Here is a 576,716-nt window from a genome sequence, read left to right as displayed (position 1 = left end):
TGCACTTACTTGCCGGACAAGCCGAATGCAAAATCTAGCTCTCAGCTACATAAACAAACTCACTCATATGATCGCAATTAATAAACCAGACAGAATTATATACAAAACTGTCTTTTATATTAGGCAAGCACCTGTTGCGATCTGTTGATAAATTAAAGAACATACTTTCGATTAAATATTTGCCATAGGATGGGTGAAGGTAAAAGAGAAATTGTGTTAACCATCCGAAGTTTGTTATCATATACTAGCTGAAACAATTTCCCTGTTTTTATAATGATGCGTATTATCTGAATCGGCCAATATACCAGACATTACTAGTGATTTTCATAAAGGCACCTGTTGAAAATGTAAATATGCAACCTACATCAATAGACCTTTTCTTCCTTTATTAATTGAACTGAGTGTGTTAAGTAAGTGCTTCTTATTTTATCGGGATTATTTATTTGGCTTCTTTCTAAACAAAACAATAGCTATAATTTGTTTTGATTATTTAAAAACCAAATAGAGGTTGGTTAGTATTTATGTTATTTTTTAAACAAAAGATGACTCATCAAGACTTGTCGTTTCAATTTTAAATTAAAAAAATAAAAGCAAACAGACGATGTTACATCGGAACTGCTCTGTCGTTTGTGAGACAGCAATAAAGTAAATGTGTAATATCATCAGTAGGGCATTCGAAAGTAATTTATCTTGGAGATGATGTCATTCAACAGTAGCCATCAAACACGGACGGTTCTATTGTCTTGAGAGTGATTAACGACAGTTCTATTGTCTAGTGAGTGATTAACGACAGTTCTATTGTCCAAAGAGTGATTTACAGACGGTGCAATTGTCCAGAGAGTGATTTACAGACGGTTATACTTTCTAGAGAGTGATTTACAGACGGCTGTATTGTGTAGAGTGATTTCCAAAACATAGTGCTCGGACATGAGATTGTTTTTTATAAATATAATCAGGCAAATATTACAAATACAAAATGTATTTCCGAATTATTGTTTTTAAACATATTTTATTGCCATAATTAGAAGACACGGGGCCGGGCTACAAGTTCTTACAACTTAGAAACAGTCGAACTCCAACTACGTAAGTATATAAAAAGTGGCAAAGACTAACACAGTACGTGTATATACTTATGTGTGGGTCAGAAAAACAGTGCGTCAACATAAATGAATATCGAAAATTTCATTGCAGTTGAAAAGGTAATACAAAACAGGTGTATAACAACTAATTTAAAGCAGAGAAACGGGGAATATCGGTGCTGGAGACTTATAAAGGGATTCCTTTGCCGGTAAAGGAGGGAGATCATGCCAGTAGGTAATTATTCACAATCAAAGCCATAAACAAGCCATATCTATCAATTACGATTGCAAATTAAACGTAAAGCTAATGAATGATATAGTAAATAAGTGATCCTTTTACAATAACCCAGGAAAACTTTCAGGGATTGTCTTGGACGATTCCAAGTAATAACATCTTCCATATGCATAAGAAGCGAGAAAAGTGGTGACAAGCGTCTTTTTATTCAAAACTTGATATTTCTAAATACACTACTTTTCGAAAAATTTTAAAGAAATTTACCAAAAAATGAGCCAGAGGGAACAATAAAGCTTTTCGCGTTTCCACTTCAATAACACATTTAGTTTACATATCGTCAAAAAAAAGTCCTTACAAGGACGAGACGTTCTTAGTTTCTTCCTAACACATTTCAAAATGAGTATTTTTCAACAAATGTTAGAGAAGTTTACCAAATTTGACCATTCAGATTCATCTCAGTTTTTATAATTTTTCAAGAAATCTGCAAATAAAGAGAATGTAAATGTGCCCCCACCCACCCAAAGCAAGTACTTACTAAGCCTACACAGTTTCAGTAAATCCACAAACAGCTTCTTCCTACACTGGACTTCTCAAAATACTCCTTTGCTTCAATATTTCCCTGGAATTTATTCCAAAATGAGACAGAAGAAAAGTAAAACTGCATTGCTCACTTTAGCTAATCGTTAATTAGGCCTTCACATTTTTCCAATAAAATCCTTCCAGCAACGTGGGATATAAAGGAAAGACAAGCTGCCTAAAAAAAAAAACAAGTAATTTCAATGTAGCCTTTTTCTTAACTTTCAATATAGCCATTTTTTTGGATATTTTTTTACAGAAATCTAAGTCAAAGTAATTAGGACAAACAAGGAAAGCCTCGTTGTGCATGTACACAAACCATTATTTTTGAAGCAGACAACGTTTCAAAATTTTAAAGACGAGCTTTGGAGCGAGGTAGCGGGAGGACCAATAATAAACTTTGTCACGGACGGACAGACAGATAGACTGATTTAATCAATAGCAATATCCGTACACTTTGATGATGGAAGGGAACGAAGTAAATCCATAATAATTAGCGATCAATCTGATTATATTTCTTCATTCCACACTTCTCTCTATATTTACCATGTACGATTATATTTCTTCCTTCTGCAGTTCTGTGTATATTTACCATGTACGAGACGGTAATCCAAATGGTAAGCAGAGATAAATATAATTTAAATATGAAGTTATACAAAACTTCTCCATCATATAGTATAACTATTTTACGTGGTGTCATTGTAGTCCATATCTACATTGTCATCTAGGTTCATTAAAACAGTATATGTAACTTGGCTTGTGCATGTATACGATAACAATAGATAAATATCTTTAACCAAGATATAAAAGGTGTTAGAAGCTAAAAGTAATGCCCGGGGTTCCGAGTGTCCTAGTTCCCTAGCTATCGAGTTCCCTAGCTCCAGAGATCCAATGTTCTATAGGTCCCAACTGAATGGGTTGTTATATTGCATGATACCCATGAAAATATGGAGAAATGTGTTTAAATTCTAATCTTCAAATGCACAACTGTCTAGGTTGCCATAGTATCAATATATAAGTCCTTTATGCAAATATTTAAAAAATAAATCTTTCATTACCTCGCATTGCTCTATTTGATTTATAATTAGAAAACTGGTGATTATGAATCTGATAATTTGTCGTCCTCGATATTATTTATCATGTTTCTACTCTTTAAATGTGCATGAAATATTTTTTAATCGATCTTTTTTTTCCTCAGGCAATGTTTCTCGTCATTTAAAAAGTATAGAGATCAAAGACTGAACTTCGATGTATTTTTTTGGGAAGATTATAAACTCTTGCTAAAGGTCAAGGGTCAATGGTCAGGCCTATGGATAATATGCTCACACATCTTTTTGTACTTGTGTCCGTACGTATGTCTATAATTTCTTTAGTCGGTTTGTACTTGTGTCCGTACTTATGTCTGTAACTACTTTCAGTTTGTTTATACATCTATCCGTACGTATGTCTGTAACTACTTTCAGTTTGTTTATACATCTGTCCGTACGTATGTCTATAATTTCTTTAGTCGGTTTGTACTTGTGTCCGTACGTATGTCTGTAATTTCTTTATTCGGTTTGTACTTGTGTCCGTACGTATGTCTATAATTTCTTTAGTCGGTTTGTACTTGTTTGTACGTATGTCTGTAACTACTTTCAGTTTGTTTATACATCTGTCCGTACGTATGTCTGTGACTTCTTTCAGTTTCTTTGCAATTATGTACGTATGTATGTCTGTAACTTGTTTCAGTCTGTTTGTACTTGTGTTTGTATTTATGCTTGTAACTTCTTTAAGTTTGTTTGTATATGTATTTCCACCTATGTATGTGGCTTCTTCCAATCTGTTTTTACTAAATTCAGGCAGGTAATTCTTCTCCTTTATAAAAATGATTAAACTGTGATTTAATCTTTCTATAATTTCTTCTCTTAATTTCAATCATGAAATATCTCTATCACATTTCTATATGTCGTAAATACGGTCATATCACCAAAACAATGCATATTACATCATTTTGAATGATGTATACGAAAGTTGTTTAAATCTACGGCCATCTCTGTCTTTGCTTGTTACAAGGGGAAAAGTACTACACTAGCTTCTTAAGGCCGAGATAATATGTCATATTTAAATATATGAGCTTATATATAATAAATCTAATTTTATAAATGAAAGCTTGCACTTGCAAGGTTTAGAATAGATTTTTCTGTTTAGCCTTTAAATAATATATGTTGTATATACGGTCACATCCCTATATGTTGTGTATACACACGTTCACATCCTTATATGCTTTGCATACATACGGTCACATCCCTATATATTGTGTATACATTCGGTCACATCTTTATATGATGTGTATACATACGGTCACACCCCTATAGGTTGTGTATATATACGGTCACATCCCTGTATGTTGTGTGTACGATCACATCCGTATATGTTTTGTGTACATACGGTCATATCCCTATATGCTGTGTGTACATACAATCATAACCTCATTTGTTCTGTACATGGTCACATCCTTATATGTGGTATATACGGTCATATCAATATATGGTTTGTGCACGGTCATATCACTATATGTTTTGTGTACGGTCACATCTCTATATGTTGTGTGTACGGTCAAATTTCTATATGTTGTGTGTGTGTGGTCATATCTCTATATGTTGTATATAGGGTCATATCACAATATATTGTATATACCGTCACATCCCTGTATGTTGTATATATGGTTACATCCATATATGTTGTGTGTACGGTTATATCCCTACACGCTGTGCATACGATCTATATCTTCAGTGCATTAAAAAAATCCTTAGCGTTCTCCAAAAAAGAAGAAATTGTTCAATTTTCATGTGGAAAATAAAGTTTAATAAAATGCTTTGTATGCACTGGTTCTGAATTCAACCGACTATTAACCAAAGTTTGTAATAAAATCTATATAAACAATATTTACCGTATTTATTTTAATACTATTAGTGACACCCGTCTTTTTTTACCATTAGTACATGCAAACAATTAAAATAATTAATTAAGCAGTCTTGTCTCTTTTCATTATAATAAGTTTCTCTTAAATAAGGTCGAATATACAAAATTATTAATTGTGCCACTTTTATCCTATTGTACATATTACATAAAGACATACAAGAATAATAATAAAATCAAGAAAATGTGATATCGTACATGGTCTGATATTAATGTCAGAATTTATTTAATAGGAATCAGTTTCTTTTAAAGTTTGCTATTTTGTGATTCTAAAATTTAGTCTGACACAAAAAGCCAGCCATTTTTCTACGTGATGTCTTGGCACCTAAATTATAACACAGCAGACGGCATTTAAACCAAACCAAACTGAGACTTACAAAAATGGCGCATAAATTGTTACAGTGAACATATGGAAAGATCGAATATGTTTTAGATATCAACCACCACAAATAATAAACTATAATACTGCAACCAAGACTCCTATCTGGGCATGTACTGAGACAGTTTAACTGAACCGATTTAATGTAGTACCTTTCTTCTGAGTCATAATGTTGTTGAACAAGTAGTAGTAGTTAAATGAGTATATAAATAATATAGTAAACCTGCTTTGAAAGACCCCTGTTTTGAGAGACCACCTGTCATCAAAGACCACTGTTTTTGGAGATCACTTGTCAGGAAAGACAAACAATTTTGGGAGACTACCTTTCATGAACACATCTGTTTTGGGAGAACACCTTTCACGAAGATCAACTCTTTAATACACGACTCTATTTAGGTTCAAAACTTAACGACCCTATAAAGAGACCATCTATCCTGATACACGACTCTATTTAGGTTCAAAACTTAACGACCCCTATAAAGAGACCATCTATCCTGATACACGACTCTATTTAGGTTCAAACCTTAACGACCCCTATAAAGAGACCATCTATCCTGATACACGACTCTATTTAGGTTCAAACCTTAACGATCCCTATAAAGAGACCATCTATCCTGATACACGACTCTATTTAGGTTCAAAACGACCCCTATAAAGAGACCATCTATCCTGATACACGACTCTATTTAGGTTCAAACCTTTTTTTGACCCCTATTAAGAGACCATCTATCTTGATACACGACTCTATTTAGTTTCAAACCTTAACGATCCCTATAAAGAGACCATCTATCCTGATACACAACTCTATTTAGGTTCCAAACTTAACGACCTCTATAAAGAGACCATCTATCCTGATACACGACTCTAAGTTCCAACCTTAACGATCCCTATAAAGAGACCATCTATCCTGATACACGAATCTATTTAGGTTCCAAACTTAACGACCCCTATAAAGAGAAAATCTATCCTGATACACGACTCTGTTTAGGTTCAAACCTTACCTTAACGACCACTATAAAGAGACCATCTATCCTGATACACGACTCTATTTAGGTTCCAACCTTAACGATCCCTATAAAGAGACCATCTATCCTGATAGACCACGTTAGCACAAGATACTGTCTCTCAAAAGTGGTTACATTGTAATCTAATAAAGCGAGATAAGCATATATTCTGAGAAATGGAAATGCTTTATCACGATGTCAGTGGCAAATAGAAATGCGAAATAATGCATACTTATTTTCAGCTGGTATTGAAGTGTGTAATAAAACTCATCCTCGCTCTAGCCATCAACGTGGCAGTGTGTACTATTGACTTTAGATTCCCTGTTACACACATTTGCTCTAGTCGAAGCACATAGGTTTTTCCAAAAATACTAGGGAAAGCACTTCAGAAATATTACATTATCCGCCCCCCCACCCCCCATTGCATAAGCACACCTTGTTTAAAAAATCACGTGCCGTACACATTATGCACCTCCAATGCGTTCCTTACAGGCGACTCGACTGAAATGACTTATTTTTGACCGAAATATTCTTAATGGTTTTGTTGTGGTGTGTGTGTGTGTGTGTGTGTGTGTGTTGTTTGTGGGGTGTTTTTTTGGTAGATCATACATGAGTACTCGCAGTGATGGGTTACCCATTGAGCACACTAAGCACGTGCTTGGAGTACCAGTCCAACAGGGGCGCCACAAAAAAAAAATCAAAATCAAATTAATTGTTGATGATAAAATTGAATGAATTATATGTGACCATTTTGATCTGCATGTACTAAGTATTTTGATTTGGAATGATGGCAACACTGGCATTTTCCCACTTTTTTCTATAGCTTTTAATATTGTTTTTTTAGTTTCACATTTTGCAGGAGATGGAGGCACCATACTATTTTCAGTGCCTAGGGCCCTGGAAGGCCTAACTCGGCACTGAGTATTCGTTTCAAGTACTCTTAATATAAAGTGTATTTGTCAAGAGTACTTATTTAATGTACTCATAATATAATGTAGAGCTTACATGAGTACTCATTTCATGTACTCCTTGCATATTACGGATCCCACACGATTACTCATTTCACGTACTCCTAGCATATAGTGGATCTTACACGAGTACCCATTTCATACTCCTAGCATATAGTGGATCCAACACGATTACTCATTTCATGTACCCCTAGCATACAGTGGATCTTACATGAGTACCCATTTCATGTACTCCTGACATATTGTGTATCCAACACGACTACTCATTTCATGTACTCCTAGCATATAGTGGATCTTACACGATTACTCATTTCACATACTCCTGACATATTGTGGATCCAACACGAATACTCATTTTGAATGATGGTAATGAAACAAATCAACTTTTTTACATCTTTAGCAAATTTTCGTTAACCTTTGCGAGGAAATAAAGAAATTATTCAACCCATTTCATAAATTTCATTTGAAACTGGCACAAAAACGTCAGATTCTGTCTCTCACATAATGAAAAAGGTTGTATTTCCCTTGGCCGTTACGCTTTGCCTTGCATGACTTCATTACTTTATTTGTGTAAATGTTAGAAAAATGATGACATAGTTATGTACACATAGATAGTACCATATGACAAAACTCATTTCCTCTATCAATATTTATAAAATTGTAAAGTTCAACTATATAGTACATAGATTCCCCAACGTTACACAACGCTCAAATTTAGCTGTATAGGTTATATGGAGAAAAAAAATATGGGCAACGGATAACGCTATTCTGTCTTTTGGAACTGTTTTTTTTTTTACCTGCCTGGAACAGCCAATTACTTGCTATACCTTACTTCTTGTTGTTGTCAATGCCCAGACGTATTATTAATTAAAGATCCGTCAGATCTTGCTTCCTGTTACTTACTGAATGGTTTCATGTGTGTAAATAAATACGAATAAATATCAGTATCATACAGGTTAGAAATTTATATTTGTACTCTATGGAGATTCGAACACACGTAAACGGTACCCATCGCCTTGCCTGTAAACACTGACTCCTATACCATTGCGACCCTGGAGACATCACCAAAAAGTGAGGTTTTGGAGTCGGTGGTGTAGGCATCCGTGCGTAGCAGACACAACAAAATGTCGACCTAGTGATTAATTATCATCTGTACACAGTCATTCCCGATTCCTAAGGCGATGGGTGCCGTTTACCCGCAGATCCGGGTTAGAATCTTCGTAAAGTACCAATTAAAATACTCTAACATTCATGTCATGATATTTATCCGTATTTATGAAACTTCTGTTAGTAGTATCAAGCATTTTCCTGTACTATCCAGGGATATCACTTTCCGTTCTTCCGTTCTCTTTTTGTAATGGTCGACATGCGAGTGTGTCTGCTACGCACGTGTGCATATACTACCGACTTTGTCACATCACTTTTTGGTGATGTGTGCTTAGTCGTGATCGTATATGGACTGGTGCGTGTGTGCCGTTTACCCGTGGACCATGGTTGGAATCTCCGCAGAGTAGGAATTAAAAATTCGCTAACTTGTATTAGCATTATTTGTGTGTCTTTGCTTTTATCTAGAAAATAAAAACTAGAGAGGGGAGGGATAGTATTGTTTCATCCTGTGACCTTCATTTCAGTTAAAATAAAATGTTTAATCACGGCAAATTCAGCAAACAGTACAGTGACAATTAAATTTGTCATTTGTTGACAGAAAGAGTTCCACATTATAAATCATACAAATGAGATATGAATTACCCTGAAGATGAATATGAATCAACTGATAACTACATTCTTCTGAAAAGAGACCACCCAAAACCAAATGGATGGTTTTGCCTTTTAAATAACGGGAATTAACAATTTTGTTTTTACACAAGTGCAATAATGCCTTCAACACTTAATGGGACGGATGTGTTTTTGTAGAATATTTACCCTTTTGCAAAGAACGTTAATCATAGAGTGATACATTGATAATAACGTAGAATGAAATCTGAATTGTTCACCAGATATAATTGGATTAAAAACATGTTTTTAAAAAAATCTTGACAAGGGATATGTTTCTGATGATTATATACATGCATTTTTGTCGCAATTCAGCTGACATACATGGCAGAAAAGAACCTTAAAGCTTCTTATAACATCACCTAGAGAAACGAAATTGATATCATAAATTTGTAAATGTACTCAAAATATCACTTAGAGACACAAAGTTGATATCATTAATTTGTTAACGTACTCAAAACATCGCCTAGAGACACGAAATTGATATCTTCAATTTGTTATCGTACTCAAAACATCGCATAGAGATAGAAGTTGATATCATCAGCTTATAAATGTACTCGTAAGCAACATGTCTAAGTTATACAGACTAATAGCTTAACCGGCTAAAGATTGTCATCTGTCACAGACACACTACGGGTGGTATTTCTGTCTGATCTGTGGCTGTTTGAATCATTTGCTACCTAGCTAGTGTGCCATCATCTGAAAGATTAGTATGGTGTGATAATTTTATTATGCTCTTTTGCGCATTATCGTACAGTGTTTATTGGCAGTAGTGTCAGTTGAAGAAATCCCATTTTCAAACGAGTAAGTGGTTGTAAATCTCGGAAATAGAACCTTTTTCTGTTAGGGAATAATAACATATACAAGAGTCCATTCAAACGGGCTAGGATGAGTCATTTTTGATTTCTATTGGATAGTATGTTTTTACACGAAAGTGTATCGAGTAAGATGAGCGTCTTGGGTAAATATGTTTACTGCCGACTTTATTCCAGATTTATTGACAGTTCTATTTGTTTTCGACTGGAAACAAAAGATTGAAAAGTATCTCGGCATATGACTTAATGACCTGATATCCAAATAAGGTATATAGGCATATGACTAATTCTTCCTGATATCGAAGAAAATCGGAAAACAGTATGGACAAAACTCAGCGGAAGGTCAAGGTTAAAATTTGTAACCATTGCTTGGCGATCGTACAAGGTTATTCAGGGTGATATGAAATGAAATAGAGTGTCATTCTACAGTTTAGCAGTTTGCATAGATAAAGATCAAGAATTTTCCAGGTTTTCATCGCTGTTTATACCGATTAATTTAAAAAGATCTTGTATATCTTAGGTATTGTTAAAGGTACATTTCATTCCCTTCAGTTTGGTGTATGATTGAGGTGTGTTATTTGGGTTATAGATCGTACAGTTTGACCTTCGTTCAGATGTGCACCTTTAAAACACTGCTTGTTCCGCTCGGTCACTTTAACTTCATGGATTTCAGAGATAAATTGTAGAATGAAAAAAAAAAAACACTTACCAAATAAGGCCTCAACAACACTCCCATAGCTTTGGATCTCACCATGTCTAAATATGGCGTTGCTTTTTGTACATACTGTAATTTATTCTTTGCACTTTCACAAGCTGGTTTTGTCATGTGTGGCAAAATTCGTTTTTCCTATTTTCATAACTGCTAAAGATAGTCTACTTTAGGCTAATTCAGCTTATTTTTCGAGCACATGGGAACAGCCATTTGGATTAGCTGTGTGCCTTAGATTATGTATAATTTCCAATAGTATATTATTCGAAAAAATTTCGGCCAAAGTACAATAAAGTAACACAGAAGTATACCAACATTCTCTTCATTGTACAGGTTACAAATGAAAACAACTTCACCTTACACCTGGTACTATCTCAGAAGTTCATAAAATCTGTAGAGCACATTCCTAAGATGTTTAATGGACTTGTTTTTGGCAATGGTGTTGATAGATTAAAACTCACTTTTCGTAGTCTTAGTGACCCTAAAATGCCGAGTGCTCGCTAAAACCGAAGTGGACAATAAATCTTTTGACTATTTTTGTATCCAACTGAAAACTGCAGTTTGCAAAAACTAATGGATATTATACGAGATCGATTCAAAAACCGATTTTGGTTAGTTTTAGACTACTATACTCATTTATTGTGAAAATCAAGCGATAAATTGGAGGAATGCAGTTAACATTATCGCAGGTATAATGAGTCTAAGTTGGTTTCGAGTAGAATAGTCTTGCAACTAGAAGACAGGCCATTTTGTAGCTTTCATTTTCTTTATACATACGAATAGGGTTCCACAATGTTAGCAGAAACTATGGGATCGACGTATAGACAGACAATTAGAGTGTGTATAATAAAATTGACGCTATTCTACGTATTAATCAATGTAGTAAAGGTTTTACTATGTACTCAATGCCAGAATAATGGAAATAGTTTAACCGTTTCTTTCTCATAATTTCACTTCGTGTATAACCAAAAATAGTTCATTAGTTAACTTATCCGTCACAGCAATCAAACTAAAACACCGTGTTATGTTCGGGCACTGTTTGAAATGTAGGAGGGGCTCATGTAACCACGTGTCTGTTTTAGTGGCTCATTATTATCGTATGGCGTCACAACATGGACGCTTTTGACATTCGGTTCATTATGACGATGTTTTGTTTTATTTATAGTTTAGTATTTATAGGTTACTGCATTTGTAAGGAAAATATGAACTAGGTTTTTTGATGGAATACTGCACGACCTTGGGAGTGAAGTATATCCATCCGACAAAACGAGTTCATATTTTCCCATACAAATGCAGTAACCTTTTTATTATATGCTCATTTTCTTATTCTACCTATGGCTTAATTATATAAACAAAATACACTACAAGATACAACGTAAATGAAGGTATGCCGTATTCTAAACTAAATAAACAAGCGCAGATTCATCACCACACAAGAATAACAATATTAATGCGCACATAACTCCTCCCAGATAAATTTTAACTTATTCGCGCGCTCGACATAACTTTGGAAAGAAAATGGCGTGTCTAGTTAAAATTGAAATTTAGAGTCATATTGTGAATGAATGCGCATTGCAACAACTTTTCCATTTGACCTGGAATGAATAGATTTTTTTTCTTTCTCCCTCGATTCTACGAAAGTTCGTGATTATGGACTGGATTCATCTGCGGAAATTGTACATGAAATACATCGGATTGAAGCAACATCTGCAAGTGTGTTTGTTCTGTCATTGACTATTTGAAATCATAGTGTGGGAAAAATATGAAGTGTTTCTGTTGTTGTTATTGTTGCGGGATTTAACGCCATTTTTCAGCACACGATAGGCTATGCATGGCGGCCAGAATTAATGGTGGAGGAAGAACCCGGGAAAACCCCGGGAAGACCCACTGACCCACGAGAAGCTACTGGCATGCTTTCTCACATATACACATTGGCCGAATCCTGGACTCGAACCCACGCAGACAGAGGTGAGATGGCAGTGATCCGTAACGGAGAGCGCTTTAGACCACTCGGCCACTAGGGGCCCCATGAAGTGTTTCAATTACAATTATCAAAAAGACGCTATTGAATTCAATGTTTATTTTGTTTTGAGTGCTGTAAGGAGGCTGTAACTGCACTTGGAATATAGTAGAAATTACAGTACAATTTCGAAATGCGTAATCAAGCTTGAGAACTCATGACATGGTTCATGTAATTCGGATTTGCAGAACTAAGAATGTACATTTTGAGAAAATTCAGAATGTAACTGTAAGTATGTTTTTTGGCCATCCTTATTACCAGCTAAAGGAGACAGTTTATGCCTTTATAGCTTGCATGTTATTTGTAGGTACCAAGCAATTTTATGAAATCTGGCGTCTATCGCCAAAATCTGAAATATTGTATCAAAAAAGTTAACGCGGAATGTAGCAAAGCAGCTGGTATGTGGCAGTCCACGAAACATCTGCTTTAGTTCATTCAGAAACAAATTTAATCAACCAAAACGCATTTCGCCTACTATGCGAGTGTACATGATTTGTTTACAAAGTAGGTCCTAATACACTATTGGGCAAACGTGTCCTGTGCGTGGGTGCAATATGAAGGTGTGCAATATCGTAAAATACTGAACGATTCTGATAATATAAAGTTAACGGAGAAAAAAATGAGCATATAATAATGTGCGTTATTTCGACGCTACTATTTGCTTTCCTTACGAGAAAGTATACGTGCCAGTTCGTATTTATCCTGACGTAGAAAAAGATTCGACAAATGTTAGCATAGTAGTTATGATTCTATAATTCACTGGGTTTAAAGATCACAAAATTCATTTGTTTATTCTGTGATCGTTGGCATGGAACTTAAAAGCATTACACCTTTGACCTTTCTATTAAAGCCTTCGGAAAAAGCGAACAACCAGACTCGAGCCTTCATAACACACGAGCCATCTAGAGACAGACATAAGTAATGAGAGAGTTCCATTATTTACTTAATCGAAATGCATACAGTCCTCTACATAATGTTGAAGATTAATATCTAATATCCTATGATGAAGCAACCAATCAGATTCCAAGCTAATTGACTGAAATCATTCTAAAACCAACAAAGGAAGACATTAGTTTTAAAGATGCAATTCAGTTCCAATAATGTACAAAGGTACATGTATGACATATATTCACCACAAAGCATCAGTATTTGTATAACTTTAAAAACAGTTTTAGTTTACCTTGTTTAGGTCATCATTGCAATCCATTTTTGAAGACAATACATTTTACAGAAAATGAATATAAATAAAACAAAAAATGACTATTTATTTTCTAGGTCACAACCAGAGTTGTTTTTACTATAAAAAGTCACACGTAAAATTCACCTGTAAAACACACCCACACTTTAATGATGATGAAAACCCTTTCTAAGCCCTTTTAATGACTGACCCAGATTACCTTAATAGCGTGGTTACAGTGTTAGAGAACAATTAAAGAGTAACTTACAATAATTATTACGCAAATATGCTAAGATATATTGCTGTACATGGAACAAAAATCAATAAATGTCAGACATACATGTTCAAGTAGGTTCAGTTACTTGATCATCTGGCATGTTCAATGGGCCTCGGATTTTTACCTGTCAGGCGTACATTGCCTGGGGGATAGTGTATTTAGTTTATCTGCCATTGGCTCTAAATTATGTTGATACTTTGGGTGAAACACTCGAGAAAGGTGAGCCATTAATCTTATTTCATACCACACAGTGCAGTGTTGTACTAAGTCTCTCTGTCTCTGTCTCTCTGTCTCTCTCTCTCTCTCTCTCTCGTTATTTTACTTGCATGTATCTTCTATGATACAAAATATGCGTTGTAAGTATACCCCAAACCATGATTAAAATGAGTTATCTAGTAACACGATGAGACTAAAATGAGTTATCTAGTAACACGATGAGACTAAAATGAGTTATCTAGTAACACGATGAGACTAAAATGAGTTATCTAGTAACACGATAAGACTAAAATGAGTTACCTATTTATACGATGAGACTAAAATGAGTTATCTAGTAACACGATGAGACTAAAATGAGTTATCTAGTAACACGATGAGACTAAAATGAGTTATCTAGTAACACGATGAGACTAAAATGAGTTATCTAATCACACGCTTAGACTATTAAGTGTTATCTAATCACATAATCAAACTAATATGAATTACCTAGTCACACAATGATACTAATATGAATTACCTAGTCACACAATGATACTAATATGAATTACCTAGTCACACAATGATACTAATATGAATTACCTAATCACACAATGATACTAACATGAATTACCTAGTCACAAAATCAGACTAATATGAGTTATCTAGTCACGAATTATTATTTTATAACGAATGAATATAACTTGTTATATACATATTTATTTAACATATATTTGACCACGATAATCTATTGCTAGGACTCTATGGTCTTGAACTAAGTTACAGAAAGGAGCGAAAACTAACAAATTTTTAACATGTCAACAAATAATTTTATTTCTCTAGAAGACAAAGTGACAATTTTAAAATAACTAACAGTATTGTGAACTAAATCCCAAATAGTCTTAAAATTCTAACACAAGTCGAAAAGTATCAATAATTTCAAATAGTTCCATAGGTGTTCCGAATGAAGTACAATCTATTGTGCTGATGTGCCAATAGCCTGGAATAGTGCTGATATGCAAACAGCCTTTATGTATCACAATAATATAATCAATGAATTTACAGCAATTACAAAAATTATTTGTCCCTAAAAGCTATGAGCGAAATATAATTGAAATAAATAAATCATCTCAAATAAAAATTGAACACAATTAAATGACTATCTCCATTACATATATTTAATATAGGAATAATTAATTTTGTTACTCACTGCCTGATATTAAAAAAAAAGTAAGGAGTAATTTCAAAAATAGCATGAGGGTCAAATGTTCTTTCCCAGAACATTCCAACTTGTCAACTAGGTCATGTTCTTTAACTAACATCCAGCTAATCAGAAAACATGTGGGCCAGAATTTCCTAGGGGGAAATCAATGATTTGAACTCACTTCCCATCAAAATCGTCAATAAAATTACTTCTACAACTTCCAAGATTGAAAGGCCATATAAACATTTTACTCCAATTAAAAGTACAACCCACTATCTGAAGCTATGTAATGTGTTTACAAAATAACCATTTATAATCTAGAACCATGAATCAAAACTGGAACACATGATATAGGTATACATAACAGTATATATCTGGCTGAAGGTTTTTGAAAATAAACAAAATTTAACCAGAATCTTAAACATTTAAGTCTATTAAAGTCTCTAGATGAAAGTTCAGCTTCAACTAACTCAAACGTTTTTATTTATGCAACTTGTCACAAAATTCTTTTTTTGCGTCTTACGTTGTGATTGGACAAAAAAAGACAACATTTTTGTTCCCCGTGGTATTGTTGTATTGTACAGTTTCGATTTCAAAATTGTGGTAACTTATTACAGTACATTCGGACCACCTCTGATATTCCTACGAAATACAATTAACATCTGATAAAAATATGTAGTAAGTTGCAGAAAAATCATTCATTTTGTTCGCTGTAAATTTCTTAGCCAAATAAGAAACTGCAATCTAGTCTGCTACAGTTTTTCTGCTCTTAGAATTGTCAGATGAATTGCGAATGAAATAACAAGTCGTTGCATTCGCAAGTTCTCGTCCAGTCTTCACTTTCTCGGTCAATCTTTGCTACGTAAATAGTGATCCTACTGGCAACTATCGGCATACTTCGAGATATAATCTGTAGCATTGATCGAGAAGTTGCGAATGAGCATTTTTGCTTTTGTTTGTTTTGTTTTTGTTTGTTTTGTTGATGGGGGGGGGAGTAATATTATTATTTCTATTATTTACCTAACGAATTGACCTGAAAGCATCGTCCTTGTTTAAGTAATAGGTTCTCCATTTATCTTTATTTAAACAAGAGCCTTTACTCGCGATGTAGATTTATTAAAGGAATAATCAAAGCACGTAGTTTGGGAGTATGGGTTTACTTCTATTACTAGACGAAGCGTGTTGTAGATCAACATCTAGGTCAATAGATGTGATGAATCAGCTACCGTTTTTGTCAGACCTTTCCCACGGTGTGTTCTGGTGGATTTGCTACCGAAATATGCAGTTTTGATTACAGCAAACTGTAAAGGTTATAAATTATCAGTACCGTTTAATATCGTTTACAGGTGTTTTCATACAGTATCACCATGCACATATTGAGTGTTAATAAAATATCAACCTATCAAAGACTGTTTAACCAAAAGTGTCGTGAAGAACTCCCACTTTCCAGATCTATACGGACGACAGTTGCTCTCAGTTAGTAGCCCCTATTAACCATTTCACCTCAGAGAAATTTAAGTTCAAAGGCTCTTGTTTGTAAATATTTATCTGTAATAGCACAGTACCATTTATGTGTACAAATATTTATCTGTAATAGCACAGTACCATTTATGTGTACAAATATTTATCTGTAATATCACAATACCATTTGTGTGTACAAATATTTATCTGTAATAGCACAGTACCATTTATGTGTACAAACTTGACGACAGAGAACTAAATCAAAAGATTGCATTGGTCCTATCAACAGAATATGGAAATAAAAAAATCATACAATAATTAGACTTGCAAACTCTCTATTGTCTTGCCTCTTTGTGCCCTCAAACTTGTGGGCAGGTGGATACGTAAGTACGTAGATGCGTAGATAAGTAGTTACGTTGATACGTCAGTTGAGCTATTTTCCCTTTCAAAATAAACAGAGAAGCAACCTAAATATTCTGTCAGATATCCTACTGTGAATAGATCATTACTCCCCTCTCGTTATGTCAGATATCGTCCCACTGGAATTCAAACAGATACCAAAGGCCATCTGGTCAAGCCACATGGCAGACCATAAACAAACCTAGTTTCGTAAGATTAATGTACTTCCTAAAGGCTTTTTCATCACTGACTCGCATTAACATCACACGAGACATAACAATTCTGTTCTCTTCTCAATTACACGAGGAATGAATGAAATATTCATTACATGCCTTAACTAGGTTATTTTCAGCGAATACACACATTCATGTCTTTAGCATACATGAAATCTCACTTCATGGATTAACAAAATTAATTTCAGTCAATACACACTGAAGTCTTTATCATATGTGAAATCATCTACGATTGGAGAATTCACTCGTATTCTCGTAACTCATATCAACTAAGTGATGCATGAAATTCTTCCAATAACAATCAAGACAATAAATTCAAACCATTCGTCAAACTTATAAAGAAGATCATTGTACGAATTCAGATAGATGAACTCAAACATGGTTATACTCGTGTCAAGAAAATTGATCTACGGATTTAAACAAATAAATTCACGCAAATATAAGCAAATAAATTCAAGAAATCATTATATTGGTATCAACAAATTACATTAGATTGAAGCAAATACCTTGTGCTTTCAAGCTTTGCTCGTTTCTACCGCCATAATTTTTCCGTCAACTTTCCAGACATACGGTCCTACGGATAAATGTTTTAGGAGAGAATTTCTTCTAAATTCAATCTCGGCGTCTCCTATGTTTTTTTCCTCTTGCAGATAAACGTCGACTGACTTTTTTTGATGGGGCATATAAAACCCAAGAAATTTCGTGTGAGAAACACCCCCCTTATATAGCGTAACCAATCAGGATTAAATATATCTACCGCCTTTTAGAACTGTACGCAAACATTGTGGTCAGCCTGACTTCTAGATTTCCAAATAACTGAGTCTGAACAATTTTAAATATGACATGTTCGATATAAAGATCGAAATTAACCTTGTCCTTTCTGTCGGTCTGACGGTAAAATAAACGATGGCTTAATTAAGAATTTAGCCCATTAATTCGGGGTGGGGTGGGGGTGGATGAGGGGGCGACATTATCATATATCTTGTTAGTCCTTCCTTCACATCATCATTCAGGTTGACTTGTCACTACATTTACACTGGGAACCAACCTCACAGCTCCTTACGAATCTGGTCCCGTACTCAAGATAATATACTGTGCAAAAAAGTTACGGCTCACAGACAGCAAACAAGGTATACTTATTTCATGATCGGTGGTCAGATGTCCCCAAACAGGTAAAGACACTTTCTTTGATATTGCATATACTGTATTGTCATTGCATTATATTGATTCAAAGTTTATATGTTCGCACAAATTCATGAAATAGCGTTATAGCATAGACCTTTTGATCGATATCGAAGATATCTTATCTTTCACGTTAAGTGTTGTTGTTGTATGTAAAGTGTGTGATTAATTCGAGTTTTCCTCATAACGAAGTTGTAAATGTGTCAAAAGCAGGATAAACAATCATGTCTGATTTTTTATGGTTGTCAGACATACAATAATTCTGAAAGGGTGTGTACTAAAAATGAAAACAGAAGACGACACGAAACTTCAACGTCTAAAACTATATGGATTTTGTGACTGATTGTTATGAGACTCGTATATATTCTCAGATATTAACAGGCAAATACATATACTCGTATATATTCTTAAATATTACCAGGTAAACAGAAAGATTCATTCATTGTTGGAATGAAAGTTTCCACAAAAATTTAACCAGACATTATTATCAGACCATATGATTGTTGTGCTGTCGTGTTTTAATTTTGCTAACTTTTTATCATTGTTGTTTGTGTGGTTAATATAAGCAAAGAAGGTAAAAGAAGGTTTAGTGACATCTCTCTCTCTCTCTCTCTCTCTCTCTCTCTGTATATATACATAATAACATCCTGTGGAGAACATCCTTAATAATACATTGTTTTGAAGTGGCAAGGATAACATTAATTTTCGATTTCTCATTAATATTATGTTTATTAGAAATATTAAATGGAATTTCACGAACTGATTCTACACCTGGTTCTTAACGAAGTTAAAGTCATATTCTAGAGGAGAGATTAGCGAATGATCCATACTTCAAAGTGATTATTGCCTGAATGAACACTTTATTCTTTCAATTTTACGGTATTCAAAATACTTACACTTTGACGACATACGTACTTTAAAAGAAAAATGTATGACTGGTATCTATGGACATAAGATCATTTTACTTTGGGAAATCCCGATTTCCCATACCTAAACTTCTAAAGTCTCCAATTCGCTATTTATTGGATCAAACGTTAATCAAGAAAATCCAAGAGAAATGCATCCGATTAATTTTTATATCCAGGATATATTTAGATGACAATATCTTTTGCGGTACGTACAACAACAACTCGGTGAGCATGAGTCCCGCCTCTGCTTGTATGCAGCATTAGTAGTTATTTATCGTGATGAATTCATCTTCAATATACACTGGTCACTTATTATCTTTTTAGTAAAACTGGGGTCAGGCCACGCATTCTCATCTGAACATCATGATCTCCTCATTTATATATCATGATCTTCTCACGAATATTTCATGATCTCTTCATTTATATATCATGATCTCCTCATGTATATATCATAGTCTCCTAACTTATATATCACGATCTCCTCATTTATATATCATGATCTCCTTATTTATATATCATGATCTTCTCACGAATATATCATGATCTCCTCATTTATATATCATGATCTCCTTATTTATATATCATGCACTCCTCATTTATTTAATCATGATCTTCTCACGAATATATCATGATCTCCTCATTTATATATCATGATCTTCTCACTAATACATCATGATCTCCTTATTTATATATCATGATCTTCTTATTTATATATAACGACCTCCTCATTTATATATCATAATCTTCTCATGAATATATCATGATCTCCTCATTTATATATCATGATCTCCTCATTTATGTACCATGATCTCCTTATTTATAATTCATGATCTCCTCATTTATATGGCATGATCTTCTCACGAATATATCATGATCTCCTCATTTATATAACATGATCTCCTCATTATATATCATAATCTTCTCATGAATATATCATGCTCTTCTCATGAATATATCATGATCCTAAAGTAACTTTAATAAAAAGATTGACTTTGACAGGACTTCCATGACTAATGATAATTACATAGATAAACTTTAAATTTGATATCTGGTTTGTGGGTTTTCAGCTTAAAGAGATTAAAGAATATAAAGATTGGCATCATACAACTCTAAGTTTGCGTTTGAGATAGATTTTCTACTCTTGGCCAACCAGTTGTGACTTTATACCGAGCAGTTTCCTTGTTGTAGACTGACACGAAATCTCAAGATGAAACTCAAGGTCAGTATTGATGGATCTTAAGTCCTAGTTTTACAATAATTATGTAACTGTTATCACTGGCATGATGTGAATACGATAACATTAGCCACGATCATACAAGTAATTTTCAAATCTATTTAACCTATTTGTATTGATGATGATGTTGAATGTGTTTAGATCCATATCCCCGACAACATCATAGTTGACGGATAAAAACAAAACTAACCAAACCATGAAATGCATTACTTGACCGTTATCACGGTGAATTCAACTTGAAATTATTTTATCGTTTGTATATAAAACTTATCCACTGCTGTCATTTTACTACAAACTCTATGTACAAACTAAGCAAGTGAGATTGCAGTCACGAATCTTAGGTTAGTACGATCTAGAGTCTAAACATGGATGTATATAGAGAGGTCAGTGAACGACTGCAATAAATATGGATGTCGAAAACGAGGTAAATGGTAACTAAAACATTTATGTGAAAAGCTAGGTAAATGGTGACCTCTATAACTCATTGTGAAAGCGAGATAGACGATCACCTGTACACATGTACAGGGCCGGATTCTTGTGGGGCCTAGTCACTTCTTTAATAAAACGATTGACACTGACGTGACTGACTTATTGTGTATCTACTTTCCAGTGCCTATGGCTATTGGATATTATGGCCCTGTACATGGATGTAGAAAGCAAGGACAATGATCCCCAGTAATAAACAGGACGTAAAAAGCGAAGTTAATGATCACCTGTAATAAATATATACTCATAAAACTAATATATCTCTTTACAGTTGGTACTACTGTCTATGCCAGTTTTATTTGCTTCCTCTTCTTTAACGTACCAATGTATCGTTTCGTGCGTTGTAGATATTATGAGATTTTAGACTATAGCCCAGGTGTGAGGATGATGAGATTTTAGACAACAATCCCGATCTGAATATGAAGAGATTTTAGACTATAGACCAAGTGGGATATGATGAGATTTTAGACAATAATCCAGGTGTGGATATGAAGAGATTTTAGACTGTAGCCCAGGTGGGGATATGATGAACTTTTAGAATATAGCACAGGTGTGAATATGATGAGATTTTAGACAAAACTCCAGGTGTGGACATGATGAGAATTTATATAATAATCCAGGTGATGATATGATAAGATTATAGACAATAATCCAGGTGTGGATATGATTAGAATTTAGAATATAGCCCAGGTGTGAATATGATGAGATTTTAGACAATAATCCAGGTGCATATATGATTTGATTATAGACATCAATCCATGTGTGGATATGATGAGATTTTAGACAATAATCCAGATGTGAATATGATGAGATTTTAGACGATAACCCATGTGTGAGGATGATGATATTTTAACAACAATCCAGTGTGGATATGAAGAGATTTTAGACTATAGGTGTGGACATGATGAGAATTTAGATAATAATCCAGGTGCTGATACTATGAGATCATATACATCAATCCAGGTGTGGATATGATGAGATTTCAGACAATAATCCAGGTGTAGATATGAAGAGATTTTAGAATATTGCCCAGGTGAGAATATGATGAGATTTTAGACAATAATCCAGGTGTAGATATGATGAGATTTTAAACAATAATCCACGTGTGAGGATAATAAGATTTTAGACAATAATCCAACTGTGGATATGATGAGATTTTAGAATATAATCCAGGTCTGAATATTATGAGATTTTAGACAATAATCCAGGTGTAGATATGATGAGATTTGTAACTATTATCCAGGTGTGGATATGATGAGATTTTAGACAATAATCCAGGTGTGAGGATGATAATATATTTTACGATAATCCAGGTGTGAATATGGTGTAAGTTTAGACGATAATCCCGATGCTTAACCCAGTTGTAAATATGTCAGAATGTGGGATGTGTGGTTCCCACTCCATTTGGTTATCATTTTCTAGAGATGATCGAACATTGTTATTGCCCAGATCGAGCAAAGAATAACATAAAATATGAAATTAATTGATGGAAAATAGAGATCTGAGCAGGGATATAAAATAGAACAACACTCTCCGCCGTATGCAAAATCTAAAAATATAATAAAGTACATAAACCAAATGAAACTGAACATGACATTTTAATTATTCACTTTGTCTTAGAAAGAGAGTTTTAAAAACTATGCGAAATTCTATTTGCCGTTTTGTTATACCGATAAAGCAGATTTCATCATAGAATCTAGTGAATGATCTAATGCAAATTGCCGGCATTTCAGCATCACCCGGTTGTTTCCGGTCCTTTCCAAGTTTCTGTTGGTGACAGGTCTGCTTTGCCGAATATATTTTTCTTCTCTTTCTCCTCTTTCTCCCTCTCTCTCTCTCTCTCTCTCTCTCTCCAGACTGTTCCACTCAACAACCGTAACTTGGTCGTTTGTCAGTTTTTTTCCTTCTGGGATAGAACATATTCCCACACCTTCTACGTCAGATATCAACAGAACTAAGCCAATATGGGTTAGTTTGCAACCTAGTTTACATCTTACCATAAATAATGTAACGAGAAGGAGCCTACCGCATTCCCTATGGACACCCAATTATTCACAGTATGTGAAACAGAAAGGTACTGTTACAAAATTGAAACTGCACTTCTTCAATGTCCTTCGATTATTCAAATCTCCAAATTTACCTCCATAACATAATATTGGTTTAATCACTGAGATAAGTATTTTAATGGGTGCATTTGGATGACGTCACCAAATTTGAATATTCATTGCGTATTTAATCACTTGTGCATAAACATTGCACATAAATTATAAATTTAGCAATTCTTGAAAATTTGTAATTTTGTTTCCAAAATCCTTGTTAACTCATTAATCCTGGCGCATGAGTTTACGCTTAAGGAGGTAGTAGCCTACTGCCAAGCTCTGTAACGTCAAGGTCATGTATGATACAAAAAAGTGGGTGGTATTATAGAAAGGTAGACAGATGTAGCTCTACAATGATAAATAATCTTAATGTTCTAGATGCATGACAAAATACAGAGGGAAAAACCTAACTTTTAGGACCCGATTTTTTTCTTCCCAAACTTCGCCCGTGGTCGGAATCCGATTTTGTGCCCGGATTTTAGACTTTTTGGACTCGGATCTAAGGCAGACCGATCTGAACTTTACACAGACAGGCGAACCTTTGCAAAAAGTAGGATAAGATGGTCATGTGGAATAAAGAGTGGTCTCGATATAAAAATGATGGGTCCGTTAAACCACAAAAAAATCCAACTTTTACCGTTCTGTTCATGCGCGAGTGAAATAGCCAATGAAAAACTGTTTCTAACACAACTAGGCATTAGATTAACGGAAAATCTCCTGGAAGTCGATATATTAGGATATATTCAGAAATAGCCCCCAAAATTATGTTTCCTACTCACATTTCAGGCGAAAATGACGAAAATCTCCCGGGTGAGTTAAACACATCTCTGATATGAAATTGCCGAACTGGTTTTGAAAATAAAATATTTGTGTGACAGACTTTTTGGCTTGTGCAACTAATATTTATTTAGTCAGAGACCAGTTCAACTTCGGTGTAAGAAATAATAGCATATATTTATAATAAGGCAGTGCTTCTATCCGTTATTCATTAAAATACCATGTTTCCATTTCTTTTCACTTATAGCCCATTCTTAAATGCCACCATTTTGTTTTGTTGAGGTTTACCTCCATGCCAGTTCTATCACAAAAGCTTCCTATAATATATATTTGTTGTTGCAGCAATCTAACTATATCAGAGTAGTTTGCGATATCATCTGCGTACATTAAAGCAACTAGTTCTTCAATGTATGGGGTGAAAATTATGCCTTTGCTACATGTGCTTCCTAACTCTGAGATTAGGTTAAGCATGCAACCATGCCCTGTCCCAAGAGTACAGTTAAAATAATTTGTCAAACAAGTAGTAGTTCTAACACAACTCTTGAAGAATGCATAAATTTTTCTTAGTATTTTTATCCTTTTCCTTTGGAGACCTTTACAGATATGTGATGACCCCACTTTTCCTTGAACAACTTTGTCAACAACTTCTTAAAACCAACAACAAGACAATACAATCATCCCTTTCTTTTTTTAAGTACTTTTGGTCTGAGGCTGTAAATTAAACATGTTATCAATAGTGCCATATTTCTTTCCAAAAACCCACCTGTGTTTCATCAGTGAGTTTTTTTTAATATCTGCCCAAGAGTAAATTCTTTTATTTAAAACAGTTGTGAAAACCTTGCATAGTGATAATTAGGGATATACCTTCAGAATTATTAGGGTCATCAGTATTCATTTTTATATACTGGACAAATAATGCTTTTAGGCCACTCATTTGGAAAGTTACCAGAATCAAATATTCTATTAAAAGGAGAGTTTAGGTAAAACACTCTTACTAGTTAATTGATAACGTATAATTGGAACCATATCTGGTCCAAGAGTTTTGTTTCTCATTGAATTGAAGAAAAACAAACTCCAAGAAAAGTTATGATTCCAGTTATATGTTACCAAGTGACTTGAAGGAGTGTATGATCTTCTTTTGATACATGATTCATAAAACATTAGGACGAATGCATGATCAACATCTGAACTCAAAGAAAATTGAAGCATAAATTTAAAATGAAAAAAATGTAACAAATAATTGCAAACTTGCATCAATGAACAGTTTGTATATGATTGAGATAATACCTTTGTGCCGTTTTGAGATTCGCTATTTCTATGCCCGCATCTCTCTCTGGTTTTCTGGTCTCTCAAATTCTTCCAGATCCCGGTCCCTTGGACGATTTATTTAAATATAGAAATTTTTTGATACTTTCCTCGCAATCCCTAATACTCCCTTTTCTGCGAAAAACGTGGATTGACGAATTTCGCAACGGAAATTACTTAAAACATTGAATTTCATATGGGAAACACAATCCGTCATTTAGCTTAGCCAATCAGGATTAATTTTCTCTAACCACCAAAATTTTAAAACTCCCTCGAAGACAGAATAATTCTCTCTCGTCAGCCTTCATTAATAACTATTATGGAAAACATTATTTTATGACAGCTGTTTCAAATTTTCCATAATTTGTCTCTGGCTTGTCTCAAATTTTTCATGTTCTGCTACTTAACCTTACGTTAACAAGGCCCTTCCCTATGTCTCACTGTTATCCAAACGGGGCCTAAATAAAATATAATTATGCTTCCAAACAGGAGAGGTTAACCAACACAAGGTACATAGCCCGTACGTCAATGTATGTATATATATATATATATATATATATATATATATATATATATATATATATATATATATATATATATATATATATATATATATATATATATATATATATATATATATATATATATATATATATATATGTGTGTGTGTGTGTGTGTGTGTGTGTGTATAAGATTGACGTATGGGCTAGGCACCTTTAAGAAAAGAAAGAGAACTTGATTGTGGACAAGGTTAAGTGCAAAATAAAGCCATCCATGGAATATAATGAAATTATATATATATATATATATATATATATATATATATATATATATATATATATATATATATATAAAACCCTCCCGTCCTAATGAAAAAGAAAGCTTTATGCAATAAAGTTTCCTTGTATTTATTAGTAAAATGTACATGTGATTAAATTACATAAGATGAAATCGCATGAATTATCCAATGTATACATAAAACAATACAATATTTCTTTATAAGTAAACCTGTATCTGCTATTATATTATCTTTTCCCATGACGTGCCTGGTGTCAATATTGTATCCCTGCAACATCCAAAACGCCATCTTAACAATCTTTGATTTTTGTTTTTTATCTTGATAGTGAAAGTAAGGGGATTGTCATCACTAAATACAATAATCGGAGAAGGAGCTGTACTTAGATACAATTCAAAGTGTTGCAAAGCCAATATCAAAGCCAACCATTCCTTTCCGATTATATAATTATTTATCAGTTGCTTGTTTAATTTTTTTTAAATAGCACGCTGCGTGATCTTGAATTAATACTCTACCAACCCCAACATCACTTGCATCAGCAGACAATTTAAAGGATTGACTGAAATTTGGAGCTGAAAGAAATGATGCACATTTAAGTATGGCCTTTAAATTATAAAAGCCTTCTGACATTTTTCAGACCAATGAAACATGGTTTCTTTAATCAATAAATATGTCAGGTGTTTAGCAATAATGGAAACATTTGTAGAAAATATCCGATAGTATCCAGCCATATCCAAAAATCGCATCAGTTGTTTTTTACTGCTATTCAGTGTCCTGGGGTGGTGGATGATGTCAGAGATCCCCTATGCTCCTTATGGCTTTCGGTTATCGTTACCTAGGAGATGATCGACCACAGCGTTATTGCCCGGATCGAGTAAACAATACAATAAATATGAAATTAATGGATCGAATAACAAATATCTGAGCAGAGATATAGAACAGAATAACATGAAGCCCCGAACATGAAACACAACAATTTAATCAATTACCTAAACAAAATGAAATGGAATATTCCATCTGCATGATTCGCTTTCTCTCAGAAATAGAGTAAACAAAATTATGCGAAACTAATTTAACCGTTCTTTTACTGGTAGAACAAATTGAATCGTATGATCGAGTGACAGATCGAACTCAGATTGCATGGCGCGTTATAACCTGGTACTTCCGGTCTTTTCCATATCACTGCTGGTGATCGGTCGACATTTCCGCCTCTTTCTTTCTCTCTCTTTCTTTAGCCTCTTCGGGTCATCAACCCCTTGCTTGCAGTTTGCACCATCATTCCTCTGTGCAGTCCATATGGAGTATCTTGTTTTTTCTTGAAATAAATATATAACCCAGAACCTGTTGGGTTTTTTCTTCTCCTGGCATCAATAAATATTTAACTCTTTTCATCAGATATGGTCTATAGAAATTTAACAGAACTAGCTAAGGTCACTCTCCACCTGATCTTAATAACCTGTCATAACAGCCGAAATCAAAGTTTATTCTAGCGCTCTCGCATTCCAGCTGAGACCATGACATAATTAAGTCTCTTTAGATTAACCATCACACTTCGTTGTGGCTATTAACTATTAGTTGTACTAGCGAGTCGACACACGTGCCTCGACTCAGTCAATGATTATCCGGTGAAAACAATTCATAACTTGATTACGCAATAAATTAGCAGACTTCACTCCTCACACTAACTGTATAAAACTTGTAGTAAGTAAATGTTCAATCAAGTAGTAACAAGCAAATTTTTTTCTGTCCTTTTTTATCGATCTATCCATTGCTAATACTACTACTATTTCTACTACAACTACTACTACCACCATCCACTACTATTATTACCATTACTATTTCTTCATGCCTAAATTATTTATAACACTAACATGGAGGCGCTGATTATATACAACCTAATCCGTTATTTAATATTATTCTCAACTCTCAAGTAGAATTAAAAAATCATCCAGCAGTTGTAAACCTTTTGTGACTGAAATCGCCTTGAACTCATTTTGCACACCTTCACCGTAATTATTTCTGTCTAGCAGCAGAGAGACCAACTTGTCAGAAACTATGATGAACAAATTACAGCTAATTTGAATGTCGCCTGCTACGCGAGGATTTGGGCGCCAGATTAACTGGAAATGAATGCGGAAGAAAACACGCACTATCGGAGTCTGGAAAATACAGACTTTTGTAGCAGTTTTAGCTTAGAAAATGCAAATGTCAAATCATTAGAGCAGATTAGAGTCATGTTACATTACAAGACATTAATCTTTTTGAAATATTAAGCATGGCATTAATGTCGTATCTTTTGCGTTGCCTGGTGACCAATAAATATAGTTATTACAGATAATTTTGGAGATCTTAAAATAGTTGTATAGTCCCATCTTCTAATATAACAAAGTATCATTGCAAGAATATGGGCGCTTATTTGCGTACTTGTATGATTTATTTTTCTCAGCGGTGGCTAATGCCATTCTAAAATGTTACGAACTTTCAGCCCATTTATCTTTCCTCTTTCTCAGAAGTGTGCATATGTTTTTCGTTTATTGCTCAGAAGATGAAACTATGGAGGCAGTATCCAGAGTGGTTCAGCCGCGGTATTTCAGTTGGTAGAGCAATGGACTCTTGATCCAAGTTCGCGGGTTCAATAAGCAGGGCAATACGGGTCGTCTGCCTCTATGTGTGTTTAGGAAATGCATGTAGCTCCCGCTTCATCGATATGATATAGCCAATAACGTGTCAAAAGAACTGTTAAAACTAATAACAAAACAAAACCTGCAACTCCCGTCCCGTGGAGGTGGTTAGTGTGCCAGACTTACGACCAAAAGGAAGCTGGTTCGATCCTACCATCGGACCAGCCTCGGTCATCTGCCATGATGTGTTCTTGGGCAAGGTACTTTATTCCGATGTCCTTAGCACGAAATAGCGTACTTTTGTACCGTTAAACACCAAACCAAAGCAATCCCCACTGACCAGTTGAAGTTCTTATTGTTTTCGGTTTTACGCCATTTTTCAGTGCATGAGAAGCTGCTTATACAATACGGCCAGCATAACTGATGGGGGAAGAACTCTGGAAACTCCGGTAAGAACCAACGACCCACGGGTATCCCCTGGCAAGCTTTCTCATATGCCCACACTGGTCAAGCTCGGGACTGAATACATGACCTCCTTTGCTGTATTGATTACTATACCATGTTCATCAAGGAAATGCAAAGTAACATTTGGAATGATTTATATTGCCTTGTTCCAATTTTCCCTTCAATCGGCTGTAAATCGTAGGTTCCATCCTCTTAAACTAATTGGCAAACATTGTTTTCGCATATATATTTTGATTGGTTTGTTTGTTTTAAATTAGTATTTTTAAATACGAGCGAATTTTTTGTTTGTTTTTGTTTTGTTTGCTTTGACTGTTTTTGTTTTTTTTCTCGTTGTTTTATGTGTTTCATTATAGATCAGGGACGTTCACAATCTGCTCTTAGAAACACAAAGTATATTACTATGGCATCCATACTTCATGGAGGGGGAAGTCCTACTTGCAAAGATAAAAGCAGACCGGGAGCTGATTGATTGGTGCAGAGTAATGCCACATTCCGTACATCTCAAGCAGGAGATCTCCAATATCTGGCACTGGCATTGCCCAATGCATAATACCAGCACATACCGTTGTATAAGAAACGAAAACAAATGGTCGTTATGTATATCAGTTACAGGTGCAAAATGATCTTCGTTGAAATATCTTTAAATGCATCGGCATATGCCAATCGTTTGCCGGAATGTTAGCAATATTGATATGCCAAATGAATGAATCCATCTGTTCGTCTGAACCCCATATTGCCATTCTCCCCTGTGAGGAATGTCGAAACAACTTTTTGAAATTGTCATTACAGTATCACAGCCTGTCCTTCACTAGCATGTACTCTCAGGCAAGGCGTGAGGGGTGCGTGTGAACAACTTGATAATTCTGTCATATATAAATATGAAAGTATTTTCCCGGAGGTTATAGTTCAGGCCGCTGCGAATTACTCGAAACATTTCCAATTCAGCCAGGTGGATCAGACGACAGAGATGTGGACGATACAGATAACAACAACCCGTCCAATCCTACACTTGTCAGATCTGTTGTAAATGCTTGATCAAGTGCTGTATTACTGTGATAACGGACGTTTCTGAATAACGTAATGGTACATGTGTCAAGTCATTAACGGCTTGATCACATCCGTAGTATTAATTTTATATTAAATCGGATCACATCCAAAAGCAATGATCTTATGATACACCTCTCTGGTAATTACTGACTTGATCACATCCAAAAGTAATCATGTAATGGTGTACGTTTCTGGTAATCCCTAACTTCGTCAAATACAAATGGAATGATCTACGGGTATACTTATCTGGTAATTACTGGCTTGATCACATCCAAAATTATTTTCTAATGGTACACCTATCTGGTAATCAAAGGCGTAATCACATTGTGGTATTAATATAATAGTACGTGCGTTTAGTTAATAACCGTTGTTTGATAAAATGGTAATCATATAATGGTACATGTACCTAGTCATTATCGGCTTCATCACATCCAAAGTAATAATATAATGGTACACGTACCTAGTCATTAACGGCTTCGTCACATCCAAGGTAATAATCTAATGGTACGCGTACCTAGTCATTAACGGCTTCATCACATCCAAAGTAATAATCTAAAGTAATAATATAATGGTACACGTACCTAGTCATTAACGGCTTCGTCACATCCAAGGTAATAATCTAATGGTACATGTACCTGGTCATTAACGGCTTCATCACCTCCAAAGTAATAATCATATAATGGTACATGTATGTAGTCATTAACGGCTTCATCACATCCGAAGTAATAATCTAATGGTACATGTACCTATTCATTAAGGGCTTCATCTCATCCAAAACAATCATACAATGGTACATGTATGTAGTCATTAACGGCTTCATCACATACAGAGTAATAATCTAATGGTACATGTACCTATTCATTAAGGGCTTCATATCATCCAAAGTAATTATATAATAGTACATATACCTAATCATTAGCGACTTCATCACATTCAAAGCAATCATATAATGGTACATGTACCTAGTCATTAATGGCTTCATAACATCCAAAGTAATAATCATAATGTACATGTGCCTATTTATTAAGGGCTTCATATCATCCAAAGTAATTATATAATAGTACATATACCTAATCATTAGCGACTTCATCACATTCAAAGCAATCATATAATGGTACATGTACCTAGTCATTAATGGCTTCATAACATCCAAAGTAATAATCATAATGTACATGTGCCTATTTATTAAGGGCTTCATCTCATCCAAATCAATCATATAGAGGTACATGTATGTAGTCATTAACGGCTTCATCGCATCCAAAGTAATAATCTAATGGTACATGTTCCTATTCATTAACGGCTTCATCACATCCAAATTAATCATATAATGGTACGTGTATGTAGTCATTAACGGCTTCATCACATCCAAAATAATAATCTAATGGTACATGTACCTATTCATTAACGGCTTCATCACATCCAAAATAATAATCTAATGGTACATGTACGTCGTCATTAACGGCTTCATCACATCCAAAATAATAATCATAATGGTACACGTACCTAGTCATTAACGGCTTCATCAAATCCAAAGTAATAATCTAATGGTACATGTACGTAGTCATTAACGGCTTCATCACATCCAAAATAATAATCATAATGTACATGTACCTATTCATTAAGGGCTTCATCTCATCCAAAGTAATCATATAACGGCACACGTACCTAGTCATTAACGGCTTCATCACATGTAAAGTAATAATCATAATGATACACGTACCTATTCATTAACGGCTTCATCACATCCAAATTAATAAACTAATTGTACATGTGCCTATTCACAAAGGGCTTCATCTCATCCAAAGCAATCATATAATGGTACATGTACCTATTCATTAACGGCTTCATCACATCCAAAGTAATAATCATAATGGTACACGTACCTAGTCATTAACGGCTTCATCACATCCAAAGTAATAATCTAATGGTACACGTACCAAGTCATTAACGGCTTCGTCACATCCAAATTAATAAACTAATGGTACATGTACCTATTCACTGAAGGGCTTCATCACATCCAAAGTGATAATCATATAATGGTACATGTACCTATTCACTAAGGGCTTCCTCACATTCAAAGTAATAATCTAATGGTACATGCACCTAATCATTAGCGGCTTCATCACATTCAAAGCAATCATATAATGGTACATGTACCTAGTCATTAATGGCTTCATCACATCCAAAGTAATAATCATAATGTACATGTACCTATTCATTAAGGTCTTCATCACATCCAAAATAATAATCATAATGTACATGTGCTTATTTATTAAGGGCTTCATCACATTCAAAGCAATCATATAATGGTACATGTACCTAGTCATTAATGGCTTCATCACATCCAAAGTCATAATCATAATGTACATGTACCTATTCATTAAGGGCTTCATCACATCCAAAATAATAATCATAATGTACATGTGCCTATTTATTAAGGGCTTCATCACATTCAAAGCAATCATATAATGGTACATGTACCTAGTCATTAATGGCTCCATCACATTCAAAGTAATAATCTAATGGTATATGTACCTGAACCTTTATGGTTCCAGTAGTAATCATCTCTATTTTTACGAAATCGTTGGACAAAATAAAACAGATCTTAGTTTAAAATTTCTAATATAATTTTGTAAAATAATAAAATAAAATAAAGACAAACAGTCATACATATAATGTAATTGTTATAAAGGATATACAATTTATCAATTTTTAAAAAAAGATACAATGTTATATAGTGCATTGGCATTAAGGCCATTAGGATACAAAGTATATAACTTATGAATCGAATAAGTTTATTTTATGAGCCACCATGCACAGTATTTATTGTCATGAAAGAAAAATCGAGTAGAGAGTGATTATTGGTGTTAAAGTGTGTTGAAATATTGGAGGCAAATTGAGGATCTCTGTAGTTTTTATATGAAAGCGATGATTATTCATTCTCTTAGAAACTGGTTGAAGTGTTTGTCCAACGTATTGCATGCTACATTTTTTACAGGTTATCAAATAAATCACATCAGTTGATATACAGTTAGTGTTTTCACGTAATAATAATAATAATAATGAGGACTTTGTATAGCGCCTAATCTTTAGAAGCTCTAAGCGCTTTACAACATTAGACAACACCTATAAGATAAAAAACATATAATGATATGATTATAAAAACAAACACCATGAAATTAGAAAACATTAAAAACGTGCTGAGAATATTTAAGGTAGGAAACATTATTAGGTCTTTAAGTTTGTTCTTGCAGTCGAAATAAGTGAGATTTGAGAGCACTCTTGAATTGGCTCACTGTGTCTTTGTGTCTAAGGTCAGTGGGCAATTCATTCCACTTTGCTGGGCCTTGGTATGCAAAAGAACACTGTCCATATGACTTTGTTTTCATAGTGGGAATAATGAGTATACGATTGTCAGAAGAGGAGCGTAAGTATCTTGCTAGTGTGTACACATGGGTGAGGTCGGATAGGTATGTTGGACTAGAGTCCGACAGTGAAATGTAGCACAGAGAACAAATTTTGTGTTTGATTCTGGATCGAATGGATAACCAGTGTAGGGTACAGAGCAGCAGGGAGGTGTGCTTTGATCGTGGTACTCTAAGTATGATCCAATCAGCTGTGTTTTTGAAATTTTTGAAGTTTCTGGAGCAGATATTGAGATGACCCAGACAGAATTGAGTTACAATAATCCAGTCTTTAAATTACTAATGAACACACAATTGTTTTAGTGGCATCAACTGAAAGATATTTGCGAATGGATGCTGATGCGTCTCAGCTCAACATATGCAGCCTTGCATATGTTCATGACATGTTGGTGCAATGTGAGAGTACTGTCCAGAGTAACACCTAGGTTTCGTACTGACTGTGTGAATTTAATGTTGGTGTTCCTGATATTTATTGTTTGAGGTAAAGGATGTGAATGAGAAAGTCTTTGTGTTGTGATCAGTTTGGACTCAGTTTTATCATGATTCAACTGCAGCTTGTTACATATCATCCATGATTTCGCATCAGAAATGCACCTCTCTACACCTTGGATGGTAGCATCAACTTCAGTTGGGTGGCTAGATTTGTATATTTGGGTGTCATCAGCGTACAATTGGTGAGACACTGGATGATGATATATGACACCTGATAGGGACTGAGTGTATAGAATGAAGAGAACAGGTCCAAGAACAGACCCCTGCGGAACACCACAACATAGATCAACTGGGCTGGGGTGTATTCCATTTGCAGATACAATTTGTGTCCTGTTGACCAAGTAGGACTTGAACCATTGTAAGGCTGTATCACGAATGCCAAATACATGCTGGAGACGGTGAAGTAATATATCATGGTCTATTGTGTCAAATGCTGCAGACAAATCAAGGAGGGTGAGGACTGTAATCTTTCCGCTATCCAAAGCAGAGAGAATGTCATTAACTACCTTTAGAAGAGTAGTTTCAGTACTGTGGCAAGGACGATATGCAGATTATACATTGCTAAAAAGACTGTTTGAATTCAGATGAGATACATGCTGGGATAGAACAACCTTTGCTAAGACTTTTGATATGAATGGGAGATTAGAAACTGGGCGGTAGTTCTTTAAATCGTTATGGTCTAGTGTTGGTTTTTCAGCAGAGGCTTTACAATGGCAGTTTTGAAAAATGATGGGAATTCCCCGGATGAGAGAGAGGTATTAATAACATCAGTTAGTGAAGACAATACTGGATCTAAGCACTTAAGCAGCAGTGATGTTGGAATTGGATCAAGTTCACATGACTTTGGTGCACTCTTCATCAGGATTGTACGTACAAAATCCATAGAGACAGGTTCAAATGCTGCTAATGGTTGCCGCTCAAATTCTGTATCCCAACTGTATGGTGACGACGAGTCAATTGAAATTGTGGTGTCAAGCTTATCTCTGATGGTTTGTACTTTGTCACGGAAGCAATTTGCAAACATGTCCGGAAGGTCGACTGGAGAGAAGGTAGTTGGAAGTGGTGTGGATTTGTTCCTTGACATTAGCTTGTTAGTAATCTCGAAGAGCTCTTTGCAGCTGGAACGTTCCTTGATCTTAGTACAGTAGTGGGCTGATTTCGCTGCATGGACTATATTTGTGACATTTTTCTTAGCGGCTTTATAGATTTGCTTATGAATAGTGAGTCTGGTGGAAAGCCAAAGCCTCTCATCTTTATGGTGGTCTCTTTTAGCAGTGCGAAGCTGGTCCCTAACACTGCTATACCATGGAGAACACTTTTGAATTGATACTCTGCACTTGGTAGCTGGGGCATGTTTGTCAAGCAATGAACGCAGGCTGTTATCGAGTTGTTATGCTGTAGGAGGTAAGCAAGTTGTTAGGTTAGCTTGGATGTCGTGCATTAGTTTGGTCCTATTTATCATACTTGACTGATACGTCAAGATGGCATATAATACAGAGATAATGCCTCTTTTGTATTAGCACTCCTGAAAGAAGTACTTTCTCTTATGTTTTCACATTGAGAGCACCGGTGTCTGTTACATTTAGATGACGAAAATTGTCTTTTTTATTTTGTCTGTGTAGTTCTAATTAGTAAATCTTGCAAATTCTTGGGTCTTCTATTAGCAAGAATTGGTTCATTTTTGTAAAGTGATTTTAACGCTAGTTTTATTTGATAAATTTAGGAGAGTTCGATATTTATTAAATATAAGGCCTATATTAGGTAATGGAGGATTATATTGCATTATGAAAGGAATTATATTTTTCTCTATTGTACATTTTGCTGTGTTTAAAGCCTCATGTTGAGTAAGATTTCGGCCATTGTTCAGCGCAGAATCAATTATGTGTATAGGATAACTTCTATTTTGGAAATATGTTTTTAATTCATTCAGCGAATTTTTTTTTAATTGACAATCATCTGAAATAATGTGTCTGTATCTTTTGGCCTGGCTATACGGTATACCGTTTGTACATGACATGTGATGACATGAAGACTATTCCACATACTGGTGGATATTAGTTTTCTTGACATGAATATTTGTAGAGATAGTCTTATCAATAGTATTTATTACATTTACATCTAAAAATGAAACACGCGTACAAGATGCAGCATAGGTAAATTTAATCTTCAGGTGAAAATGATCAATGAATTTTTTCAGTTCTTCAGTTGAATTGTTCCATATCATAAATTTGTCATCTAAAAATCTAAACCAAACAGATGGATTAATCTTTTCTTTTTGAAGAAAATGTTTTTCTAATTTACCCATGAAAATGGAAGTGTATGAAGGAGCCATAGGACTACCCATTGCCATACCCATTATTTTGATGTAATTCGTATTATTAAATTGAAAAACATTATTTTCCAAGATGAGTTTTATTATTAATTTATAAAGGATATACAATTTATCAATTTAAAAAAAATTATTAATTAATTTTTGGCGTTTGTGGTTTTTTAAAAAAATCCCAATTCTAATATAATTTTGGAACAAATATTCATGAGAACTATCACGGTAACACTTCAAAAAAATGTCATTATCATCTGCAATTATCTGAATTTCATTGTACATAGTATAGATTTCCTAATTCATATGAACCCATATCAAGGACATAATTAAGTTTAAGTGCATTGGTACACTAATCCCTGCTTCAAAATAATAGTTGCATTTGAAATTTACTCTAAAAAATCCAAATAGTTATCTTTATAGAATTCAATGATATTTGTACAATATTCCAATATTCCAATTCTTTACAGAGTTCCATGAGATTTCTACAATATTCCAAATAATCTTTACAGAGTTCCATGAGATTTCTACAATATTCCAAATAATCTTTACAGAGTTCCATGAGATTTCTACAATATTCCAAATAATCTTTACAGAGTTCCATGAGATTTCTACAATATTCCATGAGATTTCTATAATATTCCAAACAGTTATCTTTATATAGTTCCGTGAGACTTTACAATATTTCAAATAGTTATCTTTATATTGTTTAGTGAGATTTTACAATATTCCAAATAGTTATCTTTATATTGTTTAGTGAGATTTTACAATATTCCAAATAGTTATCTTTATATTGTTTAGTGAGATTTTACAATATTCCAAATAGTTATCTTTATATTGTTTAGTGAGATTTTACAATATTCCAAATAGTTATCTTTATATTGTTTAGTGAGATTTTACAATATTCCAAATAGTTATCTTTATATTGTTTAGTGAGATTTTACAATATTCCAAATAGTTATCTTTATATTGTTTAGTGAGATTTTACAATATTCCAAATAGTTATCATTATATTGTTTAGTGAGATTTTACAATATTCCAAATAGTTATCTTTATATTGTTTAGTGAGATTTTACAATATTCCAAATAGTTATCTTTATAGAGTTCAGTGAGATTTCCAAAAATCTCCAGTTACTGTATTTATTAACGTTTTATATGTATCACTCTATTATTCGTAGGGCACAGTCAATGTGAACGATTACCGTAACAACGGTAGATTGCTTGTCGGAATGTAACATTCAGACAGTGCGTGTGTGTGTGTGTGTGTGTGTGTGTGTGTGTGTGTGTACGTGTGTGTGTGTTATGAAACTTCGTTAAGTAATATCTTGTGTATGAGCAATGCGAGTGTGAAGAGGGCCTGGTAAAGTGTTCGCCATTTGCCTGACGGGAAGTACGTGACAGAGTGGAAGATTACGAGAGGAATATAGGGAAAACCAGATGTGTGTCCCTTGTATTTTCCACAGGAAGCTTCCATTGTGCACATAAGGAGGGAAGGAGGAAGTACGATAATAGTTCAAGGAATAGCGGAGTACTAGGAGCACGGGAGAGTGTGCTGAAGAAGGAGAATGATACAAGGAGCGGCACATGAAGAGTGCAGGAGGAAAGGAGAATGTAAAAAAGAAACACTGATGCAAATGAGTACAAGGGACTGCTAACTGAAAGAAGACTCTTTCACATAAGGACATTAAGTATCGTATTATGGAATAAAGAAGGCATTTGTTAACAGGCCAAATTAATGTATTAACTTACTGTAAGATTTATATCCAGTCTGAATAGTTTATTTATTGTTAATATTGATTAAATTATTATACGTTTCAATTTGAGTTGTATTTAGGCTGTTGGCATTGCTGAGCCATGCAATGGGGTTTACATTAGTGCTAACACTATGAGCCATACCAAATTTAAATGTCCACCTTTCTACCGTATTATTCCTATTACTGTTAAGGGGTTGTGACAATAACATCTTTGATTAACTGGCATAAATTCCAGCATTCAGTGTCATCATTCTTCCTATAATAACATTTACGTTGAATTAGCATGATGCCAATCTGTTTATGATGAATTAGCATGATGCCATACTGTATATGATGAATTAGCATGATGCCATACTGTATATGATGAATTAGCATGATGCCATACTGTATATGATGAATTAGCATGATGCCATACTGTATATGATGAATTAGCATGATACCATACTGTATATGACTGAATTAGCATGATGCCATACTGTATATGATGAATTAGCATGATGCCATACTGTATATGATGAATTAGCATGATGCCATACTATATATGATGAATTAGCATGATGCCATACTGTATATGAGTCTATATGTCATTGTCCTAAATGGACCTCTTTCACTGGGAAAGCTCATTAATGTTGATTCTAAAACTAGTTTGAATGTGATTTACATTAGTGCTAACATTATGCATTAACAAATATGTAGTGCTTGGGATAAGAAATATAATGCCATGTTAAAGTCCACGTGACGCGGGTAGCAAAGAAAGTTTTTCGGTTTAGTTTGTTTTGTGTTGATCATAGTAAGTAAGTTATTAAACACTTTAACATTTCGTTTAGCACTCATTTATCGGACATTTTACCAAAGACGTTAATAGCACTCTGCATCGGACCGTGTGATCTCAACATACTGAATTGCATTATATAATTCTTTATGCAATTTCATCAGGAAACATTATACTGAAGGAACATTATTGCATGATAGATGACGTAACAAAACCCTAAATGACCAACCATTTAATTTAATGCTCTCGGAGGAAGGGGCTTGGATTTTGTTTGAAAAGATACACACACACTGATAGTTTGAAAAAAGTATATTACTATTCAAACTGGTATGAACATATAATTAAGTATATCCATTTAGATAGAAGAAAATATATCTTAAGTTAGAAAATACCCCCAGTCAAGCCAAGCTCGAACTTTAATGACAATCCCTAAAGAAAATACCCCCAGTCAAGCCAAGCTCGAACTTTAATGATCGATCCCTAAAGAAAATACCCCCAGTCAAGCCAAGCTCGAACTTTTATGATCGATCCCTAAAGAAAATACCCCCAGTCAAGCCAAGCTCGAACTTCATTGATCGATCCCTAACAAAAATACCCCCAGTCTAGGCAAGCTCGAACTTTAATGATCGATCCCTAAAGAAAATACCCCCAGTCAAGCCAAGCTCGAACTTTAATGATCGATCCCTAAAAGACTCCGAGTAAAGTGCCAGATAACTGTAGTATTGAAATAAGGTGTGCTAATATATAAACAGTCATGGGTTTTTTAGAACTCTGGAATCTGCACATGGAACATTACATTTGAAATTAGTGATTCAATATCTACGTAGTAACACAATATTTCCTTATAAATAAGAAACTAATTTCAAAGTATGATCGAAAGACGACACCAGAGTGGTCCAAATACAGCTCCGTGGCTATATGTTTCCCCCCATGTTATATGTTTGTGGCACGCGCTCATACAAAAATAATTATAATACAATTACTGTAAAATATATTATGTAAGGTCCACGAACTTTATCTTTTTAGTCCATGTAGTCCACTGTGTTGAAGATGATGCACCACCCTGTGTTACATGATAAACAAGTGTCTGATGTTAATTGCTGGTATAACATGACATTTAATAAATTTAATGTAATTTTTATTCATTACTCGCAGTCAGTGTTTTGTAATGATTGGCTATGACGCCATCAGTATCTAGCATTTTAAAACGGCGATCCTGTGCGTGTTATACAATGCTGGTGATCCTGCATACTAAATCAGTGATGTGAATCAGCCAATGATCTTAAAATACCATAGCCAGTGACGCGGATCAGTTGTTGATCCTGCATACTAAGAAACTGCTATGGAACAGCCAATGATCGTATATACCATCGCTAAAGATGTGGATCAGTCGTTGATTCTGCATACTAAGTTAGTGCTGTGAATCAGCCGGTGATCGTATATACCAAAGCTTGTGATGTGAATCAGTTGGTAATCCTGCATACTTAGCTACTGTTATGGATCAGCAGGGGATCTTATATGCCCTATTCAATTATTGGGATCAGTTGGTAATCCTGCATGCTTAGCTACTGCTATGGATCAGCAGGGGATCTTATATGCCCTATTCAATTATTGGGATCAGTTGGCAATCCTGCATACTTAGCGACTGTTATGGTGATCCAGCATATTGTAGTTGTTTGAAGCGTTTTGTTAAGCATATAAGGGACAATTGATCTCCATTATGCCTGATTTAATTGAGTCTCATGTACCGTCAGGTGTATGCATAGCCTGGTTAGCAACCATCTGTTATGAGGATAACCTGTAGTTAACTTGATACTCAATAGATGCTATGGAAATGAAAAGCTCCAAGGATTAGGGAAGAGCTAATACACTGGCTTAAATGGACTCTAATGAGAGTCTAAGTAACTGCAAATGAGCTGGTTCATTTTGTGTGTGCTAGTCATTGTTTCTCCGTTTAGCCTCTGGTGAAACCAAATATCAATGCTGCTACTATACTACCATTATTACTACTACTGCTACACAACTATTATTACTTCTGTTATTACTGCTACTACTACTACAGCTACTAACACTATTACCACTGCTACCATAGAAACACTAAATATATGAATTAAATTAACTTAATCTGCTTCTTAATTTTAATGCTGTCACGTTTAATTACAACATGCATGTAGTTACGCAGATGAAGTTTTTCTCTCTGATCCAATACATTTTCAGATATTCCTTGCAAATATCCAGCGCTATTTCTTAGTTTTTAATACAGCAGAGGGGCCAGCTTGTACGAATTAGTGCAAAAAGTCACATCTGACTTTAACGAAAGTCTGCTTTGCGAGGTTTTCGGCTCCAACTTAAATGGAAAAGAACGCAGAAGATATCATAAAGTTGCAACGTATGAATATGAATGACGCCTGAAGCTACTCTAACATATAAAATCATCACAATTAATTAATAACTTTATTTGTTTTGGTCAGTAAAGAAACCAAGAATTATCATGCCAATAATTTCCAGCAATTAATGGATGAGGGATAAAAAATAAGGGAAAAATTACTTTTGATTTTATTACATATCCAAACTTCATTGTAGGATCTTAATCTCATTTTCAGACTTGTGGGTACTAGTATACAGTGGCCCGATTAATCGATTAATCGATTAATGTTCTTGATAAACTAGATTATCGATGCAAACGTTAGGCCATCGATGTTTGGGGAAGTCAATCTACAGTTATGAAATTTACTGTTTTACGACAATTTCTTCTCTTTTCTTCGCTTATTCCGTGTTAGCGCTGTCATATCTATTAAATTCGACCGCGAGAGAGAGACAGAGAGTGAGCATGTATTAATGCAGACTTGTGCGAGTTCGCTTCGTATTCAGTCTCAAGTACGTGATTTATAAAATAAAATAACAATGATTATGTGATGAATGAGATTCATATAAACCACCATGTCTACGATAACACAAATAAAATGTCACGTGCTTTGAACGACATATGACGACACAATTAAATCTTGGACCAACGCTCACTCTGTTGACCGGATGGGAGAAAAGGATCCACCATCTTATGCCTACTAACACTAAGTAGTATCTTATCAGCAACCCACTCACCCCTTCCCCCCAATTTTTTTTATTATTGATGAATAAACTTATAAATTTTGGGGATTTTTGTTGTTGTTTTAATTTGTCGGCGATATTTACATGGTTTCGATAGAGGAAAGTAGATCTATTATGTTTTATTCTGTTTGTATAAATTATGCGTAAAGAAGAATTTACATACCGCTTTTAAATATATTCCTAGGTACACATATTAGAGGTTATATATATATATATATATATATATATATATATATATATATATATATATATATATATATATATATATATATATATATATATATATATATATAGTGTATATAAAATAAACTAAGTAATTTGAGGAATGTAAACTTGAATAAAAGCGTGTACATCTCGACTATTGCCACAAATAAAAATGTTTCAGGACGACATCTTTGGAAGAAAAGGGATGTTAATTCATGTAATTAATGTGGTTTTTTTTAGTATACACATGAAGCCTGCATGACACGGCCAGGTCAATATTAATAGTCAGCATATATATTAAATTTAATGAGACTTAATAGCACATTTAAAAGCTGGATTTCTACTTTCATTATTTCATTATCTATTTAAAGGCTGGATTTCTACTTTCATTATTTCATTATCTATTTAAAAGCTGGATTTCTACTTTCATTATTTCATTATCTATTTAAAAGCTGGATTTCTACTTTCATTATTTCATTATCTATTTAAAAGCTGGATTTCTACTTTCATTATTTCATTATCTATTTAAAGGATGGATTTCTACTTTCATTATTTCATTATCTATTTAAAGGCTGGATTTCTACTTTCATTATTTCATTATCTATTTAAAAGCTGGATTTCTACTTTCATTATTTCATTATCTATTTAAAGGATGGATTTCTACTTTCATTATTTCATTATCTATTTAAAGGCTGGATTTCTACTTTCATTATTTCATTATCTATTTAAAAGCTGGATTTCCACTTTCATTATTTCATTATCTATTTAAAGGCTGGATTTCTACTTTCATTATTTCATTATCTATTTAAAGGCTGGATTTCTCCTTTCATTATTTCATTATCTATTTAACGGCTTTATTTCTCCTTTCATTATTTCATTATCTATTTAACGGCTGGATTTCTACTTTCATTATTTTATTATCTATTTAAAGTCTGGATTTCTCCTTTCGTTATTTCATTATTTATTATATTTTTTAGGAAGATTTGGGTTTAACAGGAGTTTATTGGTATATTGTGTCTTATTTTTAAGACGTAAAATTTAAATAATCCCAAATGTTCAGAAAGGAAAACAAACAATTGTTTGGATTTTTATATACAATGGTGGGTAAATATTTTCGTAATTTTCCATACAGCGCACAAGCAGAAATAAAATGGAATCTATTTTCGATATTAACGTTACAAATCTGACACAGTCTTCCCGTGTTACATCTGATAGGCAAGTTCCCCACCCTAAGTATAGAGATTATAAAATAAAACTCGGTATCTCCTAATGACCGATAGAAATGCAGTCTTTCCATCGACTTAATCTCATCCTGCAGCTTTTGCCTAAAAATGTCTTCACATCTCTGGTTGAACAATCTAAGAAATATATTTTCATCATTTTACTCCCTGAGTACACCAAACATAATAATAATAATAATAATAATAATAATAATATAAAAAATAATAGTAATATTTTTTTAAGTATTATACATGAAAGTATACTTATACAAATAATAGAAACATGTAAAAGTAAATTATTATTAATCTTATTGTTTTTGTTATATTATTATTATTATTATTATTATTATTATTATTATTATTATTATTATTATTGTTGTTGTTGTTGTTGTTGTTGTTTTTGTTGTTGATGTTGTTGTTAGTGGTGTTGGTGTTAATGTCAGACCTGATGTTAATAAAATAAAATAGTGCCCGAACTAAGATCCCAAAATTTTCCTTGGAATAACAACACAGTTACAAAAATGGCGTATTCAGTAAAAATGGGGAAACAGGTAATCCTTCTAATTTTACACACAGGCTCATAATTTACGTTTCCAAATTTTTCATTCAATGATATAAATATCTTGACTTTGCAATTTTTAATTAAAGTAAAAATATACGCAGATGATTTGTTCGCATCAAATTTTGGAATAGGTAAATAAATAATTTTCGTACGAAACGATTTTAATCTATAAAGTTCCACATGTTTGTATCAAATAACAAGAGTGTTTGCATGAGAAAAGCCGATATTATAAAATTTCACGATCTTATATTTAATATCAGAAGAATATTTCGTAATTATTTTTTTAGTTCTTGTCCTGTATAGTGTGAAGGTCAAATTTAAAAGGGAAACATCTCAATTACTAGTACTGATGACTTGAACCAAATAACTGTAATCTATTGTTTTACTTGCCGGCATAGTTATGCTAATCAATAGTGGTTTTTGCGATTTGAGAAGTAGTTATTGATTGGATTATAGGTGATAAGACATCCAGTTGGACTCAGTACACGTTTGACATAATTAGTAAATGGCCATTGTTCTTCATTAGGGATGAAAGTCTCGATAATTTAGTTTTAAGAAAACCTTGCTTTCAGTATGTTTATGTCCTTAAATTTCTTTGTATTTTCTTTTTTGTTTTTTGTATGGACCGTGACCTCAAAAGTTTTCTTTGCTACTGCAGATGTATTTTCCGTGACCCACAGTAAATAATCACGCTCCGTTTGGTAGCCTTTATGTATCAATATGCAACCCTGCACTGTTCCGGTAAAAAATGAAAGCAATACATATTCGCTATTCAGCAGCAGCTTCTAAATACCTTGAAATCTATGAATATATTCACAGTTTCGCAGAACTATTTCCAAGACTGCTATGTCCCCCACCCCCAAAAAACCCAACAAAAGAAAAGAAACATACAAAAAATACTTATTTTATCATTTTACAAAACTGACTTTGCTTTCATTACCCCCCCCCCCAAGAAACTATCAAGACAATGGTTTGGTGCCATCTTTTGTGGCCTGTGCATGGTAGGGATGTTAATGTTACCCTTAATTATATTCACAGAGTTCAGTCGCATGTCCATGTTGCACGTTAGTCAAGCATGACATGTTTCATCTTCGCTAGGCAAGGTTCAGATATGTTAACTCTATATATACCTTGGCGGATCGATCAGATAGTTCACTGCTTTATCCTAGAGCCATCTATTGGATGTCACGAGTTGTCTCCCTTAGTATGTAATGCCAACTAACCAATGGCGTGCAACCGCTGTGCATTGTACATGGGTCGAAAATGGTGGAGGCCATTATCTTCAAAGGGATATTTTGTAAGTTTATCATCGAAAGTCTGGCAGCGTACCGGAGTGAAACCAAAACAGGTGGTTTTTAAGGTAAAGGATGTATTTGTACAAACTCAGACCGGAAAACTGGATCTTTATCTGCCGGCGCATTATGTGACGGCAGATCAGACTCTCTGTGTTTTATTCGCAATTAGACTCGACTTACAAGTGAAATTAGACGGTACCTTTGATACATGGCAGAGAGTTAGATTATCAGTTGAACCTGCATATAATAGCAATTAGAACGATTTCTCCTGCATGCCATAGCAGTTAGAACGATTTCTCCTGCATGCCATAGCAATTAGAACGATTTCTCCTGCATGCCATAGCAGTTAGAACGATTTCTCCTGCATGCCATAGCAATTAGAACGATTTATTTTGCCTACCGTAGCAATTAGAACGATTTCTTTGAACTTCCAAGGTAAGATGAGCTGGAAGCTAACAAACCTCATTAGTTGTCTCAAGTGCACCCTTTTTAGTTTACCTTAAGTAATTGGTGATTGATGGTTCTAACGTTGGCTTACATTATTTGACGAAACCCTCGCTGAATGGACTTATATTGATGTTACAACGATGATCAACCCTCAGCTGTGCTTTTAAACATGAAATCAGGGGCCCCGAGTGGCCGAGTGGTCTAAAGCGCTCTTCGTTACGGATCACTGCCATCTCACCTCTGTCTGCGGCGGTTCGAGTCTAAGATTCAGCCAATGTGGGCATGTGAGAAAGCCTGCCAGTAGCTTCTCGTGGGTCGGTGGTTCTTTCCGGGGTTTTCCGGGTTCTTCCTCCACCATTAATACTGGCCGCCATGTATAGCCTATCGTGCTGAAAAATGGCGTTAAACCCCACAACAACAACAAAAACATGAAATCATGAGTGTAGGAGTTGAGAAGCTCGTAATTTTTGTTCATCTAATTTTGCATCAGGTTATCTCATATATTTTTTAATGTTTCATATTCTCGCCAAAGTTTAAAGTCTTTTTATGACTGTATTTACTTTTGTCACTATATCTAAATACATTTTATAAACAATAATTCTTGTTCCTACACTATCTTGTTTTACCTACTCCGCGTTTACCTAGGATATTCCGAGTTTACCTAGTATGGGATATAAAAAACAACAACTCAAACGCCGATAATTCCGTGCTTTGATAACCTTAAAAAAAATATAATATACAATATGTTAGACAAACACTTCAACAAGTTTCTACGAAAATGATTTATCAACGCTTTCATATAAAAACATTATAGATATCTTCAATTCTCATCTAGTATTTTAACGCATTGTAATACCAATAATCACTCTCTAGCCTATTTGTTTTTCATACCAATAGGTCCTGTGCATGGAGACATGAATAGACTGATAAAAGAAACTTACTGGATTCATCAGTTAGATACTTTGTGTCCTAATGACCTTAATACCAAAGCACTACATAAAATTGTATAAAATATTACTATTTTTTTAAAATTGATGTGTTGTATATCCTTTATAAAAATATAATTGTATGGATGACTGTTTGTCTCTATTTAATTATTTTACTGACGCGTTTACCTAGATGTCTCTACACATACCTTGCCTTTTTATACTCCAAGTTTACCTAGGATTCTCTACACATACCTTGCCTTTATATACTCCATGTTTACCTAGGAGTCTCTACACATACCTTGCCTTTATATACTCCATGTTTACCTGGGAGTTTCTACACATACCTTGCCTTTATATACTCCACGTTTACCTTGGAGTCTCTACACACACCTTGCCTTTATATACTCCACGTTTACCTAGGAGTTTCAACACATACCTTGCCTTCATATACTCCACGTTTACCTAAGAGTCTCTACACATACCTTGCCTTTATATACTCCACGTTTACCTAGAAGTTTCAACACATACCTTGCCTTTATATACTCCACGTTTACCTAGGAGTCTCTACACACACCTTGCCTTTATATACTCCACGTTTACCTAGGAGTTTCAACACACACCTTGCCTTTATATACTCTACGTTTACCTAGGAGTCTCTACACATACCTTGCCTTTATATACTCCATGTTTGCCTAGGAGTTTCTACACATGCCTTGCCTTTATATACTCCACGTTTACCTAGGAGTTTCTACACATACCTTGCCTTTATATACTCCAACTTTACCTAGGAGTTTCTACACATACCTTGCCTTTATATACTCCACGTTTACCTAGGAGTCTCTACACGTACCTTGCCTTTATATACACCATGTTTAGCTAGGAGTCTCTACACATACCTTGCCTTTATATACTCCATGTTTACCTAGGAGTTTCTACGCATACCTTGCCTTTATATACTCCATGTTTACCTAGGAGTTTCTACACATACCTTGCCTTTATATACTCCAACTTTACCTAGGAGTCTCTACACATACCTTGCCTTTATATACTCCATGTTTACCTAGGAGTTTCAACACATACCTTGCCTTTATATACTCCATGTTTACCTAGGAGTTTCAACACATACCTTGCCTTTATATACTCCATGTTTACCTAGGAGTCTCTACACACATCTTGCCTTTATATACTCCACGTTTACCTAGGAGTTTCAACACATACCTTGCCTTTATATACTCCATGTTTACCTAGGAGTTCTACACATACCTTGCCTTTATATACACCATGTTTAGCTAGCAGTCTCTACACATACCTTGCCTTTATATACTCCATGTTTACCTAGGAGTTTCTACACATACCTTGCCTTTATATACTCCACGTTTACCTAGGAGTCTCTACACATACCTTGCCTTTATATACTCCACGTTTGCCTAGAAGTTTCAACACATACCTTGCCTTTATATACTCCATGTTTACCTAGGAGTCTCTGCACATACCTTGCCTTTATATACTCCATGTTTACCTAGGAGTTTCTACACATACCTTGCCTTTATATACTCCATGTTTACCTAGGAGTTTCTACACATACCTTGCCTTTATATACTCCACGTTTACCTAGGAGTCTCTACACATACCTTGCCTTTATATACTGCACGTTTGCCTTGAAGTTTCTACACATACCTTGCCTTTATATGCTCCATGTTTACCTAGGAGTTTCTACACATACCTTGCCTTTATATACTCCACGTTTACCTAGGAGTCTCTACACATACCTTGCCTTTATATACTCCACGTTTACCTAGGAGTCTCTATACATACCTTGCCTTTATATACTCCACGTTTGCCTAGAAGTTTCAACACATACCTTGCCTTTATATACTCCATGTTTATCTAGGAGTTTCTACACATACCTTGCCTTTATATGCTCCATGTTTACCTAGGAGTCTCTACACATACCTTGCCTTTATATACTACACGTTTGCCTAGAAGTTTCAACACACACCTTGCCTTTATATACTCCATGTTTACCTAGGAGTTTCAACACATACCTTGCCTTTATATGCTCCATGTTTACTTAGGAGTTTCTACACATGCCTTGCATTTATATACTTACTCCATGATTACCAAGGAGTTGGTACACGTACATTGCCTTTATATGATCCACGTTTATCTATGATTTGTCTACACATATACTGTCTTATAGTACTCCACGTTTACCCAGGAATTTACTTCACGTATCTTTCCTTTAAGTACTCCACGTTCACCTACGAGTTTACACGTTTACCTAGAAATTTACACGTTTAGCTAGGAATTTCTGCCTGATCTCGCGCATACCAAGGGTTTTCCTACGCTTATATTTATTTTGCGTACACCGCGTTTACCAAGGGGTTTACACGTTTACCAAGTGGTTTGCACGTTAACCAAGAAGTTTTTACGTTTATCAAAGGGTTTCCTACACGTATCATGCCTTTACGTACTTCTAGTTTACCAAGGGGTTTACACGTTTACCAAGGGTTTAGACCTCAAGCATTGTCATAGATGATTCGAGGTGTGTGCAGAAAGTAAGTACACAAGTAGGACTTGGCCTACACATCTGACATGAACTAGAACACTTTATGTTGTACAGAGGCCATTACAATAATTGGAACACTTTATGTTGTACAGAGGCCATTACATTAATTGGAACACTTCATGTTGTACAGAGGCTACTAGACGAATTGGAACACTTTATGCTGTACAGAGGCCATTACATTAATTGGAACACTTTATGTTGTACAGAGGCCATTACATTAATTGGAACACGTCATGTTGTACAGAGGCCTTTACATTAATTGGAACACGTCATGTTGTACAGAGACTACTAGGCGAATTGGAACACTTTATGTTGTACAGAGGCCATTACGTTAATTGGAACACTTTATGTTGTACAGAGGCTACTAGACGAATTGGAACACTTTATGTTGTACAGAGGCCATTACATTAATTGGAACACGTTATGTTGTACAGAGGCCATTACATTAACTGGAACAGTTTGTGTTGTATAGAGGATACTAACATTGTTGGTTGATTTTTTAAAAAAAATTTTGTAACCACACTTTTCCTATGTCTGGTATGTAATCAATGAAAAAGCACCGTCAAAAATTCAAAAACTGGACCCCAAACAACAAAATCAGACTTCAAGTATTCATGTTTCTAAAATTAGTTTTCCACTTGTATCACGCAAATTGTCAGTGCCTGAATTTACATGGGTATATCTATTACACCCAACGGTAAATGGTGCACATTTTAAAACAAAATACTCACAATTACATTTAGTAATAAAAATGCTTAACTAGCAGTTTTTACTGTCATCACAATCATAATCATGTCTGAAAACGATGGAGACATCATGCATTGATTAGTGTCAACTGCAAACCGAAACTAAGAAACAATCGAAATCAGGGTTCAGCGTATCTTAACGAAATAAAATGTTGTATCCCTTTGTAGATGACCGAGAGCACGGCAATGTGAGACACAATCGGAACGGCATCGACTTTTCTGCTAGACACAAATATGCCTCGAATGTTGTTGTTTTGGATTGAATGCCATATCTCATCCCAAGATAGTCTATACATGGCAGCCGATATAACTGGAGGAAGAACCCAGGAAAACCCGGTCAGAACTACTGATCCACGAGAAGCTACTGGCAAACTTTCTCACATACCCACACTGGCTGAGACTCGAACCTACACAGAGAGAGGTTATATGGCAGTGACAAATTAGCCAACCTCTGATGTTCAGTAATTTGCAGAAACCTCATACATTTTGTACTCTGGAATTTGTTTCCGCGAGAAAGAAACAAGTATATATTTGTACTACTTAGGCTATTTCTACAAATTTGATAACATATAGGTTTGACCCAGAAATTAAGTCTGAAAAAATAGTTAACTGCATTCGGAACTTCTCAGTCAATTTGTTTTGTATATAGTCGTGGTGGTCCGAATGCAGCTATCGGCAACATGCGCACTCTGCACCATAGTAGCTAAATAAGCGACTCTGCCATCTGGCGATTTACTATCCAATTTTGGAAATTATCCCAACGCCGACCAAATCTGAGGTCATGTCTGTATGTTAAGAACAACAAATTTGTTCCAAACAAGTGGCCTCATTAGTTTGTTAATTTTCATGATTTCCTGAAGTCATTCCAATACATGTCGTGGAAGTAAATTTAAACCACAGGAGTCTGACGTTTTATCAATAAAGTACGGCGAAATCTCTGACAATATGAAATCCCCTTATCGGTAATATAAATAAACACAAGGAGTGCAAGCGTGACCACAACCCTTCGCAAAATCGGCTAGACGGAAGTAGCACATTCTACCAGTTTCTACCCTGCAGTAAATATGCTGAATAACATGATGAAAGTTATTTCACAAGATAAAATGTTTATCTTGCTTTGTATTTCAGATTGTATCATTTTATAATTTTATTTAAATTTCCAGAACAGAAATATGTAGTCAAAGTTTTGATAGTAGAAATAACGGTTGATGACGTCATCAACCGTCATAAATTTCCCTAATATTCAAAGATAACACAGATTCTGCACCGTGGTCGGCACAATTATTAGACCCTAACGCATATTTACTGCAGGGTAGAAACTGGTAGAATGTGCTACTTCCGTCTAGCCGATTTTGCTAGAAAGGGATTTTGACCGTAGTGGTGAAAATAAAGGTTAATTCGCCGGATTGGATTCAGGACATGGTCATTTAAGAGATATGCGTTGGTACGTTACTGTCTTTTGAATGTATATTTGTAGTTTTTCAGTCTTCTTGCGATTCTGAAGCGATAAAAGACGCGTGAGAAAAAGTCCTGTGATTTAAACTGAACACAATTCTTTCCAAAAAGTGTTAATATGTGCTTTTGCAAAAGCGTAAAATTACCGATGCTTATTGGAGTGTAAAATTACCGATGCTTATTGGAGTGTAAAATTACCGATGCTTACTGGAGCACTTCCGTTGTCAGATCTTCATTTCAGAAGTGCGTAGTTTTCGACTAAAGTAAATCTTGCTTTTAGTTTGCAATCCCATAATGCATAATATAAAAAAAATGGTTTTCAGAAGGAAAAAAACAAAAAAAAAAAACAGAACTGAAAGATACGACAGATTTTTTCCTTTTTTATTTTTTATGTTTGGTATCTTAAAAAGTTTCATCTTCAAATAATGCTGCCTCTAACTATCTTGAAATTTATTAACACCTTACTAACTGGATGCCTGAAGTATTTCCCACACATCTAAATTTACTAAACACACAAAATGCCGACTTATCCCTTCGTACCACAGCCTTTAATTACTTCCATTCCTCTACAAAAATAAACAAAGCAATGTTTTGGTGACATCCTGTGAACGTTTTGCACAACATGACTCTTAATTATATTGCCTCAGCAACGTAACTCTGATATCACCCAGTGGAGTAGCTAGGATATTTAGGCCCCTGTGCGGGCCCCTATGCAAAGCTTACTGATGGGTCCCTGCCTAATCTATAGTACAAACTAATGATAATAATAATAATAATAATTCGTGGTTTCCTATGCTTTGCATACTCTTGCTACGTTCCTGGTATCACCATGACCAATCTAGACGCATCTAGGTACATATACAAATAGTCTTGATGGATGATGACATTAGTGATATACGGTAAACCTGTAGATCAACAGCTGAAAACCTGCAAACGTTTAGTCCGAAGTTTCAAAAATGAAAGGAAAGGGAAATGTAGCTAATCAGCCTCATTAGTTAACTCACGTATGCTCGGTTTTGCTTATATAGCGTACTACTTCATGAACGGTCGTTCAAAATTTAGTCGACATTTTTTGATGAACCATGCGGGCAACAACCGTATCATACTGCCGCTTGGACCCCTACCCCCACCCACCCTCAGTATGTATGTATGTATGTATGTATGTATGTCGACCCTATGCATCTATGTATTTATGTATGTATGATTTACTGACTGACCTTGTTACCTGTTTAAAACTGATCACATTCACTGATTTGCATTATTACATAATAGGAACAGAACCGATAAACAGACAAATGAATACACAACACACCAAATATGTAAATATATTTACAAAGGTAAAATAGTTGTCATTAGACCTTCAAGATTATATTTCATGCCTAGATTTCATGACTATAATACAGTATTTACATCATGGAAATGCAACAATGAACGGTTTATCATCAAAAACAAGGTTTTTCTCTCCACAACATCCAACAATTTAGATCAAAGTATAAGGCTATGAATATAAGATATATATGCAGTATAACAAATACTTGATTTGAAGAAAAAAAAGGCCCAATGGCCTAGTGGTTTGAGGGTCCGCCTCGGAAGCGGGAGGTTGTGGGTTCGAACCCTGGCCGAATCATACCAAAGACTTACAAAAATGGTACTAACAGCTGCCTCGCTAGGCGCTCAGCATTAAGAGGTTAGTGTTAGGACTGGTCGGCCTGGTGTCAGGATAATGTGACTGGGTGGGACATCATACTACATGTCTGCCACACTGCAGACATCGTAGCGATATGACTAACAATTGTTAAAGCTACGTTAAAAATCCTAATCACACACACACACACACACACACACACACACACACACACCTAAGGAGCCAAGGTTTATACCAGCTATTTTTAGATTTCTTAAATACTCTGGTTGTGCACTTTGTTGTCTTTTAAATCTTTATATAGAAAATGTATGTATGTATGTATGTATGTATGTATGTATGTATGTATGTATGTATGCATGCATGCATGCATGCATTCATGCATGCATGCATGCATGCATGCATGTATGTATGTATGTATGTATGTATGTATGTATGTATGTATGTATGTATGCATGCATGTACGTGTGTGTATGTATGTATGTATGTATGTATGTATGTATGTACAAACGTATGTATGTATGTATGTATGTATGTATGTATGTATGTATGTGGGTAGGTGGGTAGGTAGGTAGGAATAATGGATTAACGGCTCATCAACACAATCCTGGCTATATAGTGCATGTTACAATGTAAGTTCAAAATATAGAAAGATAAAAATTGCACAAAAAAAAGTCCCGCATGACCAAATGGCCTTGGGTGACGGATTACGGCAGGCTTCTTAATTAATCGTACGGGATGAACTAGGAGCCATACTTCCGTACTTGTTTGTGCATAAGAATCATTAATTAGTCGTCTGTGTATGGGAACCAATCACCTGACGACACCCTGTCCAGCGTGGAAGCACGAGACTTGGGCTTTTACTTGCTGGAACACTAATGCATGAGAATCGGTCCACATTCCCACTCATCTGCGATTGTCTGTCTATATTGCAAGATAAGAAATCCGATGGGAATAAAACCACACAAATGATGCCATCCCGGTTGATTACTAGACAAGCGGGAATCTGCCCACACACCCGTCTTTGCACGTCCGAGAGGGCAAGGGAGGAAAATTACCTGGCAGGAAACCCCAAACGTCGACTGGAACGTCCCTGAAACGCCAATATCGTACTGACTTGTCAAGTAAAGCCCTGTTGATCATAACGGGATTTCTCTATCAGCCATTATTGTCTTAGCCAAATTCGTAATTGGAGTCACGTTAAATAGTTGCAACTGTTCCTATATATTATAATTCTGAATTTTGTATACAGAGCATACTTTAGAGTTCTGAAAAAAAACATAAAAGGATCGTATCTGACTTTTTATGCCAAAATGAAAACCTGTTAAGCCACTGATTAGTAATTATTAGCCTTTTAAAGGATCAGTGAAGCTTTTCTGAGGGCGTCTAGGTCTGTCTGGGACGTTTTATGGGGTACTCATCTGTTCATACTTCGACTACGGCGAAGTGACCAAATGCATATATGGTCAGGGTTTTTTCCTCCAACTCGTTGTAGTTCTGTAGACCCCTACAAATTGCTCAGGTGAACGGCAATGGACATTTGAGGTATTTTCCCCCCAAAACCTCGTGTTATTCGCAGCTTTCCTTCATCTAGTCTTTGTTGCCTTGCTTTTGGGTGGCTTAAGTTATGGTCTTCTATATGCCGGACTGCTGCTTGCTTGTTTAAGTACAGCTCTAAGATTCCCATGTCGTGCGCATGATCTTAGATGCGTTGCAAGGCATCCCAAACACCCTTTCTGAATTCTTCCTTCTCTCGGTCGGATTTGGATTTCTCCACCTCCGTTGTAGTGGAAGAGAAGGGAGTATGTTTTCTGGTGGGAATAGTGGAGACCGGGGGACGTGTAAACCTCTCCCACAGTTGAGCCGGATGTTTTCTTTTTCTTCCGTCCTGTCTGGATCGTCTTCATTGATTTGTTTCTTTTCCCATATCAGAAGAAGAACTCATGGACTCTCAAGCTCCGACCCGTTGCCACTGATAGGCCCAAAGCTTTCAATACGCTTAGAACTAGAGCGGAAATCATATCAGTCGCTGGTTTAATATTACTGATTGTAAATTGATGTTTACTATGCACGCTGCGAATTTACCTACTTACTTACTTATGCTTATATTAACGTCGTATTCGCCAGTAACTCATGCACGACGAGTTTATGCATGTGAAGTGGCCAACTTAATTGATCATGTGGGAGGAACCAGAGCCACATCCCACATGCATACAGAGTATTATGCTGTTCAATTATGTCTGATTCCGGGACAAATCAGCCTAACGGGCATTGTTTTTAAAATGAATGGGTATTTCACCACGCACATACTGATATAGATACAGTCTGTATCGTCTTAAGACGCTCGATGCTGATTATTACCCCACTCAAGACGCCATCCCTGTTCTATGCGCCCATCATCAGAGCACCGCGTCGGAATCTAGACATCTCTTTGTCTTTTCTTCTGTATTTTGTTTCTTTTTTTTGGGCTCACAGACATCCATGTTACCCATCTCCAAAGATTATTCGTACTCCAAAGATGATGTGTATTCTACCGTAGGTTCTAGATGTCAAGAATCACTTCTCTCAAGCTGTTGATCTCCAGAGTATTGTCGACGTATGTGTACAGGATGACGTTCACCATGTTGAGCAGAGCTTCTACAAACTAAAGTTGGCTGAATTTTATAGGGTGGAAATGTCCCTCGTCGCTGCCTTGGTCAGGAGTGGAATCAAAGGCCAACAAAGCCTATCCTCCTGCATAATCTTCGTATGAAATGCCGTGGCTGTTATTGTTACTGGTAATCTTCGGTATGTCCTTCAAAATTCGATAGCGGCTGAGGTAGTCAAAGACGAGACGGGATGAAATGCTACCCATTGGGATTTTTGCGTCGTCAACATTGTACTGAGTTGTTGGAAAATTCGCAAGAATCTCGATTTTTGTTAGTAATCAAAAACGTCTTATATTCTGGTTATTCTTTTTTTAGTCTTTCTTTTAACGTGTAGAAATGGTCTGAAGGGGTTTCGACGTCTCTTTCTGCTGTGTCCTTGCTGAGGCGTGGAAGAGGAAGGAATGCATTGGCCAGCAGCATAGGGTTTTCTTGGAAAGCCAAAAGGTCTTTTCCAGTTTGAAGCAGCACATTTTGCCTGCTCTCACGAAGGCGTTTTTGGGACTTTGTTTGTCGATGATGACATGTTGGTGAAATTATTTTCCTTGCGTCAAAGCCGCATCTTACAGAGCGTTTAATTCTCGTTTCACCATCGTTTTAAGATAGGGGCTACCGTACAAAAAAAGCGGATTCAAGCAAATCTCCTAAATCAAATCCTCGTTGTCGAGCGATTCCTTGGTACACAGGACACGTTACTTACAAATTGCTAGAAATTTGTTTTCGAAAATGTAGTTTCACTGTGACTTCTCCGTTCGAGAATGGAATATTTTGTCGCAGATTTATGCCTATATTGACACTGTCAAAATACGACTTATTGACAAGCAAATAGTAAGGATGTACAAATTCAATGTGAACATGATATGTGTTACCACCTTCAACGTAAGCAGTCATGACAGAATCCACGTTGAAAGGTATGACTCTCAGTAACAGTGCACCGTGTTGCACTCCACTACATCGGAGAACTCAAACATCAAATTCATTTCTTCGTTCAATTCCATAGGGTAATTAAAAACCATGAAGAATTTCTCGTTGCTGGTGATGTCTCTTTTGGCAGCCTTAGTAGTTCGTTCAGGATTTCGACCACGAAAGTGTGTTAATTTTCTTCGCTGTTCATAATTTGCTGGGGGTGAATGATTTCTGCCAAAGCGATTTCCCAATGCACTTCGTGATTCAATGGATCGCATGAGGTAATGTGGCCAAGAAATAATATAAGGTGTTAATGGGAAACACATCCACAGAACTGTCATCGGGTAAAGTTAAAAAAATAGGTTATTCATAATTCGACAGTTCTGCTTTTCGATGAGTCATTCGATGACAAAGGAGTTTCCAAAGGTTCCAAAAGACGGCTGTTGCTGCTGTGGTTCTAGGGGTGACTGGCGTTTGACGCAATTCTTTACGTGTTCTTCGATCGAGAATATTTTCGATGTCGTACACGTCGTCTTAGCATTTGGTCATTCGTTCCAGCTCGGGCAAGTATAAAGTTCCTTTTAACACTTCGCCGTTCATGTCTTACAATTCACTGACGGAAGGATTGCGGACAGGAACTCGTCTAGTGACACGAAACAGTCTGGTGATCCAGTTAGGTAAATAACCTTTTTCGAAGGTGCGTTAGGTTTTTTCAATTTGCATTCAATCTCCCGTCGTTCACAGTCCGCGTATCTTTGGGGCAGAAGGGAATGTTCCAAACTAAAGTCATCTTTCGCCTTCTATGGGATTCCAAGGTACACGTATGAGATCTTTCCAGAAAAGAGGTCGCTATTATTTTTCATGATGCCTCCTAAAAGTGGCCCAGCCAAACAATTCAGCAGCCACTTTCATCAAGGATTGTATTAACATGGGTAACACCAGCATAATTTCCTTTGGTCTGATGAGTATATAAGTTTTTATCTTTGAGTGAGGAACGTTTCGATGTTTTCCTAAGCGTTCTTTTTCCAAAAACCGACATCAGTCGAAGAGGATGGAGACAAGGTCACCGAGGTGCGTGGTTTGGGGAAGTACGGTTGCTACCGAGCAGCAGTTCCTCTCTTTCTGCATAAGCAGTTTTCTTCTTGGCACTTTTCTTTTTCTTGGGATGGTCTTGGTACCACCGCTCTTCTTCTCAGAGCATGCACTGGGAGAAGATTTTGTTTGGTTGACTGAATTGGCATTAGGATGCCATTTTAAGAGGATGCAGCCAAGAGAGAGGCTGCCTCCAGGTTTCAGAATGATTTGTATTTTGGTTTGAGTATCGATTCTCAGATCTGCCAGTTGTTACAAGGCCACTTTATATTTGTCAAACAAGCGTTTGGTTTGATCAGGGATGTGCATGATGCGTTCAAATAATTAACGTGCTGTGAGCGTAAACCATAGTAAAACCTATTTAAGACTAACTTCTAACACACGGGCGCGCACTTGTGGACGTTTGTTGCGAATTATACCGTGCAGGGAGCAAATCAATTTGGCCGGAAGATGAGATCGAGAGGATGTTATGTCGAAGATTATGAGAGAGAAAAAGTGTCGGGTTTTTTAAAATCGTATTTGTTTCAAGCCGATGTGGACGATTAAATGACGTGCCCTCCTTCATGGTACCAGTCGTGTAACAGATGGGTAGGAAATCGCAAATAATCGCTTGTAGTGGGTTTTAAATCGACGATTAAATAGGCGTTAGGTGTTTGAGTGGAATCATCTTACGCATAAGTCAGCCAAGAAGTTCCTACCGGTTTTGGCTAACACTTGCACTTGAGATTTATCTCTTGGACTTTTTAAACAAGACCACGCAATGAGCATTGAGACTGATAGTACGATGGACTTTACTTTGTCTAAACAAATTCTGAGTTATGCAAAAGATACTGGAATTAAGATGATACCCTTCGCGTGTAAACAAATGTTTAAGTTCCTCTTTGTCTTCTCCTAACATGCCATCGAAGATGATCAGATGTGTTTGACTCTTGTGTGGCACGATCCCGTTGTCTTTGTGAGGAATACATTCCACTGAGGCAACGGATTTTCCTTGACTTTCTTGAAGGAGGGAGTAATCCGATTTCAACTCATTGTATCACCACACGATGCGTGGGGGTGAACGATCGGTCGAATGAGTTTTATGTTCGATCACGCGTTTGACAAATTCAGTTTCTCTGAACCACTGGGTCCCGCAATCATTATGTTAAAAGGATGACGAAGGTACAGTACCTCCCACCTTGGACGGTATAACTTTGGTTCAATAACTTTGAGAGCAGAGGAAGAGTAAGATGTAGCCATAGCAGAGATGTTTAGGAATATGTGAATCACAAGCGATTTTATGCGTTTGAGACACGTTTATTGGGTATTCAAAGTTACAACTTTACATTAAATGTAAAAACACATAATAGCCACAAGGCTAAGTACATTAATAAAATACAAAGCAGAGTGAATTGTCGATTAAAGTGTGTCCCACAACTTTTAGGGACACGCTCAAATGTTCTTTGAGTCTCTACACCACTGAGGTTGATGCATCCCTTCTCTTTCAGTCTCTTCTACGCAATATCAAAAGAATGTTCTGGTGATTTTGTTTCCTGAAGTCTTCGCAATGTAGGGACACTGATATTACTGTACTCAGTAGAACTGTTACTGTACAATCGTTCTAATACCCGTCTTGTTACCTGGTCATGCACTGGGTATGCATGATACTAAAGGTTAATGCTATCAAGTGTATGTTGTGCACTAACCCTGATGGTTAATGCCATTCTGGTATGAGTTATACCAACACTGATGATTAATGCTTTCATGGGTATGTGTTACACTAACTCTGATGGTTACTGCTTTCAGGGTTATGTTTACACTAACACTGATGGTTAACGCCTTCTCGGGTATGTGTGACACTAACACTGATGATTAATGCCTTCCGGGGCATGCGTTACACTAACAATGATGGTTAATGCCTTCCCGGGCATGCGTTACACTAACACACTGATGGTTAATACCTTCTGGGGTATATGTTACACTAACACGGATGGTTAACGCCTTCTGGGGTAAGCGTTACACTAACACTGATGGCTAACGCCTTCTGGGGTATGCGTTACACTAACACGGATGGTTAACGTCTTCTGGGATATGCGTTACACTAACACTGATGGTTAATGCCTTCTTGGGTATGCGTTACACTAACACTGATGGTTAATGCCTTCTTGGGCATGCGTTACACTAACACTGATGGTTAATGCTTTCCGGGGCATGCGTTACACTAACACTGATGGTTAATGCTTTCCGGGGCATGCGTTACACTAGCAATGATGGTTAATGCTTTTCCGAATATGCGTTACACTAATTCTGACAGTTAATGCTTTCCGGAATATGCGTTACACCTACACTTCTGGTTAATTTTTTCTGGGGTCATAAATTGTAGATTCATTTGAACCTGCAACAGAAACACTTCTTCAAGCCAGTCGGCTCAAGTGCCCCATTTCGTCTGAGTAATTGATGAACTCGTTGATGATGTTGGCATACATTAATTTTATCAATCCTACGGATCACAATGATGAACTGAAAACACTTGTTAGTTTTTCTGGTCATACGATCAAATCGGACAGAGTGAAATCTAAGTTTCATAAAATCGTGTGCTTATTTCTGTATGTGTTTTAATATCTTACCACAATATGTTCCGTTTTTTTTTTCTTTCTTTGAAGTTCCAGTTTTGCAACGATTAAGAGAAAGCTAACGGGAAGCAAAATGAATTAAAGACAATACAACCATTTATATTAACATGATGAGTTTCATATCATAAGTACACTGGTTTCATCATCCGATGAGTGCCTCAATGTCCTCTGAACGACGCAGTTGCCTGTTATGTGAGCTTCGTGGGCAAGTTGGCTTTTTGGTTTTCCTTGCAACTGAAACGTATAGGCCTCCACCGTAGACCAAACAGATGTCGGTACCTTCGCACGAGTACTGTACTTGTAGTTTCTCCTCTCACTGACTTTTCATTGCGTGATACAGATTTTTGGCGAAATGGTTGCTTTTAATGGCACTGATATATGCCAAACTGGTTGTTTTTTAATGACACAGCACTGATTCATGGGAAATTGGTTGGTCTGGTTTTTAATGGCGTAGCACTGATACACAACGAAATGGTTTGCATTTTAATGGCATACCACTGATACACGACGAAATGATTTGTATTAATGGCATAGCACTGGTACATGGCAAATTGGTTTGGATTTTAATGACATAGCACTGATACGTTGCAAAATGGTTTGGATTTTAATGACATAGCACTGATACGTTGCAAAATGGTTTGGATTTTAATGACATAGCACTGATACATGTCGAAATGGTTTGGATTTTAATTGCATAGCACTGATACATGTCAAAATGGTTTATATTTTAATGGCATATCACTGATAAACGACGAAATGGTTTGGATTTTAATGACATAGCACTGATACATGTCAAAATGGTTTATATTTTAATGGCATATCACTGATAAACGACGAAATGGTTTGGATTTTAATGACATAGCATTGATACATGGCAGAATGGTCTGGAATTTAATGACATAGCACTGATACATGACGAATGGTTTATATTTTAATGACATAGCACTGATACATGGCAGAATGGTTTGGATTTTAATGACATAGTACTGATACATCGCGAAAGGTTTGGATTTTAGTGACGTAGCACTGATACATGGCAAAATGGTTTGGATTTTAATGATATAGCACTGATACATGGCGAAATGGTTTGGATTTTAATGGCATAGCACTGATACACGACGAAATGGTTTGGATTTTGATGACATAGCACTGATACATAGCAGAATGGTTTGGATTTTAATGACATAGCACTGATACATGGCGAATGGTTATATTTTAATGACATAGCACTGATACATGGCAGAATGGTTCGGATTTTAATGATATAGCACTGATACATGGCGAATGTTTTGGAATTTAATGACATAGCACTGATACATGGCGAAATGGTTTGGATTTTAATGGCATAGCACTGATACATGGCGAAATGGTTTGGAATTTAATGACATAGCACTGATACACGACGAAATGGTTTGGGATTTAATGACATAGCACTGATACATGGCAGAATGGTTTGGATTTTAATGGCATAGCACTGATACATGGCGAAATGGTTTGGAATTTAATGACATAGCACTGATACATGGCGAAATGGTTTGGGATTTAATGACATAGCACTGATACATGGCGAAATGGTTTGGATTTTAATGGCATAGCACTGATACATGGCGAAATGGTTTGGAATTTAATGACATAGCACTGATACATGGCGAATGTTTAGCTTTGAAAGGCGTTTTGCACATAGTATTACCTATATCATGACGAGGAAATGGGAGTTAAGTGCCTTTTGGTTTACGAGTCTCACACTACCAGGAAACAAATGTACGGATTTTGGTCATATTAGAAATTCGATACAATATTATGATCGCTCATCAGTTTCCTCTAACCAATTGATTACTATTAACAAACGATGAATTTGTACATGCGATATCTTCAAAGCTGGGGCTAAAAATAAGAAGTCTCACGAATCTCAAAGTGCAATAATGATGGCGAACTGAATTTCGGCATAAATTACAAATCGTAATCGAGATTGACCAGAAGAACCAGACGATTAAACGGTACAACGATTTTACAACGGACTACAAGACAATGGACTACAATACAAATGTTGTTAAATTTTAATTTTTTGTCTGAAACTATCGGTTACTTTAAAAAATGATTGTCTCTGCTTCTGTGTAACATTTTGGAGCTAAGCTTGTCGTTTTCACATTGTTGCTTTTGTTTTAATAAATTATAACGCATGTTGCTTTGGGGTTATCAACATTAAATTTGTTTAAATTGAAAACATGTTGTTACCCTATTTGATCTGAAAAGCCAAATCTTTTCGTTTCGATATGAAATACATTTTATTTTATTTTCTATTTTCTTTCGTTTAAGTACAAAGATAACATTAGCATTTGTTTGTTTTCGAAACGTTTCTTTTTAAAAAAAAAAAACCCACGTCACATTCAGAAACGAGCTTACAAGTTCGTTTTTGTTTACTTTCTTTTCTTTTTTCTGTTGAATTGTTCAACAACATACACAGGCTTCTGTTATCAAACTAGTGTGGTATAAGGAAAGAAAAACACTGAATTAAATTTAATTGTTTTATCCATAAACTATTTTATGCTGAAGTCAATCAAACGAATCCTCATCTTCATATGCATGGTGTCACTGAGTGACAAATTAATGTAATGTCAAGATTTTCCGTTAAAGCCATCTTTTATTATGAGCTGTTCCAAATAGTTTTCCCTATTTTCCCATGGTTTAAAAATACTTCACAGAACATAGAAAAATCAAGACACTACAATAAATCATTACAGACGGTTTTGGATAGTGGTCATTTCAATGGCATGAGGGACAACAGAAAGGTAGATACAGAGTTTGTAATTAAAATTCCATAAATCACGGTATTATCTAAATAAACCGGGATCACTGGGTGTGTTCGTGCAGTCCATAAAACTGTCTATGTCCTTTGATCAAATCATTCGCTCAATTAGACGGGTTCTCGGTTGGACAGACGAATTCTTTCAATTTCAGAATTGGTGACGGACAATCAATCATATGGACTACAGGTCATTACGGACGAGGCCGTCAAGGGGTAAAAAATAGAAATCATTAATCAACAATCAATGTATCTTGTGATATGCAGTAAAACACTTCCGAAAAAATATAATAATTAGAGTCAAAACAAAATAGTGTATATATATATATATATATATATATATATATATATATATATATATATATATATATATATATATATATATGTTTGTGTCTGTGTGTGTGTTGGATATGAATGTACATCATTAATGCATTATGCATTGTCTGATGCAGTTCATATTAAGAGGATGAATTGCACGGTTTTCACTGTTTGAAAATGTGCAACAATTTGTGCAGTATTTAGCTTTCAAAACTGCATAAATTAATTTAGTAATTGTAATTTCTTTAATTACAAATGGAAAAAAAAACACTTTCCTATTAAGCTGGTTATTAACCTAGCCAGGCTCCAATTATAAACAGCTGTTATTCATCCGAAATTCTAGAAATATTCTAGCTAAACAATTCTAAACGTAGACAGTACAGCTCTTTTTCGTGTTGGATGAATGCCATTACCACACTTAATGGTGTTGAGTCCGAGCGTCCAATGTTCACTCTGACACATCCATTACTGAGACCAGCTGTGAGAATTTTTCCCGCTTAATTCTTTTGGACAAGACAGTAAATCCACAGCTGACATTTTTTTATTTACCTATGCATAAGTGCAAGTGACAATCCTGCCGATATTCCAGTTTGTTATCACCTAAGATACATGACACAGTAATCAATAAATCTAATCAACTAATATTACTGTACGACGGAGCGTCATAGCTCGCATCCTAGCTGGGCAATTGACAACTTGTAATGAACCCATTGGCAGCCTCATTCTGAGAGCTACATCTTGGGTTAAAAGGTCGGTAGAATGACCCCAGGGTCTCTCTGGCGTATTCACACAAGAATAAAGTAAACCCGATACTGAACTCTAAATTGATGGGGAACCGAAGTAGCAACTGTCATGTCCGATTTAAGTAGGTCAGTAATCAAACTAACAACGCAGTCTTTGGTTGAGGTAATTGAAAAATGTATCTGATGTTTTCTTAATCGTTAACATTCTCCGATGCAGCGAAGCATTCGTGCTTTGTTCAACAGAAAAAGACGCATGCAAATTGTTCCAAATGTTGTTGTCAAAATCCTATTCCAAATAATAGTTTCTCATATTCCAGACATTAATTGTTAATATTGTTATTTTAAGTGTTTTGGGTTAAAACAAAAGTTTGCAATCCATCAACCTAATATAAATCCATATAACTGTTATTGCAAGCAACACAAGGTTGTGACAAGTGTGTGTAAATGTGAGAGAAATAAAAAATAAAACTCTTAAGGAGTCCCAAGATCTACCCACAGAGTAGTGCTAGCAAGATTTTTAAATAAAAAATTCCCTATAACTCTTCGAGCACTGTATAATATGACTGGACCTTGATGTTATATTAAATATTTATTTGATCAAAATCAAATGATATATTTTCAGGCGATTCTGCAAGAAAAAAACGAGACAATAAAGGTGGAAAGCTTGGTAACCACGCTGTGTCGAGCTGGTCATAGTGTGACCCATGCATATCTCCTACATGATTAAATTTACCAAACCAGCGCCCACTGACATTCTTGTGAAGTGAATACTATTTCCAACACTCGAAACAGAATTTGTGAAAACAAATTCTTAGTGAACTCAATTAAAAATCTTTTGATGAAGTATCACCATTGAAAATCTACGATTTTTTTTCAAATTCTTTTGAAATATTTATCCTATACTTTAAGGATTTTATATTTCGTACTCCTGTCTTTTCTTTTGTATATATTTTAAAGAATTGTAAGTTCTTCGTGTTTTATTTTTTATTCCGTAGTTCACTGTGTTTACATTGTTTTGGAAGGGTTCATCTTCCTAGCGTTTGTACAATTTTCAATCTGCACTATATCGCCACTGTTGTGCTGACGTGTCGCGAAACCCAACTTATACATACGCACAGGCCATAATTATATACAATTTATTGTATAAGCTTTTAACTTCTCATTAATAACAAAGGTATAAACATTTTACTGCTTGCATCAACCGGAATTCAATAAAGTACGGTTTATCTTTTCGGACACTATATCGGCGGTCATCACGTGGCTTGTTCTGATATGGAACAGGGGTAAAATGTATTCAAGACACGTTCAGGTATTTTAGATTTTAGATTACTCGCATCCTAGTCTAACATTTTTAGAGTGCATTTTTTGTCAGCGTTCTGTAAGTTTGTTTGGGAGAGGTTTGCGATGCTGTGTGCAAATCATTAACAAACAAAAAATAAAAATAATGTTTAAATCTAGAAATAGAAACAAATGCATATTTACACACGGTTGCCATCTTATAAGCATATCACAGATCACGTCCCACATATCGTCTAATCTCATAAGTAACAGATCTAAACGTGAACATAGTAGATACTAATTTGCAATTAGCCTAATGCGCTGGCAGACTTGGGTGTCCTACGTGCTATAAAAAGATAAATTCTATCCGTCCTGTTAACAATTCTAAGCTGTTATGTAATAAAAATTCCCACAATGCTCATTTTCATATTTTATACTTTTATAACATGTTTCAGTTTACACAACTTCAAGGAATCACGAACCAGTGTACAGCGATTTATACAACTTCAAAGAGTCACGAACAGTGGCGTCGCTAGGGGGGTGCGGACCGCACCGGGTGACAACATCTCAGAAGGGTGACACCAAAATGAAAAATTGCAAATTTTACAGAACACACACTGCTCGGTCTAGTTGGATTTCATAAGCGGATAACCGATCATAGTTAAATACATGACTAGCAGGCACAGCAGTGGCGTCGCTAGGGGGATGCGGTGGGTGCGGACTGCACCGGGTGACACCATCAGAGGGGGTGACACCAAAATGACATTACTAAGGATTCTGTATGGTCTGTTACGGAAGGAGGACCATGGGGGTGACACCATGAGCTACCGCACTGGGTGACACCAACCCGAGTGACGCCACTGGTCACGAACCAATCCACAACGATTTAAACTTCAAGGAGTCACGAACCAGTCCACAACGATTTACACGACTTCAAGAGTTACTAATAAAGTATCTCAGTCTACGTCTGTGCACGTATTCACTCATGTGGACATAAGCATAATCAAGGGGAACTTTTAAACAGTGGACCAGAATTAAGTATCTCTGTCCGACATTTATATCACTAATATGAGCCTGATTTGGGATCTATTTCCAATGTTCCTGAATTAAGACGGAATTTATTAAAGTGCGACGCAATTATTTCCCAAATAACTGTATATTTGAGGCATGTTAAGCTTTATGGATTAAGTGTAACAAATTAATAATATAATTAATTAATGAATTAATTAAAATCTTGCGAAACACAATTTAAGCAAACTCAGCAATCATGGGACAGCAAGTATCCCTATGTTTCCCATGTTGGACTATGCAACAAGGGAAACACAAGACAAATGGATGCAGGAGTGTTCAAGTGGCTGTCAACCTCTTGCTTTTAAATACATACTGCTTCCAGTGTTCCATTTATTTTAGTAATCCAGCCATGCTCAGTTTTCTGTGGTCTCGGTTAAGCAAACTGTTCTCGAGGTGGCCCTCTCACTTCTATCGAAGTATCACTACCACCAGATGATGATTCCGTTAGGAATATGACAGAAACGTGTGTACTTGTTTTAACCTCAATTTGCAAAGAAGTTGCAAAAATTATGTAACATGTTAATATATAATGCTAGAACCAGATTCAACACTGTATGGGAGGGGTATCAAAGCTCAACGCAGAAACATTTCCCAAAGCAAGTATTACGTCTGAGTCAAAGATGTACGAAAGCATTCGGGTTGTTCTCAAACATCAACTGGAGCATTTTATAAATTTCGTAGAAAATGAAACGTAGTCCCCAACATGGCACACAATCTCAGAATAGGCCAAAGATGTTGCATGTGATTTCACTAACTCATACACAAATAGGACGTAATCAAATAAAATGGACAGAAGGGGTTACGATCCCATCGAAATGTGGAAACGAAAAATACAAGAGGATGACCTTAAGACGCAATACAAGTAGTTTGAAAAGGAGTGCATTATTTAAAATACACATGCATTTTTTTATATTTTGCTCGTTTACGGACACAAGTTTCAAATACATAGAATGAATATTTTTAGCAAAATGGTTTGGACAAGAATACAAACGGTCTTTGTCAGACATGTATTTCTTTTCAGACATTTGGCTCTTCTATCTGCGTGTCAGCACCTTCAGACAGTCTTTGCGAGGTGTTATCGCACTCGCAGCAAACACCCATCCACCCTCCTGTTGCTACGTCCAGGCGATCTATGTTATGTACATCCTTATTTGGGTTCCGAATTGTCTGTGGGGAACATGGATTTGTAACATCCTTTCAAACTTTCAAACAGTTAAAAAAAACAATACGATTTTACAAAGCGCGCAACGTACACGTATGCATATATCTGGTTCATACATCTCATGAAAACGCATCAATTCCACCAAACTATGGTATCTAGGTCCTCTAGAAAAACAAATACTTTTCTTGTTTTCGACACATAATCGGCCCATTAATCTACAAAAGAATCGAGAGAATTAAGGGCTGTTCCAGTAAAACATACCCCCCCCCCGGTGGAAGGCACTTTCAAATTCAACCACCCCACAACAGAAGCAATTTAAAAAAAATGTGATCCACCGTCAGATTTGTTTTAATCGAAAAACATGCCCCCTTGCAGAAGCATATTTTTTAACATAATTTCTGCCTATGGGTTAGTGGGCGGTAGAAGCGATTTTAATATTGGTTTGGGGACAGAATCGATTTAAATGACAGCTGGCTGGAGATAATCTACAGCATATTTTTATTTGTATTCATTCATTATAATCAATCTTTTGTCCTTTTGTTTGTTTGTCTGTCAGCCAAGTATGTCTCTGATACTGTGAAATCAAAAAATTTCATGGTGGAATATTTGTAGATGTCATTGATCGGTCCCTTAATACCTACTAATTTAACATCCATGAATACAGATTTTATAATAGATATTTCTATTCTAATACAGAAATCATGAATTTGCATCCTTACTAAACTGTGTGTTTACTAAAGTGATCACTATGTCTTGCTATTTTTCTTTGTTCTCAGACATGCTGCTTTTGATTAGAATAATAGTTAAATCTTGTATTGCTTTAAATGTGTGGTCAGTTTCTATGATTCCATGTTTATTTTTTTCAATAAATGTTTTGGTAAACTTATAATATATGATTTGTCAGAAGAAAAAACCATTGGTGCCTGTGGAAGTGATGTTGCATTATTTCTGTCTACTTTTACACTATATCATTTCTTGTAAGAACATCTTTTTCAGTTACCAATGTCAAAATTGTATGCCTTGTTGCGAGACTAATATAAAGTTATAAACAAAATATTGCAAGTCAAACATTGTTATATCATAAGTTAGATTTTTAAAAATGGATGAAATTCAAGGAATCATTTTTTCCAGAGTACTCATAAAATCAATGTCATTGCAGTTAAATGTATTGTCAACAGCATCATCATCATCACTGATGGCCTAGCAGTAACATTCTGCACTTTCAATCCAGTTGTCACGGGTTCTATCTCCCACTTCTAGTCTTTCATATGAGACTTATAACTATGGCCTGAGGGGCTTTCATGGCAGAGTGGTATAAGATGCTTGTCTTGTGATACAGATCTGAGAAGCTTCCATAGCGGTACCAGTGGTACAAGATGCTTGTCATGTAATTACTTGCATCTAATGTGTAAATGAGAATGTTGCCAGTTACTTGTGGAAGGTCAGTGGTTCTACATAAGTGGTGTTTGGTGTCTCAAAAGAACTTGGATTTTCTTCAGCACTAAAACTGGCTGCCATATATAGATTCTCTTCTTCTGAAAATGGTATAAAGGCCATAATGATCTACCGAAATGACTTCGGCTGTTGGAGATAAACGTCAAATCAACAGAGGCTCCATGTCCCCAAGTGTACTAAGGTGCTTGCTTTTACATCACTTGAACATCTCACAGAGTCATCACTTGCACAGCTCACAGAGTGAGTTTGTGTCACAGATCAACCAATTTAGGTTTGTGGTCCTTCGGGGTTCTTCCTCCACCTAATATATTGTTAAAAAAAAGTATAAAAAAGATAAAACCAAACTAAATCAACCTACTAATCAACTGTGGCAACAACATCAAAGATACTATTCAATCATTTTTACCACAGCTGTATGAGTTTATAACTTTTGACTGAAATAATTTTTGTAGACCTTTGAATATCGTCAATTATGCCTTTCTGACAGTTACCTAAAAGTCATCATCAGTTGGTACAAATGGATTTTTCATGGTGAGCATATGAGATCGAAAAGTCTTAAGCAATCCTGCATCACACACTGCCGAAAAGTTTACATTTTAGCTTACTTAAATTTTCTCTATCAATGTTCATTGTTCCAACTAGAACTGTTATAACTTATTCAAGCTATATTCACCAATATCTGGAGATATGCATCTGTAATAAATATTTGTAACAAAGTATGAGAATGCATCAATGTTTTTCAATGATGCATTTGAATTGAGCAACAACCACAATCAACAAACCAAGAAATAAAATTATTCCCATCTCTCAGACAGAAGTAGTGTATAATCATAATCTGCCAAAAGATTTTTAAATTTTTAAATTTGCTAAATATTTTTTCCAACCGTACTGATTCAGTGGACATATCACCAGAATGGACAGAAACAGACCAGAAGGTTAAAATCGATTTGATACAGCTTTTAAGTAGCTAAATTCATATTGGTTTAGTTAACTGTACACCCTTTATCGTCTTCCTTTTGATGAAATTTCTTACTGAAGCTTAGAAAATAATGTTGCACACATAAAAAAGAGGCACACTTCTACTCATTATTGTTTTTATTATACTTCTACGTTCCAACCTGTTCCTATATTCTTGTTTGTCCGCCCACCCCCACACATACTGTTTGTCTTTTTTTATAATATGTATCTAAATTTCTCACTTACTTTTCTTACTACTATACAAATGTTCTGTGAATATGCATATCAGTGTGAAACGCAATGGGGAGACTAAATCCAAAATTGAAAACCTCTACATTTCTGGATGTATTCTGCATGGATTCCATATTTTTGTACAAAACTCAAGAGTTCAGGACTCTCTGTACTAATTCAGTTCCCACTGTACACTGTGCAAACACCATGATATTAAAATTCAATCACTTAAAATTTCGAGTGCTCATGATCAAATTTGTATCAGTATAGACACATCTATGACGATAGCTTTTGTGAAATGAAAACCATAACAGCCGCACCATTTTCTGGATCTATACAAATTTGAAATGCGTGCTTTCAATACTGCACCAAAGAGTCAGCTGCTGATTTCAGTAATGAGTCGTCCAAAGTCGGGTCTGTAAAGGGATGGAAATTATGTTAATAAAACAATGTCCCTGACTTTTTTCAATTACAAGTAGGACAAGCTGTCAAAAGATAGTTTTTACTAAAATCTTACTTTCATTATCAACCAGTCAGGGACAGTCAAACCCATATATACTCAATTTTATCTTCACTGAATTATATTAAGTTTTCTCTTTCTTTCACATGTGTAGTAATGTGAGTCCTTTAGCAACTCTCAATGGTTGTAAGCCTTTTTCGACCATGCTGACTGGACACACTGTAAGATAATGTTCAAGTAAGAGAAATACCAGGGGATAACCAGAGACCAATAAAATCGAATAGTCAAGTTATCTCCCCTGCAGGGATCCTGCCAGGATATCAGGATTTACTCTAAGTTTTGTGTGTGTGTGTGATCTCCAAGGAGGAAATGGTGGCGGGAGGAATAGCCATTGTTAAATATCTCCCAAACACTTAAATATCTGTCACTCTTTCTTACTGTTCCACTCTGTTACGGCTCTACTGAAATCAAAATTCTCGAAGAGATGTCATCTCTAGTTGTATAGCGATTATTACTGTGATGTCATTGGGCATGGTCATGTGGTTGCGGTGGGATGGCAGAAAGACCATAGGCTTGTTCCATATTTGACAGCTAATTACGATGTTGTCAAAAGAATAAAAAAAAAATTCTAACAATTCAGTTGGACTTGGATACTTGATTCATAGTCAATGAACAGGTTCTAAAATTGATGTGTTTATTTTGGAGCTATGTTCCTCCATCACATTCTAGATTTGGATATACCAAAGGTGAAATTAGTACAGTTGCATCCTAAACTACTATCGTGGCTACTTCAAATGTTATTTAATGTCAGACTTTAATGCAATAACTCGTAGCTTCAGTGATTTGGGGGTTTAAAAAATTAATTTCTTCTCAAACAACTCAGTTTGGTGCCGATTACATTGTTTTTTAATGTTGCTGTGAAATTCTTGATGTGTAAAAATTTCGCAAGAAATGAACAACATCAAATCAGAAAATTACTACCACTGGGAAAATACTGATAGGAATATACAGAAATAATGATATTATTATTCAAGTAGAATATGTGGTGACAATACGAGAGCTAGTTCTACAACTTTGCAAAATATATCTTGTACATCTATTCTGTTGTTTCTAACAACACCGTAATATGACAATAATTTCTGTCCACTTTTTACTTTAGTCCCTTGCTAATTAATAGTTTTAGATTTTACAACACTAAGTACATTTTACCTTTTGACAATAACACAAATATTTAGATTGCAAGAAAATAGAAGTTACTAAATTATTTTTTATTAAAAGCACTGGTACCAGTAAGACTAAAGGAGATGGTAAACAAAAAGAATCAGGATGAATAGATTTGTAGTGTTGTAAATAATCCATATATCAGAATGACATTAAGTATTTTTTCATCAATTTCATCATTAGTTAATGACAATGCTTCAAAATGTTGTGTACTAGATAATAGTAATCCAATTTGTAATACAAATACCAAATGATTGGTTGGAACTAAGTGCCAAAAGGTCTGCAGAAAATACCACCATGATCAAAATATACATAGGAAGAACCGAACACAAACAGGACAAATTTTATCCATCTTGCTTTGAGTTTACACAGATCAGTCAGTCTCTTATGTTTAATGTCATCTAATTTTTGCACATAGCATGTACTTCATTTGGTCATACATCTGCATGATATAAAAATTTGTCTCTTTATTTTTTTGTTGCCATAGTGGTTCCGCCAACTAGAGATCTACACACACTTAATTATGTTGTATGGGGATTCTCTGATGTTCCCTATGAGCATTAATCTGTTAATTGTTTCTGAATTTAATATGATCCTCCTCCTCTGTGTACGAATATTATTCTGTGCTGTGAACTCCTTTCATTGCCTGCTGTCTGAAACGCATATGCATAACTAGCTTGAACAAGTTACTGTTCTTTATGGTTGTGCAATTTTCAACATCTCACAGGTATGGCCCCATGTGTATTCTCTCTTGGATATCTCAGTTCTAAAAAGAAAGTTTTTAACCAGAGGTCTCGTTAGGATTTTAAAACTAAGGGTCCATGGCTCCCATTGTGGTAAAAATATGAGTTCCACCAGCAAAAGTTTCAGTCCCCTCTCAGAAAACTATGTAAATTATAAGAACTATTGATTGCCATAGAGTTTAATTTCTACATTCTTTATAACAATGACATAGCTCTTGTTTGTCCATCAGAGCAAGTCTGAATTTTTTCGATCCAAGGAAGGTCTTATTCAAAGCACTAAGCTAGGCATCACACACTTTCTTACACTTGGCTACTGTCCATTCCAAACTCTCAGTTCTAGCAACTTTAGCACTCTCCTGAATCGTCAGTTTGCCGTTGCACCCAAAAATACTCGTTCAAGTCTAAGTCTCAACATCTCATGATTCTGAGGTCACGTGCACTGCTTATTCCGTTACATTCGGAAATGAACACAATAATGAAAGCTAAAATTGTTTATTTGATGTACTGTTATAAATGACCACATGTACATCTCTGTGTATTTCTGCCTCTGAATTCAAGCACTGTAAATATCAGTAGATTGTCCCACCCAGCTGCCAGTCAAAGCCTTTGATCTTGCCGCTCAGCTGTTGCAGCATGTTCTTTTGATGTACTCGTATAATGGTGACGACTGGGCGGGGGGCTTTCAGCCACTAAATTCTGTCATTGTAAATATCATCACAACTAACTGATCAACACATTTTCCCACTATGCAGGTGACTGAAGCAGGTCTGGCAAGTCTTTGAATTTTACCACCCACCTAAATAAAAAAATTAGCATCCAAATACGCGTGATTATAAGTGTTTACGAGACCTCTGTCAGTTTTCACTAACATGAACTCTGCCAAAGTTTCACTTCCTTAAATCAGTGCTTTGCTGCCTCTTATGCCAGACTTTTCTCTTCCATAATGCTGTATTAGGGTTTTAAGTCCAACATTCCCATAGTCTCCTTGTTCAGACATGGGTACCTTGAATAATTATAACCGGCATATTGTCCATCCAACAGGTACATCGGACTCGCACTCAACATCAATTTTGGGCTCATAATCACACACTGGTATTTCCAGTGACATTTTCCCAATGTCCAACAGACCGATATACATGAAATTCATTGTCATCATAGCTATCACCAGCCAGTATTTGCCGACTGAAAACGTCGTCTGAAGACAAACCGTGTTGCGATTCAGCCATTTTAGTTTCCTGTGTGGCCCTTATTCGAAACACGCATTTGTAAAACTTACAAGATGAAAGTAAGGCTAAAACTACCGTAAAATACTCGTTCCAGGGCCAAATGAACCAATCAAATTTAGTTTAACAGCCATTCATGTCGAACCGAAGTATCCAGATATCTGGATGTCGCATCAAACGCTGTGAGGCAGCTGCGGCAGCGCGAATTACGTCGCGAAATGCACTTTTGAAGTTAAAAGTTTAATAAAAATTGCATACTGCGCAAAGCAACATTTTTATATCATCGACGTTGACGTAATTTGCTGAACGTGTATCACTGCTTTAAAAGTACGCGAATTCGTACAAATTACGTGTACTGGTATCATTTTCTGACCCAATATTTTATTCACGTTAAACCGCTAGGAGGGGGTTAGATGCGATTTTAAATATATATTCGTTTTTTTTTTTCTTTTCTTCTGACAACCCCACCAGCGATTACTCATTTTGTTAACACAACCCACAACAGAAGTGATTTTCCTAACCAGCCTTCCACTGTTAGAATCAAAATAGTTTGAAACACAACCTCCTACAGAAGTTTTTTTGAAGTGCCGTCCCCGGGGGGGATATATGTTTTACTGGAACAGCCCTAAAGAGGGCATTGCATTTTTTACATCTCTATGTTCCTATGATAAGTAGTAAATACAAAATGGCTCTAAAATCCCACACAATTTTCTACTGTACAGCTGTGAAGGACACACGGTACTAATGGTATGGAAAAATGGGAACCAGCCTGGAAATGGTTGAACATAAAACTGAGTATATATGGGTTAGGCTGACCATGATTGGTTAATAATGTAAGTTATGTTGTAGGAAAAAGAATCTTTAGAGAGCTTATCCTGATTGTAAGTGAAATAAAATAGAGACATTGTTTTATTGATAAAATTTCAGTCCTTTAACAGTCTTGAGTTTGGAACACTCATTACTAATATTAGCACCCGACTCTTTGGTGCGGAATTGAAATCACGTTTCAAACACATGGAGGTACAGAAAATGCCGCGGCTCATATCCTTTCCTCTACAAAGAAGCTGACATCCAGGTTTCATCTATACTGACAAATATAGGTTTGATCATGAGCACTGAAAAATTTTAAGTTATTGAATTTTTAATATCATGGTGTTTGCATAGGTTTACTATAGGAACTAAATTACATGTCTGCTCACTGTGATACTACATCTAACTATACAAAAAATAACCAATCGCCAAAAATAAGGACGCTGTTATGGATACCTAGTAGACAATCGGCAATAAGAACGACACTGTTTGGGGATAGATAGAAGTCAATCAGCAATAAGAACGATACCGTTTGGAGATAGCTAGTAGACATTCGGCAATAAGAACGATGCTGTTTGGGGATAGAGAGTAGACTATCGGCAATAGGAACGATAGTGTAGACAATTGGCAATAAGAACGATGCTGTTTGGGGATAGAGAGTAGACTATCGGCAATAAGAACGATAGTGCAGACTATCGGCAATAAGAACGATAGTGTAGACAATCGGCAATAAGAACGATGCTATTTGGGGATAGAGAGTAGACTATCGGCAATAAGAACGATAGTGTAGACAATCGGCATTAAGAACGATACTGTTTGGGTAGAGCTAGTAGACAATTGGCAACAAAGAAATAGTTATAGGTCATAGTGTTACCTGCCCCTTGAACGTATACGGAAGTGATGTATTAAATGAACAAAACTAAAACATAACATCACTTTAGTCTAGTGAATATGTGAGAGATTATGAAATAAATCGTGACCATCTCAGATTGTAAGAACGTGAAATCACTAATGGTACACCTAAATACGCCCGTCGATAGATCGAGAGAACAAAAAATAAAACAAATTATGACAATAACTGGAAAGATCTACGAACATACTGTGCATTCAAATGTACACATGTGATCTCCGGTTATTTTCGGAACTTTTATAGAGAAAATAAATACATCAGATCCCTATTTTATGTCAAAATTATCGAGAAGAATTGGTCTAAAATAAACTGCCGATCTAAAAATGGTGCCGAGGGAAGGAATGGGCACCCCGTCCCCTTTAAATATTACCAATTTTGTCTGAAGTAATATATAGCCTTGTTTTATTTGATTTCATCTGATTTTATTTACCCCTCTTATTTTATATTAAGCAAAGGTTTAATGGAAACGTATGCTTGCAGTCTAAATTTACGTACTCCATAAAGTAGGACGACTGGTTTTTTAAGATTGTTCTTAATATTATTTTGTCTTAATCTCCACTTTCATTCTCATTTTCTCCTAATGATCGTCGGAATGATAAGTCTACATCTTTTCCCAGCGTTTAGGGATTAGTGCTAATCTAATCGCTTGTAATCTGCCTGGAAAAATATTAGAACCAGAACTAGGGTCCACTTGGAAAGCAGTACGTATTTTGTTTTCAGTTTGACGCAGTATATGTAGATCGCTATTTATACGCCTTTCTTCATTTAGAAATTTTAAATCAGTAAAACAAAAGCTTGTTCACCTTTTAGATAAAATTTTGTGACTTTATATGCATTTAATCGTCCATTTTTACTTGAAGTATCAGTACAATTAATACACTTCCACCGCTCCCGTGCCCTATTGGTTAGAGCGTCCGCCTTGGATGCGGGAGGCCGTGGGTTCGAACCCCGGCCGAGTAATACCAAAGACTTACAAAAATTACAAAAATAGTACTAACAGCTTCCTTGCTTGGCGCTCGGCATTAAGAGGTTAGTGTTAGGACTGGTCCGTAAGGTGTCAGAATAATGTGACTGGGTGGGACATTATGCTACATGTCTGTGGCATGATGCCCCAGTGCTAGACATCACTTTAAACTGCCACACTGCAGACATCATAGCGATATGACTAGAAAATTGTCAAAGCTACGCTGAAAATCTAAATCACAAACACACTTCCACACCATCGCCTAATCGGCTTGTTCCACAATGACGTCACGCTGTCTTACTAGTAAAAACCAGTCGGAACAAACTCTTCCATAGCACGATATAAGAAGACAAAGGTAATTATTTCAATCGCATTGGAAAAAGGCTATCATGTTCCGGATGTAGCTAACTCAACCCTAACCAAGAGAGGTTATGCTGATGAAACATTTGGATAATTTAACTCTTCATTAACTTTCAAGTTAATTTTTGCTAATTCGGTAAGAGTAAATTTCACGGGTGGAAAAGATTTCTATAATACGCATTAGTTTTACAAAATGAATGAAAAATTAAATGTAGATTTCTACATGATATACCTCAAATGGGTGAAATTTAGGTCCATTTTTTTATCATATGTTATCACGACCTGATGATGCCCATATGTACATTTTCCTTAACGAATTGTGAAGGACTGCAGCTCAATACATAATTAATATACAGCAAATATGTTGGATGTGAGGGAGGTTGCGGTTGTGTGACATTATTCATCAGTTTCTTTTCTATACAGATTTAGGTTTTCCACTTGATGAATGTTACAAGGATAAAGACAAAGTTTTCATATTAACCGACGAAATATTTGGTGTACAAATTGTATTGTCTGCATATATACGTTGGCCACGCACGTTCCTCGCAGCTCATACATGTTTCAGAATATTTTCCCAAATTCTCTGCCCATTAGTAAATTCCAACAGATCATACATTACTTTTTTGTTTCACAGGTTGAAATACAATTTTAAAAAATTAGTACAAAAAGACGAGGGATTAAAGCCAATATGTGGTGGCAGCTCAGATGTACTTCACTGTGACGTTTTCGGTGTATGATGACGCATACAACATGCTTCCTTGCAACATCGTCAGCCCTGTGAGCGATCACTGCATCTAAACAGTTAGTTTTGTTCCCCCTGTGTATTAGGCAAAAGCTTCAGGACTCAGGGTACTAATGAGATAGAAGAGGGGAACCGGTCTATAAATATATTGTTTTGGCTGACCAGGATTGGTTGATAATGAAAGTTTGAAAAAAGAATCTGTTGACAGTTTGTCCTAGTTGTAACTGAAGAAAAAAAATAGATATATTTTTATTGATACAATTTCAGCCTCTTTACAGACTTGAGTTTGGAAGACTCATTACTGAAATCAGCACATGAATCTTTGGTGCGGTATTGAATGCACATGTCTCAAACACGTCTTGATGCACAAAATGCCGCACTTCATATGGTTTTCTCCACAAAGAGGCTGTCATCAAGGCTGTGTCTGTACAGATAAATATAAATTTAATATGAGCATTCGGACATTTAAAGTTGTTGCAATTTTAATATCATGGTTTTTACATTGGTTTCCTATGGGAACTGAATAAGTACCGTGAATCCTTCATAGTCTTCTAAAGGGAAATATTCACGGAAAATGCAGTTTTATCAAAATCAAATGTTTTTGTTTCCCTTTGATTTGAATTATTAGAGATAGTTCTGTTATTAGTCATTCAGTTCTTTGTATGGCACCGTCTTCTTCAAATATGTATATTTATAGTAAAATGGCATATTTGGGTATCAAATATTAAAATATGTACGAAAAATGAATATTTGATAAAAGATATTAAAAAATGTTCCTTACTCACAATAGAATGAGTGAATTTATTTATTTATTTATTTATTTATTTATTTATTAATCAATCAATCAATCATAATAATAATAAGCTACTACATGTGGTAATAACTTAAACATTAGTATAAAAATATGCGAGAGTTCGTCTGGAGATGGAATTTATTGTTAAGACTGTTTTGTTATGAAAATTAAAAGATGAAATAATAGCAGATACCACTGGATTACTTTTTTTTTAAAAAATCCTATCATCATGTTTAATTTTAATTAAAAACATCTTTAATCCCCAGGTGCTGCAGTTGACTTGCCCCAGGAGTGTATTATCAAAGAAAGCATAACTTAAAACACGAGATTCTGTTTTGTTATCTTTTGCCGAGCTCAATCCCCCGTTACAGAAAACAATAACACAAACAGCAGTTAAGATATTATTATCTACCAATTATAGGGGCCATTTTCAGAGAAAAAAAGAAAGAAAAATAGAGGAAAACTGGCTTACATGTTTGTCATATTAACATCGAAATTGTATTACGCAAGTGCAATCAAAGGGAGACAACTCGTCATCATTTCCTCAAACAATGTGGCAGGTGGCGAAACTATTTTCATGATTACATTTTTAAATACCAGTTTAACCATTTGTTCTATTTCCAACAGTGCTGAACGAATACAAGTTATAATAAACAGACTGAAGTGACAGGTCATAATGATATCAGGAGTGAGGACATTACACATCTGGGCACTGCTCAAATATAGAAGATCATGACGTCACCAATTAATATAATGTCAAATTTAGCGCTAATGCATACAGATCTGATGGAAAATGTCTGTTTCCACATCTCTTTAGCGCCTCTGCCTGGTGTATGAGATTTATTACTGATAAGAGTTGCTATAATTTCTGGCACTGTAGATACAGGTGGGAAGACTGAGTGTGACTATGGGACGAGCACTTAACTGGAAGATGGTGATGAAGAAGAGGATGGTATCTATTTCCTGTCTTCCTTCTTTGAGCTAACATTTTAAAAACAGTCCATCCTTCGTGTCTATTCTCCTTGTTGTAAAATAAAATGTTTCATGTACAACCATTTTGCAGGATTTCCCAGCTCAGGTTTTTAGATAATCACGAGCTTTTTGACAAGTACTCAATCCGTGCCATTTTGATAATTCTTTGTTTCTTTTCTTTAATTTCTGTTTTCCTTATTCATGTGGCAATCCATAGCCAAAACCCCTGTTGTCTCTCAGAACATGTTATACTTTATACTTTAATTTCTTGTCATAGTTTATCCGGCATGTTTTTGAGAGGCTGGACTGTAAATAAAGCACAGTGCAATGGTCACAGATTTCACTTCCGGATCACCATCAATGCCTTGCTCGACACTGTCACGGAAATACTCACACATAACCACACCATAATGCTCAAATTCTAAAGAATAAACACTATCTTTTAATCAATATCGAGAATGTTTAAATCCAGCTTCTATATCACCACAAAAACAGAGGAGAAAATAATGCTCTTAAAATGTACATTCGAAGGTACTAAACCGGAAGTAATAATTTTGACCCGAGTCCATTTCAAAATTATGGCAGACCGGTTTTCATTTCTTATTAACTATACTAAAATTTGAATAACGGGCAAGAGAACCAGTACAGTATAGTTGTCATTGGTACTAGGAAAGACGTTTCGAGCGCATGCTTGTTCATCAATCTAAAAAAGTATATCCCATGTTTTAAATTACGAATAATAAAAACTACGCATTGACTGCATAAACAGAATGCTCATATGGAACCATCGGTGTAAAATGTGGGCAGCATATTCTTTGACAACGTTGCTTAATTTATGAACGATTATGAAATGATTACTGTGTAAACGGAGTTAACATCTTATAACCTTTGAACATTTTACCATGGATTAAATGTCTTTTAGCAACATAGTGACTCGGCTGAGTGCAACTAAATATCTTCCAACCACCTGCTATGTTCAGATGATTCAAAGAGCCCAAGATGTGGTTAAATGGTGCCAATTTACACCCATTACCAATATTGTAATATGAATTCGATGTGTTGGATTTTTTTCTTCTTCAGATAAGCTATTCAGTCTTTCCCATTTCCACCATTCAGCACTTCTAGTAACTCATCGTGCTTTAATTTTAGGTGCAGATTTATACGCTTTAATCACTGCCAATGAATGGAAAGCACTTTGGCACCAATTACCCGTACCTACCCGAAGTGTCATGTGAATTGAATTACATTAAAAGTTTTTCATTTATCCGTGTTTAACACATTCATTGACATTTGTACTTAGCACACTTATCTGATATTATTTTTATATCTATGAAATTACTTTGTTGAATGTTTGTGATTGGACATTATATTATATTGAAAAGAATTATATATATGACCACTCAGTACTTTGATATGTTTTGTGTTCAAATCAGTCTCGCCCAACTCAACTCAATAAAAGTTGTTATTTTGGAGTTAGGGCCATTTCTCAGCATAAGAGATATGCTATGTATGCCGGCCAGTATAACTGGTGGAGGAAGAACCCAGGAAAACGCCAGTAAGAACTACCGGCCCACCGGAACCTAGTGGCAGCTTTCTCACATAACCACATTGGAAGAGCCTGAGACTCGAACCAACGTGGGCAGACGTTAGATGGCAGTGATCGGTAAAGGCGAGCGCTTTAGACCACTCAGCCACCCGTTGCCCACTTCAGTAAAAGTAACGTTGTCTCTCGTTCTATATGAGCACCCCATGATTAGCTCGTGTAACTGGGCAGCTCCTTCGTTATGTATTTCCAGCCACACTCATCCGTTATTTTCTTTTAATACCTTTTGGTTTTCAGAACATACTGTTAAGAAAGTGTATCCCTTGTATTTGTTGATTGCCATAAATAGAACGATAAACTATGATTTGAAAGTATGTGCGGTAATACTTTAAATGATGTTAATACCTATATTCTTGCAGTTTATAATTTCAATTCCTTTAAGTTATAATGGTGAAAAATTTTGCAGATAATTTCGCAGTACATGGGTAACGTGACAGGTAACCATTATGATTGACGTATGTGCTTGGCTCGCAACAACCTGGCAGCTTGTAATTTTTAATCTCTCCTGTTGGAGGCATGAATGAATTGTAACGGTCATGCACGTGGAAGAGGCCAATGATAACTTAATGTTAAACAGCGTAAAATGACAGCTGAGACAAGACAGAAAAATGTTGGGAAATTTAGAGCCATTTAATTATATGTCATCAAATGATATTTTCCAGTTATTAATATGAATAAAGTCGGTCTAGAGAGAATTATTCTGACTTCGATGTGAGTGATACATTTTGTTATAGTTCTGTTGAATTACGATAGAACGACATCTTCACGTAAAATAATGGGAGTATTGTTTGATCCCAGAAGGAATAAATCTGACATGTGTTTAGGTTGGATGTTATATTTATTTGAAGCAAAATAGCTCCATACCTGTACTGTACGGTGAAAAAGTGTGCAGTCCACGGCCAAGACGGTTGATCACAGAGAGAGAGAGAGAGAGAGAGAGAGAGAGACCGACCTATCACCAACATTGATTTGGAAAAGACCGGACGCTTCCGGGTGTTGCTGACATGCCGGCAGTTTGAGTTCGGGTATGATGAAATTCGATTTATCAGTGTAACAGAATGGCTAATTGAATTTCGAAGGAATTTCGTAATTCTTTTTCTAAGAGAAAGTTATTCAAATGTATGTTCAATTTCATTTTGTTTATGTAATTGATTACATTGCTATATTTTACATATGTCTTGTTCTATTCTATATCTCTGCTCAGATCTCTGTCCAGCCATTAATTTCATATTTTATTTGATTGTTTACTCGATCGGGGCAATACAAAGGTTGTCGATCATTTCCTAGATAATGATAACCAAAACATAATAAATGTGAGGATCACACATCTCCCCACGTTTGACATACGTTTTGTAATCAAAACATTTAAATTAACATACACTCATTATGTCTAAATGTTCTTAACTGAAGAATGTATATCATTATTTATTTTATAAACATTATGATGAATTACCGTCAACATTTGCAGGTGAGAAGCACTGCATTCAGGTTTATAATCTTAACCTTTTCTACTGAAATCTTTTGTGGACAAGTATTCACTAGAATGCTCTCTCGCTGACGGAAGTTTAAGACTGCGTTTCATTATTAATTTTACTGAATGTACACAGTTTAGCAAAGAAGAAGATCAAAAGAATCCAGTCCATACTGATCTAAAAATACTTTAAGTTCCAGGTAAACTATTCTAATTACAAATTCATTGTCCTCAATCATCAAAACAGAGAACCATGCAACGTTCATACGTATTTTGTCTTCTCTTATTTTTGGACTAGTAGATATAATTTTTTCTCAACTTAACACAAAAAAATGTTCATTTAACGTACTATCATTTATCATCACCGCCCTCCCATTCCAGGAAATTGATAAACAAATTTGTTCTACCCTTTATTGTGACGATTAGTCTCGACATGTTCTTTTTTGGACCCAGATTAGTACGTGGCCACCCATTGTAAAAGTCCATAGCGATTAATAATTTGGCAGAGTCTTGATGACAGTTAAAGCTTCAGTGCCGCCGTATATCATACATTTCATCATTTTTCCAATCTAGCTAAAGTTTGGAACGAAGGAAATGATTTGTTGCAATAAAAGATGTTAGGTTTAAACGACATTCAAATATTCAGTTTATAATTAAGAGATGTCATCCCTTGATTCAGTCAAAGGAGTCGCTCGTAATTCCGTTAGTTTTCGGGAGTGCTCCTGAAGCAGGGATGTGATACATTCGACAAATTCCGTTAGTGACTAATTTAATAACAACAAAATTCGCACGTGGCTCACAAATTGATTCGAAAGGGCATGAGAAGTGGCGAGCCCCCCTTTTTTTAAGCGAAGCTGAGAATAAAAAGCATCCATTAGATAAAAATAAGACTGATGAATATTGGTGATCAGCTCTTGCGTTAGAATACTTTGAAGGGTGAACTTGGGCTGACATAGCGAGGTGTTGGCTTCTTATCTTTACAACGGTGACGTCGTCAAATAAATTGTGTTCCAGCTTCCAGCTGAAATCCGTTTACCCACAGATGTCGCCGATCACTATCGGATTAACTCGTACACATGTGCAAAATGGCAGTTTTTCAGTTCGAGGTAGAAATTACGAGTTCATAATTTGATAAAATGTCTGGTTTTATTGGAACATAATACGATGTTTGGGACCAATGTATTTCAAGAATCATAACGTAACGGTTGCAACGGGCCTTTAAGATGCAGAACATTCAATAATCACGATTGAATAGACGTTGGTTAAACAAAATTAATATTAAATTGTGAAAGAACAATTTATGTTTAATTTAAGATGAGTAAATGCGATTACATGACCTGTTTGACTTTTACTATAGTTACAAGTGGAGTTGAAATATTTATATTTCAGTGTAATATATCAGTAACCATTATATATAATTTAGTTGTCTACCGAAGGAATGAGACAAATTGCTTTTCAGCAGGCCATTCATCACTCTGGATGTGACACCATAAATTATAAGCAAGATATTTAAAGATCTATTAAGTCAGACAATACGAGAGTGAACATTTTTATATTTTCAGTGGGTTCAAAGACCTGATTTATTTCTGGTAAGTGATCCTTTTGGAATTATTTGCAGACATTTTAAACTTATTTTGCTCAGACATTTTGCAAAAGCGGTGTAAGTAAGAAAATAACTTCCGGTTGACAAATGGAATTAGCTAGACATGTTTATATTATAACGAAATAACCCAATTCAACTTTAATGCCTTTTTTCAGTAACTTTTCATCTTTTGCACATTTGGAACTGTTTGACACAAACCTTGTAAGAAAGATCAAACTAAAATCACTCGAGGTAGACAAATGAAATTTAGTAGGCGTATTTATGATATATTGATTATCGGATTAGAATTTCGAGCCATCATCGTTATTTGTTCCATTTCTTTAAACCATACATTACATTTATGACCAAAACCTTGTTTGTATTTACATTGTAAGTATGGTATCGACCTCCCTCACTCCCCACCCAAAGAATAAAAAAGGTAAATTATTTAGCCAGACCAGGTCAGATCAGATATGTAGATATATTGTGTAGGTCCTAAGATCTGTTTACGTTCTGGTGACTTATTTTTTAAATTTTGCACACCTATTTAAAATTTATAATGAAACTTATTTTTTAAAGAAAAAATTGCTTGCATAGTTAATCAACAAACACTTATGTTTCACATATAAAATGTAGTAAGCATGTTTTGTAATAATATGTAGATGACCTGAATATAGATTTTATGGCCATTACAGTAATGTGTTCAGTTTGTACACATTTAGTTACATATTGAATTGTTTTTGTTTTGAAACCAAAAACTGTTAATTTAGGGGGAAATAAAACTACTTGATGCAGACGAGGTTTACATGTTGACATGCATATAGCTTCATTAGATTTCATGTTATTATAGCATATTTTCCTATACTTCACTTCTAGGTGTTTCCCTTTGACATGCAAAATCAACGTTCCCAATACTTCATCCTGTTTTTTTTGTTTGTTTTTTTTTTTGTTTTTTTTGTTTCCATGTGTCAGGTACTAGTGTAACAAAAGATATTATCATGGTGGGATGGAGACCTGATTTGTCTTTAAGAAATGCCTTCAATTTGTGATTGCTGTGCAATGAATACTCTGCCAAATGATTGCATTTCAATCCCAGTTTTAGGTGCGGTTCGTTTAAAAAGTATGTATGTATGTATGTATGTATGTATGTATGTATGTATGCATGCATGCATGTATGCATGCATGCATGCATGCATGCATGTATGCATGTATGTATGTATGTATGTATGTATGTATGTATGTATGTATGTGTGTGGGTGTGGGTGTGTGTAGGTGTGGGTGTGTGAAGGGGCAACTTTCTGGCGATCTATGAAGAACACATTAGTTGAGACCAGAGAACAATTAATTAGATTTATGGGGACAGGCGCGTATCAAATCGCCATAATCGGTAATGTCTTTTCGAGGGGAGAATTTCATTCTTAATTAAGCATTTGTTTATACAGCAGTCAGACGGACTATTAGGGACACGGAAAAATTTGATTTCACGGTAAAACTGTCACAAATTGAGATTTTCCAGTGACCAGTAGTCGCAACGTAATAGGTCAAATTGACCCCAATTTTGACGCCTCTGGAAAAAGGCGGCAAATATACTTAATCCTGATTGGTTACGCTAAATAAGGGGCGTGTTTCCCACACTAGATTTCCAAGTTTTAATATCAGCCACATCGAAAATTTTAATCAGTCTAAGTTTTTCTGCAAGAGAAAAACAATTGTAAAGAAGACCTAGATAGAAATTTGGGAGAAATTCTCTCGTAAAACTGTTATCGAGAAAAACCGACGAACAAATTTGGCGGTAGAAGAGAGGAACGCCGAAAGCTCAAAGGGAGAAAATAACTCCTGCGACGTAATATCTCTGAGACGTATCCTGAAACGAATTCTGCGACGTATTAATTCGGAGACGTATCCTGCGACGTATTATCTCTGAGACGTATTCGGAAACGTACCCTGCGACATATTAATTCTGAGGCATGACCGACGAAAGTCGAAGGAACAGCTACATTGGAAGTGGAGTGAACCGAAGGAACAGGTTATGCAATTGTACAAGGCATTGACTTCGATTGTTCACTCGATCCTATGATGAACTAAATCTATCAGTAAAACAGATTAGCTACTTTATTTAAATATACTTGTGTTGTTGTTTTTTTGTTTTTGCTTCTGTAATTTGGGGAAGTTTTATATCTAAAAGCAGAGTATATTCCTGATGTAATGAATTCTCACAGTTGTTTCATGTAATTGATTACATTGTTTGTTTATAGGTGGGGGGGGGGGAGCTCGTGTTGGTTTGCTCCATATATCTGCTCAGATCTCTATCTATTCCACCGTTTCACCACTTATATTTATATTTACTCGAACCGGGCAATAATATCGAGGGCGGCCAACCTCTAGATAACGAACACCAAATTAAACGGACACCTTGAAAGAAGGTACAGTCCGCCAACCCACACCTCTTGCAAGAAGAGGTGACTTTGTGTAAGGTTTCTACAAAGTGGTCCCGTGGGTAGCGTGGCCCGCTTACAATATATATATATATATATATATATATATATATATATATATATATATATATATATATATATATATATATATATATATATATATATATATGTATGTATGTATGTATATATATATATATATATATATATATATATATATATATATATATATATATATATATATATATATATATATATATATATATATATATATATATATATAATAATAATAATAATAATAATAATAATAATAATAATGAGGACTTTGTATAGCGCCTAATCTTTAAAAGCTCTAAGCGCTTTACAACATTAGACAACACCTATAAGATAAAAAAAACATATAATAATATGATTACAAAACAAACACCATGAAATTAGAAAACATTAAAAAAACATGCTGATAATGTTTAAGGTAGAAAACATTATTAGGTCTTTAAGTTTGTTCTTGCAGTCGAAATAAGTGAGTTTTGAGAGCCCTCTTGAATGGGATCACTGTGTCTTTGTGTCTACGTTCAGTGGGCAATTCATTCCACGTTGATGGGCCGTGGTATGCAAAAGAACGCTGTCCATATGACTTTGTTTTCATAGCGGGAATAATGAGTATACGATTGTCAGAAGAGGAGCGTAAGTATCTTGCTGGTGTGTACACATGGGTGAGGTCGGATAGGTATGTTGGACTAGAGTCCGACAGTGAAACGTAGCGCAGAGAACAAATTTTGTGTTTGATTCTGTATCGAATGGATAGCCTGTGTAGAGTACAGAGCAGCGTGAAGGTGTGCTCTGATCGTGATACTCTAAGTATGATCCAATCAGCTGTGTTTTGAAATTTTTGAAGTTTCTGGAGCAGATATTGAGATGACCTAGACAGAATTGAGTTACAATAATCCAGTCTTTAAATTACTAATGAACACACAATTGTTTTAGTGGCATCAACTGAAAGATATTTGCGAATTGAGCTGATGCGTCTCAGCTCAAGATGTGCAGCCTTGCATATGTTCATGACATGTTGGTGCAATGTGAGAGTACTGTCCAGAGTAACACCTAGGTTTCGTACTGATTCTGTGACTTTAATGTTGGTGTTGTTGATATTTATTGTTTGAGGTAAAGGATGTGAATGAGAAAGTCTTTGTGTTTTGATCAGAATGGTCTCAGTTTTATCATCATTCATCTGCAGCTTGTTACATGTCATCCATGATTTCACATCAGAAATGCACCTCTCTACACCTTGGATGGTAGCATCAACTTCAGTTGGATGGCTAGATTTGTATATTTGGGTGTCATCAGCGTACAGTTGGTGAGACACTGGATGATGATCTATGACACTTGAGAGCGACTGAGTGTACACTTGAAGAGAACAGGTCCAAGAACAGACCCCTGTGGAACACCACAACATAGATCAACTGGGCTGGAGTGTATTCCATTTGCAGATACAATTTGTGTCCTGTTGACCAAGTAGGACTTGAACCACAGCAAGGCTGTATCACGAATGCCAAATACATGCGGGAGACGGTGAAGTAATATATCATGGTCTATTGTGTCAAATGCTGCAGACAAATCAAGGAGGGTGAGGACTGTAATCTTTCCGCTATCCAAAGCAGAGAGAATGTCATTAACTACCTTTAGAAGAGTAGTTTCAGTACTGTGGCAAGGGCGATATGCAGATTATACATTGCGAGAAAGACTGTTTGAATTCAGATGAGATACAAGCTGGAATAGAACAACCTTTTCTAAGATTTTTGATACGAATGGGAAATTAGAAACTGGGCGGTAGTTCTTTAAATCGTTATGGTCTAATGTTGGTTTCTTTAGCAGAGGCTTTACAATGGCAGTTTTGAAAAATGATGGGAATTCCCCGGATGAGAGAGAGAGAGAGGTATTAATAACATCAGTTAGTGAAGGCAATACTGGATCTAAGCACTCAAGCAGCAGTGATGTTGGAAATGGATCAAATTCACATAACTTTGGTGTACTCTTCATCAGGAGTGTACGTACGAAATCCATAGAGACAGGTTCAAATGCTGCTAATGGTTGCCGCTGAAATTCTGTATCCCAACTGTATGGTGACGACGAGTCAATTGAAATTGTGGTGTTAAGCTTATTTCTAATGGTTTGTACTTTGTCACGGAAGCAATTTGCAAACATGTCCGGAAGGTCGACTGGAGAGAAGGTAGTTGGAAGTGGTATAGATTTTTTCCTTGACATTATCTTGTTAGTAATCTCGAAGAGCTCTTTGCAGCTGTCACTTTCCTAGTATTGTAGTGGGCTGATTTCGCTGCATGGACTATATCTGTGACATTCTTCTTAGCGGTTTCATAGATTTGCTTATGAATAGTGAGTCTGGTGGAAAGCCAAAGCCTCTCAGCTTTACGGCGGTCTCTTTTAGCAGTGCGAAGCTGGTCCCTAACACTGCTATACCATGGAGAACACTTTTGAATTTATACTCTGCACTTGGTAGCTGGGGCATGTTTGTCGAGCAATGAACGCAGGCAGTTATCGAGTTGTTCTGCTGTAGGAGGTAAGCAAGTTGTTAGGTTAACTTGGATGTCATGCACTTTAATCCACTTTAGATAATATACCGGAAAATTATTCTACAGAATTCCTATTGACTCATTCTAGTAGCAATACCATATCTATTATAAGAGTGAAATATAAGACACATTTTTTTATTTGGATTGATTTCATGAATGGGAAATACAATAACAACTCTACTGAATGAATGCAAAATATAGTAACAATTCATGAATGGGAAATAAGTAACAACTTTGCTTAATGAGTGGAAAATACGGTAATAACTCTATTTCATGGATGGGAAACACAGTGACAACTATGTTTCATGAATGGGAAATACAATAACATTTCATGAGGGGGAAATACAATAACATTTCATGAGTGGGAAATACAATAACAACTCTGTTTCATTTGTGGAAAATGAAGTAACAACTTTATTGCATGAGTGGGAAATACAGCAACAACTCTGTTTCATTAATGCGAAATAAAGTAACAACTATGTTTCATGAATGGGAAATGCACGAGCAAGTCTGTTCCACGAATGGGAAATACAGAAACAACTCTCTTTCATGCAATATATCACTCTTCTATGTATGGGCGCTCCTATAATAATCAGTCTTGCTACCTGACACCATGGGGATTTTTTTACTTTCAGTATATATATAGGTCCAGCAAACCTGAGACACTAGCCAGGGGCTATTTAGTTCTATGATTCTTTTTTCATGGCGGACAACTCAATACATATTGTTATATTATGGTGAAACCACATGATTATATAGGATATACATATATACATATTTATGATCAAAAAATAAGACAAATTTGAATTAAAGTCCCTGTAGAAAATGCCAAAGTAAATATAGAATGTTGTACATAGTAGTTCAAAATCTATTGAGACAAAATTCATATCGTCATGACTAAAACTGATGTAGTTGCAAGTATGCTGCAAAATATACAGATCCAATTAACAATATGAATTAACAGGGATGCTATATTCAAAGAACTGTATGCATTCCTTGCTTGTCCAGCAAAAGCCTGAAGATTTGGTTATATCCTCCAGCATCTCCTTTCTTCCTGCAAAACAAATGCAGTAACTGGAGGCATCGACAACGTTGGGCTTCTTACATCTTTTCCAGGCAGATTATACTTAATTGTCTTACTTCTTCCAAGGAAAGTCTTTCAGCATCGTGCTTAATAGGGCAACAGAGGTTCTTCAGCAGACTTATGTAACCCCTCGGGTCAATGGTTACACTGAGATGCCCAGAGTCTTGTCTTCTTTCAACCACACTTCGTGTAAGATCCCATAAAATTTGGGAATAAAGTCATTACCACCCAAGCTGAGACTGAAAGACAGAATCACCGCTATTTTGTCTTCATTGTATCTCATTTCAATATCCCTGACGATTCCTGTGATGTTGTAGATATAAAGCTTGCCAGCACTTCCAGGCTTTGTGACGACAACATAAACAAGATTCTTGAAATCCTTTCGAGACAAATACAATGCAACGGCTAGAATATGTATGGGAATACTATCGATGTCCCCTGACGATACATAGCTGACAACATTTTCTCCTTCTTTAAGTCCGGTTGCAATAAAACAAAGACAATCTGCCTGAGCTAGCTCTGCCTCACCTTTCTTCTGCTTGATGTCCATCTTCTCAGAACATACATATCCTTTGTCTGATGCAAAATGGGACCGTACTGGTATAGCAAACTGTATCTCCTTGTGATGCTCAGGAGTATCACATGTGCTTGGACTGAGATAATACTCACTATCTATATCTAGAATGATAGCTCTCATGATTCGAAGTTCTCTCACATGACCAGTCAGAAAATTGCTGATCATTTTCCCTCTTCATGGTTTAAGTGACTGCAGGTTTGCTAATATTTTCTGTACTGACAATCTCACCGTCATCTTTTGAGTGGTATATGTCAGTTTTATTTTCTTTGGTTCTTTTCGCCCTGTTCAAAATACAAAATGGAATTGTAGTTGATGAAGCCGGGAACTTCAGAAAGAAGAAAGAGAAAAACGAATGCAGTTACAATATGAGAGAGAGAGAGAGAGATAAATAAAAACAAATGCAAAAGGAAGAAAGAGAGAACGAAAGACAAATGCAGTTACAAAAAGAACAAATACAGTTACGGAAAGAGCAAATGCATTTACAGTTGGAGAAAGAGAAGCAAGAGAGAGAATATCAATGCAGAATGAAAGAAATGGAACTGGCAAGTGAAAAGCACATTCATAATTCAAATCCAAATTTAAGTTTTGACCTTGCAAAGAAAAAAGATTAGTGCCCCCTTTCAGAGAAAAAGAAGTAGACAAATATGTTACTAGTTTTGAAAACGTTGCTGAAATCTGAAGTGGCCAAGGTAGCATTGGACTCAGTTATTACAATGTGTACTCACTGGTAAGGCTAGTGATATTTACAATTCACTGTCAGTTCACCAAAGTGGTAACTATGATGAGGTTAAAGAATGCATCCTTAGGGGTCATAAGTTAGTCCCTGAAGCTTATCAGAAAAACTTCAGAAAAGAGGCTGGACAAACTCGTGTAGAATTTGCAAGAGCAAAAGAGCAGTTATTTGATAGATGGTGCTTAGCCAAGAAAGCTGAACGAGATTATGACAGTCTCAAACAACTTCTATTACTTGAAGATTTCAAAATCTGTGTCCAGAGCGACATTAAGCCTTATCTTGACGAGCATCAGATTGAAACCTTGGAAAATGCTGCTCGTGCTGCTGATGAGTATTCTTTAACTCATAAAGTTCCTTTTGTAAATATGACTTATACTCAACAGTCTTCTGGTAGAAAAGTATTTCAGCCTAATACAAGCCCTTCTAAAACTCAAACTGGCACAACTAAAAATCAAACTTCAGATAAGCTTGATTCAAGATCCTTGTCTCTTCCTAAGTGTACCTAATGCAATAAAAAGACACGTTATTTCTGATAGCTACAAATTAAAAACAACATCAAAATCAAGAAAGACCTATTCCAAATGCTCTTATTTCAAAGAGGTCAAGGTCACCGCCATGTATTGAAAGCAATTAAATTGTTGGGTCTAATAAACCCCAGTCTGATTTTATTATGGAGAATTATGAGCCATTCATATCCAAGGGTTCTATATCACTCTTGAGTGATTCGACCAATCCTACCCCTATTAAAATTTTAAGGGACACGGGAGCTTCTCGGAGTCTTTTATTGTCAGGTATTTTGACTTTTTCTGAGAAGTCTTCTTCTAATGAGAGTGTTCTTATTCAGGGAGTAGAGTGCGGCTTTGTTAATGTTCCTCTCCATTGTACAAATTTGTCATGAGACTTAGTCTCAGGACCCATGACAGTCAGAACGGTCTATCTTTTACCTGTTGAGAGCATCCATTTATTACTAGGCAACGACCTAGCTGGAGACAAGGTTGTGGTTAATCCACCTGTAACTGACAAGCTTTGCTTGAATCAGAAAGTCGATCCAATTGAAAAAGAATCCCTTGATTTATTTCCAGTTTGTGCAGTTACCAGAGCTATGGCAAAGAAAACTCTTGAGAATGATGTTGATAAGGAAAGTATTCATTTAGCTGACACGTGTATTGTTCAGGCTTTTTATGAGGCCACTTTCATTCCTTGTTTGGATCAATTAGAAGGTATTGATCACAGTGATCCTCTTTTAACGATTCATTCTCTTTATTCTAATCAGGGTAATAAACGACAGTTACTTGTCGTCGAACAGGAAAAAGATCCAGAGATCTTCTGCTTGCTTAATAGGGCCATTTGTGAAACTGAAGCTACTGAAGTTCCTGTCTGTTATTTCATTAAAATGGAATTCTTACGAGAAAATGGAGACCTCCCAAGGTACATGCTGATGACGAATGGTCAGTGAACTATCAAATTCTAGTTCCAAAACCTTACAGACAAGAAATACTTAGTCTGGCCCATGAAACTCCATTGGCTGGTCATTTAGGGATCACTAAAACTTATCACAATTTCATAACTCACTTCTATTGGCCACAAATCAAAAGTGATGATGGTAAATACTGTAGATCTTGTCATACCTGTCAAATGGTAGGAAAACCAAATCAGAAAATTCCCAAGGCTCATCTACAACCTATTCCTGCCTTTGACGATCCTTTTAGTAGAATTATGGTAGAACGTGCTGGTCCTTACCTAAGACCAAGTCAGGTAACCAGTACCTGTTGACCATTATGTTTACGTCAACAAGGTTTCCAGAGGCAATTCCCTTGAGAAATATAAAATCTGAAACAATAGTAAAAAGCTTTGATATCCTTTTTATTTACTCAATTTGGCCTTTCCAAGTTTGTAGAGTTTGTTCAAGGCTCAAATTTCATGTCTGAAATTTTCCAGCAGGTTATGTACGAATTAGGCATTCAACAATTCAAATCTTCTACCTATCACACTGAGAGCCAAGGGGCATTATAAAGATTCCATCAGACTTTTCAAAATATGATTCGATCATATTGTTTTGATACGGGTAAAGATTGGGATAAAGGCATTCATTTACTATTGTTTGCTGTTAGGGAATCAGTTCAAGAATCTTTAGGTTGCAGTCCCTTTGGAGTGTTTTTGGACACATTGTGCGTGGACCATTGAAGTTACTGAAGGAGAAACTTCTTTCTAATGAAGATGCTGAAATTAATCTTCTTGGTTATGTTTCTAATTTTAAGTATAAGTTGTCAAAGGCTTGTGAGGTCGCAAGAGCAAATATGCACTCTACTCAATCCAAAATGAAGTCAAGACATGTTAAAAGCTCGAAGGAAAGGAGTTTTCAGCCTGGTGATAGAGACTTTCTTGCCTATACCACAAAATGATCTTCATGCTAATTATTATGGTCCCTACACAGTCGACAGGAAAATAAATGATTTAAATTACATCATAAATACTCCTGCGAGGCGTAAACAAAAACAACTCTGTCACGTAAACATGCTAAAAGAGTATATTGAAAGAGATAGCCAGCTTAAACATGCAATTAATTTAGTTGTACTTGTCCCACTCACTGAAGATTTAAGAGAAGGAATGTCATCGGATTCTACTGATATTGGAGTGACAAATCTTCGGAATTCAGAAGTTATAAAAGGTCTAGACCAGAAACTTTCACATTTGCAAGAGCAAGAAAGAAATAAACTTAAACAGTTATTATTTGAATATGAGCACTTATTTCCAGATGTTCCTACAAGAACCAACAAAATTGTCCATGACGTTGAAATTGTAAATTCTAAACCTGTGAAACAACACCTGTACAGGATGAACCCTCTCAAACAGGAATACTTGAAAAAAGAAATTCAATATTTGCTAGAGAATGATTTTATAGAGCCCAGTAAAAGTGATTGGAGTTCACCATGCATACTTGTTCCAAAACCAGATAAACCTCTCCTTATGTGTACTGCTTATAGGAAGGTGAATAGTGTGACAAAAACAGATTAATTCCCATTACCAAGAATCGATGACTGTATTGATAAGATCGGAAATGCCAAGTATGGCACCAAATTTGACCTTCTGAAAAGATTATGGCAAATTCCACTAACGGAAAGAGCAAAGGAAATTTCGGCATTCGTGACTCCAGATGGACGTTACCAATATTAAGTAATGCCGTTTGGGATGAAAGGGTCGCCAAGTACATTTCAGCGTCTCATGAAAATGATTACCTATGGCCTAGACAAATGTAATGCTTACATCGATGATGTCATCATCTACAACCACACCTGGAAAGAACATTTAGCAGCAATTCTGAAATTCTTTGACAGACTCACAGAATGCGTGCTTGACAATTAATTTATCTAGAAGTGAGTTCTGCCATGCTAGTGTAACTTTTCTAGGACACATAGTGGGACATGGACAAGTTAAACCTATAGATGCTAAGGTCAAGGTTATCTCTGAATATCCCGTGCATGTTAATAAAAAGCAACTGATGCGATTTTTAGGTATGGCTGGATACTATCGAAAAGTTTGTTCCAATTTTTCTATAATTGCTGAACCCCAGACAAATTGATTGAGTAAGCAAAACAAGTTCCTTTGGACTGAAAAATGTCTGGAGGCTATTGGCAAGTTGAAAGCCATACTTAAAAGCGCGCCAGTTCTTACAGTTCCAAATTTCAGCCAATCGTTAAAATTGTCTGTTGATGCAAGTGATGTTGGGATTGGAGCAGTTTTGATTCAAGAAGGTGAAAATGTATTGATCATCCACTGTGCTATTTTTCTAAGAAATTAAATAAGCACCAAAGAAATTATTCAATAATCGAGAAGGAGTGTTTGGCTTTGATATTGGCATTACAACATTTTAAAGTTTACCTTAGTTCAGCTCATTCTTCGATTATTGTATTTAGTGACCACAACACCTTACTTTCATCGGCAAGATGAAAAATAAAAACCAAAGACTACTAAGATGGAGTTTTGACATAAGGCACACCAAGGGTAAAGATAATTTAACAGCAGATGCACTTTTAACGTATATGACAATGTATTATTTCATGTACACTGTGCGTAATTTATATGAGTACTTTTTAACTTCATGTATAATTAGTCTGTGGTAAAAAGAAAGTTTTATCATATAAATCTTTCTTCTCTTTATGGGGGGAGTGTCATGTATATTTGATTTGATTATATCTGATTTAATATATATTTATTTCAAATTAATTGCTTGTTTGTCATTTTTTTTCATTAATGCTATTGTAATGTAATTTATTCATTGGAAATGATACTTTTTCCAGAAAATAGTTTCACAATGACTGTTCCTTTTGTAAACACCAGGTGTTGATCTAGATCCTGACCTTGATTCAAAATTAGTAGCAACCACGTAAATAAGTTCTATTTTTATTTTAAAATGATTGGTTGTTGTCGAGGTCATGATGGAACTACGTGTTTAAGATATAAACAATTTTTTAAAAATTTTTATTTCTTAGAGTAAAATGATTGGTTTTCGTCAGGGTCACACTGGGTGTACGTGATCTTTAACAAGTACATAATTTCTACGATTGAAATTTTTGAACAAGGACAGCTTTTATAAAAGTTTATTTGGATTTCCAAAACCGGAGTGATAATTCTTGTTTATACAAGGAACTGTAGACTTTAACACTACGGGTTACAGCATACGTCATCGTCTTCGATCTTGGATTCTTCGTCGAGACTCTAACATGAAATCATTAGAACATTTTGTTATTAGGATTTCAAAAACTTTATTCGTGGATTATTCTTGGATTATTTTTGGATTTGATTCTTAAAACCGTAAGTTCATGTCTTTTTCATTTTTACAGAATTTGTCCATTAAAATAAATTATTATATTTTGCAAAGCTTGTTGTTTACAATCTTTCTTGTGTTACTGTTTATTCGAGCCTGTGTATAATGGTGTTTTAATATTAAATATGTATGCCACTACTTCATAAAAACTATGTCCAGCTGTGATTTAATGATAACTGTATGACAGTCAGGACCGCGGACAGGATTTCTTGCCTCAAGTAAAAATTAATCCCGTAGGGCCGTATGAATTACAACACAAATTTCTTCTCTTCGGCGTTGGGAACCCTGATCATTGTGGGCCCTCGGAATTTTGTCCTAGTTGCACTACCCTCTCCGCAATCGTAATGACAGAGTTTTCATAATAATTCCATATTAGACAAGAAAACAACACATCCGAATACGAGGTTTTAATTCATTTGTCGTACACACCACATTTGTAAATTCCACATCCATCACTATTGCCTTAGCTCATGAACACACACACACACACACACACACACACACACACACACACAGAATATCATATTCAAAGTAAGCATCGACTTTGCGGTTTAACTCGCAAAATGGCAAAAGTAAGACAGAATACGACGAAAACAAGAGAAATATAATGTTAAATTGTGATTTTCTTTTCTTCTTCTTCTTTTTATTATTATTATTATTATTATTATTATTATTGAAAACAAAACTAATACAACGCTCAATACGTCCTTCTTCTGCGCGTTGGACTCCATATAAACTGGCAGACCAGATTAGCTTCCGTTCATCTCCTGCAACAGTGAAATGAAATACCATCGAACGTGACCACATTGCCAGATTAAAGGCTAAAAGACATTTTTCATTAAGAACCAAAGTATTATTAATATGGCTTTGTTTTCTTGTTATTGTCGGGAGTAAAATAGCTAAAGCGACGAAAACTTAGTCAAAGGAAATAAAAGAAGACGCACGCAGGCGAGGAAGATAACAAAAATGCAACAGTAGGTGATATATCTAGATCTTGTTAGAATATGCAATGAAATTAAAGCGACGTGTCATTATTTATATTTGAAGAAGTTGTTATCATTCCTAACCAGGTGTGTCTTCGTTTGACTTCAAGAGTGACATCTAATTGATGAGCATCGAATGAATAAACAATCGAACGAGTTAATACGGACTTTGAACAGATTGCGTTTATCATGAGGCAAATAAACATTTACAGTGTTATCTGTTAGGCAGCCTCAGCATCAGATGACAATTGATTAAGATTTTATTGGAATCATTCCTGTTGAAGCAGGAGTGGGTAAGTTCCCAACCACGATATTGCTTAAGCTTAGAGGAAAGAAGCTGTGTTCAAATATTTATTTTTAATAAGCTGGTAAAATAAAATTGGTTTTTAGATATAAATACAAGAAAATTGTTCATCACAACATCATCTTTTAAAAAGTTGCATCTAAGATCTATATCAAACTAGGTCACTCGCTATGGATCATTTTTATTTATATTGAGTGGAAGAATAATCTCCACCCCCACCCCCAAAAGAGAATTTGAAAGCATTGTCTTTTAAGTGCTGCTTAACTTTTTTTGAAGGTAAGGTACTAATTTTGAGCTGTATCTAAACTAATATAGATTAATTATTCTGCACCGTGCAAAGTTATGCCTACATGTTCTTCAGGAATCGTGGCGGGTGAGTTGTTATATATTAGGCGTGTGGACTGCTGGTTCTAATCGAGTCCAGTCGGTGTATCTGAGTGCAAGACACTTTGTTCTCATTGCCTGTACGCTAAATAGTCATTGAATGATGATGTACTGTTAAAAAGCATCAACCAACCAGCTAAATTATGTTATTGTTCTGGCAATGTCGACGGTCAAAGGTTTGCTTCTTCTAACAGTGGATCCACACACAAGTAAGCGTGTGATACTGAAATGTACCAACATAACTCTAAAGGAAGCACATTTACCTTCTTTCAAGAACAACGGCTTTACCTCATAACAAACACTTCATTTTTTCGTTTTGGGTATATTGCCTAGTGTACAGTTCATTACCCACGGACCCCATAAAGAAACATGAATCCATATTTCAAGCAAATGGATTGAAAAATGTTATCGGTTTGACCCAAAACGAGCAGACGATATCCTTTTCTGATCAATAAACGGTTCCCGTTTCATCATCAATGATATTGAGTTTCGGAACACGTGAAATACCTCTTTGGTTGAAGTGCAAATTCATTCATCCATACTTATCCACTCGAATTCATCTGACCCGAACCTCACGTGCCTCTGATTATACAGGTGCCTCTGATTATACATGTGATAAAAACATATAATTCCTAATGTACAAATTAATCTGTACTCTGTAAAGATGTGAATACAATATGAAAACCTTTAGTTTCTTATTGAATGATGGTAATTTATTATGTTGCGACCAAGCACAAAATAATAGCATTTACGACATTACAATTCCATTGAAAACACACACTGAGTGTCCGCCATGTATCTGACTATTATATCGATTGCAAAAGCGTAGGTTCGTTAAGTGCTTTGATGTTAGTCCAAGATATCTTTTCAAACATAATTTCTTTTGAATGCGTGTAATCGGTACAAATCGGTACAAATACTCTCTACTTATTTGGTCAAATATTGTATTTCAGGATATTCACATTTGGTACGATGCAGGGTCAAACGGTGTAATTATATTTTCTTCATTCGACGGTGGTTAGAGCGCTGTTCTGCCATTCTAACTTGATCGCGTTAATTTATCCTATTCCACTGATACTAAAGAAAGAGATGGAGTTCCATTTTTGAATCGAAAGGCTTGCCTTAGTTTTAATGTTGCTGCATATATATAAAAAATCGACGAGACTGATGCAAACAAGAAAATATCCTCGAAACTAAACAAGCAAATAAAAAACAACGAAACAAACAAAAATATTAATAATAAAAGTCGTGGGGGAGGGTAAGAAACAAACTCTTTTCGTCTGATTTGAAGACCGAGTCGGCCACACTTAGGCCCAGTGAAATACCTATAATTTACATTATGGGAATGTATATGCTAACAAGTGATGAATATTCTTTGCCTGTTTATAAACCAATGGCTTTCCTGTGCAGGAAATTTCCACGACAGACGCTTTTTGCAGAGTCTGGCAGGCTGTATCGATTATCCTAAGGTCTCACCGGACATTTGTTTGGTGAATTTTCATCCAAAAATGACCTATTGCAGAAAAATGAGAATAATTTTACCTTAAAGATACAAATAAAATCTAATCATTTTTGTAGAAAGCATGCTAGTGAGATTTGATTTAGGTATTCAGGTTAATTCCTTATACAACTGGTGGCTTTTATACCGAACCGACACGACCACCAACATTCATTTTTGACAGAAAATAGCTATTTTGAATCTATTCCTGAGACAAGGATGCTAAAAGAATCAGTATGCGCCTTATGCATGATTGAAGTTCACTAGTACTATAACAAATTAGCATACTTCTTATCACCCCGCGTTATTTAAAGTCTAAACACCATAAGTTATAACACTATCATAACATGTAGCTGTTCACCTTCTCTAGTCAAGGTTCCGATAACCCTATCTTCACTTTGGCAGATCGAAAAGCTATATCGGTGCTTTTTCCTAGCGACATCTATTGGATTTCATGTGTTGCCTCCCTTAGAATGTAATGCCAACTTATCAATAGCGTGGTGCATTGTACATCGGCCGAGAACAGTGGTGGCAATTGACCTAAGAAGGATACTTTGTAAGTTTAACATTGAAAGTATGACTATGTACCAGAGGGAAGCCATTACAGGTTTAGCTGAGTGAAAGGTATTTGTGCAAACATGGACCGGCACTGCTAAAGTGCTTATTTATCAGTTCATTAAAGTTGTGTGCTCCCATTGTCTCGATCACGTAGGAACAGTGTTCAAATTTGAACAACTTAATTTTGGTTGGATGCGGTGGCTTGCCGCCGCATCCAATGAAATTCACAGACCTGAAGCAAATAAATATCGGCTTGATATGCCAGGGTGTAGATAGGGTTATCAAATCGGAACCTTGGCTAGCGAAGATGGTAACGGTTCACTCAAAACGATCATTTACTAGTACGTATAATCATGTAAAATTAAAAACAGCTATCAGATCAATACCTCCTATTTATGTCAAATCTTCAACAATTTGTCTGATATGCTAATTCTGCAAAAATAGTATACCGTGTCCTGAACTCATTGTAAAAACCTTGATCTGTCTTCACTTTCCACGATGTTTTTACATCGGATATACAATGGTATGACTCATTTCATTGGACGATTGAAAATCACAAACTGGCGCGCTGGTTTACATTCTTGCGCGCTAGTTTCATCCAAATGAGAGTCTCAGAGGCATTAAAGGCAAAACTAACCGTTATAAAAAGAAACTAACATGCTATAAAAACTAGCGCTAATGGAGAAAAAAAATACGCATAAGTTTTCAATTTTAGCTGGCTAAAATGAAGCAGCAGGCTATTTACAACTTGTAGCGCGCTAGCGTGTAAAGATGCAGACATATACGAATGTTCTTATACGCGCTAAAACAGACTGCCAATGACACGAATTGTCATTCACATAAGACTTCAACGTATTGGTCAGAAGATCAAACTATTACATACCACAATTCCATATTAGTACAATGAGTTTTTTCGAATTCTTCTTTGGTTTTTAAAAAAACATAGGAATAAAAAAAAACTGTATGCAAGATACAGCTCATTTCTAGACAATGAAGAAATTGTGTCCCTGGAGTTGAATCTCAAACGTAACCGCATGGACCAGAAAGAATGATATGCAGCCCTCAGTGAGAGTTTCTATATCTTCGTTTAATGCAACATCTTTTTTTAATTCTTTTTCTTTCGCAGTTTTACTTTTTGTATGACTCATAGCTTTGTTCTCTGAAAAAGTCCAACAACAACAACAATAAAAGAAACAACGATACTAATAATACTTCTACTACTACTGCTAATAATAATAATTAGACACAGTTGCTTGCACGAACATGTCAGCTAGTACAACTCTTTTAGCTGATGATCCCAATCACTGCGAAGACATACACGCAAGATACTGACATTTCAATTAACGACAGTGTTGTGTCACCTTAAACGCATAACGTATCTACCTAAAGATCATATATAATGACGCAAATGCGCAAGAAAGTACAAGTTGATGTTTCGAACAATCTATCGAATAAACAGACTATTATTTCCAATTTTATGTCTTAACCTCGTAATTTTTGTAGTTACTGTATATTTCAATGACAAAGCCGATCAGCCTAATCCGACTTTATGCAAGACATCCACCCTCGCATCGATGCACATGGATCATTCAAATTATTGCGCGTATAAACGGCCACACATGCCTGGTTGATTTCCAATAACGGTGCTTCGATATAGGGTGTGCTTGTGTTATTATGGACTTAATACTATCAATAGGCTGCAGATCTCTCTTCTTGATATCAGACATTATTATGGACTTAATACTATCAATAGAATGTAGATCTCTCTCCTTGATATCAGGCGTTATTATAGACTTAATACTATCAATAGGCTGTAGATCTCTCTGTCCTTGATATCAGACGTTATTATGGACTTAATACTATCAATAGGCTGTAGTTCTCTCTCTCCTTGATATCAGACGTTATTATGGACTTAATACTATCAATAGGCTGCATATCTCTCTCTCTCTCCTTGATATCAGCCGTTATTATGGATTTAATACTATCAATAGGCTGTAGTCTCTCCTTGATATCAGACGTTATTATGGACTTAATACTATCAATAGGCTGCATATCTCTCTCCCCTTGATATCAGACGTTGTTATGGACTTAATACATTCAATAGGCTGCATATCTCTCTCTCTCTCTCCTTGATATCAGCCGTTATTATGGACTTAATACTATCAATAGGCTGTAGATCTCTCTGTCCTTGATATCAGACGTTATTATGGACTTAATACTATCAATAGGCTGTAGTTCTCTCTCTTCTTGATATCAGACGTTATTATGGACTTAATACTATCAATAGACTGCATATCTCTCTGTCCTTGATATCAGACGTTATTATGGACTTAATACTATTAATAGGCTGTAGATCTCTCTCTCCTTGATATCAGACGTTATTATGGACTTAATACATTCAATAGGCTACATATCTCTCTCTCCTTGATATCAGACGTTATTATGGACTTAATACTATCAATAGGCTGCATATCTCTCTCCCCTTGATATCAGACGTTGTTATGGACTTAATACATTCAATAGGCTGCATATCTCTCTCTCTCTCCTTGATATCAGCCGTTATTATGGACTTAATACTATCAATAGGCTGCAGATCTCTCTCTCTCTCCTTGATATCAGACGTTATTATGAACTTAATACTATCAATAGGCTGTAGATCTCTCTCTCCTTGATATCAGACGTTATTATGGACTTAATACATTCAATAGGCTGCATATCTCTCTCTCTCTCTCTCCTTGATATCAGCCGTTATTATGGACTTAATACTATCAATAGGCTGCAGATCATTCTGGTTGATGCCAGCTGTTTTTACAGCAGGGCGACATTTAAGAGCATTCCATATCTAAGATAATATAGTTGAGCTGATTCCATATATTTATTGGACCTCGTTTATTTATGCGACAGAAGGTTTGCTCGTTTCCTTGGCATTTAAATACCTTTTAAGGTTCAAAGGTTGAAGCAGAGCATTCCACGGACTTTATATCAGATGACTTTATCTGTACGCGTAGACGAATGTAGTTTTTTCATTTCAACCAGCGCCGTATCGAGCTCACCCATTGTAATCGTTTTATCTTCGAGGATCATCGGGTACAGCTTGGCAGTCGTGCTGAAACTGCTTTGTTCCGCCACGAGAAATCATGAATAGACACGTATTATTTTACATTTTACCAGTTCTGTCAATATCGCTGATTACTATTAATATAGCTCCAACAACAATTCCAATCGGTGTGCCTATACTAATTATAGTAGTCGTGATTCCACCACGACAAGTCCATCGTGAAGAATGAAATCGTATATCCTCCATCAGACGCTATGAATGATGCCAAACTTTCATTCATAGCCAATGAGCGACTCCCAAGCGCAAGTTTGGAAAATACAACGTTACCATCATTGGCGACAGTAAATTCAAGCAAAATTGCATTGTTGTTGCTGTGGCCTTTACGAGTTAACACGACTGTGAATTTGGCACCGAAATTAACCCTACGAACGTCATTGTAAAACCCGAATATGTTTTAGAGCGGAATCGTGCATGAAAACTGCCGCACTCTTTAATCTGTTTTCGTGCGCTGCAAAGGCAAGGTTAAACGACTGGTTGGCACCAAACGGTGAGACGCAACCGCCAACAGCAGGCCTGCCAGGTATACCATGGAGTTGCGGGTCCACGAATGCAACCTTTGTACGTATACTAAATATATATGGTAAGTGATCTGCGTGGTTGTTTGTGTCTTTGATGAACATGATAGACGAGCCAACGGATTTTGCGTAATGGTCGTTATATCTAGCGAGTCCGAAAATTTGTGCAGCAATGTCAACTTTGTGCACACAGGCTTCAATTTCTGTTCCGTTAATGAGATAATATACACCGTTGACCAATGTCATGATGTCGTTGACAAATTCGATTATGACCTTGTGCTGCACACGGCAATATCGTTGTCTCTGCGTACAAGCTTTACTTGGACTTCTAAGAATGCCTCACCCGGAAGAAAATACAGAAATGATTCCTGAACCAGAAGTCATTCCTGGTGGGACACCCATAGCTTCGCAAGCATAATATTTGTAAAACTTGAACGCTTCTATCTCGCAACCTAAGCGCATCCATATTAAACGTGGGATCGGATACATCTTTGAACTGATCCATTGTTATGCCCGTATGGCTTCGTCTAATACCATTGACTAGACAACAGTAATTTGTTCCCCAGTAATAACAAAGTCATTAACGCATATCATAAACTTAAGTTTGTTGTTTGCTGTGGGGTTTAACGCCATTTTTCAGCACACGATAGGCTATGCATGTCGACCAGAATTAATGGTGGAGGAAGAACCCGGGAAAACCCCAGGAAGAACCACCGACCCACGAGAAGCTACTGACAAGCTTTCTCACATACCCACATTGGCCGAATCCTAGACTTGAACCCACGCAGACAGAGGTAAGATGGCAGTGATCCGTAACGGAGAGCGCTTTAGACCACTCGGCCACTCTGGCCCCCCCCCCCATAAACTTAAGTATAATGAGTGGTAATTTTCCATAAACACTGAAATGTGCAAAGGTTACACCTATCTTTAAGAAAGGAGAAAAGGAGGATCCAGGGAATTACAGACCGATATCAATTCTACCTGTATTGTCATTCAGGTCTATACATTTTTTGAAACATACTCTCTATTTCATAAAGAGCAATCAGTGTTCAGAAAGTACCACTTGTGACAAACAGAACTTACCAAATTAATTGATATTTGGCTGATGGAAATGGATAATGGACATGCGACTGGGATTGTTTTCCTTGACTTCAAGAAAGCCTTTGATCTTGTTGATCATACAATTCTGCTGAAAAAGTTGAACTCTTATAGGTTCGACAATCCATCTTTAAACTGGTTTAGATCATATCTGTTACGAATCGAATTATTACTTTTCGAAGGGCACATCAAATGTATTTTGTGACCAGTCGAATTATTACTTTTCAAATGACACAGAAAGCGTTTTCGAGGTCGCGGGTTCGAACCCTGGTAGGGTCATACCAAAGACTTCTAAAAATGGTACTAAAAGCTACCTCGCTAGGCGCTCAGCATTAAGAGATTAGTGTTAGGGCTGGTTGGCCTGGTATCAGAATAATGTGACTGGGTGGGACATCATGCTATATGTCTGCGGCATGATGCCCCATGTGCTAGACATCATTATAAATTGCTACACTGCAGACAACGTAGCGTTATGACTGAAAAACTGTTAAAGCTACGTTAAAAATCAAAAATCACACACACACACACACACACACACACACACACACACACACACGAATTGTGTGCATCGGCCCCAATCGTAATTATTACTTTTGAAAGCAACATAGACAAATGGTCGATTGTATTCACATTTATATGTCTTCCGCAAATTATCATGTTCACAATTATATGATAGAAGCATCGTGAATTCTAAGATACTCGAGAACACAATCAGCAATTGCAATCAGTGTGATTAATTAACACGTTAATAAACCATAACCTGTTTTTACCGACACGATATTTAACGCGTTAATCAATCTGATCTTAATAAGATTGACGCGTCAATAAACCACACCCATGGGCGACCTAACCTATAAACATGTTTTGGTGTTGTTATGTATATTTGATTCAATTTATATTTGATTTAATTTAATTGTTTGTAACTTTTTAAAAAAATTAATTACATATCAATGTAATGTAATTTTGTTTACTAGGAATTTGATATTTTCCAGAAAATTCAGTTTGACCTGAATTATTTCATCAATACCTAATATTAGAAGCACTGTTTCTATTTTTGACTTAGTTCCTGGCCTTGATTCGGGATCAAGTAAATAACTTCATTTTTTATTATTCATTATTAATGTGTGAATGATAATCGCGGAATCGAGGCTGTACTGGTTTACGTGCCATTAGACTTGTAGATCCCTTCCAAGGCTTTCTGGAATGTGATCACGTGACCTTCATCCGGGCATCCGTTTTGCGCAGTATTCAGGTTTTATAACGAAGTCTATAGAGAATTTAGCCAGTTTGGGTTTAAAACACTTGATGTTAAGTCGTTTTCTTCTGTTGTAGCCAGTTTTCGAGTTACATGTTAATTTTTCTTCAGATTATTTGGATTCTAAAAGATTGAATCGTTTCTCTGGAAATATTTGTGTGCTCATACAGACATTTCTTAAAAAAAATTATTCTGCTTTACAACACCGGCGTGTTATTTCTTGTGTTTCTACAATGAATTGTAGACAACAGCACTGTACAGGATACATCATACGTCATCGTCTTCCATCTTGGATTCTTCCTCGGGACTCATTAGAACATTTCATTATTAGGACTTCTAACATTTTATTCGTGGATTATTCTTGGATTACTTTTTGACTTGATTCTTAAAACCGTAAGTTCTTATTTTATAAATTTGTTTAGTGTTTTTCTTTCTTCCTCAGGGAAATAAATTATTTGTTAAATTTTTCAAAGCTTGTTGTTTCCATTCTTGCTTTTATTACTGTTTATTCGAGCCTAAACACGTAACATAAGAGCGTACATTCGTAAAGCTTAATAGCTGACCACTACATGTTTGCGCACCCTCCCCCCCCCCCCCCCAAAAAAAACAAACAACAAAACAATGCAACAATTCTGCGGGCGTCCTTGACCACACCCAATTCTTACCGCCACAGTATCACCGCTCTGGTGGCCTAGTGGCTAGAGCGTCCGCCTCGGATGCGGGAGGTCGTGGGTTCGATCCCCGGTCGAGTCATACCAAAGACTTACAAAAATGGTACTAACAGCTGCCTCGCTTGGCGCTTAGCATTACGAGGTTAGTGTTAGGACTGGACTGAACTAGTGTCAGGATAATGTGACTGGGTGGGACATCGTGCTACATGTCTGCTGCATGATGCCCCAGTGCTAGACATCAATATAAACTGCCACACTGCAGACAACGTAGCGATATGACTGAAAAATCGTTAAAGTTACGTTAAAAATCCAAATCACACACACACCGCCACAGTATCGTATTTAATAGAAAATAATAGCAACCTTCGATAGCTTGCAAAAGCGCTGAAATAGTGTAAGCGAGGTAACTCTTCAAAGCAAAGTAGTGTTGCACCTTCCGATTTATCTATGATTTTTCTTCAAATGTCTTACAACAAATCAATCGATCAGTCTTTAAATAAACGTTTGCCACAGCCAAAACTGGATTACTATGACCTAAATTCATGCCTTATTTTTGAAAATCGCTTAGTCCTGTCAGGGCTTTTATTCAAAATACCTTGTCAACTTTTGACATTAAACTTGTACTGTGGGCACCTAGGTACATCTTGGAAGGCTTGTGGTGTGTTGTTGTCGTTGTTGTTTTAGGGTTTAAAGCCATTTTTCAGCACACGATAGGGTATACATGGCGGCCAGTATTAATGGTGGAGGAAGAACCCAGGAAAACCCCAGAAGGAACCACCGACCCACGAGAAGCTACTGGCAAGCTTTTTCACATATCCACATTGGCTGAAACCGAGACTCGAACCCACGCAGACAGAGGTGAGATGGCAGTGATCCGTAACGGAGAGCGCTTTAGACCACTCGGCCACTCGGGGGCCTCTCTTGTGGTGTGTCACGTACTAGAATCGAGTTACATTGATCAACTTTCTAATATTTATCCCCACATGAAGTGTTTGACAGATCTTGAGATGAAGATGTCTTTTACACCAATGAACGTCACTCAGACTTACTTCCTTCAATGTTCTCAAAATCTCTTTAAACTGGTTTACACGTGACTCATGGCATATAAATAATGATATCTTGCTAACTTTATGTTTGTGTTATACCTGCCCGGCGACTAATACAGTAAGTAATAAAGTATGGTTCCTTTTTGACCCATTAATGCAGATGTTTAATAATAAATGTCATATTAGTCCTGTAGTATTAAAATATTCAGATGAGGATTTACTTTTTGTCGTGATCATATCGTGATCCTTGCTATATACCTAGTGTGGCATATTGTGATCCATCTGTACCAAGTGTAACATGGTGATCCTATCTCTGTACCTAGTGTTGCATATTTTGATCCTAGGTCTGTATCTAGTGTGGCATATTGTGATCCATCTTTACCTAGTGTGGCATATTGTGATCCATCTGTACCAAGTGTAACATGGTGATCCTATCTCTGTACCTAGTGTTGCATATTTTGATCCTAGGTCTGTATCTAGTGTGGCATATTGTGATCCTTGTTCTGTACCTGGTGTGACATTGTGATCTTCTGTGTGAGTATGTGTGTGATTTAGATATTTAACGTAGCTTTAAAAAAAATTCCAGTCATATCGCCATGTTGTCTGCAGTGTGACAGTTGAAAGTGATGTCTATCACTGTTGCATCATGCCGCAGACATGTATCATGATGTCCCAGACCCAGTCACATTAACCTGACACTAGGCCAACCAGTCCTAACACTGACCTCTTAATGCTGAGTGCCAAGCAAGGTAGCTGTTAGTACCATTTTTATAAGTCTTTGGTATGACTCCGCCAGGGTTTGAACTCAGGAACTGCCGCATCCGAGGCGGACCTACTGTTGCATATTGTGATCCTTGCTCTGTACCTAGTGTGGCATATTCTGATCCTTGGCCTGTACCTAGCGTGGCATATTGTGCTCCTTGGTCTGTACCTTAATGTGACATTGTGATCCTTGCTCTGTACCTAGTGTGGCATATTGTGATTCTTGGTCTGTACCTAGTGTGGCATATTGTGATCCTTGGTCTGTACCTAGTGTGGCCTATTGCACTCCTTGGTTTGTACCTAGTGTGGCCTATTGTGCTCCTTGGTTTGTACCTAGTGTGGCATATTGTGATCCTTGGTCTGTACCTAATGTGACATTGTGATCCTTGCTCTGTACCTTGTGTGGCCTATTGTGCTCCTTGGTTTGTACCTAGTGTGGCATATTGTGCTCCTTGGTTTGTACCTAGTGTGGCATATTGTGATCCTTGGTCTGTACCTAATGTGACATTGTGATCCTTGCTCTGTACCTAGTGTGGCATATTGTGATTCTTGGTCTGTACCTAGTGTGGCATATTGTGATCCTTGGTTTGTACCTAGTGTGGCATATTGTGCTTCTTGGTCTGTACCTAGTGTGGCCTATTGTGCTCCTTGGTTTGTACCTAGTGTGGCATATTGTGATCCTTGCTCTGTACCTAGTGTGGCATATTGTGATTCTTAGTCTGTACCTAGTGTGGCCCATTGTGATCCTTGGTCTGTACCTAGTGTGGCCTATTGTGCTCCTTGGTTTGTACCTAGTGTGGCATATTGTGATCCTTGGTTTGTACCTAGCATGGCATATTGTGCTCCTTGGTCTGTACCCAGTGTGGCTTATTGTGCTCCTTGGTCTGTACTTAGTGTGGCATATTGTGATCCTTGGTTTGTACCTAGTGTGGCCTATTGTGATCATTGGTCTGTACCTAGTGTGGCCTATTGTGCTCCTTGGTTTGTACCTAGTGTGGCATATTGTGATCCTTGGTCTGTACCTAGTGTGGCATATTCTGATCCTTTTTCTTTACCTAGTGTGGCATATTGTGATCCATCTGAAGCTTATGTGACATGGTGATCCTAGCTCTGTACCTAGTGTGGTATATTGTGTTCCTTGGTCTGTATCTAGTGTGTCATATTTTGATCCTTGTTCTGTACATAGTGATCCATCTGTACCTAGTATGACATGGTGAACCTAGCTCTGTACCTAGTGTGGCATATTGTGATACTTGGTCTGTACCTAATGTGGCATGTGATAATTCATCTGTGTGATATGATGATCCTAGCTCTGTACCTAGTGTTACATGGTGATCCTAGGTCTGTACTTAGTGTGGTAAGTGGTAATTCTAGGTTGGTACCAAATATGGAATGTACTGTATTGGTTCTAGCTCTGCACCCAGTGTGACAAGTGGTGATCCTAGGACTGTACTTAGTGTGGGAAATGCTAATTCTAGGTTTGTACCAAGTGTAAAATGATGTGACTCTAGGTCTGCACCTATTGTGACAAGTGGTGATCCTAGGTCTGTACTTAGTGTGGGAAGTGGTAATTCTAGGTTGGTACCAAATATGGAATGTATTGTATTGATTCTAGCTCTGCACCCAGTGTGACAAGTGGTGATCCTAAGACTGTACTTAGTGTGGGAAATGGTAATTCTAGGTTTGTACCAAGTGTAAAATGATGTGATTCTAGGTCTGCACCTAGTGTGACAAGTGGTGATCCTAGGTCTGTACTTAGTGTGGGAAGTGGTAATTCTAGGTTGGTACCAAATATGGAATGTATTGTATTGATTCTAGCTCTGCACCCAGTGTGACAAGTGGTGATCCTAAGACTGTACTTAGTGTGGGAAATGGTAATTCTAGGTTTGTACCAAGTGTAAAATTATGTGAATCTAGGTCTGCACCTAGTGTGACAAGTGGTGATCCTAGGTCTGTACTTAGTGTGGTAAGTGGTAATTCTAGGTTGGTACCAAATATGGAATGTACTGTATTGATTCTAGCTTTGCACCCAGTGTGACAAGTGGTGATCCTTTGTCTGTACTTGGTGTTGGAAGTGGTAATTCTAGGTTTGTACCAAGTGTGAAATGATGTGACTCTTGGTCTGCACCTAGTGTGACACATGGTGATCCTAGGTCTGTACTTAGTGTGGGAAGTGGTAATTCAATGTTTGTACCAACTGTGGAATGACGTGACTCTAGGTCTGCACCTAGTGTGATACGTGGTGATCCTAGGTCTGTACTTGGTGTGGGAAGTGGTAATTCTAGGTTTGTACCAAGTGTGAAATGATGTGACTCTAGGTCTGCACCTAATGTGACACGTGGTGATCCTAGGTCTGTACTTAGTGTGGGAAGTGGTAATTCTAGGTTGGTACCAAATATGGAATGTATTGTATTGATTCTAGCTCTGCACCCAGTGTGACAAGTGGTGATCCTAGGTCTGTACTTAGTGTGGGAAGTGGTAATTCTAAGTTTGTACCAAGTGTGAAATGATGTGACTCTAGGTCTGCACCTAGTGTGACATGTGGTGATCCTAGGTCTGTACTTAGTGTTGTAAGTGGTAATTCTAGGTTGGTAACAAATATGGAATGTATTGTATTGATTCTAGCTCTGCACCCAGTGTGACAAGTGGTGATCCTATGTCTGTACTTAGTGTGGGAAGTGGTAATTCTAGGTTTGTACCAAGTGTAAAATGATGTGACTCTTGGTCTGCACCTAGTGTGACACGTGGTGATCCTAGGTCTGTACTTAGTGTGGGAAGTGGTAATTCTAGGTTGGTACCAAATATGGAATGTATTGTATTGATTCTAGCTCTGCACCCAGTGTGACAAGTGGTGATCCTAAGACTGTACTTAGTGTGGGAAATGGTAATTCTAGGTTTGTACCAAGTGTAAAATGATGTGACTCTAGGTCTGCACCTAGTGTGACAAGTGGTGATCCTAGGTCTGTACTTAGTGTGGGAAGTGGTAATTCTAGGTTGGTACCAAATATGGAATGTATTGTATTGATTCTAGCTCTGCACCCAGTGTGACAAGTGGTGATCCTAAGACTGTACTTAGTGTGGGAAATGGTAATTCTAGGTTTGTACCAAGTGTAAAATGATGTGATTCTAGGTCTGCACCTAGTGTGACAAGTGGTGATCCTAGGTCTGTACTTAGTGTGGGAAGTGGTAATTCTAGGTTGGTACCAAATATGGAATGTATTGTATTGATTCTAGCTCTGCACCCAGTGTGACAAGTGGTGATCCTAAGACTGTACTTAGTGTGGGAAATGGTAATTCTAGGTTTGTACCAAGTGTAAAATTATGTGAATCTAGGTCTGCACCTAGTGTGACAAGTGGTGATCCTAGGTCTGTACTTAGTGTGGTAAGTGGTAATTCTAGGTTGGTACCAAATATGGAATGTACTGTATTGATTCTAGCTTTGCACCCAGTGTGACAAGTGGTGATCCTTTGTCTGTACTTGGTGTTGGAAGTGGTAATTCTAGGTTTGTACCAAGTGTGAAATGATGTGACTCTTGGTCTGCACCTAGTGTGACACATGGTGATCCTAGGTCTGTACTTAGTGTGGGAAGTGGTAATTCAATGTTTGTACCAACTGTGGAATGACGTGACTCTAGGTCTGCACCTAGTGTGATACGTGGTGATCCTAGGTCTGTACTTGGTGTGGGAAGTGGTAATTCTAGGTTTGTACCAAGTGTGAAATGATGTGACTCTAGGTCTGCACCTAATGTGACACGTGGTGATCCTAGGTCTGTACTTAGTGTGGGAAGTGGTAATTCTAGGTTGGTACCAAATATGGAATGTATTGTATTGATTCTAGCTCTGCACCCAGTGTGACAAGTGGTGATCCTAGGTCTGTACTTAGTGTGGGAAGTGGTAATTCTAAGTTTGTACCAAGTGTGAAATGATGTGACTCTAGGTCTGCACCTAGTGTGACACATGGTGATCCTAGGTCTGTACTTAGTGTTGTAAGTGGTAATTCTAGGTTGGTAACAAATATGGAATGTATTGTATTGATTCTAGCTCTGCACCCAGTGTGACAAGTGGTGATCCTATGTCTGTACTTAGTGTGGGAAGTGGTAATTCTAGGTTTGTACCAAGTGTAAAATGATGTGACTCTTGGTCTGCACCTAGTGTGACACGTGGTGATCCTAGGTCTGTACTTAGTGTGGGAAGTGGTAATTCTAGGTTGGTACCAAATATGGAATGTATTGTATTGATTCTAGCTCTGCACCCAGTGTGACAAGTGGTGATCCTAAGACTGTACTTAGTGTGGGAAATGGTAATTCTAGGTTTGTACCAAGTGTAAAATGATGTGACTCTAGGTCTGCACCTAGTGTGACAAGTGGTGATCCTAGGTCTGTACTTAGTGTGGGAAGTGGTAATTCTAGGTTGGTACCAAATATGGAATGTATTGTATTGATTCTAGCTCTGCACCCAGTGTGACAAGTGGTGATCCTAAGACTGTACTTAGTGTGGGAAATGGTAATTCTAGGTTTGTACCAAGTGTAAAATTATGTGAATCTAGGTCTGCACCTAGTGTGACAAGTGGTGATCCTAGGTCTGTACTTAGTGTGGTAAGTGGTAATTCTAGGTTGGTACCAAATATGGAATGTACTGTATTGATTCTAGCTTTGCACCCAGTGTGACAAGTGGTGATCCTTTGTCTGTACTTGGTGTTGGAAGTGGTAATTCTAGGTTTGTACCAAGTGTGAAATGATGTGACTCTTGGTCTGCACCTAGTGTGACACATGGTGATCCTAGGTCTGTACTTAGTGTGGGAAGTGGTAATTCAATGTTTGTACCAACTGTGGAATGACGTGACTCTAGGTCTGCACCTAGTGTGATACGTGGTGATCCTAGGTCTGTACTTGGTGTGGGAAGTGGTAATTCTAGGTTTGTACCAAGTGTGAAATGATGTGACTCTAGGTCTGCACCTAATGTGACACGTGGTGATCCTAGGTCTGTACTTAGTGTGGGAAGTGGTAATTCTAGGTTGGTACCAAATATGGAATGTATTGTATTGATTCTAGCTCTGCACCCAGTGTGACAAGTGGTGATCCTAGGTCTGTACTTAGTGTGGGAAGTGGTAATTCTAAGTTTGTACCAAGTGTGAAATGATGTGACTCTAGGTCTGCACCTAGTGTGACATGTGGTGATCCTAGGTCTGTACTTAGTGTTGTAAGTGGTAATTCTAGGTTGGTAACAAATATGGAATGTATTGTATTGATTCTAGCTCTGCACCCAGTGTGACAAGTGGTGATCCTATGTCTGTACTTAGTGTGGGAAGTGGTAATTCTAGGTTTGTACCAAGTGTAAAATGATGTGACTCTTGGTCTGCACCTAGTGTGACACGTGGTGATCCTAGGTCTGTACTTAGTGTGGGAAGTGGTAATTCTAGGTTGGTACCAAATATGGAATGTATTGTATTGATTCTAGCTCTGCACCCAGTGTGACAAGTGGTGATCCTAAGACTGTACTTAGTGTGGGAAATGGTAATTCTAGGTTTGTACCAAGTGTAAAATGATGTGACTCTAGGTCTGCACCTAGTGTGACAAGTGGTGATCCTAGGTCTGTACTTAGTGTGGGAAGTGGTAATTCTAGGTTGGTACCAAATATGGAATGTATTGTATTGATTCTAGCTCTGCACCCAGTGTGACAAGTGGTGATCCTAAGACTGTACTTAGTGTGGGAAATGGTAATTCTAGGTTTGTACCAAGTGTAAAATGATGTGATTCTAGGTCTGCACCTAGTGTGACAAGTGGTGATCCTAGGTCTGTACTTAGTGTGGGAAGTGGTAATTCTAGGTTGGTACCAAATATGGAATGTATTGTATTGATTCTAGCTCTGCACCCAGTGTGACAAGTGGTGATCCTAAGACTGTACTTAGTGTGGGAAATGGTAATTCTAGGTTTGTACCAAGTGTAAAATTATGTGAATCTAGGTCTGCACCTAGTGTGACAAGTGGTGATCCTAGGTCTGTACTTAGTGTGGTAAGTGGTAATTCTAGGTTGGTACCAAATATGGAATGTACTGTATTGATTCTAGCTTTGCACCCAGTGTGACAAGTGGTGATCCTTTGTCTGTACTTGGTGTTGGAAGTGGTAATTCTAGGTTTGTACCAAGTGTGAAATGATGTGACTCTTGGTCTGCACCTAGTGTGACACATGGTGATCCTAGGTCTGTACTTAGTGTGGGAAGTGGTAATTCAATGTTTGTACCAACTGTGGAATGACGTGACTCTAGGTCTGCACCTAGTGTGATACGTGGTGATCCTAGGTCTGTACTTGGTGTGGGAAGTGGTAATTCTAGGTTTGTACCAAGTGTGAAATGATGTGACTCTAGGTCTGCACCTAATGTGACACGTGGTGATCCTAGGTCTGTACTTAGTGTGGGAAGTGGTAATTCTAGGTTGGTACCAAATATGGAATGTATTGTATTGATTCTAGCTCTGCACCCAGTGTGACAAGTGGTGATCCTAGGTCTGTACTTAGTGTGGGAAGTGGTAATTCTAAGTTTGTACCAAGTGTGAAATGATGTGACTCTAGGTCTGCACCTAGTGTGACACATGGTGATCCTAGGTCTGTACTTAGTGTTGTAAGTGGTAATTCTAGGTTGGTAACAAATATGGAATGTATTGTATTGATTCTAGCTCTGCACCCAGTGTGACAAGTGGTGATCCTATGTCTGTACTTAGTGTGGGAAGTGGTAATTCTAGGTTTGTACCAAGTGTAAAATGATGTGACTCTTGGTCTGCACCTAGTGTGACACGTGGTGATCCTAGGTCTGTACTTAGTGTGGGAAGTGGTAATTCTAGGTTGGTACCAAATATGGAATGTATTGTATTGATTCTAGCTCTGCACCCAGTGTGACAAGTGGTGATCCTAAGACTGTACTTAGTGTGGGAAATGGTAATTCTAGGTTTGTACCAAGTGTAAAATGATGTGACTCTAGGTCTGCACCTAGTGTGACAAGTGGTGATCCTAGGTCTGTACTTAGTGTGGGAAGTGGTAATTCTAGGTTGGTACCAAATATGGAATGTATTGTATTGATTCTAGCTCTGCACCCAGTGTGACAAGTGGTGATCCTAAGACTGTACTTAGTGTGGGAAATGGTAATTCTAGGTTTGTACCAAGTGTGAAATGATGTGACTCTAGGTTTGCACCTAGTGTGACATGTGGTGATTCCAGGTCTGTACTTGGTGTGGGAAGTGGTAATTCTAGGTTTGTACCAAGTGTGGAATGGTGTGACTCTAGGTCTGCACCTAGTGTGACATGTGGTGATCCTAGGTTTGTACTTAGTGTGGGAAGTGGTAATTCTAGGTTGGTATTCAAATATGGAATGTATTGTATTGATTCTAACTCTGCACCCAGTGTGACAAGTGGTGATCCTAGGTCTGTACTTGGTGTGGGAAATGGTAATTCTAGGTTTGTACCAAGTGTGAAATGTAGTGATTCTAGGTCTTCACCTAATGTGACATGTGGCAATCCTGGACATGTACCTAATATGACATGTGGTGATCTTAAGTCTGTGCCTAGTGTGGCATGGTTTCACAGGCTGTGACTACTTTTAAATCACAAAGGTTACTCAGAATTTTGTGTCCAACACATCATATTCAAAACACATTTTCTGAGGATTTAAAAAAGTATATGGCTCAAAATGAAACAATGACAACCAATTCCACCAGTATAATGAAGCTTGGTAAGTAGAACATAAAAGAAACAAATACAATCTGTATTAGTTGTTATATCTTTTTATATAAGTAAGAAATTTAGTAAAAAAAGAGACACCACACCTACATATAAAACTATGATTGGACTAATATAAATAAATAAATAAATAAATAAATACATTTTAAAAAATAAATAAATAAATAAAAGTAGTTTATTTGATAATGAACGTGGGCATTATTTGACTGTGTCTAGTAGGGTCAGATATTCAATAACTGAAAACAGACATAATTAAGTTCAGAAGATATTTATTTTTTATAGAAAAATATATAAAGACAATTCAACTTGAGTACAAAAACCACTCACTTGTACACAAAAACACACCTTTATGAAATGTTAATACTGAATTCAAAATCTTGCATAAAGGGTGTGGTTAAAATTGAAATTCATGAACAATAAATTTTACTGTGTAAATAATGTCTTTTCAAAATATATTTTTCTTTTTTCACTGTAAATGAAATTCTCAACACAGATGAATTTGCACTTAATTCATTATTCTGAAATCAACAAAACTTTCAAGATTTAGTCGTATTTTCTCAAATTCTATTTATGTTTCATCTATAAATACCAGTGTTCTCATGTCCAGTAACAAAAGATTTCATTGCTGCATGCTTTCTTTGAAAGTTAGTCAGATTCTGGTCAGAACTTAATGAGACAAAGTTGATCATATTTCCTCTATTTATTAGTAATGACAACCATTTTTGATGACTGATTGGCACCATTTGCACAAATATGAAAGGCCTTCAATCTGTGGTGCTTTCTATCAAATTTTGTCAACTTCTCTTGAACCGTTTCTGAGAAGAAATTATTACAAAAATATATAATTTTAGAAACAGCAGCCATATTTGATGGTGGATCACCAACATTTGTACAAACCTGAAAGACCTTTAATGAAGTCTGCCTTATGAAATCTGGTAAAATTCTTTTGAGCAGTTCTCACAAAATGAAGTCTGAAATCCTTGCTATTCTTAGTAATGGCAGCCATACTTGATGGTGGATCAGCCTCATTTGTACAGACTGAAAACCCTTCCTGCAATGATCTATTCTGTCGAACTTGGTCAAAATCTGTTGAGCAGAGTTTGAGCAGCTGTTTAAAGGTTTTTGTATTTTTATTAATGGTGCACACATTACACAGTGGATTACTGAAATAGGCTTTTATACTAGGATGCTGTTTACCAAATTTGGTTTAAAGTGGTCTAGTGGTTTTTGAGAAGAATTTGAAAATATAATTGTTAATGGATGCATAATGCATGACAGATGAAGCATAACAGATAAAGTATGACAGATGCAGGGCCATAACATAAGCTCACTTAGCTTTTAAGGCTATCTAGCTAAAAGTGGCATCAGTGTTCAAAAATATGATCACACCTATAAACAGATTGCTGTTATACATGGGAGATCAAAAAGTTTCTATAAAAATAATTTCAAAATATTTTACAAAGTTTATAATAATAATTATGCTTTGGGTAAAATTACTATTAAAATTATCAAAATGATGTATATTTACAATTCTTAACTCTGACTTATAAATTCTGTAAACTGCATTGGAACCTGACAAAACTGTCCACACTGCCTAGACCACACTTTGCTACATATCAAACCTATCATACGTTTTTTCATTAACAGTAAACATGGTTAATAAAAACATGGAGATAATCAATTCATGGTTAATACAAAATAAATTTGCATACATGAAGAAGCATTATTAATATTTTATAATAGAGATAAAAATGAATTACTTGGTTTGCTATAAGCATTATTAATACATTCTAATAGAGATAAAAGTGAAATTACCAGGTTTGATATAAACAGGCTTTTACTGATTTTTAGATAGACCCTAACATTACTAACCAAAAGTCACTGATCCCAATTATGGCCAGTTTTTTTATACTTCCATTATATTTATGATCTTTACCATAACTGATAAAACAAGTTTCTTAGCTTGATAAAATCTGGTTTTTAAGCATAATACACTGTGAACTGAAACAGGGCGTTCATTCTAAGATGTCTCAGTATTTAAATGCCGGATGAGTCTATTTGATAAAATGGGGGTGCCTGCTTTATTGACATATAATGATAATCACACTATTACTGATAGTTGATTATACACTGTTGAAAAACTTTGGCCTAAAACATTGTAAGTCAAACAGATTTATATAAGGTCGGTAAAATTGAAACCAACCTGCAATACCCAAATGAAAATGTTGGCAATTTATTCATAAACTTATGCCATACAATATATGTCTAATCACTTATAATCAAATATGTATGTATGTATGTATGTATAGATAGGGTTTTGTGGCACATCAGCACAATACTGACTATAAAGTACCAAATAACTTTAGACATCCCCTAAAAAGGCATAACAAATTGAAAGCAAAAAAGGGACAAAATCCTTATAATACAAAGTCAACTTTTTATATAAATCTAGCTTTTTTAAAACTTCTGAAACCTTGATGTGAACATCATGTGCCTGCATCAATCACTTGTTATGATAGGAGTGTGCATCAAACCTATTCAACATTCCTGTGGAGGTGGTGGGAAACAACACTTAAAGTAATTAATAAAACAAATAATTTGTCCTACAATTACAATCATAGGCTTGGTTTGTTTTATAACTTTCTTTGTAGTTTCTTTCACTTTATGGCAAGCATGTGTTTGTTTGTAGCAAAAGAAACATTAGATGTTTGGAAATTCGTGAAAATTATCTGAGTGAATTGTAATTCAAATTCCAACAATGTTAAAAATTTAAGAAATCGTTATCACGAAAAACTGCCAACTCAGTATCTTCTGCTGAAATGGGCCATAAAATAAAAAGAATCTCCAAACGTATAAGGAAGTAAAGCCATCTTATTTGCTCTTACATGACACATTCAACTGCATAGATCTAGATGATATCAGTTACAGTAAGACGTCATTCATGAAATGTCAAGTAAACACAGTAGATCCAGACTAACGACACATTATGCTACAGTAGATCTAGGTCTGTGTCACACCTGAGTATTTACAAAGTAAACACACTACTTACTCAGTTTAGTGTGCCTGCATAACTCATGAACCAGCTTATAATGATGAAGCAGGAGTCAATCTCATCGTTTCTTATAGAAAATCCCTAAGTCATAGGTCTGTTTCTGCTGAATAAAAACTGGTCAATAAAACCTTGAAAGATCACTTGTTTTATCACACAAATTGTCAGGTAGTGAATGGAAAGTTTTGGAATTTGCAACTTTTTTTTATGAATAAGTGGACGCATTTCATAAACTTTTGTTAAATTATCTTGTTAAAATTCTCAATACACTGTAAATAACAATACACAACAAGATATCAATCAATTAAAATGATGGTAATGCCAAATTGGTTGTAACACATTAAGAAATAAATGCCAATTAAATGTCTTGTCAAGTGAAATTCATGTTTTGGATTTATCTTTAATTTGTTTAAACTTAATGACATTGTATCAAAATAAAGACCAGTAAAGGGTGTGGTGGTGTGTCATGTCAACTCATTTTAAATAGCCAATCAATCACTGTTTTAAAAATTATGATGCAACACTATTAAATTATGTAAGATTTACCAGTGGTTTCAACAAGCAATAATACTTACATGTATCCATATTAACATACAAAAACAGTGATGTAGTACACGATTTTGCTGGTGCACATGATGTGTCTTGAAACCTCTTGGAGTAATATGTTAAACAACCTTTCAATGATTGGTTATTTTGAAAATAAAATGTAATTTATACTGAAAAATGAACATGTTCATTACAAGAAGGCTTTTTTTGACAATTATTCTCATGCAATTATAAAATGAGTATTAAACTGTTCAAATACTCCCCCATCTTCTTTTAGTCCATCCTTTCTTAATTTTTCATTCTAACAGAAAACATCAGATGAATGCACAAATACAAATGTTTCAGCAATATCTGAAATCATATGATAACACTAAATTTTCAGTGTCAAAAAGCCGTCATTAATAAAACAGTTTTACTGTGCAGTTTTCATATATAGAAAACTTTAAACCTAAAGAAGTTTGAATACTAAAATTCAGAATTGGCTGAGATGTTCAAGTCACTTGATATGCTGTACAACAATACAGAATTGGCTGAGATGTTCAAGTCAATTGATATACTGCACAACAATACAGAATGGCTGAGATGTTCAAGTCACTTGATATGCTGTACAACAATACAGAACTGGCTGAGATGTTCAGGTCACTTGATATGCTGTACAACAATACAGAATTGGCTAAGATGTTCAAGTCACTTGATATGCTATACAACAATACAGAATTGGCTGAGATGTTCAAGTCACTTGATATGCTGTACAACAATACAGAACTGGCTGAGATGTTCAGGTCACTTGATATGCTGTACAACAATACAGAATTGGCTAAGATGTTCAAGTCACTTGATATGCTTTACAACAATACAGAATTGGCTGAGATGTTCAAGTCATTTGATATGCTGTACAACAATACAGAATTGGCTGAGATGTTCAAGTCACTTGATATGCTGTACAACAATACAGAACTGGCTGAGATGTTCAGGTCACTTGATATGCTGTACAACAATACAGAATTGGCTAAGATGTTCAAGTCACTTGATATGCTATACAACAATACAGAATTGGCTGAGATGTTCAAGTCACTTGATATGCTGTACAACAATACAGAATTGGCTGAGATGTTCAAGTCACTTGATATACTGTACAGTAATAAAGATAAACCAGCACTGTTTACACAATTTCATAATTGTTAAAAATTTTCCATGCATCTAGGAGGGAACAAATATCTCCGTTTTTTATTTCTTCATTTGAAAGAAAATACCATTCAGCTGATTCTAAAAAATGAAAATGGATTCACAACAAAACATATGTAATTATACTATCTGACAATGGTTTCATAACAAAACATGTAATTGTACTATCTGACAATGGTTTCATAACAAAACATATGTAATTGTACAGTGTGACCCTGCTATAACACGACCCGCGATAACACAAATTCGGATATAATGTGCTAGTGGCATGGCTCCCGAAATCTCGTATATTCATTCGCACATGAAAAAATATTGTTTGGTCCGAGTACGTGAAATGGTGTATAAAAATTTATTATCATTTTGGGGAAGAGATCGCGAATTTGAATATAATATGATTGTGGCGTGGTTCCTAAAATTTTAAATACATGTACATGTATTTTTCTCGTACCGGGATTTTTTTTTTGTGTACAAGAAATAGTCTGTTAAACATTTATTATCATTTTGAGGAAGAGTTAGCGTAAGATTTTTCATATAAAACAATTGTGGCATAGTTTCTGAAATTTAATAATTTCGCCAGGTTCTTGAAGTGTTATGCCAAAATAAACATTATCGGAAATGTTACTTTTTACTGATCCAAGAGAAAAGCCAGTAAGTTGTCTTTGTGATTGTCTTCAATCATTTCTGTATACAAATTGTTGCTCAAACAATAGCCAACATGTGTTTCTTCTTTAACTGCATACACAACCAAACAGCAGACATTGCGGTGGTTGAAAAAAGATTCTCACAATTTAATAAACATCAAGAAATGAAAGCTGCCAACATGTTTGCTGGGCTTGGCAGTGTTATTAGACACAATCAGTTGACCAGTAAATAATGTCCGCTTTATTATCTGGAAATTGAAAGGATATGAAATTGTACATGCGTTCAGCTTAATTTTTTTTATAAGTGACTCGTGAACACTGCAGGCCTACTGAACTTAGTTCTCTGGTTTTACATGAGTATGGTGTTTGTTTATGAACTCGTTATTAATTTCCTATTTTTCATAAAAATATTTTACCGCTATGTAAAAGCAAGTTCACAAATGCAAGTTGTCCTCTGCACTTTGTGCAATGATTATTTATAGCAGTTTTCACACGTTTCTTTCGATGTTCACAAAATCTGAAGTAAAAGTTATATGCACACTAAAAGCATGTGTTGACTAAATTATATTTTGCTGTAGTCATTCACACAAATAGGCATACAAGCATTAAATATTGGAAATTAGCAATGGATAAATGTACACGGAAACACATAAGAGAAAATTTTAGCAGTATGAAATTTGCACAGACACCGTTCATAGACCCTGGAATATAATGAACCGTACATGTGCTTTGTCTTTCTTAACCTAATTTTGCTGTTTTCCCATTGAATTCATACACATAATGATGTGTGACAAAAATTATTGATTAGTTTAAACATTTATGCAATTCTTGCAATGGAATTACATGTATTATGGATTAACTGCAAGCCCCCCAATACGATATCAGATGGAAAGTAAATGGTGTTAATACTCTGTTAATGCTGTATATTAGATTTTGAATTCAGACACAATGATCTGGGACAAAATTATTGAATGTAAATCTGTGTGCTATTATTCAATGGAATTACATGCATTATGGATGAACTGCATGACATGATGGCTCGATAATAACTGGTGTTGATACTCTATTCATCATATACATTCGACATGAATACAAGTATATGTGCCAATGAGTTGTTCTCTGAAAAAAGTAAAATACTGTAAAACCCCACACTAATGTGACCCCGATATTAATGCAATCCAATTTGCTGGACCCCAATTATCACGTTATAGCCGGGTTCCACTGTACTATCTGACAATGAATTCATAACAAAACATATGTACTTTTACTATCTGACAATGGTTTCATAACAACAAATACATATACATTATCTCAATGAAAAGTACTACAATACAATTTGTTTTTAAATTGAGAAGAAAAACCAGCAGCTTCTACTAATACATTTCCAAAATTTTATAAGTTCAATATAATATCACAGCAGGACTTATCACAAAACTGTAGTCAAATAATAATCCAAAATCAATATGGTGCAATGAATTGAACGGTAATACAAGGGCAAAGAACAGCAAAACTTAAAGGGGGGGGGGTGCAAGTTTATGGGTCATCAACAAATTTTCAACACAAGTGAGGGAAACCGAGTCCGTAATTTTTCTCAATGTTTTGAAATGTACTAATGTTCATACAGACCAGTTTTCTTCTTAAACAATTATTTAATTTCATGACTGTTACGCAGGAGTTGTAATATTAAAATATGAAACAAATGTACTTTACCTCCATTTTTTAGTGCACCCTCATAACCCACAAATCTGCTTATAACACAGAGGCAGGTTTTGATAACAATAATTTTCTTATAGAAAAGACAGAAATAGATTATTATTTGCTTAACATTTAAAAACTCCAATCAAAGTAAGTGAAAGATTGATATATCATTTGTTTTATCGATGAAAATTAATTTTCAATTCAGATTTACTCATTTTTATATATGTGGCTAAAGTCAATTTATTGTGTCAACTGTTGAAAATATAATAGTCCTTGGAAATGACAGCACAAGCAAATTAACAGATGAATTGTCTCTGCCAATTGCAATGCATAAGGGTGCTAAGTTCACTGTAACATTTGCGTAACCTAACTTCATGTTAAAATCACTAAGTCCCAAGCTGATGCTTATGCCTTATCCATACATTGTTCCTAAAACTGGCAGTGATACATTCAAAAATAAACTTGTAAGTTCTAATAAAACACAACTTGCCTTTTTCTTTCATTTTGGTCAATATTTTTGCTCAGTCATCATGAGCTGTTTTGAGGCTGTACGACTGCCATGTTCTAATTTTTATTAGTACAGTTGAGGCTGTATGACTGCCATGTTCTAACTTTTTATTAGTACAGATGATATAGTGTTGTACACAGTCACTGCCATGTTCTAACTTTTTATTAGTACAGATGATATAGTGTTGTACAGTCACTGCCATGTTCTAACTTTTTATTAGTACAGATGATAAAGTGTTGTACACAGTCACTGCCATTTGCTGACTTTTATTAGTACAGATGATATAGTGTTGTACACAGTCACTGCCATGTGCTGACTTTTATTAGTACAGATGAGAGTATTGTACAGACACTGCCAGTGGTTTGCTGAAGTAACATCTAAAATCAGTATCTTGGGAATTGACCAATGCAAACATTTTAATTGTTTTGACTCTGGTGGTTTATCAGTGTAATGCTAGCTATCGATCTTAGTTTGTTGGTGTTTTACATGCCCTGACATTAAAAGGGAAGCACTTCCAAGTTTGTTGGTGTTTTACATGCCCTGACATTAAAAGGGAAGCAATTCCAAGTTTGTTGGTGTTTTATATGCCCTGACATTAAAAGGGAAGCAAATCCAAGTTTGTTGGTGTTTTACATGCCCTGACATTAAAGGGAAGCAATTCCAAATTTGTTGTTTTACATGCCCTGACATAAAAAGGGAAGCAATTCCAAATTTGTTGGTGTTTTACATGCCCTGACATAAAAAGAGAAGCATTTCCAAGTTTGTTGGTATTTTACATGCCCTGACATTAAATTGAAAGCAATTCCAAGTTTGTTGGTGTTTTACATGCCCTGACATAAAAAGGGAAGCAATTCCAGGTTTGTTGGTGTTTTACATGCCCTGAAATAAAAAGGGAAGCAATTCCAAGTTTGATGTTGTTTTACAAGCCCTGACATTAAAAGGGAATCAATTCCATCTTGACTGATACATTAATTTATGAGTACTGCTAATCAACTTGATCTACATTTGTTAATGTCTCCCTGAGAAATGATTTACTGTTAGTTCACGATGAACACTATGCAGTATTTAAAAATTGCATCAAGATATTTTTTAGACAAAGAATATTTTAAGATAAACACTGCTGTATACTTCCATATTTAGAAATATTCAAATTCATCTCAAAGTCCACATTCCTGGAAAACTTGGATATTTAGGAACAGAGAATTAGAGGAACTTCAGTAAAGATTTATTTTAAACAGAAACAAGTAAGCCTTTGGGTATTTAGCGTGACGGGAAAACACCAATGATCTCATAAGCCATATATGATGGGAAGGACTTGAGTTGTCCACAAATACAATAAAGAAATGCCTTTACATTCATATTATCACTTTTGTAACATTTTCTAAATGTTAGGATGCAAACAGAACTTTGTATAAGGAACCAGATAGAATGCTACATACACTTCAGTCAATGATGGACAAAGAATTTCTCATCAGCAATTACTATTTTAAGAATACTGGGCAAGCAATGTTACCAGTAACTGAAGAAATAGTTTTAGTTTTGTTTTAATAGAAAATCAGTAAAAATTAAAACAAACAGACTTATTTATTCATGTGCTTTTAGTACCACTATATTTGACAAATTCCCATTTTTCTCTACCTTGAGTAAGTGTACCTATCATTACTCAAAATGCATCCATCCACACACTGATTAGAAATATAGAAAGTATTTCACATTTACTATTTAATCTCTGCAAGGATTATAATGAAACAGTCTATGTCCTTGGAGTTGAGGGAGTAAGGTCAGATTTCACACTGAATTTACCCTCTTTAAATAAAGACATTATTATTATTATTATTATTATTAGTAGTAGTATTAGTAGTAGTAGTAGTATTTACAAGTAATCATTACTGATGACCTTGCAGCACTGTCAGTCACTCCAAACAGGATTAATTACCACTTTGATTTCTAATTTGTTTTACACCCACCCCAAAGCTGCAAGTCAGATCTATAAAAAAACCAGTCTGTTGAAATTAGATCTCCATTTAAGATCTGCTGTGTTGAAATCAGATCTCCATTTAAGATCAGTCTGTGTTGAAATTAGATCTCCATTTAAGATCAGTCTGTGTTGAAATCAGATCTCCATTTAAGATCAGTCTGTGTTGAAATCAGATCTCCATTTAAGATCAGTCTGTGTTGAAATTAGATCTCCATTTAAGATCAGTCTGTGTTGAAATTAGATCTCCATTTAAGATCAGTCTGTGTTGAAATCAGATCTCCATTTAAGATTAGTCTGTGTTGAAATCAGATCTCCATTTAAGATCAGTCTGTGTTGAAATTAGATTTCCATTTAAGACAAGTCTGTGTTGAAATTAGATCTCCATTTAAGATCAGTCTGTGTTGAAATCAGATCTCCATTTAAGATCATTCTGAATTTATTTTAATTTGACTGCTTATTAAACTTTTGTATTTCTTCTCAAGTTCAGAACCATTATTTTGAATTCAAGGTAAAATGACAAGAAATAAAATTATCTTGTGAAGGAAATGTAGTATTTTGATCACAAGATGTAAAAGTCACCTCAGGCAATCAAAATAGGAACTGAGAATTTAGCAGTGTTATATCTGATGACACATATAATGAAACTTAAGTATCTGTCATGTGACAGTAACAGACCACCTTAATTATTTGTCATGTGAAAGTAATAGACAAAAAAAACTTACTTGTCATGTGACAGTAATAGACAAACTTATTTATCTGTCATATGATAGTAATTGACAAAATCAACTTACAAAAATCACTTTCCTTTTACCAATATAAAAAGACATTTTCAACATTGTACAATATTGCTTTGGTTTTTTATCTACCGAGAAATTGCAAATCATGCAAAGACAAAAGAAAACATAAATGTACCAGGCATATACTTTTTAAACTGGGTGGCATTTTGACCTAATACACAGAATATTTATCTTCCATTTCTATTTTCACATTCATAAATATACGTAGAGAATCTGTCAAAACCATATCCATTTCTATTTTCATATTCATAAATATATGGGGAGATTTTGACAAAACCATGTCAATTTCTATTTCATATTCATAAATATATGGGGAGATTTTGTCAAAATAATGTAATTAAGTCTCTTGTTGTTAAACATATGAAAAGTGGGCATTAAATATAGTTGTTATCAGCTTCCTAGCCATTTCTATTTTTCAATCATTCCATCTTTTACATCAATATAGCCTGATATGAGAAACTGCAATTCAATTTTACCTTACTATCAATGTGATCTGATAACAGGAATTAATGTTCAATTCAGCTAACCATCAATGTAGTCTGATAACAGGAGTTAATGTTCAATTCACCTTACCATCAATGTAGTCTGATAACAGGAATTAATGTTCAATTCACAATACCATCATGATAACAATATATGCAAAACAAAATGACTTTTCATGAATGAGAATCTGTTATCTGACTTCCACTGACCCAAGTATTAGCTAAAAGATGCACCATCATGATTAGTGGAAACATAATCAAGATCAATATTCAATAATCTGACCATAATCAAATCACATAAATTTAATGGGAACAATTCTGGTCTGGGCAATAGGCAGTAAACTGTGTTTGAGGAATACAAAGGAACTAAAATTAGTACTGGTTCAACTTGAGTAACTCAAATTCTGGAATATCAAGTCCCAGCCACTGCAGCAGCTCAAAATATGAGAAGACAAAGGCACGAGTAATATCTTGAGTGTGATCCAATCCAGATGACTCCAGCTGAACTGAGCGATTAAAACGAAGCCTGGCTTCAAGTTCTGCCTGCTTCCTTGCCATTTCTTCAGCAAGTTTACGTGCCAGCTCCATTGCTCTCTGTGCCTCCTCCTCCCTACGCCTTCTGCAAATCAAAATTGAGATCACACTTTTTCATTTCAGATGTTCAATGATTCTTATGATTCTGATATTTTAACTAAAATATATATTATAAAAAAACACTTAAAGAACAAAATAAATTACAAAAATCAAGAGTAATGCAAATGGCACATTTAATAGTCCTCTGTATAGGAACTAGAAGGGCATGGTTGACTCTGAAGATTACGGGCCAATGGGTCTCAAAGACCTTCACCTTTGATTATGCTATGTGCTCTTCAATCAAAGTTACAGTCATGAACCATTATTCTTATTCAGCTTAACATGACTGTGACCTCTGAACTATATATCCAGAATATATAGGCTGCTTTATTGTCCAAAGACCAAGTCATCCACAAAGTTTTGTCAAGGAACTTCAAACAAAAGATATTCTGAAAAACCCATTTTTATCTGGTGACCTTTAAAACTTTCACTCCAATCAATGCACCTCTTCCATACATCAAAAGCATTTCCTTCCCAAACTCTGGTCAATGGCTGTGGTTATTATCCTTTCAGTCAGTAACCTTGACATTTGACCTTTTGACCACAAAATTACTTCATCCTTACTGCAAGTGCAAGTCATCCACTAAATTTAATCCAGGTCTGTGGTGCAGATCTCAAGTTTTTGTGTAAGTGAAGTTATTATGCAGACATAAGTTTATATTCTTTCCAGCACAGTGACCTTGATCTTTTGACCATTTACCCTTGAAGCCATTAGGGATCTTCCTTATCCTAAAGTGCAAGCTACCCAAAGGTTTAGTAGAGACTAGTGCTGTGGAACTGTATAATTATTCAGAACAGGAAATGTTAAAGGAGACACAGATAAAGAAACACATGGTCATAGCATTATATGCTTTGCCAAAGATGAATAAGTAATCTATTAAATTCAAGCAAAATCAAATAAAGGATATTGTTAGCAGAAAAAAGGTAGGACCTTAATATGCACTCAATTTACAATATACATTTGTCACTTAATTCTATTAGAATCAATTTACGATAAAAAATATGTCATTAATTAAATACTACATGCATGGGTTATAAATAATGTAAATTTATTTTCCTGGGCATAATTGTTTTGGTTTAAAAAAGAAATAACATCTTCGCTGCACCTTAAATTTGTAGATATGTATCAGAGAGATTATGTGAGGGTGTATTCTCACTGACTCAAACTGTTTGAGGGTGGTCTCCTTGGGTGCAATACATTATTTCATTCTTGCCATTATTAATTATTAGGGTTCATGAATCTTCTGGACTAGTGGAAAATTCCATTGGTGTCTTTATTTTTCCCATTACAGTGTTCCCACTTTTGAATTGGACCCTGACCAGAAGCCACTAGCCATTACAGCCAGAATCCCTTGGCACTGATGAGTTGGTATTAAAAGTACTCTCTTGGGAGGCCATGCCTCTAACATGGCCACCATACATGTATTAGTGCAAAAAAGTCAAACTGATCCCTCAAGAGTATGCACATAATGGACTTTAAATATGAAAATTTGAATAATATTTGTTGATTTTTAAATTGAATCAAATGACATTTGCTAGAACGTGGAGCAGTTAACTTTAATCCACACAAGTACAGTGTAATCGGATTACTGCTGTGTTTTGTCACTTTGATAAATACTGTCTAGAACTGTCATTCATGGGTATCATGAATTATCCATACTGCTGTGTTTTGTCACTCTGATAAATACTGACTAGAACTGTCATTCATAGGTATCATGAATTATCCATACTGCTGTGTTTGTCACTTTGATAAATACTGTCTAGAACTGTCATTTATGGGTATCATTGATTATCCATACTGCTGTGTTTTGTCACTCTGATAATACAATACTGTCTAGAACTGTCATTCATGGGTATCATGAATTATCGATACAGCTGTGTTTTGTCACTTTGATAAATACTGTCTAGAACTGTCATTTATGGATTATCCATACTGCTGTGTTTTGTCACTCTGATAAATACTGTCTAGAACTGTCATTCATGGGTATCATGAATTATCCATACTGCTGTGTTTTGTCTCTTTGATAAATACTGTCTAGAACTGTCATTCATGGGTATCATTGATTACCCATACTGCTGTGTTTTGTCACTTTGATAAATGCTGTCTAGAACTGTCATTCATTGGTATCATGAATTATCCATACTGCTGTGTTTTGTCATGTTGATAAATACTGTCTAGAACTGTCATTCATGGGTATCATGAATTATCCATACTGCTGTGTTTTGTCATGTTGATAAATACTGTCTAGAACTGTCATTCATGGGTATCATGAATTATCCATACTGCTGTGTTTTGTCATGTTGATAAATACTGTCTAGAACTGTCATTCATTGGTATCATGAATTATCCATACTGCTGTGTTTTGTCACATTGATAAATACTGTCTAGAACTGTCATTCATGGGTATCATTGATTATCCATACTGCTGTGTTTTGTCACTGATAAATACTGTTTAGAACTGTCATTCATGGGTATCATTGATTATCCATACTGCTGTGTTTTGTCACTCTGATAAATACTGTCTGGAACTGTCATTCATGGGTATCATGAATTATCCATACTGCTGTGTTTTGTCACTCTGATAAATACTGTCTAGAACTGTCATTCATGGGTATCATGAATTATCCATACTGCTGTGTTTTGTCACTTTGATAAATACTGTCTGGAATGGTCATTCACGGGTATCATTTTTTATGGCTGGGCAAAAATGAGACATTTTCATGTGCTCTATAATTCATGGTTCTGTCTGTTTGCATATTTAAAGATATTAATTTGCATATTTAAAGGTCTTTAATTTGCATGTTTAAAGGTATTTAATTTGTGTATTTAAAGGTCTTTAATTTGCATATTTAATGGTATTTAATTTGCATATTTATAGGTATTTAATTTCATGGAATAACCTCCATAAATATGCACAAAATAAAGAAGAATACAAAAAAATAAAACTGCCGGCAATGAAGGGTAGTCACTTGAGTAGTGTGTTATAACAACATACTACTGCAAGTAATAGCACCAATCAAACAGCATCCAATCAAATACTTACTCTAAATGCTCAGTGTCAAACCAAGCCAACATTGCCAACAATACCAATCCAATATCACCAAGCCAACAATACAAAACCAACAACACCATGCCAAGTAGTTACTGAAACACATCAGCATAATCTTTTACTTAAACCAGTGTCTATACAGATGAACTATCTCTACATTCTGACAGCCATGACATTAATACAGTGTCTATACAGTTGTACTATACATTCTGACAGCCATGGCATTAATACAGTGTCTATACAGTTTCACTATCACTATATTCTGACAGCCATGGCATTAATACAGTGTCTGTACAGTTGCACTATCACTACATTCTGTCAGCCATGACATTAATACAGTGTCTATACAGTTATACTATCACTACATTCTGACAGCCATGGCATTAATACAGTGTCTATACAGTTGCACTATCACTACATTCTGACAGCCATAGCATTAATACGGTGTCGGTGCAGTTGCACTATAACTACATTCTGACAACCATGGTATTAATACAGTGTCAATACAGTTGGACTGTCACTACATTCTGACAGCCATGGTATTAATACAGTGTCTGTGCAGTTGAACTGTCACTACATTCTGACAACCATGGTATTAATACAGTGTCTGTGCAGTTGCATTATCACTACATTCTGACAGCCATGGTATTAATACAGTGTCTGTGCAGTTGAACTGTCACTACATTCTGACAACCATGGTATTAATACAGTGTCTGTGCAGTTGCATTATCACTACATTCTGACAGCCATGGTATTAATACAGTGTCTATGTAGTTGCACTATCACTACATTCTGACAGCCATGGCATTAATACAGTGTCTATACAGCTGAACTGTCACTACATTCTGACAACCATGGTATTAATACAGTGTCTATACAGTTGAATTATCCCTACATTCTGACAGCCATGGCTTTAATATGGTGTCTGTGCAGTTGCACTATCACTACATTCTGACAATAATGGTATTAATACAGTGTCTATACAGTTGAACTATTGCTACATTCTGACAGTAATGGTATTAACATCATTAAAAGATACCAGGTTATAAGCAGTCATTCATTTGACAAGCTCACTGTTGGAGTGGCCAATTGAACTAAAGTGCTTGCCTTTACCGATAATTGCCATCTCACTTCTGTTCACTAAGGTCTGTGTCTTGGTCTCAACCAACATGGGTATGTAAGAAAGCTTGCCAGTAGCTTTCTGTGGGTTGACAGTGCTCAATGGTATGTAAGAAAGCTTGCCAGTAGCTTTCTGTGGGCTGACAGTTCTCAGTGGTATGTAAGAAAGCTTGCCAGTAGCTTTCTGTGGGTTGACAGTTCTCATTGGTATGTAAGAAAGCTTGCCAGTAGCTTTCTGTGGGTTGACAGTTCTCAGTGGTATGTAAGAAAGCTTGCCAGTAGCTTTCTGTGGGTTGACAGTTCTCACTGTGGTTTTCCAGGGTTTGTCCTCAACCATTAGTGCCAAAACAGCAACAACAAGCTCACTTCTTTGTAAACAAAGAACATTTGATGTATTATCTCCAAATTAGTTTGACAGTGGTATTGTTGCCAATCAAGGAATAAGTTGCTGCAATAATGCAATAAGTCACACAACATTCACACTTTAGAAGGTAAAGTGAAATATGTCATCAGACTTTCTCAATTTACAATCAATTAAAAGAAAATGTAATTTTGGTAATGTCATCAAGAATGGTCATGACACTGTGTACCTACTGGATGTACATTCCCAAGATAATATTTTATTTGGAAAAGATCCATTGTCCAGACAAAAATTGTCCTGGGTAATCCGAATTTTAATTTTTACTGTGGTTGAACATGATATTCAGGAATTTAATGTTCTTACTTTTCCTCTGCCTCTCTCTTTTGTCTCTCCTCCTCCTCCAGCTGTTTGCGCTTTTCATATTCAATTCTCTCTTCTTCCTCCATTGCAGCCAACATCTCTGCTTCTCGCTTTCGCTCCTCCTCTTCTTCAAGGCGACGCCTCTCTGCTTCCTCTGAATCAGGGCAGATATCAATATAAAATCTTAGCTCATGAAATATTTTGAATATCACACTTAATAATGAAGTGATAAGATATAAATTGTTGCCATTAAATGGTATCTTCATATATAACTCAAAACCAAGATATTTTCTGACTTTTGGATAAAACAGGCATAATTTATTTGGTAAACAAGAGAATCATTTTTGCATTCTGTGCTCATTTCATAACGTATTTTTTCATTAAAAAAAGAATTCATATTATTTGATTTATTTAGTCATTTATTTATTTAACTATGTATGTACCCAGTATATATGATTCAAGTTTAATGGCACATTAGCACAATCCTGGCCAAAGAGTGCTAGGTAAAAGCTAAGTAGTATAAGCTGTAATGGCAAACAAAATGTTAAAGTACACAGGAATAAAAACCCCTCCAACCAAAAATAAATAATAATAATAATAATAATGAGGACTTTGTATAACGCATAATCTTTAGAAGCTCTAAGCGCTATAAGATAAAAAACATAAAATAATATGATTACAAAAACAAACACCATGAAATGAGAACACATTCAAAAAAACAAAAAAAACATGCTGACAATATTTAAGGTAGGAAACATTATTAGGTCTTTAAGTTTATCTTGCAGTCGAAATAAGTGAGTTTTGAGAGCTCTCTTGAATGTGATCACTGTGTCTTTGTGTCTAAATTCACTGGGCAATTCATTCCACATTGCTGGGCCCTGGTATGCAAAAGAATGCTGTCCATATGAATTTGTTTTCATAGTGGGAATAAAACCAAGATATTTTCTGACTTTTGGATAAAACAGGCATAATTTATTTGGTAAACAAGAGAGTCATTTTTGCATTCTGTGCTCATTTCATAACGTATTTTTTCATTAAAAAAAGAATTCATATTATTTGATTTATTTAGTCATTTATTTATTTAACTATGTATGTACCCAGTATATATGATTCAAGTTTAATGGCACATTAGCACAATCCTGGCCAAAGAGTGCTAGGTAAAAGCTAAGTAGTATAAGCTGTAATGGCAAACAAAATGTTAAAGTACACAGGAATAAAAACCCCTCCAACCAAAAATAAATAATAATAATAATAATAATGAGGACTTTGTATAACGCATAATCTTTAGAAGCTCTAAGCGCTATAAGATAAAAAACATAAAATAATATGATTACAAAAACAAACACCATGAAATGAGAACACATTCAAAAAAACAAAAAAAACATGCTGACAATATTTAAGGTAGGAAACATTATTAGGTCTTTAAGTTTATCTTGCAGTCGAAATAAGTGAGTTTTGAGAGCTCTCTTGAATGTGATCACTGTGTCTTTGTGTCTAAATTCACTGGGCAATTCATTCCACATTGCTGGGCCCTGGTATGCAAAAGAATGCTGTCCATATGAATTTGTTTTCATAGTGGGAATAATGAGTATACAATTGTCAGAATAGGAGCGTAAGTATCTTGCTGGTGTGTACACATGGGTGAGGTTGGATAGGTATGTTGGACTAGAGTCCGACAGTGAAACGTAGCACAGAGAACAAATTTTGTGTTTGTTTCTGGATGGAATGGATAGTCAGTGTAGGGTACAGAGCAGCGGGGAGGTGTGCTCTGAACGTGGTACTCTAAGTATGATCCGAGCAGCTGTGTTTTGAACCTTTTGAAGTTTCTGGAGCAGATATTGAGATGAACCAGATAGAATTGAGTTACAATAGTCCAGTCTTGAAAGTACTAATGAACACACAAGTATTTTAGTGGCATCAACGGAAAGATATTTGCGAATTGAGCTGATGCGTCTCAGCTCAAGATATGCAGCCTTGCATATGTTCATGATATGTTGGTACAATGTGAGAGTACTGTTCAGAGTAACACCTAGGTCTCGTACTGATTGTGTGAATTTAATGTTGGTGTTGCTGATATTTATTGTTTGAGGCAAAGGATGTGAATGAGAAAGTCTTTGTGTTGTGATCAGAATGGCCTCAGTTTTATCATCATTCATCTGCAGCTTGTTACATGTCATCCATGATTTCACATCAGAAATGCACTTCTCTACACCTTGGATGGTAGCATCAACTTCGGTTGGGTGGCTAGATTTGTATATTTGGGTGTCATCAGCGTACAATTGGTGAGACACTGGATGATGATCTATGACACTTGAGAGTGACTGAGTGTACAGAATGAAGAGAACACATCCAAGAACAGACCCCTGTAGAACACCACAACATAGATCAACTGGGCTGGAGTGTATTCCATTTGCAGATATAATTTGTGTCCTGTTGACCAAGTAGGACTTGAGCCACAGTAAGGCTGTACCATGAATGCCAAATACATGCTGAAGATGGTGAAGTAATATATCATGGTCTATTATGTCAAGTGCTGCAGACAAATCAAGGAGGGTGAGGACTGTAATCTTTCCGCTATCCAACGCACAGAGAATGTCATTAACTACTTTTAGAAGAGTAGTTTCAGTACTGTGGCAAGGGCGATATGCAGATTGTACATTGCTAGAAAGACTGTTTGAATTTAGATGAGATACAAGCTGGGATAGAACAACCATTTCTAAGATTTTTTATATGAATGGGAGATTAGAAACCAGGCGGTATTAAATAAGCACCATCAGACAAAGCTAACGGTACATAAGATGCAAAAACTCCCAAACAAGGAACACAAAACAAGATAAAGGTATAGATATTCCCAAACTCCTGAATAAGGCATACAAAACAAAGCTAACAGTGCAAATCCAAAAAACGCAAGGTCAGCTTGTTCCTGTATAAAACAGACTCCATTAGTCACCTCTTCTAAAATACATGAGGGTGCATTAGGACGAATCCACATCACATGAATCTTGATTTATTTGTTTACTGATGCATTAGAACAATTCATATCAGGTGAAATCTTTATTTGTGTATTTGTAGAGTTGGTGCATTAGATCTAGTACACATTACTGAATCTTTATTTGTGTATTGGTAGAGTTGGTACATTAGATCTAGTACACATTACTGAATCTTTATTTGTGTATTGATTGAGTTGGTACATTAGATCTAGTACACATTACTGAATCTTTATTTGTGTATTGGTAGAGTTGGTACATTAGATCTAGTACACATTACTGAATCTTTATTTGTGTATTGGTAGAGTTGGTGCATTCGATCTAGTACACATTACTGAATCTTTATTTGTGTATTGATTGAGTTGATACATTAGATCTAGTACACATTACTGAATCTTTATTTGTGTATTGGTAGAGTTGGTGCATTAGATCTAGTATACATTACTGAATCTTTATTTGTGTATTGGTAGAGTTAGTGCATTCGATCTAGTACACATTACTGAATCTTTATTTGTGTATTGATTGAGTTGATACATTAGATCTAGTACACATTACTGAATTTTTATTTGTGTATTGGTAGAGTTGGTGCATTAGATCTAGTACACATTACCGAATCTTTATTTGTGTATTGGTAGAGTTGGTACATTAGATCTAGTACACATTACCAAATCTTTGTGTATTGGTAGAGTTGGTACATTAGATCAAGTCATTATTTATTGGGTATTGATAGTGGCAATGCATCAGGCCTATTCCACTAAATTCCTGAGTCCATGTGTATTGATACAGATGGCTCATCAGGCCTATTCCACATCAAACCTATTCCTCATCAGGCCTATTCCTCATCAGACCTATTCCACATCAGGCCTATTCCTCATCAGACCTATTCCACATCCCTGAGTCTTTGGCTATTTGTGTATTGATACAAAAGGTACACCAGGCCTATTATGCAGTCTTATTTGTGTGATTATATCTTATTTAATCAACTGATTTGAAAATATTACAAGTTTATGACAGGAATAAATAATTTCAATATTCAGGGGCCCTAATAAGCCTTAAAAGGCAAACTGGAGAGATTTGGACTAGCCTAAGGCTTGCAGCTCAGTACCTGCCCAGGCTGGCTTCCTTACTGTATCCTTGCAAAAAGTACTTACTCTGATATTCTTGGCAAGATACAGTCAATAATACGTTAAAAGTGCCATTAAAATCATGCAACAACAACAATTTAATAACCAAACTGTTTGACAAGATGGCCAGGGTAAGATGTGATGTGATTTTGATTTTTAACATAGCTTTAACAATTTTTCAGTCATATTGCTACGATGTCTGCAATGTGGCAGTTTATAGTGATGTCTAGCACTGGGGCATCATGCCGCAGACATGTAGCATGATGTCCAACCCAGTCACATTATCCTAACACCAGGCCGACCAGTCCTAACACTAACCTCTTAATGCTGAATGCCAAGCGAGGCAGCTGTTAGTACCATTTTTTAAGTCTCTGGTATGACTCGGCCGGGGATCAAACCCACGACCTCCCGCATCCGAGGCAGGCCAGGGTAAGAATGTTGAGCATCCACTCAAGACCTTGCTGGTCAAAAAGGTCAGCCAGGATTGCAAATCAATTATCTTTTATTAATGATGATTTATCCAAGGTTATGGAAATATAATCAAAACTTGAACCAACATATTAACATGACCTTGAACCCAAGGTCAAAGGGGGCAAGAGTGCTGCATAACGAATTTCCTTTGATTCCTAATGATTCATATCAAGTATGAACAGATTAATCCATGTAGATAGTAAATATATCAGTTTGCAAAAGAAACCTTAAACAAAACCCAAATAAAAATGGAGACAACATAGATGCAGCAGAAAAAGTGACTGCTGTCTCCACTTCCTCTAATGTGGATTTGACCAAAATTATCTAACAATTTGATAACTTTCACAACAAGGTGACATGCATATTGAGCCCAAATAACTGCTGTAAAATGCATGACCTTGATCATAAGGTACAAATGGTTGAGAAAGCATTTTGCAGAATGAATTATTAATTTCAGAATAATTTATCCTATGCCAAAGAAAATTCATCAAGTGATTTAGGAAGTATAACCAAAATGATAATGTAAATTTTCAAGCATGCATGTCACTGGACAAACTGTCTCAGCTTCATACTGATTTATTTTAAGTATATAAAAAATCTATCAAGGGGGTTATTTAAAAATAAGCATATGACCTTGATTCCAAGGTAACATGTTGTTGTTGTAGGGTTTAACGCCATTTTTCAGCACAAGATAGGCTATACATGGTGGCCAGTATTAATGGTGGAGGAAGAACCCGGAAAAACCCCGGAAAGAACCACCGACCCACGAGAAGCTACTGGCAAGCTTTCTCACATAACCACATTAGCCAAATCCGAGACTCGAACCAAGGTAACATGTGTGAGTGAGCATGTCAGAGAACAAATTGTCTTAGCTTCATAATGATTCATGCTGAGTACAGTAAAAATCTATCAAGGAGATTAAGACATACAAATTGAGAAACATGAACCAAACACTTAACAAATGCTTTATGATGACAACACTGCAGATTCCAGCTATAGAGAAGTGACTGACATGTCCCTATTCCCAATAATGTGGACTTGACAATAAATACAAAAGATTGTAAAAAAAACACCTGATTTTATTTTAAACTAAAAGTGTAACTGGATGTTACTTTCAATTCAAATTTAATTTTCTAAGCTAAAAAAGCAACACTATATTGGACTAACTACTTAAGCAAGTCAATTAATATCACATGACTCGTTAATTCCAGTGATACATTGCATATGACAGCAGGTGGTGATTTATCAAGCCGTAACTTTGGTAAAGTAGAACTCCAGTAGAAGTTGCTGAAATTGGTCTGTTGTAATTTTGATTCTTACATTAAATATCATAGATCAAGATGTATGACTTTCTTGTATAACTCTGTTGTAATTAGGATTACATTAAATGTGATAGATCATGATGTATAGCTCTGTTGTAATTAGGATTACATTAAATGTGATAGATCATGATGTATAGCTCTGTTGTAATCTGGATTACAATAAATGTGATAGATCATTGTGTATAGCTCTGTTGTAATTTGGAGTATTACATTAAATGTGATAGATTATGATGTATAGCTCTGTTGTAATTTGGATTATTACATTAAATTTGCTAATGATGACATGTTACTCTGCTTTAACTTGGATTACATTCAGTGTACTAAATGAGGTATAGCTCTGTTATAAATAAAATTATTGCATTACATGTGATAGATTATGAGGTATAGTTCTGTTGTTATTTTGATTATTACATTAAATGTGCTAGATCATGAGGTGTAGCTCTCTTGTGACTTGAATGATGAGGTGTAGCTTTGTTGTGACTTGGATGATGATGTTGTTGTTGTTGTAGGGTTTAACGCCAATTTTCAGCACGATAGGCTATACATGGCGGCCAGTATTAATGGTGGAGGAAGAACCCGGAAAACCCCGGAAAGAACCACCGACCCACGAGAAGCTACTGGCAAGCTTTCTCACATGCCCATATTGGCTGAATCTTAGACTCGAACCGCCGCAGACAGAGGTGAGATGGCAGTGATCCGTAACGAAGAGCGCTTTAGACCACTCGGCCACTCGGGGCCCCGACTTGGATGATGAGGTGTAGCTCTGTTGTGACTTGGATGATGAGGTGTAGCTCTGTTGTAACTTGGGGTGGCGCTCTACAGTTTCGTATTTTGCAAAGGGTCAAAATTTTAAAGAAAAAGAATTTCCCTGGCTTTCCTCACTGGTTATACTGGCTATTTAAAAAAGACCTTGTATCTCTTAGGTATAATTCAAAGAACCTTTAATTCCCTTTATTTTGGTGTATGATTGATGGGTGTAATATGGGTTATAGAATATACAGCTTGGCCTTACTCCAGATGTGCACCTTTCAAAAAAGTGCTAGCTCCACTTGGTCATTTTCACTTCCTCAACTTCAGAGGTAAATTGTATAAAAAAGAGCTAATAACTTTTTTTCACATTTTATATACCAGTAGTTGGTAATTCATTCATTGCACTTTCAATAGCTGGTATTTTCCAGTCTGGCAAAATTCATTTTCCCTATTTTAACAGCTGCTATGGATAGTGTACTTAGGGCTAATTCAGGCTGATTTTTTTAGCACAATGGAACAGTCATTTTAGTTAGCAGTTTGCTTAGAATATGTACAATTTCCAAAAGTACAATATCCAAAGAAATATCATCTACATTACATTAATGTAGCATAGAGGAGTGCCAACATTCTTTCCACTGTGCATGTTTTAAATGCAACCAACTTCACCTTATATACATCACTCTCTCAAAAGTACATAATAACTGGTGAGCGCCCCCCTGGATGATGAGGTGTAGCTCTGTTGTGACTTGGATGATGAGGTGTAGCTCTGTTGTGACTTGGATGATGAGGTGTAGCTCTGTTGTGACTTGGATGATGAGGTGTAGCTCTGTTGTGACTTGGATGATGAGGTGTAGCTCTGTTGTGACTTGGATGATGAGGTGTAGCTCTGTTGTGACTTAGATGATGAGGTGTAGCTCTTGTGTGATTTTGATCATGAGGTATATTTTGGAGAATGAAACATGTTACACACATTAATTAACTAAAACTAAATTTATGTGCATTTAAAGGAGAATGTAGATATTTTACACAACTAATACCATCATAAATAAGAAAATAAAGGTTAACTTTACCAGCTTTTCTTTGTTCCTCCTCAGCTTGTTTTTTCCTCATTTCCTCCAACTTCTTGGCATACTCCTCCTTTTTACGCTTCTCTCGTTCAAGTTCCCTCTGCCGCCGTAGCTCAAGTTCTTTAGCCTCCCGAACCTCTCTTTCAGCCTCCTCATCCTCTTGGAGTTTCTTCAACCTGGCACACAAAGTATGACACTAGAATTCCTAAGACATTTTCATGGAGTTTCAACAGCAATTTTTCCCCTAAACATAGTACAGTGGTTTATCAATGTAAATTGCCTCATTATATCACAGTCCCTATGACAGCATGGTCATATATCCCATCTCATCATAGCAGTCCCTATGACAGCATGGTCATATATCCCATCTCATCATAGCAGTCCCTATGACAGCATGGTCATATATCCCATCTCATCATAGCAAAGTCCCTATGACAGCATGGTCATGTAATAATAATAATAATGAGGACTTTGAATAGTATAAATCTTCAGAAGCTCTAAGTGCTTTACAACATTAGACAACATCTAAAACATAAAAAACATACATAATGATATTTCAGAGATAATGTAGTTTTGGTATCAATATTATATTATCTCCCCTGAGCAGTTTTATAGAGAGGGATCAATGTATCTATTATTTTCCTTTACTAAGAGCCCACTAGCTGAACAATTAGGTAGCTAGAATGAAGTCTCCCACATAGTATGGAAAATGGTTTCATTGTTTTAAAACATTTAAAGCACAAACTTATAATTCCAACTAAAAACTTACAACTATACATAATACTAGAAGTAATTTATCCATCAATGAAAATTTAGCATGCTTAGATATATATGCCATTTGAATTTCATTTTATCTTAAGGTTACATCAGTACTCAAATGTTGAAAGAATCCTAACGTGATGCTTGACTCTAATTATTCTGAGAAAAGAAACTAAATTCCTGAAATATTTCAGGACAGCTTACAGGAATTTTAATAATTGTTTACCAGTAATTGGAAAGTAAATACATTAGGTTTTACAAGGAAATAAATTCTTTTAAACTTGTCATGCTGAACATTTATACATAAAGAGATATACGTACACCAACACTGTCATTATTAAAATCTATATAACTGATATACGTACACCAACACTGTCATTATTAAAATCTATATAACTGATATACGTACACCAACACTGTCATTATTAAAATCTATATAACTGATATACGTACACCAACACTGTCATTATTAAAATCTATATAACTGATATACATACACCAACACTGTCATTATTAAAATCTATATAACTGTATGTATGGTAAATTAACAGCCTATACTTTTCCATAAAAAGTAATGAGGTCATTAATTTTTGTACACCTTTAAGCTAGTAATGTGAAGTACTGATCTATCTATATTCTTCTTAACATCAGATTTAATTAAAGATAAAAGAACATTATCATCATCTCGAGAACACAAAAGTTGGCAAATTTAAACCAGTCTTCTGTTCTCTGTTTCAAAAAAGGGGATGGCAAATTTAAATCAGTCTTCAGTTCTCTGTACCAAAAAAGGGGATGGCAAATTTAAACCAGTCTTCAGTTCTCTGTACCAAAAAAGAGGATGGCAAATTTAAACCAGTCTTCAGTTCTCTGTACCAAAAAAGGAGACAAAAATAATAATAATAATTTTATGGGTTGATGGTACATGAAAAAATACAGACAATACAGTACCTATATTTATCATACAGCTCTATTTCTTCTTTTTTTTTTAAAATGGTGAATTAAGCACTGGCTCACCTCCTAATTATATAATTTTTATACATAATTTTGTACACAGAAAAAATCTGTTCACAAATTTACATAAGTGGCAACTATACAAGTTTTTACTTTGCTGGACTGTTACCCATGCTTAGAACTATGGACTTCAGCAAACCTATGAAGCCATGACAGAAACTTACCTGGGATCTAAATTAAGCCTTTAATTCAAAATATTACAAAAACAATGGTTTTACTTACAAATATTTAAATAATTTTTTAAGGGTTGCTAACTTACTTTGGGTATTAGTAACAACAATACAAGTTTGAAAGACTTTAAAGGCTCCACCATGAGACCTGTAAAATGGGTCAGCAACTCTAAAACTTTGTTCCAATTTTGGACTTATCAGTATGTCTAGGAGAAAAGGATTCTGTCTATTGTTTTACGTCCATGCCAAAATATTATTTTCATGGGTATAGATGCTAATGCATCACCGTTCCCACACACAACACACACACTTAAGTGGAGAAACATCAACCCTGACCTGCTATGATTAATGCACTCATACAAAAGAATCTAGTCTATTTTCCTGATACCATTTTGAGTCTTGGGTTATTTTGTGGCAGCTGATCTGGGTCAATGCAGTTTACAATGGGACATTTCTTGTGTCAGCACATTATGTGACAAAAGATCTGGGTCTAACCAGTTTGCAATTTAATATGTATTATGCCTACACATTATGCAACCGAAAATCTGGATCTATGCAGTTTACAATGCGATATGTATTGTGCCAGGCCATTATATGACAGCTGATCTGGATTTAAGCAGTTTACAATGGGATATGTATTGTGCCAGGCCATTATATGACAGCTGATCTGGATTTAAGCAGTTTACAATGGGATATGTATTGTGCCAGGCCATTATGTGACAGCTGATCTGGATTTATGCAGTTTACAATGGGATATGTATTGTGCCAGGCCATTATGTGACAGCTGATCTGGATTTAAGCAGTTTACAATGGGATATGTATTGTGCCAGGCCATTATGTGACAGCTGATCTGGATTTATGGAGTTTACAATGGGATATGTATTGTGCCAGTCCATTATGTGACAGCTGATCTGGATTTATGGAGTTTACAATGGGATATGTATTGTGCCAGGCCATTATGTGACAGCTGATCTGGATTTATGCAGTTTACAATGGGACATGTATTGTGCCCGGCCATTATATGACAGCTGATCTGGATTTAAGCAGTTTACAATGTAATGTGTTCTGTCAGCACCTCATGAGACATTAAATCTAACCATTGTACAATGGGATTGTGCCATCCGATCTAAGTAAGCAGTTTACAATGAGCTCTTTGTTGTGTCAGGTCATTAAATAACATCAGATCTAGGTAAGCAGTTTACAATGAGCTCTTTGTTTTGTCAGGTCATTATATAACAGATCTAACCATTGTACAATGGCATGTGTCATCAGATCTAAGTAAGCAGTTTACAATGAGCTCTTTGTTGTGTCAGGTCATTATATAACATCAGATCTTACTCTTTATTATATGCTCATTTTTTTCTCCATTAACTTTACATTGTCAGAATCATTCAGTATTTTACAATATTGCACACCTTCATATTACATTCACGTGCATAAAGGAACTACTTTCTATTATAAACAAACAATGGATGCAGACATCAGCACTTTTGATTTGTAAACAAATCATGTACACTTGCGTAGTAGGCGCCTTATGTTTTGGTTGATGAAATTTGTTTCTGAATGAAGTAGGCTAGCTATACAGTAGACACCTGAAAAGGTCCTTTCAAATAACATGCAAGTGACAAGGCATGAACTGTCTTCTTTAGCTGGTAATAACAATGGCAAAAAAATATACATACAATTTTACATCCTGAATTTCCTCAAAATGTACTTTCTTAGTTCTGCAAATTTGAATTACATGAGCCATGTCACAGGTTCTCAATTTGATTACACATTTTGAAATTGTACTGTAATTTCGAATGTAAGTGCAATTACATCCTTCTTACTGCACTCAAAATGAAATAAGCATTAAATTCTATAGCATCTTTTTGATAATTGCAATTGAAAGACTTCATATTTTTCCCACATTATGATTTCAAACATTCAGTAACAGAAACAGAAACACATTTGCAGATGTCAACATGTTTCTCCCTTGCTTCTTCAATCCGATGTATTTCATGTGGAATTGTCACATATAAATCCAGTTAATAATCAAGAAATTTCGTAAAATCGACAAAAATAAAAATCTATTCATTTCAGATCAAATGGAAAAGTTGCTGCAATGCACATTCATTCACAATAAGACTCCAAATTTCAATTTTAAGTAGACAAAAATGCCATTTTCTTTCGAAACTGATATCTAGCATGCAACTAAGTTCAAATTTATCTGGACGGAGTTATGTGCGCATTAATAATGTTGTTGTTGTGTAATGATGAATCTGTGCTTGTGTATTTCGTTTGGAATACAGCATACATTCATTTAGTTTGTTTCTTGTAGTGTATTTTGTTTATATAAATAAGCCTTAGGCAATATGAACTCCTTTTGTCGGATGGATATGCTGGACTCCCAAGGTTGTGCAGTATTACATCCGAAAAACTTGTTCATATTTTCCCATACAAATGCAGTAACCTATAAATACAGTTTGAAATGGGATGTGTTGCACCAACACATTATGTGACATTAGAACTATTTTCATGCAGTTTGCTGTTGTTGTAGGGTTTAATGCCATTTTTCAGCACACGATAGGCTATTCATGACGGCCAGGATTAATGGTGGAGGAAGAACCCGGGAAAACCAAGGAAAGAACCACTGACCCATGAGAAACTACTTACTACTTATGCAGTTTGCAATGAGAAATGTGTTATGTCAGGTCATCATGAGAGCAGTTCTATGTCTATGCAGTTTGCAATGAGAAATGTGTTATGTCAGGTCAATATGACAGCAGTTCTATGTCTATGCAGTTTGCAATGAGAAATGTGTTACGTCAGGTCATGATTACAGTAGTTCTATGTCTATGCAGTTTGCAATGACAAGTTCTATTAGCACATTATCTGACATAGCTTATGCAGTTTACAGTGAAATATGCAATGTGTCAGTTCATTATGTGACAGTAGATCTGTCTCAGCCTGTGCAGTCTGCAATGCAATAAGTTGTGCTAGCAATTTATGTCTGAAGATATGAATCTGTGTAGTTTACAATAGGATTTGCTGTTCCAGTACGTGTCAGTAGATCCAAATATGTGCAGTCTGCAATGGGATGCATGTAGTGTTAGCACTTTACTTGACAGATCTCAGCCTGCACAGTTTCAATGAGATGTGTTGCCACAGAGCTCAGCCTGTACAGTTTCAATGAGATGTGTGGCAACAGATCTCAGCCTGTACAGTTTCAATGAGATGTGTGGCAATAGATCTCACTGAGGCCTGTACGGTTTCAATGAGATGTGTGGCAACAGATCTCAGCCTGTACAGTTTCAATGAGATGTGTGGCAATAGATCTCACTGAGGCCTGTACAGTTTCAATGAGATGTGTGGCAACAGATCTCAGCCTGTACAGTTTCAATGAGATGTGTGGTGATAGATCTCAGCTTGTACAGTTTCAACAAGATGTGTGATGACATATCTCAGCCTGTACAGCTTCAATGAGATGTGTGGCATATCAAGTTATTATCTGACAGCAGATCTGGGTGTATGCAGTTTGCAATGGGACATGTGTTGTGACAGATATTATCTGATAGATCTGGGTGTATGCAGTTTGCAATGGGACAAGTGTTGTATGCATGCAAATATGGGTACTGATTCCTTACAATATTCTGTTCTGGTACAATAGTCTACTAAAGAAAAAAGGGCATGCATTCCCCTTGCCTCAGAAAACAATTCATTTCATGCAAAAACCTATATTAAAAATTCTCTCTACATCTTAAAGAAATGTGCAGTGCATCAAACATAGTAATAAAGCTGCAACTTCATCTACAAACAAGACCGTGATCATCAAACTCCAACATTTCCACTCCATGTGTACACCTACAAACTGCCATCCAGAAAAATGATATTATCTGTAAATTACCTCAATTGTGCACATTTATATACATCTCCATAGTACTTTTACAGACAAAGTATACAGATATGCTATGTGTACTATTAGAATAAAGTATGTCATTGTGACTTAAGATTTTATACAAATTACATGCAATTCTGTGATCCTAATTGGAAACAAAAACATACTATATGTACCATACCACACACTGTGTACCGGTATGTAATTACAGAGTATTTTTATATTTAATACGAGTTACAACTAAATCTGTGATTATGGCCGCAATGTTTACTAACATTTGTGTGTATGCAATACAGTAACTGATATAATGCCATTTAGACAAAACGATTCCAGATTTGAACTTTCTCACCATTTACTATTGGGCTTAGTGTATATCTTATTTATCTATCAGACACTGACAATGTGCATGCAACACTTCACTCAAGTAGTGACTGTTTTATTTGTTATATGTCTCATATCTCACTCAACTAGTGACTGTTTTATTTGTTATATGCCTCATATCTCACTCAAGTAGTGATTGTTTTATTTGTTATATGCCTCATATCTCACTCAAGTAGTGATTGTTTTATTTGTTATATGCCTCATATCTCACTCAAGTAGTGACTGTTTTATTTGTTATATGTCTCATATCTCACTCAAGTAGTGACTGTTTTATTTGTTATATGTCTTGTATCTCAAGTAGTGATTGTTTTATTGTTATATGTCTCATATCTCACTCAAGTAGTGATTGTTTTATTTGTGATATGTCTCATATCTCACTCAACTAGTGACTTTTATTTGTTATATGTCTCATATCTCACTCAACTAGTGACTGTTTCATTTGTTATATGTCTCATATCTCACTCAAGTAGTGACTGTTTTATTTGTTATATGTCTCATATCTCACTCAAGTAGTGACTGTTTTATTTGTTATATGTCTCATATCTCACTCAAGTAGTGATTGTTTTATTTGTTATATGCCTCATATCTCACTCAACTAGTGACTGTTTTATTTGTTATATGTCTCATCTCACTCAAGTAGTGATTGTTTTATTTGTTATGTCTCATATCTCACTCAAGTAGTGATTGTTTTATTTGTTATATGTCTTATATCTCACTCAAGTAGCGACTGTTTTATTTGTTATATGTCTCATACCTCACTCAAGTAGCAATTGTTTTATTTGTTACATGTCTTATGCCTCACTCAAGTAGTGATTGTTTAATCTGCTATATGTCTTATAAATCACTCAAGCAGCGATTGCTTTATTTGTTATAATTCTTACACCTCACTCAAGTAGCAATTGTTTTATCTGTTGTATGTCTTAAGCCTCACTCAAATAGTGATTGTTTTATTTGTTATACGTCTCACACCTCACTCAAGTAGCAATTGTTTTATTTGTTATACAGTGGAACCCCGCTATAACGCGATGATCGGGGTCCATAAAATCGGATCGCGCTAAAAGCGGGGTCGCGTTAATGCGGGGTTTTACAATATTTAACTTTTTTTCCGAGAACATATACGTGTATACATGTACAATGATCAAAAGTCGGCTTATCATCAGATGAATATTAACTGGAATGCATTAATTAAGATATATTCAAAATAATCGATGGCTAATATATTTATAGGTTATTACTGTGCATTAAAAACATTTACTAATTTTTATTTGTTTGAACGATAATACAGATTGACCGATAATACCAGACTATCGCTATATCATGAAAAGTGTATCAACACCGTATGCTACCGTGCCGTCGTGGCATGCAGTTCATCCATAATGGATGTAAGTTCATTGAAAATCGTACAGATTTAAAATATTCAATAATTTTGTAATAGTCTGAATTCGTCGTGTAAAATATAGGATGAACAAAATATTGAAACCATTTACTTGCCGTCTGATATCGTACGGTCATTGCATGCAGCTATTCCCGGGTCTACATACGGTGTCTGTATTGGATATTATTTACTTTCAACTGTTTGTTGTTTGATCACACCGCCAAGCACAGCATACATGTTGGCGGCTTTCGTCCTTTGATGTTTATTAAATTGTGCGACTCTTGTATCAACCACAGCTTTGTCTGCTGCTTGGCTGTGATTGCAGTTAAATAAGAAGCCCATGTCGGCTATTGTTTGAGCAACGACTGTATACAGAATTCATGGAAGACAATCACAAAGACGATTTACTGGCTTTACTCATGGATCCGTAATAAGTAACACTTCCGATAATGTTTACTTCGGCTTAACAATTCAAAAACCTAATGAAACCAGTTTTCTCTTCTAGAGTAGAATGCGGAGCTTCACCACAACCTGTTCAAATTGATAAATTTCAGAAGCCAAGCGTTGTACACACTATTTCTTGTACGTTATATATATCGTATTATTTTAGAATTCATACACGATCACTTCTCCAAAATCACTTAAAGAACCTGGATAAATTGTTAAGTTCCGATCGTTTATTATTAAAAGTCATACGCAAATTCTTCCACCAAATTATAATAAACGTTTTACACACTATTTCTCGTACGTTAAACAAATATTTTCACGGTCCGATAAAAATACACGTAAATGAATTTCAAATTTCAGGAACCATGCCACGATCATATTATTTTAAAAGTCACAACTAATCTCATGCCCAAAATGAAGTTAATTTCTTGTTTTGTTTTTTTTTACTTTTCTCCAAATTTTTTTTCTCCATGTGTGAATGAATATACGAAATTTCGGGAGCCATGCTACGACCGCGTTATATCCGAATTCGCGTTATGGCAGGGCGCGTTATAGCGGGGTTCCACTGTATGTCTTATGCCTCCCTCAGGTAACAATTGTTTTATTTGCTATGTCTTCTGCTTCACTCAAGTAGCAATTGTTTTATTTGTTATATGTCTCACATCTCACTCAAGCAGAGATTGTTTTATTTGTTATACATCTCACACCTCACTCATGTAGCACTTATTGTATTTGCTCTACATCTCACACCTCACTCAAGCAGCGATTGTTTTATTTATTAAGTCTCACACCTTACTCAAGTAGCTATTGTTTTATTTGTTATATGTCTCACACCTCACTCAAGTAGAGACTGTTTTATTTGCTAATCTCACACACCTCACTCAAGTAGCGATTGTTTTATTTATTATGTCTCACACCTCATTCAAGTAACGATTGTTTTATTTGTTATATGTCTCACATTTCACTCAAGTAGTGATTGTTATTTGCTATATGTCTCACACACCAATCAAGTAGCAATTGTTTTATTTGTTATATGTTTCACATCTCACTCAAGTAGTGAATGTTTTATTTGCTATATATCTCGCACCTTAACCAAGTATTTATTGTTTTATTTGATGTATGTCTTACGCCTTTTTTCAAGTAGTGATTGTTTTATTTCTTATACATCTCACACCTCACTCAAGTAGCAATTATTTTATTTGCTATATGTTTCAAACCTCAATCAAGTAGTGATTATTTTATTTGTTATATGTCTTAAGCCTCACTCAAGTAGCAATTGTTTTATTTGTTATACATCTCACACCTCACTCAAGTAGTGATTGTTTTATTTGCTATATGTTTCAAACCTCATTCAAGTAGTGATTGTTTTATTTGTTACAGATCTCACACCTCACTCAAGTAGTGATTATTTTATTTGCTATATGTTTCAAACCTCAATCAAGTAGCGATTGTTTTATTTGCTATATGTCTTAAGCCTCACTCAAGTAGCAATTGTTTTATTTGCTATATGTCTTAAGCCTCACTCATGTACCGATTGTTTTATTGCTATACATGAACATGTCTGAGAGAGACATTTTCTACATCCTGATGTATGTAAGCATGCGTGTGTGAGACATATTCTATATTATCCCCATTTATGTGAGTATGCCTGTGTGAGACAGACAGTAATTGACTGCTCTCTGTATAAATCTATACATATATATTAGATGGTCTCAAGGTAGAATAGTTTTATAATGTAACTGAGTTAACTTCATTAAATAAAGCCTTTTAAATTATTATTATTATTATTATTATTATTATTTCATTAAATAAGAAAATGTATGTTACCTTGAGAAATGCATATATAAAAGGTGCTTTTTGTTCATGCATACCTTTGTTTTGCAACCCTTGTTTGCATGGCATGCTTTTTCAAGACAATAATTTCCAAACAGGTACAATACATTTCCATCACCCAATAACCAGTCACACATACATACCCAATAACTTGAAGAACAGTAACACTGTTCAATGTCCTAGGTGGAAACATATCCAAATAATCAATTTTTTCAATTATATTAAATATACATGACAATTACTTACACTTGTTCATCATTTAACAAAAAGAACCCACAACTTTTAAAATTTGCATACCATTTCTATCCACATATAACAGGTACCCAACTCAGATAGCATAGACCCTGATCTGACATGACACAATGATCTGGCAAATCTTGGTTTATTTTTTTCAAAGTACATAAAATGTCAAATAATCAGCAAAGACCATGATCTGACATGACACAGTGCTCTAGCAAATCTGGGTCTATTCTTATCAAAGTACTTATAACATCAAATCAGCAAAGACCATGATCGAACAGCACACAGTGGTCTAGCAAATCCAGGTCCTTTTCTGTTTGTACTACAAATGACTGCAAGTAACTGGTATAGGCCCTTGATCTACCCATTCATTATTTGAGGGTAAATCGGGGTGACTCTGGGTATGCTTAATATATACATGTAAAAGTAAAATCGTCTAATTGTAACACAGTGAGACCTTAAATCATATACATATTATCTACAGCATATACCAATTTTAATGACATGGACACATACAACATGGTACAAAGTGGAGAAGTTATTATGCAGAAATGAAATTGGTAACAGAAAAATGGACAACATGGTAAGATATGCTCATCTTTGTGGCTTGAAAATCCAACAATAATTAAACTATGAAGAAAATTTAGAACATGTATACTGCATCCAGTGTATATTAGTTATTATCACTGTAATGAATGCATCTCCACTGCCATGATGGTGAATAATTCCTGTAGCTGGATTGGGGAAAAAAATAGAATTGATAATTTACTGAATTATAAAATTTATTTTTTGTGTGGAAAATCCAATAACTCTAAGAGTAGCATAAAATAAGGCAATATATTATATGTTCTTCATTATTTCTTTCATGGCAGAATACCTCATGGGAAAATAGTTGTTGAACTAGTCATGTCATCTTAAACTAGTCAAGTTACCCTATTAAAAGAAAGATTATCTACATACATGTGGCATTAACAAAACTTCTTATCTAAATTAAGCCTGTTAGATTTTTGCATTAAATGCAAATTGTAATCACCATTTCAAACTGTAACCTGAAGGACAATGTAACCTGTTGAACAATGTAACCTGATGGATGATGAAACCTACTGAATAATGTAACGTAATGGACAATGTAACCTGTTGAACACTGTAACCTGATGGACAATGTAATCTACTGACTAATGTAACCTAATGGTCAGTGTATCCTGTTGAACAATGTAACCTGATGGATGATGAAATCTACTGAAAAATGTAACCTAATGAACAATGTAACCTGCTGAACACTGTAACCTACTGAATAATGTATCCGAATGGACAATGTAACCTAATGAATAATGTAACCTAATGAACAATGTAACCTAATGGATAATGTAACCTGTAGAACAATTTAACCTAATGAACAATGTAACCTGATGGACAATGTAACATATTGAATAATGTAACCTAATGGACAATATAACCTGTAGAACAATGTAACCTAATGGACAATATAACATATTAAATAATGTAACCTAATGGACAATGTAACCTGCTGAACAATGTAACCTGATGGACAATGTAACCTGTAGAACACTGTAACCTGATGGACAATGTAACATATTGAATAATGTAACCTAATGGACAATGTAACATGATGGACAATGTGACCTGATGGAAATATTCATATACATTTATTATAGTCTTATGAGTATATTACTATTTAAATCATGTCTCTATTTTCATAAACAAGGCTTTATTGTCTTATTATTGTATTTACTCCTAAACTTTCCCCTTTAAAAACATATAATTGAGAGATAGAGAAGAGAGTTAAGAATACTGATGAAAGCAGAATATGTTTCAACCTACCTTCAGCAGGTGGTACATTTTATGTTTAAATTTAGTTCATAATAATAAGTATACAAGGTTGAATTTATTCCATTCAATTCATATAATTTGCACCAATAGTTGTTATATGTCTACCATATCCAAACAGTAATACATCTGTCTCTATATCATGCCTATCTCAGACTCATTTCCTGTTCATTACTTGTGAAAGACATCATATCAAGAAACCTAATGTACAATATGAAACTTCACCTGATGAAGAAATAGTGCATGATTAGTATGAAGACCTAATGCATGTTTACCATGGAGACCAAATGCATGTTTGGTATGAAGACCTACTGCATATTTAACATGAAGACATAATGCATGTCTAGCATGAAGACCAAATGCATGTTTGGTATGAAGACCTAATGCATGTTTAACATGAAGACATAATGCATGTTTAGCATGAAGACCAAATGCATGTCTGGTATGAAGACCTAATGCATGTTTGGTATGAAGACCTACTGCATGTTTGGTATGAAGACCTACTGCATGTTTAACATGAAGACCAAATGCATGTTTAGTATGAAGACCTACTGCATGTTTAACATGAAGACATAATGCATGTTTAGTATGAAGACCAAATGCATGTTTAGTATGAAGACCTACTGCATGTTTAACATGAAGACATAATGCATGTTTGGTATAAAGACCTACTGCATGTTTAACATGAAGACCTACTGCATGTTTGGTATGAAGACCAAATGCATGTTTGGTATGAAGACCTACTGCATGTTTGGTATGAAGACCTAATGCATGTTTGGTATGAAGACCTAATGCACATTTGGTATGAAGGCCTAATGCATGTTTACCATGGAGACCAAATGCATGTTTGGTATGAAGACCTAATGCATGTTTGGTATGAAGACCTAACGCACATTTGGTATGAAGACCTAATGCATGTTTACCATGGAGACCTAATGCATATTTGGTATGAAGACCTAATGCATGTTTGGCATGAAGACCTACTGCATGTTTAACATGAAGACCAAATGCATCTTTAGTATGAAGATCTAATGCATGTTTAACATGAAGACATAATGCATGTTTAGTATGAAGACCAAATGCATGTTTGGTATGAAGACCTACTTCATGTTTAATGTGAAGACATAATGCATGTTTAGTATGAAGACCTGCTGCATGTTTAACATGAAGACATAATACATGTTTACTATGGCGACCAAATGCATGCTTAGTATGAAGACCTAATGCATGTTTGGTATGAACACCTACTGCATGTTTACCATGGAGACCAAATGCATGTTTGGTATGAAGACCTAATGCATGTTTGGCATGAAGACTTTCTGCATGCTTACCATGGAGACCAAATGCATGTTTGGCATGAAGACCTAATGCATGTTTGTTATGAAGACCTACTGCAGGTTTAACATGAAGACATAATGCATGTTTAGTATGAAGACCTACTGCATGTTTAACATGAAGACATAATGCATGTTTACCATGGAGACCAAATCTATGTTTAGTATGAAGACCTAATGCATGTTTAGTATGAAGACCTACTGCATGTTTAACATGAAGACATAATGCATGTTTAATATGAAGACCAAATGCATGTTTGGTATGAAGACCTACTGCATGTTTAACATGAAGACATAATGCATGTTTAGTATGAAGACCCACTGCATGTTTAACATGAAGACATAATGCATGTTTAGTAAGAAGACCAAATGCATGTTTGATATAAAGACCTACTGCATATTTAACATGAAGACATAATGCATGTTTACCATGGAGACCAAATCCATGTTTAGTATGAAGACCTAATGCATGTTTGTAATGAGGACCTAATGCATGTTTACCATGGAGACCAAATGCATCTTTGGTATGAAGACCAAATGCATGTTTGGTATGAAGACCTACTGCATGTTTAACATGAAGACATAATGCATGTTTGGTATGAAGACCAAATGCATGTTTGGTATGAAGACCTAATGCATGTTTAACATGAAGACATAATGCATGTTTAGTATGAAGACCCACTGCATGTTTAACATGAAGACATAATGCATGTTTAGTATGAAGACCAAATGCATGTTTGGTATGAAGACCTACTGCATGTTTAACATGAAGACATAATGCATGTTTACCATGGAGACCAAATGCATGTTTGGTATGAAGACCAAATGCATGTTTGGTATGAAGACCTACTGCATGTTTAACATGAAGACATATTGCATGTTTACCATGGAGACCAAATGCATGTTTAGTATGAAGACCTAATGCATGTTTGGTATGAAGACCTACTGCATGTTTACCATGGAGACCAAATGCATGTTTGGTATGAAGACCTAATGCATGTTTGGTATGAAAACCTACTGCATGTTTAACATAAAGACCAAATGCATGTTTGGTATGAAGACCTACTGCATGTTTAACATGAAGACATAATGCATGTTTGGTATGAAGAGCTAATGCATGTTTAGTATGAAGCCTTACTGCATGTTTAACATGAAGACCAAATGCATGTTTAGTATGAAGACCTACTGCATGTTTAACATGAAGACATAATGCATGTTTACTATGAAGACCAAATGCATGTTTACTATGAAGACCTAATGCATGTTTGGTATGAAGACCTACTGCATGGGTAACATGTAGACATAATGCATGTTTACCATGGAGACCAAATGCATGTTTAGTATGAAGACCAAATGCATGTTTGGTATGAAGACCCACTGCATGGTTAACATGAAGACATAATGCATGTTTACCATGGAGACCAAATGCATGTTTAGTATGAAGACCAAATGCTTGTTTGGTATGAAGACCTACTGCATGTTTAACATGAAGACATAATGCGTGTTTAGTATGAAGACCAAATGCATGTTTGGTATGAAGACATACTGCATGTTTAACATGAAGACATAATCCATGTTTGACATGAAGACATAATGCATGTTTAGTATGAAGACCAAATGCATGTTTGGTATGAAGACATACTGCATGTTTAGTATGAAGACATACTGCATGTTTGGTATGAAGACCTAATGCATGTTTACCATGGAGACCAAATGCATGTTTGGTATGAAGACCTAATGCATGTTTGGTATGAAGACCTAACGCACATTTGGTATGAAGACCTAATGCATGTTTACCATGGAGACCTAATGCATGTTTGGTATGAAGACCTAATGCATGTTTGGCATGAAGACCTACTGCATGTTTAACATGAAGACCAAATGCATCTTTAGTATGAAGATCTAATGCATGTTTAACATGAAGACATAATGCATGTTTAGTATGAAGACCAAATGCATGTTTGGTATGAAGACCTACTTCATGTTTAATGTGAAGACATAATGCATGTTTAGTATGAAGACCTGCTGCATGTTTAACATGAAGACATAATACATGTTTACTATGGCGACCAAATGCATGCTTAGTATGAAGACCTAATGCATGTTTGGTATGAACACCTACTGCATGTTTACCATGGAGACCAAATGCATGTTTGGTATGAAGACCTAATGCATGTTTGGCATGAAGACTTTCTGCATGCTTACCATGGAGACCAAATGCATGTTTGGCATGAAGACCTAATGCATGTTTGTTATGAAGACCTACTGCAGGTTTAACATGAAGACATAATGCATGTTTAGTATGAAGACCTACTGCATGTTTAACATGAAGACATAATGCATGTTTACCATGGAGACCAAATCTATGTTTAGTATGAAGACCTAATGCATGTTTAGTATGAAGACCTACTGCATGTTTAACATGAAGACATAATGCATGTTTAATATGAAGACCAAATGCATGTTTGGTATGAAGACCTACTGCATGTTTAACATGAAGACATAATGCATGTTTAGTATGAAGACCCACTGCATGTTTAACATGAAGACATAATGCATGTTTAGTAAGAAGACCAAATGCATGTTTGATATAAAGACCTACTGCATATTTAACATGAAGACATAATGCATGTTTACCATGGAGACCAAATCCATGTTTAGTATGAAGACCTAATGCATGTTTGTAATGAGGACCTAATGCATGTTTACCATGGAGACCAAATGCATCTTTGGTATGAAGACCAAATGCATGTTTAACATGAAGACATAATGCATGTTTGGTATGAAGACCAAATGCATGTTTGGTATGAAGACCTAATGCATGTTTAACATGAAGACATAATGCATGTTTAGTATGAAGACCCACTGCATGTTTAACATGAAGACATAATGCATGTTTAGTATGAAGACCAAATGCATGTTTGGTATGAAGACCTACTGCATGTTTAACATGAAGACATAATGCATGTTTGGTGTGAAGACCAAATGCATATTTGGTATGAAGACCTACTGCATGTTTAACATGAAGACATAATGCATGTTTACCATGGAGACCAAATGCATGTTTGGTATGAAGACCAAATGCATGTTTGGTATGAAGACCTACTGCATGTTTAACATGAAGACATATTGCATGTTTACCATGGAGACCAAATGCATGTTTAGTATGAAGACCTAATGCATGTTTGGTATGAAGACCTACTGCATGTTTACCATGGAGACCAAATGCATATTTGGTATGAAGACCTAATGCATGTTTGGTATGAAAACCTACTGCATGTTTAACATAAAGACCAAATGCATGTTTGGTATGAAGACCTACTGCATGTTTAACATGAAGACATAATGCATGTTTGGTATGAAGAGCTAATGCATGTTTAGTATGAAGCCTTACTGCATGTTTAACATGAAGACCAAATGCATCTTTAGTATGAAGACCTACTGCATGTTTAACATGAAGACATAATGCATGTTTACTATGAAGACCAAATGCATGTTTACTATGAAGACCTAATGCATGTTTGGTATGAAGACCTACTGCATGGTTAACATGAAGACATAATGCATGTTTACCATGGAGACCAAATGCATGTTTAGTATGAAGACCAAATGCATGTTTGGTATGAAGACCCACTGCATGGTTAACATGAAGACATAATGCATGTTTACCATGGAGACCAAATGCATGTTTAGTATGAAGACCAAATGCATGTTTGGTATGAAGACCTACTGCATGTTTAACATGAAGACATAATGCTTGTTTAGTATGAAGACCAAATGCATGTTTGGTATGAAGACATACTGCATGTTTAACATGAAGACATAATCCATGTTTGACATGAAGACATAATGCATGTTTAGTATGAAGACCAAATGCATGTTTGGTATGAAGACATACTGCATGTTTAGTATGAAGACATAATGCATGTTTAGTATGAAGACATAATGCATGTTTGGTATGAAGACCTAATGCATGTTTAGCATGAAGACCTATTGCATGTTTGGTATGAAGAATTAATGCATGTTCAGCATGATGACCTAATGAAAACCTAATGCATGTTTGGTATGAAGACCTAATGCATGAAGACCTAATGCATGTTTAGCATAATGACCTAATGCATATTTGGTATAAAGACCTAATGCATGTTTGGTATGAAAACCTAATGCATATTTAGCATGAAGACCTAATGAACATTTAGCATAAAGATCTAATGCATGTTTAGCTTGATGACATAATGCATGTTTGGTATGAAGACCTAATGCATGTTTGGCATGAAGACCTAATGCATGTTTGGTATGAAGACATAATGCATGATTAGTATGAAGACCTAATACATGTTTAGCATGAAGACATAATGCATGTTTAGCATGAAGACCTAATGCATATTTAGCATGAAGACCTAATGCATGTTTAGCATGCTTACCATGGATGTGATGTGTGATGTGATTTGGATTTTTAACATAGCTTTAACAGTTTTTCAGTCATATCGCTACAATGTCTGCAATGTGGCAGTTTACTGTGATGTCTAGCATTGGGGCATCATGTTGCAGACATGTAGCATGATGTCCCACCCAGTCACATTATCCTGACACCAGCCCAACAAATCCTAACACTAACCTCTTAATGCTGAGCACCAAGTGAGGCAGCTGTTAGTACCATTTTTGTAAGTCTTTGGTATGACTCGGCTGGGGATCAAACCCACAACCTCCCGCTTCCAAGGCAGATGCTCTAACCACTAGGCCACCGGACCAGTCGCTTACCATGGAGACCAAATACATGTTTAACATGAAGACCTAATGCATGTTTACCATGGAGACTAAAGGCATGTTTAGCATGAAGACCTAATGCATGTTTAGCATGAAGACCTCATGCACATTTAGCATGAAGACCTAATGCATGTTTAGCATGAAGACCTAGTGCACATTTAGAATGAAGACCTAATACATGTTTAACATAAATAGCTAGTGTATGTTTAGTATAAGGCCTGCTGCATGTTTAGCACAAGACCTAATGCATGTTTCATATAAAGACCTAATGCATGTGTAGTATGAAGACCTGTTTAGCATGAAGACCTAATGCATGTTTAGCATAAGACCTAATGCATGTTTAACATGAAGACCTAATGCATGTTTAGCATAAGACCTAATGCATGTTTAGTATAAGACATAATTCATGTAGAGTATCAAGACCTAATGCATGTCTGGCATAAGACCTAATGCATGTTTAGCACAAGACCTAATGCATGTTTAGCATAAGACTTAATGGATGTTTAGCATAAGACCTAATGCATGTTTAGCACAAGACCTAATGCAAGTTTAGCACAAGACCTAATGCATGTTTAGCATAAGACCTAATGCATGTTTAGCATAAGATCTAATGGATGTTTGGTATAAGACCTAATACATGTTTAGCATAAGACCTAATGCATGTTTAGGAGAAGACCTAATGCATGTTTAGCACAAGACCTAATGCATGTTTAGCATAAGACCTAATGCATGTTTAGCATGAAGACCTAATCAAGACTTAATGCATGTTAAGCATGAACACCTAATGCATGTTTAGCATTTGCAAAAAGAGTTTTGAGTAGTTAATGACCCTGAGAATGTTTCCCCTGGACCATATCATTTTAGGTGGGGAATTGGTGTTTTATGCTTGTAAGACTTTATGAGGCAGTGTCATGCATCCCAGCCTGTGGAGGACTGGGTGGTTCTAATGTACATTGCTGCCAAAATTGTGTTTGAAACTGTATGTGTTGAAACATCAACAGAAGAAAAACATTTCCTGACAATGAATGGCTCTATTTTTAGTGAATGGAATAGAAATACATTAAAAAGTTTTCAAATTTTTTATCACTCGAAAAATGGCATCTAGGGTCAAATATCTGTACACACAAGAAGTAGAATGGCAGTCAAAAAACTATCTATGTAGAAAAAATTGTTTCGGAGATTTCAGCCATACAAATCTGTTTTGAATCCACAGACAATTGAATTAGTTTTGACACCTGACATAACCTTAGATTTACCATTGCTTCTTTAAATTATTCAGTTTCTGGAGGTCATTTAACCATTGTTTTCTCATGAAATTACCATGTAGACTCACTTTAAAGTGGAATCCAACTTCAAACAACAATGACCCTGATCTGCCATCACATAATATGCCAGAAGTAAAGGGTCTGTCTTGTTTGTTCTACTGATGACTCCTAACATAGTGAATAAACAAAGATCTGAGGGCACGTTATGTGCTGGCAGATCTGGGTCCATGCAGTTTGTAGTTGCTGGACTTGACTTATAAGTGAGCATATACAATGCATATAATAACATAGCATATACAATACATATAATAACAAAAAGTAATAGCCTCTTAAGCAGCACTCTTCTTTAATCCAAGGGCAAATCAGGCACAGTTTTGTAACTGTAGATGACGGACATCTTGAGTTATTGTTTGAAAACCAAACTGGTTAAAGAAGGATGGATGGGTAGATGGCATCATAACATGATACAATTTATGTACAATTATTCATTTAATCACTACTGGTCAAAATGGCATGATGACTTTAAAAATGATGACTTTAAAAATGACAAGATGATGACTTTAAAATGATATGATTTTAAAAATGATGATGACTTTTAAAAATGGCAAGATGATGGCTTTAAAATATGATGTCTTTAAAAAGGGTGATACTTTAAAAATAGCATGAAATTTGAGTAGTAAACACATTTTGAAAGCTTTTTGTGATTACATCCTAATACATCAACTTCCAACAGATTTTCCATTAGCCTAATGTCTAGTTGTGTTAAAAACATCATTTTCCATAGGTTATTTTGCTCGTGCATGAGCAGAAAGAGTAAAAGTTAGTGTTCTTTTTTTTTTTTTTTTTTGCTTAATTGACCCATCATTTTTTTATTGTAGTGTTGCAATGGAAACTCCTTACTTTTTAATTTCTTTGTAGTAGTTCTTGATTTCTCTGATCCTGAATTTGAAATATGTTCCATAGACAGCAAAGAAGCCTTTGATGAGTAATCCTTTGAAAATGAAATGTTACGTTCATCTTCATCTGCAGCTCTTGTACAAGGAACTGGAATAGATTTATCATTGTACAAGGAACTGGCATAGATTTATCACTGGTACTTTTTAAAAAAAAAGAACTTAGCAATCGCTGTGCCATGGTTACAGATTCTTCAATGCAAACAGGATGAAGCAGAAAGTGACTGCCTGGATGGATGTAAATGAAACAGAAAAAGGAGTGCTTTAATTTGTCAACTGGAATCAAATATTAAACCCTTGAAATCCATCAAAGAGATAAGCCTCTCCTTCTGGTATTGTGTTGTTGCCATCAATCACTGATCAAAGTCAGCAGGGATACAACCTTGATGTTCTGTTAACTTTCAAGACTTTTTGTTCGTCAGGACATGAATGCTGACAGCCTCAGCTGTTTCTAGCAGAGAGGCATTGGTTTTTTGTAAAATCTGGCATATGCAATGGAACCTCTGTACTTAGGTGCATATTTTGTGTAAGCATGGTTATCTCTGACTTGGGATTCATTTATCTGCATTATGTAAATTGTAGCTGGTTATATTGTTCATTAGGTTACATTTTGTTATATTTTGTGGACAGGGATATATGGTCACATTCATACATTTCATGCAGAACAGAATACCCAACTCAAAGCAGTTCATAGCTGTGTCCATATTTGACACAAATACAGGATAAGGGGAAAAACGTTACAGACATTGAACGAATTATACTGGCCTACTATATCCCACTGTTATGTCCAAGAAATAGAAGTTAGTACATCACTAGTTTCTGGTTCACATCAAACAGAGAAGTTCAAGGATTCTCTGGAGATTATTTTTTGTTATATTAATGTTTTACATTGTTATTTTACTTTTATTGCACACGATATTTTCTTGTAAGAACTCTTACATAAAGATATTACAAGAATTCTTCAAGAGGTCTTCAGGGGCCAGAAATATGGGTAGAATACAAACTGAAAATGGGTGACAATATAAAATTTCCATATATTAGCAACTTCCTCTTGAAAATTCTACTCCTGTCAGATTCAACTGTGTCCCAACAAGGATGGGCCATAATGATGATGAAGAGATCCTTATATCATGAAAAAAGGTCATCCAAAATACCAATAATTACATTCCCTATCCAAAATACCAATAATTAAATTCCCATCCAAAATATCAATAATTACATTCCCCATCCAAAATACCAATAATTACATTCCCCATCCAAAATACCAATAATTACATTCCCCATCCAAAATATCAATAATTACATTCCCCATCCAAAATACCAATAATTACATTCACCATCCAAAATACCAATAATTACACTCCCCATCCAAAATATCAATAATTACATTCATCATCCAAAATATCAATAATTACATTCCCAATCCAAAATATCAATAATCACATTCCCAATCCAAAATACCAATAATTACATCCCCCATCCGAGATATCAATAATTACATTCCCCATCTGAAATACCAATAATTACATTCCCCATCCAAAATATCAATAATTACATTCCCCATCTGAAATAACAAAAAACTACATCCCTGATCCAAAATACCAATCAATATATTCCCCCTCCAAATACCAATAATTACATCTCCTACTGCAGTGTTATGTTCACTTTATTTACAGATTAGCAACCTGAATTGTGCAAGGAATGATATTTACTTTCACAAATTGATATGACAATTTTGTCAGCTAGATTTGTGACTTAGGAAATTGAAAATTTTATTATTTTATTTGCAAGTGACAGGCATAAAACATCCTAACCAATACAGTAACAAATGATTTTATTTGTAAAATTATCTTCAGAGCTCTTTGTGGCATAATTGTCTAAGTAGGTTGCCAACTGTAATGTTATCATGTCTATATGGCATAATTGTCTAAGTAGGCTGCCAACTGTAATGCAAACAGGTCTATGTGGCATAATTGTCTAAGTAGGCTGCCAACTGTAATGCTAACAGGTCTATGTGTCATTGCAGTCAGTTGGGTATTACCAAAGGGAGGTAGTTTGGAAATTTTCTATTTATGGTTGCAAATCATAGGTCACAATCTGGTTTCAATACCAAATTGTATCAAGCAATAGAAATCTTCAGTGACTTGTCCAGCACATGTGTCCCTCATTAACACAGGTGTCCCTCATTAGCAGAGGTGTCCCTCATTAACAGACTATTTTTGCAAAATTACTTTTCAAAATATGAGATAGCTGAAAATGGCAGAAAAGTGAATTCAGTAAAGAATGCATCAAAAGTTCTTGGCATAAAAATCTGATAAATGTTTTATAATTTACAAAAGATAAACACAACAGAAGTTATATGCAATATGTGAATTTTTTCATGAATAATTATGTTTATCATCAGAAAATTTAGTGTTATTCTCCAAGTACTAAAACACATTACTCAGTACATTTTGTAAAAAAAATTACTCAGTACATTTGTTTAATACAAAAAGTCTACATCATAGTTGTAAAACTTTTGACCAAAGCCCCAAATTCTGAGAAAATTGATATTCTAAAGTCTGATGTATATTTTATGTACTTGCCCAGTCTTAATATTATACAGGTCTATTACTTTCTCAGATGTTTAAATTGGCATAAACCTAAGAAAACATAACAAATATACAGAGGACTAATGAAAAAGTTTATCAGTGGCAAAAAAGTATATTATTTATGAAACACTACTTTAAGGACTGTCAAGTTTTCCATAGCACTGTCAGTGACAAAAAAGTATATTATTTATGAAACATTACTTTAAGGACTGTCAAGTTTTCCATAGCACTGTCAGTGGCAAAAAAGTATATTATTTATGAAACATTACTTTAAGGACTGTCAAGTTTTCCATAGCACTGTCAGTGGCAAAAAAGTTTATTATTTATGAAACACTACTTTAAGGACTGTCAAGTTTTCCATAGCACTGTCAGTGGAAAAAAAAAGTATATTATTTATGAAACATTACTTTAAGGACTATCAAGTTTTCCATAGCACTGTCAGTGGCAAAAAAGTTTATTATTTATGAAACACTACTTTAAGGACTGTCAAGTTTTCCATAGCACTGTCAGTGGCAAAAAAGTTTATTATTTATGAAACATTACTTTAAGGACTGTCAAGTTTTCCATAGCACTGTCAGTGGCAAAAACATTTATTATTTATGAAACATTACTTTAAGGACTGTCAAGTTTTCCATAGCACTGTCAGTGGCAAAAAAGTTTATTATTTATGAAACATTACTTTAAGGACTGTCAAGTTTTCCATAGCACTGTCAGTGGCAAAAACATATATTATTTATGAAACATTACTTTAAGGACTGTCAAGTTTTTCATAGCAATGTCTGTTTTTCCTCAGCTTTTCAGTCTTAAGAGAATCAAGTATTCATTTTCTACTAATCACTCTCTACTTACATGTCAGAACTAAAATAAAAACTAAATAAGTAAACAATAAAATAATCTAATTACATCATATTATTTAATATATTAATAATATAAAAATCTCACTATATAAATAATAAAATATCAAACTGAAATGTATAGTATCTTCTACTCTCTATCAGCCAATGATTGGGTTTCCACAACCTTTCTTATTAATATAAAATACTGTGACAGGCCTAGTAACCAAGGTCTTTATTTCTGGACCAAATCTGGGACTCAATCTACTCCCTAACTGAATAAGAAAATAATAATTTGTGGAGGCGTATTTCCATGGCTTTCTGTCTGCAGCCCCAAATTGTTTGGTAAAACAATTTTTGTATTGGAATTTCCTTCATAAGTCTTTGAATACATCTATCATTTTCCAATATATCATTATTATTATCAAATTAATGTCCTCAGAATTTTAATAAAATTATATATATATATATATATATATATATATATATATATATATATATATATATATATATATATATATATATATATATATATATATAGATATATATATATATATATATATATATTTATATACACACACACACACACACACACACACACACACAAATCTCTATAATGCTTATTTCAACAGGTTCAAATCTCTATAATGCTTATGTCAGCAGGTTCAAATCTCTATAATGCTTATGTCAACAGGCTCAATTCTCTATAATGCTTATTTCAACAGGTTCAAATCTCTATAATGCTTATGTCAACAGGTTCAAATCTCTATAACGCTTATTTCAACAGGTTCAAATTTCTATAATGTATTTCAACAGGTTCAAATCTCTATAATGCTTATGTCAGCAGGTTCAAATCTCTATAATGCTTATGTCAACAGGCTCAATTCTCTATAATGCTCATTTCAACAGGTTCAAATCTCTATAATGCTTATGTCAACAGGTTCAAATCTCTATAATGCTTATGTCAACAGGTTCAAATCTCTATAATGCTTATCTCAACAGGTTCAAATCTCTATAATGCTTATGTCAACAGGTTCAAATCTCTATAATGCTTATGTCAACAGGTTCAATTCTCTATAATGCTTATCTCAACAGGTTCAAATCTCTATAATGCTTATGTCAACAGGTTCAATTCTCTATAATGCTTATTTCAACAGGTTCAAATCTCTGACAGCAATTGCTTTCATATCTGACCACTTGACCAGAGCATTTATAAGCCGATTATAATTTACTTACAAGTATGTTTTGTGCAAAATAATAAAACTTTATTTTCACCTCAAAGTCCAATTAAATAATAGAAGAGGAGATTTTTATTGTGTTAATTCAAGTTATACAAACTCTTTATTTCTCAATGGGGATAAGTGTATGCTTGTTAGAATGTGATTAGGTAAATTAGTTTCAAATTATAATAATAAATACATGTTCATAATATAAGATCGACATTGATCAAACAAGCAGGATTTCCAATTATTATTCTCTTTAACATTTGCAGATTCAGTTCACTAGTGGGAATAATGGATAATGTAATGGTTTATTATTGATTAGTAGAAGTGTTGAAGAAAATAAAGTCTAAGAAAGAAGGGACTGATAGAAAATCAAGTATAAAAAAGAAGGGACTGATAGAAAATCAAGTCTAAGAAAGAAGGGAATGATAGAAAATCAAGTCTAAGAAAGAAGAGACATCAAGAAAATCAAGTCTAAGAAAGAAGGGACTGATAGAAAATCAAAAGTCTAAGAAAGAGAGAAAATAAAAAATCCAAGAGAGAAAGGACTCAGAGAAAATTTAAAGATGGAAAGATAACCCAGGAATATGCTTTATACATAAATACTGGAAAAAACGCACTCACAAAATACTTCAGCATACCCAGCTATACTCCTAAATTTCTGTAAGATATTTTTGTCTGGTAAGTGATAAGGTCAACCAGGTAAGATAAATAAATTTAGATTTTCCTCATAAACTATGAATAAATCATGCATACATTCATTGCGAGTGCAAATACTGTACCTTCTTTCTTCTTCTTTCTTCCTGCGAAGTTCTTCCAGTTCCTGTTTCATCTTTTCTTGTCTCTCCTGTTCTTCCTTCTCCCGCTTCAATTGCTCCTCACGCTCACGGCGCTTTCGCTCCACCTCCTGGCGACGCTTCTCAGCAGCAGCAGCTCGCTTGGCATTTCTCGCTTCACGATTAGAGATCATCTTTAGGTCTTGATCACTCTACAACAGGTAGTCAAATCAAAGTAAGGACCTGTATGTTTTACTGTGAAAGTGCTGCTGTATGTCATCTCTGTATGAGTACAGCCTTAACTATACACTACATCTCTGTATGAGTATAGCCTTAACTATACACTACATCTCTGTATGAGTACAGCCTTAACTATACACTACATCTCTGTATGAGTATAGCCTTAACTATACACTACATCTCTGTATGAGTACAGCCTTAACTATACACTACATCTCTGTATGAGTACAGCCTTAACTATACACTACATCTCTGTATGAGTACAGCCTTAACTACACACTACATCTCTGTATGAGTACAGCCTTAACTACACACTACATCTCTGTATGAGTACAGCCTTAACTACACACTACATCTCTGTATGAGTACAGCCTTAACTACACACTACATCTCTGTATGAGTACAGCCTTAACTACACACTACATCTCTGTATGAGTACAGCCTTAACTACACACTACATCTCTGTATGAGTACAGCCTTAACTACACACTACATCTCTGTATGAGTACAGCCTTAACTACACACTACATCTCTGTATGAGTACAGCCTTAACTACACACTACATCTCTGTATGAGTACAGCCTTAACTACACACTACATCTCTGTATGAGTACAGCCTTAACTACACACTACATCTCTGTATGAGTACAGCCTTAACTATACACTAAATCTCTGTATGAGTACAGCCTTAACTATACACTACATCTCTGTATGAGTATAGCCTTAACTATACACTACATCTCTGTATGAGTACAGCCTTAACTATACACTACATCTCTGTATGAGTACAGCCTTAACTACACACTACATCTCTGTATGAGTATAGCCTTAACTACACACTACATCTCTGTATGAGTATAGCCTTAACTATACACTACATCTCTGTATGAGTACAGCCTTAACTATACACTACATCTCTGTATGAGTATAGCCTTAACTATACACTACATCTCTGTATGAGTACAGCCTTAACTATACACTACATCTCTGTATGAGTACAGCCTTAACTATACACTACATCTCTGTATGAGTACAGCCTTAACTACACACTACATCTCTGTATGAGTACAGCCTTAACTACACACTACATCTCTGTATGAGTACAGCCTTAACTATACACTACATCTCTGTATGAGTACAGCCTTAACTACACTCTGACCACTTCATAACGCTATTGACCTTGCACTATTTCATAAAGTCATGTTTTTGCCCACAACAAACGGTCCATAATAACCTTGTTGATAATTACCCAACTGCGGTGTATTAAGTTTCAAACGTTAATACCTTTCAACAAGTAAATACTAAATATCTTAGTAAAAACTGTAACCTTTTAAATTCACTCTACACCACCATGAAGCAAAACACTAAAGCTCTAGTTAAGTTGGTAATAAAATGTCATAAAATGAAGAACACTATGTTAGTTATACTACATTAGCCTCTACCAATAAATGGCACCCAAATGCCAGATGATAGTAATAATAATAATAATAATAATAATAATAATAATAATAACAATAATAATAATAATAATAATAATAATAACAACAAGAGGCCAAAATAGACCCGAGATTGCTCATCTGGTTTACACTGACCTTACAAGCATTTCTGTCAAGTAGTATGGGTCAGTGAGATGGTTACTGTCAAATAGTATAGGTCAGTGGGATGTTTTTTGCCAAAGCTGTGTAAATGTTCAAAGCCTGTAAAACTGGGACAAACTCAACTGAGTGGTGTAAACTTTAAAAGTTGTTAAATTGGGTTAAATTCAAACTGAGTGCATGTTACAGAAATATTTCCTATTATAGCAAAATTAGCCTTAGATGTTGGCACACCAATTGTATAACCCTTAATGTCAGCTGATACACACCAAACATTTAATCCTTAATGTCAGCTGATACACACCAATAGTATAACCCTTAATGCCATCTGATCCACACCAATAGTATAACCCTTAATGTCAGCTGATCCACACAAATAGTATAACCATTAATATCAGCTGATCCACACCAATAGTATAACCCTTAATATCAGCTGATCCACACCAATAGTATAACCCTTAATATCAGCTGATCCACACCAATAGTATAACCATTAATATCAGCTGATCCACACCACTAGTATAACCATTAATATCAGCTAAGCCATGCCAATAGTATTACCCTTAATATCAGCTGATCCACACCAATAGTATAACCCCTAATATCAGCTGATCCACACCAATTGCATAACCATTAATATCAGCTGATCCACACCACTAGTATAACCATTAATATCAGCTAAGCCATGCCAATAGTATACACAAATGAAAGGCCTTAATATTAGAATGCTTTATACCAATTAAAATTGGTCAAATTGATGTTGGATCTTTGAGATCAGTAAACATTTTTTTGTATATAGTAACCATGTCCATATTTGATCGTGTATTGGCAATTTGGTGTGAAGTTGAAAGACCGTGACACCAGAGTATTCTGTCAAATTTGCTAAAATTTCTTATGTGCATTTTATCAAGTAGTTTAAAACATTTTTTTTCAAGTCTTACAGACACAGTCAATAGAAACTTGCCACAATGGTCCCTATATATTTGGTTTTTTCTGTTGTAATCAATAGCAGACATAACATATGGCAGATTTAGACTTTTTGGGAAGTGGCAAATGAGCCACCCAAAACTTAAGGTTGTATTATGCTTCTGATGTAATGATGTAGTTGATGAAGTAAAATATGACATCATGATTTTAATTGTATTGATGTAGATGATGAAGTAAAATATGACATCATGATTTTAATTGTAATGACGTAGATGATGAAGTAAAATATGCCATCATGATTTTAATTGTAATGATGTAGATGATGTAGTAAAATATGACATCATGATTTTAACTGTAATGACGTAGATGATGAAGTAAAATATGCCATCATGATTTTAATTGTAATGATGTAGATGATGAAGTAAAATATGACATCACAATTTTAATTGTAATGACGTAGATGATGAAGTAAAATATGCCATCATGATTTTAATTGTAATGATGTAGATGATGAAGTAAAATATGACATCACGATTTTAATTGTAATGACGTAGATGATGAAGTAAAATATGACATCATGATTTTAACTGTAATGACGTAGATGATGAAGTAAAATATGACATCATGATTTTAATTGTAATGACGTAGATGATGAAGTAAAATATGACATCATGATTTTAACTGTAATGACGTAGATGATGAAGTAAAATATGACATCATGAATTTCATTGTAATGACATAGATGATGAAGTAAAATATGACATCATGATTTTCATTGTAATGATGTAGATGATGAAGTAAAATATGACATCATGATTTTCATTGTAATGATGTAGATGATGAAGTAAAATATGACCTCATGATTTTAATTGTGATGAGGTTGATGATCAAGTAAAATATGACATCATGATTTTAATTGTAATGATGCAGATGATGAACTAAAATATGACATCATGATTTTAATTGTAATTATATGTTTTGGAGAAAGCCATAGAATGGAATAAATGAAAATGATTCACAAAATCATAAATAGATCAAATGCTTCGAAGGCACTATTATAATGATCAGAAAATAAAAACTTGATACTTGGACAGTATATGACAGGGCCAAACCAAAAGCTAACATGGTTTTACATTTAAATAATAATAATAATAATAATAATAATAATAATAACAATAATAATAATAATAATAACAATAATAATAATAATGATAATAGCAGCAGCAATAATAATAGTGTTATGATTATTTTGGAGAAAATCACAGTTGAACAATTCATAAAGAAGTAACAAACTAAGCTATACTAACTTTAAAGATAATCTTATTTACACCCAGCCAATGACTGTAAAAAATTATCAAAGGTCAATGACTGTAATACGGTAATAAATCAATGTAAAATAAGAGATTTCCAGCTACTTAGTGACTGTAATATAGTAATAAATCTGTGTAAAATTATCATAGATTATTATCCAGTCAATCACTGCAAAAAGTGTAAAATTATCATCAATTTTCATCCAGTCAATCACTGCAATAAAGTGAAAAGTCTGTGCAAAAGAAGCACCTTAGTCAAAGAAAAATGTGCAAATTGTTTCAGAATCATTTTGGAAAGAAACACATGCAATTCTATTGGCACACTTTGTTAAGAAAATTGATTATGGTGATACCAAACTGCCAATATGTTCCTTTAACGCTTCAATATGTAGTCCTGATTCAGATAACTAAGTAACAGCATGTATCACAAGACAATTGATTTAGATAACTAAGTAACAGCATATATCACAAGACAGTTGATTCAGTTAACTAAGTAACAGCATGTATCACAAGACAATTGATTTAGATAACTAACAGCATGTATCACAAGACAGTTGATTCAGATAACTAAGTAACAGCATGTATCACAAGACAATTGATTTAGATAACTAAGTAACAGCATGTATCACAAGACAGTTGATTCAGATAACTAAATAACAGCATGTATCACAAGACAGTTGATTCAGATAACTAAATAACAGCATGTATCACAAAACAGTTGATGTTTTCTCAAGGCAATTGAGATAAGATACAGTTTACTCCTTCAAACAATCAGAAATCAGTTCTGTTTACTTTAATGATGTAAAACATATGGTTCTATATTTGGTCTTGACCTCAACCTCTTAGTCCACAATTAATTCATGAAAATCTAAAATATTTTCTGTCCTTTAATTCTGGGGCATTGAAAACAATTTTTTATTAAAATGATGATAAAATATGAAAATTAACATACAATATATGTGTATTATTATATGCTCATTTTTTTCTCCGTTAACATTGCTTTATCAGAATCCTTCAGTATTTTACGATACTGAACTGGCGTGCAACTTGATATTGCACTCATAATGGAACTACTTTCTGCTGTAAACAAACAATGGATGCAGATGGCCAGCACTTTTTGTAAAGAAATCATGCACACTCACGTAGTAGGTGGTTTACATTTTAGTTAATTACATTTGTTTCTGAATGAACTAAAGCAGATGTTTTGTGGACTGCCACATACCAGCTACTTTGCTACATTAAACGTTAACCTTTCTGATACAATGTTTTGCATTTAGGCAGGGATATGCCAGATTTCATAAAATTGCTGGGTGCCTACAAATAACATGCAAGTGACAAGGAATAAACTGTCTTCTTTAGCTGGTAATAAGAATGACACAAAATATACTTAGAGTTTTACATTCTGAATTTCCTTTCTTAGTTCTGCAAATCCGAATTACATGAGCCATGTCATGGGTTCTCAAGCTATATTCCAAGTGCAATTACATACTCCTTACTGCACTCAGAATGAAAGAAACATTATATTCCATAGCATCTTTTTGATAATTGCAATTGAAGGAATTCATATTTTTCCCACATTATGATTTCAAATATTCAATGACAGAACAGAAACACACTTGCAGATGTCAGAACATGCTTTTCCCTCACTATTTCAATCTGATGTATTTCATGTGGAATTTGCCAAGATGAATCCAGTCCATAATCATGAAATTTCATAGAATTGAAAAAAATATCAAACTCTATTCATTCCAGATCAAATGGAAAAGTTGTTGCAATGCGCATTCATTCATAATATGAATCTAAATTTCAATTTTAAGTAGAACAAAACATCATTTTCTTTCGAAAGTTATATCTAGCATGCGACTAAGTTCAAATTTATCTGGGCGGAGTTATGTACGCATTAATAATGTAATGATGAATCTGTGCTTGTGTATATAATTTAGAATATGGCATACATTCAGTTACTTTGTTTCTTGTAGTGTGCTTTTGTTTATATAATTAAGCCTTAGGTAGAATAAAAAAAATGAGCATATAATAAAATGGTTACTGCATTTGAATGGGAAAATATGAACTCGTTTTGTTGGATGGATATACTGCACTCCCAAGGTTGTGCAGTATTCCATCCAAAAACCTTGTTTAATATTTTCCCATACAAATGCAATAACCTATAAGTATGTCTGATTGTTTACTAGATTATGGCTATATTGTGGTGAGGAAATGGAAGCTAAATACCTTTTCCAAGGTCAAGCCAAGGTTACTAGCCTGGCCTAGCTTGGGCAGGTATTGAACTCAAATGAAATGGGACTGATACAATCCTAGTCAAAGACTTGAACAGGCATCCTATGGACAGATAGATAGACTCGAATATGCACTCTACAGACACACTGCCCGACTTGATTAGGCACTCTATGGACAGATAGCAAGACTTGAACAGGTACCCTATAGACAGATAGCAGGACTTCAATAGGCACCCTACAGACAGATAACAAGACTTGGATAGGCACCTTAAAGACAGATAGAAAGACTTGAATATGCACCCTGTCGACAGAGAGCAAGACTTGAATAGGCACCCTATCTACAGATAGCAAGACTTGAATAGGCAACCAATCAAAAGTTAGCATGACTTGAATAGGTACTCTATAGACAGATTGCAAGACTTGAATAGGTACTCTACAGAGAGATAGCAAGACTTGAATAGACACCCTAAAGATAGCAAAACTTTAATAGGCACTCTATGGACATATAGAAAGACTTGAATAGGCACTTTATGGATGTACAGTAAGACTTGAATTGGCACTATAAAGACAGATAGCAAGACTTGAATAGGGACTCTATGGACAGATAGCAAGACTTAAAAAGTCACCCTATGGACAGATAGCAGGACTTGAATAGCACTCTATGGACAGGTAGCAGGACTTTGATAGGAACTCAAAAGACAGCAAGAATTGAATAGGCATTCTATGGATAGATAGAAAGACTTGAATAGTCACCCTATGGACAGATAGCAAGACTTGAATAGACAATCTATAGACAGATGGCAAGAAATAAATAGGCACCCTATAGCAAAATATTAAGAAATGAATAGTCACCCTATGGACAGAAAGAAAGACTTGAATAAGCAATCTATAGACAGATGGCAAGAAATGAATAGGCACCCTATAACAAGATATCAAGAAATTAATATGCACTCTATGGACAGATAGCAAGACTTGAATAAGTAGCCCCAGGACAGATGGCAAGAAATGAATAGGCACCTTATAACAAGATAGCAAGAAATGAATAGGCACTCTATGGACAGATAGAAATACTTAACTAAGCACTCTATGGACAGATAGAAAGACTTGAATAAGCAACCAATAGACAGATGGCAAGAAATGAATAGGCACTCTTTGGACAGATAGCAAACTCATTTTCAACAATAAAATTCATATATGATCTCTTAAAGAAATATTGGCAATATATATAAACAGCTTGTATTTAATTATTTGCATACTTTTTAGTCATTTTGCTAAATGATGTATAAATATATAGGTACAATATTAATTATACTTTTCAGATAATTTTTGAGTACATTTTTTTAACAATTTATGAGAATAAAAAGTTCTTTATATGAAAAGTAAAAGTGAAGAAAAAAATGAATCTAATGGATTAATGATGTACATAATATACAAAAATAAATATAGGTGCTGCATTGTGTGGCATGCTGTCATCACTTAAAGCTATGCAATCATTATGGGGCTACCATGCAAAGATCACTAAGGGGTTCAGAACATATGGCAAGATGGTATCATACACATCTATACAAATTAGAACAAAAGCTATAAAAAAGAAAATTAGTTTGTAAATGAGGGACAAAAGCATTAAATGCTCAAGATAAAGCCAGTCTCTAGACATGAAATTTTCCAGTCATAATTTTCAGATGTGCCTTTTTACATGTATACATAATGCATTTATCCCTGTATAATGTGTAGATCAACAAACTGCTGGAATTGAGGTTCAAACTTGTTCATTATACCTCTGACTTCAAGCAAACAGTGCAGGTCCTAATCTGAGAGTGCATCATGAATGGACCTGATTTGATACTGAATTATAAGACAGCAGATCTGGCCTTGATCTGACAGTGCACATCTGATCCTGATCTGGCTGTGCATCATGAGATAACAGATCTGATCCTGATTTGACAGTGCACAGATCTGATCCTGATCTGACAGTGCATCATGAGATAACAGATCTGATCCTGATCTCACAATGTATCATGAGATAACAGATTTGAATCTGATCTGACTGTGCATTGTAAGACAGCAGACCAGGGTCTAGGCTAATGGCAGCTGGGTGCTAATTATACAGAGATAAATATATTAAAATTACATGAAGCAAAGCAGGTTAATTTTTTTAAAATTAAACTAAATTTCCATGCAATCAATTTTGATGGCTCAAGTATTTATCTTTCAAATGACATTAAGCGCAGATTATAATATTTGGACTCCTGCAGATCAACTATAAAAATAATGCTGCCCCATCCCCTACCTTCCCTTTTCTTACCTGCTCTTCTTTTTCAAACAAAAATAAAGCATTATCTCCTTGGCTTTAACATGGTTAGCTCTAACAGCCTGGATCATTCAACAAGTGCTCAATATATCTAAGTATATACAATGGATTGCCAGACTGGTACCTTGTTACATGATCAGAATTTTCTCAGACTCTGACAACATTTTTCAACTAAGTGGTGTGCCAGTTATGGCTAGCTTATCAACCATCCTCTTCTGCCATTCAAACCAATGCTTTGTGACAGAAAGTGAACTTTCAGCAATTATTTTTATTTTGAAAAGATCAATCTCATTAAGTGTTAAAACTCTAATAAAGGTATATCAAATATAAAATAATGGTAAAAATTAAAATATAGGGTCAATTTTATTGTATAAAATATATCCTACCCCCCAAAAAAATGCAATTATGTCTCTTGGCGGTACATCATCATAAGGTTTCTTAACCGAGTTCACAACAAAATACTTCTGTCTCACAGGGTGGAAATTGATACACTAAACAAAAATACATTCTATTGTCAGTGAACACTGATTCACTCCAGCTGAATTTCACTCTTCAGGAGGTACTGGTATGTGATTGGCACAATACCATGAAAAACAAGTACTACAACAACTACTAATGTGACAATATTTTCTTGTGAACTAGACCAACCAACCATTTTCTATGATGCAGGTTTGTAGTAGGTAGACATGAGTACAGGTCTATTGTTGCAATTTATGAGTAGGTAGATATGAGTACAGGTCTATCATTGCAATTTATGAGTTGGTAGATATGAGTACAGGTCTATCATTGCAATTTATGAATGGGTAGATGTGAGTACAGGTCTATCATTGAAATTTATGAGTGGGTAGATATGAGTACAGGTCTATCATTGCAATTTATGAATGGGTAGATGTGAGTACAGGTCTATCATTGAAATTTATGAGTGGGTAGATATGAGTACAGGTCTATCATTGCAATTTATTTATGAGTGGGTAGACATGAGTACAGGTCTATCATTGCAATTTATGAGTAGGTAGACATGAGTTCTGGTCTATCATTGCAATTTATGAGAAGGCAGACATGAGTTCTGGTATGTCATTGCAATTTATGGTAGGTAGACATGAGTTCTGGTCTACTGTGGCAATTTATGAGTAGGTAGACATGAGTTCTGGTCTACTGGGGCAATTTATGAGTAGGTAGACATGAGTTCTGGTCTACTGGGCCAATTTATGAGTAGGTAGACATGAGTTCTGGTCTACTGGGGCAATTTATGAGTAGGTAGACATGAGTTCTGGTCTACTGGGGCAATTTATGAAAGTGAATGATTATGAAGGATATGCACGTGTTTAGAAAATCAATAAAATTAATCTTGGAACTCCTGATAGTGAGTCTGTCCTTTTTTTGCCTTAAGTTGTCTTTGTGTTCTTGCACAGTTAATGTATCCAATATATATATATATATATATATATTCACCTCATGCATATGTATTCACCTCAGACAAATATATTCACTTCAGGTATGTGTATTCATCTTAGGCATATATAGTCACCTCTGGTGCATATATTCACCTCAGGCACATGTATTCACCACAGGTATATGTACTCACCTCAGGTGTATGTATTCACCTCAGGCACATGTACATCTATTCACCTCAGGCATATGTATTCACCTTAAGCATATACATTCGCCTCAGGCACATGCATTCTCCTCAGGCACATATATATATATATATATATATATATATATATATATATATATATATATATATATATATATATACAGTTGAACCAGGTTATGTCGCCGGCCTAGGGGTTTGCCAAAAAGCCTCGAGATAACCAATGATCGAGATAAACGAAAACCAATATGGCGGCAATATATTAACATGTGCTTGAAATTTCTTTATGTACATGACGTGCGTTAATAACTGAGAATGTACATGCACGTGTTTTTGGAGGTTTTTTTACACAACAGCGTTGCCGTGATTTGTTTGATGAAGCGATCGGCATGCTATAAAAATGTACATACATGTTTGCTAACAACAAAAGGCATATGTGCACCAACTAACAGCAGAGATTTACCAGTATACAATGCAAACCACTGTCGATTCTCGATACAAACCTTTATTATATTCTCCAACATTGCAAACACAAAGATCGCTCACAAAATCACAAAAAACTTGCGGGGTGTAGTTCGTTTTTACAAAAAGCTAACCAGTGTCAAAATTAAATTCGCGAGTCATTTCACTCTGACACAGCTCTGAAAAGTATCGTACACGCGGTTACTATCAAAAGACCGTGTTCTTGCAAAATAGGATCTCCATTCCCACGAAAGAAACTTACACGAGTCAACACCTGGCAATATTGGACCGTATATATTACTGTAGCATAAGTTAACACCCAATATAGGGATTCTTTCACTCCTGTATTTTGAGAAATAAATAATTATTTTTAATTATGCAAAACTTGTTTATTTGTTGTTTGCTATTTCTTCTTGCGGAGTTTAAGTCTCTGTAACCGTAACTTTTATCTGTTCTATTCGCGTCTTCAGAAGTCGGCCAGTTGTAGGTATAGTACGGTAGCATGATTGACTGTCACAGCATACAGTACTCGACCCAGATGTCAGCATAAGCAGATTATGATGTAACAATGCACTGTTAAGATGGGGTTGTCGATACAAACAAAGCGATTGGTCATGGGGATCAAGATAACCGACGTTAAGTGGCAAATTTGGCCTTCTTTTGTGCTCGAGATATTAGGGTTCGGCGACATAAAAGAATCGACATAACCGATGAGAAAATGCTAAGACAACGAGAGAATTTGGCGGTTCCACTTCAAAAATGTCGATTTAATAGGGTTGGCGAGTTAACCGAGGTCGAGATAAGTGGGTTCGACTGTATTCACCTCAGGCATATATATTCGCCTCATGCATATGTATTTGCTTCTGGCACATGTATTTCATGTATTTACCTCAGGTATATATATTCACTTCAGGCCCATGTATTCACTTCAGGTATATGTATTCACCTTAGGTATATATGTTCACCTCTGGCGTATGTATTTACCTCAGGCACATGTATTCTCCTCAGGTATTTATATTCATCTCAGGCACATGTATTCACCTAAGGCATATATATTCACCTCAGGAATATGTATTCACCTTAGGCATATATATTCAACTCAAGCATAGGTATTAACCTCAGGCACATACATTTATCTCAGGCACATGTATTCACCTCAGGCATATGTATTCACCTCAAGCATATGTATTCACCATATCTAGTTAATAATATATCAATGCTGGAGACTTTACCTCTTATTTCAGTTTGTTGTCATCACATTATATGGCATTACACCATATTCATTGCTGGACAATATAGAGAATGAAAGGCCACGTGTGGAGGCATGTCAATTTCATTGCCTATTAAAAAAATTCTGACTGATTTCTGGCAATCCATCGATTATAATATTGAACCTTGTTGTCTCAAACTAGCTAGCCCCTGATAAAACTGTTTTGATTGGTTCCTTCAGTGTCTGAGCAATAAAATTAAGTGGTAAACTGATCATTGATCAATATGCTGAGACTGATATCGGCTTGAGCACACTTGTATCGATGCAGAATGAAACATAGTATTATAGAGCTCAAAGACATTTCTTTCCCTGCTGTTAACTCACCAAGTCAGAGTCTCCACTGCCATACTAATGGAGAAAATCATTATTATAATGTTATGCAAATGATGTATATTAAAAAACACACAATGACTCAAAATTAATGATCCTCATACCCCCTCTACCTGGACATGATAAATTTGAGTCAATCTCAATTTTGGTCATGACTCATTCACTAGTGTTGAGTTACTCCAAGGCATGATGGTTACTCAGAACATGAACAAATTACCCTTGAACTTAGAGACCATTTATGACCTTGGGGTGACTCATTCCCCAGTGATGAGTTATCAGAACCTTAAATGTATCTTGTACCAATAAATCATACCCAAAACTGAAAATAAACAGTACTAGATCATGACAGTGCAAAACCTTGCAGTGACTCACAGCTTATCAGTACATCACTGCAAAGTCATAACTCATGGTCAATGAGTTTATCATTACTAATGGAAAAAGTTGGTCATCCTTTGTCAAGGGAGATAACCTACAACAAGCAGCAGGAATCTGACACACCAGAAGAATATAACTCTAGACTTGCTAATAATTTTCTTCATTCAATAAAGTTTATCTCCAGTGAATTCAAAATGCCATGAGTATGACAGAATCTGATAATGTTTAATAAGCTTGTATCTTTGCAAATGCAAACAACATAGAGTCAGTATTGTATCCAAAGTGGGCACTCAATTATGCCTGATTATTCTTGCAAAGCTAAAGGAATCTGTAATCACTATCACTGACTACTTTCTATGTCTAATGAACAGAAGAAATTCAAGGAATCATATCTCATACCAGCTTAGAAGTTTCCTCAGAAATTAGGTCACACTGTCCTTTCCATACCAGCTTTCTATCAGAGATATTCACTGTTTATTGTAAACTGTGCGAGTCCAGGAACACATTTTTGTGACCCAATTGCATGAACTGTGACATGCATTGAGAAATCCTTGACTAGATTGGACATGGTGTGATTGAGTTGAGAATTATGTATGCAGTGTATAGAACTTCAAAACAGCTTACACTGAGAAAATGTATTTGCAGGCATTTGAATGATGTTGAATAGACTGGTTCTTTTTATAAGCACAAGACCAAACCTTAAAACAAATTTACTGCAATAATCATGGTATCAGCTTATGATGGGAAACTGCATGCTGCTCATTGCAACCCTGTCACCCCCCCCCCCATCTGCCTTGAACAACACAAAATCAAGAGAATATCTAATTCATCTTCAAAAGAAACTGTGACAATGAACTGAGCCAAAATGAAACAGACAGTCTCATTTATCACAAGCAATGGCAAGCTGTTGGTACTGAAGATGCAGTGAAGGTCAGATTTCAAATGACGGTCAGATTTCAAATGAAGGTCAAATTTCAAATGAAGGTCAGTGAAAATAAGCCCAAATAATCTGATTTTCTCTTTTATCTTACAAAAATATTCTAAATTATCACACTGAGAAAACAAGTTATAAATAAAAACTCCTGTGTCCTGTCACAATGATTAAAAGTCACGTGTTTAAAGGGTTTCTTCCATTGTTTTACAAAATTTGCTATTCAGTTATTAAAAATGTGATTAAATACATCTCATATGTATACAGCTGCCAAAAACATTGTAAATGTCTGAAAAACAGCTAAAGTATAGAAATTTTTAGACTGTTCCAAAGATTAATCAGCTTTCTGGTCATGTGACTCTGACATCAGAGATGGAACAGCTGAAGCAGTGGCTTGTCAGCTTTGTTGTAAACTTGTTATGCCTGAATTTAGTAATTTTGGAAATAAACATATTTCAGGTATGGACTGATGTTTTCATCCCTTAGACATTCAGTCATTGAGCTATTGTCAAATGAATTCTTAATTTTGACAGCTTTGAAGCTAGCTGATCAGATGAGAACTGTGATGTGAAAGAAGATATCGACATCAACATGTTTATGAACATTAGCTGGTATGTACCGTTTTTTTGTGCATGTTTTACAATTCATATCTAAAAAATACAAGTTCAGTTATTATTTAGTTCCATTGAGTATGCAAGGTGTGGTTGGGGAATGTAGGTGAAATATTCATTACAGTTGCTAATATGAGTGCTGGTGATATAATACTGTGTTAGTTTTAGAACAGTATTTAAGTATGTCACACACTGTGATAAATTTATAATACTGTGTTAGTTTTAGGACAATATTTAAGTATGTCACACACTGTGACAAATTTATAATACTGTGTTAGTTTTAGGACAATATTTAAGTATGTCACACACTGTGATAAATTTATAATACTGTGTTAGTTTTAGGACAATATTTAAGTATGTCACACACTGTGATAAATTTGGCAAAAAAAATGTGCATCTTGTGTAGATAAGTGTAATGCATCTGAGTGTATGTCTAATTGCTTTTTTGACAAGGTGGTAGTGTTCATCATTTACAATACAGATTGCATGTCATGCATCCTGCTAAGTGCCTCAAACAATATAAATATTACAAAGCACAAGCCTTGGAAGAAACCCCTTAAGGTGTACAACATATAAATATTTTAATAAAGTAAAATGAATTTAAATGTAATTATCAATGAAAACCTTGGCAAAGTAAGAGTGAGTCTTTGATTGAGCTGAACTGACCATAAGAAACAGAAACATTTATGCTTTATGTCTTTGTGTTCATGGCCATTATAAGTTTTTAATCACAAGTGTGTCTCAATTTCTGTGGCCTGTGACATTATTTCAGTTACTGTCTCAAATATGTCTCTAAATATAACACCGGATATCATATGTCATCTTCTACAATGTCCTGGGGAGCATGATTTTCCATAAAAATAAGTCTGAGTGACCTAAATTAGGTTTGTAAATTCAGACTTATGAAGAAATGTTAGTTATCCAGTGAATTAGAAACCTTTAAGATCAGAACAGTGTAACATTTTTGAGAACGAAAACGTAGATGTTAACTTTCCAGAACCAACAGGTTTGGGTCAACCTGGTTTTTATCTGAGTGAAGAGCCAATAATAAATCTGCATGCTGTCTTTGTAGATCTCATGGTAAACTAATGAATCTGTGTTGTTTACAACTGAAGCTCACATTGATATTAAAGATGTAAATACAGGAACTACTCTATAGGCATATGGAAGGGACCTCAATAATAAAATCATTATACAAGTTTGGGTGACTAAACTACTAACAAGTAAGGAATTATGAGGCATTTTGGAGGTGTGTACAGATAGGAGGTTTCTATCTAATATGGGAAGGTCTTTTGTCCTTACCTCATCTTCTTCCTGGCCAGCCTAAATATCAATTGTAAGTTAATTACTTCAGTGACAAGTTAATAATTAAAGTCTGTAATTACAGTTGCCAAGTCTGTAATTTAATTTCTGGAAGAAGTTAATAATTACAGCTGACGTGTTTGTAATTACAGTTGCCAAGTCTATTATTTAAGTTAATCTAACAACTTTATTTTTCTACTCAAACTTTTCTTGAGAACTGTTTTGTCTGCAATTAGAAAATTGTTTTGTTTTACTCTGAATTCGCAAATTCCTATAAAAAGGAGAGAAATGAACTAGTTATGGTTCAAATCAGTAAACTTTGCTTCAATTGCATGCAAAGCAAATTTGAGTTCCTCTGGTATGACACTCTAAACTGTCAAAAAAGGAATGACTCTCTAAACTGTCAATACTGGAAAGACTCTCTAAACTGTCAAAACAGGAACGACTCTATAAACTGTCAAAATAAGAATGACTCTCTAAACTGTCAAAAACAGGAATGACTCTATAAACTGTCAAAACACGAATGACTCTAAACTGTCAAAATAAGAATGACTCTCTAAACTGTCAAAACAGGAATGACTCTCTAAACTGTCAAAACAGGAATGACTCTCTAAACTGTCAAAACAGGAATGACTATAAAATGTCAAAATAAGAATGACTCTCTAAACTGTCAAAACAGGAATGACTCTCTAAACTGTCAAAACTAGAATGACTATAAACTGTCAAAATAAGAATGACTCTCTAAAGTGTCAAAACAGGAATGACTATAAACTGTCAAAACAGGAATGACTCTATAAACTGTCAAAACAGGAATGACTCTATAAACTGTCAAAAACAGGAATGACTATAAACTGTCAAAATAAGAATGACTCTCTAAACTGTCAAAACAGGAATGACTCTATAAACTGTCAAAACAGGAATGACTCATTAACTGTCAAAATAAGAATGACTCTGTAAACTGTCAAAACAGGAAAGACTCTTTAACCTGTCAAAACAGGAATGACTCATTAACTGTCAAAATAAGAATGACTCTGTAAACTGTCAAAACAGGAAAGACTCTCTAAACTGTCAAAACAGGAATGACTCATTAACTGTCAAAATAAGAATGACTCTCTAAACTGTCAAAATAAGAATGACTCTCTAAACTGTCAAAATAAGAATGACTCTATAAACTGTCAAAAAAAGAATGACTCTCTAAACTGTCAAAACAAGAAAGACTCTCTAACTGTCAAAATAAGAATGACTCTTTAAACTGTCAAAACAAGTTTATTAGAATTTGAAACATAAAATAAGACTCATTTCACAGGGAGCCAAAGGGAAAAATAAATCTAATTTTCATTCCATTTGTATTTCTTTCTGACTGATATTCCCAATTTCTTGCTTGTGTTTTAATACTGATTAATTGTTATCATTTGACTACTTTAGTCATGTATCTCAACCTCATTTCAGTACCAGTCTGGTTCTGATTTCAGTACCAGTCTGCTTTCTTCTTTCACCATGCAATTAAAAATTATCACTTTCATACTGTTAGATTATTTATAGCAGCCATTTTAATCATATGCACAATGCAGCAGTATTATTTCTACTGATAGTCACATGCCTGCAAAAATGGGGGTGTTTTGCTTAGTCATGCATAGGACATGCAAATCTAAATGACAGCAGACAGGAATTGCTGTAAAAGATAATTCAAGCACTAAAAATAAAATCTGGCCATATTTAACAATTTCTTTACTTCATCTTATATAGTAGTTAAATGAAATGTGATCCTTGTATCTTTAAATAATAGTGGGAACCATTTTAACGCAGTATTCTGTAATAAACCCACATCTGACTATAACTGTAACAACATGTCTCCCTACCTTTGAATCATCTTCCTCGCTAGTATGGGATGTAACTGATGGAACACGTTGTAGCGGTTCCACCACAGGCTCTGGCGAATAAGATTCATCACGGACAATGATAAAGTCCTCTTCTTCTTCTTCAGACTTAACTGTGACTGGTGTTTCCTCCTGAAAAACAATATTAGTTATGGTTTTTAAGGCTAAAAATAGAATTAAGCCAATGATATGTGACAACGATCACCATTCAGTTTTGACTATGGACATAGCTGTATCCACACAGATAACAGGATGACTAGCTGTATTCACATATATAACAGGGTGACTAGCTGTATTCACACATAACAGGATGATTACCTGTATTCACTCATATAACAGGGTGACTACATTAATGCAAGCAGTCTGTGAAAGAATGCAAATATTGCTAGACCCTTAATTTGTTTAGAAATGTCAATAATTTTACAGCTTTTACCCACCATGGAGCAAACTGCAGCCATAGTTTCTAATATTATAATCACTGGTCACTGACTGGCAATGTGCTAGCTCATTGGCATATACATGGTATCTCTGGTAGCACTAACATCACACAAAATCTATACTGTCTCAGAATAATCAGATTTGTAAAAAAAATATATGAACATTTTTTACTTGTCAATTAAGTTTTTGATGAACTTTCTGAAAATATTTCATTTTGTTACATCTTTTAATATACAATGAATCAATGAAGTTTAACATCTTCTGCAAGACAAGCTGCATGTATAATAGATATGATCTGTCTGCATATCATGTGCCAGAACATCTAGGTCAATGCAGTTTGTACATCATTAAATACATTCTGTTTCTTTGTGATTAATTATGTAAACAACATGACGTAAACAACATGATGTCATAACTTAAAATCGTTCTCATACACTCTTCTTATAATCTTAAATGCACAACTGGCATGAAAAAAATGCATATACAGTATGGATAAATAACATTGAGATACATAAAAAAAACATAAAATTAGATCATAAAGATACAAATATCTCTGTTGAAAATTAAGTAAAACTTTATGAATAAACAGAGATAAAGAGATAAACAGTTTTATTACTTTTTTATTTGGTATAAAGTATTATTTATAATTTATTTTGATTTGGAAAAGAAATGAAGATTTTTCATTATATTTTAGGCTTAAAGATGTTTTTTTAAAGTGTATCTGTCATTAGCAATTCACAGACTCAAAAAACTATCATCATCATTGCACACTGCAATTTATTGGTATCCGTTAACAATTAACAGATGTGGGTATGTGAGAAAGCTTGCCAGTAGCTTCTCGTGGGTCGGTGGTTCTTTCCAGGGATTTTCCCGGGTTCTTCCTCCACCATTAATACTGGCCGCCATGTATAGCCTATTGTGTTCTGAAAAATGGCATTAAATCCTACAACAACAACAACAACAACAATTAACAGACTGAATAACTCTCATTATTACTATTCTTGAAAAAATAAGCAACTTGTTTTGACATTTGACAGGAATCCTCCATATCTGAAGGTGAAAAAAATACATTATCTCCAAGGTGAAAATACTAAATAAGAGCTATGTTATTGCAGTACTGAGTAAACTCATGCAGGTTTTGTCGATAAAAAGACAATTTCTCAATCTTAATAACCAAGAAAGAGTGGAACAATTTAATTGTGACAAAATTATTCACCATTTTTGAGTTCATGCTTCTTTTTACATTTGGCACTGTGAAATAAATTTCAGATTATATTTGTTTCCCAAATTTACAAAGCTTTCCATGATTACCAAAATACTTTTCCTGGGGAAGATATTAATTCATTATTGCTATTTCAAATGGATTGTACTGCAGATTAAACTCACTAAAAAGAAATTTTATACTGACAGACAAACAGTTTCTATATGCCAAGCATGCCAATGTATGGTTTGTGGAACGAAGCCCATTCAACAAATCTATCAAATCTCTCTGCACAGATAAGTACAGGAATTTATATATATAGATGCTCACACATAAATGCTTCCCTACTGTTATGTATATTTAATTTATGTTGTGTGTTGGCTATGTGACTGACCTTGGTCAGTAATTGAGTTAAAGGCCTACCTGACTACTCACATCTTTTTGTTTTGTTTTTATAAGCAACAAGTTACATAGCTAATATTTCTCATTGATTTTAGATTATATATTAAAGATCATTATTACAGTCTTGTATAAATGTCTTGAGTTTAATGTCTAGGACTTTTTTTACAGAAATTAAGAATGTTCGAGAGGCAAGTTGTTTTTGAATCTGAGAGGAAAATGACCTTCATCCTGGTTATGTTATCGTGTTTTAGTTTTTTATATAAATAATGTTTACTTCAGAATTAATAATTTCTATCTTAAAATCAGTCTTTAAAGGAATCTATTTTAGTTGTGTTTCAGGTGAAAGAATTTAATTATTTAAATTATTCATTGGAACTACAAAGTGGTCTTTGACTCTAGGACTAAATTATTATCTTAGAATGATTGTGAATTCATTCATGGACATTTTTGGATCAAATGATTGTGATACATCAAGACTGTTAGCATTCAAAGATTATCTCAAGGTAGGTGAACATCAGCACATTCAACATCTGAATTCATCTGAACACCGCTATACTGGTAATTTATTTCTTGTACTGGTGGAAATCTCTCTGGCTAATGTAATTTGATTCTATAATTTAGTTCTTGTACTGGTGTAAATCTCTCTGGCTAATATCATTTTATTTTGTAATTTAATCATTGTACTGGTTTAAATCTCTCTGACTAATGTAATTTTTTTTTGTAATTTAGTCCTTGTACTGGTTTAGATCTCTCTGACTAATGTAATTTTATTTTGTAATTTAGTCCTTGTACTGGTCTCTCTGACCAACATTATTATTTAATTTTATTCTGCAATTTATTTCTGGTACAGGTACACTGTATTTTATTTAGTTTCAAACAATTTCTAGGGTAAAAGTATCTATGCCTTTATATAAAATAACATTCATACTTGAGCATGGGTAAAAGTATCTATGCCTTTATATAAAATAACATTCATACTTGAGCATGGGTAAAAGTATCTATGCCTTTATATAAAATAATCTTCATACTTGAGCATGGGTAAAAAGTATCTATGCCTTTATATAAAATAATATTCATATTTGAGCATGGGTAAAAGTATCTATGCCTTACATATAAAATAATATTCATACTTGAGCATGGGTAAACGTATCTATGCCTTTTATATAAAATAACATTCATACTTGAGCATGGGTAAAAGTATCTATGCCTTTATATAAAATAACATTCATACTTGAGCATGGGTAAAAGTATCTATGCCTTTATATAAAATAACATTCATACTTGAGCATGGGTAAAAGTATCTATGCCTTTATATAAAATAATATTCATACTTGAGCATGGGTAAAAGTATCTATGCCTTTATATAAAATAACATTCATACTTGAGCATGGGTAAAAGTATCTATGCCTTTATATAAAATAACATTCATACTTGAGCATGGGTAAAAGTATCTATGCCTTTATATAAAATAATATTCATACTTGAGCATGGGTAAAAGTATCTATGCCTTTATATAAAATAACATTCATACTTGAGCATGGGTAAATGTATCTATGCCTTATATATAAAATAATATTCATACTTGAGCATGGGTAAACGTATCTATGCCTTATATATAAAATAACATTCATACTTGAGCATGGGTAAATGTATTTATGCCTTTATATAAAATAACATTCATACTTGAGCATGGGTAAACGTATCTATGCCTTTATATAAAATAACATTCATACTTGAGCATGGGTAAAAGTATCTATGCCTTATATATAAAATAATATTCATACTTGAGCATGGGTAAACGTATCTATGCCTTTATATAAAATAACATTCATACTTGAGCATGGGTAAAAGTATCTATGCCTTATATATAAAATAACATTCATACTTGAGCATGGGTAAACGTATCTATGCCTTTATATAAAATAACATTCATACTTGAGCATGGGTAAACGTATCTATGCCTTTATATAAAATAACATTCATACTTGAGCATGGGTAAAAGTATCTATGCCTTATATATAAAATAATATTCATACTTGAGCATGGGTAAACGTATCTATGCCTTTATATAAAATAATATTCATACTTGAGCATGGGTAAACGTATCTATGCCTTATATATAAAATAACATTCATATCTGAGCATAGGTGAAAGTATCTATGCCTTTATATAAAATAATATTCATATTTGAGCATGGGTAAACGTATCTATGCCTTATATATAAAATAATATTCATACTTGAGCATGGGTAAACGTATCTATGCCTTTATATAAAATAATATTCATATTTGAGCATGGGTAAACGTATCTATGCCTTTATATAAAATAACATTCATATCTGAGCATCTTGACAGGATATTGATTAAGCCCCAATATATATGAGAAAGGATTTGAACATCCACAAATGTTTATTTGATACCTGTCAACTCTCATACCAGGAAAAAAAAAACGATTCTTGTTTTTTCCCCCACACCTACCTCCTAATTTCATATCTTCCAATTTTTGCACAGAACTCCCAGTTATTACATTTACATTATATGACAATTTTCATTTTTCCTGACAAACATACTACATAAATAGATGTATCTTATGCAATCCACAGAAGCCATGTTCTATTTTATCTCCTGTGAATATTGTAATGATGAAATAATTATTATCACCCTACAAAATTTTTTTATCTTCAGTAAAGAGGATGTTAAATTTTAACATTATTCACATCAAATTTCTTAATTTTTTAAAACCCTACAACAGTACTAAAAACAGAAAACAAATCACAACAAAAAATAAACCACAACAATAAAACTGTCAGCAATTAGTTTCAATCCCAAGAATGATCACTGTGAATGCTGTAGTATCTCCATTCCCATCAATGAAACTTACACAAGTGAACACGAAATATTATTCTACCATATATACAAACTTTGTGGTCTAAGGTTGACATTGCCCGGGGTGGGAGTGGGAGACAAGCGCCCCAATCCTCCAAAATGCCCCATACGGCCTGCGTCTCTTACTGCCTCTGTCAACGAAAATCCAGCTCCTGGCCTTCGCGAGTGGCTTAGATTTGAAGCCCGGCAGACCATGTTTTCTACTAACAGGAGAAGGGGTGAAGGCGGCCCACTGGCGCCTTAAAACCAGTTGCTTCGGGTAGATGGGACTCGTAAACCTTGGATGGTAGCTCATCTAGGAGAAGGAAAACTCCGATTCCAAACCTCTGCTGCCTTGTGGCTATACCCACTCATGGGAAAGGCTAAGGGAGTAAACCCCGACAGAAAATCCGGAGATGGAGTCCCTAAGGCGGTATGACATTGACTTCAACGTCATTCCGGCAACTCCTGCGACGCCGTTGGTGCCAAGCTGTATCGGCATTCGTCGTTCCCTTGGGCACACCAGCTGCGTGGAGAGGGGGGATCTGCTGCATGGGCAACAGCTGATTCTCCATACCACCCTGCCCAGGCGTCATAGCTCCACTGGAGAGGACACTCCAGCGTCGTCGTACGGCGTTGGCACAACACGAGAAGTAGCAGTTTACCGGTTCTAAGTCAAAGCTTGATTGGCGTAGAGCTTGGCGCCAGGGGTTACTTCTGACGGTGGGAGAGATCATCAGGTCTCACTGGACAGCTACCGCCCGCCTCAAGCTGGGCAGCCCCCAGTCAGTAAGGTGCTGCCCGCCATGGCCTGCCTGCTTCACTGGGTGCGTGGAGCTTAGAGAACCATCTCGACAAGTGGGCCACAAAACTCTGCACCAGGAAAGACTAAAAGAAGAAATAAAAAGACTCCAACTCTTCGTTTTGCAACCTGGAACATCAGGACCATGTGTCCTGGATTGACCACTGACCTACAGCAGATCGACGATGCACGGAAGACTGCCGTCATTGACAGAGAACTCTCCCGACTGAACATCGACATTGCCTGCCTCCAGGAGACCCGACTGGCTGACAGCGGCACCATCAGGGAAGCCAATTACACATTCTTTTGGCAGGGGAAGCCCTTGGATGAACCTAGGCAGTATGGTGTAGGCTTTGCCGTCAAGAACACGCTAATCGCCTTCATTGAACCTCCATCATCAGGTACTGAGAGAATCCTTGCCCTCCGGCTGTCAACATCCTTAGGCCCGGTCAACATCTTCAGTGTGTACGCTCCAACCCTCTACTCCACCTATGAGGAGAAAGACAAGTTTTATGAGGCTCTGGATCAGGCAATATCCAGTATCCCCAACAATGAAAGCCTTTACTTACTAGGAGACTTCAATGCTAGAGTGGGAGCTGACCATGAGGCCTGGTCCACCTGTCTCGGCTTTTACGGAAGGGGCAAGATCAACGAGAATGGTCAGCGACTGCTGGAGATGTGCTGCTCCCACAGCCTATGTGTGACAAACACTTTCTTCAAATGCAAGGAGATCCACCAGGTGTCATGGAGACACCCACGTTCACGCCACTGGCACCAGCTAGACCTCGTCATCACCAGGCGTGCAGAACTGGCCAGTGTCCTCCTTACCCGCAGCTACCACAGTGCCGATTGTGACACGGACCATTCCCTCGTGGCCAGCAAGGTGCGAATATTACCCAAGAAGCTGCACCAGGCCAAGAAGAAGGGTCACCCACGTATCAACACCTGCTGTGCAAGCAACCCAGAGAAAACACAGCAGTTCATCAGCAAACTGAAGGAAGCCCTCACCAAAGTGACACCTGATGACACCATTGATTCCAAGTGGTCCCATATCCGTGACTCTGTGTACAATTCAGCCATCACAGCTTACGGGAAGAGGGAGCGAAAGAATGTCGACTGGTATGAGGCAAACTGGGAGGAGATGGAGCCCGTGACTGAGGCAAAGAGGAAAGCCCTCCTGGCATACAAGGCTGCACCTAGCCCCAGAACACTACAAGTCCTCAGGATTGCAAGGAATAACGCCCAGAAGACCGCCCGCCGCTGTGCCAACACCTACTGGCTGAACCTTTGCAACAGTATACAGACAGCTGCTGACACCGGGGATACAAGAGGAATGTATGAGGGTATCAAACAAGCGATAGGCCCCCCCAGCTACAAGACCGCCCCCCTCAAGTCCAAGACGGGCGAAGTCATCACAGACCAGGGGAAACAACTGCAGCGATGGGTTGAGCACTATCTCGAGCTATATGCAACCCAAAACAATGTCACTGGAACTGCCCTGGACGCCATTCCAGACCTGCCTGTCATGGAGGAGCTAGACACACAGCCCACCCTGGAAGAGCTCGGAAAAGCCATCGATTGCCTTGCCTGTGGGAAGGCTCCCGGAAGCGACGGCATTCCGCCTGAAGTCCTCAAGAGCGGAAAACCAGCACTGCTCCAGCCCCTACACACACTCCTCTGCCTTTGCTGGGAACAGGGATACATCCCACAGGACATGCGTGATGCCAACATCGTCACTTTGTACAAAAAGAAAGGAGACCGTAGTGACTGCAACAACTATCGGGGCATCTCCCTCCTCAGCATCGTCGGAAAGGCCTTCGCCCGTGTTGCCTTGGCACGCTTGCAGATCCTAGCCTCCCGCGTCTACCCAGAATCCCAGTGTGGATTTCGAGCCGGCAGGTCAACTGTAGACATGATCTTCTCACTACGTCAGCTGCAGGAGAAGTGTCGCGAGCAGCGGATGCCCCTCTACGTTGCCTTCATAGACCTGACGAAGGCGTTTGACATGGTTAGTCGGAGTGGACTCTTCAGACTTCTGCAGAAGATCGGCTGCCCCCCACGTCTGCTTGCTGTCATTATGTCGTTCCACGAGAACATGCACAGCACAGTGTGCTTCAATGGCGCAACATCTGGAGCATTCCCAGTCGTTAGCGGAGTCAAACAAGGCTGTGTCCTTGCACCGACGCTCTTTGCCATCTTCTTCTCCATGCTTCTCCAGTACGCATTCAAGGACTGCAGCGAGGGAGTGTACATCCATACCAGGGCTGACGGCAAGCTGTTCAACATCGCCCGTCTTCGTGCTAAGACTAAAGTCACAGAGGTACTCATCCGTGAATTGCTCTTTGCCGACGATGCAGCCTTGACATCACACACGGAAGATGGACTTCAGCAGCTGGTATGCTGCCTCTCCCATGCATGTAAGGAATTTGGACTGACCATCAGTTTGAAGAAAACAAATGTCATGGCACAGGACACAGACTCCCCTCCCTCTGTCTCCATCGATGGGTACAATTTGGAAGTTGTCGAGAACTTCACATACCTCGGGTCTAACATCTCCAGCTCACTCTCCATTGATTCTGAGGTGGGCGGCAGGATTGCCAAGGCAGCAGCAGTGATGGCCAGACTTAACCAGAGGGTCTGGAACAACCCCAACCTCACAGAGAAGACCAAACTGCGTGTCTACCAAGCGTGCGTGCTCAGCTCACTTCTCTACAGCAGCGAAACATGGACCACCTATGCAAGACACGAGAGGAAACTCAACAGCTTCCACCTGAGATGTCTGCGGCGCATTCTGCACATCCAGTGGCAGGACAAAGTACCCAACACAGAGGTTCTAGAACGTGCCAACATGAACAGCATGTTCTCCATACTCAGCGAGAGGCGCCTTCGCTGGCTCGGCCATGTCAAGAGAATGGACCCAGGTCGCATTCCGAAGGACCTGTTATATGGGGAGTTAGCAGAAGGTGCACGACCAACTGGACGACCACATCTGCGCTACAAAGATGTTTGCAAGAAGGATATGAAGACAGCAAACATCAATGTCAACGACTGGGAGAGCTGTGCAAACAACCGTTCCAGCTGGCGTCTAGCTGTCAGGCAGGGAGTTCAAAACGCAGAGGAAAAGAGAAGAATAAAGCAAGCTGAAAAGAGAGCTGAAAAGAAGGATAAGCAAAAGCGTACTTTGGAGCTATGCCATCGTCTCTCGTAGACGGACGGATGCCAAGATACAAACTTTAATTACGATACTAAAATTAAAAAAAGGAATGAAGAAACATGCCACGCAACTTATGTGCAATCAAAAACCTAATTCAGAATAAATATATTTAATAAACAATGTTAAATGCATTTCAATCTGAGAATAAGGAAATCAAGTGGGACATGAAACGTGGGAAAAATAGTTGCCACTTGTACACTAACTTAAGACTGCATATTTAGGGCACCTCTAAGTTACAACAAAATAGGGCATTGTTTATTTGCCAGTCAAGTGTTGGTACTTACAAAGCACTGTAGATCATGGTTTCTATGAATTATGTGGAAGGGCCAATCTTTTTCACAAGATAATTGCAATAATAAGGATTAACTGTTAATCAGTCACTCTGGCTTGTTTACTTAAGTCTAACCTTTAGCTATTGTGCAGTTTGGCCACAGCTGACCAGAATATGAAAGAGGGTATGTCCTGGGGCAAAATAAGGTGCATGACAAGGAGAAACGGGCACATCCTTTGAGAATTTTATGCATACTGAACCTGGAAGATCAGTCAATATTTAGTGAAAATGGGGCTTTAGAAAATGCAAATGCTTGCAAAACCTCTTGATATTAGGCTCCAATCTCCCCCATATTTTTATTCAGTCTCCCTACTTGGTCTTTGAAAAGTTGACAAGTATGTTATTTACAAAGAAAAATTTATCTCATAAAGTAACTATTACTTAAAGTGCTAAGAGAAAAAAACATTATGAAGCTTTTATGCATGTCTTCCCATAAAAATGATAAAAAAGAGAAACTCCAAATGATTAACTTGCAGAAAAGAATTTCTAAGAATTCAACAATAAGACCATTTCTTCTTTTCAACTGCTGAGTGTTGAAACCATGCCTGATAATTTGAGCAATAACAGAATTTTCAAATGAGCCACTGTGGCATCCATACCGGATGCAGATTGGCACCATTTTCTTTTAGGACCCTTAGAAGTTTTTTTCATGGAAGACCATGTGAATATGACCATCTGTTTAGGAGTAGCAGCAATAGTATAAATTTCAAGATGGCTACCATAGTGGCCATATTGGATATCAGATCAGCATCATTTTAATTTAGGACCAAGTATAAGAATACATAATTGTAAAAAATTACAAGATAACATAATTACAAATATATGAACAGGTGAACAGGGTAACAGAAACAGATGGCAACACAAAATTGAATAGCTTGTGAAGTGCACCACAATACATACTGCCATAAATACCTGAAAAATAATATCTGTATATTAATCAGTATGTACTAATAATTGTGAAATAAATATTATTTATTCCTTCATTCTGAACATAAATTTACAAATAACAGAAGACCTAATTTCATAATATATTGGCACTATTTAAAATTTACAAATAACATAAAGAAGACCTAATTTCATAATATATTGGCACTATTTAAAATTTACAAATAACATAAAGAAGACCTAATTTCATAATATATTGGCACTATTTAAAATTTACAAAAATCGAAATTATTACCCTCTCTGGCTCAATTGGTGTTTCAGATTTTGGTATCTGTTGTTTGGGTGTGAGTGCTTTAGGTGGTGGCGGTGTGGATTCCAGGACTTCTGGGCTTGGCTGCTTGGGTGTGGGTTCTTCAACTTCCTTTCCCTTCTTCTTCCCTTTCCCCTTCTTCCCTCCTTTCTTGACCTCTGGCTTTTTAACAACAGAAGCTTTTGCTTTTTCTTTTGGTTTTCCTATTTGAATCATTGTGAAAATATGTAATTACTAGTATAGAACACCCTTACTATAACAAATCTCAATACAAGTCACTTCACTATAATAGTCCATTTATAAGAGATCATTACAGAACAATATTAGCATGATTTATAGTGGACCTTATACTTGTGCTCATTTCAAACAAAATTTATGAAACTCATTGAATATTTTTTGTGAGCTATGAAATGATTTCAAAAGATTGAAATTATTACATGAGTTTCATAAATTACATTTGAATGAGCTCAAATGTAAGATTCTATTTATTGATGGTGAAAAATATTGAATTTATCTGACCAAGCTATAGAGGTGTAGAGCTGATTTGTCCAACATCTTTAATACTATGGGTCACGTGGACCAAAGTAGGGAAACTTCATGGGCAATATATAAATATATATATATATATATATATATATATATATATATATATATATATATATATATATATATATATATATATATATATATATATATATATATATATATATATATATTAGAATAATTATACTACAATTATACTACAATTGTAGAATGTGCTTTTTGTATGAGTGGTGGCCACAAAACTTGACCAACAGGCCACATGTGGCCTGCAAGCCTGTAGTTGAACCATTCTGGTATAGTGAACTGACTGTAATACACTCAGATGCTCTAATGGTCATTATGCTTCTCCTCTGCATGATGTCATGACATCATTTATGACATCATATGGTGTTATTACACATCACATATATAATAATTATTATATGGGTGTATTAACATAAATAACACAGCAGCCATGTGATAAATTAAAACATCTCAACAAAAGATAATCTCAAATATAAAGATCTTACCAATATGTCTCCCAAGAAAAGCATCCTAGTGAGGGAGTATTGTGATGAAAATTGTTGTGCTAGAGTCAGTGTTTTAGATTTAATTTTGCAAACTGGATTTTTTTAATATGTCATCTCATCAAACTAGCTTTGTGTCAGTTTATATTACCTTTTCTTGATATGTCTTCACACAAAACTAACTGATGTCAATATACAAGGTAACTAAATGAATTAAAGATGGATAGATGCAACGGTGATTACTATAGTCCCTTCTTAGAATCTATTCATGTATTCATTTTACCCTAGGTCATTCATTTTACCCAAAGTCATTCATTTAACCCTGGGTCATTCATTTTACCCTAAGTTTACCCTAGGTCATTCATTTTACCCTAAGTCATTCATTTTACCCTAAGTCATTCATTTAACCCTGGGTCATTCATTTTACCTTAGGTCATTCATTTTATCCTAGATCATTCATTTTACCCTAGGTCATTCATTTTACCCTAAGTCATTCATTTTACCTAAGATTATTCAATTTCACCCTAGGTCATTCATTTTACCCTAGGTCATTCATTTTACCCTAAGTCATTCATTTAACCCTGGGTCATTCATTTTACCCTAAGTCATTCATTTTACCCTAGGTCATTCATTTTATCCTAGATCATTCATTTTACCCTAGGTCATTCATTTTACCCTAGATCATTCATTTTACCCTAAGTCATTCATTCCTTTTACCCTAAGTCATTCATTTTACCCTATATCATTCATTTTACCCCAGGTCATTCATTTTACCCTAAGTCATTCATTCATTTTACCCTAGATCATTCATTTTACCCTAGGTCATTAATTTTACCCTAGGTCATTCATTTTACCCTAAGTCATTCATTCATTTTATCCTAGGTCATTAATTTTACCCTAGATCATTCACTTTACCCTAGGTCATTCATTTTACCCTAGATCATTCATTTTACCCTAGGTCATTCATTTTACCCAGGACCATTCATTTTACCCTAGGTCATTCATTTTACCCTGGGTCATTCATTTCATCCTAGGTCATTCATTTTACCCAAGGTCGTTCATTCAAAACTGAGCCAAGTACATCATCTGTGTCTACCACTGGACAGGTTAAGGAACAAAACCATGACAAATAATGTCATGTTCTGTCATGTACCAGTAATGGAAATGCTCTAATCCATGAAGGCTTCATTAGCTTTCAAATATATCCCATCTTTGAAGAAGAAGGAGTTATGAAATCCATGAATTTTTTTACATATATATCATGATGAGGAATCACTTTTTAAAGAAAAAGAATGACAGGTTTACTAGTTGTTCATTTAGTGAAACCCTTTGAAAATTTTAACATTATACTTTATTTGTGTTATTTTCATAAAGTAGTTATTTAATTTATATTCTTCTATGTCCTCTTACTCAGGGAGCTGTGTTGGCCCTGTGGTTAGTGTGCCAGACTCCCAACCAAAAGAGTTAAAATCCTACTGTTAGACTAGCCTGGGCCACTGTTGGACTAGCCCAGGCCACTGTTAGACTAGCCTGGGCCACTGTTAGACTAGCCCAGACCACTGTTAGACTAGCCCAGGCCACTGTTAGACTAGCCCAGGCCACTGTTAGACTAGCCCAGGCTATGAACAATGAACATTCAATCCAAGAACATTCAATCCAAGAAAATCCAAAAAAAGCCAATCTGGTTTTCTAATACTAACTTACTAACTTGTAACTTATTTATATTGTCATCATGGTGAAGTTCATAATTCACACCACAGTTACAGTGTTATGTGGAAAAAAGTAATATCTATGAATTTATTTTGATCAGTGTACACACTCCCTTTCATAATGGGTATTTATAGACATTGGTGTCAAGGTTTATCGTCATCATTGCATAGTTACTTCAGGTACCATACTTAAAACATGTTTGTCTTTAGGACTTGAGAGGAACATTAGGGAAACATACAGTTAAAGATTTAATGGAATATAAACAACATGAGTATTATGAATAGTTACAGTACATACATTCACAGATAAGAACGTTAATAATCTGAGTAAAAGGTTTGGTGCTTTACAGCACAGCAACATAAGTAGGTTATTTTGTGCCAAGGCAATTGCAGTAAAGTGCTCAGCTCATTGACAACCCATGGTAGCTGGCCCGGGCTAGTCTAACAGTGGCCCAGGCTAGTCTAACAGTGGCCTGGGCTAGTCCAACAGTGGCCCAGGCTAGTCTAACAGTAGGATTTGAACTCTTTTGGTTGGGAGTCTGGCACACTAACCACAGGGCCAACACAGCTCCCTGAGTAAGAGGACATAGAAGAATATAAATTAAATGACTACATTATGAAAATCAGCTTTTTGTAGACCTTATGTAAGGTACTTCAAAACTATTACATTGTTTCTTTGCCTCATGTTAGTGTGTTGGTATATTTTGATCCTCATTACATTACAGTGAATGATGCAGTGTGTTGGTATATTTTGATCCTCATTATATTATAGTGTATGATGCAGTGTGTTGGCATATTTTGATCCTCATTACATTACAGTGAATGATGCAGTGTGTTGGTATATTTTGATCCCATTACATTATAGTGTATGATGCAGTGTGTTGGTTTATTTTGATCCTCATTACATTATAGTGTATGATGCAGTGTGTTGGTATATTTTGATCCTCATTACAATATAGTGAATGATGCAGTGTGTTGTTGTGTTTTGGATTCTATGTTGAATTCCCCAGCTTAGCCTCATTTTCAAAATGCCCAAATATTAAGAAGGATCTAATTAAGTCTGGACTTAGGACTAATTAAATCTGGACTTAGGAATAATTAAGTCTGGTCTATAGGACTCAGCATGTAAATGTTGGACCTTAATTTATTGTCTTGTACATTTATACTTTCATGTCTACCAATGTTAGAAATGGAAAATCACCCAAATTTATCCATTCTAACAGCACCAGGTAGTTTAAAAAACTCTACTTCATAACGATCTCAAGATGGCTGTTTAAATAGAAGCAGCACATGCCAACTGTATCATATTTGCAACATATATAAAGAGAACTGAAAAGTTCATATCAGTAAAATTGACAATATTAAACTTTAAAACATTGACCTTGAACCCTCTTTATAAAATGTGTATGTATGTTAAAGTTGATAATATGTGGTTCTGAACACCTATTTTAACCAAATTACTTGATTTGATCATTAAAAACATGATGCATTTGAACAAAAATTACTCAAATTTATATCATTAAAAATAGGACTTTACTATATGAACAAATTACTCTAATTTTCATCATTAAAAACATAAGACTGCAAGATGAAGTCACAAGTAAATGTAATGCAGCACTCCTACTGTTAGTTTGATTAACATGATTTTAAACTGTCTACATTTACCTGTAAATTAATGACATATACACAGAAAATAGAAGTGACATTTATACTAATTTTACCTGTAAATTAATGACATATGCACAGAAAATAAAAGTGACATTTATACTAATTTTACCTGTAAATTAATGATATATACACAGAAAATACAAGTGACATTTATACTAATTTTACCACTTTATACTTAATAATTAGCTATTATTTATGGTTAGCATGTTTATAAGTGACCAACATTTTCGTAATAAAACCTATAATAAAGTAGCACATCATCACTGTCGGTATAGTTTATTTCATCTTTTAATATCAAACTGAACTGACTGTAAGTATATGGATCTTGCGTAATTTCCAAATAAATGTATGACTGAATAGTGTTTTATCAAATGAGTAAAAATAATCATTTGGATGAAAGTATAATTGAACGTTTTTGCATTAAATGAGTAAATATAATTACTCACATAAATGTATAATTGAATAGGTTTTGATAAAATCTATATAAATAATTACTCAAATAAATGTATAATAGTTTTTGATCAAATGAGTAGAAGCAATTATTCAAATGAATGTATGATTGAATAGTTTTTCATCAAATGAATAGAAATAATTACTCAAATGAGTCAAACAAAATAAGAGGACAATGAAAGCAAGCAAACATCACGACAAGCCATTTTGTTAAATATAGCTGTTACTGAGGTGAAATCAACATGCTATTCCTGAAAATAACAGACAACTGCTATGCCACTTTACAGGTGGTGAATTCTAACTTAAAGTGGATGAAGATTTACAAATGTGTAAAGTTGGGAAAAGTGTAAAAGATACATGAAGGCCATGTCTCAATAGAAACCACAGACTGATGAAGAAGATAGCTATGCCTCAACAGAAACCACTGTCTGATGACGAAGACAGCCATGCCTCAATAGAAACCACTGACTGATGAAGAATATGACCATGCCTCAATAGTAACCACTGACTGATGAAGAAGACAGCCATGCCTCAATATAAACCACTGACTGATGAAGAAGACAGCCATGCCTTAATATAAACCACTGACTGATGAAGAATATAGCCATAGCTCAATAGAAACCACTGGCTGATGAAGACAGATATGCCTCAATAGAAACCACTGGCTGATGAAGAAGATAGCCATGGCTCAATATAAACCAGTGACTGATGAAGAATATAGCTATAGCTCAATAGAAACCACTGACTGATGAAGAATATGGCCATGCCTCAATAGTAACCACTGGCTGATGAAGAAGATGGCCATGTTTCAATAGTAACCACTGGCTGATGAAGAAGGTGGCCATGCCTCAATAGTAACCACTGGCTGATGAAGAATATGGCCATGCCTCAATAGTAACCACTGGCTGATGAAGAAGACATATATGCCTCAATAGAAACCACCAACTGATGAAGAAGATGGCCATGCCTCAATAGTAACCACTGGCATATGAAGAATATGGCCATGCCTCAATAGTAACCACTGCCTGATGAGAAGGTGGCCATGCCTCAATAGTAACCACTGGCTGATGAAGAAGATGGCTATGCCTCAATAGTAACCACTGGCTGATGAAGAAGATGGCCATGCCTCAATAGTAACCACTGGCTGATGAAGAAGATGGCCATGCCTCAATAGTAACCACTGGCTGATGAAGAAGATGGCTATGCCTCAATATAAACCACTGACTGATGAAGAAGATGGCCATGCCTCAATAGAAACCACTGACTGATGAAGAAGACAGCTATGCCTCAATAGGAACCACTGACTGATGAAGAAGGTGGCCATGCCTCAATAGTAACCACTGGCTGATGAAGAAGATGGCCATGCCTCAATAGTAACCACTGGCTGATGAAGAAGGTGGCCATGCCTCAATAGTAACCACTGGCTGATGAAGAAGATGGCTATGCCTCAATATAAACCACTGACTGATGAAGAAGATGGCTATGCCTCAATAGAAACCACTGACTGATGAAGAAGACAGCTATGCCTCAATAGGAACCACTGACTGATGAAGAAGGTGGCCATGCCTCAATAGTAACCACTGGCTGATGAAGAAGATGGCCATGCCTCAATAGTAACCACTGGCTGATGAAGAAGGTGGCCATGCCTCAATAGTAACCACTGGCTGATGAAGAAGATGGCCATGCCTCAATAGTAACCACTGACTGATGAAGAAGATGGCCATGCCTCAATAGAAACCACTGACTGATGAAGAAGACAGCTATGCCTCAATAGAAACCACTGACTGATGAAGAATATAGCCATGCCTCAATAGAAACCACTGACTGATGAAGAAGACAGCTATGTCTCAACAGAAACCACTGACTGATGAAGAAGATGGCCATGCCTCAATAGAAACCACTGACTGATGAAGAAGACAGCTATGCCTCAATAGAAACCACTGACTGATGAAGAATATAGCCATGCCTCAATAGAAACCACTGACTGATGAAGAAGACAGCTATGTCTCAACAGAAACCACTGACTGATGAAGAAGACAGCTATGCCTCAATAGAAACCATATATAGCAGCATATATATGCCACCATAACATAAGAAGCCACTGACTGATGAAGAAGAACTGCTGGTGTGGGCATAATACATTTATCTTATCTCAGTAACCAAGGAAAACTGCCCCATGCTTATAAAGGAAAACCTGCCACCATACGAATGTTTATAAATAACATCCAGGCCTGCCACCATACGAATGTTTATAAATAACATCCAGGCCTGCCACCATACGAAAGTTTGTAAAACATCCCCTGGCCAGCCACCATAAGAATGTTTATAAATAACATCCAGGCCTGCCACCATATGAAAGCTTGTAAAACATCCCTTGCCAGACACCATAAGAATGTTTATAGATAACATCCAGGCGTGCCATCATACGAAAGTTTGTAAAACATCCCCTGGCCAGCCACCATACGAATGTTTATAAATAACATCCAGGCCTGCCACCATACGAATGTTTATAGATAACATCCAGGCCTGCCACCATACGAATGTTTATAGATAACATCCAGGCCTGCCACCATACGAAAGTTTGTAAAACATCCCCTGGCCAGCCACCATACGAATGTTTATAAATAACATCCAGGCCTGCCACCATAAGAATGTTTATAAATAACATCCAGGCCTGCCACCATAAGAATGTTTATAAATAACATCCAGGCCTGCCACCATACGAATGTTTATAGATAACATCCATGCCTGCCACCATACGAATGTTTATAGATAACATCCAGGCCTGCCACCATATGAAAGTTTGTAAAACATTCCCTGGCCAGCCACCATGCGAATGTTTATAAATAACATCCAGGCCTGCCACCATACGAATGTTTATAAATAACATCCAGGCCTGCCACCATAAGAATGTTTATAAATAACATACAGGCCTGCCACCATACGAAAGTTTGTAAAACATCCCCTGGCCAGCCACCATAAGAATGTTTATAGATAACATCCAGGCCTGCCATCATACGAAAGTTTGTAAAACATCCCCTGGCCAGCAACCATTAGAATGTTTATAAATAACATCCAGGCCTGCCACCATACGAATGTTTATAGATAACATCCAGGCCTGCCACCATAAGAATGTTTATAAATAACATCCAGGCCTGCCATCATACGAACGTTTGTAAAACATCCAGGCCTGCCACCATAAGAAGGTTTTTATAACATCCTGGCCTGCTGCCATAAGAAAGTCTGTATAACATCCAGGCCTGCCACCATAAGAAAGTCTGTATAATCTGCAGTGATGCTACCATTAAATTTGCAATGAAAATGATTGCCATATAAATGGATAATGCCATATGTCTATAAATGTAAAATAAATATATCTACAAATGCATAATGCCATATGTGCATAAATGGAAAATGACATGTCTATAAATGGAAAACGACATATGTTTATAAATGGAAAATGACATATATATAAATGGAAAATGACATATGTCTATAAATGGAAAATGACATGTCCATAAATGAAAAATGACAGGTCTATAAATGGAAAATGACACGTCTATAAATGGAAAATGACATGTCTATAAATGGAAAATGAATATGTCTACAAATGCATAATGTGATATGTCTATAAATGGAAAATGACATGTCTAGAAATGGAAAATGACATATGTCTATGAATGAATAGAATAATGCTGTATGTTTATAAATGCAAAATGTCATATGTCTAGAAATGTATAATGCCATATAAATGTATAATGCCATATGTCAATAAATGTATGATGCCATATTTCTATAACAATGGGTTCCCTTAATTTCTTTTTGCATCATCAATCCTAAAGTATGAGAATTACTTCTGTAGCTTACATTTCTTAAAACATAAAACATAGTTTTATTCTTGAGGATCATGACGATACAAAAAAAGTTGCAACTATGTCTCTGCAAGTTGCAGCAGGTGACATAAAATACATCATTAGAAGCTATTTTGCAGATGGTTGTACATATTGCCAGAGAAATGGCACATGCTTGTGTCTGAATATTCCAGAGAAATGGCACATGCTTGTGTCTGAATATTCCAGAGAAATGGCATATGCTTGTGTCTGAATATTCCAGAGAAATGGCATATGCTTGTGTACAAATATAGGAAGCAGAAGCAGAGGATAAAGCTGACTTTATTTGCTGTACAAGCTGTTCATGATTTTCATTGGTATGCATCAAGCTGTTAATGCCTTTATTTGGTGTACATCAAGCTGTTCATGATTTTCATTGGTCTGCATCAAGCTATTCATGACTTTATTTGGTGTACATCATGCTGTTCATGACTTTATTTGGTGTACATCAAGCTGTTCATGACTTTATTTGGTGTACATCAAACTGTTCATGATTTTCATTGGTCTGCATCAAGCTGTTCATGACTTTATTTGGTGTGTGCATCAAGCTGTGCATGATCAGAAAAAACAGGATAAACAAAAGCCCATTCTTTAGATTAAGGTCATTTGCACTTAACAGTGAAACCAAATGTCTTCAAAATATACAGAAATGGCAGATATAAAATCAACAACACAAGTTTAACTGCATATGCCTATGATTTTGTATGATGTGCACTGATTAGTGAAAGCAGGATAAACTAATAAAAAGTAAGACAAAATGGTATAATAAAAGATTTGACTGTATACTAATGTTAAAACTAAAAGTAGTTGTAAGTATATTTACATATCTAATACTACAGGGTGAAGAAAAAACACATTGCCTTCTTTACCCTTTCTTGACTTAACTCCATAAATTCTTTTGTTTTCCTCTGTATGATCAACCCTGCCTGTTGAATCAAACAACAACTTTTAATCTGTGCTTTTCTTAAAACTAAACTGGCTAGAATTGAATGTCATTTCATATGCATTTCATAATAAAATAAAGGTAAAGTTGCATCGATGAATAGCAAATAAAGGTAAAGTTGCATCAATGAATAGCAAATAAAGGTAAAGTTGCATCAATGAATAGCAACATTTACAACTCCTTGTTGAAATATTAGGAATACTTCTTACTGCTGTGACAATATTACAATGAAACAAAAACATGAATGAACATTTTCAATCAATAACTGTAGGAAATCAAAATTTATTGAATCAAAATTATAAACCACAATGATGATATTAAGACCTTAGTAATCACAAAACCCACAAAAATTAGGACATACATGTATTTTGAGAGTATGCTGTTTTTAATACAATAATATTTCTTATCAATAATCAAAGATGTTTTGATAATTAATGGCCACACCCTTCACCAAACATTAAATTTAGTAACATCTTGACAAAATTTCGGTATCAGCTGCATAACAACACAACACCCAATATTAGAAAACAATAACACTCGGTTAACAAGGTGTTTTAATCTCCAGTGCTGGAGTAAGACAAGAAGCACTCCATTTTTTACCAGGTGTTTCAGTGCCTGTGCTTTTGTCTATCATAGAAGGCATCCCATACAGCTTTTTGTTCTCCTCCATATGGTCATAAAGTCCTGATTAAAGACCAAGATTTTTATATTTCACAGGTACAGGTTGTAAAAAGCATTTTTTCTTCTTTTGAATAAGTAATATTTCTTGCTCTAATGCACCATGAATAGCTTGCCATTCTGTAATATTATAGATACCTTAGTAACTCTGTCAATGTGAAATGTAGGAGACACTTTTGTGTCTGTCAATATGTAATGCTAGAGACACCTTTGTATCTGTCAATGTGTAATGTTAAAGACACCATTGTATCTGTCAATGTGTAATGTCAGACAAGTTTGTATCTGTCAATGTGTAATGTTAGAGACACCTTCATGTCTGTCGGTGTGTAATATAAGAGGTACATTTGTATCTGCAAATGTGTAATGTTAAAGACCTGTTGGTATCTGCCAGTGAAATGTTAGAGACACTTTTATATCTGCAAATGAATAATGTTAAAGACACCATTGTATCTGTCAATGTGTAATGTCAGACACCTTTGTATCTGTCAATGTGTAATGTTAGAGACACCTTTGTATCTGTCAATGTGTAATGTTAGAGACACCTTTGTATCTGCCAATGAATAATGTTAGAGATAAGTGAATTGGTAAAAAACATGCAATATTAGGTCCAAGAAGTCACAATATTCTGGAGTAGAAGCAGATGACAACAATTTGTTGAATAAGTATGTGACCAAAAAGTAACAATCTTTAGGCATGGAAGTAATGAATTAAGACAATCTTTAGATGTGGAAGTAATGAATTAAGACAATCTTTAGGCATGGAAGTAATGAATTAAGACAATCTTTAGGCATGGAAGTAATGAATTAAGACAATCTTTAGATGTGGAAGTAATGAATTTAGACAATCCTTAGGCATGGAAGTAATGAATTAAGACAATCTTTAGGCATGGAAGTAATGACTTAAGACAAACTTTAGGCATGGAAGTAATGACTTACGACAATCTTTAGACATGGAAGTAATGAATTAAGACAAACTTTAGGCATGGAAGTAATGACTTAAGACAAACTTTAGGCATGGAAGTAATGAATTACGACAATCTTTAGACATGGAAGTAATGAATTAAGACAATCTTTAAGCATGGAAGTAATAACTTAAGACAAACTTTAGGCATGGAAGTAATGACTTAAGACAAACTTTAGACATGGAAGTAATGAATTACAACAATCTTTAGACATGGAAGTAATGAATTAAGACAAACTTTAGATGTGGAAGTAATGAATTAAGACAATCTTGAGGCATGGAAGTAATGAACTAAGACAATCTTTAGATGTGGAAGTAATGAATTAAGACAATCTTTAGGCATGGAAGTAATGAATTAAGACAATCTGTAGGCATGGAAGTAATGAATTAAGACAAACTTTAGGCATAGAAGTAATTATTTAAGACAAGCTATTGAATCATTGGATTAATTAGGTCATTACACTCGCGTCAAAAGCAGACAGCAAACATCACCTGACCATAAGATGCATTTTATCTCTCTGGAAACCAAATCTTTCAGTGAACATTTTTTCTTCAGTAAGATATATAACTTTTCTTTTTGTAGACGGTGGTTTCTTTAATAGAAAAATATTCCTCATGAAAGGATAAACACATTCTGGATTGTTGTTGTTGTGGGTTTAACGCCATTTTTCAGAACACGATAGGCTATACATGGCGGTCAGTATTAATGGTGGAGGAAGAACCCAGGAAATCTCCGGAAAGAACCACCAACCCTCAAGAAGCTATTGGCAAGCTTTCTCACATACCCACATTGGCCAAATCCAAGACTCGAACCTACACAGACAGAGGTGAGATGGCAGTGATCCGTAATGGAGAGCGCTTTGGATCACTGTCATCTCACCTCTGTCTGATTTGTATTTGCACACTGAGAATTGCAGGTCTAATTGCCAGATTCAGTATTTGAATACTGGGAATTGCAGGTCTAATTGCCAGATTTGGTATCTGTATACTCAGAATTGCAGGTCTAATTGCCAGATTTGGTATTTGAATACTGGGAATTGCAGGTCTAATTGGCAGATTTGGTATTTGAATACTGGGAACTGCAGGTCTAATTGCCAGATTTGGTATCTGTATACTCAGAATTGCAGGTCTAATTGCCAGATTTGGTATTTGAATACTGGGAACTGCAGGTCTAATTGCCAGATTTGGTATCTGTATACTCAGAATTGCAGGTCTAATTGGCAGATTTGGTATTTGAGTACTGGGAACTGCAGGTCTAATTGCCAGATTTGGTATCTGTATACTCAGAATTGCAGGTCTAATTGCCAGATTTGGTATCTGTATACTCAGATTTGCAGGTCTAATTGCCAGATTTGTATTTGAACAATGAGAATTACAGGTCTAATTGCCATATTTAATATTTGTACACTGAGAATTGCAGGTCTCATTGTCATATTTAATATTTGTACACTGAGAATTACAGGTCTAATTGTCATATTTAATATTTGTACACTGAGAATTACAGGTCTAATTGCCATATTTAATATTTGTACACTGAGAATTACAGGTCTAATTGCCATATTTAATATTTGTACACTGAGAATTACAGGTCTAATTGCCATATTCAATATTTGTACACTGAGAATTACAGGTCTAATTGCCATATTTAATATTTGTACACTGAGAATTACAGGTCTAATTGCCATATTTAATATTTGTACACTGAGAATTACAGGTCTAATTGCCATATTTAATATTTGTACACTGAGAATTGCAGGTCTAATTGTCATATTTAATATTTGTACACTGAGAAATGCAGGTCTAAATGCCAGATTTGGTGTTTGTACATTGACAATTGAAGGCTTAATTGCTAGATTTGGTATTGGCCACTGAAAATTACAGGCCTAATTGCCTTCACAAAGTTCTCAAAATATAGTTTATTTCCTTCAAAACTGGTGTTAAAAAAAAAATACCAGAACCACTTATTGTTCTTATTCTCTTTAAATTTCTCTTACTCTCTGTAATGTATGATGACTCAGTTATCTCTAACCCAATGCAAATAGCCATCTGTCTCATGACTTTGGTAAGAGGGAACAGCTAGTCACAGTCAGCTGACTGATTCTTATATAAGCTCAACAAAAGTTTCACAAAATGACTGATGCTTTAATGGATGAAAGAATTTGCAAAATTCATAAGAAGTCAGTTTATATCTACTGTTTATTCTCTTTCACTGCTGAGTGTTGAAGCCATTTTGTACGTTCTTCAGAAACTCCAACACACCACATTTGGTAACAACAGATTTTCTTGCATCTTTAAATTAATGTTTACAAGATAAGTGCAGTACAAAAGTCTTTATCATGACATCTGACATTGAGTTGGTATTGTGGATAGAAGAAGTACATCTCAGATTCTGTCAGGATATACAGACAGGCTAAGTTTTAATTCATTCATAATTCATGTATTTTTTAACAACCACCAAGTCATTTCACTGAAATCATTCAGTGTATTCTTCAGATGTATATATAAACTGGATTTGTTTGTTGTGACATTATGTTCACAATACATTAGAGATAAAAACCAGGTCAAGAATTTCGACCTTGAAAGCAATATCAGAAAGCTGACATTTTGTTTCTACTACATAATATTATAATATTTACTCAGAACTATAAGTATACAATCATGATAGTTCTAATGTGTTTTTAACTCTTGCATGATATCAACTTATTTAATGAAAAACAAGTAAATAAAAAGAGTGTGTTTATAGTCCTCTATGTTAACAACTGAAATTTCTAAAATGAAGCCATCTTTCTTGTGTAATCTGGATTCAGGACCTTTATGTAACTGTCTGACCAGCAAAATCAAAACCAGAACAAACATGAAAATAACACATCAATGAACTTAATGAAAAGATTGTGCCAACCAAAGAAAGCAAAGTCTGTCTTGTTTATGTGTGTTAAAGATGGTCAATTATTGTAAAAATTTTGTTCCTTTGTTGCCATAAGATTGTTGCTTACATCAACACACAAAGTTTTGACACTGCCCTGATTATCTCTCCACTGCAGATATCTCTCTAGCCTGCTACCCAGGGACCTAGCCTGCTACCCAGGGACCTAGCTTGCTACCCAGTGACCTAGCCTGCTACCCAGGGACCTAGCCTGCTACCCAGGGACCTAGCTTGCTACCCAGGGCCCAAGCCTGCTACCCAGGGACCTAGCCTGCTACCCAGGGACCTAGCTAACTATCAGTATGAGACTTATTTTGGTGGCTTACAAGAATCAGAAAGAAATGGACCAGTTCTATTCCTTTAGAAGTTTAGGACTTATGGATTATGAGACTGAGTAGTAGCAGATTATGAAGCATGTATATACAATGTAGAGACCAGACTCAAAAACATTTGTAAGAATCAGTGTCAACACAAAAAAATGCCAGTTCACATGTACGTCATATCTAACATAGCAGTGGAACTTCACTCAGCTGGTTAAATCAATTTCCAACTCTAGAAGTCTTTGACTTCTCATTTGTGAAAAATAGCAGGAGATATATATATATATACATGTATATATATATATATATATATATATATATATATATATATATATATATATATATATATATATATATATATATATATATATATAAAAATTAAACTGAGGGTCCCAGGAATTAAACTGGGTGGGAAGTACCTGGTTTATGTAAAAATGGATCTCATTTTACAATGTATCACAATTACCTCCAAATAATTCCACTCTTAGAACAAGTCTCTGAGTTCTTCCAATACAAAACATCCTTATATGTGAGAAAGCCACAACAGATATGGTGTATCGTTACTAATAACCAATCTATTCCAGAAAATGCTGAAAGCACTTGAACTGTATATACTTTACACAGTCAGTTGAATTAATGACAGGAATCCCTAAAAGCTCCAATAAGGTTTCAAAAGTATATCAATCAGTGTGAGTCATGGTTTGTAACTTACAAAATTTCTAGTTTAATCTTTCTTTGTGTTGTACAAAATTTTGTCAAACATGTTAAATTTTGTTTACTGAACACTTGACAAATTACTGACACCAATAAAAATCTGACATCTGGAGATTTTACAAGAATTACAACACCTGATCAGCATTTTACTGATATCATAATTATACTATAAAAGAGTATTAGATTTATTGAATTTATAGCTTTATAGTAATATTGTAAATCTGTTTCATTATGCTGAGCTATACTTTTCACACCAGATTTTAACCTCAATTCAAGAAACATTGACCTCTGGAGTTCAAACAGTCATGCATCTTGAAAAATATATCCCACAATATAACAGTAATGTATAATGTATGTTACAAAATATGTATCCTCATTTAAAACTTTTTACAATGTATACAGAAATTTCTGATTACTGTAATACACTTATTATAACACTGACTTGTAATAAAAAAAATAACTATGCAAAAACCAACTTACACACTGGTACTTATAGGTTACTGCATTTGAATGGGAAAATATGAACGAGTTTTTCAGATGCAAATACTGCATGACCTTTGGAGTGCAGTATATCCATCTGACAAAACAAGTTCATACCTTCCCATACAAATGCAGTAACCTTTTTATTACATGCTCATTTTCTTATTCTACCTAAGGCTTAATTTTATAAACAAAAATACACTACAAGAAACAAAGTAACTGAATGCATGCCGTATTCCAAACTAAATACACAATTGTAGATTCATCATTACACAACAACAACATTATTAATGCACACTTAACTCCACCCAGATAAATTTGAACTTAGTCATGTGCTAGACATAATTTTCGAATGAAAATGGCATTTTGGTCTGCTTAAAATTGAAATTTGGAGTCATATTGTGAATGAATGTGCACTGCAACAACTTTTCCATTGATCTGGAATGAATAGACTTTTGTATTTTTATCGATTCTACAAAATTTCATGATTATGGACCAGATATATGTGTGCCATTTCTACATGGAATACATAGGATTGAAGCAGCAAGGGAGAAGCATGTTGACATCTGCAAGTGTGTTTCTATTCTGTCATTGAATTTTTGAAATCATAATGTGGGAAAATATGAAATCTTTCCATTGCAATTATCAAAAAGACGCTATGGAATATGTTTATTTCATTTTGAGTACAGTAAGGAGGATGTAATTGCACTTGGAATATAGTCGAAATTACAGTAAAATTTTGATATGTGTAATCAAGCATGAGAATTCATTACATGGCTCATGTAATTCGGATTTGCAGAACTAAGGAAGTACATTTTGAGTAAATTCAGAATGTAAAACTGTAAGTATATTTTTTGCCATTGTTATTACCAGCTAAAAAAGACAGCTTATACCTTGTCACTTGCATGTTATTTGTAAGGATCCTGTCTGGTGTCTATAGCTAGCCTAAATCGGAAACATTGTATCAAAAAAGTCAACACTGAATGTGTCAAAGCAGCTGGTATGTGGCAGTCCTGGAAACAGCTGCCTTAGTCCATTAAGAAACAAATTTAATCAATCAAACTTAAAGCATCTGCTACACGAGTATATATGATTTATTTTCAAAGTAGTTCCTAATACACTATTGGGCACATGTGTCCTGCACATGAATGTAATATGAAGGTGTGCAATATCATAAAATACTGAATGATTCTGACAATGTAAAGTTAACGGAAAGAAAATGAGCATGTAATAATTATAAATACAGAGAGGTTTGTACCAAGTAAGAAAATGCCTAACAGGTGCAAGAGTTCAAAGAAACTGAATCCTTGAGACATATTATTTGTACTTGCTCACAGACAAATATGGCTGCAAACAACAAACACCCTAATCTGCCGCTGCATAATACACTAGCAGATATGGATTTAAACAGGATTTAATTGCCCCTGATGACCCTGCCAAACTTCCACCAAATGTTTCAAAACAAGTTTTAATTGCCCCTATCCAGAATACAACTTTGATTCAACACAACATTTCCTGCAGCTTAAAGTGCTGTTTACATGGCTATGCTAAATGGGTGTAAGAATAAAGTAACCCTGCTGTTGCGACTTCCTTGTTTTGGTACTAACATGGACACAGATTAATTTTCTCACCCAATTATTTCCATTTAAGTTAAAATAACCCTGCACTTTTGCAATCTAGTTGGCAGATTCAAAACACAGTATTCATCAGGTACTATTATTAGTTTTTGCATTATAAACAGTTTATAGGAAACACTCTATATACATGGTTCCCACACTTTCCTAAAGATAAATTTTGAGGTCATTTCCAGGGTTTTTCCAGGATGAAATTGCTTTTTTCAAGGTTTACATATGACCATTACTGAATGGAATTAAAGAACGTTTTAGATTATAAAACATGACTAACCAAAAACACTGAAGTCAGAAAAGATGATCATGTGCAAAACCACAAAATGTATCACACAAAACAAGTTTGATTATAATCCTATAAACTGGCATGTAAAGTCATTTCAATGTACAGAATAAAAATTCTAACTTTATTATGCTGCATTGTGTTGCTAAGTGGGAACAAAATAATGAACATAAATTATGTTTTGTTTCCTTTCAAACCTTTAATTTTAAAGAATTATATATATATATATATATATATATATATATATATATATATATATATATATATATATATATATATGTATGCATCTCATAGAAAGTAGCATTTCCTATTACAGCATATATAAAAAAACAATAAATACAAATAATTAGAATCTTGTCTTGTAACAGAAAGAGTTTAACCCTGAATTTAATCTGTGCCATTAAATCCCAAACAAGACTTTTCAAGTAATCTAATCTCATTAAGCCAATCTGGTTTCAGGGTTGATTTAAATTTTGACAAAACACCTTCAGAATTATATACTGTAATATAAACAAGGACTGAATGTTCTGTAAAATCAACTTGTCTTCTTGTAAATCGTTAAACCAGTCCCCAAACCTGTATTGATACTGTGGTTCCTATCATTTTTTAATAAACCACCATGAACTCTTGACCCCCATCCGGGCATCTGTTTTGCACTGTAGTTAGTCTTATAACTCATGTCATGATAAAGGATTGTCAGTCGGGCTCCAAACATATGTTGTGACCAGTGTGAGTTGAAATTTTATTTTACTGAATTTCAAGTGATTCTTTTCCCTGGAAATACTTAAGTGCTCCTACAGAACTGGATAAAAACATTTATTGAAAGTTAAACTGAATTCAAAACTGGAATAATACTTTCTGTGATTCAACAAGAAACCGTTGAAAATAACAGCACTTTGCAGGTTACAACAGACATCATCATCTTCCATTTTGGATTTCATCGGGATTCAAACTTAGTTTCATTCAGGACTTTTTATTACTTGGACTTCTAAAACTCTTAGATTAAAATGACTACCTTAAGCATTAAACCTCTGAGAGCAAATGTATACATCATCACAACAAAAACAGGTATATGTATACATCATCAAGACAAAAATGGGATATATGTATACATCATGACGACAAAAATGGGATATATGTATACATCATGACAAAAATGGGATATATGTATACATCATCTCGACAAAAATGGGATATATGTATACATCATCATGACAAAAATGGGATATATGTATAAATCATCACGACAAAAACCAGATATTTAATGAAGATCTGGTGTGAACCATAGTGACTATCTAATCAATATCTCTCAGTGCATTTGCAATTGACACAACTTTTGAAAATTTATTTATTTCTAACATTTTCTTTATTTACACTGCAATGTCACTATCTGGCAGCAATGAGCATTGTTTGAAAACAAAATTTTAGTTTTTGCATTATAAACAGTTTATAGGAAACAAATTTAACAAAATCTTGAGCTCCAAACTATTATCAAACATTACACACTGACAATAATAATCAAACATTACACCCTGACAATAATAATCAAACATTACACACTGACAATAATAATCAAACATTACACACTGACAATAATAATCAAACATTACACACTGACAATAATAATCAAACATTACACACTGACAATAATAATCAAACATTACACACTGACAATAATAATCAAACATTACACCCTGACAATAATAATCAAACATTACACCCTGACAATAATAATCAAACATTACACCCTGACAATAATAATCAAACATTACACACTGACAATAATAATCAAACATTACACCCTGACAATAATAATCAAACATTACACACTGACAATAATAATCAAACATTACACACTGACAATAATAATCATTATATAGGAAAAAATGAAGAACTTAAAGAAATACAAAGCAGAATTAGTATTCCACAGAAATCAAAATGAAAAAATCTTCAAGGATATTTCTGACTTTACAGTATATGATGCCAAATCTCCTAAATGATACAAGGTATAATGAGAAATGGAGTATGAATATGTGCCAAAGTTGGGAGAAGCAACCTAAAACAAGATCTAAGTTCTTAAATGACATCCTAAACTTGCAAAAATAAGTATTAGCATCTGTGAACAAGGACATTTACAGTCTCCTGGGGAAAAAATGGTTGTAAAACTTCACTTCTGATAGATATAAATTACTTCTACCACTGACTCTAATTCTTCCTTCATTATTATCACATTATTTGGTTTCCCACTCTCTTCTTCCTTCATTATTATCACATTATTTGGTTTCCCACTCTCTTCTTCCTTCATTATTATCACATTATTTGGTTTCCCACTCACTTCTTCCTTCATTATTATCACATTATTTGGTTTTTTGCCCTCTTCTTCCTTCATTATTATCACATCATTTAGTTTCCCATCCACTTCTTCCTTCATTATTATCATATCATTTAGTTTCCCACTAACTTCTTCCTTCATTATTATCATATCATTTAGTTTCCCATCCACTTCTTCCTTCATTATTATCATATCATTTAGTTTCCCATCCACTTCTTCCTTCATTATTATCATATCATTTAGTTTCCCATCCACTTCTTCCTTCATTATTATCACATCATTTAGTTTCCCACTAACTTCTTCCTTCATTATTATCACATCATTTAGTTTCCCACTAACTTCTTCCTTCATTATTATCACATCATTTAGTTTCCCATCCACTTCTTCCTTCATTATTATCACATCATTTAGTTTCCCATCCACTTCTTCCTTCATTATTATCACATCATTTAGTTTCCCACTAACTTCTTCCTTCATTATTATCACATCATTCAGTTTCCCACTAACTTCTTCCTTCATTAACACATTATTTGGTTTTCTGCCCTCTTCTTCCTTCATTATTATCACATCATTTAGTTTCCCATCCACTTCTTCCTTCATTATTATCACAACATTCAATTTCCCATTCACTTCTTTCTACATTATTATCACATAGTTCAGTTTCCCACCCACATCTTCCTTCATTATTATCACATCATTTGGTTTCCCACCCACATGTGGATTTTACTGGGAAACAGAAGAGCATAATAAATTGGAAAATCAGCTAGGAGGTAAGTAGGGCACTGTCCCCTTGTTTCTTTTAATACTGAGGGCATTGCCTCTAGTAAGAGGTTGGAGTGGGGTATGAAGACATCCCCTCTTCAGCTACAGCTGAAATGGTGTGGTTGTATAAACTCATTTTAAACTGTCTCTACTTGATGGATAAAACTACTTAATGATAAAAAAAATCTAAACAAAAAAAATAATCATGGAATACTTTTCTGGAGAATAATAATAATTTATGTTTGATTTCATCTGAAATACATGCAATGATTCTGGGTGACAATTCATTGCATATGTAATCAAATTCATCATCACTCATCATCAAGAATACAAGATTCATCAGACTCCATACCTGGACGCAAACCCATGCCCTTGGCAGACATTCTTACTTTATCTCAATTTCCACATTTCCCATTAAACAAATTTGTGTCCTATTTTATTCACACTTGTGTCCCAGTGTTTATGACAATCACACTTGTGTCCAACTGTCAGTGGTAACCACACTTGTGTTTAATCATCATTTGTGATCAAACATGTGCCCCATTGTCAGTGGTAATCATACTTGTGTCCCATTGTCAGTGATAATGACACCTGTGTCCCACTGTCAATGATAATGACATGTGTGTCCCATTGTCAGTGAATATCACATGTCCCATTGTCAGTAATAATTACATGTCCCATTGTCAGTGGTAATCTCACCTGTGTCCCATTGTCAGTGATAATGACACCTGTGTCCTGTTGTCATTGATAATGACATGTGTGCCCCATTGTCAGTGTTAATCACATGTGTATCCCATTGTCAGTGATAATCACACTTGTGTTCCATTATCAGTGTTAATCACACTTGTGTCTCATTACCAGTGTTAATCACACTTGGTCTTGGATCATCTATGCTCATCATTTGCTTTTTATCTGTTGTATTTTGGTCAAATTTTAAGTCAATATCTGACATGTCGATCATCTGTTACCATTTGTACATTGTATATAAAAGCATCTGCTAGTCTATTTTACCTCATCTCTATTTCATACGCTAACTCTCTCCCCTACCTCTGTACTGCCTAATTTAATAAAGCTATCATAAGATAACTTGTTGGAAACCATGTTTTGTTTTATTCAGTCACTTGTCTTATAGCGTCTGCTGTCATTTCTTCACTGCTTGAACATGATTACAGTTCTTTGTCATGATCAACCAATTGCAAAAGGGACTGTACATTTATAGTTCTCTTTCAAGTATACTAAATCATGTTAGGCAGGCATTTCCAATAATACCCCTCAAAAAAGCAAGCATCTTCCAGACTCAGCATTCAAAGCAATATCTGCTTTTCAAGTGGTCTAGAATTTCACGAAAACTTCTACTGAAAGGTCAGTGAGTTCATTTGTATAAGACTACTATTTTGTATATCTGTAAGCCACTTTGTCAAACAATTTCTCTCCTTATATATTTAATTTTATGCAACAAAAGAAAGAAAAACATATAAGACAATGTGGTGCTGTCCTTACCAACAACAAACTCCTCTTTCTTTTCCTCTTTCTTGCTGCTCTTGTCAGACACTTTGCTTTTTTCCTCACTTGACTTAAGTGAAGCACCACTCTTGCTACTTTTTAAGCTTGCTGCACCTTCCTTATTTAGAGAGCCAGCAGCCTGAAGAAATCAAGAATTTCTCACATTGTGACTCAACAGTGTTTCTTCATTTTAATTTTATTTCAGTTTTATTTATCGTAATACATATTAAGAGGAGCAGGCTCAAAGATAATGCTAATTTGATAATCCAACAGGTTTTTATTGTGCTAATAGAGTACCTGCATGTCCCTTTACTTGACAAAGTACATTAAATACCTGTGGTGGAAATGGTCATGTGTGTTCATACATGCATCCAGTAAATAAGGATGCTGATTGTCCAGTCAGTATACATTTTTCAAACTAGCCTGGTACCCTGCCCCAATGCACTAATCTAAATACAGTCAGTACGCATGTCAATCTAGCCTGGTACCCTGCCCCAATGCACAAATCTAAATACGGTCAGTACGCATGTCAAATTAGTCTGGTATCCTGCCCCAATGCACTAATCTAAATACAATCAGTATGCATGTCAAACTACTCTGGTACCCTGCCCCAATGCACTAATCTAAATACAGTCAGTATGCATGTCAGTCTAGTCTGGTACCCTGCCCCAATGCACAAATCTAAATACGGTCAGTACGCATGTCAAACTAGTCTGGTATCCTGCCCCAATGCACTAATCTAAATACAATCAGTATGCATGTCAATCTAGCCTGGTACCCTGCCCCAATGCACTAATCTAAATACAATCAGTATGCATGTCAAACTAGTCTGGTACCCTGCCCCAATACACTAATCTAAATACAGTCAGTACGCATGTCAAACTAGCCTGGTACCCTGCCCCAATGCACAAATCTAAATACAGTCATTACGCATGTCAATCTAGCCTGGTACCCTGCCCCAATGCACAAATCTAAATACAGTCAGTACGCATGTCAAACTCGTCTGATACCCTACCCCAATGCACTAATCTAAATACAGTCAGTACGCATGTCAAACTAGTCTGGTACCCTGCCCCAATGCACTAATCTAAATAGAGTCAGTACGCATGTCAAACTAGTCTAATACCCTGCCCCGATGCACTAATCTAAATACAATCAGTGTGCATGTCAAACTAGTCTGGTATCCTGCCCCAATGCACTAATCTAAATACAATCAGTATGCATGTCAAACTAGAATGGTACCCCAATGCACTAACCTAAATACAATCAGTATGCATGTCAAACTAGTCTGGTACCCTGCCCCAATGCACTAATCTAAATACAATCAGTATGCATGTCAAACTAGCCTGGTACCCCAATGGACTAATCTAAATACAATCAGTATGCATGTCAAACTAGCCTGGTACCCTGCCCCAATGCACAAATCTAAATACAGTCAGTACGCATGTCAATCTAGCCTGGTACCCTGCCCCAATGCACAAATCTAAACACAGTCAGTACGCATGTCAAACTAGTCTGATACCCTACCCCAATGCACTAATCTAAATACAGTCAGTACACATGTCAAACTAGTCTGGTACCCTGCCCTAATGCACTAATCTAAATAGAGTCAGTACGCATGTCAAACTAGTCTAATACCCTGCCCCGATGCACTATCAGTATGCATGTCAAACTAGTCTGGTATCCTGCCCCAATGCACTAATCTAAACACAATCAGTATGCATGTCAAACTAGTCTGGTACCCTGCCCCAATGCACTAATCTAAATACAATCAGTATGCATGTCAAACTAGCCTGGTACCCCAATGCACTAATCTAAATACAATCAGTATGCATGTCAAACTAGTCTGGTACCCTGCCCCAATGCACTAATCTAAATACAATCAGCATGCATGTCAAACTAGCCTGGTACCCCAATGCACTAATCTAAATACAATCAGTATGCATGTCAAACTAGTCTGGTACCCTGCCCCAATGCACTAATCTAAATACCATCAGTATGCATGTCAAACTAGAATGGTACCCTGTCCCAATGCACTAATCTAAATACAGTCAGTACACGTGTCAAACTAGCCTGGTACCCTGCCCCAATGCACTAATCTAAATACAGTCAGTATGCATGACAAACTAGTATGGTACCCTACCCCAATGCACAAATCTAAATACACTCAGTATGCATGTCAAACTAACGTGGTACCCTACCCCAATGCACAAATCTAAATACAATCAGTATGCATGTCAAACTAGAATGGTACCCTGCCCCAATGCACTAATCTAAATACAATCAGTATGCATGTCAAACTAGAATGGTACCCTGCCCCAATGCACTAATCTAAATACAATCAGTATGCATGTCAAACTAGAATGGTACCCTGCCCCAAATGCACTAATTTAAATACAACCAGTATGCATGTCAAACTAGAATGGTACCCTACCTCAATGCACTAATCTAAATACAATCAGTATGCATGTCAAACTAGAATGGTACCCTGCCCCAATGTACTAATCTAAATACAGTCAGTACACATGTCAAACTAGCCTGGTACCCTGCCCCAATGCACTAATCTAAATACCGTCAGTATGCATGTCAAACTAGTATGGTACCCTACCCCAATGCACAAATCTAAATACAATCAGTATGCATGTCCAACTAGTCTCGTACCCCAGTGCACTAATCTAAATACAATCAGTATGCATGTCAAACTAGAATGGCACCCTGCCCCAATGTACTAATCTAAATACAATCAGTATGCATGTTAAACTAGTCTGGTACCCCAGTGCACTAATCTAAATACAATCAGTATGCATGTCAAACTAGAATGGTACCCTGCCCAAATGCACTAATCTAAATACAGTCAGTATGCATGTCAAACTAGTCTGGTACCCTGCCCCAATGCACTAATCTAAATACAATCAGTATGCATGTCAAACTAGCCTGGCACCCTGCCCCAATGCACTATCCGGTAATCTAAATACAATCAGTATGCATGTCAAACTAGTCTGGTATCCTGCCCCAATGCACTACCCGGTAATCTAAATACAATCAGTATGCATGCCAAACTAGAATGGTACCCTGACCCAATGCACTACCCGGTAATCTAAATACAATCAGTATGCATGTCAAACTAGAATGGTACCCTACCCCAATGCACTAATCTAAATACAATCAGTATGCATGTCAAACTAGAATGGTACCCTGCCCAAATGCACTAATCTAAATACCATCAGTATGCACGTCAAACTAGAATGGTACCCTACCCCACTGCACTAATCTAAATACAATCAGTATGCATGTCAAACTAGAATGGTACCCTGCCCCAATGCACTAATCTAAATACTGATGACAAGAAAATATGGCCAGTTGGAATAGGTCATGTTAACCATACAAGTTAAGAATGCAGAATCATACCAAATAACAAGTTATATCTTTTTATATCTGTATTGATCAATATTCACTACATTGTGAGTGACAATCAGAAATATGTTAAGTTTCTGCAAGGAGAGCAGCCACCATCTAAACATCCAAACTTAAATGCTGACAAGGAAAATCCCAATTGTAAATATTATCAAGAGAAGAGAATGTGAAAGCACTTTCAATTCTGGGAAACAAATGCAGCAAGTATTCAAAGAAAAGTGTGTGATGTTGTACACTTATGCAGCAAGTATTCAGAGAAAAGTGTGATGTTGTACACTTATGCAGCAAGTATTCAGAGTGGTTCAGAAGTATACATGGTACTTCATTTACTGTTTGTTTTAAAATCTTTCTCAGACTGACCCTGGATTTTATGAGGATCAGTGAAAATATTATGGTGATTCTATGGATTTGTGGAGAAAAATCATAACATAAATCAGACATTGGGTGCCATGCATATACCATGCTGCACATGTTTTATGAGGTCCATAATTGTTATGAGGCTTGTTTGATTAAATCCTGAACTTGTCCATTGACAAATATACTTGCTGAACTTCCAACCTGTGCCAGTTTGGGATATCGTTTGCATCTATCTTTCGGAGTCAATGAAATTCAAAATAAATATTAAGCAAACTCATTTTATCCAAAATTGATAATAATACATAATCTGACAACTAAATCCACTAAATGCACGCACAGACCACTCCTTTTGTGTAATGGTTTCACTTCAAAATACAATATCTCTAGATAATTATTTAAAAATCTTAATGATGCATGACTGTCATTTAATCAGTTAATACAGGAAATGGACAATTATGTCGATAAGACAACCTTGACAAATTACATTGCTTTGACTTGATGGGGTTAAATCAATGGTTGATCTGCCAATTATGTTGATAAGACAACCTTGAATAATTACACTGCTTTGACTTGATGGGGTTAAATCAACGGTTGATCTGCCAATTATGTTGATAAGACAACCTTGAATAATTACATTGCTTTGACCTGATGGGGTTAAATCAATGGTTGATCTGCCAATTATGTTGATAAGACAACCTTGAATAATTACACTGCTTTGACTTGATGGGGTTAAATCAATGGTTGATCTGCCAATTATGTTGATAAGACAACCTTGAATAATTACACTGCTTTGACTTGATGGGGTTAAATCAACGGTTGATCTGCCAATTATGTTGATAAGACAACCTTGACAAATTACATTGCTTTGACTTGATGGGGTTAAATCAATGGTTGATCTGCCAATTATGTTGATAAGACAACCTTGAATAATTACACTGCTTTGACTTGATGGGGTTAAATCAATGGTTGATCTGCTCATGAATATTTGGATTGCATAAATATAATATAACAAGATACTGCTAATTGACCATAAAGGATTTGTTTCATAGGAAGTGTTTTGATTGGCTGAAAATTTTGTTGCTTAGTCACATAGTCCAGCAGCAATAGAACCCATGCATATACAACAGTTATTAAGAACTATTTACTTTTGTATCAGAGATGCAAATGAATAAATGAAGGTTAAGTCATGAATTCAGTATGCCCAGTTGGCATGAATGGCCACATAAAGATGTCAAGAATTCAGTATGTCCAGTTGGCATGAATGGCCACATAAAGGTAAAGTCATGAATTTAGTATGCCCAGTTGGCATGAATGGCCACTTAAAGGTAAAGTCATGAATTCAGTATGCGCAGTTAGCATGAATGGCCACATAAAGGTAAAGTCATAAATTCAGCATGCCCAGTTGGCATGAATAGCCACATAAAAATGTAAAGAATTCAGTATGCCCAGTTGGCATGAATGGCCACATAAAGGCATCATGAATTCAGGATGCCCAGTTGGCATGAATGGCCACATAAAGTTAAAGTCATGAATTCAGTATGCCCAGTTGGCATGAATGGCCACATAAAGATGTCATGAATTCAGTATACCCAGTTGGCTTGAATGGCCACATAAAGGCAGATAAATGATTAAAGTACAAATCAACTTGCCCAACTTGTTTTAAAATGGAAAAAAAGCACTTGTCCAGGATTAGCACCTTGGACAATTTTACTTGCCTGAAAATGTAAAGTCTGAGACACTGGGCTTTAGGTTTTGATCAATGCTGAACATGCATGGCTTTTCAAAAAAATTAGACAAATCACAACAAATCACAAGTAAGTGTGTGTGTGTGTGTGTGTGTGCATGTGTGCATGCGTGTGTGTGTGTGCGTGCGTGCGTGCGTGCGTGCGTGCGTGCGTGCGTGCGTGCGTGTGTGTGTGTGTGTGCTGGTCACAAGAGTTTTGGATTAATGATTTTGATTCGAAAGCCATACCTCCATATCTGCCAATGCCTTTGCCAAATCATCTCCTGATGACTCAACTCCTTTGAATGAGACTTGAGATTTTGTGGTCCCAGAAATTCTGGAACTTACATCTCCTTGCACTGAGCCCGATACTGCTTGTGATTGTCCCTTCAAGGACTGGGCTGGAGATTTTCCTTTGAGAGACTGTGCCTTCTCTGAAACCTTGTCAGACACTGTCCGAGGTGAGGGATGTCTTTCTGAAGGAGATTTCTCAGATAAAGCAATCTCTGAGGCAGTTTCATGTATGGGTCTCTCTCCATAGTGGATAACATCTGGTTCTCCAACATCCATTATGGAAGCCCGGTCAGCAGGGATTGAAATCTTCCTCTGATCAGCGTTAGCTTTAGAAAGAAATAGTTCATTGTTCAAATCACAGTATTTGCTTCTACAATGAGCCCAGTAGTCCCACCTTGTATAATAAGCTTCAAAGGTCCACCCTGTAAACCTTTTCTATAAGTAGAAATTGGGCTTATTATTGGAATAAAAATGTTGCTGGATATAAATTTGCTGAAAGGATAAGAGCTGATTATTGTCCCTTACCACATCCACATAAAACAGATCAAAGAGGTCCCTCTCTCTTCCTTGAATATTTAATTTTCATTCAGAATACTTTTAACAAAGGAAAAAGTCAACTGTGTCATCCTTCATTCTAGATATGGCTGACACATTCTAGATATGGCTGACATGTCCCTATCAAGCTTATTGCCAACAAATATCGTTAACTGTGCATCCGCATGATGATAATATCTAAACTTTATTTTTGTTTTGCATTACTGTTTAAATGGTGTGTATATTTCAACGATGTATGAAACCTCTGATATCTATTTTGATTTTCATTTAAAATGTTTCACTTATATTTAGTTTGGCACTGTCTCTTGCCAAAATCTTGCCAGAATCATCCGAAAATGGACAGTTTATGTATTTTTTAATCATTTTATATATAAAAAAAACATGCCATGCAAACAATTTAAACATTTGTAATAGCCAGATCTTGCAACAGTGTATAGTAAAGAAATAAAAATATCCACAGTGAAAAAAGCCATTTTGTGTATAGACTGGGCATGAGAAATTCTTTCTTTATTAACAATTCAATAAAAATTGTATTGATGACTAATCTGAATATAGGAATTTATCAAACAGAGACTAGGTAGAATGGCTGTGTACTGTATACAAATGTGAGGGACTTGTCCTATGTATAATTGTTTGCTTATTAGTTTAATTTTTTATTATTATCACATTACATGTTATTGTAATGTAACATTGTATGCTGGACTTGACCTTGTCCAAAAATGAGTTCATTTCTGCTTGACCTGATTGACTTTTTTTAAAAAATTGTTTTTATTTCATTTATGTAAACAACAAAATAATAGCTTCATTATTCTCTATGTGTATGAACTTAATATCAGGATTTTTATTCAGTTAAACAAGATGGATTAAATACATTGATTTGTGTCAGGGTTTTGGCGATTCCTAAGTGAATTTTACAGGTTATTGTGTTGTAAATAAACAAGACTCATTAGATCATTCTAAAAGGTTATTTTCCATTAGGTAATTTTTATATAGAAAATGCTAATTGTGATCTGAGGTCAAGTAGAGAACTATATAATCTTGTGACTGAGGATTTTACCATTTGTGCTTTAACATCTAGCACTTTTAAGTTGTATTATGTGTTGTGACCAGTTTGGGCTGAATTTTAATTTCTTCAAATTACTGAATTCAAGTGATTATTTTCTCTGGAAATACATAAGTGCTGTGATAAAATTCTTGGATTAAGACATTCACTGGAATTTATACTGAATTCAAACCTGGAATTATATTTCTGTGATTCAAGAAAAGACTGTTGACACATCAACACTTTAATAGCCATAACAGACACGTCATCGCCTTCAGTTTTGGATCTCTTTGGGACTTGTACTGAATTTTATTCAGGACTTTACATTAGTAGAACTTGGGATTTAATTCGCAATACCATAAGTTCTTTTTTCTCATCTTCACTCCGTGTTCTAATGAAATAAATTATTTATTAAATTTTACAAAGCTTGTTGTCTTCCACATTTTCCGTTACTTATTTTAAAAGCATAGACTCGTAACACTTGTGCAAAATGTAATAACATGGTTTTGTTACAGCACACAGTATGTGAGTGACCTGTGCAACTGTATAGCATGGTTTTCTAAATGCACAGACCAAGGATATCAATTTGATACATTTTCTGTCAACACTTCAGTGAGATTGATAATTGTTTTATATTACATAGCTTCAGGGTCTCCAGAAAAAAAGAAAACAAATCAAATCAATGGTTTCAGTTATTCATCAAAATTCTGTAACATGAGAAAGAATGACAGAAATAAAGGTGTAGTGCAACATGAATATGTATGAAATTTTTAAATTTTTACATCATATATATTTGAGATGAAGTGCATGAGATTTTTATCTTTACACCATTACACATTACAAAGTGGTAGGCAAATTACTACTATGGTCTTATGAGGTTCATTAGGGTCACAGTACACACACACACATATATGTATATATATATATATATATATATATATATATATATATATATATATATATATATATATATATATATATATATATATATATATATATATATAATTATTCTCCTTTTCCTTTATTTATAAAAATGATTTTATATATGTCACTGCATTAAAAATAGAATAAACTTTGTAAGTATACAATATAATCCTTATCATTGTTCCAATCAATTTTATATGTCCTCTCTACTGTAGGATAAAATACTGTGTCAAGTTTCCTCCATTGCACAGAATACTTTCAAGCTGTGAATTAAATAACACTTCAAATGAAAACAAATGAATCATGAAACAAAAAACATTTCATTTTAACTGGGTTTAATGCCAGTTTCATAAGTGCCATGTCTTGCATGCATGCCATTACATTACCTACCTATTAACATGCACCTAACAGAATTACCTAACTAAAACTGGTCTAGTCTTTTCTTCTTCAAAGGATACAGAATTACCTAACTAAAACTGGTCTAGTCTTTTCTTCTTCAAAGGATACAGAATTACCTAACTAAAACTGCTCTACAGTCCTTTCTACTTTGAAGGACACAGAATTACCTAACTAAAACTAGTCTACAGTCATTTCTTCTTCAAAGGATACATAATTACCTAAAACAAGTCAAGTCTTTTCTACTTCAAAGGATACAGAATTACCTAAAACAAGTCAAGTCTTTTCTACTTCAAAGGATACAGAATTACCTAAAACAAGTCAAGTCTTTTCTACTTCAAAGGATACAGAATTACCTAAAACAAGTCAACAGTCTTTTCTACTTCAAAGGATACAGAATTACCTAAAACAAGTCAAGTCTTTTCTACTTCAAAGGATACAGAATTACCTAAAACAAGTCAACAGTCTTTTCTACTTCAAAGGATACAGAATACCTAAAACAAGTCAAGTCTTTTCTACTTCAAAGGATACAGAATTACCTAAAACAAGTCAACAGTCTTTTCTACTTCAAAGGATACAGAATTACCTAAAACAAGTCAACAGTCTTTTCTACTTCAAAGGATACAGAATTACCTAACACTGATCTACAGTCTTTTCTTCTTCAAAGGATACATAATTACCTAAAACTAGCCAACAGTCTTTTCTACTTCAAAGGATACAGAATTACCTAACACTGATCTACAGTCTTTTCTTCTTCAAAGGATACATAATTACCTAAAACTAGCCAACAGTCTTTTCTACTTCAAAGGATACAGAATTACCTAACTAAAACTGGTTTACAGTCTTTTCTTCTTCAAAGGATATAGAATTACCTAACTACAACTGGTCTACAGTCTTTTCTACTTCAAAGGACACACAATTACCTAACTAAAACTGGTTTACAGTCTTTTCTTCTTCAAAGGATATAGAATTACCTAACTACAACTGGTCTACAGTCTTTTCTACTTCAAAGGACACACAATTACCTAATTAAAACTATTCTACAGTCTTTTCTTCTTCAAAGGAAACAGAATTACCTAACTAAAACTAGTCTAGAATCTTTTCTTCTTCAAAGGATACAGAATTACTTAACTAAAACTGCTCTACAGTTCTTTCTACTTTGAAGGACACAGAATTACCTAACTAAAACTAGTCTACAGTCATTTCTTCTTCAAAGGATACAGAATTACCTAAAACAAGTCAAGTCTTTTCTACTTCAAAGGATACAGAATTACCTAACTAAAACTGGTCTACAGTTTTTTCTACTTCACAGGATACAGAATTACCTAACTAAAACTGGTCTACAGTTTTTTCTACTTCACAGGATACAGAATTACCTAACAAAAACTAGTCTAGAGTCTTTTCTTCTACAAAGGATACAGAATTACCTAACTACAACTGGTCTACAGTCTTTTCTACTTCAAAGGACACATAATTACCTAATTAAAACTAGTCTACAGTCATTTCTTCTTCAAAGGAAACAGAATTACCTAACTAAAACTAGTCTACAGTCTTTTCTACTTCAAAGGAAGAATAATTACCTAATGAAAACTAGTCTAGAGTCTTTTCTTCTACAAAGGATACAGAATTACCTAACTAAAACTGCTCTACAGTCCTTTCTACTTTGAAGGACACAGAATTACCTAACTAAAACTAGTCTACAGTCATTTCTTCTTCAAAGGATACAGAATTACCTAAAACAAGTCAAGTCTTTTCTACTTCAAAGGATACAGAATTACCTAACTAAAACTGGTCTACAGTTTTTTCTACTTCACAGGATACAGAATTACCTAACTAAAACTAGTCTACAGTCTTTTATTCTTCAAAAAAAACAGAATTATCTACAGTCTTTTCTTCTTCAAAGAAAACAGAATTACCTAATTAAAACTAGTCTACAGTCTTTTCTTCTTCAAAGGAAACAGAATTACCTAACTAAAACTAGTCAAGAGTCTTTTATACTTCAAAGGAAACATAATTACCAAACTAAAACTAGTCTACAGCTTTCTCTTCTGCAAAAGGATACTGACTTATGTAACTAAATCTAGTTAAGTTTTTCCTACTTCACATGATATGGAATTACCTAACTAAATAAAGTATACCTTTTTCTCTACTGCACATGATACCGAATTAACAAGCTAAATCTGGTCTACTTTTTGCATAGGATACTGAATTAGCTAACCAAATCTGATCTAGTTTTCTCTATTGCACAGGATACCTAACCATGAATGAGAGGTCATACAAAGGCAAGAGTGGTCTCAGTAAGTGTCTTGGTCTGTGGGCTTGCACGAATAATATAACATGTTAATTCATTACCCATGAAGCAGAACGCATGGAACATGGAGACTGTCCAGTTATCTCACATTCTAATTATGATTGTCAGAGTGTAAGATTCTGGACACACAGAAGGGTAGAATATGGTCTACAAAATCAAATCAAATAATAAATGCAATTTAAAATCATCAAAGATAATGAAAAATTACATTGGAACTGTTATTACTTGTCAACATTCCTTTTCTCAGACTACTTCAGTATATAAAAAAATAGTATAAAAGGTTGCATATTGTTGTTCCCATGGGTCAAATTCCAACATGTGCCTCATCTGTATTCAGTTACAATCATCCCAATGATCAGAATCATTATAATTGATTTAAATAATGCCCCAGTGATCAGAATCATTATAATTGACTTAAATAATGCACCAGTGATCAGAAACATCGTGATTTACTTAAATAATGCCCCAGTGATCAGAATCATTATGACTGAATTAAATAATGCCCCAATGATCAGAAACATCATGATTTACTTAAATAATGCCCCAGTGATCAGAATCATTATAATTGACTTAAATAATGCCCCAGTGATCAGAAACATCATGATTTACTTAAATAATGCCCCAGTGATCAGAAACAATAATTTACTTAAATAACGCCCCAGTGATCAGAATCATTATGATTGAATTAAATAATGCCCCAGTGATCAGAAACAATAATTTACTTAAATAATGCCCCAGTGATCAGAATCATTATAATTGAATTAAATAATGCCCCAGTGATCAGAAACATCATGATTTACTTAAATAATGCCCCAGTGATCAGAATCATTATAATTGACTTAAATAATGCCCCAATGATCAGAATCATTATGATTTATTTAAGTAATGTTGCACATTTAGCACTCTTGTCATCATACCTTGGGTAGCTGGCATGTAAATGTGACCCTCCTTGACTCCACCCATTGCCTGATGCATTCGGGTCCTGGACCGGATGATGCTTCGCCCATTCTCATCTCTGATGATTTCAATGTCTTCTGGAGTCAGTGTCTGATTAGCTAAGGCCTGCATAAGTTCTGAATCAATTTCAGCATCGAGTGGAATACTTCCTGCCTCCATCCCTGCTGCCTTTGTGACTAAATTACAATAACAGAGATGCACAGTGAAAAACCCGTCTATAAAGGTGACTCAGGGGACCATGAATTTGTGTCCTTTGTGGATATGTGTCCATTGTATATACAACAGAAATAAAGAACAGGAGTTTACTAAATTAAGTCCCATATAAGCAGGTACCCTATATGCGAAGGTATCTGACAGAATAGACTTTGAGGTGTTATAAATTTCATAGACATAATATTTGCACAATATCGGCAAGGAAACTTAATTTATGCAAATATTTTTCACACCTTTAAATATAAAACAAGATATATGACATGAGATTAATGAATTAGTTGTAAAAATTTTATTTTGTCAATGAACTAATTTAAATAATTATAATTTTGTGAAGCTTTATTAATACTAAAATTGTTTTAATCATTTACAATATTTATTGTTTTTCATTTTCAGCTAAATTGTTGTTAATAATAAAATAAACATACAGTACAAAATAAACATACTGTATAAAATAAAGCTTTCAGAAACATGCTTTTATCCCAAATATCATGAAAGAATCTATTCACATGATTTTTTAAAATATTTTTTGCAGTTTGTAAAAACTTGTCAAAACACTATTTCCAATCAGTACTTTGCAAACATTTCATGCTGTGATTATGAAGAAGTACTGAAGTCACACAAATTTAATACAAAGCCATACATGCTAAGTTTTCTGGAACCAAATCAGGGAGATTGGGCCCAAATCAGGGAGATTAGCGCAACAACTATTTTTCTCATAAGTTTTAGTGTGAAAGTGCAGATCATACCAAATCTAAGTAAAATAACTATAATGAATAATAGTTACTGAACTTAATTGATTTTTGTTACATGTTATTTTCTTAATCTCACAAAAAATAATTTAAGAATCTTCACAAGAATCAATGCGGTTCTAAAAATAATGATATACTGGAACTTCACTCAAACAAACTTAGTCTTTTTTCAACATGTGTTGGTTGTCTTTCAGTCTTGTAGAGAAGCTGAAGTTGCTAATATATTTATGTCATGAATATGCTCAAGTTGCTAATATATTTATGTCATGAATATGCTCACGTTGCTAATATATTTATGTCATGAACATGCTCAAGTTGCAAATATATTTATGTCATGAATATGCTCAAGCTGCTAATGTATTTATGTCATGAATATTTTTAAGTTGCAAATATATTTATGTCATGAATATGCTCAAGTTGCTAATATATTTATGTCATGAATATGCTCAAGCTGCTAATGTATTTATGTCATGAATATTTTTAAGTTGCAAATATATTTATGTCATGAATATGCTCAAGCTGCTAATATATTTATGTCATGAACATGCTCAAGTTGCTAATATATTTATGTCATGAACATGCTCAATTTGCTAATATATTAATGTCATGAATATGCTTAAGCTGCTAATATATTTGTCATGAACATGCTCAAGTTGCTAATATATTTATGTCATGAATATGTTCAAGTTGCTAATATATTTATGTCATGAATATGCTCAAGTTGCTAATATATTGTCACGAATATGCTCAAGTTGCAAATATATTTATGTCATGAATATGTTCAAGTTGCTAATATATTTATGTCATGAATATGCTCAAGTTGCTAATATATTGTCATGAATATGCTCAAGTTGCAAATATATTTATGTCATGAATATGCTCAAGTTGCTAATATATTTATGTCATGAATATGTTCAAGTTGCTAATATATTTGTCATGAATATGCTCAAGTTGCTAATATATTTATGTCATGAATATGCTAAAGCTGCTAATAAATTTATGTCATGAATATTTTCAATTTGCAAATATATTTATGTCATGAATATGCTCAAGTTGCTAATAATGTCATGAATATGCTCAAGCTGTTAATATATTTATGTCATGAATATGCTCATGCTGCTAATATATCTATGTCATGAACATGCTCAAGTTGCTAATATATTTATGTCATGAAGATGCTAAAGTTGCTAATATATTTATCTCATAAATATGCTCAAGTTGCTAATATATTATAGTTCACTATAATAAAAATAAATCTGAGTAAAAAAGTCAGAGACCTCACTAAATTATTTCTGTAAATTTCAATTTACATATTTTATGTTTAAAACTGATAGACAAGTGATATATTTTTTAAACCAAATAAACTGGGTCCCCGCATGGCTGAGGGGTCTGAAGCACTCTCCGTTATGGATCACTGCCATCTCACCTGCTACATGGGTTAGAGTCTTGGATTTGGCCAGTGTGGGTATGTGAGAAAGATTGCCAGTAGCTTCTCATGGATTGGTGGTTCTTTCCGGGTTTTCCAGGGTTCTTCCTCCACCATTAATACTGGCCGCATGTATAGCCTATCATGTGCTGAAAAATAGCGTTAAACCCTACAAAAACAACAACAACAACAACAACCAAATAAACTCTTCTTATAGTCCTAAAAGCAGACATGAAGTTTTGGTAAATATAATATTATTAATTTTAATTTTATTTTAATTTCAATAAATTCTGTGCACAAAAAAAAATTCAACTTATTTGTGACCTCAAATTTTTCCTCATAAGTGATGGTTAATGCTGTTAATACAACATTTTGTGAATATTTTGGCAAATTTTGCTTCCTTTGAAAATGTGTAAAACTTGTGTGTTTGCTTACAACTTTTATGATGTGAAGTGCTTGATGCTCATTCATACAACATAGTCCTAAAATTGACAAATTCCATGCAGTAGATAACACATTCTTTTAGTCCTAAAATTGACAAATTCCATGCAGTAGATAACACATTCTCTTAATATTAAAACTGACAAATTTCGTGCAGTAGATGACACATTCTCTTAGTCCTAAAATTGACAAATTCCACGCAGTAGATAACACTTTCTCTTAGTCCTAAAATTGACAATTCCATGCAGTAGATAACACTTTCTCTTAGTCCTAAAATTGACAAATTCCATGCAGTAGATAACACATTCTCTTAGTCCTAAAATTGACAAATTGCATGAAGTGGATAACACATTCTCTTAATCCTAAAACTGACAAATTCTATGCAGTAGATAACACATTCTCTTAGTCCTAAAATTGACAAATTCCATGCAGTAGATAACACATTCTTTTAGTCCTAAAACTGACAAATTCCATGCAGTGGATAACACATTCTCTTAGTCCTAAAATTGACAAATTCCATGCAGTGGATAATACATTCTCTTAGTCCTAAAATTGACAAATTCCATGCAGTAGATAACACATTCTCTTAGTCCTAAAACTGACAAATTCCATGCAGTAGGTAACACTTTCTCTTACTTTCAATAAATCAATGTTCAAATAAGATTTTAGGAATGGTGCATTCTCTTTTCAGGCAAAGTAAATCTTAAGATAACAGCAAATATGTACATAAAATCTGAAACTTACTGGCAGTGACCAGATTTTTCTTTATCTCATCCCTGTATTCTGCAACAGTTGGACCTGCACTGTTCCTCTTCTGATTCTTCATTATTTCCTCAATCATTGTCTAAGAAGGCAAACAAACAAATAGGCACATTTTTTTAAAGCTGAATTGAACAATTAATTTTAAATATAATTTTGCTTTTTAAGAAAAGGTAAGAAAACAGTTAAATATCTGTAATAGTTGAGGAGCTCAAAAGTGTTGTGTGCAACTCAGTTACAATTAGTACAGATTATTATTGTTATTATTATTATTATTGTTATTATTATTATTGTAATAGCTCATGTCAAACAAACAAATCATTTTGCAAGAATCTGACACTATATGTTTAATATGTCTTAATCTGTATGTCTTATATAGTACACTACCTACCAACAAAGTTGTCATTTCATGTTTGCTTGAAATATTCAGTAAAATATATGAATTTTCCAATCTGCTATATTACAATCACATGACTACAATATAACACTGTTCAGATGCCCTGATCAGCAGAAAATCATATTTATCAACTGTTAATATTTTTACATCACGTGATTTGTACTTAACTTGACCTTCATGCCCAAAAACAGTAATATTGGCTGCTAGTGAAAAAGAAATCAGACAACAACATCTGAATAAATACAGAGACTTTGTATAAGAATTGCTTTGGTTGGTTTTCACCACCCTTATAACACATTACTGTGAAAAGGAAATGGGGGCAAAGTGCCACTCCCAAGGTCAAAGTAAGGCAACTGACCTGGTGGGAATCAAACCTTAGACACTTGAATCATGCATTTGATGTTCCACGAAGTAAACTACCTTGAAATCATATATAATACAAGCCCAACAATAAAACAAAAGTACATGGCACTTCATATTCCCACCATGTGCTTAACATTCCTCTATTTAGATAACTAAAATTTGTTTGCAGAAACTACTTTTGTTTTTTCAGTCACTGACCTTGACCCCAGATGTAAGCCTATGTACCGTATTTGCCAGCCTATAAGTTGATGTGGAGTAGAAGTCTATTCAGCAAATTTTCCATCCTTTATCCATATATAAGTCAATGCTGAGTATAAGACGAGGCCAGATCATAACTCTGACTGTGTTTTTCACTTCGTTTTACACAGCATTGCAAATTTTATCCTATCTGTAACTCTGTAACCTTTCCAGTCAGGTCATTAAATGTAACTAACAGTACCTAATTTGCTTCAAACAAAGTATTATGTATTATGTACTTTTAGCTACATATAATGACACTGACCTGAAAATTTATTGAGTTACATATATCAAAAAACTCATGATACTGTGTGGAATTAAATTATAATGACTTTCTTAAATAGTAAAAGTATCACTATATGCTATTTGAGATTACCAGCAATAGGGGAATTGCATCATTAATACTAAAATGCCTTTTCCATTTTGTTTTTTTTTGGTGTGGAGAGGAGAGATACAGAGACAAGGATGCATATGTATCCCTAGCATTTTTCTTCTTGCACCCCGTGATCAAAATAAAATATGGTCTGATATGTGAGAGTGTTTGAATTCGAGTTCAAGTTCAGTTCTTTGTGGGTTTTTTTTTCTTCACCTTATTGCTCCTGTGTTGCTGAAGCTTTTGTCAAAGAGGAAACAATAATAAATTAAACAGTGAATATAAAATATGAAAATACATACCATACTCCTTCATGGTTTAAATATTCACAATATTTAAACCCCGCTTAACTAGCGGTATTAATTGATAACTGAATATGGCACTGCACTTGTACATGAATAAGATCAGTCATCAGGTAAGTGAACGATACAGATTTACAATCATGAAGACATTTGTCTGTCTGTCTGTCTTTAGCTCTCTTTCAGTGGGGTATACATTTTATCTGTTCATTAGGTACAAGAAGAAATTGTGATTGAATGTGTCTTTGTCATGGTTATTCATCTTCTAACTTGTAAATTCTAATGCGCACATAATCAAATTTAAACAACATATATTACAAACAACGTACATACCTGGTGCATGCTGCTTTAGTGCAGTTACATCTGATCTATGTTAATTTTTAATACTCATGATCATGTAATTGTCTAAAATATTCAATGTGGGATCCTATATTTTTCCATACACGATATCTTTCCCAATATGAAATATTTTTGCACATTATTTTTCGTACTCTTGAAGAATTATTTTCCACACAAAAATATATGATAAAGCAATTTAGATGATATAATCCATATATAAACCGATTCAGAGTATAAGATGAACCTAAGATTTTCTGGTCAGAAAGTATCATCTTATAGGCCAGCAAATATGGTATGTGATGTAGAACTAAAGCTATTGTGAGGAATCCCTTTTTATTCTTATAATCAGAGTGACCTTCACCATCAAACTTGAAATAGATAGGGTTTTTATTTGCCCCAAATGCAAACAATCTACAGAGTCTGGTAACCTTTGATGATGGAGGACTCAAGTTGTTTTCTTGTTCAGCTAGTGACCTTGACCTCTGAACTTTTCACCCCTCAAAATAAATAGGATTCTTTCTTACCCAAGGTGTCCGGGTGCAAGAAATCCACAAAGCCTGATAACTGTAGATTTATTATGCAGAAAAAAATTTCTGCTTCAAATCAATGACCCTGACCTTTGAGTTATTGTTCCTGGTCAAAATTACATTTACTTATGTTCATAAAAACACATACTGAGATAATCAAAAGTACATAATTGTATATTAAATATCCTATGATGCATATAATACCATAATGTATACAATGTAAATAATTTCCTGGAAAAAAAATCTGTTGTCTGTCAATTTTCTTCTATTTCATATTTGAATTGAAAATAAAAACTTTATAACCCAATTCATACTGAGAATTATACAATTTGTGTAGGCATTGAATTTTTTCAAATATAATTCACAAAGGTAGAGCTAAACACTTTGATTTCTCTTATCTAGCAATCTCAATCAAGTAATAATATTAGAAGCTTTCATATTTAACATGTGCGTAAGTTAGTGATTTGTTATTTTTGCAAAAAACTTCAAATGCCTAATGAAGAATTAATGTAAAACAATTTGCAACACCCAATATTCCTAAGACTATGTAAAATTACTATGTAAAAACCATGACAACAGCCTTACTCTATTAGCAACTTCCTGTACCGACTGACTTCTTGATATGTGACGAACTGGGTGAGTCTCCATCCAGAGTTCTGCAGCTCGCTAAAAAGTGATCACACAACAAGCAGAAAGGTTAAAAAAGCATGCAGTTAGGTCATTAAGTAAGCCATTTGTCAAACTATAGTTACCTGCTCAAATTAAAGAAATTCAGATGCATAAGTATAAAATATTGAAGAATCCTCCAATAACACACTTCATTATAACACAAATTTTGATATAACACTGTCACACAGTCATTCACAATTTTTTTATGTCTACATTTCACTACTGCTGTGATCATGAGTAATGTTGACAAAGATACTGCAGGTAATATTTCTATAGAGTATTTGAACCCCATCAGCAATACTGACAAACATACTGCAGGTAATATTTCTATAGAGTATTTGAACCCCATCAGCAATACTGACAAACATACTGCAGGTAATATTTCTATAGAGTATTTGAACCCCATCAGCAATACTGACAAACATACTGCAGGTAATATTTCTACAGAGTATCTGAACCCCATCAGCAATACTGACAAACATACTGCAGGTAATATTTCTATAGAGTATTTGAACCCCATCAGCAATGCTGACAAACAAAATGCAGGTAATATTTCAATAAAGTTTTTGATTTTCGTTTAGTCTTGTCAATATTTACACAGCAATGGCTGGTTTTTCTTAGGGATGTAAATATTTACACAGCAATGGCAATTTATTCTTTTGGGCTGTCAACTCAAAAATGGCAATTTTTTGTTACAGCTGTCAATATTTACACAGGAATGGTAATTTTTTTGTAGTGCTGTCTTAATCCCTATATTTATTCTTGGGCAGATGTTAAAATTAGCACTGTGACTTTCAGAAAACAATGACTCAGTTTCCATGAACAAAACCTGTGCCAAACTAAATGTGAACAATGCTGAATAATCTATACATTCCTTGAAATATCAATTAAATGGCCTTGGAATAAATTTACTTAATGTTACAATGAAGACTTTAATAAGTAATCAAAACGTTCTCAATTTATTTAATGTTGCATTGAAGACTGCAATAAACAACTGTCTCTTAAGTAATCAAAAGATTTTTGGATCAATTTACTTAATGTTGCAATAAGGACTGCAATAAACAACCTTCTCTCAAGCAAAAGAATTGTTTGAAAATAGACTGATCTTCAACTTAAATCATGTAGATTTAATGGTATAGGGGACCAGTCAAGAGTGTTAAGTTGAATGAATATGCTACACAATTAACCACAGTATCAAGTTAGGTATGCTTTTTGAGGTGTCAATGTCAGTCAACAATGAAAAAACATTTTTAGTCATAACCTAACTCATCTCCTCAAAGAAAGATGCCATTTGCTGATCATATAGAGAATATACAGCATGTTATCACAGTAACATGCCAATGTCTGTGTTCACCGAGTGTTGTCAAATGGTATCAAAGTAACATGACAATGTATTGTGTTCAATAAGTGTTGTCAAGTGGTATCAAAATAACATGACACTAATGTTCACTGGGTGCTGTCAAGTGGTATAAAAAACATGCCAATGTCTGTGTTCACCGAGTGTTGTCAAATGGTATCAAAGTAACATGACAATGTATTGTGTTCAATAAGTGTTGTCAAGTGGTATCAAAATAACATGACAATGACTTGTGTTCACGGAGTATTGTCAAGTGATATCAAATTAACATGACAATGTATTGTGTTCATTGCGTGTTGTCAAGTGGTATCAAAAAAACATGACAATGACTTGTGTTCACTGAGTGCTGTCAAGTGGTATCAAAATAACATGACAATGTATTGTGTTCACTGAGTGCTGTCAAGTGGTATCAAAATAACATGACAATGACTTGTGTTCACTGAGTGCTGTCAAGTGGTATCAAAGTAACATGACAATGTCCTGTGTTCATTGTGTTGTCAAGTGGTATCACTGAGTGCTGTCAAGTGGTATCAAAATAACAGGACACTGACTAAAGTGCACTGGGTGTTGTCAAGTGGTATCAAATAACATGACACTGACTTGTGTTCATTGAGTGTTGTCAAGTGGTATCAAAATAACATGACACTGACTTGTGTTCATTGAGTGTTGTCTAGTGGTATCAAAATAACATGACAATGACTTGTGTTCACTGAGTGTTATCAAGTGGTATCAAAATAACATGACACTGACTTGTGTTCATTGAGTGCTGTCAAGTGGTATCAAACTAACTTGACAATGTCTTGTGTTCAGAGTGTTGTCAAGTGGTATCAAAATAACATGACACTGACTAGTGTTCACGGAGTATTGTCAAGTGATATCAAATTAACATGTCAATGTATTGTGCTCACTGAGTGTTGTCAAGTGGTATCAAAATAACATGACACTGACTTGTGTTCACTGAGTGCTGTCAAGTGGTATCAAAATAACATGACAATGTATTGTGTTCATTGAGTGCTGTCAAGTGGTATCAAAGTAACTTGACAATGCCTTGTGTTCATCGAGTGTCGCCAAGTGGTATCAAAATAACATGACAATGTATTGTGTTCATTGAGTGCTGTCAAGTGGTATAAAAGTAACTTGACAATGTCTTGTGTTCATTGTGTGTTGTCAAGTGGTATCAAAATAACATGACACTAATGTTCACTGGGTGCTGTCAAGTGGTATAAAAAACATGACAATGTCTTGTGTTCATTGAGTGCTGTCAAGTGGTATCAAAGTAACATGACAATGTCTTGTGTTCATTGAGTGTTGTCAAGTGGTATCAAATAACATGACAATGACTTGTGTTCACTGAGTGTTGTCAAGTGGTATCAAAATAACAGGACACTGACTAATGTGCACTGGGTGTTGTCAAGTGGTATCAAATAACATGACACTGACTTGTGTTCACTGGGTGCTGTCAAGTGGTATAAAAAAAACATGATATTGTCCTGTGTTCATTGTGTTGTCAAGTGGTATCAAATAACATGACAATGACTTGTGTTCACTGAGTGCTGTCAAGTGGTATCAAAGTAACATGACAATGTCCTGTGTTCATTGTGTTGTCAAGTGGTATCAAATAACATGACACTGACTTGTGTTCACTGAGTGTTGTCAAGTGGTATCAAAGTAACATGACAATGTCTTCTGTTCATTGAGTGTTGTCAAGTGGTATCAAATAACATGACACTGACTTGTGTTCACTGGGTGTTGTCAAGTGGTATCAAATAACATGACACTGACTTGTGTTCATTGAGTGTTGTCAAGTGGTATCAAAATAACATGACACTGACTTGTGTTCACTGAATGTTGTCAAGTGGTATCAAAGTAACATGACACTGACTTGTGTTCACTGAGTATTGTCAAATGGCATCAAAGTAACATGACACTGACTTGTGTTCACTGAGTGTTGTCAAGTGGTATCAAAGTAACATGACACTGACTTGTGTTCACCGAGTGTTGTCAAGCTTGCCAAGTGTCCTGCACATTTTTACCTTTATTTAACAGAAAGCAGAAGATTACAATTAGTAATATTCCTTGTTATTGACCTGGTGTGGAATGATTCCATCCATTCTGTTCATTCAAACTGCAGTTTTATGAAGTAAAGTGTGTTTTACTTAATCTGATATCCATTCTCCTCCTCGCCATCAATCATGACATTTTATTTTTACTTAATCTGATGTCCATTCTCCTCCTCGCCATCAATTATGACATTTTATTTTTACTTAATCTGATATCCATTCTCCTCCTCGCCATCAATCATGACATTTTATTTTTACTTAATCTGTTTTTCTAGTTATTTGCATTGGTACAGATGGAAACAAAAGGGTGGCCATTTGCATACCTAATAAGTACATATAAACCTGATTTTTTGTAAAAAGTTTTAGATGACTATATTTATTTCTCACCAGATTCTTAACAAATTTGTTTTGTAGTGTGATGACCTCTATTCAGAGGTTGACTGTATAGATGTTGAAGGAGGATGATTGTATAGACATTTTAAGAGGTTGATTGTATTGACATTTTAAGAGGCTGATGTAATGACATTTTAAGAGGCTGATGGATTGACATTTTAAGAGGCTGATGTATTGACATTTTAAGAGGCTGATGTAGTGACATTTTAAGAGGTGGATGTAATGACATTTTAAGAGGCTGATTGAATGGATGTTCTAAGTGATTGACTGAATGGATGTTTAAGTGGTTGATTGCAAGTATGTTTTGAGATGCTAACTGTATGGATGTTTTAAGAAAATGACTGAATATAAATTTTAGGTGGTCGATAGTACAGATATTTTAAGAAGTTTATTGTATAGATTGGATGTTATAAGAGATTTATTGTACAGACATTTTTTGAGGTTGATTCTATGGATATTTTAAGAGGTTGATTTTGTAGACATTTTATGAGGTTGATTGTATGGATATTTTAAGAGGTTGATTGTATGGATATTCCAGGACACTGATTATATGGATGTTTTAAGAGTTTAAGGATAGTTCCCATAAGTCATACTGCAAATTCAAAATGGCTGGCAGATCTGCAGTTGGGGGTGTCTCTCAAGACCAGTGTACTGTAATATGAAGTCTGGCCTTCCATACGACAGATATTTCAATACTCGGAATAAGATCCATGACTAGAACAAGATGTCATCATTTTATAATGTCTCCTTTCAATTAAAATGTTAAGCAAAAACAACATTGCTCATGCATGTTAGTAAATCTAATTAATAACATTTTCAAAAAAGATACCAAATACTTTCTTTAAGAATTATTTGGTACCTTCATTTCTTCAACTTGCAACAATTAGGTTATCACATCCACATTAGTGTGCTAGTTTAATTATAACATTAATCATCAAATGCTTCATTACTCAATCCTTCCAGTATAACATTAATCATCAATGCATCATTACTCAATCCTTCCAGTATAACATTAATCATCAATGCATCATTACTCAATCCTTCCAGTATAACATTAATCATCAAATGTATCATTACTCAATCCTTCCAGTATAACATTAATCATCAATGCATCATTACTCAATCCTTCCAGTATAACATTAATCAAATGCTTCATTACTCAATCCTTCCAGTATAACATTAATCATCAAATGTATCATTACTCAATCCTTCCAGTATAACATTAATCATCAAATGCATCATTACTCAATCCTTCCAGTATAACATTAATCATCAATGCATCATTACTCAATGTTCCAGTATAACATTAATCAAATGCTTCATTACTCAATCCTTCCAGTATAACATTAATCATCAATGCATCATTACTCAATCCTTCCAGTATAACATTAATCATCAAATGCATCATTACTCAATCCTTCCAGTATAACATTAATCATCAATGCATCATTACTCAATCCTTCCAGTATAACATTAATCATCAATGCATCATTACTCAATCCTTCCAGTATAACATTAATCATCAATGCATCATTACTCAATCCTTCCAGTATAACATTAATCATCAATGCATCATTACTCAATCCTTCCAGTATAACATTAATCATCAATGCATCATTACTCAATCCTTCCAGTATAACATTAATCATCAATGCATCATTACTCAATCCTTCCAGTATAACATTAATCATCAAATGCTTCATTACTCAATGTTTCCAGTATAACATTAATCATCAAATGCTTCATTACTCAATCCTTCCAGTATAACATTAATCATCAATGCATCATTACTCAATCCTTCCAGTATAACATTAATCATCAATGCATCATTACTCAATGTTTCCAGTATAACATTAATCAAATGCTTCATTACTCAATCCTTCCAGTATAACATTAATCATCAAATGCTTGATTACTCAATGTTTCCAGTATAACATTAATTATCAAATGCATCATTACTCAATCCTTCCAGTATAACATTAATCATCAATGCATCATTACTCAATCCTTCCAGTATAACATTAATCATCAAATGCATCATTACTCAATCCTTCCAGTATAACATTAATCATCAAATGCATCATTACTCAATCCTTCCAGTATAACATTAATCATCAATGCATCATTACTCAATGTTTCCAGTATAACATTAATCAAATGCTTTATTACTCAATCCTTCCAGAATAACATTAATCATCAATGCATCATTACTCAATCCTTCCAGTATAACATTAATCATCAAATGCATCAATGCTCAATCTTTTCAGGAACACATAATTAGTGAATTCAAAAATTATATGCTGCATTAGTTTTGGTAGCATTTATAAAGTCTGCACTCTAACAAGGCTTGTCTCCCTTACCCTAATATCTTTCTCCAGGTTTTGCCCGGCATCCTGACTACTCAGGATGTTCTCAGCAATCTTCTGAGCATGCTCAGTCAGAGCCTCTACAATTTCCTTTTCTGTAACTGATGACTTTGGAGATTCTACAAATAAATGTAGGAAGAAAAATAAGTAACAGTTTTATGTTATGCTGATGATACCTTATGTTTCCTGTGTGTACTGTGTGGACTTCAAACCTAAATAGTCATGATTGTTAAGAAATTGTTAAGACTATTTCAGAAATCTTGCGAAGCAAAATATAAGTCTCAGTTATGTGATGTAAAAATTATATCTATAAAACCAACCCCAATTTTATCAATCTTTCTAAAACAAAAAAAGCGGGCAATGGCTAAATATCCAAAATGTTAAAATTAAAGTTATGATTTGTTGATTTCTTTGAAATATCACAAAAGATTATGTGAAAAGAATTGATGCAGTACTGACCAATTTAGTCTGACTGCAGCAATCCACATGAAGTCTGTTTCTTCCATCATTTTATTCTATGGAATTGGTGTGTACTGAAACCCTTTCATATGTTCTTGAGATGTGCAAACAAACCAAATTTAGTACCAAAAATATTTTCTTATGTTTGAGTTAACACGTTACAAAATACATGTAAGTGCACAACAAAAAGCTTGTTGCGGTCTTCTACCTTGAACCTGTTCTAATGGATAAGAAGGCCATTCAACTTAGACACTGCCAGGATATAACCACATGCTAGGTGTAGTTACATCCATAATTAAATTTGGTGGAAAAATCCAGTGTATTGAACTGGCATCTTTCAAGGATTTCTCCTGACAATTATCTATAAACTGGGTTTTTATAAAATTCCACTTTTTTGTGTAATCATGTTCACTAGCCAGTAAAGCTAAACATTAACCAAGACTGTTCACCTTCAAATCAGTGTCAGAGTGCTATCAACAAAATTCAACTCACTGTGCCAATAAGAACAAAAAAGTTTCTAAATTTATCATCTTGCTGACAACACATGACTCCATAACCCATGTGACCTTGACCTCTGATATTCCAACCACTTGATTCCACTGCTACTGTGTAATAAGTCTGACAACAGTACATGTACAGAAATATATATTATATAGATTCTTCATCAAATAATGGAGGCAGGCCCTCATGCATGCTATATGAGGCAATGAATGGATGCAGGACCTCGTGCATGCCATATGAGGCAATGAATGGAGGTAGGCCCTCAAGTGTGCTATACAAGGCAATCAATGGAGGCAGGCCCTCATGCATGTCATATGAGGCAATCAATGGAGTTAAGCCTTCACACATGCCAAATGAGGCAATGAATGGAGGCAGGCCCTCACGCATGCAATATGAGACAATGAATGGAGGCAGGCCCTCATACATTCTATATGAGGCAATGAATGGAGGCAGGCCCTCATGAATGCCATATGAGGCAATGAATGGAGGCAGGCCCTCATGCATGCCATATGAGGCAATGAATGGAGGCAGGCCCTCAAGCATGCCATTTGAGGCAATGAATGGATGCAGGAGCTGTAGTAGCTCAGTGTTTAACGTATCAGACTCCCAGCAAAATGGATGATGGTTTGAATCCTACCATCAGACAAGTTGGCACATGATCTCTTTATGTCGCAAGAAGATCGCATATGATACTTATCTACTTACCATGATCTCTGTATGACTTTTCAAGCATGATCTCTCTATGACTGATCAAGCATGATCACTCTATGACTGATCAAGCATGATCACTCTATGACTGATCAAGCATACTACTACAAAGTTTGCTAAGCTATCAACTGAAAAAGATATTTTTTCACCTACTTAAAAATAGTGATCAGCCACATTTTTAATACTTATAAATATTAGTGGTCAGCCAACATTTTGCTGCTTATAAGTACTAGTGGTCAGACACCTTTTGCTACTCAGAAGCATTAGTGGTCAGCCACGTTTTTATTACTTGGAAATATTAATGGTCAGACACCTCTTTACTACTTACAAATACTTGTGGGATATGGAAATCTCATAGTCTGGATATGCAATTATTTGGGATAAAGAAATATTGATGTCTGGATATGCACTGATGTGGGATACAGAAATCTCAAGTTCAGGATATGCAATGACATGCACTTTGCAGGATATGTACTTATTAGGAATAAGGAAATCTCAGTGTCAGGATATGCAATTATGAAGGATAGGGACATCTCAGCCTCAGGATATGCACTGATGTGGTATAGGCAGATCGGAACCTCAGGATATGCAATAACCTGAAAAGCGAAATATCAACTTTCTGATCCAATTTTAAAAACAGAAACTCAGCAAAGCCTTGTTCCTGCCCACAAGTTCCTATCCTCAGGTGGGATTTCCCTGTCCAATACCAATGCATATCACAAATTGTATTAGGCCCATATACATGCTTAAAAAACATTGTTGCCTTGGAGAACATCATATTCACTAAAGGTCTCATCAATCTGAGGCCAAAGAAGCCATAAAAGGCACATATAAGACAGTATTCACACCATTAAAGGCACATATAAGACAGTATTCACACCATAAAAGGCACATATAAGACAGTATTCACACCAAACTGCCTACACATATCTTAATGGTTTTTGAGCTATGACAGTTACACCCACCATCCCATGTGAAGTTAATTGTCAAGGGATATAACTCTACCCAAAATGGATGTGATGTGATTTGGATTTTTAACGTAGCTTTAACAATTTTTCAGTCATATCGCTACGATGTCTGCAATGTGGCAGTTTACAGTGATGTCTAGCACTGGGGCATCATGCCGCAGATATATAGCATGATGTCCCACCCAGTCACATTATCCTGACATCAGGCCAACCAGTCCTAACACTAACCTCTTAATGCTGAGTGCCAAGTGAGGCAGCTGTTAGTACCATTTTTGTAAGTCTTTGGTATGACTCGGCCGGGGATCAAACCCACGACCTCCTGCATCCGAGGCGGATGCTCTAACCACTAGGCCACCAGAGCAGTTACTACCCAAAATGGAGCTGATGAGATTAAAATAATGAAATGCAGACTTTAGGCCAATGAAACAATGTACATACTAACTGAATATATTGAATGGTTCCTGAGCTATGCTGGTAACAAGGAACTGTTGCATTGGAGATTTAATATTGACGGGAACAGGGCAATAACTCCATTAAAACTGGACTAGAAAGGACTAAACCAATAAAAGGCACATCTACATGTACTAGGCAATTCACATACCATTAAATAGCATCCAATTGTAATAAGTAATTCACATACCATATAGCATCCAACTGTAATAAGAAATTCACATGCCAAATAGCATCCAAATTGTAATCAGCAACTCACATACCAAATAGCATCCAACTGTAATAAGTAATTCACATACCAAATAGTATCCAATTGTAAAAAGCAATTCACATACCAAATAGCATCCAACTGTAATAAGTAATTCACATACCAGATAGCATCCAGTTGTAATAAACAATTCACATACCAAACAGCATCCAATTGTAATAAGCAATTCACACATCAAATAGCATCCAACTGTAATAATTCACATACCAGATAGCATCCAAATTGTAATAAGCAATTCACATACCAAATAGCATCCAACTGTAATAAGCAATTCACATGCCAAGTAGCATCCAATTGTAAAATGCAATTCTCATACCAAATAGTATCCAATTATATGTAAGAATTGCATAACTTTGCAGGTTACAAGAAGTGTTAACAGACAGATAAACAGACTGAGAAAGTAATCACTATATGGCTCCTACATCTTGATGCAGGACCCTAATGAATTATAACAGTACTTTCAATTATATCCCCACCCCATGTTCAATGGTCCTCTATATACACAATGAGCTAGCTGGGCATGGTTGACTCGGGAGTCTCTATGGTATGATGTAGTACTGAACTAAATGTACTGTGCAGAAACCATTTTTTTAAATGTGTCTCACCATGAATGTTACCTTTGACCTTTAGAGTTCAGAATATATAGGTTTCTTCATCCAATGTGTAAGTCACCCACAAAATTAGGTCATGCAGCTTACTCTAGAACAAGTTCAATACTGCACAACCCATCTTTCTTTCAGCCACAATGACCCTAACCTTTGACTTTTTGACCACCAAATCAACAGACCTCTTCCATACCTTATGTGCAAGCCCTCCACAACCTTTGTTCATTTTTATGTGGTCTTTTTCTTCTTTCAGACACAGTTAAGGCTACAATGTTTACATGTGACAATGGTTTACTGCTCATAAATGTTTACAAATTAGCAAACAGTATATGACCATGCACCTGGCCATCAGGAAACTGGAACAGCATGTTCCAATTAAAGAAAATATTTCCACATTTCTGCTAAGACAACTGTTAAATATGACTTTACCAGTTAATGCATTTCTTAAGTATGGATAATTTTCACATTTCAATGTGGTATTGCTTGGAAAGAAGCTGATGTTTATGAGAATTGTTTAAATTGCACATTATTCATCAGGTTGATATTGTGATCTAGCTGACAAACTGTTCTTCAAAACAAAATATAGTTTACCAATTAAAATAGGTATGATATAATTAGCAATTAAAATGGGCATGATACAATTACCAATTAAAAATGTGTAGGATTTAAGTGCCAATAAAAATGGGTATGATATAATTTACCAATTAAAATGGGTATGATATAATTTACCAATTAAAATGGGTATGATATAATTTACAAATTTTTTAAAATGGGTATGATATAATTTACCAATTAAAATGGGTATGATATAATTTACAAATTAAAATGGGTATGATATAATTACTAATTAAAATGGGTATGATATAATTTACAAATTAAAATGGGTATGATATAATTTACAAATTAAAATGGGTATGATATAATTTACAAATTAAAATGGGCATGATATAATTACTAATTAAATATGTATGATATAATTTACAAATTAAAATGGGTTTGATATAATTACAAATTAAAATGGTAATAATATAATTACTAATCAAAATGGGTATGATATAATTTACAAATTAAAATGGGTATGATATAATTACTAATCAAAATGGGTATGATAAAATTACCAATTAAAATGGGTATGAAATTATTTACAAATTAAAATGGGTATGATACACTTACAAATTAAAATGGGTATGATATAATTTACAAATTAAAATGGGTTTGATATAATTACTAATTAAAATGGGTATGAAATTATTTACAAATTAAAATGGGTATGATATAATTACTAATTAAAATGGGTATGATATAATTTACAAATTAAAATGGGTATGATATAATTACTAATTAAAATGGGTATGATATAATTACTAATTAAAATGGGTATGATATAATTACTAATTAAAATGGGTATGATATCATTACAAATTAAAATGGGTATGATATAATTTACAAATTAAAATGGGTTTGATATAATTACCAATTAAAATGGGTATGATATAATTACTAATCAAAATGGGTATGATATAATTACTAATTAAAATGGGTATGATACAATTACCAATTAAAATGGCTATGATATAATTTACAAATTAAAATGGGTATGATATAATTACTAATTAAAATGGGTATGATATAATTACCAATTAAAATGGCTATGATATAATTTACAAATTAAAATGGGTATGATATAATTACTAATTAAAATGGGCATGATACAATTACCAATTAAAATGGCTATGATATAATTTACAAATTAAAATGGGTATGATATAATTACTAATTAAAATGGGTATGATATAATTACCAATTAAAATGGGTATAATTACTAAGTAAAATGATATAAAAGAGGTGTTGCCTTTCCTGCAGCTAACAGTTATATTTTCCTACTATTTGACTGCTTCCATGGCAATTGACATATTCTGATATATAAAACAATTCTTAATTACTTTTTTAAAATGCACCAGGCTAAATTAAATGTGCATTCTAATCTGTGAATATAGACTTACATAAAGTGAAGATAAAATACATTACACCATTGTGTGCAGCTAAATCTATTTTCTTTCTGCAGGTACATTGTGCATAACATGCAAGTGCATATAAAAGATTGTATAAATTTTTCTATTTACATGCAATGATCTGGAAAAGAATATTTATTACTGTGTGCCTGCTGGCCCATGTAAACATGAGAAAGGATAATAGAGTGTGCCTGCTGGCCCATGTAAACATGAGAATGCATATTACTATGTGCCTGCTGGTCCATGTAAACATGAGAAAGGATAATAGAGTGTGCCTGCTGGCCCATGTAATCATGAGAAAGGATAATAGAGTGTGCCTGCTGGCCCATGTAAACATTAGAAAGGATAATAGAGTGTGCCTGCTGGCCCATGTAAACATGAGAAAGGATATTACTGTGTGCCTGCTGGCCCATGTAAACATGAGAAAGGATATTACTGTGTGCCTGCTGGTCCATGTAAACATGAGAAAGGATAATAGAGTGTGCCTGCTGGCCCATGTAAACATGAGAAAGGATAATAGAGTGTGCCTGCTGGCCCATGTAAACATGAGAAAGGATAATAGAGTGTGCCTGCTGGCCCATGTAAACATGAGAAAGGATATTACTGTGTGCCTGCTGGTCCATGTAAACATGAGAAAGGATAATAGAGTGTGCCTGCTGGCCCATGTAAACATGAGAATGTATATTACTATGTGCCTTGCTGGTCCATGTAAACATGAGAAAGGATATTATTGTGTGCCTGCTGGCCCATGTAATCATGAGAAAGGATAATAGAGTGTGCCTGCTGGCCCATGTAAACATTAGAAAGGATAATAGAGTGTGCCTGCTGGCCCATGTAAACATGAGAAAGGATATTACTGTGTGCCTGCTGGCCCATGTAAACATGAGAAAGGATATTACTGTGTGCCTGCTGGTCCATGTAAACATGAGAAAGGATAATAGAGTGTGCCTGCTGGCCCATGTAAACATGAGAAAGGATAATAGAGTGTGCCTGCTGGCCCATGTAAACATGAGAAAGGATATTACTATGTGCCTGCTGGCCCATGTAAACATGAGAAAGGATATTACTATGTGCCTGCTGGCCCATGTAAACATGAAAAAGAATATTACTGTGTGCCTGCTGGTCCATGTAAACATGAAAAAGGATATTACTGTGTACCTGCTGGCCCATGTAAATGAGAGAAAGGATATTACTGTGTGGCTGCTGTCCCATGTAAACATGAAAAAGAATATTACTGTTTGCCTGCTGGCCATGCAAATGAAAGAAAGGATATTACTGTGTGCCTGCTGGCCCATATACACAAAAGAAAGGATAATACAGTGTGCCTGCTGGCCCATGAAAAGAAGACAAAGGATTCCTTTAAACAGTCATGAGTGTATTGTACTGCTAACAAGAAACTGAATAATTCTGTAATTATCATAAAATATATGTAATGGTAGAAGATAGAAAATCAAGGTAATTATTACATTTTCTATAATTATCATACAATATATGTAATGATAGAAGATAGAAAAGCATGGCAATTATTATATTTTCTGTAATTATCATACAATATATGTGACAGAAAAGCAAGGCAATTATTACTTTTTCCATAATTATCATAGCATATATGTAATGGTAGAGGATAGAAAAGCAAGGTAATAATTACATTTTCTGTAATTATCATACCAAATATGTGATAGAAAAACAAAGCAATTATTACATTTTCTGTAATTATCATACAATATGTGTAATGGAAGAGGATAGAAAAACAAAGCAATTATTACATTTTCTGTAATTATCATACAATATGCGTAATGGAAGAGGATAGAAAAACAAAGCAATTATTACATTTTCTGTAATTATCATACAATATGCGTAATGGAAGAGGATAGAAAAACAAAGCAATTATTACATTTTCTGTAATTATCACACAATATATGTAATGGTAAAAGATAGAAAAGCAAGGCAATTATCACATTTTCTGTAATTATCATACAATATATGTAATGGTAGAGGATAGAAAAGCAAGGCAATTAGAAAAAGAAAGTCTAAAGACTGAGTGTGTAGACCATCATGTGAAGACAATACTGATGGATCCTGAATATTCAAAAGTTAGGAGACTCACAGCTCAAGCTTGAAACATTAGAGCAGCAGCCTTTGAGCCATTACTCAGAATAAAACCAATGTTTCACAAATGGAAACATAATGGCAAATCTATGTACTGAACTAATAATAATTATATATAAAGATGACATCAGCATTATTCCTGTCAAACATTACTTATCCTGACATTACTGAAAAGTGAAATCGGATGCTGTGTGAAGAAAGATCCTCCTCTTACATGAATATATAGTTAAGTTAATCACAATGACAACACTTCCACTGTAAGGAAATGAATAATTTTGATGGTGTACCATAAAAAAATCACTAGCAATTGTGACATTCATAACAAGTGTGATGTGTATGCAAGCTCTGTAGAAAATGCTGCACTTGTGGTTTCAAGTGATAGTGAGAGCAAATTTCAAAGATTCCTAAAAGAGTGCTTTCATTTTTCTGGGAGTGAATTGTGCTTACATACCCACAAACCCTATACACACATGCATAACAAAGAGCACTTTGTTATTTTTGAATGAATATATTGCCCTTATATGCCCTTAAACTCTATACACACGTGCATGCCAAAAGAGTGATGGGAAATTGGTTGGAGAGTAATGTCTCTATGATAATCATGCATTCTTTTGAAAAAGATTATATTGCTGTGGTGATTGTTGCTAAGGTGATTACACAAGCACAGACCATGTCTCTTACCCAGTACAGATGATGCTACGGAGACAGGTTGGGAGGAACCATGCTCACTCCTGTGATTTTCCACAGGAGTGACCTCCATTTCTTCATCTGAAGGAGAAAGTCAACTTTCATTTTTACAATATGTCTGGAGATACTATCAATAACTGTTGCTACAGTATACACCTATCATGCCAAAAATATCAGATAAAAGTGTAACTTCAGCAACTCATTTGCTCGATTTCAAACAATGCCATGATATACCCATTCATTATGTTTGGTCAAATCTATAAATATTTTTCTAAGAAGAAGGATTTTTTTTTATTTAAGTGGCATTATCCAATGTGTTCATCAGATATATCCAAATAAACTGCAAAAGTAACTGCACTTACAGGATTCTGTAAAACACTGTACCCAGCTGTAACTGCACTTACCCAGCTGTAACTACACTTACCCAGCTGTAAAACACTGTACCCAGCTGTAACAGCACTTACCCAGCTGTAAAACACTATACCCAGCTGTAACTTTAATAAGAGCAATGACTCATGCAAACTCAAGGGAGCATAAAGATGTGTCAAAATATGTGCATCTTTAGAAAATGGCCTTAAAATGTACATATTTCACATCAATCAAGAATAAAAATGCAAGACAAACTGCAGAACTAGCTGTGCTAACAAGACTGTGTCAGGCACGGAATTAAACTCTGAAGCATAAAGAAATAACAATATCAAAAAACATGGAAGCAAAGTGATCTGTTGATATCTGCATCCTCTTATGATGAAAATAATGTTACCAAATTTCGTCATAATCCATTTAAAAATGTGGGACTAGTTATGCTAACAAGATTTCATCATATGCTGCATTAAGCTGCAAAACAGAAGAGGAAATAACTCTAAAAAGAATTTGTGGCAGCATAAAGATTGGTCAACATGAGCGTCATCAAGTTTCATATACCCCCATTTCACAGGGACATAAAAAGGGTCCACATATGTCCTATGTTTGCAGGTGTCCTTCATATAGAGGTTTCCTCTATGTCAGGTGGGGGGCCCCGAGTGGCCGAGTGGTCTAAAGAGCTCACCATTATGGATCAATGCCATCTGACCTCTGTCTGTGTGAGTTCAAGTCTCAGGCTCAGCTAACGTTGGTATGTGAGAAAGCCTGCCAGTAGCTTCTCAGGGGTCGGTGGTTCTCCCCCGGGTTTTCCAGGGTTCTTCTTCCACCAATTATACTGGCCACCATGTATAGCCTATCTTGTGCTGAAAAATGATGTTAAACCCTACAACAACAACAACAATCGGTGTCAGGTGTCACTGTACAAAGTAGTATATGAATCTTATACAGTAAAGTTACAATTAGTATGCATATGATGAGTGAAGGTAATCAGACTGACAAACACCTAGATATTATTATCGGTGATCCCTTGTGAAATGTTGAAATATTAAACTTGACAAAGATGTGCATTTTTACACAGATAAGGGTTCAAGCAATCTAAAATCACTGATAATTGTATAGGTCAATGTCATTTTTGTTGCACTATGCTAAGCTAAATATATATCTCCAATTAACAGTCATTCTATAAAACAGTATGTGAAAAATTCACATCATCACAAATTGTCAATAAAATAATACTTGAATAAGTACTTAAAAATTCATAATATTTTCACAGATTGAAAAGCACACTCCTCTTATCAAACACAGTGAAAAAGGTATGTAGGTGAGATAGAGAAAGGGTAAAGTAGGTGAGACTGAGAACTGGGTATGTAGGTAAAACATAGAACAAAGTATGTAAGTGAGCCAGAGAAAATTATCTGTATGTGAAACAGATAAAAGGGTATGAAGGTGAGACAGAGAAAAGGGTATGTATGTTAGAAAGAGAAAAGAATATGTAGGTGAGAAAGAAAAAAGAGTAAGTATGTAAGAAAGAGAATAGAGTATGTATGTGAGACAGAGAAGACTGTACATAGGCAAGAAAGAGAAAAGGGTATGAAGGTAAGACAGAGAAAAGGGTATATAGGTGAGAAAGGTAAAAGGTTACATAGGTGAGAAAGAAGGAAAGGTATGTACATGAGACAGAGAAAAGGGTATGAAGGTGAGACCAAGAAGATGGTATGTAGGTGAGAAAGAGAAAAGGTATAAAGGTGAGACAGGGAAAAAGGTATGTAGGTTAGAAAGAGAAAAGGGTACATAGGTGAGAGAGAGAAAAGGTTATGTAGGTGAGTGAATGTTTTTCAGTGTAATAAAATTACTGACATTATATCAGGTGACACAACAGAAAGCATTCACTGTCAATTTATGGAAGGTCACACATCACTATAGATTTTCCTAGAGTTTTCCATGATAACATCATATAAATGATGATGTCATAATGTAATGATCACATCGTACCAAAAGATGTCACAACATAATGACAACATCATAGCAATGATGTCATAACATAATGATAACATACATCAATGATGTCAAAACATAATGATAACATATATCAATGATGTCAAAACATAATGGTAACATCATATTAATGATGTCATAACATAATGATAACATATATCAGTGATGTCATGACATAACAATCACATCATACCAATGTTGTAATGTAAGGAATCATCCACAGTACATGAATGTAACACAGAGGTATGCTAACATTCCATGTCGCAAGTGTAAACAACTTCACCTTATACCTGTCACTTTTGCAGAAGTTCATGATATCTACAGAGCACCCGCTTAATACAAGCCATGTGTACTAAATAAGGGTCAACATCTAATCTCTTTCTTCAAGCTGTGTGCACCTTAATGAGGGTCAAAATCTCATATTTCTTCAATTAATACAAGCTGAGTGTACTTTAATGAGGGTCAAAATCTCCTGTTTCTTCATTCAATACAAGCTGTGTGTACTTTCATGAGGGTCAAAATCTCCTGTTTCTTCATTCAATACAAGCTCTGTGTACTTTAATGAGGGTCAAAATCTCGTTTCTTCATTTAATACAAGCTGTGTGTACTTTAATGTGGGTCAAAATCTCCTGTTTCTTCATTCAATACAAGCTGTGTGCACTTTAATGAAGGTTAAAATCTGTTTCTTCATTCAATACAAGCTGTGTGTACTTTAATGAGGGTCAAAATCTCCTGTTTCTTCATTCAATACAAGCTGTGTGTACTTTAATGAGGGTCAAAATCTCCTGTTTCTTCATTCAATACAAGCTGTGTGCACTTTATAGAGGGTCAAAATCTCCTGTTTCTTCATTCAATACAAGCTGTGTGCACTTTAATAAGGGTCAAAATCTCCTGTTTCTTCACTCAATACAAGCTGTGTGCACTTTAATGAGGATCAAAATCTCCTGTTTCTTCATTCAATACAAGCTGTGTGCACTTTAATGAGGGTCAAAATCTCCTGTTTCTTCATTCAATACAAGCTGTGTGTACTTTAATGAGGATCAAAATCTCCTGTTTCTTCATTCAATACAAGCTGTGTGCACTTTAATGAGGATCAAAATCTCCTGTTTCTTCATTCAATACAAGCTGTGTGTACTTTAATGAGGGTCAAAATCTCCTGTTTCTTCATTCAATACAAGCTGTGTGCACTTTAATGAGGATCAAAATCTCCTGTTTCTTCATTCAATACAAGCTGTGTGTACTTTAATGAGGGTCAAAATCTCCTGTTTCTTCATTCAATACAAGCTGTGTGTACTTTAATGAGGGTCAAAATCTCCTGTTTCTTCATTCAATACAAGCTGTGTGTACTTTAATGAGGGTCAAAATCTCCTGTTTCTTCATTCAATACAAGCTGTGTGCACTTTATAGAGGGTCAAAATCTCCTGTTTCTTCATTCAATACAAGCTGTGTGCACTTTAATGAGGGTCAAAATCTCCTGTTTCTTCACTCAATACAAGCTGTGTGCACTTTAATGAGGATCAAAATCTCCTGTTTCTTCATTCAATACAAGCTGTGTGCACTTTAATGAGGGTCAAAATTTGCTGTTTCTTCAATTAATACAAGCTGTGTGTACTTATTGAGGGCCAACATCTCATATTTCTTCAATTAATACATGCTGTGTGTACTTCATGAGGGCCAACATCTCATATTTCTTCAATTAATACATGCTGTGTGTACTTCATGAGGGCCAACATCTCATATTTCTTCAATTAATACAAGCTGTGTGTACTTATTGAGGGCCAACATCTCATATTTCTTCAATTAATACATGCTGTGTGTACTTCATGAGGGCCAACATCTCATATTTCTTCAATTAATACATGCTGTGTGTACTTCATGAGGGTCAACATCTCATATTTCTTCAATTAATACAAGCTGTGTGTACTTCATGAGGGTCAACATCTCATATTTCTTCAATTAATACAAGCTGTGTGTACTTCATGAGGGCCAACATCTCATATTTCTTCAATTAATACAAGCTGTGTGTACTTCATGAGGGTCAACATCTCATATTTCTTCAATTAATACATGCTGTGTGTACTTCATGAGGGTCAACATCTCATATTTCTTCAATTAATACAAGCTGTGTGTACTTATTGAGGGCCAACATCTCATATTTCTTCAATTAATACATGCTGTGTGTACTTCATGAGGGCCAACATCTCATATTTCTTCAATTAATACAAGCTGTGTGTACTTCATGAGGGTCAACATCTCATATTTCTTCAATTAATACAAGCTGTGTGTACTTATTGAGGGCCAACATCTCATATTTCTTCAATTAATACATGCTGTGTGTACTTCATGAGGGCCAACATCTCATATTTCTTCAATTAATACAAGCTGTGTGTACTTCATGAGGGTCAACATCTCATATTTCTTCAATTAATACAAGCTGTGTGTACTTATTGAGGGCCAACATCTCATATTTCTTCAATTAATACAAGCTGTGTGTACTTCATGAGGGCCAACATCTCATATTTCTTCAATTAATACAAGCTGTGTGTACTTCATGAGGGCCAACATCTCATATTTCTTCAATTAATACAAGCTGTGTGTACTTCATGAGGGCCAACATCTCATATTTCTTCAATTAATACAAGCTGTGTGTACTTCATGAGGGTCAACATCTCCTGTTTTTTTCAATTAATACAAGCTGTGTGTACTTCATGAGGGTCAACATCTCATATTTCTTCAATTAATACAAGCTGTGTGTACTTCATGAGGGTCAACATCTCATATTTCTTCAATTAATACATGCTGTGTGTACTTCATGAGGGTCAACATCTCATATTTCTTCAATTAATACAAGCTGTGTGTACTTCATGAGGGCCAACATCTCATATTTCTTCAATTAATACAAGCTGTGTGTACTTCATGAGGGCCAACATCTCATATTTCTTCAATTAATACAAGCTGTGTGTACTTCATGAGGGCCAACATCTCATATTTCTTCAATTAATACAAGCTGTGTGTACTTCATGAGGGCCAACATCTCATATTTCTTCAATTAATACAAGCTGTGTGTACTTCATGAGGGCCAACATCTCATATTTCTTCAATTAATACAAGCTGTGTGTACTTCATGAGGGTCAACATCTCATATTTCTTCAATTAATACAAGCTGTGTGTACTTCATGAGGGTCAACATCTCATATTTCTTCAATTAATACAAGCTGTGTGTACTTATTGAGGGCCAACATCTCATATTTCTTCAATTAATACAAGCTGTGTGTACTTCATGAGGGCCAACATCTCATATTTCTTCAATTAATACAAGCTGTGTGTACTTATTGAGGGCCAACATCTCATATTTCTTCAATTAATACAAGCTGTGTGTACTTCATGAGGGCCAACATCTCATATTTCTTCAATTAATACAAGCTGTGTGTACTTCATGAGGGCCAACATCTCATATTTCTTCAATTAATACAAGCTGTGTGTACTTCATGAGGGTCAACATCTCCTGTTTTTTTCAATTAATACAAGCTGTGTGTACTTCATGAGGGTCAACATCTCATATTTCTTCAATTAATACAAGCTGTGTGTACTTCATGAGGGTCAACATCTCATATTTCTTCAATTAATACAAGCTGTGTGTACTTCATGAGGGTCAACATCTCATATTTCTTCAATTAATACAAGCTGTGTGTACTTCATGAGGGCCAACATCTCATATTTCTTCAATTAATACAAGCTGTGTGTACTTCATGAGGGTCAACATCTCCTGTTTTTTTCAATTAATACAAGCTGTGTGTACTTCATGAGGGTCAACATCTCATATTTCTTCAATTAATACATGCTGTGTGTACTTCATGAGGGTCAACATCTCATATTTCTTCAATTAATACAAGCTGTGTGTACTTCATGAGGGTCAACATCTCATATTTCTTCAATTAATACAAGCTGTGTGTACTTCATGAGGGTCAACATCTCATATTTCTTCAATTATTACATGCTGTGTGTACTTCATGAGGGTCAACATCTCCTGTTTTTTTCAATTAATATAAGCTATGTTCCATCTTACATCTTAAGACTGTAATAACCCTCGTAACTCCAGCTATGGCACTGATCTCACCATTAGTGTAAACAATCTAGTGTAATCAATCTGCTGAAACAAATACATTATAGATTTCATTAAGGTAAAACTCTTTCTTGTACAACTTTTTTGAAAGGGAGGTTATCTACAGTTTCTGTACAAAATCACTCTCCTTGTACAACAAAACAATTCATCTAAAGTTTCTGTACAAAATCACTTTCCTTGTACAACAAAACAATTCATCTACAGTTTCTGTACAAAATCACTTTCATTGTACAACAAAACACTGTATCTTCATTTTACAAATATTTCATATACTAACATATACAAACACAACTTCCATTGATTATGAAAGGAAACTGAGCAGTAAATTCAACAAATAAAAGATTCTCTCTCTCTCTCTCTCTCTCTCTCTCTCAGTAATTACACCAACATAACAGCACAATCATCTGTGTAAACTGCATTGGAATGAACACAAAATGTAAGCTATATGAGTCATGGTTAAATTGGTGACAACATGGATTGTTTTTCATGGCAATCAAACAGTGTTCAGTTTTCCAGAATTAATGGAAATAAAATGTTATCTATTTATAATTCTTTGAATTTAAATAACAATAAAGATGAAATGTTTGGTGATACTGAAAACATCTGATTACTATGTGTCTCTTGAGTCTATATATATCAAATCTGGACAAAGTGTACCCATTAAATCTTTCCTCAGTGTCCAAGATTTTTGACTGAAGATCCATAGATTGGCATTACATGTCTTTTAGGAAGTATTTCTAACAATAGCAAGAAGATCCGTAGATTGGCATTAAATGTCTTTCAGGAAGCATTTCTAACAATAGTAAGAAGATCCATACATTGCCATTAAATGTCTTTCAGGAAGCAAAATAAATCCTGTGATAGAACAAAATCTTATATATCTGATTTCCAAACGTTTTCTGTGTGGACCTCAAAATGCATCATGGGAATAGTCATCTTCTTTAATCCCACTTTTTACCATCATGTTTTTCTTCAGTTTTTAACACATGCACCATCTAGGTACATTTGTCTCTTAAAAGCACTTAGCACTATGAATTACCTCTCTTATGAGCATATTTCTTCAAATTCTCAGCGAGTTTTTCAGACTGGATACGTTGCCTGGTCCTCCATTCATCTGGTACTTCTGCATCAGACTCATCACTTGTGTCTGTTAGGAGAAAGTACCGGTAGGATTGATGAAACTTGGCCTTGTCCATCATTATTTTAATAAAATTGGATGCACTATTGGGAATATATGCACCTAGTTTCACATACTAACATCATGTCAAGTATTTATTACAGTTTTTCAATGACAGAGATGACATATAAGTATTTATTATAGTTTTTCAATGACAGAGATGATGTATGAATATTTATTACAGTTTTTCAATGACAGAGATGACATATAAGTATTTATTATAGTTTTTCAATGACAGAGATGATGTATGAATATTTATTACAGTTTTTCAATGACAGAGATGACATATAAGTATTTATTATAGTTTTTCAATGACAGAGATGATGTATGAATATTTATTACAGTTTTTCAATGACAGAGATGACATATAAGTATTTATTATAGTTTTTCAATGAAAGAGATGACATATAAGTATTTATTAGAGTTTTTCAATGACAGAGATGACATATACGTGGCCATCCATTTAGTATGTACACATGGAGGGGGGAGGGGGTAAAACAAATGTATACATTGGCATGGGCGGGGTCTACTGATAATGTACCTATGCATAGGAAACAGGGGGTGAAACCTCGATAATAATTTTTTTTTATGTAACATGTTCGACTGGGTTCAGTCAGCATTTGAATTTAAGCAGACAGTAGACAAACTGTTTAAAGTTATGCAGCTTATTTCTTTGATGCAGCCTGACATTCAATGTCAGTGGACTATCTGTTTTATTAAACATATAGTCTTTATTATTAATCCTTAATGGTTTCTGCGTGGATTAAATATATGCCATTCTATAGAACTGGGGAGGGTACATCAAGCGTACATACGCAGATGGGAGGGGTGTAAAAAAAGTATACATGTGTACAGGGAGGGGTCAAGCTTTGCCAGATTTTTGCATAAGTACTAAATGGATGACCCCTAAGTATTTATTACAGTTTTTCAAAGATAGAGATGACATGGAAACCTGGAAATTCACTGTTGCATCTATTCAAGCCTAAACAGCAGCAGGGAAGTTCTACAGACCAGACGTTCCAGACCAAATAAAGCTTCCTACGAGAACTTTCTCCGTAGAAGCCTCAGATTTCAAAAATAAGCCTTCCTACGAAAATTAATTTGCGTAAATTCACTCCCGACTGCAATTTTTTGTGTGCAAAATCAATGATTCTGGACAAGTAAAAAACGAAGATTTTGGGGGGGGGGGAATTTATTCCGTCGATGAAGTTTGCAAAGTTTGGCTGCTAATCCTAATTTTACCTCGCATTAAAACAATATAGTTGAAAATAATATGAGTCCGAAAGCTAGTACAGTTGGAGAGCCTCATTCTGCCAGATTAGCGTGAGAGCAATTAGCGGCATTAAAGAAGCTTATCCCGACAAAACAATTATTCAAGAGAAATGTTCGTGGTTACGAAGATGCACAACATGGAATTGCCGAGGCATCATCGAAATGGTTGAGTCCAGTCACTGGAGCAATCGAGCAGGTTGTATTTGGCGACGAAAAAGATCCAGATACGAAGAAAAGGGGAATTTTTCCTATGTTGAAGGGTATTGAGGAACAATCACGAACATTACCCGAGCGATTAGCAATAGCAGCAGCACAACAGGGGCAACAACTTGCAATTGATTCTGGAGCAGATAAGGGAAAACCTGTAAGAGGAAAACCTGTAATGATAAAAGGGAAGTTTAATATCGAGAATTTAAGAGAAAATTTCACCGATGAGGGATGGGATATGATATCACGACCGCTCTCGTCACTGTATACCATAGATCAAATTGGCGATTTTGCAGAAAATTATTTTAGAGATCGAAATGAATATTTGACTGCAATAGGAAAAAAAAGATACGGAACTCGTGATAATTGGTACAATATGGTATATAAAGTTTACTCGGGAAAAACACATGTGAGTATGGTAACGGATCCGCGTTACAGGAGATTTTTAGAAGCAGCAAGAGACACACAAAGATATAATAAGCAAGTAGCAGAAGAAAGAAAACAACTGGAGAAGGAAGAAAAGAAGAAAGCGAAAGAAAGAAGACAACAGGAGAAGGAAGAAAAAGCTAAAACACGGAGAAGAAAAGTAATACCACAGGAAGAAGTTTTTCAACCACAGGAATTAGGAGCTAGACCAAAAGAAAGAACTCCACCTCAAAAAAAAGAGAGAAAATCAAAAAAGAAAAAAGATCAGAGTGATCAGGAATCAGTAACTCAACCAAGCGAATATAAACCATCTGTGTACAACGGCTCATTAATAATTGATCCTAAATTACCCGCAGATAATTATTTGAACAAAGAACATATGAATTTAATCGATGACGATATTAAAAAAATGGTAGTTGCTGCGGATGATTCTCAGGAAATTAAAAATTTAATTTTGAGAAAAGATATTGCTGATAAAGTCGGAGAAATTGATTGGCAGGCGATAATTTATTTTGGTAGTTTAGGAAAACCGATAGTTTACAATGATGAAAATTTTGCAAAATTTTTATCGAAGGTTGATCAATACAAATCAACAAAAGCGGCAGCGGCAAAAAGTCCACCATCTACTAGAGAAATAGCGACAGCGACAAAAAGTCCACCATCTACTAGAGATGTTTATACGTTAGTCAGGCCCTACATCCGCCCCCCCGAACCATTACCCCCCTTCGACCCCGAACTGACAAACTGGAAGGGTCCCTTACCTACCCCCAAAATAAGATGGGGTATTGATCCAGCAGAGGGTTGGTTTTTTAAGGGTTCCCCCCCTTCATCTCCACAAATCTATTCGCCAATGTCGTCTGATTCGCCAGGTCCATCGTCAGATGAAACAGAACCAAAGACAGGAAGCGGATATACTATTTGCCCTGACAGCGTCGTCAATGATGTATCTCGCCTCGAAATATTAATCGGAGGAAAACGAGCCGGAAATAACTCTCATGAAATAATCAACGAGGCCTCAGATATTTGTCAGCGATTATTCCGCGGTGGCGTCATTAACTCTCACATTTACAAGGAACTTGTCGATGAGCTCATCGATTAAAACAACACAATTGAAATAACATGATTGTTCACAAACATCAGCGCAGACCCAAACAGGTCCGCATAGTAAACTCTAGATTGCCCGTGTACAAATATATCCACGGCAATGGATTCGGTGATATCATTGGAAGTCTCGTTACGCGAATAATACCTAAAATTGGACCCGTGGTCAAACAGTTCGGGTTAAAAGCAATAGGAAAGATCGGCGAGACTGCTCTCTCTGGTATCGGTAATTTGGCCAGTAAAGGCTTCAATGTTGTCAAAAGTAAAATATTAAATTTAATGCGCAAAAAACAACCCGTCAAATTACCTAGCACCAGAGAAATGCCACCCGAAGTCAGTAAAGCCATAAACGACGCAGCAAATAAAAAAATAAATGATCTCGCAAAGGAAGTTGCTAAGACAAATATAGCGCGGGAAGTTGCTAAGACAAATCTCGCAAATGAAGTTGCTAATACAAGTTTTATTTCAGGCAGTGGTCTTCGTTTTAGATGATATTCTTAATAATAAATGTTCGCACAAGTGTCAAATGAAGTATTTGACATGGACGAGCCTGTAGGTAGGGACACATCCGTGCGAGATTTCCAGTATTTCTCGTACGATGCAGTTGAACCAAATACACCTAATCGCTTGGAAATTCAAGTTCACGATACAACAAGATATTTTCTTCCATCTGAGGCATATATCGAAGTTATTGGGGAAGTTGTTAAAACGGATGGTACCAATTATGGGGCAGATTTTAGAGTCGGATTCGTCAATAACGGTATTATGGCATTATTCAAGAGCGCCACTTACATGATCGACGGAAGAGAGATTGAGTCAATTACTAATGATATTGACTTAGCAACAACGATAATAGGCCTAGCTAGATACTCGGATGATTTTACTAGATCAGCTGGCCCTAGTATGATGTTTGCCAAGGATAATACTAATCGTCCCGAAAGTAGGCCGTTTGACATCAGACAACCCAACGATCGCGCCAATCCTGCTGCTCCCGCTGGTATCGAAGATATGATCATTAAACCTTATACTGATTATAATCTCGGATTTACCACGCGAAAGTCCATGCTATCACCAGGTAACAGAAGATTCGCTTGTGCTATCCCATTATCCCATATATTCGGATTTTGCAGACATTTCAGGAAAATTATCTACGGAGCAAAACACACTGTTACGTTTATTAGAAAGGAAAATAGCAACGATGCTATCTGGCGAGAAGGTGCTGTCGATTACGCTACTGGCGTGATAGGTCCCAATGATGCCGCGAATAATAACGGCATAGTAAGATTACTAAAATTTACCTTGTGGATGCCAGCGATAACCCCATCGATAATTGAGGAAGAAAAATTATTATCATTCATGAATCAAGGCGGTAAATCTGTCATGTCATGGCTGACAACAACAACAGATTCCACAACTACCAATATTAATGGTGATTTTACCTGGCGTATTGCATCGCAGCAAGGTACCTCTGCACCTAGGCATATCTTTATCGCGTTTTTGCGTACCGATAGATATCATCAATTATACAGTCATATGATATTTGATCACATTGGAGCGACAAATGTGTCGTTGAGAATAAACGGCCAACAAGAACCATCCGAGGAAATATCAATTGATTTTGAAAATCATTCGACGGCTCGTGCATATCATCGCTTATTAAGTTTCATGGGTCGCGATCAAAATATCGATACAGGATTGCAAATATCGCAGCTAGATTTTAATAAATTTTATCCTATCTATTACTTTTCCCTGGAGCATCTCGACCTGGTAAAACAATCCGTCGTTGATATCCATTTCAAAGCCAGAATTAACACAGCTGGACTTAATCACAAAGTGATCGCGGTAATTCTCAGCGATAGAACAATGATCTTGGAAGGCATCAGTGGCAGAATGAGAATCATCGACGCTCCTGTCGAGAAAATGTAACCTTAAAATCAAAGATTTCTACATGGTCAAACATGGTCAAAACAGGCGGAATTCTTCCTTTTCTTCCTCTGATAAAAATGGCTCTTCCGGTGATTGGAAAGACATTAGGATTAGGCGCGCTAACAGGCATAGGTTCCCAAATAGGTTCCGCATTAACAAGTAAAATTACAGGAAGTGGATACCGTAAAAAAAAGGGAGGGTTACTTCCCGTCCTCTCTCCCTTAATCGCGAAAATGTTGCAAAAACAACAAAAAGGATCCGGCCTTTATCTAAGACGCCCCCCATACGGATCCGGCCTAAGACGAGTCTACCAGCCTCAAATTTAGATTTGATCAACGAAGCAAAGAATAAAAAAATAAAATTTTTCAGAGGCGTATTTATGCGAGATCAACTACCAAACAAACCAAACCCTACCGAGACGGGAATAATTAATCTCGATAAAAATACCGGCCCTGGCACACACTGGGTTGCATACGCGATTAATCCTCGCGAAGTCGTTTATTTTGACTCTTATGGATTAGCACCGCCAAATGAATTTATCAGCTATGTGTCAAAACTAAATCTTCCGATTTGGTATTCGACACTTCCAACGCAGACATTAGCGGATCCACCAATATGCGGTCCGGAGTCAATTAATGTTCTTGACGCAATTTCAAAATCATCCGGTCCGTATCACAAAATTGTATTTGAATACGCCGTAGATAAATATCATGGTTGATATTTACGGTAGATTTATCTACAGGAAGGAAAAGGCAGAAGTGACTGACGTCGATCTATCAAAGTTCGCAACCAAGAGCGATATTAACAATCTTCTATCGCTGTCAGAGGTGGACCCTGGCGAAGTTGCTGTTTTTCAAAATACCGAAGGAAGATTACAAACCAGCAACGTCAAAATAACTGATATAATCAAGCGAGACGAATACCGCGATCATATTAGTCAGTTTACTCGTCAATCGGAGATGGTATTAAAATCTATTGCTGATATCGCCGATATTATAGCGAAGTTACCCCTGAAGGCCAATATCGCGGATGTGGAAAAATCCGACAAAGAGCTATCAGCGGCGATGCTTCTAAAGGCTGATAAAGCATCACACGACGATCTTCAGGATAGAGTGACAAAAAGATTTACCAAGCTAACTAACGATCTTAAAAAACTAGACGATACATCAAAAAATCTCAGTAAAAAACTCGACGAGGATATAAAAAAAATCATCGATACCTCTTCAACTACACATAACGACCTCAACGAGAAAACAAGAAAAATAAACGAAGATATTGCCCAAATCAACAGAGAGATTGAATCGGCACGTGCATTAATATTTCAAAAAGCCGATAGAACATCACATAACGATCTTACCGAGAAAACAAGAAAAATCAACGAAGATATCGCCCAAATCAACAAAGATATTGAATCGGCACGTGCACTAATATTTCAAAAAACCGATAGAACATCACATAACGATCTCAGCGAGAAAGTAAAATCCATCAACGAGGAAATTACCAAAATAAATACCGCGATGGGTCAGAAAATCGATAGAACATCACATAACGATCTTACCGAGAAAACAAAGAAAATAAACGAAGATATCGCCCAAATCAACAAAGATATTGAAGCGGCACGTGCATTAATATTTCAAAAAGCCGATAGAACATCACACAGCGATCTCAGCGAGAAAATAAAATCCATCAATGAGGATATCGCCCAAATCAACAAAGATATTGAATCGGCACGTGCACTAATATTTCAAAAAACCGATAAAACATCACATAACGATCTCAGCGAGAAAACAAGAAAAATCGACGAGGATATTACTAAAATTAACGATGATATTAACGCGGTACGCCAAATCGTAAACGAAAAAATCGATAAAACATCACACGACGAGAAAACAAAATCCATCAACGATGATATTAACGCGGTACGCCAAATCGTAAACGAAAAAGTCGATAAAACATCACACGATGATCTCCACGAGAAAACAAAAAAAATCAGCGAAGATGTTACTAAAATATCCGAGGAAATTAACGTGGTACGAGAATTAGCAAATAAAAAAGTCGATACATCAGTTTACGACGGAGAAATTCAAAATATCAACGCGAAACTTCTCGACGCAACTACAAAAATTAGTGATATTAACTTAGAAATATCATCGTTGGATATTCCTGCGTTGATGCGTATTTCGATACCAGATCAGGTAGAATCAAAAGATCTTTCCTGCAATGTATCATTTGTGCTGAGGACACAAAATATTACCTGGACACCTGATAATGATTCTTTTAACTTTACCGCGCCAATTCAGGGTGTATATCGAGTATATATTATTTCGAAGTCAATAAAATTTAACGTGACGGCCGATAATCATGAAATTTATGAATACTATCCTGGATTTTTCGTTATTTCCATAGATGAAAATAACATCGTAAATTTCACACTAGAACCACAAGACAGAACCACCATGGGACCAGTGTATTATTTTGTAATTTTCGAATATTTATCGGTTTGGACCGTAATTGGTCAACCCGAGCCGGTTGTAGTTGTCGAGATAGGGAAACCCCCAACCATTTGAAAACGGAAAACTGACTTACCAAGAATTAGTCAGGTAAATAATTTAATAAATGACCGCATCGGATTACCGTTACAATCAGGCGCGATCATGGCAGGATTCGCTAAAAAAAACTCCTCGACGAATATCAAACAAAAATAAAAAAATACCAGCGTAGATTAGTTACCATTGACGTCGCCGTGTACGCGGTAGTCGCTGGTGCTGGAATAATTTTATCCGCGGTAACAACAATCGCGCCGATCGTAGCAACGATAATAATCTCGTCAACAACGACAATCGCTGGTGTTCTCAATATCGTAGCGAAAAAAATCTCCTCGTGCACGAGTGAAAAGTTATCATTGTACAAAAACAAACTAACTAAAATCAATGACGCGTATTCGAAATTATCATCGTTGCTTTCGGAGAGTCTCAATGATGGCGTTATCTCCGATCTAGAATTTTCGGTAATGATCGGTATTTACTCGGAGATTGAACAAATGAATATTAATAATGTCCGAGCTAGCCCAGATAGTGACAAACACGACACCGCTGACAACGACGCTAATATCGTTAAGCTCAACCAAACCTGAATTTAGTATTAATTTTCCAACACCAATCAGCGTCAAAGAAATTGCGTTAACACAATTGCGTGTCTACAATAGTTGGCCTAATGTTAGATCGAAATCATTTGGCAGATTATTATCAAATAATTCGCTTGTTTTTGCCAACAAAAACAAACCCGATGGAACGCCAGATTGGATCGTCGTTGGCATACCAACAGGCAGTTACGAAATTGATCAGCTGGATAAGGAATTTACCACCAGAATATCAAATATAACCGGCGATGCTACTCCGGGAATAAAAATATCTGCGCATGAACCAACACTGTCATCGATGATAGAGGTGAAATCGCCGTACATGGTAGATATTTACCAATCATCGATTAGGACCATATTAGGTTGGCCTGAAATCGCACCTCTAGCAAAACCAAAAAAATCAGATTTTATTATTCCAGGTTGGTACGAGGAAGCTCCTCCAGAACTACCGGAACCAAAAAAAGAAGATTTTACCACCGACGAAGGATGGTATGGAGATATCAAACACAAGCCTCTGATTGATAGCGCCATCAACCTCATAAACAACCACAAATTTAACTGGGTAATATTCGCTTTTACTTTTATTAACGAAAGAATTCTCTCGTGGTTGCCTCTTCCTAAAATTCCCCCCGGTGTGAAAATCTTCGACGCTACCCACATTAAGATAATAGCCCCCATAGACGGTATCTTGGTAAGAAGAACCCTCGACGAATTTATTCAAGAACATACAATACAATTAAATTTATTGCGGGAATCCTTTCATGAATGCATCTTAAATAAATCAGGCTCATGTAGCGAAATTATCAAACGCGTGAAGATTTTAAATCAACTCGCGAATGATGTTGAATATTATCACGACATGTTTATTCAGGCGATAGTCGACGATATATCAATTGCCGATTATGTTCTTCCTATTAGCAAATTCGAGTTGATCAGAAATTCAGGAGAAAAACAAAAATTCATGAGAGTATTTGGATTAACCGAGGAAACGCTACCAAATTTCAAATTTCCTGATTATGACGTTGATAAAATGAGAAAATCCGTCACTGATACCATCGATGATTTATTTCCGAAGTTACATGCCGCGTGGACTAAAAAAGTACAATTGGAATTGATTCTCAAACACAATAACGATCCCGCCGGGCAAGGGCGGCATATCTCGCCAGGTATCGTTAATATAACGGAAGTTATCGCGATTTATCTTCACGCGGATGTTGTCGAGGGCAGTTACAATGTTGATTCGTCAGAGTCAAATCAAGCGCAGCAGGGTTTTATCTTGTATTCGTTTTCACCTAGCGCTTCTCCGGGTTATTTGATAATAAAGGAGCCGGTGAATCCGTTTTATCTGCGATGTCATAATCGATTATTGTCGAAGATAAATTTCAAACTAACGGATCAGAAAGGAAATTTGCTTGATATACGCGGGGAAACGATAAGTATCAATCTGCTGGTAAGATCGTAAATCCATCTGCCAGGGAAAAACGGGCCAAAAAAATAAATAAAATCCAGGGAAATTTTCAAAATTAATATATTTTTTTAATTTTTGGTTTTTTTTGTTGTTTGCGGAAAATATTCAGGAAAATTCAAGAGTCTGCGATTTCCTTGGCCTTGCTCTCATCGACAAGTTTTTTCAGCTGTCTGATGCGTGAACTTGTAATTTTTTTTGACTCGTATGCTTCTGATAAAATCAACCTAGCTTTTTCTACCAGCGTCGATAATTTAACAAAATCCTCGACGCGATCATCGCTGACTGTCGCAAGTGATTGATACATCGCAATCTGGATTTTCTTTATTAATTTGTACTCTGACGGCAGCGTGTATTTGTATTCAAGTTTCCCCTGAACAATCGTCTCGAATTCGGATCGGATTTTATTCGCGTCCAACTCCGAGGGAAGATTTATTTTTTTCTTTCTCAGATCATCGATGGCTTCGATGATGTTATTTATGGTTTGTTCATTCATGTTATATTAATTTTGTAATATTTAATTAATTTTCTTCGGATATTATCGGAATATAGTAAAACTCGATCCACTCGCCAAATTTGTAGGAAAATGCTGCGCTAGTTATTTTTTCTGCCGCACGATGCACCGATGCTGGATTAATATTATAATATTTTGCAGCGGCGCTCATCGACGTGAATATAATTTCTTCATTTGTTTCTCTATTTACTGATTTAACTGCCTTTGGTATTCTGTATCCGCCATTAAATTTACAATTTTCACTTGGAGTTACTGCGCGAAGTTTAGATATTTTGTTGTTAAGTTTATTTCCGTCAATGTGGTCGATAACAAGACCATCCCTGATAGGTCCTTTGTGACATTCGAACACAAATCTGTGACAGAAATAATTCGTTTTTTTATTCTCACTGACAGTAAATCTGAGATAACCCGAATTACCAACCTTACCAGCATTTTTCTTCGTTCTGATATTTCTGACAATACCATCTGATGAAGCCTCGTAACCCTTGATCGTAGGATGAGATCTATACTCGCATGTGATTTTCATTGCAGGAGTCGTCGATTTCATTTCCATATACAATATTCCATTTGTTTAAATCATAATTTGCCTTGAATCGATTAATATAATCTTCTTCGCATGTTATCACCGAGGAAGATTTCTTTTTGTAATATCTGAGCAATTCCCGATAATTCTTTCCTCCACAGGACAAACACAATCGGGTCTTTCCTCGAGTACCAACTTGACAAACTAAACACCGTTGTGGTCCTTTACTGCCTCGTCGAATCGCATATATGTGAGCACCACAATAATCGCCTCTGCAGGATTTGTCGCATGATTTTGTTGATCCGATTGGTATCCATTTGCATTGCATTATATAATTTAAACATTTGTCTAAAATATAATAATGGATACATTTGATCTTGATGAGGCAGAATATATCATTCCTGAGGTCGATCGCGCTAAAAAAGAATTTTTCGATGATGGGGCGATTCATGTTTGGTCGACGTGGAAAACTAACGCTGTTGATGCTACGATGAATCTGGATCGGGCGAAAAAAATAATCGAGCACATAAAATCCGAACATAAGGAAGAACGATTTATCTTTGGAATAAAATTTATTGCACAAATGCCTGACGACACTTGGATTATTCGCGATAAACGAGATCCCGTGCGTGGCGGTAAGAAAAACGTCGTTCTTGATAAAAATTCGAAGCCAGGATTATTATTGGGAATCGATGGTCCTTATTATGCCAGGGCGTATCCTTCTAGCGCTGTTGTCTATGGAATTTATCGGCTAAATAACAACCCGGATGTGAAAAATCTACCCGCGATGAAAGAATCACCGATGATAAACTGCGTGGCTGAGCGCGTTATCGAGCACATGAAAAACGCTCGTCGTGGATCTGGTCTGACTCAGTTGAGGTTGAATAAAATTAATTCATGGGCAAAGACAGTTGTTGAAGGCGCATCGATTGACGATGTTGCTGTGTTGAGCAAGAAACTTAAATCTCGAGGAGTACCAATCGAAATTGTTGATCATAATTCACATGCGTGGTCGCAATCGGTAATGATATTCCCGCGAGATAGGGTTGTTAAATTTTATCCCGTGGATGGCGCTGATGCCATGTTCCGATATATCAAAATATTAGCCGCGTCTGATCCGATATCGGTTTGGTTATTCTCGAGCGAAGAAAGGTATGATCAGTTTATCTTGCCGCGAGGAGATATTTACCGTGATGAAAAATTACATGAATCTATGAAAAATATCGCGGTGAAATATTCGTCAAATCCTGATCAGTTATTAACGAATTGTTTTACGGTTCCGTCTGTTGCTGCTCACGCTGCTAGAGAGAGAAATTCGTGGAAACCCACAAGGAATGAATTTCTCACTGATATTCAACTTAGCTGTATCGAATACGGCCATGGCGGATTGTGGAATACCAAATATTATTTCGAAGACATGATATCCGTTGATATGAGCGCGTGCTATCCTGGAAGTTTCCTCGGATATGGCGATTGTGCGGATTATTTTGCTACATTTGGCCATCCCACCAACGAAATGACAAGGGTAGCAATTAACGGACCGTTACCTGATTTTGTCATGACCGGATTCGCTTATGTTACTTCATTCGAGTTTGCTGAAAATTTACATAAAATTTGTTATATTTGGTTTGGTCGGCATTTATCTCAACGCAGATGGGTTCCCACGGTGTTGTTGAGGTATATGCTGGATTCGTCAATGTTAATATCGTTGATGGTTAGCGAGGCGATTATATCCTACAGAAAACAAACTAAGGTGTGGTTGCCGACGGATTGTGAAAACGCGAAAGATATTGGAAGAAAAATAATTGGCAAATTTACTCAAGGAGGATCCGTTGATCATAAACACCGACACGCTAGGTTATTTATCAACGATGCCGAAATGGACTTTATTATAGCCGATACGGTATCGCGTGGAATATTCTGCAACAGAGAGAATATTATCATTGACGGAGAAAAATTAGGTACCGTAATTAGTTACCTTGACGGAGAATCAGCGCAGTATACGCATTTGAGATCATCGATGCTCGCTTATGTGAGTATAAATTTACTGTCGATGATAAATAAATTTTCTGATATCGCGGTAAGGGTCGCAACGGACTCGTTTTATATCGATAAGAAATACCAGTATAGGCTGGATAATTTAATCTCCGATGGTTCTTGGGGAACTTGGAGGATAAAAAACGAGGATATCCTAGATTACTGTGAGGACGCCGATGTCGAAGATTGCGATAAATTTCATCGAGATAAATGCGAGGAAATATCGATGGCTGCATCTGCATTTGACCCGATTTCACGTAACAAATTCGTTTACATGAATGGTCCTGGTGGTAGCGGTAAAACAACGCGAGCGATAAATTTATTTGCGAAATCTGATATGATCGTGTTGACTCCAACTCACAGATTAGCGCGAGAAATAAGGCAACGCGGCGTTGATTCTTGCACGTATCACAGTTATTTCAAATACAGCGGTGGATTATGGGATTCGGCTCGCATGGGAAATAAATATATCAACAAAATTATAATATTTGATGAAATTTGCACGGTAAATTTAGTTGTATTAAAATCTTTCCTGACCTGGCTGGAGGAGAAAAATACAGCCGTGATAATGTGCGGAGATCATGGCCAACCTGATCCGATTGATGGTGAATCTCCTCACGAATGGCTCAGGAATTTCGTTGACTATTATGAGGAAATCGACGCCGATTACAGATCCGATGATATTTTACTGACCGAATTTAAGAAATTAATTCGATTACAACCGAATAAAATTCAATGCGATGTGATGAGAAGAATAATCGACGAGACTCCGATGGATATTTTTCTTAATTTGTGGCGTCCCGATCATCTGATTGTTGCTAGTAGGAAAATTGTTCGTGATGTTATTCAGGAAATATTATTCAAGCTTCATTACGAGAAATTTCCAACATTGCAGGTGCCGTTGTGTTACAGGCCCGCTGATACCAGGAAACAAAATATCAGTGTTACTTTACCCTGCGGAGAGGAAAAGATCTTGGTCTTGAATGATATTATTCTCGTTGATATTAATCTTGTCAATGACGCGATAAACGCAGAAAGATCACCATGGAAATTAGGCTACGCAACAACGATACATTCATCGCAGGGATTAACCGTGGATGGCCAAGTTTGGATCGTCGATGATAGAATTTCCTGGTCAAATTTAGTTTATTTAGCCGTGTCAAGAGTAAGAAAATTATCTCAGTTAGGTAGAATTCGGTTTCACATTAATGACGCTGGCGGTAGTTGAGTATCTTTCGGTATTATTTGTAATTCTTCCTTGGTAAATCCGCGCTGTGGCGCTAGTGAATCTAGAAAATAAATTGCTGGTCTTCCTGACGATCTTGTTACGGCTGATATTTTATGTGTTGTTACGCTCCAGGTTGGATCGGTTGCTCTTTTTCTTCCTCCTTCAGCCTCGCCTTCTTTATATAAATACCTGACCGTGACGCTACCTAGCACAGGCGGAATAGTAGAATCTCGCTTTAGGGGTATTTTCATTTTTGTAATCGCAATTGCAGGCTTCATTGCTATTGTTCTCGTTGTCTCGTTATTTAGTGCGTTAATCACATGAGGCAATCTTGATACCCAATCATGAGATCGATTATCTTGAATAAATTCGCGCGCGTACTGATATCCGAATAATCGTTCTGCAAGAGTTTTATTGAATCTTTCGACGATAGCCTGATTGTGATGAACACCTACAATACCGCGACGGATTTTAACATTATTCTTTTTCATCAATGAAGTAACCGCGCCGAGAAATTCTCGACCTGGATCAACCTGGAGAAGCTTCGGCCATGTTAATGGAGATCGTGAATAAATTTCGCTAAACGCCTTAGCAATCTCTGTTGCTGTTTTATTCGATAACGGTTCCGCTTCCTTGTATCTGCTAGCGATATCAACAACCGTCAACACATACTTGTATGTGACTCCGTCGACGGTATCGTGAGGAAGAAACATAAGATCAGCCTGATGGACTTCATTAGGGACACTGACGGAGAAACTCGCATATGATATTTTCTTAGGCGGGGGAAGATATATTTGCCAGACTGCCTGTTTCGATAGCCACGATTCAGCAACGGATTGTTTTACTTTTGCTGCCTTGGCGAGTTTGGATATTGCTGATTTTCCTCGCCAAAAACCTCGCGGAGAATAATATATTTGCTCCATTATTATTTACCAGCGCCGAGTACTAATTTACCTTTCATCGCGCCTTTTATCAACCAGGTTGCCAATTTTTCTTTGAATTTTTTGTCAGGAATCGCGTCTATTGCATGAATTAGCCTAATATCAGCGAGATGTCTTTGTTGTAAATCCCCGCTACGATACGCAAGATCGTGATAGTAACACGCGTTATCGATGGCGTTTACTGGATCTTCGCCGGGATTTGGTTGATTATTATCGTTGAGTCTTATATCGAGCCTTGTGCCGGGTCCGCAGTAATTGTATCCTGGCAGATGCTTTTCTCCGGGATATTTCGCCCAAGGCAACCCGGGTAGATTTTTCATGGAGGCGGTAATGTCTCCTCCGGTTCTTCTATTTTTTTTTTTACAAATTTGAACTTGCGCGTCTTACAAACTTCGCATTCTCCTGCAATTGCGTTCCTGTTGTTGCGTGTGACGATTTCGGTTGGATTTATCGTAGCTGTGCGCGTGCGACATTTAACACAATATAGATCCATATATTCTAGTAACATGAATGTAATTGATTTTTCGGCCACGAAGCGACGCGAGCAGGTGAAACACAACGCGGTGTTACCAAATTCGATAAGGATGATAATTATTGGCCCGTCCGGTTCTGGAAAGACGCAGTTGTTGCTAAATTTGATAATGCGATGGCTAAAATGGGATAAATTGTATTTGGTTGCACCGTCCGTTGATGATCAGCGTTGCTATCAAGTACTAAAAGAATTTAGCGACAATACCGACGAAGGCACGATAGAATTCATCACAGACATCAATGAAACCCCATCCGTGGAAAATTTAGATGGCGATGTTAATAATCTTGTCGTATTCGATGATGTTATGCTGGATAAGCAAACTAATCCGGCTAGGATATTCTCGCGTGGCCGACACAAGAACACCGATGTTATTTACGTGACGCAGCGATATACACAAATTCCAAAGGTAATTAGGGACAATTGTAACATTTTGTCGGTTTTCAATGGCGTTGATACTCACACACTGAGAAATATTCATCAGACCTGGTGCAACGGCGATATGGACATAAACAAATTCAAAAATTTCTTCAGCCGCGCCCAGGCAACACCGCACGGTTTTATCACGATTAATCTTCATGATCCGCTTAGTAGATATCGAATCGGTCTTGATCAAATTTATTCATGAGACTCGCAGCCAAACTTTGCAAACTTTGTCGACACCAGAATAAATTTCCCCCCACCCCCCCAAAATTGCTGTCCAAAATCAATGATTTTTGCACACAAAAATTGCAGTCGGGAGTGAATTTACGCAAATTAATTTTCGTAGGAAGGCTTATTTTTGAAATCTGAGGCTTCTACGGAGAAAGTTCTCGTAGGAAGCTTTATTTGGTCTGGAACGTCTGGTCTGTAGAACTTCCCTGCTGCTCCTAAACTCATAAGAGAAAGTTCAATACTGTTTCCCTGTAAGTAACTAATTCATAAGGTTATATATAGTTGCAAATTGTCCATGATGAGATTTCTTTTTTTCCATGAGTATGCATAAACTAAACTACATCATCAAACACACAAATATAAAATCTCCTACATCTAATCAATGAAAGTGCATGTTTTATTTGATTATCTATGGCAGAGAAACTTTGATTGGCTCACTAAAACAGCAGTACGGACACACCTGGTCACAATGGTGAAAAATTGTACTTGCACTCAGTGTCTGGTTACAAAGGTTTATGCATAGGAAATGAGTGGTAAATCAGTTTTTCTTTATACATAATGATTAAAACAAAGGTATGAGAAAGATTCACATTTCTCATCAAGATCCTGCAACTGTTTGTGACAAATTATGGACAACAGATACTCCAATATGTTGTTTTATATATGAAAAACATACAAATACTATAAATACTACATTTCTGTGCTAATATTATATATATATATATATATATATATATATATATATATATATTGTATATACTATCTTAAAACTTGGCCTTCTTTAATGAAAAACTTGATTCTTTATTAGTAGGGGTCATCTTATAAGCATAATGTACAAAAGCAAATCAAATCTTCTAGGGGTAATGTTAGATTTTGCAGTGCACAAAATTCCTGTGAATTCAAATATTTTTACATTTCTATGCCACTATTCAGAAATGCATTTATGGTATGTACTGTGTTCATCTGTTTCAAGATGGTATTCATTACACAGTACTTGTAGCTACAGTTACTTGGATCTAAAATACTACAGGAAAATTAAATACTACCCACCACAAAGTGAAGTGTCCATCAATGTTGTTTACCATAGGTGTTTACTAGCAAGTATATTGCTTCCATTTTTATGTAAGTCCTAACAACCTTTATTTGTATTAATATTTGTGTTTTGCTGCATAAACACTGATGCAGTAATGATTTTGATTTAAGCTGTATTTTCCTTTACTATAAATTAGAATTTTAACTGTTTTTTTTTCCCAAGTCACATATCTACAAAGTTTTCTGCCAGTACACCTGACCGATAAGCCCCATATCTACCTAATTATCTATCTATCTATTTGGGCTAGGTTATGTTTTCAAAGTGCAACTCTGACTCACTGACAACAACTCACTCCTTCAGACAGATTTGACTTGCACTGAAAACAAGTCACTCCTTCAGACAGATCTGACTTGCACTGACAACAAGTCACTCCTTCAGACAGATCTGACTTGCAGATTACACCTCAATTTAAAGGAGGATCAAAAGAAAATTGCATTTTGTAGCCCTAATAATGGGTGGGTGGGGTGTCAATTTGCATTTTGTAGCCCTAATAATGGGGGGGGGTTCAATTTATAGTCGAATCAACTAATAAGCAAGCATATACATTATTTAATTTACCTTTCAGTATGAGTTTACATGTACTGTGGTAAATGTAAAGCATTTCTTCTAAGCTAAAGCACCAAAGCATCTAATCATTTCTGTCTTCTTTTGTTTCGATTTCATGATTGGCTTGGGTTCACTCCCCTTTTTTGTATATACAGTGATGTCTGTCATAGCAGACACTTGCGCATAAAGGGCATTTATGGATCCTTTCTCTTGTATATAATAATTTATTAACCTTGAATGCCTTTACTGACAGGTTTTATTAACTGCAAAAAACAGGGGTAGCCACACAAACCTCCACCCAAAGTTCAGTGAAATGTTTCACTGTGATTAGCTAAAACCATAAACCTACCAAGTTTTACTCACCTCGTGTGTGGTGTTTGTTGGCATAATGGACCTCTGATATGTGAAGAGGATCATGATGTTTGTGGGTTGGTGCGATCTTACCCCCAATAAGAATGGCTTCTCCATCAGGCCCGAATATAATACTGCCCCTTAGGGACCCTTCCTCTGCTGTACTACCAGCTACAAGGTAGAATGGGTGAAATGTTAGCAATGGTATTCACAATAACACAACAATATGGAAAATGGTTTGTTTTTATTTACCCTTCATGTTGTAGTACTTCATGTTTATATTTATTTGGATGGGTTTATATTCTTTACATTTTTGTGCAATTATTCATTTTTTACATTAACGGAACTTTACTTCTAATTGGCACCATAATGTCCATTATTGTGCTGAGGTGACATTAAACACTAATCCATCCATCCATCCATCCATCCTCCCTCCATCTCTCTCAACCATATTAATGCAATGAAGATGGCATAAACCAGAGAAGGGATTGTTTTGGATTGTTTCTATTGTAGTGGGCATCACTGCAATATGTTCAAGACACAATGTATCATGTATTGTTTGAAATATAAGAGTCTTATGTAGGAATGGCCAGGTAGGGACATTTTTATATATAATATGAATGGGTAGGGGAATCTTTTATATATAATATGACTGGGTAGGGAAATTTTATATATAATATGTAGTAATGAATGGGTAGGGGAATATTTTTTATATGTAATATTTATGGATGGACAGGTAGGGAAATTTTTATATATAATATGAATGGGGAGGGGAATTTTATATATAATATGTAGTAATGAATGGGTAGGGGAATTTTTTTTATACGTAATATTTATGGATGGACAGGTAGTGAAATTTTTATATGTATTATTTATGGATGGACAGGTAGGGACATTTTTATATATATGTAGGGATGGCCAGGTAGGGAAATTTTTATATATAATATCTAGGAATGAATGGGTAGGGGAATTTTATATACCAGTATATTATGTAGGGATGGTTGGGTAGGGAACTTTTATGTATATTGTGTAGGGATGTATGGGTAGGGAAATGTTTACCTATATTATGTATGAATGGACAGGTAGGGAAATTTTTATATATATGCAGGTATGGATTGGTAGGGAAATTTTAATATAAAACAAGTATGAATGGACAGGTAGGGAAATTTCTGTATGTAATATTTAGGGATGGATGGGTTGAGAAATTTGATATAAAATATATTTTGTTATTACATTCAGATATGACAATACACTGGAACCCAGGTAATCTGCTGATAACAGGGACCAAACATTTAATAGGCTACACTGATCAATATGGACCGCTCCAGTGATTAGAGTGTCTGCCTTGGATGTGGGAGATTTGGGTTCGAACCCCAGCCGAGTCATAAAGAAGACTTATAAAAATTGTACTAACAACTGCCTTGCTAGGTGCTCGGCATTTAGAGGCTAGTGTTAGGACTGGTCGACTTGGTGTCAGGGTAATGTGACTTGGTGGGATTTCATGCTGCATGTCTTCAGCAATGATGCCCCAGTGCTAGACATCACCATAAACTGCCACACTGCAGACATCATAGTGATATGACTGAAAAACTGTTAAAGCTATGTTAAAAATCCAAATCACATCACATCACATCACATTGATCAATGTTCCTACAACAATCATACAAGGGACCAAACATTGCAGGCCAAACAAAGCAATGTGCCTATAACACTCATACAAGGGATGAAACATTGCAGGCCAAAAAAAGCAATCTGAATATAATACTCATACAAGGGACCAACCATTGCATAGGCCAGACTGTGTAATGTGTCTACAACACTCATACAAGGGACCAAACATTGCAGGCCAAACAAAGCAATGTGCCTATAACACTCATACAAGTCACCAAACATTGCAGGCCAAACAAAGCAATGTGCCTATAATACTCATACAAAGGATGAACCATTGCATAGGCCAGATTGAGTAATGTGTCTACAACACTTGCACAAGGGACTAAACATTGCATAGGCCAGATTGAGTAATGTGTCTACAACACTTGCACAAGGGACTAAACATTGCAGAGGCCAGATTGAGTAATGTGTCTACAACACTTGCACAAGGGACTAAACATTGCAGAGGCCAGATTGAGTAATGTGTCTACAACACTTGCACAAGGGACTAAACATTGCAGAGGCCAGATTGAGTAATGTGTCTACAACACTTGCACAAGGGACTAAACATTGCATAGGCCAGATTGAGTAATGTGTCTACAACACTTGCACAAGGGACTAAACATTGCAGAGGCCAGATTGAGTAATGTGTCTACAAAACTTGTACAAGGGACTAAATATTGCATAGGCCAGATTGAGTAATGTGTCTACAACACTCCTACAAGGGACCAAATATTGCATAGGCCAGATTGAGTAATGTGTCCACAATGTTCAGCATTAAAATCCATCACACAGTGGATTAAGATGGACTAAATTTTGCTGCCATGATTGACAAGGATTCACAATAATATAAGGCTGGATTGATGAGATGTGTAAATTTTGTGGTCATTTGTGTATCCTAAAATCTGGAGTTCACAGCAGTTATGAATGGATGGTTCAAATTCACTAGTGGTGCATGAGCCTAACATAAATTTACTACAGGACTAACATACATTTACTATGAGACTAACATAAATTTACAATGGGACTAACATAAATTTACTATGGGACTAACATACATTTATCATGGGACATAAGCTTCTAAAGTCATCTGGTAAGTACAAGTGCCTGTAGTCATTCCTTTTTTACTCAATTATCTGTGATTTCAAATAAATTGTATGTTTTTTATTCAACTGAATGTTCTTATTGTCTCAAACAGAAAAATATTATCAATTATTCAGTGATATGAACCAATTACAGTTTTGCCACAATGTTAGCCTACTTCTTTGGAGAGTTACAGAATAAAATTCAGACAGATTTGTACATTCTGGAAAGTTACAGTACAAACCCAGGCAGACTTGTATATGACAAATACATCTACAACAATATATCCTCAAAATTACACTTCTACAACAATACTTCTGCTTTACAAAGTCACACAAAAGTAGATTCATGTTAAATTGTGTAGCATACAAAAATTAGTATAATGTAGTGATGGTACATTTAAATTAGATTCATGTTAAACTGTAAGACATACAAAAATTAGTATAATATAGTGTGATGGTACATTCAAGTTAAGTTAGATTCTTGTTAAACTGTAAAGCATACACAATTTAGTATAATGTAGTGATGGTACATTCAAGTTAAGTTAGATCCTTGTTAAACATGTTAAACTGTGAAGCATACAAAAATTAGTATAATACAGTGTGATGGTACATTCAAGTTAAGTTAGATTCATGTTAAACTGTGAAGCATACAAAAATTAGTATAATATAGTATGATGGTACATTGAAGTTAAGTTACATTCATGTTAAACTGTGAAGCATACAAAAAATTAGTATAATATAGTGTGATGGTACATTGAAGTTAAGTTACATTCATGTTAAACTGTAGGGCATAAAAAAAATTAGTATAATATAGTGTGATGGTACATTCAAGTTAAGTTAGATTCATGTTAAACTGTAGGGCATACGAAAATTAGTATAATACAGTGTGATGGTACAGTGAAGTTAAGTTAGATTCATGTTAAACTGTAAAGCATACAAAAATTAGTATAATACAGTGTGATGGTACATTCAAGTTAAGTTAGATTCATGTTAAACTGTAAAGCATACAAAAATTAGTATAATATAGTATGATGGTACATTCATGTTAAGTTAGATTCAAGTTAAACTGTGTAGCATACAAAAATTAGTATAATGTAGTGATGGTACATTCCAGAAATATAACACATATGATGATACAAGGTGGGATTCTTCTTTATAAAAATATCAATGTTTCACTTTGAAGAACTGTCAGGCAATGAAAATATTATAGTAATAACTTGCAGACAAACACAATTTGCAATTTAATCAATTACCATAAATTCCCTAATTAATGTTACCACTAATGCTTACCTCATATTTTCAAGAACAGAAAATTTAAAAGATGCAGTATAAGACTTGTGATGTTCATAATCCATCTGCTTCAGATCAAAGATTACAGCAATCACACAATGTACATATCAATGACTAAACTCACATGTACTGTTAAACATGACACAATAGCTGGGCAGCAGGTAGAAAGAATAGTCCAACTTCAAGCAGATGCTGTTTGGGAAAATGTGTTGACTGATCAATCAATCATTTAACTATGCTGACATTTACAATGACTGAATTCACTGTGTGTGTGCATGTGTGTGTGTGTGTGTGTGTGTGTGTGTGTGTGTGTGTGTGTGATTTAGATTTTTCGAGTAGCCTTAACAATTTGAATCATATTGCTATGATGTCTGTAGTGTGACAGTTTATAGTGAAGTCTAGCAGTGGCATCATGCTGCAGACATCATGTCCTACTGAGTCACGTTATCTTGACACCAGGCTGATCAGACCTAACACAAACCTCTTAATGCTGAGCACTAAATGAGGCAGTTTCTGGTATTAACACGGACAGGGTTTGATCCTGTGACCTTCTGCATCGAGGCAGATGCTCTAAACAATTAGGCCATAGAAGAATTCAGACATAATTATGGTTATTGTAAGAATACATAAAAAGAACAAATTTAGCTTTTATTATTGTGCTCTAATAAACACCACCACCACCACCCCAGCCCCGGTTGGAAAATGTAATGCCTTTAGAAGATTTTTTGGAATATACTGGAATTATTAGCTTGAAAAGAAAACCAATTTTCAAAATATAAATTATTATAATAAATGCTGGATGATAATGAATTAACACTAAAGTTAAATGAAAGTATGATCCAGAACAGAAATTCCATTGTGTACCTCTTTTAGGTGAACAAGATTTCATTATACATGCAAATATTGCATGGGTTACTTCAACAATTGATGAAACTTTTATAATAATGAGTGATCAAAGAAAAAATGATAGTGCAGTGCAAACGGTAAAGTTAAAGTATGAAACTGAAAGTAAACAAGAATATGTTGAATTTTTTTACCAGTACATTAAATACTCTCTAGTAATTTATGTTGTCACTTTGTGAAAAAAGTTTTTCTATTTAATTTAGTAATGGTGGCCATATTCAAAATCAACATAATTTGTATACATTTTAAAGGCCTCTATGTCAGTATGCAATCTGTCTTCTAGTAATGATGGCCATATCTGACGGAAGACTGGCATCATTTGTACAAATCTGAAGCCCTCTATGTCAGTATGCAATGTGTCTTTTAGTAAAAATGGCCATATCTGATGGAAGACTGGCATCATTTGTACAAATCTGAAAGCCCTCTATGTCAGTATGCAATCTGTCTTCTAGTAATGATGGCCATATCTGATGGAAGACTGGCATCATTTGTACAAATCTGAAAGCCTTCTGTCAGTATGCAATCTTTTGACTAGTAATGATGGCCATATCTGATGGAAGACTGGCATCATTTGTACAAATCTGAAAGCCCTCTATGTCAGTATGCAATCTGTCTTCTAGTAATGAAGGCCATATGTGATGGAAGACTGGCGTAATTTGTACAAATCTGAAAGCCCTCTATGTCAGTATGCAATCTGTCTTTTAGTAATGATGGCCATATCTGATGGAAGACTGGTGTCATTTGTACAAATCTGAAAGCCTCTATGCAAGAGTGCTTTCTGTCAAAGTTGGTCAACTTCTGTTTAGCAGTTTTTGTTTGAAAGTAACTGGCCATAATCAGATGGCAAATTGGCATCTTGTGAAGTCTGTTTTTGAGAAGATGTTGAAAGGTTTTTATATTTGTAGTATGGGTAAGCATCATTTTTACCACTATTAAATGTCCATTCTGTCAGGGTGCTTGCTCTTGAATGTGGTCAAATTTTGTTGAGTGGATTTGAGGAAGAGTTGTCTTTAGTGGTTTTTCTGTTTTTACTAATGGTTGCAATAATCTATGTCAGATCAGCAGCCATTGAAAAAATTTGAAAACCTTCTAAGACTCGATGCTTTCTGTTATATTTGAAAACCCTCTAAGCTACGGTGCTTTTCGTTATATTTGAAAACCCTCTATGCCAGGATGCTTTCTGTTATATCTGAAAATACTCTAAGCCACGATGCTTTCTGTTACATTTGAAAACCATCTATGCCAGGATGCTTTCTATTACATTTGAAAACCCTCTAAGACAAGATATATTTTGTTTTATATTTGAAAACCCTCTAAGCCATAATGATTTCTGTTATATTTGAAAATCCTCTATGCCAGGATGCTTTCTGTTATACACGTATTTGAAAACCCTCTATGCCAGGATGCTTTCTGTTATATCTGAAAACCCTCTATTCCAGGATGCTTTCTGTTATATCTGAAAACACCCTATGCCAGGATGCTTTCTGTTATATTTGAAAACCCTCTAAGCCAAGATGCATTTTGTTATATTTGAAAACCCTCTAGGCCACGATGCTTTCTGTTATATCTGAAAACCCTCTGTGCCAGGATGCTTTCTGTTATATTTGAAAACCCTCTAAGCCAAGATGTATTTTGTTTTATATTTGAAAACCCTCTAAGCCATGATGCTTTCTGTTATATTTGAAAATCCTCTATGCCAGGATGCTTTCTGTTATACATGTATTTGAAAACCCTCTATGCCAGGATGCTTTCTGTTATATTTGAAAACACTCTAAGCCAAGATGCATTTTGTTTTATTTGAAAACCCTCTAGGCCACGATGCTTTCTGTTATATCTGAAAACCCTCTATGCCAGGATGCTTTCTGTTATATCTGAAAACCCTCTAAGCCAAGATGCATTTTGTTACATTTGAAAACCCTCTAGGCCATGATACTTTCTGTTATATTTGAAAACCCTCTAGGCCACAATCCTTTCTGTTATATTTGAATACCCTCTAGGCTAGGAGGCTTTCTGTCACATTTGGTCAAATATTTTTAGTAACATTGGCCGTATTTGATGGCATCATTTTAGCAAATTTAAAATACCTTCATGCCAGGATGCTTTCTGCCTGTTGAATGTTTCTTTAGAAGCTGTTTATGGTATTTCTATTTTTATAAATGGTGACAATATTTGATGTCAGATTGGTATCCACTGAACAAATTGTAAAGACCTTGATGCTAAAATGCTGATCGTAAAGGCCTTGATGCTAAAATGCCCAATGTAAAGGCCTTATGCTAAAATGCCCAACGTAAAGGCCTTGGTGCTAAAATGCCCACTGTTAAGGCCTAGATGCTAAAATGCCCAATGTAAAGACATTGATGCTAAAATGCCCAATGTAAAGACCTTGATGCTAAAATGCCCAATGTAAAGGCCTTGGTGCTAAAATGCCCACTGTTAAGGCCTAGATGCTAAAATGCCCAATGTAAAGGCCTTGGTGCTAAAATGCCCTATGTAAAGACCTTGATGCTAAAATGCCCAATGTAAAGGCCTTGATGCTAGAATGACCACTGCTAAGGCCTTGATGCTAGAATGGCAACTGTTAAGGCCTTGATGCTAGAATGGCCACTGCTAAGGCATTGATGCTAGTATGGCCATTGCTAAGGCCTTGATGCTAGAATGGCCACTGTTAAGGTCTTGATGCTAAAATGCCCAATGTAAAGGCCTAGATGCTAAAATGGCCAATGTTAAGACCTTGATGCTAAAATGCCCAATTTAAAGGTCTTGATGCTAGAATGGCCACTGTTAAGGCCTTGATGTTAGAATGTCCACTGTAAAGGTCTTAATGCTAGAATATCCAATGTAAATGCCTTGGTGCAAGAATGCTCATTTTAAAATCATGTGCAAAATGGTAATGTGGTTTCTAAAACAAAACTGTGAATGAATGATACACAATGGACAATGGTTGATGCATAATGAATGAAGGAAGTACCATAAGCTGAACTGGCCATGTAAACATTCAAAGTACCTGTGGATTTACAAAAACGTTTGGATCTAAAAATATTCATATGCTGGCATCAGTCAAAAGACCTAAAAGGTTCCAGATTATGTGTGCAAAATGAAAATATGGACTGATCATGTATGAATTCTATAACAACATCAATACACTCAATGGTTTTATGATAAAGTGGAAGCTCACTGTACAGGATATACCATTACATCAAGTACTCTGAGTGGAGACAGTGATATTACTAAATACATACAAGGTGAAGGATTTTGGGAAAAGAATAAATATCTATCACATACAGTGAGACAAAAATACATGCTATCTCTGTGCAAACCCATACACATAGTTATAACTACATTTCAAAACTTAAGAATAAACAGTATGGAAAATAAATCTCACCTGGAATGAACATTGACCTTTGTATCTTGTTCTTTGCTGTTTGACTTTTGACTGCTGATTGACAATGTATCTTTTTATCCACAGAATTTGTATTATTCTCTTCTGAATAAGGACAAGTAGCCATCTGTAACACTTTACTACCCACCCATTTTCTCATTTATGCAACCCCTGTCTTCCCTATAATCGCACTATTCCCAAGGGAGGTAAATCTATTTCTGGACTACTATCCAAATCATATACCAAAGTATACAGTCTGACAGCAATGATAAATCCTCCTAAAATAAATCATGGCATGAAAATATCCAGGACTTCTGGAGACCTGTATTTCATGAATAAGTAGCATAATAACTGTCAATACTTTCAAAATCCAATTTTATTACAAGCAAGATCTTTACTATTCTAACTGATAACAAATGTAAAGGAAGTGTGATCCTCCAGAATGCCCAACCTGCAAGAACTTGTCACATTCATCCAAAGTGAGATTATATTTTTATAAAAAAGCTATACCAAAAACCTACTAAAATTCACATGTGCACTGTGTAACCATACATGTACAGTGTATCACAAAAAAGTTTTTTGTTAGAAATATGGACTTACGACTCTGCTCAAGAGCTGAGCTAGTGCCACTCTGATGAGGACTTACTGTTGTCCTTGAATCCTCTGCAGGAAAAATGAACTTTGGTTTTTAATTTCTCATTAAGTCTTTAATTTACTTTTACCATATATACTCACTTATAAGTCAAGTCCAACTGTAAACTACACAGACCCTTGGCTAGGTCTATGCAGTTTTTTTTAAGTAATCAGTATAAATAACAATGCAAACCTTTATCTCCCAGTGCATTATGGGATCGCATATCAGTATAAATAACAATGCAAACCTTTTATCTCCCAGTGCATTATGGGATGGCATATCAGTATAAATAACAATGCAAACCTTTATCTCCTAGTGCGTTATGGGATGGCATATCAGTATAAATAACAATGCATACCTTTATCTCCCACTGCATTGTGGGATGGCATATCATTATAAATAACAATGCAAACCTTTATCTCCCAGTGCATTATGGGGTGGCATATCAGTATAAATAACAATGCTAACCTTTATCTCCCAGTGCATTATGGGATGGCATATCAGAGTTTATGTTGTCTGCAGTTTGACTTGACGTATATGTGAGTATACACAGTACTGTGAATTCACTGCTATTCATAGGATACCTATCTTTGATTTTATGGTTGATACAAACCACAAATTTAAATATCCAATGAACAATGATTATTCTGTAACAACAATAGGATGACTTTCCAAATACATGAATTGATGTACCAAAGAAAACATAAGCACAAAACTTGGTACCCACAAAAATAAATGTACACTTTCCCACTTGATTTTAATTTTTAAACTGCGTATGGATATTTCCTGTGGCAAATAGTACTGTAAATGTAAGTTAATGGCAGCTCCTAACAATAACTGGGATTAAAGGAATAAATATTAATGAATCTACTACTTATATCACTTCTTGCAAACATGGTTTGCAATCTAATTTGCTTGTATTCAATATTGCTGAGTAAAATAATGTTAAAACCTGCCCAGAGAGTTTAAAATTGGAAAAAGTAGTTCTTGATCTTGAAAAAAGTTCACAATATTTAACTCTTAATTTGTGTGTGTGATATGGATTTTTAACGCAGCTTAAATGATTTTTCAGTCATACTGCTATGATATCTGTCTGCAGTGAGGCAGTTTATAGTGATATCTAGCACTGGGGCATCAAGCCGCAGACATGTAGCATGATGTCCCACCCAGTCACATTAACCTGACACCAGGCCAACCAGTTCTAACACTAACCTCTTAATGCCGAGTGCCAAGCAAGGCAGCTGTTAGTACCATTTTTGTAAGTCTTTGGTAAGCCTTGGCTGGGGATCGAACCTACAACCTCCCACATCTGAGGCAGATGCTCTACCACTAGGCTACCAGAGCGGTTCTCTTAGTTTGTAAAATTATTACTGAATAAAATCACAACAAGACTGATTATCATACACATACAGCATGACTTACTTGTGTCCTTACATACCATATCATATCATATCATATATCATATCATGCCACATCACATCATATCATATATCATATCATGCCACATCATATCATATCATATATCATATCATGCCACATCATATCATATCATATATCATATCATGCCACATCACATCATATCATATATCATATCATGCCACATCATATCATATCATATATCATATCATGCCACATCATATCATATCATATATCATATCATGCCACATCATATCATATCATATATCATATCATGCCACATCATATCATATCATATATCATATCATGCCACATCATATCATATCATATATCATATCATGCCATATCATATCATATCATATCATATATCATATCATGCCACATCATATCACATCATATCATATCATGCCATATCATATCACATCATATCATATATCATATCATATCATATCATATCATATCATATCATGCCACATCATATCATATATCATATCATATCATATCATGCCATATCATATCATCAATTAATTTCTTCAGTTTCTCTGAATGATATGTATTACATAAAATAAGTTATATACAAAATACAACATAGAATAAATATTGCCATTACAGGGAATTATTTTTCTAAACAAGACATATACTGATTAGTAAATGCTGTTGAAAGCCAAGTCAAGTCAGGCAATTAGGATAATGTAGAACACTGTACATTAAATTAATTCAAGTTCTCATTAATATGATGCTGCAATGCCAAAAATCAGGATGAAATCCAACAATCCCTGGAAAAGGAATGATGTGGAACCAAGGACAGGAAGGAACGTAAGGGGCCATAACATTTGCATATTAAGTTATAAGATGCAAGAAATTGGATTCATTCAAGACCCTATCAGCAAAATGCCACATACCAATCAAACAATCCATATACCAATCAAACAATCCACATAACCAATCAAACAATCCACATACCAATCACATACCAATCGAACAATCCTTCATAAAGTTATAGTTCAGAAACCAAAATTAGAAGGATTGGCCAGAGGTGTAGCTTCTGTAAACAAGGTCACTGAAAGCTAGAAACACAATTTCCTCACAGTCTCATGAAGAAAAAGAGACAAATAAAATTTGGTCAAAATTCAGACAGATCTTGGCAAAGTAATGCTGCAGAAACCAGAGTCAGTAAGACAATCTGGGGAATAATTCCTCAAAATGACATCAAGGAATGTTGAGAATCAAGGTCTCATCAATATACAACTATATCTGAAACACATTATTTCTTGGTAAAGTTGTGCTTCAGAAACCAAAATCAGAAGAAGGACAATCAGGAGATATAATTCTGGTAAATGTGAATATGGAATGCTGGAAATCAAACCTTAGCAAATTTATGCTGCTAAAACCAGTCAGGAGAAAGGGCAACAAAGGGGCAGAACTGCTGAGAAGGTAGTAAGCTTGTCCAAATTTCTGATGTCATGTCACTTCATCACTGACATCTGTCGTAAATATAGGTCATGTCAGGGCCAATTACCTGAAGCAAAGTTTTCATTTTGCCACCTGACACATCTCATTTCCAGGTTATAGGTGCATTAGTTCCTAACTTACACAGAGATAATATAATAGCTTGGATATTTATCTTCTACCAAGTAATTATGACATGTCATCTCTTTATCTTCTACCAAGTCATTATGACATGTCATCTCTTTATCTTCTACCAAGTCATTACGACATGTCATCTCTTTATCTTCTACCAAGTCATTACGACATGTCATCTCTTTATCTTCTACCAAGTCATTATGACATGTCGTCTCATCTTATCTATATCCAGTGACTTCTTCTGGACATAAAATGTACCATCACATCAGGTTCTATACTGCTTGTTCCACTTATTATTTCAAGTGTAGTCCCTAATTTGCTGATACAATATTTAAAAGCACATCAGGGTTTATTTTATGCACAGCTGGATAACCATTACATGCAGGTAAATATCAATGTTTCAAGTTGTACAAGATATGGTTATGATATACATACGTCCTTTCCTGGAGCCATAGCTTCGCAGACTCTGGGTACTTCCTTTCCATCCCTGAGGGCGAGGCAGTGCCTTGCTGGAGGTACTTTGACTGCTTCCTCCCACCAAACTCTCACTACTACTCAACAGTTGAGATCCTCCTGATGGTAGCATACCTGTAGACAAAAAAAAGACACAAATAATGAAGACCATTATTTTATCTCTTCCTTACATTTTCAATTCAAGAGTTCATGTAATTAATATTGTCACCTTACTACAAATAAATCTTGTATACTGAAGTGATGTTACAATAACATCTGAAAACAAAATCTGGAGATCTGAATGCTTGAAATGAATTTTAGTCATAATGAATCAGGTACTTCTAATTTTGTATGACATACTTCATTTGTCTCAACCAACCTACCAGGTATCTCTGCCCAAAGACTACTGAATGACATTATTGCTTTGTCCAAAGACTACTTATGGAGAATATGTTCTTTTTCTATAATATTCATTCAATAAGATAAAAATTTCCCATTGATTTTAATAAAAATATAAAGGAACAAATGAAATCAATATTTTTCTAAAATGTTACAAAATTAAGTGTAAAGATGGTAGAAAAGGAGACAAAACAGTTTGTAGAATAGACCTTGAAAAGGAGAAAACACAGATGGTAGAAAAGACCTTGACAAGGAGAAAACACAGATGGTAGAATAGACCTTGAAAAGGAGACAACACAGATGGCAGAATAGACCTTGAAAAGGAGACAACATAGATGGTAGAAAAGACCTTGACAAGGAGACAACACAGATGGTAGAATAGACCTTGAAAAAGAGACAACACAGATGGAAGAATAGACCTTGAAAAGGAGACAACACAGATGGTAGAAAACCTTGAAAAGGAGACAAAAGAGATGGTGGAAAACCTTGAAAAGGAGACAAAACATGATAAAAACCATGAAAAGGAGACAAAACAGATGGTAGAATATACCTTGAAAAGGAGAAAACACAGACGGTAGAATAGACCTTTGAAAGGAGACAACACAGATGGCAGAATAGACCTTGAAAATGAGAAAACTCAGAGGGTAGAAAAGACCATGAAAAGGAGACAACACAGATGGTAGAAAACCTTGAAAAGGAGACAAAAAAGATGGTAGAATAGACCCTGAAAAGGAGACAACACAGATGGCAGAATAGACCTTGAAAATGAGAAAACTCAGAGGGTAGAAAAGACCATGAAAAGGAGACAACACAGATGGTAGAAAACCTTGAAAAGGAGACAAAAAAGATGGTAGAATAGACCTTGAAAAGGAGACAACACAGATGGTAGAATAGACATTGAAAAGGAGACAACACAGATGGTAAAAAACCTTGAAAAGGAGACAAAACAGATGGTAGAATAGACGTTGAAAAGGAGAAAACAGAGATGGCAGAATAGACCTTGCAAAGGAGAAAACACAGATGGTAGAATAGACCTTGAAAAGGAGACAACATAGATGGTAGAACAGCTCTTGAAAAGGAGACAACATAGATGGTAGGAAACCTTGAAAAGGAGACAAAACAGATGACAGAAAACCTTGAACAGGAGACAACACAGATGGTAGAATAGACTTTGAAAAGGAGAAAACACAGATGGTAGAATAGACATTGAAAAGGAGATAACACAGATGGTAGAATAGACCCTACAAAGGAGACAAAACAGATGGTAGAATAGACCTTTGAAAGGAGACCAAACAGATGGTAGAATAGACCTTGAAGAGGAGACAAAACAGATGGTAGAATAGACATTGAAAAGGAGACAACACAGATGGCAGAGTAGACCTTGAAAAGGAGGTAACACAGATGGTAGAATAGATCTTGAAAAGGAGACAACACAGATGGTAGAAAACCTTGAAAAGGAGACAACACAGATGGTAGAAAACCTTGAAAAGGAGACAACACAGATGGTAGAATAGACTTTGAAAAGGAGAAAACACAGATGGTAGAATATACCTTGAAAAGGAGACAACATAGTAGAATAGATCTTGAAAAGGAGACAACACAGATGGTAGAAAACCTTAAAAAGGAGACAAAACAGATGGTAGAAAACCTTGAAAAGGAGACAACACAGATGGTAGAATAGACTTTGAAAAGGAGACAAAACAGATGGCAGAATAAACCTTGAAAAGGAGAAAACACAGACGGTAGAATAGACTTTGAAAAGGAGACAACACATTTGGTAGAACAGACCTTGAAAAGGAGACAACACAGATGGCAGAAAACCTTGAGATGGAGACAAAACAGATGGTAGAATAGACCTTGTAAAGGTAAAAACAGTGATGGTAGAATAGACCTTAGAAAGGTGACAACACAGCAACCAGGTAACTCTTGAAAGTAACAAGTACCAATTTGCTGGAAAACAACAGACGTCTCAATCATTTTCTGAGTATCATTGCTATCTGCAAAAGTAACACAGTCTCTTGGTCCTTTCCCAGCTAAAATTATTGTTATGATGATATGCTCTTGAAATAAGTAACAGAAAAGAGTCAACAACAACAAGCTTTGTAAAATTTAACAAATACTTTAATTCCCTAGAATACAAAGTGAAAATGAGAAAAAATAAGTTAAAAGCATTGTGAATTAAATCCTAAAATAATCTAAGATTTACAGACACATGTCCTAGTAATTTAAAGTTCTTAATAAAATTCAGTCAAAGTCCAGGATAAATCCAAAAACTGAAGGCAATGATGTGTGTTCTAGCTCCTAGTGTGTTGATATACCAACAGATATTATAATTCTAGGTTTGAATACACTGTAAGATCCAGTGAATGTCTCTATCAAAGAATGTTATCAGAGCACTTTTGTATTTCCAGAGAAAATAATAACTTGAATTGAACATAATGCAACTTGAAAATGCTATATGTTAAAGCATGAATGACAACATCTTCTCAGTTACTACATATATATATATATATATATATATATATATATATATATATATATATATATATACAGTCCTACCCACTTATATCGACATCACTGATGTTGACAAGTCATATATTTAGACAAAAAAGCAAAAGTCCCAGTCCCTTGGTCTACTACTACTACCAAAATTGTCATGCTCATGTCGACGTCAAGATAAAAAGTAAATGTACATGTCGACAGTAGCCCTTGGTCTCAGCTTGAACAAATCCTTTGCTTTCTAATCATTTACGTCAACCAGCTGCCAGTTCCAACCCATACTTTGTTCAACAATTAGTTGATCTTGCTGCCAGGTTTTAATTTTCCTGCCTAATCATTTATGTCGGCAAGCGGCCATCACCGACCTGTGCTTTATTCAACAATTAGTTGATCTTGCCGCCAGGCTTTAATTTTCCTGCCTAATCATTTATGTCGGCAAGTGGCCAGATCTGACTTGTACTTTAATCAACAATTAGTTGATCATGCCGCCAGGCTTTAATGTCATGGTCAGATATAAAAAAAACAGGCTTTTGTTTGGTCCTTGATAAATTAAATTTTATTGTAATTTTATGCATTAATTATGCTCTAGATAATAATTTCAATTACATGTATATGTATTTGTCATTAAAATCTTTTAGTGCTACATGTATTTGTATTTTGAGAGAATTCATAACTTGTTATCTCTGGGATGTATTTTAAATGTATACCACTTGAGCTGACATAGTTACAATATTGTATTGTAAGAATCATTTTCTTTTAAATACCTCATTAGCATGTGTCAATCTATACAATATTATGACTGTCAGGATTTTATCAGTTGTGCTTTAACCTCTAGCACTTTAAGTTGTGTTATGTTGTGTCCAGCTTGGGCTGAACTTTATTTTCTTTAAATTATTGAATTATTTTCCCTGGAAATAAGTGATTATTTTCCCTGGAAATACAAAAGTGCTCTGACAAAGTTCTTGGATAAAGAAATCCATTGGAATTTATACTGAATTCAAACCTGGAATAATATTTCTGTGATTCAACAAAAGACTGTTGACACATCAGCACTTTGCAGACCATAACAGACACATCATCGCCTTAAAATTTAAATCTCTTTGGGACTTGAAATGAGTTTTATTACTAGGACTTGTGTCTTTAATTCTTGGATTATTTTTGGATTTAATTCGCAATACCATAAGTTCTTTTTTCTAACTTTTCACTTTGTTGTCTAGGGAAATAAATTATTTGTTAAAATGTACAATGCTTATTGTCTTCACTCTTTTCTGTTACTTATTTTAAGAGCACAGACTCATAACAGTATTGTAACAAAGAAGTATCAAATATAGCAGTTTAAGATGAGAAATAAAACAAAGAACCAAGCTTATTTCTAAAGAAAAAGTAAATAATTTACAAATTTATGAATACCAAGCAATGTAACTATTGTTATAAATTTAATTTTTATTACAGTATGTACCTAGCATTTATCATGTAAGTGATAAGGGGGGGGGTGTGAAAATAGAGTTTTTGCATACATAATTTTTGTCAAGATTCTAAGAAATAAACAAGGTATTTACTAAAATTTAAGTTCAAGGCACAATCATGTTGACAAGCTAAAAGATTCTGGAAGCAAACTTGTTTACCATTTGGTTTCATTTGCCATTAAGATACCTGGGTATTCCTGAACACTATTTTGACATAAGTCAAGTGAAATATATACTGTATATAAAGAATTTGGTAAACAATTATTCATTTTATGATCAATGTGTGGAATTACTTTTAGTTGCGTTCAGATATAATTTGAGAGGAATTATTTATTTAAATTATTTATTGGTATTACAAAATGCTCATTGACTTCTTGAATGAAAACACAACTTTGGGCTTATGAAGAACTTATTCAAAGACATTGCAGATTATATCACTGGGGTACATCGGGACATTCAAGACTGCTGGAATTAATCTGGAACATGTTATACTTTTGACTTGTGTTAGGACATCTAGGATTATTTGAAATTTAATTTATAATGCTGTGTCTTTTGAATTTTAGCTATGTTTTCTAGGGAAATAAATTATTCGTTGGATCTCCCTTAAATTGTTGGCTTCACTTCTTTTCTGTTACATAGTTTAAGACCACTGAGTGAAGCACCTCAAAGCTTTAGCTGGCACTGATTATCATGAAAAGATCAAATTGAGTTAAGGAAGCACTGATCACTGTATATTCACAAAGAAATGGTACAGGTATAGAAATCATCATAATGCAGTATGGTACTTTGTACAGTTTTAGAACAACCAGCTGTTCCATTCATGAATTTCTGGTTGCAGCACAGAACAAAATGCTACCCACTGATGTGAAATGAAATGAGTTTATGAAGATAAGCAATCAAAAAACAAGGCAATCAAGGTTTGAAAGCATTATTTATTTCATTAATAAGGCTAGTACCAGTAAACAGTTCAGTGCCATATCAAGCTTGTGTGGGGCCTGTAGCATATGCTGTAAATTTATAAAAAAAAACTCATAAATATTAAAAAACATACATTTTTAACTTGTAAAGTAATTGTATTTTTTTCATTGCTATACAGCCAGATAATATGACAAATATGTCCGACCTTTCAGAAATAGTATTATACACATGTACGTAATTAATAGTTTGAAAGCATTTAGTGCTGGGACCTTGAAAATGTGGGGCCATTAGCATATGTTGCTTTTACTACCAGGATAATCTGAAACAATTTAATTACAAAGCAATGGACTTAAAAGGAGTAAATGTGACACAAGTAATGCCTTCATCTTTTTGTCAGACTGACCTGGAAAAACCCCAACCTTTTCTGTTCTATAAAACATGCACCCCTTCCTGGCAATAAGAAAATTAGTTTTATAAATACTTGTTTAATAAAATAAGGTACTGTAAGGTAGCATGAATAAAAACAGTAGAAAGACAAAATTACATGCTATATTCCCCCACAACTACTGTTGATCTTAACATTTTATGGCCATGAAATGTTAGCAAAATCTGCCAACAGTATGGCAGTGTACTACAAATGTGGAAGATCTGCTTATTTGCCTTATGCAAAAACTACTGTGAAGTAACACTGTGGATAGTAATTTTCTAGGTTTTGCAACAAAATTAAAACAAATTTTCAAAAAGACCTTAGCCTCATGCATCTACATGTTATTCTATCAGAGGAGGAAACAGTGATCTTGGAAATGTGTCTGTTTGTCACAGAGTGAAATAAGCACATTATAGTGACAGAATACTGAATACCAGTTACAAAGAGTTCATTAAGTTTATTAATTTGTATGATTCATATGGAAACAATAATTAAACAATAATTATACTTGAAACCTGTTTTTTGTTGTTTGGAGTTTATTTTGGACATTTTTTATGACACTTTCTTGTTGATTAAATAAATGTATGCTAGAAGGTCGTCAACAGTCTTGAGACATTTTGATTAGTTCATCCTGAGACAGCGAGATAGAGAGAAGAAACAGCAGATAAAAAATGAAATAGGCCTAAATATGCAAATGCAAATCTGAATAACATACATAAGGGCAGATATATTCCCTAAATGGGAACAGAAAGTAGTTCCAAAAGTGATATCATTACTGTGGACATTAAAAGTGGTATCACCACTGTGCAAAATAATTTTTCTCCCACTGATATATTTTAATATCTCATTATGAAATATATAATAAATATTCATATCAGCAGTTCATACTGCTGGTAAACATAATACCCAGGCGGATCTCTTTCCAGAATCTTTGCCATCTCCACAGAACATATGTTAAAAGAGACATTTTGCAAAGACTGTGCACACAGATTTTTATTCTGATATAGATCTCAATGCATCAATATTAAACCATCAAGTAAAAAAGTTAACATCATTTTTTTCCAGAACCAGGTGTTTTCATATGTTTTTATGTTTTTTCTTTCTCATGGCATGGGTCAATCCCATATATTTTTCACCCTTTTAATATTATTGCAGAAATATTAAATAAGATCGTTGTCAATCATGTTAGTAAAGCACTTTTAATTGTCCCAAAATGGACACAGCAGTCTTCTTTTTCTCTACTTTTGTCATGTTTGATTTCACTTCCAATCAGATTCCCAAAGCACACAAACCTACTGACACTTCAATATAATGGTCAACTTCATCGTTCAGGGAAGACCCTCTCTTTAGTCATACTGAAACTTCAATATAATGGTCAACTTCATCGTTTAGGGAAGACCCTCTCTTTAGTCATACTGAAACTTCAATATAATGGTCAACTTCATCGTTCAGGGAAGACCCTCTCTTTAGTCATACTGAAACTTCAATATAATGGTCAACTTCATCGTTCAGGGAAGACCCTCTCTTTAGTCATACTGAAACTTCAATATAATGGTCAACTTCATCGTTCAGGGAAGACCCTCTCTTTAGTCATACTGAAACTTCAATATAATGGTCAACTTCATCGTTCAGGGAAGACCCTCTCTTTAGTCATACTGAAACTTCAATATAATGGTCAACTTCATCGTTCAGGGAAGACCCTCTCTTTAGTCATACTGAAACTTCAATATAATGGTCAACTTCATCGTTTAGGGAAGACCCTCTCTTTAGTCCTACTGATTATATCAGAAGATTGAAGATTGCTCCAAAACCAAGGAATTCCAGAAGCAGTTGTTAATGTCTTTATAATTCATGGAGACAAAGAAACTATAAGCAATAGAATTTGGAATGGACAAAGATGGAGTGTTTAGTGTAAGAACAGGGAAATTAATCATTTCTGTGTCTCTGTTGTAAAAGCAAATTCATGTTTAGATTTTGTCAACTCAGCCTTAAATACCTGTGTACTTTTTTTCCACAGGAATGCATATCTTTGAAACTGTTAGCAAGAAAACTGGTTATGCTCATTTCTTTATCAATTGCATCTAGAGCACAGACTTTAAAATATTTAAATTTATGCAATATGACTTGTATGACAGAGTTTGCTGAGGCAGTTATTCCATGCAATAAAAAACCATCATCATTATAAGGAGTTTGCTGAGGCAGTTATTCCATGCAATAAAAAACCATCATCATTATAAGGAGTTTGCTGAGGCAGTTATTCCATGCAATAAAAAACCATCATCATTATAAGGAGTTTGCTGAGGCAGTTATTCCATGCAATAAAAAACAATCATCATTATAAGGAGTTTGCTGAGGCAGTTATTCCATGCAATAAAAAACCATCATCATTATAAGAAGTTTGCTGAGGCAGTTATTCCATGCAGTAAAAAACCATCACCATTATAAGGAAATTCATGACAGTGAATGAATTAAACATGAGTAATTATTAGCATGACAACTATGAAGTCCAGTTTATATAGGATGCATCATGTGACTAGGTACTAAATTTACCTTTCCTTACAAGAGCACCCATTTCCTTCTATTATAGAAATAACATGCTAAGTATACAGCATCCAGCTTTACTCCAACAATGTCCCTTATCTTTCATAAATTTGGAATCAACCACAAACTCCACAAAATAATGTAATCCACACACCATGTGAATTCACTGTAATGAATAATAATGTAAATGAGATGTTTCACAATATAGATGTCCCAATAATTCAGCAAAATACCATGTGATCATAAATATTTTTGACTATGAAAGGTCAAGAACATATGATTCTGTTAGATCTATAATGTTATCCTACCTTTGCCTTCAGCACTAACTGCATCATACTCGATGTTTTGCTGTGCAACCTTGGCCCGGTGTTTGGCTTTGCGCTCTCGCCTCTCATCCTGCTCCCTCTGTCTCCTCAATTGTTGCTGATACTCCCTTTCCTTTATGGCAACACTCCATCTCTCATCCTCATCATCTTCTGTTTAGGGGCAATAATCACATTAAATGTTAGAGAAGTAATTTAAAAAAAGCATTGAAATATGTTAGATCCATATTTGGTGATACAAAGAGGCTTGATCCTATGCTTCCTTGCAGACATTATAATTGGCAGTAAATATATATTGGCATCAGCCTTAATAATGGGTGGTATTATGTCAAAGATAGGGCAGGTAATTATTAGAGTCAGCATGTTAGGGTATTAGTGAATCTCATGGTACTAAGTCAAAGGTAGGGCAGGTAATTATTAGAGTCAGCATGTCAGGGTATTAGTGAATCTCATGGTATTATGTCAAAGGTAGGGCAGGTAATTATTAGAGTCAGCATGTCAGGGTATTAGTGAATCTCATGGTATTATGTCAAAGGTAAGGCAGGTAATTATTAGAGTCAGCATGTTAGGGTATTAGTGAATCTCATGGTATTATGTCAAAGGTAGGGCAGGTAATTATTAGAGTCAGCATGTTAGGGTATTAGTGAATCTCATGGTATTAAGTCAAAGGTAGGGCAGGTAATTATTAGAGTCAGCATGTTAGGGTATTAGTGAATCTCATGGTATTATGTCAAAGGTAGGGCAGGTAATTATTAAAGTCAGCATGTCAGGGTATTAGTGAATCTCATGGTATTATGTCATAGGTAGGGCAGGTAATTATTAGAGTCAGCATGTTAGGGTATTAGTGAATCTCATGGTATTATGTCAAAGGTAGGGCAGGTAATTATTAGAGTCAGCATGTTAGGGTATTAGTGAATCTCATGGTATTATGTCATAGGTAGGGCAGGTAATTATTAGAGTCAGCATATTAGGGTATTAGTGAATCTCATCCAAATTCTAATATGATAAATCTCCTTCAGTGAAAAGTCAGGCATGTAATTCATGTCCACATCAAGCCACACACAAAAAATTATTCTGAAAGATAAATTTTTCTGATTGAAACATGAGAGAAGTTTTGTTTATATCAAATTATTAAAATAATGACTTTCTTTAACGCCAATCCAGGTCAACTCTTTTGTAACAGCGATTTAGAGTCTCACTTCTTTATAGATGAATTTTAAAAAATGATAACTAGTGGTATACATGCTATTGTTCTAGTTTAAAAATACTTAATTTAAAATTGGTTTTCAATAATAAAGGCTACCAGTAGCAGTATACAAAAGGTTGCATTACTATCTAAAATTGCAGTACTACTAAATATGACTCCTTTCTAAAGATACACAAAGATATATAGAAATGCATACAATGAGGGTAAACTAGCACACTGGAGGGACTATAACTAAATCTAGGTTACAACATAAGTAAGGGAATAGGAGATAAGCTGTTACATAAGTAAGGAAATAGGAGACAAGCTGTCACATAAGTAAGGGAATGGGAGACAAGCTGTCACATAAGTAAGCGAATGGGAGACAAGATGTCAAATAAGTAGGGGAATAGGAGACAATCTCTCACATAAGTATGGGAATGGGAGACAAGCTGTTTTCGCTGCTCTTTTCTAAATCATACAGAACTTTATTTTAGCTATTCATCAGTCTCAGGTTCAAACTGCAAAATAATATTTTGCCAAAATGTATTATTGGTTAAAATAAACATTGCCAATTTTTATCATTTTGTCTTTTTAAGTAAAAACACATAGCCTTCTGTTTTGTTTAACAAGACCACTGCAGCAGTCTTGATTCATATATGATACAACAACATGGTAATGATTGCAGTTAATAGTAAAAGAATTGTTTTTTACTTTTAAGCATGAGGTTGTTTAATAATGGTAACGAATACATACTCAATATTGTGTACTAATATACTCAGTAATGGGTACTAATACGTACTCAATACTGGGTACTAATATAATCAATAATGGGAACTAATACATACTCAATATCGTGTACTAATATACTCAATACTGTGTACAAATACATACTCAATATTGGGTACTAATATACTCAGTCATGGGAACTAATGCATACTCAATATTGTGTGATAATACACTCAATAATGTGAACTAATACATACTCAATATTGAGTACTAATATACTCAATATTGGGTACTAATACATGCTCAATATTGTGTACTAATATAATCAATAACTGGAACTAATACATACTCAATGATGTGTACATGTACTAATATAACAATAATAGGAACTTATACATACTCAATATTGTGTACTAATATACTCAATAATGGGTACTAATACACACTCAATATTGGGTAGTAATAAACTCAGTAATGGGTACTAATACATACTCAATATTGTGTACTAATATACTCAATATTGGGTACTAACACATACTATACAACAAGTACTAATACAAACTCAGTAAGGGCTACTAATACATACTACTCAATATTGGGTACTAATTCATACTACAAAATATTGAGTACTAATTCATGCTACTAAATACTGGGTACTAATACATATTACTCAATACTGGGTACTAATTCATACTATTCAATATTGGGTACTAATACATACTACTCAATATTGGGTACTAATACATAATATTCAATATTGGGTACTAATACATACTATTCAATATTGGGTACTAATACATATTACTCAATATTGGGTACTAATACATATTACTCAATATTGGGTACTAATTCATACTACACAATATTGGGTACTAATACATAAACTGGACAGTAAATAATTAACTGTCTACATGATCATTAAGAAGATATCATTATCCATTGTTATTGATACTATAAAAAATAGTTAATAAGATGGCATCCAATCCATTTTTATTGATAGCATGAAAAATTAATTAACGTGTTTGCACCAAATCAATTGTTATTGATACTATGAAAAAATAGTTAATGAGATTGCAACCAATCCATGGCTATTGACACTGAAAAAATAGTTAATGAGATTGCAACCAATCCATGGCTACTGACACTGTGTAAAAATAGTTCATAAGACTGCTACCATTCCATGGCTATTGTCAGGGTGAAAAAATAGTTCATAAGACTGCTACCAATCCATGGCTATTGTCAGGGTGAAAAAATAGTTAATAAGACTGCTACCAATCCATGGCTATTGTCAGGGTGAAAAAATAGTTCATAAGACTCCTACCAATCCATGGGTATTGCCAGGGTGAAAAAGTACTGCATAAGACTGCAACCCATCCATGGCTATTGGTGGGGTGAAAAAAGTACTTCATAAGACTGCAACCCATCCATGGCTATTGTTGGGGTGAAAAAAGTACTTCATAAGACTGCTACCAATCCACGGCTATTGTCAGGGTGAAAAAATAGTTCATAAGACTGCTACCAATCCATGGCTATTGTCAGGGTGAAAAAATAGTTAATAAGAGTGCTACCAATCCATGGCTATTGTCAGGGTGAAAAAATAGTTAATAAGACTGCTACCAATCCATGGCTATTGTTGGGGTGAAAAAAGTACTTCATAAGACTGCAACCCATCCATGGCTATTGATAGGGTGAAAAAATTAGTTCATGGGACTTCAACGAATTCACTGCTACATACGATATAAGACTCTATATGCCATGTGCTTTAACTGGCATTTGCAAACACTCCATAGCAAATGAAGCCCACAATGGAAAGTAAAATTGTTCCTTATCCAAAGTTAATCTTAGCTAATTTAACACCACTGAACTGGCATATCAATCAAGTTACAAAAACTGACTGTGCCATGTTTTTAGCATGTTCTTGCTTTCCTCAAATGGTAAATAAGTTATTTTGTCTTCAAGGATGTGTTGTATAGTAGAGATTAATTAATAATGATAAATGCTAAATAAATAACACTCCTATTTATAGCTTGGAGATTCAGCTGCATCATGTAAAACAAACAAAATGGCTTTTGTACTACATTGTATAGTGTGGACCACATTGATGAGATTGTGTTGGCACCTGAAAAATGAATAAATTGTGGTGCTACAAGACTGTTGCTTTGGACTTTGTAAAAGATCATGAATATATGCTGGGTGCAATTAATGGAGTCCATTTCCAAAACTGAAAAATAATATCTTCAGAAGTGCCAAAGATTGGTATGTGCCTGGCATAAGACTCTAATCAGGTCATCTACATATGTATGCATGCAAATATGTAATCAGGTCATTTACATATGTATGGCAATATGTAATTAGTTCATTTACATATGCATACAAACATGCAAATCAATTTTTTCATGTAAAATATGTTTTTTTCATAATACTTACCCAATCACAAACCTTAGGAAAACTACTATGACACAAATTCAGCTCTTCCAGGTTCAAATGTTTTAGCTAAAAGTTATCTCCCCACCTAGTTGGCAATTAGAGTGATCTCCCATTGATACTAGGATTAGCGCCAAGCCCTGCAAATTTGTCAGTTAATACTGGAGAAGAAGGCATGCTTTCTATATGGATGTATCTGCTGGAAGGCTGGGAGGGTGTATGTGTATCATGATTGGGTTAGTATTATGGAATAAACATATTCTACTAGAAAAAAACATTTCTTTTTCAAATACATTACTCAGTCATAATAAATTTACTGTAGGATAATAGGTAAGAGACAGAAGAAGATGCATCACTTTACCCCTGTGACACAGCTTCTAGCTAACCCAAATGGAAAATAGACTCCATATGTTCAGGAGCAGCTTCCAAATGGAAAAATTTTTCTTCCCATGAAACCAGAAGTCATGAAGTTGCATCCTTATGAAGTTGTTAACAAGGACTTTTGAATTTTTTTACAAATTATCAATGAATGGCTAAATTTGTAATTTATGTGCAATGTTGATGCACAAGTAATTAAATACACAAGGAATATTCAAATTTGGTGATGTCATCAAAATGCACCCATTAACGCATTACCCCTAGAGGTTTTTGTCATTTTTGCCTAAAATTCTAGTAGGGAACACATTTTAAAAGCTTTTTCTGACTACATCATAACACATCAACTTCAGATGATTTACAAATAACCTAATGCCTAGTTGTGTTAGAAACATCATTTTTTCTTGGCTATTTGGCTCACACATGAGCAGAAGGGTAAAAGTTGGAGTTTTTTTGTTTTGTTTGGTTTCTTTGGCTTTTTGTATCAAGACCACTCTTTTTTCCAAATGCCCATCTTATCCTACTTTTTGCAAAGGTTCATCTGTCTGTTTGCAGTTCATACTGGTCTGCCTTAGATCTGAGACCAAAAAGTCTAAAATCTAGATGCAAAAGCAGATTCCGACCACACGCAAAATTTTGGTGGAAAAAATTGAGTAAAAAAAATGAGGTTTTTCCCTCTGTATTTTGTAGTGCAAATAGAACTTCCAATTATTTGGTATCATTGTAGAGCTACATCTGTCTACCTTTCTATAATATCACCCACTTCAGTGTATCATACATGACCTTGATGCTACAGAGCTCAGCAGTAGGCTACTACCTCCTGCCACGTAAACTTATCGGCAGGGGTCAATGTGTTAAACAACCTGGAAAGGTAACCTTTTGCATCAATGGTAAACATTTATTCAGATTAAACTGAACATTTTTTGATCAAAGATCTCTAATAAAAACTGAAAAAGTGTACTCGGATTTCCATCCCACAGCATGGATAATTACAATTAGGGAACAGTTTCATTCATGTGCAGTGTGTTTCTGGCAACTGTCCTAATGCCCTGGGTCAATATGCAAAGCAAATTCATTGGTGTGATATGTTGAACAGATAGCCCACTTTTTCAGGATAAAAGTGTCTGTGTTGATATGTCATCCTTCCCCTCTTTGAAGGCAAATGAGCTGTGATCACCCTTGATGCAACAACACTGTCTTCCTGAAATACCACTACAGAGCTCACACTGAGTCCTGTAGCTGTCCTGGAGATGAAGTGTCCAGAATAGACAGGATTTATTACCAATACCTGATTACCCGCAAACAGCAGCCTGTTCTTGGCAATGAAAGCAAGGGGCTTTAAAAGTGATACTGATCCATCTTGTCAGAAATGCATGTAGACCGGTCATCCAATAAATAAAAAAACTATTTGCTGATTTTGATTGCCAATCACTGTAGTGTAAGGCCTAATCTAATCAGCTTTCAAATACCACTTGACAGTAAAAGCAATCAGAGATTCCACACTGGATTAGAACTGATATACACAAACAGCTGGTTTATGTTATATGTTCACCGGATTTAAATTCCATGGGAAAAATACTTACAGGGCAGTTTTGTCTCCTCATCCAAACTGTATAGATGTTTTGTATTTAATAAATAGTATAGAACACCTTCTGGAGTTATTCTCCAATAACAAATAACATTACAATTGCCAAAGCAGTGAGGCAGCAGGACTTATATGAGAGGCAAATAAATTAAGCTCTTAAGAGCAGTTCAAATGGTGTCAGCCAGATTAATCCCCATGACAAATTCAACTTGGGCTAGGATCCAGTGTCATTGGCCAGGTGAAATCCAGTACGCCAGTAATGGATGTTTAATTGTGATTGGTGCTAACTGTTTCTCATGGAAAAGCCATAGGAAGTTAGCTATTGTGGTATGTATGCCTACACTGGTATGTGTTCTTGTGCAATCCATTGAGATTATACTCCATTACCTTCGTATGTCCCTCACTTGAGGGATTCTCCACCAGCTGTTGTGAGAAATGTATGTTCTTAAGGCTGTATTTTAATCCAGACGTGAAGGTTCAGTAGCTCTGGGTTGGGATGAAACACCTCATATTGTGGTTGCTCAACACAATTCTGTTAGGAGACTGATGAGGAGGATCCAAGATTCCAATCAGGATGAGACACTCCAATTCTTTTTATTCTTGTATCACCTTCAGAACCCTAGGTGTTGGAAAAGTGTATACATTTGGCCATTCCAATCTGTACAAAGAACACTGAATATTCAGGCATTTTGGATCTGGGACTGGTGACACAAAGGTTGAGATTTTGGCATTCCACCATATCACCAATAGGTCCATCATAGGTCGAATCCATTGAGCATCTGTTGAGTGAAAACTGAAGGATAAAGAGACCCTTCCATTTGTATTAGTTCCTCCTTGCAGGACAACGAGTCTGCCAATACAGTTACAAGCCTTGGATATGTTGAACTTAAATGTGGATTTGCCATTGAGAACATCATTTTAGAAAATCTCAAACAAGAATACAAAGGTCTGACAACTTAGTTCCACTTTGCTGTTGAGACAAATCACCACTGTTGAGCTGTCAGACAGAATGAGAACTGCATTACCATATAGGTTTTCCAGCCACCAAGAAAAGCTTTCAAAATGGTTTTTGTCTCAGTAATGTTGAAATATGAATAATCATCCTAATTGCAACACTCCTATGGCATCCCAAAATAGTAGGAGACCTGCTCCCCCCTCCCAATCCTCTGTTTGCGTCCATGCAATTGTGACTGCTGGAGGTTGTATTTGCAGAGGTATCCCCAATGCAAGTCCAGAGTAGTTTTCCTGCCTTTGAAATACAGCCATATATTTGGACCACAAAATCATTGTCATGGGAGCCCAAGAAAGTGATCTAGGACTAAAACTCAGCAGATGAAGGAATTCCTGTTTTTGTATCCTGTTGTTGGTGAATCACTGACCTCCCTTTGACTAAGTTCAAAACTGTGGTCCTTGATGATTGTAAATTCAGTAGGACTGCTTCCCAGTTGCATGTGCTTTATGGATATTCCTGCAACCTTTTGTTGTCTATCTTGCAAAACCCTTTGCTGTAGCTGAGACTGTAAGGGATGGAAGGAATGCATCTTTGGTGGTGTTCAGCTTGGTCTATGATGGTTCTTAAGAAATAAAGAGGTAGAGAGCATTAAATCTCATTCCACCTGTTGTAAGTGCACAGATGTGTTTACAGCCATGGCTATAGTATGTTGGGCCTCTATGTTATGAAGTCAGCCATTCTATAAATATGCTTCCACATATTTCCAGTGAGATTTGGAGGTGGGAGAAGGTAAGCTGTCCACCTATTGATGATCACCATCAATATTTGATGCAACATTGATCCCACAGTCAGTATGTTACGAATCAACTCATAGGTATCCAAATGGAGAACTGAGGAAAGGCATTTGTGAGAAAAAAAAATGTTCATAGACATTTGGAACTTGTAATTTATGGTGCCAGCAGTCCCAAAATGTCATTAACTTCTCAGATTGTGGAAACAACTGAAAGTAGATTCTTATGTAAACAATGATCGCCTGATGACAGAACTGAAGACCAGGCAGGTGATGTAGAGAAAGAGGACGACAGAACTCCAATTCAAGTTCTTCAGTCCAAGCTTGCAAATCAGAATTTCACCTATCATAGTAAGATTAAATAATGATAACAGAACTTGCAGGCCAGTTTTCGTTGGTTTTGGATTATGGCAGTGAAGCGAAGTAGTTAGAGAAGAGCGTTGATGAAGGCAGCTGACTGCACTTGCAGCATGTTATCAATAAATTCCCTTCCCTGTCACTAAGCAGTGGCTGTCTTTGAGTGGCAGAGGCTTGAGGGCAAGTAAAGAGACATCTCTTAAGACCTGAGCCACCAAGATGTACACTGTGCTGGAAGTGATGTGAGGTACTATGTAGGTTAGACTGATCCATGAGAATGCCTATACACCTCTCTCTCGATAACTCGCATACAACATGGTCCACAAACACAGATCGCACTATAAGTGAGGTGTGAGTTACTAAGAGGCCTCCAAAAATTGAAAAAAATCGCTTTGACATTGAGAAAACCTGGGGGGGGGGAATGGCATCAGGGAACTGGGCTGTTTATTGACTGAACTCTCATTTTACAATCATGTAGATAATAATTTTTAATAACGTGCTTTTTCCAATGAAGTTATTCATTATTCTGTTTAAATAACATTTATTTTCAAAATGTCCAGCATATGAAAGATCATTCCAATTGGTTTCAACAACCATCACGTGCACATGAAAAAATCTGAGTATTACATCACTGCTTTTTCTTTTCTTGATGAGTCTGGTTCCCACAGTGGTATTTAATATTATCCTGCCAAATCAGGAGTCCACAGAGCAAGGAACTAGACTAACTGTTGATACAAAAAACATGCGACATTTATTTCATGAGACAATCATCTACGTCGAAACTCAATTTCTGCATTGTTCATTTAGTACAATATTGATGTCGTGATTTCATTGGAAGTAATAATGAAACTTCTTATCATCCTTGAGGATACCTCTAAGTGCCAGTTCAAGAATTCTCTGACTCTCGCTTGCCCACAATGGTCCATTTCTGTGAAATCAATCTCTTTATTTTATGAAGTATTCATTTTGCTTGGCTGTCTTGTCATCTTTGATCATGAAAGAGTCGGTTAATTTATGTTACATACACAATAACATTTATAAGGGTTTGATTGATCAAATGAAGTGAGTTCACCCGACATATGACCAGGGCCGCTAGATTTTAAGTTTGTAGGATTTTCATGCCTTTTAACTTTTCTTTTATTCCACCTCCTTTATTTGATTCAAAAGACATAATTAACATGATAATACAAAGGAGACCAGCTTTTAATTCAGTGCAACAATACAACAAATACATCTGGAAGTCAGTTATCAAAACATGGCCGGCACTTAATTAGGTTCTCAGAGAAATGCTCGCGGACATAGCTGTTATGATAGATTGATGCATTTTACATTTAATTACAAGAGGACACATTGCATTTATGATGATTATACTTAAAAGGAACTAAATGATAGAACTAGAACACAAATTTCAATTGATAAAATAAATGATTTAATTTGTATTTATTCATAAAAGTAATACCTCCACTCATAGTGACATTTTCATTGACCGAAATTTCCTTACATATTGATAAATGTGGTGTACCAGGAATGTCGTTTGGAAAGAAAATGTAAAAAGTTGTATGACCTATTTTCCAGGTCCTATCTACCATTTTTGACAATACATCTATGTTTCCATTACCAATTTTGATCGTGGATTTCTTTAAGTTCAACAAATAGGGATCAAATTTTGGGGTATTTTCTGGTTAAAAAAATGGGATTGATGCTTGACCTCGTATTATAAGTGGGTTCGCGAGTTATCAGGGCGTGAGTTATCGAGGGAGTGGTGTATAAACGTTATATTGTCCACAGGAAGAGCCTGGCAGCACTATGCAGGTTAGATTGATCCAAGTGAGTACCTGTATAGACTGCAGTGTTCACAGGTTGTGCTTAGCAGTACTATGTGAGTTAGTCTGCTGTATAACTGGTTTCATGAAGTGAGTTAGTCTGCTGTATAGCTGGTTTCATGAAGTGAGTTCTTGGGTATTATGGCACTAAACTGGATATCATATGTAGGAAGTGCATAGCAACACTGTGCAAGTCATAGAGCTGGACTGGTTCATTTTCTGGTGGCTGATACTTTGTGATCAATTGTGGTCATAGCCCACTGCGATCAGAGTAGGTGGTTGAGTCGATTCGTGGAAGAATATGTCCATCTTGACTGGTGTGATATTGTTCAGTTCTTGAGGTTGACACAGGTTATGGTATAGTGTAACCAGTCTTTAATTCTGATATGTGAGACTGTAACTGAGGCTCTTGGTGCTCTCCATCTCTGTAAATGATATGGTTGGGGACCTGCAAATGATATGGTTGGGGACCCTTGCATGAAAGCTGATGTTTTCATACCTCAAGCTATGTTTTCATCCCTCAAGCTACGTTTCTGTGCCTTGTCCTTAGAACCCAAAGAATTCACCTATTGACTTCTGTCATAATATGCAAGTCAACCTGTCAAGGAATGACAGACAAATGTACACATCTTGAATGGTAGTCAGACTAGTCTTGCTCATGGTCTAAATCTGTATGACACAACGGAGCAGAAAATATACACCTTGTGTAGTGAGTGTCCTGCTTTACGAACTTAAGAGTGTTCTTACAGATTTGCCAACAACGAAAAACACCTTTAAAGGGGTGCATGTAACCAGTATAGATAGAGAAATTTAGCATTGTTATTAATATTCACAAAGTGGATGCCAAATAACAAATTCTAGTAACAAGTAACATGTATGGAGGTCAATTTTGATAGCCTATACAGGTAAAATCACTGAAGTATTGCTTAAAGTAACTACACATAAAAACAGGAAGCTGAATAACCAATTAAAGCTACTTACTCATAGGAAAGCCAATTTTTTCACTGCCTATACAGGTTAGCATTGCTTATAGTAATTACACTAGTAAGCATGACACTTTTTGAATAAACCAGGTATAGAAAACTTACTCATACTTATCTGAATATAGCAGAAGTGATACAGTAAAATAAACATGTTTTCTATATTATTACACATAAAACCTGCACATAAAAAAGGTCGAACTGAAGCATCATTATTGATACACTGTACTTATGAAGTAGATGCTACAACATCTATTGTGAGACAATTTTACCTTTAGGAAAGGTCCAATGACATTCCATACAGGTAAAATCAATAAAGCATTCAGGTATACAACTAAGAAATTAGAAGCTGAGACAAGATATTATAGAAACTTAACTGAGTGTATCCTGACACAGCAAAAATTATACAGCAATACTAAATGAGTTTTCTATATCATGCACCAGACATACAGGTATTAATACGGATATAGCATTGTAAGGTGACGCCAAGGAGACCCATGCAGATATGTACCAAAGTGTGTATGAAGACAGCAAAATAATAACATACTAAAAGTTAAGAAACTATGTCATTGGCAACAGGAAGAACAGAAAAGTTCTTCATTTATAGATGGAGTATACTTTTCTGTGAAGAGGAAATTCCTCCAATTTTTTTTGCGGTAGAAAACTTCCAAACTGCCTGTTTAGAGAAAGCATATTACTCTGCACTTACAGAAGCAGTAACTGATGAATTCAAAGGATTTGGCACCAATCACAGTATCAAGGGGAGATCACTCTAACTGCCACCCAGGTGAACAGATAACTTTTAGCTATTTAGCTAAAACGTTTTTAGGATTTGCGAGGTAGTAGTAGTTCTCCAAAGGTATTAAAACTGGGTTAACATGTTTGAAGAAGAATTAGGTCATCTACATATGCATACAAACATGCATACAAAATTTCAACGGGTTGCCTCAAGGGGTTTTGCATAATACACCTAAAAAGGTTTACTTCAAACTAAGTCTAAAAAAGTTCCAAAACCTATGTAACATAATTGACTTCCCCAATAGATGAATACCAATTCACTTAATAATTTTATTTGTCAACACTGAGTATGGTTAGTTGGATGGATAAGCCCAAATCAAGAAAGGTAATTAACAAATAAGGGAGCAGGTAGATAACTACAACTCTGTCAATAAAACAGAAACTTCCATGGCTATATCTTCCATAATGTGAAAGGCTACATGTCCCATACTTGCTTAGCTGGGACAAAATTTATTTATGTAAAAAAATTTTATGTAGTAGATCAAGAGTCATAATTAATGAAGATAAACAGATCAAACATGTCTAAATTTTCAGACAGCTTGCCTGGTAATTAGGAAAAATATACCACATACTACAAAAATATTAAAATGACAGGAAAAGGCACAAAAATTATGAAAAGATGGAAAAATGGGTGACTACTGATGTACTCCTGGGCCCTAACTGACAGTAGAAATAATCTTAATTACTGCAACCATCTTTTCTTGAATATCATGACAATCAGAATGAATATTGATCTTTCTAGTAAAGATCTATATTACTGAAACACAAACCTTCTTTCATTTCAGGTGTTGTTGCTAGGTTACCATCTCGAGGCATACCCCTGGATGTAGGTAGATTAGAGAGGATGGAATGCTGGGGTGTGGGAGGCTGAACATTGACTGCTGGAATTTTTTCTCCATCCTTACCTAGTATAGCAACACAAAGCAAGCAACAACATGTATCACACAGAGGCTCAAGTGGACCTGAGACTGCTCACCTGGCTGACATATACCCAAAAGCCATATGCAAAATCAACTGTCTAAGAAATCTGGATGCTTTCTGTAGAAATCTCATCCAATGCTGTTGGCTGTCAAGAAAACAACTATTTCAAGATTTCTTTATCTTTGGCATTTTTATTCATATTTAGCAGAGATCATTTTTCCAAAACTGAAATGCATTCATGCCATGATGCTTTTTGTCAAAGCTGGTCAAATTCTGTTTTGAACTGCTATTTTTGTTTAAATGTTTTTCTTTTGGAGCAAATGAAGCCCATATTATATTGTGAATTGGAATCACTCAAGTTTGAATACCTTTTATACCGAAGTGCTTTCTGTTAAACCTAGTGAAATTATGTTGAGTGGCTTTAATAAAAAATCATTTTCAGATTTTTCTCTTCAAAGCAACCAGGGGCCATATTTGATGGTAGAGCCACATCATTTGTAGCCCTTTATACCAGCACGTTTTCTTTGAAATTGGTCCAATTCTGTTGAACACTTCTGAGAAGTTGTTTATAGGCTTTACTTTCTTAGCAGAGCAGCCAATTTTGAAGAAAGGATTGGGCATTTAATTTTTCTTAAAAAAGCTTAATGCCAGCATACCTTCTGTGCAGTTTGGAAAAGTTAATATTGAGTGGTTTCTATCTCAAGGTTTTCTATTTTTAATATCAACAGCCATATCAGATGATGGATCAACATCAAGTAAATAAATCTGAAAGGTCTAATTGCTTTAATGCTCCATCTGAAATCAGACACAAATTAGTCAATCGGTTTTCAGGAAGAAATTGTAAATAAAAATTGATAATGGACAATAGACAGCTCATGATGTATGACAGAACATTCTATTGGCTAATTGGACCTTACAGCCAGGTGAGCTAATAAGCAGGAGGGTTAAGACATTAGTGTGAAGGAAAGATAATCTAAAGAATCAACAGTTACCACATTGAAATGACCCTTAAAATGTGTACAGTCCTCAACAAAAAAATTGGAACAAACACTGCATTCCGAATCATAGCATAATAACATTAATTCATTTACAGCGCATAAAAATCTAAACATCAGTTCCAGTATAATTTTGAAACAGAATATTAAATGTTGTGTATCTGAATGACAAGTGCTTTCCTGCAGTTTTATATAGTCATCATATCATTCACATAAAAGAACTACAGACTACTGATGATCAAAGTCAAGTGACAAACAAAATACATGTATACAAAATAGCAGTATATCAGTATATATAAAGTGTTATATGGTCTTTGATATTATTACTGAATAAACAAAACTTACTGTTGTATACGGAGCTTCAAATATTTCTTAAATAATTACTGATGTCTGTTAAATAATTACTGATGTCTGTTAAATAATTACAAATATATGTTAAATAATTCTAAGGTATTTGAAAGGAAAACATCTTAATACTGTTAGTAAACAGATATACAGAAAACTCCCAAGCCAAAATTCAACATACAAGTTGACATAGAGAAATCCCAAGCCAAAATTCAACATACAAGTTGACAGAGAGAAAAATCCTAAGCCAAAATTCAACATACAAGTTGACATAGAGAAATCCCAAGCCAAAATTCAACATACAAGTTGACAGAGAGAAAAATCCTAAGCCAAAATTCAACATACAAGTTGACATAGAGAAATCCCAAGCCAAAATTCAACATGCAAGTTGACATAGAGAAATCCCAAGCCAATTAAGCATGCTTAAGGACCCATAATGGTCCAATCAAAGCAGTCACATGTCCAAGCCCATGTAATTAACTGTTAATTAATGATGAATGATGACTCAGCGGGTGTTAAACTTTAATCACCAACTTGCACAGGTGTGAATAAAATCCATGTCAGCCAACCACATTTACCTTGATCAGGGCACCCTTTGACATATGTGTTAAAATGGTCATGCATTTGAAAGCAATTTGTAACCCAGTTAAATTGTGCCCAAAACATGTTGAAACCAATATGCATCCTGTTGCAAACATATCAGAATTAGAGACCAAATAATATTTTTCTGCAATTCTTAAGAAACCCTGGAAAGCAGGTCACACTGAGAACATTTTGCTAAACAATTCAAACACTACTCATGAACTGACATAGTAGCTTCTCAAAATGTTATATACATAAAGGAAAAATATCGGTATTTACCATTTCTAATAACAGGTGGCAGTGACAAAGCTTGTGTGTGCTCTCGACTGGCCTCACCAATTGGAGTTAGAACAAGATTTGGACCATGTGGTACTGGAGGCAGCTGAGGGATGTTGGATGTGAAACTTGAGTGTATGTCATAGTCACCGTCTTCCCTTTCATCTCTGTCAGCCTGAGCTGCTTTGCTATGAACTGAAACATGTTGTCTTTGTTTGATATATGATTTCATTATAGATCAAAATACATAACAATACAAGTATGATATACATGTATCTGGATTATTGTACAGTGGTACCCCTCATGAACAGCCCTCCCTGACCAGTGGCACCCAATCTTTATGGCCAGAATACCTTTACATCAACAAGTTTGTGTTCAAAAGTACCCTCAAAAAAGACCACCCCTCTAACGTGACCAGTGGCCAACATATTAATGCAAAAATGTAAAATTTACCCCTCACAAGCAGCTACATTTTATTATTAATATATGTCCAGAACCAATATTTAATTACGGTAAGATAAGTAATCCGATTATATCTCCCGATGCTGGTTTCTGGATGTCAGGTTTTTGTTAATGAAAGAAGTGTTGGCTAAAGTACATGTACCACTAAAGTTATTATTATATCATTAATGCTGACATATGCAGGAAATGGGGACAGCAATGTTTGATAGAGCTTTGGGCTAAACACAGCGGATTTTTTTAAAATTGTTAATTACTATCAAGATCATAGCATGGACAGATAGAAATGGAGTCAGCAATATTTTGATAGAGCTTTGGGCATCACACAGTGGAATTGTTTGGTTTTTTTTTTTTAAATTGATGATTACGACCAATGTAATTGTCAAGATCATAGCCTGGTCAGATAGGCTAAAAATAGATTTTGCGGATTAACACATACACAAAGAAAAAATCAACTTTAAACAAAACAAGGTACCAGACAAAGACCGAAATATCACATGACAGTTCGTGTATCACTTCCTTTATAAAAAGGTTTTTAGTATACAAAAGTTTCATCTGCAAAATTAAATTCCAGTACTGTACAATTAGCAACATAGGAATAAATCATTACAAAAAGTAACATGTCATCACATAAATGAAGAAATAATACTTAAGAAGAAAAAGTAACAGTTATTCGACTTGACAACAATGGGGAGAGTTCACTTGCTGACAGATTTTATGTTGGGAAGACTTAAATAAACAAGATCATAAAAGTTAAGAAGAATATTCTCTAGCAGTGGGACAATGGAGTAAATAGGAAGAGAATAACTTTAAATACAAAACAACGTATATACCAAGATCTAAATAAAGTGTTTTAATGGTTTTGTGATGGAAATGACAACAATATCCCAATTACTTTTCATGCCTAAGAATAAGAACTATGAATTTATGTTACTTGAAATAACTCTATTTATAAGACAAGAAGAACATTTTAATAATTAATGCTACTTTTTAATGAAGATATTAACTGCTTTAAGATTTTTGTAGCTTTCCTACTATATACACATAAACATATACATCTCACAAATATAGTCCCTCTCTGGAAAGGCCACCCATCTTATAAGGCCACTTTCCTGGTGCTGAAGGGGTGGCCATATAAGATGGGGACCATTGTATACAAACCTGGAACTTTCTGATGAAACAAAATTGACAATACAGTACAAATTAATGCTGGAGAGAGGCAGAGAGCAATTCTGGATGGAAATATAAATTTTCAGAAATAACAAAAGGTATTGAAAAAAATAATGCAAATATAATTTGACAACTTAGTTAATCAGCTGATTAAAAGAATTTTGTAAGATACAGTAAAAAAGTTAAATTTTCCTCCAACAAAACAATAATGGAAAATCCTGCCTAATTCATAACCATCGGGTACCTTTCTCCTGTTTTTCATGGGATGAGTATTTCCTCTTCACCCTGGTACCCTTGAAAGATCCACTATATGTTGAGCTTTGTGACCTGCTGTCCATCTCAGGGAAGTCTGGTTCAAGGATGGCTGTGCCATGGGGTGCCACATACTGTTCCGTCTGCAGAAGGGACTGAAATGAGAAAATGTTTTCTGTACAGCGATACCTTTAACGAACGGAGAATACCAGAACTTTAGTGATAAACTGAATCTCAAACTTACCTGTACTTGATATGAAATGCATTATGGTAATGAAAAGTACATGATACCTTTCACTGCAAGCTAGTAGCAATCAATGTCATCTCCACTTATATATAGAGGATTTCAAATGGGCAATGATTTAACATGTTTAATATTGAATTTATGAGATGAGTTGAATAATCTCCAGCTTCTGCAAGCCCTTGATGGGCAAAAGCTGAACATTATTCAATGTGTTCACTAAATTTAATATTAAATCATTACACACTCATCCTATATGTGTACAGTACCAAGTTTACATCTAGATCACTCAACTCAAATATGTACAGTGCCAAGTTTACATCTAGATCACTCATCTCATGTGTACAGTGCCAAGTTTTCATCTAGATCACTCATCTCAAATGTATACAGTGCCAAGTTTACATCTAGATCACTCATCTCAAATGTGTACAATGCCAAGTTGCATCTAGATCACTCATCTCATGTGTACAGTGCCAAGTTTACATCTAGATCACTCATCTCATGTGTACAGTGCCAAGTTTACATTAGATCACTCATCTCAAATATATAGTGTCAAGTTTGTATCTAGATCACTCATCTCATGTGTACAGTGCCAAGTTTACATTTAGGTCACTCATCTCAAATGTATACAGTGCCACATTTACATCTATACAGCTCATCTCATGTAGAAATAGTACCAAGTTTCAAAGAGATATCTTAATTTATTTTGGAGTTATGGTCCAGAAACTAAAGTGGGATGGAAGGAAGGATGGATGGAGGTGAATTAAAAATGGGGAAAGATGAGCAGGGTACACCAATGTTGGGCAGATGATTGAGTATATAAATATGGTGAATTGTTTTCCAAGTACATGTTCATCATGCATTTACATCAGTTGTCAATAAAATGGCAATGAGGTCACCTTGGCTCATGCATATGTACACAGCCAACCCATAACTCAAGGGGTGCAAAAGCAAAATGCAGAGAGCACATGCAATCACTGTCCAATGTTATTACAAGAATTCTGTGCTTGACCTGAAAGCTGGTCTACCTTTAAAAGTATAGCAGACCCAATAAAAATCATGACAGTCATCATTAACAATGTTGGGAAAGCGAGTCATCATGTATCAGTGAGCATGAATAATGCCAATTTGACACCAAAGCACAGGGCTTTCCCCCAAAAAATGAACAAGCTAAATTGCAAGGATATGAGTTGATTTTGCTGGTAAGACCATTTTTTTCAAACACTGGGCTAAAATTCTCTATATAAATATTAACTGAAAAAGAAACCTGACTACTAATATACCAAACAATAAGTCCTAGTCAAAATGAGTTACTCTGACAATCATATATAAAGCTCTTGAAATGAAGAATTGGTAGATATTGATAATGATGCTAAGTACTTATACAATGTAGATGGTAAATACACAGTGTACATGTTGATGCTAAATACTTACACAGTATAAATATAGATACTAAATACTTACAGAGTGTAAATATAGATTATAATACTTACAGTGTAAATGTAGATGATAAATTCTTGCACAGTGTCAAAGAATATGCTAAATTCTCACACAATGTACATATAGATGCTAAGTACTTACACAGTTCAAAAGTAGATGGTAGAGAACTAATGTTATTATGCAGAAGAAAAAAATTCTCTTGAAGTTACAGTGACCATGGTCTTTAATCTTTTGACCCCAAAATCAACAGACTTCTGCCTTCATGAACTTTGACCCCAAAATCAACAGACTTCTGCCTTCATGAACTTTGACCCCAAAATCAACAGCCTTCTGCCTTCATGAACACTGGTAACTGTATATGGTGGACAACTCAAGCTAATGAGTTATAGTATTGCTCTTCTTTCAGTAATAGTGACCTTAACTTTTGACCTTTTGACCCAAAAACTTAACTGGGTGCCTTCTTACCCCAAGTACTAGTCAAAGTTTAGTAGCTGTAGATGGTGGACAACTTGATCTTTAGTAACCCCAAAATTGATAGGTTTCTTCCTTACCACCTGGTAACTTTTGATTGTTGACAATTCAAGTTAATGTGCTGAAAAATAGTTGGTAATAAACAAATGGATGGACAGACATCTTAATACATAATGCTCTACCTTTTGGCAGGCATATAAAAAAAACACAATCATATATGTCAGATTTTTGTGGCTGAAATACTTATTAGGTTTCCTAAATTTATTGACTGAGACATAGTGTTCTACTGGTGGTGTGGTATTATGATCACCCTCGGTATTGTTGCAAGGATCGAGTTAATAAAAAGTGAAATTATAGATGGAATAAAATGAGATCTGAGCAGATACATAGAACTGAATGACATGAGCCCCCAAACATGGAAAAACAAAAATTTAATCAATTACATGAACAAATGGGATAATACAATATATTAGGAAGATACACCTCTTTTTGGAATAAATTTTTCACCAAATTTCAAACACAGATATATTTATATAAATAGCTCATCTGTTTTAAATGATAGAATTAGTTAATCATATAATCGATGAACGATCGAAGTCATTGCGTTGTACAACTTCATAACCTGCTTATTCCAGTCCACTCCAACTTCATTGGGGTGGTTGTTCCTGGTCCTTTCCCTTTTTCCCTTTTCAAACCTCCCTACTGTCTTGCCTCTTTTCAGCCCTCAAACATTGTGTGGGTAGGTGGATATGTAAGTAGATACTTCAGTTGATACATCCATTGATACTTCCATGGATACGTCCTTGGACCTATTTCCCCTTGTGCTTTCAAACTTTGTTCGCTTCTACCGCCAAAATTGTGTCCATTGACTTTTAAGACATCCTGTCCCTTTGACCAATATTTTACGAGAGAATTTCTTCCAAATTCAGTCTTGGAGTCCCTTATATTTTCACTTTTGCAGGAAAATTGCAGACTGACTAGATTTTTTGATGGGGGCAATATTTAAAGCCCAAGGAATTTTGTGAGGGAAACATGCCCCTTATATAGTGTAACCAATCAGGGTTAAATATATTTACCACCTTTTATAACTAGGCACCAAAATTGCAGTCAGCATGACTTATAGAATTCCAAACAACAGATCTGGAAAAAGTCAGCTTCTGACAGTTCCGATATAAAATCAAAGTTAACCATCCCTTTTCTAGTCATCTAATGGCTATGTAAATGAAGGCTTAATTAAGAATCACTTCCTCTCCCAACAGAGACATTATAAATCATTGCAGTATAGCGATTTAACAAGTACCTGTCCCCATAAATCTAATTAATTGTTCTCTGGCCCCAAGTTAAAGCGTTATTCATAAACTGACAGAAATTTGCAACCTTATTATATATATATATATATATATATATATATATATATATATATATATATATATATATATATATATATATATATATATATATATATATATATATATATATATATATATATATATATATATATATATGGAGAGAGAGAGAGAGAGAGAGAGAGATTCAGACAGACAGACAGAGTACTGGCAAGCCAAAACATAAAATAAAGTTTTATCTCAGCATAACACTAATAATGCTGTCCATAGGAGACATTGAGTATACTGCTTTATAATGATGTGATGACAAATTAATTACAAGCTAATGAAATGGAACTGATGACCATACCTGTAACAGGAACCTTGTTATAATGAAGGGCCTTACACTGACAGAGTTAGGTACCCTGCATGTGACCATGGGTAAATAGACTTATCAACTCATCATTCAGTTTATGTCACCAATAATACATGAAAAATACACATCTGTCTCAAATGTTTCCCTTCTTATCAAAATCTGATACAATATCAAACAATGAATGTACAAAGAAGGTATGCCTGCCATCCTTGCCAAACCACTGCACCCATGGGAAACTGAATAAATGAAATCATTTGAATAGTAGCTATAAATGTATGCATATAATGTATGCCCATAATGTGTATGCCCATATGATACAGCTGACTGACTGCATAGTCATGCCTACTTTAGGATACGTAACAACTCTTACAATGGGATATGTAACAACTCTTACTATGGGATATGTAACAACTCTTACTATGGGATATGTATCAACTCTTATGCAAGGCATTCTTTCATCAAAGATGGTGACTGCTGGGTACATGTGTACTATAATGCTAATGGATTTGCTTCCTGAATTTATCAGAAAACTACTTGAAACACATTGAAATCACACTTAAATACAAATAGCATAGAAACCTACATTAGCAAAGGCTACTTTGAGAATGCGAAACTTTTTAACTGCAATGTAAATGTGGCAGACCTATCAGCCATAATAATAATAATAATGAGGACTTTGTATAGCTATCAGCCATAATAATAATAATAATAATAATAATAATAATGAAGACTTTGTATAGCACTTTACAACATTAGACAACACCTATAACATAAACAAAACATATATAATGATATGATTACAAAAAGCAAACACCATGAAATTAGAAATAAGAAAAAACACATGCTGAAAATATTTAAGTTAGGAAACATTATTAGGTCTTTAAGTTCTTGCAGTCAAAATAAGTGAGTTTTAAAAGCACTCTTGAATGGGATCACTGTGTCTTTGTGTCTAAGTTCAGTGGGCAATTCATTCCATGTTGCAAAAGAATGTTGTCCACGTGACTTCGTTATCATAGTGGGAATAATGAGTATACAACTGTCAGAAGAGGAGCGTAGGTATCTTGCTGGTGTGTACACATGGGTGATGTTGGATAGGTATGTTGGACTAGAGTCCGTCAGTGAAACAAAGCACAGAGAACAAATTTTGTGTTTGATTCTGGATCAAATGGATAGCCAGTGTAGGGACCAGAGCAGCGGGGAGGTGTGCTCTCAGATCATGGTACTCTAAGTATGATCTGAGTAGATGTGTCTTGAACTTTTTGAAGTTTCTGGAGTAGATATCGAGATGAACCAGACAGAACTGAGTTAAATAGTCCAGTCTTGAAAGTACTAATGAACACACAAGTGTTTTAGTGGCATCAACTGAAGGATATTTACAAATGGAGCTGATGCACCTCAGCTCAACCATGTGCCATATGTGTCCATGAAAAAGTGAGGAACAATATTCCATCAACTTGTATCAGGCAAAGTGAATTATTCATGGGTTAGAGTTTATTTTCTTATACTTTCATTTAGATAACTGGAAATGAAAATAAAGAAAGAATGGAAGAGAGAGAGAGAGAGAGAGTGAAAAAGAATAAAACTTGTACGAGTACATCAATTTGTGTACTGCATTGCAAAGTCTGTGATCCCTGACATAACAATGTATCCATGATATCTGCTTTTATGTTCATTTTATTGTAATTATTAAAAAAATTATCTATTAAAATATTAAATGTGATTCTATCCTTCCCTTTAATAAAATTATAACTAATGTCAACCGAAACCACAACCCCACATCATATCATGCATCTACACAACCTAGCAGTAACTGGAGTGATCTAACAAAACCACGACAATTGTATCATATACAAAACCTAGCTGTAACCAGCATCAGTCAATACACCCACCCCAATGATATCATGCAACCTAGCTGTAACCAACATCATCCAATACACCCACCCCAATGATATCATATACAGAACCTAGCTGTAACCAACATCAGCCAATAAACCCACCCCAATGATATCATATACAGAACCTAGCTGTAACCAACATCAGCCAATACACCCACCCCAATGATATCATATACAGAACCTAGCTCTAGCCAACATCAGTCAACACACCCACCCTAATGATATCATGCAACCTAGCTGTAGCCAACATCAGCCAATACACCCACCCCAATGATATCATGAACAGAACCTAGCTGTAACCAACATCAGCCAATACACCTACCCCAGTGTTATCATGCAACCTAGCTGTAACCAACATCAGCCAATACACCCACTCCAATGTTATCATGCAACCTAGCTGCAACCAACATCAGCCAATACACCCACCCCAATGTTATCATGCAACCTAGCTGTAACCAACATCAGCCAATACACCCACCCCAATGTTATCATGCAACCTAGCTGCAACCAACATCAGCCAATACACCCACCCCAATGTTATCATGCAACCTAGCTGTAACCAACATCAGCCAATACACCCACCCCAATGTTATCATGCAACCTAGCTGTAACCAACATCAGCCAATACACCCACCCCAATGATATTATGCAACCTAGCTGTAACCAACATCAGCCAATACACCCACCCCAATCATATCATGCAACCTAACTGTAACCAACATCATCTAATACACCCAACCCAATCATATCATATACAGAACCTTACTGTATCCAAAATCAGCCAATACACCCACCCCAATGATATCATTCACAGAACCTCACTGTAACCAACATCAGCCAATACACCCACCCCAATGATATCATAGACAGAACCTCACTGTAACCAACTTCAGACAATACACCCACAACAATGACATCATACATAGAGCCTCACTGTAACCAACATCAGCCAATACACCCACCCCAATGATATCATAGACAGAACCTCACTGTAACCAACTTCAGCCAATACACCCACAACAATGACATCATACATAGAGCCTCACTGTAACCAACATCAGTCAATACACCCACCCCAATGATATCATGTACAGAACCTCACTGTAACCAACATCAGCCAATACACCCATCCCAATGATATCATACATAGAACCTCACTGTAACCAACATTAGCCAATACACCCACCCCAATGATATTATATAAAGAACCTAACTGTAACCAACATCAGCCAATACACCCACCCCAATGATATCACGAACAGAACCTAGCTGTAACCAACATCAGCCAATACACCCATCCCAATGATATCGTACATAGAACCTCACTGTAACCAACATTAGCCAATATACCCACCCCAATGATATTATATAAAGAACCTAACTGTAACCAACATCAGCCAATACACACACCCCAATGATATCATGCAACCTAGCTGTAGCCAACATCAGTCAATACACCCACCCCAATGTTATCATGAACAAAACCTAGCTGTAACCAACATCAGCCAATACACCCACCCCAATGATATAATGTACAGAATCTAGCTGTAACCAACACCAGCCAACACAACCATTTCACCCTGTTTCAGTGATGTGTATCTACAGAAGTGAGTAAACAACCTTTTCATATCTACTAAGCTTTCATAACATACCAGTATGTTACAAAACAAAACGGGGGCCCCGAGTGGCCGAGTGGTCTAAAGCGCTCTTCGTTACGGATCACTGCCATCTCACCTCTGTCTGCGGCGGTTCGAGTCTAAGATTCAGCCAATGTGGGCATGTGAGAAAGCCTGCCAGTAGCTTCTCGTGGGTCGGTGGTTCTTTCTGGGGTTTTCCGGGTTCTTCCTCCACCAATAATACTGGCCGCCATGTATAGCCTATCGTGCTGAAAAATGGCGTTAAACCCCACAACAACAACAACAACAACAACAAAACAAAACAATCAAATGGGGTAAACAATAGGAATACCAGTGTAAAAGAGTACTTTTTTTAAAGGGGCAGAGATTCAGTCAGTGTGGACTTGTTTATGGTATAACTGAAATCTGCCTTTGAATAATGCAATTTAAATTGTTGAGACATTAAATTTAGTATAAAAAAGTAACTTGATAATGACTTAAACTATACTGATGGACAATGCAAGAGCAATCTTGATTTTCTTTTTCCTTCTGTCTTTATTAAAAATCAATTCATATAAAGATTGTTTTCTTATAGTTCAAATATTCTATATCATTTTTCAGAATTAAAAAGACCAGTGTTGCACCTAGTGACAGTACATTTTATTCTAAAAGTTACTTTAAACCTGTCTATTTTTATTCAGAAAAAAGTTTCACCACCATTTCTTCACAAGTATGCAACCATTTTGCTCACTGGGATTTGGGTTTTCTTTTGATAACTCATAGATAATAAACTTGACAAAAGGAACTGTATTATAATGAGGTAGTGTTTACTTCTATATGAATGTCTTTATAATGAGGTAGTGTTGTAATTCTATATTAGGAATGTCCTTATAATGAGGTAATGCTGTAATTCTATAGTATGGATGTCCTTATAATGAGGTAGTGCCATATTTATGTATTATGAATGTCCTTATAATAAGGTAATACTGTAAATCTATATCACGAATATCCTCATAATGAGGTAGTGCTGTTAATCTATATTATAAATGTCCTTATAATGAGGTAGTACTGTAATTGTATATGATGACTGTCCTTATAATGAGGTTGTACTGTAATTCTACTGCTGTGAAATACAGGCTGAGGGACATTACATTACACTGAACTTTAAAATGCACTCTAGATTTCAATTCATTCCAAGTCTACAAAGTATGTAAAGATAAGGGACATTACATTACACTGAATTTTAAGTCCACTCTAGATTTCAATTCATTCCAAGTCTACAAAGGATGTAAAGATGAGGGACATTACATTACACTGAACTTTAAAGGGATATACTGACCAAAATAAAACCAGGTACATCTAGAGATATACTGACCAAAATAAAACTTCTTGGACATCTAGGGATATACTGACCAAAATAAAACCTTGTACATCTAGGGATATATTGACCAAAATAAAACCTTATACATCCAGGGATACACTGACCACAACATAATAAAACACTTCTTGGACATCTAGAGATATACTGACCAAAATAAAACTTATTGTACATCCTGAGATACACTGACCACAACATAATAAAACACTTTTTTTACATCTAGAGATATACTGACCACAACATGATAAAACACTTCTTGCATATCTAGGGATATACTGACCATAATAAAACTTCTTTTACATCTACTGACCCTAATAAAACAATTATCATTTTGGGATATACTGGCAACTCAATGACCATTTCAAAGACCATGATGGGTGTGACATCTTATGTAATGTGTGTTTGGTGTGTTTTGTGGCACAGCAACACATATATGTTATTTAGTGTCAGGGCAATTAGTGAGAGTGCCTTGACAAAATGTAACAGTGAACAGGATCTATTTAATTGTGTTGATTCCATAAGAGACACGCAACAGTGAACAGGATCTTAAATTTGTGTTGATTTCATAAGAGACATGCAACAGTGAACAGGATCTTAAATTTGTGTTGATTTCATAAGAGACATGCAACAGTGAACAGGATCTTAAATTTGTGTTGATTTCATAAGAGACACACAACAGTCATTTATGTCATTATTCCATAAGAGATTAAAAAATCAATCATGTTGAGCAATTCGCTGATTTGCTCATTGATGCTTGCAAAACACTCTCTTATTAAAAGTGTATATTCTAAGTAGACTTAGAGAGACCATAAAGTATAAAATATTCTTTGAACATGTGTGTAGGTAAAAGTGAAACTATAAACAGGTTAGAGAAGATTGTCAATAAAACTTACCCAGAAAGTCTCCTCTTGTAGGCAAGTGCCTGTCTTAAACATATTTTCTTAAAAATACCTTACACCAAATAATATAAAACTATATTAAGCAAATACCCATCTTAGGAGACTATTTTCTTCACCTCCCTGAGATGGGTACTTAAAAACTATTCATGTCTGAATGTACCAAGTACATATTTTGCTTTCATTCAAAAGAATTAAATAGTTAAATTGGTATGATACAGGATCTCAATGCAACTAAGTGTATTGGAAAATTTCAATAATACATGGAATTATTAACAATATACAATTGTTACTATTTTTGAGAAATTAGGATGACTATAATGTAAGGTAATGTAATAATTGAGATGACTATCATGTAAGGTAATGTAATAATTAAGATGACTATACTTTAAGGTAATGTACTAATTAAGATGACTAATGTAAGGTAATGTACTAATTAACAGGACTATAATGTAAGGCAATGTACTAATTAAGATGACTATAATGTAATGTAATGTGCTAATCAAGATGGCTAATGTAAGGTAATGTACTAATCAAGATGACTATAATGTAAGGTTGTTGTTGTTGTTGTTGTTGTAGGGTTTAACACCATTTTTCAGCACACGATAGGCTATACATGGCAGCCAGTATTAATGGTGGAGGAAGAACCCGGGAAAACCCCGGAAAGAACCACCGACCCACGAGAAGCTACTGGCAAGCTTTCTCACATACCCACACTGGCTGAATCCGAGACTCGAACCGGCGCAGACAGAGGTGAGATGGCAGTGATCCGTAACGGAGAACGCTTTAGACCACTCGGCCACTCGGGGCCCCATAATGTAAGGTAATGTACTAATCAAGATGACTATAATGTAAGGTAATGTAAAAATTAAGATGACTATCATGTAAGGTAATGTAATAATTAAGATGACTATAATTTAAGGTAATGTAGTAATTAAGATGACTATAATTTAAGGTAATGTACTAATTAAGATGACTAATGTAAGGTAATGTACTAATTAATCGGACTATAATGTAAGGTAATGTACTAATTAAGATGACTATAATGTAAGGTAATGTACTAATTAAGATGACTATAATGTAAGGTAGTGTAATAATTAAGATGGCTAATGCAAGGTAATGTAATAATTAAGATGACTATTATGTAATGTAATATGCTAATTAAGATGACTAATGTAAGGTAATGTACTAATTAAGATGAATATAATGTAAGGTAATGTACTAATTAAGATGACTATAATGTAAGGTAATGTACTAATTAATCGGACTATAATGTAAGGTAATGTACTAATTAAGATGACTATAATGTAAGGTAATGTACTAATGAAGATGACTATAATGTAAGGTAATGTAATAATTAAGATGGCTAATGCAAGGTAATGTAATAATTAAGATGACTATTATGTAATGTAATATGCTAATTAAGATGACTAATGTAAGGTAATGTACTAATTAAGATGACTATAATGTAATGTAATGTGCTAATTAAGATGGCTATAATGCAAGGTAATATACAAAATAATGACAAGTAGAATACACATGCAAACCAACATTTAATGAAAGCCAGTTGCATTCTGTCTATGCAAAGTTTATGTTTTCCTAAGCAGACATGCTTCTGTATATTTTTAATAGTGGAAAGTCATAGGGACTTTGTCACGTTCCTAAAAGATATCTGCAGTTTCAAGAAATTACCTTTTAAGGCTTTATATTCACACTTTTTAATTGTCTTAGAAAGGCTTTGTTATTCGTGCATTTTGAAAACATTAGGCAGCTTCTGGAAACCAGCGCTTGTGAATATGATGAAAATGGGATTTGACTTCAATTTCTGACTGTTTATGTTCTTAATTATAATAAAATCTAAAAAACATTTAGAAGTGCATTGCTAATGAATTATCAATTTAAACTGCCTTATACATGTGCAGGAACAATGTAAGTTCCATTCAAATGTCCGTTCCTTGGGGCTCTCCACTGCATACTACTGCAGTTCCATTCTCGGCATGCAGTGTTGTTTGGGCATTCTGTCCCCAATCCACTCAACTTACAGACATGACAAGTTGTGGCAACTCTGCCTCAATACAGCAGCAATTCTGCCTTAACAGTTATGTCAGTCAGTCATACTGGCGAGTCTGCCTCAAACATCGGCAATTCTACCTTGATATCAGTCATACTGGTGAGTCTGCCTCGAAATTCGGCAATTCTGCCTTGACATCAGTCATACTGGTGATTCTGCCTCATAGATAGGGCATGCTGGCCATTTGGCCCTGACATCAGTTATACTGGCGAGATTCTGCCTCATAGTTACTGCATGCTTCTCTACCATCTTATCCCAACTAACCTCAGGCAGTGGAGGGTGAGACCCTTGGAATACCAAAGATGTATACTTATGTACTATTTTATAATGCTAATTAAAGAGTTAGAGACTAATTCTCTATTACTTCTTGTGCTTTAATGTATCATATATGCAGTTCACCTGTCACTCAGTCCAGCTATAGGTACATGAGTGTTGGGTGAATGAGCGACTTCAGTTATGGTCCACCTGTCCACCATTCCATATATTTTAGATTGTGTAAATAGGTGTTTAATGTAATTAAATGATGTTTACACAAAGAATGGAGTCCAGCCAGGGCTAGTGATGTGGGTCAGTTCAGGGTAAGTTCAGTGGACCCACACACTAAGTTTAATTAGCGATCAGCCAATCAGAGACAAGGGTCTGCTGTGCTGAGGTAGTTGACAGCAGTCATTCACTTTACAAGTGATCAGTGTCATGAGTGGTCTGTTTTTGTTTTCAAAATTTTTGTAAACAAAATTTGTTCTCTGTGCTACGTTTCACTGACGGACTCCAGTCCAACATACCTATCCAACCTCACCCATGTGTTCACACCAACAAGATACTTATGCTCCTCTTCTGACAATCATATACTCATTATTCCCACTATGAAAACAAAGTCATATGGACAACGTTCTTTTACATACCAGGGCCCAGCAACGTGGATTGAACTTAGACACAAAGACACAGTGATCCCATTCAAGAGTGCTTTTAAAACTCACTTATTTCGACTGCAAGAACAAACTTTAAGACCTAATAATGTTCCCTACTTTAAATATTTTCAGCATGTTTTTTATGTTTTTTAATTTCATGGTGTATGTTTTTTGTAATAATATCATTATATATGTTGGTCTTTTTGTTATAGGTGTTATCCAATGTTGTAAAGTGCTTAGAGCTTCTAAAGATAGGTGCTATACAAAGTCCTCATTATTATTATTATTATTCCTAATGTACATTGAAGATGACTAATGAATTATGTAATTGAATTATCAATTTAAACTGCCTTATACTCATAAAGGAACATACTTAAGTGACAATCATACTAAAGAGGCAATTTGAAACCAATATTAAATAGTGTTACAGTATCTGTATCCAAATACTTTGAAGCAGATACATGTATCAGAATTCTGTGTTACAGTATCCAAATACTTTGAAGTAGATATCAGCATTCTGTGTTACAGTATCCAAATACTTTTAAGGAGATATCAGCATTCTGTGCTACAGTATCCAATTACTTTTAAGGAGATATAGCATCATGTGAGAAAACTAGTTAGGAGTTTAGCAAATAATTTTTCTTGAGATGTACTACATGTCTTAGACTTATCTGAATCGAGTCCATATAAAATCAGAATGGGAGGCAACTCCAATTTTGTCCAAAAATAGCTTATAGTTGTGATCAAACACATAACAGAAACAGAAGAATGGGGTTCAACTCTTACATTCACTGTCTTAACATTATTTGCCTGTCATAGACATATAAAGTGCAAAATTCTGAAAAATATTCTTAAAATTGTCAAAAGTGAATTACCGGCATTCTCTGAAGTAAATCAGAAAGGATCATGCTGTCCAATATTAGTGGCGGCATCATCCCAGATCCAAGACGCCGAAGCTTCATCTTATCCTCCTTCAGGTGACGAAGTTTATAACAATGTGTCTTTCTCAGTCTCTTTGTATACTTAGAGGGTGGCACAAAACGCGCCTTGAGAGGCGGTAATGTTGCAACCGTCATAGTGCAAGCTTAAGTGGCAAAACAGGCTAGGAACACAATTCAATCAAAGGCAGTATCTTGATGCATAAGAAATCCCTGAGCAGCATACATTCATTGCAAACCGTCATCAATACAATGTTCACAAATGCTCATAAGCTTTGATACAAAATGTTCATTACCCACTGCATGGAACAGATAATAAACATTTCCTAGGACAGTTTGCTGTTAGTTGATGGGTCCAGTAATGGCTAAAATTCAATGAATTCATAATGTCAATAAATCTGAATTAGTATCAGTAATCCACATGACTGCATTTAAAATCCAAATGCAATTAGACAAATCTCAAAAATGAAAATAACTTTATCACCATGATACTAAAATGCATTTGTCTTATCTTGTATCAACAACATTAACTCAAGCTGAATGGTTTCCCTCACAAAATCACGGATGTTTGTCAAACTGTTTGATCAATTTCCAAGACAACATTAAGATATAACACTTTTTTTTTAATTTAATGCAACACCATTAAATTTTCACAAAGATACAGAAGTATATACAGTTTATCTATGACACTTTGTATTGTGTGGAATATCCTCATCTAACGATATTAAGTCAAATTTCTCATTTTAGTATCAGCTTAAATGATGCACCCAGATTGACAAAACATCATTTCCACCTCAAACTGCCTTCTGAAAAAAAAAAAAAATTCATAACACAAATTTTCCTATCAAACTTAAAGCAGGCCAAGGAGAATATCAATTCTGTATTCATAATAAAATGAAATACTTGGTATGTGAAACTGTAACCATTTATATTAACCATTCTTATTCAATCAATACACTGCTGATGTTAACTGATGAAGGAATGTGTTTATTTTCCACCCCCAGTGAGAGATAACTATTGGAATTTCAAAAAGCAATAGAGAGTTGCAGAGTTCAGATCCCATGAATTTGTTCCATGAATAGATACAGCACAGCACTGCTCTCATACTGGTTTCCAAAAATCAATCAAAATCTTTTCAAGTCAACATATAATGGTTTGGGATAAATATAACACAAAAGAATGCAGAAAAACCAAATGGATATCACATGATATAATGAAGAAACCATTTTCTCAAGTTAATACAAGTTTTCAATTTGACAGCCATTTAATAAGAAGCAATGTACTACATGTAATTAAAAACTGTAAGATGACTGATACAGTCATCTAACTCTGTGTAATTAAAAACTGTTGAGATAACTGATACAGTCATCTAACTCTGTGTAATTAAAAACTGTTGAGATAACTGATACAGTTATCTAACTCTGTGTAATTAAAAACTGTAAGGTGACTGATACAGTCATTTGAAGCAATGCACTCTGTGTAATTAGGAATTGTAAGGTGACTGATACAGTCATTTAAAGAGACTGCTCCAGTGTCCTAGGTGGTAATAGTGCTCAGAAGCAGGAGATCCCAGGTTTGAACCCCAGCTGATTCATCTCAAAGACTAATAAAAATGGTACAAGCAACTGCTTTGCTTGGTGCTCAGTATTAAGAGGTTAGTGTTTGGACTGGTTGGCCTGGTGACAGGATAAGGTTGCAAGGTGGGGCATGATGCTACATGCCTGCGGCATAATGCCCCAGTGCTAAGATATCACTGTAAACTGTCACACTGCAAACATCACAGCCAATGACTAAAATTGTTAAAACTACATTATAAATCCAAAAACACACCAAAAGTCATTTAAAACAATGCACTCGGTGTAATTAAATAGTATAAGATAACTAATACTTAATTTAAAACAATGCACTCTGTGGAATTAGGAACTGTAAGAGGACTAATACAACACTGTGTGAAATTTTCAGATCAAAACAACAGTGAAATAAACCTTTGTGGCCAAAGAAAATTCTGATAATTCATCTCTGGAAGTATTGAAATTAGGAACTGACTTTTATAATTATTGGAAAAATTTCTAATGTCCACATAAATTCTTCCAGTTATTTTGAGACTATTCATGAAAATTAGCAACAACCCAAAAAAAAAAACGCTCCAGTGGCCTAGTGGTTAAAGCATCTGCCTTGGATGCAGGAGGTCGTGGGTTCAATCCCAGCTTATAAAAGACTTACAAAAATGGTACTAACAGCTGCCTCTCTTGGCACTCAGCATTTAGAGGTTAGTGTTAGGACTGGTCGGCTTGGTGTCAGGATAATGTGACTGGGTGGGACATGATGCTACATGTCTGTGGCATGATGCCCCAGTGCTAGACATCACTATAAACTGTCACACTGCAGACATTGCAGCGATATGACTGAAAATTTGTTCAAACCAAATCACACACAAACACCAAAAAAAATAATCAACACTAAAAAGGTGTGTACATTCTAACTTCTCCACTAAAATTCCCACATTTCCAAGAAAGTTCAAAGATGAGAGTTTGAGTTGCAGCTTTTCAAAGAAAGGTCACATGTCAAAGTATGTAAGGTCATCTTATTTCATCACTATTTACAGTAAATCTGTATATAAAGGAAGCAGGCCACATAAATGTCCTTTATGGATAGGTGTCCTTGCCATAGAAGTACTGAAGTTAAAAAAGGTTAAAAAATGTTGCTGACAGTTGTCCTCCCTATAATAAGATGTGTCTGCCAGACAGCTATCCTCCCTATTAGGATGTGTATACTAGATAGCTGTCATTAATATAATGATATGCATGTTAGACAGCTGTCCTCCCCTCCCTATCAGGATGTGTATACTAGATAGCTGTCATTAATATAATGATATGCATGTCAGACAGCTGTCCTCCCTATCAGGATGTGTATACTAGATAGCTGTCAATAATATAATCCTTCAAGGATGTGTATGCCATACATTTGTCCTCTCTCTTAGGATGTGTATACTGGACTGTTGTCATTACTATAATGAGGGTTTGTATGCCAGACAGCTGTCCTCCCTATAAGGATGCATATGCAATACATCTGTCCTCCCTCTAAGGATTTGTATGCCAGACAGCTGCTATCCCTTTTAAGGATGTGTATGTCAGACAGATTTCCTCCCTATAAGGATGTGTATGCCAGACATCTGTCCTCCCTATAACAATGTGTATGCCATAAACTGTCTTCCCTATAAGGATGTGTATGCCAGACAACTGTCCTCCCTCTAAGGATGTATATGCCATACAACTGTCCTCCCTCTAAGGATTTGTATGCCAGACAGCTATTCTCACTATAAGGATGTGTATGCCAGACAGCTGTCCTCCCTATAAGGATGTATATGCCAAACAGCTGTTTTCCCCATAAGGATGTGTACGCCAGACAGCTCTCCTCCCTCTAAGGATTTGTATGTCAGACAGCTGCTCTCCCTTTTAAGGATGTGTATGCCAGACAGCTGCCCTCCCTATAAGGATGTATATGCCAGACAGCTGTCATCCCTCTAAGGATTTGTATGCTAGATAGCTGTTCTCCCCATAAAGATGTGTATGCCAGACAAGTTTCACTGTAATCGTAAAACTATAGAATATTTCAGAAAACACCCATCTTGAACTGCATATGTAAACAAAATCTGAGAAAGGTCACTGGAGTCATATTATTCAAGTTCATAGCACTCATCAACATGTATGACCAAACACTGAAATATGACCAAAAACTAATGTATGACCAAACATTCAACAGCATGTATGACCAAACACTCATCAGCATGTATGACCAAACACTCATCAGCAAGTATGACCAGACACTCATCAGCATGTATGACCAGACACTCATTAGCATGTATGACCAGACACTCATCAGCATGTATGACCAGACACTCATTAGCATGTATGACCAAACACTCATCAGCATGTATGACCAAACACTCCTATGACCAGACACTCATCAGCATGTATGACCAAACACTCGTATGACCAGACACTCATCAGCATGTATGACCAAACACTCATCAGCACATATGACCAAACACTCATCAGCATGTATGACCAAACACTTGTATGACCAGACACTCATCAGCATGTATGACCAAACACTCATATGATCAGACACTCATCAGCATGTATGACCAAACACTTGTATGACCAGACACTCATCAGCATGTATGACCAAACACTCGTATGACCAGACACTCATCAGCATGTAAGACCAAACACTCATCAGCACATATGACCAAACACTCATCAGCATGTATGACCAAACACTCATCAGCATGTATGACCAGATACTCATCAGCATGTATGACTAAACACTCATCCGCATGTATGACCAAATACTCATCAGCACATATGACAGACACTCATCACCATGTATGACCAGGCACTCATCAACATGTATGACCAAACACTCGTATGACCAGACACTCATCAGCATGTATGACCAAACACGCATCAGCACATATGACCAAACACTCATCAGCATGTATGACCAGATACTCATCAGCATGTATGACCAGATACTCATCAGCATGTATGACCAAATACTCATCAGCATGTATGACCAGATACTCATCAGCATGTACGACCAAACACTCATCAGCATGTATGACCAAACACTCATCAGCATGTATGACCAGATACTCATCAGCATGTATGACCAAACACGCATCAGCACATATGACCAAATATTCATCAGCATGCATGACCAGATACTCATCAGCATGTATGACCAGATACTCATCAGCATGTATGACCAAACACTAATCAGCATGTATGACCAAATACTCATCAGCATGTATGACCAAACACTAATCAGCACGTATGACCAAATACTCATCAGCATGTATGACCAAATACTCATTAGCATGTATGACCAAATACTCATCAGCATGTATGACCAAATACTCATCAGCATGTATGACCAAACACTATCAGCATGTATGACCAAACACTATCAGCATGTATGACCAAATACTCGTCAGCATGTATGACCAAACACTATCAGCATGTATGACCAAACACTATCAGCATGTATGACCAAATACTCATCAGCATGTATGACCAAACACTATCAGCATGTATGACCAAACACTATCAGCATGTATGACCAAATACTCATCAGCATGAATGTCCAAACACTCATCAGCACATATGACCAAATACTCATCAGCATGTATGACCAAATACTCATCAGCATGAATGACCAAACACTCATCAGCACATATGACCAAATACTCATCAGCATGTATGACCAAATACTCATCAGCATGTATGACCAAACACTCATCAGCATGTATCACCAAACACTCATCAGCATGTATGACCAGACACTCATCAGCATGTATGACAAACACTAATCAGCACATATGACCAAATACTCATCAGCATGTATGACCAAACACTAATCAGCATGTATGACCAAATACTCATCAGCATGTATGACCAAACACTAATCAGCATGTATGACCAAATACTCATCAGCATGTATGACCAAATACTCATTAGCATGTATGACCAAATACTCATCAGCATGTATGACCAAATACTCATCAGCATGTATGACCAAACACTATCAGCATGTATGACCAAACACTATCAGCATGTATGACCAAACACTATCAGCATGTATCACCAAATACTCATCAGCATGTATGACCAAATACTCATCAGCATGTATGACCAAACACTATCAGCATGTATGACCAAACACTATCAGCATGTATGACCAAACACTATCAGCATGTATGACCAAATACTCATCAGCATGAATGACCAAATACTCATCAGCACATATGACCAAACACTATCAGCATGTATGACCAAACACTATCAGCATGTATGACCAAACACTATCAGCATGTATGACCAAATACTCATCAGCATGTATGACCAAATACTCATCAGCATGTATGACCAAATACTCATCAGCATGTATGACCAAACACTAATCAGCATGTATGACCAGATACTCATCAGCATGTGTGACCAAACACTAATCAGCATGTATGACCAAACACTAATCAGCATGTATGACAAACACTGATCAGCATGTATGACCAAATACTCATCAGCAGATATGACCAAACACTATCAGCATGTATGATCAAATACTCATCAGCATGTATGACCAAACACTCATCAGCATGTATGACCAAACACTAATCAGCATGTATGACCAAATACTCATCAGCATATATGACCAAACACTATCAGCATGTATGACCATATATTGATGAAAACAATCTGAAGACAAGTTAAATCTTGAGTACAAATCTAAAAGTTCATCGTATGTACTGACTGTATTAATCTGATTAAGTGGATTATTTACCACCAAACTGTATTATAATTTAACTATGACTGATTAATCTTAACAGGAAGACTAATTAACCAGTTTTACAAAATCACTTAAGTGGAAGTATTTTAGTAAATGCATGAAATAGAACCTGCTTAAGATTTTAAAATTGAAGTTGATCCCACCAAAGTACTGAATACTGTGTGCGTGTGTGATCTGGGTTTTTAATGTAGCTTTAACAATTTTTCAGTCATATCGCTACAATGTCTGCAGTGTGGCAGTTTATAGTGATATCTAGCACTGGGGCATCATGCCACAGACATGTAGCATCATGTCCCACCCAGTCACATTATCCTGACACCAGGCCAACCAGTCCTAACACTAACCTCTTAATGCTGAGCGCCAAGCGAGGCAGCTGTTAGTACCATTTTTGTATGTCTTTGGTATGGTATGACTCAGCCAGGGACTCAACCCATGACTTCCCGCATCCGAGGCGGATGCTCTAACCACTAGGCCACTGAAGAACTGAATACTAAATACTCTCACTATATTGTATCCCAATAATTTCTATTCAAATTCAGAACTTGGGGAATCCCACAGATTAAAAATATATTTGCACAGCCAACATATATAGTATGTATTTCTTCTGCTGTTTTATCCATACCAATACAACACCCAAACCATCAACAGCCAGAAAAACCTTTCTGAAAGAATCTACCAAGCATGTGAGCTGTCATTACTCAAGTATGGCTACCCTCGATTAGATATAAAATATCACAGATAATCAAGGCAAAACAATGATATGAAACATAGATCGTGGTCCACTCCTTTATTCAACTTCATATTAAAAAATGTATTTTGTACATGATAGAAATCCTATTGATCCAATAAAACGACATACTGGGTCAATGAAAAAGTACATACTAAATATAATAATAGTTTTATGGATGGTTGTGGTGGTGATAGTAGTAGCAGTAGTAGTAGCATAGTAGTACAAGCAGCAGTACAAATAAATCAGTACTAGAAATATGGGAGACTCAACTAATATGATCTTTATTATATTACCAGCAATTAATAGAAAAATGAAAAGAATTCATAAATACCCAATAAATCAGACCTCTTTAAAAATGAAACCACTGTAAGAGTCTGACTTTCGCGTGTTTCTTCTCAAACAAATGTATATCCTAATGGCCAATAAATATCATCAAGCATTGGTAACATTATCCTGTATGTGATTTTGTACTAGACTACTACCATGGCCAATAAATATCATCAAGCATCGGTAACATTATCCAGTATGTGATTTTGTACTAGACTACTACCATGGCCAATAAATATCATCAAGCATCGGTAACATTATCCTGTATGTGATTTTGTACTAGACTACTACCATGGCCAATAAATATCATCAAGCATCGGTAACATTATCCAGTATGTGATTTTGTACTAGACTACTACCATGGCCAATAAATATCATCAAGCATCGGTAACATTATCCAGTATGTGATTTTGTACTAGACTACTACCATGGCCAATAAATATCATCAAGCATCGGTAACATTATCCAGTATGTGATTTTGTACTAGACTACTACCATGGCCAATAAATATCATCAAGCATCGGTAACATTATCCAGTATGTGATTTTGTACTAGACTACTACCATGGCCAATAAATATCATCAAGCATCGGTAACATTATCCAGTATGTGATTTTGTACTAGACTACTACCATGGCCAATAAATATCATCAAGCATCGGTAACATTATCCTGTATGTGATTTTGTACTAGACTACTACCATGGCCAATAAATATCATCAAGCATCGGTAACATTATCCAGTATGTGATTTTGTACTAGACTACTACCATGGCCAATAAATATCATCAAGCATCGGTAACATTATCCTGTATGTGATTTTGTACTAGACTACTACCATGGCCAATAAATATCATCAAGCATCGGTAACATTATCCTGTATGTGATTTTGTACTAGACTACTACCATGGCCAATAAATATCATCAAGCATCGGTAACATTATCCAGTATGTGATTTTGTACTAGACTACTACCATGGCCAATAAATATCATCAAGCATCGGTAACATTATCCTGTATGTGATTTTGTACTAGACTACTACCATGGCCAATAAATATCATCAAGCATCATTAACATTATCCAGTATGTGATTTTGTACTAGACTACTACCATGGCCAATAAATATCATCAAGCATCGGTAACATTATCCAGTATGTGATTTTGTACTAGACTACTACCATGGCCAATAAATATCATCAAGCATTGGTAACATTATCCTGTATGTGATTTTGTACTAGACTACTACCATGGCCAATAAATATCATCAAGCATCGGTAACATTATCCTGTATGTGATTTTGTACTAGACTACTACCATGGCCAATAAATATCATCAAGCATCGGTAACATTATCCTGTATGTGATTTTGTACTAGACTACTACCATGGCCAATAAATATCATCAAGCATCGGTAACATTATCCTGTATGTGATTTTGTACTAGACTACTACCATGGCGAATAAATATCATCAAGCATCGGTAACATTATCCAGTATGTGATTTTGTACTAGACTACTACCATGGCCAATAAATATCATCAAGCATCGGTAACATTATCCTGTATGTGATTTTGTACTAGACTACTACCATGGCCAATAAATATCATCAAGCATCGGTAACATTATCCTGTATGTGATTTTGTACTAGACTACTACCATGGCCAATAAATATCACCAAGCATCGGTAACATTATCCAGTATGCGATTTTGTACTAGACTACTACCATGGCCAATAAATATCATCAAGCATCGGTAACATTATCCAGTATGTGATTTTGTACTAGACTACTACCATGGCCAATAAATATCATCAAGCATCGGTAACATTATCCTGTATGTGATTTTGTACTAGACTACTACCATGGCCAATAAATATCATCAAGCATCGGTAACATTATCCTGTATGTGATTTTGTACTAGACTACTACCATGGCCAATAAATATCATCAAGCATCGGTAACATTATCCTGTATGTGATTTTGTACTAGACTACTACCATGGCCAATAAATATCATCAAGCATCGGTAACATTATCCTGTATGTGATTTTGTACTAGACTACTACCATGGCCAATAAATATCACCAAGCATCGGTAACATATCCAGTATGTGATTTTGTACTAGACTACTACCATGGCCAATAAATATCATCAAGCATTGGTAACATTATCCTGTATGTGATTTTGTACTAGACTACTACCATGGCCAATAAATATCATCAAGCATCGGTAACATTATCCAGTATGTGATTTTGTACTAGACTACTACCATGGCCAATAAATATCATCAAGCATCGGTAACATTATCCTGTATGTGATTTTGTACTAGACTACTACCATGGCCAATAAATATCATCAAGCATTGGTAACATTATCCAGCATGTGATTTTGTACTAGACTACTACCATGGCCAATAAATATCATCAAGCATCGGTAACATTATCCAGTATGTGATTTTGTACTAGACTACTACCATGGCCAATAAATATCATCAAGCATCGGTAACATTATCCAGTATGCGATTTTGTACTAGACTACTACCATGGTCAATAAATATCATCAAGCATCGGTAACATTATCCTGTATGTGATTTTGTACTAGATAGACTACTACCATGGCCAATAAATATCATCAAGCATCGGTAACATTATCCAGTATGTGATTTTGTACTAGACTACTACCATGGCCAATAAATATCATCAAGCATCGGTAACATTATCCAGTATGTGATTTTGTACTAGACTACTACCATGGCCAATAAATATCATCAAGCATCGGTAACATTATCCTGTATGTGATTTTGCACTAGACTACTACCATGGCCAATAAATATCATCAAGCATCGGTAACATTATCCAGTATGTGATTTTGTACTAGACTACTACCATGGCCAATAAATATCATCAAGCATCGGTAACATTATCCTGTATGTGATTTTGTACTAGACTACTACCATGGCCAATAAATATCATCAAGCATCGGTAACATTATCCTGTATGTGATTTTGTACTAGACTACTACCATGGCCAATAAATATCACCAAGCATCGGTAACATTATCCTGTATGCGATTTTGTACTAGACTACTACCATGGCCAATAAATATCATCAAGCATCGGTAACATTATCCTGTATGTGATTTTGTACTAGACTACTACCATGGCCAATAAATATCATCAAGCATCGGTAACATTATCCTGTATGTGATTTTGTACTAGACTACTACCATGGCCAATAAATATCATCAAGCATCGGTAACATTATCCTGTATGTGATTTTGTACTAGACTACTACCATGGCCAATAAATATCATCAAGCATCGGTAACATTATCCTGTATGTGATTTTGTACTAGACTACTACCATGGCCAATAAATATCACCAAGCATCGGTAACATTATCCTGTATGCGATTTTGTACTAGACTACTACCATGGCCAATAAATATCATCAAGCATCGGTAACATTATCCTGTATGTGATTTTGTACTAGACTACTACCATGGCCAATAAATATCATCAAGCATCGGTAACATTATCCTGTATGTGATTTTGTACTAGACTACTACCATGGCCAATAAATATCATCAAGCATCGGTAACATTATCCAGTATGTGATTTTGTACTAGACTACTACCATGGCCAATAAATATCATCAAGCATCGGTAACATTATCCAGTATGTGATTTTGTACTAGACTACTACCATGGCCAATAAATATCACCAAGCATCGGTAACATTATCCAGTATGTGATTTTGTACTAGACTACTACCATGGCCAATAAATATCATCAAGCATCGGTAACATTATCCTGTATGTGATTTTGTACTAGACTACTACCATGGCCAATAAATATCATCAAGCATCGGTAACATTATCCAGTATGCGATTTTGTACTAGACTACTACCATGGCCAATAAATATCATCAAGCATCGGTAACATTATCCAGTATGCGATTTTGTACTAGACTACTACCATGGCCAATAAATATCATCAAGCATCGGTAACATTATCCTGTATGTGATTTTGTACTAGATAGACTACTACCATGGCCAATAAATATCATCAAGCATCGGTAACATTATCCTGTATGTGATTTTGTACTAGACTACTACCATGGCCAATAAATATCATCAAGCATCGGTAACATTATCCAGTATGTGATTTTGTACTAGACTACTACCATGGCCAATAAATATCATCAAGCATCGGTAACATTATCCTGTATGTGATTTTGTACTAGACTACTACCATGGCCAATAAATATCATCAAGCATCGGTAACATTATCCAGTATGTGATTTTGTACTAGACTACTACCATGGCCAATAAATATCATCAAGCATCGGTAACATTATCCTGTATGTGATTTTGTACTAGACTACTACCATGGCCAATAAATATCATCAAGCATCGGTAACATTATCCTGTATGTGATTTTGTACTAGACTACTACCATGGCCAATAAATATCATCAAGCATCGGTAACATTATCCTGTATGTGATTTTGTACTAGACTACTACCATGGCCAATAAATATCATCAAGCATCGGTAACATTATCCTGTATGTGATTTTGTACTAGACTACTACCATGGCCAATAAATATCATCAAGCATCGGTAACATTATCCTGTATGTGATTTTGTACTAGACTACTACCATGGCCAATAAATATCACCAAGCATCGGTAACATTATCCAGTATGCGATTTTGTACTAGACTACTACCATGGCCAATAAATATCATCAAGCATCGGTAACATTATCCTGTATGTGATTTTGTACTAGACTACTACCATGGCCAATAAATATCATCAAGCATCGGTAACATTATCCTGTATGTGATTTTGTACTAGACTACTACCATGGCCAATAAATATCATCAAGCATCGGTAACATTACCCTCTATGTGATTTTGTACTAGACTACTACCATGGCCAATAAATATCATCAAGCATCGGTAACATTATCCTGTATGTGATTTTGTACTAGACTACTACCATGGCCAATAAATATCATCAAGGTAACATTATCCTGTATGTGATTTTGTACTAGACTACTACCATGGCCAATAAATATCATCAAGCATCGGTAACATTATCCTGTATGTGATTTTGTACTAGACTACTACCATGGCCAATAAATATCATCAAGCATCGGTAACATTATCCAGTATGTGATTTTGTACTAGACTACTACCATGGCCAATAAATATCATCAAGCATTGGTAACATTATCCTGTATGTGATTTTGTACTAGACTACTACCATGGCCAATAAATATCATCAAGCATCGGTAACATTATCCAGTATGTGATTTTGTACTAGACTACTACCATGGCCAATAAATATCATCAAGCATCGGTAACATTATCCTGTATGTGATTTTGTACTAGACTACTACCATGGCCAATAAATATCATCAAGCATCGGTAACATTATCCTGTATGTGATTTTGTACTAGACTACTACCATGGCCAATAAATATCATCAAGCATCGGTAACATTATCCAGTATGTGATTTTGTACTAGACTACTACCATGGCCAATAAATATCATCAAGCATCGGTACCATTATCCAGTATGTGATTTTGTACTAGACTACTACCATGGCCAATAAATATCATCAAGCATTGGTAACATTATCCTGTATGTGATTTTGTACTAGACTACTACCATGGCCAATAAATAACATCAAGCATCGGTAACATTATCCAGTATGTGATTTTGTACTAGACTACTACCATGGCCAATAAATATCATCAAGCATCGGTACCATTATCCAGTATGTGATTTTGTACTAGACTACTACCATGGCCAATAAATATCATCAAGCATCGGTAACATTATCCAGTATGTGATTTTGTACTAGACTACTACCATGGCCAATAAATATCATCAAGCATCGGTAACATTATCCTGTATGTGATTTTGTACTAGACTACTACCATGGCCAATAAATATCATCAAGCATCGGTAACATTATCCTGTATGTGATTTTGTACTAGACTACTACCATGGCCAATAAATATCATCAAGCATCGGTAACATTATCCAGTATGTGATTTTGTACTAGACTACTACCATGGCCAATAAATATCATCAAGCATCGGTAACATTATCCTGTATGTGATTTTGTACTAGACTACTACCATGGCCAATAAATATCATCAAGCATCGGTAACATTATCCTGTATGTGATTTTGTACTAGACTACTACCATGGCCAATAAATATCATCAAGCATCGGTAACATTATCCTGTATGTGATTTTGTACTAGACTACTACCATGGCCAATAAATATCATCAAGCATTGGTAACATTATCCTGTATGTGATTTTGTACTAGACTACTACCATGGCCAATAAATATCATCAAGCATCGGTAACATTATCCAGTATGTGATTTTGTACTAGACTACTACCATGGCCAATAAATATCATCAAGCATTGGTAACATTATCCTGTATGTGATTTTGTACTAGACTACTACCATGGCCAATAAATATCATCAAGCATTGGTAACATTATCCAGTATGTGGTTTTGTACTAGACTGCTACCATGGCCAATAAATATCATCAAGCATTGGTAACATTATCCAGTATGTGATTTTGTACTAGACTACTACCATGGCCAATAAATATCATCAAGCATCGGTAACATTATCCAGTATGTGATTTTGTACTAGACTACTACCATGGCCAATAAATATCAACAAGCATCGGTAACATTATCCTGTATGTGATTTTGTACTAGACTACTACCATGGCCAATAAATATCATCAAGCATCGGTAACATTATCCAGTATGTGATTTTGTACTAGACTACTACCATGGCCAATAAATATCATCAAGCATCGGTAACATTATCCAGTATGTGATTTTGTACTAGACTACTACCATGGCCAATAAATATCATCAAGCATCGGTAACATTATCCTGTATGTGATTTTGTACTAGACTACTACCATGGCCAATAAATATCATCAAGGTAACATTATCCTGTATGTGATTTTGTACTAGACTACTACCATGGCCAATAAATATCATCAAGCATCGGTAACATTATCCTGTATGTGATTTTGTACTAGACTACTACCATGGCCAATAAATATCATCAAGCATCGGTAACATTATCCAGTATGTGATTTTGTACTAGACTACTACCATGGCCAATAAATATCATCAAGCATCGGTAACATTATCCTGTATGTGATTTTGTACTAGACTACTACCATAGCCACCAAAAATATGATTGGCACCATTGGCTATACACCATGTCTGGTGCCACTGGCTATACACTGTCAAGTTTTTAGTGGGAAAAACCCATGCTGATAAGACCATCCATTAAAAAGAAGTAGTGATAACAAGATTTACAAGATGGCCATCACTGTAGCCATGTGAGATGTCAAATTGACAACATTTTTAGTTTTGACCAACAAGACATCATAAAAAGTCTTTAATTGAAACCCCAATGCTGCTTCAACCATCCATTCAAAACGAGCACTTCTGAGTTTCAAGATGCTACAATGCACCTTGTACATGTGAACCTCCCAACTGGGTGCACAATTCTTCAAGTATCAGCATGCCTTCTGTCCCTCAAATCAATGTTTTAAAACTTTCATTTCCCATTTTAAAAAAAAGATAAGAAGTGTCATGGTTTTGTAGTACACAACACTATTCAGTCCATAGTGCAATCTGATCAACCTGCCACTTGCATGCTACATATATAGCACAGGAAAGAAACTCTTTCAAAGCATATTACTAATCTTGTCATTCTAAGGTTGCAAAATAGTAGAGTTACTCCTTGAACACTTTGGAATTTACCAAAACCTAGAATACACAAAAATTATGGCATGAGTGACAAAAAGCTATATGTGATAGGAATCCCTGCTATAATTTGCTTTGTTTTAACATAATGGGAATCCCTGCTATAATTTGCTTTGTTTTAACATAATGGGAATCCCTGCTACAAATTGCTTTGTAATAACATAATGAGAATCCCTGCTATAAATTGCTTTGTTTTAACATAATGGGAATCCCTGCTATAATTTGCTTTGTTATAACATAATGGGAATCGCAGCAACATACTGACACATAGCTGTTCCTGGTTTTTGGTCTTAGATATCTCTTATTCCCTGACACTACTCAAAATATCAGCCAAACTGACACAAACAAATAAAAAATAATTGAGTTAAGTTTCCTATAGCTTTATAGATTCAAATTACTATTTTTACACAGCAATGATTAAGTTTTATCAAGTAAAAGGCTACCCTGTTCTCAACTGTTTTATAATTGGCAGGTAGTAAGATTATTGCTGTATGTATGACTGTTTGACTGGCTGTATGTTTGACTGGCTTTACATTTCTAACTCCCTCTACTATGACACTCATACATGCATTTATTTATTTTTTTATAATTTTCACTACACTACAGGTTCAGTATATCACAAAGTTGGCAGTTATGAACCCCAATTAACACACTGTTGTAGTGTTATGAACCCAAAATAACACACTGTTGTAGTGTTTTGGGTAAAGTGCTCAACAATTCAGTGTATGACAAACTGACATAAACTTATTTACAGATGGATGTTGAAGTGTCATGTACCAACTTTGTGAATTTTGGCTTTACATACATGAAATGCTTACAGAACTGTTTAACTTCAGCCATTCTGTATGCTACAGTTATTGTGTTTTTAAATCTGACCATCTTCAATCTGTTGTCAACTGAAGGATGACTTCAATCTTAGTCTGTATGCTACAGTTATTGTGTTTTTAAATCTGACCATCTTCAATCTGTTGTCAACTGAAGGATGACTTCAATCATTCTGTATGCTACAGTTATTGTGTTTTTAAATCTGACCATCTTCAATCTGTTGTCAACTGAAGGATGACTTCAATCATTCTGTATGCTATGGTTATTGTGTTTTTAAATCTGACCATCTTCAATCTGTTGTCAACTGAAGGATGACTTCAATCATTCTGTATGCTACAGTTATTTTGTTTTTAAATCTGACCATCTTCAATCTGTTGTCAACTGAAGGATGACTTCAATCATTCTGTATGCTACAGTTATTGTGTTTTTAAATCTGACCATCTTCAATCTGTTGTCAACTGAAGGATGACTTCAATCATTCTGTATGCTATGGTTATTGTGTTTTTAAATCTGACCATCTTCAATCTGTTGTCAACTGAAGGATGACTTCAATCTTAGTCTGTATGCTACAGTTATTGTGTTTTTAAATCTGACCATCTTCAATCTGTTGTCAACTGAAGGATGACTTCAATCATTCTGTATGCTACAGTTATTGTGTTTTTAAATCTGACCATCTTCAATCTGTTGTCAACTGAAGGATGACTTCAATCATTCTGTATGCTATGGTTATTGTGTTTTTAAATCTGACCATCTTCAATCTGTTGTCAACTGAAGGATGACTTCAATCATTCTGTATGCTACAGTTATTGTGTTTTTAAATCTGACCATCTTCAATCTGTTGTCAACTGAAGGATGACTTTCAATCTTAATCTGTATGCTATAGTTATTGCATTTTTAAATCTGACCATCTTCAATCTGCTGTCAATTGAAGGATGACTTCAATCTTAGTCTGTATGCTACAGTTATTGTGTTTTTTAATCTGACCATCTTTAATCTGCGGTCAACTGAAGGATGACTTTCAATCTTAATCTGTATGCTATAGTTATTGCATTTTTAGATCTGACCATCTTCAATCTATTGTCAACTGAAGGATGACTTCTATCATTCTGTATGCTACAGTTATTGTGTTTTAAATCTGACCATCTTCAATCTGCTGTCAACTGAAGGATGACTTCAATCATTCTGTATGCTACAGTTATTGTGTTTTTAAATCTGACCATCTTCAATCTGTTGTCAACTGAAGGATGACTTTCAATCTTAATCTGTATGCTATAGTTATTGCATTTTTAAATCTGACCATCTTCAATCTGTTGCGAACTGAAGGATGACTTCAATCTTAATCTGTATGCTGCAGTTATTGTGTTTTTTAATCTGACCATCTTCAATCTGTTGTCAACTGAAGGATGACTTCAATCATTCTGTATGCTACAGTTATTGTGTTTTTAAATCTGACCATCTTCAATCTGTTGTCAACTGAAGGATGACTTCAATCATTCTGTATGCTACAGTTATTGTGTTTTTAAATCTGACCATCTTCAATCTGTTGTCAACTGAAAGATGACTTCAATCATTCTGTATGCTATGGTTATTGTGTTTTAAAATCTGACCATCTTCAATCTGTTGTCAACTGAAGGATGACTTCAATCATTCTGTATGCTACAGTTATTGTGTTTTTAAATCTGACCATCTTCAATCTGTTGTCAACTGAAGGATGACTTCAATCATTCTGTATGCTACAGTTATTGTGTTTTAAGATCTGACCATCTTCAATCTGTTGTCAACTGAAGGATGACTTCAATCTGAATCTGTACGCTACAGTTATTGTGTTTTTTAATCTGACCATCTTCAATCTGCTGTCAATTGAAGGATGACTTCAATCTTAGTCTGTATGCTACAGTTATTGTGTTTTTTAATCTGACCATCTTTAATCTGCTGTCAAGTGAAGGATGACTTTCAATCTTAATCTGTATGCTATAGTTATTGCATTTTTAAATCCGACCATCTTCAATCTATTGTCAACTGAAGGATGACTTCTATCATTCTGTATGCTACAGTTATTGTGTTTTAAATCTGACCATCTTCAATCTATTGTCAACTGAAGGATGACTTCAATCATTCTGTATGCTACAGTTATTGTGTTTTAAATCTGACCATCTTCAATCTGTTGTCAACTGAAGGATGACTTCAATCTTAATCTGTATGCTGCAGTTATTGTGTTTTTAAATCTGACCATCTTCAATCTGCTGTCAATTGAAGGATGACTTCAATCATTCTTTATGCTACAGTTATTGTGTTTTTAAATCTGACCATCTTCAATCTGTTGTCAACTGAAGGATGACTTCAATCATTCTGTAGACTACAGTTATTGTGTTTTTAAATCTGACCATCTTCAATCTGCTGTCAACTGAAGGATGACTTTCAATCTTAATCTGTAATTTGCATTTACTTGCTTTGTTTTTTATATGAAATTACTGTGCCACTTCAAAATCTTAATTCTTTTTACTGAAAACGCATCATATCACAAAATAATCTTAATTTTTAGGCCCATAAGTCATCAAATCACAAAATATTTTTCTAAAGTAACAAAAATACATTTACTGACCCAGGTATTTAATAGTGTGTCTCATGGTTTTTCTTTTTCCCTATGACACATGTGCATGCATGAGATATGCACATATAGGCATATGAGGTATCAATTGCAAAAGCCCATTTTCATCAATTTCTGGTGCAACAATGACAATTTGGATGCCCAGAATGTTCTTGTTTTCTTTAGTCATATATTAAGAAATGCTTATGGCAGCTAAGAGGTTCAGTTTGCCTTGCATCACTTGTCACAGGAGAACTGTATGAATGTAAGCATCTGCAAGCAAAGACCAAATGTACATGTGGCCAAACTGTCAGCTGATACTACTAACTCCCCTTAATGGAAAGAAACAGCGCAGACACTAATTCTATCAGTACAAGCATAAACACTCTGAATCTGAATTATAAACTACAGTCACATTACAGTGTCAAAATATTTCTCATCACAAGGATGTTACACATGATAACAATGTAGAGAAGGATGCCACCAAAACACGGTATAAAAAGACATTTGAAGGAAAAGCACAAGCTTGTTTAAAAAAACAAAAAGACTTTGACTACAAAATTTGGTGCAATAAAAGTTCCCAAGGATGACTAAGAACACAGATCAGGAAGATTTTAGCTGTGCCTGTGGTGCAAATATAACTGTTCAAATGGATATTGGTGATGAAAATCAAATGAGGGTCTAATAGACTTACACTTCAATTTAATGGTGATGAAAATCAATTGAGGGTCTATTAGACTTACACTTCAATCTCATGGAGATGTAACAATTGAGGGTTTATTAGACTTACACTTCAATCTCATGGAGATGTAACAATTGAGGGTCTAATTAGACTTACACTTCAATCTCTTGGAGATGTAACAATTGAGGGTCTATTAGACTTACACTTCAATCTCATGGAGATGTAACAATTGAGGGTCTATTAGACTTACACTTCAATCTCATGGAGATGTAACAATTGAGGGTCTAACAGACTTACACTTCAATCTCTTGGAGATGTAACAATTGAGGGTCTAATAGACTTACACTTCAATCTCTTGGAGATGTAACAATTGAGGGTCTATTAGACTTACACTTCAATCTCTTGGAGATGTAACAATTGAGAGTCTAAAAGACTTACACTTCAATCTCATGGAGATGTAACAATTGAGGGTCTATTAGACTTACACTTCAATCTCTTGGAGATGTAACAATTGAGGGTCTAATAGACTTACACTTCAATCTCATGGAGATGTAACAATTGAGGGTCTATTAGACTTACACTTCAATCTCATGGAGATGTAACAATTGAGGGTCTAACAGACTTACACTTCAATCTCTTGGAGATGTAACAATTGAGGGTCTAATAGACTTACACTTCAATCTCTTGGAGATGTAACAATTGAGGGTCTATTAGACTTACACTTCAATCTCTTGGAGATGTAACAATTGAGGGTCTAAAAGACTTACACTTCAATCTCATGGAGATGTAACAATTGAGGGTCTATTAGACTTACACTTCAATCTCTTGGAGATGTAACAATTGAGGGTCTAATAGACTTACACTTCAATCTCATGGAGATGTAACAATTGAGGGTCTATTAGACTTACACTTCAATCTCATGGAGATGTAACAATTGAGGGTCTAATAGACTTACACTTCAATCTCATGGAGATGTATCAATTGAGGGTCTATTAGACTTACACTTCAATCTCATGGTGATGAAAATCAATTGAGGGTCTATTAGACTTACACTTCAATCTCATGGAGATGTAACAATTGAGGGTCTATTAGACTTACACTTCAATCTCATGGAGATGTAACAATTGAGGGTCTATTAGACTTACACTTCAATCTCATGGAGGTGTATCAATTGAGGGTCTATTAGACTTACACTTCAATCTCTTGGAGATTTAACAATTGAGGGTCTAATAGACTTACACTTCAATCTCATGGAGATTTAACAATTGAGGGTCTATTAGACTTACACTTCAATCTCATGGAGATGTAACAATTGAGGGTCTATTAGACTTACACTTCAATCTCATGGAGATGTAACAATTGAGGGTCTATTAGACTTACACTTCAATCTCATGGAGATGTAACAATTGAGGGTCTATTAGACTTACACTTCAATCTCATGGAGGTGTATCAATTGAGGGTCTATTAGACTTACACTTCAATCTCTTGGAGATTTAACAATTGAGGGTCTAATAGACTTACACTTCAATCTCATGGAGATTTAACAATTGAGGGTCTAATAGACTTACACTTCAATCTCATGGAGATTTAACAATTGAGGGTCTAACAGACTTACACTTCAATCTCATGGAGATTTAACAATTGAGGGTCTATTAGACTTACACTTCAATCTCACGGAGATGTAACAATTGAGGGTCTAATAGACTTACACTTCAATCTCATGGAGATGTAACAATTGAGGGTCTAATAGACTTACACTTCAATCTCTTGGAGATGTAACAATTGAGGGTCTATTAGACTTACACTTCAATCTCATGGAGGTGTATCAATTGAGGGTCTATTAGACTTACACTTCAATCTCATGGAGATGTAACAATTGAGGGTCTATTAGACTTACACTTCAATCTCTTGGAGATGTAACAATTGAGGGTCTATTAGACTTACACTTCAATCTCTTGGAGATTTAACAATTGAGGGTCTAATTAGACTTACACTTCAATCTCATGGAGATGTAACAATTGAGGGTCTATTAGACTTACACTTCAATCTCATGGAGGTGTATCAATTGAGGGTCTATTAGACTTACACTTCAATCTCTTGGAGATTTAACAATTGAGGGTCTAATAGACTTACACTTCAATCTCATGGAGATTTAACAATTGAGGGTCTAATAGACTTACACTTCAATCTCATGGAGATTTAACAATTGAGGGTCTAACAGACTTACACTTCAATCTCATGGAGATTTAACAATTGAGGGTCTATTAGACTTACACTTCAATCTCATGGAGATGTAACAATTGAGGGTCTAATAGACTTACACTTCAATCTCATGGAGATGTAACAATTGAGGGTCTAATAGACTTACACTTCAATCTCATGGTGATGAAAATCAATTGAGGGTCTATTAGACTTACACTTCAATCTCATGGAGATGTAACAATTGTGACAATTGATCCAGGTAATAGAAGCTGTAAAGCTTCATAAGGCTTATTTTCCATAATTATACCCAGTTTTATTTGTGTCTGCTTGCTTATTTTCCATAATTATATCCAGTTTTATTTGTGTCTGCTTGCTTATTTTCCATTATTATATCCAGTTTTATTTGTGTCTGCTTATTTTCCATAATTATATCCAGTTTTATTTGTGTCTGCTTGCTTATTTTCCATAATTATATCCAGTTTTATTTGTGTCTGCTTGCTTATTTTCCATTATTATATCCAGTTTTATTTGTGTCTGCTTGCTTATTTTCCATTATTATATCCAGTTTTATTTATGTCTGCTTGCTCTAAATTACTCCCAAAAATGATCCAAGATGTTGTAATTGCTATAAAATCAACTAATGACACTGAAAGAAATGCAGAGATGACAGTAGTTTTCATTGATACACACACTACACCCACCCCATGTATATATATGCAGTATGTTTTAATAATTAAACTCCTGTACAGGATGACTCAATGGTTTGCCACTAATAACATAGCCACAAACTAAGAGTCCCTATACTATTTTGTTAGTAGAAAATTAAATACAGAATATTAAAATAAAGTAAATATTTTTGTCAACTATAGTACATTGAAGTTTATGAAATATACAATGGAAAACATCAAATCCATTTACAAGCCAATGGACACATCTCTGTATATTTGGTACTCTGTTTTGGTATTCACCCATGGTTTTCTGGCTGTAAACAAAAAATAGTGATCCGATACCCAGATGGGAGCTGGAAAGGGGAATGAAGTAACATTTCACATTAAATGTGAAAGCAGACATACATGATGCCTTAGGACAATTAATTACATCAGAATCAACCTCTGTCTGTGTGTGTGTGTGTGTGTGTGACTTCTCACATGTGTGTGAGCACGTGGGTGGGTGAGTGGGTGCTTGGACATGTGATCATATGCTTTTCTATGAATAAGTAGTGATGCTTGCAAGTTTAAATACAAAGTGGAGCCAAGTCCCAGATATACAGTAATGATGTTATATGCTTAGCTACATGCAGACAGTTGTGATGATTTTATTATGCTCTTGAATTATGTCCTTGTTTACTTAAACAGATACAGAAAGCTCACCTGTTCAAAACAACTTGGTTAAACAAAATACCTCCTATGTAAACATTTGTATTAATATCCATAAATTTAAGTAAGAATTTATACCTGCATAATTTAAAGAGTTCCACTCAAAACAGATAATGTATATACTCACATATAAGTTGAGTTCAACTGCCAACTATACAGACCTAGAACTTCCATTGCATTATGCACTTGCAGATCTGGGTCTATGCAGTTTATTAGGTATAATCAGTTAAAAAAACAACAATGACCCTGATCTACTGGTGCATTATGTGACAGCATATCAGGGTTTATGTTGTCTGATGTTGGGCTCAACTTGCATGATAATTATATGTATGACAATAAGTAACATTCATGTCCATGTTTTATTGATCCAAATTTATACACATGCCATGATTGATCTGATCCAAATTTATACACATGCCATGATTGATCTGATCCAAATTTATACACATGCCATGATTGATCTGATCCAAATTTATACACATGCCATGATTGATCATAAATCATGCAGCCACAAATAAGGTCCACATCAAAACATTCTCAAAAGGTACACAAACAAATCTAGCCCTAAATCTTGGCCTTCATGTCAATTGGTTTTTCCAACTAATGAAAATTTCACACAAATGAAACATTTTAGTCACAAGGTACATTTCTGAGATATAAATTCTGTTATGTTTGAGATAAGCCAGTATTTATGCAAAAACAGCTAAATTAAGTTTATTCAAACAAGATTTTTTTGTTCTGTTTTCAGTTACATGGACTTTTAGTTCATAGGATTGGCAGTGTGGATTTTAATCAAGATAGGTAAAGAAAAGATGGATGCTTGGTTGATTGATTGGTTGATTTGTAATGGCACTTTCAGCATTTTATATTGCTATATCATGCCAAGGAAAGCTGACCTGGGTTGTTCTGGGTGGCTATCAAACCTGTAACCAATGGATACGAGTCTAATACTCTATCAAATAAGCTTCCATGGCTCCCGAAAATGTGAAAGGTTTTGTTTGCTGTCAGACATGTAAGTAAGGGAGAAAAAAATTGTAGTTTAGTTTTAATTCTTACCAATTAAAATTGAAAAAAAGCTGAAAAATTGCAGTATAAATGGAACTCATCAACCAATAAAAACTAACAGATCTTGTCTTTTATTTCAGAAAATGTACTTTCATGTTACTAAATACTTTGAAAGTTGCTTATTTAATGAGTTTGGTGATATTTTTAAAAATAACTTCTCCTGAAAGTAAGAAAGGATCTTCAATTATTGCAATACAATACAGCTTTATCACAAAATCTCTGAATCATGATTCATACATTTTTAATTTGACTTTTTTGAAGAACTTTACATAAGAATAAATAAATCAGAACAATCACTATATTGCAAAGTATAACCCTCCACTTTACATTATCAAATTTTATCAAGTACAGACATGTTGCAAAGAAAACTTGAAAAAAATTAAATTTCAAACAGGAAAAATTAGGAATTCAAATTTGGGAATCAAAATTTCATTTATTTTGTAGATTTTAGATGTCCTGGAAATGACAATCCTTACAACAATTAATGATGTAGTGTTACTGTTTTATATAATCAATGTTATACATATGAAATTTTGTAAGATATGTGCAATATGATGCTTATCATTATTTGTAGAATATATGTAACATTATGTTTTACTTTCATGGATCGTTAATTATCATGAACACAGCAAAACTAAAACCATATGAAAAGATCTTGATACAAAGTAGTTTTAGGATTTACACGACTGTATGTATTCACTTATAAGTTGACTTCAACTGCCAACTATATAGACCTAGATATGCCATTGTATAATGTGCTGGCAGATCTGGGTCTATGCAGTTTGTTAGGAGGTCTCAGTAGAACAAGCAGAATGGACACTGATCTGCCATCCCATTACATATGGCAATGATGTAAAGAGATTAACAGCTCCACACAATCAATGGTCTTCTTATCAAAGAGGTAGCTTTTGTAGCTTGATGTAGCCTCAGATTCATAATCCAAGGGTCCTGGGTTCAATACTGGTCTAAGCCAGCCATGGCTTTAGTGTGTGGTTGGGAATGGCACTTAGCTCTCATTATCTGGCATAATGTGTTACAAGTAACATTAAAACAACAACAACAAAAATGTATCAGGGAATTTTATCAGTTTTAGGGAAATCAGTCATCCTGTACCTTTTCAGCTTATAATGGATGAAATAAATAAATAAAGCAATTGAGATGTCTTCATTATTTGTTCCAGCAAGTTAGGTGAGAGAAATTATTTCAACTACCAGCCACAACAAGGTTATTATAGGCCATTAAAGCAATTGAAATTTGTCAACTAGACCCTATAGCATTGCAGTTCACTGTGATGATAAATTATATGGTACTGGTATATTGAAAAATGTCCATGTTTTTATTTTTACTTTCAGATTTAAGTGGTAAAACATGAGAACATAACCTTACAGAAATTCAAGTAAAACAATTATGTTGCCAAGTGTCAAATTCTGTACAGAAATCTTAACAATACAGAAATTTCCCCTTTTAAGCTATACAGACAAAGATACCATCTTGGTGTAATAAAAGGAAAAAGTAACCCCTTTTTAGTTTCTTTAAATGGCATTTTTAACACATTATTGGCTATATAACACATTATTGGCTATGTAACACATTCAGGCTACTTCCTGTCCACTAAATATGTCAAGGACAAACAAATCTAAATCCAAATACATAAATGTAGGTAATTACATGGACTTGACCAATCTGTGTAGTTATCATTTATCTGCATTGACAGGCTCCAACCAGTCTTTTCCAGGTATCTCTAAGCTACTGGCTGACTTGTTATTTCATGAGATTTTATGCGTACCTTTTACACATGCCATTTCCAGGTATCTCTAAGCTACTGACTTGTTATTTCATGAAATTTTATGCGTACCTTTTACACATGCCATTTCCAGGTATCTCTAAGCTACTGGCTGACTTGTTATTTCATGAGATTTTATGCGTACCTTTTACACATGCCATTTCCAGGTATCTCTAAGCTACTGACTGACTCGTTATTTCATGAGATTTTATGTAGACCTTTTACACATGCCATTTCCAGGTATCTCTAAGCTACTGACTTGTTATTTCATGAGATTTTATGCAGACCTTTTACACATGCCATTTCCAGGTATCTCTAAGCTACTGACTGACTTGTTATTTCATGAGATTTTATGTAGACCTTTTACACATGCCATTTCCAGGTATCTCTAAGCTACTGGTTGACTTGTTATTTCATGAGATTTTATGCAGACCTTGTAACATGCCATTTCCATGTATCTCTAAGCTACTGACTGATTTGTTATTTCATGAAATTTTATGCAGACCTTGTACACATGCCATTTCCATGTATCTCTAAGCTATTGACTGACTTGTTATTTCATGAAATTTTATGCAGACCTTGTACACATGCCATTTCTTTGTAGCTCTAAGCTACTGGCTTATATGTTATTTAATGAGATTTTATGCAGACCTTGTGTTCATGCTATTTCCTTTCTGAACACCTGGGGCCATATTGATCAAAATTCTCTTGTGCTTAAGGTTAAATAGTTACCACAGGCTAAATATTTATCTGACCTTGTGATTGATGATGAATCTATACTAATAAGATTAACTAAGACTGACTAGGGTTGGATGTTAGATATGATGAGACTGTATAGATGCATTTGAATGTGTACGAATAAGAAAATGGCTTGACTCCTAATCTGTGAGTATACGAAGATATGGTATTATCAGTAAATAACTAAAGCTTTATTTAGACTCTTCTTGTAGTCTGTCACCTACAGAATTTATAATTCATATCTATCAATCAAAAATTTCACTATTTTACATAATACAGTTCTATCCACCCTACTGGTGTGTGACTCTTGTGTAATATTTGATTTGTCGCTGGGACTCACAGTGATGAGTAATACGTGAAACAAAATTGCTTCGCCTTTCAGAAAAAAAGTCTCTGGGACTCACTCTGATGACAAAATACATGAAAAAAGTCTCTGGGACTCACTCTGATGACAAAATACATGAAAAAAAGTCTCTGGGACTCACTCTGATGGCAAAATACATGAAAAAAATGCTTTGCCTTTAAATAACAAAGGCAGATAATTACACATCATTTATAATTGGTAATTTAAAATCATGAGTTGTTTTCTTCATTGCAATTACAGTATGAAAAGAAATGTTTTTGTCCTGCACTTATTGACCAAATAATTTAGACTTATTCTTTAGCTATCATTCTATACCTGTATGTTTAATAATTCCGGACAGGTCAAACTGACACACCTATTGTCTGAGCATCTGCAGTTCACACACATCATTAAAAATCCTCAGATTAATAACATACAATTAAATAAAGGATTAAATTACTAGTCATTAAGTTTTTCAAAAAAGAGATACATAAATGTACCAGCAGTGTGTGTGATTTGGATTTTTAGTGTAGCTTTAACTATTTTTCAGGCATATCACTACAATGTCTGCAGTGTGACTATTTATAGTGATGTCTAGCACTGGGGCATCATGCCACAGACATGTAGCATGATGTCCAACCCAGTCACATTATCCTGACACCAGGCCGACCAATCCTAACACTAACCTCTTAATGCTGAGCACCAAGTCAGGCAGCTGTCAGTAACATTTTTGTAAGTCTTTGGTATGACTCGGCCAGGGATCGATCCCACAACCTCACACATCCGAGGTGGACGCTCTAACCACTAGGCCTCCAGAACTGTCACCAGCAGTGTTGAATCATACAAAAACCATTCAAGAGATTTTCATGATTTACTGCATGCTTGTTTACACCTTGAATGGAGGGTAAAACTTACTAGTGTTTTTGTGATAACATCATGTTTATACATATGTTTTTGAAAAATTATTTACCATTACATGTATGTCCAAAATCATCAACAACTATGATAACGACAATATTCAAGCTATTGAGTGTTATAATCCAAACTGTATAACATATTCAAGCTACAGTGCTATAATCCAAACTGCATAACATATTCAAGCTACTGAGTGTTATAATCCAAACTGTATAACATAATCAAGCTACTGAGTGTTATAATCCAAACTGTATAACATATTCAAGCTACAATGCTATAATCCAAACTGTATAACATATACAAGCTACTCAGTGTTATAATCCAAACTGTATAACATATTCAAGCTACTCAGTGTTATAATCCAAACTGTATAACATATTCAAGCTACTGAGTGTTATAATCCAAACTGTATAACATATTCAAGCTACAATGCTATAATCCAAACTGTATAACATATTCAAGCTACTCAGTGTTATAATCCAAACTGTATAACATATTCAAGCTACTCAGTGTTATAATCCAAACTGTATAACATATTCAAGCTACTCAGTGTTATAATCCAAACTGTATAACATATTCAAGCTACAATGCTATAATCCAAACTGTATAACATATTCAAGCTACAATGCTATAATCCAAACTGTATAACATATTCAAGCTACTGAGTGTTATAATCCAAACTGTATAACATATTCAAGCTACAATGCTATAATCCAAACTGTATAACATATACAAGCTACTCAGTGTTATAATCCAAACTGTATAACATATTCAAGCTACTGAGTGTTATAATCCAAACTGTATAACATATTCAAGCTACAGAGTGTTATAATACAAAATGTATACCATTTTTGAGAGACAGAGTGTTCTGATCAAAACTGATGCAAGGGATAGTTTTTCACAATTCTCATAATTGAAGCGTTGTAAGTAAATGTACGATTTGTTAAAGGCTTTCCATGCTAACCTTTGTCTGGGAATAAAAGAACAGAAAAACATAATGTATTAAAATAATCATATATGTATTAAAATAATATCCTATTAAAATAAGTTTTAATGTTGACTTTAGCTTTCAAACTTAAAAGATTACAGTAAATTTTAATGATGACTTTAGCTTGCAACTATAACAATTACATTAATTTTTAATGATGACTAGCTTGCAACTATACAAATTACAGTAATTTTAAAGATGACTTTAGCTTGCAACTATAACAATTACATTAATTTTTAATGATGACTTCAGCTTGCAACTATAACAATTACATTAATTTTTAATGATGACTTTAGCTTGCAACTATAACAATTACATTAATTTTTAATGATGACTTTAGCTTGCAACTATAGCAATTACAGTAATTTTTAATGATGTCTTTAGCTTGCAACTATAACAATGACAGTAATTTTTAATGATGACTTTAGCTTGCAATTATACCAATTACAGTAATTTTTAAAGATGACTTTAGCATGAAAACTACATTTACAGTAACTTTCAACGATGACTTTATCTTGCAAACAATAATAGTTACATTAATGGATATAATAATTTTAACATCGTCTTTTTCTCGGTGTCATGCGTTTGTTTTACAGCCGGAAGTCTGCTATAAAGTAAACACTTCAAACATCACCTGTATTTATCTGATGATAAACCAACCCAGATTTTTTCAAAATTATTGCAAAATATTTACTTAAGATATCTTTGGTCATAAGCACAATCCCCCTATATTCTGGATAATTTAGAAGCCCCCCCCCCCCTTTCCATGTTATCATGGGATTAATACTGTACATACATGTACATTCAACATGTTTTCTGCCTTTTTCTTTAATATGTGAGACCCAGGGTCCACATTAACCAAATAGAAAGGGTTTAATGGGTAAGAAATAATACTATATGTATGAATAAAATTCAGTACAGAGTAAAATTTTACATATCTATGGATTGCTATGCATACAGGTGAAACTTAAATGCTTCCTAGGAATTTAAATTCCTTGGACATGGACAGGCATTAAATGTTGCCATGTACATGAAGACTACCAGACAAAGCAAACATGTATGCATTCTATGTGACCACTGAATGGAGAACTAATTGCAATTTTCAAATAAACCCTAACTAGAGACAAAAAGTTTTTACCCCAAACAATGATATACCCTTTCCCTCTTCTAATGTGATGTTTTTTCTATTGAGACATGCATCACTTGTGGTCACAATGCATTGGATTTCGTTCTGACCATGTCAACAATATGGTTTGCAATAAACTATTCAGTCTCTGATGAGTGCAAGTGTCACCTTCAAACCCCATATTGTACTATTGAGTGCAAAGACACTTGCATTACCTTCAAACCCCATATTGTACTACTGAATGCAAAGAATGCATTACCTTCAAACCCCATATTGTACTATTGAGTGCAAAGACACTTGCATTACCTTCAAACCCCATATTGTACTATTGAATGCAAAGAATGTATTACCTTCAAACCCTATATTGTACTATTGTGTGCAAAGACACCTGCATTACCTTCAAACCCTATATTGTACTATTGAGTGCAAAGACACTTGCATTACCTTCAAACCCCATATTGTACTATTGAGTGCAAAGACACTTGCATTACCTTCAAACCCTATATTGTACTATTGAGTGCGAAGACACTTGCATTACCTTCAAACCCTATATTGTACTATTGAATGCAAAGAATGTATTACCTTCAAACCCTATATTGTACTATTGTGTGCAAAGACACCTGCATTACCTTCAAACCCCATATTGTACTCCTGAGTGCAAAGACACTTGCATTACCTTCAAACCCTATATTATACTATTGAATGCAAAGAATGTATTACCTTCAAACCCTATATTGTACTATTGTGTGCAAAGACACCTGCATTACCTTCAAACCCTATATTGTACTATTGAGTGCAAAGACACTTGCATTACCTTCAAACCCCATATTGTATTACTAAGTGCAAAGACACTTGCATTACCTTCAAACCCTATATTGTACTATTGAGTGCAAAGACACTTGCATTACCTTCAAACCCTATATTGTACTATTGAGTGCAAAGACACTTGCATTACCTTTAAACCCTATATTGTACTACTGAGTGCAAAGACACTTGCATTACCTTCAAACCCTATATTGTACTATTGAGTGCAAAGACACTTGCATTACCTTCAAACCCTATATTGTACTACTGAGTGCAAAGACACTTGCATTACCTTCAAACCCCATATTGTACTCTTGAGTGCAAAGACACTTGCATTACCTTCAAACCCCATATTGTACTCTTGAGTGCAAAGACACTTGCATTACCTTCAAACCCCATATTGTACTATTGAATGCATCAAAAACTGCATCTGATTAAGAGTATATTCTGCCATTAAATGGATTTATTTTAAAAACAGAAACTTTGTGTACTTTTAATCAATGTTAGTTGGTTGTGATTATATGTTTTGCACATAAGTGTATGAGTGTGTTAATGATATCGGACAATGCTAAATCTACCAACTTTATTTTATTTGTAAGTGATTTAAATGTATTAAAGAAAATGGACTAGTTAATTATTTTCTTTTATTCATATCGGGATTTCTGGTCATTTTCTAAATGCATAGAATTATGAAAATATAGCTTATTCTCAATTCAATGACGAGGCTTTCTGGTGGCCACAACTACTGACCCCTTGTGGGATAACACAACACATTTCATTCTCAACCCCTTGTCCCATTGCTTTCGGTAATGTATTTGGCACTTTCATTCTGCTGTGATATTACATGTGTAACATTATGAAGAGTGTTCCATTTTAATTCATGCCACAAGCCAATCCAATTTGTTACAATAAATTGTGTTTTTCAGGTAATAAAAAGTATTTTATATTTGTGTTCATATTAAAAGTTATTAAATTTGTTGAATATTTTATATGTTTTATTTACTGAGGAATGCCAAACTTACCAACATTTACTAACGATTGCTAATTTAAAACGTTTACCAAGGAATGCCAAGCTTACCAACATTTACCAAGGATTGCAAAACTTACCAACATTTACCAAGGATTGTCAAACTTAGCAACATTTACCAAGGATTGTAAATCTTACAAAGGTTTACCAAGGATTGACAATGTTACTAATATATACTATGTTTTGCCAAGTTTACAAAGGTTGACCAATGCTTGCCAATCTCACCAAAGATTGCCAAGCCCATAAACCTTTTGCAAGACTTGTCAAGCTTACAAAAGTTTGCCAAGATCACTAAGGTATAGTAAGGTTTACCAAGACTGTCAAGCTTACAAAAGTTTGCCAAGATCACTAAGGTTTAATAAGGTTTACCAAGACTGTCAAGCTTACAAAAGTTTGCCAAGATCACTAAGGTATAGTAAGGTTTACCAAGACTGTCAAGCTTACAAAAGTTTGCCAATATCACTAAGGTTTAATAAGGTTTACCAAGACTGTCAAGCTTACAAAAGTTTGCCAAGATCGCTAAGGTATAGTAAGGTTTACCAAGACTGTCAAGCTTACAAAAGTTTGCCAATATCACTAAGGTTTAATAAGGTTTACCAAGACTGTCAAGCTTACAAAAGTTTGCCAAGCTCACTAAGGTTTAATAAGGTTTACCAAGACTGTCAAGCTTACAAAAGTTTGCCAATATCACTAAGGTTTAATAAGGTTTACCAAGACTGTCAAGCTTACAAAAGTTTGCCAAGATCACTAAGGTTTAATAAGGTTTACCAAGACTGTCAAGCTTATAAGTTTGCCAAGATCACTAAGGTTTAATAAGGTTTACCAAGATTGTCAAGTGATCTTGGCAAACTTAGTGATCTTGGCAAAGATTTACCAAGGTTTACCAAGGCTTACATGTACCAAGTACAACCAAAGATAGAGAAGTTAATAAATTAGTTTGTTAAATTTCATATGAACTGATCACTCATGTTATATCCTACATATTAAAATGGCATAACAGTATATCTACATGAAAATGGCAGTAAACAAATAAACATACAAACTTTTTCCTGTTTAAGAGAAACATTAACCCTGATAATCCTTCTATGCAATGTGTACATAAGTTTTAGAATAAGTACGTTGCAAGGATCAGCTGGGGTATTTTGTCTTGACCAGTGCTCATTATAAACAAGACTCCCTATGAGAGACTGATGCTCTTCTGGGCAAAATGATATTTTATGAATTCAAGATAAGATCATTTCTTCCTTTAAACTGCTGAGTGTTGAAACTATCTCCAACATTCTTCAGTGATGACAAGAATTTGACTGGCACCATTTTCATTTAGGACCAACTATGTATCATAAAGATTCTATTTCTGAAAACACCATGTTGATATACCATCCAGAGATTACAATAATTTCAAGAGAGTATCCTTGTTGACCATATTGTGGGGTAGTCATTTTCATTTGGGACCAACTATAAACTATAAGAATTCTTATCAAAAGAATGTCAAAATGACATTCCATTTAGGAGGAGCAGCAAAACCATGATTTTCATGATGGCCACATATTGGTTATCAGATCAGCACCATTTGAATTGAAGATCAATAAAACATTATTACAAGTAGTTTAGTGAAAACCCCAATGGTCATCATTCATTCAGGAGACATAACAATAAAAAGATTTTCAAGTTGGCCATTGTGGCAACCATATTAGACACCAAATCTGCACCATTTTCACTTATGACTAAGACATCATAAGAAGTATTCTGGTGAAAACACCATGTCAATATGACTTTCCATTCAGGAGTAGTAGTGACAAGATTTTCAAGATGGCCACTATAGCAGATCACCACCATTTTTGTTTAGGGACCAACAAGACAGCATAAGGAATATTTTGGTGAAAATTCCATATCAATATGACTTCCATTCAGAAGTTGCAATAACAAGATTTTCAAGATGGCTGCTGTGGTGGCCATACTGGAAGTCATATCATCACCATTTTTATTCAGGATCAACTAGACATCATAAGAAGTGTTTCCGTGAAAACATATTGATACAACCATAAATTCAGGAGGAGTTGAGATAACAATAATAAGAATTTCAAGATGTGTTGGCCAAATTGGATGTTAAATTTGATTAGTATTAAACAGCAAGGAATACTGAATCTAAATTGAATAAATGTGCCTGCATGAGCATGTCAACATACACTTTAGTGAACATTCTATGTTGATATGACCATCTATGTCTTGCCAGGGTAAGACAGTTTTATTTATTCTTTGAGCTCTACTGGTCATATATGAGGAGACGCTAAAGGATGGTCTTTTGTCCATTACCTGTCTCAGCACATCTATGTAGGTGGATAAGCAATAACAAGATTGTCAAGATGGCTACCATGGTAGCCATATTGGACATCACATTGGCACTGTGTTCATTTCAAGACCAACTAGACATCATAAGAAGTTAAAACTACATTTTTATATGACCATCCATTCAGTAGTAGTAGTTATAACTATACTGTCATTATAGCCAATGTGGCAGCCATATTATATTCCAAGCAGCACCATTTTCAGCAAGACTGTGGGATGAATTTGTGTATAAAGACTCATAGAAATCCTCCAAGTAGTTTCAGATGAGTAATGATAACAAACTTGCGCTGAGACAATTTTTTAATTCTTCACCTGAAATCTACTTAACAAACTTGCGCTGAGACAATTTTTTAATTCTTCACCTGAAATCTACTTAACTTTTAAAAAAATGTCAAATACCTGGGGGGGGGGGAATATGAAAACCTTTGAACTTTCAAACAAAAAAAGAAAAAAGGGTTTCACCCCATAGGCCTGCTCTTTTCTCATAGTCAGTGGTCTGGAGGTGTCCACACAAATAAACATATTCATCACTGATTGCTGACTGATTTATTGGAATTAAATAGTACATCAGCACATTGATAGACTATTTAGTGCTCAGACAATGTGAGTAAATAGTCTTGCCAAGAGGCACACCACAGCAGCTGGCCTGGGCATTATTTCAAGCCTACAATTCACTGCTTATAAGGCCTGCATGCTAACCACTGCTTGTAAGGCTGACATACCAAACACTGTAAGGCTGGCTTGCTAACCAATGATTGCAAGGCTGGCATGCTAACCACTGCTTATAAGGCCTGTATGCTAACTACTGATTGTAAGGCTAGTATGCAAACCACTGACTGTATGGCTTGCATGATAACCACTGATTGTAAGGTTAAATACTAAACACTGATTCTAAGACTTAAATGCTAACCACTGATGGTAAAGCTGGCATATTAAACATTTGTATTAAGCTGGCATACTAACCACTGGTTGTAAGGCCTACATGATAACCACTGATTGCAAGGCTGGCATATTAAACATTTGTATTAAGCTGGCATACTAACCACTGGTTGTAAGGCCTACATGATAACCACTGGTTGTAAGGCCTACATGATAACCAATGATTGTAAGGCTGGCATTCTAAACATTAATTATAAAGCCAGCATGCCAAAAACTTAGCCACCACAGCTGTGTAATACTCATTATACTAATATCCATTCTCAGGGGCTACAAACCCTGCAAAGGTGTATCATACAGTATCCCTTGTAGGAATGGGCACCAAACCTTGCAATGGTATATCACACAATATCCCTTATACTAATGGGCACCAAACCTTGCAGTGGTATGTCACACAATATCCCTTATACTAATGGGCACCAAACCTTGCAATGGTATATCACACAATATCCCTTATACTAATGGGCACCAAACCTTGCAATGGTATATCACACAATATCCCTTATACTAATGGGCACCAAACCTTGCAATGGTATATCACACAATATCCCATATACTAATGGGCACCAAACCTTGCAAAGGTACATCACACAATATCCCTTATACTAATGGGCACCAAACCTTGCAATGGTACATCACACAATATCCCTTATACTAATGGGCACCAAACCTTGCAATGGTATATCACACAATATCCCTTATACTAATCGGCCTCTACCTGGCATAAGTATTTCGCACAAATACCCCTGATATTAATGGGCTACTGCCTTGCACACAATATTCCCAATACTAACAGGCACCAAACTCTGCAAAGGTACATCATAAATTAACCTCTACAGCAATGGGCTAACATTCTGCAAAGGTACATCACACAATAACCTACAAACTAATTTGTGCAAATTTAATAAGAAAAACTTGATTAGGGCATACAACATATCAGCAGGATAAAACAAGGCCATACACAGTGAAAAGCTGATGTTGTTCAAGGCCATACTCAGTGAAAAGCTGATGTTGTTGTTGTAGGGTTTAACGCCATTTTTCAGCACACAATAGGCTATACATGGTGGCCAGTATTAATGGTGAAGGTATAACACAGGAAAACCCCGGAAAGAACCACCGACCCACAAGAAGCTACTGACAAGCTTTCTCAAATACCCACAGTGGCTGAATTCGAGACTCGAACCCATGCAGACAGAGGTGAGATGGCAGTGATCCATAATGGACAGTGCTTTAGACCACTCGGCCACTCAGGGCCCCATGAAATGTTGAACCAATACAAATTCCATCATACTGGTACCAATACACAATCCAACACACTAGGTACCAATACACAATCCAACATACTGGTACCAATACACAATCCAAAATTCTGGTACCAATACACAATCCAACACACTATGTACCAATACAAATTCCAACATACTGGTACCAATACACAGTCCAAAATACTGGGACCAATACACAATTCAACACACTAGGTACCATTACAAATCCAAAATAATGGTACCAATACACAATCCAACACACTAGGTACCATTACAAATCCAAAATACTGGTACCAATACACAATCCTACACACTAGGTACCAATACACAATCAAACACACTAGGTACCAAAACACAATCCAACATACTGGTACCAATACACAATCCAAAATACTGGTACCAATACACAATCCAACACACTAGGTACCATTATAAATCCAAAATACTGATACCAATACACAATCCAACATACTGATACCAATACAGAATCCAACACACCAAAACCCCGGAAAGAACCACTGATCCACGAGATGCTACTGGCAAGCTTTCTCAAATACCCATATTTGGTATACCAATACAAATTCCATCATACTGGTACCAATACACAATCGAACATACTGGTACCAGTACACAATCCAACACACTAGGTACTAATACACAATCCAAGTTACTGGTGTATCTAAGACAATATATCCATGACTAGCCTTGATCAATGATAATTGCTGAACATAAACTTGTCCACTCATGACAAATTACTTGGTAAATATAACAAATGAGCTGACATACCAATAATCTGATTACATGTAATTACCTTCAGTTAACACTGATTAAAAACATAGCAATCATGACTCAAATATGAGATCTTAAATTCCACGTATGCGATTAAGATTGCTAAATTAATAAAACCTTGATAATCTTTTTCATATTTAAACAGAAATAACAAAACTATTTGCAATTTACTACACATTGTAAAGCAAGCGACTGAAAGGTATTATTTCATGATTTCTTAGCATATTTGGCCAGCATTTAATACACTGGAAAAAAGTCACCAATCAATGTTTGAGATTTTTAAGAAATGTTTAAAATTCAGCATGAACTACTTATGTTAATAAAAAATGCTGCCTACTTACGTAAGTAAATTTTTCAGCATTTATGTTTAATTTTCAAAAAAGGCCTTTTCTAAGCTAATTGAGGTATTTTCCCTAAACTTTATACAGAACTAAATTTACTCAACTAATTGTGAAAAGTAAATATATAAAATTTGTTGTACTTAGGTTCCATCTGCTACAGAGGTATGTGTGATGTTTCCTGAAATTATCTTTCAACCAATTATTAATTTTCCGTGCATAAAACAGCTGCAACTCAATGAATCAGTTCCGTTATCACAAGTATTTCCAAATCGGCTTTTCAACATCATCAATATGACATTCTGAATTAAACAAAAATAAATTTGCACATCAACAGATCAATCTTGCTTCTATGAGTTTTTCTTCCAATTCCTCTGAAATGTGTCACTGAATTCAACATGAATATATATTCCAAATGCTACACACACTATACTTTATAAAGTACACAAGACTAAAAGTGGCATGATTGGCTAAAATATTACAAACTTTTTACCCAACTGTCACCACCTGATACAATATTACAAGTTTATTTAGCTTACACCCCTAGTCACATTTACATATGGTTCAATAAGATACATGATGGATTAGCAGTGAGCCAGGTGTAACAAAGATATAATACTATATGAATGGTTATCTACCACAATTTTGACCAATAGCCAATTTTCAATTCAACCCATTTATCTCTCATCAATTTGAATCAGGCAATTGAAAGGAAGGCAGCAAGCGCGCTACATTTAAACACTGTGTCTGATACCGTATTACCATACTATACAACTGTGAGCTACATTTAAACACTGTCTGATACTGTGTTACCACACTATCCAAATGTGAGATCCATTTAAACACTGTGTCTAATACTATATTACCATACTATACAACTGTGAGCCACATTTAAACACTGTGTCTGATACCATATTACCATACTATACAACTGTGAGCTACATTTAAACACTGATATTGTATTACCATACTATACAACTGTGAGATACATTTAAATATTGTGTCTGATACCGTATTACCACACTATACAACTGTGAAATACATTAAAATATTATGTCTGATATCGTATTACCACACTATACAACTGTGAGCTACATTTAAACACTGTCTGATATTGTATTGCCATAATATACAACTATGAGCTACATTTAGACACTGTCTGATACCATATTACGATCCTATACAAATGTGAGATACATTTAAACAGTGTCTTATACAGTATTACCATACTATACAACTGTGAGCTACATTTAAACACTGTCTGATATCGTATTACCATACTATACAACTATGAGCCACATTTAGACACTGTCTGATATCGTATTACCATACTATACAACTATGAGCTACATTTAGACACTGTCTGATACTATATTACCATACTATACAACTGTGAGATACATTTAGACACTGTCTGATACTATATTACCATACTATACATTGTGTCTGATAATTTATTACCATACTATACAACTGTGAGCTACATCTAAACACTGTCTGATACTGTATTACCATACTATGCAAGTGTGAGATACATTTAGACACTGTCTAATATCATATTACCATACTATACAACTGTAAGATACATATAAACACTGTCTGATACTGTATTACCATAATATACAACTGGGAGATACATTTAAACACTGTCTGATACCATATTACCATACTATACAACTGTGAGATACATTTAAACAATGCATCTGATACTGCATTACCATTCCATACAATTGTGAGCTATATTTAAATACCATCTGATACTATAAAACTGAGAGCCACATTTAAACACTGTCTGATATCGTATTACCATACTATATAACTGTGAGCCACATTTAAACACTGCCTGATATTGTATTACCATAATATACAACTGTGAGCTACATTTAAACACTGTGTCTGATACCATATTACCATACTATACAACTGTGAGATACATTCAAACACTGTCTAATATTGTATTACCATACTATACAACTGTGAGATACATTTAAACACTGTCTGATACCGCATTACCATACCATACAATTGTGAGCTATATTTAAATACCGTCTCATACTGTATTACCCTACTATACAACTGTTACATTCAAACACTGTCTGATACCGTATTACCATACTATACAACTGTGAGATACATTTAAACTGCCTGATACAGTATTACCATACTATACAACTGTGAGATACATTTAAACATTGTGTCTCATACTGTATTACCATACTATACAACGGTGAGATACATAGAAACACTGTGTCTGATACCGTATTACCATACTATACAACTGTGAGCTCCATTTAAACACTGTCTCATACTGTCTACGATACTATACAACTGTGAGATACATAGAAACACTATGTCTGATACCGTATTACTTTACTATACAACTATGAGATACATCTAAACACTGATACTGTATTACCATACTATGCAACTGTGAGATACATTTAAACACTGTCTGATACCATATTACCATACTATACAACTGTAAGATACATTTAAACACTGTCTGATACTGTATTACCATACTATACAACTGTGAGATATATTTAAACACTGTCTAATACAGTATTACCATACTGTACAACTGTGAGCTCCATTTAAACACTGTGTCTGATACCATATTACCACAGTATACAACTGTGAGAAACATTTAAACACTTTCTGTTACTGTATTACCATACTCTACTACTGTGAGCTACATTTAAACACTGTCTGATACCGTATTACCATACTATACAACTGTGAGATACATTTAAACACTCATACCGTATTACCATACTATACAACTGTGAGATACATCTAAACACTGTTTGATGATGTATTACCATACTATACAAATGTGAGCCACATTTAAACACTGTTTGATACCATATTACCATACTATACAACTGTAAGATACATTTAAACACTGTCTGATACTTTATTACCATACTATACAACTGTGAGATACATTTAAACACTGTCTAATACCGTATTACTATACTATACAACTGTGAGATACACTTAAACACTGTGTCTGATGCAGTATTACCATACTATACAACTGTGAGATATATTTAAACACTGTCTGATATTGTATTACCATAATATTCAACTATGAGCTACATTTAGACACTATCTGATACCATATTACCATACTATACAAATGTGAGCTACATTCAAACACTGTGTCTGATACTATATTACCATACTATACAACTGTGAGATACATTTAGACACTGTCTGATACTGTATTACCATACTATACAACTGTGAGATACATTTAGACACTGTCTGATACCATATTACCATACTATACAACTGTGAGATACATTTAAACACTGATACTATATTACCATACTATACAACTGGGAGCTACATTTAAACACTGTGTCTGATACTATATTACCATACTATACAACTGTGAGCTATATTCAAACAGTCTGATATTGTATTACCATAATATACAAATGTGAGCTACACTTAAACACTGTGTCTGATACTATATTACCATACTATACAACTGTGAGATACATTTAGACACTGTCTGATACTGTATTACCATACTATACAACTGTGAGATACATTTAGACACTGTCTGATACTGTATTACCATACTATACAACTGTGAGATACATTTAAACACTGTGTCTGATACTGTATTACCATACTATACAACTGTGAGCTACATTTAGACTGTCTGATACTGTATTACCATATTATACAACTGTGAGATACATTTAAACAGTGTCTGATACTATAATACCATACTATACAACTGTGAGCTACATTTAAACACTGTCTGATACTGTATTACCATACTATACAACTGTGAGCTACATTTAAACACTGTCTGATACTGTATTACCATACTATACAACTGTGAGATACATTTAAACACTGTGTCTGATACTGTATTACCATAATATACAACTATGAGCTACATTTAGACACTGTCTGATACCATATTACCATACTATACAAATGTGAGATACATTTAAACACTGTCTGATACTGTATTACCATACTATACAACTGTGAGATACATTTAAACACTGTGTCTGATAATATATTACCATACTATACAAATGTGAGCTACATTTAAACACTGTCCGATATTGTATTACCATAATATACAACTATGAGCTACATTTAGACACTGTCTGATACCATATTACCATACTATACAAATGTGAGCTACATTCAAACACTGTGTCTGATACTATATTACCATACTATACAACTGTGAGATACATTTAGACACTGTCTGATACTGTATTACCATACTATACAACTGTGAGATACATTTAGACACTGTCTGATACCATATTACCATACTATACAACTGTGAGATACATTTAAACACTGATACTATATTACCATACTATACAACTGGGAGCTACATTTAAACACTGTGTCTGATACTATATTACCATACTATACAACTGTGAGCTATATTCAAACAGTCTGATATTGTATTACCATAATATACAAATGTGAGCTACACTTAAACACTGTGTCTGATACTATATTACCATACTATACAACTGTGAGATACATTTAGACACTGTCTGATACTGTATTACCATACTATACAACTGTGAGATACATTTAGACACTGTCTGATACTGTATTACCATACTATACAACTGTGAGATACATTTAAACACTGTGTCTGATACTGTATTACCATACTATACAACTGTGAGCTACATTTAGACTGTCTGATACTGTATTACCATATTATACAACTGTGAGATACATTTAAACAGTGTCTGATACTATAATACCATACTATACAACTGTGAGCTACATTTAAACACTGTCTGATACTGTATTACCATACTATACAACTGTGAGCTACATTTAAACACTGTCTGATACTGTATTACCATACTATACAACTGTGAGATACATTTAAACACTGTGTCTGATACTGTATTACCATAATATACAACTATGAGCTACATTTAGACACTGTCTGATACCATATTACCATACTATACAAATGTGAGATACATTTAAACACTGTCTGATACTGTATTACCATACTATACAACTGTGAGATACATTTAAACACTGTGTCTGATAATATATTACCATACTATACAAATGTGAGCTACATTTAAACACTGTCCGATATTGTATTACCATAATATACAACTATGAGCTACATTTAGACACTGTCTGATACCATATTACCATACTATACAAATGTGAGATACATTTAAACACTGTGTCTGATACTATAATACCATACTATACAACTATGAGCTACATCTAAACACTGTCTGATATTGTATTACCATAATATACAACTATGAGCTACATTTAGAAACTGTCTGATACCCTATTACCATAATATACAAATGTGAGCTACATTTAAACACTGTGTCTGATACTATATTACCATACTATACAACTGTGAGCTATATTTAAACACTGTCTGATATTGTATTACCATACTATACAACTGTGAGCTACATTTAAACACTGTCTGATATTGTATTACCATAATACACAACTATGAGCTAGACTTAGACACTGTCTGATACCATATTACTATACTATACAAATGTGAGCTACATTTAAACACTGTGTCTGATACTATATTACCATACTATACAACTGTGAGATACATTTAAACACTGATACTATATTACCATACTATACAACTGTGAGATACATTTAAACACTGTGTCTGATACTATATTACCATACTATACAAATGTGAGCTACATTTAAACACTGTGTGTGATACTGTATTACCATACTATACAAATGTGAGCTACATTTAAACACTGTCTGATACTGTATTACCGTACTATACAACTGTGAGCTACATTTAAACACTGTGTCTGATACTGTATTACCATACTATACAACTGTGAGATACATTTAAACACTGTGTCTGATACTATATTACCATACTATACAACTGTGAGATACATTTAAACACTGTCTGATATTGTATTACCATAATATACAACTATGAGCTACATTTAAACACTGTGTCTGATACTGTATTACCATACTATACAACTGTGAGCTACATTTAAACACTGATACTATATTACCATACTATACAACTGTGAGCTACATTTAAACACTGTCTGATACTGTATTACCGTACTATACAACTGTGAGCTACATTTAAACACTGTGTCTGATACTGTATTACCATACTATACAACTGTGAGATACATTTAAACACAGTGTCTGATACTATATTACCATACTATACAACTGTGAGCTACATTTAAACACTGCCTGATATTGTATTACTATAATATACAACTATGAGCTACATTTAGACACTGTCTGATACCATATTACCATACTATACAAATGTGAGCTACATTTAAACACTGTCTGATACTGTATTACCATACTATACAACTGTGAGATACATTTAAACACTGATACTATATTACCATACTATACAACTGTGAGATACATTTAAACACTGTGTCTGATACTATATTACCATACTATACAACTGTGAGCTACATTTAAACACTGTCTGATAGTGTATTACCATACTATACAACTGTGAGCTACATTTAAACACTGTGTCTGGTACAGTATTACCATACTATACAACTGTGAGCTACATTTAGACACTGTCTGATACTGTATTACCATACTATACAACTGTGAGCTACATTTAAACACTGTCTGATACTGTATTACCATACTATACAACAGTGAGATACATTTAAACACTGTGTCTGATACTATATTACCATACTATACAACTGTGAGCTACATTTAAACACTGTCTGATATTGTATTACCATAATATACAACTATGAGCTACATTTAGACACTGTCTGATACCATATTACCATACTATACAAATGTGAGCTACATTTAAACACTGTGTCTGATACTGTATTACCATACTATACAACTGTGAGATACATTAAAACACTGATACTATATTACCATACTATACAACTGTGAGATACCTTTAAACACTGTGTCTGATACTATATTACCATACTATACAAATGTGAGCTACATTTAAACACTGTGTCTGATACTGTATTACCATACTATACAAGTGTGAGATACATTTAAACACTGATACTATATTACCATACTATACAAGTGTGAGATACATTTAAACATTGTGTCTGATACTATATTATCATACTACACAACTGTGAGCTACATTTAAACACTGTCTGATACTGTATTACTATAATATACAACTATGAGCTACATTTAGACACTGTCTGATACCATATTACCATACTATACAAATGTGAGCTACATTTAAACACTGTATCTGATACTTTATTACCATACTATACAACTGTGAGATACATTTAAACATTGATACTATATTATCATACTATACAACTGTGAGATACATTTAAACACTGTGTCTGATACTTTATTACCATACTATATTATCATACTATACAACTGTGAGATACATTTAAACACTGTGTCTGATACTTTATTACCATACTATACAACTGTGAGCTACATTTAAACACTGTCTGATAGCGTATTACCATACTATACAACTGTGAACTACATTTAAACACTGTCTGATACTGTATTACCATACTATACAACTGTGAGATACATTTAAACACTGTTTGATATTGTATTACTACAATATACAACTATGAGCTACATTTAAACAGTGTCTGATTCTATATTACCATACTATACAAATGTGAGCTACATTTAAACACTGTCTCTGATACTTTATTACCATACTATACAACTGTGAGCTACATTTAAACACTGTCTGATAGCATATTACCATACTATACAACTGTGAGATACATTTAAACACTGTCTGATACTGTATTACCATACTATACAACTGTGAGATAACATTTAACACTATCTGATACTGTATTACCATACTATACAACTGTGAGATACATTTAAACACTGTGTCTGATACTGTATTACCATACTATACAACTTTGAGATACATTTAAACACTGATACTATATTACCATACTATACAACTGTGAGATACATTTAAACACTGTGTCTGATACTGTATTACCATACTATACAACTATGAGCTACATTTAACCCTTTACCTCATAGAGCATATGTACAAAGTGCAGCGCACTATAAATAGAACACCTGTTACCTGTTCAACTCCATACACATAGGCCTGCCTGTTAACTGTTAAGCAATGTAGTGTATGTTACGTTTAACAGCAATTTTAACCATTTTACATTTTTGGTACACATCTATTATGTGTGGAAATATTTAAGAGTAAAGTCCGATTGTTATAGCTGTGTAATTATTTTTCACAGAAGAATTTTTATGTGCTTTAAAATCTTGAGAGAACTTGTTCCCCATCATGTCAGTGAGGCCACATGACCAACTGTAGCTGCCATTTCTCATACTCAAAATTTACAAGTTTTTCATCTGTGTCTACATTACTAAGTCATCTGAATTTGATAATTTATAAAAACTAATTGCTGCCTACATCAATATCAGAGCCTTTACTTAAGTTATTGAATCTTTCACTGTCGTGAAAACTTCGTAAGTACTGAATGAAATCCGCGACTGCCATTTTGGAGAGTGGAAATTACAACCCAGTTACTCTAAATAGCAGATATCGACCAGAGCATAAACAGTGACCACGTGATCTGACATAATTGTCATTCGCAGAAATGAATGTAGTATCTAATGGGGGTTTTCCCCAAAGGTGGCGCTATGAAAACCAGTTAAAATGGCCAATGTTTACAGCAGACGTCAAAAGGCGCTTCCATGCGAATGGAGTACAGGTGTCAAAAGGCGCTTCCATGCGAATGGAGTAGAGGTGTCCAAAGACGCTTGCATGAGGTAAAGGGTTAAACACTGTCTGATAGTGTATTACATTACTGTATAACTGTAAGATACATTTAAACACTGTCTGATACTGTATTACCATACTATACAACTGTGAAATACATTTAAACACTTTCTGATACCATATTACCATACTTAACTGTGAGATATATTTAAACACTAATACCATATTACCATACTATACAACTGTGAGATACATTTAAACACTGTGTCTGATACCATATTACCATACTATACAACTGTGGTAACATAAACTGTCCTACATACACTGAGGGGCAAAAGTTACATGTCTGACGCACAGGTTACAGGATAAAATGATGTTCATGCCTTGCTGAAAATGAAATCATGCAATAACTGATAAATTCATGATTGCTAACTGTGAGATACATTTAAACACATTAACCCCTGGAGCTTTTTGTCATTTTTGCCTGAAAATCAAGTAGGAAACACATTTTGAAAGCTATTTCTGAATAGACTGGAAAATCCCAAATCCCTGGTCATCTTTCAATAACATACTGCCTAGTTGTGTTAGAAACATCATTTTTCATTGGCTATTTGACTTGCGCATGAGCAGAAGGATAAAAGTTGGAGTTCTTTTTTTTTTTCTTTTTTTTTGCTAAACGAAGCCATTATTTTTGTATGGAGACCACTCTTTATTCCAAATGCCCATCTTATCCTACTTTTTGCAAAGGCTCATCTGTCTGTTTGCAGTTCATACCAGTTTGCCTTAGATCTGAGACCAAAAAGTCTAAAATCCGGTCACAAAATCGGATTCCGACCATGGGCGAATTTGGGGGGAAAAAAGTCGGGTCCAAAAAATGAGGTTTTTCTATCTGTATTTTGTAGTGCAACTAGATATTCCAGATTATTTGATATCATTGTAGAGCTACATCTGTCTATCTTTCTATAATACCACCCACTTTAGTGTATCATGCATGACCATGACAATACAGAGCTCGGCAGTAGGCTACTACCTCCTACCCGGTAAAGTCGTCGCTAGGGGTTAATGTGTTAACACAAAATACAGATCTTTTCTCAGTCCAAGATAAATATAAAAGACCACAATTCTAGCATTTCATATGTAAGACTGTAAGCTTGGTGTACTACAGAACAAGAGGCCCAAGCAGAGAGCACTCAGCTGCTGATAATGTAACAGACACATGCAAGAGAAGATATTGGACAGGTAATCAAGGTCATCTGGACAGGTAATCAAGGTCATCTGGATGTTTTCTGTCTTAATTGGCAAATAAAGGCAAATAGTTACTAAAGATATCTTCATCTGATTATAAGCCTACTGACCCCTATATTCTAAATAATATATTCCAAATAAGCTACCCCCACCCACCCCATAGCAAAACTACTGTTCATATAGTCAGCAAGTTGACTGTCATGTTACCTATGCCTGTTTGTTTCACATCTGAAACTGAGGGTTCACATTTCATTTTGTAGAACAGATTTTGCTATGAAGTCCCTTTAATGTTTTTTTCTTCCTATTTGTACAAAAAGGCACCCAATCTTAATGAGTACTTGGCATTATCTACAACACCTTGATATCAGCATGCTTCCTTTGAAATTTGTTAAAATTCTGTTTAATGGTTTTCCAAATAAAGCTGATTAATGGTTCTCCTATTTGTAGTAATGGCAGCCATATTTGGCTTTAAATCTAAATAATGTGCATAAAACAAAAACATTCTGGAATCACTGTGCCACTATGAAATGATCATGAATAATTATTTAATGGTTTATGAACCTGATTCATGTGCCACTCATGAAAATTCATCAAAAGGTTCATGAACTATTCATGAATGTGAATTAACTGAAAATGGTCAGTTCATGAAATTATGAATTCATGAACTGTTCATGAACCAACACTTCACAACTGTCCTTGAACAGTTCATGAAATATTCATGAACTGAACTCGTGAACAGTTCATAAAAGTTCACAAATTGGGTCATCATCATTTATGAACAAGTGTATGAACTTATTCATGAACTATGATGAACAAAGTTTCTCATGAATAATACATGAACAGTTCCTATAAAAGAAAATGATTATCTGACAAACTCACAAACTCATCCTGAATCATAAAATTACCTTAGATGTGGGATTTTTAAAATAATATGAAATGCAACATAAAAACAGTATTTAATTTCATATAAATTTTTAATATGCAACATAGAACATGCAAACTGACAAGTGATATTCTTTGTTATTACTCTTAGCAACACTTTTTATACGTTTTGTAATTTTTCCTTCAAAATGTTTCAAGAGATATTGGGGCAGTTGTGTTCAATTAACTGTTGAAGAATATTTCATCGTCAATGGGGTTGTCTTTCCACTGGGGTTTCTCCTGACTTGACCAATCTTTTTCACAGAGACTGACCTGTCAGATTCCTCTCATGTGAAGATGTTCATGGCCTATAATTTAATCGAATCCCGCCCATTGTCACTACTGAATGTCTCCATCTGTAACTTAAGCTGTTCCATCCGATTACTGTTTGGATCTTTAACATTGCTGCAGCAGTCACAATTTAATGTCTCTTCCATCTTGGCCATAGGATCCTCCAGTTTTCAAATTTTCCTCCTTAAACTATAAACTTCATCCTCTAATAATTTTACTTTTCTGCTGTCTGGTCTAGAAAAAAAAGGTAAAGTTAGTTAATTACAGATACCCTCGAATCAACATTGTCTTTAGCTTTTAGCACATTATTTTTGTAACCCACTTTATTTACTGGAACAATATGAACAAACTCAAAATTATTGAATGCTTACACTTAATACACAACTTACTGAGCATTTATATTATTGGAGAATTTTGTCACTACTTGTATTTTTATATTTGAACTGAAGCTGACTAGCCATAGGTATAGTCACAGAAGTTGGATGTTTTAATAAATAAAATATGATGACAAATTTATTTGACAACATCGTTACACTAAATAACCTTATCTGTATGTAAATATATACAATGCATCCACTATGACTACGCATGTTGCGTATAGCTGCTTCAGTGTCATCACGTTGTTATTTGCACCTGTATTGTGTATAATTTGACACATTAACTATTTTAGTTTTTGTGTGTTTTAAATTACCATATTATCATATCACAGAAATAGTGATATCATGTAAAAGAAAATGATATCAAACATCTCGATGTTTAGTGATTTTCAAAAATTCAAAGAGCAAGTTTAAATTAGGTCTGAACAAAATCACGTATGCTTAGTTTGGTTAAAACTAATATAATGACACATAAAATCCAATAAAATATCCATATAACTTCCACTGAAATAATCATGAATGACCAAGAAAAAGACACTCACCGTAATTTGGATGATCCTGACTGGGTATGCTTTTCTGCCTAATTTTGCTCTCACCAAATCATTTCCTTCATATTCTTCATAATCACTTCTCTGCACTTCTACTTACATAAAAGAAATGATATCGAAAATATTCTCATCTTCCCATTCCACAGGAGTCCACAGTTTTTATTCAAGGTTTTTACTTGTTGCAGAACCATTTGCGTGCTCTTTCATTTGTGGAGAAAAGGAGGCTTAGCTGCTGAAATCTCACGCATATATATTAACCAGTTATATCACATCTTCTTTCACAATCATCCAATCAGGATAATCGTTGTTTACATATTTTGGTCTTTATGGCAAATTGGCAACCAGTGACCAGTCAATAGAATAGGCAGTTTATGACAGTAATGGACAAAAGCATTAGAACAAAGTCACTGAAAGCTTTATAGCAAATAATTTTGTTCATGCTGGCCAGAAATTATTTTCCCATATTAATCCAGAACTACTCAGGTTAAGTACACAAGTATTGAATAAAAGATCTCTATGAACATTTATACAGTATCATATCATTTAAAAAAGAAAAAATTTCACCTTTATTTATATTTCACTAATATTGTAAGATGTTTGTATGATGAATTTTCATGAACATTTTATGAATATACATTTTTATGAAATATCTTGGTGGTGCATCTAAGTTCATGACATTTCAGGAACTTCAAAGATAGTATAATAGTTCATAAAAGTTCATCAGTGTACTCATGAACTTCAAGTACATCATTCATCAAAATTCTTGAAGTGTTCATGAACTTAGTTGAGGAACTTTCATGAATATTGTTCATGAAATCATGAATTTGTTTTCGTAGGGGTGTCCTTCCTATTTCCCTTTTTCCATGCGGCAATTAGCATGTATTACAGTCTTTCTCTATTCTCAGACTGGTGTAGGTTTTATACCTGTATCCACTGGTAATTACTCTGTATTGACTCTGTTAATCATGCCCTCCTTTGAGGCATGCTGTATAAATACATGGTCTCATATGCTGTATCAATACATGGTCCCACATGCTGTATCAATTCATGGTCCCATATGCTGTATCAATTCATGGTCACATATGCTGTATCAATACATGGTCCCATATGCTGCATCAATATATAGTCCCACATGCTGTAACAATACATGGTCCCATATACTGTATCAATAAATGGTCCCACATGCTGTATCAATACAGTGTCCCATATGTTGTATCAATACATGGTCACACATGCTGTATCAATAAATGGTCCCACATTCTGTATCAATTCATGGTCCCATCTGCTGTATCAATACATGGTATCACATGCTGTATCAATTCATGGTCCCACATGCTGTATCAATTCATGGTCCCATATGCTGTATCAATACTGTCCCACATGCAGTATCAATACATGGTTCCAAATGCTGTATCAATTCATGGTCCCACATGCTGTATCAATACATGGTCCCACATGCTGTACCAATACATGGTCCCATATGCTGTATCAATACATTGTTCCACATGCTGTATCAATACATGGTCCCACATGCTGTATCAATAAATGGTCCCACATGCTGTATCAATATATGGTCCCATATGCTGTGTCAATACATGGTCCAACATGCTGTATCAATAAATGGTCCCATATTCTGTATCAATACATGGTCCCACATGCTGTATCAATAAATGGTCCCACATACTGCATCAATAAATGGTCCCACATGCTGTATCAATAAATGGTCCCATATGCTGTATCAATATATGGTCCAACATGCTGTATCAACATATGTTCCCACATGCTGTATCAATACATGGTCCCATATGCTGTGTCAATACATGGTCCAACATGCTGTATCAATAAATGGTCCCATATTCTGTATCAATACATGGTCCCACATGCTTTATCAATACATGGTTCCATATGCTGGGTTGGCATCTCAAAGTTTGGTAATCAGCATAGTGATCATTGTAATCAGTCTACTTTTGACCCATTAAATGTTAATACTTTTCTAAACTGTCAGAAAATTGGTAATTTTATCTCTGGCATGACTGCAGTATCCCCTAGTAATGTAAAACATCAGCGTTACATTTGTGTATTGCTTAGTCCAATATGTCTTGATACGAACACATACATTCATCAATATGCACATGAAAACAAAATGTAGTGTTTAATATGTAACATACATTTGTCAGAATGCACAGGAAACCAAAAAGTAGTTTGTAATATGTCTAAAAAACAATTACTGAACACTTTGTTAGACCAATATGATAAGAATCTGTGATGCAAGTTAATCCAAACAATACCCTGCCATTAAGTTCTGCATGTCAGTCATAAAGGATATGTGTGACCTCCTAGGGATATGTATGAACTCCTAGGGACATGTATGAACTCCTAGGGATATGTGTGAACTCCTAGGGATATGTGTGACCTCCTAGGGATATGTGTGAACTCTTAGGGATATGTATGAACTCCTAGGGATATGTATGAACTCCTAGGGATATGTGTGACCTCCTAGGGATATGTGTGAACTCCTAGGGATATGTATGAACCCCTAGGGATATGTCTGAACTCCTAGTGAGCTAAACATGAATTGAAGATATAGTCTAAGATGTACATGTCAGACCATACACTGGATATGTACAAGGAATACTATACAAGTCTATGGCAATCGTTCTTAATCAGATAAACCAAATCCAGCCATGCATTTGACGTCTAAATTACCTGCCTCTGATTCTTAATTGGTTGAACAATATCTTATCAATACAGTTAGTCACATCATTGGGCAGAACACAAAAGAATTATTTCTTATTACCATTATCCTACATTTTATGAATTGTAGAAGTTAATTACACAAACAATGAATCAGTAGCAGTAAAAAAAATTCAAGTACACATAAATGCCATTTTAAAAAGGTAATGCCTTGTTATACAATGTTCATGTATGGAAGGAAACCAACCTTTAGTACAATGTAAAATGCATTTGGTAATACAATTTACGCAAAATTGTTTTGAAAAATATTCAGATTGAGAAAGCTATACAATAAATAAATCCTTAGAGATCAGATAAGTTTGTGATTACTTTGATTAACAAATATAAAAACTCAATTAAAAAGGCTTGGTCTATAATAAAATAAATATATAAACTTAAATTTTTGCAAAACCACAAAACATACCACCTCTAAGAAATAAATTTTTAGGAAGCAGTGGTGACATGGGTGTCATTCACAACACACTCTTATTAATACACAAAACAAAAACAAATATTACCCATGAAAATAAAATGATGTGCTGATATTTAATTAATTTTATGTCAGTATTGTTACAACTTTATGGTCTTAAACTAAGTAACAGAAAGAAGCAAAACCATCAAGTTTATTAAAATAAACAAACCTGAAAATAAAAATGAGAATAGTCATGTAAGGCAAGACTCAGGTCAAGCACACAATACAATTAAATATACATAAAACTATCACACAGTACAATTAAATGTACATAAAACTATCACACAATACAATTAAATATACATAAAACTATCACACAATACAATTAAATGTACATAAAACTATCACACAATACAATTAAATCTACATAAACCTACCACACAATACAATTAAATGTACATAAAACTATCACACAATACAATTAAATGTACATAAACCTACCACACAATACAATTAAATGTACATAAAACTATCACACAATACAATTAAATGTACATAAAACTATCACACAATACAATTAAATGTACATAAAACTATCATACAATACAATTAAATGTACATACAACTATCACACAATACAATTAAATGTACATAAAACTATCACACAATACAATTAAATGTACATAAAGCTATCACACAATACAATTAAATATACATAAAGCTATCACACAATACAATTAAATGTACATAAACCTACCACACAATACAATTAAATGTACATAAAACTATCACACAATACAATTAAATATACATAAACCTACCACAAAATACAATTAAATGTACATAAAACTATCACACAATACAATTAAATATACATAAAGCTATCACACAATACAATTAAATGTACATAAAACTATCATTACAAATGTGGTCATATCACAAGTCAGTCATAATAAACTGGACAACCCAAAGCACCTGTATATGGTCCAGGATCACTGCTAATTGCCCTTCGATCAAAATACCAAATAATCTGTAATTGACTACAAGGGTAAGATTGATGTTACAAGTTGAAGTTTAAAAGTCTGCACTAGTGAAATCTCTTTAGAGTAAAGGAAAATTCTGGATCTAGATTCTGATACTGTTATCAATAAAAGTTCACAGCACAGCTGTCAATCAAATATAATTAATGATAAAAGAACATGTAAGTCTGTCAGACATGACTCATGAATTTTTTCCCCTCTAAAATAATAACTTAAATCCATGGATTCTAGTTTAGTAGTCATCATTAATTACAAGATACTACATGTCTACACCAAGATGACCCAATGCTAGACATCACTATAAACTACCACACTGCAGACATCATAGTGATATGACTGAATTATTTTAAAAACCACATTAAAAATCCAAAACACACACACACACTTTTGCATAGCACCTCTTAATCATTGTCACTTACTTAAGGGACATAACCTCTGATATTAGTTTGCTTTTCAAAGTGTTACCAATATTGTTTGGTTAGTCTTATGTTAGTTACTTTGAGTTCTATTTGTGTTTTATTATACTGCTATATTCTAATATTGAGCAGTCTTCACTCTCTATTTTTAGTAGTGGGAATCCATTAAAAAATCAAACAGAATTTGGATCAAAAATTTATTCAGATATATATTTGACTGTGGTTTTTCTATTTATACTACATCATATGTAAGACCAATGCACAATGGATACCTGGACCTTCCACAAGTCCAATGACATTAGAGAAATACCATACAATTTTTAAAATGGGGAGGGGGATTCAAATTTTTTCAAACCAGGACACTGGCACTGTCTTGATGATGACAACTCCAGTCAAACTTTAGCAATATTTAAAAGTCTGCAGCACATGGAAATACATTCCACAAATTGTACAGGAAGAACTTAAAAAACCCAAACATGTGATGTGTTTTAAAAGATCTTTCATTTTCACTTTCTATCACTTTGAACAAATATACAGCACTGAACTTGTTCTAAATAAATTTAAATAAAATATAACTTGATCCATAGCCCACCAGCAAGGTCTTATAATTTTAATCTGTTTTGTAGTTTTACCTGGTCATTGTCATAATCTATTAAGATTACATATCCCACCAGCAATGTCTTATAATTTGAATCTGTTTTGTAGTTTTACCTGGTCATTGTCATAATCTATTAAGATTGCATAGCCCACCAGCAACGTCTTATAATTTGAATCTGTTTTGTAGTTTACCTGGTCATTGTCTTAATCTATTAAGATTGCATATCCCACCAGCAACGTCTTAAAATTTTAATCTGTTTTGTAGTTTTACCTGGTCATTGTCATAATCTATTAAGATTGCATAGCCCACCAGCAACGTCTTATAATTTTAATCTATTTTGTAGTCATACCTGGTCATTGTCATAATCTATTAAGACTGTAGTAGAAAGGTCTCTTTTTTGTTCCAAATGTTTTGCAGATAGCAAGTAATTTTGGAAAAGCATGCAACTCATCACTTTTGGCATGTTTAATTCATAATCATTGAAAATATTTAAACATCTTTACTAACAATAATAGTCATTTGCAGGTTTTTTGAAATATATACTGATAAAGTCCATAAATCCACAAATAAAACCCAACTTGATAAAGTCCGTAAATCCACAAATAAAACCCAACTTGATAAAGTCTTTAAATCCACAAATAAAACCCAACTTAATAAAGTCTGTAAATCCACAAATAAAACCCAACTTGATAAAGTCTTTAAATCCACAAATAAAACCCAACTTGATAAAGTCTGTAAATCCACAAATTAAACCCAACTTGATGAAGTCCGTAAATCCACAAATAAAACCCAACTTGATGAAGTCCGTAAATCCACAAATAAAACCCAACTTGATAAAGCCTGTAAATCCACAAATAAAACTTTATAAACATTTTATATGTTTAAAAAAATCTATTTTTATTTCATTTTTCAGTGCATCATGAAAATAAGATTAGTCCACTGACGTATATGGTATAACTACAGATAGTCTCTGCATGTCCCATATACAAACACATGCATTTGTCAAATTGCATATTTGCATACATGTGTGATTACATAAAATTATGTTTGACAGCTTTCTTTAACAAATTTCAAATAAGAAAATTAAATGTGTTATTATTATACCACCTTAGTTTGACAAGACTGCTGAAACAGTATTCTTGAATTGGGTGGCAGATAGAAAGGATGAGTAAAAGTGAATTGGTTGGTAGATAGAAAGGATGAGTAGAAGTGAACTGGGTGATAAATAAAATGGATGAGTAGAAGTGAATTGGATGGTAGATAAAAAGGATGAATAGAGGTGATTGGGGTGGTAGATGTTTGTTGCTTTATAACCAGGTAGAAATACAGTTTAAGAAGATGAAAATCATGATTAATTAACAGGGGTGAAACAATTTATCAATATATTGAGGCATCAATACTTTTTCTATATTGATACACATGATACAAATGGTGGAAAATCGATACAAAACAATACTTGTAAGCGAGTTATTTTAATCTTCAGCAGTCATCAATAATTATTAGTCATTTACCTTGTTATTGTTTAAATTGAGAATTCATCTGACAGTTGTTGCTGGCATAGTCACTCATCTTTGTTAGTTAAAATGAACTCTACAAATTAACACCAAATGATGTGGTATTGATCCCCCTAACAATTCCACCGTAATAATTTTATCCCAAAATCTTGTTTGGCATAAAGTAGTTGGAGTTTCCTCTGACCCTTGCCACCCATTTTTAATATTTGGACACTGATGTTGTGGTACAATGGTCAGAGCCAATTGCCTATCGAAAAGTAAAATTCACTGACACGTTGCAGTGTCAGCACAGGATAGCTGCTTACTAGCCAGACTAGCAAACTTGAACGCCCTTACATTTGGCCATACCTGCATGAAATCAACAGGAGGATGATTTATTTTCTCAGAAATTGTAAGCATAACATTTGGTATATTTTTAATCCATAGACAGATGAGACAAAACTACAGCATTGTTGAAATTAGACTTGGAATTCACCATTTGCATTGCTAGTCATATTATGTAAATGGATGTTAAACTAAATTTGATTGGCACATTGTGCCCAGGAACAAGCATTATGTCATAGGATGAACTTGCTCAAATGCGTGTTTAAAATGTGGGCTGCCTAGAAAACACAAAATGGCTGATTCCCAACATGGTTCATCTTCAGACAACGATTTTGTTCAGCAAATACTAGCTGAAGATAACTATGATGACAATAATTTTGAAATTTTTTATGTACGTCAGATTAACGGAGCTGGAAAAAGTGTTAATGGAGATACCAGTGGGTAATTTTAAGCCTGAGAATGGTTTTAAATACAAGTCCGATGTACACGATGGATGGGTAAAAATTGTATGCCTGTCAATCACCCAGTCAGCAAATGTAGAAAAGTCAGAATACCAAGTGAAATTAAAATACAACAATTTAGAAGTTGAATGCAAATTTAATTTCTTTTCTCAAACAATATATCCCTACTACAAAACTATGTTTCCATACTGAGGTTAAAAAAAAACTTAATATATAAATAATGAAAAACTGAAATTAAGAGGAAAAGATATTTATTTGATCAAAATACCTGTCTGGTGGCTGAAGTTAGTCCTGCATCTGATCAAATGGAACAGCCATATATGGCCTAATATATTGAATACAAATCACTGACATCTAACGGCCATATATGGCCTAATATATCGAATACAAATCACTGACATCTAACGGCCATATATGGCCTAATATACGGAATACAAATCACTGACATCTAACGGCCATATATGGCCTAATATATCGAATACAAATCACTGACATCTAACGGCCATATATGGCCTAATATATCGAATACAAATCACTGACATCTAACGGCCATATATGGCCTAATATATCGAATACAAATCACTGACATCTAACGGCCATATATGGCCTAATATATCGAATACAAATCACTGACATCTAACGGCCATATATGGCCTAATATATCGAATACAAATCACTGACATCTAACGGCCATATATGGCCTAATATATCGAATACAAATCACTGACATCTAACGGCCATATATGGCCTAATATATCGAATACAAATCACTGACATCTAACGGCCATATATGGCCTAATATATCGAATACAAATCACTGACATCTAACGGCCATATATGGCCTAATATATCGAATACAAATCACTGACATCTAACGGCCATATATGGCCTAATATATCGAATACAAATCACTGACATCTAACGGCCATATATGGCCTAATATATCGAATACAAATCACTGACATCTAACGGCCATATATGGCCTAATATATCGAATACAAATCACTGACATCTAACGGCCATATATGGCCTAATATACTGAATACAAATCACTGACATCTCACGGCCATATATGGCCTAATATACTGAATACAAATCACTGACATCTGACAGCCATATATGGCCTAATATATTGAATACAAATCACTGACATCTAACGGCCATATATGGCCTAATATACTGAATACAAATCACTGACATCTAACGGCCATATATGGCCTAATATATTGAATACAAATCACTGACATCTAACGGCCATATATGGCCTAATATATTGAATACAAATCACTGACATCTAACGGCCATATATGGCCTAATATACTGAATACAAATCACTGACATCTAACGGCCATATATGGCCTAATATATCGAATACAAATCACTGACATCTAACAGCCATATATGGCCTAATATATTGAATACAAATCACTGACATCTAACAGGTAATCTGTTTGAAAGTATTTTTTGTGTGTCTTGTCATGGATTAGAATGACCATAGATGCTAAGTATTATATCTGTCTACTGGAAATGCAACCAGTATATCACATAACAGGGCATCAATGACAGATATTCTAAGGATGGAAAAACCATGAAGTTAATATGTGTATTGATAATGCATTGTATCATACATAGTCTGTGTATCATGAATATGTGTGACAGGTGTATCATGAATATGTGTGACAGGTGTATCATGAATATGTGTCACAGGTGTATCATGAATATGTAGCACAGATGTATCATGAATATGTGGCACAGGTGTATCATGATATCATGAATTTGTGGCACAGGTGTATCATTTCACCCATACTACTTAACACACTATTTCCTGCTGGACATTTATATAAGAAAATCTTACTTGAACATTTTGTCAAATGGTTCCAATAATAATGTGAAACTGACCAAAATCACAAAATTACCAAGTGATTTGTAATTTTCATGCTAACATAGTAATTTAAAAGCCTGTTATGTTGATTTTGTCATCATTTTGTGTGATCCAGTGTGTCCATGATTCAACTATTAATGAACTCCACACATTATAAACTTATGACCTTAAGATACACTCAATGATATAACAAATACTATAAAGATGGAGTTTACATTTACTTTAGAACCTATTTTTATAACCATCTGGACATTTCAAACTGAAATTGGGAGGTTACAATCTAAATAATGTATTTTCCTACCAAATGTTGTAGAATTTATGCACAGTTTCAATTCTTAGATAATTTTACAATGGTATACTAACATAATTTAGCTCCAATCAAGAAGTATGTTGCTATTTTATAGTTGCTTGTACATATGACTCTATTGGGCAGTGGAAAAATGTCTGTGCTCATTTTGGATCATCACATGAAAAAAGATAATTTTCAGCATTGTACCAAACTGATGGATATACATGTATACTGACCTAGAAGAAAGTGATGGAGAAGAAGCAGATCAAATTAATAGTCACATTTTATCAGCCAAAATATCCATTGTATAAAATGTTAAGATAAAAATTAATGATTTATAAAAATATAATATGTCAATCAACTTAACATATATGGGCCTCCAACAAACCAAAGGACTTTCATGCAGCATGTTGGTGGGACATAAAACCCAACCCATTCACTCACTTTTTTGATAGAAAAATCCCTTACCAATGTCCAGTGTATGACCCAGTTGGATAGAAAAAACCCTTGCTGATGTCAGTGTATGACCTTACCGATGTCCCATGTATGACTGTACCAATGTAAAGTATATGACCCAGTTCCCATGAGCACAATAGTGGCAGATTCAGAAATATCAAATATGGGGTTAGGAGACTGCCTAAAAGAGGTGTGTGGAGGGTAAACAAGTAGGTGAGGGGTCTTTGGTATGTAACCCCATGTCAAAAAGCAATCCCACATTTTAAGCATTTATAGGCATAACTTTAACCATCTTCACACTTGAATGGTTTCTATTAAATATATGATCAGCTCCTGTTCTGCAGTATTGGAGAAAAACTGATATAAAGGTTTTTCTATTTTTATCAACGGCAGATTGGCATTATTTGTACAAATTTGAATTCTGTTCAGTGATTGTAGAGAAGAGGTCATCTGAAGGTTTTTCTGATTTTAGCAATGGCAGCCATATTTGTTTATGGACTTGCATCATTTGCATAAATTTTAAAGGTCTTGATCACAAAGATGTTTTTGTCAACTCTGATAAAATCCTTTCCAGTGATTTTTGTGCTTTAAGGTTTTCTGTATTTAGTAATGGTGGACAAATCTGAAAGTATCATTTATGCAAACTAGTGAGGTCTTTTTTCCAGAATTTTTTCTTTCAAATGGTAAAATTTTGTTCTGCAGATAAATTGAAAAAAGTCATGTATTCTGTTTCTACTCTCTGTGGACAGAAATGCATTGCCTGTACAAACTTAGAAGGTCTTCTTGACAAAATGCTCTCTTAACTAAGTCTTGTTTAAAATGACTGGGTGATTTATGAGTTGAAAACAGCAATAACTGATGGATGCACAACAGTCAACAACTACTGTTGTGTCATCAATTTTTCCAATGAAAAATGAGCCACACAGGATGATGCCCCCCCCCCCATTTTATCACAGTGCTTCATTCCTAGAGATTAACATAGCTACTAGTTTTGATAAATCAAGGTCAATACTGTAATCTGGTAATTAAATATTAGCTTTTACATGTTTCTGTTTTATTTTTATTTTAACCTTTTCAAACAAGAATTATGAATCATTTTATACTGTTTCAATACACATGTTCGATAAGGTATCCGAAAGCTGTAATTTTACACTCACTACCTTAAATCAATATGTGAGGTAAATAAGGATAGAGTGAAAATAGAGAAAAAGCATAAAAGCATAAGGTATTCAAACAACAGTAATACTGAAAATGAAAGAAAAATATAAAATAACAGTATATTAAAGTTTAATTGAATACTTATTCAAATCGATCCTTCAATCGAGTACAACTGTTATTGAAACATTTAAATCCTTCTGAAAATTTTTTTTTATCCATGCATTTTTAATCCAAAAGAACAACAATCCTGTAAAATACTATAATTATTTCTTAAAACACTATTATTAATGATACACTCTGTATATACACTAATTACAGCACAGTATTAAAGCTAACACTTCAAAGGTTTTTGCACAAAGCCACTGTATCAACATCATGACAATCAAGTGTCATGGTACTCACAAATGCTTCTCAGGTAAATAATCCCCAAATTGCTGAAATTAAACAAGTCCAGCTTTCTCAAAACCACTGATAATTAGGTCCTGTCTTTCACTCATTGTCATGTGAGCTGCAATTGTCCATTCAGTGTGAACTGGCTTGATTAATGAGGTTGCAAGGTTTACTAATACTGTGCACTGATTGACACCAGTAACATCTTTTTCGTTAATGATGTCCATGACCTGTTTAGCATACCACTCATGGAAGTGTGACTTTAATTCTTCTTTAAAAACCGATTGGCCTAGTGTTGATGGCTGTGTTGGCTTTCTTTGATGTTGAGCACTCAAACAAAAACATGGCGAAAGTGATTAATCTTGACAGGTGTTTTATTTGTGCTCATAGAGATGAAAGTATTGTTTTAGTGTTGACTGCGTCATCTTTGACTGATGTTATTCATTTGGTTGAAAACACGATGTAAGTATTGAACTTGCCAGGTCTTTGATTTGTGCTCATACAGGTGGTAGTATTGCTTTAAACATTAAAGTGACCACCTTTTGTGTCAGCATAGTTTTATTCTTTTGTATTCTTTATTTTGGATATTTCTAGAGGTTAAACCATGAAAATAAATACCTTCTAATATGCAAACTTTTATAGGCAAAACCAATAATTTAAGTACCCACGAAAATGCCTTTTTTTAAGAAACCACGAAAATTGAGCATAGCGAAAATAAATGATACTACAGTAGTTCATGATTAACAATGTACACATGGCCATGCCATAAGTTCAGTTGGCCTTATGACCAATATGAGCTAAAAATGAAAGTTTTTGAAAGCATTATATAACAAACTTCTTAAACGACTGCTATATTGAAACTAAGATTCATGATCTACATAAAACTAAATAACTGGATATATACACATTAAATGTTACCAACATAAAACCACTGCTCTGTAGGCCGATATGTCTGTACACCACACATATAAGATTTGCAAAAACTTTTATGTGAACTGTATCCATAGGATATGAAATACCCATGTGTTGGCTTTGAAGAAGGTTCGGTTCAGCATGCAAGGACAATGTTCCAAATCCCAAATCAAATAGATGTCATCACTCACTTGAATTTTTGTAAGATAAATGTGCAAGTCAAGCTTGACCTACATCATCTTCATGCAAAGCCTCATAACCAAATCGTGTTTCAATCCATTACAACCTTCAAACTTTCTGATGTGTGGACAAAAGAACCAATACATGGAACAAGAGGATTTAACACTAAAGACTCTCATTATAGATGTGGCAACAGCAAAAACATCAACGAGCTCTGTACTCACCTCCACAGCATTCTTCATATCAAATTCAGGAATTGGAACCTGGGCTGGACCTCCCCCATCCATGTATTCTTCCATGTACTCCTAGAAATATAGCACAAGATAGGCTTTCTAGTCTCCAAAATTATTCAATGAAATTTGAGCAAAAAAGCAAATGACTTGCATTTTGGGGGTGGTTTCCTTATGAGGGTCAGGGTTGGTTAAGTAAAAAATAAAAAAGTGAAGATAAATGAAGCATTGGGATCTGACTAAATATACCAGGTGTGTAAATCAGTAATTGAGTGACAAAATATGACTGTCTGTAAATCAGTAATTGATTGGCAAAATATGACTGTAAATCAGGAAATGAGTGATAAAATATGGCTGTCTGTAAATCAGTAATTGAGTGACAAAATATGACTGTCTCTAAATCAGTAATTGAGTGACAAAATATGACTGTCTCTAAATCAGTAATTGAGTGAAAAAATATGACTGTCCCTCAATCAGTAATTGAGTGATAAAATGTGACTGTCTGCAAATCAGTAATTGAGTGACAAAATATGTTAAAAGTCTAAACTGATAAGAGAGTGACAAAATATGTCAAGTGTGTAAATCAGTAAATGACAAAATATGTCAAGTGTGTAAATCAGTAAGTGACAAAATATGCCAAGTGTGTAAATTGTAAAGTGTGTAATTGAATGACAAAATATGCCAAGTGTATAAATCAGTAATTGAGTGACAAAATATGCCAAGTGTGTAAATCAGTAATTGAGTGGCAAAATGTGACTGTCTGCAAATCAGTAATGGAGTGACAAAATATGACTCTCTGCAAATCAGTAATTGAGTGACAAAATATGTTAGGAGTGTAAATTGATAAGAGTGACAAAATATGCCAAGTGTGTAAATCAGTAAGTGACAAAATATGCCAAGTGTGTAAATCAGTAAGTGGCAAATATGCCAAGTGTGTAAATCAGTAGGTAACAAATTTGCCAAGTGTGTAAATCATTGAGTGACAAAATATGCCAAGTGTGTAAATCAGTAAGTGACAAAATATGCCAAGTGTGTAAATCAGTAAGAGACAAATATGCCGAGTGTGTGAATCAGTAATTGAGTGACAAAATATGCCAAGTGTGTAAATCAGTAATTGAATGACAAAATATGCCAAGTGTGTAAATCAGTAATTGAGTGGCAAAATGTGACTGTCTGCAAATCAGTAATTGAGTGACAAAATATGTTAGGAGTGTAAATTGATAAGAGTGACAAAATATGCCAAGTGTGTAAATCAGTAAGTGACAAAATATGCCAAGTGTGTAAATCAGTAAGTGACAAATATGCCAAGTGTGTAAATCAGTAATTGAGTGACAAAATATGCCAAGTGTGTAAATCATTAATTGAGTGACAAAATATGCCAAGTGTGCAAATCAGTAATTGAGTGACAAAATATACCAAGTGTGTAAATCAGTAAGTGACAAATATGCCAAGTGTGTAAATCAGTAATTGAGTTACAAAATATGTTAGGAGTGTAAATGGATAAGTGAGTGACAAAATATGGCAAGTGTGTAAATCAGTAATTGAGTGACAAAATATGCCAAATATGTAAATCGGTAAGTCAGTTTATGATTGTCATTATTTAATGAGATCTCGGTTAGAAATAATACAATTTGATGACCACCCCTTTAAATGGTATTACTTATTGCTAACAAAAATTTTGGTTTCTGTGGAATAATAATGAGAGTTTGGAGTATTAGTCAGCACTGTAAGTAACTCTCAGTCATGAGGGTTTGTTGTATTAGTCAGCACTATATGTAACTCAGTCTAGATGATTTGGAGTATTGGTCAGCACTATAGGTAACACTAAGTCAAGAGGATTTTGGAGTATTAGTCAGCACTATAGGTAACACTCAGTCAAGAGGATTTGGAGTATCAGTCAGCACTATAGGTAACACTCAGTCAAGAGGGTTTGGAGTATCAGTCAGCACTATAGGTAACACTCAGTCAAGACGGTTTGGAGTATTAGTCAGCCTTGATGTGCACAACTATAAGTAGCACTCAGTCAAGAGGAGTATCAGTCAGCACTATAGGTAACACTCAGTCAAGAGGATTTTGGAGTATTAGTTAGCACTATAGGTAACACTTAGTCAAGAGGGTTTGGAGTATTAGTTAGCACTATAGGTAACACTCAATCAAGAGGATTTGGAATATTAGTCAGCACTATAGGTAACACTCAGTCAAGAGGATTTTGGAGCATCAGTCAGCACTATAAGTAACACTAAGTCAAGATGGTCTGGAGTATTAGTCAGCACTATAGGTAACACTTAGTCAAGAGGGTTTGGAGTATTAGTTAGCACTATAGGTAACACTTAGTCAAGAGGATTTGGAGTATCAGTCAGCACTATAGGTAACACTCAGTCAAGAGGGTTTGGAGTATCAGTCAGCACTATAGGTAACACTCAGTCAAGACGGTTTGGAGTATTAGTCAGCCTTGATGTGCACAACTATAAGTAGCACTCAGTCAAGAGGAGTATCAGTCAGCACTATAGGTAACACTCAGTCAAGAGGATTTTGGAGTATTAGTTAGCACTATAGGTAACACTTAGTCAAGAGGGTTTGGAGTATTAGTTAGCACTATAGGTAACACTCAATCAAGAGGATTTGGAATATTAGTCAGCACTATAGGTAACACTCAGTCAAGAGGATTTTGGAGCATCAGTCAGCACTATAAGTAACACTAAGTCAAGATGGTCTGGAGTATTAGTCAGCACTATAGGTAACAGTCAGTCAAGATGATTTGAAGTATGATTATTATAAGTAACACTTAGTCAAGAGGATTTGGAGTATTAGTCAGCACTATAGGTAAAAGTCAAGAGGATTTGGAGTATCAGTCAGCACTATAGATAACTTTTAATGCTTGTTGCAATTAGAGTATTAACTAACCCATCTTTTGTAATTTTCATTGCCTGTTACATTAATAGACCAAATTAACACTTGAAAAAATGTACACTACTTGTTCTGGCAACACTTTTTGAAAATTGGTGACAAAATATTGAGGTTGGTGATTTTTTTGGTGACAGCTTTTTAAAAGCCAGGACTACCTCTGCGGTAACACTCAGTCAAGAGGATTTGGAGTATCAGTCAGCACTATATGTAAGAGTCAAGAGGATTTGGAACATGAGTACTATAAGTAACACTTATTCAAGAGGATTTTGAGTATTTGTCAGCACTACAGTTAACACTCAGTCAAGAGGATTTTGAGTATCAGTCAGCACCATATGTAACACTCAGTCAAGAGGATTTGGATTATTAGTCAGCCTTTATGTGCACAACTATAAGTAACAGTCAGTAAAAATGGCTTGGAGTACCAGTCAGCACTTTAAGTAACACTCTGTCAAGAGGATTTAGAGTATTAGTCAGCACTGTAAGTACTCAGAATCAACATATATATGGATTATGTCATCAGAATCGCTTTGTCATATTTTTGTATGGAAATTTAATTCTCCAAAAGTAGGAAAAATATTTCATTTTGGGAAGAGATCATGAATGGACAAATATAGGATCCCACATTGAGTATTTAAGACAATGACATGATCATCAGTATTAAAATTTAACATTCATGAGATGTAATTGCACTAAAGCAGCATGCGCCAGTAATATACGTTGTTTGTAATATACGTTGTTTAAATTTGATTACATATTATGTGCATTGGAATTTACAAGTTAGAAGATGAATAACCATGACAATGATATATTCCATCATAATTTTCTTCTTGCTCCTAACAATCAAATAACCCGTATGTCCCATTGCGAGAGAGACAGACAGACAGCCAGACAAAGATGTCTTCACAATTGTAAATCTGTATTGTTCGCTGACCTGCAGTACCATATTCCATTATCAATTAATACCACTACATAAGTGATTCTTTCTAATTTTTGTTTCCACATCCATTATTACAAGTATCACATGGCTTTGTAGTGGTATTTACATGCTAATTAAAATATGCTATGGCTGTATTCAGTCATTCCGAGATAACACCTGTTTGAGGTCAAGATTCGGCAGACCAGATCAGATTAGTGAGGCTACCAATGAGGAAATGAGGCTACGCATGGGTATTATGAATACCTTACCATATAGCTAAAGGAAATGCCAGATGGTTACTATTGTAAATTTCTCAGCCAGTGACATTTTTGGACTTGTCGATGGAACCGACAGCAATTTAAAGTACATCTAGCATGAGCAAAGATCAAAAACAATTGCCGCCAAAGTACAGGAAGAATACATGCACTTTAAACAAAATCTTACTTGTTGGGAATGGAGAAGTTGTGATACTTGCAAAGAAAATAAGCATGCAAAATGGTCATTCTTGGGATTTAATCTAATGGAGACTATATGGATATAACTATTGGGAATATTTAAACCCTGAAGGAGTAAGGTCTGTATTTTCATAGTTTATATTTACTGTTTCATTTTTTAATATTTTCTCTCTATGACAAAAGCTTCAGCAACATGGGGGTAATAAGTGAAAACAAAAGAACAAAATAATTCATGAAAAGCTGACTGCCCTCTCTCTCTCTCTCTCTTATATTGGACCATATTTGATTTTGATCACGAGGTGCAAAAAGAAAAATGTGATGGAATACATATGTATCTCTCTTCCCCTCCCACCAATCCCCCTCCCCAAAAATTCATTTTAATACTAATGATGCAATTTCCCTATTGCTTGTAATCTGAAATAGCAAACAGTGATATTTGTAACATTTATAAAACCGGAAGTAATTATAATTTAGTTCCACACATCATTGCAAGTTTTATCCTATCTGTAACTCAATAAATTTTTGGGTCAGCGTCATTATAGGTAGCTATAAGTACATAATACATTTAAAATACTTCTTGTGAAACAAATTAGGTACTTTTAGTTACTTTTAATGATCATGACTGTAAAGATTACTGAGTTACAGGTAGGATAAAATTTGCGATGCTGGATGGAACGAAGTGAAAAACACAATCCGAGGTGTTGATCTGGCCTCATCTTATACACAGCATCAACTTATACAAGGACAAAGGATGTAAAGTTGGCCAAATTTGCTGATTCGATTTATACTCCGCATCGACTTATAGGCCGGCAAATATGGTAACGGTCAGTCAAGAGGGTTTGGAGTATTAGTCAGCACTATAGGTAACACTAAGTCAAAAGGGTCTGGAGTATTAGTCAGCACTATAAGTAACACTAAGCCAAGAGATCTGGAGTATTAGTCAGCACTATAGGTAACACTCCGTTAAAAGGGTCAGGAGTATTAGTCAGCACTATAAGTAACACTAAGTCAAGAGGGTTTGGAGTGCCAGTCAACACTAGAAGTAACACTCAGTCAAGACAGTCTGGAGTACCAGTCAGATACAAATACAAACTGAAAATCTCAAAAGATTTAACAAAGATTTCATTCACGCTAAGTTTGTTTCATTGACACTTAATTAAATATCAGTACTTGTTGTTTTTTGATGGCATAGTGGACAGCACTCTTCACAAGTAGATCTGTCAGAACTTCTTCCTGTCCCTTACGATCCAGACTGGCATATGTGACCTCTTTTTGTACTCCATCTTTTGTGCTCAGCACCTTGATTGACACTCTAGTGGCTCGCCCATCCTCAACTGCAATCTCTACTGGAAAGATAAGAATGTACCAGCTGAACTTAAAGTTTGACTCAATATTCAAAACTTGGGTTCAGAAGTCAATTCATTTTGCATGTATAAAAAAGCAGAGAAATGCAATGTCTGTATTTTTTTATATGTCAGTTGTTTACACAAATGCTTAAGTTTACTAAGTACAAAGTTTTAGCAATATCATTTTCCATCATCACTTGCAGAACTTTTAGGCCAGCAAATTGATAAATTACCAACTGCAGGATGTAATGAGTTTCCTTAATTATAGCAATGCATGTTTACTGACCTGCAATTAATATTTATATCCAAGTTTTAAAGTATTGACTGCAACAAACCTCAAAAGTACAAAATGAAATCTGAGAACTGGGCCATGGAGTATGCCATGTTAATCCTCATTAATGATGACTGGTATATTTCAAAATCAAAAAACAAACTCAAAATATATATTGCATATTGTGGCCCAGTAGTGAACTAACTTTACCTATATTATCCTGGATGAGTTATAAACAACATATAAATTAAGCTTTGTGCAGACACCAACTACATCATATATATGATAGTTCAGAGACACCAGTCTCTATCGTCTGGCACAATATTCTGTCCCACTCAGCTATTTATTTTTTATAAACTGCTCTCATGTGCATTAACTTAAAGGAAAAATGAACATTTACTGGATTCAAACATACCAGATGTATAAGTTATAGATTACATATTACATATTGTATACATGTATCAATGCATATATTCTGTATACCAGATGTGTAAGTTATAGATTACATGTTGTATGCATTTATCAATACCAGATGTATAAGTCATAGATTGCATTAAAGGTAAGTTGTTGATTACATTCATTATACCAGATGTATAAGCTACAGATTACATGCTGTATGCAATTATCAATATGAGATGTGTAAGCTATAGATTACATGCTGTATGCATTTATCAACATCAGATGTGTAACTTATAGATTACATGCTGTATGCAATTATCAATATCAGATGTGTAAGCTACAGATTACATGCTGTATGCAATTATCAATATGAGATGCATAACTTAGAGATTACATGCTGTATGCATTTATCAATATCAGATGTGTAAGCTATAGATTACATGCTGTATGCATTTATCAATATCAGATGTGTAACTTACAGATTACATGCTGTATGCATTTATCAATATCAGATGTGTAAGCTATAGATTACATGCTGTATGCATTTATCAACATCAGATGTGTAACTTATAGATTACATGCTGTATGCAATTATCAATATCAGATGTGTAAGCTATAGATTACATGCTGTGTGCATTTATCAATATCAGATGTGTAAGCTATAGATTACATGCTGTGTGCATTTATCAATATCAGATGTGTAAGCTATAGATTACATGCTGTATGCATTTATCAATATCAGATGTGTAACTTAAGATTACATGCTGTATGCAATTATCAATATGAGACGTGTAAGCTATAGATTACATGCTTTATGCATTTATCAATATCAGATGTGTACATGCTGTATGCAATTATCAATATGAGATGTGTAACTTATAGATTACATGATGTATGCATTTATCAATACATACATCTAGAGTTATTATCAACAGGTACATTAATTACTACAATTTGTTTGCCATGGCTTTAAGCAATGGGACTTATGTAGGAAAACAAAGCATGGAGAATAGGCATACAAGCATAATAGATACAAGAAAAGAAAATGTCTCATCTCAAAGGAAAAATCACAATCAACCTCTGCACCCCACCCCCCAAATGGTCTGTACCTTTTAGTAGATGAATTTGCTATGTTAATTATTGTATAAGTTATTAAACATTAAACAATAATGTGTCATGATTAAGCATATACTATGGCTGACACCCTGTGAAAGACTGAAAACAGAGAGCTTGCTGGAAGGGTTGACGATTTAATTTTCTAAACACTCATCTACTGTAATAGGCAGGGAAACTTAGAGTGGGATGTCAACACCCAGGCCAAAACATAAACCACACCTACTGTAATAGGCAGGGAAACTTAGAGTGGGATGCCAACACCCAGGCCAAAACATAAACCACATCTACTGTAATAGGCAGGGAAACTTAGAGTGGGATGCCAACACCCAGGCCAAAACATAAACCACATCTACTGTAATAGGCAGGGAAACTTAGAATGGGATGCCAACACCCAGGCCAAAACATAAACCACATCTACTGTAATAAGCAGGGAAACTTAGAGTGGGATGCCAACACCCAGGCCAAAACATAAACCACATCTACTGTAATAGGCAGGGAAACTTAGAATTGGATGCCAACACCCAGGCCAAAACACAAACCACATCTACTGTAACAAGCAGGGAAACTTAGAGTGGTATGCCAACACCCAGGCCAAAACATAAACCACATCTACTGTAATAAGCAGGGAAACTTAGAGTGGGATGCCAACACCCAGGCCAAAACATAAACCTCATCTACTGTAATAAGTAGGGAAACTTAGAGAGGGATGCCAACACCCACGGCCAAAACATAAACCTCATCTACTGTAATATGCAGGGAAACTTAGAGAGGGATGTCAACACCCTGGCCAAAACATAAACCTCATCTACTGTAATAAGCAGGGAAACTTAGAGTGGGATGTCAACACCCAGGCCAAAACATAAACCTCATCTACTGTCATAGGCAAGGAAACTTAGAGTGGGATGCCAACACCCAGGCCAAAACATAAACCTTATCTACTGTCATAGGCAAGGAAACTTAGAGTGGGATGCCAACACCCAGGCCAAAACATAAACCTCATCTACTCAAACACTGAGAAAATATCCAGTTGACATGACAGATTATGTCAAATTCAAACTGACAGCAACTGCTTTCCTGAAAATCTGACAATGATTCACAGTATTACAAAGCAACAGTTGTCCATAACACATTAACACATGCTAGTAAAAAATGATGTGATTTTTGTTTGTTTCAATCAGAAATTTTTCCAAGCTGGACTTGTCCTGTATATCTTTTACAACATTTCACGTTGGCATATGTGATATATTTACATTAATAAAGGATCACAAATATAATTATATTTGTAATATTCAAAATTAATTTGTGAGAAATACAAGTGTTTGGAAATCAAAAGTAAAAACATGATTACTCGGGAATTTCTGTACATTACATACTGATTTGTACAATGATTACTTGAGAATTTCTGTACATTCCATACTAATTTGTACAATGATTACTTGAGAATTTCTGTACATTCCATACTGATGAAAACTACTAAGTACCAGTACAGTGAAAAAGTAACATGGTAGGTGCCATGATAAAAATATACTATGTTAAATTTGTATATCAATAATAATGTGCAGCTCTCAATTTCATGATATAAATCTATATTCCATTCTTTAAACGGAAATTGGATGAAAAATATGGATTGGTAACAAGCAATTATTGAAGGGTGAATACACGATGGACAGCAGACACAGTTAGTTCCCTTCGCTTTATATGGCCTTGTGAGCTAAAAGTTGTAAGAGAAGATTCTGTCACACTGCATTCAACTGCAATGGCAATAACTGTAACCAAACATGTAATAACTGTAACCATACATGCAATAACTGTAACTAAATATGCAATAAATTGTAACTAAACATGCAATAACTGTAACCAAACATGCAATAACTGTAACCAGTGGCAAAATAATTGATTGAATAATTGCATCTTCAGGTGATGTCTTTAATATTCACCAACTTTCATGGCAATCCATCAAAAACTGGGAGTAGATGTGGTAACAAGACAAAGCATTAGGCAGCAAGGAAACAAGGGCAATAACTCAAACAAATTTTCAGAAGCAAAGTGATTTATTGCTATTTGCATCTTCAGGTCATGACCATAATATTTATACAGTTTCATACTGCAATGACAATCTACTCTGACACAAATTGTGGTGGCAAAACAATCTGATCATACGTGCATCATCATGCTGTGCAAAGGATGATGATCATACATTGAATTAAGCTATGAAACAAAAAGTCCTTGTATATTACTTTATGCCCATAACATGTTTAATAGTCTTCTATGTAAATAATTGAACTTTCTATGCATAAACATTTTTCTTCATTTAGCCACAATAACATAGACCTTTGACCTTTTGACATCAAAATCAAAGGCTTTTTCCTTACCCAAAGTGCAAGCCATCCATACATTTTGGTCCAGGTCTGTTTAACAAAACCAATGTTATTGTGCCATTATCTTTCTTCTTATTTCAGCTACTGTGACCTTGACCTTTGACTTTTGAACCAAATATTACCAGGCTTCTTTCATACCCCTTGCCCAGTACAGTCAATCACTGGATTTAGTTGGGTTGTGTAATATAGAACTAAGGCTAAAAATTTGTTCTTTTCATCACCATGACCATGACCTCTGACCTCTTGGTTCCAGGATCAATAGGTCTCTTCCTTACCCTTTCCCTATATTGAGCCATCCACTAAATTTGGTAACTATAGATAATGAAGAGCTGAAATTATTGTACATATTCCATTTTTATATTGCAGTAAAAGTGACCTTGACCTCTCACCTTTTAAGCCCAAGTTTATACGGTTCGACCTTACCCAATGTGCAAGTCTGCAAAAAAATGAGCTAACTGTAGATGGCAGAGAAATCAAGTTATTCTTCAGAAATAATCTCTCCTATTTCAGTTCCAGTGACCTTGATATTTGAACTTTTGAGTATGAAATCAATAGAGTTTTGCCCTACCCCAAGTAAAAGCTATCAACAACATTTGGCAGCCATATATGGTAGACAACTCTAGTTATTCTGAGGAAATGAAATTTGTAAAGCAAGAACAGATGGGTAACATCATAACATAATACACACTGCCTTATGGTGGGAATATATAAAGGAAATAACTCTCACAAATACTGCAGGAGTGAAATGGTTTGTGGAAATGCTCATCTTCAGGTGATGAACATAATATTTTAGAAATTTTATGTTAATCCATCAAAACCTTCTGACTGGTTATGCTAATGAGATTGTGTTTTTCTGACAATATACACCCTTAATAGTTACCAAGTTTCATGGCAAGCTATCCATTGGTTTAGCAACCACCCAAGCAGCAAGCCCCAAAACTGAAGTGAAGAGAGGGCAAGCCCCGACTCACTGGGGGCATAAATATTCCCATCAAACAGTTTTTTTAATTGGGAATGAGCACCAGAATTAAGTTGGGGGATTTGGAGAGGATAGAACTTCTTGCCATACCACTGAATCCATCTAAAACTGGAGGGGAACTCATTGCATTAAGGAGATTGTACCAGACGAACTGATGGGTGCAGGATTAGCATATACCTCCATATGGGATATAAAAAATTTACACTGACCATAATCTCCTGTGTGGATGGACACATGGATGATCATTGCCAAGCTTCCATATAGGCTAGCACACAAAAATTAACAAGGATAGCCTTCCAAAACTATGATTGAAGAAATACAGTATTGCTTACAAGTTTCTGCTAGAATTATTTGTCAGAAAATCAGAGATTATTTATCCCACATATGAGCATAAAATGCATGTATGAAACCATAAAAGCCAACAAAATGATAATTATCTTTAGTTACATTTTTTCATCGTAAGTCCAGTAAGGGACAACTGAGAAAATTTGAATAGGTGTGGATAGTTTTATTATTGGTTAAATTCTTATTTACAAATCTGCCATCAGCAACCAAACACAAGAAATAAACATGAGATGTAAGGGAGATAACTATGATAAAGGAAAGCAAAACATCTTGCACTGAGACAAAATTAGTTTAATACATGAGCAAAGATCTGCAGTCATTATATTCTCAGTTATGTTGTATTTATTATGTAATGCAGTCATTATATTCTTAGTTATGCTGTATTTATTATGTAATGCAGTCATTATATTCTCAGTTATGTTGTATTTATTATGTAATGCAGTCATTATATTCTCAGTTATGTTGTATTTATTATGTAATGCAGTCATTATATTCTTAGTCATGCTGTATTTATTATGTAATGCAGTCATTATATTCTTAGTTATGCTGTATTTATTATGTAATGCAGTCATTATATTCTCAGTTATGTTGTATTTATTATGTAATGCAGTCATTATATTCTAAGTTATGTTGTATTTATTATGTAATGCAGTCATTATATTCTTAGTTATGTTGTATTTATTATGTAATGCAGTCATTATATTCTTAGTTATGTTGTATTTATTATGTAATGCAGTCATTATATTCTAAGTTATGTTGTATTTATTATGTAATGCAGTCATTATATTCTCAGTTATGCTGTATTTATTATGTAATGCAGTCATTATATTCTAAGTTATGCTGTATTTATTATGTAATGCAGTCATTATATTCTAAGTTATGTTGTATTTATTATGTAATGCAGTCATTATATTCTCAGTTATGTTGTATTTATTATGTAATGCAGTCATTATATTCTTAGTTATGTTGTATTTATTATGTAATGCAGTCATTATATTCTTAGTCATTTTGTATTTATTATGTAATGCAGTCATTATATTCTCAGTCATGTTGTATTTATTATGTAATGCAGCCATTATATTCTAAGTTATGTTGTATTTATTATGTAATGCAGTCATTATATTCTCAGTTATGTTGTATTTATTATGTAATGCAGTCATTATATTCTAAGTTATTTTGTATTTATTATGTAATGCAGTCATTATATTCTCAGTTATGTTGTATTTATTATGTAATGCTTTCATAATCTTTTTTCAAATACTTTTAGAATTAGCAATCTGACCTCAACCAACTATCACCCAGTAAAGAAATTGTAAATGTTAGAGAATAAAATTAGGTCAGGTTTTTTAATAAAATACCCAAAAAGGTACAGTAGAAAGCAGATTAAAACTTACCATTAAATAAAAGATGGTGTATTTGTAAAAACTATACATCCAAGTGCATATATCTACCTGTTTCTGCTGACTCTGGCCTGACCCTGTAAAAGGTGTAACCTGATAGACTTCCCGGTGACATTAACATGCTTCTCATCAACTTGTAGGGGGCTGGATAGTGTGACATGTCATCGTTTAAACGCCGAGACAAGTGTGGAAGTAGTGGATTGTAGTAGAATAGAGACTTTTCTGTCAGATATCCTAAAATGTACAATGTCATCAGGTAAACATGATCAGAATCTTTAGTAATGGAAACACTTTCATTAAAGACAGGCAGGTAAATAGATATAAAATGTCACATAGAGACAGGGACAGACAAAAAGATAAAGAAATGCACACACAGACAAAAAAAGACTAGCAGATTGTGATACCTATCTACAACAAATGCAACCAAGTTTTTATTATTTACAGACTAGTGTCATTTAAATAAAGGTGAAGATAAATTAGAAATGTTTTCCTTCATGGGCAAGTAGCCTTCATATCGTTCGTGTGTACTGGTAACTGTCCCGCAAGCTAGGTGTTGTTCATGTGTAGCTGTCCTGAAAGGCAGGTGTTCTTTATATAGATATCAAGTAAGACAAATATTCTTTTCTTCATACAGATGTCCAATAAAACAGATATCCTTCATATAGATGTCCAGTAGGAGAAATGTTGTTGTTGTTGTTGTTGTAGGGTTTAACACCATTTTTCAGCACAAGATAGGCTATACATTGCAGCCACTATCAATGGTGGAGGAAGAACCAGGGAAAAAAATGGAAAGAACCAGTGACCCACGAGAAGCTACAAGCAAGCTTTTTCATTTACCCACATTAGCCAAGCCCAAGCCTCGAACCCACACAGACAGAGATGAGATGGCAGTGACTTGTAATGGTGAGCACTTTAGACCATTCTGCCACTCAGCCCCCCCCCAGTAGGAATGATACCCCCCTCAGTAGGAATGATACCCCCCAGTATGACTGATACCCTCCCCAGTAGGACTGATATTCTTATATAGCTGTGTCCTGTAAGACTGATACCCTACATACAGAAGTGTCCTGTGAGATATATGTAATTCACACAGAAGTGTCTTGTGAGATATATTTAATTCATACAGAAGTGTCCTGTGAGATATATGTAATTCATACAGGTGTATTATATGAAATCGATAACCTTTATGTAGGTGTCCAATCAGACACATCTTTTGCATAGAACTGTCCCATAATTTGGATGCCCTTCTTATACAAGTGTCTAGTACAACATCTATCCTTCATAGAGAGGTTTCTAGTATGACATATCATTTAAAAGATGTGTCCAGTAAGACTAATATCCTTCAAACAGATGTTTCTAGTATGACATATCATTTAAAGATGTGTCCAGTAAGACTAATATCCTTCATATAGAGGTATCCAACAACAAGAATATCCCTTATACATGTGTCCAGTAGGACAGATATCTTTGACACAGGTGTCCAGAAGGACAGATATCTTTGACACTGGTGTCCAGTAAGACAGATATCTTTGACACAGGTGTCTAGTAGGACAGATATCTTTGACACAGGTGTCCAGAAGGACAGATATCTTTGACACAGGTGTTGAGTAGGACATATATCTTTGACACAGGTGTCTAGTAGGACAGATATCTTTGACACAAGTGTCCCATAAGATCAATATCCTATAAATGTGCTCAGTAAAACGTATTCTTCATATGGGTGTCGAGTAAGACATGTATCCTTCATATATGTGTCCAGTAAGACATGTATCCTTCATATATGTGTCCAGTAAGACATGTATCCTTCACATATGTGTCCAGTAGGACATGTATCCTTCATATATGTGTCCAGTAAGACATGTATCCTTCATATATGTGTCCAGTAAGACATGTATCCTTCATATATGTGTCCAGTAAGACATGTATCCTTCACATATGTGTCCAGTAGGACATGTATCCTTCATATATGTGTCCAGTAAGACATGTATCCTTCACATATGTGTCCAGTAGGACATGTATCCTTCATATATGTGTCCAGTAAGACATGTATCCTTCATATATGTGTCCAGTAAGACATGTATCCTTCATATATGTGTCCAGTAAGACATGTATCCTTCATATATGTGTCCAGTAAGACATGTATCCTTCACATATGTGTCCAGTAGGACATGTATCCTTCATATATGTGTCCAGTAAGACATGTATCCTTCATATATGTGTCCAGTAAGACATGTATCCTTCATATATGTGTCCAGTAAGACATGTATCCTTCATATATGTGTCCAGTAAGACATGTATCCTTCATATTAAAATTGTCCAGTAAGACACGTATCCTTCATACTGAATGTAAGGTAAGACATGTTTTACTACAGGTAGTGAAATGACAAAAGAGACAGGTAGTCCAATTTTTATCAGTTTTAATCATTTTCTAAGAAAATAAAGATAAATGTAAATATCATTATTTTAAATTCATAATAACATAGCAGATTTTCATTCCTAAATGTCACTCGATAAGATATGACAAACCAAGTGACCAATCAATTAGGAGACTGGCAAAAATATTTCATTAATTTTGCTCATAAATGTGAATATGGTAAGAACCAATTTCATGACCTGCCCTGTACATAAAATATTTGATTTATACCATTTACTTTAATGTACAGTATAGGAATATATATGTATTTATTAATTTTCTATATCCTTAGCCGAACTAATCCTTTTCGTATTCAAAGATGTGGAAAGTCATACCTTTGCTGATTACTTTTTCTAATACTGAGTCATCCCAGCTCTTTGTCCATGTTGACAGGTACCTCTTAGCTGAGAAACCAGGTCGAATTTGTCGGTCAAAATAATCTCTTCTTCTACTGTGAACAAACTTGAGATAAATGTCACTCTCCTCTCTTTCTTTACCCTATAATAATAATAATAATAATAATAATAATAATAATAATAATAATAATAATAACAATAATAATAATACATGTATATAATCATCATCATCATTATCATCATCAATCCCATGTTGCAGCTGATCATAATAAAGACTATGAGAAGAAAAAGAAGACAAAGAGAAGTCAAACTTGAAACATGAGCCAGTCATTAATGCAAAATCAACAAAGGATTCATATATCATTGCCTTTGAAAGAAAATGACATTTATATTCATATGTGACTTATTGTCAGCCAATAAATTGTACAAGAGCTTGACAGTAGCTTTTAAAATTGCTTGTGATTGTTCATACCAGAAGCCAGACAAGAGGTTACATTAGAAATAATAATAAAAGTTTGCTTTTGATTGAATTCTAAGTGTCTATAAATTAAAAAAACTTTTGGCTAAGTTTATGTTGGGACTGACTAGTACCGTATTGGGACTGACCAGTACTGTATTGGGACTGACTAGTACTGTATTGGGACTGACCAGTTCTGTATTTAGACTGACTAGTACTATACTGGGACAGACTAGTACTGTATTTGGACTGACTTGTATTAGGACTGACCAGTACTATATTGGGACTGACTAGTACTGTATTGGGGCTGATCAGTTCTGTAATGTGACCGACTAGTACTGTATTGGGACTGACTAGTACTGTACTGGTACTGACTAGTTCTGTATTGGGACTGACTAGTACTGTATTGAGACTGACCAATTCTGTATTGGGGCTGATCAGTTCTGTATTGGGACTGACTAGTACTGTACTGGGACTGACCTGTTCTGTATTGGGACTGATCAGTTCTGTATTGTGACTGACTAGTATTGTACTGGTACTGACTAGTTCTGTATTGCGATTGACTAGTACTGCATTGGGACTAACTAGTACTTATTGGGACTGACTAATTCTGTATTGGGACTGACTAGTACTGTACCGACTAGTACTGTATTGGAACTGACTAGCACTGTATTGGGACTGACTAGAACTGTATTTGGACTAGTTAGGCCTGTCATAAAAATCTACTCAGCATTCTGAGTAACAAATGTTATTCTAGACTTGAAATTCAAAATTCACAATGTCCATCCATCTATATGCTCATTCATCCATCTGTCCATCTTTCTATATACTCATACATCCATCTGTCCATCTTTCTATATACTCATACATCCATCTGGCCATCTGTCTATATACTCTTCCACCCATATGTCCATCTGTCTATATACTCTTCCACCCATATGTCCATCTGTCTATATACTCATCCATCCATTTGTATATACTAATACATCCATCTGTCCATCTGTCTATATACTCATACATCCATCTGTCCATCTGTCTACATACTCTTCCATCCATCTGGCCATCTGTCTATATACTCTTCCACCCATATGTCCATCTGTCTATATACTCATCCATCCATTTGTATATACTAATACATCCATCTGTCCATCTGTCTATATACTCATACATCCATCTGTCCATCTGTCTATATACTCATACAGCCATCTGTCCACCTGTCTATATATTCATACATCCATCTGTCCATCTGTCTATATACTCATCCATCCATCTGTCCATCTTTCTATATACTCATCCATCCATTTGTATATACTAATACATCCATCTGTCCATCTGTTTATATACTCATACATCCATCTGCCCATCTGTCTATATACTCATACATCCATCTGTCCACCTGTCTATATATTCATACATCCATCTGTCCATCTGTCTATATACTCATCCATCCATCTGTCCATCTGTCTATAATAATAATAATAATAATAATAATGCTTTATTTATAGAGGGTGACTCATTAGTCAAGGACTATTCTCCCTTGAGGCCCTCTTAAGGAGAGTATAACAATGCACATTATATGAAGATGGCAATAATTACTGTTTATTTTAACATGTTTAGTATTAAAATACTAAATTCCATTATCTGTTAGAAACACATACATGCTCATGATATCTTTTCTTAAATATTCTAATATTTTCAGCAGATTTTACATGTAGTGGAAGCTTATTCCACAGAACTGTACCAGAGTATTGAAAACTCTTTTTAAATTGCTCTGTTCTTGGTTTTGGTATTAGAATGTTTCCATGTGATATTGATCTCAACTGGTATTGTGCTGAAAAAGGCCTGAATAAGTCTTGAAGATACTCTGGTGCAGTTCCATGTAGACATTTATATAAAAGAACTGCCTTGTGAAAATCTATCCTGTCATATATTGTGAGCCATTTGAGTTCTGTAAATAATGCTTTTGAGGGATGATCAACAGATGCATCTAAAATTACACGTGCTGCTCGTTTCTGAAGTTTATAAATCCTGTCAAGCTCAGATTTGGCACAGTTTCCCCATACATTAGAACAATAATCCATTGTTGGAAGAATATATGACTTGTAGTATAGATTGCGAGTTTCCATAGGTAAATATTTCTTGATTCTGCTGAGAAGGGCAATTTTGGATGACAGTGTTTTACAAAGCTTATCAATATGGTCATTCCATAATAAATTATTATCTACAGACACACCTACAAGCCTTTCATGTTTGACATTTTCTAATGGATGATTATTTATTGCAAGAGACAGTTTTGGGTTCCCTGACTTGTGTAGCTTTTGTGATGTCCCCAAAATCATACATTTTGTTTTACCTTCATTAATTACCATCCTATTTTGTTGTGCCCAGTTTTGGACTCTGATAAGGTCTGAGTTTAATTTCATTTGGATAACTTCAGTATCAGAACTAGATGTATACAAAGTTGCATCATCTGCAAACAAATCTGTGTTTGTGGATTCATTATTTAATGGTAGATCATTGATATAGATAAGGAAGAGGAGAGGGCCCAAAACTGAGCCTTGAGGGACTCCTGAATGAATAGTGCGAGTTTGAGAGCTAATATTGCCAATGCTTACTTGTTGAGACCTTTGGTTTAGGTATGATCTAAACCAGTTTAAAGAAGGATTGTCAAATCTGTAACAGTTCAACTTTTGCAGCAGAATTTCATGATCAACAAGATCAAAGGCTTTCTTGAAGTCAAGGAAAACAATCCCAGTCATATGTCCATTATCCATTTCCTTCAGCCAAAGATCAATTAATTTGGTAAGTTCTGTTTGGCACGAGTGGTACTTTCTAAATCCTGATTGAGCTTTATGAAATAGAGAGTATGTTTCGAAAAATTTATAGACCTGAATGGCTACATGCTTTTCAAATAGTTTTGACAATACAGGTAGAATTGATATTGGTCTGTAATTTCCTGGATCCTCCTTTTCTCCTTTCTTAAAGATAGGTGTAACCTTTGCACATTTCAATGTTTCTGGAAAATTACCACTCATTATACTTAAATTTATGATATGCGTTAGTGACTTTGTTATTACTGGTGCAGCAATTTTAAGAATTCGTGGACCAATACCATCCAATCCAGAGGATTTATTAATATTAACCTTAATTAGCATATCAAAAACATCACCTTCACTAACATTAGCTATTGAAAAATAATTTTCATCAGGAATTTTAGCTTTTATAAATAATAGAAGAGCATCAAGTTCAATTGGGATATTAGTCTGGTTCTGAATACTCTTACTGGAGATGCTTATGAAGAAATTGTTGAACATTTCCACAATGTCTTGTACAGATGTTGCTATATCATCATTTTGCTTAAGTCTAGGGGGAAGGCAACTGTTCTTGCGTGGGTTCAGCTCTTTTAGATGCTTCCACAATGTTTTGGTACTCTTACTTTCATTAATAGCCTGTTTATAGTAGTTCTCTTTTGCCTTATCTATCAGGTACTTAGTTTTATTTCTCCACTTTCTATAGCTTTTCATGTCTTTTTTCTTGTGGAAATTATCTCTTAGGTGCCTAGCCTCATTGATCTCAGGGGTAATCCACTTGGGTGTAATTTGGTGTTTAACCCTTTTTGTTTTAATTGGGGCATGCTTGTCTAAAGCTGCATTGAACATCTGATACCATTTGTCCAAGGCAGTGTTGACATCAGCTATAGCGCAGACTGATTGGAAAGGTTTGCAAACTAAATCATTTAAGAACATTTCCTCATCAAACTGTTTGAAGTCCCTGTATTGAATTTCAATGTGTTGGCCATTTTTAGATGATTTCGGAACATGTCTAGTTATACAGACTGGGTAGTGGTCACTCAGTGCATACACTGGTACCTTAATTTCACTTATGTTTTCAGGTTTATTAGTATAGACATGATCAATGATAGTAGCACTTTTATCCGTTACTCTAGTTGGGGTGTTAATTAATTGAGTAAAGTTGTAAGTTTCAAAGCTACTTATCCATGTTAATGGTGGAGTTTTCATATAGTCAATGTTAAAATCACCTAATATGATAATTTCTAAATCTTCCTTAAGTAATGCTTTTTGAATTTGAACCTCAAATCTATCAATCCAATCAGCTGTGGAACTAGGTGGCCTGTAAACCGAACATAAGAGTATTGGCTTTGATTGGGCAAGGGTTACTTCGATCCAGATGCTCTCTACCCCAATAGTCTCTAGATCAACACGTCTGTTATAACTAATGGAACTGTCTACATAGAGAAGAATACCCCCACCCCCCATGGATTCCCTATCTTTTCTTTCAAAGTTGAACCCCTGTATATACTCATCCATCCATCTGTCCATCTGTCTATATACTCATCCATCCATCTGTCCATCTGTCTATATACTCATACATCAATCTGTCCATCTGTCTATATACTCATACATCAATCTGTCCATTCTTCCATAGCTACAGTCTTCCTAAACCATTGAGTGGAAATACATGAAGGTTTAAAGCCATCTTTTGGATCATACTCATGGGATCACTGGGAGGGAATCAAAGGTCAGATATACACTAGATTTGTGTCTGTAAAACACAAATGCTCCCACTGTAGACCAAATGGTCTAATTTTAAAAGGTTTCAAAATTTAGTAAAATTTTGAAGAAAAAAAATAATGACATATTCTTTGATGTTCTTCAAAAAGAGGACAAAAAGGCCAGAAAACATTATATGGATTACATTAGTCATTTAATTACCAATCAGATATCTCTCCAAATTTTTCAATAAAGAGATTATTCATTAATAAAGCATTAATAATGTCTATGAATCTGGAAAAGTTAATATGAATTCATAAAAACTTGATATGAATAAAGTGTTTGATGATCAAATTATCTATATGGATGCTCAGAAAATGTTAACATAGTTTGGGCATAATTCTTTTTCAAATTTGTAATTTAATGCTGGCATTAATTTACATTCCTTTTACTGCTAGATGAATTATGATGGTTGTCAGCAATATTCTAGGGAATGGCCTGACTCACAATGTACTTAGGCCCTCAATCATAAGTTAATATTTCAAATAGTGATGAACTTCTTGTAGTGGCAATTTACTGACAAATAATATTTTAAAGTAATAAGAACTTTCTTGAAAACATAAACTGCATATCCAGTATCTGGCACAAAGTAATCTATCATGTGTGATGCATAATTTTACCATGTAGACCTTAGCCATGTTTCTGGTTTGAAAAAACAACAACATTAGTTTCAAAATCATTATGAATCGGCAAATTAATTTTTTATCTGAAACTCCATTCTGGCAAAGAATTCACCTTGGAGTTCTTTCCAGTTTTTTCTATATCAGCAGCATTTTCTTCAGTATGTGCAACTGCTAGACTTTCAAATAAACTGAGTGACTCCCCCTTAACAAGAGTCCTTTGAGGAATGGATGCTCTCCACTGTCCAATAGGATCTTAAAATTAGCCAATAAGGCAACGACATTGGATTTAAGATTGGCAGCATTTTCATTTAGACCAAACTAGACACCATTAGAGCACCTTAAGTGAAAACCCCATTCTGATATGAGCATCCAGTCTGGATAATTCATGACAACATTTGAACATGTTCATTGTGGCAGCCATATCCAAGGTCACATTTGCAACATGGAGGACCAACTAGATCTCATAATTAGTCTTCTGGTGAATATGATTTTCCATTTAGGAGGAATAGCGAAAAACATGGTTTTCAATATGGGTGTCATGGGGGTCATACTGGATGTGAGATTGGCACCATTTTCAATTAGTATTAACTGGTCATCATAAGAAGTCTTCTGGTGAAAACCAAACACTGATATGACTTTCCATCAAGGAAAGGTAGCAGAAAGATTTCCAAAATGATGACCATATCAGAAAACAGATCAATACAATATTTATTTTTAAAACAACAAGAAACTATAATATGTCTTCTGGTTAACATTTCATGCTGATATAACTTTCCATTCAGGATGAGTAGCAATGATAAGATTTTCAAGATGACTGCTGTGGTGGCCAGACTGGATGCCTTGGAGGTACCATTTTCACTTAGGACCAACTAGACATCATGAGAAGTCTTCTGGTGAAAACCCCATGCGAATACAATACATCTTTTCTTCAGCAAAACAATTTTCAAGATGACTGTTATGGTGAGATCAGCATAATTTTCACTTTGAACCAACTAGATATCATAAGAAGTGTTTTAGAGAAACCACATGTTAATATGACCACCAGAAGAAGTAGTTATAACATGATTGTGGTGGCCATACCGTATGTTTGAGCAGTACCAACTTCATTTAGGACCAACCAGATCTTCATGTAAATGTGTGTGTTACATGGCAATCATGTAAATGTGTGTGTTACATGGCAATCATGTAAATGTGTGTGTTACATGGCAATCATGTAAATGTGTGTGTTACATGGCAATCATGTAAATGTGTGTGTTACATGGCAATCATGTAAATGTGTGTGTTACATGGCAATCATGTAAATGTGTGTGTTACATGGCAATCATGTAAATGTGTGTGTTACATGGCAATCATGTAAATGTGTGTGTTACATGGCAATCATGTAAATGTGTGTGTTACATGGCAATCATGTAAATGTGTGTGTTACATGGCAATCATGTAAATGTGTGTTACATGGCAATCAAGCAAGTAGTTTAGGAGGAGTAGCAATAAGAAACTAATGGATAACAAACAGGCCATCCCATTAGTTCCTGTGGCCTGTGACCATTCAAGCTAAAAATGAGTGTCAAAACTGTGCAGTTGATTTGCCTTGAGTGTAATGAAACCTATAACTTTCATTAGTACTACCAAAATTCAATAGGATAATTTATGCACTTGACTTCTGGATTAACTGCCAAAATTCAATATGAAAATTTATGCACCTGACTTCTGGATTAACTGCCAAAATTCAATATGATACTGCCAAAATTCAATAGGATAATTTATGCACCTGACTTCTGGATTAACTGCCAAAATTCAATATGATACTGCCAAAATTCAATAGGATAATTTATGCACCTGACTTCTGGATTAACTGCCAAAATTCAATATGATACTGCCAAAATTCAATAGGATAATTTATGCACCTGACTTCTGGATTAACTGCCAAAATTCAATATGATAATTTATGCACCAGACTTCTGGATTAACTGCCAAAATTCAATATGATACTGCCAAATTTCAATATGATAATTTATGCACCTGACTTCTGGATTAACTGCCAAAATTCAATATGATACTGCCAAATTTCAATATGATAATTTATGCACCTGACTTCTGGATTAACTGCCAAAATCAAGTGCTTACAAAATGAATTTTCCAACTGAACAATGAGATGTTTTAATTCAGGCAGAGAATTTAGCAACATTTCTATGTACTAGTAGACTGAGACATTTGCTAGTCCCTCCCAAAAAAGCAATGTCAGACACTTATCAAGATTAACTAGCCATTTGGAAATTATGAAAACTACTAGTCAGACAGAATATTTGCTAGCTCTGGGCTAACATTGGACAACTGCTAATTTGAAGGATGTAATTGATTGCTGGTATCTAGTTACTAAAATCATTTTACCAACTGTTCTTGGCAAGGTTGTACAGTAGTGGACATAAAGTTTTCCATATTTAATAATAATGTCTTTGTTGTTACATGCAGTTCAAACACATATGACTCATAGTGCCCTTGCCATAACAAATTGCCACTGTGCCAATAAGGAAGATAAACAAATTCAATTTTGTCTTTATTTATCACAAACACACACTATAAGGTGTATATTTATAGAAAATGTTTTCTTATAAAAACTACTCCCTTGAAAATTCAAAATTTGCGGGTCAGAAAATGTCTAAAGGACAAATCCCCCTCTGAAGAAAAAAAACTAGAAAAATTGTTGCATTACTACATAATATTATTATTCCTCACCATAAAGCAATTTACTTTAATACCACACAGCATTCCCTCAATATAAAGTCCTTTACTTTAATACCATATAGCACTACCTCAATGTAAATTCCACTACACAAAACTCCCTCACTATAAGGCCTGTTACAAAGCAGGTATGGTCATCGATCCATTTTCATTATGAACTAGTACTATAACATGTATAATATATTTCATTACAAAGCAACCTCACTATAAGGCAGTATAATCTATGGATCCAATGGACAGCATTATTTTTTTAAATTTCATGATGTTTGTTTTTTGTAATAATATCATTATATATGTTTTGTTTACGTTATAGGTTTTGTCTAATGTTGTAAAGTGCTTAGAGCTTTTAAAGATTAGGCACTATACAAAGTCCTCATTATTATTATTATTACTATTAATATTACTATGAGGGAGTAGCTATACCTGTTCACTTTTCAAAAGGTATTTTTGAGTAGCTTGCAATTAAGTCTATTTGTTTATGAAATCACAAAGCAGGGGTCATTTTCAGCTACAAAACTGATAAACTGAATGTCAAAGAAATGTGTTTTGCCAAAAATCACAAAAGACATTTTTAAATACTGAATAAGTATGAATAACAACTTAAAACAAGTGTACCACCTCCGAGATTTAATCAAGTATACATGCATATACAAGACCTCTCTCTTTCTCTCAATGCACATACCAAATAATGACATGATCTTTTTCTTCAATCCTCTTTAGTATCAATGGCTATGTATCAGATAAAAACATAACCCAAACACTGCTTGTATGCATGTCTGGCATCATGCTTTCTAATGCCAATTGTTCTATTCAGAAGTAGAAGGCAACAAGGAAAAAGACTGATTGCCCAATTTATATATTGGTGTTTAAAAGCACAACAGCACATAACAGACTATAGCACCGACGTTCTGGGAGTAAACAAATTTCCTCACCCACAGACACACCACAGCAGCCAATACAAGTTGATCAGGACAGGACTTGAATGCACAACCCATTGAATGCAAGTTCAGCATGCTAACCACTAAGTCACTACAGTGCTTAAAAAAAGACAAAAGAGAAGAAGACGTGTGTACTTACTTGCCTTCCATAAGACAATATTGACTTTGTCAGATCTTCCACTGTCTTAATATCAATATCTTCGGAATTTTCCAGTATATCTGTACCTTCCTGTTCTGAACCTTTGTGATGATTCTGCCTCTTGACATCTGCTTGTCGAGTCCTGTGTGCAAGATCCTCAGAAAATAGTAACAAAGCTCCTTTACGAGTTGTAAATGTTTTTGGCAGGTAAATTTCCTGAACAGGTCGGCCACTGGACCTTGCAGAGATGTCATGACTTGTATTGAATGTGACATGACTGTGAATAGGTGGAAGGTAATAGCGACGTGAATCCACAAAATTGAAATAGTCCTACAAAATAGAGTGAATCATTCATATTTAGTACAGCTCATAAACTTAAAGTTCGATTTCTTAAGAAAACACAGTATAGACCAACAAATGTGGTCATTTTCAGGGTCAATTCTAGAATTGAAATTGGGGGGGTGATTCCCTCATCCATTTGAAAATGGGGATATTTTCTGAATGAAGGTGGGATTTAATGAAGAAATAAATATTCTGATTAGAATATATCATTCATGATTAAAAATGCAACATGAATCCAAAAATCTTGCATCCTATAATACTGTAAATGCAGGTCACAGTGTACATATTATGTTTTGATGAGTAAAATATATTATTTGAATTAAGCGTTCCCATGACAAAAACATTATTATGCATAAAATTATGTTTTCCTGATGATCAATTATTTGGGGAAAATCCATGCTCAAAATATTCAGACTAATTGGAATAACAGCTGTACAGAAATACTGTGAATTAATTTAAAGGCATTTTGGGGTAATATAGTGATTCTTCTGTACTGTTGATATATCAGCACATTGCTGACCATCGTTCAGAGTACTTTTGGAACTCATTTGGGTTACTGGACACTTCTGGACTTGATAGAACTTTTAAAACTTTAGGGTTTCTATTCACCAAACCATAAGTTATTCTTACTTTTTCACTTTGCATTTTAGGGAAATAAATTATATTTTCAATTATACAAAACTGAATAGTTTTTGTTCTTTTCTGTTGCTTATTTTAAGACCATAGAGTCATAACACTTGGCTTTCAATTACAATTTCATTAACACAAAATCGCCCTTCAAATCTTAGCTTGACTTTGTACTTTGTAAGAAGTAACAGCAGACCCTTAGCAGTATGGCTAGTACACAGTACACACTACCAAAATTATATACAGTCTAATTCTAATCATTATGACAGTACACACTTTCAAAATCCTGTACAGTCTAGTTCTAATCATTATTGCTACTACACAGTACACACCAGAGGCGTAGCTGGTGGGGGGGGCAGGGGGGTATATATGTCCCCGAGCGCCAAGGTACAGGGGCGCCAAAATGAGGCTTACAACATTACATTATAATAAGTAAACAAGGGTAATATTCAAAAAAGTGATTAAACGGGGAGGGGGCTGGGGCGCCAATTTTATAGTTCGTCCCCGGGCGCAAAATATCATAGCTACGCCTCTGGTACACTCTATCAAAATCCTATACAGTCTAACTCGAATCATTATTGCTACCACACAGTACACACTATCAAAATCCTGTACAGTCTAATTCTAAGCATTATGGCTACTACACAGTACACACTATCAAAATCCTGTACAGTCTAATTCTAATCATTATTGCTACCACACAGTACACACTATCAAAATCCTGTACAGTCTAATTCTAAGCATTATGGTTACTACACAGTACACACAAACAAAATCCTGTACAGTCGAATTCTAATCATTATGGCTACTACACAGTACACACTAGCAAAATTCTTTACAGTCTAATTCTAAGTATTATGGCTACTACACAGTACACACTATCAAAATCCTGTACAGTCGAATTCTAATCATTATGGCTACTACACAGTACACACTAGCAAAATCCTTTACAGTCTAATTCTAAGTATTATGGCTACTACACAGTACACACTATCAAAATCCTGTACAGTTGAATTCTAATCATTATGGCTACTACACAGTACACACTATCAAAATCCTGTACAGTCTAACTCTAATCATTATGGCTACTACACAGTACACACTATCAAAATCCTGTACAATCTAATTCTAAGCATTATGGCTACTACACAGTACACACTAGCAAAATCCTTTACAGTCTAATTCTAAGTATTATGGCTACTACACAGTACACACTATCAAAATCCTGTACAGTCGAATTCTAATCATTATGGCTACTACACAGTACACACTATCAAAATCCTGTACAGTTGAATTCTAATCATTATGGCTAGTATACTGTACACACTACCATAATCCTTTACAGTCTAATTCTAATCATTATGGCTACTACATAGTACACACTATCAAAATCCTGTACAGTCGAATTCTAAGCATTATAGCCACTACACAGTACACACTATCAAAATTCTGTACAGTCTAATTCTAAGCATTATGGCTACTATACAGTACACACTACCAAAATCATGTACAGTCGAATTCAAATCATTATGGGTACTACACAGTACACACTATCAAAATCCTATAGTCTAATTCTAAGTATTATGGTTACTACACAGTACACACTTCCAAAATCCTGTACAGTCAATTCTAATCATTATGGCTACTACACAGTACACACTATCAAATCCTGTACAGTCTAATTCTAATCATTATGGGTACTACACAGTACATACTATCAAAATCCTGTATAGTCCAATTATAATCATTATGGCTACTACATAGTACACACTACCAAAATCCTGTACAGTCTAATTCTAATCATTATGGCTAGTATACTGTACACACTACCATAAGCCTGTACAGTCTATTTCTAATCATTATAGCTAGTAGTAGTTGTTGTTGTTGTTGTAGGGTTTCACACCATTTTTCAGCACAATATAGGCTATACATGGCAGCTAGTAAAACTGGTGGAGAAAGAACCATGGAAAAACCCAGAAAGAACCACCAACCCATGATAAGCTACTGGCAAACTTTCTCACATACCCACATTAGCCAAGCCTGAGACTTGAACCCAAATTGCAGACAGAGGTGAGATGGCATTGATCTGGAATGGTGAGTGCTTTAGACCACTTGGGTACTCAGGGCCCCCATTATGGCTAGTACCACACTTAAAAGATCACTGTTTTGGAAGACAAACTCCTATGACAGATGACTTGTTATCTTAACTTTTCATTGTCACAGTCAAGAAAAAGTCGAAGAGAAGACTATGCAAACACTTCACAAGTATGTATCAAAGTGATGACTGTATGCAAACATTTTACAATTATGTATCAAAGTGATGACTGTATGCAAACATTTTACAATTATGTATCAAAGTGATGACTGTATGCAAACATTTTACAATTATGTATCAAAGTGATGACTGTATGCAAACATTTTACAATTATGTATCAAAGTGATGACTGTATGCAAACACTTTACAAGTATGTATCAAAGAGAAGACTATATGCTAACACTTTACAAGTATGTATCAAAGAGATGGCAGTATACTAACACTTTAAAAGTGTGTATCAAAGAGATGACTTTATGCTAACACTTTACAGGTATGTATCAAAGAGATGGCGGTATACAAACACTTTAAAAGTGTGTATCAATGAGATGACTTTATGCTAACACTTTACAAGTATGTATCAAAGAGATGGCGGTATACTAACACTTTAAAAGTGTGTTTCAATGAGATGACTTTATGCTAACACTTTACAAGTATGTATCAAAGAGATGGCGGTATATTAACACTTTAAAAGTGTGTATCAATGAGATGACTGTATGCAAATATTTTACAATTATGTATCAAAGTGATGACTGTATGCAAACACTTTACAAGTATGTATCAAAGAGAAGACTATATGCTAACACTTTACAAGTATGTATCAAAGAGATGGCGGTATACTAACACTTTAAAAGTGTGTATCAAAGCGATGACTTTATGCTAACACTTTACAAGTATGTATCAAAGAGATGGCGGTATACTAACACTTTAAAAGTGTGTATCAATGAGATGACTTTATGCTAACACTTTACAAGTATGTATCAAAGATATGGCGGTATACTAACACTTTAAAAGTGTGTATCAATGAGATGACTTTATGCTAAAACTTTACAAGTATGTATCAAAGAGATGGCGGTATACTAACACTTTAAAAGTGTGTATCAAAGAGATGACTTTATGCTAACACTTTACAAGTATGTATCAAAGAGATGGCGGTATGCTAACACTTTAAAAGTGTGTATCAAAGAGATGACTTTATGCTAACACTTTACAAGTATGTATCAAAGAGATGGCGGTATACTGACACTTTAAAAGTGTGTATCAAAGAGATGACTTTATGCTAACACTTTACAAGTACAGTATGTATCAAAGAGATGGCGGTATACTAACACTTTAAAAGTGTGTATCAGAGATGACTTTATGCTAACACTTTACAAGCATATACCAGAGAACTGTATTACCATATACATAAAATGGAGAAGGATTGTGCCGCTGAGATGGAGTCATTTTATAAACTAAGTATTACATGGACAGCATTTAATTTTTGAAAATGAATTCTATTCCATTTAGTTTTCAACATTAACTTTTTTCCATTGTAATACAATTTTTCACATAATGATAAAACTGAATCTATACCAGCTTGACCCATTTCTATATTCCTGCGTGTTTAGGGACTAGATTTTTTTTAAAAAAAACACAAGGGTTATATTTAAGCTATACATTATTGTTTCTTTGTAAGATCTGTTTCAACTTTAATCTTTTCTAATAAAGTTAAAATATGTCACTGGACCAAATAACTATCCCTGAAATGAATATTCATCTATTTTGTCTGTAACACACACACACACATTTCTTGAATGAAAATCACATTAATGGAAATTTGTATTGCATGTTTATTATTATTTTCCTGAAATCTGATTATGTCTGCTAGAATATTCTTAAACAATAGACACAATGGACTAATACTGTGTATTCCATTGCTGGTTGGGCATGAGCGGAAGGGCAAATGGGGAGGGGGAGGGTTGCAAAAAACTAACATTTTTCTCAGTACTTTTATTCATGAATATGCCCCTGATGGAGAAATGGGACAGGTCCTATTGTCATCTGATAAGGTAAATATGAAAAGTCCTATTGTCATCTGATAGGGAAACAGGATTGATAGGTAAATGTGAAAAGTTATATTGTCCTTTGTAAGGGAAATGAGACAAATCCTGTTGTCCTCTTCTCAAAGAAAAATGTCCTCTAATGGGGACATAGGACAAGTCATATTGTCTTATTGTCCTCTGATAAGGAAATGAAAGTCGCTATTGATCTCTAGGGACATGGGATAAGTCCTATTATTTTCTGATAAGGAAGCGGGATAAATATTACTGTCACATGAAATGAAAGTCCTGTTGTCTTCTGTTGTGGAAAACAAGTTGTAACTGTGGTTGGAAATTAGACTCTGATTGTTTTTTAAAGGGCTGATAGGAGTTCTATTGTTCTTTGATAGGGAAATAGGAGTCATACTGTCCTCTGATGGGGAACTAGGAGTCATACTGTCCTCTGATGGGGAAATAGGAGTCATACTGTCCTCTAATGGGGAAATAAGAGTCATACTGTACTCTAATGGGGAAATAGGAGTCATACTGTTCTCTAATGGGGAAATAGGAGTCATACTGTCCTCTAATGGGGAAATAGGAGTCATACTGTCCTCTAATGGGGAAATAGGAATCATGCTGTCCTCTAATGGGGAAATAAGAGTCATACTGTACTCTAATGGGGAAATAGGAGTCATACTGTACTCTAATGGGGAATAGGAGTCATACTGTCCTCTAATGGGGAAATATGAGTCACACTGTCCTCTAATGAGGAAATAAGAGTCATACTGTCCTCTAATGGGGAAATAGGAGTCATACTGTCCTCTAATAGGGAAATAAGAGTCATACTGTCCTCTAATGGGGAAATAAGAGTCATACTGTCCTCTAATGGGGAAATAGGAGTCATACTGTCCTCTAATGGGGAAATAGGAGTCATACTGTCCTCTAATGAGGAAATAAGAGTCATACTGTCCTCTAATGGGGAAATAGGAGTCATACTGTCCTCTAATGGGGAAATAAGAGTCATACTGTCCTCTAATGGGGAAATAAGAGTCATACTGTACTCTAATGGGGAAATAGGAGTCATACTGTCCTCTAATGGGGAAATAGGAGTCATACTGTCCTCTAATGGGGAAATAGGAGTCATACTGTCCTCTAATGGGGAAATAGGAGTCATACTGTCCTCTAATGGGGAAATAGGAGTCATACTGTCCTCTAATGGGGAAATATGAGTCATACTGTCCTCTAATGGGGAAATAGGAGTCATACTGTCCTCTAATGGGGAAATAAGAGTCATACTGTACTCTAATGGGGAAATAGGAGTCATACTGTCCTCTAATGGGGAAATAAGAGTCATACTGTCCTCTAATGGGGAAATAGGAGTCATACTGTCCTCTAATGGGGAAATATGAGTCATACTGTCCTCTAATGAGGAAATAAGAGTCGTACTGTCCTCTAATGGGGAAATAGGAGTCATACTGTCCTCTAATGGGGAAATAAGAGTCATACTGTCCTCTAATGGGGAAATAAGAGTCATACTGTACTCTAATGGGGAAATAGGAGTCATACTGTCCTCTAATGGGGAAATATGAGTCATACTGTCCTCTAATGGGGAAATAGGAGTCATACTGTCCTCTAATGGGGAAATAGGAGTCATACTGTCCTCTAATGGGGAAATAAGAGTCATACTATCCTCTAATGGGGAAATAAGAGTCATACTGTACTATAATGGGGAAATAGGAGTCATACTGTCCTCTAATGGGGAAATAAGAGTCATACTGTCCTCTGATGGGGAAATAAGAGTCATACTGTCCTCTGATGGGGAAATAAGAGTCATACTGTCCTCTGATGGGGAAACAGGAATCCTACTGTCCTCAGAGATGGATTGCTGTTCATCTGATCTTTGAATCCAAAATAAAACTTGAATACCATGTTACAAAAAGTAAATTTGCAATATTTCATATTATAATTACCCAGACTGCAATGTTGCTTTTAGGATTACCCAGACTGCAATGTTGCTTTTAGGATTACCCAGACTGCAATGTTGCTTTTAGGATTACCCATATTGCAATGTTGCTTTTAGGATTACCCAGACTGCAATGTTGCTTTTAGGATTACCCAGACTGCAATGTTGCCTTCATAATTACCCTGTCTGCAATGTTTCTTAGGAATATTCAGGCTACATTGTTTATTTTTGTGTATCATAAATGCTGATTAAGATAATATCATCAAATTATAAAACTGTGTTACATTCCTGAATTTACTGTATTACATTAGGCCAAATAGAATGTATGTGTGAGTCTGGTTACAAATCTATGCCTATTTATAACTGTGAACCCTACATTAAAAAAATAAGAAATACACTTAACAACAAATATTTTGGGCAAAAAATATTAACAACAGGATCACTGTATGAACAAAATTAAATTCAGGATGCAAATGACACTTTTTCTAGTTAATGCTTCATTTAAATCCATCCAGACACCCCACCCCCCAACTTACACATAATGCTGTATATGCCTGATTACCAATCAGATCCAACTTACATATAATGCTGTATATGCCTGATTACCAATCAGATCCAACTTACACATAATGCTGTATACGCCTGATTACCAATCAGATCCAACTAACATATAATGCTGTATATGCCTGATTACCAATCAGATCCAACTTACATATAATGCTGTATATGCCTGATTACCAATCAGATCCAACTTACATATAATGCTGTATATGCCTGATTACCAATCAGATCCAACTTACATATAATGCTGTATATGCCTGATTACCAATCAGATCCAACTTACATATAATGCTGTATATGCCTGATTACCAATCAGATCCAACTTACATATAATGCTGTATATGCCTGATTACCAATCAGATCCAACTTACACATAATGCTGTATATGCCTGATTACCAATCAGATCCAACTTACACATAATGCTGTATATGCCTGATTACCAATCAGATCCAACTTACATATAATGCTGTATATGCCTGATTACCAATCAGTTTCAACTTACATATAATACTGTATATGCCTGATTACCATAATGTGCTAACAGGAAGTAAAGGGAGGTGCTTAATGGCCCTATTACACACTAACAGGAAGCGAAGAGAGGTGCTTAATGGTCCTGTTTCAACAACAGGAGGTGAAGGGAGCTGCTTAATGGCCCTATTACACAACATGATTCAGATGGTTTCAGGAGCATATTACTACCAGATTTTAAAGTCTGAATGCATGGCCATCAATCAAAGTGGTTTTCAAATTTAGTCCTTTCCAATTCCAATGTATTGTAATAGCAATATTACAAAATCTAGTCAAAAGATACAACTGCTGGGTCATGGGCAAAAATGATTTTCTTTGCCAGGGTCATGAGAATTTTTTTTGAAAACCATTGTCTAAGGCTGATATTTTATGATATCAGCCTTTAAAAATAGTGCATTATAAGTGGGTGCACTTTAAAATATGAACCAGTTACACAAGTCTTTTTTTTTTGCTTTTGTTTTTGAAACTTAAATGCAGTTAGGGGTCTATATTTTACACATTCGATTTATTGTCTTCTGAGTGAAATCATCAAAAATCATTATAGCATATGGGAGGGGTTAAAGGTGAAATGAAGGGGAAGAGTGAATGCTGTAGCAGTTCCAGTTTGATATATGCATAATGTTCTTCACTTGGCATTGAGATTGTTTAGTACTAAAGGACACTCCATTGTAAAGTTGGCAACTGGCTTCAATTTAAAGGTCAATGACTAAAACGTCCAAACCAATCAACCACTAATTATAATCAGTTAGAAATATTTTCTGTACTTTTCATGGATAATCTAGTACATGTATTTGCATACCAGGTATATGGAAATGTTCTCTGTGTCCCTAAATTCACTGATATCCATTTGTCACCAAGTTATCGTATGAAAATTCCAGATGTCTGGTATTGGTAAAGCAATGTATTAAAAACTAAAATCTTGTTGACAAAAATATTTTGGATAAGGTTTTATGAAGGCATTATATTTTAATTAAAAACATGTTAGAGTTAAATTTCCCCAAGCTGAATACATAAAAGGATCAAGCTAATTTCACTAAAAACTTGACATGGATTCAAAGTCAATGCATCTAATGTTACCATGACTTACATGATGATTGATTTTTAAGTGGCTGGAGGGGGGGTGCAGGGTCTGGCTGTCATATGTGACACTGTATCTAGTCATAATATACAAATGATTTAAGTTTATTAAAAATAACTGCAGCAGTTTAAAGCTCATACCCTCGACAAGGATGTAACCTTGAGGCAAGGAGAATGGCAATATGTGGCATTTTATCAAAATGTCCTCAGTAGTTAAAAACTTATACCCCCCGCAAGAATGCAAAAGTGCAGACAACTTCCTCCTGACATAAATTTTTAAATGTAAATGCAACTAGATAAAGCCTGGTTGCTGGCTAGACTTACAATTGAGTATACTGTATATAGTAATCCTAAATACTATGTTATTATGACTCTAAATTCCAACCTACAGTGATGGGAATAACATCATGAAATACATGTTGGTTCAAGCCATGACACATACTGGCTACTCCCTTCCAGCCATTACATGCTGGCTACTCTCTTCAAGCCATTACATACTGGCTACTCCCTTCAAGCCATTACACATACTGGCTACTCCCTTCAAGCCATTACACATACTGGCTACTCTCTAAAAGCCATTACACATAGGTGGCGCTATACAGTTTCGCATTTTGCATAGGGTTAGGATTTTAAAGAAAAAGAATGTCCCCGGCTTTCCTCACTGGTTATACTGGCTATTTAAAAAAGACCTTGTATATCTTAGGTCTAATGCAAAGAACCTTTAATTCCCTTTATTTTGGTGTATGATTGATGGGTGTACTATGGGTTATAGAGTATACAGCTTGGCCTTACTTCAAATGTGCACCTTTCAAAAAAGTGCTAGCTCTACTTGGTCATTTTCACTTCCTGAACTTCAGAGGTAAATTGTATAAAAAAGAGCCGATAACTTTTTTTACATTTTACATATTTGGTATTTCATTCATTGCACTTTCAGAAGCTGGTATTGTCTAGTCTGGCAAAATTCATTTTCCCTATTTTAATAGCTGCTATGTATAGTGTACTTTAGACTAATTCAGACTGATTTTTTAACACAAGGGAGCAGTCATTTTAGTTAGCAGTGTGCTTAAATCATGTAAAATTTCCAAAAGTGCAATATCCAAAAGAAATATCATCCACATTACATTAATGTAGCATAGAGGTATGCAAACATTCTCTCCACTGTGCATGTTTTAAATGCGAACTACTTCACCTTACATACGTCACCCTCTCAAAAGTACATATTATCTGGTGAGCGCCACCATACTGGCTACTCCCTTCAAGCTATTACACATACTGGCTACCCCCTTCATGCCATTACATACTGGCTACTCTCTTCAAGCCATTACATACTGGCTACTCTCTTCAAGCTATTACACATACTGGCTACTCCCTTCAGGCCATTACATACTGGCTACTCTCTTCAAGCCATGACACATACTGGCTACTCCCTTCAAGCCATTACATGCTGGCTACTCTCTTCAAGCCATTACATACTGGCTACTTTCTTCAAGCCATTACATACTGGCTACTCCCTTCAAGCCGTTACACACTGGCTACTCCCTTCAAGCCATTACATACTGGCTACTCTCTTCAAGCCATTACATACTGGCTACTCCCTTCAAGCTATTACACATACTGGCCACTCCCTTCATGCCAATACATACTGGCTACTCTCTTCAAGCCATGATACATACTGGCTACTCTCTTCAAGCCATGACACATACTGGCTACTCTCTTCAAGCCATTACACATGCTGGCTAATCTCTTCAAGCCATTACACATACTGGCTACTCTCTAAATGCCATTACACATACTGGCTACTCTCTAAACACCATTACACATACTGGCTACTCTCTAAAAGCCATTACACATACTGGCTACTCTCTTCAAGTCATTACACATCCAAGCTATTTATCTTTAGTGATGATGTGATGTAACTGACAACAAAAGAAGAGAGAAAATCAATAAAAATCCAGCCCAGGTGGGCAGGTACTAAAAGTCTGTACTGCTGGAGAGAAAAAGGTACTTTACTTTAATTGCCCCAGCACTAATAATACGCCGTTAAGAACCAAACCAAACAAAACCAAAAATATCTATAGAGAAAATAAATAAATATCCAGCCCTGGAGGTTAGCAAGTACTAAAAGTCTGTACTATAAAATAAACCCAACCAGCTATTATTAGAGAAATATAAATGTTTATGACCTTTATGACCAAAATTCTATTGTGTGAAAGGTTGTTTTCGAGATCTTATTTTTGTGACCCTTATAAAACCAGATGCAATTGTATTTACAATCTGAGACCAGTCTGCTTTCCCTCAGGTAAGCATTTATTAGTATTGAAGAGTGAATCAATTATATGAGCTTGAGCAAAACAAATGGAAAACAAAATACAAAGTTTGCAATATAAATATATTCTGAATGCTAACACTGGTCAGTCCTGAATCAGCAACTCCTGATGTACACAAATGGTAACAGTTATTAACAGACGGTCATACAATGTAGCCTCTCATTTAATGAGTGAATTCAAAGGCCATAGGATTCATAGTGAAATTCACATAAGGATTCTCGGACTGTATTTTTGTGATTCAACAAAAAACTGTTGGCACATCACTATGGCAGAAGACATCACAGGCATATCAACACTTCCAGCATTTGGATTTGTTTTGGAATACCACTAAACATTATTCAGACCTTAAATCATTAGGACTTGTGTTAGAAATTCTAGGATTATTTGGGATTTAATTCGCAATACCATAAATTCTTTTATTCTAAAGAAATAAATTATTTGTTGAATTTTACAAAACTTGTTGGTTTATGCTCTTCTCTATTACCTAGTTAAAAACCATAGAGCTGTAATAGTATGTGTGTTAAGAGCATAGAGTTGTAATAGTATGTGTGTTAAGACCATAGAGTTGTAATAGTATGTGTGTTAAGACCATTGAATTGTAATTATTATTTGTGTTAAGACCATAGAGTTGTAATAGTATGCATGTTAAGACCATAGAGTTGTAATAGTATGTGTGTTAAGACCATAGAGTTGTAATAGTATGTGTGTTAAGACCATAGAGTTGTAATAGTATGTGTGTTAAGACCATAGAGTTGTAATAGTATTTGTGTTAAGACCATAGAGTTGTAATAGTATGCATGTTAAGACCATAGAGTTGTAATAGTATGTGTGTTAAGACCATAGAGTTGTAATAGTATGTGTGTTAAGACCATAGAGTTGTAATAGTATGTTTGTTAAGACCATAGTGTTGTAATAGTATTTGTGTTAAGACCATAGAGTTGTAATAGTATGCACGTTAAGACCATAGAGTTGTAATAGTATGCATGTTAAGACCATAGAGTTGTAATAGTATGTGTTAAGACCATAGAGTTGTAATAGTATGTGTGTTAAGACCATAGAGTTGTAATAGCATGTGTGTTAAGACCATAGAGTTGCAATAGTATGTGTGTTAAGACCATAGAGTTGTAATAGTATGTGTTAAGACCATAGAGGTAATAGTATGTGTGTTAAGACCATAGAGTTGTAATAGTATGTGTGTTAAGACCATAGAGTTGTAATAGTATGCATATTAAATTTGCACAAGATGAATGTGTGATGGATGGATTGATGGCTATATGGATGCATGCTTAGGTTTAATGCCACAATAGTAAGACCCCAGCTATATGGTGCCAAGTAGGTTTAGGCATCCACAATATAGGCATGCAAACCAGAGATGCCAGCAAAAATGAAGCCATTTAAAGGTTTATCTATACTTAGTAATAATAGCCATATTTAACAGCAGATCAGCAACATATTTATAAATGGTAAATGTCAGAATGCTGCCTACCAATCTTGACTGAAATTCATTTAATGGTGGGGGGGGAGTTGAAATTGCTGACAGCCAGATGACGCTAGAGATACTTATGGCCAGGGAAGCTAAAAACCAAACTGCATGACTTTTAGATAATGAAGTTACCACAGTCTATCTTTCACTTGGTCCATCCAAAGTCAATATACATCTGGTTTAACCTTGGAGAGAACTGGAATAAAATCAAAGTTTGTAGCAAATCCTGGCAAGCAGGGTTTTTGTGAGTGGCACTCGCATCCCCTTCAACAAGGAAGTAAATTGTTGCTTGGTCAATTCAGTGTGCTTAAGTTTTCATCTATTTTCAAAGAGAATTAAGTATTCTTGTAAGTTTATGGGTAAGGTGAAATATTACGGTAATGTTTGTTGAAGAAAATACACAAAGAGCCAGTACCCAATTCTTACATCTGTCATTGTATTGGCTATTACCTACTATACAAGGAATCAATACTTCCATCTGTCATTGTATTGGCTATTACCTACTATACAAGGAATCAATACTTACATCTGTCATTGTATTGGCTATTATGTACTATACAAGGAATCAATACTTACATCTGTCATTGTATTGGCTATTACCTACTATACAAGGAATCAATACTTACATCTGTCATTGTATTGGCTATTACCTACTATACAAGGAATCAATACTTCCATCTGTCATTGTATTGGCTATTACCTACTATACAAGGAATCAATACTTACATCTGTCATTTAAATTTTAAATATACCATATCAGGGAGCTACAACAGCTCATGTGTTTTATTGTCAAATTCATAATCATGGGGTTCTGGTTTTGAAGCCCACCCAGGTCAGCCCAGGTTGGCTGTCTTGGTGTGCTCTTGGGAAAGGCAATAACATCTCCCATTCCCTCAGTGTGATATAGTCCAAAAAGTTCTGTTAAAACTAACAATCAAAATGTATCATCCAGTTATGTTTTTCCTATTTTTAAAGCCCAGGTGTACTGTACCAGTGGTATTTTGTTATATATCAGTATGTGTACATGTAGTGCTACAGTTTGTCATGCTCCAGTAAGTGCATGTGTACACTGTGACTTTATGTTATGCATGAATATAAGCATCTGTATAGTGTTGCATTTTGTCAGGAGTTAGTATGTGTACATGTATAGTGTTATATTTTGTCATGGGTAGGTACTGTACGTGTACACATGTACAGTGCTGCATTTTGTAATATGTACGTATGTGGCTCTATACACATACATGTATGGTTTTACATTCTGTCATGTGTTAGTATATGCATATGCACAGTATTGTACATTGTTATGTGTTAGTATATGCATATGTACAGTGTTACATTTTTTCATGTGTTAGTATGTGAATGTGTAGTGTTGTACCTTGTCATATGCTGAGTACATGCATGGGTATAGTGTTGTACTTTGTCATGTGTTGGTATGTGCATGGGTATAGTGTTGCACCTTGTCATGTTTTGGTATGTGCATGGGTACACTGGTGTACCTTGTCATGTGTTATGTGCATGTGTAGTGTTGTACCTTGTCATATGCTGGTTACATGCATGTGTACAGTGTTTACCTTGTCATGTGTTAGTATGTGCATGTGTACAGTGTTGTATCTTGTCATATGATAGTATGTGCATAGGTACAGTGTTGTACTTTGTCATGTGTTGATATATGCATGGGTACATTGTTATACCTTGTCATATGCTAGGTACATGCATGTGTACAGTGTTGTACTTAGTCATGTGTTGGTATGTGCATGGGTACAGTGTTATACTTTGTCATGTGTTGGTATTTGCATGTACAGTGCTGTACCTTGTCATATGTTGGGTACATGCATGTGCACAGTGTTGTACCTGGTCATTTGTTGGTATGTGCATGGGTACAGTGTTGTATCTTGTGAAGCATTGGTATGTGCATGTGTACAGTGTTGTACTTTGTCATGTGTTGCTATTTGCATGGGTACAGTGTTGTATCTTATCATGTGTTGATATGTGCATGTTATAGTGTTGTACCATGTCATGTGTTGGTATGTGCATGGGTACCTTGTCATGAGTTGTACCTTGTCAAGCATTGGTATATGCATGTGTACAGTGTTGTATCTTGTCATGTGTTGGTATGTGTATGGGTACAGTGTTGTACCTTGTCATGTTTTGGTATGTGCATGTGTATAGTGTTGTACCTTGTCATGTGTTATGTGCATGTGTAGTGTTGAACCTTGTTATATGCTAGTTACATGCATGTGTACAGTGTTGTACCTTATCAAATGTTAGTATGTGCATGGGTACAGTGTTGTACTTTGTCATGTGTTGGTATGTGCATGGGTACATTGTTGTACCTTGTCATATGCTGAGTACATGCATGTGTACAGTGTTGTACTTTGTCATGTGTTGGTATGTGCATGGGTACATTGTTGTACCTTGTCATATGCTGAGTACATGCATGTGTACAGTGTTGTACTTTGTCATGTGTTGGTATGTGCATGGGTACATTGTTGTACCTTGTCATATGCTGAATACATGCTTGTGTACAGTGTTGTACTTTGTCATGTGTTGGTATGTGCATGGGTACAGTGTTATACTTTGTCATGTGTTGGTATTTGCATGGGTACAGTGTTGTATCTAATCATGTGTTAGTATGTGCATGCTACAGTGTTGTACCTTGTCATGTGTTGGTATGTGAATGGGTACCTTGTCATGTGTTGTACCTTGTCAAGCATTGGTATGTGCATGTACAGTGCTGTACCTTGACATGTGTTGGCATGTGTATGGGTACAATGTTGTACCTTACCAAACATTGGTATGTGCATGTGTACAGTGTTGTACCTTGTGATATGTTGATATGTGTATGGGTACAGTGTTGTACCTTGTCATGTGTTGGTATGTGCATGGGTAGTGTTGTACCTTGTCGTATGTTGGTATGTGCATGGGTACAGTATTGTACCTTGTCATGTGTTGGTATGTGCATGGGTACAGTGTTGTACCTTGTCATGTGTTGGTATGTGCATGGGTACAGTGTTGTACCTTGTCGTATGTTGGTATGTGAATGGGTAGTGTTGTACCTTGTCATGTGTTGGTATGTGCATGTGTACAGTGTTGTACCTTGTCATGTGTTGGTATGTGTATGGGTACAGTGTTGTACCTTGCCACACATTAGTATATGCATGTGTAATGTTAGTATGTGCACATGTACATTCTTAGTCTGAAATGTAAAGGTCTTGAATTACATTCTGACTGATATATCATTTAGATGAAGTTACATGCTACTAGCAACTTAAAACAAATACTGAAGAAAAAAGAAGGATTCAATTTTTCCATAAAGTCATTCTTTATTACCTAAAATTATTCAAGTTTCTAATTTTAGAAGAACTATATTGTGACTCCTTTTATTCACTCTGTAACTAACTACATTTATATATAGCCATTGACTACATAGTGCAAATTATCATTAATTTAGATTGTATATCAAGTTCTATACATGTACCAAAAATAATACCAAATTCTTCTAATTAAAACATGAATGCATTACAACTCCTCAGAACATTGCAAATTTTGAGAAAGAAGATATTAAATTTTATCCACTGTGAGAAACCTAACAGCATCTGTATCTTGGACCATGATTTGAGTTTTATTACTTTATTTTCTTTCTTGTTTTCTTATATACACACACACACACACACACACACATACACAGTTTTGTTGTCTTGATAACAATCTGTACTATACCTATTCTTATGTACAGAGTTCTGTGGATTTGGTGACCCATCTTAACAGGTGACTTTAATACAGTGGAAATGAGCTTAAAGATATGGATATCAGGTTTCTGTTTGTTGGGGAGGTATTAATCAGTTCAATGGATTATCTGGATATCAGGTTGTTATGTGTTGGGAGGAATTAATCAGTTCAATGGACCAGCACTGATAACAGTTGGCATGTACCAGTATTAAAGGGTTTGTTTCTACTAATGAGACCTAAATTGTTCATCAACACAAATAGAAACAGTTAAACCAATGACTTTATTGACTGCTGGAATACAAGTGGAAGTCTTATAAGAGAACTTGAAAGAAATGCATAGATAGAGAGATGGACTGAAAGACAGACAGAGAGACTGACAGATAAATAAGTATAACTTTGACAAGGAAAATCAGATATGCCCCCCCTCCATAATGAGACCAATAAATCCGTCTCAATAACAAGATTGTCATTCTGATGGTATTTATAGATAAAGATCATCATCAAAATAAAAACTTGTTATTTATCGAGATTTATCGGCATAGAAAATGCTTAATGGATTTGATTCAGCATTATTGTAAGCACCTGCCTTGGACATTACAGTTTAGTCTATGTCAAAGAGAACCCTAAATGTCCAGTCTCTTTCCTTTCATACCCAAATGAGTGATCACATGATGCTAATAATTATGTAAAGAAGGTATATACTTGACCTTTGCCCAAACACAGACTGGTTTGTAACAAATATCAACCAGTAAAATAAATTATGCTGTGTGGAGGGGTCAAGGAGGACATCACACAGATGGAATAAAATAGGCAAGTGGAAGCTTATTCATACAATATAGAAACAATACTAGTGATGATCTACATGAATTCAACACACATATATTACACTTTTACTGTAGTTAGTCTACTTCCTTGAATTCTTTAAACAGGAATCTAATTTATTTATCATTTGTAACATTTTCAGTGCATATACAGTATTATAAAGGTTACATAGTATGTATCAGAGATACACATTCAACAATTACCAAAGACTGACTTATGTTTTTGTTTTTTTTTCAGAGTCCCAAATACAGTATTATAATGTAGTCCAACAGCCCCATGCTTTGCCCATACCACAATAAATCCTCTTCTTAAGCTGATTATTTTTATTGTTGACTTTGATTTGTGTATTATTTATAAAACCTCATTTTTTTCTTACTTTCCTTATTATTCTATCATGTGGCAACATGCATTTTCCCATACTTCTCTTTAATACTTTTTTTAAACCTATTCATCGACTAGGACTGCTAGATCATATTCATTTCCTTAAAAGAACCTTGAACATCTTGCAATGTTTCAATATCATTATCAAGGTTCCTGATGATTCTGTGGGATATATTTATTTCCTTAATAGTATGATGGAATTCATGAGATCATCTGGAACAAAAATCCATGAATTATCAATACATATTAATATACATGTAGTAATAACATTATGAAGCAAATTTCACATTTCTCTATCGAGAAAAGATGACCTAACTTGAACTGATACACCAAAAGAATTTCATCCCCTTAGATTGCTGCTGCCCACCCTGAACCACCCTGCCCCATGCCACTAATTTTCTAAATTCTCCTGCTACTTTATTTCTTCTTGAAACCCCCGATAATGAAATAGGCACATTAGAGAATAAGAAGATAAAGGCAAACTTTTATGATATCAAAGGGTCAATTTACATAGAAATAAACTGTCTTTGAACCCAAGGAAATTAAATAGGGGTTAAAAATATATTTAAGTTGAGGGTTGTTATTTGTGAGCTCTTGATTTTAATCTGACTGTAGATTCATCATCATATGTGGTATTTTTGCTATTATATGCAGTGATTTCATCAATTATGGAGTGGTTTCAACATTATATGACTGTGGTTTTATTATTATTCATGGTACATACTTTAATATAATCAGTGAATTTACCTTCATATTCCTTTTATTTATATTTGGTTGCTGTATCTTTACATACTGTGTTTATTTCGTTACATCCTTATATGGCAATTGGTCGACATAAAACTAAAACAATTATTTGGCAATGGGTCGAAATAAAGCTAAAACATCCTATTTGACAATGGGTCAGAATAAAGCAAAAAGATCATTATTTGGCAACTGGATGAAAGATTATGAAATGTTGCCCCATTTTAGAAATTTTGAACTTTTGTTATCACTGCCCTTCAATGCTCACATATCTTTGTCAACCTGTGTGGTAATCTGGTGATGTCATCTTTTGGTCTCTCATGAAAGCCCTCATATTTAATTCATTGTCTGGTCAGGAAAGAAAACATTTATAACAAAAAATAAGCAGCATGAGGCAGGAAAATTAGGTGAGGAATATCCTTGTAATTTTTTAGCAGTTGTGGATTATTTTTAGTAAGTATGCTGAATGTTATCATGAGGAAGAGACAGTGACCTATTTTTCATGATTAAGTGATCATAGACTCAGTCACAAGCCATGCTGTACAGGTAAGTATTTTCAAAAGTTTACTTACACACCTACCAAACACATATTCAACTGAAGCAAATCCAAATGCCTTGCAATTAAAGTTACTACCAAAATTACCCTCCATGTACAATGTGTAAATTGTATCCCACCCCAGAAAAATGCCATATAAAATCTCTTGAAATTTCTGAATGCAACATAGATTAACAATTGACTGGAAAATATGCATGCCAGCTCAGAAGCTGGGTATAAAGTAATTATGCAACACATCTATTATACAAGGACATTATACATGAAGTATGATGGATAGTAATTCATCTATTATACAAGGACATTATACATGAAGTATGATGGATAGTAATGCATCTATTACACAAGGACATTATACATGAAGTACGATGGATAGTAATTCATCTATTACACAAGGACATTATACATGAAGTATGATGGATAGTAATGCATCTATTACACAAGGACATTATACATGAAGTACGATGGATAGTAATGCATCTATTACACAAGGACATTATACATGAAGTATGATGGATAGTATTGCATCTATTACAGAAGGACATTATACATGAAGTATGATGGATAGTAATGCATCTATTACACAAGGATATTATACATGAAGTATGATGGATAGTATTGCATCTTTCACACAAGGACATTATACATGAAGTATGATGGATAGTATTGCATCTATTACACAAGGATATTATACATGAAGTATGATGGATTGTAATGCATCTATTACACAAGGACATTATACATGAAGTATGATGGACAGTAATGCATCTATTATACAACGACATTATACATGAATTATGATGGATAGTAATGCATCTATTACACAAGGACATTATATATGAAGTATGATGGATAGTAATGCATCTATTACACAAGGACATTATACATGAAGTACGATGGATAGTAATGCATCTATTACACAAGGACATTATACATGAAGTATGATGGATAGTATTGCATCTATTACACAAGGACATTATACATGAAGTATGATGGATAGTAATGCATCTATTACACAAGGATATTATACATGAAGTATGATGGATAGTATTGCATCTATTACACAAGGACATTATACATGAAGTATGATGGATAGTAATGCATCTATTACACAAGGACATTATACATGAAGTATGATGGATAGTATTGCATCTATTACACAAGGACATTATACATGAAGTATGATGGATAGTATTGCATCTATTACACAAGGACATTATACATGAAGTATGATGGATAGTATTGCATCTATTACACAAGGACATTATACATGAAGTATGATGGATAGTAATGCATCTATTACACAAGGATATTATACATGAAGTATGATGGATAGTATTGCATCTATTACACAAGGACATTATACATGAAGTATGATGGATAGTATTGCATCTATTACACAAGGGCATTATACATGAAGTATGATGGATAGTAACGCATCTATTACACAAGGACATTATACATGAAGTATGATGGATAGTATTGCATCTATTACACAAGGACATTATACATGAAGCATGATGGATAGTAATGCATCTATTACACAAGGACATTATACATGAAGTATGATGGATAGTAATGCATCTATTACACAAGGATATTATACATGAAGTATGATGGATAGTAATGCATCTATTGCACAAATAAATGGAGATCAGATGAAAGTAACAGTGAACTTAAGAAGAAAATAATAATAATAATAATAATAATAATATTTAATAATACATTAATTAATCCATGCAATTTTAAGCAGCATTGATCAAATTAATATGTTTAATTAGAGCTCCATGGATATAATTTCCCAGATTTTTAATCTCTGTACTAAATGTAAGTTAGTAATTTAATAATATTTACAAACTTCTGGCAAGATTTTCCATCAATGGCAGCACCTGAACACAATGAAGAGACTGTCCTATGTTTTACTAATGTAAATGGTGAATGCTATCAAAGCAAGCCCCAATTATATAATGTTGTAAAGCGCATAGAGCTTCTAAAGATTAGGTGCTATACAAAGTCCCCATTATTATTATTATTATATCAGAAATAATACACCAATCACACAGGTATCTGTGTACTGATGAAACAGAATGATCTTAAATCTGTGAGAAAATATATTTCACTCAGAGGTCTCGCTAGGATTTGCAAACTAGGAGTCCAAGACTCCCATTTTGGTAAAAATAGGAGTCCCACCATCAAAAGTTGCAGTCCCTTCTTTCCTACAGAGTCAACACAGATGTGAGTGCATTTATTTTTAGATGGAGATGTTTTAGTAATGTAATCACTCACTATAATATAGCTTCATTACAACAGTCCATTTTCACGATCGCAAATTTATGGTTTATTTTGTGTATGTACTTGTAGTAATTTTAGGCGAATAAATAGTATCTGATTTTCCGTTTTTTTCCATATTTTCACAAATACCTGTCAAGTCAGAAAACAGCTTAGACCTTAAAGCGCATCTTGCGAATTCCACAAGATAGCATTGTCCCATACGTTTCTGACCTACATAATTTGCATTTTAAAGTTAAATCTTTAATAAAATAATACCTATGCTTTGGTTTCAATGATTTGTAAAAAGAAATTATGAATATATTTGCCCAATGATTTAAGAAAACAGATAATCTAATAAACTGGTACATCCCAGACTTAGCAAAGTCTGCCATTATTTCCCGTTAGGCCTACTGGTTCACTTACAGTTTCAAACTAGTTTTATGACAAAATAGTGTATAAAAGGCAGTTAATATATATATCCAGATCACCGATTCTGATCTTAAAACACAAGTTTGTTTGTTTTATCATCAAAGGTTAGCATACAGGAAATTGATAGTTGCTACCTTACTCGGAAAAGGGTTAATGGTCAATCAGCTATCAAAACATAATGCTTGTGAATGGGCAAGAGTTTGTTTGTCAACGTAATTGATATAAAAACTAGGCCTAACTACTGATGCCTTGATGAATACATTTCGCTACAACACTAGAACTAACTGGGCTGAGGCGAGGGGCATTTTAAAAAAAAAAATGCTATGGTCAGTCAATGCACCTGTTAAATAATCACAGGGCTAAGTCGTTTTCGCTTTCCTAACAGAAGAAGGTGAAGTTTACATTTTTAGGCGACTTGTCGCCTACTTAGGAATGGCATTTTGTCTAAGTCTCAACATGTCTTGATTCTGATGTCACGTGCACTGCTTATTCCACTACATTTGGAAATGAACATAATAATGAAAGCTAAAGTTGTTTATTTGATGTGCTTTTATAGATTACCACATGTACATCTCTGGGTCTTTCTGCCTCTGAATTAAATCACTGTAAATATCAGTACATTTACCCACCCGGCCACCAGTCAAAGCCTTTGAACTTGCCGCCCAGCTATTGCATCATGTTCATTTTTATGTACTCTTATGAAATTGCAACATGTATGTACATCAAGGGGTCTTTCAGTCACTGAATTCTGTCATTGTAAATATAAGCACAGCTAATTGATCAACACATTTTCCCCACAAAGCAGATGGCTGAAGCAGGACTGGCAATTCTTTGAATTTTGCCACACACCTGTTACATGCATATGGAGGACTCCCGCATCAGTGATTTTCTGCGTCCCAGATCAAAAATTGGCATCCAAATACACGTAATTAAGTGTTTCCGAGACCTCTGTCACTACTGATGAAAACCCAGATGACTGAGTGATCTAATGTGCTTGGCTTTAAAGGTCTCTGACCTCTGTCTGTGTGGGTTCCAGTCTCAGGTTCTGCTAACATTGTGAGGAAGATTGCCAGTTAAGCTTCCCCAAGGCTCGGTGGTTCTTCCCGTCTTCTTCCTCCACCAAATTTAATGACCACCGTGTATAGCATATCAAGTACTGAAAAGTAGCTTTAAACCTATATCAACCAACCAATCAATGAGATGAAAAAAACCTATATCATCCAACCAATCAATGAGATGAAAAAAACCTAGATCAATCAACTAATCAATGAGATGAAAAAAACCTATATCAACCAACCAATCAATGAGATGAAAAGCATGACCCTATCTACTGATTAAGCAAATCATTAAACTGCTACTGAAAATCAGAAACAAGGTTCCATACCTCAGCAAATCAATTAAAAAAATTAGACATAATTCCTGAGATGCCAAATCCTACAGTATAAAGTTGATTTGTTATATGACACCTTTTGAACAAGATTGTCCTTAAGAAAATTCACTTCCTTTCAAATCTTGATGGATGCATGTAGAGTTTGTAAAATAAAAGCAAGCTGCCTTTACAGTCACTGGGACTTTAAAAACAAAAATGCAGTGGTAAAATCATCATGGGTTGAACAAATGATTCATTTATTTTTTTAAGTCACTTGTGAGGTGAATATATTTCATCATTAGGCTTTGTATATTATTTCAAATGTTACAAGATCATGGTACATATTTAAAAATTCTCCAAACCATGAGTCATGACCAAAGGTTCCCCAAAAATAAATAATTTTTTTTTACATAAATAAAACCATACTGAGCTGCCAATAGCTGTAAATTATTCCTAAAAACTGAACACCCAAAATTCTCCTAAACGAAGGGTCCAGACCCAAGTTAAATTCACCCTACAATAGGAAACAAAATCCCTAATTCTTTTTCAAGTTCTTTGGTAACTCCCATTATAGTATAAATTTGTGATAGTGACCACCTGTATAGCAGGATCACTTGTTTATAAAAGCCAAGTTTCTTTATAATGAGTACATACAGCAAAATATGTCCTACTAAACACCCAAGTTAAATAAACAAGTTCATTATGAACTAGATTATACTGTACATCTTTTGTCATATAATGCTATCTAGTCTTAATTAAACAGACATACTGATTTTACTATACTGTATATTTACCTGTATATAAAGACCACCTGCTCATAAGGCAAATTCTATATGGTCCCTGAGTAGTTGTTATACATAGGCTTGATTGAATGAAGGGGGGGAATGTCTCATTGCAATATCATTAGAACTCCTACCTACTAGGATTGATTTTTTTCTGTAGAAGTTGGCAGACTAAACTAAGTCAATACCTGTGTATGTCCTACAATAAAAGCTGTGTGATTCTATTGATCAAGCCTCTTGTGGTACACATAAATTCTTCACCTGATTTGAAAGTCACCTCTTTACTTTTGACTAAGATTGATTGTAGCTAATACAAAATGTTTACACTCAAACACTGATCTCTAGTATTTCCACAGCAAATATACATATCTCCTGGCTTAAACAATATTTATTTTTTGTCACATTTCCCATCTCTCTCTCTCTCAACAATGTTGTAGAAAATCATATTGTTGTTATTTACATTTATCCAAAGCAGTATATTATTGTCATGCATAATACATAAATGAGCATAACTAGTTCAATGTATAGTGCATTTCTATTAATGCTGACATTACCAGCAAAGTTCATTCTAGGCTGCACCCCTGTGCCAATGACCCTTATTTTTTCAGAAAGTTCCCTCTATGTTGCCATAAAGCAAAGATACAGCAAAATAAAGATAGAAGATCTTAAACTGGCTGAATTTAATGTATCTATTCCCTAGTGAACTGAGTATGATCATTCCCACTGAATTTAATGTATCCATTCCCTAGTGAATTGAGTATGATCATTCTCACTGAATTTAATGTATCCATTCCCTAGTGAATTGAGTATGATCATTCTCACTGAATTTAATGTATCCATTCCCTAGTGAATTGAGTATGATCATTCTCACTGAATTTAATGTATCCATTCCCTAGTGAATTGAGTATGATCATTCCCACTGAATTTAATGTATCCATTCCCTAGTGAATTGAGTATGATCATTCTCACTGAATTTAATGTATCCATTCCCTAGTGAATTGAGTATGATCATTCCCACTGAATTTAATGTATCTATTCCCTAGTGAATTGAGTATGATCATTCCCACTGAATGTAATGTATCCATTCCCTAGTGAATTGAGTATGATCATTCCCACTGAATTTAATGTATCAATTCCCTAGTGAATTGAGTATGATCATTCCCACTGAATTTAATGTATCCATTCCCTAGTAAATTGAGTATGATCATTCCCACTGAATTTAATGTATCCATTCCCTAGTGAATTGAGTATGATCATTCTCACTGAATTTAATGTATCCATTCCCTAGTGAATTGAGTATGATCATTCCCACTGAATTTAATGTATCCATTCCCTAGTGAATTGAGTATGATCATTCCCACTGAATTTAATGTATCCATTCCCTAGTGAATTGAGTATGATCATTCCCAAAGAAGCATAAGACCACTGGCTGACAGAACGGTTTAACTGATTTTGACTACCTTGGTACCAATTGAGGGTACATGGTTGATAGTCATTGATAGAAAATGTAAAGAAAATAAGATTCAATCTTCAGTATAGACATTGTTGCACATCTATTTCCAAATTAGTGTACCAGGAAGACAAAATGTATACTTAACGGTCCAAAATTAATTATATTGGGAAATGACCAAGAAGATTTGAAATTCCAGTACAAAAGGCTGATAGGAGGGGTTGATAATGACCACAGGTCACAAAGGTGTTGTAGTAAAAAAAAAACATATGCTCTGAATAAGTTGTTGTTGTGTCAGATTATAATGCTGGATAAGCAAATATTTATTGCAGAAATCAATTAATCTGTGACTCAAATTAATTAATCCATGACATAAGTTAATTAATCCATGACATAAGTTAATTAATCCATGACATAAGTTAATTAATCCATGACATAAGTTAATTAATCCATGACTGAAGCTATTCAATCTACGCCTGTTTGATGAATCAATATATCTTTGAACTTCTTGAATAAACAACAAACATGTAAGGATATTTGTGACCCTTGTTTTTGTCGAAATGACTCCACTTTCTGAACTGCACTGCGCAATAATTCCTCCATAATGGAATGAACACTACAAGTATTTTTGTTAAACACTTAGCAGTCTAAAGTTTAATGACACACAATTCCTGCAGCTGTAACAGGAACAATTTTGTTTTACTTCAAAAAATGATATTTATGCAAACATGGCAACAAAACAACCCATAACTTAACCCACACACTATAAAACAATGTTTTTAATAGATTATATAAACAGAATATAGACTTGTTTAACTTTTTTGGTTTTTCATTTTGTAAGGCAAAAATTGAAAACATGAGAGTGTGTAAAAAGACACAATTCCACACTCAATATGAGGCCCTTGGTACGATGGATGATGTGTCACTTCCAAGTCTGAATTTATTATTTTCATGCCCAATATATATATATATATATATATATATATATATATATATATATATATATATATATATATATATATAGTTTTAGGGTAGAAGATCTATAAACATGTATGTACTGTGGGTAATCAAAATTCTAACAATATTGTGCACACACACACACACACACACACACACACACACACACACACACACACACACACACACACACACACACACACACGTGCTTTGAAGCCTTTGTAGCCTAAACGCAGGCCAATTGAAACTCCAGAATTTAATACATATTTTAAATACAGTTATATAAAGGCAGAAGTATTCAAATCCACAAGCTCAATCTCAAAAGATGGATCAAGATTCCAAAATCATTACGGAGATTTGGTGACAACCCCCAATCATATCACAAGGTTTCAAGTCTCTATGCAGAATGGTGTAAGTAAGACCTATTGTGTGCACTACACTATGCATATAGGTAAGATGACATAATTCCAATATTTTCTTTAAACATGAGCATAACAAATAACAACATACCCAGGGATCGTCCTGGGCTTCGCCAATGTCGCAAATTGCAATTTTTTTTCCCTTACTGGTGACAAAAATATCCCATCTGGCGATTTTTTTTGCGACATACTTTTTGGTTATTTAATTTGTACATACAATCATGGATTTGGACTGGATAAATTAAAAGGGAGAATGAAAGGAAGCCAAAAACTTGACTAAGCAATGCATTGGAATCAATCTGTTACACAAACGATCCTTTGTTCGTATTTACGACCCCATCTTTACAGTGCATTGTTACGTCATAATCTGCTTATGGTGACATCTGGGCTGAGTACTGTATGCTGCGATAGTCAATCATGCTACCGCACTATACCTACAACTGACCGACTTCTGAAGACGCGAATAGAACAGATACAATTAATTGTATGGCTAATCATTTCTATGTTTTTTTTTCATATACCAATACAATAGTTTCGCTGAACTTTTATAGAAAACTGATAACATTTGAAGTACCCACTGTGTATAAATACAAAGCAAATGGAAAAAATCTCAATCACAATTATATCTGTCGCCAGTGCAGCATTTTACTCATTGATCTTTTCCTTTTGCCATCAATTCCATGTTACGGCTGCAGAGACTTAAACTGCGCAACAAGAAATAGCACAAAAAAAAACAGTTTTGCATAATTAATAATTATTTATTTCTCAAAATACAGGAGTGAAAGAATCCCTAAATTGGGTGTGGATTTATGCTTATATATATGGTCCAATATTGCCAGGTGTTGACTTGTGTAAGTTTCATTCGTGGGAATGGAGATCCTATTTTGCTTGTCGAGAAAATTTATACAGCATTCAGTGATCATTCTTGGGATTTAGGAAGCAATTCACTACAAGCTTTGTGAAGCTAGCCTTAAAGGGGTGGGGTGTGGGGTGGGGCTGCTGAGAGACTACTGGTGTCACCTGTCAGCACTGTAGACTGTGAACGTGGATTCAGTAAGATGAACCTCATAAAAACTGACATCAGAAATAAGCTCTGCATCTCATCTCTCGAGAATTTAATGAGAATCAGCATGTACAGATGTGAAAAATTAGACTTTGAAACTGCATTCAACAAGTGGGCAGTCCTAAAATCGCGACAGACCTTCATGTAACACTTTGTAACATTTTGTTAATGCTTGTTTTAATTAAAGTATTAACTAACCCATCTTTTGTAATTTTCATTACCTGTTACATTAATAGACTAAATTAACACTTGAAAAAATGTACACTACTTGTTTTGGCGACACGTTTTGAAAACTGGCGACAAAATATTGAAGTTGGCGATTTTTTTGGCGACAGCTTTTTAAAAGCCAGGACCATCCCTGCATACCCATTACCAGAGCAGAAAATTAACTCTGCCTTCTTTAAATTTGCTGTGTTTCATGAAAAAATTAAAGTTTGTCTTGGTTAGATCAACTTCTTAATAAACTGTATTAGTTTTGACAAAATTAAAAAATCACAAAATTTGGATGAGAAATGTTGAAGATTCAATAATTTGAATCTTTTACACCATCATAATATTATTGCATTTTTAATTCATGAAGTTTATAAATTAATGACTTATGGCTCATTGTATCTGTAATCTCTCAATTTTCATGTTGACCACAGCCTTTCCAGCAAACTGTTAAATTTTCCTCATTTTGGAGGAACAGACTTTGATGATTTTTTAGAAACTATCAGTGTCACTGACAAAAGTACCTAGGATAATAATATTATATGTGTGCAATACTGGATATTTCCAATACATGTTTTAACTCAGTTATACCAAAACTTCAAAGTAAAATAATCTGAAACAGATGCATCCATGATACAAAATGAGACATCCTTTTCTCTAATTATCTCCCTATCAACATGACTGATAATCACTCTCATAAAATAAGTTGCTTCACATAATTGTATAACCATACCTTTTATTGGCCTTATATAGCCAGGATTGTCCTATCATCTATTAAACCTTGCACATATATAATAATTTGATAAATAATTATGCTTATAAATATCATGTGATTTACAGTGTTCATCTGACTCACACTCTTGCTTCAGAAGCATCAAGAGAAGGTGATCACTGTGCCCAGGCATGGAGTCGATTACAGGTGCTCGATTACAATTACAATTACAGGTTTTAGGCAACGATGATTAAAACTACACTTTATTTGGAACCCATGATTATGATTACAATCACAATTACGGAGGGTGGGGTGATTATGATTGCCCATTCCTTATTGTAATACTCAACATTCATGGTCTTTTGTTTATGGAAACTTTTTCTTACAATTATTAAGAATATAATTAGTGATTTTTGGTTGTAATCATTTGTAATCATGATTACAATATGCATTTACACTGCCAATGAAGGATGATTATGATTCGAGATTATGGAGCTTCTGAAATCAACAATCATGATTACAATTGTAAACTGACCCATTCCTGACTGCATCCATTATAACATATAACTTTATTTAAGATCTTTTTTTTTTTAAATTAGAAAAGCAAACACAATGATAAAACTTTTACAAGTTATTTAAACTGTGGTAAAAATAGCTGAAATGTCAGCAAGTTATATTCATATGAACTTGTGTGACCTGAACAATGTAACACTCGAGGAATTAAATTAAGTAAGGGGTATCAGTTATTATCATTAAATTAAGTAAGGGGTATCAGTTACTATCATTCACATGGTTTCTTCTAGTTATAATCTGGACCTAAATCTGCCACATTTCTCAAACCAATCCTACAAATTCTGTCATAAGATCATCTGAACTTGTCATAGCCTATTCAGTTTTATATTAATAGGATTATTTGAGCAGGATATATATATATATATATATATATATATATATATATATATATATATATATATATATATATATATATATATATATATATATATATATATATATTGTACTTACTTGTGGCTCAAATATTACATCCACTTTTTCATGTCCATTTTTTGAAACTTCCCCAACACCCCGGCTGAGGAGTGAAAGATTCAGTGCTCCTCCAGTCGACATACTACATTTCCTCGACCATCCAATCAATATGCCGTTATCCTTAACCTGGCTCAGTGAGCCGCGTAACAAACACCCTGTACGATCAAGTATTTAAATCACTCGATAATTTTATCACATTTTCATTTTTCTATACATTCCACCTTCCTTTGCTATCGACTGCAAACGATATGCCCTGGACAGTCCATAAATTTGCGTTTCTCAAAGATAAAGAATAACCTCTTGAGCAAGCGACAAGTGCTATAACCTCATTTCCGAGTCAACTAACTAAATTTAAACGAGGTCCACAGGTGACGACAGCCATGTTGTTTATCGTTGCCGGGTGCGCGTGACGTCACTACCTGTATTGCACGCGCCGAAAGCAAATTACAGCTAATTGGTACCCATACTGCAAAAGGGTAAGGTAGAATTGAACAGTAATGTAAATTAGGTTTAATAACAGATAACCACGACAGAAGTGCAAGTATGCTATGATATATACAGCAATTTATGTCTCATTCCGTCAAATGCAAACTGTTTGAATTAATTTTGAAATTTTAATGTATACTTTGGAGCGAAAATATTTCAACTTCAGTTATGGTACCTTAATTTACGAAAATATTGTTTTTAAATCATTTCTCAAAAAATATTTCATCTCAGCAATTGACGCAACAGGAGTCTGGTAGGTTGGATGGGGGTTGAGGTGTCAAATATTTTGCAAAATCTTTCCGTGTATAATTCATATAATTGAATTTTATTATAATGGAAAAAAAAGGTTTTTAATGCAGAAATTCAGGGCAAAAAATTTGATAAATTGGTCTTAACATAGATGATATGTGCTGAAAATACGATCATTAACATTAACCCCTTGAATTTTTAGTACTTTTTAATTCTTATATCTTGATAGAAGGCATTAATCTTTAAAAATTTATACAGCATCAATTTTCGAACGACGAATTCTCAATTTACTACCCGAAAAATTACCACTATAGAGTATCTCTAATGACGGAATCTCATATTATGTAATTACAAGAGCATTCGGCTGTAAATGTGGTTATTTATGTTGACATTTTGTCAACCGCTTGTCCAAGTTTCCGCCACAGAAGTATGAAAAAGGGGCTTTAAGATTTGAGTTACCGCTTTGGTAAACTCTTTCTACCCCATGACATTACCGTTTTTGCACACACGAGTGAATCCCTGAAACCGCCGCGTCCTCGCGCATTCGCGCTTGTCAATCGTGTCCGTTTTGGTTCTGTCTCGGCGCTACTGCTCAGGTTTGGAATATGTGGATCGTCTCGAACGTGGTGACCGTTTTACAATCGATAGTCGCCGAATCTAGCTTGGTATTTATGATGAGTCTGGTTTGTGCAGCCTCAAAAATTTCTGTATAAATACGAACTCGTTGATCATTTTACCAACGCCGCCACTGACATTGGTTGCTATCGATATAGCTCCGACAGCAAATCCAACTGGTGTAGCTACAATGGTTTATGCGGCAATTCCGCAAATAATAATAATAATAATAATAATAAAAATAATAATGAGGACTTTGTATAACGCCTAATCTTTAGAAGCTCTATGCGCTTTACAACATTAGACAACACCTAGAAAAACATATATAATGATATAATTACAAAAATAAACGCCATGAAATTAGAAAACATTAAAAACAAGCTGAAAATATTTAAGGTAGGAAACATTATTAGGTCTTTAAGTTTGTTCTTGCAGTCGAAATAAGTGAGTTTTAAGAGCACTCTTGAATGGCATCACTGTCTTTGTGTCTAAGTTCAGTGGACAATTCATTCCACGTTGCTGGGCCCTGGTAAGCAACAGAACGCTGTCAATATGACTTTGTTTTACGAGTATAACGGTTCTCTTTGTGATTTCATTTCGCATCAGATGTTTCGCTTCATTAGTATTTTTTTTTTTTTTTTTTTTTTTTTTTTTTTTGCGTCGGTATCTTTGAGGTTCCATAACAATTCTTATATTATTAATACGATCGCTTAGTACAAAGGCTCGACAGGCTGGCCATGCCTATGTGCAATAGGCACATGAACTTCCAACCAAATACCTGTCTTCACTGGTCCAGCTTCAATGCACTCGTAGAAAATATATACTGGGTGTCACATTTGCAAGCCCCAGCTATAAAGTCATGTATAAGGTGGCGCTCTACAGTTTCGTATTTTGCATAGGGTTAGCAGTAGTAATAGGGGACGATTCAGCGTCAATAGGAATTAGCATTACAGACCCCCCCCCCCCCCCGGGACTGTTTAGCGTCAATGGAAATTTAACATTAACCACCCTGGGACTGTTTAGCGTCTATGTAAATTTAACATGGACGAAAAACCCTGGGACTGTTTAGCGTCAAGGGAAATTAACATGGGAATATGGAAATTTAACATGGACGAAAAATCGTGGGACTGTTTAGCGTCAAGGGGAATTGAACAATGGAAATTGAACATGATGGGACTCTATAGCGTCAAAGGAATTTAAACAGGTTGGGACTGTATAGCCTCAAGGGAAACTGAACATGGGATTTTTTTATATTTTAAAAATAAAAATAAATTAAAAAAATGGGGTAGGCAATGGAATGTCAATCTCTTTTCGAGAAATGTGGGTGGCCCTGAAAAGGGCCTATGGGTTTATGTTAATGTATCCATTAACATAAGGGGCACCGCATTGGTCTTCTTCTTGTCCTTAGGCTGCGCCTCACTGTAGGACCGTAAATCAGGACTCTTTTGAGGCATCCTTGTCTTTCTACGTAGATCCTACGTATCCACAGACTGGTGTCTGTCCTGTGGACAACTGTCCACTTGGACCGGACATACATGGGTATGTCCGTCCGGAACATCATCGAAGACACAAGCGTAGAAGATTGCACATCGGTCCACGTCTTGAGGCGCCGAGAACAGGTGAATCATTGCAGTGAACTGCACTTATTTATAGGTAGAGGAAGGATTGAAACGGATTGAGTTCATTGACCAATCCAAACACGCGTTACAAAATTCAGTCAGCCCGCATCCAATCCGAAGAGAGCAGTCTGTGACGTCACTTGGTCTACATAGATTCGCTAGCGCCTGTGTGCAGTCAATCTATGCGACAGTGATTCAACATGACGGAAACTCAGAAAACGATTCATTGGGGTGCACCAGCAGTGGAGACCGTCCAAGGGAACCCGGACTTACTTTCAGAAGAGGTAAATTGGGATTTTGTGGATTTTCTTACCTCGCAAGAATTTGTTCCGGAACCTTCGTCACCTTCATTACCGCAAGTGGAGAATTTTAGACAGAGACAGAAAGAAGAATTGGAGAAATTTATACAACGACAAAAGGAAGCGGAACAAGCTTTTCTCCTACAGCAACAGCAGCAAGAAGAAGAGGTAAGAAAAAAGCAACAAGAAGAAGTAGCAGCAAAGAAACAAGAGGGTGAAAATCAAACGGTCACGGTACTGTTGGACATTTTAGCGGAGTTAAGAAGTCTGAAACAAATGTATCAGACTTCTTTATTACGACTGAAGAGAACACGACCTTCCCGAGCTAAACACGTCAACCCTGTGACTAAGCCTACCGTACCACCCTTAGTGATTTCAACCAAATCATCATCATCATCAACAGTACGCAGTCCAGAAGTAGGCCTTGGCCGTGGCAAAGGCTTAAGGCAGTTAAAGTTGATTGCTTAAACTCACCCCTACACCAAAAAAGGCCCTTTTCAGGGCCACCCACGTCTCTCGAAAAGAGATACACTTTCAATTTGCCAATAACTCAAAAAAAAAAAAAAAAAACCCCATTTTACCCCTATAGTACGTGTCTGTGTATGAGAGCGTGAGTGTACGTTCTTATTTTAAAATCAAAACCCAAAGACACTTACCTTATATAATTAATTTATTCTTTTATCAATAGTTACAATCCAATTCACAACAGAGCACTTTAAAAAGTTCATACACTTCTTCCGTCTCATTGTTTAGTCTCTCTGTTTTTTAAATTTCTTCACCGTCACAGTCTTTTCTTCTTCTTCTTCCTCACTTTCTTCCCTTCTTCTTTTCTTCTCGTGTTTCTTTTTCTTCACCTGGCTGCTTTCTTCCTCTGAAGAATCCCTCTCTTCTTCTGAAGAAGCCCTTTTTTCTTCTGACTCCTCTTGTTTCTTTTTTGGGCAATCTGGAGACCAATGTCCTTTTTCTTTACAATAATAACAGGTATCTTGACTTTTGTCTTTTCTAGCCCCTGTTTTTTTTTTCTTTTTTGACGGTCTGGACACTCTGAAGACCAATGCCCTTTCTTTTGACAGATATAGCAAGTATCTTGACTTTTATCTTGAAAGGAAGGAGAGTAGTCTGTCGGCTGGTCTGAAGAGAATTTTCTAATGACCCCTCGTAAAGCTCTGATGAAACGTTCGATTTGGCTAGTCTCTTCCATTGTTGTGCTCGGTTTGAGAGTGAAATGAATAGTGAAAGGACAAGACACACACCCTTTTATATACGCTGGTCTGCCATGACTATAAATTAGTCCATGGTGTTTAAACTTGAGTCATTTGACGTTTTTCACTCAAGATGAAACGATCCTATTCATTCGAGAAGAAAGAAGAAGAAGAAAGTAAGAGGCAGAAACGTGATCTATCGCCTCGTACCAGGGCTGAAGTCTTGGCACAAATTCATGCCAGTGATTTTGAAGAGGACATGAGTGAACCAGAATCCGAACCCTCTAAACAAAGTTCACCACCCTTAGTCAACCCTGAAAAGTACTATTCCATTCGAGAGACGGAAAAGCGCTCCTCTAGAAAATTTAGAACCACGGCTTACAAATACTCAGTGAAGTTTAAAGATTTCAAGGCTGAAGTACCGTTAGAGAAAGCAGAAGGGTTCATCACTGGGGTGTGGGATTCTTTGCTCACCGCACTCAAGCGACAATGTCAACCCAAAGAAGAAGATCGCTTGAGACTTTCCATACAACACGACGGTTTGAAATCCCCTGTTTGGATCGAGTTTAGCAGACCCGCAGAATTGACTGCTTCCAAAGTCATGGACAAGACTCAACACGTGCAACAATCTAATGACCAGTTTGACATCACCGATGGAAAAGCCACACTGGACATGACCCACGTCTCTCCTCCTCAAGGGACCGGACAACGCAATAAGGTGTTATTGGTGAACGACCTTCGCAGCACCAAAAAGAGTCTCGTCCAAATTCACAATTCTCAAGACCAGATGTGTTTAGCCCGAGCCATCGTGTTGGGACGAACCTATGCGAACAAGAACGACACGGTAGAATGGAAAAGAACTTGGAAAACTATTCAACAATCCGACCGAGCCAAACAACCAAATGAAGCAGAACTCCTGTTACAACAAGCCGGACTGTCCAAAGACACACCCTGTGGCATTCCTGAGATGCAAAAATTGCAAGATGTCCTAGCTCCATTCTACACCTTGAAAGTGCACCCTCAAGAAGTGAGCGGACCTCTGTTGTTTCGAGGGAAAGACTTTAAGGACGGAAAATACATTCATGTCTATTATCACGATGACCATTTTGATACCATTACCAGTATCACTGCATTCCTGGGATACGGTTATTACTGTGAGAAATGTGACCATGGTTATAATAATCGAGAGCAACACAAACATTGCGGATTGAAATGCTCAGGATGTTTGGCCTCTCCACCCTGTCTGAGCGAAGGACAAGAAAGAGTACATTGTCCTGCTTGTCTGCGCACGTTTGTCAGCCCTGCCTGTTACCAACAACATCTGAAGACGCAAGGTTCACAGCAGAAATGTGCTTGTCAACTACTGCGATTCTGCCCTACGTGTGGACAAGGCCTACGTACCAATAATGCCAAGGCACACGTATGTTCAGGAAAGAAAAAATGTCACATTTGTCACCACATCGTGGACTTGGAACACGAATGCTACGTGCAAAAATACCAACCCCCACCAGAGAAAGAGGACGGTCACAAGAAGAAAGGCAATTTCATCTTTTTCGATTTCGAATGCATGCAAGAGACCGGAATTCACATTCCTAATTTCTGCGTGGCTCATCGAGCGTGCGAGAAGTGCATTCAGGAACCTATCTTCCGTCATTGCCCTCACTGCAGTAAGATTCCCGGAGGGCGTGAAAAAATCTTTCGAGGACCGAACACGTTAGCCGATTTTGCCCAATGGGTCTTAGACCCCATCGACAAGACGTGGAGCCAAGAGGACATCGAACGTTACGGAGATTGTCATCGTCATGCCACAGTGATGGCTCGCAATTTCTCCGGATACGATGGACAGTTTCTTTTGCGATACTATACGGAACAAGGCACCGAACGTCCTAAAGTGACTTTGAACGGAGCCAAAATCATTTTCATGCAAGTGGGACAAGTGCAGTTTAAAGATTCGATGAGCTACTTGGCCATGCCTTTGAGTCGAATGCCTAAAACGTTTGGAATGACAGAAATGGCTAAAGGGTACTTTCCATACTTTTTCAATACGAAAGACAATCAACACGCCGTTCTACCCCATTTACCTGAGGCTCACTATTACGACCCCGACAACATGCGTACCGAACAACGAGAAGCTTTCTACGCTTGGTACCAGGCTCATGCCTCCGACCCCTTCGACTTTCAGGAAGAAATGCTAAAGTATTGTCGTTCCGACGTGGACATTTTACGGCGTTGCTGTGGAAAATTTCGAGAACTGTTCATGGAACACGGAGGGGTCGATCCTTTGAAAGAAGCTTGCACCATTGCCAAAGCGTGTTCCTTAGTGTATCGACAACGATTCATGCCTGAAAACACCGCGGCTGTCATCAGCCCTCAAACGACCCACTATGTCAAACGTCAATACTCGGTCAAAGCCCTACGCTGGTTACATTACTTGTGCGACAAGGAAGACAAATGGATTCAGCATGCCCGCAACGGAGGAGGTGAAAAGACCATCGGAACGCATTCGGTCGATGGCTGGGACTTAGAAAACCCCAAGATCGTATACGAGTTTAACGGTTGCTTATTTCACGGATGTCCCGTCTGTTACCCTTACCGTGGCACTAAAAATCAGTTTTTACAACGGACCATGGAAGACTTGTACCAGGACACTTGTCAGCGACGCCTAAAGTTAGAACAGCAAGGATACCGAGTGATGGAAATGTGGGAACACGAATAGGATCACCGTTTGAAAACCGATCCCGAATTTAAACGTGTCGTGGAAAGTTACCAGTGGGTGGACCCCCTGAACCCGAGGGATAGTTTGTACGGAGGAAGGACCAATGCCACCTGTTTGCTGTACCAAGCCTACGAAGAGAAAGGAGAAGAAATCAAATACTTGGACGTGTGTTCGCTGTATCCCTACGTGTGCAAATATTGTCGCTTTCCTGTAGGGCACCCACAATTGTTGACGGAACACATCGACCTGAAAAACATTCGACAATACGAAGGTCTGATCAAGTGCAAAGTTTTGCCTCCCAAGGACTTGTACCATCCCGTCTTACCTCACCATTGCCAAGGCAAACTGATATTTCCTTTGTGCCGTACTTGTGCCGAACCAAGACCAACCTTGTCAGCACACCCAGGAAGAACGGGCCTTGACGGGAACATACCAACTGTTAGAAGTGTACGAAATTTGCCACTTTCCCAAGACACAACAATACCACAAGGGTGACCCCACGCAGAAAGGCATTTTCGCTGACTACGTGGATGCCTTTTTGAAACTGAAGCAAGAAGCCAGTGGCTATCCTTCCTGGTGTCACACTCCCGAAGACCAAATACATTTCAAAGAGAAATACTATGAACAAGAAGGCATCTCTTTAGACCACATCGAGAAAAACGAAGGCAGGCGATCGTTTGCCAAAGTGATGTTAAATTGCTTGTGGGGTAAAATGGCACAACGCCCGTGTTTACCCAAGACGGAATATTTGACAGAACCTTCCCGCTACTTCCAGATGATTCACGACAAAACCAAATACATGAAACACGTGGATGTCGTTCGTGAGGATTTGATCTTGGTCAATTACGAAGAAGATCTGGACTTTGTACAAGACGACCCTTTTGGAAATGTCATCATTGCGGCTTATGTGACAGCCCATGCTCGCTTAAAATTGTACGAAGTTTTAGAACTGTTAGGGGAACGCGTCCTGTACTTTGACACGGACAGTTGCATTTACATCCATCACCCGAGTCAACAGCACCCTGACATCGAAGGAGACCGTTTAGAAGCCTGGACAGACGAGCATCCCGACGACAAGATTCTAAGTTTCGTCAGTGGCGGTCCAAAAAATTACGGCTACTAATACCGCGACCCACAAGGAGAAGTGCACACGACGTGCAAAGTGAAAGGATTGACTCTGAATTATCGTACCAGTCGTGTGGTCAACTTTGGGGTATTGAAAGAAGCCTTGCAATCCGGAGAAGATGAACACTTTAAAGCGACCACCTATCAACCGAACAAGATTGTACGTTTACCCACTCACCACATCGTCAGTCGACCCTTGGAAAAAGTCTATCAAATCGTGTACCAGAAGCGAGTGCGACTTCCCAATCATTTCACTTTGCCGTATGGACATGTTGGTATAAAACTTTGGTTGTAAGCGGATAGCCACCCACCAGAAGGATGACGTCGCCACAGCAAGAATCGAGTGAGAAACCCGATGAGAACTCCAAGTTCAAACCCTACCATTTTCCGGTTTTCTTGCCTAACTATTGTGATTGTACCGGTCGATTGGACACGTTTCAAGCATGGCCTACGGATAGGAAAGGATTATCTTCTTCGCATATTTTAGCTAGAACAGGATTTGTCTACTTGGGACCTGAGTCAGGATTGGGATATGAAGTACAGTGTTTCGCTTGTGGCCTGAAGTTACGAATGGATCTATGTATCTATAAAGATTCAGCTATTCTGGAACATACTGGATGGTCTCCGCACTGCCCTTACCTTTCTATGGCCTTTCTACCCATGACATTACGGTACAATGATGACGGTACCTTAGAGACGGTACCTTCCAAAACAAGACATAAAAAACATAAAAAAGGAACGATATACAAGCTTGAGACTGCATTGCGACTAGTATAAAAAGGGGCTATGGTCAAGATCGATAGTTCATTGGGACTACCAAGACCGAACGAACAAGATGAATACTTTCAGAGAAACACAAAACAAGTTTAGTCAGGCATAATTCAAGTGTGGGGCTTCGGAAGTGGAATGCGATTGTGAGCCTTGCGATGGGTACGATGCTGTACGTTGTGACCTTAGCGATGCCGTAAAGCATCATGGGAACTTTGTTCTCACTACCCTTATCATGGAAAGTGATGCTGTGCGTGTCAAACCTGAGGGATGCGAAAGCGATGCCACTCGTCCTCTTGGACATTTTTACTGGGTTTCGTTTTAAAGGGGAATGTTCACCTTCACGTCTACCCCCCTACGGATGTCATCCAGCTCTGAGCAAGCTCCTGCCCATGTCACTCAACCCTCATCGAAACGAACCTGTGAAAGACGAATATACGTTTCCTGTGCGTTTGTCGGAATACTGCGACTTTGAAAATCGTCTTCAATCGTTCAAAGGAAAATGGCCTAAGTATCTGGGAGGCCCGACCCCCGAAGAATTAGCCAGAGCCGGATTTTTCTACTTGGGCGAAGGAGATAAAGTCAAGTGCTTCAGTTGCGGTGTGTCACTTCACTATTGGGAACCGCAAGATTCGGCCTACGTAGAACATGCTCGATGGTCACCGAATTGTCATTACTTACCCTTAGTGAGACCGAGACATTGAAGTAACTTACCATAATCTGTTCATGGATACTTTACGTTAGAACATTCGTGCTTTGCCTGTGGAGTTGAGAGAACGCATTTACAGAGAGCTGGTCAAAATACAAGTCAAACGTAAAGAACAGTTGCATCCGTTACGTCACCAGATCTTTAAGCACTGGTACCTGAATGGTATAAGAGAACTGATTCGTCAGAAATTGTTTCAGTGGTCAGACCTTGTTCAATACTACCAGGCCCCCGATGATCCACGTGTTGATCATTTTGGTTACTTCGAGATTCACCTAGTACAACACATTGAGGAAGACAAGGTAAAGGATTACCGACATATTTTACGTGGAATCTACTTAGCGGAAGAGGAAACTTCTAAACGAAGTCTGACATTTCGGTTACAGTATGCAACATTTAAATTCCCCACTGGAAAACGAAGATCTCTGGCTAGAAAGTACGTGTATTGTTTCCGAAGCAAAGAGACTATAAAAACAGGCTGCCATGCCACGACTTTTATCGCATGTAATCCAACAGATTCCGTGGAAGGAACTCAATGACCATATTCAAACCGTGGATCATTACCATCGATTATTACAAGAGCTGTATCCATTCAATTTGGGACGACGCATAGTGTGTGTCTTAGTGATTTGTTTTCTGGGATTTCGTTTACCAGCCGATTCCTTGTGGACTATTTACGAACAGTATTTACCACCCATTCAACATGAAAGTGGTGCCTTTAAATGTTCACGAGAGACTCCTTTTGCCCAAAGCCTTACGTTTTCATCTGGATACTTCTCGACCTCTACGGGAAAAAAAGATTCGTCAACTTTTAGCTACCCAAGACGTGTATGACGATGTGTGTGTAGCTTGTGACTTACATCCCCATTGGACAGATGTCCGTGCTTGGAAAGAATGGGATTTTGAGGCTTGGATCCAAGAAGTAGCCCAGTATGCACGAGAGTTGTTCAAGGAAAAAAGTCACTTTTCAACCTGTGTTAGTGACGGTACCAGAAGAACCCGTCACCCAGGACAAGACTGTCGTGGACAGGCCTGAAAAACGCTTTCGGGAGGACACTTGTGTGACCTTATCACCCATAGAACTGGTCAGAACTTTACCAAAAACATGTTGTACAGACACTTGTTTTTATTCCACCTTAATGATTTTCATGTGCCTTTTATCTTTGTACTTAAGCCTTTGGCTTTTATGTATTTTTGTCTTTCGTATTCATGTTTAAAACATTCAACAAACGTGTTCTGAATAAAGTATATAAATTCTCGTCTTGTTTGTTTTCGTGTCACAAGTGACATTCCTGACACTATGGCTACCTCTGCTGTCTCTGCTCCTTCTTCCTCCACTGTCAAAGTCATCGACGAACACTTAGATCTTGCCAGTTGGGAGGCTTTGTATCTTCGCCATCCCTTTAACATGCTCATTGCTGGACCTAGCGGTTCAAGCAAAACCGAATTCGTCAAACGTTTGATCGAACATAAACATCATTTGATCGATCGACCACCTCAGCAGATCGTGTGGTGTTACAAAGAGTGGCAATCGGCGTACAGCCTCTTGCGAGAAAGTCAAGGCGATTCCATCGTGTTTGTGGAAGGCATTCCTAAAGAAGACGACGGCATCGTCTCTGACTCCCGTCAAACCCATTTGGTCATTTTCGACGACATGTTAGGAGAAGACGAAGAAGAAATTAAACTGTGGTTCACGCGCAAAGGGCATCACCGTAATGCCAGTGTCGTTTACATCACCCAAAATTTGTTTCAACAAAGTAAAGCCCATCGCACCATCAGTCTCAATGCGCATTACGTGGTCTTGTTTAAAAGCCCTCGAGATAAATCGCAAGTGCAAGTCTTAGCCAAACAATTAGGAACGCCTTGGCTGACTCAGGCGTACGACGATGCCATTCAAACTCCACACGCCTATTTACTCGTCGATTTGAAACCTACGACCCCCGATGATTTGCGATTTCGTACCCACTTGTTTCACCACTGGTGCCAAGACGGAGGACCTGTCCTGTACACATCTCCGTCCTCGAATTAACTTCATTCCACAAAAAAATCTATAAAAACCTCAGACCCTTTTCGTCTGTCTCACACAACGTCAACATGACGTCCCTTCAGTCGCATCTTCCCGTCAAATTGATTCGTGCCTTGTATGGCATCAGTCGAGAAAAAAATCCACAAATACGAGCTCGTGTCTTAGAAGCTAGTCTCAAAGAAGTCTTACGATGGTTCACGGTGACGGCACGTCAATTACTCCAAGGAATCATTCAGATTCCTCATCAAACCAAACGCTTTTTTGATCGAAACAAAGTCGCTTTGACCCAACTGGCCGATCCCCGCATCGACACTCAAACCAAAAAACAAATCATTTTGAAACCTGGAGGGAGCGGTACTCTAGGAGGGTCATCATTCGCTCTCTCTTAAGATGGGATCCTAATGCCCCCAAACTTCTCCCCAAGAAAAAGTCAAACGAAGCTCCAAGAAGAAGAAAAAGACCAGGTCCCCAAGGAGAACTTCTCCAGTGGCGGGACCCTCCTCTTACCAGACACCACCCCGGAAAAAGAAAAGAAGCCCCCAGAAAAAGAAACAGAGAAAAAGTCCCCAGAAAAAGAAAAGTCCACAGAAGAAAACTAGTCGCAAGAGAGGCACTTCTTCGTCCAGGACGCAACCTTACACTCGCAAACCACGACTGCCACGGCGGTGACTGCGTCTACGGCAGTCTCACGTTCATCCACTTCTCCGTTGATGACACCAAGAACTGAAGAGTACTTGGAGACGTTGATCACACCAAGAACTTCTCCGTTGATGACCCCAAAAAGAACTTCCCCAGTGGCAGGACCCTCCAATTTAGTGGCAGTGGCTGCTGCTTACAAAGTACCTTCTCCCAAAATCAAAGTCCAAGAAAGATCGGGCATGTTACAAAGTTTACTGGATTTGTCCAAGCAAGAACTGACTCGATTTAGTCCGTTGCGTACCCCTGCACGACGTGTCATGCCTGTCCTCAAACTGATACGACGTAAAGACAATCAGTGGCGACGCGTTCCAGTATAAAAAAGGCCTGTGACCAAGTCGGGGTATCAGTGTTTTTGGTGCTCCTGAGGACTCAAAGATGAAACCCTCCAGAAAACATCCATCTTCTAAACAATCCCAAGGAAAGAAAAGAAAAGGACTGCTTCCTCGTTTAGTCAAACATGGGGACATGTTATCTGTCCTGTCCAAAGCTTCTCCACCTCTACGAAAAAATCTCATACAATCAGCCTCCTAAGTGGTCATCGATGCCGTGTGCGAATGTTGTTTGAACGTCTTGAAAGGCACGATCCCTTTGTCCAAACACCAGAAACAATGCTTAGGCAAACATCGTCACGTTCTTCGCCAAATGGTTCAAAAGAAAATTCCCATTCATCAAAAGAAGAAGATGTTGGTCCAACGTGGAGGCATTTTACCCCTCTTGTTAGGTCCCTTGCTGAAAGGAGTCTTGGGAACCATGTTGGGAGGACTGGTGGGAGCAAGATAAAAAGGCCCTCGGAAGTCCCAAGATCTCAGACTCGACCCCTGACAACCCCATGGAAGGACGAAAACTGGCTTTAGTGCCTTACAAACGATGGATGGAATACCATCGTTGGCAAGAACGCACCCCGCATTTACCTCCCAATCCCAATTTGAGCGAGATGTCCCAGTTACAACACGAATTGCAGTCCTTGATGGATCGCCAAGATTTGTCCGAAACAGAAAAATCGCAAAAGTACGGTCAACTCTTGCAACGACTGCAACTCTTTCACCAGAAAGCTTTAGACGAAACAGCTGTACCCACTCTGAAAGATTTAAAGACCTTAATGAAAAGTCCAGCACCATCATCACCACCACCACCACTACTACCATCCCCACGGGTCACCAGAGATGCTGCCCCACGAAGACCTGAGGAAGAAGAGGTGCGAGAAGTGTTTCAAACACCGTCAGCAGCTCCCATTTCAAGTAAGATTGCAGCATCCTTGTTGACCCCGTCCCCCACACCCCAACGAGAAGAAATGAAAGCTTGGGTTAAAAAGATGATGTCCACTCCTCCTTCAACAGAAGTGAAAAAGAAAGAAGGGAAACCAGAAGTGAAAAAAGAAAAGAAGACCAAAGCTATTCCATTGCCACCTCCACCACCACTACCTTCGACTTCTACTCCCGTAGCCCATCGGACACGTAAATCCGTTTCTAAACCACCCTTTCGACCCACCCAAAGTAGCATCACCGAAGAGTGGGTGACTTATTAACACACAAACAAACACAAAAATGGAAAAAGTCTTAGCCAGCATTTACTACGATCCCTCTCATCCTGCAGGTTACGCAGGAGTTCAAAAATTGTATCGTGCTGCCAAAATGCGACTGAAAAGTCTCCGTTTACCTCAAGTGCAACGATGGTTACAAGAACAAGCTACCTACACTTTACACAAACCCATTCGACGCAAGTTTGCCAGAAGTCGCACCCGAGTGGAAGGCATCGATCATCAATGGCAAGCCGATTTAGCCGATGTCTCTCATTTGGCCAGCTACAATCGTGGCTACAAATATTTGTTTTGTGTCATCGACGTCTTTTCCAAATTTGCCTGGGTCGTGCCCTTGACTTCCAAATCCAGCAGCGAGTTAGTACGAGCCCTGCAACGAGTGTTGAAACAAAGCGGTCGTCACCCTCTTCGATGGCAAACGGACAAAGGCACCGAATTTCTGAACCAAGCTTTCCAAAAAGAATTAAAGAAACGTGACATTCATTGTTTTTACCACCGAGAATCCCGAAACCAAAGCTAGCATCGTGGAACGTTTTCAACGCACTTTGAAAGAACGCATGTGGAAATATTTTACGCATCACCACACTCTGAAGTACATCGACATCTTACCGCACCTGGTGCAAGCGTACAACCAATCTTACCATCGAAGCATCGGACGTGCCCCGCAAGAAGTGACTCCCGACAACGAAGTGCTGGTGTTTGAGCGCCTGTTTGGTACGTCCCCGACGAGGGCTGTCCCCAAGAAAAGTGGAGTGTTGGCCGTAGGAGATTGGGTGCGCACTGACAAAACCAAACGCACTTTCGACAAAGGTTACTTACCTAACTGGACGACCGAATTGTTTCGTGTCACTGGACGAGTGCATGGCCGTGATCCTGCCGTCTATAAATTGGAAGACATGAACGGAGAAGTGCTCAAAGGAACGTTTTATTTGCCCGAGTTACAACGTGTCACCAAAAAAGAAGACGACGTGTACGACATCGAAAGCATTCTCGAACGCAGAACCCGTAAAGTGGGCAAACGACGTGTCAAAGAAGTCAAAGTACGTTGGAAAGGATATCCACCCAGTTTTGATTCTTGGATCGACGCTTCGCAAGTCATGGACTATAAAAAGAAGTGACCATCATGCCCTTTTCAGACAGACGCAGCTACGTTGACCACTCCTTCACCTAGTTCTTCTCTGCAAGATTTACAAAACAACCTTTGTGGGTGTGGTGCGGAGAACGTGTACCAAAAATGCAAATCGTCTTTTTCTGCCAAATCTTCGTGGTGTATTGTGTCATCGGGGCAGCCATTGCCAATTTGAGTTTGCAACAAGGAGACGAACAATTGTGGACCATTTTATTGAGCAGTTGCATCGGTTACCTGCTTCCCAATCCCTCCCTGAAATTCTCCTCGAACGGGAACCACGGAAACCTTGTGTCCAGTGCCAGTGCCAGTCACCACTCCAACAACAACAACCAGAACCCCATTTTGGGCGGAGACACGCCTCTGACGTCCAGTAACCCCTCGGACAGCCACAGAACTCTGGAATTATGAGTCACCAAAACCAATTTTACTTAACCTTACCCAGTGACAGTTCCATGGAGGTGTTTCCCAACAACATGTTGTGCTGTTACACGGCCAAATTACCTCAGGCCATCCAGTTAGATCACGAAGCCCATTGGGAAGTGGCTTTAGTGGAAATGATTCACCCTACACAAATCCAAAACATCACCGAAAAGCGAAACACTTTTGAGGTGGAAATCCTGAACGAACAATTGCAACAAGCCATGAATGACATCGTGTTTTCAGGGGACACAAGACCAGCCAGCAATCCAGCCTTCAGTATCTACACCTTGAAAATTCCTTCAGGGTTTTATTTTAGTGGTCAACATTTGGTGGATACCATTGCTTCCAGGTTCGAGTTAGCCTTTGGCAAAGCCCTGATCAGAATAAAAAAAAGTGTCACCCTGGAGTACCATAAATAGGCTTGTCTTACTGATGAAATTTCAGGATACCCAAACGTTGTCCAACAGTTTTAATCGTGACTTGTTTGATATTTTAGGTGGAGACACAAAAATGGCTCCAAATTTTAAACCGAAGATCAACAGCAATATGGAATTTTACAAGATTTTTCGATTCCCTGTAGAACTGAACCAAGGACTGAATTTGATGTTTGTGTACTCCGATGTGGTGGAGTATAACGTGGTGGGACACACCTCCGTGCCGTTACTGCGTGTCATTCCTTTCAAAGTGGATAGTACCACGACCAGTGACGAGGAAGGTGGAAACACTTACCACGTTCACCGCGAATTTGTACATCCTCACTATTTGCCTGTCAGTAAGTCTTATTTGGACACGGTCAACATTGCTATAAAAGGAGATCTGGGACAAAATATTCCATTCACCAAAGGAAAAGTCACGGTGAAACTCCATTTTCGAAAACGGTTCTCTCACGACTCGTAAGTCATGTATCCAGTGTACCGAGGGGTTGCTCAACAGCGAGGACACGGTTTAGGAGATATGCTGAAATCGGCCTTCCGTTCGGTGGCCCCAGTCTTGAAACCGATGGTGACACGCGGATTGCACGCCTTGAAAGATGCGACACTGACGCAAGGCAAAGAATTTCTCCAAAATGTCATCATCGACAAACAAAATCCCAAAGAGGCCTTCATGAGGGCAGGCAAAAATGTCTTGCTGCAAACGGGCAAAGACCTTTTGGGTCGACGAGAAACACCTATAAATGCCCTGCACGCTACCGAGTCAGGCATTCAGCAAGGACAAGGCAGAAAGAGACGACGAAGAAAACACCCTTTCACCAGACTTCACACGTCTAAAGCTAGAAAGACAAAGAAAAGAAGAACCGTTCGAGACTTAGACGTTTTCGATTATTGAGACACAGAGAAAAAAATGATGCACCGAGAGTCTTGCGCTTGTTCCAAGTCGGAACTGGATCTGTTTGCCATGCCCCCTACCATCATGACCATGCAAGAATCCCAATGGGTGGAATTTCATCCCGTCTCCTCATTGACCGATTCCGCTCCAATCGAGTTTGAAATCAAAGGACAGCCCGAAGATTACATCGATCTGAATAGCAGTTACTTGTACTTGAAAGTTCAAGATAAGGATGGAAATGCCATAGACACTGATCCAGTAGCTCCCGTCAACAATTTCATGCATTCCTTGTTTAGCGGAGTGGACTTGTACTTCAATAACAAACTAGTCAGTAGCAGCATGGATACTTACCCTTATCGAGCGTACCTGGAAAATCTCTTGACGTACGGAATAGACGCCAAGAACACTCATCTCAATGCCTGTGTGGTATGGGACGCTGACGATGCGAGCGAATTTGAAACATTCGAAACTGATACAAAGGATAAAACTAAACCAAAAAATGATGGATTTCTAGAACGAAGAGACAAAATCAAAGACGGACAGAGTTTAAAACTGATGGATCGTTTGCATTTGGACATGTGGTTGCAAGAAAAGTATTTGCTGAACGGAGTGGATGTTCGCCTGAGACTGAATCGTAGCAGTACCGCTTTCCATTTAATGGCTGATAGTGACGATAATTACAAAACCAAAATCCAAGAAGCCGTGTGGAAGTGTTACCTAAAGTGGGAAACGACATCAGTCAGACGTTGAGCAGAACGACCGCCAAGTATCCGATCCGACGCGTGGAAGTGAAAACTTTCACTATTCCCAAGGGGCAACGATCCATGATCGAAGATCATCTGTTCCAAGGACAGCTACCCAAACGTTTAATCGTTGGTATGGTCGAGAATGAAGCCTTCAACGGAGCTATCGCTAAAAATCCTTTCTACTTTCGACACTTCAACGTGTCCAAGATCGAAGTCAGTCGCGATGGCAAGATCTTGTGTACCCGACCTTTCGAACCCGACTTTGACAAGAAGAATTACTTGAGATCGTACTTGTCCCTGTACGAAGCTACCGGACAGTTAGGAACCAACACCAGTCACGGGATTACGTACGACGATTATGCAGGAGGCTATGCTTTGTGGGCTTTTGATTTCACTCCAGACCAAGGCAGCGACGAGGGACATTTCCACCCTATAAAATCCGGCCAGATTCGTGTGGAAATTCAGTTTGCAAAACGAGACCCTGATGTAACGTTGAACGTCATCCTGTATGCAGAATTCGATAATACGATAGAAATCAACAGTTTGAGAGAAGTCATTCGAGATTATTAGAAGCCATGGAAGACTGTTATCCCTCTTTACAAAGTGGAGAAACTTTGGAGATGGAATGTAAGGAGATCGTGGAAGAAGAAGAATCCCAAGACAAAGACGAAGAAGTTGTCATGATGAAGTCAAGATGGCCAGAACAAGAAGCCCATTTAGTCTGCTGTTTTGCCAAACACTTGGTCGAAAAAATGACGGAATTGATCAAGAAAAATTGCTATGGATGTCAAAACGATCATCCCAGTCAAATTCAACACGATAAATGCCTGATGTTGAGTCAAGAAGAAAAATTGGACGAGTATCTGGACGAAGCTTGGAGTCTCATCTCGGACGAAGTCGTGTTGCATCAGTGGCATAAAGACTTGCGTGAACTTTCTTGTCCACCATTAACCACTCAAGAGATCCATCGTATCGAAGCTCTCCTGAATCAGAGTGAGGAGACGAAGCGAAGAAACTGTTATTTGTCAGACATTTTCAAGCAAAAAGTCAGGATCGAATTGATGACTTATTATTACCTGTGAAGAAGAAAAAAAAACATGGATACCTGGGAACTTTATTACCTTTTGAACCACAGTTCGTATACGGCTTCTTGGAATCCTGTTGTCTGTGCTAAAGATGAACTCCCTCATCGCAAACCTCAAGACCATCTAGCTTATGTGATCAACACGGACGACAGTCATCTCCCAGGAACCCACTGGGTAGCCGTCTACTTTCCTCAAGAAATATGTGTGGAATATTTCGATTCGTACGGATTGCCCCCTTTGGAAGACGATATCATTGACTTTATGAGAAGAAATGCTCAGACCACCCGATTCAATAATGTGAAATTACAAGGCACAGATTCCTTGGTGTGCGGACAGTACTGTGTGTATTTTCTGCATCATCGCAGCCTGGGCTATTCCTTAGAACATTTAGTGACTCATTTTGATCCTCGTTCTTCTTCTAGAAACGATGTGAAAGTAGATCGATGGTTTTGTGACCATTATGCTTATCTTTTGTCTCAAGCTAGGAAACGTAGTGTCCATCAATGGCCTAATGACTTCCAACAGTGGAAATCACAATTTAATTCACAACGTTGTCAGCCCTGTTTAAAGTAGAGTGTGAATTGAAAAAAATGTTTGTGATTTGAAAAAAAATGTTTGATGTTATATTGTTGGATTATTGTTAAAAATGTTAGAGTTGTTTGTTAGTGTTAAGTGATTTTGAATAAAAAATGTTGTTTTTTGAAAAAAAATGCCTTTGTCTTTTGTTTGACTATAAGAATGTTGATTCATGCTCTTTGACTTCTTACTATCCCTCTCATGACACTCATTGAACGTTGCGGCTCGAAAACCGTAGAGAGATGTTTTCCTTCACGTCCGCGCTTTGACTTTAAGAACCGGGACAATTTCCAGTCAAACCATCCATTGTCGACTCATCCTCCTACGAAGATGTGCTCCAAACTAGCTAAGCTAAACGAAGCCTACATGAATTTGCATAGGGTCAGACACAGTCTGATACCAAAAGCTGAAGAGATAGAGAATGTGAGAATGTTAAAAGTCACTGAAGACCTGATAGAAGAGCTCTTCAGAGAAGAAGTGAACAGGGAGAAAGAAGAATGGACAGAGAAGTACAGACTTCAGAGACAGCAGCAACAGCAACAACAACAGCAGCAACAGCAGCAGCAGCAGGAACCTGAACCTGACAGAGGCTTTGTCGATTGTCGTATCGACACCAAAGAGTTCTTCTTCTCTTTCCGAAGAAGCAGACCTATCGTCAGAAAGTCTATCCTCAGAGGACGTCGCATTCTTAGAAACTAAAAGATTGCCATAGCAAACAAAAAAAACAACCAGCCCTTTTCAGGGCTACCCCAAACTCTAGAAAAGAAATAACAATCCATTTGCCAATGTGTGTAGGTAGAGTAGTGTGAATATAAACACTAACTCTTTTTTATAGTGTGAGTGTATGTGTTTGTGTATAGGATTGTGTGTTTGTAAGTGCTCACGTACGTTTGTGTGGATAGTAGATTAAGATCATGTTGTTGTTTTTTTTTGCTGTTTGACGTGTGGGGAGAGTAGATTTGGGGTTTGATTGCTTTGCGTATGTGGATAGTATACTGAAGTGATTAATGAAAATTTTTAAATTAGTAATGGGTAGTATAAAAAAGTGAGTGAGTGTTTCTTTTAGGTCCGCGCGTTGTTTGGTCATGATCTAGGTAAGATCAATTTTGTTTTAGGGGGATGTTTTCCATCACGTCCGCACTTTCAGTATAAATTGAAACTCGTTCGGCAGTCTAGCTACCCTTGTTGATTGATCAAGAGAATGAACACCAGACTAGCAAAACTGCTTGAACTTCATGTACACCTGGAATATGCCAGGCGTATAGTGAATGAGCTGGCTGCAGAGGCCCTAGTAGAAGAGGGAAGGATGAAAGAGGAGGAGAGAAGATACAAAGAAGAGGAGGAGAGAAGAAACAAAGAAGAGGAGGAGAGAAGAAACAAAGAAGAGGAGAGAGGAAATTTCAGAATCCCACAGACAGAAAATTGGGATTCTGAAGCCACTTATCCCGCCTCTGCTCTTCCCCCAAAACGAGTGAAAAGAGACTGGGGAAGAAGATGTGTGTGTGTGGTGCCAGGCCTGGAAGGTGCCATCATTAACCAGGTCTCTTGGAGTTCAAAAAAAACAAACAGCCCTTTTCAGGGCTACCCAATACTCAAGAAAAGAAATAACAATCCATTTGCCAATGTGTGTATGTAGAGTAGTGTGAATATAAACACTGACTCTTTTTTTCCTAGTGTGAGGGTATGTGTTTGTGTGTTTGTGTTTGTAAGCGCTCACGTACGTTTGTGTGAATAGTAGATTATGGGTTTGTTTATTGTTTCTTAGCGTATGTTGAGAGTATAGTTAGGGTTTTGTAACCGCTCACGTACGATTGTGTGGATAGTAGATCATATGAAATGAGAAAAGTAGGGGATGTTTTCCTTCACGTCCGCGCGTTGTTAGGTTATGATCTGGGTAATATCAATTTTATGTCTTAGGGGGATGTTTTCCTTCACGTCCGCGCTTTAACTATAAAACTAACAGTGTTTGCCATTGGAGCCCATTCCACGGAATAAGCAAACAGGAAGATGCCAGCAACTTCAGCTTTGTATAACAATCTTATGGGAAGTTGGTATTGGATGGTGGATGGATTGAATGTAGCAGAAAGGCTTGAACAGGAATGGAGGCATGCAGTGACAAAAGACTTCGTCTCAAGACAAGTAACCAGCCTCCACTTAGCAATCGATATTGTGAAAGAAATGATAGAGGATGAGGAGAAGAGAATCAGAGGTTTCATTAACCCACCGTATGTGAAAGTGGGCAAGTTGAAAGAAGCCATAGTTTATGTGACTAGTGTAAGGTGTTTTTTAGAAGACATTGTAGAATGGACAGATTGGTCTTTTGTGAAGTGGGGCTTAGACAAGCTTAAGAAAGCGGAAGAAGTAATGAGGAAAGTGCTGACCGAAGAGGTCAAGAACATCAAAGAAAAGTGGTCAAAGGAAAGAAAAGAAGAAGAAAATAGAAAGAAAAAGGAAGAACTAGAGAAACTAAACGCTAACTGGATGAAAATCCAACAGAAGTTCCGAGCCATGGGTCACCAGGACTGGATACCGGAAACAGAAAAGAAGAAGAAAGGAATGATGGAAAAAATAAGGGGATGGCTAAAGAAGTGGAGGAAATAAAAGAAGATGATGATGAAACCAAAGGCCCTTTTCAGGGCCACCCACATTTCTCTAAAAGAGATTGACTTTACATTGCCTACCCCATTTTTTTAATTTTTTAAAAAAAAAAATCCCATGTTCAATTTCCCTTGAGGCTATACAGTCCCACCCTGTTTAAATTCCTTTGACGCTATACAGTCCCATCATGTTCAATTTCCATTGTTCAATTCCCCTTGACGCTAAACAGTCCCACGAATTTTCGTCCATGTTAAATTTCCATATTCCCATGTTAATTTCCCTTGACGCTAAACAGTCCCAGGGTTTTTCGTCCATGTTAAATTTACATAGACGCTAAACAGTCCCAGGGTGGTTAATGTTAAATTTCCATTGACGCTAAACAGTCCCGGGGGGGGGGAGGTCTGTAATGCTAATTCCCATTGACGCTGAATCGTCCCCTGTTACTACTGTTAGGATTTTAAAGAAAAATAATTTCCCTGACTTTCCTCACTGGTTATATTGGCTATTTAAAAAAGACCTTGTACATCTCAGGTATAATTAAAAGAACCTTTAATTCCCTTTATTTTGGTGTATGATTGATGGGTGTACTATGGGTTATAGAGTATACAGCTCGGCCTTACTTCAAATGTGCACCTTTCAAAAAAGTGCTAGCTCTACTTGGTCATTTTCACTTCCTGATCTTAAGAGGTAAATTGTATAAAAAAAGAGCGATAACTTTTTTTACATTTTATATATTTGGTAATTCATTTATTGCACTTTCAGAAGCTGGTGTTGTCTAGTCTGGCAAAATTAATTTTCCCTATTTTAATAGCTGCTATGTATAGTGTACTTTAGACTAATTCAGGCTGATTTTTTAACACAAGGGAGCAGTCATTTTAGTTAGCATTGTGCTTAAATCATGTAAAATTTCCAAAAGTACAATATCCAAAGAAATATCATCCACTTTACATTACTGTAGCATATAGGTATGCCAACATTCTCTCCACTGTGCATGTTTTAAATGCGAACTACTTCACCTTACATACGTCACTCTCTCTAAAGTACATATTAATTGGTGAGCGCCCCCTAAGCTATAATCTACTCTTTTGGAAATACTACTGCGGCCATTTGTTTGATGTCTAAAGATTTCCGCAGGCTAGTGTTAAACTCTCACACAATGTTACTGTGACCCGCCAGAGACCGGAAACTTGAGTTTGCGAAGGCGACAACTCGCATCATTTGACAAAGGCTTGCCGTATCACACCTGTGTTACAGCTTAGTCCTAAGATCAGAGGGAAACCCGCGGGGTGAACGAGGCGTGCTTTTATCCGTACCCACGTTGACAGACAGCGAGAGGGACATTGTCTGCTAAGTTTGATTGTATCGGTTCACAGGGATATCTAATCGGAATTGAGACGGAGTGCATGATTACAATGCAGGCCGAATTATAACTTTCATAACATGTAAACGAATTTAGTATAGCCTGGGAAGATTGATGAGCAATATGGTTTCTCCGAGAGAGCCACTCGCAATTTGGCGGTAAAACTTAGGTAGATTCTAAGGAAAGAAAAGCTTCGAAAAGGTCAGTAAGTCATTTGCTCGATTTTTGCAGAATATTACGGAATCATAATTGTAATTATTGCAGCACGTATACTTAATTGCTAGTATCGTTTAGTATGTAGAATTACATTTAGTTTTTCATTTACGTGCGTATTTGAGAAATGTACTTGAGTATTATGTAGGGAATTATGTCGATTGCTAGCTTGCGGTCAGAACTAATTTTGTAATTCGCTATTAGGTTACTTCGTAGTACATTAGTTCATTTATTAATATGTTATGTTAGAATTTACACATGCTTCAAAGTGTTGCAAAGCCAGTATCAAAGTTAAACATTGCTTCATGATTGTGGAATAATTTCTCTGGTGCTTATTTAATTTCTTAGAAAAATAGCACACTGGATGAACTACATTTTTTTTCTTCTTGAATCAATACTGCACCAACCTCAACATCGCTTGCATCAGCCGACATTTTAAATGACTGACTGAAGTTTGGAGCTGAAAGAACTGGTGCACTCTTCAGTATGGCCTTTAACTTATCAGAAGCCTCTTTACTTATTTTAGACCAGTGAAACTTGGTTTTCTTTCTCAGTAAATTTGTTAGGGGTTCAGCGATTATAGAAAATTTGAAACAAAATTTCCGATACTATCCAGCCATGCATCAGTTGCTTTTAACTGATAGACACAGGGAATTCAGAGATAGCCTTGACTTTAACATCTATCGGTTGAACTTGTCCATGTCACACAATATATCCTATAAATGCAATACAAGCAGGGCGTAATCATGTTTCATAAACGTTGAAAAGTACAAGGCAAACCTTTCGTCTCAAAGAGCATCATTTTATGTTGATAAAATCCATCTGGAGTCACGAATGCCGAAATCTCCTTTGCCCATTCCGTCAGTAGAAATTGCCAGAATGCTTTCAGAAAGTCAAATTCGGTGACATATTTTGCAATTCCAATTTTATCAATGCAGTCATCAATTCTTGCAATGGAAATTAATCTGTTTTGGCGCACTGTTCACTTTTCCATAGTCAGTGTACATGTTGAAAATATTACCTGCATGTTGAACTTCAGTCACTTATATTCAGTTCTATACTCCAGCATTCTCCAGCAAATACTGAATTTCGTTATTCCTGTTTGAGAATGTTCATCCTGTAAGGATGCTGTTTCAAGGGTGCGAATTAAATCTCAAAAACTTGACTTTGAACAAGGTCAACTACAAAATTACATCTTTACATCCACAGTATATAATGAAATAAAATGAAGTATAAAAACCTAACCAACAAACAATGCATATTAAATATACATAATAATATGTGCTCGATATAATTGACGGGGACTTAACCGGCATTGATTTATCAGTAAATTTCACTTTATCGTTGTAGAAACAGTCTCTAGATGTTTCCACGTCCGACAGCGACGTAGTTTCCATCGACCGAGTATTTTCACGTACTAATCCAATATTTCCATCAATATCTTCAGTAATGGAGATAATCAAAACTCACTGGTGATAAGATTTTGTATTCGTAAAAGATAATCTCTAAAATTGTAGTGCAAAACCTATCTAAATCTGCTTCTAGACTTTTCAAATGTACTAGCTGTCTCATAGCCCAGTCGTACAAATTATTAAGATCCACAATGAATGACCTTCACTTTGATGTATCATATTCTGCATCATGGTTTATTTGGCCTTCAGAATCAGCATAATATTCGTTATTTTCTTCAACGTGTCTATGCGATGTCATGCTAATTCCATCCATAATTCCTCATTCAGTTATTACGAAAATTTTCATAATCAGTTATTAGTTCTAGTTGACGCCAACTATTTTTAAGCTAACATTATGAACTGGTTTGGGTGCGATGAAATCATGAGCAGAATCAAATGTATATTTTATTAAACCTTCAAAAACAATTTTACATTAGTTTGTCTTTCTCACACTTTTGTCCTGAAACTCTCCTTAAGGTTGTACAATAAAATTTGTCATCACATTATTTATGCATTGATAGTCGCCAATTAAATATCCGGATGAATTCGAATAAAAATGTTTTAATATTATGTACTTTTCTGGCTTTATACTTATCAAAAGGACACACACACACACACACACACACACACACACACACACACATATATATATATATATATATATATATATATATATATATATATATATATATATATATATATATATATATCTCTGTGTGTGTGTGTGTGTGTCTCTCTCTCTCTCTCTCTTTTTTCTTAGATATTTGTTTGAACTTGCTCTCTTCAACCACTTGCATTGGTCCAAATTATTATCATTTAGATCTTGCGCAAATTGCTCTAAAGATTGATCTACGAAACGAAAACTAGCTAAGGATCTTATTGGTCTTTTTTACTAAAATATATCTGTCATGTTCAAACTTACAAGCTACACAAGGTTTTTAAAAATGAAAAGTAGTTTTTACCATTGTTGGGTATACTAGTAGCTTCTTGCTCATAGTGATTCATTGCTATCATCTTTACGAATAATTGTGAATCATATACAAACATATTATTGATAAACAAAGGTGTATATTTAAAATATTTATAGTTAAAATAACAATCACTGTGTACTCGTTCTCTTTATTTATCAGATAGGACATCGTGATAACTTACTTTATAACCTTTTGTTCATCATTGTTTTTCCATAAACCTTTGGAAAAGTTTCGACATTCAAAACGATGTAATTTTTTCAAAACGATTGGTAATTATATAAACAGGAAATAGCAATTTCCCATTGTGTCAAATCCATTGGGGGTTTTTTCTGTCCCTTCAACGGAATTCCTTAACTGATTCACTAATTCAGACCTTCTCTGCGATCTATTGTTTGATAACACTTAGTCGATATCGTCTGAGATCTGTGCGCCAATAGCAGACAAAGAATAAACGTTTGAATAATTCATTGTTTCCACCCTCAGACCATCTTGTACATGCTTGATATAAAATGTGTGGACTTGTTACATCATATGCTCATAGAGTTAGCTGTATTAATCTGTATTTCTATCGAAAATATGTACTTGTTGCAACAGTTGTTGTTGTTGTTGTTGTGGGATTTAACGACATTTTTCAGCACACGATAGGCTATACATGGCGGCCAGTATTAATGGTGGAGGAAGAATCCGGGAAAACCCCGGAAAGAGCCACCGACCCACGAGAAGCTACTGGCAAACTTTCTCACATACCCATATTGGCCGAATCCGAGACTCGAACCCACGCAGACAGAGGTGAGATGGCAGTGATCCATAACGGAGAGCGCTTTAGACCACTCGGCCACTCGGGACCCTTGTTGGAACAGTGATATATAACTGAAATTTTCACTCGCTTTATGAGTATCTACTGTTGACTGACCTTGCGATGAAGTTTAAGTTGGAGCCTATATTGCCATTTCGTTATAACGTGCCCGGATTTAAAAAATATTGTATTAATTGATTCATCTGAGTTATTTAAGTATCTACTTCACCGAAATGTGCAAAGAAATTGCATTCCCTATGTTAGTCAATTATGTTTACATTTTAAGGTCCATAAAAGAATTAAATAATACATTCTTTTCAAATGCTTCATGAGTTGTCTTAATCATTTATTATTGTAACATCTGCAGTGTGCGCTTAACATTTGTCCATGACTGAAGATTGCACTTTAAGATAATGGTCCTTTGTAAACAACATGTCTCCACAGCTAACTTCAGTCCATGATTGAGGGGCCCCGAGTGGCCGAGTGGTCTAAAGCGCCCTCCGTTACGGATCACTGCCATCTCACCTCTGTCTGCGTAGGTTCGAGTCTCGGATTCGGCCAATGTGAGAAAGCTTGCCAGTAGCTTCCCGTGGGTCGGTGGTTCTTTCTTTTAGGGGATTTCCCGGGAAGAACGAGGTATATTATTAAACAAATCCCAATACAAGCACCGGACAAAGCACCGGATTCTCATTGGCTCGTTCGCAGGATGTTGTTGACTGGCAAAGCCGCTCATGTACTTTAAAGAAAGAAATTGTCAAATATTGAATTTTTTCGTTTAACCATATTCAGTTTAAGTGTTGCAGAAGTCAGAAACAATGGAAAACCGGGACGCTAGATTTTGGAGAGCTTTGGAGAAGAAGGTACAGTAGTATTTCATCTTATCAATAATATTATATAATTGTTAGGATAAAACACTGTTTTAAACAGTTATAATTTTTAGTATAAGATGGTTAAAGAAAACAAGCTACAAGTTTATTTTTTGATCTGTACATAATGCCATATAAACGATTTAAATGACTAAACTGTTTTGTTTTCCTTCTTGCTTATTTCTTGTGTTTTTATGCTTGTCAAGGAGCATTAAAGGTATCTGACCAATGTACTGTTATTCCAGTTTTTTTTTCCAGGTAGCTTGCCGAGGGACAGGGGCTCGAATCGTTGCTTAAAATTGATCTGTCATACATGTACTATATAATAACTACAAGGGAGGACACTTCTCTCCTTTCGCGCGCGACCCATTAATAAATAAACGCAGTTATTTCAAGCCACATTTCTCGTAGCGTAATACATTTGGTACCAATGTTTAGCTCAGGCATTCGACTATGTATCCCTATCAAAAGTTTGACTTAATATCGTACCTTTAATGAATGCCAAATCATTTTCCCGCCGTTGTAGTTATTATATAGTACATGTATGACAGGTCAATTTTAAACAACGATACGAGCCCCTGTGGCCCAAGGGACAAGTCACAAGTTCATAGGAAAATATTAATGGTCTCTTCACAGATCCCCACAGAACACTGCTGTGCCTTGTATAACACAGGTTTAGGCATAAGATGACATTGGTTGAATTTGTTTATATTAAATTGCCGTGTAACTGATGCATCATTTTCTTGGCAAATCCAAGTCTTAAAATCATTGACATAGCTAGGATATTTGTGCACCGATGCAAATCGTACTGATGGGCCCCTTCCTTATCTATAGCTTAAAATAATATTTCATGGTCCCCTGGATTTTTCATACTCTTGTTTTATAGTATAGTAAAAGTCACACAGGTCATGTAGACATTCAACACTGATTATTTCAGAAATGGGTGTCATTTTATAGAATTTGATTACATACCTTTAAGTGGCAAGTGTTCACTTCATTTGGATTTTTGTACACCCACGTTTCTTTGGAAGGTTATAATTTAGACACCACTAGAAGTTCATGTAGCAAAATCAATGTTTTATTACATAGACATTTTTGGACGAAATGAAGCTGAAGGTGTGATCCAATATAGTCCTGATTGAATGTTGCATGCTAGTATGTCACAGTAAATGCTGCACATATTCAAATTCTTACTGCTCTATATTGTGATGATTCCACTCAAAGTCCTTTTTTCTTCATCCAATTTTTAGTACATGGCCACAGTCGTAAAAAAAAACTCATAGAGATTAATCATTTTCATCAGGAATGTTTCTTGGTGACATTTAAGATGCAGATCATTCTAAAATCAGGATTGAAAAGACTGGTTAAAGAAAGGTAGTGTTAAATTTTTAAAGAACAATTTATATTTAATTTAAAATTATTTTTATTTTATATTTTTAAATAGCAGAAAGATGTATGCTAATAATGTGCCTTTTATTTTTGCAGGCTAAGATTTGGATGGAAAATTCAGATGATGAGCCAAGCTTTGTGATGTTGTATTTGCCAAAGCCAAACAAGACAAGGCCAGTACCACAAATTAAATTTTTTGGTAAGTGTTTATGTTAGGATTGTATTTAATCTCATATATTTAGTGGTCTAATATATGTCGGTCAGTTAAATCATCTTTTAGTTTATAAGAGTGTCATACCTGGCATATTTGTTATTCTTTATTATGAGCTTCCATCTTATTGAAGAGTCATAAAGTTTAGCATCTAAATGCTATAAAATTTCTAAGTAAATTTGAGTATCCCCATCCTACAAAAAAGGCATGCACACAAGTATGTATGTATTAAATTTAATATGTGGTTTAGAGTGAAAATACAAATAAGTTATATTTATTGTAAGTTTTAATGTTTATATTGTAGTTTCTACAGCTTACATATTTTGTACACTATGTTAATAGTAACAGCACTTCTAATTTTCATAGAGGGTAAGCCATTCCATCAAGACTATTCATCCTTAGAGTGATGATAATACACAGAAAGTGTACATGATATTCATTTTTTGTGTTGAGACATTGTACGAAAACAATCTAAGCATTATATTGTGTGAAAAGGAAAAAATTACACATGTTCGAGGAATACTTACTTTTTATATTATTTATGCTTACATAGGAACAATTTTGTTGGAAATAACACAAATTATATTAAACTGATTTTCTTTTTTACTTATCAAAGGTATATCTTGGGCGAAAAATACCATCATATATATCACACAAATATCCTATAGCCTAGTGAATAGATGGACTTACAGGAACACATGGCTTACATCCCTATTTAAAGGGGTTGGAGAGGAAGCAATACGAGTTGCATGATTTCTCAGCCGCAACAATGGCTAATACTTATCAATCTCCTGAGCACAAAACTCCAAATCAAGATTAAAACTTTCAGATTGTATAAATTATTTATAGACGGATGCTTACATTAAAAATATCAATTACTGCTATGAACTTTTATGTCGGGCTATTGTGGAAATAATCATGAAAAATTAGAGAAGATATGCACATAGCTATGATTTAATTTGTATCTACAATGTAGTATTATGAATGTGTATATATATATATATATATATATATATATATATATATATATATATATATATACACACACCATCATAATGTATATTAGTTTTCTTTGATGTACTCATGTAAATTCGAACCCCATATTTCTTCACAAGTTTGCTATGTTATTGTTGTTCTTGGGTAATTAGTATTTTCAAGATCCCTTTTTTCATTGCCCAAAAGGAAGGATAATTGCTTTGGTATATTTATCAGTGATGTTTGTTTCTTTATTTCTCCCACATATTTAAAATTTTCAGCCCCTCAAGAGTATGTAAACTTTCCATTACTTGAAATAAAACTATGGTAAACATTTATGTAAGCAAACAAACTACACATACAATTCTACTAAAATACATTTTAAATCTAGTTCAAAGATTCATATTATTAAGCGTGAAGTCCCAATTGTCTGAACGTGATTAAGTTTGGTAGCAATAAATTATCATGTTTCATTCAACTTAAAATTGTAAAGTGACAGCAAATGAAACATTTTACAATTTATTTCCTGTTGAAAGAAGATTTCAAAAGCATCAGAGGTTTTAAATCAATCAACGTTTTATGATTCAAGTAAAGAATGGTATTTTTCAGAGCGTTTATGTTACGTACTCGTAATGTTTCATTTTGATGGATGGCCTTTTCCTTTGTTTAAATCCATTGTTACAATGCTCTCCAGAAGTGACTGATGTTCGCTCATGCAAGAATGATAACTCTGCAGTTGCTCTTTCAGTGAGGTAAATAATGTTATCAAACTGGCCTATAAATTGCATTCATTTTTTTTTTTTATATTACCACCAGGTTTGAAGGTATTGGTTTATTAAAAACAATATCATATACACTATCTTCAGGTTCATCCAACATGAAGAAATTCGTAGAGGATGTAGTAGTGCGAACTAAGTTTGTTGAGGCTTGTGAAAAGCCCATTGAAGTTGAAGAACCTAAAAAGCTTAAAGGTAATGTGTCTTAAATAAATACCTTTCTAACTCTCGATTCTGTACTAGGCATACAAAATGTTATACTCATTAATGAAAAAGAAATACAATGACCCCCTTCCCCATATATGACTCCCACCATCACCAATGGCCACCTCCTTTACAAGGCCAGTTTTCTCAGCAGTTAAGATTTTTTGTACAAAAATTCCCTCTGCTGAAGCATGTGGTCATCATTTTAGGCTCAATTTCTCACTCACATGCAGCCAATTTTTATTTCAATGTGTCCAGAACCAATCTTAATTTGTTAATTAAGGTAATTAATCCTATTAGTTACTGATGTCTGTTTCCCAATTTCAGGTTATCAATAATTAAAGAATTGTTTTCCAAACTACATTATAACATGTACCAATAATGGTTATTATTATATAATTATATCAAATTCTATTTTAAAAAAGATCCATTTACAGGAGTTGGTTCAGCAATGTTGTGATAAAATAATTGTCTTTGCACAGCTATGAAAATTTTTGCTTTGATGATTGTAGCTCGACATGATTAAATTATGTTACTGTACAGTTAGCAGTATAGGAATAAATCATCACAAAACTTGTACATTTCGTCATGTAAACAGAAATGCAATAATTTAATAGAAAACGTTAAAGTTATTTGACTCTTCAACAATCGGGAGAGTTTGATAGTTTTTGTAGAAGAATTATGAACAATGTAAATGTTGGAAAGACTCCAATAAACATTAGTGTACCAGGTAAGATTATTAAGCAGTATCGAGTAATAGGGGGTAAATGGAAAGAGAATGATTCTAAATGCCAGCTGATGTTTGTACCAAGATTTACATGGAGTTTTTGAATGGTTTTTTCAATGTACATGCAAATAAATCTCCACCTGCTTATCATGCTTAAAACTTAAGTTATTAATGTATGTTTGGTTGAAATAAGTCTGTTCTTACGACAGGAAGAACCTTTTAATACTTAATATTCCTTTGAAACAAAGATATTAAATGCATTGAAGTTAGTTATAGCTATCTCACGTCTGTCTGCGTGGGTTCTGAGTCTCAGGCTCTGCCAGTGTGGGTATGTGAGAAAGCTTGCCAGTAGCTTCTCGTGGGTCGGTGGTTCTTTCCCGGTTTACCCGGGTTCTTCTTCCACCATTTATACTGGCCACCATGTATAGCCTATCAAGTGCTGAAAAATGGTTTTAAACCCTACGACAACAACATATAGCTTTCTTACTACATATTACATATAGTCCCTTTCTCTCTTTTCTGGTGCCAATTGGGTGCCTCTATATATAATATATATATATATATATATATATATATATATATATATATATATATATATATATATATATATATATATATATATATATAAGAGAAGGACTACTGTACAATCAAAACTGTCTTCAGATATCATTTAATTTCTCAAATACAAGTGTATGAAAACCTATGTCTAACCTGGCATGTATGCCATATTTCTAAACTTGAAAATGTATCACATTATTCGTAGCATTAATGTTTCTTTTACCTGCATTTTGGTGGAACATTAATCTATTTGTTAAATTTATGTTCCATAGTCCCTATACTTGTTTTTATTGTATTAAAAATGATTTAAGTTTTAAAGTACAGAATTAAAATCTTTGACATTTCTTACACTGCCAATTGCACTTAAAAATAAGAGAAAATAACTTATCACTATTTACTGAGTGTAAGGTGAAATGATCTTAAATAATTATGACACTTTCATTGAGTCAAGTCTGCATATGATTGAAATTTGGAGCAGTTGAAGGATTTTTGTACCAAAAAGACAAGCATTATGTATTTTTTGAAACTGACCTTTTTTTCGTTTTCATTTTCATTATAGTGTTTCATCCTCGTGAGCCGGACACATACACAATGGATGATCTCCGTATCCTTGCAAGCTGTCTGGTGAGAGAAGAAGGTAGGTTGTAGAATGAAATTTTTAAGTAATCCATGAAAATTTTGCTTGATACAAATGTTTTGAATTTTTTCATCGATTTGATTCAGGTACATTGGTTAATTGTCCATATTATTACTGGCATTGTATTTTGTTAGATATCTTTTAATGGTAGACATGTTTTAATGGTACATTATGTCACTTTAAATCACGTGCTAATTGGCATGTAGTAGGAATTAATACAACTGGAAAATAATAATTAATAATTATTGATAATGAGCAGCATTGGTGTAATCAGATATTGCTACTTCATTGAAATTTTGTTTGATAAAGCTTCAGCCTGTATATGATGGTTTTTTAAAAAATTGTTGTGCACACAGACACATATATACACACCCACACAAACACATAGTTGAAGGCAGGGTGACACCACTGCTTGGTTAAGAAACACCGGGCTGCCACCAATGGAAGACAAGGTGAAACCACTATTTGGTTAATAGGTTAATAGTGACATGGCCATTGACCACAGAAGACACCCGACTGCTGATTATAACATTTCTGTAGGCAATTTGCAGGGTGGATTCCATACTACAAATTTACCTCCACCCACCCACCCATCCCTGATATCAACTGAGCAATACCAATAGTTGTACTTGTTGTTATTGTTCATGTTTTGGTGGTTTTAGCCATTTTTCATGTTATGAGATGTTATATTTGATATAACAAACCAAATTAACCATATTGAAACAGGACACCATGACAGCCATAAAATTTCATTGAACACAAAAAGTTACAGAATGTGGAGTTAAAAAGAGTTTCTCCACAATCACAGTCAATCAGTAAATAGAATGCTTCTCCATAATTTCAGGGCCTTTATTGGACCAATCAGAATCACATAAAGTGATATGTTCATATGTTATAATATAAAAAATATGAAACTGCACATATTATAGGAAATCTATACTGACTATGTGGTAACAAAACACAATAGAAGTTTTAAAATTATTTTTATCAGGTTAAAGTATGCATGCCATTAAAAAGAGATTACTCCTGTACATTTATGAATCTTTTGAACTCTTAAGCAAATATATAACAGTATAGCAAACAAACATTAAAATTTGCTCTTATTAACCGATTATAATTGATTATTAGTTGGTTATGTCGAATCGATTATTGTTTGAAAATCTGACCCATTATTGTCACTAAGACACACGCATGTCATAGCAAGAATGAAAACAGTTATATACATAATTACGAAATAAAGCAAATGATTTTTTGGTTCCAGAATTTCTGTTGCTACAGTTTGCGCATTATCATTTTGTTTCATGAGCCTCCTCTCAAACCGTTACAACTGATTCTTTCATTGTAGTAAATAATATTATAGACTTTCACTCAGCAACAGTATTTTGTTCCATATATTTAAAATCTTTTATTATTATTTATCAGAGAAATCATGTAATTTTCTCACAGCTATTATTTTCTTTCAATACTAGTTTCTTTCAAGCATGGAGTCAGTCGAGATTTTTGGGGGATTTCCATTTATAGGCCAGAATGGTGGCCTGATAATGTGAAATTCCAGTCCCCTCATGAGAGACGAAAAGGTATTTGTATTTAATATGCAGTAATTGTTTGGTACTTTTTGCAATGCATGAATGTAAGTGCAGAAAGGCTACCACCTGTTTTTCTCAGTTTTGTTATAGTCTAGAGTATCTGAATGCCTATTAGCTGTTACTACTTACCACTCAAACGGCTATATCTCTGATTTCAATTAAACTTTTTAAGATGATAGTAATATTGTTGAAGTTCAATAATCAGTGAAATATATGATCTTTATTAGATGATTTTACATCACATTGTTTTAATAGGTTAACATAGATGAGTCCACAATTTCGATCTGATTTTGACCCAAAAATGTGTCTATATTTATTTATATGGCTGTGATGATATTTGGATTTGTTCTGTTGACCCACAGTCAGGTTCAAATCTCTGTAGAGTACCAATTCAAAAATCTCTAATGTGTATGATAATATTATGTATTTATTTTATAAAACATCTGCTTGTATTATCCTGCATTGCTCTGTAAAATCAAATGATAACAATTTCAATTCTCTTTGGTACATAGACCTGATGATAACATTCTGCAGTCCTCTTTGGTATCCCATGACCTTGCATCAGATCACCTCAGGATTATATGCCATCTTGACGTATCAGTCTCTAACCCTCCACCTTTATCTGCTACTAAGAGAAACCTCCGTATGATAAATAGAACCAAACTAATGCACGACATCCAAGCTAACCTAACAACTTGCTTACCTCCTACCACAGAGCAACTCGATAACTTTCTGCATTCATTACTTGACAAACATGCCCCAGCTACCAAGTACAGAGTATCAATTCAAAAGTGTTCTCCATGGTATAACAGTGTTAGGGACCAGCTTTGCACTGCTAAAAGAGACTGCCATAAAGCTGAGAGGCTCTGGCTTTCCACCAGACTCACTATTCATAAGCAAATCTATGAAGTCGCTAAGAAGAATGTCACAAATATAGTCCATGCAGCAAAATCAGCCCACCACACTACTAAGATCATGGAAAATTCCAGCTGCAAAGAACTCTTCAAGATTACTAACAAGTTAATGTCAAGGAACAAATAAACACCACTTACAACTACCTTCTCTCCAGTCCACCTTCTGGACATGTTTGCAAATTTCTTCCGTGACAAAGTACAAACCATTAGAGATAAGCTTGACACCACAATTTCAATTGACTCGTCGTCACCATACAGTTGGGATACAGAATTTGAGTAGCAACCATTAGCAGCATTTGAACGTGTCTCTATGGATTTTGTACGTACAGTCGTGATGAAGAGTGCACCAAAGTCATGTGAACTTGATCCAATTCCAACATCGCTGCTGCTTAAGTGCTTAGATCCAGTATTGCCTTCACTAACTGATGCTATTAATACCTCTCTCTCATCTGGGGAATTCCCATCATTTTTCAAAACTGCCATTGTAAAGCCTCTGCTGAAGAAACCAACCCTAGACCATAACGATTTAAAGAACTTCCACCCAGTTTCTAATCTCCCATTCATTTAAAGAATCTTAGAAAAGGTTGTTCTATCCCAGCTTGTATCTCATCTAAATTCAAAGAGTCTTTTCAGCAATGTACAATCTGCATATCGCAGTACTGAAGCTACTCTTCTAAAAGTAGTTAATGATGTTCTCTATGCATTGGATAGCGGAACGATTAGTCCTCACCTTCCTTGATTTGTCTGCAGCATTTGACACAATAGACCATGATATATTACTTCACCATCTCCAGCATGTATTTGGCATTCATGATACAACCTTACTGTGGTTAAAGTCCTACTTGGTCAACAGGACACAAATTGTATCTGCAAATGGAATACACTCCAGCCCAGTTGATCTATGTTGTGGTGTTCCACAGGGGTCTGTTCTTGGACCTGTTCTCTTCATTCTGTACACTCAGTCGCTCTCAAGTGTCATAGATCATCATCGAGTGTCTCACCAATTGTACGCTGATGACACCCAAATATACCAATCTAGCCACCCAACTGAAGTTGATGCTATCATCCAAGGTGTAGAGAGGTGCATTTCTGATGTGAAAGCATGGATGACTTGTAACAAGCTGCAGATGAATGATGATAAAACTGAGGCCATTCTGATCACAACACAAAGACTTTCTCATTCACATTCTTTACCTAAAACAATAAATATCAGCAACACCAACATTAAATTCACGCAGTCAGTACGAAACCTAGTTGTTACTATGGACAGTACTCTCACATTGCACCAACATGTCATGAACATATGCAAGGCTGCATATCTTGAGCTGAGACGCATCAGCTCAATTTGCAAATATCTTTCAGTTGATGCCACTAAAACACTTGTGCGTTCATTAGTACTATCAAGACTGGACTATTGTAACTCAATTCTGTCTGGTTCATTTCAATATCTACTCCAGAAACTTCAAAAAGTTCAAAGCACAGCTGCTCGGATCATACTTAGAGTACCACGATCAGAGCACACCTCCCCGCGGTTCTCTACCCTACACTGGCTATCCATTCGATCCAGAATCAAACACAAAATTTGTTCTCTGTGCTACATTTCACTGTCGGACTCTGGTCCAACATACCTATCTGACCTCACTCATGTGTACACACCAGCAAGATACTTACGCTCCTCTTCTGACAATCGTATACTCATTATTCCCACTATGAAAACAAAGTCATATGGACAGCGTTCTTTTGCATACCAGGGCCCAGCAATGTGGAATGAATTGCCCACTGAACTTAGAAAAAAGGGCACAGTGATCCCATTCAAGAGGGCTCTCAAAACTCACTTATTTCGACTGCAAGAACAAACTTAAAGACCTAATAATGTTTCCTACCTGAAATATTCTCAGCTAGTTTTTTTACTTTTTAATGTTTTTCTAATTTCATGTTGTTTGTTTTTGTAATAATATTATTATGTTTTTTATCTTACAGATGTTGTAAAGCGCTTAAAGATTAGGCGCTATACATAGTCCTCATTATTATTATTAATATGTGTACTCTCTCTCTCTCTCTCTCTCTGCATCTCTCTCTCACTCTCTCTCTCTCTATATATACACACACACACACACATAATATATATATATATATATATATATATATCAGACAGAGAGAGAGAGTCAAACCTTACTACAGCAGACACACATTGATCATTGAATGCAGGTTTTGCTATATAAAAAAAACTTTAGGTGCATGACAAATGCATGCACTATAAACTGAATAGCATTTGCATTATTATTAGTAGTAGTAACAGTATCATTATTATTATTTTGTATGCATTATTATTAACATTAATATTATGCTATCAAAAGACCAGTATTTAGCAAAACTAACAAAGTAATAACAGATAAAGTTATACACAAGATTACTGTATGCTCACTCCAATCCCTAATGTATTTTACATCATCACTGATTCTCCTATCATTGTCACATCTGTCAAAGTTTTGATTAATTATTAGCAGTTCCTTTAACTTGCATCCAAAGCATAACCTGTGATTAGGAAACATGAGACTTTTTGTTAAGCCAGCTACTGTAATTAGGCATGAAAATATGTGTTAACACTTCAAAAGTTGATGGCTGAAGCAGTTGCTCAAACTCACTAAGATCAAAGACAGTCGGCTTTAATGAGAGACCTTTGATGATTTGACTTGTAACACTTTAAATGGCATACATGTCTATAGTTTATTCATCCCAATGTTTATGTGTAATTTTGTCTTTCATTTCAGCCTTTCTTGCCAGTCAGTTATATTGTTTTGCATGCTTTGCTGAGTTCTGTTCAGATAAGTATCTTAATTCACATTATAATTGTGTGTATAAGCCAAATAATTTAGAACAAAAGAAATCTGTGTGAGAAGAAAGGTTGCCTTATTTGTGGGACATGGTCCAGACTTGAAGATTTATGTTTTCTTCTTTACCACTGGCATATATTGTTGTAGTTAACCCAGAATTATATCACATACCTTACCTGAACTCTAGTACATCCTGTACTGCATCTCCATGTTGGTATGACTATCCTCTCGGATTAGCAATAACAAGATTTTCATTACAGCTGGACTTATGGATCAGCTTATGCATGGGTTGTGCACTTTTCCTATTGTGTTTGGTGTGGTAGGCCTATATATGCAAACATGCCTATTTGCGAATAGATGCTGTATGTTTTTTACCATTGTTTTTGCATTTTGTTGTTAAGTACACTTCAAATGATTTAGTGCATCTTTGTTCTTGTACCCTACTTATATAATACAACAATATGAAAATATATGACAGTCAATGTCACTATAAGAGCAAATGTTCATTTCTTTTGATCAGTGAAGAAAAATGTTTGACATTGGACAAAAGGTGAGTGTGTCATCCATCCTATGAATCTTATCTTTCTCAATGTTATTATAAGATCAATCTAAAACCTGTAACACAGATTATGTCTTTTGAAATCAAACAATATTTTAATTTTATTATGTATTATTGTGCAATAAAGGCATGATTCTTTGTGGGTTTTAATCCTCTCCTTTCAGTGTTCTTAACTTCATTGACTTACTGCTCTGGTTGCCTAGGGGCTAGAGTGACCACCACAGATGTGTGAGGTTGTGGGTTTGAACCCCAGCTGAGTCATACCAAAGACTTTTATAAATGTTACTGTCAGTTGCCTTGCTATGCGCTCAGCATTAAGAGGTTAGTGTTAGGAATGGTCAGCTTTAAACTGCCACAATACAGACATTGTAACAATATGACTGAAAAACTGTTTAAGCTACTTTAAAAATCCAAATTACACACAAGCACACATCCACATTTCATTGGCTTACAGATGTTCACATCATTGATGTTGATGTTCATAATTCAGTGTTCATAATTCATTGAAACTAGTAACCCACTTTTCTGCTAAATCATCAGATATACTTTTAATAGGTGTGTATAAGTTAGCTTTATCTTACAATATGTCTTGGTAGCTAATTTGTGATTCAATTTTTGTGGGATATATAGTTTTGTTTCTAATTAAAATGACATTTATGTTTTTCAAATTAAAATAAAAAACTAGTACCTGAAATCATTATGTATGGACAGGTAAGACTTGACAGATGCATATATACATTTGCTAACATGTTGTTTTGATCTTTTTATATTTAGGATGCAGTTTAAATCATGCAGATCTGGGAAAGATTATCAATGCCTATAGAGGGTATAGGCAATTAATCACCACCAATGACCAGCAGCAGCAAAATTGTGAGGAATCCAGAGACTATGGCCAAATCCAGCCACCGCAGAATGATGCCTTAAGAAAGTTGGCACCCAAAAAAAGACTGCTTAGTAGTGTCCAATCACGACCGAGGACAATGGACATACAGGAATTTTTACAAGTTTGTAATGTACAATTACAATTCAAAATAAGATCATTACTATAGTGCATTGTAAGACAGTTATAATGAGCAATTTAATATTTGCCTCCCCCGAGTACTTTATATGCCTGTTGCGATCTTCCTCAAAGTTGAAAATCATCAAGGATATAACATTTCACAATACTTAGTTATTTCATTCATGAATTTAGCATTTCTAACTGTTTAATCTCATTTCATGCCAATACAAAATATTAAAATATTTTAACTGTCAGATACTTAAAATACAGTTGCTGACTTATTGTTAAATGCAATGTCCCCAATATATATATATATATATATATATATATATATATATATATATATATATATATATATATATATATATATATATATATACATATATATATATATATATTTCAGTTTAATAGGCTTGGGTTATATTTATTAGTTTTTTTAATTAAAGATTTCATTTTTATTCTCAGCATAAGAACTATGCAGAAGTGGGAAGGATGTTGTCATCAGCCACATGGGAAGTGTTTTTAAATTTGGCCCAGGTGATTGCCACAATGCTGCCAAACGTTATGGAAAGACTGAGGAGTAGCATGGAACATGATAACTGTGTGTAAGTTATTTGCTTACAGTATTATTTTATAGAAAGTAATATTTCTTGCTAAAGGTTACCATTACTTGTTCCAGCTGTTCCAGTGAAACTTACACGAGGTGCATGGAAGTCACTTTCAGTACGTAGGAGTTAGCAGGATGCGATTTAGTTTTTGTATCATTTTCATCTGAACTTTTGAATAATGAAAGTACCCTGGCATCATTTTTAAACATTCTTCTTATGGTACCATCTATGTTTAAAGATAACAGCCCTTAATTGAGAGACAAGCACAATATCATAACTAGGATAGTGTTATAATAATAATGATAGTTCCCGATTTTTTTAAATGAAATATATTGCTTTGGTAGCAGGTAATGCTTCTTTCAAAAAACCCAGTTGCCATGGGTATCATCCATAAAGAACATGCGCAAAGATGGGGGATGGGGAGGTTGATCAAATGCGGACAAGGGGGGGAGGGTGTGTAAAGGACCTTGTGGACTTCTGCAAGCTAGTATTTTTGTTAAGATATTCTGTGTTGAACAGCTACTTTATGCCTGCTGCATGTATTCCAGTACGTTTTGTCAATTTCAATTTGTACGATTCGTGCCACATAATATATATGAATGGGTTTGTATTAATACATAGGTCTGACTCCCAGTGCCTGAGGTTGATTACATGGCCCACATAGCGGCCCTGCAGACCTGAGTGAGTATAGAAATATCCAAGTAAGATGCACCACTGCCTGTATAATGCTCTCAATTCAGACAATACAGTGCCTGGCCTGTGATGAAGAGCCAGGCTGACCATGCGATTGCAGAGGTAGTGACAGCCTTCCTCGAAGCAGGCGACTGGCTCCAGTAGCCACCACTACACTGCTGCTACACACAGTACATCTGAAAGCATTGACTCCAGCTGCATTCCGCACACTTGTGTGTTAATCAGTAACATGTGCAATTTACTGTTTAATAGAGTTTTTAATATCTTTATTTTTCCAGCTAATAAAAGAAGCGCATTTGTAATCAGTGTGTCATGTACTTTCCATCTCTGGCTGCGAAGCACAATCATGCCCATATTCACAGGCATGCAGAAGTGAGTACACAAGCTTAAGTGGCATACATATGTGCTGTGGAACCTGAATCTGTTAGCGCTATTCTGCCAACTGCATCATCCAGTTTCACAACTGAAAGCAGTGATTATAGTCTGTCAGTTGTTTGCAACTTATTTGACTTTCTACAGTCTGCGTTTGTTGAAGTGGAGTAAGACATTGACAGTCTATCGAACTTAGCTTTCTGTGAGATGACAACTTTAGTTCTATGTCCTGAGTAAAGACTTTTTTAAAGAAAGAACTTTCTGTTTGATTTTTCTTTGTTTTGAGCTACATGTTGTGATGAGATCAGTAAGCATTTTATTTTGAGAGCACCAGCTATTACACTGCCAGACCATAGAGCAGTGTATAATGCTAGAAGGGGACTTCCACAGTGGGGGGGGGGGGTAAGCCACATGCGGACAAGGGGGAAAGAATGGGAGGAAAACAGGTGTTATCTGCAGACGTCCTTTATGGACAACCCCATGCCACACATGTAACCATATTCATAAGGCTATGGTTTGTAAATAAGACTTCACAAAAGTCTTTGCTTTTCAAAGATTGATAGCTTATTTACTTTATTGTTTTTAGGTTTGATTATATATAATGTTACTCTGTCATATAGTGTCTGTTCATTGTTTTTTGTTTACTGTATCATCTTCAAAGTCAAATTCAAAATGAAATATAATCTAAGCACGACATGTTTGAAGTCAAAGCTGTCATTTCACAGCTCTTCATGGGACATGTATTTTATCACATTTTTAGGATGCTGTAAAACGAAATATTCTGTAAAAATTGTTTAACATGTTTATTGCAATTTAACATGTTTGGCATTAAAATTAAGAAGCTATTTTCTTTAATGTTCAATATGGTTGCTGAATTATAAAACAAAGCTCTTTTTAGTGCACAAAAATCTTTTACTGGCTATAGGTTTCTTCTCTTACAAGTGTAGTACGGTCCAGAGAGGATTATTGGAACTAATAGCTGTTAAAGATATTATATCTGTGCTTATTATTAAGACCTCTGAGGTATTTAATAAAAGTATAATTTATCCAGATGTATAAATGTTTAGATATCAAGCAGATGAAATTTCTCTCAACACGGTTGCAACAACCATAGTATGGAGGTTATTTAGGTAACCCAGTGTCTGATAATTTCTCTTAGTATGAAAAGCCACATTCATTTTGTGGCGCTTGACTTGTCAAAAGTTGAAAACACTTTGCCTGCTTCCAATAATTGTCCTTTCTATAATGATTTCATTCATTTCAGAAATGTCCATATTCCTGGATTCGTTCCAGGCTACAGTCTCACGCAGGGAGATTGCCTGTTTTCATCAATATCCTATCTGTGGACCGGCGATATGAGTCAGATGGTTCATGAGCTAAGAATAGGGGCTGCAGCACATGCAGCATTGCATCTTGATCATCATTTAAGAAAGGTTTGAGCAGTTATACTGATGATCTTGTTTGGTATTTGTTTGTTTTTTATATTACTTTTATTTGTTTTATAATTTATTACAAATTGTATTTATTGTTTTGTTAATGTTGCTCAGAACATACAAATATTCATAAAGAGTATACCTAAGGAGAATGCTATTTGTTTGGAGTTTATAAGGTATTTGAAGTATACATTTTATTCAGTAATTTTATCTGTTTGCTTAAATAATAACAGCATGAAGCATCTGATCATAGGTCATATATATCCTCACTGTACACTGCATCATGAGAATTGTACATCATCATATAACATCCAGAATACTTTGTGAACGCAATTGCTCAAAACATGCCTAACACAGACAAATGCAATTTGTGATGAATATGTAAAGGCCTTGGCTACATTCTGAGGCAAATTCTGCAATTTATAAAATTTTTGTTATGGTTTTCAATATTTCGTTTACTAATACTTTTTGGAAGTATTCCTTGTAAATACACTTAGCAAGTATTGTAAATGGCTAAATTAAATTCTGTAGACATGTTGATATACATATGTATAGGATATGATACAATTTTCAGGCAATCATTTGTTCTTCTTTGTGATATTTTTCATCAGTTCTTAACCTTTATATGAGGGGTCCCTAGTGTCCAAGTGGTCTAAAGTGCTCACTGTTACGGATCACTGCCATCCAATCCTCTGTCTGCATTGGTTCGATTCTTGGGTTCAGCCAATGTGGGTATGTGAGAAAGCTTGCCAGTAGCTTCTCATGGGTCGGTGGTTATTTCTGGGTTTTTCCCGGGTTCTTCCTGCACCATTAATACTGGCCATGTATAGCCTATCTTGTGCTGAAAATTGGCATTAAACCCTACAACAACAACAACAACCTTTACATGAACATCATTGAAATTATTTCAGCAGTAATATACTGGAAGCTGTATAATGACACATAGCAGTTGGTCTGAAGATCACTGTCTGAGTGCCACCTAGGTGAGCAGACAACTTTTAGCTGTCATAACTAAAACTTATTGCCAGGGGGTGGGTGGGTGAGTTAGTGTTTATGATCCTAAGGTATTAGGATCAGACAAGTATTGTGAAAGAAACATTTTTTACTCCAAAATGTGGAATCCCTGATAATATTGGCATAGGAAAATCAGACCTCAGACTGTTGAACGTGATGTTTATGTTAAGTGTGTGTGCATCATTTATCAGTAACACAAAAAGAACTTGAAAATTTACATTTGTGTAACAAAACGGTATACTTTTTGTTGCTACAATGATTTGGCAACTCGGGGAAAGAAAATTGTTTTCATTGAGGCCATCAGCCACAAATGAAGTCACTAATTGTTTAATGTTAACCTTGTTTAACTTTAAGCACTCGTGATATTTTATTTTTAATTTACAGACTTTATGATAAATTTCATCCATTTTATGTGCTGCTTTTTCACTTCCTATATCTGTGGCACATTGCATTCATTATTTTAGTGAAGGAAACGTGTTCTTGATGCAATTTGTTATCACATTGATCAGTTAATATAATTATACATTTATGTAAAGTTTTGTCAATAGATACATATGTACTGATGTATTTTATCTTTCTTTCCTGGTTTCTTAGCTCATCTCTGAAGGTTTCTCTTCAGTTGATGATGTGAGGATGCTGATGGAGAGCTTCTGCCCAGAAGAAGTGCGGCAGAAATGTATGGATACAGAGAATCCAGAACAATTATTGACATTCTTATTACAAGAAGAGGCAAGATTAACAGCAAAACCTAATTGTTATGCAGGTGTGTGATGGCTGGAGAGCAGTTGAGTTGTGTTAAGTACTAGTGTTTGATGTAGATAGCAACAAATGTCTTGACTCCTACATTTTTCCAGAGAGTGGTACAAAAATTGTCAACATTACAATGATTTTTTATTTTTATTTCTTTCTTATTGTTGCTGTAGCTTGTTAAATGTGAATATTAACTTTGACTATTATGGCTATTACAAAAGTGGCTGATAATTTCACTTTTCTGTCTTTCCATTTTGTCATTTTATGGCTCTATTGTTCATTGTGTGCCTTTTCATGTTTTTGTTTTACATATTTTGATTATGATTAATAGTGTCACTTTTTAAAATTTATTGCTTTTAGTTTCTTTCATTATTAATTCGTTTTTGAATAGAATCCATTCAGTATATTTACTTCAAAATGTAACATAAATCTACACAATGTTTACTATCTTTACACTCTGGTTGATACAGTAAAACACTTGAAGAAAAAAAAAAGTATTTTTTGTTTTGAGAAGGTTTCCATTCACTGAGGATTTCATATGTGTAAAGATTTATATTTATATGGTATAACAAGTTTCGTTTTGATGGTTTTCACTCTTTTTAAAAATTAATCCTTAGTGTCACACAAAATAGGTATCATAGTTCAATAGTCACGTTTTACATGTCAAGTAAACTTATCATATGCTTGAAGTACATATATCAGTTCCTAATTCTGTTGAAATTAATATTCAGTAACTAGCTTTTGACATGCAATTTAACCAGTTACCTGTTATGAACTAAAGCAGTTGAATATAAAAAATGATCATGCCTTAACATCCAGTCAAATGAGCATGTTTGATTATAGTTGTATAATCTTTACTATGCATGCATGTATCAATTTGCATGCATGTATGTATGTATGTATTGATGTCAAATACTAATAATGAAACAGACCACTCTCCAGTTAAATTATATTAATATTTTTTTCATAGGGCCCATTCAAGTGCGTTTTCTGGCAGGCTACCTGGATCAGAAGATCCAAATGCACTCAATCAACAAACTTAAAGGGTACAATGAGTGCATTCACCCTTGTACTTGCCAGCAGCAGACAATTACTAAGGATCCAGTTCATATCCTGTGGATAAATAAAGCTGGGGATGAGGTGGGGCATGTTGTTCCCTTGATTCCCATCCAGGTATATCTTCTGTTTATCTGTTTTGCTGTCTGCTAATGCTTTCAGTTGTATGTCTATATTTTCTCAATTTACATTTTCCTGCTGATGTATTCTTTTATGGGCGCACTACTGTCTTTCGTTGCCTCATACTTATATTGTACAGTCATAACATTGTATACCACTTACAAAAGTTTGTTTACACCTGCTCATCAGGAAACCGACTTTATGCTAATTTCAATTCAATATTACTCTGTTTTATAATTATCCAAGTGACATGGTGTTAGGTATAATTATAATGGATATGTTCTATAGCATTATAAAGGTCAGTACATAAAGACTGGTAACCATCCATCATATTCTACACCTTCTGTCCAATAATGTCAGTATGATTGAATATTTATACTTACATATTTTATATTGTTATGATAACAGAGCGACCTGAGAATAACAGGGAGAAAGACATAACAATTTGATGTTCTATAACTTTTATCAAATTCATATATTTCAGGATAACCCTTAACCAAAAGAGGACCAAATATGGTATGGGGTGTGTTTAATTTGAATGTAAAACTGGATTAAAAATATTAAAGTGAATTTCGCTCATCATTCATTTATACCCATTAAAATGTTCTTGAAATGTATTCACACAATTTTATAATCCTTGACCTTAGCACTATACAAATATCCTTTCCTGACACTTCGCTCTATCACCTGACACGTACCTTCACCTTAGCACCAGGCTTATTTATTTCCTAGACTTTAGCACCAGAGTTATGTACTTACCAAATATTAGAACCAGATGTATAGATGTTTTGGTCCTATAGTTAATTGCTGGAAGTGAGTGTAAACCTTATGGGGAAACATTTTCCTCCAATGACTACCCAAGTACTTTACTGAATACTTTGTCAATTTGCATCATGACTGCTACACATCAAAATGGAATATAGATGGGTCTTAGTACAGTAACAATATTTAAACAAATTTGTTAATAAAATCTTCCAAAAAAGGATGACCTCTAGAAACTTTATAACATATACCACAGTTCAATTTATGCCCTCTTCTTTAACTACAATATAGAAAACAAAGCAATTGTAATTTAAATTAAATTAAAAATTCAAACGTGTTTCCTAGTCATTTCTTTGTTTATACCCTTATTTAAACATAGTCATCTTCAATTGTTTTATCCATCATTTTATCCAAATCATTGCTGCAAGACAAATGGTATCATTCAAAACCCAGATGCTGCAATAAAAGGACGCATCAATATGATTTTCATATTATATAACATGTATTAATACCGTCTGCACCGGCGACCAAGGGGGTATATAAACCTCTCGCTGACAAAATAAAGTGATTAGTTGAAGAATGTATCAACCATATCAGCAGATAGGGTGGGTGGGGGTAGGCACCACATTCTTTCAGTTTTCACTTTATAACGTAAGTTAAGGCAATATTCTGCATGATATCTGACAGATTCCACAAACCACAGAGAGCCGAATCAATCTCTACCCTAGAACCAAAAGTATATACTTTCTGGACCCTAGCACCAGACGTATATGCATCATATAACCTAGCACCAGACATATATACTTCCTAGACCCTATCACCAGTCATATATACTTCATAGATCAAAGCACCAGTCATATATACTTCATAGACCCTAGCACCAGACGTATATGCATCCTAGAACCTAGCACTAGACATATATACTTCAAAGATCATAGCACCAGATGAATATACTTCCTAGACCCTAGCACCTGACGTATATGCATCATACAACCTAGCACCAGATGTATTTACTTCCTAGACCTTATCACCAGTCATATATACTTCCTAGACCCTATCACCAGTCATATATACTTCATAGACCCTACTACCAGACGTATATGCATCCTAGAACCTAGCACCAGACATACATACTTCATAGATGATAGCACCAGACATATACTCCCTAGACCCTAGCACCAGATGAACATAATTCCTAGACCCTAGCACCAGACGTATAAGCATCCAAGACCCTAGCACCAGATGAATATACTTCATAGACCCTAGCACCTGACGTATAAGCGTCCAAGACCCTAGCACTAGACATGTACACTTCATAGACCCTAACACCAGACGTATATTCATCAAAGAGCCTAGCACCAGACATATATACTTCCTAGACCCTAGCACCAGATAAACATGCATCGTCGAACCTAGCACCAGATGAACATACTTCCTAGACCCTAGCACCAGACATATATACTTCCTAGACCCTAGCACCAGACGTATATGCATCCTAGCACCAGATGAACATAATTCCTAGGCCCTAGCACCAGACGTATATGCATCCTAGACCCTAGCACCAGACGTATATGCATCCTAGAACCAAGCACCAGACATACATATTTCATAGATGATAGCACCAGACATATATACTTCCTAGACCCTAACACCAGACATATAAGCGTCCAAGACCCTAGCACTAGACATATATACTTCATAGGCCCTAACACCAGACGTATATTCATCAAAGAACCTAGCACCAGACATATATACTTCCTAGATCCTAGCACCAGACGTATATGCATCCTAGAACCTAGCACCAGATGAACATACTTCCTAGACCCTAGCACTAGACGTATAAGCGTCCAAGACCCTAGCACTAGACATATATACTTCATAGACCCTAACACCAGATGTACATGCATCCTAGACCCTAGCACCAGACGTATAAGTGTCCAAGACCCTAGCACCAGATGAACATACTTCCTAGACCCTAGCACCAGACGTATATGCATCCTAGCACCAGATGAACATAATTCCTAGACCCTAGCACCAGATGTATATGCATCCTAGACCCTAGCACCAGACGTATATGCATCCTAGAACCAAGCACCAGACATACATATTTCATAGATGATAGCACCAGACATATATACTTCCTAGACCCTAGCACCAGACCTATATGCATCCTAGCACCAGATGAACATAATTCCTAGACCCTAGCACCAGACCTATAAGCGTCCAAGACCCTAGCACTAGACATATATACTTCATAGGCCCTAACACCAGACGTATATTCATCAAAGAACCTAGCACCAGACATATATACTTCCTAGATCCTAGCACCAGACGTATATGCATCCTAGAACCTAGCACCAGATATACATACTTCATAGATGATAGCACCAGACATATATACTTCCTAGACCCTAGCACCAGACCTATATGCATCCTAGCACCAGATGAACATACTTCCTAGACCCTAGCACCAGACCTATAAGCGTCCAAGACCCTAGCACTAGACATATATACTTCATAGGCCCTAACACCAGACGTATATTCATCAAAGAACCTAGCACCAGACATATATACTTCCTAGACCCTAACACCAGATGTATATGCATCCTAGACCATAGCACCAGATGAACATACTTCCTAGACCCTAGCACTAGACGTATAAGCGTCCAAGACCCTAGCACCAGATGAACATACTTCCTAGACCCTAGCACCAGACGTATATGCATCCTAGCACCAGATGAACATAATTCCTAGACCCTAGCACCTGACGTATAAGCGTCCAAGACCCTATCACTAGACATATACACTTCATAGACCCTAACACCAGATGTATATGCATCCTAGACACTAGCACCTGACGTATAAGTGTCCAAGACCCTAGCACCAGATGAACATACTTCCTAGACCCTAGCACCAGACGTATATGCATCCTAGCACCAGATGAACATAATTCCTAGACCCTAGCACCTGACGTATAAGCGTCCAAGACCCTATCACTAGACATATACACTTCATAGACCCTAACACCAGATGTATATGCATCCTAGACCCTAGCACCTGACGTATAAGTGTCCAAGACCCTAGCACCAGATGAACATACTTCCTAGACCCTAGCACCAGACGTATATGCATCCTAGCACCAGATGAACATAATTCCTAGACCCTAGCACCTGACGTATAAGCGTCCAAGACCCTATCACTAGACATATACACTTCATAGACCCTAACACCAGATGTATATGCATCCTAGACCCTAGCACCTGACGTATAAGCGTCCAAGACCCTAGCACTAGACATGTACACTTCATAGACCCTAACACCAGACGTATATTCATCAAAGAGCCTAGCACCAGACATATATACTTCCTAGACCCTAGCACCAGATAAACATGCATCGTCGAACCTAGCACCAGATGAACATACTTCCTAGACCCTAGCACCAGACATATATACTTCCTAGACCCTAGCACCAGACGTATATGCATCCTAGCACCAGATGAACATAATTCCTAGACCCTAGCACCAGACGTATATGCATCCTAGACCCTAGCACCAGACGTATATGCATCCTAGAACCAAGCACCAGACATACATATTTCATAGATGATAGCACCAGACATATATACTTCCTAGACCCTAGCACCAGACGTATATGCATCCTAGCACCAGATGAACATAATTCCTAGACCCTAGCACCTGACGTATAAGCGTCCAAGACCCTATCACTAGACATATACACTTCATAGACCCTAACACCAGATGTATATGCATCCTAGACCCTAGCACCTGACGTATAAGCGTCCAAGACCCTAGCACTAGACATGTACACTTCATAGACCCTAACACCAGACGTATATTCATCAAAGAGCCTAGCACCAGACATATATACTTCCTAGACCCTAGCACCAGATAAACATGCATCGTCGAACCTAGCACCAGATGAACATACTTCCTAGACCCTAGCACCAGACATATATACTTCCTAGACCCTAGCACCAGACGTATATGCATCCTAGCACCAGATGAACATAATTCCTAGACCCTAGCACCTGACGTATAAGCGTCCAAGACCCTATCACTGGACATATACACTTCATAGACCCTAACACCAGATGTATATGCATCCTAGACCCTAGCACCTGACGTATAAGCGTCCAAGTCCCTAGCACTAGACATGTACACTTCATAGACCCTAACACCAGACGTATATTCATCAAAGAGCCTAGCACCAGACATATATACTTCCTAGACCCTAGCACCAGATAAACATGCATCGTCGAACCTAGCACCAGATGAACATACTTCCTAGACCCTAGCACCAGACATATATACTTCCTAGACCCTAGCACCAGACGTATATGCATCCTAGCACCAGATGAACATAATTCCTAGACCCTAGCACCAGACGTATATGCATCCTAGACCCTAGCACCAGACGTATATGCATCCTAGAACCAAGCACCAGACATACATATTTCATAGATGATAGCACCAGACATATATACTTCCTAGACCCTAGCACCAGACCTATATGCATCCTAGCACCAGATGAACATAATTCCTAGACCTATATGCATCCTAGTACCAGATGAACATAATTCCTAGACCCTAGCACCAGACGTATATGCATCCTAGCACCAGATGAACATAATTCCTAGACCCTAGCACCTGACGTATAAGCGTCCAAGACCCTATCACTAGACATATACACTTCATAGACCCTAACACCAGATGTATATGCATCCTAGACCCTAGCACCTGACGTATAAGCGTCCAAGACCCTAGCACTAGACATGTACACTTCATAGACCCTAACACCAGACGTATATTCATCAAAGAGCCTAGCACCAGACATATATACTTCCTAGACCCTAGCACCAGATAAACATGCATCGTCGAACCTAGCACCAGATGAACATACTTCCTAGACCCTAGCACCAGACATATATACTTCCTAGACCCTAGCACCAGACGTATATGCATCCTAGCACCAGATGAACATAATTCCTAGACCCTAGCACCAGACGTATATGCATCCTAGACCCTAGCACCAGACGTATAGGCATCCTAGAACCAAGTACCAGACATACATATTTCATAGATGATAGCACCAGACATATATACTTCCTAGACCCTAGCACCAGACCTATATGCATCCTAGCACCAGATGAACATAATTCCTAGACCTATATGCATCCTAGTACCAGATGAACATAATTCCTAGACCCTAGCACCAGACGTATATGCATCCTAGACCCTAGCACCAGACGTATATGCATCCTAGAACCAAGCACCAGACATACATATTTCATAGATGATAGTACCAGACATATATACTTCCTAGACCCTAGCACCAGACCTATATGCATCCTAGCACCAGATGAACATAATTCCTAGACCCTAGCACCTGACGTATAAGCGTCCAAGACCCTATCACTAGACATATACACTTCATAGACCCTAACACCAGATGTATATGCATCCTAGACCCTAGCACCTGACGTATAAGCGTCCAAGACCCTAGCACCAGATGAACATACTTCCTAGACCATAGCACCAGACCTATATGCATCCTAGAACCAAGCACCAGACGTATATGCATCCTAGCACCAGATGAACATAATTCCTAGACCCTAGCACCAGACGTATAAGCGTCCAAGACCCTAGCACTAGACATATATACTTCATAGACCCTAGCACCAGACGTATATTCATCAAAGAGCCTAGCACCAGACATATATACTTCCTAGACCCTAGCACCAGATAAACATGCATCGTCGAACCTAGCACCAGATGAACATACTTCCTAGACCCTAGCACCAGACATATATACTTCCTAGACCCTAGCACCGGACGTATATGCATACTAGACCCTAGAACCAAATGTATATACTTACTAGACCCTAGTACCAGACGTATATGCATCCTAGACCTTAGCACCAGAGGTATGTACTTCATAGACCTGATCACCAAAGGTACGTATTTGCTAAACTATAGCACCAGATGTATGTACTAGCAGGACCTTAACACCAGACATGTATTCCTAAGCATTAGTACCATATATATATATATATACATTCTTAACCCTATCACCAGACTTACATACTTCCTTGACCTTAGCAGCATATGCTTGTGGTTTATAGACCTTAGCACTAAATGGATGTACTTCCTGCACCTTAGAACCCGATGTATCTAGTTCCTGGATGAAGCATATACACTTCAATGACTCTAGCACCGATAAGTATGTAGTTACTAGACTTAAGCACAGGACATAGGTACTTCAACAACTCTAGCACCAGACATATTTTGTTCCTTGACCCGAGTACTGGACATATGCTCTTAGCAGACCTTAGTGCCAGATGTATGTCCCAGACCATAGCACCAACTGTAACTTCAGATACATTATTTTATTTGTTTAATTTTTATTCATAGTTATAAATTGTATAGAATATAATGTGTATGTGACCTCTGTTAAGAACGCAGATTACATAGGATCTATAAATAGATGATTATATATGTGTTGACAATTATTAATAATACTCTTACATACAATGTTCATGGAAAATGTTTAGTGTTCTGTCACATGGGGTCTATTGTGAAATACAGTTGCAGTAGATGGTGTTTATAAGGAAAGAATTTAGCTATCATATTCATTCTGATTTTGGAGTCAATCTCACTTGTGGTGTTCCTGATCTAAGTCTGCAGATGTGTTTGATGCTGTACTTAGAACTCATTAAAGAGGAAACTTGTTTGGGGGAATGTTGAGTTGAAATAGTGTTCATTTTGGACTATAATATTATCCTGGAACTGTGATAAGGTTAGGGTTGATGACATTATGGTTCTTGGAGGACCAGTACATTTCTGGCTTTTAAATTTATAAGGAAGTTTTAATTCTTTTTGTACTTTCATAGACCTTTATAAGGATTAATTTGATTCATTTCATAATACTATACTTTCCTCTCACATTTTCATTTTTGAATTTGACAACTGAACTGTTTAAGTTTTACGAAACTTGACGATTTTGCTCCTTTCTGTGTCTAAACACATGGGATGTACACTTCCTGGATATTAGCACCAGATGAAGGTACTTCTTATACATAAGCACCATTGGTATTTACTTCCACTACCTTAGCATAAGACATATCTACTTACTAGAACTTATCAGCAGATGTATGTACTTCCTAGACCTGAGCACAAGAGGTATGTACTTCCTGGACTTTAGAACCACATTTTTGTACTTCCTGGATTTATTAGCACCAGGCATATGTACTTCCTAGAACTTAGTTCCAAACACATGTACTTCCTAGACCTGAGCAAAAGACATACATACTTCCTTGACCTGAGCACCGGATGTTATGTGCTTCCTGAATATTATTAGTGCTTCCCTGACTTTAGCAAAAGATGTACTTGCTTCCTGGAACTTACAACCAGATGTATGTGCTTCCTGACCTTAGCGCCAGCTGTATGTGCTTCCTTGAACTTAAAACCAAATGTATGTGCTTCCTGGACCTTAGCACCAGCTATATGCACTTCACAGAGTAACACTTGATGTATGTATTTCCTAGACCTTAGCACAAGACACATGTTCTACCTAGACCTTAGCTCTGGGCAGACATTTGCATGTCCTAGACTAATCACCAATATATGTACTGCCTTGATCTGAGCACCTGAGGTATGTACTTCCTGGATATTAGAATCAGGTTTATGCACTTCCAGGATCTTTGAACAAGACACATTTACTTCCTTGACCAAAGCACCATAAACATTTATTACCATGACCCTAGCACCAGACATATATACTTTTGATAATGTATTCCAAATTGTGGCATACATTTTTCAGAAGTATGCTTTGTAGGTTTGTAGGTGTGTGTGTGTGTGATTTGGATTTTTAATGTAGATTTAACCACTTTTCAGTCATATCGCTATGATGTCTGTAGAGTAGTGGTTCATAGTGACGTCTAGCACTGGGGAATCATGCCGCATGATGTCCCACCCAGTCACATTATCCTGACCCCAGGCTGACCATTCCTAACACTAACCTCTTAATGCTGAGTGCCAAGCGAGGCAGTTGTTAGTACCATTTTTATAAGTCTTTGGATATGGCTCTTCCAGGGATCAAACTCATGACTCGAAGCACTAGGCCACTGAAGCAGTCTTGTATGTTTGTAGGAAATGAAACCTTCACATAATTTTTTAATGTCCTTTTTATTACCCCTTTATGTCACGTCGTGAATGAATTTCCCTCAAAAGAGTGGCAAATATTTCCTGAACACAGAAAGAGGAGTGGAGATAGATAGTACTACAGATGAAAATATAATGAATAACAAAAAATTCAAACTGGTTTGTATTTTTTAGATTTTATATATTGTAATTAAATATTTGCAAAACATAAGGTTCATACACTATGACAATACAGCTCTTACAAAACAGAGTTCAGAAGGCAATCACCATAATAAACAAACTTATAGTCTACTGAAATACTGATATCATTAAAACCATTTGTCACATTTACTCATGTAGATAAATTAATCTGGAAAAATACAAGAAAGGGACTGCATGTGCCATGAACAAAGACTAGATTTGACAAAATTACCTTGACAACTATGAAAGGCAAAAGAAATATATAACACTTATATGTTTCATATTTGAATTCTTCTACTAAATTCAATTTCATGCTAACGACTATACAAAGAACAAAAAGTCTAAGAAAAAAAAATAATGTTAGAACAGATGAAACTGACCACATGCACATTACTGTGTAAACATAGGAAAAGACTGCCATTATACACATCTCTCCAGCAATGATGGCTTTCATAAAACATTACATATACATCATTACAAATTAGATATCTTAACTGAACTATTTTGTACTAAAACATCTGGTTATAACACAAGCACATATGAATCACATATTTTTTTTCTCTATAAAACGCCAAAAGAATTTACCCTAATTTGCAATACAAATCAGTACAGTTTCCTGAGCTAAAAATTTCTCAGTACACATTAAATAATAATCTTTTGAAAGATTATGATCATCGAAAATGTCACTGTTGCCTACTGTTAATCATCATATATTTAACAAAAATTAAGTATGAGCTTTCATTTCCCTGTTGCAGTTCCATAGAAAGAAACGCAAGCACGCATGAAAATTGTGTGGAGTCATGTATGACAGCGAGGACTTCAACTTCTTCAACTTGGAATTATTTTGTTCCACAATCTGGGTGTTGACATTTTTGAACTTGGGATAAAGTTTTGATTCATATCCCATGGAGCAGCCTGAAATGTACAAATAAAGCTCTAACCTTTTAAAATATAAGAAACAAAAATGTTCATATAAAAGAATATTTGATCAATAAAACTAAAAAATGGTAGTAAATATGCTTATAAATGTACTGAAAGTAGGAAACAGGAAATAATTACCTTAGAAATATGAAATTAAAAGTTGACAAGATTTTCTTAATGGTAAGACAGAGTTTTCAATCAATCAAGGACCATTACTTTTTTAAATGAAAAGTGTAACAAAATGAATAATGATGAGAGTGCTCACCTGGATATCCCATGATGCTCTTTTCTCGTGATATTATTGCAAAAAAAATTAAACTACATGCAAGTAACTGCAACAATGCTATCACGATGTGAAAAAAATAAAAAACATGTCAAAGTTTATTGTTACCAGTAGTTGCAAACTTAACAGATTTTAACATACAAAATAATGATACATGCAGATTTAATGTTATACAACTTATTTTGAAGATGATGGCAATCTTACCAACTTTTGGAAAGTTTTGGTGTCAACTGTGTGCACTAAAGCAAGTATGAAACTAGTTCTTATAATCAACAACAACATCTCAACTATAACTTCATTCAAAAAAACTGAAAAAACATACATTGCTTGTAATAGGTCAAGCGACTGAATATGCACAAACATTTGTAGAAATATAACTAAATGATATGCATTTACATAGTGATGCATTTTATAGTTTCCAACCCTAAAAATCATCAATACATGAGCAAAATCAGAATGAAGAACATACAACTGCAATAACATACAGGTAGAAATGCATTACCAGTGTGGTTAAACCAATGCAAAGCATCAACTGCAAACTGTGTCCTTGCAAAGAAAACAGGATCTCTATTGAGACAGTAAGCATGCAAGTTGCAGGCATTGTCATAAATTACTGCCTCTGGAGCAACTGAAACAAAAAGAAAACAAAATAATGAAGCCAATGAAAGACACCTTCATCAACTAGAGATCACCATGATCATGATTTTTCATTATTTAATTTATCTTTGTGACTGTGATACCATAATTTCTTATCATAAGTAAACACACATATAAATTAATTATATTATTAAAAAAACTAAAGCACACTGTATGCTCAACATAATTAAAGCCTGTTTACTTATAAGTTTGTCCAATTGTAATAAATTTTAATTGTGACTAATGTAATTTAAATGAACTTTAGTTCCTGTGTGTTGAATATATCATCAAATACTCTTAATAAATCATTACAATTTTCAGATACAACACATGCACTACAAAGTCCAACATTATTAAGAAAAGTATTTATCTTAAACATCAAAGATTGAAATCAAAATGTATAATCAGAAAGGCTAAAAACCTTCAAATCTTGTTTTAAGGAATGTGAATGGAATGTTTGGTGACTCCATCGATTTCATGATCTGGTACCCATAGCAAATACCTGAAAAAACCCACAGCATATTAAAAAATGTTGACAGATGATTGTGTAAAATAAAATATGGATAGAAAAAAGAAACTGGGGACATTTATACAACAGAAGCATGTGGTACATATAAATGCTAAAAGACTATCATGTGCCTATTGTGGTGAGACCACTGATCATAGGTACTGTGTTTGAATGATTTTACCATATTAATATCTATAATACTGGCGATGCTAAATTGTTGTTGGTAAGACTCTCTTTATGACTGAAATAACTATTAACAACCTTAATCCTTATCTACAAGGCTGTAATCCAATTACATGGAAAATTATTTACCTCTTGTCAGCAGTACCACTCTGTCAGTTAAATTACTGACAAAATATTCTCACTGCACTGAAGGAAGGTTGAGGGGGCCTAAGTTGTTAGAGGATATGCATTGGAAGCGGGTTCGAAACCAAGCCGAGTCATACCAAAGACATAAGAATGGTACATACAGTCACCTCACTTGGTACTCAGCACTAAGAGGACAGTGTTAGGACTGGTCAGCCTGGTGTCATGATAATGTGACAGGGTGTGATGTCACATGTTTGATGTTTGCAGTATGATGACAAAGTGCTAGACATCACTATAAACTGCCACGCTGTAGACATCAAAGCAATATGACTGACAAATTGTTTAAGCTATGTTAAGAATTCAAATCACACACCCCAATGCACTGAACAAATCTGATATTACTGTATTTCAATATAAAACAGCAAAAATCAAGCATTTTACTATTCATGTAGAACAAATTCAGCAACAATGGATAAACAATCAAAAAATATAATTTTCAAGAACTAAATTTGTAGAATATACATTTTGTTATTATCACTTAAGCCAATCTCGCATATGATGAGAAATGTCAAGTAAAAGAACTCACTTCAATTTGGTAACAAAATATAATTGTTATTAGAAACAAAGGATAAACATTAACTCGTCAATAAATCAAGCACATGACATCATACCATGTTGGCAAAAGACAGTAAATATTCCTGGTAACAGTGTAGGATGCCTTCCATGTTTCTTGCTGCAAAATGGTACCTCCCATTTCTTGCCATCCAATTGATATTTTCCCCTCTTACACACTTCTGGCAGAACTGGGTAAAAGGCATCTCTGGATGCAGGTCCCATTGGAAGCCCTGTATCTTGACCCTTGTGATTTGCAAAAGTTGTCTTGACCTTGCAGATTACCTCCCTCAATGCTGTTTTCAGGAATGAAGGAATATCATCTATAGTTTGCAGCATATCAAAGAGCACAGGACAGTGTTCTTGGAGCACCTTCATTTGTGGCAAAGTTATCTTTTCTTGTTCCAATATTTTCTCTAACAAATCAATGAAGGTATAATGAAAAGTGCCACATACTGGGGATGGGCTGGCCAACAGCTTAATCAGTTTTGAATATTCTTCAGGGCATTTGTCAGTGCTTCCTGAGAAAAATGGAAAGATGACATTTTGGTTTAGATTTGTCTGCTACACAAAACATATTTAACATAATAATACATACTTAAATTTTGTCATTAAAGCAAACTTCTTTGTCAGACAGGGTCAACAAAATGGCATCAATTTTACCACAAACCACTGAAAATGATGTATCACCACTAGTGTCATTCTAATTTTGTTCATTGATATGGATCAAAGCAGTGGAGGCATTAAAAATAAATGTATATTACCTTCTAAAGAGCTAATTTTTATTAAAAACTGGGTACATAGTCTCATCTTCTGTGAATTGCTGGATATATGCTAAACATAAAAAACACTGGCATCTACTAAAAAATTCTATGAATATGGGCACAATCAATTCAAACTGAATCCAATAATTCAGTATTCTGGACACAATAAAAATGAGAAATAAATGTGGCATACAAAACTTTAGAAAGTCAGAATGATTTTGTGCCATGTCTTGAATATAAATCGGTGCAGTGAACTTGTAATAAATTGTGTTTTTTAATGAATTGTTGCAAATGTTACAAAACTGTTTGTGATAAATAGTTACTTAAACAAACCTATTTGCCTAACATACTCCATGAATGGAAGCAATGACGGCTGGTGTTTCACAAGCAAGGAGTTCATGGCATCAAAATCCTCTAAATTTCCTTTCACATAGCTGAAAAGCATTTCCCGGGTTGGTTTACTGTCAATGAATACCCTATCCTTGTGACTAGTAGGATGATAAAAACAGAGTCTATGAAAAAATTATTATGTTCAAACCGTAAAATCTGTACAATGACATGTATGCCACTTCATAACATATCAAGATGGCATAAATACCTGTAATTGTAACATTTAATTTGCATACGAATCAGGGCCTAGTCCACTAATAGAATACATATACATCTGGTTAGCATGCAAGCTTGCTGCACAGGAGATAACTGATCCACACAATGCAAGCAAGATGCAAACATTCCTATACCCAATTTATGAGTAAAAAAAGCCATGATAAATAAATGAAGGGTTGTTGTTGTTGTTGAGTTTAATTATAGTGGCATGCGCACAATTGTGCATGTGCCACTTTTTTCTGACTGCACCGCAGCCTGCTACTTGTTCCTGGGGAAGGGAATGGTGCCACCTCCCCCAGGCTTTTATGGATTCAAGGAACCCTGATAGTTTGGTCTCAATATGTGGGTCCATAAAGGTCCCTTACAGTTGAATGGTTGGCTGTCATTAGCTAGAAGTAGAGCTTGGGAACGGTCTTGCTTGCTTTACATTGCTGGTTTCTTGTTGCATTTGCCTGGTGTTTCTTGTGATTTATTTTTGCGATTTTTTTTCTTCTTCAAAATGTTCTAAAAGAAAGGGGGGGGGGGAGATGTTCTATGCTGCTTATAGAGGTTGTTAGTAGAAATCATGTATCAAGAGAGATTTTCAAGATCATGGTATTAATAGTTGAGGTGTTTAGGGTGTGCTTCCTACGTTATGTTATGAAGGGTCAAAATGACCCCAAAATATTATGCAGTTCATATAACTAAGTTCAGAGATGTCGCAGGAAAGAAAAAGACATATCTAATTATAATTTTTAACTTTGTTCATACATTTAAATCATTTATGTATAAACATAATTATAAGCTGTATATGTCATAAAAAGGAAATACTTGTGCACAGACAATTAAGAAAACAAATAAAAATAATTGTGAACTTTCTGTGGATCTGGAATCTGCTTTTCAGAGACATTTCTCATTCCAATATATAACATTCCGAGGGGAAATAGATCCTTTGCATTTTTGTTATGGCACTTTTATCATATTAATGGCTATACTGTGTAGAGGAAATACAGTAGCAAAACAAATTTAGTAAGGACATACAGATGCTTCAAACCCAGGGTGGTCTGGGCAGGTAACGAAACATGACCCTTGTATTACAAAAACCAAATTCTAAAAACTGACCTACTATGGTTCTCTATTTATACAGTGATAATGTCTGCAGCTAATGAGATCTAAGATGGGTATACTGATTGATGAATAACAGGAATGATGAAAAATATACCTCTTCAATATTTTATTTCTTGTCAATACTGTTGTACCAACCTACTATAAATAAGCTAAATAAGAGGCTGTGATATTTGTTAGGTGTTTTGTTTTAAAATGATCAACATTATACATCCCAACAAGATACTTAAGTTTTCTCCAACTATGTCATACTCATCTGCCAGATAAAATGGGCCCATTATCTTCTAGGTAACCATCATTGGCCGCAGCATGAACCTTTCTGTAAGCCAGTGAGGTGCCGTCACATATTAAAACATTTGGTGTTCTCCTACACATGTCATTCATGCATATGAAGCCATCTTCATAGTTGACATCTAATGGACCAAGAAATGAAAACCAACTCAATCGAAAGTAGGTGTATGGAAACATTTTATGAAAGTCAACATTTCCAGCATCCTGCTGATGCAAAGCCCACACACTGTAAAATGCATACATGGTGCACCTGAAGAAAAAAGTTTTGAGTAAGTAAATATTACAAATTCAGGAAACAACATTCTTAATTAAGTGTGCAACAAACATGAATGAATTCATACAAATTCTTAGGTAGCAATTAGAAATTAATAATCAATAATTAAGTATTAATTAATAATAATAATCTTAAACAAAAATATTTATAAATCAGGATCAACAATTTAAAATGTGAGCATTATTTCATCATGCTTGGAAATATATTACAACTGGGTTTTAGCATAATGCCCAGAATTCAAAACTGTAAATTAAAAAAAAGAAAATCCAAATATACAATTATTTCCTTATAATTTATATATAGGTGATTGCATAAAAAAAAATTTAAATGCTGTCTTGAAAGATGAGCAGTAAATAAATATTAAGACTCAATGTCCTTGAGTAAAAATCTGTTTTTGTCTGATATAGCAGTGTTTAATGAAAGAAAATAGAATAGATTCCTTAATACCATGCCAGCACCAATAGTGTCAAAGTACATATGTACCTAATTTGCCAATAAAATGGATAGGAATGCCTCAAATATAAAAAATATTGATAATTTTTGACCCAGCAATATATACCTAGAATAAAGAAACTGGAACATGAAATCTCTCAACACATCATAATGTACAAGGAAATGTTCCATATTGAGTACACATTCCGTTTGCCCATCATACTGAAGCTTTCCATCACAATCTGGAATTGAGCACAATCTAAAAAAGCCTGAAAACAAAAAAAAAAAGAAACAAAAAAAAAAAAAAAGAATGAAAAACTGAATGAAGTTAAAGTCAATGTGATATAAGATAAAAATAACAGTCAAGTGATGTAACTACAGTGGTAGCAGGTACAGTCAAGCTGTGGGACCCAGTCTACCTGGGGGCATGGCCCAACCAGGAAAAAAATAATTGACAGTAAAGGGGTGGACCAGTACAAAAAAAGATACCTGTGGGGCCCATTGTGAGGCAGTTACAACACTGGAACTGTCTCTATCGCCCAGTTGTGGTTTAAAGTTAAAATTAATAACATCATCTGATAATAAATGACCACATAAAATAAAGCTACAGTTAGCACAATATCAACATCTTGATTTCTGAAAATGACTATGCAATTCAGCATTCAGAATTTCCAAACACATACACTCAGTTTTTGTTACAATAACCAAATTATTTCTATGTAATTTGGTTCTAACTAATTGGTGCTATTATAGAACAGCCTTAGAACAGCTATCTTACATGTCACATTTTCAAACAAGCATTGTCAAGTTAGAATATGGAATTTGAACACTGCTTTTCATTTCATATTCAATGTGAGTTTTTTGTAACATTTATTTTTCAAAGCTGTTCACACAAGCCTACAGACAAGATATTTTCACCATGAAGAAAATAATACTGAAACATAGGAGGTTATTCTATTGTAAACATGATGCAAAGGAGAGTTTATTATATTCGGAATATCTGGATCTTGTTCACAGAAGTGGATCTATTGAAATAATATTAATACTATTCAATCCGGGTGGTACTGTTATTATCAAAAGATGCCATCATTAACTTTATTGCAAGATGATTTTTTTTTAAAATCCCTAAACTTCCAACGGTGATTCAATGAAAGGAGATTGATTTTTAATTCTATTTTGAAAGGTCATCTATGATCATTATATTCTTCCATGCAAACAACACAATCCATAGGCATAATTGCATAGAATAAGATTTGAGGTGAGTTGACGACAAAAACCAGCATCAAGGATGTGCTTGCAATTTACAAATATTTGAAAGAATGGTTCCTGAATGGTCATTCTATAAAACCAACTGGCAGATGCACACTGTTTATATAAATGAGACTATACTGTTATGATTGTGAATGTAAAACCAATTCACATGGAATAAAACCTGTAGTTTTAAAGAAAAAGATAAATGATTCACAATTCATGATTGTACTGATCCTTCCATTATTCTTAGAAGAGAGTATTTTTGTAATTTGAGTTGCTTAACTAATAATTCAATTCAAACAGAATGTCCATCAACTTTGATGTGTCCTGATAATATTTTGTGTGCAGTATTTTCCTTAGGTATATAAGCAATTTTTATACGTGATATTGAAGCTGTAAAATAAAATATACAAGTAACAGTTACACATCTGAATGACAATTAATTACCTTTAGTTAATACTTACACTGTACTTGCATACAACCATATCTTGTGAAGAGTGTGGACTGCTTAATTTCAGCTACGCACTCATTATGGAGTTGACCACTGCATTTAGGGCAATGTAAATCTAATGGTATGGCTTGAAGGATACCAGCAGCTGCAGGAAATAAATTCTTTGGATTTTGCCATAGTTTTGTTTTCATGTTTTCATCTGGGTTAAATGGAATTTTCTTACTAGATACTACTTTTAGCATGTACTGGCTGTACTCTGGTTTATACGCCAACAATTCAAGTATACGATCCACACTATCTGGCATGTCTTTGTCCAAACTGTCGGTAATAAGGTTCTCCACCCTGTGCACATGTAGACATATTTTTTTACACTGAAGGCAGAACAGTGACTTGTTTCTAACTGTTATTACAGCATAACCATGTAACGGTACATGAACTGCAAAACAGTTTGGAGCAAAATAAATCTCTTGTATAGCTGCACACTGTAAATATATGATTAAATAAGTAATAGATATATTTGAATTTCAGCTGAAAAACTGCAGCAAAACAGAGACATGTAAAAGACATTTACTGTTCATTGATTATTTGGAAATACTACATCAGATAGCATGTGCTCAATATGGAATTCAAAATGAAATAATACAATATGTGATGATGTTGAGTTCACACTGAGTCATTGATAATTTGTAAAGTAGTATGATTATAATGTCAAAGAAATCATTCTATATCACTGTTTCTTAATAATGACAATAATTTATTCATTCATTACATGCCTACTGTTATTCATGCTAATACAACATAATAAATTGAAAATATGTAACATGTGTAATAATCTCAAGGCATACAAATGAAATGTCATGCAATGGAAAGCATAATGACCAAGGTATCATTCAAATAGATGCCACCAAACTATTTTGTATTCAGGTTAAATTATATCATTAACAATATGTAAAGATTTAAGTCAAAACAGATTATTTGTTTTTCATAATGGTCTTTCGAATATGAATAACTGTTACCAATGTTATAGTAAATAAAGCATGAAACTCTCTTAAATGGTGTGTAAAATGTAAAATTGAGTCTTAAGCTCAAATGATGCACCATGTCATGAAAATAGCAAATGGTGAAGTTTCAGTTAATGCTGCAGCATGTAAGTACCTGCAGCAAAATACCTTATGAAACTGTGACAATGGAACACAAGCATAATGATTTAAAACCTAGTCAGGAAACAAAGAAAACAAATAATATGACAGGTCAAAGAAACATGTACCAAAAATAGTATATAAAATGACTGCAGACACATATGAAATAATGACACAAATTATAATTAGCAATTTAATTGAATGTAGAATACTTACATCAGATTCCCTGAAGGATTGCTCAAAGTAAGCATGGTCATCTGAAAGCATATATAGAGAATGTTACAAAAGTATAAGTGTCAAATAAGAAGTTATCAAATGATTTGAAAAGTTTCAATCTTTTGTGAGTATAGGCAAGCTAGAGATTGAAAATGTTCAATAATATTCATAAATTTCAACTGAAACAAAAAAAACCATAAGGGTTTATGTTATAATAGTCTGTAATTACTGAATTTTCCATGCAGAATAATTGTGATAATTCACTGGAGCCAACTGCAATTATTTCACTGCCAAGTCGATAAGAAGATAAACTCAAAATTCAAAGTTGTTCTTAGATACATACATGGCCAAGTGGTATTGATGGATGCCTTATGTCCACATACAAAGTTAAAATCCGACACCATAACTGCTTATATTTTCTGTGCCAATAGTCACAAACCACAGCCAAACATAAACAAGAAACCATGCACATCATGTAATATCCAGTAAAAAGCCTTTGTACCATAATAAACCTTGCTAGTCAATATGTTTGATTAAAAATGAAAAAGAAACTTTGCTTGCTATGAGTGAATACGTTATATTTCATCTCATGGGTGAAAAATTTAAGTAAAATATATAGATTATTCAAAATTTCAAGCTAATTTCTTCTACACATTTGTGACATGATGAAAAATCAGTTTCGTAAAACGACTGATGTAATACACAAAAGCCAGACATTGCATCTGTGCTGTACATAATATTGTGATGTCATCTGTGACATCATGGGGTGTTATGAGACATATTGCAGATACAAAGATTAGGACATAATACTAAATAATATGATACTCATGTAATAATTAAATAGACTGTAAAACATAGCTGTAAAATGAGTACTAAATGACAATGGCTTTATATACTCAAAGAGCTTCTTTCAGAAACATGCCATGAAATGTTAGTTTTTCAACAGCATAATTTACAATAGCTCATTCAATGTTGATAACAAAGCAGGTAGCAAGACCAAGAGCTCAGAACTCTAAAAAAACAGCATCATAATTGGTTAGTATGTGACAAAACATAATGCACAATTGGTAAACTCAATTAACATATTTTGGACATTGATCTTTCTGATGACTGCAAAGAAGTTATTACAGCTTTCTCTCAATCTGTTAGAGTATAATATTTTAACACTGATGTAAAGAAGTTAATGAACAAAAATGAATAATGTTATAGATAGCATCCATTAATGAAGAAAGGGAAACATTTGTGGCTACCTGTGAAAAGATTAACAAATTATGTACTCTTGATCACTTTCACAGAATAAATGCATGAACATAAAATACACATGAGGAATATAATCTGAAGTATATTTATTTGCAGAAAAAGAAAATATGAAACATTGTAATGAACCATGAATACAAGATATTAGACAAACAAGAAAATTATTTTACATTTATTAAGGCTGGTATAATAGTGAGGTAAAGAATAATAGACAACATATGCAGTTTTAATCTTTGTATATGGAACTTTCTTTGCTGTTTTCATTTTGTTATGGGGTTTAATCCCATTTTTTGGCACATGATAGGCTATGGCGGCCAGTATAACTGCTGGAGGAAGAACCTGGAGAACACATGGAAGATTCAACAACCACTGAGAAGCTACTTAGAAACTTTCTCATGTGCCTGTTGGCCAAGCCCGAGGCTCAAACCCACACATAAAGAGGTGAGATGACGGTGATCCGTAACAGTGAGCGCTTTAGACCACTTTGCCACTCAGGGTTCCAGAACCTTCTTTACAGTTTCAGAAAAAGTTTACTATTAATTACCTTCTGTGCTTAAACTTGTATAAACTGGTAGTTCATTAAACACAGCTCTAAAAGCATTGATATGGATGCAGGGTGGATGCAAAGAATCTATATCTGAAAGTAATAAATCTAATGGTTGGAAAAAAGTCCTAACACAATGCATGTAATGAATTTAAAGAATTGGACTTAATTCAATATCTTAACATGTTACAGCTCATGATAACAAAATGAGAATTCTTCATCTGTGTTTTTTTTTAACAAGTCATTATCCTTATATAAGCTTGACGTAATAAACAAAGCAAAAATATTGTACAATGCTAAAATCCTCAAAAGACTCAGTATTACCTAAGTATTAGATTTATTAACTAATTAATTTATGGTATGTTCATGAATAAAATTGTAAGAAATTGAATTTATGTATCTACTAGTACTGATAGTTTCTTTGTAGGCAGAACAAAATTAAATGTATTACATTATGTTAATAAATGCAACAATAATTACAAATGTTTAAAAGTATCTTATATCTTATATTTAATGAATTATATTGTGGTGATTCAAATAAGGTTTATTGTAACATTTAATTCCACATTGTTTACTTTAGTAAAAATCATTTTATCAGTACTGGATGAAAAAAAAATATATATATATATATATATATATATATATATATATATATATATATATATATATATATATATATATATAAGAAAACTTTACTTATAAGAATATTCTGAGATATGAGGGAAGTTCTGCACCTTGTCTGGAATGACCACGATGTAAAAGGTTGCAAAAAGAAACCCGTCCCAAGTCACAGCTGCAGGTTAACAAAACTTCTTCATTACATGTATCTTGACAGATGTTGATCAATACTGGCAGAGACCTCTATGGATAAAGATTTAATAGTAATCATGGAAGCTCATAATAGCATAATTAATCTTTTCAAAAATAGTACATACTTTTATGGACTTTATTTATATGTGTATTTAACTTGTAATCTACACAAGTTTCATACCAGATTTGCATTTGTTTTTTCGCATCATAAAAGATTGAGTCATTTAACCCATTCTTGTTGACAGGTGTCACTCTGTGTTGCGGTTTTGTGTTCAACACCATCTCTCTGTTCAAGATAGGACACACATGGCTGCCAGTACAACTGATGGAGGAAGAATTTAAGAAAACCCAGTAAGAACCACCAGCCAAGAGAAAGTAGTGTCATCTTTCTCACATAATCACACAGATTGAGCACAATACTCAAAACCACGCAGAGAGGTGACAAAATAGTGGTCTGTAAAGGTGAGCACTTAAGACCACTTGGTCACCTGGGGACCCTATCACAAATGCAGTACCAAACCTGACTAAATTCTAATTATTTAAAAAAACAATTGTTCAAATCTAATAAAACTATTTCAAAATTAAAAATAAAGAAGCTTTATCCAACAACAATGAACAATCTACATCATACAATAAACCTTAATAACTCATTCTGTAAACAGTAAATTGGGTAGAAATAACTTAAGTAACTTTTCTGCCAAATATTACAATGTACCTTCAAGTATATGTACATATAAATTTGTCACTGTGTAAAAATCAACTGTTGCATTCCATAATCATGGTGGCAATTACAAGCATTATAAGAGCTTCATGAAATCATCAATTGGTGCAGAAAATGAACAAGTTATAAAATATGTCCTTCACTTGAAATCAGAATGAAAAATGAACCTATAAATGTACTTAAAACAACCTGAATACAGATCATCAGGTTGTCCCTTTTGAAAAAAATGTATGCAGGAAGCACATAGTGAGGCAGTTTGAGCATGATAGTTTCACACTGAAGGGCCAAATTGTTCTGTGGTTTGGCAAAAAAATGCAATCCACTGCATTATTGCTTATCTTCTCTAACAAAAATCCATGCATTTAAGTAAAGTTTAATGGCATTATATATGAGAATAAATCAGTGTATATAACATACATCTTGAATATTTGTTTTAAAAACAGGAAGGTCACTGCTACATGTCAATCACAGTCATATACACCAAAATTTCTGTTGAAATCAACCACCATTAAATACCTACCTATCACATGTTGCCATAATTTTTGCATTCCATAAATTGATTACTTAAGACAGATTTAATTGAAAACATTTTGTATTTCACCTTGTACATAAGCAATTTAATTATCAGTACAGCTGGGTACACTATAATAAGGTCCCTCTAATTTATTACATAACTTATTAACAGAGACAACACTGATAATAGTATTACAAAAGAACTATTTCTAGAACAATGAAATGCAACCAATATTCTAGGAGTAAAACCTACTTGTAGAGTCTTCTTACTATCATCCCATCCAGCCACTGCAAAAACCTTCATTCTCTCATCCAATTCTTGATAGGCATGCTCATGTTTCAATGTGTGCCTGTAAAGCCATCCTTCATCCTCATCATCTGGTGTAATAGGAATGTCTCCTAAGATAAAGGTCTGGAAATGATTTGCAAGTGTTACATATAAATTTGATTAAACAAAGCATATGGCTCAAGCATGTAAAGGATAAAATGATGAATAAACAAATATTTGGAAACATAATTCTGTGTGTCCATTGGACAGGGATGCCTTACACTCACCTCTATTTTGACATATTTATAAAGAAAAGAAAATCATGTGAGACAAGGAAACAACATGTAACAAGTTCAGATGAACTTAACAATTAATGACTGCAACATTTCTGAGCAATTGTTGTTGTTTTTGTAGCTGTTTTAGGGTTTAATGCCATTTTTCAGCACAATATAGGCTATACATGGCAGCCAGTATAACTGGTGGAGGAAGAACTCTGGAAAACCCAGGGAAGAACCACCAACCCATGAGAAGCTACTGGCAGGCTTTCCCACGTACCCACTCTAGACAAACCTTGGACTCAAACCCACGCAGACAGAGGTGAGACGGCAGTGATCTGTATTGGTGAGCGCTTTAGACCACTCGGGGCCCCCTTCTGAGCAATTAAACAATAGATGAGATATATATATATACCTGTGACGGTTCCAGTATGGCTGATATTTCTGAACTGTTTGTTCTAGTTGCATGTGGAGATATTGTCTCCCTCTTAACATGACGTCTCCTCCTCAATGGAATTTTATCAAGGTCGTATGGTACGGTGCCGTCAAGAGAGATAGGATCTCTGTACCACTCTGTTCTACATTTGTATTGTACAGGCTAAAAATGAAACAAATTTATAATGCATATTATCTGTCAAAACAGAATCTTCATAGAGGTACTCAGCTTTTATTAACTGAAAGTCACATTTGTATTTGTTCATTAAGTTGTATAGTTTATGTGCCATTCAAAATTTAATCTTATGCTGCGATCTCAGACTATTTTTCACTAAAAGAATAAAATACTGTATGGCTAAAGACCAGAAATGAAAATAGAAAGTTCACACCGGCATAATGATCACCCACCTTAACGATAATCATTTCATTTTCAGCCAGTGTCTGATTTGCCTTATCCAGCAAAATAAATTTCAACAATGTTGACATAAAGACATATTCTACAGTAATTACTTAATGACCAAAAATGTAACCTAACTATAGGAAAGTTTTGGAAAAGGGAAAACATTATTGCTGATCAGTGCATTATATTTTGTTTTCAATTATTTAAAAAAAATTATACATAGAAAAACCATGTTATAAATATATGAATGTATCATCACCAACTAATTTACAAATTGTTTTCAGCACCCTACAGCTCTTTTAGTGAGGGATTTTACCCAGCCTACCTGACAATCCATTCTTTAATGAATTCTTTACTGAAAGTCTCTCTCAAAACAAAAAAACTCTACTGCAATCCTATGTTCTAGTATGTCAAGAACATGATACCCATACATATACTAACCTATTTTTAAAATAAATCCCATGCAACAACTTTTGAACAATAAAATATGTTACAAGTTGTTATAAATAGAATGTTCATGGAACTGACAAAATGATCAGGGTTGTAAAAATGCAGCAAAAATCATTACTTTTTCTCAAAGGATGAATTTTAATGGCATGAATTTATAATGAGACACTAGACAGACTTGGCCTATATACTAATTAAAATTGAACATGAAGTATTAAAACAAACTTACCTTGGAACACTTGTCTGCACTAGTAGACATTTTCAGGAATCTGACAAAGCAAAAATATGAAATATTCACATAATAGTTGTCCAATTCTACTTAATTTTGTCATTTCAGTTGAGTTTGCGTACCTAACATAAATTTTAACACAAAATGAATGAAGTTAGTAAAGAAATTTTAAATAATCAGATGCTCTCAAAAATTCAATTTATTCAGCTGTTCATATATTTCTTTTTGAGAGAGAAAATGGTCTGTATAAGGGCACATAGACCACATCGTACAATCGGAAAGGCCTTGTGTTAGAATGTTTGATATCAATTATGATGAAATGGTGCAAAAATCTGAGAAGTTGTGCATTATATTTTATGTGGATTAGCATCACATTTGTAAAACGTTTTTTTTTATATAGCAAAATTTATACTGGGCATGTATGTGTTCAAGACTGATTATTTCGGTAACATGTAAATTTTTAGAATTTGGTTCTACATGCATTTAAATTTAAGTTATTCGCTTCAGTGGAACCTAAATACATCTATATTCCTTTCAAAGATCAATATTTACATGCGCCAAGTACACGGGTCAAAATATATACTAAAGTATATTTTTGGACGGTATCAACCTAAAGGTGTGATACAATACAATCCGGATTGAATGTCGTACGCTGTAATGTCACAATCTGTGCCTGTGATAAAACAAATTCCTACTACCCTATTTTGTGATGATTAAATAAGACCCGTTGTTTTGTGTGGCCTATTTCGGTCACAATTGTAACAGACGACAGCGATATATAAGTTTAATCTGTCAGTTTCTTGATGACAGTTAAGGTGCAGACCAGTAAATAATCTGGAATGGCAAGACTTTAGTTGAAACAATTATCGTCGTTATTTTACCTCTTACTTTTCTATATATTTTTTTCCTCAGCGTCTTGTGATTCAGCGGCTTTGCCAGTCAACAACATCCTGCGAACGAGCCAATGAGAATCCGGTGCTTTGTCCGGTGCTTGTATTGGGATTTGTTTAATAATATACCTCTTCTTCCTCCACCATTAATACTGGCCGCCATGTATAGCCCTATCGTGTGCTGCAAAATGGCGTTAAACCCTACAACAACAACAACTGTCCATGATTGAAGATTGCCATGAGTGTAAGTTTTAATTAACATGTTTTAACGTAAACATTTTAGTTTAGTGTCATTCTTGTTTACAGTTAGACTACCTTTTCTGTTGGAAAGTCTTCACATTCTATAATGTTATGGGTCAAATGAAAATACATGGACTTGGTAAACATAATTAATTCATCTTATAAGATCAGTCTGTTGGAATCTGCGAGCCATGTTTATTTTTAAATGGTCGTATAGTGTGCCAACTAACTTCAGATACTTAAAATGTATTATACTTTTCAAAATTGATGATGAGCTATAGTATTTTCTATTCATAGATGAGTGAATTTATATTTTTTAAAAATTATTAGGGACACAGCTTTTTAATGGAAAAATAAAATACCAAAAAATAAAAATAAACGAATCTTTAATTTGCGATAAGGAACGGCTTTGGTTTTTACTTTTCAAAGAAAGTGTGTTTGTATTAAAGTCAAATGAGAGAGAGAGAGAGAGAGAGAGAGAGAGAGAAAGCATTGATAATATTCCAATGAGCGCCTTTGGTACCATGATTGTGAACGTTACAGTCACACGTACTAGACATATGTGCCACTTGTGTTCCGGTCATAGTGTTTTAACTAAGAACTTTTATCATTTTGTAAAAAATTATTTTACGTAACACAGTTAACATAGGGCGCGAAATATAAGAAGAAATATTGCTTATACACGAAGGTAAACTTATAACGCAAACAAACAACGAAATCCAATCACGCTCCCATATAGGTACTACTGTGTCGAAGTTTGACTTGGTTGATCTATAGAATAGTTACTTGGTATTCTCGTTCATTTTTCACTTTAACAATAAATACATAAAAGAAGTTCTGTATTTATAGCACAGATTTTAGATGACTATAGCACAGATTTTATATGACTTAATCATATTTTATAGTCGATGCTTAAACTCCATGTTAATTTTGATGTTTTACATGGAATAACACGTTTTCGAGGATAACGTACTCGTTAATCTGCTGTAAACAAAGAAACACAATACTGTGACATATTTTTTATTTACTGTGTCACTCGAATTGTGACAGAATGGTGTTGGTAGTTGTTTTTAAATGTTGCCTAAATAAATGGTATGACTATTTTTTCTAGCATATACTTTTTCATTGGCATTTGGTTTGAAAATAAATTATTTCAGGCATCAAGTAAGGTTAAGAAAAATGGGAGAAGTGTGGAAGAAGAAAATGATGTAAATATAAATTTGCTTGATTTATTACAATGCTCTACCCATATTTGGAAATTAAAAACTGCAGTGTTTTACATTTATTTTATAATGTGTTGTTAAAAGAATGACAATCAATTGAAAAAGTCCATTTCTGGTCATAGTCTGCTAATTATGTGGTCTTTCTAACCAGCCTTTGTGTAGTGACATATTAACAGGATTCAGGCTTGGTTACATTTGTAGGGAGGAGTCACATTTCCCTCCAGTGACCATGAAGATCAGTTTAGTTTAAAAAAATGTTATTTCCTAAATTTGAAATTGGAGATCATGAGAGGTACGGTATAGGATGTCATTAATTCAGACTTAAGTCAGTCAGTTATGCCTGTCACCCCTGCTGGGGTATAGGCCACCCACAAAAGATCGCCAGAGACTTCTGTCCTGTGCCATTCCTTTGAGCTAACTTCAGGTGTGACCCAGCTTAGTGATGTCCGCTTCAAGGTCCCGTCACCAGGTGTTTCTTGGTTGGCCCCTTCTCCGCTTGCCTTGAGAGTTCCACCTCAATGCCTGTCTGGTGATGTTGGTTGGCAGCTTACATAGCATGTGTCCTATCCAATTCCACCTTCTCTTCTTGATCTACCGGAAACAGAGGTGATGATGGTGTCTGGCTAGCAGATCAGGAGAACTCTTCTTTGGCAGCTGTTGATGAAGGTCTGAACTCTCTTTATGGTAGACTTAGTGGTTCTCCAGCTGTCTCTGCTCCATACAGTAGGACTGACTTCATGTTGGAGTTGAACAGTCTGATCTTGGTAGTCAAGGAAATTTCTTTGGAGCTCCAGATGTTCTTGAGCTGTATGAACACTGTTCTCACCTTTCCGATCCTTGCCTTGACATATGTGTATGTGCTACCCTGCTGGTTGATAATGCTGCCCAGGTATGTGAAGGACTTCACCTCTTACAGTGGACTTCCATGCAGTGTGACTGGGTTGTTAATGACATAATTGATCTTGAGGATCTTGGTCTTGTCTTTGTGGATGTTAGGACCAACCTGTGTTGATGTGGTTGCCAGTACGTCAGTCTTGTCCTGCAAATCAAATCAGTTCAGACTTAAGCCAATGGTTTATAATGTTCTACTTTTATGATGCAAGAATTTGAAATATATATAAATATTTGGTAGATGATATTAAGTTTCCATGACAAAAGACTAAATTTTGTAACAATCAAAGTGAAGAGTCCCCAGGATAAGGACAAAAATAAAGAAAGGAATAAAGTTAACATGAGAAATTGTCCATTAAAATGTGTTAAACATTGTATACTCTAGAAAGTTGAGAAATAGGGAGAAAAGAAAAGAAAGTGAAAAAAAAATGAAAAGGAACAAAAAGTGAGATTTAAAGTGAACAGTGCTCATCATTGCAGAGGCGATGGCTTAACATTTTTTTAAAATTAGGGCAATTGCTGTTTAAGAGTTGTCTTTGACCTGTGGAAGTGCATGCCTGACATTAGAATGTATGTTTCAGTTAATCATTTTGACTTTTCAATAAATTTATGAATGGCATTTAAAATACGAATGTAGACTTCATACAACAGCATTGTATCACCACAAGAAAATATTTAAAGTTAGATTACCATATTGTGTGAGGAACTGCAACAGTTCATGCATTGTAATTGGTAATAGACACAAAAAGTAGCAATGTGTACTTGCTACAGATCCACATCTCTAACTGTACAAAGCAGAGATCTGAATATTTTCTTTGTAAATAAATGTTGATTAAGTGAACTGCAGTTTGTTCTAAGTCAGGCCTGAAGAATTTAAAATTTAAATTTACTTCTAGCTGTATGAAAGTATTTTGGAATATAAGTTGTGTGTATTTAATGTGCTTTTGAATTTGTTAATGAGTCTATTTGACAAGTCTCAATAAATAATGTATTCCATTCTTGAATGGTTGAAGCAAGAAATGAGTTGTAATAAAGACTTATTTTAGCCTGTACTAATTGGAAACACAGATACAGTGTTATAAGATGCTCAAGGCAGTAATGGTAGCATTAAAGCTATCAACATTTTTGAACACTTTTGCCGGGTACATGTCAGTCCTAATGATGTTACCTGGTTACCTGACCAAAGGGTAATTGTAACAAATGTGTAATTGTAACAAATGTGTACAAACCTAAAGTTTAAGTTCACAGTTTTTAATTTATAGTATCCTGTAAATATCACTATCTAATGTCATCTGATACGAAGTCAAAGAATTTGTTCTCATTGTCTGATAAAGTTATAAAATCCATTGTCTACTAAATCGTTGTGGTCTAGTTATCATAACTATCATCTGACTCCCTTTACTTGGCCTCACTGTCATGTGTGGATGATTATTCAGAGACTGAGCTTGAGTTTTATAGCTAACTTTGATCATACAATTTGTGAATCTATTAAAGGTTGCAACTGAACACATGGCAACAAAATAAAATAACTTGCCACTGTACCAAATCAAAGAGTTGTAACAACTAAGGGAAAACAAGCAATGGGATTAATGTCAGTTATTTACTGGGGAGGCTGACCTTTGCTTGGCACTGAAAAAGTACATGTATTTGTGGCTCAGTCCAAAGGATTGTCAGCATGAAAACAAAGTGAGTGCTGCCTTTACAAGTACTGCCAGAAAACTTGTATACCCTCAAGGCAGCGATAGCACAAGAATTAAGATACTGCTTTGTAAGTTTCTTGAATCCAGGTAGAGAATATAATAGCATGTTTCACAGATCAGGCACTGTATCCCTTGTTTGTCTGGCATGCCTTACCATGGTAATTGTTTTGTTGCCAATGGTCACAAAATAAAAGTACTGATTAACAGGGTCATCATAAGAGGCAGACAATACAGGCAACTGACACGAGTGCCAAATTTGGGGGTGTTGGTGCAATTTCATGGCTCAGGTTCTTTTGTTCTGTATTTTACTTAAACATACGGTGTTTTCATTAAATACCTATGATTTGTAGTTATTCTTATAACTGTTTAAACATTTAAAAAATAAGCAGTTTGCTGTGTTTTTTTTCTGAGGGTGGGGGCACCAAAGGTTTTTGCATGGGGCATAATTTTGTCCAGTGCAAACTTAATTCATTCTTGCTCATGAATGTTCTGAGTGTCACAAAGGTAATCTACTGTTATGTTACTACAAGTACTAACTGTTCCTGACTCTTTACCCAATATGCTGTCTACTAATACTTTACATTAAGACTAGGGATCAAAAAATTTAGGAGGCATATTGATAAGTGAATATCAAGTAGAAATACGCTGTATCAGTAGAATATGAAGGTACATGCATGCCACAGAAGAATGCTTGATAAATGCTGTCAGTAGAATGTGAAGGTACATTCATGCCACAAAAGAATGCTTGATAAATGCTGTCAGTAGAATGTGAAGGTACATGCGTGCCACAAAAGAATGCTTGATAAATGCTGTCATTAGAATGTGAAGGTACATTCATGCCACAAAAGAATGCTTGATACATGCTGTCAGTAGAATGTGAAGGTACATACGTGCCACAAAAGAATGCTTGATAAATGCTGTCAGTAGAATGTGAAGATACATGCATGCCACAAAAGAATGCTTGATAAATGCTGTCAGTAGAATGTGACGGTACATGCATGCCACAAAAGAATGCTTGATAAATGCTGTCAGTAGAATGTGAAGGTACATGCATGCCACAAAAGAATGCTTGATAAATGCTGTCAGTAGAATGTGAAGGTACATATATGCCACAAAAGAATGCTTGATAAATGCTGTCAGTAGAATGTGAAGGTACATGCATGCCACAAAAGAATGCTTGATAAATACTGTCGGTAGAATGTGAAGGTACATACATGCCACAAAAGAATGCTTGATAAATGCTGTCAGTAGAATGTGAAGGTACATTCATGCCACAAAAGAATGCTTGATATATGCTGTCAGTAGAATGTGAAGGTACATATATGCCACAAAAGAATGCTTGATAAATACTGTTGGTAGAATGTGACGGTATACATGCATGCCACAAAAGAATGCTTGATAAATACTATCAGTAGAATGTGACGGTACGTGCATGCCACAAAAGAATGCTTGATAAATACTGTCAGTAGAATGTGAAGGTACATTCATGCCACAAAAGAATGCTTGATAAATGCTGTCGGTAAAATGTGAAGGTACATGCATGCCACAAAAGAATGCTTGATAAATGCTGTCAGTAGAATGTGAAGGTGCATGCATGCCACAAAAGAATGCTTGATAAATGCTGTCAGTAGAATGTGAAGGTACATGCATGCCACAGAAGAATGCTTGATAAATGCTATGTCAGTAGATGCAAAGGTACATGCATGCCACAGAAGAATGCTTAATGCTGTGTCATTAGTTCTGATGGTACGTTCATACCATTAAAAGAATGCTTGATAAATGCTGTCAGTAGAATGTGAAGGTACATGCATGCCACAAAAGAATGCCACAAAAGAATGCTTGAAAAATGCTATCAGTAGAATGTGAAGGTACATTCATGCCATAAAAGAATGCTTGATAAACGCTGTGTAATTTATGTGAAGGTACATGCATGCCACAGAAGAATGCTTGATAAATGCTATGTCAGTAGATGCAAAGGTACATGCATGCCACAGAAGAATGCTTGTTAAACGCTATGTCAGTAGATGCAAAGGTACATGCATGCCACAGAAGAATGCGTGATAAATGCTATGTCAGTAGACGCAAAGGTACATGCATGCCACAGAAGAATGCTTAATGCTGTGTCATTAGTTCTGATGGTATGTTCATACCATTAAAAGAATGCTTGATAAATGCTGTCAGTAGAATGTGAAGGTACATGAATGCCACAAAAGAATGATGTATTAATGCTGTGTCAGTAGATCTAGTAGTACGTTAAAACTTTTGAAAAATTGCCTCATAAATACTTTGTTAGTATTGGTACATTCATAGCATTAAAAGAATGTTGTGTCAGTGTTTGTGATGGTACATTTATAGCATTAAGAGAATACATGATAAATGCTTTGTTGGTAGATGTGATTGTACATTCATAGCAATTAAAAGAATACATGATAAATGCTGTGTTGGTAGATGTGATGGTACATTCATAGCAATTAAAGAATACATGATAAATGCTGCGTCAGTTGATGTGATGGTACATTCATACCAGTGACAATACTTGATAAATGCTGTGTCAGTAGATGTGATGGTACCTTCATACCATTGACAGAATGCTTGATAAATGCTGTGTCAGTAGATGTAATGGTACATTCATGCCATTGACAGAATACTTGATAAATGCTGTGTCAGTAGATGTAATGGTACATTCATGCCATTGACAGAATACTTGATAAATGCTGTGTCAGTAGATGTAATGGTACATTCATGCCATTGACAGAATACTTGATAAATGCTGTGTCAGTAGATGTAATGGTACATTCATGCCATTGACGGAATGCTTGATAAATGCTGTGTCAGTAGATGTAATGGTACATTCATACCATTGACGGAATGCTTGATAAATGCTGTGTCAGTAGATGTAATGGTACATTCATACCATTAAGCGAATTCTCGATAAACTTTACATAGGGATTATTATTTCTATGATAACCACTGATGTTTGATGAATACTCATCAGTCTTTTTTATTTTCTAGGATCTAGATGTCTAATCAAGAACAGCTACAGTATCTGTGTATCAAGGACATTCGCCCTGGTCTTAAAAACTTGAATGTGGTTTTCATTGTCCTGGAAATAGGTATGTTTGAAATTTGTGTAAATTATATTTGTAAATATACTACTCATAATTATATGTGTACAATATATTTGTAAATACACTGCTCATGATTAAAAGTGTACAGTATATTTGTAAATACACTATTTATGATTATAAGTGCAGTATATTTGTAAATACACTGCTCATGTTTAAAAGTGTACAGTATATTTGTAAATACACTATTTATGATTATAAGTGCAGTATATTTGTAAATACACTACTCATGATTATAAGTGTACAGTATATTTGTAAATACACTGCTCATGTTTAAAAGTGTACAGTATATTTGTAAATACACTATTTATGATTATAAGTGCAGTATATTTGTAAATACACTACTCATGATTATAAGTGTACAGTATATTTGTAAATACACTAGTCATGATTATAAGTGCAGTATATTTATAAATACACTACTCATGATTATAAGTGTACAGTATATTTGTAAATACACTAATGATTATTCATTATATTTGTAGATAATTTGTAAATACACTACTGATTATAAGTGGACAGTATATTTGTAAATGCTCTAATGATTATAGGTGTACAGTATATTTGTAAATACGCTACTGATTATAAGTTACCATATGTAACGTACCTGAGTAGAGCTGGGTATTGCCAGTCATTTTGGATTGAAATAAGTATGATGGGTATTGCCAGTCATTTTGTTTTGAAATATGTATGATGGGTATTGCCAGTCATTTTGTTTTGAAATATGAGTGATGGGTATTGCCAGTCATTTTGTATTGAAATAAGTATGATGGGTATTGCCAGTCATTTTGTTTTGAAATATGTATGATGGGTATTGCCAGTCATTTGTATTGAAATATGTATGATGGTATTGCCAGTCATTTTGCATTGAAATATGTATGATGGGTATTGCCAGTCATTTTGCATTGAAATATGTATGATGGGTATTGCCAGTCATTTGTATTGAAATTATGTATGATGGGTATTGCCAGTCATTTGCATTTCAATATATGTATGATGGGTATTGCCAGTCATTTGTATTGAAATATATATGATGGGTATTGCCAGTCATTTGTATTGAAATTATGTATGATGGGTATTGCCAGTCATTTGCATTGAAATATATGTATGATGGGTATTGCGAGTCATTTGCATTGAAATATGTATGATGGGTATTGTCAGTCATTTGTATTGAAATATATATAATGGGTATTGTCAGTCTTTTGCATTTCAATACATGTATGATAGGTATTGCCAGTCATTTGCATTGAAATATATATGATGGGTATTGCCAGTCATTTGTATATAAATATGTATGATGAGTATTGCCAGTCATTTGCATTGAAATATATGTATGATGGGTATTGCCAGTCATTTGCATTGAAATATATATGATGGGTATTGCCAGTCATTTGTATTGAAATATATATGATGGGTATTGCCAGTCATTTGCATTTCAATATATGTATGATGGGTATTGCCAGTCTTTTGCATTGAAATATGTATGATGGGTATTGCCAGTCATTTGGATTGAAATATATATGATGGGTATTGCCAGTCATTTGTATTGAAATATATATGATGGATATTGCCAGTCATTTGTATTGAAATATATGTATGATGGGTATTGCCAGTCATTTGTATATAAAAATGTATGATGAGTATTGCCAGTCATTTGCATTGAAATATATGTATGATGGGTATTGCCAGTCATTTGCATTGAAATATGTATGATGGGTATTGCCAGTCATTTGTATTGAAATATATATGATGGGTATTGCCAGTCATTTGCATTGAAATATATGTATGATGGGTATTGCCAGTCTTTTGCATTGAAATATGTATGATGGGTATTGCCAGTCATTTGGATTGAAATATATATGATGGGTATTGCCAGTCATTTGTATTGAAATATATATGATGGATATTGCCAGTCATTTGTATTGAAATATATGTATGATGGGTATTGCCAGTCATTTGTATATAAATATGTATGATGAGTATTGCCAGTCATTTGCATTGAAATATATGTATGATGGGTATTGCCAGTCATTTGTATTGAAATATATATGATGGGTATTGCCAGTCATTTGCATTTCAATATATGTATGATGGGTATTGCCAGTCTTTTGCATTGAAATATGTATGATGGGTATTGCCAGTCATTTGGATTGAAATATATATGATGGGTATTGCCAGTCATTTGTATTGAAATATATATGATGGATATTGCCAGTCATTTGTATTGAAATATGTATGATGCGTATTGCCAGTCATTTGCATTGAAATATGTATGATGGGTATTGCCAGTCATTTGTATTGAAATATATATGATGGGTATTGCCAGTCATTTGCATTTCAATATATGTATGATGGGTATTGCCAGTCTTTTGCATTGAAATATGTATGATGGGTATTGCCAGTCATTTGGATTGAAATATATATGATGGGTGTTGCCAGTCATTTGTATTGAAATATATATGATGGGTATTGCCAGTCATTTGTATTGAAATGTGTATGATGCGTATTGCCAGTCATTTGCATTGAAATATATATGATGGGTATTGTCAGTCATTTGGATTGAAATATATATGATGGGTATTGCCAGTCATTTGGATTGAAATATATATGATGGGTATTGCCAGTCATTTGCATTTCAATATATGTATGATGGGTATTGCCAGTCATTTGCATTGAAATATATATGATGGGTATTGCCAGTCATTTGGATTGAAATATATATGATGGGTATTGCCAGTCATTTGGATTGAAATATATATGATGGGTATTGCCAGTCATTTTGCATTGAAATATATATGATGGTTATTGTCCTTAAAGTGTGTGACAATGTTATTGCATACATGCAGTAGATCAGCTGAAAAATATGTTATCTCATGTTTGTAGAACAAAGATTCTCTTGCACCACTGCATAAATCCATTTTAGATATTATGACTCTATGGTCTTAAAATAGGTAATGTAAAAGAGCAAAAACTGTTTATTTTTGAAAAATTCAACAAATAATTTATTTTCCTAGAATATAAAGTGAAAAAGAACTGACATTATTTTAAATTAAATCCCAAGTAGTCCAAAAGGTTGTACAACCAGTCCTAATGAATCAAGTTTTAATTAAATTCCAGTGGTGTTTGAAATAAGATCCAACACTGAATATGTTGATGAGCCTTTAGTAGCCTAGGACAAGATTTGCCAGCAATTTTTTGATGAATCACAATAATGTAATCCAAGATGTCCTTGTCTGAATTCACTATAATTCCATGTGAATGTTTCTGTCTTAGAATATTGTCGAAGAGCACTTTGTATTTCCAGTGAATAATAATTTGAATAAATAATTCCATTCAATGAAATCCTAAACACAACAGTAAGACTGATTCTGCCTTAATATGTTAAAGCAAGAATGAATAAGTTTTCAATTAGACAAGATTATATATAAAAAAAACTAAAAAACAAAAGAAGAGCCAGGATGCAGGGCTAAAGTTCATTTCTAGGAAACTCTTAAGTTGTAAACAGATCAAATCTGTTACTAAAATTATAATAAAGAATGTGGTAAACATCAGGTACAGCAGGTAATGCCATTGGGAATACCAGTGCCCTAGACACAGACCCAAATAAATATGTTTGCTTTGACTGATAATTATGCTAATACTTAATTCACACTCAGAGGGAGATATTAAATATGTATTATTTGTTTACCAAAATAAAAGTTACTGGTCAGGTAGACAATGAACATGATTTTGGACAAGGTCAAGTCTAAAATACAGTTATATATATCATGTTATCATGGAGAACAAATTAATAAATATAAAATTAAACATACATAACGTAGAATATGCTAAATTTCCAGAACAAAAAAAGGTGTTTTTCTTTATTTGTGACTTTTTATTAAATTTTCACTAGATATTGATTAGATACACCAACATAATTTTGAGACAAATTTAATATCATATCAACAACACAATGAGAAAACAAATTTTCACTTAGAACAAAATCTGGAATTGCAATTATGATGACATTTTTAAAAAAAAAATTCTTGATAGAGTGACATGGGCTTCTGCAGTGGACTTAACCAGTCATTTCTTAACCTGACTAAAGTTAATCAAATGAAAAAGGACTTAAGTTTTACATTTTACACAGTTATGGTTACATTTACCTGCTGTTATTTTACATCATTTTGATTCTGTTTTTATATTCCTACGATAAGGCCATCCACCATCAACAGTTACCAAACTATGTGAGTGCCTTACATGTAGAATAAAGAAGAATACTTTTAATTCTTGGGTCAGCAGGTCAAAGATTAATGTCACTGACTGAATAAAAGAAAAATGGTTTGAGCACAATAATTTGAGTTGTCCATGATCTACAGCTACCAAACTTTGTGGATGGTTTGAGCACAGTAATTTGAGTTATACTTGGCATAAGGAAGAACCCTGTTGATTTTGGAATCAGAGGTCAAGGTCACTGTCTGAAAGAAGGAAAATGGCAGCTTTGAGTTTCCTACATCACCAGTTACCAAACATTATGGATGACATCCACTTGGGTTATGGAAGAACCATATTGGTTTGAGGGTCAAAAGGTTAAACGTCAAGTCTACTCTGGCAGAATGAAGAAAAATGGATTCCTTACAATAACATTAATTCTACATCATATACATAAACCAAGCTTTGAGGATAGCTTGAAGGAAGAACCCCTTACTGTCAGAGGTCAAGGTCACTGAAGAAGACAAATTCTTTACATACAGTATTCTACATTACAGACTGGGACTAAACTATGTGAATGGTTTATACTTGAGACAAGGAAGAACCCTGGCAGGTATGGGGTCAAAGGATGATCAATTATGGTTACTGTAAAACAAAATAACTAAAGTTCCTGAAGACAACATTAAATTATTTACTGTTTATCTTCATAAAAAGCTGTGGATGACTTACATATTTGATAAGAAAGAAGTCTATTAAAACGTTGGGTCAAAAGATCAAAGGCAAAGTTATTATGCAAAGAAGACAAGTATCCTTTGCATAATAACTTTACTACCGTGAAAAAAGCTTATGGAGGGCTTAAACTTAAGTATGGAAGTGGACAATTGACTGTTTTTGCACAATAATGTTTTTTCTGGAGTATGTTCCTTGATCAAACTTTCAGGATGGTTTGCGTTTAAGGTAATAAATAAATCTATAAATTCTGGGATCTAAAGGTAAGAGACTGTGGATATTGGAAGTCAGATAAGGAAATAAGAATGTCTTTACCTTAAATTGAGTTTTTTGCTTCATACCTTGACCACGGTCAAGGTCATTGAGACCTTTTGTCAATAATAGCGCAAGTCCACCAAACCATACTTGTGCCTATATAGATCCCTATTTAACATGTTGTGGGTTTATACTATTCTTTTCATGGTTTATACTATTCCTTTCATGGTTTATACTATTCTTTTCATGGTTTTCTTGTTCTTTACATTTGTACATAACTATTTGTCTTCTGTTTCCTGCTTTTCATAATTGTTGAGGTAAAAACCCTTTATAATTCCATCTGTGGTATAATGCCAGTTTTGTATGTGAACATATGTTGGCATTATAACCAGTGTGGAATGTACATTTATTTGTCATAATGCATCTTATTCTGTTGATATATGAACTTCTTAAAATCAAGCATTGATTATTTGGTATTAATTTCAAACTCTTCTAATGTCTTATCTAAGTTGTGTAATTTAAAAAGTCTTCAGGGTTTGTTTTCAGTACAGCAGATACAACTGACCAATTGATTTTCGAATCATAATCATGTTCTGGTGTGTTTCAGGGAAACCAACACGAACAAAAGATGGGCACGATGTTCGATCCTGTAAGGTTGCTGATAAAACAGGCAGTATCAACATCTCTATATGGGATGAGGCTGGGGATCTTCTACAGACGGGGGATATCTGCAGGCTTATCAAGGGGTAAATTTATCTGCAGTATAACATCTCTAATTGTTTAACACAATTCAGACCAGAAAAATATATATTTAATAAACAGTTCCTCAAGATAGAAATGGTTGTATTCATGCTGTATTAAATTTATGCTACCTTGAAATTACTAAGGCCTTACTGTGTTACTGAGAAGTTTTTACAATGTTAATAACATGTTGTTATTTTTATTACATTTCTCAAAAACTTGTATGCAGTGGTTGCACTAGTTGTCACTCCTTGCCAAAGAAACCAGAATATATTAAGGTTTAACAGCTAGACAGATCATGACATATGTATGCAACAGTATATAGCAGTTGTTAAATTGGTGCACATTTTCTAATTTCAGTACATTCCCTGAATGTTTGGATGCTCCACTGCCTCTCAAATCCATCACAGAGAGATAAAAAAAATGTATTTCCTGTCTATATTCCGTGATGACAAAGAGAAGAAACTCTAACCAAACCGATAACCAAACCAACCAGCAATCTTGATTACTGGTATTTTATACTGGCAACTTGCCCAGTTGCCTATGCAACCACCAGAACAAATCTTTACAGCTTATGCTTTGGAAGAGATGAAACCGTACATAGGGATGATGGCATGGCATCATCCCTGCCCCATGGTATGTTTTATTTTGATACAGAAGTCAACTCCCACAGTGAATTGGGGATAAACTTGAAGATTCACTATGGTATGTTTTATTTTGATACAGAAGTCAACTCCCACGGTGAAGTGGGGATAACCTTGAAGATTCACCATGCACCGATCCTAATATTGAGTGTACAGAATACAGCTTTAAAATGGTCTACAAGAGTCCTGCTGATTTCTAAGTGCCAGCCCAATAATCCAACCCCATAAACTAAAGGCTTCTTTGGATTTGGAAGATGAAGAACAGTCATCATTTTGTTTTCTTTCACAGTCAGCAAAAATTATAAAAAAAATTCAGACTGCTAGACTGATAAAAGAAGAAACCTGGGCAATTCCAGAGCTTTTTTGCGGAAAGCATTTACCAGCATCATTCATGCCATGTTGGTATTCAGCACTAAGCTCTCATCCTTGATAAAAACTGGCAGTCAGTATGACCAATGGTTTCTTTCACAAGGTGGATGCAAAATGTCATGCATGCCACCTCCAGGTTAGTGAGAAATGTGATCTCTGCCTCTTTTTTTGATAGATTTGGCATCTCTAGTTATTTTTCAACTGGTTGAAAAAGCCAGGAATGATCATGCATGGAAGCCATATCCTGCATTCATTTGGTAAGGTAATTAATAGGATGAATCTTCAAATCGTGGTAAATGCCATGATAGTGTTGGCTAATCTTGATTGCATAAGATGGGACACCTGCCTGCACACAGCCACCCTTATGCAATGTTATGCCTTGGCTCTCCATTTGGCACCTTTGGGCACTCCTTTATTGTTTGTTGGTAAAACTGAGTAAAATTGAAGAAGTGAAGAAGCAGGCATTTCAAGAATGGTGCTTCAACTCGCCATGCCCCCTGTTCCTGTGTTCAGACAGAATCAGTTTCAGCTGTAGCATAGAGATGGTCAGTAGCAAAAGGATAAGAATCCAAAACAACAAAAAAAACAATTACATCTTCAGTTCAGTTTCAGAGAGCAACAAAATCATTATTCCAGGGTTCCCACGATACCAGGAAAAAGCTTGGACAAATGACAGTTGTTTTCCAACTGTGAAAAATCCTTGAATTTTACAAATAGTGATTAAAGTTGGTGAAAACCTAGAAATTGTCTGCCACAACATAATGGTTTGGGAATTACTCTGCTGGTGCAAACAGATGAATATAACTGTCAAGATCAGACATATCACAGGTAGGCTCAATTTCCTGGCTGATTCACTGTCAAGAACAGGACATACCTTTCACACAGAATGGTCCAGCCAGCCAACAATCTTTACATTGGGTTATATACTTTGGGGTAGCCTGATGATATATCTTTGTGACAAAGTGGAAACACAAGCTGCCCACCTTTGTCTCACTAGTCCCAGAGCCTGAGGCATGGGCTGTTCATAAATCAGTTGGAAGGGGTTTTTGGGGCTACCACTACGGTTCTGGTACCAGAATTATTTCTGAAAGTGATTGGCTAAAATTGATTCTGATTGATACATGTTCCCACGAAAATGACACTAAGAACCCTTACTTCTCATACAGCCACTGTCACAGGTGTTGCTAGTCCCTCATGCATGGTTCTTGTCAGGAGAGCCTTGAAAACAAAACAATTTCTGTCATGGAGAAAATCTCACAAGCTAGAATGTGCTCAACTTTGACAGTTTATGACGGGAAATGGTTTTCAGGAACTGGTTCTGGCTCATTAGTCAGAAGTAGTTAACATTAAAGGCTAACGGTCCATGCTATTTGACACATCATAGTATATAGGTAATGATAAGGATTTATCAGACCTATTTATACTGAATTTAATAGACCAAAATCTCTCACCCAGTTTCCTGAATGGAATATTACTGACATGGTTCAATTCAGATCAGTTTGATTCCTTAGCAGAGACAAGAACTGAATCTGGTAGGTATGCTGGCAGCAGCCCAGTCCATCACCAGACAAGAACTGAATCTGGTAGGTATGCTGGCAGCGGCCCAGTCCATCACCAGACAAGAACTGAATCTGGTTGGTATGCTGGCTGCAGCCCAGTCCATCACCAGACAAGAACTGAATCTGGTAGGTATGCTGGCTGCAGCCCAGTCCATCACCAGACAAGAACTGAATCTGGTAGGTATGCTGGCAGCAGCCCAGTCCATCACCAGACAAGAACTGAATCTGGTAGGTATGCTGGCTGCAGCCCAGTCCATCACCAGACAAGAACTGAATCTGGTAGGTATGCTGGCTGCAGCCCAGTCCATCACCAGACAAGAACTGAATCTGGTAGGTATGCTGGCTGCAGCCCAGTCCATCACCAGACAAGAACTGAATCTGGTAGGTATGCTGGCTGCAGCCCAGTCCATCACCAGACAAGAACTGAATCTGGTAGGTATGCTGGCTGCAGCCCAGTCCATCACCAGACCAAGCTAAAGTCAGCACAGTTTTATCATGGACATCAAAACGACACTAAGCTGGATTCATCTGGTCATTTACTTGGTAAGAAAGTCATTGCTTCCCTTCTTTTCATAAATGGGTACTGGTGTCACATATTAGGTGATTGTCGATGGTGCTGTTCTCTTATTATGAGTGGTAGGCTGCTCAGCATTTTCTCCTGTTCTCCAGATATTAATGTGATCAGAGAATGTATTCAAAGGAGAGAGCAAATGTTTTAGAAAATTATGTTTTAACAGCAGCAATTACTTATTTTGCTGCCATTGCATAGTTAATCTCTTTTTATGCAGAAAACTCACTGTCCATTCTATGCGAATACATCTTTCCAAAGAGTGGAGAAAAGTCAGAGTAACCTTTTGCACTTCGCTCTCTAATTTGGCATACCATGTCACGTGATTATATGTAGAAGCTAGATATTATTTGTCATGGATGCCATACTGTGTAGATGTCTGCCAATTCTGGTACCAGAGAAATGACATCTGTAGCAACTTACCGCAATCAGCAATCTTCTGCAGTTTTTAATTAGTCTCAATGTTACAGCTGTCTGTTCCATTTTCTAAGAACATCATGTCATAGCCTTTTCCCCTTTAGAACTTTTTTTTACAAATATATAAATCACTGTATTACAAGTAAGACCTTGTGTTCTGACATTGAGGACATCATTTTTGCATATATCAAACACTGTGATATTGGTAAGTGATTGTGTTATAAGGAAAATAACAATACATGCTGTGTGTCTCTACATACACCCAGGTGAGTTTTGTGGCAACATCATACAGTATACATGGTGCATACACAGGGTGTACATTGTATGACACTGCATACAACCAGGTGAGTTTCAAGGCAACAACTCAGATGACATTCATTATTTCTTTATTATGGGATAAAGTCAGAACAGTCTGGCATTTGTTCACAAAAAGGGCCCACGGGATACTCACACAGACTGCATAAGTACTCAAAGTGCACACGGAAAAAGCATTGCACTTTTTGCAAATTATGGTCTTCCAGCTCCTGGAATCTAGCTGATTCCAGACATCTATATCCAGGCAAGAGAACATTCCCTGCCCTTCTTCAGAATTTTCTGGAATCTCTTCCAGGTCTCACTGTTGGGATAAACATCTTTGGTGGCCTGTGAAGCCCCTGCAGAAGGAGGGTCTAGGCGTTTGAGAAGTCAATTGACTTCCCTCTATAGGATATGATGAATACTTATGATGTCTCTAACAGTGTGCATGCCTCAGGTAGCTGGTTGATCCCTCCTGTTGGGGAGGTAGAGCGCTGTGACAGTGGGTTGTACCTTCCTGTTAGGGAGGTAGAGCACCACAATAGCAGGTTGCACCTTCACATTAGGGAGGTAGAGCACTCCAGTAGCTGGTTGTGCCCTCCCATTAGGAGGAAAAGAGCGACATGATAGTGCATTGCACCCTCCAATTAGGGAGGTAGGGAGGTAAAGCACCACAGTGGAAGGTTTAACCATCCCATCAGGGAGGTAAAGCACTCCAATACATTGTGTGTGTCTGGCATCATGTTGTCCCTTCTGTTCAGGAGGCAAAACACTGCATCTGTGATGCACACAGAGATAAATCAGTTGAAGATGAGGTTTCCTCCATCTACCACTTATCTGCCTCACCGTATGGGGATAGTTCAATAACTGAGCTTCCCCCTTTTACCCCCTCTACCATCCCATCCTGTGTAAGATTTGCCATCCATGCACAGGACTCAGACTAGGGACCAGGACCACATTGGTGTTCCCCTGTTCCCAATTATACCAGTGAACACTTATGGGATGTGGGGCCTTCCACCTCAGTGGACCTTACCATCACAATTGAAGTGATGCTGTGACTGATATCCCACCATTACCTCCTCACCAGGTGGCTTCCTCTAGGAAGGCTAAAGGTGTTACGTCAACAGATGTTCTTATCTCCCCTCTGTAACTCATGATGAATCAGGGACCATAGTGCAGAGTCAGAGTGATCCATTCCATCAAGGGACAGTGATGCCCAGCCACTCTCCAACTTGGAGCAACCTTGACTATGATGATGCACTCTCTATCCTTGTTGACTCCAACAAGTTCAAGACAGAAGCTGTGGCAACGATACCTTCTCTTAGGCCCACCCTTATTCTCAGATGGATGAGGAAGAAGAGGAATGGTTCCTTGACAAGGTGGTGCAATGTCGCCCTCTCATAAAGAGGAGTGGTTAATTGGGTTTGGATGCATTATCCAGAGGATGACCTCCCTCGATATTATAGCCCGGCAGGAGTGAAAGAAGAATGGAATTTCAACAGAGAACTGAGCGAGAATATTGGGGAGGAATAAACAATATGAGCCCTCTTTTGACAAGAAAATAACAAATTTAATCAGAACAAATTAAAACGGTAATTCAAATTCAAGTTAGATTATATAAGTAGAATTTAACAGGTGTGTCCAGTTTGGATTTATTACATCATCATAACGAAAGGTGAAAGAATGCAGTATCCATGATTGATTGCATCACCTTCATTCACTTTGACCATATATCAACGTCTCCTAGTTCATCCTTCCAACTCTAGGTTATGCCCCTTCATGGACTTCATGGTCCCTTTTACTCTGACCTCGTCCTTCTTTCTTTCTTTTCCCGTACTCTAATCTTAGGACTGTCTCGTCCTTCTCTCCGAAAGCTGTTCCTTAAAGGACAAATTCACCCCATAATACTGTATACATATTATTTAATTGTACGTACATTTAATTCCCTTAAAGTTATTCAGAGCCTGTGGCTATCCACACACCGAGTAAATTCTGACTTAGTACGGTAGGACATTGACCTTGCTTTCCAGCGGCAAGTCTTGAATTACCACGTGACTACTAAGTATTACCGTATTAATTTACAAAGTCTACTACATGTTTGATCACTATTGCATGAAATTCAAAAGAAATGTAACTCACGGCATTCCTTAACTACAAGATTATCCAAGCATTACAAAATCGGATATAATTAGGTAATTATTGTTAACTCACGATGATCTGTATCGTCCTAACAACCATATGAAATCTTACACATGAACATTTGGATCGCATGCAGTCAATTCTACCAATGAACTAATAACTGTATAATTAAAAAGGTAAATTGCATAACAATTCTATCGTCAACACTTTCAATGAAATTGAATAAAATATATTGCATAATAACTCTAGCATCAACACTCTCCATGAAATTAAATAAAGTTGCATAACAACTCTAACAACAACACATTTCCACAAAATGAATAAACAATACATAGTATAGAAACCTCTTCTTATTTCACGAGGAAAGCACTAATCTTTAGGCTTCCACAGAGTCGAGACAAAGTTTCCTCTCGTAGGAAATTTCCAGACTAAAAAATTTACACTAGGGTCGTCAGTTTAAAGTCAGATTGCTCTAAAGTGTACGCCCTAATTTATTCTACCCAAGGCAAGGGTCCCTAATCTTTCCCAAAGAAATAATTTCTTTCATCAGATTTAGACAGCTCAGAATCTGTGTACGACAGTGCATGACAATTTTCCCTTTGAAAATATGGTAAATGGACATAGGTTCCTACCAAGCGGTTAGGGTCGGTAGCTCAAATGTTTACTTCTAAAGACTGTTTAAGATATCCCAGTCAATTTCACTGGTTCGGAAATATTGTTCCTTTGAAGTTTACACTGACATGGGGGAGATGATCAACGAAAGTTCTGAGTGACCCTTCACAAAGACTTTTCTGGCTTAACTGCGATAACTTTAATTGCTAAATGCATTCAACTTTAAATTTTCTGTACTTCAAAATATGACACTTCACAGGTGGTAAAGGAGGTTTACCATCTTTTACCTCTGGACTTGTGCCCCAAACCAATAGGCACACAGTCCAAAATGATCCTTTTCATTTTGGACTTGTGCCCCAAACCAATAGGCACACAGTCCAAAATGATCCTTTTCATTTTGGAAAAGATCTCTTGTGCACCTGCTCAACCAGACCTCTTACTTCTCCCATATTCATCCATGACTGAGCAAATATGGAGGTTTCACAAGGCCAAAATATCACTCGACAACATAGAGGGTGGTCTGTACCTCAGTCAATGTTGAGACCTCTTATATTTTCTTCCAGCTAGGTACATTCCCTAATTGGCCTATCAAACCTCCTCCTTTGGATGCCAATGCAGCCAAAGTGGGTATTTCTACAGGAGCCTTGGCACACCTTCCCATTGAAACAGTTAATGCCATGGAGCAGAAAACCTGGTTACTTTTAGCTTCACCTATTCTCACCTACTTCCTTTAGTATGCCTCATTGAATCCAGCCACATTACAGAGTATTCTGGATGCTGTGGCCAGACATCTCTGCATTCTTTCTCTGTTGCCATGACATTATCAGTGGACTTTTGCACATCTGCCATGACATTGCATTGGACTCACCAAAGGTCTTGCTTACCCACCATATAAACCTTCTAAGGGCTGCTCCTCTAGAAGCCAAGACGTTCTTTGGAGGTCTCATTGCTTCTCAAGAATCACCAATACTGATCATTCGTGCCCACTCCCAGCCATCACAATTGAAAAGGAAACAAGATTGGGCAAATCACTGTCAGGGGCCATCTGCAAATCTTCAACAATCTCCACAATGAAGGACCTCCATTTTCTTCTCCCAGTCTGGCTTGTTGAAATTGAGGGAAGAGGAGCACAAGCTTTGGCAGAAGGGCAATCAAGAGGGTCTTGAATGAACAGTTTATCATCCTACTGCCTGATCTTTCTGGTCACCAAGAAAGGCAGGAAAGTTTTAATCATATTGATCTCTTGTTGCTCAACCAGTTTCTCTTGGAGGAATCCTTCAAGATGGAGACAACCTCCTCAATCCGGAACACTTTTTGTCTGTTCAGTTGGGCCATCTCCATCAACCTTCAGGATGCTCACTTGCACATCCTGATTTTTTTCTCCCCACTTGGCAAATATCTCTGTGTTTGCCTAGACCAGGAATTTTTTTTTTTATTCCAGGTTATGCCATTTAGGATCCCTTCCTCACCCAGAGTCTTCACCCAGGTCGCAGGAGTGGTAGCTTCCTACCTTCAAATACTGGGAACATAGATTCTCCATTATTTCGACAACCAGTTGATTCACAATGTCCAAGTTTAGTCCCTTTATCTGGATCTATTCATCTCTTTGTCCACTGTAATTCATTTGGGTCTCTTACCCAATCTCGAGAATTTGGAACTTGTTCCATCTCAGGACATTGTTTATGTGGAGATGAACTTCCTTACAAATCAGACTTGGTCTGGGTTCCTCTGGATCAGATAGATTGAATCCTGACTTTCCTAGAGACACTATGAACATAACCCTGTTATCTGTTCACCTTTATCTTTTACTGCTCTGAAGCTTAAAAGCCACTGCCAATTGTTTCCTTACGATGTCTCCACATGCATTCTCTACAGTTTCTCCTTCTTCAAGGTGGAAACCACTCAGATTCTCTATCAACCCTGTTTCGCTTGGACTGGATTTTCACCACCATTTGCTTCGATGAATGAATCAAGACAGATTCCTGGGTGGGGGTTACCATGCACACACCCAATCCCCATTCCTATCTGCTTGATGATGTGTCATATTCTGATTGGGTGCTCATTTAGAGTTAGAGGGCATAATTCTCCATGGTTCTTGGACTCCGGCAGATTATCTCTCCACTTCAAGTATACCTGTTTGTGACCAGTCTCAAGAACAAACTTCCTTCCCATTTACATTTCTCCTGGATCAGAGAGCATGGGCAGTAGATGCATTTAGCTTGCAGTGGGATTGCCTATTCACTTATGCCTTCCCACCTTTGCAACTGCTTCCATGATTGATGCAAAAAGTCAGAACCTCCACTGCTCAGATAATCCTCATAACACCACTGTGGCCCAGCAATCATGGTTCAGTGATCCCCTTGACCTGTTCATCAGTTAAATATTTGGAGCCCCAGAGACTTGTCTCCAACTCTCTTACACACTGATGGAATCTTTCTTGTTATTTATGGTCACTAATCAAGACCCTTGTGAACCATTGATTGAAGCTTCCTTTCAGAACCTCACACTGTGTTCCTACTCTCTTTAGCTTCTGCAAGACAAAGAAGTGAGATTCATGCCTTGTCTATTGGTACTAGCTGTCTCTAGTTTACAGCGGGCTGCACCCTCCCATTAGGGAGGTTGTGCACTTCAACAGCACATTGCACCCTTCTCTTAGGGAGGTAGAGCACTGCAATAACGGGTGATGCCCTCTTATTTGGAGGTTGATAACCACAAAAGTGGGTTGCTCCCTCCTATTAGGGAGGTTGAGCACTGCAACACATTTGATATTTGTGTTTCTGTCAGGGGCCCATTGTAATGACACAATATGTGACTCAGAGAGACATCAACCTTTGATAGATGGACCTCTCATTCTATGGTGAGTACAACTAAATTTCTGTTTTTCATCATTTTGGTGAGAGCATCAGCCTACCCAGCTATCTGACAAATTCAGCTATGCAGGATAAGTAATTGCTGCCATTAATATATAGTTTTGGGGGTATACTAACTTTAAGTATGAAATACTTACTGGACGTTATTGTTGAATGCCCACCTCCTACCCCATTCTGATGTCTTGTTAATTATTGTCTGTGAAAAAGATGACAGGTAATATCTACCTTCCATGCATGACCATACAGTATACTGAGTGGTGTGCAAAAGGTCATACTGGCTTTCTCGACTCTGTGGGAGGATGTATTCATATTGAACAACACAAACATAGGTTAGCTAGGCAATAGTAGCAGGTAAGTATTGCATAATTAAAATTTGTTTTACCCTCCCAAAACTACATATTAAATTGACAGGTGTTTTTATTTGGATCTCAAAAAATTTCACACAAAGCTTTGTGATGTTTTTCTCCAGGTCCTGAGGCCAACCTTTATCTAGTTGCTCTTACAATGTCCTTCTTGCTCAGTGGATCAACAGTGTTCATGTTCATTAGCATCGGAAGTTACTTTTGTTGTTCATGGTGCTGCTTAGTATGTTTAACCAGTTTTTCATTAAACTAGTCTAACTGAGAGCAAAGGACAGCTGAATTGTTTTTTATTAAACTTTAACTTAAAACATTCTTATCAAACAAAGTAACACTTAAACAAGACCATAACAGTTACTCAAATGGTTTGCCAAAATCATATTTAGTGAGGTTTTCCTTTTTATCTCAATTCAGCCAAATGATGGACAGTTTTTAATCAACTACGCAAAAGCCAACATGACCAGTATGACTTATAATACCTAAAACAATACATCCCACATTTGGCCTAAACTTTCCAGATTACAACAATAATCAATTAACACACTAAAATCAGCTGCATTACATGGGCACACATCATTGCACTGGTTACAACAATGGAACAGTTCCAGTACCCACAAGACTGGTTCTAACTGACTTCCAGCACATAAATAAGCAAAACAGTATTTCAGAATCACATATATGTTAAAGCCATGTGAGCACTAATTATTGTAACCCAGGCAATCTGTTCCCCATTCATAAATCAAATACTTTGAACACAAAGTTTGCAGCTTTTGATCTTCATAAGGGTAAGGGGCATGAGTATAAATATTAATAATTTACTAGTCTTTCAGTAACTTTAAATCAAATTTTTCTCAACAAATTAGTTTTTTTTTCTTTTTGACAAGTCCAGCGGGCACCTCACTCACTTAGAATACAGCAGGGGCCCAATCTGAAATCAGGAAAGCCCCATGGCATCAGGCTAGCAAAGTTTTTGAGCACTGGATAATAAGTGATATTTCTGAAAAATATTTTAACACATGTACTTCAAGAGATCTGAGTAAGTTACTTAATAAAATCCCTCATATTTGAACATGTTAACTATCCAATAGGAATAGTTCTGTTTTGTAGCACTATCTCTTAATCAGCTTTAACTGTATATATTATTATTTTCAGGTATGCATCAGTATGGAAAGGCTGTTTGACATTGTACACTGGAAAATCAGGAGGGATATTCAAAATTGGAGAGTAAGGATAAACCGTCAGCATGTCTTTAAAATCAAATAATGACTTCTTCTGAAACTTTTATTTGTAGTTTTTTTTCACAAACAATAAGGCATAGATTGTTCAGAAATGACTTTGGATTATTTGAACTTGTGCACGGTTGTTTCAGTTATGAATATGATTTTGTATGCTCCTGCCTGACCTATGGAGTGAGCGTAAAGGTTACCCATATCTGTCCATCCCATCCAATCCCATCCATCATTTAATGTTACCTATATCTGTCCATCCCATCAAATCCCATCCATCACAGAGTGTTACATGTATCTATCCATCTCATCCAATCCTGTGTATCAGTCTTATCTGTATCTGTCCATCCCATCCAGTCCCATAGGTTGGGGAGCCATCCTGCAGACTACCTTACAATTAATTTTCTACAACAGTATTGTGTTCTTTAATTAAAGGCTTATGTCTGAAGAGCATAAATGTGTGACAAACAATTTGATTAACTTTTAAATTTTCGAAAGCAGCATTATAATGGGGGAGAGCTGAATGTATGAATCATGCAGAAGGAGCTTGACACGCAGGCAAGGGCAAGCTTAAGGCCCGTACATTGATAATTGCCTGATCGCCCTATGTCCAACAGGGCAACTGATATTTTAGATGTTACTAAAATAATAAGAGGAAAATATTTGTAGCTGAAATGATGACATAAAGGAAATTTTACCCTTATATTGATTACAAGACTCGTTGCTGCAACAATCCTTCTTTACTAAAAGATAGGGCCTACTCTAAATGCATATCCACGTTCCTGCGAGTCAGCTATCTTGAACCGTTCCAGTCTGATGGATGCTTGCATATCAGATGTATGATACGGTAGGCATTCAATATATGTACAGTATTTTGCTACATATATTTGTGTAAAGGTTTGTAAATCAAACTGGCAGATGTTGTTTTTTATGGGTTTTCATTTTGTGTGTTGGATTTGATTGGGTTTTCATTGTTGAAGGAGGATAGGGAAGAAATGAAAAGTTAGAGAAGATGCCTAGAGAGGGAATATAAAATGGACAAAGATAGAACGCAGTTTTTTAAAAAAATAAAAAGGGGCCATATGACCTGATTTTGATGAGGATTACTGGCTACTTTTCAAGGATCACTGATTGTACTGATTAGAAATTTATATGAAAAAATTATAATCATTCTAATACAAAATTGGTGAAGTGTAATAGCTAGCGTAGCCAACTGACTCCTTGTGATCATGCTGAATGAACTTGTGTGACACCATGGAGATTCAGTTCAGTTGCCTCTATGTTGCTGACCTAGGTCAGACCAGTTCAGTTGCCTCTATGTTGCTGACCTAGGTCAAACCAGTTCAGTTGCCTCTATGTTGCTGACCTAGGTCAAACCAGTTCAGTTGCCTCTATGTTGCTGACCTAGGTCAAACCAGTTCAGTTGCCTCTATGTTGCTGACCTAGGTCAGACCAGTTCAGTTGCCTCTGCATTGCTGACCTAGGTTAGATCAGTTCAGTTGCCTCTGTATTGCTGACCTAGATCAGACCAGTTCAGTTGCCTCTGCATTGCTGACCTAGGTCAGATCAGTTCAGTTGCCTCTGTGTTGCTGACCTAGGTCAGACCAGTTCAGTTGCCTCTGTGTTACTGACCTAGGTCAGACCAGTTCAGTTGCCTCTGTGTTGCTGACCTAGGTCAGACCAGTTCAGTTGCCCCTGTGTTGCTGACCTAGGTCAGACCAGTTCAGTTGCCTCTGTATTGCTGACCTAGATCAGACCAGTTCAGTTGCCTCTGCATTGCTGACCTAGGTCAGACCAGTTCAGTTGCCTCTGTGTTGCTGACCTAGGTCAGACCAGTTCAGTGGCCTCTGTGTGTTTTATATAAAAGCTCTTAGCTCTTTTTTCCTTAGCATGATTTTATAGGATGAAAATGCAGTTAAAACCATCCAAACAATCATCAGTTGTTATTTTGAAGTTGATTTACATCCAGTTTTTCCTGCTAGGTATGTGTGTTCGTTTTGAATTCTAGTTCACTTTACTTTAAAATAAATCAGACTATTATTAATTGAGTTATGTATGCAACATTTTGGTATTTTTTCTTTCCTATTTGGTTTATTTCTAAATAGGGCAAGTAATTAAAAAATTTGATGGGCTCTGAGCATTTTGCTAAAACTTCCTTAATTGTAACAGTCCTGTTTTATTAATTCTTCCCCACATTCTTTGTTTATTTTCCAGATTCTGCATGCAGTTTTCAGAAGTTCCCAATATGAGTGAACCCAACCCTGAGCATATGCCCAAACCTGTAAGTTATGATTAAATCTTATAATTTAATACCAGTGTCATAAGGCACAGATCAATTATATAATATAATGAGCTATTTTGAGAGACCATGTGTTTTCAGAGAAAATATTTTGTTGGCAAAAGGGAGGCAATCTGTTATTACATGTTTTACTGAATACCTTCATTACCAGGTGATCTGTCAATACAGGTTTTACTTTATTCCCTTATTTCCAGGGGTGTCCTGTCAATGCTGTTTTTTCTGTATACTAGCAGAATAGACCAAATACAAATTTTGCTTTATACCCTCATTTCCAGGGTGGTCTGTCAGTACAGGTTTTTCTGTATACCTTCACTACATGGTGGTATCTCAATACATATTTTTACTATGTGTTTTCTCGGCATGGCTTGAGGAATTACTTGGATCATACAATAATTTTTGAAAATTTAACTGTCTAGTATTATTATTCATGTTTGACACTGTTTTAACTGTTCAGTCAGATACACAAAAAAGTATAGAGAAAGCAAACCTGAAGCTTTCGTCTTCACAATTAGGGCTTCATCAGCAGACTGATTTAATCTTTACTGACTGCTAACATAAGTCTGATAAGAAAGACATTTGTGGACCTATCTGTCATATTAGGTATGAAGGACAGGGTTAAAGTCAGTGCCATCATGATTATTGAGGAAATGGAAAGGACATTGAAAACAGGATTTAATGAACATCGAAGACCATGTTCAAGTTCATCTGAAGTATCACAGCACATCCACAATGTTTGCCCTGGACACACTGTAACTTGGAATTCAGTATAAATATTAGATTGAGAATAAACCTGGTTTGAGCATTGGGTTAAAGAATCTATCTACATCCATGAGCACAAGCTGACGCTGAACAGGGACAGGGGCCATTACAACCTGTCTATCAGTCTGTTGATAAAGTCCTTATCATTATGGTTCACATTATTGCTGTATCCATATTCATATGAGTTGTATCATTATGGTTCACATTATTGCTATATCCATAGTCATCCAGTTTGTATCATTATGGTTCCCATTATTGCTATATCCATGGTCATCCAGTTTGTATCATTATGGTTCACATTATTGTTATATCTATATTCATCTGAGTTGTATCATTATGGTTTACATTATTGTTATATCTATATTCATCTGAGTTGTATCATTATGGTTCCCATTATTTCTGTATCCATATTCATCTGAGATGTATCATTATGGATCATATTATTGCTATATCCATAGTCATCCAAGTTGTATCATTATGATTCACATTATTGCTATATCCAGAGTCATCCTGTTTGTATCATTATGATTCACATTATTTTATCTACATTCATCCAGGTTGTATCATTATGGTTAACATTTATTGCTGTATTCATCTGAGTTGTATCATTATGGTTCACATTATTGCTAATTCAGTACTTTTTATCCCTATGTTTAAACTGTCATGGACAAGTCAACTTTCCGCTTGGGTTTTGTTGTTCAGTCAACAGAAACTACTGTAACATGCTCTACAGCAAGTGTCCATTTCTTCAACAAATATGAGAAAGCATAATACTGTTTAATAGGCATTTAGTGTATCAAGTCCATGAAGAAAGATATGGCTACAATATGTTGATGTATTGGCACAAGACAACATTGATTCATCTTCATTCTTTAAGGGTTCACTTTGAGATTCTGGTAGTGTGGACTGTGATTACTTAATCAGAGATTGACTATCTGACAGGGGCCCGGGTAGCCAACTGGTCTACATTTTGAGATTGACTATCTGACATGGGCCCGGGTAGCCAGATGGTCTGCGTTTTGAAATTGACTATCTGACATGGGCCCGGGTAGCCAAATGGTCTACGTTTTGAGATTGACTATCTGACAGGGGCGCGGGTAGCCAAATGGTCTACATTTTGAGATTGACTATCTGACAGGGGCCCGGGTAGCCAAATGGTCTGCGTTTTGAGATTGACTATCTGACATGGGCCCGGGTAGCCAAATGGTCCACGTTTTGAAATTGACTATCTGACATGGGCCCGGGTAGCCAAATGGTCTACATTTTGAAATTGACTATCTGACAGGGGCCCGGGTAGCCAAATGGTCTGCGTTTTGAGATTGACTATCTGACAGGGGCCCGGGTAGCCAAATGGTCTGCGTTTTGAGATTGACTGTCTGACATGGGCCCGGGTAGCCAAATGGTCTACGTTTTGAGATTGACTATCTGACATGGGCCCGGGTAGCCAAATGGTCTGCGTTTTGAGATTGACTATCTGACAGGGACCCGTGTAGCCAAATGGTCTACGTTTTGAGATTGACTATCTGACATGGGCCCGGGTAGCCAAATGGTCTACGTTTTGAGATTGACTATCTGACAGGGGCCGGGGTAGCCAAATGGTCTGCGTTTTGAGATTGACTATCTGACATGGGCCCGGGTAGCCAAATGGTCTACGTTTTGAAATTGACTATCTGACATGGGCCCGGGTAGCCAAATGGTCTGCGTTTTAAGATTGACTATCTGACAGGGGCCTGGGTAGCCAAATGGTCTGCGTTTTGAGATTGACTATCTGACAGGGGCCCGGGTAGCCAACTGGTCTACGTTTTGAGATTGACTATTTGACATGGGCCTGGGTAGCCAAATGGTCTGTGTTTACAGATCACTGATATCTTACCTCTGTCCATGTCGGTTTCAATCTCGGCTCGGCCAACATGGGTATGTGTGAAGCTTGCCAGTAGCTTCCCCATAGGTTAATGGTTCTTTATATGTTCTCCACCATATATACTGGCCACCACATATAGCCTATCATCTGTTGAAAAATGTTGTTAAACCCAGAACAGCTCCAACATAGTGTACATTGTCAGCATGTGCACCAGTTCATGGTTGACAGTTCTAAGGACAACTACAAGGAAAGGGAGTGACATAAGAAATCAAAATACCAAGATTACTGGTGTTATGAACATTCATCTTGTACTGAGTCTTTGACCCACCTGATTGGTAACACTAGTAAATCTAGTAGAATGGAGGAAGCTGCGACTTCTCCTCCACCATCTACAGTCTCTGGAGTTACATGTGTGACATTTGGTATATAACAAGCAACAACAAAGTTGATTGGTTCTAGCCAATTTCTTCCCATCTTCCACTGTTTTAGTCGAAATGTTAAATATTTTGGGAAAACCGCTTCAGTGGCCTAGTGGTTAGAGCATCTGCCTTGGATCCGGGAAGTCGTGGGTTCGATCCCTGGCTGAGTCATACCAAAGACTTACAAAAATGGTACTAACAGCTACCTCGCTTGGCACTCAGCATTAAGAGGTTAGTGTTAGGACTAGTTGGCCTGGTATCAGGATAATGTGACTGGCTGGGACGTTATGCTACATGTCTGTGGCATGATGCCCCAGTGCTAGACATTACTATAAACTGTCACACTGCAGACATCGTAGAGATGTGACTGAAAAATTGTTAAAGCTACGTTAAAAAGTCCAAATCACACACACACTCACTCACATATACTTTGGGAGAAATTCCACCCAATTCTAGGCAGCCGGAGTGGCATAAGTCTCCCCGTATGGCCTTCAGACCTGCAAGTCTGGGTTCATAGGGTTTATAAATGACTTATTGAACTGTGCAATCTAGCGACAACTCGCTTTTGATGCCATCTTGGCTACTGATTGTACCTTCCAGCCATCTGGCTCTTGATACCATTTAATGACTATGGCATTCTTTGCATACCATCCAATGCCTCATCTGCCTAGCCTTGTTCTTACTTGTTCTTACTTCAGCAGTACAGCTGTCTTCACTGCCATCTGTGGATCCCACACAGTTTTTTATTTCAACAAGTTGTCCGTACCAGTTTGATGACTACATCAAACAGATACAGCTAACCATTTGCTCACAGCTTACCTTCTTGGATGGTACCGTGACAGTGTTAGAGACGATGGCCATGCCTGTCTGTCCCTCCAGAAATGTAATATATGGATATTGATCTTGATCCTGGCCAGGACAACCTGCACACTGAGTGTGGGTATAAGCATGATGATGCTTCATGCTTAGATCCCACTATGGAGTGGACTGAGTATATCTTTAAGAATTTATGGTGTGTTGCTGAACTCAGAATGCTCTGCACACCCAACTTCTACTCTGGCATACAGTGCAAGGCCTCAGTTGTTTTTGATGACAAGGAAATCAGCCCTTCCTAAAATCTTCCTCCACCATTGAGAAAAATATATGCAATTGTAGAGTCTATCTGCCATGATAAGTGACACATTCAATTACCAAGCCTTTCTTTTTTCCGAGAATCAGCTCCCAGCATTCTTTGCAATCTCTCTTGTATAAGACCCATTCTGACACCTTCTTCACGGATCTCCCAGCATTATACAGGATTATACATGAACTCAATCTGACTTTGCCTGCTCTTGTATAAAGACATTCTGCACACCACTTTAAAGCTCATTCACAATATAGTAGCCACATCTTTGTTGTTGTACTTGGCATCTCTACTGATTGTACATTCTGCCCTGACACTATGAACCTCCCTTTTATCGCCTCTGCTACTCAGTGTCAAGATAGATGAATTGCTGAAGCATGCAGCCCAAGGACCCCCCTTCCATCACTCTGTGCAGCAACCATCGCCCTATACATCATCTCTAATTCACCCTAAATGGTGTGCAGAACAGAGACAAGATGACAAGGGATCATTTGCTGCACAACCCAAAAGCCAGCGGCGATCCCAATCCTATACATGAAGACAATATGCTAATGATTTTTGAGGCATTCATATCAAGAGGATAGCCCATGCCTCCATTCTCTTGCGTTTGACATGTGTCCCCAACTGCCTGCTGACATCTGGTAGGTGCCCTGCTCTTGTTTTCTTTTAAGTGGCATTGGAAAATCTCTGAGTGATGAAAGTTATCATCACAGTCTTTCATTTTTGGAGCGACCATGTTCAGAACAATACAGTTTTCGTCATGTCAGACAACTTGGCAGTAATGACATTCGACATCAAAAGGGGCACTACCAAATCACTCCAGCTATACATTGTGGTCTGGCCATTCCACTGTTGGTGTGCACAACACAATGCCAACATCCTGATCAGACATTCCTGGCAGACTAAATGTATTGGCTGATTGTCTGTTAATGAGGGAACAGATTCCCCTTATAGAATAGTCTCTCCATCCATCAGCCTTTCTTCAGATTTCCCAGCTATGGGGGCATCTATGATTGATCTTTTTACAACCAGGTGGAATCACAATCTTTTTATAACAGGTGGAATCACAAACTGTTCACCTTCATCTCCCCAGTACCATATCGCCAGGCTTGGTTCATTGACACTCTTTCTCTCAGTTGGGAAGGGTCTGTGACCCTCAGTCTTATCTCTACCCATAATTCCTAAGATTATACAAAAATTAAGAAGTGCAAAATACTTAAGATTATCCTTCTCTGCTGGGACAAAATCTGGATCAATGATCTTCTTGATCTAGCGATAGATCTACCTAATAAGATCCTGTTAAGGCCGAATCTTCTCAGACAGCCTCAAACCCACGTTCTGTCATTTCCCAGACCATATTCACCTATATGCTTAGCTCTTATTTGGAGACCCTTGCAGCAGAAACAGTTCAACCCAAGAATTGCATGAGCTAGAAGGCCCTCTACTTTAAATGTGTACAAAGGGCAGTGGCATGTTTTCAGGGACTGTTGCTAAGTCTAAAGCTTTGTACCTTTGAGTGCTTCTGTCTCACAAGTAGCTATTTTCTTTGCCTCTGATTACAATTACTATTTAGAGCATGTTCCATCATCATGGCAGGGAGGATCTTGGTCATAACAAAAACCTCTCTGACTTGTCCGGCATTGTTTCCTCAAACAGATTCAGGCCTTTAGCCAGTATCGCATTGAAACTCCTTTCATACAAAACCTGTTGCCTGATAGTGTTTGCTTTGGCTTTCCGAGTCAGCAAATTACATGCCATCTCTGTTTCAATCAGACATCTTAGAGGTCTTTTTGACAAATCCTAATTTTTTGCTGTCAGTTGGCATTCAAAAAGTCATGATACAACCTATCTTCTGTATTGACACAATAGCCCATTTCATGCAGACTTCGGTGAACTTCGTAATTTGCTCGGAATTTTGATCACATGGCGGGTGGTCAGCTGACCATAATAGCCACTCGATAGGTGGTGGGCAAAATATGGCTGACGCTTCAGCATCAGCATCAACTTCTGTAACTACTTCAACGTCGTTTATCGAGTTCAAAAATGCATATTCAACAGTGATGCTGCTGCAGATATTGATGAAATTTAATATTGGAACCATCCTGTCTTATTTTCTGGAAACCAGGGCGGATTTCAAACCCATACGAGAGAGTAGCTTTGAGCTGTTTACATCTGTATATTATATATGTAAGTAAGGAAATGGTGTCGAAGTAAACAAATTTAATCCTGACAAATGGCGGATGCTTCAGCATCAGCATCAACTTCTGTAACTACTTCAACATCGTTTATCGAGTTCAAAAATGCATATTCAACAGTGATGCTGCTGCAGATATTGACGAAATTTAATATTGGAACCATCCTGTCTTATTTTCTGGAAACTAGGGCGGATTTTAAACCCATACAAGAGAGTAGCTTTGAGCTGTTTACATCTGGACATGTACATGTAAGTAAGGTAATGGTGTCAAAGTAAATTTAATCCTGACAATAAAAGAGCAAGTTGTTAAGACTATTTCTGTGCATCCGAAACATCACTATAATAAAATGCGTTTCATATGAGTTTATCAGATTTGTTTTTGAAAGTCTGTGGATAATTTACATGTAAATTTCAATCATTCTTTAATTTTATTTCTGAAATACTTCTAAACAACAATGTACGCCATTTTATTATGTACATGTACCCACCAGCTTTTGATTGGCTGGAGTATAAAGTAACTTGGGAGGTTATTCGGATAATTACAGAGCAACTTGGTTAAATTCGGTATGAAATGGGCTATACAAGAGGCTTTCAGACAGGACCTGGTACATTTGCTCAGACTATCTGAAGGGTCTGAGCCAGTTTGCAGAGCTCAAAGACTCGTCTTTCTCCTAGTTAAACCTGGCAAAGAGGACATAACCCTTTGAACCCCCTCATTTTGGTTTAAGTGGGTAATATGCACTGCCTACTGAGACACTAGCACATAGTCGCCTTATGAGATAAGAGTAATCTCTGCAATCCTTGCCTTGACTGTCATATCTCTATAAACGATATCACCGAGGCCATTGGTTGGCATGCAGTCAACTTTCCTGGGTTTTATCTACAAGATTTGGCTCAACAGTGACAAACTCTGGATCTAGAAGGTTTCAGTCTCTGTTGTTCAAGCAGCTACTAGACCCAATTAACAATCAGCGCAACTTAGACCCAATTAACAATCAGCACAACTTAGACCCAATTAACAATCAGTACAACTTAGACCCAATTAACAATCAGCACAACTTAGACCCAATTAACAATCAGCACAACTTAGACCCAATTAACAATCAGCACAACTTAGACCCAATTAACAATCAGCACAACTTAGACCCAATTAACAATCAGCACAACTACTGGAATGGCATCCTCCACCACTTTTCATTGGAATTGCTTGGAAATTTTATGTGGCAAGAACATCTCATTATTTTGTCTTCATAAACTTGACCATGTTGCTACCTGTGGTGCTCCTCACAAGTTAGGAGAGCGGGTTAACCTTCATGTGGGGAATCAAATCATCTTCCCTCAGAGGTTAACTGAGGTATAGGTAGGATTCTCAACATTCCCTCTGCTTATTACATATTCTTCTAACATTTATATGATTCTCAAAGGAGAAAGCAAGTTTTTCAGTAAATTGTTTCTCCTTGAATACTTAACTGATCACATTCCTTTAATAACCTCCTATCCCCCAACATTGCAAACACCCCATTACACAATGTTCTGCTTAATACTAGTGCCACATGTTGATGGCAAGGGAAGGTAGTGAGAAAGAGTTATTGCCTTTTGTCTATATAATATGGACAGAATAAACCAATTTTTGTTTTTGAGAGGGGTGGATTTGAGAGGTAGTAGGGCTTATATTCCAAACGTTAATATGATCAGGTAAGTATTCTGGAAGCAGAAATATTTCCTGAAAAATTTGCTCTTTTTTTTCACATATCTAGGAGCGACATCGTTATTTAGGACTTACCTCCTGCATTTTAACTTTTACCTTTCAAACTAAAACTGAATGGGTTGTTTTCAAGGTTTTCTGACCATTTGGTTACTTTCTTTGAGCTGGCACCAATTGGAGAAGAAAACTGAATTAACAGTTGTCAATTTTGAAAGAGAAACATGTAGTAAATAAATCTTATGTACCTTGTAGGAACAAAACAACAATAGAAAATCTCCTACAGAGCAGGGGGAAGCAAATCAAGCCAATCTCCAACAACAGCAGCAGCTGGGACAACCTCAGGGAGCTATGCCACCTCGACCACTAGTTCCAGCACAGGGCTCTAGACCTATAGGTAAATCCAAAGTCATTAATTCTTGCTTTGATATTCTCATTTTCATCACTCCACATTTTTCTGATTTGTGCATTGAGATGACTGTGACTGTTCTTGTCAAGAGACAGAAATGGGGACCTGTATTACACCAGTACTTTGAAACTGAATTGTGACTGTTCTTATCAAGACAGAAATGGGGACCTGTGTTATACCAGTACTTTGAAACTGATTTGTGACTATTCTTGTCAATAGACAGAAATGGTGACCCGTATTATACCAGTGCTTTGAAACTGAATTGTGACTGTTCTTATCAAGACAGAAATTGGGACCTGTGTTATACCAGTACTTTGAAACTGAATTGTGACTGTTCTTATCAAGATAGAAATGGGGACCTGTGTTATACCAGTACTTTGAAACTGAATTGTGACTGTTCATATCAAGACAGAAATGGGGACCTGTGTTATACCATTACTTTGAAACTGATTTGTGACTGTTCTTATCAAGATAGAAATGGAGACCTGTGTTATACCAGTACTTTGAAACTGATTTGTGACTATTCTTGTCAATAGACAGAAAAAGAGACCCATATTATACCAGTACTTTGATGTGTTTGACAACAGATCTTGAATTCCAATGTTTGATGTTACTTTTTCTATCAACAGATTTAAAAATCCAACTCATAACTCCAGTGTCAGACTTGACTTATTCTGTCAACAGATTTAAAAATCCAGCTCATAAATCCAATGTCAGACTTGATTTTTCTGTCAACAGATTTAGAATTCCAGCTCACAACTCCAGTGTCAGACTTGACTTATTCTGTCAGCAGATTTAAAAATCCAGCTCATAACTCCAGTGTCAGACTTGACTTTTTCTGTCAACAGATTTAGAATTCCAGCTCATAAATCCAATGTCAGACTTGATTTTTCTGTCAACAGATTTAGAATTCCAGCTCATAAATCCAATGTCAGACTTGATTTTTCGGTCAACAGATCCAGCTCATAACTCCAAAGTCAGATAAGGGGTGGGGGGGGGTATTCACCAGTATTTGGTTCTTTACATAATGTGATTGGCAGTTATGGATACCAATTTACAAATTATAATTAAGGTGGAGCTGTAATTTAATTTAGCTGTGTTCATTCAGAAGGCTTTTGGTTGTATTGCTATATAATAAACCAGCAGTCAGGTGTTGTATTTGGAGGTGGAGATGTCATCCCATAGACAATGGGACTTAACTCACTAACTTAAAACTGTCGTATATACCATGCAATATATGAATATTGTTAGCAAGTGATTTGCATGAGTGGTTGTGTTTTGACTTAACAAATGAACCTCGGCTTGAATTGTAAATTGCCTATTTGTTTTAACAGTATTTCAGCATAAAGACCAAACTGCCCAGGAAAACGTATTGAAGATTGTATGTAAATGTTCATTGGATATCGAATATTGTATGGGAATGTTCATTGGATATTGAAAATTGTATGGGAATGTTCATTGGATATTGAAGATTGTATGGGAATGTTCATTGGATATTGAAGATTGTATGGGAATGTTCATTGGATATCGAAGATTGTATGGGAATGTTCATTGGATATTGAAGATTGTATGGGAATGTTTATTGGATATTGAAGCTTGTATGGGAATGTTCATTGGATATTGAAGATTGTATGGGAATGTTCATTGGATATCGTAGATTGTATGGGAATGTTCATTGGATATCCAAGATTGTATGGGATGTTCATTAGATATTGAAGATTATATGGGAATGTTATTGAATATGAATAAATGAGTTGAAGGCTTGGAGCATTAGGCGTATATATAATATGCCTAATGCTCCAAGCCTTCAACTCATTTATAGTTCCATAATAATTCAGAGTTGAAGGCTTGGAGCATTAGGCATAGTTGAATGCTTGGAGCATTAGGCATAGTTGATTGCTTGGAGCATTAGGCATAGTTGAATGCTTGGAGCATTAGGCATATTATATTAGCTCCATAATAATTCTGAGTTGAAGGCTTGGAGCATTAGGCATATGATATTAGTTCCATAATAAATGAGTTGAAGGCTTGGAGCATTAGGCATAGTTGAAGGCTTGGAGCATTAGGCATAGTTGAAGGCTTGGAGCATTAGGCATAGTTGAAGGCTTAGAGCATTAGGCATAGTTGAAGGCTTGGAGCATTAGGCATAGATGAAGGCTTGGAGCATTAGGCATAGTTGAAGGCTTGGAGCATTAGGCATAGTTGAAGGCTTAGAGCATTAGGCATAGTTGAAGGCTTGGAGCATTAGGCATAGTTGAAGGCTTGGAGCATTAGGCATAGTTGAAGGCTTGGAGCATTAGGCATAGTTGAAGGCTTAGAGCATTAGGCATATTATATTAGTTCCATAATAATTCTGAATGGTGAATAATAGTACAAACAAATATATATCACACAACTAAGAAGACTTTTGCATCACTCATTAGCCTCACTGCATGATGTTGGTTCTTGGATTATAATTTGTCAGTTATCAAGATATAAAATGCAGTATTTTGGTTAAAATGTTATTCTAGTAATGTGTAAGATTTTCAAAAAGGTCAAAACAGGATCACACGATGAGTTGTAAATAAGTCACCTCGCAATCAGTTTGTAAATGAGTCACATGATGAGTTGTAAATAAGTCACCTTGCAAACAGTTTGTAAATGAGGCACATGATGAGTTGTAAATACATGTAAGTCACCTTGCAATCAGTTTGTAAATGAGACACATGATGAGTTGTAAATAAGTCACCTTGCAATCAGTTTGTAAATGAGTCACATGATGAGTTGTAAATAAGTCAACTTGCAATCAGTTTATCAGTTTGTAAATGAGTCACATGATGAGTTGTAAATAAGTCAACTTGCAATCAGTTTGTAAATGAGTCACATGATGGCTAGCAACAGGATAAAACTAAGTGAAAGAAATAAACTGCCTCAAATTGTAAAGTTGTATAAATTAGGATTCAGATATATGAAATGATGGTTTTATTATCAGTGAAAATTGTCCCACAAAGGAGGCTAGATTTTAATTAATATATGGGGTTTGAAGGTGGTCATAACATTATGTACACGCCTTTTAAACTAATATATAACTGATGTTATCACTATTACATATCATTGTTATAACTTGATTTTACATGTACAAGTCTTTAAATGATCTGTGTTTTGAAGGTAATGGCCAGCCATACAACCAGCAGAGGCCTCAACAGCCACAGTTTCCTGGGGGCAGAGGCATGGCCCCACAGTTCCCCCAGGGTCAAATCAGAGGGTCAGTGCAACCACCAGCTATTGGGAGAGGATCCCCTAATCTAGGTCAAGGTCAGATTCGCCCACAAGGTCAGGTGCTACAACAGAACAGAGTGAACAGGAGGTAGCAAAGAATGGGGATTAGAATTACCTCGCCTGTACTGAATGTGAAGAGTTACCTCCCCTAGCAAGTTCTTGAGACTGCTCAAACTTTGAAAATGCACCCGTCTTAACAAAACAGTATTTGAGCCAGGCATGACCAGTTCTTTCTTGCTAAACATTTATTTTGCCATTCAGCATTGGAGGATAAATGTTATGTTCTAATATTCCTACTGTGAGGTTGAAGAATATTATAAGAAATATATGCATAATTTAGCAGGCATTTCTGGAGACTAATACTTGTTTAAATCAATGGTGCAAATGTTTGCAACTTTTACCCTAGTTTTTGGACACCTCAGGATATTTATTAGCTCTACTGGTCATAGATTAGAAGAGCTTATGTGAAGGCCTGTCATCCATGGTCCATTCACAGTCCATCTGTCATATGTTAGCAGTTTGTTATCACTACTCCAAAATTACTGAGAGGAAACTTTGTACATACATTTATCCCATGAATGAAATGGTGCTGTTTGTAATCCAGTGTGGTTCCAACTGTGGCCGTCTTGAAAAATCTTGTTATGCTATTCTTCCTGAACAGATGGTTATATTGACATTGGGGTTTTCACCAAAATACTTCCTTGGAATTCTGTATGCTCTCGAATCAGTATGACCATTACAGAATGATGCTGATCCTACAGTCAGTATGACCATTACAAAATGATGCTGATCCTAAAATCAATATGACCATTACAGAATGATGCTGATCCTACAGTCAATATTACCATTACGGAGTGATGCTGATCCTTCAGTCAATATTACCATTACAGAATGATGCTGATCCTTCAGTCAATATTACCATTACAGAATGATGCTGATCCTACAGTCATTATGACAATTACAGAATGATGCTGATCCTACTGTCAATATGACCGTTACAGTGTGATGCTGATCCTACAGTCAGTATAACCATTACAGAGTGATGCTGATCCTACAGTCATTATGACCATTACAGAATGATGCTGATCCTACAGTCATTATGACCATTACAGAATGATGCTGATCCTTCAGTCAATATTACCATTACAGTGTGATGCTGATCCTACTGTCAATATTACCATTACAGAGTGATGCTGATCCTACAGTCATTATGACCATTACAGAATGATGCTGATCCTACAGTCATTATGACCATTACAGAATGATGCTGATCCTACTGTCAGTATGACCATTACAGTGTGATGCTGATCCTACAGTCAGTATAACCATTACAGAATGATGCTGATCCTACTGTCAGTATGACCATTACAGTGTGATGCTGATCCTACAGTCATTATGACCATTACAGAGTGATGCTGATCCTACAGTCATTATGACCATTACAGAATGATGCTGATCCTTCAGTCAATATTACCATTACAGTGTGATGCTGATCCTACTGTCAATATTACCATTACAGAGTGATGCTGATCCTACAGTCATTATGACCATTACAGAATGATGCTGATCCTACAGTCATTATGACCATTACAGAATGATGCTGATCCTACAGTCAGTATAACCATTACAGAATGATGCTGATCCTACTGTCAGTATGACCATTACAAAATGATGCTGATCCTACAGTCACAATATGACCATTACAGAGTGATGCTGATCCTACAGTCATTATAACCATTACAGAATGATGCTGATCCTACTGTCAGTATGACCATTACAGAATGATGCTGATCCTACAGTCACAATATGACCATTACAGAATGATGCTGATTCTACAGTCATTATGACCATTACAGAATGATGCTGATCCTACAGTCAGTATAACCATTACAGAATGATGCTGATCCTACTGTCAGTATGACCATTACAGAATGATGCTGATCCTACAGTCACAATATGACCATTACATTGTGATGCTGATTCTACAGTCAGTATAACCATTACAGAATGATGCTGATCCTACTGTCAGTATGACCATTACAGAATGATGCTGATCCTACAGTCACAATATGACCATTACAGAGTGATGCTGATCCTACAGTCAGTATAACCATTACAGAATGATGCTGATCCTATTGTCAGTATGACCATTACAGAATGATGCTGATCCTACAGTCAGTATGACCATTACAGAATGATGCTGATCCTACAGTCAGTATGACCATTACAGTAACCATCATAAAAAAGTTACTAAAACTACTTCTTCTGAACTGATGATCATATCAACATGGACTTCTAAAAAAATTCAAATTGGTCCTAAATGGGACTTTTACAAAAGGATTTCTGATGATGTGAAATTGGTCCTAAATGAAAATGGTGCTAATTTGACATCTGATGTCATGGCTTTGTGGCCATATTGCAAAGCTTGTTATTGTTAATTCTCCTGAACTGATAATTATAGTGACATCTGGAAGAGTTCCTAAGATATGTAGTTACCCCTCGATGAAAATGTAGCCACCAACCTCCAATATGGCCACCATGGTAAACATCTTGAAAATCCTGTTATGAGTACTTTTGATGAATTTCATATTGACATGGGGTTTTCACTTCTTATTATATGTTGTTGGTCCTAATGGAAATGATGCTAATGTTACCTCCCAAAATTTTAAAAATTTGTCAAATCTGCTTTTCCTGTACAGAGATCCTTCTGACATTTGTTAAAAATTCTTTTATCTTGAAAAATATATCTTGTTCCTTTGTCCCTGTATTAAAATGACACTGTTCTAACAGACCAGAATGGCTGCCAAGATGGCCATCCTGAAAATCTTGTCATGACTACTTGTATGCACAGCTATATTGACATGGGGTTTTCATTAAAACACCATAACATTATATAGTTTGTTCTGGATGAAAATGTTGCTTGTCTGACCTCCAACATGGCACCATAGTGGCCATCTCCGACCTGTTGTCACTACTCCTCTTGTATCAATAGGGGTATTGACATGGGGTTTTCACTCTTGTTGGAAAGGGGCTCAGACATGAGGTTTTCATTCTTGTTGGAAAGGGGCACAGACATGGAGTTTTCACTCTTGTTGGAAAGGGGCACAGACATGGAGTTTTCATTTCTCTTGGAAAGGGACACATTGGGTTTTCACTCCTGTTGAAATGGGGCATGGACATGGGATTTTCACCTCTCTTGTTAAAGTAGGGGTATTGACATGAGTTTTCACTCTTGTTGGAATGAGGCACAGACATGGGGTTCTCTTGTTGGAATGGGGCACAGACGTAGGTTTTTCACTCTGGTTTGAACAGGGCATAGACATCGGGTTTTCACTTCTCTTATTTGAATGTGGTACAGACATGGTGTTTTCACTCTTGTTTGAATGGGTCACAGACATGGTGTTTTCACTCTTGTTTGAATATGATTATTGACATGGGGTTAACACCAAAATATTTCTTGCATTTTTTTAATTGGTTTTGACTGAAAATGGCACAAAGTTAAACATGCACATAACTGCACTTTTGTTAAGGAGTTTGGAGTCAGGTCAAAGGTCATTGCTTGCAGTTGTGTACTTTATACATTTATAGTAAATTTTGTCCAGACTTTGTATTAAAGGGCATTCTAGTGAACAAGTTGATAGGCAGGACCCTGTGTTTATTTCAAGATCACAATTTGGTCTTGGTGGGTGGGGTAACCATACTGCCTTGTCACCTTGATAACACGAACAGGTATGAAGGTATTTTTATTAAACCCACTTCATGGATATACTTGAAGATACCTTGTATGATGCCACTTAAAAAATTCTTTTTTAGAAATAAATATTTAATTTATAGACTTAACCAAACCTAACTCAGAGGAATAAGGAATATTTTGACATTGAGACAAGTTTAGTGACTTCTATCCATAATATCTTGTTCAAGGTCAAACTGCATGACAGGGGAGTTTGTACTGCATTTACAAGTAGCTTGTGATAATATTAACTTGAATATGTTTAAACAAATATTTTTGTTATTAAATTTTGATGTGTTGGAGTTTTGCAAGTAATGGTTTTAATACTAAACATTTAAAAAGAATAAAAGTACCAAAGAAATTTACTTCTCATGGAATCCTGGAAATTCTCTATGGCCAGTAGAGCATCCATTAATGTTTGTGGACGTTCAGTGTCTGCAATTTTTTATAAACCTAATTTTTGTCACACTAAAATGGATCAGTTACAATTTGCATTAAGTATCAGAAGAAAATTTTATTTAATGCAATGACCAATAATTAAACAATGAAAATGACATATGATGTCTTTAATAGATTCTTAATTGTTGTAGGATTATCTGTAATGGTTTTATATCTTTTGTAGCTTGTCATCAGTAATTGTTGAAGGGAGTATAGATATTTGATGAATTGTTTAATAAACTGTACATGCACCTTTAAACATTAATTTTGAAATGCTCATAAATACCATGTGTATTGGATTCAATGCCATGTATATTGGATTCATTGCCATGTATATTAGATTAAATTCCATGTATATTGGATTCATTCCATGTATATTGGATTCATTGCCATGTATATTGGATTCAATTCCATATATATTGGACTCTGGGGCCCCGAGTGGCCAAGTGGTCTAAAGCGCTCTTCGTTACGGATCACTGCCATCTCACCTCTGTCTGTGTGGGTTCGAGTCTCAGATTCGGCTAATGTGGATATGTGAGAAAGCTTGCCAGTAGCTTCTCGTGGGTCGGTGGTTCTTTCCAGGGTTTTCCTGAGTTCTTCCTCCACCATTAATACTGGCCGCCATGTATAGCCTATCGTGTGCTGAAAAATGGCATTAAACCCTACAACAACAACAACATATATATTGGTCTCAATACCATGTATAATGGATTCAATGCCATGTATATTGGATTCATTGCCATGTATATTGGATTCAGTACCATGTATATTAGATTCAATTCCATGTATATTGGATTCATTGCCATGTATATTGGACTCAATTCCATGTATATTGGATTCAGTGCCATGTATATTGGATTCATTGCCATGTATATTGGACTCAATACCATGTATATTGGATTCAATGCCATGTATATTGGAATGAATATTCTATAAATCTTTCAACCTGAAACATGAGAAGGAAATGTTTGATGGACAACAGCTAATTCTGATATGCTGACCTGAAAATTCAATAGAAACAGACCCAGACATCATTGATACAGTGCTGAATGAACTATAGTGGCATATTGTCTGGTTTCATTTTCTGGAAATAAATCTGCCTGATATGTATGTATGTATGTATGTATGTACTTACATACATACGTATGTACGTATGTATGTATGTATGTATGTGTGTGTATTTATGTATGTATGTATGTATGTATGCATTTAAGTATGTATGTATGTATGTATGTATGTATGTATGCATTTAAGTATATATTTAGATGTCTGGATTGAAGGATCTTTTACTACATGTAAGGGCAAGCTAATAGTGGTAAATCTTTCAGAAACCTTAGATTAATAAAACAATATTATATGAAATGTCCTACATACAGTGAGGATTAGCACATGTACAATCAGATTACCAATAATTACTACACAAAATTGTACAGATATTGCCCATGATTGACATAAGCAATTTATTAGCTTTAATGTATAACTATGCAAAGTTAAAGACAATATATAAAATGAAACCTGATCTTCTTGTGCTCTTATTCCATTGCCTCACAATGTCATTTATTGATTACAACAAATAAAGTTTTTGAATTTACATGCCAAAATAAAGGAATAGGATTTTCAAACAGCATTTTTAGATAATATTTCATGGAATGTTTGTGTTTGTGACTGTTGGTTTTTATTATTAGCAGATTACTAAGGTGGTGACAGTGTACATTCAGCATTTCTCAGTAATTCATTTTTAAAAGTAATTGATCATCTATTAGCATGTAAATACATAAATCAGTTGTTATGGAATTTACATATTCTCATAACATGCTATTAAATTGAAGTTCTAATCAGATTTATAATTGCAAGAAATGGTCACATAAGCAAATAAAGGTATTGATCAATTTTAACTGAAATTTTAATATGTTTGAGTTGTCTGTGAAAAATCTTTATATCTGTACAAGTTTCAGACCTTCAGGCAAAATAAAATTGTTTGGACATAGTGGTTCCCCAAGTCTAATTAACTTATTGTGGGCTTGACAGAAAAATGAGCTGGGGTCATTGTCAGTGGACTTGACAAAAATGTGGGCCATGGGTTCTTGTTTACCCACTCAAATTTGAAGGTCTGAACAGTAGTATGTTCATTTGAGTCTATCCCACTCAAATTGGACAGTCTGTACAGTAGTATTTTTGCCATTAATGTCTAATTAGTAAAATATAAAACAAACAAAATGTATATCTGCATGCTGTGTACATCATGTTAAAGTTCATGGTTATCAACTCATTTGTTTATCTGACATCAGTTATTACCAGACTCTTCTTTTGTGATGGATTTTGTCAGAGAAAGAGAGCAGACTTTTGATTGCAATCCAGGTGTTTTGGAGTACAATTAAGATACATAAATGTTTTGCTTATAAAGTACAAATAAATAACAAATATTTAATATGTTTTCAGTGTTCTTTGGTCCTATGTACTGTTGATGCATGTATCCCTTTTCCTGTAGCAATTTTTTGCCAAAACAAGACATGAATGTCACAGAATTGTTGCCTTACATCAAATATGAAAAGTCTAGTGCATGTATAAACTTTCTGCTTATTCTTCTTTAAAAAGGTCACATAATCCATTGGATGAGTTAATATTTAATTATGTCCACCAATGGATGTAAAATAATTACCAGTCTACCCATGTATCACACCAATGCATTTCATATGACCAATACCAACTGTTGATTGTAATCCAGGTGTTTTGGAACAGATCAGTCTTGTGATGTGTTAATGTATCAACACATCAGTTTAAAGCTTATTAATTAAAATCAGTACAGCAGGCAGCTGTAATCACATTTCACATTTTACTGGCTTATGTTAAGTTTTTGTATTCATGTCATTACCAAATACACTATTGGCATCATATATACACACTGTTACACCTATAATCATGAAACGTGTTGATGTGATGCACCTTCATGTATAGTATACCTTTACCATAAAAATCAGTCACTGTGACCCATATTTTATGCTTCACTGACTTGTGTTCAGTCTTAAGCACTGTTCATTTTAGAATCATCAAACTTGATGATTGTACTACTAATATCATGTCCTTGCAACAATTTAAGGTCAGTGCAATCTACATTTCACATGTTAATGGCTTATCTTAATTTTTGGCATTGTGTTCATGACCCTGTAGGTTTTTTTCCTCCTGTATAATACTGCTGTACATCAAATCATGAAACATGGTGAGAGTATCCATTTTTTATGAGTACTACATCCATATCCTGAAGTAGTTGACTGATAACAAATTGTTTCATATTTCATTTACTTTTTTGGTTAAGGTTTGTGTTTTTTACATTCATGATGAATCATTTAACTATATATGTTTATTTGCACCACAGCAGTATAAAAAGGTCACTGTGATCTACGTTTCACATTTTTACTGACTTAGGTTAAATGCTTGCACTTAGCTCATAACCACATGTGCTATGTACATAATATCCTTTCTGGTATCATGACAGAAGGAGGTCATTGTGGCCCATATTTTATACTTGCTTGGGTTAAATTTTGTGCTTGATGTTCATTTGTCATGTAAAGTTGAAGCTAGAATTGTGAGAGTAATGACAAAAGAATAATATGCAGTTCTTTAACTAACTCATGTTTACTACCTCACTTCTATAAGAAGCACATAATGGCCCTTATTTCAGCTTTTGCTGACTTTGGTTTTTGTATTTAGGTCATGATCACTAAAGTTTTGGATCCTATCCTATGTAGAATCATGAGATTTAGCTGTACATGTATTTGGATAAGTTCTACATCTTTATTTCAAAATTGAGTTATGCAAGACCTATCATACATGCTTTGATGCCTTTATGGAAAATTTGTGTTTAATTTTCTTTTATGGGTGCTATTTATGTTCCAGTCATGAAACTTGATAATTATATATGTATGTTTAACTGTTGGTACTACACCCTTATAGCCAGTGAAGAATACTGTGACCTATATTTTATACTAACAGGAGTTAAGTATATTTTTGACCACATAGTGAAGTCAAGGCCTATCTTGATGAGCAAAAGGTAGAAACTTTGAAAAATGCCGCTCAAACAGCTGAGGATTATTCCTTGACTCACAAGGTTCCATTTTTCAGTAAGTCTTCCTCTCAAAAGCTTTTTAGAAGAAAAAAAAAGCAAATGATGGAATGCATTCTGTCTGTAGTGACTTTGGTTTGGAATTAAAAGTACTGGACAATCTGGACCAGAAAATATCTCATCAACAACCACAGGAAAAGAGTAATTAAAACAGCCATTACCACTATGTTAATATGAGCACTTGTTTCCTGATGTTCCAAGACAAGCAAATAAAATGCACCATGATGTTGAGATTGTAGATTTTACAACAACATCTACAATGATACTTGGAATGAAACACAGAAACCATTCTCACTGATGCAAATTTGACAATTAATTTAGGTAAAAGTTTGTTTTGCCATGCCTGTGTTGTAATTTTGTAATAAAGTGTGGAAAGTTAAGGTCAAAGCTATCTATGAAAGAAGCAACTGATGTGGAATTTGCACATGGCTGGATATTATTGGAAATTTGGCTCAAATTCTGCCATAATTGCTGAACATCTGACAAATTTGTTGAATAAGAAATGCAAGTTTTATTGATCATGTCAAATGTCAGGATGCTTTTGATAAATTAAATCCATACTTAACATTTCACCAGTTCAAATTTCAGTCAGTTATTTAAAATGTATGTTGATGCAAATGATATTGGGGTTGGTGTAGTATTGATTCAAGATGACAAAAATGGTGTGCTATTTTTCTAAACAAAACTAAACAGGTACCAGAGAAACAATTCCACAGTTGAGAAGGAAGTTTGGCTTTGATATTAGCTTTGCAGCACTTTTGAAGTTTATATTAGCTCAGCTCCTCCAATTATTGTATTCAGCGATCACATCACCCTTACTTTCTTTAACAAAATGAAATCTAAAATCTAGAGATTGAGTTTTATGTTGCAGGAATACAACAGTGACATCAGACACATCAATGGAAAAGATAATCTGATTGCAGATGCACTCTCACATACATAGAAGTACTATATTGCTTTATTTTGCACTTATTTTGTGACATTCATTAAACATCTTCCTATGTGACTTTCATATTATAGAATCATATGTATATTTGAATAATATGTGAAAGAAAGCTTTATTGTATACATCTTTATTTTTCTTTATAAGGAGAGTTGTTATATTTATTTAATTTATATTCTGCTTGAGCTTTGTCCATAAAGGAGGATAGAGGTTTGGCATACCTGACTATTCTGATGTTTTTTTAATCATGTTTGTAAGTTATAAATAAGTTGTTTACTTATATTTGAGTTCAAGGTCTAGCCATATTTAAAAGCTTAAAATGTTATGGAAGCAAACTTGTGACCCACATCCTGGTCATTTTATTGTGTCGATTTTATATAAGATTGTGGTAAACAAAATTATTAATTCTGTTTTTAATTTTGTCTGTGAAATTATTTACTTTTGTGTTCAGATGTAATTTGGGAGGAAACATTAATTTAAATTATTCATCTGATTACAAAATGTTCATTGACATTATGGGCTAAAACACTGTTTTGGGATTATTGTAAATTCATTCAAGACATTTTGGATTATAACATTGTGATACATCAAGACTTTTGGTACATCAACTCATTCAAGACTATTTGTATATCAGCACATTCAAGACTATTGGAATGAATCCAGACTATTCTATAATTTTGAACTTGTGATAGAACATTTAGGATTATTTTGGTTTTGTTATACCATTCTGTAAATTTCTTTTAAATTTTCACTTTGTATTCTTGAGAAACAAACTGCTTGTTGAACTTTTTTTTAAATTTTGGTTTTGCTCATTTTTGTTCAGAGTTTAAGACCATAGAGTTGTAAAAATATGATAATGACACAGATCTCTATATATGAAAAAATTTCTGCACATGGTCAACAGTTCTTCTCTAGACAGATGCATAAACAGGTTCATTATCAAGGCCTAGTTTAAAACTAGTAAACACTTATTTATGGCTTTAAAAAAAATAGAATCTTCAGTCATGGACCAAATGTCAACACACACAATATATATATACAAAATGTATAGCTCTCCTTGGCTTTGGAAGGTGAGAAACTTTGTGACAAACTGTAATTGATATGAAAGACCCAACAAAAGCTTAAAACCATTTGAGGAGCTTTCTACTTCTTGGTTTTGTAGGAAAATTATAGTTTCTGCCCATGAAATATGGCAAGTGTTGCTGTTAATGGTACAAGGATATACTACAGTGTTACGTGTTTAGGCTCAAATAAACAGTAACAAAAGAAAGAGTGAAAACAACAAGCTTTGAAAAATTTAACAAATAATTTATTCGACATGAGTTTGTCCAGCTTCTTTACTAGAGTTTCTGAATTTTTGCTGATAAGCTTCAGGGACTAACTCATAACCCCTTAAGATGCATTCCTTAATGACATCATAGTTACAACTTTGGTGAACTGACAGTGAATTGTAAATATCACTAGCCTTACCAGTGAGTACACATTGTAATAATTGATGAAGGTCACATGATCATGTTTACATTACATACTCTCAACATGGCCCTGACAAAAACAAATCATTTTACTCTAAGAATAATTTTTTTTAAGAAGTTGTTTACCTCACCAAAAACATTTTACAAACCAAGGGTCACATATCCAATACAACCTCAATCTCACCCTTATTATTCCCGCAATAAAAATAAATAAAAAAAAGAACTTGTTCACGTGACTGTTACTAATTTTGCATTAAGGTTGGGAATTAGGTCAGCTTTTAAGTGTTTTACAAATGAACAGTGAAGGTCAAACTATTTTCTGGAAAAGTATCGAGTTTCTAGTAAACAAAACTACATTCTTTTGACATATAATGAAATTAAAAATAAAAGATTTTAAAACTTACAAACAATTAAATCAGATATAAATTAAATCAAATGTACATAACAACAGGGAAAACTGCTTGTGGAATAGCATGTAGACAGATAAATGATCCACTCTGTTAAGTGCAAGATTTTTCATTTCTGATTATATATTCATGTTTGATTCAGTTAGGGCAGAAGATGGTAGGGTAGTGTTTAACAATGTTTAAAGAAACCAGGTTGGGCATAACAAGTTTCTGGCAGTCTCTAAGTTTGTGGTAGTTGCTGAGAGAGTTAGGATTTTTGTGGCCATTGCTGTGTATCTACTGTGTCTGGAACATCATTTTCTATTAATTTCTGGGGAACTTTTTTGAAGTATCAGAACTTTTTTGATTTTGAAATAACTCTGTTAGGTACAACAGCAGAAAACAAGGGTTGTTTACCATGATAAAAGGGGAACAGGGCTGAAACTGAGGTAAGAAAAGTTAGGTTAGCAAATCATGACTAATCATGTAATGTTCACTACTTGCTTTAGGAATTATTTACAATATATACAAAGCTACCTTACCAAAACAATTGACTGTACCTCCAAAGATGTCTGTGTTCACATGAAAACAGCATTGTGTTCAGATTTATTGCTCTCAGAAGCTTGTCTTTTTAGTAGATATATGAATATATTTAATTATATGATGGGTAACTAATGGCATTGATATTATAAAAGGTTAAATGTTGAAATGAAAATTCTCCAGGTGTGAAGTAAGCCATATATCTAACCTAAATACATCTGAACAAAATGCATGCTCACTCTCTGGAAAATATTTTGTGTAAGATATATTTTAATTTTAAGATTTTCACTTTTGCAATGCTTTCCATAGGATAAAGCCATTGCAGCTTGATTGTTATGATTAGCATTATAACCATTATTGATATCATCATGATTACTTTGATATACATCCCTGTTATAATTGATATCACTACTCCTGACCAAAATGTCTAATTGAAATAAATAGGCATTGCTATGAATGGGACCATGATGGATGTCTTGAAATTCTTACTTTTACTCATCCCCATAATCTTAATCAATGGTCATATTTACAAAGGATTCAACATCTTGTTATCAACACTCAGCAATTGAGAGGAAGAAATGGTCTTATCTTACTTTCCTGGAAATTCATTTTGCCAGCAGAGCTTCAGTCCCTTCAAGGGACTCTTGTTTACATATTTGCATTTGACATAGCCCATTATAAACTGGCACCCTCCCCTTTGCTGCACTGCCAGACTGCTACACATTTGACATAGCCCATTATAAATTGGCACCCTCCCGTTTGCTGCACTGCCAAACTGCTCCACATTTGACATAGCCCATTATAAATTGGCACCCTCCCCTTTGCTGCACTGCCAAACTGCTACACATTTGATATAGTCCATTATAAACTGGCACCCTCCCCTTTGCTGCACTACCAAACTGCTACACATTTTTGACATAGCCCATTATAAACTGGCACCCTCCCCTTTGCTGCACTACCAAACTGCTACACATTTGACATAGCCCATTATAAAATGGCACCATCCCCTTTGCTGCACTGCCAGACTGCTACACATTTGACATAGCCCATTATAAACTGGCACCCTCCCCTTTGCTGCACTGCCAAACTGCTGCACATTTGACATAGCCCATTATAAAATGGCACCCTCCCCATTGCTGCGCTGCCAAACTGCTACACAAGTGTGAGTAGCAAACTAAGCAGATGACTGGGTACCAGTTTAAGCCCATAATCTGTCAATAAAATATTTGTTGCAAATGTTTTCTGAAATATTTTGTAATATTAGGTAGGGAGAGGTCACTGGATTTGTGGCATTAATTCTCAGAATTAATTGCTTAGGTGTATTATAATTTTAAGAAATAAATTATTACATCAGGAATAAGTTTTGAAAGTGATAAAGAGTCCAATTCAGTGTTGTTGTTGTTGTTGTAGACTTAATGCCATTTTTCAGCAAATGATAGGCAATACATGGTAGCCAGTATGGAGGAAAACCTTGGACATCCCCAGGCAGAACCACCTACTCATGGAAAGCTATCAGCAAGCTCTTTCATATACTCATGTTGGACAAAGCAGGCACTAGGACAGAGGTGAGATGTCAGTAATCTGTAAAGGCATACACCTTAGACCACTTGGCCAATTGGGGCCCCACAATTTAGTGGTGAAAATATGGAAAGTTCTCTTAGCATGATATGGACATAATTATAGATAGGAAATGCAGATCTTGGATCATCCAACAATCTCAAACCAGTTTCCAAAATATATTTAAAAAATCACTAACTAGCATAATCGAGGGGGGGGGGGTTATACACGCTGCCAGGTGTATAAATACTACATTTGCATTTTTTCAATGAATTCAGGCTTGCTTCCTTTTTCAAGATCTTTACTAAAAATAACCATCTACCATTTTTTGTTTTTTAAACTTAGTTGCAATCTGGTATTTTTATTTTGTGAAGAAAGGTGGCTTAGTACCATTTTAAACAAATTTAGAAAACTCTCAACTATGATTACTACTTTTTACATTTGTGGGAAAATGCTAGCTCGCCAACATTTTCAAAAAGTATAATCACTGTTATTTTTTTAATGCAGGCTTACCATGTTTAAAACAGTTTTATACAGGCACATGGTTAAGAAATGAAATCAGTAGTTTTATACATATTACACAAACAGGAAGTGAAAAGTAATCTTCATATAGACTAGAAGTTTAGTAACTGCATTAGCTTAATATAATCATAGGTATTGACATCTGTCTATAATATTTTGCATATATATTTGCATACCACCTTAGTACCTAAAGCTAACTGCATCTAAACCAGATCAAACATTCTAAATGATAAGTTTCAAACAAACATTTATACAAAAATAATATATTTAAGCTCAAAACAAAGCAGCTTAAGTCAGCTAGAAAGGTACTTGTCTTGTGCAAAGTACTTGCAGTGTAACACAATGAAGCTTGACAAACCTCCAAATATTGTAGACTTTTTTAATATATGCTCTTCAATAAGAGTTATATTGTGTTATCTATATCTCTGTTGTGTATTTAATTTGTGACCTGATTGTAGATTATATGGTTCATTTTGTAAACAACATACGTATTACATAGCTAACTTTTGTCCATAAGTGTAAACTAAACCTTAAGATAATTGTAAACATGTTTACTATGATCTGAGTTCAGAACATTGGTTGTCCTCATGGAAAACTCTGGTTAACCTAATGTCTGTCATGTTCTTCACTACAATTTAAGTAAAAGACATGACCTTGTTTACAACTTAGTATGTGCTTTAAATGAACTATAACCCTCATCCAGGTCCTCTTATTGTGTCTTAAGTTTATTTATATCAGAATTAATTATTCCAAACTTAACATTTGTCTTGTAGAATCAGTCTTTTAGTTGTGTTCAGATATAATATGAGAAGATTTATTTACTTAAATTATTTATTAGAATTGCAAATTACTCATTGACTTTAGGATTAAATCACTCTTATGGAATTATTGTGAATTAATTTAAGGATGTTTTGGATTATATTATTGTGATACATCAAGACTGTTAGCACATCAGCATATTTTTAACTTGGCCCATCAGCATATTCAAGATTGGAAATCATTCAGAACACTACTGGAATTCATTTGGATCAACATGTACTTTTTGACTTGTGATATAACTTTCAGGACTTTTTGGGATTTAATTCACAATGCTGTAAGTTCCTCACTTTCTAATGAAACATGCTTATTGAATCTTACTAAACTTGTTGGGTTTTTTCTTCTGTTTTTGTTACTTAGTTTAAGTTCATTTAGTCACAACAAATTAGATAAACAGATAAAAGTCCAAATGACCTACCATGTGTGCATATGAAGCAGCTCAGGTCTGTCAGAAGCATGCTGGGAAAAAGCAGGTCCCATTTATCACTTGCAGATAGAACTGCCTAAAACTAGCAAAAACACAAAATCAGAAGAGAATACAAATCATAAAGGAAAAATAGGTGTAAAGAAAATGTGGCCTTCCCCTGTGGGCAGTAAGTAGTTTCATTCCTATATTATATCCACAGGTTGAGAGATTTTATGCACTTATGAAAACATTTTGTAAAATAAAAATTATAAAATAGAATGAACCACTTGTATAATTTTATGAAATTAATTCCAATTTAAGAAACAGTTGTCCAGAAACTAAGTTTAGCACATTAAATTGGCTATTTCACCTTAAACAAGTTATAATATATTCAACAAATTTAATGAAATGAAAATATATTACACATAAAAAGTATCTTACATATAGACCATTTTTGATAAATTATGAATTGATGATAATTCAGTAAATCGTTTCAGAACAGAGTGTGATATGAAATTTTTGCAAACTCAGTTAAGTGCAGTATGGATGGTACCATCAGGATGTTGAATATTTTATTGGCATTTATGAGATAATAGTGTGTATGAGTTGGTAAAATCAAAATACAAAAATTTGTAAAATCAACATACCGGTTTCACATCATTTTTGAGATAAGAAAAAAGAGTGTAAGATATCATAACCATATAAACCATGAGCATTAGTTTAGATCTAACACAGCTTTATGTTCATGATTGCAGACATATTAATAAATAAAAAAATATTCGATATCGGTACTTGAAGAACTTAAAACTGCACATTCAAGCTTTGATAATCGATGTGAGCTAATGTGGTAATATCTTTGAAATGCAAATATAATTATAGAACTGGAACAGGTAAACACTGGAAAAAATGTCAGCTGAAGAAATAAATTCCTTATTATCAACTGCTGAAAAAGTAGGATGGACTTGTTTCTTTTTTCAGTATAGTAATTGACTAACAGAAGTAGGATGGACTTGTTTCTTTCTTGAGTATAGTAATGGACTAACAAAAGGAAGATGGACTTGTTTCTTCAGTATAGTAATAGACTCACAGAAGTAGGATGGACTTGTTTCTTTCCTCAGTATAGTAATGGACTAAAGAAGTAGGATGGACTTGTTTCTTTTTTCAGTATAGTATTGGATTAACAGAAGTAGGATGGACTCGTTTCTTACTTGAATATAGTAATGGACTAACAGAAGGAAGATGGACTTGTTTCTTTCTTCAGTATAGTAATGGACTCACAGAAGTCACAGAAGTAGGATGGACTTTTTTCTTTCTTCAGTATAGTAATGGACTAACAGAAGTAGGATGGACTTGTTTCATTCTTCAGTATAGTAATGGACTCGTAGAAGTAGGATGGACTGTCTAAATCAAATGAAAACATTAGGTAGTATGTGATATTTATTTTAGGTTTTCAAGTACGAAATAGGTTAACTATTACAAAGTCTGTATCCATCGTACCAGACAATGTACAATTGATTGAAAATTTTATTTTAATCCAGCAACAATGATTCAGATGAAAACAAATTTCAACAGTATATTTCAGATTAACAAAAGTTAGATTTGTTGTGATGAAATATTTTTCATTTTAATGTGATATGGAGATGAATATACAATAGCCATTTACAAAAACATTCTGATGCATTTTTTGTAGAAATAAATACTGATGTCAATACTGGCATAAAGATTTAAATATTAGCAACTGATAATCGGTCTATAAAATTTAAACAAGGTATAGATCATGTAAAATTCCAAACTCCAAGCTCCAGGCTCTAAAACTAATGAGCAGACAATCTGATAAGAAAGATTGAGAAAAGAGAACATGTTGTTTTAGCTTTAGATATGTTTGAATAAGAAGGCTTTTATAATCATGCCAGAGGATCAGTTATAATTTGCTTTTTAAAAAGAAACAAGAGCTTTTTCACTTCTATTTTTATCCTTGTTGGCTTTGTTTCTATACATTTGATAATAGTTACAAACAGCAAACCAATTACTGTAATAACAAGATAAATAACATAATCGGATATCATATAAATATTTTTCGAGCTGATTTGGCTAACTCAAAAAAATCATTTGAAATATTTGCACTCTTAATTTGAATATAGGAATTTGACTATAATACTTCTGTCTCCACCACTGTGACATTTCCGCCCAGTTAAATTTATTGCTAAAGCAATAATTTTTGAAAGTATATATATATATATATATATATATATATATATATATATATATATATATATATATATATATATATATATATATATATATATTGCTGCAAAAAAATACAGATTGGTACACTTTTTTCCTTAAGCAGCTGTTTTAATGTTTTGCCTAATGGGAGGATTTTTCTAACCTTTGCATGTTTCTTAACACATTAACTCCTGGTGAGGAGTTTACGTGGCAGGAGGTAGTAGCCTACTGCCGAGCTCTGTAGCGTCAAGGTCATGTATGATACACTAAAGTGGATGGTTTTATAGAAAGGTAGATAGATGTAGCTCATCAATGATATCAAATAATCTGGAATTTCTAGTTGCACTAAAAAATACAGAGGGAAAAACCTCATTTTTGGACCCGATTTTTTTCAACTCAAAATTCGCTCGTGGTCGGAATCCGATTTTGTGTCCGGATTTTAGACATTTTGGTTTCGATCTTAGGCAGATCGGCATGAACTGCAAACAGACAGATGAACCTTTGCAAAAAAGTAGGATAAGATGGGCATTTGGAACGAAGAGTGGTCTCGATACGAAAAGAATTTTTTTTTTAAATCCAACTTTTACCCTTCTGCTCATGCGCGAGCCAAATAGCCAAGAAAAACGATGTTTCTAACACAACTAGGCAGTATGTTATTGGAAGATCACCTGAAGTTGGTGTTTTATGATATATTCAGGAATAGCTTTCAAAATGTGTTTCCTACTCGAATTTCAGACGAAAACGACAAAAACCTCCAGGGATTAATGTGTTAATGACATTTCCCTCATATTTTTGTGTTTGTTATATGCACAACTATTTGTGCCCTTTGCTTTCAGTATTTTGTAGTGCTTTTAAATACATTTTCATACACATGTTTCTTTTGAAAAGTAATTGTTATATCTTATAGTGTGTGTGGGTGTGGGTGTGTGTGTGTGTGTGTGATTTGGATTTTTAACATAGCCTTAACAATTTTTCAATTATATTGTTACGATGTCTGCTCTATGGCAGTTTATATTGATGTCGCAGACATGTAGCATGATGTCCCATCCAGTCACATTATCCTGAAACCAGGCCAACCAGTCTTTACACTAATCTTGTAATTTTGAGCGCCAAGCAAGATAGCTGCTAGTACCGTTTTATATGTCTTTTGGTATGACTCAGCCGGTATTCCAACCCGCGACCTCCCGCACCGAGGTGGACGCTCTTAATCACTTAGGGCATCGTAATGACCGCGAATATTTGTAAATTATATGATCTACTGTCTATTTTACTGCTTTAATGGCATCAGCATATTCTAATAATTCTCTTCCTTCTACAGAAAATAATCTTGTAGGTAACTTGTTCTCATCTACTAAAGTTTCTGATTCTCCAGTTTGTTAAATGGTTTATTTGTGTTAGTTAATTACCTATTTTTCTGTGTTACATGCCTCTGTTCAGCTGTTGGTACAAAGTATGCCACGTGCCCCCTACGGAAATATTACTATCACTATTGAGAAGGACGGACAATTAAAAGATTAAATAGTTCCGAGTTCCCATTCATCAAAGCCGACGCTCTAGGTGTATAAAATATAAAAATGATCAGGTGAAAGGTATAACAAGTTAATAAACTATATCACTGTATTCAACAATCAGAGGACATTTTTTCAATGCAATTGCTTCCAATCCATACAAGACCTATTCAAATTGCTAGTTATTTCTCCTTGCCCTCCACGTCTTCTATTCTCTCTAATCTTCGGGTGGTGTCCTATCCCACCCAGAAAGCTTCATGTGGATTAGAAGGGACATACAATTTGGTCTCCTCACTCAATCAAATGAGAATCAACCCACTCTCACAGACCTTTCATCAGCATAATGGCAATTATTCATTAGGTCAACTCATACACTCACATCTAAATATTCCGTACACACTTGTTCTATAATAAAGGCTATAACAACAACAATAATATCACGACTTCTGATACTTTCACGCATATCCCTCATTCTCTGTATTGTAAACTCAACAAAATTCCTACGCATTTCCTACCTTAAAAATTATAAAAGAACATGCAAATATAAAAATGCCTAAGTATACGAGCAGAAGGCCAACAAAGCCTAACTCTGCACAATGCACAACTATACACGTTCAAATACAAACAAGTACAAGGTCTAACAATACTCTCTATTAAATTCAGTTATGAACCACGGTGCAACATCGTAGCAGATTACACCATCCACTTCGATTTTATCCTAACAACTACATACATCAATCTTGAATAATACTAAATTTGCTGTACGCTACATTACGACATGTTGATAAATTAGCTATACATGGAAGATTAAATTTCTACTAAATTAAATGCACATAAAAACGTATAAATCTTACGACACCTGGTTAAGAAAGTGAGAAAGGTTCGGGCGAAGATATTTTACCTCAGAAGCCTTTGTTCAAAATATCATCTGAAGTTATTAGAACTCCTTTCCCGCACTTTTACGAGTGCCCAGTTTGCTCTGGGAGTGCAGTCTAGTGTCCCCCAACTTCTCTAAGACATATTCTTTCCACGTCCAAACATGCACTGTTTCTTTCCCAATGAATGTAACAGAATAAAGTCTGGCTACGTGAGAAACCCGCCCCAAAATTCGAATGTCTTAGTTCTGATTGGATACCGGTGGTCTCTTTTAAATCTGTATGGGGTAGTAATACTAACATGTTATAATGTCGGGTTTCCGGTCTCTAAGCCCAAGCCAACCATGCAGCGAAATCAGCCCACTACAATACTAAGATCATGGAAAGTTTCAGCTGCAAAGAGCTCTTCGAGATTACTAACAAGCTAATGTCAAGGAACAAATGTACACCACTTCCAACTACCTTCTCTCCAGTCGACCTTCCGGACATGTTTGCAAATTTCTTCCGTGACAAAGTACAAACCATTAGAGATAAGCTTGACACCACAATTTCAATTGACTCGTCGTCACCATGCAGTTGGGATACAGAATTTCAGTGGCAACCATTAGCAGCATTTGAACCTGTCTCTATGGATTTAGCATGTACAATCACGATGAAGAGTCATGTGAACTTGATCCAATTCCAAAATCACTGCTGCTTGAGTGCTTAGATCCAGTATTGCCTTCACTAACTGATGTTATTAATACCTCTCTCTCATCCGTGGAATTCCCATCGTTTTTCAAAACTGCAATTGTAAAGCCTCTGCTGAAGAAACCAACACTAGACCATAACGATTTAAAGAACTACCGCCCAGTTTCTAATCTCCCATTCATATAAAAAAAATCTTAGAAAAGGTTGTTTTATCCCAACTTGTATCTCATCTAAATTCAAACAGTCTTTTTAGCAATGTACAATCTGCATATCGCCCTTGCCACAGTACTGAAACTACTCTTCTAAAAGTAATTAATGACATTCTCTCTGCTTTGGTTAGCGGAAAGATTACAGTCCTCACCCTCCTTGATTTGTCTGCAGCATTTGACACAATAGACCATGATATATTACTTCACCGTCTCCAGCCTGTATTTGGCATTCATGATACAGCCTTACTGTGGTTCAAGTCCTACTTGGTCAACAGGACACAAATTGTGTCTGCAAATGGAATACACTCCAGCCCAGTTAATCTATGTTGTGGTGTTACACAGGGTTCTGTTCTTGGACCCGTTCTCGTCATTATATACACTCAGCCGCTCTCAAGTGTCATAGACCATCAACCAGTGTTTCACCAATTGTACGCTGATGACACCCAAATATACAAATCTAGCCACCCAAATGAAGTTGATGCTACCATCCAAAGTGTAGAGAAGTGCATTTCTGATGTGAAATCATTGATGATATGTAACAAGCTGCAGATGAATGATGATAAAACTGAGGCCATTCTGATCATAACACAAAGACTTTTTCATTCACATTCTTTACCTAAAATAATAAATATCAGCAACACCAACATTAAATTCACACAGTCAGTACGAAACCTAGGTGTTACTCTGGACAGTACTCTCACATTGCACAAACAAGGCTGCATATCTTGAGCTGAGACGCATCAGCTCCATTCGCAAATATCTTTCAGTTGACGCCACTAAAACACTTGTGTGTTCATTAGTACTTTCAAGACTGGATTAATGTAATTCAATTCTGTCTGGGTCATCTCAATATCTACTCCAGAAACTTAGTTCAAAACACAGCTGCTCTGATCATACTTAGAGTACCACGATCAGAGCACACCTCCCCGCTGCTCTGTACCCTACACTGGCTATCCATTCGATCCAGAATCAAACACAAAATGTGTTCTCTTTGCTACGTTTCACTGACGGACTCTAGTCCAACATACCTATCCAACCTCACCCATGTGTACACACCAGCAAGATACTTACGCTACTCTTCTGACAATCGTATACTCATTATTCCCACTATGAAAACGAAGTTATATGGACAACGTTCTTTTGCATACCAGGGCCCAGCAAAGTGGAATGAATTGCCCACTGACCTTAGACACAAAGACACAGTGAGCCAATTCAAGAGTGCTCTCAAAACTCACTTATTTCGACTGCGAGAACAAACTTAAAGACCTAATAATGTTTCCTACCTTAAATATTTCAGCATGTTTTTTTAATTATGTTTTTCTAATTTCATGGTGTTTGTTTTTGGTAATCATATCATTATATATGTTTTTTATATTATAGGTGTTGTCTAATGTTGTAAAGCGCTTTGAGCTTCTAAAGATTAGGCGTTATACAAAGTCATTATTATTATTATTATTATTATTATTTAGTATTCCAATAGTTTTTAAAGGGCATGGGTCAACTTGACTAGGTTTTGTCTTTAAAAAAAAGCTTTCAGATAGAAAATATTATATACATGTATTACTATTTTAAAACATGATGAAACAGTATCCGTGTGATGATAACGTTAAATATTAGCGATAATTTTGTTAATAATGCGTTCAGCGATAACGATATAGCTCATGGTTAATTTCAGCTAATAATTACCGAGTATGGTAGACACAAGGAGATGAATGATACCAAGAGTACCAAGAGGAAAAAGTAAGCAGTATTGAAGTCCAAAATATTGATGATCTCAAGAAAATGTGTTAGACAAAAGCGAGGAGATAATAGGGAAAGCTAATTAGAAAAGA

General features: G+C 35.5%; 4 protein-coding genes across 11 annotated transcripts; 2 read left to right on the top strand and 2 right to left on the bottom strand.

Moving 5' to 3' along the window:
• Positions 1–116,856: 116,856 nt before the first annotated feature.
• Positions 116,857–444,928, bottom strand: LOC149789493 (uncharacterized). Its single transcript, XM_089971520.1, has 27 exons — positions 444,541–444,928; positions 414,608–414,937; positions 405,120–405,282; positions 402,423–402,605; positions 395,308–395,483; positions 389,854–389,934; positions 313,800–313,962; positions 311,930–312,121; positions 296,797–296,964; positions 288,221–288,373; positions 275,857–276,015; positions 257,755–257,862; positions 250,229–250,315; positions 241,462–241,586; positions 235,208–235,288; positions 232,073–232,172; positions 228,460–228,675; positions 222,270–222,640; positions 216,524–216,665; positions 204,544–204,627; positions 194,220–194,437; positions 183,770–183,919; positions 181,911–181,931; positions 166,422–166,627; positions 140,736–140,908; positions 133,015–133,165; positions 116,857–128,107 (listed from the first exon to the last, which is right to left on the bottom strand). Exons 1-27 carry the CDS (start codon positions 444,640–444,642, stop codon positions 127,861–127,863), a joined length of 4,350 nt encoding a protein of 1,449 aa, XP_089827646.1. The 5' UTR covers positions 444,643–444,928; the 3' UTR covers positions 116,857–127,860.
• A 26,990-nt stretch (positions 444,929–471,918) lies between these two features.
• LOC149789492 (uncharacterized) lies at positions 471,919–491,656 on the top strand. Of its 2 annotated transcripts, XM_089971519.1 has the most exons (11): positions 471,919–472,139; positions 473,631–473,733; positions 475,587–475,691; positions 477,545–477,622; positions 479,092–479,199; positions 484,290–484,519; positions 484,981–485,120; positions 487,453–487,621; positions 489,230–489,398; positions 490,356–490,558; positions 491,046–491,656. In XM_089971519.1, exons 1-11 carry the CDS (start codon positions 472,095–472,097, stop codon positions 491,055–491,057), a joined length of 1,362 nt encoding a protein of 453 aa, XP_089827645.1. In that variant the 5' UTR covers positions 471,919–472,094; the 3' UTR covers positions 491,058–491,656. The 2 variants fall into 2 exon arrangements, with proteins under 2 accessions (XP_089827645.1, XP_089827644.1); XM_089971518.1 differs by lacking the exon at positions 491,046–491,656 and having other exon boundaries at positions 490,356–491,039.
• An 8,008-nt stretch (positions 491,657–499,664) lies between these two features.
• Positions 499,665–516,402, bottom strand: LOC149789491 (uncharacterized). 6 transcript variants are annotated; one of them, XM_089971510.1, is made up of 15 exons: positions 516,269–516,402; positions 515,381–515,420; positions 514,285–514,467; positions 513,580–513,738; positions 512,017–512,143; positions 511,283–511,375; positions 509,482–509,522; positions 508,140–508,608; positions 506,552–506,693; positions 505,684–505,968; positions 504,051–504,208; positions 503,013–503,474; positions 501,946–502,026; positions 501,391–501,516; positions 499,665–500,599 (listed from the first exon to the last, which is right to left on the bottom strand). In XM_089971510.1, exons 2-15 carry the CDS (start codon positions 515,408–515,410, stop codon positions 500,409–500,411), a joined length of 2,547 nt encoding a protein of 848 aa, XP_089827636.1. In that variant the 5' UTR covers positions 515,411–515,420; positions 516,269–516,402; the 3' UTR covers positions 499,665–500,408. The 6 variants fall into 6 exon arrangements, with proteins under 6 accessions (XP_089827636.1, XP_089827635.1, XP_089827637.1 ...); XM_089971509.1 differs by having other exon boundaries at positions 516,262–516,397; XM_089971511.1 differs by having other exon boundaries at positions 506,552–506,666; positions 516,262–516,397.
• Positions 516,392–561,042, top strand: LOC149789490 (SOSS complex subunit B2-like). 2 transcript variants are annotated; one of them, XM_089971516.1, is made up of 7 exons: positions 516,392–516,514; positions 523,337–523,437; positions 529,232–529,370; positions 540,349–540,420; positions 542,637–542,703; positions 551,035–551,176; positions 554,336–561,042. In XM_089971516.1, exons 2-7 carry the CDS (start codon positions 523,344–523,346, stop codon positions 554,536–554,538), a joined length of 717 nt encoding a protein of 238 aa, XP_089827642.1. In that variant the 5' UTR covers positions 516,392–516,514; positions 523,337–523,343; the 3' UTR covers positions 554,539–561,042. The 2 variants fall into 2 exon arrangements, with proteins under 2 accessions (XP_089827642.1, XP_089827643.1); XM_089971517.1 differs by lacking the exon at positions 516,392–516,514 and adding an exon at positions 517,061–517,198.
• Positions 561,043–576,716: the final 15,674 nt, after the last annotated feature.

The sequence above is a fragment of the Sinohyriopsis cumingii genome, chromosome 10 (genome assembly GCF_028554795.1).
Source record: "Sinohyriopsis cumingii isolate HCF-2022 chromosome 10, ASM2855479v2, whole genome shotgun sequence".
NCBI lineage: Eukaryota > Metazoa > Mollusca > Bivalvia > Unionida > Unionidae > Sinohyriopsis > Sinohyriopsis cumingii.
Note: the sequence above shows the minus strand (reverse complement) of the source record. Positions and strands in the feature narration are given on the sequence as shown.

Excerpts from the sequence above, each read along its gene's own strand:
- LOC149789490 (XM_089971516.1), top strand. The coding sequence starts at position 523,344 with ATGTCTAATCAAGAACAGCTACAGTATCTGTGTATCAAGGACATTCGC. Across the intron at positions 542,704-551,034 it reads CTGAGCATATGCCCAAACCT|GAACAAAACAACAATAGAAA; the intron begins GTAAGTTATGAT and ends TGTACCTTGTAG. Across the intron at positions 551,177-554,335 it reads ACAGGGCTCTAGACCTATAG|GTAATGGCCAGCCATACAAC; the intron begins GTAAATCCAAAG and ends TGTGTTTTGAAG.
- LOC149789493 (XM_089971520.1), bottom strand. The coding sequence starts at position 444,642 with ATGTCGACTGGAGGAGCACTGAATCTTTCACTCCTCAGCCGGGGTGTT. Across the intron at positions 204,628-216,523 it reads GAAAGAGGAGTTTGTTGTTG|GACTTTATGACCATATGGAG; the intron begins GTAAGGACAGCA and ends GTCTTTAATCAG. Across the intron at positions 194,438-204,543 it reads CACAGGCACTGAAACACCTG|GAAAACCAAAAGAAAAAGCA; the intron begins GTAAAAAATGGA and ends TGATTCAAATAG.
- LOC149789491 (XM_089971510.1), bottom strand. The coding sequence starts at position 515,410 with ATGTCTACTAGTGCAGACAAGTGTTCCAAG. Across the intron at positions 509,523-511,282 it reads TACAAGTTTAAGCACAGAAG|ATGACCATGCTTACTTTGAG; the intron begins GTAATTAATAGT and ends ATATGCTTTCAG. Across the intron at positions 506,694-508,139 it reads TGGTTGTATGCAAGTACAGT|GCTTTTTTAGATTGTGCTCA; the intron begins GTAAGTATTAAC and ends TTTTGTTTTCAG.
- LOC149789492 (XM_089971518.1), top strand. The coding sequence starts at position 472,095 with ATGGAAAACCGGGACGCTAGATTTTGGAGAGCTTTGGAGAAGAAG. Across the intron at positions 475,692-477,544 it reads AGAACCTAAAAAGCTTAAAG|TGTTTCATCCTCGTGAGCCG; the intron begins GTAATGTGTCTT and ends TTTTCATTATAG. Across the intron at positions 485,121-487,452 it reads ATGGAACATGATAACTGTGT|AAATGTCCATATTCCTGGAT; the intron begins GTAAGTTATTTG and ends CATTCATTTCAG.